Here is a 446,825-nt window from a genome sequence, read left to right as displayed (position 1 = left end):
TACAGTCCTATCAGATTACCAACTGGCAATTAAATAAAAATATAAGGGATAAATATACAAATGCTAAGCCCTAAATAAGTTCGAACTTTTGTTTCGAGCAAGGAGATTAAACTCGAGGTACTAACTCAACAATATTAATTTTATAATAAATACTTTATAGATAAAAAACCCAAGACCCAGGCTAAAAAGATTGTTTCTCATCATACCTTGGCCAGGATTCGAACCCGGGACCTACTCTGTTTCACAGACAAGCGGACTACCGTTGCGCCACAGAGGCAGTCAAATTATAATAGCAGTTTAAATTAAAACATACTGGCAACATTACATTACGTTCCGTTTCAAGCAGATAATATTTTAGAAAGTAGACAGATATTTTTAAATGTATGCACTAAACCCACACATTTAAGACATTACTTGAAGACTAACTTACCTCAGGATAAGCCTTAGTTTACGTACATATCTGCCGTGTGATTCCTGGCACTTCAGAATAGGACCACTCGTCTCTTTCCCATGGATGTCGTAAAAAGAGACTAATAGATAGGGTTAAAAAACTTGCGATTCTTTTTTAAGCAATGGGCTAACCGTCGTATTTTAATCTCAATTTCATATTTTTTAAAGCCAGCTGAACGTGGCCTTTCAGTCTTTGTGAGATTGTTAGCTCTGTAAGGGATAATACGTAATTATATTTCTATACCTATCTACTTACGTTTTAAATTCTTCGGTTCTCAGTAATAGGAGAACTTTATGGAAATCAATGAAAACAATTTTACAAGTACAAATACATTTATTCAATTAAATACATAGGCATATTGTCCTGTAAATATGATCAGTGAACCCACTGCGGAATGTAGAGAAAGTGGAACAGTGTTGGAGATGAGATGGCCCGGATTAACAAATAAAGACTTGAAGATTACATTTTGATTTGACACAGTTCATTTTGCAATATAACAATCAAGTTCCAAATCATAAAAAACAGTTTGAAATTTTTTTTTCATGGTATCGTGCATTCTTTGCCGTACCCATAGCAATAGGAATAATGAAGACAATAGACACTTCTATAATTATTATTATATTATTTCGAATTTTATGTTCCAACCCCTTATGGGGTTTTGATTTAGTCCATTGTCAAATCTTACAATACTCATATCGAGGGAGGGATGGTCTGAATAAGAAAAAAAAATTATCAAAAAGATTGTTGAGTATTGATACAAAACCCAATTTTCTATCAGTTCTCGCATTTGCTGGCACGTTCATAAGGAAGTTGGTATACGGTAAATAATCCAGTGCCATAATTAAAATATTTATTGGATATCTAAGCCAAAAATGACAACGAACGCTGAATACTTGGGAACCAACGCAAAATAATGAAATGAAAGATTTCATACCTAATAAATAATCTCACCAAAATAAAGCTTCACTAGTCAAAACACATAAAACCTAATTCATTTAGTTAGCCGTAACTCCTCCCGAAATCTTATAGGTAAACAAAAGAGATCGCAAATAGATTGAAGTTCATGGATTTTATATTTCTGTTGTCGCGCTGCAGTCTCATTTATAAACTAACGAGATTACTCTCCAATATTAACTGACCAGCGGATGAGTATTTAATTTAATAACTTTGAGAAATCAGGAGCAATAAGTCTTAAAACAAGGCACGGTCGTACCATCCTTTTCTGATTGCATCTATTTGTCTGATTCTAGACGTGACGAGCTACTACACAAGAGATGACGAGCGGAGATATTTTTGGCTGATGTCCAGACAGCCGCAGGTGTTTGTTACGTTCTCGCCTGTAAACGTGTGATATGTTTCAGATTAATATCGTGATTTCAATTAAAACCGTCTAGTTACTACGCTGACGGTTTCAAAAGCTATAAACACGTGCGTTGCGCGCCAAAAACAAACAGCTGATTTCGATGCGCGATTATTTTTAAAGTAGGTTATGTACGTTCCATTACAAGAAAATTATCCATTTTATTTTAAGTTAGGAGTTCAATGATTCTATTTTTAAAACTACTTTTAATCTAAATGTAAATGTGAGCAAGGAATGTTTGAAATAAACAAAAATTCATTACATATGAAAAATATGACTCGATTTACATACATGGCTATTCTAATAAAATATATTATCTACCTTTACGATACATACAGCATTAATTACATCTTAAATTTAAAATTAATAAAAATATATTTACGACGACAAAAAGTTAAATGTGTACAGCGTTATAATGTTAACTTTTTTACATCAACATAATTTAATCCTCCTTCTACGAGCCGAAATAAATACTAAATTCTAACGTCAGCCGGTGTTAAGCTTATTTTTTGCTTTTGCTTTGCACCCGGTACAGTACTTCGATACAATTAAAATCACTACACTAACTAGATCCTTCTAAATTTCCTTATAGACTTAATGTACCTATTACAATATATAAAATTAATTTACAACTTTAAAACACTTCAATAAGAGAAAGGGGCTATTCTATTATTGCGCATTGAGCGTTTGAATTTGTCAAGTCAATGAGAACTTATTATGCTTTTTATACATGGCTTAATACCTGTACTTTTTTTTAGGTTGCAGTTTCGGTACTCAAGTACTGGAAAATTTTAAGATGTTTTTCTTAGTCTAATAATCTAGCATTATGCATCTGCTTTCTTTTTTCAAGTCAGTCAAAAACAGTAACCGCATCTGTACAATTAAACTGTAAATTGAAAGGCGACAATTTTACTGACTTAAACAAAATATTGAAATATTTATCAATTGCAAGTAAAATATTGATGGGACACAGCAAAGACGTACATACTCTTACCACAGTATGTATTTTGCATACAGTAATGGAAATCCATAGTCAAGTAAGAAAAAAAGTTATCAAGAAAATGATCCATATACCGTAGGTACGGCATGGATAAGTCTTTTTTTTTGATACGTTTAAACTTCGCTTTAAATTACTAACACATTGTAATTAACACAGGTTTTAATGTGTAAATACTTTTTTTGTCAACAATTCCACTTAAATAGATCTCAGGCTTTCTTTTTTAACAGTACATATCTCTCTCTCTCTCATCCTGGCGTGTTCCTTCCAGTTGGACCCTCCGCAATAAAGCCTCTGGGCCGGGTGACTGTGGTCTTACTTCTCTCTTTCTTATTCAATACTAGCAGTGCCCGCGACTCCGTCCGCGTGGAATAGTTATTTTGGGCATCATTGAAGCCCTCATGGATAAATAATTTTCCCCGTTTTTATTCACATTTTCCATTATTTCTTCGCTTCTTATAGTTACATCGTGATGTTATATAGCCTAAAGCCTTCCTCAATAAATGGTCTATTCAACACAAAAAGAATTTTTCAATTCGAACAAGTAGTTCCGCGTAAGCGTAAGCGCATAAGCGCGTTCAAACAAACAAACTCTTCAGCTTTATAATATTAGTATAGATTGGATTACGCATTTGACTTCCATCTCACCTGATTCTAAATGACAATGAAGACGCATATGTTACATGCCTATGCAAGGGATATCCATTTATTCTAATATTTTATTCTCTATCCACCTCTTCCGGTCAGTACCTATCTATAAATGTATATTTATACGCCCTTTGCTTTGGTTTTAACACGCTCAGATCCTTGAAAAAAAAAGGTTAAAACTACTTATTTTTATTTCTATTATTTATCTAAATATCAGCCAGATCTTCAAACAGCGTAGCACCTGTCATTCAAATTGAACGTGTGTGAGATAGACTTCACATTGGCAGTTATAATGTATGGAGTCAGGAACCCGCGTTCACACTGGCGGTCGTAACGTATGGAATTGTAGGCGCGTGTTCATACTGCTAATCGTAATGTATAGTGTGATAAGCGTATATTCACATTGGCCATCGTTTTTCATTTTCACACCGGTGCAGAAAAAGGCGCGTAGTGTCAACACAAGCGTTTGTAACGTATGAGGTGATAAACACTCGTTCACACCAAGTATTGTGATGAACGGACTGCTAGTTGTTTGTGATGTATGGAATGTTAGGCGCGCGTTCACACCGGCGTGCCGAAGTCCGGGTCCCCGTCGCCGGCGAGCAGCGAGTGCTGCCCGTTGCTGAGCGTCGCGGCGCTGCCGACCACGCGGCGGGCGGACCCTATCCTGTTGGAGTGGATACAAATATTCATTCATTCATTCATTCATATAGTCATATCCCTTGCCGAGTAACAGCCTTGAAGAGACTGATAGGCCACGTTCAGCTATGGCTTTATGATAGAACTGAGATTCAAATAGTGACAGGCTGCTAACCCATCGCGTACTAGAATAATCCCAAGGTTATTAGCCTAATATTTTAGTCGTCTTTTAAGACATGCATGTCATTGATACGGTGTGCTCATAAAGCGCCTGGAACCACACATATAATAAATATAATGATGATATTTATTATATGTAGCCCTCAAGGATGAATAATTTTCCCCGTTTTTTTTCACATTTTCCATTACTTCTTCGCTCCTAAAAGTTGCAGCGTGATGTTATATAGCCTAAAGCCTTCCTTTATAAATGGTCTATTCAACCTGAATAGTAGTAGTAGTTCCTGAGATTAGCGCGTTCAAACAAACAAACTCATCAGCTTTATAATATTAGTATAGATATATTTCGAAGGCAAACTAGTTTGTTCGTTTGCATCGACTTCACAAACACACGAACTAAATGTAACTTGTTGGCTTGAAAAATGACTTTTTAAAGTGATTCCAACGGGAATTGAATGGGAAGAACGGCATTTTTTTATTATAACGCGGGAGGAGTGGTGGGCGAAAACTAGTTCATATATAAAATCAACATTACCTGAACCCTTTACTTTCTCTTCTCACCGCTTTGACTTCTCCATTGGTCTTGGGCTTCTCATTTCTATCTCGCGTGGGAAAAGTGGGAGTGGGCAAGTCTGGCAGTAGTGGGGCAGTGGGCACCTCCACTAGTGGGGTTGCGGGCAAAAAGGGCCCTGGGGCCGATCGGGCCGTGGGTACCGTAGGGTCTAAAGGTATAGTAGGACCTGCAGGTATTGTTGGACCTGAAGGTATTGCGTGGCCTTGCTGTATTGTAAGGCCTGGTATTGTTGGACCTGAAGGTATTGTAAGGCTCGGTTTTGTGGGACCTGAAGGTATTGTGTGGCCTTGTTGAATTGTAAGACCTGGTATTGTTTGACCTGAAGGTATTGTAACGCTCGGTATTGTAGGACCTGAAGGTATTGTGTGACCTTGCTGTATTGTAAGGCCTGGTATTGTTGGACCTGAAGGTATTGTAGGGCCTTGTGGTATTGTAAAGTCTGAAGATTTCGTGGGACCCGGTGGTATGATGGGTCCCGAAGGTATTGTGGCCCCCGGCGGTGTTGCAGGTCCCGGGTTCAGCTCGAGGTCCGGCGACAGGGGTGACTCCGGAACTGGATAAAGTTTAGCGTACTTAGCTAGCAATACTTGATGACGTATTGACATGATTAAAAAAAGAATTAAATTATTTTATTAATAAATAGTAGCTAATATAATAATGTTCACGAGGTGTCGAAAAATACAAAACATGATCGACAATGGGATGAGAATAAGCTTGCATACACACATACAAAAAATCACGTCTCTTTCCCGGAGGGGTAGGCAGAGATAACATGTTTCCACTTGTCACGAACTTATCGCGAGCATTTTATGAAATATTCATTAATGCCTATGAATACGTCTTTTCAAGTCTGTTGGCTCCGTTTACCCCGCAAGAGAAATACACGTGATTATATGTATATGATATGATGTATGTATGTACGTGGGTTCATGATAAATTGGAATGAATTTTAATGATCTACATATGTCAACAGCACAAAAACCAGGTCGCAGTTACCAGGTCACATATGAATGACGGAATGAATGAATGAAATAATAAGATGTGTATGCGCACCCAAAAAACTCACTTTTTGCTAAACCGTGTCTAGTGCAAATATGGAACACTATACTCTACAGTCATAAGTACTCAAAATGTATTTTAAAATTATTATTAATCAATTATTATTAATTAATTATTATTATTTCGACTGGACAAACATTTAAAAACACAAGTGCGGTGATGTACATGAATCAGCTTTAAGCTGATAGTACTAACATACATACATACATGTAATCACGTCTATATCACTTGGAGGGGTAGACAGAGCTAGCAGTCTTGAAAGACCTGCTAGCTCTGTCTACCCCGCGAGGGATATAGACGTGACTAAATGGTTGTATGTACAATTACTTAGAGCATGTCGTGTTGACTTTAAATAAAAAAAAAAAACAAATAATTAAAAAAAATGCGCATGCGCATACTCACGTGTGTCCGAGAGTGTGGTGTCGGTGAGCGTGTGCTCGTCACAGTCGACGCGGCGGTACGCACCTTTACTGCGCCAGTCCTTTGGTGGGAGCAAATTGTATAGTTTTTACAGTGTACGTATACATATATCAATCTCGTCTATATTCCATGCGGGGTAGACAGAGCTAACAGACTTAAAAGACTTAAAGGCCACGTTCAGCTGTGTGGCTTTATGATGGCATTGAGATTCAAATAGTGACGGGTTGCTATCCATGCGGGGTAGACAGAGCCGAACAGTGTTGAAAAGACTGTAAGGCCATACATTATATATGGAAAATTTTTAAACAAAGGCGAGGATGGATTCAAACCTAAAAAAAATTTATGAATTAAATCATAAAGTTTCCGTATGGTACCCGGCGCCGATAGAAAAAAGAAAAGAACTATTCTATCTCTCTCTCACATGGATATCGCAAAAGGCGACTAAGGAATAGGCTTACAATTAAATTAGATTCAAATAGTGACAGGTTGCTAGCCCATCGCCGTAAAAAAAGAAACCCAAGTTTGTAAGCCTATCCCTTAGTCGCCTTTAACGACATCCATAGGAAAGAGATGGAGTGGTCCTATTCTTTTTTGCACTGGTGCCGGGAACAGCACGGCACGTAAGTAAGTATACATACATTCATACATAAAATCACGCCTCTTTCCCGGAGGGGTAGGCAGAGACTACCTTTTTCCACTTGCCACGATCTCTGCACACTTACTTCGCTTCATCCACATTCATAACTCTCTTCATGCAAGCTCGGCGGTTTCGGGTACTTTTGACAACGTATCTTGATCAAATTAAGGACGTCCTGGTAAGTAAGTATGTGTGTATGTAAGCTTCAAGAACATAAACTAGCCGCAGTCACCTGTCTCCGCCTGCCTTGGCGGGCGCGCGCGTGCACGGGCGTGGCGGCGGCGCGCGGGCTGTGGGTCGCGTCCGCCCCGCACGCGCCGGGGACGTTCTCCACCATCTACACGGAAAAAAATATTATAATCTTGTATAAGTAGCTCTCATTCTATCATTAACCCAAACAGTGTATGTGGCCTAGCAGACTGTTGGCTCTGTCTACCCCGTAAGGGATAAAGACGTGATCATATGTAGGTATGTATGTATGTATAAGTAGCGTCACCTAGCGGTTTCGGTGCGCAACAACTTTTTTCTTTTCTATTAGAATTTTAGAATGCGGCAACACTACTACTTTATGTTTTGTCAATATAAAAATGTATCTTGTCTCTTGTTGTGCAATAAAGCAAATAAAAGTTATAAAATATATTTCTTTTTATTAAAATACAACAGAACTCAATGCAACATCTTCATCTTCATGACTTTAGTTCCGGTTGCATGCTCATAGGCTTATACGTCCGATGAAAATGCTGCAGTGTAGTTTGTTCCGCCGCTTGTTCTACACATGCGCTTTGGAAGCGGTAATAGTTATAATTAAATTTAAGTGATGTGACGTCAATAAGTAATACCTTGTATCCAATTTTGAAAATAAAACATTGCATTCTTTCTTTTAGGCGTTGGGTTGGTCAGGGTTTCTCAAAGTGGAGTAAGTACATAAGTTAGTAAGGGGTTGGCCATCACTTAAAAAAAAATAACAGGGGTTCGTGGAGGCGAAAGTTTGAGGAACCCTGGGTTAGTACATTGTCACTATTGGAATCTCAATTCAATAATCAAACCAAACATCTGAACTTAGCCTGTCTATGACTACTGGCTCTGTCTCCCCGCCAGGAATTTAGATGTGACTATATATATACCACCTATATATATACTATACACGTCCTCCTCATTACTCTGGAGAGGAGCCCGGGGTGCGCCTTTGACCATGGATCGTGGATTGCTTGTTAGTCAGGTTTATACACGAATATCAATTGCCAAAAGATAATAAAAAGCTGTAGTCCGCGACTTCGTTCGCCGTAAAAAATCACTGACGAATCTTTCCTCCCCTTTTTTCGCGATGCCTATGTTCTTCCTCAGGGTCAATTCTATCTCCGTACCAAATTTCAATAAAAGCGTAACAGGAGGACAGTTATTTTATTTATTTATTAAGGTACACCAACAGTATTTACTTACTACATTCTTAACAAAGATACACAATTATAAGTCCCAAAGTAAACACAAATAACAGGTATACACAACATTTACCCAAGATATCAAATGACTAACACATTTAAAAGTATGATGCTTGAGTTGTGATTAACAATCCCTGATATGTTTGAGCAACTTCTGTTTAAAGACATTAAGGCTATCGCCAAATATGTCCAAGTTCCCCGAGTCGCCATTTATAGAATTATATATACGGTATTGCACATACGGTTAACAGGAGCGTGTATACCCAGATTGGTTCTAGACGGCGCCGGACCACCTAGGAGTTTGGTGATGGGTTTACGCGGCATTCTACTTGGAGCTTTAATATTTATTGATGATAGTATGTCCCCGGAATCTAATAAGTTATTTAATATTTTATATAGAAATATAACATCATGTAATTTGCGCCGATCGTACAAAGATGTCATATCGAAATACTTCAACCGCTCATTATAAGGACAACGATGAGAGATGTTAGGTGCCGAGAATGCTAGGTGCCTAGTAAAAGCTCTCTGGATTTGTTCAATTCGCTGAGAGTGGACAGCATATGTTGGATTCCAAACCGAGCTAGCATATTCCAAGTTACTTCTGACCAACGTATTAAAAAGGAGAATCTTTGTTTCAGCAAAACGGAACTCTTTTGAATTTCGTTTGAGAAAGCCTAACATTTGAGCTGATTTTCTTACGATTCAAATATTCTGATTCTGATTCTTATATTCTGATTTAATTTTCGCAATTATTATAGCAAATAGAGACTGTACAGGCAATTTTCTCAAATTCATTCATTCATATAATCACGTCTACAGTCCTTGCGAGGTATACAGAGCCGGCAGTCTTGAAAGACAGACAGGCCACGTTCAGCCGTTAGGCTTAACGCTAATAAAAAAAAACAATAGATGGCAAGTCATACCTCAAGTCTCGCCTCAATTTTGATGGAATCATCATCCATGTCCAATATTGCTAGATTGTTATTGATAGAGTTGTAGTCGGGGTAAGGCGCCGGCCTGTACGGTGATTCGCATTCACTGCCCGAGCCGTCTTCAGATTCGTTCCTGTAATCAATAAATGAGTATAGCTGCAGTCAACCGTATATTAAATTACATCTTATATGTATATAAAATTATCGTGTCACAATGTCCGTTACATATTATTTATTTACTAGCTGTCCCGGCAAACGTTATTTTGCTATATAAATTTGTAGTTAAAAAAAATGTTGGCTGAGAATGAGAATTCAGACCTACGCAATATGCTCACAAAATTTCATGAGAATCGGTCAAGCCGTTTCGGAGGAGTACAAATATTTTATTTAATATATACAAATATTGCTCGTTCAAATTAATAAATGGTCTAGTCAACGCAAAAATAATTTTTCAATTCGAACCAGTTCCTGAGATTAGCGCGTTCAAACAAACAAACTCTTCAGCTATATAATATTAGTATAAATTTGAATTTGTATGTTCAGGTTGCAACCGGGACTGAAGCCACTATAGGAAGAAGATCGCTCAGAGACGGTTCTCATTTGACACAAGTTATTCCATACGCATCCATATAATCCCGTCTATATCCCATGCGGGGTAGACAGTGCCAACAGTCTGGAAAAGACTGAATGGCCACGTCATTCAGCTATTAGGATACATACATACATACATACATAAAATCACGCCTCTTTCCCGGAGGGGTAGGCAGAGACTACCTCTTTTAGCTATTAGGATCAATGATAGAATTGACACAAGTAATTCACCTGGTGTAGTCCGGCGTGCGCGGCGCGGTGGGCGTGGCGTCCCCGCGCAGCGCCGCCTCCGGGAACAGGGGGAACCTGCCCACATACATTATAATTATATTCACACACATACATACATTATACATATCACATACATTATGCATTCATGTTCATTTATTCGCCAAATAAATGTGGATACATCTTAAAATGTGGAATGGTAGCTTATAACTTAGCAACCTAAGAATATTAAGAAAATTTGTAGCTCCATTCCTTCAAATTTGGTTTTTTTTTTAGTTTTAATTAAATTTGCCGTGTAGTACCCGGCACCGAATAAAAAAAAAGAATAGTACTAATCCATCTCTTTCCCATCATGGATGTCGTAAAAGGCAACTAAGGGATAAGCTTATAAACTTGGGATTGTTCTTTTAGGCGATGGGCTAGCGACCTGTCACTATTTGAGTCTCAATTCTATCATTAAGCCAAACAGCCGAGCCTATCAGTCCTTTCCAGACTGTTGGCTTTGCTGGAACCATTAAAAACATACATACATACATATTATCACATCTATATTCCTTGCGGGGTAGACAGAGCCAACAATCTTGAAAAGACTGATAGATAACGTTTTAACTTTTTGGGTCTTGGAGGTTTATCTATATAAGTATTTATTATAAAATATAGTATCGTTGAGTTAGTAACTTACTTCGAGGCTAACTCAATCTGTGTAATTTGTCCCGTATATATTTATTTATTTATCAATTAGGCGTCATCAAAAAATAAAAATCAACTATTATTTATTGTCTAGTCTATCCACCCACCTATAATTGTCTTCCGACAGTCTATCTTCATCGTCTGTGGCTATGAACTGCACGCACAGAGCGCAGTCGCCCTTCACGCTCTGCAGGGCCTGCACGGCTTCCTTGTGACACGCCTGGAAAATTATATTATTTATTTATTTATTTATCCATAAACTTAGTCTATCTTTACATTTAAAAACCAATACGATAAACCAGTGACTATGTTAATTGTAACTTAAAATAAACAACATATATACATATAAACACGTCTATATCCCTTGCGGGGTAGACAGAGCCAACTTTCTGGAAAAGACTGACCATTCTCAGCTGTTGTTCTTGATGAAAGAATTGAGATTAAAATAGTGACAGGTTGCTAGTCCATCGCCTAAAAGAAGAATCCCAATTTTATAAACCTATCCCTTAATCGCCTATTACGACATCTATAGGAAAGAGATGGAGTGGTACTATTCATTCTTCTATTAACGCCGAAAACCACCTCTTCCAACCTTTCACCAGAACATCGATTTGATAAAGGTACGTTCGTCTAGATCCGTTCCACGTTCCAATTTACGCTTCTCCTGTACATACATAATATGTTGGCAATGCCTCTTAATTACAAACATTATACAAAAATAATTCTTCTTTTCGGTGATGGGTTAGCAACCTGTCACTATTTGAATTTAAATTTTATCATCAAGCCAAAAAGCTGAACGTGGCCTATTAGACTTTTCAAGACTGGTGGCTCTGTCTACCCCGCTAGGGATATAGACGTGACCATATGTATGTATGTATGTTATATCTTAATTATTATATACACAAGCCAATGCATTTCTTTACACTTTCCTGTCGTGGGCCTGCTGGAAGTAATTTCTCTGGAAATAAATAGTGCCCTTTAGGCTATACGACATCACGCTGCAACTATAAGGAGCAAAGAAATAATGGAATATGTGAAAAAAAAACGGGGAAAATTATTCATCCTTGAGGGCTTCAATGATGCCCAAAATAACTATTCCACGCGGACGAAGTTGCGGGCACAGCTGGTAAATAAATAAACTAAGTAACCTGTGTGAGGTCGACATCGTTGATGGCCAGTATGGCGTCGCCGACGTACAGCTCCCTGGTCAAGGCGGCGGGCCCGCCGGCTTCCAGCTCCGATATGAGAATAGGTACGCCGTGTTCGCGGCCGCCCTGAAAATTAAAAAAATAGTTATATAAAGTTTATTTAATTGTACAAAGCAAATGGATAATATTTTGAAATATATATATAGTATCTAGTTTTGTGCGTATTTGAAGATAAGGCTTAGAATTTGAATAGTTTTTTTTATTCTGAAATTTTTCTGTGGTCAAATTCCTGGTTGTTTAGCGTGTTGTTATTACCTGTAAATGTTTGAACTCAACTTACTGATCCAGGCTAGTATTGATGCACATCTATCTTATATCTGTGCAGGCACTTTCTTTATTATATAAATATTAAGAGGCAAAGCCGGCTGGCATACATATGCATATGTATGCCATAGCAACGGTTGCCATGACTTGTTTTGGTGAGCAATATTTTTATTAGACTTCAAAAAATATAGTGCTCTTCATCGATTATCTCTCTCCTCTGTTCTCCTTCTGTCTTCTTAAGTGTTTATTGTACATTCCACTAAAGCTCGTACAGTCTGTAAAGACAATATAATGTGTCTGACCGTGACAGAGATGCCGAGGCCGAGGTGCGGCGAGCGGCGCACGCGCACGGTGCGCGAGCGCGCGCGCGCGGCGGGCGCGGGGCGCGCGCGCGGCCCGCGGCACACGCGCACCAGCGTCTTGTGGCGCTGCAGCAGGATCTCCGCCTCCACCTGCCCGCCACCAGACTATCAGGTCATGTCGTCTTTAAATACTACCACAAATATTATACAAAAATCTAGTTCCTGGAAGAATTATAAAAATATGCAGAAAGAAGAACAATTCCTAGAAAATAAAATTAATTTCTGTGCTTTGTTTTATCTTCAAATCTCCCAAATTCAACTGCAAGACTGACTGCTGATTTTTGGTAGATAGAGGAGCAAATAGTTCAGTGATAATGAAACCAGATAATAACGTTGTAACATACATTAAAACAAATAAAATATTGGATGGTCCCGAAAATAGCATACACAATTAGTACATGTTTTGAAATGTACAACAGACAAAAAAACAACACTAATAATTCATCCATGGCTACGTACAGCACCCAAGACCTATTGCCATTTTGAATTTTTTTGGCAGAATTTCTAATGATACTTAAAAAAGTAAAAGTACTAACGAAAAGAACTGAAAGTAGGTACTTAAGAGCTCTTTTATTTATCAATTTACTAAATCAAAAACGCAATGTTTCATCCACAAATGAAAACATACTTAATCAAACTAATGATTTCTCACGAACCCACCTGCGCCCACAAGCTATCCCTGAGTTCAGGCCGCATATCCCTCCCCAGCAGTTGCAACTGCTGGATCCTGCCAGCCAACTCCTTGTCCAGGTACTTTGTGGCTAACCTGTAAACAAACTCATGTAACTGAGTGGATGTAGCTGAAATTTTAAAATGATTCAGGAAGTTCGTAAGAAAGGCATTCAATGTCAGTGCTAGTAAATTATGTTACATTGTAAAGCAGTTTTTTCACTTTACGGCTTAATATGAGACAATCATCAGGTGTGAAGATATCAATTTTTTTGACAAATCACACCGATCGCGCTGACCCCAAAGTAAGAGTAAGACTTAAGTTATATGTACACTATCTCAAAGATACATTCACTCTCAATAAGTAGTGTTATATAGATGATATACTTCCAAAGCCCAGCTCAACCAGAATAAGTATATTTTTTTATATCTATGGCGGATACTTAAAAGTATTAGACCTTTTTGAGGGTATAAAGCATACCTGGCTCCAAACAGTTCAGAATGCAGTGCCAGCACAGTCTCCCTCAGCGCAGCATTTTCTCTCGCCAATTGCGCGGCCTCTGCGCGCGCGCGGCCTGCTTCGTTCACGGAAACTATTGAGTCTTCACCGTCCTCGCAGGCGCCTGGATTAAAGATAGATAAAAATTAATGGATTTTATGTAAAATTAAGACGAAAGCTGTGTAAAACCGTCTTGTAAGGTGGAATGAAATGAACCTTAGAGGTGTGTAAATAAATAATGATAAGAGAGGTTAGTGCGAGTTTTACTCCATCAAACGCGTCGAGCAAGTAATTGCGAATTTGTATGTGATTTGATCAGCGCCGCCATAATACTTGCTCGACGCGTGTGATCGGGTAAAACCCGCACTAAACCCTCAGGTTTACAAATAAATAGACCATAAGATCACCTACATGCTAATTCTTTTTTCAGTGAAACTTGGCGTATATTGATTTAACTACATAATATCTAAACGGTGGATTTAAACCAGGACCTTTAATATTAGACAGTAAAAGTGGTTTGGGTTCGGAGCGATTCTACTGATTGAGAAGTGAAATAGAAAATATTTGAGACATAAGTGGGAGGACAATTTTTTCTAAGCCATTTACTATTACATGTTCGTTCATACTACATCCTATACAGTACTTCATATAATGAAAAAGTGAAGACTTCTTTCACTCTCCGTTCCTCAAATATTTTTAACAAATAAAACCTATTATCTCACTGAAAGTATCACAACTAGATCACGCCGGTTCGTTTATTCGAACCGTTAGCGGAGGCATGCTAATTAGATAATCGACATTTTCCCCCAACCTACATCATATATTTGGAAATCTGTGAAACACGAGTCAACCCGGACGGCTTGTCGCAAATTGTTTAATCCAAAACCAAAGTTTCTTTCAGAGATAGGCACCATTCACACGAACAACATTTTGCTGTCGACCATCCAACTGCAAGCTGTCGCGGCACCAAACTGCAGCTGTCGAAAATTCTTCAAATCCTTGAGGGCTTCAATGATGCCCAAAATAAGTATTCCACGCGGACGAAGTCGCGGTCACATCTAGTTTAACAAAAGATATGGCCTTGGCTCTCTCTACGTAATTATATGTATGTAAAGTCTACCAACCGTCTCAGGTAGAAGTTAGAACAAAAGTAAAAGAAAAAAGAATACATACCAGCGTTATTGACCCTCGCTTGCACCAGTTCCGCCCTCATGTCCACCAGCTCAGCCTGTAACAACGGAGAAGTAGGTCAATCGGACGAACAAAAACAATATCATATTACTACATATGGCGAAAAATTTTGAGTAAAGTAGCTTAATGGGACACCAATCAACGTGTCATATTTCTGTAATCGCAAATTTGAGGATGGGTTTCAACAAAAATCTGGTATACGGGTATGATTGGTTTCTTCCCGCTGTCACTTATATTTGATACGATGTTATAGGGATTTAATACCCAGTGTAGTGAAATGCGATAGTATGAAGTGTTTCGGTAGATTTATCCAATAACTTATTGAATAATGATTCGATTGGATATACATGTGAGTATACAGGAAATTCGGTACATTTGGGTTACCAACTAATTATAAATCAATAGTTTATTAAAAATAATTAATATTTTCTATACATAATCATATATTTAATATTTTCATTTATTCCTAGCCTAGTTATTTTCAGTGAACAAAATACAATATTTAATATCAACATACATACATAAATCACGCCTCTTTCCCCCGGAAGGGTAGTCAGAGACCACATTTTTCCACTTGCCACGTCTCGTCTCGCCTAGGTCTTCCCACTCCAACAGTCCCATTCACACTTTCTTTTGTATATTTGCTTAGTCAACCTGCTTTCATTCATCCTCTCGACATGACCATGACATGTCTTGACGTTTTGAAATTTATTTCAATTACTTATTATTTCATACTAAATACGTCAACAGTAGGGGCAAACAAAAAGTGTCAACAGAACAAAACCGTCATGCATCAACAGAGCTAACTGGCTCACATTTGACACGATCTAATCTAGGATCACGGATCGTAAATCCAAGTTAAACTGGACGGATGGTGACGCGCGCACGCGCCGTTTATATTGCCCTGGCGTTAACCCGGATTACGTCCATTGAGTTAAAAGATGGTGCGCCTGGCGTTTAATTACTGGCAATTTATTTTATGAGCGCTTTTGACATCAACGTATCGAGTACGTATTATATTGATTAAATTGATAGTGAAACTATAGCGTGGTTCCCGGCACCAATATAAAAAAGAATAGAACCACTCCGTCTGATTTCTCACGGATATCGTAAGAGGCGAGTAAGGGATAGACTTATAAACTTTGGATTATTGTTTTAGACAACCTGTCACTATTTGAATCTCAATTGTATCGTAAAGCCAAACAGCTGAACGAGGCCTATCAGTCTCTTCAAGACTGTTGGCTCTGTCTATATCCCTTGCGGGGTAAACAGAACCAACAACCTTGAAAAGACCGATAGGCCACTTTCAGTTATTTGGCTTAGTGATAGAATTGAAATTTAAATAGTGATAGGTTGCTAGCCCATCGAATAAAAGAGAAAAAATCCCAAGTTTATGAGCCTATCCCTTAATCGCCTTTTACGACATCCATGGGAATGAGACGGAGTGGTCCTATTCTTTTTTTATTGGTGCCCCAGGAACCACACGGCACACGCTCTTCATCTTTGTATATTAGTGACACAGACGGTAATAAGTATACATTAAACTCATGATGAGATGCAATTTCGATAAGCATAAAATAAACCCTCGCCGCATTCATAAACCATGACTCACTATCATCCAATGTCCTATTCACGAGTTATGGCTCCCAACGTGGGAAAAATAAAAAGGACCAACCAGCGACGATCATAAATTGAAGCTGACGTTTTACTATTTTCGGCATAGCAAATTGTGGTCGGCGAAGTTACATTGTACAGTCAGCAATACACGAAAGGGTATCCAAGCTAGTGTAGTAGCTCCTATTTTCGGACTTAAATGTAGGGTAATTTTGGTATATTTTTAATTTAACTCGGGATTCTTTTTTTAGGCGATCGGCTAGCAACCTGTCACTATTTGAATCTCAATTCTATCATTAAGCCAAACAGCTGAACGTGGCCTATCAGTCTTTTCAAGACTGTTGGCTCTGTCTACCCCTCTACCCCACAAGGGATAATGACGTGTTGATATGTGTGTGTGTGTAATTTTGTGCGACTTTATATGGATGAGTTGGTAATGAACAACCCGATTGGCAGCTAAGCAAATTTATGTTTTCCGGGTTGATGGCAAACTTAATACATTAAATCATGGCTCTTTCACGGAGGGGTAGGCAGAGACCACATCTTTCCATTTGCCACGATCCCTGCACATTTCTTTCGCTTCATCCACATTCATAGCTCTCTTCATGTAAGCTCGTCGGTTTCAAACTAAATTAAGAGAAATATTGTTGTGGATGTAAAACCTAAAATTTCAGCTGTTGTTTTACAGATACTATGAACCATTTAGTGACTGTAACATATTTAATCGAATTGAAAATAAATAAATATTTCGCTGTTTACTTGAGGAAACCGAAAAAAGAGAGGATTCCTTGATCAAATGCCGTGTGGTTCCCGGCACCAATAGGAAAAAAAATAGAACCACTATATACATATGTTTCCCATGGATGTCTTTGGATTCTTCTTTTAGGCGGCAGGCTAGCAACCTGTCACTATTTGAATCTCAATTCTATCATTGGGCCGAACAGCTGAACGTGGCCTATCAGTCTTTTGAGACTGTTGGCTCCGTCTACCCCGCAAGGGATGTAGACGTAATCATATGTATGTATGTATGTACGTATTGGCAAAAGGTCAGGTCAAGAGTATACCGTAACCGACGAGCTGCACGAATAGAGTAATGAATGTAGACGAAGCGAAACAAGTTTTTTTCGAAGTCACACTAGTTTTCCAAAGAGTTTTTACAGGTGTATGCCTGAAAAATACAAACTATACGTAGATTTTTTAAACACACCAATACATCAATTTGTCTACGTAGACCAAATATTTTGCCAACGGTACTCTCTCTCTCTCTCAATCAGCGTTACAAACTTGTGAGATTGGTTGGCGAATGACGACCGCGATCATCGATCGTATTCGATCCCGCGGTCCTATTCTACGGATCGTGACCCTGTCTGTGTTCCTATTTACATTTACAAATTGACGTCCGATGAAAATGCTGCAGTGTAGTTTGTTCCGCCGCTTCTTCTACACATGCGCTTTGGAAGCGGTAGTAGTTATAATTAGATTTATGTGATGTGACGTCAATAAGGGACACATTGTATCCAATTTTGAAAATAAATCTATTCTATTCTACTATATAATCACGTCTATATCCCTTGCGGGGTAGACAGAGCCAAGAGTCTTGAAAGGACTGACATTCAGCTGTTTGGCTCGATGATAGAATTGTGATTCCTATTTGTTTCACAAAATGATGGATATGTGACAACATGTTTGAAGGAATTGAACATAAGCAGTATTCAGACAATACTGATTTTTGTAAGAGAGTAAGAAGGATAAATAATGAGATTGGGCCGACATTTTGTTAAAAAATATCGTTTATAAATCAAACTTACCATAATACCTATGCATACTACATAAAATCACGCCGGATTTACGTATGTATATTTTTTTCTTTTTTTTTTCTGGAGAGGTAGGCAAAGACAACGTCTTTATATCATAACTTAGAAAAAAATAATTGTAACATGGCCGTGGTAAGTTTTGTATACCACCCAGAGCATTACGATTTTTTATTCAAACACTGTAACCATTTGACCAATGGCGCTCGCCTCGGTATAAGGACACCTTCGTCAGATTCTGTTTTTGTCAGAATAAATAAAAGCCTTTTTTTTCTTCTGAGAAAAACCTACTCTTGGTTATGCGTATACCTACGTACAGTCAAAAGCATATCAACCTACCCAAACCAACCTTACCACCCGTATTAAACAGGATAGCTTGATATACAGACGACTGTCCGTGTTCACTGAGAAATCAGTACGTTCCTATTTGCGTAACATCTGTGCCTGCAGGAAGTGCGTATACTGCTCGTCATCTCAAGTGGCTGGAACACGATCAGACTGTTCCAAGGTGGTCTTCATACGATCACTTTACTGTTATGATAAATGAGACGAATATACGAAACGTTTTTTTGATTGGACGCCGTACACAAGCTAAATTGTATTGAAATATACCATACGATTCTATGTGTTAAATAAAACATTTTAATGTTGTTTGCACATTTATACTTATATTATAATGCTGAAGAGTTTGTTTGTTACGCGCTAATCTCAGAACTACTGGTTCGAATTGAAAAATTATTTATTTTGCGTTGAATAGACCATTTAACGAGGAAGACTTTAGGCTATATTAGGTACATTACGCTGCAACTATAAGGAGCGAAGAAATAATGGAAAATGTGAAAAAAAAAACGGGTTAAATTATTCATCCTTCAATGATGCCCAAAATAACTATTCCACGCGGACGAAGTCGCGGGCACAGCTAGTCTTTTAAATAAATCATTTTAATGCTTTGCACAATATGAATCATTTATTTACAATAGGGTACCGGACAGTAATCGAAAAAAAATCTATGTTGTGTTTTAAAATAAAGTTTGTTATAGAAGAACATCACTTAATAAAGATTTTTAAGAAATAACAATGATTTATAATTTTAAAACAATAAATAAAGTTGCAAAAATCCAATATTTTTTATCTGTGCAGCGTAAGAACCCAAACACCAATCACAGTGGGTGACGTCATACGTAATGAGTGATAAATAAACACCACTGCTTTGTATGTTATTTCGAGTTATTCTACGATTTATTTGCATTTTTCTAAAAAAAAATAATTGTAATTAGTTACGAATTGAAGGACTTTACTCATAACAGAAGTTGTCGCAAGTGCTTGAAGCCGCCTATCAAGCTTTTATCATGGAACAAGGTTACAAGCCGACAATAGAAATCTCCCAAAAGATTGATATTTTCATGGTCGGCAGTTTCTTTGCCACTAATACCGACTTTTATTTTGCTGAATTTAGCAATGTGAAAACATTTGTGTAAGTATTTCAACCTCTTTTTGTTTATCTTAACAACAGAAATGATTGAAGAAATAACAAACGAAAACATAACCTAAAACTAGTTTCATTGTTTACAAAGTTATTTTCACATATGTTTTTTTTCTATGATTTTAAAGGTTAGATATTTATGGGTTTTGCATGTTTCTAGATCTGCGAGAAAATACTTAAATTATCCAAGCACTGATCACTTGGAATAGGGCTTGTAGTTTGTTTTCCAAACATATGACGTCACGCGATCTGAATTGACGTAAAGTGCTGTTTTCGCGGCAATTTTAAATAAATTACGTTTTTGACGTTTTTAAATACTCCAAAAGATTTATTTATTTAAAATAATATTTTTTATGGATATATAAATAAATAAAGATTATTTTTAACCACAATCTGAAAAGTTGTCCGGTACCCTATTATGTTCATCATTGCAACCGTTACCATAGTGAATATCTCATAGAGTAAGTATGATATCTTTCTTTATCATGGAGTGTGTTAAAAGAGTAAATAAATGACACTATCTAAATACAATTCTATCTTAAAGCCAAATAGCTAAACGTGGCCATTCAGTCTTTTCTAGGCTGTTGGCTACCCCGCAAGAGATATAGACGTGACCATATTTACGTATGTAGATTTGGACTATACGAAACCAATAAAGCTAGCTAATTGCCCAAGACTGTAGTCGGTTAATCGCAGAATCCATGTCTTATCACCGTCCTGTTACCGCCCGCTCGTTATGCGCACACGATTCGCTTTTAACACCGCACCTTTGCCATTTTCCTTGGCACACTATATAATAGATACGCCGGCTAAATGAATACGAGAAATATTGCGCACGCGCCATCGTAAAAACTATGCTATTTTATAATTGGGTATATTTTTAAGTAAGTAAACGCTTTATTGTTTACTAAATGTACTCCACATTACAAATATAAAACAGTACAGTACAAAGGCGGGCTTATCCCTAAGTGGGGTCTCTTCCAGCCAACCTTAAGTATTGTGATCGCGTGCCGTTTGAGCCGCCATTATGATGATTTTTTAATTTTATTTATTTAAAACTTTATTGCACAAAAAAAAATGTACAAAGGCCACGCCAAAGGGCGTCAATGATTAATAATTGATTTTTCATTTAAAATGTTTAAGTACCTACTTTCTTAAGATTTAATGACCTTCTTCTAAGGCCTTCTCGTCTCTTAAATATAAGATCTAATTAAATCAGCCGTGGTTATTATAAAATTCATTTTTTCCATAGCGTGCTGTGAATTCATTAAGAATTTATCGCTATGATAAAAAAAAATACTTATCAAAGCGACAAAAATATTTTTTATTTTTCAATCAAATTAGAAAATAGGGATTGCTTATATTCACAAGTTATTACGACAGGCAAAATCTCATTTGAAAGTTTACGAAGGACTAATATTATTTACCGAATAGCAATCAAACGTCAAAGACCTAAAAGAAAATTACAATACAAGCGTCGAAAATATCTAAATCTCAGCCACTACACAGCAGTAAATGATACTAACATAACTGCTTACTCAAACAAATATTTAGAAGCAAAATTACCATAATTCTATAAATACTTGCCTATTTACTATACATTTAAAGCTGATGTGTACACAGCAATAGCCAATAAACGCGACCTACGCTCCATTCAAGATCATTATCATGCGTCTATGTGTAGTGGGCGTCTGTTGTAACCTTAGTGAATATCATAACAATATGAAGCAAATAACCATGTTTGTAAGCCGTGCGATACTATAAAAACACGCAATACGAGACCATTACAATAAAATGAACAGTTAACTTGAACGCGCGACGTTTGAGTTTCATTAAGACCAATCTGTCTATAGATGAGGCCGTAAGAAAGAAAAGATTAGCTTAACGATAAATAAGATTCGTTTGTTAAATTTAGATTTCTCTGTAGTTTACCGGAAGGCAGTCGGGAATTTTTTTGCAAAAAAAACCCTTCCCACTGCAGAATTACAGAATTGAGACCTAAGCTGTTTAATGAGGAAAAATATTATCCTACAAGGATCATATTTATTTTTTCAAATACACTTTGTGACTTCAATGCAACATAAGTTGTGATATACTCAATAATTGTAAGTAAATAATTATGGTGTTAGAGTAGTGGACCTTATGTTAATCGACTAAACGGACCGGCTTGAGAGATTTAACGAGAACAGCAATTCAAATCTTTTCGCCATATAAGGACACCCCAAAATGATCCCATTTAGACTATTAGAAATCGAAATGAGGGCCTAATTTTGGGACTCTTATTTCCCTTTTGAAACACCCCGACCTATCTATAGACATCACTGATCAAGCTGTGACCGAGACATTGAATAGGTGCGCTTCATTAGGGCCGCAATAAAATGTAACATGCAGACAGCCGCCGGCGATTTGCATACCTCGATGACAAGTTATACTTTCGTCTGCTGACTAATTAAGTTCTCGAAATGTGCTGATTGATCGGAGAGCGATAGTAGCGATGCTGATGAGATAATAATGAATAACGGTATAAGAAAAATTAAACGAAGTGATAAGAGAATTGATCAAATGATCAACTATTAGACAGACGCACCTGACTTGCTCAAAAATGGCCGTCATAATCATCATCTTCTTCTAGCGATAGTCCCAGTTGCGTCCTGACCTGACCTGTTTAGAAACAAAGCAAGGTCCGCCTATGACCACGATCCAGAGTGGGTAAGTCAGTTTATAACAATAAGTGAGTCCGTTCGACTTCCGAAACTTTGCTGAGAAACCTTACCAATATTGCATGGGTAAGATTCCTCTTTACAATGTAAAAGCTTGTCAGATAATGATTTGGTTGGTACTTATACCTAACTCAAAACTCTCTTTGGTGGTACGGCACTTTACTACCTGGATTAACAATTACATAATTAGTACCATAATGCAGTAATGAACAAAACCAAGTGGACAAAAAGCAATGGATGAATGATCACACTCTGCAATACTCCGAAAGTGATTCACGTCGAGTGATTGACGAAAGCCCTTTCCACGCAACGTGTGGGCGGCGATCTCAGATAACGTCCAGCTCGGAAGATTGATACAACGCCGGTGTCTGTATATCATGTAAGCATCTCAGATGCAGAGCGATTCGCCGGCGGCACGCGCCGAACCTCATGTGAGCCTATGAGTTGGCTACTGAATAGACTTAGCAAAATTTTAACATAAACAAAATTCATTCAATATTGATACAACGCCCGTGTATCATGCAGGCATCTAAGATGCAGAGCGGTTCGCCGCTAGCACGCGCCAAAACCTCACGCGAAATTGGGAGCTGCCTACTGAATGGACTTTGCAAAGTTTCAGAAAAAAAAGAACCATGAGCAGATGAACAAAATTAGAGAACTTGTGAAGAGCTCAAAAATATAGAATCAGTTTGTGGAAGATTTTATCATCTACTCATAAAGACGTAGACCTTATTCGATTATTTGTAAATTTAGAGCCTCTTTCCACTCACAATTAACGAAAGATCTTGAAATAGCATGTACGTTAAATTAGTAATTTGTATCATTTAAACTTCCAATATTCAAAAGTATGACACAATAGGTATCAAAAGATTCGTAGTTTTGAATTTTGTAAAGATTTTGTAACATTTTGTAACGATGGAATCTAGAGAATCGAAGCCCAATAATCTCCATCTCCTTCTAAGCTCACAAGAATGCAAGTTGACAATGTATCCGTGCCGGCCAACAATAATAAATCTAAAAGCAATGTCAACGTAAGCAGATTGTCACACGCCATGAAATTCGATACTCGTTTCACTAACGGCTCAATTTTAATAGCGAGAATGCATACGGATTATTTTTAACTATTTGCATATCTAACAAGAACCGACCACACATAGTGAGAGTATACGGAATATGCTAAGGCAATGTATGGAAACAAACATTACATAAGACAAACACAAACAAAGAAACGAAACCTCGACTGACCTCGATGTCTTTGAACGGGTCACACAGTTCTAATGCATCAATGGTAAATGTTTAAACATTTTAATAAAAATAATTTTGTTATTAGTATTTATTGTTATGCTTCATTATCATGATTTATCTTTATGTGTGTGCAAATTTTAAACGTACAGTTGAATCTTTTTTAGAATACCAAAACGAAGAAAATATTTAATTTTCGTTCCTTAATAAAATCTATCTCTTTCTTCAAAACACTATTGCAGAAAGATGCTTGTCAGTCATCTCAAAATCTAGCTCCTATTCGTAAAAATGAGATTACAATTTTTGTGACTACGTGGTCTCAATCGTGCTACACTTTTGTGGCGTCTACTACCAAAAAGCGTAAGTAATAAATAAATGGCAACATTTGGCTCACCACAAATGTCTAGCATTCAACACAAAAGCGTGCATATATTAAACTAACAAGAATTCTTCCCATTTTGTACAACATTGAAACTTGTCCACGCATAACATAACAACACATTGTTTACGTCCTACATCGTTTTTGTGTACTTCGGTTATAAAGCTGGCACGATCATACGATTCTTTGTTTGTAGCGCGAAGACGCTTAGCGTTGTCATAAGACGCAAATTCTAGAAATTCCTAGTACCTAACTAAGGCACTAACTAGCTTTAAACGACGACTGTCTAGACTGAATGGCAAATGCGGTTGTCAAACTCATTTTCCATGTAGATTTCCTTCATTTGTTGCGAAGAAAAGTTTCGTAATTGTAGACATACTTCCTCATAAAGAATAGGGTGTACCTAACTAGAAACTAAAAAAATCAATGATCTGCAAACATTCGCACGACTTTTTTCTTTTCTAGAAGAGAAGCGACAACCATAATTTATCAGTACACACCATGCAGTGTAGCAATGAAAATATTTATTTTTACAACTTAAAATACTATTATAAATATTCCTTACTCACAATGCATAATGTCACTTATATCGCTATGATCACTGCTTTATTTGCGTTAACTGCAAGCTAAGTCCAACCTGAAGAAAGTCTACATTTTCAACAACACTTCTCAAATCCGAAGTGTTTGGCGAAGAATAACGAGGAGAGCCGAACACAAGTGAAATGGGATAGCCCTAGCCAAAGAGACTTTATTCCCAAAAACGTTATGTCAATATATAGGTACGACTATCTCCCAAAATTTTCGTTATATTCACTACTGGCAACCCTACTAGTCTTAACATGAGCGACGCATCATTGACATGCGTTTCCACTAGCAGTCCCATCACGGAGGACAAAACCATAGTGTTTTAACTCATTGCCAGTACAAATGCTAATCGCTCACTAACTGTACCGCAGCATAAAAGGACGGCGTGAGGTTAATTGCATTTCTAACTGTCGCGTGTACTAATGTGGGCTAGTGGGTGACTTTTAGGAAGTAACAAGTAGGTACTTCGAGTGTACGAATGGTACTTCCCAAAGATTTTTCCATAGCGGATAGCTATAATAACGTTAACTGATGAACATGAAGATAGTGCGGAGTGCGGAGAAATAAATTTGACAAGGCTGGTAGGAATTTCAGGTCTGGTTTTTCTTATATTAGGCATATTGTTGTTGGGATTTGCGATCATACGATTTTATCTACAACTAGCTGCCCGCAACTTCGTCCGCGTGGAATAGTTATTTTGGGCATCATTGAAGCCCTCAAGGATGAATAATTTTCCCCGTTTTCTTCACATATTCCATTATTTCTTTGATCCTTATAGTTGCAGCGTGATTTTATATAAAAAAGCCTTCCTCAATAAATGGTCTATTCAATGCAAAAATAATTTTTCAATTCGAACCAGTAGTTCCTGAGATAAGTGCGTTCAACCAAACAAACAAACAAACTCTTCAGCTTTATAATATTAGTATAGCTATGAAGATTTGGTGCGTAGGGTTCTTTGAATCTCAATTCTAACATTTAACCAAAGAGCTGAACGTGGCCTTTCAGTCTTTTCAAGACTGATGGCTCTGTCTTCCCCGCAAGGGATATAGACGTGATGATACGTATGTATGTATGTATGTATGTACAACAATTAATATCTCGATCTACCATTTTCTCAAACACAACGAGGTGTGTACCATAGGTGCGTTTATTTTTCACTACGATCTAACGTTTTTGAATTCCGGAAGATGGCACGAAGTACTGATCCGTTTTAAGAGTAATGCAATCCGGTTACAGAGCGGATAGATGATCGATACAGATCTATAGAGTGCGCACACCCACGCCGACGACACTTGACGCTTGTGCAACTGCAACTAGTATTAGAAAATGCGATTGCGCATGCCAGTGGCGCGGGAGAGACGAAGCAGAGACTAAGCTTCATAAGTCCAGGAACTCAACGTTAAGGAACTCATGTTGTAGTAAACTTTGTAACAAGGTAATTTCATTTTGACACGTGTGCATTCTGTCAAATAGACATACATTCATATTACCACGTCTATATACCTTGCAGGGTAGATAGAGTCAACAGTGTTGAAAAGACAGAAAGGCCACGTTCAGCTTTATAATGGAATTGAGATTCAAATAGTGACAGGTTGCCAGCCCATCGCCTACAATAAGAATCTCAAGTTTATTAGCCTATCCCTCAGTCGCTTTTTATGACGTCCATGGTAAAGAGATGGAGTGTCCTATTCTTTATTATTTGGAAAGTAGACATGACATTCGGGGAAAATGGCACTCAGGTAAAGGGACATTTGCGGAAATACTAGTTTGGACTTAATAAGACCTAACGTGCCGAGACGAAAAGATCTAAAAGTACACTATTTTAGCAACAAAATTTAAGAAGTTTGAATATATAATAAAATGGAATACGCAATTAAAACCGACTCTCTTTCTTCTTTCTTTCACACCGCTCATTATCTGTGTTGCGCTTGAATCGCGCAAGCAAAGTTTCTATACATACATACTTACATAAAATCACGACTCTTTCCCGGAGGGGTAGGCAGAGACTCTATACATTGGCGCATAAATATAACCTCCTCGCCTTAACACCACGAGGGTGCAGAAAGTCTGGAGGAAAAACATTGCCTTGCCGGCTGTGAACCTTTTTATTTGCTGAGCCAGCGAAACAGCGAGTAAACCGCTTGGACTCTCACTAGTGCACCTTCTCTGCATCCGTGGTGCAATGCATCATGCATTACCATAAAATTTATTTTGGAACCGATCGCTGTCGTATCGGAACGGCCAGTGTGATTTGAATGGATGCAGATGACCTAACGAACCCAAACAATGGTGGGAGTCGATGCGTGGTGATGCAGCGCCGCCACCCAGGAAACGGATGTTATCGCGGAGACTGGACGAGGCATGCGCGGCGGGGTGCAAATATGCAAATTAAATCAACTACAGAAGTGCCGTGTGGTTCCCGGCACTATAGACTAGGGCCACTCCATATCTTTTCCATGGATGTCGCATATAAACTTTTAGGCAATAGGCTAGCAACCTGCCAATATTTGAATCTCATATATGTATATAAATAGCTGACCGTGGCCTTTCAGTCTTTTCAAGGCTGTTGGCTCTGTCTACCCCGCAAGGGATACAGATATAATTTTATGTATGTATGCACAGAAGGACGATTCTACAAGATTATTAGGTAATAACTTCAATGAGACAATGCACATGTATGACGGAGGGTTCATAAACTGTTTATCCATGCGACATTACTCGTACATGTAACTTAATCATTTAGGAAGTTGTGTCGTGTGGTTCCCGGCACCAATACAAAAAAAAATAGGACCACTCCGTTTCTTTCCCATGGATGTCATAAAAGGCGACTAAGGGATAGGCTTATAAAATTGCAAACCTTTTTTTTAAGCCGTTGGGCTAGCAACCTGTCTCTATTTAGATCTCAATTCCATCATTAAGCCGAGCAGCTGAACGTGGCCATTCAGTCTAAAGGGATATAGACGTGACTATATGTATGTATGTATTTAGGAAATTTACTGTAAAATCTATCATATTATGTAAGAAGAGCACTACTTTAAAATACCTTTCTGTGCTATCTTTAAATTACCCCAATGGCACCGACCAGACGAGATACCTGAATCCAGGGCCGGACAGCCCATTTACGATTATCAGCCCATAAGCTTTCCAATTTGTTCTGAGCGACGGACAATATCTCGGGGATGATAAAACTTCCTATTTCGACCGTATGAACGTAACAAAGTGATTTGATTCCATTGAAATTTACCGTGAATGAATGTGATGACATGTGATTTATTATGCCGACGGTATCTCGTGTGAAGGTCAGCGTAGGAAGGTCAATTTGGTATTTATCTTTTCTTTTATCAATGGCTTAAACTTCTACGTAATGGATTATACGGCGCTAATTCACTGGTAAGAAACCTTACACACGCCCACATTACGTAACATATGAATAGTTTTGTTTTTAGTAAACATTTATACAAACATACATAAATATAATCACGTCTATACCCTTGCGGGGTTGACAGAGCCAACAGTCTTAAAAAGACTGAAAGGCCACGGTCAGCTGTTTGGCTTTATGATAGAATTAGTGTCAGGTTGCTAGCCCATCGCCTTAAAGAAGAATCTCAAGTTTAAAAGCATATCCCTTAGTGGAGATGGAGTGGTCATATTCCTTTTTATTGGTGACGAGAATCATACGCCACAAGATTTATACATTTACAATTAATTGTTAATAATCTCGTGCTTATATAGTGGAAAGAGGTAGTCTCTGCCAACCCCTCCGGGAAAGAGGCGTGATTTTATGTATGTATCTCGTGCTTCATCTATCACCTCACGGGGACAGAAAGATAGGTAAGTTTAAAATGTAGAAGTAAAAATATTTATATGAAGAGAGATATATGAATGTGGATGAAGCGGAGGAAGTATGCAGAGATCGTGGCAAGATTTGGTCTCTGCCTACCGCTCCGGGAAAAAGGCGTAATTTTTTGTATGTATGTAAAAATATTTTGATACAAGTTTGAGTAAGATAACACGAAGACTTCAGTAACACAATGACAGCAATAGCATATGCACTTAACATTTAAAAAATTAAAAATTGTTAGACAAAATATCTTAAACAAAATCTTTTATACTTCAATTACTGTTTTAAATGCTCCTGTATATAATTTTGTGTAGGTACATTAATAAATAAATATATCTAAACCATGACAAAGATATAAACATAGAAGTAAAGAGACAAGTTAACAAATAGACGGTATTTATACAAGAGACAGCACTAGCCGTCGGCGATGTTATTGGATTAGATCCAGACATTATTCCAAGTCAGGTTCAAGATATTACTAAATTGCAACTACGTCTAAACAAATGAGTGCTCTTATTATGACATACCGAATATCTTATGTTGACAGAAGAATTCTGTCAACAAAACGTATTTACATGAGATGATATATCATGAACGCTGTAATCATCCAACAATTAATAAAAGCAGGTAACAATTTATATATATAGACTTTATTGTACAAAAAATGTATAGCACAATTGGCCGACTTATTGCTAGGAGCATTATCTACCAGTCAACCATTGGGTCTGACAGAGAACTTTATGTGGGGTCAAACTAAATAAATATATTTATACCAACACAAAATACAATTCACTATTTATTACACTTTACAACACTTTTAGTGACAGAAAGTTAGTTCATAACATTAGTATAAATAACAGAGATCTCAGTAATAAATCCGAATATGTCTTCATATTTGACAAAGGTCAGGCCAGGGGTACCAAGAATATCAATACTCCTTCATACTCGTATTATTTAAAAAAAGAACGGGTTTTGTAAAAGTAACACGTTGACAGATTCGGAACAGAAAACAGGAACGGAGACTTTGACTAATGCCTGGGACACGGACTGAGAATGTCCATCTAGATTTTTTTCAGAATAATTATTTAAAATCTACATTAACTAGGAAAATAAACAGTCACAAAATTGTATCTATAGATCCTTAAGTCCCTCATTACAGAATCATATACCGACAAGCTTGCATGAGGACAAAATTGATACTGCAAGACTAGTCCACTGCAAGACTCCGAGGTGCCTAATTTTATGTATTTGGATAGCACTTAAACCGTGATACCGTAATCAAAGCAAAATTCCAGACAAAACAGTTAACCTAACATGATCTTAAAGTGTAAGATTGTATCAGTGGATTGCAATCGAAATTTCAAAAATTATAAAATTTCATTCTATCTCAATTCTATCAATAAGCCAAATGGCTGAGCGTGGCCATTCAGTCTTTTCAAGCCTGTTGGCTCTGTCTGCCCCGCAAGGGATAAAGACGTAAAATTCCATATGCACCGCAATGAAGCGACACATCTAAGTAGGCCAAGGTAGGACTTCACTGTTTACACTTGCAGAAAGCCACTCGGCCGCCTGTTTGCGTTCTCTTGTTTATTGCCGTCTAAAACGCGCCAATACCCATCAAAAATGACATTTATGTAGATTTCGAAGGTGTGCCCGGAGCCATTTTCATGTGGCATTTATTGGGAACATTTAAGACTGACCGCCAACATTTGTCACGAAAACTATGTCCGAAATATTCATTGTTATTTCGGAAGTCTAACGTTTTATGAAATAAACTCATACCTCAAATTAAGATATTTTTACGGTTTGAAATACATATATCACTTCTGTATCCGTTACGGGATAGAACTAAACGTCTCGAAAAAAACTGAAAGCCGCGATCAAGTGGATAGCTTAGATTGGATTGACATTCAGATAGTAACAGATTGCTTATTCGAGGTTTATTAGATTCGGCACGACAAAGAAAGGTAAGAGAGGAGATTAACGACATTGGGAAAGACATGGAGTGGTCCTATTCTGGAGTGAAAATTAAGTCTTCTAATATAGAGCATTGCCATAAAATCAAAATCTAATGTTGCGCGTTAAAACAAAACAAAAGCAGACTGCACCAGTCGGAATAGAAAACGCATCCGCTGCAATAAACACCCGAGGTAATCGTACACCGATCATTTATAGGAACGCATAGCTGGGTATCGTCATTCAAGGAGCCGTCGTTCCGAGAAAGTCCGGCGAAATTGTCGCAGACGATGCGTCGCGACCAGGTGCTGATAGGGTTGTGATGTGCTTGGCTCAACATGATTACAATTTTGAGATTTGTGGGAATTAAATGAGATTAAATCACAGAAAATATAATAGTACTTGATAAGGCCTCTACGGCCTCTGTGGCACAGCGGTAGTGCGCTTGTCAGTGACATCGGAGGTCCCGTGTTCGACTTCCGGCTCCTTATAAACATTTTAGAGGACACCAATTTTCAGTAATAACAGTGATTTTATTAGAAAAACAAATGGTTATTCGGACAGATAGAATTTATATGCGAAAGTTTGAATAAGATTTTATGGAATAAACAATACTAAAATGTTCTGCGGAAGAGTTACAGAGTTTAGTTTTCATAACAAATTGTCATATAAGTAAATGTACTAAAATTAATTCCAAACCACATAAAGTAGAGCTTGAATTTCGAGATTACACTTTTTAGGTAATAAATAAGCCTTTAATCTTCACCGACGAGCTTGCATTAAGGGAATTATGATGAGGAATGAAGCACAACAAGTATGCAGATATCATAGCAAGTGAAAAGATGTAGTCACTGCTTACCCATCAAGTAAAATACATGTCTTTATGTATCTAAGTCCAAAATTTGTTAAGGCTGCGCCTGGTAACCCTAGATGCGATGTGAGCTATGCAATCACGACAGTAACACGCAGGCGCGCTGCACCCAGCATACATGATAGCTTTTGCTGAATGTGAATGTGTATCGACTACTACAGCTTTCGTATATTTAAATAACACTGCAGAAATAATTATTGCACTTACATTTTAAGAAAATATTACTCGTAAGTCTGGTCTGGTAGAAGAACGTTGAAAAAATACAGAATTTTGTTTAAAATGGTTGGAATCCAATCAAGCAAAAGAGGATACCTAGTTAAAATATTACGAGTATACTCGTATCTATATTTCAGCTAATGCCAACGTTAGTATTAGTACTAAGCGGTTTTAAAAAGTAAAAGTATACCAATGTTATAATTCAATTTCAGAAAGGAAGGTAAGAATAATAAATATAATATTATATATATTAATATTATTAATTAATTAATTAAATATTTAATATTAATATTATAATCTACACTAATATTATAAAGAGGAAAACTTTGTTTGTTTGGTTGTAATGAATAGGCTCAAAAACTACTGGACCGATTTTAAAAATTCTTTCACCATTCGAAAGCTACATTATCCACGAGTAACATAGACTATATTTTATTTTGGAAAAAAATTGGGTTCCGTAATAATATATAAAAATAATTGGCAAAACAGCGTTTGCCGGGTCAGCTAGTATTATATAATAATGAAGATCAAGTATTCTGGAAATCCGTAAGGTCAGCCCGAGGAAAAACTATAACCAGAGAGCTGACTAGGATCAGATGCCAGGATGGTAGCGTTGTGAAAGGAGAAGAATGTGTGCTAAAGATATGGAAGGACTATTTTGAGAGTTTATTTGAAAAAAAAGGAAGAAAATAAGAAAGAGTTCTGCTATAGCGAAGAAAAAGAGAATGAGATGGAAGGCGAAATTGAAATGTTTGAAATTGTGGAAGCACTTAAGAGTATGAAAGCGGGTAAGGCTGCCGGGTATGATAGAGTGTCGGTCGAGATGCTTAAAGCAGGAAAAGGCGTCGTAGCTAGACAGTTGTACTGCCTTTTCAATTTGTGTTGGAGAAGCGGCCGAGTACCAAAAGATTGGTGTAAGGCTGTTATTGTGCCACTTTACAAAGGAAAAGGGTCACAACTGGACTGCAAAAATTATCGTGGTATAAGCCTGCTTAGCGTCGTCGGCAAATTGTATGCTAAGGTATTGATTAATAGAGTCAGGAATGAAACTGATGACAAAATATGGGATGCTCAAGCGGGATTTCGAAAGGGAATGGGTTTACTGATCAGGTCTTTTCTTTGCGGTGCATAGCCGAAAAGTTTTTGGCCAAGAGTCAAAAAGTCTATTGCACTTTCGTGGATTTGGAAAAGGCCTATGACAGAGTTGAGAGGAATGAATTGTGGTCAGCACTTTCTATGCATGGGGTGAGCAGTCTCTTGATACGAGCACTGAAATCCTTATATGAGGATTCGAGTGCTTGTGTCAGGATAAACGGAGCGCACACTGAGTGGTTTAAGATTGAGAAAGGTGTTAGGCAGGGATGTGTTGCGTCACCGTGGCTGTTCAACCTATTTATGGATAGTTGTTTGACAGATTTGAAAGAGTCTGAAAGTGGATTAAGGATGAATGAATTACTCGTCAAATGTCTGCTCTATGCCGACGATCAGGTTATACTGGCGTCATCAGCGGAGGAGTTACAGGAGATGGTAAACTGTATGCATGAAGCTTTAAAAGAGAAAGGAATGAAAGTGAACGTAAGTAAAACTAAAACACTGGTTTTTGAAATGGAGAAAGAAATGACAGCATGTAATATTTTGATTGGAGGAGAAAAAGTTGAGCAAGTGAAAGAGTTTGTATATCTAGGATCAAAGTTTACATCAGATGGCAAGTGTGATAGTGATATTGAAAGGAGAGTGAACGCGGGGAACATGGTGAATGGAGCTTTGCATGCCTTTATGAGCAGTCAGAAACTATCCAAAAAGGCTCGACTGGCTGTGCACAGGGGCGTGTTGGTCCCGAAATTAATGTATGGGAGTGAAAGTTGGGTATGGCAAAAGAAGCACGAAAGCAGAATAAATGCGGTGGAAATGAGAGCGTTAAGGAGTATGTTGGGTGTGAAATTGAGTGACCGGATAAGGAACAGCGTGATAAGGGAATGTTGTGATGTGAAAGAAGATGTAGTTACAGGAATAGAAAAGGGTATGTTGAGATGGTTCGGTCATGTGGAGAGGATGAATGAAAACAGGTTGACTAAGCAGATATACAAGGAGAGTGTGGAGGGAAAGGTCGGGGTGGGAAGACCTAGACGAACATATCTTGATCAAATTAAGGACGTCCTGGTGAAGGGTCAGGTCAAAAGTGCCCGAAACCGCCGAGCTTGCATGAAGAGAGTTATGAATGTGGATGAAGCAAAGGAAGTATGCAGGGATCGTGGCAAGTGGAAAGAGGTAGTCTCTGCCTACCCCTCCGGGAAAGAGACGTGAGTTTATGTATGTATGTATGTATGAAGATCAATATTCACATTAGATTCAACCAAGCAATCACCACCCATCTCAAAACTGATAATATAATCTTAAAATGCATATCTATTATCAAGATTTTCATTGTTCAATACAAATGTATTGTTTGAAGTTTAGATGAAAGCGGAAACAAATGGCGAAGTCGGCCACGACACGTTATATCATATTCCATTTATACAATAGAAAACATTATGCGATCTTCAATCATCAAAAGAAACAATTAAAAGACAATACCCGCTTGATTGGAGATGATTGTTTTCCTGTATACAGCTTTCGGCAATTAACTGATGAAACACGATTTGCCAGTTGTTGGAGGTACTTAACCTACCTTACCAGGAAATGGATAAAACTGAGCAAAGTGAAGAGAGAAATATCGGAAATTTAAATTATAGCAACCAAGAAGCATTAAAGATAAGAAAAAGTCAAAAGTTTCTGATGGTAAATAAAGAATTTCAGAATACATATTGATTAAAAACAAAATTTAATTCGGTCATATCGGAATGGCGAAAAACAATTAACTATACATAACAATTTTCTTCTAGATATAAATTTTCAAGAATGAAAATCGTCGATAACACTAAAATAATAAGTCACAGTTTTCAAATGAAATTTTATTTAAAAAAAATATCAAGCTTCACAAAACCACATAGATATAAAAACCTTTGGATTTATATGACCATCACACAACTGTATTTATTTATATTAATATTCTAACGGATATGATGATAGTATGACGACGCACGTCGCGACCTACGACTCCACGACTTAGACGAAAGGTTACGTCATTCAAACTCTAAGCAAATAATACTGCATGCAAACGCAGAACACTTATCATGTATGCAACCAATGTTTGCCCAAACTACATTACCTACTACTAGATATGCAAGATGTGTCCATAATATTACTCCCGGCTTTTGCAAATAATTTTTTTAGTAAAATCATACCGATTGAACAAGTTCCAAAGTGGGTGTTCTTTTGCTGTGCACCCGTGGAATTTCTATATTCTGGGCGAAAAAGTAGCCAATGTAAATCCTGAAGTATATTATATTCATTAAGAACTCGATCAATCTATAACAAGTATCAATAAACCTTAAATAATTTATAACTTTAAGTAAAATGAGTCTATGGAATATGTAGGCAACAAGCTTAATATATAACATATCATACATGAATCAGAGGAATACCTAGTTTAAATTTCCGAGTCACCAATTATTCTCTAGCCTAGATATTCCAAAATAGATGAGACTTTATCTTTATGCGTTATAAACGACGATTAATAACGTGATTCACGATTTATGAAAACATTAAATTACTCGAACGGTGTTTGATCTGAATTAAACTTATTGCTAACTGCCGAATAGCTGGTGATGCCAGGATTTTTTTAAGAGAGACGTAATATGATATTTTTCACTAAATTTATACTCTAGACATTAACTCCTACGCCGCTTTTAAGTGTCGTGAACATATTTAGTGATAACACTGATATTATAAATACGTGCGCAAGCAATAACCCAACTGAATAACGTTTCAGATGCCTTCAATAAATCTAATCCATCAAAATCTAACTAAACTAACAGGCATTCCCATTGTAGTCAATGACATGTTTACATAGCTGTTTAGAACCGATTGATTCATTGTAGATTTATTGATTGAAGCATTAGTGGTAGATTGATTTACAAATTGATAGAAGCAGACATCCGAATTGATGTGGAAAGTGAAATCCCTTTATGGCATCGTAAAAATCACACGGTAATTGATGTCACTTTGAATTTTGATAATATCGCTCTGGGACATTTTAGAAAGCAATTAAAAATGCACACGATTGTTGATGTGATGCTATGCGTATACAATAGTTTTCTAAACAACAACATAACTTTTCATGTCGCGGAAGAAGATAACAGAGATCGCATAAAGAAAGGCTTGACAGGTGCAGACGCCCACTATTACACAAACATAAACAATTGAATTAGCATTTTTTTTGAGTATATGTAGCAACTACATACATTGGTTACTTTCAAATAAGTCGTTTTCATCCATTAAAGGTGACAATATTTAAGTCAGGCCTATGTCTGATATTGAAAATCATGCGACTGAAATAATTATATAATAGCCGCATATCATACATATATCACGTATTACGTAGAAATTGTTAGAAGTAGATGTGAACCTGCTCATAATATCAAAATTGAATCTTGTTTAAATTAAATTAAATATATGATATAATCATCAGTTTATCATATTGTACTAACAAATTATGGCGTATCAAACCAACCAACTTTTTTTGGAAGTTATTTCAGGACGCCTGAAATAACTTCCAAAAAAAGTTGAAACTATTAAAAATCACTTTAAAAAATTGTCCCACTTCTAGCAGGATTCAAGTATTTGGTGTGAAAAACTTACATTATATTACCAATAAAAAAGTTGTACATTTCAATCAAACTAATGCTACCAAACTCAGATTGTTATGAAAGGACTTAAAACCTACACTCAATAAAGCAAAAAGTAATTTAATGCAGTTAAATACAGTGACGCGCGTTCCACTGGGCTGTAAAATTGGCATCAGGATTAGGGCAGTGAAGATGCGCTATGAATCATCGGCGACGGAATGGGCGCACCGAGCAGTGCTATGTTAGGCTTAAGGTTTCAATATCTTTATTGCAGACGCTTATGAATTAAGATGGAAACATTAAAGGACATAATAGAATCGTTATATATCAAAAAGAGAGTACTCGAAACCGACGAGCTTGCATAAAGAGAATTATGAATGTGGATGAAGCGAAAGAAGTATGCAGGGATCGTGGCAAGTGGAAAGATGTGGTCTCTGTCTACCCCTCCGGGAAAGAGGCGTGATTTATGTATGTGATAGATAAAAAACATTGAAGGAAAAAACCGTAGCGCACTTCCCGTACTCATGAGATTTTTATCAAACCTAATTTAGTGAGCCTGATTGTGATTTCTGAATGAAAAATTTCAGTAAGTAATTTGAACATTAAGAATAGAAATTACATCAAAAATGTTGCTAAATATTATAAATTTGAAAGAAATCGTATTTATAAAAAATGTACACCTAGCACCTAGAGATTTTTATATAATATTATTACGAATGTCCTTAGAAACACTACTCGACGGAGACATAAGCAGCCTGACGACGACGCGCGACGGTTCGTGACATTTTGCGTAACGACTTCTTACGGACGACATCCATAACATTTAAATTAAGAAATCATTTGTGCATTTCCTTTGAACTTGCTTCTTATTTATCATTCTGCACGGAACGTCGGCGTGAGAGCAATACTCAACAGGCCGGTCGAGAGGTTTCAAAAACAGGTCTGAGTAGCTGTGGTGTTTGTGGTCACACGATGCCATGGCGAAGTTTACACGCTGAGCTGTACCGCAAAGTGGACCGCAGGATCCAGTCCGCCATCCCGACGCCATCGCATCAAACTTACCACCCACTAAACCTCAAAACACAGATCTCGCGTATCGAATAACGACCCGAATAGGGGACGCACAATGGCTGAACCGTGACGTGTCGTTTACGAGATAAGCAGGAACAAAGCAGAGAGAGCACATGTCGATATTGTCGATAGATGAGACCCATTGAGCAGTCACGTACGCGTACGCTAATCCCACAAAATTTGCGAAAACTAGAATCGCATTCGCCAAAAATTATAATGGATTTTGGCAACACCCTCGGGACTTTGCCCACGACATTTTCACATAATACATTATTTGGCGTGAGTAATGAGACACCACTAATTATATTACATTATACACACGTATTGCACGGGACGGGACAAAAATGTAAATGTGATGGTATTTATACGCAGAGTCATGGTGCAATAACTCACCAACGAATTTATGGCCTCCGTAGCACGACATCGATTTGAATACTGGACATTTCAGCAGTGCCATAAATTGTCTAACGTTTGTTTAATAATTCAAATGTAATGGAGAAAGTGTTATCGTGGTCTTATGATGTCTGAAAATTGGATGTATAATATCTGAACGAAAATAAATTGACATTCAATAAATAAAGTTTCCTCTGAGATCACAACGTCTGCGAAATATTTGCTTTTCGAAAATGAAAGCATTAAAAATGTATAACCACTAGAGTAGATTTATAGGAGAGTAATTTAAACTTTTGTATGAAATTTGATTGCATTTTTATAAGGATTTTAATGAAAATATTAAAATGATATTTTTTCGACTACAAGTCTTGAATATTGATAACCGTCATTCTAAGGTGCAATTAAAGAACGCTATAATGAGTCCAGTAAATGATAGTCGAGTCGGGGAGATGTAGGATACAACTGCACGCTAATCAAACAAGCATTTCTCCTCGAAGGCAATCGTGGAGATAATGGCCAGCGCTAGCCATCGGATAGGACGGTTCCCTTCGTGCGAAGTCATTAAAGGTTTTATGTCTCTGAATGTAATTGCGTTCTAATTCACAACGCTGTAAAATTTCACTCAGTACAACAAGTAATTAACAGTCATATATAGGTAGTTGATACCACGAATAAGCATAATTTGTACATGCAAAATAAATTAATACTAACTTGTGATCATTAACTTTTGATTACTAGCGAGATTAACAGCGTTAAACTTTCACAATATTTTTGCATAAGCGAATAACGAAAAATATGCGAAGACCTTAACCGTAATAAAGATCAATATTTTTGCGATATCAATTTTTTTACTTTTATTTATGCGAATTGCGCAATCTATTTTTATATTATAAAAAGAGGTACGGTTTGTATTTTTGTTTGATTGGTTTTGTCCTTACAAGCTTGTTTTCTAAAATTGTACTAAGCAAAACATGAAATTTCTTTAACTGATAAAAAGGTACATTATCTCCGAATGCTATGGGCTATGTAGGTATGACGTTACTATATTATAATGCTAAGTTAAATACAGTGAAAGGGCGCTGAAAACCCAAGTTTCTCTAATTAATAATCACGAGATTGAAAGTAGTCGTAAAATCTGTGCAATTTACGCAGCTACCTAATCCCGTTTGAAGCGAATAGTTAACTAGCTGTAAAAAGGTAGTTAAAAGGCAGAATCTCATTACGAATGCAATTATTTAGAACAAACACGTCAATCAAAAAGTGATAGCGGGAGGCGGACAATACATGACCACAACACCAGTACATTCACAATAAGAAAGCATGAGAAGGTTTGCCCTGAAGCTGTGCAACTTAACTACAACTCTAAAGAATAGCTTTTCGATTTAATGTAAATCAAATTTTAATACAATAAAGAATATAGCTTTACTATCGTGAAATAAATAGAAAAAATGTGCATCAGGCGACTAAGAGATAGGCTTACAAATTTAGGATTTTTCTTTAGGCGATGGGCTAGCAACCTGACACTATTTGAATCTCAATTCTATCATTAAGCCAAACTGTTGGCTCTGTCTACCCCGCAAGGGATATAGACGTGACCATGTGTGTGTATGATTTTTATACATATAGTGTTTGGCAATTTTTGTAACTGATAGTCTTTACAACAGATTACTTATTATCCCGTGTTTAAATTTTGGACCCAATACGGCAGTGTCTAGGTAACCATTGGTCCTTCGAGCCGGAGTGTGTCTCTTGTGGTTAGTTAGTTGACACACTAACTTCAAATTTACTATCACCTTTTAGAATATCGTAGGTGATAGGTAGGTGTTATGCAGACAGTTAAGGAAATTATGATGTGATAAATCAAAACATAAGCTGAATTATTTAAATATAAACTCGACTGGTTTTAACACCTATACATGTTTTAATTTACGACCCGCGACATTATGAAAACTCGTTAACAAGGGGCACTTTATATGGATTCGTTCATTTTCAATTAAGGAAAATTATAGCAATCACGTCTTATAAGGATGAATATACTTATTCTAAGAAACCGTGCGTATGTCAATTTACATGTTTATTGTATGGTGTATAAATATTAATATTATTCAAAATGATAATTGCGAACACAGGTAGCGCCGGTCTAGACATGTACTTTATGGTGGGGTATACTTACTTATGATATAAAGATGCCGTGTGGTTTCGGCACCATTAGAAAAAGAATAGGACTAGGATTTTAAATTTGCCCTGAGACGCGGCTTAGAACCACTCCATATATGTATTTCCCATGAAGTAATAGGCTAATAAGCTTGGGATTCTTCTCGTAGGCGCTGGGCTAACAACCTGTCACTATTTCAATCTTTATTCCACCATTAAGCCATACAGCTGAATGTGGCCTTTCAGTCTTTTTAAGACTGTTGGCTCTGTATACCTTGCAAGCGATATTGACGTGTGTTTTATATGTATGTACGTAGAATTTTTGAAACATTGTCAATTTTTGAATAAAAATATATATGAAACATATATATACGTCAATGCGGGTATATACCCTTGCGAGGTAGACAGAGCCAACAGTCATCGAAAGACTGAAAGACCACACTCAGCCTCTTGGCCTAATGATAGAATTGAGATTGAAATAGTGACACGTTGCTAGCCCATCGCCTAAAAGGGGAACCACACGGCCATTTTTTTTATCACTTGTTTTACATACATACATACATACATAAACTCACGCCTCTTTCCCGGAGGGGTAGGCAGAGACTACCTCTTTCCACTTGCCACGATCCCTGCATACTTCCTTTGCTTCATCCACATTCATAACTCTCTTCATGCAAGCTCGGCGGTTTCGTTTCACTTGTTTTAATAATGAAAATATATTTGAACACCGTACGAGTATAAAGTGTAAGGATATGTAACGATGCAATATTGCATAAAGCGTGAAACATTGTATGACTTGCTATCGTCGGCCAATAAACCCGAGTGCTTCTATCAGGAAACCTCATCCAGCTTTATGGAACTATAAAACGCAAACCTTTATAGACACTAAGCGATATTATGAAAAATATCGGTCAATGAATTAACGGAAACATATTGAAAATGCACTAGACGCCGTTAAAGATTTCCAGTTTCGTATGTCTTCGCCAGATTGGAAAACTGTTAATTTCTATTTACACGTACAAATTAACAATATTAAAACGTTTGAATTAAACAAAAAAAGAAACATACGAAATTAAAATTAATACTAATCTAAAAACCTATATAAATTTAAGCTAAAGAAAACTTTGCATAAAGGTACTTGGATACGAAATTTATTTCAGTAAGCACGTACTAAGTTTGCACATTTACCGAATAAATTTCAGTTTGAATACTTTCGAGCATAAGGCAAATCCATAGAAAATTCAATGGCTCACCATAATAACAAAATTATAAAAAAAAATGATTTGATATTTAATAAAAGATATGTTTAAGCACTCATGGCCGTCATTATTTATACGTTGACAGCACTACAATTAGTGATTAATTAAAAAATCTGTAAAAATCATCATCCTTGTGTCTTTATCCCAGTTGAAACATCTCTAGAGTGGATCCGTGATAAGCCTGACCCCTATCCAGAATTAAGAAGATCAGGTAATAACATTCAAGTGTTTATATGAATTCACAAGATTAATGGTAAACACCAATTTCTGATATATTCATGCACGGACTATAAAATCTGCTGCGACTGTCGTTCGACTTTTTTATCACGTTAAATTAAATTTATAATCATTTGACTTGTTTCTGCTACTGTGATGTCGACTTCTTTTGATTTTTTTTATGACCTGACGGCACTGACCATAAAATAACTCTGAAATGATGAACGATACAGACAGACAGAAGCCCACACAAACATAATTTCTTAGGTCAAATCAAAAAATGGAAAAAAAAGAAACAGAGAAAATCATGCCCCTTTGCCGAAAGGATAGGATAGTCTCTGACTGTCCCCTTTCCATTGCAACCATTCTACATAATTTCTTTGTACTTCGCTACGTGAACAAGAAAAATCTATGAAAATAAAAATCCTTAATAATATCTGAACCCCTAGGGCTATTAACTTCTAAATCTAGAACGATTGTCATGTAAAGACATAGAAAGTTATGACAGGATATTGCTCATGGGTCTTATTCATAATGGCTGTATCACCGTGGAATTTACCCTTGGGACAGTGACCCTCTACAGATAGGTCATGCCGTAAATATTTCTAACTAGGATTGATTTAATCATGGTATCATGTTCGTGATTATATTTGTCGCAGGATTATCAAAATAAGGACAAATATTTTAAATCTTAAATTTAATATTGCTTAAATTAGAACGAGACTTCTATGAGACATAATTCTATGAATGAGGCCCTTTAGTGGAAACGTTCAATCAAAATTTTGTTAAAAGCATTATCTTCAAAGAAAGTAGTATATTTAAAAATATTTAAGTAATACGAGTATATTGAAGAAGTAACATTGTAACGGTAAATTCTATTACTATTTTTTTGTTAAAACTGCCCAGTTACTTCGATGTCCATTTACTGCACTTTCTTTTAATTGTCCTTGTTTTCTAGACGCATCTGCATAATCGAGAAAAACTCTTCTACACTAAATATTCCAGGATTTTTTCAATTCTCCTTTTTACTTACAACTCCTACTACACATAGAGTGGTAATATCGTTCGCACTTACAATTATCTCGAGTCGTTAAGGACTTTGGGGCACGCACGCACGATTTTGCAAATCCGCAAGCTCGCCTATCAATAAGTCGGGTGTAGATTGAAATGAATGGCCTGTTAACGAGCCGCGCTGTCTGTAGCCTGATAAATTAACGGCCGCGTGCAAATATGTTGACTAAGGCAACATACATTTTGAACATTTTGTCAATCGATATTCTAAGAAAATAAAGTAACATGTGTCATAGTGATACCTCAAAATTTTAAAAGAATGATTTATTTGCCTATACATGCCTGCCTATATCTCATCTCTGCACGTTCCCAATTGCGGTTTTAGCTGCCATATTAATGCTTCTTGAATCCGAAATTAGCGTTGCGCTGAGAGCCATTAAAATATATCCGTAGAGCAAAAACTAACCTTAATACTACGATACGAGTTCAATGAATAATAACCATAATATGATTAACTTACTTTTGGATTATATGCAGACACATATATACGAATTAGTTGAATAAGTCGTTAAACATTTAGTACATCGTGTTCTGTTACATCGTGTACATGCTAACAAACAAGATGAAATCACGAATCGCTTAGCCTTTGCGATAAATCCCCATTGATTTAAAGTCCCTGACATTTCAACGACTGGAAAGAGACTCGTTGCTACTGTGTTACGCGGAGTAACATAATCTACGATTCAAATTATATGTGAGCAATTAGGTTAATCGCAAATTATGGCCACGAGTCAAAACACATGATGAAATTATTATGACGGAAAATTATGGTATTACACTTGTAAATCATGTTGTACTAAATCATTGTTGCTTCCTATTAATAATGTAATATATGATAGCCGTATTGCCCTACAAAGCCCAGCACGAGCTTTCTCGAACGTGACTTATAAATCTGAATATCCAATCTTGGGGTATCAAAGAAATCGCAATACAGCAATGAGGGAGGCGTACGATGACCGCAGTTAACTACGACGTCTAATATAAATTGATTTATCTCCCAGTTGGTGATTCACTATGCAAACCCCTGATGACTGTGACAAGCCCATACATCACGCGATTAAATATAATTTGTGGTGCGAAAAGTCAAACTATGATTTCACGAATTGTTCAAAACTAACCATGTGAGCCATTATTGATTAGTAAAATTGAAAGACAAATCGCTGAGAGCGTTCGAATCGTAACTTCCGAAACAGAATGATCTAATAATAACCGACTGGAACGTACAGCTTTATTATGAGTCATTGGATTAGACGTGGCAGTGCAATGCACTTTGGGCAGTCAGCAAATTCTTTAGTGATCCCAATAGAAATGAATATTTCTTAGCATATCTTTCAAGTATATAATGGTATAATACATGCGATATTAGTGAGAACCGAACGTTATTCAAAATCTGATGTAATTGATAGTAGTCGTGTAATTATTTAAAACATTGCTAATTTTAAGAAAGCAGTTGGTTTCGAATGATTTACGGTGGACAATTATAGTACTTCGAAACAACAAAGAGCTGTAAATCATAATAATCAAGAGCCCAATTAAACACATTTTTGGACTCCTCCTTTGTAACAAGCGTCGTGAACAAAGTAATACAATTTACGATGAAAGAAAGCAGATGCAAGTTGAGACTCAAAAGGGCAGTTGACCACCCGTATCGATTCCCTGCAAGCCTCACAAAACCAGTCTGCCTGCGGTCTGCCTGGATACGCTTCGAACGCTAATCGAAAATTGTAATTGACTAATTGAGCTCGCATGCTTACACCGTATAAATCGACATATGATACACTCTTTAATGACATAATTTGAATAATAAATTCACTCCCGTCTATATTTGCCTATAAACCAGCTCCTAGTGAATAAAATAGGTGTAATGATGTTTGAAAAATTGTTTTGTTTGGATAGTTACAGTAACTTTTACTTGATACTATATAATTAACAAAACAAATAACTTTAGACTGCCACAGTGGTGCAGTTACGTAAAATTATTTACAACTTTATTCAAATTTGTTTGTTTTTCTAAGCACATAATTACTTCCTGCAGTTAAGGTTGTAGGTATACCATTATAATTCCTCAACAAACATAACTTCTACAAGAATAGTAACATTCTTATCACTTCAACATTAAAAGTATTAGATATGTTTATTAACTTGATTTTCCTCTCAACTTTACCGCCTTCAGCAAAGTAATTATGACGTAATTAACTCAATATTAGTTTAGTGATTTAGTTTTTTTGATAGCGTTATATTTACTTGACGAATATTTTCCTCGAGGTGAACGATCAGTGTCAACTCTTACTTTCCTAGTTTATTAAGCGTCACTGACACTTCAATTGAATGAAGATCGTACATTGATGTACTTGATAAAGCAAACATTGAGAAAATACTTGTTTTAGAAACAAATGGTTAAAGGGAAAGTCAATTTATGTAACTAATAGTACAAACAGCTAATATTGATGATGATGGACGCCGCATTTACGATTGAATAAGTACTAGAGACATAAGATGCAATGCGATGTATCTATGAGCTTCTGGCGACAACGAATTTCTTCTTTCTTAATTAGCATCTAATCAAGGGGAGCCATTTAGTGGACTTCAAATACACGATTTACGAGCTGTGGACGGCTAACTTTCTCACGAGTTCACAAATAGAAATATGGTGTACCGGCAGATTCGAATGTTATTTTCGTCGAAAATGTTGAATTCAAGTCTAATGTTATTTCAGACTTTACAATTTAATCTATGTTTATCACCCTTTTTAGTATTATCACAAAAATATTATAAAAAACATGTTGTTGTGCAGATTTTATTCAACCATGCTCGTAATGTTGAGTTTGTGAATTTGTAAGTTTGATTACATTGCACCAACGACATGCTTAGAGTTAAATTGAGTGTTTTCTGCTTTTATGTTCATATCACACGAATCCACATTAATAATAGAAAGAGAAAAGATTTATTGTATATTTGTAACGAAGTATTTTTGTATATTTGTAATGAATTAATTTAAAAAACTGCAGAACAAATGCAAATTATCCGAAATTGTTATAGGCAGATATATATTTGATTTGCATAAAATTAGTTTTCAGATAGGTATTTAAAAAAGTAACAAATAAATATAGGAGTTTATTCGACCGATTTCTGGTCTGTGGAGTATTAACTCATTGATGTCAACGTTTCAACGTTTTCTGTCCATGAAATTCAAATTCAAATTCCAAATTCAAAATTTTTTTTCATTATTATAGGATAGTTCGTATCGCTTAATAACTGTCAAAACGTATGGGTTTAACAACATTGGTTGACGTGAAATAAATTACTTAAAACTAAGTTTACTGCCGCTTCCAAGGCGTCAGTGCAGAAGAAGCGGTAACAAACTGCACTGCAGCATTTTCTTCTTTTTTTGGCAAGTATTATCAAGACTGTACGAGTACTCAAACTTTTAACATTAAAGGGCGGAAGTTCCGCCCGGAAAATTGCTGAAAAAAAGGCTTCAGCGGCTGGCAAAGTTGCGCGCGCGCACGCGGCGTGGCTGGGAGCCCTATCGACCAGCAGAACCGCTGCTGATGCTGCGACGGACGGACCTGTCGAACGCGCGCGCAAAAACTCGCACAAAATAAACACGCGACTTAAAACATGCATCCATAAATAAATAGTGAAATAAACAGTGGTGTTTCAGTGACGGTGTTAGCTCAAGTACTAGAAAATTCTGGGTCTACGCATCTGGCTCATCCCTAGTTCTGTAGGTGAGTTCACTATCATCTTATCACATTATCACAATGTTTTGATTGCGCGCGCAACATCCGTCGTGCAAATATTGTGACAACTGTAGCTAAAAATAGTAATTTTAAGGAAGTTTTAAATATAATGTTTTATTATATGTTTGCATTAATTATCCAATCTGACACCGCCAAGGATAAGTTTTTATTTTAAATTAGGTAAGTTTTACTACAATTTACTTTTCATTTGGATATAACCATTTCTTTTAAATTTAACTAAATGCTTAAAACACAGACAGTTTAAACACGTCAAAACAAAAGCAAAAGGCCAAATTATAAACGTGTTAAGATATAAGATATGCAAATTTTGGTCACAATTATAATTATACAGGTTTTGAACAGGTAGCGTCTTGTGTATTTGTGCAAGTTGTGATATCATCAAATAAAAATAATGAGTGTAGATTGGCAAAGTTTTAACTAATTTCATCCACATCCTATTGGAATTATTGAAAGTGCGTGCGTTTTTATATTATTTTATGTGTGATAAAATATTTTTTTATTCTAAACAATCAATATAATACAACAATTTGACAAAAGGAACTGCCATAGAGAGCAAAATCACTTTTTTAAAATGTGATTACTCTTAAGTTTTAGATTGTAATAATCGACAAATAACCAACAATTATTTACGAGTACATACACAGAAAGAGATGGCGCGGTTAAATTTAATCAGCAATTAACCACACCAAAACATATCTTGATTTTCATTTTTTTTTTAGAAACTTTAGACTTCACGTCACAACTTCTTCACAAGTCTTAAATTAAAAAAAAATTATGGTGCACAATTATATACAGTAGTTAATAATAATACAGAAATTAGTGTTATTATTAAACCGACCACTGAACTAGTCGATCTAGACCACAGCAATTACGAATAGACTAGAGTAATAAAACAAGACTAGGGCGGCAATAAAGTCATCGGATCGAAAGGGGACGCTGGCAAAGCTCGGCAGGTCATGCGCAGGAATACTGACGAAATCGAGTTGGATTGTAACAAATCTGTACATTAGTACGAATAGCTGACAAGGCAGGGTGCAAAAATCATTTGAATCTTCCAGCGAAGTGGCGAACTCAACGGAAACAATATAATTTGTCCTTGTGCTCTCTTCTTTGGGAATTGTAACATAAGATATGAGGACTGTAGATACTTTAAGAACTATTCGAGAGAAATAATCATTTGATAATTTGTACATACTTGTGGATGATAATTTACACACAACACCGTGTTATATTATTAAAAAGAAAACAATATTGAACGAATTGACAAAATAACGTTGATTGGCGTAATTTTCAATTAATTATTCACTGCATTCCTTTACGATACACGTTTCTGTATTGACACTTTATTATCTTAACTACGAACATGGCCACCGGTACAGTCGGCCGGGTCGCTAATAAATAATGCGTAAACTAAATCTACACGAGACTAAAAGGACACTAAACTAAATTTTATCCACACTTAACCTCTGCAGTAAAGTGTCGAATCGCTTTGCGATCAGAGAGGGTCTTATATCATGGAATTATAATAGTTTGTGAAGCTATTACTTGTTCAGGTAGAACAGAAAGCATGTTTGTTCTTCCTTTTTGGGTGATAATTTATAATCTTGAAGTCAAAATCTCTGAGTTATGCAAAATGGTCAGGTTCCTTAAAGTCCTACGAACTAACTAACTCAAATCAAGGCTTTCGAAAACGACAATAATGCCGAGAAATTGTTAGCCAACACGCGATGTTTAAAACTACAAATAAAATAAATAATCCAGCAATCGCTTTAACACTTATTGAGCATTGCCTTTATTCCCTAAAGTGATGTTTATTTATATGCACAATGTACGTTCTCTATCATTAGCAGAAAAAAACAGATGCGTCCGGATTCCTAAGATGCCTCGGCGGGTATCTTTCCCCGCCGTAAAAACTTGTAACCCATAAAGGTTGAATTGTCTATGTATAGTAGCCGGTACTTGTGGCACTACAAGTACGCTAATAAAATTTGTTTGATCTATTCTTTTTACTACTATAGTAATCGCATTTTGAGATGACATCATTAGATAAGGTCTAAAATTGTAAAGACAATTTTATACTATAAGTACCTATATATAATAAATAGCCTAAGCCAAGTCTGACTTAGAACCCCTAAATATGCCCTTTCTTAGAAAAAATTCGTTCAAAATAATTTTTATTCAAATATTATATACTTCAAGAAAATATTAAGGCATATAATTTTAAACAGTTAAGTGCGTGAGTCACGCATGGAGAGTAAATCTTTTTCAATGACATCTTGTGTGTTGACTGAAAAATTCTTCGACGTTTGCCCGCTATCGAATTGGGTCATTTTAATTAATAATTAAATTCAATAAAACATTGACACAGTACTGTTATCGCGACTGGTCCGCCGACATTACTGTATATTGTACGTCATGAGGTGAACACCACACCGTTCATATTAAGATTAAACGATGTATGTAGTGGGATGTTAAAATACATACATATACACATAGTCACGTCTATATCCCTTGCGGGGTAGACAGGGCCAACAGTCCTGGAGAGACTGACAGGCCACGTTCAGCTGTTTGGCAGAATTGAGCTTCAAGTAGTAACAGGGTGCTAGTCCATCGCCTAAAATAAGAATCCCAAGTTTATAAGCCTATTTCTAAGTCGCTTCTTTTTCTTTTTTCCTATGTTAAAATCTGGGCACGATATATTTTATAGCTCCTTTAAAATAAATTTATTTGCTAATATTATTTTATAGACAAAAGATTTAAATATTAAGAAATATGCCAGGACATAGAATTTAGGAATTTTACTTTATTATACTTAGATAACTTTGTTATTAGTATAGTTCACATTTTCTAAATATATTTATAAACAAAAATTGTCATACAGGTAAAAAGCAATATGCGAATACATAGTACTACTACTGACAAAGGTTTTGCAAAAACATTATGTAATTTTGTCAATCAATTTAACTTTTTTTTTATCTCAAAATGGAGTCACATCGCCATACCCCTGAATTTGTTAATGTGACATTACCGTTTAAGGATACTTTGCGTCCGCAGCCAATTATAACGATCTATAGGCGCAGGCGCATGTGAACGAACCTAGAGCTGTGAAGGCATAAATCAAGGCATTAGCGGCTGACAGCAGTCAACTGGGAGGCACTGGATATAATGACCAGTGGCATAAACAGGTCATTCCCTGTGCATGTAAATATTTCTGAAAACAATCTATGTAACGACTTATTAATACAAAATATATATTTTTTATCTCAATTCTATCATTAAACTATACAGCTGAACGTCTTTTTCAGACTGTTGGCTCTGTCTACCCCGCATGGGATATATACGTGATGTATGTATGGTTGTATGAGACCAATATTTGTTTATAACATATAATCACGTCTACATGCCCCGCGAGGCAGACACAGCCAATAGGCATTAAAAGACTGAATGGACACGCTCAGCTGCTTGGCTCAATGGTAGAATTGAGATTCAAATAGTGACAGGTTGTAAGCCCATCGCCTAAAAGAGGAATGCCAATTTATTTAATCCTAACCTATTTTTTTTTATTGGTGCCGGGAACCACACGGCACGTGTATGTTTATCCATATACTTAAACTTTTAATCCCGAACTTGTTTTATTTCTTTCTTATTTAAATCAAACACCAAAATAGACTCTACAAAACAAGCAACAGACTCTGTAACATCAATTTTTTCAGACATGCAATTCTTGGCATGAGTATCACCGGGAATTAACCTCTTTACACTATTGCTAATTGGTAGGCCTAGGAGCCCAGGAGCTAACGTTGCAACATTACGTGGGAAGCGCAATCAGTGAAGGGCATAAGAGTAAACACTCGCAACGATGATATCATACCGGTCAAGGAGATCGATAGAAAACCTCAGAAACCATAAGATTTCACTAATTAAACACAGCGTAATCGTATCGCTACCGTAATAAACGCTATTACATATAAACGATTAAGTATCGATTCGTGTCAGAGATCATGAAGGGTTCGCCTTGAGCGTTGTTGGGTAAGGGCCGTAGAGAGTAGACTAACCGACCGCCTCATCTGTTAACAATATTGAATCACTTCCACGACTACCGTATGGTCGACCGCAAAACCGCGTATACGACGCTTAATCAATAACATCCCGTAAGCGATAGATACATAACCCGTAGCATTTCCTTTCATGAGAGCAAACCTGTGTTCAGTTTGTAAAGCGAATTCAACGTCCAGTGAGATTACAATTAAGGGCCATAAATATTGGTCATACAGTGCGGCTGTCCGCGGACTTTCTCCCGTAAATTGCAGAGTGGTGTATAAAGTCGTGAACCTTAATTATCAGTGCTGGTGCCGTGTGGTTCCAGGCACCAATACAAAAAAGAATAGGACCACTCCATCTTTTCCCCCATGGATGTCGTAAAGGGCGACTTAGGGTTAGGCTTACAAACATGGGATTATTTTTTTAGGCGACAGGCTAGCAACCTGTCACTATTTGGATCTCAATTCTATCATTAAGTCAAATAGCTGAACGTGGCCGATCAGTCTTTTCAAGACTGTTGGCTCTGTCTACCCCACAAGGGATATAGTCGTGACCATATGTATGTATGCCGTAAATTGCCGGGTGATGAATAAAGCCGTGGCCCTTAATTACCATTGCTGGTGCCGCAAACCAAACATCCCCGGGCTATTCCTGTTCAACATAACTGTTCAATGTAATTTGCAATATTGAAACTGTCAGTTGATGGCAAATAACTACACACCCTGCGTGTGTTCTCGACTTGTGACGGGATACCATTTGTAACTCGATACGATCTTTATTAAGTGTAGCCAAGAGGTTATATCGACGAGGGAAAAGATGATTTTGTTGTTAGTTTCATTGACTAAATTTTGTTATAAAATTTGTATAAAATACATAGACACATACATATGGTCACGTCTATATCCCATGCGGGGTAGACAGAGCCAACAGTCTTGAAGACTAAATGGCCACGTTCAGCTATTTGGCTTAATGATAGAATTGAGATTCAAATAATAGCCCATCGCCTTAAAGAGGAATCCCAAGTTTATAAGCCTATCCCTTAGTCGCCTTTTACGACATCCATGGCAAAGAGATGGAGTGGTCCTACTCTTTTTTTTATTGGTGCCGGGAAACACACGGCATTGTATAAAATGCCAAAAAAAAAATTACTTCCTGAATAAAAACTGTAGACAGAGCTAAGCTTAGCGAATCCACATTATCCCCAGTGCGAAATTAAAAAAGCCAATAGAATTTTTGGGAGAGACTTAACAAAAATTTCGGCACGACCTACCCTAACAACACCAATGACAGCTCTCCGGTAGCTCTCCAAAAACAAAAATGCTATTGAACACAGACGGGTATGTCGCACGAACAAACAGACAGGTCGTTGCTGCGTCTGGCACAATACGAACGAGTGTATTGTTTGTCCACAAACACGCAAACATGTCTACCGGCGTCCCGACACGTCTCTGGAGGCGCGAGACATGATACCTTACACACGGACAAACTTCCCGAACCTGTTCAATGAGTGTCATTACTGCTTCCATTAAAGAATTGCTCTGTGTAAACAGCTTCTGTGTATTTCGGCTTTATGACACTTCATTTCTTTGCGTACGAAGGAAGGCGTACGGCATACGGAAAAGGTTTTCAAAACTTGCTCTGTCTCTTTAAATGGACTAAGCATAAAATCTTCAATAGTTTATATGTATCTCTTTAAAACATTCCTAAATTAATTTTGTCTAATAGTGCAATCCCTAAATGCATTATCTAAATTCTCATGCAACAACTTTAATTGAATTAAAAATTTGATGTGCCTTGTGGTTCCCGGCACCAATAGAAAAAGAATATGACCACTCCATCTCTTTCCCGTGGATGTCGTTAAAGGCGACTGAGGGATAGGCTTATAAACTTGAAATTCCTCTGTCATGCGATGGGTTAGCAACCTGTCACTATTTGAATCTCAATTCTATCTTAAAGCCAAATAGCTGCACAATGGCCTATCAATCTTTTCAAGACTGCTGGCTCTGTCTACTCCGCGAGGAATATAGATGTGATTATATGTATGTATATATATGATTAAATAAGTGAAACTATTTACGTCCAGTTAGAATATGCGATAGGCATCTAAAATTATGAGACTACGCGGATTGCAAAACTGGTTTACAGATCGAATTTATTTCATCGTCTCGATCTGATCGTTATAATTTGTATTCGGTGTTACAAGTGCGCATATATGTAGGCCACTGCAGAAAATGTTCATTTTTGTTAAAGATATATTTCACGTGAGATCTATTCCTTGCCTTGTCAATTATTACAACAAAAGGATCCCTTCTCACGGTTGATTTTACACACAGGTAATTTTGGTGCTGGAGGTCTCGAATTACAAGTTCTTTATCTCTCCATCCATCAACCATCGCTTGCACGTAATAGCTTGTTGTTCCTGTTTAGTTTATCCAAGCAGATGACGCCAATCCGTCACCGTCGATACCAGACATATCAACAAATATTCGATAGAACAGAATTAATTTCAAATTTAATGTAAGGTATCACTTATTGACGTCACATCACTTAAATCTAATTATATATACTGTCGCTTCCAAAGCGCATGTGTAGAAGAAGCGGAGGAACAAACTACACTGCAGCATTTGTTGGTTACAGATATTGTGGGTGTACTAAAAAGGTTTGATTTATAATTTTCCAAAGGTTCCTATTTATATTACAGGAACTGTATGTACATATTATAACATTTCACGGCTGACACACTTCATGGAAATTTGGTACAAAAATTTCAATTTATTTTACATAGCTAATTTTCGACACTTTCCGTTTGTATAAAGGGTTTACTTCGGGACCTGAATCAGCGCGATTACGAAGATGTAACAATGTTTTCTTAACCTCCATACTCCCGCGCGTATCAGTTGCAAGTGAAAGCACTATTTCGTAACCAACATTTGAAACATGTAAGAAAATCGATTGTTTTCTAAGAACATACAGCTATGATGAAGATAAACATTAAATTCCCACTCACTGTTTTGTCATGAAATTACACGATATATTAGACAGGCCAACATTATGTCGTCGATGTAGGTAGTAAGCTTTATGTTCCGACACTACTGCTGCAGAATTTATAAGCTTATTAAATATGGCATTTGACAATGAGCTTAAACTGGCAGATTAATTTCGATATATAGTTGAACGTAAGTCCTTCTATTCCCGCCAGAAAAAGTGGACCTCACTTTCGATTTTCATAGATTTCGAAGCTTCTTCGGTACTATAAACAGTTGGGATTATACGGATAAAAATTTTGAAGATAGCAACTAAGCCTATATTTAGAAATGTCACTTTAAATTTAAATTCATCACGACCAAACTAAACAGAAATATTAATAGCAGTGCACCGTTAATTGTAGATGTGATGATGACATTCATGGATAGCATTAGGAAATGTCGAATAATATAATTTACTAGTGGCGTTACTTTCTGTTAAAGTGATGTTGATAATCATACGAAGAAATTCTGGCAATTTAATATTCATATCATAACACTTATCAATAACAAGACTGCTGCAACTGCTGCTTATTTGATATTTTTAAAGAATAATCATGTACTTTATGACTTCGTGTAAAAACCCGACTTATCCAATCTAGTCAATTCCTCTACGTAGTCCAGTGAGGTGAGGATGTAAAAACAGGATTTATGACAGGTGGAAGACTATCAGACAAGAAATGAATTGAACAGAAGGCAAACAATCCGATGACATATTTAAGAAGAGCAGCTTTAAAATCTCTAAACCAAAATACAATGCCGTGGAAGCTCTTGTTCTTAGGTCTAAGAAATAGGCATTACTGTGGAATAATGTGTAGTATTCTTACCTTGAATACTTATGAAACTATACAAAACCCTACTTCGTATATAGAGTAAGCAAATTATGAATTAGTGAGACTACTAAGACAACTAAGAGTTACTGAGATGTCGCCATGCCGCTTAATGCGGATTCTAGGGAGCTGATCATCGGCATGCAAATATTGTAATTAAGATAATGTCGCAGCCGGTTTTGGTACACGCAACAGCAAATCAAGCTATCCAAATTAATTTCTATTTAGCAATAATGACAGCAACCTAAGAAACTCATGGAATATAATTCGATTAGCTGAATGTACCGTCTAACATTTGTAAGTTACGGGTTCGTGCCGAAGGTGAACGAGCAGACTGTGAATATTAGTTACTGTATTCAGAGAATCAAGAAACGTCTTGATTATTGATATGTTGAATAAGTCATTAACAACATTGCAATAATTCATAATACGCAATCATATAAAGATTTTGAGCATCATTATAATCTAAACCATACCTTTTCAGTCCTTTTTCCTTTTATATCAATTTCTTAGAATATACTCATTAATTTGAAAAACAAAAACAGATAGCTTACAATCATGCAATGTAGCTACAAGTTTAAAAGCGTGAGGAGCAAATTTATGTAAGGCAAATACAATTCAACCTTAAACACAGTAACAAGACACAAAAATAACTTGAAACTGTCAAACGATATCATATCAAGAATTTAAAGACAAAAGCTTTTGAGCCATACTTAACACACTATCTCACTTCCTACTTTTTACGCGGCTTCCACCACATTGTTTCAAAGGTGTTCTTCCATCACTCACTACGCATTACCGTGAAGACATTGAACCTGACGGGTTGACCCCCTGACATGCCAGACGCCAGGTTATACGACGGCTATGAATCAGAATCCTTTCTAAGCATTGTCTCACTAAAATAATGTAAGCAATGACATCACGGTGTCTAATGGGGATTATATTCTATGTAACTCAAATGAAAATGTTTTTGGAGTTTCGTAAGTTGACAGATGTTTAGACAAGCGGTAGGAATTTTTGAACACAACTTTAACGCACAATTGCGTTATGTTGTGTCATGCAATGTGCATTGTTTTCTTTGCTTTGGGGTGTTTCGATAAATGTCTGCTGAGCTTTTAGGAGTGGCAAATGACGGACATAGTGTGTGCATGATGTAGCGTTTAGAATTTCAGATTGCCTAGAGTTGTGACAACGTTCCTACGCCTAGCCCACACTCAAATATGTTATTCAGACATTTCACAATTCTTGAATCTTGAATTATGTATTTATATCACATAATTACTTAAGTGTTTACTTAGCATTCTTGACTAGCGATAAATTTTAGCGCAAAACTTAAGATGATAATATTTACATTATTTATTCGCTTTGTATAAATAAAATCGGTAATTTAAATAACAAATACGACAAGATTCATCATAACATCCAGACAAATAAAGCTGCATGCTCCACTGACTTCTTTTCCGATCAGAACATTAAAATGATTATCGGTTCTAATCCCTTGTAACTATTTCTGGTCATGCAACAGCGCATCATTCAAAGCAACCAACAGCTGAGTGCGTGTGGAGCGATATTAAAAATTACTTAAGTACTATTCACATGATATTCTTTTACGTAAAAAAAATCATAATAAAGGTACGCAGCCCAGAGCGGGTTTACTCAATTTATTGACGTTTGTGAGACCACCAAATTGATACGTGATATAACTTTCCTTCCTTCGGTCCTACCCACAGTTACGTAGTCAATAGTTTATTGAATCTGAATAATAATCACATATCGGTGTCTATAAAGCAGATAAACGGTAGCAGTTACAAAACATTTACGTAAGTTAAAAGCACTGATATTAGGAAACAAAATCCATTAACTCTCTATACACCCGGAGATAAGATTTCGTTTTCGCCAAGTGTCATTGTTATTCCTGTTTCTATTATATCATTGTTTTAAATTTTATCTAGATAGCTAGCAAATTCAAAATACTGTAATGGTATATCTAAGGCACGATTAATAGCCATCCGGTTTGCGTATGGTGGCGAGCCGCGCCGCGCCGTCTGCGCCGCGTTAACCCACTTGCAGAAAGCTGCAGTCGCGTAAGCGGTTCAAGGACCTGGTCAATTTCTACCCAACAATACCTATGCCAACAATACAAATTCGACACACTCAACTTTCAAACTTTCTTCATGCTGTGAAAACCGTCGCAAATGTTTACAGTTTCTAATGTTTAACAACTAAAGGATTAATGTTTTCTTTAGAAATGTATCACTGTCGGACATAATTTACCGAAATGAGGACAAACGGTGACGCGACCTAAGTTAAACTGATAACACGATCTAGGAGCACTCCTAGTTATCTGTCGCGATTGCAATAGAATAGCTAACAAAGTGCACGGGAGATAAACTTTCGAGGATAAATTCGTGGGTATTTATGCACTTAACTGTCAGTCATAACGTTTTTAGTTAACACATGTCATCAAGTGTACTAACGAGCCCCATAGTGGGTACACCCACATACATGCAGACACGTATCATATACATCAACTGATGGACATGAATCCATCGTAGCGTCCGCTGACGTAAATGATGCGCGAGAGACTCCGAGCAATGGGTTGCTTAGAAACAAACTAAACCGTTAGTATAAATAATCGTTTGGGATTGATTAAAAAAATAAAGAAAATGTGTAGGAAGCTAGAACTAAGAAAGTAAAAACAAAATGCAAACATATCAATGGAAATACAGTGACCAAACAAAGAAACTTTCGCGTTGCCATTAAGAAACGATTACTCATTGTTCGATGGTGAAGTGACACTTCATAAGAGGAGGCTGGTGGAATGGTGAGTCATGAAATTGCAAACGAAGGTAAATTTATAATCGCCAAACCGACGACATTCCACCGCGCAGATGGAGACGCGTGGAGCTGGCACGACTCACCGCGCCCAGAGCGAAGCTGAACTCAGAAAACATGTTTAACTGAATTCCAATGATACCAACACTACCACCTGCTCACTAAATACACGTTAAAATCTAATTAATCATTCTGAGTTCCATCTCAAAATGATATACAACACAAATATGTAAAATTTTGTACTAAATCCGTTGACTTCAAGTTATTTACTGGCCATATTATCATGTCTTCGAAAGGTGGATGCGGGCATTCACATTAATAGTGTCTCGCTGACCGCCTTCTTTATAAACATCTACATTAACATCCTCATGTACACGTGTCTGGCCGTATTATGCTAAACTTAAAGGATTTAACTAGTGTTCAGTGTCATTTGTCATCATTAAGAATTAACCTTCGTGAACTTGACAGCACACTTGTTATTCAATGAGGATTAGGAAAATCTTATTAAGTACGTGATGTAATGCCAGTTTGAATGGAAGATCTTAAACAATTCACAAATATGGTAACACTTTTAATAAAAATGTTAACAGTAACATAAACTATTTAAGTTATTTCAATCAACACGCCAAATGGATTTGAAATTATTTGACAAAATATTAAAGTCCACAAGCACAACACATTCTCAAAATGGAAAAACCGGCGATGACTTTTATAGGGTGGTCTCTAATCTCGCCTACGATATTAAAAGCAAAGAAAAAAACATAATAGAACATCTTCCTTCCCAACATTTTAATTTAACAACGGAAGCCGCATGACTCGGCAGGATAAAGATCAGATTAATTTCCACGGCCGCTTGTGCGAGCCGTCTATTTGTTGAAATAAATTGCCTCAAAACATTAGAGCGAGTTAGACAGTAGACAAAGGGACAGGAGAGATACGGCGGCAGCAGGAGCATTGAAATAAACGTGATCTCACCAGGAAGCTCGCTTATAATAGGACAAGGGCAAGAAGAAAGGCCAGTGACTTTGTATAAATCTGTAGTTATTTTTTTTTCCAAGCGTCGTTGGATCTCACACTATTTAGACAAAATGGCTTATTTATGAATGATTGGCAGTTATAATAATGCAAGTTACATAACTTGAGGAAAATCATGGAGATGTCTTTACGACTGCAGAATGATTTATGATGAAGATAATTCACATAGACATTAATTAGTTTGATCAGAACACTTGCACCCCAATAAGACGTAATGAGAGCTCGTGTTAGCACCTGGAAGTGGACGCAGCCGCGTTGGCCGTCTTCCAGCTCCACTGAACTTTGACAAGAGACGGCACCGACTGCAGCTACACATCCGCCTCACTCCAGCTAATTCAAAGCGTGCTTAGACACGCATTTCCAGGAACGATTTTACGATCCAGTAACTGTAATATGCCGAAAATTGCACTGTTCAGACCGTCAATAAAGCTCCAGTACTCAAACAATGAATTACGAATATTATTGACGGATTTCAGCATTGCACGGCGAGTCGCGTGATCGGGTCGACGCACTCCAAATCAGCCTTTCCCTTTCTGGATTTTCGATTGCCTCCAGGTATGGAACAGGAACAAGAATTTAATGAGGGGTTCCGTCAATTTAACTCGCATTTGACGTTCTTTACGAGAAGCCGTGACATGTCCAACGGGGTTCAAGTAAAGCGTGATATTACAAATGCTTTTTTTATCAGTCTTTAATAATGCGGGACGCTCTTTCATTATAGTCTCATTAAACGAAATTGATGTATAGTCATTCATTGATGATGTGCTGGCAATGTTGGTATTGATGGGTTGGACGGACTCGTAAGTCCGAGAGCCGCTATGTTCTGCTTGGACGTGTGATCGGATGTCAATTAACATTGATACACATCTCGGTGCCGCGTCGAATCGGGCCGGTTACCGAAATGAGCGCACTAGCCGCCATCACCGGTATAATACACCGATAATTTCCTTCGCACAGACATTAAAGAGCTCACTCATTACCGAACACCTGTTAATTATACCTACTCTAATAAAACATTATTTAACCCTTAAATGGATAATGTTGTTTTTAAACAACATACTAAACATCACAGATAAAATTGACCTTCTATTAATGTTTTGTTATTTTTGACAACTAGTTCTTATTTCTGAACGAATTTTGTACTTCTTTTAATGTTGGCACTATCCAATATTTTTATGCATTTGAAATAAAGGTAATGTCAAATGTCACTTTGAAGAAAAGTTTTCTAGTGGCGCGAAACTAAGTTTTGTAGCTGTGTTCGGACTTTGATAAAATATAATGTAAGTATAAAACATATTTTTATTTGCTTGATTATATCTTCAATTGCATGTTTATGTTGTAAAACATTGAAAATAATTTGTTGCTGCTGTTGAATAAGGCAAAATATGGTATGTTGTAGGAAAACTACAATGCGCATTGCCTGCTAAATAAACGCATGTTTGGTGAAGAATTTTTATTTTGCTTTTCCGCATGCCGCGATTACTAGAAAGCGAAATTACAAAGTATTTAGAAACTCTTGAAGATTCAGAAGATGGCTTAGACGGGTCAGACTCCGAAGTAGAGGATGAAGGTCACTATTATCAAACAGCTCGAGATGTTCTTCGAGACCTTGAAAATAGTGATGAAGGTGAGAATGCCTAGTCTGATAAAGTGGATGCTGATCCTCCTCTTGTCATCGACAACGATGAAAATATGCCAAACCCTGCTATTTTGGAAGCCGAAGAAGCAGCACCCCAGAGTAGATCACAAGGGATTTCTAAACGACCTCTGGTTTGGCGAAAACGGAATCTTGTTACTGCTGAAGACAGCCTTATTTTTAGGGGAGAAACTCAGATACTGGAAGCATTTTCTCACAGAAGGAACTTCTCACTGGGAACAGTAAGAGTAAACCGATTGAGAATCTGCAAATTGCCTGAAAAAAACACTATAATGAAAAAGAAACGTAGCCAGAGGATTCTATGAGGAAAACGTGGCGACTGTGGATGATATTGACGTAAGTGCTGTTGTGTGGAAAGATAACAAGCCCGTTAACCTTCTTTCTACTTACGTAGGAGCAGAACCAGCAACCACAGTCACACGCTTTGATAAATCGAAGAGAGAGTTGCTATTCCATGCCCCAAAGTAATAAAAGAGTACAATGCCCACATGGGAGGCGTGGACTTATTAGACTCATTTATAGGTCGTTATCACATCACAATCAAGAGCCGCAAGTGGACGATCCGCTTATTTTATCATTTCCTGGACCTCGCAGTTATAAATTCATGGGTTATGTTCAAGAAGGTAAACAATATGAAAGGAAATGATCAACTTCTCAATTTGGGTACATTCAGGCTAGAACTTGCTGAAACCCTCTGCAAATTGGGTCTACCTGCAAATGGCGCTAAACATGGTCGACCAAGTAGGAGCACAATACAAAGAGCACTTGTAATGAAGAAGTTCCGTGGACCAGCTCAAGCAATTCCTTTGAAATACGTCAGACTAGATCAGACATGTCATTGGGCAGTTTGGCTGGATAAGCAGCAGAGGTGCAAATTCCCGAAATGTTCAGGCTTTACATTTAAAATGTGCGTGTGTCTTTATGTGATACGAAAAAAAGCAATTGTTTTTATAAATATCATAATGAAGAATAAATAAATACATTTCAAAAACAATATCCACTCTTATTTTATCCATACTTGCAAAACATCAATGAATGCGCAATGTAGTTTATAAACAACACTCATATTATTGCAAAAAAAGTATAGTAAATTCATGTCTAGATTTTTTTACTCATTTTTCCTAAACAGTAATACACGTCTTTTACACAAATAAATTTTTTTAAAACGTGAAAAAAAAATCATCCATTTAAGGGTTAAAAGTGTCGGTTTTCACGCAGTCGTTACGAGCTGTATGCTATGAGCAAATATTGACATCTGATTTAAAATTATGGTAGTCGATATTTATTTTTGTACGACATTGACAATTATGTGTAACTGTTATATTTCTGGAAATGGTGAAACCCAATTTAAATAAAACATTTTTTCAATATATATATATTAGTAAGATACATTATTTGTGTCTTATTTACGAGATAAGACGTGGTTTCTCCTTCCAATATAATTTCACTTTCTTCATCTAACACCTGCTCCATCAATATTTCATAATTCATATCCACTTAATATAAAATTTTCTTCAATAATATTGACAGAAATGGAAATCTTTATAATGTGCGCGTTGAATGTAAAATTTATACCAAATGATTCACAAAAAGAGTAATAACGTAGGATTGACATTATAATAGGCAGACGATAATCACGTAACCAAAGCACGTGTAGCGCTCACGACAGACGAATGTCACAAAATAAGCAGAGGACAGAAAGCACATAATAAAATTTCTGTACTGCATACATGTTCACCGAATAAGAACTAAAAAAAAAACATTGGCTCATCAAATAAACGAAGTAAAGAAAAAGTGGCAACAAAACAGGACGATTCTCTAGTTTTACCATAAACAAATGTAGCAGTTGCATTCCACAACGTATTTACAAGAAACGTGGCTAGTCAAACTCTATATAACATCAATCAACATATATAACTCTATCTAAACTGTATCTTTCAACAGATTCAGACAATGGACCCAGAGCTGGCAAATACGCACCTATATTACGACTTTAACCGATACAAGTTAAACGGGCGGAATTAATTATAGATAAAAATAGATTTATTTTCAAAATTGGATACAATTAAATTTACTACCGCTTTCAAAGCGGCGGAACAAACTACGCTGCAGCATTTTCACCGGACGTAAATTAACAAATTTAATTTTCATAAATCTTAATCGTGGACGAATGTGAATGTGTTTAAAAAATGTGAATGAGTATAAAACTAAGGATTCAACACGAATATTTCGTCAAATTAATTGCATTGTTTCAAAATATAATGAAACTAATATATAAAAGAAGGCAGGTAAATATATTTTTACGAAAAAAATCTTCATCGTTGATACAAACGTGTCTATACTTTTCCTAATTTGCTCCACATGGGCTGATGAAAGCCTGACCTCAGTGCGTGGGCGCACAGACAATGATAATCCGGGGTGCACGAACTGCACCGGAATGCAAATAAATAGATGCACATAAACAGGACGAGACGGCACACCTGCTGATCGCCGATATAAACAATGCATGTCATAGAGCCAATGACGAGACGCGAACGCAACCCGCACCTCCGACTTTGTGCCTCACATGCGATTTACATACAAAGTTGTGAAAGAACAACTGCTCCGTGTGACAGGATGCGCTTGCGCGTTGTATATTGCAAACGGATAAATGTTGAAGATGATAGGAAAGTTGTGAATGAACATGAGTGTTTTAGTGTAGCTGTAATGAAAATTTTATATAAAAACTTCTTGGGATTTAAATTTAACAAGACGACTATTACGAAAGATCAAGTAAGGATGTGAATATAGGAATAGAAAAAATACAAACATCAAGGTTATGATGATTATTCGGGATACATTCCATGCTAATCTATTTCCTCATATTGATGTCTGGTAAAACTTTATTTTGACAGTTACATTTTGTCTAAAATCTTATAAGAAATCGTAATCCTAAAATGTTACAATTAACAGCCCATTCAGATTTTACTCATAGTGTCATTATAATAGACCAGGAAGTAATGGCTTCCTTATAGACCCCGTTTACGCCTTATACGGGATTATAACAGCTGTAATGCATAAAGGTGCGCGCCATAAGGCGATTATCCCGGTTTATTTTGCCGAGAACTCTCCTAACAAAGGAGATGTAACAATAAACAGTGATAATCTCGTACAAATCATGTCTGAACATATCATGCCGAGCGCAGTAGGAAATAACAAAGCTTGTCTCTTGCTCAATAATTTGATCGTGTGTGAGTGAGAGCTGGTGATAGGAAAACGTACATACATATAATCACGTCTATATCTCTTGTGGGGTAGACGGAGCCAACAGTCTTGTAAAAACTGATACGCCTCGTTCAGCTGTTTGGCTTAATGATAGAATTGAGATTCAAATAATCAGAGGTCGCTAGCCCATCGCCTAAAAAGACTCAATTTTATGAGTGTAGGCAACCTTCTTGGTATACGCCATAGCAACGGTTGCCATGACGTTGTTTGTCAGAGATATGTCAAAAATAATTTTTATGTTAGATGTTCTTAAAATATACGTTGAATAATATAGACATTTAAATACTGATTATTTTCTCCTCTTTTCTCCTTCTTTCTTCTGTAGGAATAAATAACGTTAATAACTATACTTCCTACAATGAGCCTATCCCTTAGTCGCGTATAACGACATCCATAGGAAAGAGTGGTCCTATTCGTTTTTGTATTAGTACCACACAGCACATTTAGGAAAACAAAATAAAAATATTCAAAAACACAAATTAGAAAATATTAATATTGCTGTAAATTTAAAAGCAAAATTCAAAAAAGTCATCAATAAGATATTTCAATTGGGTTCTGATATCCTAAAGAAATTTGTATGCAAAAAATTTTTGGAAATTGAAATATTGACGGCTGGGGACATATTACTCATAACATATGTAGTGTATCCTGCGTGTATGCGCGGTGTAAGAAGTTTTTATATCTATCCATCTAGTTTATTGTTAAATATTTTTATGTAACGGCAACATTACTTCCCCCGCTTCTTTCCTCTTTATTAGAAAAGCACATACGTACTAAAAGGTAAGAGTAAAAAGAGAGAAGAGAGCGGGCGCGGGAATAAGTGTTGCCATAACATAAAAATATTTTACATTTATTGCAAAACGTAAACCAGAAATTTAACAGCTATGATTTGCGTCTAAAATAGATCATTCATGAACCTTAACAAGGCACCTATGATTATTGAGAAATAAAGTGAGCACTTCTAACAACATAACCGTTCATAATGAATAGTTAAAGGTGTGATTTTCGTATGCTCATTGTTATTATACACAGTTGAATTAGATGCATCTAGTTAATTATACATTTCGAGCGCTCAATTTTATTAATAACTCTATTCTGCAATTCGTTTGGCTTATTTTGGATAAAGGAATAGCTACAGAACTTGATAATTGAAACAACTTCAATAATACAATCAAAATATATATAGGACAAACTTGAAAGATTTATCACTCTCTGAAACAGGATCTACAAGCGACAGGTTGCGATTTTACAAACTGGGAATTAAAAAGACATATTTAATTTCATAAGCTCTTATTAATTTCATAAGTTGATAGGATATTTTTCTGATGTTCACACGAACATTAAATTTATATTTTTTCATAAAATTTATATTGAGGAGTTGAAGCTTATTGCGTTTATTAACGGTTAATCTTCGGAATTAACTGGAAATTAATCGCTTAAGCTGCTTGTATTAAATTAGAGAGAGAAACATCTTATGACCTGCTGTCGCTATATTCTAGCTAGCAGCTAAACTGATAGAAGTTTATTTAGACAAAAACTTTGGATAATTATTTGTAAATCATAGGAATTCTTAGCTGTAAATCAAATAAATGAATTACTACACGTGACTACGAATATTTTAAGTCTTATCCATCAACATCGTCCTACTAATGAACTTCGACTTTAGACAAATGAATTGACAAATCCAAAACCCAAAACATTCCGCTCGATACCTTAATCTTAGCTGACCTGCTCTGAACAATTAATAACAAAAAATAAATAAATATAACACAACTTTGATTCCAGGCGGGGCGATGTTAAGCGCGGCTGCGGCGGTGCTGGCGTGCCTCTGCTTGGCGCGCACCTCGCTCGCCGAGGCCCACAGTCTAAGGACCTCCTACTCCCAATCCACTCACACTTCCAAGGTAAACAGCCCTTTGTGGTCCAATTACAATAAAAATATTGACATCACTAAGTTCTGCTGATATTTCGTCTCGGAAAGCTATACGAGATACAATTCTTATAGCTGCACCTACATCTAAGGTAAGCAGCACTAATGGACCAATAAGCACATCAGCCGAAATATTGACATCACTAATTTCTGTCGTTATTTAATCGCAAGAAAACACTGTACGATAAACAACTCTTTAAATAAACCTCGTTATAAATCTACATACATATAATCACGTCTAGTTGTTTGGCTTGATGATGGAATTGAGATTCACATAGTGACAGGTAGCTAGCTAATCTCCTAAATCCCAAATTTAAAAGCCTATCTCTTAATAACATCCATTTACGACAGGGAAAGAGATGGAGTGGTCCTATTCTTTTTTTTTTATATTGGTGCCGGGAATGCACTTCAACTCGGTTATAAATCTAGTTAGTAATAATTCTGTAACTTTATTTTGTATTTCATACTCATTAGTCTTTTTGCGGTATGAAAATGAAAATATAACAAAAAATGACTTCATAATTAGTAACATTCAATGCTCCGTTCGAAATTACATGATCATAATTGAAGCTGAAGCTCCAGTCTGACGTGGCGAATAATAAAAAGTCTGAAAATGACAAACGTTTCCACATTCTCAGACACTGACTGCGAGGTAGTATATTATAACAATCCATAAACGGTAAAACACACTATAACTCGGATGGATCCCATTGAGTTTTACGATGGCGTCAACATTCGTGGCGGTAAGCAGCGCAGTGAGAATTTTTATAACACCACTATCTTTATGACAAGCCCTGCATCCGTGTCAGTTAAGCGGGTTACCTTATTGCTCAAAAACTGAAACAAGGTCAATTAGTTGAAAAAAATAGTAAAGGACGATGAAACCAAACGAGTTTTGCTTTCGCAGAATTTCAATAATATATTATGACTTCTCATTATAAACATATTAACTTGAATCAAACGACGGCGGTGCAAAAACTTCTGTTTGAAATGATTATGTTGAAATACAAAGATGAGAAGGTTGCGTTTAATCAACACACATTCGGAATATTAATATTAACGAAAATCACTCGTCTCGCCAAATTTTTGTGAGTCATCGATTTCGAAAAGCCGTGAATACAATTGTATTTCATAATGCCACCTTCGTAAATTGTTTTAACAAAGGTCTTCCTCTCCACACTTTTCACAAAATACCATGAAGGTTTTTAAGTAATGCTAACCTTCACTAAGTAAGTAATATGGGAAGTAAATTTGGTGTTTTGCTGAATTGCCAAGTAAAGTTCCATGTTTTTGTCTTACAGGATCTGACTAGCATCCTTGCAAATATCGAAGAGCGCCTGCGGGTCCTGGACACCATCAGCGCTGTACAAGCGAAGCAGGCTCGCCGGCTTGACCTCATCCAGGATAAACTTGGTACGGTATTCCTTATTTACGTGGCTCTCGGATAACTTTCATAGAAAAGGATCACTCGCATTTCTTTCCCGCGGATTTTGCAAAAGGCGACAAAGAGAATAAACACAATCACCTGGTGCAGGTGCATGATCCGTTATGTCAGACTGAAATAGCTTCGTGTAAACTCATCCAGGATCTTGTCAAAATACGCACCCTCGGCGCCCCAGAGAAGTTAGGATATAACCAGATTTAACATCAGAAGAATGAATAATTTATTCTTCAACCAACACTAAACTAAGCAGATAATCCCCTTGGGAATTTAAATGAATTTATTTAGAGCACTTACAGACAACTCCAAAACTTCAAATGACAGAAACGAACTTAAGAAAATTAAACTATTAAAGTTTTCATGATATAACGTTGCTAGTACGATGTTTTCAAGAGCTAATAGGAACATTATATTTTGTGGAGTGCTATTAGCAGTTAATAAATCAAATTTCTAAAACACCAGCTAACTCTTTATATGGAAAAATAAATAAAGCTGTCACTGTTAAAGTACATGATCATGGTAGGCCGCGATCCACGACCCGTGATACCATTGTGTCACATCCTATTTTAGCATTTAACCATCCCGACTTTCGCAATAGTCCCCGGGACCACAATTGACCAAACAAAACGGTTAATCAATTGGTAAAAGGATCCGCTAGCTTAGGGCCGTATGAATATTAACGTTGCCATTTCTAGGAACAATGTTTGAAATATGATCAATATGAATGTAGACTAGTTGTAGACCATAAAGTTATGTTAGTCACTGTAAAGACGGGAAAATATCTGAAAGATAATAAGATGAGTTGGCGCGGAAATTTTGTTAACTATTATTAATTAATTAATAGTAGTATAATTGTATTAAGAGCGCGTAAAGAAGCAAAAAGGAATTCTTATTATTATTTTATTTAGACCAATACTTCACATACTTTGGTGTTAGAGAACAAAATTATCAATATTAAACTCTACACCAAAAAGTAGTTTCTAGAAGTATTAAAAACAGCTGCAGGGTCTAATAAAGAAAATGAAATGTGTGTGACATGGTTTATTTTGTACATCCAAACCATAACGCGACTAATAAAATTCCGTTTACAGATTTAACTGTAAAATATAGGATGTCCATGCCATTCACAAAAACGGCTCATTCATTATTGCGTATGGATGTCATCCTGCGTGCATCAAATGTTGATATTCAAGTCAGTTCGCTTTCAGCGGCAGATCTGCATTTGAATACTCAAGTCACTGCACCAGAAAAACGGTCATATTTGAATGTGAATGAATCCTTGCTCATGGTGAAAACGAATCTTATATTACATGTGGAATGTCTGATCGTGTTATATGCACTGAATGATTAACTAAAACCAATTTATGAAGACCATGCAGTTTAGTTAATTTTATTCCAAAAAAAGTCCAAGATATTTATTCGGTCACAATTGACACTTAGACATGGTAAAAAAAATGTGGATCAATTTGCAGATCGGCTAGAGTCCTCGTTCTTTATGAAGCAAGAGAGAGCTCAATTGGCGGCCGAGAGATTAGAGCATCGACTTCACATGCTGCAAATTACTGTACAAGTGAGTTTATATTTTTAAAAAAAGCTTATATTCGTAAGCATCAAAAAAGTCGAAGAAAAAAATGTTGTTGTTTATGATATTAGCAATCTAGATTGCTGATGTATACCAACTAATATGTTCAGTTCATATCTACAGAAAGCTCAGAAATATATATATATTTATATATATATATACAGCTACTTTGATATTGTAACAAAAAACAGCTTAAAAAGATAACTCTAGAATCTAAAATGTATAAATCAGAAAAATTATACCAATAATAGTACTGCAGTTGGTCCACAAAATAAATAGCTAATTTCTTTTCTATTTTACTTTTCAGACATCTATCAAGGACAGCAATCAGAGGATAGAGAAAAGCCAGATGAGAGTGGCAGAGGTCGCGCAGAATTTGACCAGTCAGATTGACTTGCACAGGCGTTTACTAGACAAGGTAACTTTTTGTCAAGATCAACTTATGAATGAAATAACATGAACAGATTATTCCAAATATTTTATATATGTACTACAAAACTTGTAACAAAAAAAATGCGTGCTCAATGAATTAATGTACAGCTAAAAATAAGTCACCGTTTTCGAATAACTTCATGACTTACTATAACTCGACGTGGAGAGATAAATGTCGGAAATCGGACCCCGGGTACCTAACTACAATATTGAATGGGACAAATCAAAGATGAGAGAGAACTACTTTATCTTGATGGTTTGCTAAACCTAGGCCAAATCATACTAACCACTTTTCATCACAAAAATCCTTCCATTTTTCAGGTAAACGGCGCATACGCAGACACTTGGCATCGCGGGTTAGTTCTGGAATCCCTGATGCGAGACGGGCTGTCCCTGGTGAACGCGACCAGGAGAGAACTGGCAGACGGCGTCAGAACCCTGGCCAGGCGGCAGCGAGACGCCAGGCTGAACACGGCCGATCTCGAAACGGTGTTTGTTAGAAGACTCAATGAGAAGACCAACAAAATTGACACCAAGGTGAATGATCAATGTCGTCATACTTCAAGTAATGTTGTAAATTTCGAAATAAAAGAACGTGACCCACTGTGACGTCGAGAATAGACACGCAAAGCCGAATTGAATTGATAAATAAGTTCAATTGCCTTTATTGCACATAAGAATAACAATGTATGAAATAATTTACGTAATGCGCAAAAGGCGGCTTTAGCGCATGCAACTTTTTGGAGATTGTGTAGAAATAGTTTGTCTGAGATGAATGAATAAGTGCAATAAAAATTAACACAAAACTAATTCATGTTTTGTGCATAAGTTAAAAGCAGAAGAACGCAGCAACCAAGCAGGTAGCCGCCAAACGACAATATAGCTTTAAAGTCAAGGCTAAACCTAAATGTCAAGTCCAATTAGAATAACGATAAAATTTCATCAATAAATCTCTTTAAGATAAATAACATTTATGTTTCAGATACAAGAAGTTTTGGACACACAAAAGAGATTCGTCGACTCTTGCCAACGCGTCCAACTTGACGACCCCACCCACGTGGCTGATGTGCTGGATAAACTGATCGATTCTCTCATAAACAAGTGAGTGTCAAATCAATAGTAACTGTGTAAAGGAAGAAGAAATATCTAAACTAAACGAGACTGTTGGAGAACGAAGTAAAGGGGAAATAGCTTGAAAACATGGATTGTGAGATGATGATGAAAATGGTGACATTGAGGCAGAGGCCGAAGTAAAAAAGTGGAGGGTGCAACTAGAATATGAACGCGAAGATGAGAAACATTATAATCATGATGCAAATAGTATAAATATATAACACATAAGTCAAATAAATACATCACTAAATAAAATGATGATATTGTTACGTAAATAGTAATTTCATAGTAGTCAGTATTTGATTAAAATAAAGTTTTTGAATAAATTATATTACTATCTACAATTGAGGAATTCATGGGCAATGTTAATTGTATGTTCAAAAAGACAGCTAAATATTTTTTTCTTGAATAAGTCATAGTTCAACAAACACTCAATACCTTCCGGTATCTTGCTAAACTTAAGATATATCATGTTACGATACTTTATCATATAACATCTAAAATTGGCACGTAATATTTCAAATTGCATTACATTTATGTGATTGTATGTAAAACTACACATCTGTTCACATGCACATACTTTACTGAATAAATTACTTTCAGGACTGCATCCACATTCCACGAATTACAAAACATACAAATCACGATGCGCAATCACAACAGCAAAGTTATGAAACTGCTCAACACGGGAAGGACCACACAAGTAAGTCCAGGCCTTATATTCTGATAAAAACAACTGCTGGTATAAAAATAGCTTCATTAATATTCTTGAAGATGATGCCGCCATCACCAAGCATGGTCGGCTTCTATCAAAATAGTTCAGTTATATCCCCCTAGCATTATAAGTATCTATTAATAATTGTTCTTCCTCTTGGCTTTAATCCCAGTTGCATTCTCACCTCTCTGGAGAGGAGCCTGGGGTATGCCTTTGACCATGAATCCTAAACAGGGTGAGTCAGGTTTATAGACGAAGCAACTCCCATCTGACCTCCGCAACCTTTGCAGGTAAACCTAACCCGTATTGGATACATGGTCTACTAATAATTGTATTAGGAATCATTTTCCTGGCATGAGTAAAGAAGTTAATATCCTTAACGAATTTCTTCAGAACGATGCTACCTGCCGGCGTCTGGAAAGCGTATTCCGTAATGCTTCACAAACAACTATGAAAGAGATAGAGCTACAACAACTGACAGAGAAGTTTGTCGACTTGACCAATCGTGCGGATTCAGCGCTGCAGAAACTGGAGCGAAGGATGAGTGATGACGAAGTGCCGGCGCAGTCGTCGGAAGTAACTGCAGCGGCTGATAGACTGCTGCTTAAGCTGAAAGGGATCAAGTAAGTGGCTGAGCACGGAAGCGTTTATATTGTTAATAGTCCACAAATCGCGGGATCTTTAGAAAAAGGGTTGAAGACGATGTACTTAAAATTACGTGATGTTGAGTTTTTGATCTCAAAACTAGGATTTTCATATGGTTTTAAAGCCACAAAAATATAGGAGATCATGCAAATTGTTCTCGCGCTACTAGATTAAAAGTAGTAAAGAGATTCAAAGAATTGTACAAGCTGTAGTCAAAGTACATGAAATTCTTTTGGTTACTTCTATTGATTACACACTTCAGAGAAAAGGCAACTCTATAGTTTTGTTTGACGATTCTCACAAATGAATCATTAATCAAACCTTAAGACTTATACTGAAGATACTGTAGGCTCAAAATACTTAACAAACAATTAATGAGCCTGGTATAATGAATAGGCTTCTGAGTAGCGATCACGTAGGTGTGGCCAATCTTTGATAGCGTGACGGAAATATTTCGCGTGACGGTCTTTTACTGCGATATCAGTCAACAAAATCAATACATTTCCTGCTACTTTGTAGGTTGATAACTAATGCTATGATTTGATACAGTCAGTACAGTGCTGTTTACATTACTTTCTAACTGTTGTAAAAATGAAAACTGTAATACTGATTACAGTTCAGACGCTTGGCGAGAGAGCGAAAACGTGATATCTTTCGTTTCTTTTTTTGCCTTAAAAATTGCCATTTCACTGCTGGCAGATAAGGACAAAATATTCCAGATATCGTAAACTTAACAAATTAATTGACTTTTCATCCTTTCTGACCTCTCATTCAGTTTTCTGGGTCCTAATTCGTACGGGTTCAGAACAGATGAGTGCAGGACTAATGACTATTTTGATCTCATTGTGAATTATGCTGACGACTGCAAATAACTTTGACAAAACGTTCAAAGTAAAATAAACTTTAAAACAAAAGAACAAATATTATTTCACACAAATGGAAACCACACGACTTCTAAACATAATGTTCATAACAACGACTAAAATTAATCATCAATTTTCAGAAGAGGACCGCTTAGCTTGCATACATACATAAAATCACGCCTCTTTCCCGGAGGGGTAGGCAGAGACTACCTCTTTCCACGAATTCTGCTTACTTCCTACGCTCTCTTCATGCAAGCTCGGCGATTTCGGGTACTTTTGACCTTACCCTTTACCAGGACGTCCTTAATTTGCTTAGCTTGCATGATGACAGTTATGAATGTGGACGAAGCGAAAGAAGTATTCAGAGATCGTGGCAAGTGCAATAGTCTCTTCCTACCCGACTTCCGGGAGCGAGTCGTGAATTTATGTATGTATGTACGTAATTTTCAGAACTGAAAAAGACGGTTCCGATGAAGACCCAGACTGGGGCGATGAAGAACAAGACGATTTTTACGATGACGGCGGCGGTGGCGACATCATGGACGAAGACAAGGAACTGCTCGGCAGGTTCGCGGTCAAGGGTAGAATAACCGATGCTTCCGTAGACAAGGGTCTACAGGAGAAGGTGGCCGAGAGACTGACCAGCGCAACGGCCAGGCCCCACCGAAGACATCTACACAAACACCCGTACGATAGGGGTCCCGAATGGAAGGACGCCGCTTAGATGTAGTTAATATAATTTGTATTTGGTATTGCTGTTTCATTTTATTGTCCTACTTTGAATTAAGTACATACATTAGCTACGCGACTTCGTCCGCGTGGAATATCACATTTTCCATTATTTCTTCGCTCCTTATAGTTACAGCGTGATTTTATATAGCCTAAAGCCTTCCTAGATAAATGGTCTTTTCAACACAAAAAGAATTTTACAATTCCTAAGATTAGCGCGTTCAAACAAACAAACAAACTCTTCAGCTTTATAATATTATAGTATAGATATAACCACGTCTATATCACTCGGGGGTTGACAGAGCCAACAGTCTTCAAAAGACTGATAGGCCACGTTCAGCTGTTTGGCTTAATGATAGTTACGATAGAGTTAAGTGACAGGTTGCTAACCCATTGTCTAAAAAAAGAATCTCAAGTTTAAAAGCCTATCCTTTAGACGCCATTTACAACATCAATGGGAAAAAGATGGAGTGGTCCTATTCTATTTTTATTGGTGCCGAGAACCACATAGCACTTTAATTACTTTTAATTAGTTAATTTAATTATCATTGCATGCAGATACAAATATTGTCTCATCACAAACACCTCTCAGAGTTAATTTGGTTTGTCTGTAATTAAATTAAATGACGAGGTAAGATTACCTAACTACTTACTCTTTTAGATTATGTTAAATTAAACTTACCGTTAATTTGGCCGTGTTATCGGCTCGATCCGTCGTCCCATGGTTATCATAGAAGACTATCAAAAGGCATTTAAACAGTGCCTAAAATTTTTTAAGCAAGTTGAAATCAGCCTTCTATAAATCTTGTCCAAATCAATTCTACTATATTCTGATATATTTTCCATTTCTGATATATTATACCTCATTAAGGAAGGTCATGATAATGTCAACTAGTCTACAATTGATACAAATGAATTCAAAATAAGTGCATTCAACTAAAAAGATAAGACTTGAGAAAAATCTGAATTATAGATCTAATCTAATTGTCTACAATTAATTTTAATGATCTAATTCTCATTATCTATTCAGAAAGTTGTTGAATCGTAACAAATATTTGAAACAAATTTCTAACTAAAATCTTATTTAAATAAATTTCTTCTGAATTATGTAGAAGCCGCTAGGTCTCCCAAAATGAACTGACTGACAGTACGCGTTAAATTTGCAACATTGTGTAGAAAATGCCAGCAAAAGCTGGTATCACTTTACTTTAAGACATACCTCGAGCTTAGCACTGTTTTGGAAGATGGTGAGCGCCTTATGTGTCAACTGTGCAAAGCACGAGCTGAGCGTGGAAATCTTCTGGCGGGCCGTAAACACCACCTCGGGCTCCTCCGTTTCCAGTTCCGCTGAAAATTTAATAAAAACATTTGTATTTGTGTAAGTAAAAATGTAATTATTTATTTTAACCCTACATAAAAGTTTTCTATCAGATCCAATGATTGACTGGATTTGATAATGCTTGAAGCATGTCCAATACTTGTATTTTGAATAATAATGTTTAATTTAAAAAAAAAAACATGATAATATAAGAGTTGATTGTGGCGAGGGTGTAGTGTTTGTATCTAGTAATGGATACAACATCCTGTATCACACACACAAGTCGGTGTTATAAATGTCAAGTTGACAGTTGTGATATCACGTATTTTACAGAGGGCTTTGTGAGAATAAAAAAAAAATATTAGCCTTTTTTATCTTTGAAATCTATTCTACATACATACTTACCAAATTTCTTTTGAATTGGTCTAGCGGTTCAACTGTGAAAGAAGAACAGACAGACAAACTTCTAAAAATCTACTTAAAAGGGACCTCTAGCTATAAGGCAGAATTTATTACTAATATTAATTAAGAACCACATCTGTTACCATTTACAAATCCAGAGAAAGCCTTTTAAACAAACTCTAGCTCTGTTAGACACGGTAAAGGACTCTTTAAAAAGTAAAACTTAGATATGGAAATAAACTGGGGATGCTCTTGGGATGAAGTAAAACTGCACTTTGGTTTAACTTTAAATATGAAATGTAATAAACCGCTGAACTAATTGATTCAATAATGTTTAAACAATAGGTTGCACAATACCAATTATATTAAACAAGCTCTGTCAACTCTATTAGAAAATGTAATAACAATATTTGTATACCTACCAAATTTAAATATACTTGCTGGCATGTAATTCAGAAATCAGTACCCAGTCATGTAACTTTCTATGTTTAAACCACAAAGATTTTGTGAAACTTTTAGCATGTGGACAAGTTATGCTTTAAACACAAATGATTGGTCGATTTATTATATTTTATGGTCCTACTTCCTTTGTTCTTTCATTGTTTTTTTTTTTGGAAAACATCAGATTTTCCTTCACAAAAATCTGGGTAGTTTTCGTAATGTTTATGTGGTAAATTGACCAATATTGAAACTTATACAAACGGGAAACAATCAAAAATAGGAATAAGGATTATTGGAAAGCAAATACTTTTATGTGAATTTTTTAAAATAAACAAAAGTTTAAAATAAACATAAAACGCTCTAAAATGGTGCGAGAGTGCTCCATGTAACTATTGGCAAAATCTAACTAACTAGCGCACTGGGCCAACTAAAATTTATAAATGATGTTTAGTACAATAATACTTACACAAAGACGTATCCAATTCCACACATGCTTTATCAAATTCTTTTTCTAATATATCTAACCACCGAAAACCAACTCCGGTCGTCGCCATTTTCACAATAAACTTATTGACGTTAACTGTCAATTTGACATTTCATGATTCCGTACGAAAACGGAACTAAATTTGTCGTTTCGTTGTTCGATCCGGTCAAAAAGAATCATATTATGAGAAAGCAAAAGTGAAGCAAACTGATTTTAAATATTACACTGTTCTTTAATATTAACTTTAACAGAGCACGGCAACAGCTAGTAAGATATAATCGAACGAATCTGGTACACGGTTCTTTGTATAGGTATCCAACTCATGGCTTTAGTCGACGGGATACCGACTCTTTCAATTCCGTGTTACTATTTCAAAAAATGCTGAATTGTAGCAGCCTGACGATCATTTTATGTGTGTAATGACCAGATATACCTATAACCCCGGAAGATTCTTCTAAAGATCGATGGACTATGAAACTATGTCACTATCTCTGAATCAATTTCTAACCCATGAGGGCCTTTACTCGGCTTGCCATGAGCCTCTGTATTTGCTCTCATACGGATATACATTAATCCGTAAAGCCGTAACCGTTTTTTAGGTAATTCAAATGAAAAATAATGTGGGTTTTGCGGTAAGTAGCTGTTTATTTAACAGAACTCGCTATTTACATTGCAATGGGTAGCATTTTATTGTGAGGCCTAAGCCAGACAAATTGCGTTGTAAAAATATCTAGTTGATTAAAAGTTACATGATTTACCGCGACATATTCACTTCGTTTTGTTTATTAAAATCTACAATAAATCATGGCGATGTATTCCTTCTTCGGAAATTTAGCGCATATAAAAAGGGGATTTTTTAAAAATGAATTTGGTAAAAATATTTAAAAACGGGTTTTTATAAAATTAAAATAACACACTAGGTTCCGTTAACAAACTTTGTAATAACAAAACGTAGCGACAAGCGTCACGTGTAACCAAACCACGTTAAATGGTACATTTACAAATAAATACACAGTTATGTTTTCATTCTGTACTATGATGTTTCATTGCATTTCATCAACCTGTTTCCCTTCATGTACAATATGTAACTTCCAATCACAGACATATTATATAAACTAAACCCACAACCCCTTTTTAAAGGTGTTTCAAACAAACAAATTCCTCCGTACATTCGAAAATAGATCTTAATTGATTACAATAAAGCACACACTGCTCAAATGTAAAACTGTGCTCTTTAACAATTATGTGCTTTATTATATTATGTTAAGATCTATTTTTGAATGGATTAATATATCTGCACATAACGTATAAAAGTGCATAGGTACGGTCGCGTTCATAATTGCAGTCATAGTTCGCAAAACTTTATAGCTTGCACCGCTGCTATCACTCACACATTCACACAAATAACACAATAAACAACAAGCGGTGAAACGTTGGGTAACACGCCATCAAGAAGAGGGTAGTGTAAAAAGACGACCGCGCAGCGACCGTCGTCCGCTAATAATCAACACAGCGACAGCCACACAGCGGAGATCCATGGTGGAACAGTACGAAAATAATGGCTTCATACCGACCAGAATATTTGCGGAACAGTTCGACACATTAGTGGTTACTGTTCGTCGAGTTTGCATCGTGAGGGACTACACCACAGACAGCCAGCAAGAAAGCCGTATTTATCCGAAATAAATAAGCAAAGACGTTTAGAATTTGCTCGGCATTATTTGGATTTTGACTGGAAAGAAGCGATATTTACGGACGAAAAGTTCGTTTATGTCATCACAATACGGTAGGCTTCATTTATGGCGAAGAAATGCAACTCGGTATGAAGAAAAAATATTGTGCCAAATATGGAGTCTGGACACATATTTGTAAATATGTGGGGCTGGATGAGTGCTGCTGGACTTGGGGAACAGGTGTGGATAGCAGGACGCGCTACAGCTGCTCATTATGTGCAAGTGCTGGAAGAAACCATGTTACCAACTGTGCGGTATATTTTTCCGATTGATGATATGCCAACAATATCATTTGTGCCCTGTGCATCGAGTCCATATAGTGCGTGAAAGGTTCTGCCAGTTTATATTAAAACTACTAATTACTTAGATAGTATTTAAGGACAGCTTCAATATCTTTTCTTTATGAAAACGAATAATTAAGCTGTAACCTTAATAACAGGAGATAAGTAGATGATACAATTAGTGTAATATTCTGTATGTACCTATAGCTTTATATAATCATCAATATGTAAACAAAACTATAGGTAAACTGTTTCAATAAAATTTACTAATTTTAATTATTGAATGTTTTATTTTCTCCCTCTTGTTTAATATTTCTTGCTGATTTCCGTGTTTGAAGACAACTTTCCGTGTTTGTAATTCTTAGATATCAGTTAGTTAGTCAGTCAGTTACTTAGTTCAAATGGCTCCTTGAAACATTAAAAATTGTCAGTAACACAAAATTTTTTTTAATAGGCAAAAAAAAATCCTTGAATAACTTCGGAATCCAAGTAACGCTAGTAACTAGAACAAGCGAGTGTGAGCAAGCGAGATTATCTAATATATGTATCTTAGATCTCACTTGCTCACACAAGTAATAAAATTGCTACCCAATAACTTTCAAAGGAACCACTACCTATGTTAGGGTCGTGTGCAGATAAACTTTCAACCTTATTGAAATGACATAAGTCTGGCAGTCGCAGGCTTCCCTCTATAGGCAAATCTTATGCAAATTATGAGAGACGACGATATCTCGATCGACAATTATCGGCAGTTCGGCCATCGTTACAATCCGATTACCGTCTCTTTCTGTTTTGTTATGTTATATGTCATAGAATAATAAACTGTTTTACTTAGTAATCATTGGTATTAAGGACCGTATTCATTTGATGGAATATTTATTCTTTTTAAATATGCATGTGTGTGTGTGTCTCGTGGAACCACAGTGCACGCTATTTTAACCCGTAAGAATTTTAAAACTATGACTGCAGATATGAACGCGATCGTACATAGACGTCCATATTATTTTGCTCTCACCTGGCAATCTCATATAAACCTGTTGACCGGAGCTAACAATACAAAAAATCAAACGACTCACTGTCCAAGGTCAACGTAGACGCTTGTCGCCGCCATCATTTGCTTACCCCCTTAACCCAACCCTGTCTTGGTCATTCCCCTAATCAATTATATACATGAATCCCTTAACACTCTTTACGAATCACCACCTAACTAACCGCCACTGAAGGCAGCCTGTACAAATCTTAAGCACTTCTTTGGGTCTTATCAGGAACGTTGATAAGGTATACATTCCTTCCTCTTACTTTCTATAACTCTTATTAAACCAAGAAAAATTACATTGAAAAGTTTTCTGTATACGATGCGACTTTGTTTATAGTATACACCTAATTGCGTCAAAGCCATCACGTTATCATTACTTGGCGCTGATGAAATAAAATAAATACATATTCGCGTTTTCTTGCTCGACCCGTGGTCACACTAACACCCGCTGATTTTTGTCTGCTTTGGCTTGACATTATGTTGCCACGGGTCAAACTTTGAGTCAGAGAATATGGGAATAAAACCTAGTCATCGTTCGTGAATAAGACCTCTTGTTAGAAATAAATATATATACTAGATCAAGGTACTGCGGCATATTATACTAGAATAAATTGCATAATCCTCACATAATGAAACGATATTTTTAAGTTTACAAAGATATTCTGTCTGTGTTACAGAAAAACTCACAAACATTTATTAGAATATTGTAAACCCTTCAATGAGGATTTTATTACAACGTGAGAAGAGTTCAATTTTCATAAATTGTTTCACCAAAAGGGCAGGCAGACTATGACTTTTCGCTTCCAGATCACGCCCTACCATAGAGTCCATTTAAAAATAGAATCTTTTAAAATAAGAAAATATTTCTGGTTTGTTCTGTAAAGTCTTAGAATAAGTAGTTTGGATTGATACTCAAAAGTGTTAAGTAAATAAACGATTCTTAATATTTACAAGTTAAGCATAACTTAAGAAGGCCTTAAAATAATATTCTCTTAAAATATAATATGTATTGTTTTCTTTTCATATATTATTTTATACATATAATTATATTAAAATGCAAGCACGTATTCCACTAAAATTTTAAACACCGTGTGAACATATATTTCTTTTTTAGTAAATGTTTCAAATGCAGCATTAACTTTGGTTAACCAGATATTTCATTGACTTCTTTAACAATCATGGCTAGAATCAGCGACCCACTAACCTATATAAAGTCCAGTATACCGACTCTATTAGGTCGGTAAAACATGCATTTATTTATATGTATATAGACAAGTTAAACTTAACACCATATATTACATTTATTTTATATAGATGACAAGTTTTATTGCAAATAAATAACTATAGCGTTTTATAATATACTAATGCATTACATCGACAACAATTATTGCAAATAATTATCCATTCAAAGCAGGACAATCTTTCTCTTTTTCTGGTTTATGCTAAAAAGTATGTAGGTTTTAATTTTATTTCGCCAAATTAAAGACGATGGGGGATTATTTACAAAATTTTATAAAAACATAAATATTTCCCCTCTCGCTCTATCTCTTTTGTAAACCTCAAAGTCAGAAAGAAACAGATGTTAAGGCATATTACTTGTCAATGTTCGTTAAGAGATCCGCATCTCAGTAAGATGAAATGTATCTTGTGAAATTTAATGAAACAAATAACTCTATTCTGATTTCTGAGACACGTAAGTACACATCAACCTTCCCAAATTCACTGCAAATTCGCCTCTATTACCGCGTGGTAGAATTCCATGCAGGGTAAATTTATATGCGGTTGACTGTACCAAGCCTAATTGCCACTTCCAATAAGATCTATTTTATGATAAGTATCATCAAGATGAACTCCTCTATATCTAAATGCAATCTTACTTATAAATAAATGAACCCATTTGCAACAAAGTTGCTTACTATCACTATAAAAACTTAAATAACATTTACAGTTTTTACACAGCTATGATATATACGTACAGTTTGGATAAGTTTACCCAAAAATATAGCTATTTTAATAGTCTGAAGAGAACACAATGTTACTTAGGACCCTATAGTTGAAAAAAATACTTAATTAAATTCAGTGTTTTAAAAAATAAACGCTTACGTGTAGATAAAAATATTTGATCAATATTGTTGTATTCATATGCCCAATAAAATTTCTTATAGAAACACGACTTTACATTGCCACTAAATCTGTGTACATAATAAGTCGACAACGCATAAACTCATTCCACTGTAATTTGACTTGTCACTATTTGAATCTTAATTCTAACACAAAGTCATACAGGTGAACGCGGCTTTACAATCTTTTCAAGACTGTTGCCTGCAAAGGATATAGACATGGCTATATGTAGGTATATATGTATTGATGAAATTCCCATAGGGCTAAATAGAAACCAAAAACTCCCAGGCAAAAGCTAATGTTTATTAAAAACATTACCGTTTGAAATCAACCAATCACAGTGCTTCGTTCAAAGCGATTGTCTGTGATTGGTCAATTCTACACGCTTCTTGATAACAATCTATATTTTCAGTATTTTCAGTTGCCCTGCTAGCCTGCAGTGTGAGCATTTTTAAAAACACGCACTTATGCACTAATCTTTAGCATATTTCTCTTATATTATTTTTCAATTTATTTACAAAGCAACCATTTCCAAAACATCACATTACTGTATTTTTAACACGATCATTAAATATTATTTATTGCTCACAATTATGATAAGTAAATGAAAGGAACGCTCTCATATTCCAATATATTAATTCAATCTAGTAGTTCATCACCTAAAAACATACTCTTCCAAGACCCGTGTCATTTTGAAAATGGCTCTCTATACATCATTCATTTTGAAGGGCGGCCGAGCGCAATGACTGCTAAATTCATTATTAAATCAACAAAACTTTGCTAAACTTGCACATTCAGGTGTGGATGTGGATCATCCTAACAATTGTGAGAATTGCACATTCATATTCTAACTTTGGATGTGGGCTAGAATTTTGAGCTTAACATAGGGTAGCAATCATATTTTTCTGAGGCTCAGATGGAAATTTCATTTTTTTTTATTTTTATAAAAGAACATGGATGTCGTAAAAGGCGACTTTGGATATAGCTTTCTTCTTGGCGATAGGTTTTCCAAAGCGACCGAGAAATATGAATATGTCAACGTAAGTGCATAGTCTGGCTAAGGTACAGGCCCCTGCCTAAGCGTAAAAAAAATATGTTTGCCATTTTAGCATTTGTTGATTGAACCTATGACCGCAGCAGTCAAAACGCTCGGCCGCGACGCGAGGAGACTCTTACATTTACTAAGCACATCACTAAGCTTATGTAAACAAAGCTTACCTAAATTCAATTCAGGTGCACATACAATTAGATCTATATTACCTCTTAAGTAAAAAGCACTTAGTTCATTTAGCCGCGGTTAACATATAACACATCCGTTTTTCTCGGCAAGGTGCCCATCTGACCTTTCAATCTCCGATAGTATGGCGTGGAACATATCTGTCACTGACTGAAATGTAAAGATAATACTATCATTAAAAATAAATAAACACAATTTTAATGTTAAATTGGATAATGTTATTTTAGGAGTGCTCTTTACCTATCCTTGGAATTCTAAGGGTCGATTCACACCTGTGTGACGCGACGCGACAATGCTAAAAGTGGCCAGTGTGTTCCCGATGCGAAGTGCACCGCCGCGAGATGACTCATTAAACAGAAGTTTACCCTAATGACTAAAACTTCACAACCCCTATTATCCCCAGACAAAATAAAAAAAAGAAAAGGACCACTCCATCTCTTTCCCATGGATGTCTACACTGGGATAGGCTTACGAACTTCGGATTCTTTTTAAGGCGATGGGCTAGCAACCTGTCACTGTTTGAATCTCAATTCTATAATTAAGCCAAATAGCTGAATGTGGCCATTCAGTCTTTTCAAGACTGTTGGCTCTGTCTACCCCGCTAGGGATATAGACATGACCATATGTATGTATGTATGCAAAAGATGTTCTCACAATACATACATTTATAAAATCACGCCTTTTTCCCGGACGGGTAGGCAGATACTACATCTTACCACTTGCCACAATCTCTGCATACTTGGCCTTTCAGTCTTTTCAAGACTGTTGCCTCTGTCTACCCCATTAAGGCAAAAATGTGATCATACAAATGTTCATATGTATAGCCTTTTACAACATCCATGGGAAACAAATGGAGTGGTCCTATTATTTTTTGTAATGGTGCCGGGAACTACATGGCAAACTAAGGGATAGGCTTATAAACTTTGGATTCTTATTTAGGCTATGGGTTAGCAACTTGTCACTATTTGAATCTCAATTCTATTATTGAGCCACACAGCTGAGTGTGGCCTATCGATCTTTTTAATACTATTGGCTCTGTGAACTGTCAAAGGAATAAGACCAGACTATGTGTGTGTGTGTGTACATATTTATAGTAGCAATAGTTGAAGCGCACTTACCTCATTCTTTTTAGCACTTGTCTCCACAAACGCCGCATTCCATTTTTCTGCTAACCTCTGACCTTCCTCGGTACTAATTTTCCTGTCCAAGTGAAGATCAGTTTTATTTCCTACTAACACTATGGGAACACTGAAATGATGTACAAAAAAATTGTTAATAGCACTTTTGTGGCTGAGTGGGCATCATGCATGCACTGGAGGTCCCAGGTTCAGATCTGTCAGGTCAAAAAGTAAATCAAAACTTATCATGCTAAGAACTTAGAAACTTTATTTATGCTATACTGAGATAAAGATATAAATATTTTATACATACATACATATAATAATGTCTATATCCCTTGTGGGGTAGACAGAGCCCGCAGACTTGAAACAACTGATGGGACAAGTTCAACTGTTTGTCTATAAATGACAGAATTAAGATTCAAATAATGACAGGGTGCTAGCCCATCGCCTAAAAGACCTATCTCAACTTTATAATAAGCCTATCCCTTAATGGCCTTCTACAACATCCATGGGAAAGAAATGGAGTGGTCCTATTCTTTTTTCTATTGGTGGCTAAATATTTTATTGATGGTATTTTGTAAATTAATAATAAGTCTTTTTTTATTACTCTATTAAATGATTTAAACAGTACAAAGCTTAAAATCCTATATCAATCAGAACAGATAGACAATTTTCCATCTAAAAAGTAGAAAATTATAGAATAGATTTGATATGTGAAAATTTGTAAAAGAACTTCTATAAATAAACTTAAAATAGGGATGCAAGTTACAAAAATTCAACTTACTGTATCTTGCCGACCATATCTAGTAATTTGTCATACAGTATTTGCACTATTTGGAAACTTTTGCTAGAAGTTATAGAGTAAACCAACACATAACCATGAAAGTCCATGCTATACTGAAGGGGGAATATGCTGTATTCATCCTGACCAGCAGTGTCAACCAGCTTCACTTCATATTCGGTAGAATTCAAGCGAATAAACTTCGTAAACGCTGAAATAAAAAAATAAATAAGACTCTGTGGACCATGCCATAACAATGTTATGGTTCAAGTAATAAAATAAACACATACTGTTTTCAATTGTGGGGTCGTACGAGTCAACGAATTGTCCTTCCACAAATTGTATTATCAAAGAAGATTTGCCTGAAAACATTTTGTTTTAAATTAAACGTCATAAAGATTAATGAGACGCACATGAAAATTATAAAGGTCCGAAAGACTTACCAACAGATCTATAGCCCATCATAGCAATTTTTCTCTGCTTTGAGGGCATTTTGTATGACTAAATTATATCTTCAATTTATCACTAGAAACCACAAAAATAGTTTTAAATTTCTTTTAGCGTGGAATAAACCAAAAATACCATCAAATTCATCCTCACTCATACAAATTTTAATGTAACATGACATTGACATTTGAATTTGTAGTTTTTAGACGTGTTTGTTTTTTCATCATACACATTCAAACAAAATAATGCCATACATGCTTATATTAACGTTTATTACCCAACTACTTACAATGCTATTCCCAATTTACTCAAACAAGGAAACCTTAGAAATTATACTTAAGCATTAATTATAAATTGCATTTACATAATTCATCTGAGGAGGAACAAAAAGCTGCGTAAAATCCAAAGAAATTGGAACAAAAGCAGTAAAATGAAAGGACACGACAATGACATTGACACTTACTATGCGATTTGGTCATTCATCGTATGTACCTACGTACTTTCTGTTTAGATTTTATAAAATTCTTTCAAGCTTGTAATTACTAATATTATAATCCCAATCGTTTGCGTAACTCTCTGTATACCATTTGCACTTAATTCATGTAAGTTGACATCATTTGGTTCAAATAGAATCAAATTGGCATAAATTTTTACATCCGCCCTGTGTATTTATAATTTGCAGATAAACAAACATGTCTGCAAACATACCCGAGTGCCCTCCAAGTTTGAAACCAATTCAGCATTACCTAAAGACCGCAGCTGAACATGACGCTAGAGATCCGGTTGTGGCGTACTGGTGCAGACTACATGCACTCCAAGTGGGCCTTAAACTTACTTCAAAAAAGACACCAGAAGAAACTAAACTCCTCATGGGTAAGTAAGTGCCTTTCGGATGATTTCACGGTTCATAGGTAGATATTTTTTCATATCATTGAGTGGAATGTATTGAACAAGTGCCAGTTATGACACATAAACTAATTATAAACATCCATATCAAGTAATATCTATTCTTAATGTAATACAAGTTTAAATTTCTGATTCAATGTTCCAATGTAACTCAAGTAGGATTATTTGTGTTACTATAGGTTAAAATGCTTATTAAAAAAATATTAAAACTTTATACATGTAAAATGTACAACAGGTAGACTTAATGCCGTAAGGCAATATTCAAATTATTCAAACTCAAAGAGAGACACACAGTGGGAGGTTCTATTCTAAAGTGCCAGATATCACCTGTAATTTCAAGGTGTGTGGTTCCTGGCACTAATTTAAAAAATGACCAGTGCATCTCTTTTCCATGGAGATCGTAAAAGGTGACTAAGGAATAGGCTTATAAACTTGAGATTTTTATTAATGGCAATGGGCTATGGGCTAGCAACCTGTCACTATTTGAATTTCAATTCTGTCATTAAGCCAAACAGCTGCATGTAGCCTTACATCTTTCAAACTGCCGGCTCTGTCTATCAGCAAGGGATACGACATGATTATATGGATGAATGGAACTTCAAGATGTCATTCTTCTTTGTCCCAACCCCTCGCAATACAAGAAGTTGGCTTTCCTTATCATGAAATGCCATGAGTAGAATAAAATAGATTTATCCTCAAAGTTGGATACAAGGTATCACTTTTTCACGTCAACATTAGTCAGTCATAGTTAAGTCTATCAAGTATCGCTCTGGGGGTACTGTTGCTTTTACACCCCAAAACAAACAAGACGATGTAGTTAATTTCTATATAACTTCTTTTTTTAGCTCTTATGGACTGGTTAGAGGAAACCAAGAAGAATCAGAAAGAAAATGAGGCGATCAGCAATGACGTGGCCGCCCAAGCTCACCTGGAGAACTATGCCCTCAAACTGTTCCTGTATGCTGACAAACAGGACAGGGAACAGAACTATGGAAAGTAAGTGAATTACTTGTTTGTTTCGCTGTTATGTGGTATAGTTATTTAGTAAGAATATGCTATGTGGTTCCCGGCACCAATAAAAAAAGAATAGGACTATTCCATGGATATCATAAAGATGAGTAGAGAAAGAGGTTTGTGATTCTGAGATGGGCTAGTAACCTGTCACTCTCTATCATTAAGCCAAACAGCTGATTGTAGTCTTTTCAAGACTGTTGGCTTTGTCTACCCAGCAAGTGATATAGCGTTTGTGGTCAAATCGGTAAGGTGATTAAAATGTGTGATGAGCATAAAGGCACAGGTTTGAATCACACCTCAGCCATGTGCCAATGACTAGATTCAAAGTTAATGTACATTTCAATTTCAAATTCTTTATTGCATATCATAAAGTACATCAGTTAAATTACAATTCTGCTTATAAATAGGTACAATATGAACCCTGTTGGGCATCGCAATTACAAAATAATAAAATAATATGGAACGGCGGGCAGGCTTATGTCGACTAATGTGTTGAATATATCTAACAATAAAAAGTGTCGCATTATATTTGGAGAGAACATTAATAAGTAATACAAAATGAATATAATTTATAACATGTATTTAATTGATAAAAGTATATGTATGTATATAATAATGAAAAATAATTTAAATGTCAATATTTCTATCGTTTAAAAACTCGTCCAGTGTATAGTAGCATATATATAGTAGCAATAGCATTTATCGGTCAAAAGTAATTTTAAGTTTTTAATAAATAAGTTCATATTTTCTTCTTTTCTTATGCAGTCAGGTAGGGCATTATAGATTTTTGTAGTCATCGCTAATGGGCCAGAATTTGAGATTACCAGTTTATAGCTAGGTGTTACTAATTTATTTTTCTGTCTTGTGGGATAACGCCGCGGTAAATTATCTTTTTTATTGTAGAATTCTGGGTGTTTTCTCACGAATTTACATGCCTCCAAAATGTATATTGAGGGTAAAGTCAAAATTTTTAGGTTTTGAAAGTGAGGTTTGCAGGTATCCGTCCCTTGAACATTATTTATTATCCGAATACATTTTTTTTGTAGGATAAAAAGTTTATCTGCGTCGGTGCTATTTCCCCAGAGAACAATTCCGTATATTAGCCACGAGAATGCATATGCATAATAGGCTGTTAAGGCAGTGTTTTTGTTTGTCGTTTTTTTAAGTTCTCGGAGTGCGTAAATGAATTTAGATAATTTTGTTGCTATTTTGTTAATATGGGCTTTCCAATTTATATTTGTGTCCAACACCAGCCCGAGTAGTTGGAAACTACTAACGCATTCTAGTTTTATGCCATTATAGGTGAAGTCTATATTTATAGGGGGTTTTTGATAGGGTCGAAATTCCATTATTTTTGTTTTAATAAAATTAATGTCAAGATTGTGGTCGGATAGCCATGATATTACGCAGTCAATAATTTGTGTAAGTATTTGATTTACATCGTCCGTTTTTAAGTATGGCGTTAAAATAGATACGTCGTCCGCGAATAATATGCAAGTCTGAGTCAAAATTTTTGGTAAGTCATTTATATATATAAGAAATAATAAGCATCCGACAACACTACCTTGGGGAATAGAACACTGCATGTGAGCGGTTTCTGACCTGACTGGTACAATCGTTCCCGAATCATAGTCAAAATACTCTATTTCAACATATTGCTCCCTATTTTGCAAATACGATCTAAACCAATTAAGAGCAACTCCCCTTATGCCTACTCCCTGTAATTTATCCAATAATATATTGTACTGGACCCTGTCATATGCCTGTGTCATATCCAGCAGTATTCCAATACCATATTTTTTATCGTTTAATAAGTTTAGTATTTCTTGTATATATTTAAAAGTCGCAAGTGTAGTGGATTTATTTTTTCGGAAACCATTTTGGCAATCGTCAAGGATGTTAAATTTTTCACAATAATTATAGGCTTGTATGCACATTGCTTTCTCAAAAACTTTTGCAGCTGTGCAGGGTATTGCTATAGGACGGAAATTTCGAGTCACCGTTTTTTCCCCTTTTTTATGTACAGGTGTAATCAGGGAAATTTTTAAGAGGTCTGGAAATTCACCTTCCGTAAAGGATTGATTAATCATCAACGTTAGCGGTAGGGTAAGCTCGTCGGCACATTGTTTAAAAAGAACAGGTGGCATCTCGTCAATTCCGGTACTATATTTACTTTTTAGTCGTTTCAATATTTTCTTGACTTCTGATAAATCCATTTGTCGTAAGAACATGGAATTTTCTGGGGGATGTAGTACGGGCCTGCCTGGTGGCTGCGTGGAGCCACCAGGCATCCCAACTGATGCAAAGTATTTATTAAATGCGTTGACCACTGCATTTGGATCCGACGTCAGATTGTTATGGATGTTCAATTCTATGTTTTGATGCAGGTTTCGTGTGTTTTTATTTGTTCTCTCTTTTATAATTCGCCACATCGATTTTACAATATTTTTAGATGTTTTAACTTGGTTTATATAATTAAATTTTTTTGACTTAATAATCGCCCTCTTTAAAATTTTTTCATAAGTTTTATAGTATTTTTTTAGGATATCACTTTTTGAACTATTTACCAAAATTTTTAACTGTCTTTTATTTCTACACGATATTTTTATCCCTTTTGTAAGCCAGCGTTTTTTGAAGTTTGATTTAACTTTTATAGTTTTTTTGGGAATGCATTTGTCAAGTATGTTTTTTAAAACAATGTTAAATGAATTATAATTTTCGTTAATATTTTTTTCATATTTTATGATGTCATTCCAACATATACTGTGTAATTCTGTTTTGAATTTTTGTATGTTATTATTGTCAAAGATACGTTTTTCTCGTCGCCAGATTGATGGTTTGTCAATTATAAGTAAATTTGTTTTAATAGTTACGCTTTTATGATCAGAAAATCCAAAATCCCTAACTTGTGCATATAAGTTCAAGTCAGAAAAATTTGTAAAAATTATGTCAATGCAAGTGGATGACGTGCTTGTTACCCGTGTCGGATCTTTTATTTGAGGTGTCAAATTATGTTCCGCCATTAGGAAAAGTAGTTTTTTGGAATTAACGTCGTCTAATAAAATGTCAATATTAAAATCTCCTCCAAGCACAATGCGTTTCTTACTGTATTTTTTAGACAAATAGTTCAATATTAATTCTAATTGTATAAAGAAATCGTTTATCTGTCTGTCGTTCCAATAAAATGAGATAAGGATAACATTATGGTCAGTTAGTTCCACGGCACACAATTCCACAAGAAACTCGATTGACATGTCCCTAATATCTTTTCTCTCAACATAAACAAGATCATTCCGCAACACTATGCAGACCCCGCCCCTCGCCTTTGTTTGCCGGCAGTATGCAGTTGCTACGTGATACCGATTGAAGTGTAAAAGCGTCAATTTATTTTCATTTAAAAAGGTCTCTGATAAACAGCATGCGTGAAAGGTGTCTTGATATTGATCAAGGAAAGCTTCAAAAATATCTCGTTTGTTCCATAGGCTTTGCATATTCTGAAACATCACATTTAGTTCACAAGTGGTCGCGAAATGTGCGGTGTGAGTTAGCTGCTGGAATGTGCTCGTTTATAGTGACGCTGTTGTTGTGATATGAACCGGAAGGCAGGTGAGTGGTGCTGGTCCTAGTTTTTGGTGAACTCACGCTGGTGGTGCACTGCGTACTTGTGTATCTTCTTACTGATGTGTTATTATTTTGGGTCATATTATGTTTATGTATCGTCATTCTATGTTTGTTTTTGTCGTCCAGTGTTTTTTTATCTAGTAGCTTCGATACATATAGTCCTGTGTTTTTAAAATATTTGACATTTCTAAGTATATATTGCGACATTCGTTTACTTATTAATTCTATACGCAGAGGTCGTCGTGGTCCTCTGTTTCCTAATCGTCTTATTTCTTCTATGTACCCTGTTAGATCTATCTGTAATATATCTTTAAATGCATTAATAATTCTAGATTCGATTTCATATTCCTGTTCTCCTAAGTATTCAGTAAGACCGTATAATACAAAGGCATGCATGTTATGCTGGTCACTTATTTGTCCAGTTTTTTCTTGTATCTTATCTTCTAATCCTAAGGTAATGTTGTTTTTTTTCTGTAAGTCTTCAAGTTCCTTTTTTAGTCTTTCGTTTTCTAAACTTATTTTTTTAACTTCTTCATTTATTGCAGAGATTTGTTTGTTCTGTTCATTTTGTTGGTGTTGCAAAGTGTTTGTTTTTTCATTGAATTCCTGTTTTAATCGTAGAACAGCGGAGTTTATTTCTAATGTCAATATAGCCTTTATATCTGATATAATCGATATTTTGTTCATTTCAAGTTTCGAATCTAGTAAAAGACTAATTTTTTCTAGAGTGATAATGTTTTGGTCCTCAATACATTGGCTTTTTATACCTCTTGGTGTATTTTGTGTATTTGGGGGTGTGATTGAATCGTCCAATGTTTTATTATGTAAATTTTCATCTATCGACATAGTAGTCTCGTCTAAAAGGAATTGTCTGTGTTTACTAACGGGTGTGTTGTCGTTTCTGATTCTTTTTGTGACATTTTCACATGAAGGGCACCGCCATGTATTGGTTAGGATGTGTTTGTTTTTTATGTAGTAAGATAGTGTCATATTAAGGCAGCCATGATGGTACTTTGCTTGGCAAGTAGTGCATTTTAAAAAGTCTCCATTTTTCAAATTTTGATCGCACCCTGCAGCGCAATTAATTCCCTGTGTAGCCATTGTCGTTTTTGCGGTAGATTTTTTATTAATCTTCGTAATTACGTACAACGACAATCAACATTGGTCGCCGAGATGCGCGCGAATATGTATTTCACACGGTGATTGGTTGGTCGTTTTTGGCGCGGTAACGGCGATGAATTCCGAAGGGTTGTTCTCACTTTTTTTTGTGATAGATTTGAAACTGTTTTGTTTTTTAATTGACAATTTTTATGGTTTGGCACTATATTTATGCAAGAGAATGTTTGTTTTTTTATGGAAGCACAGTTTTTTATGAAATATATCAGCACTTAATCACTTTTAACAATTATTATAGTGAAAAAACTTAGCACGTATCTACTTCCGATCTTTTGCTTTCGGGCCCGCGAGCCGAACTCATTCTTCTTCATTACTTCATTAATTTGAATACTAACCAATGCTCCAACGGTGAGGGAAAACATCGTGAGGAAACCTGCACATTCAGGAAACTGGATGTGTAACCACGATCAATCCAATACAGATTAGGTTTACCTGCAAAGGTTGCGAAGGTCGGATGGTAGTTGCTTCTTGTAAAAACCTGACTAACCCAATTCAGGGACCATGGTCAAAGGCATAACCAGGGCTTCTCTCCAGACTGGTGAGGATGCAAACGGGACTAAGCCAGGCAGGATGAATAAAATGTTTTTATATGAACTAACAAAAATGTTGCCGTGTGGTTTCCGGCACCATTTGAAAAAAGAAATAGACCACTACATCTCTTTCCGATGGATGTCGTAAGAGGCGACTAAAGAAGCCTATCCTATAAACTTGGGATTCTTCTTACAGGCGATGGGCTAGCAACCTGTCACAATTTAAATCTCAATTCTATCACTAAGCCAAACAGCTGAGCGTGGCGTACCAGTCTTTTCAAGACTGGTGGCTCTATCTACCCCGCTGGGGATATAGACGTGATAATATGTATGTATGTATGTATGTAAAAAAACTGAAAAAAAAAACAAAAAAAACAAATGTTGTAAAAATACTAGAGTTCGTGCGTTAAAGTGTCGATGATTGGTTGTTTTACCTTACTTTTGTTCAGGAACGTTGTGAAAGCATTCTACACAGCGGGCATGATATACGACGTTCTCACCACATTCGGTGAGCTGACTGACGAGGCCGCGCAGAACAGGAAGTACGCCAAGTGGAAGGCGGCCTACATTCATAACTGTTTGAAGAATGGCGAGACCCCAGTGCCAGGTGATTAAACTGCATACATATAATCACGTCTATATCGTTTGTGGGGTAGACAGAGTCAACATTCATTAAAAGAGTTGTAAGGCCAGAATCAAATGTTTGGCTTAGTGATAGAATTGAGATTCAACTAGTGACAGGTTGATAGCCCATCGCCTAAAAGAAGAATCCCAAGCCTATCCCTTAGTCGCCTTTTACGACATCCGTGAGAAATAGATGGAGTGGTCCTATTTTTTTTTATGATGCCAGGATCCACTCGGCACTTAAACTGACAAAAGAAAAAGGTCTTAATGAGATTCTTTGTTTTGTCATTTAGATATATTTTTTAAGTATAGTATCATAGCTATCCCACATCCCACGGGACCTTTAATTTTTACATACATACATAAAATCACGCCTCTTTCTCGGAGGGGTAGGCAGAGACTACCTCTTTCCACTTGCCAGGATCCCTGCATACTTCCTTTGCTTCATCCACATTCATAACTCTCTTCATGCAACCTTTAATTTTTACCGGGATAAAAAGTTCCTTATGTCCTTGTCCAGATTCTTAATTATCAAAATTGCAAGAAGATTGGTTTAGTTGATTTTGAGGCATAGCTGGCGGAAGATCTTCAGTTTGATGGCGGTCGAGCCGAATCATCGGTCCCGCTACACATACATACATATAATCCGTTGTTATCCCTTGTCGCGTAGGTAGAGCTAACAATCTTCTTGAAAGTCTTGAAAGGCCAGCTCAGCTAAATAATATATATGTATATATATTATGTGTTATTCTGGGTATTCAGCTACACACCTACATACCAATTTTCATCGTAGTAGGTTCAGTTCGTAAAAGAGGAACAAACATCCATCCATACATACAGTACATACTCACAAACTTTCGCATTTATAATATAAGTATTACATCTTGATTGCAAAAAAATTATGGAAATAATTATTTTCTAGAACCCATGAAGGGATCTTTTCCAGTGAACTGGCAAGCAATAAAGGTACTAATAAATAAGATTGGCATAGGGAAAAATATAACATTAATTTGTTATGAGCATTCTCTGTAGCATTTTATTTATTAACTTTAAACACTTAAACTTTTATTTCTATGCGTCTTCCAGGACCAATGCCAACCGAAGAAACACCTAACGAAGAGGCCCCAGCGGACAGCAATCCCGACCCACAACCAGGTTATGCAGCACCACAAACACCCGGCTTCCTACCCGTGAACCCACCCCCAACAGTACCGTCTTCATTCCCCACCGTCCCATCAAGTTTCAATAACAGTCTACCCGACGCCAACGCCGCCATGAGAGCAGCTTCACAATTACCACCAGTTCCATACACGCCCGATCCGAACCCAGGCGGTTTCGTCCCCTATGACCCGACACAGCAACCGGTGACCCCGCCCACAACAGTGTACAGCAATTCCTCAGTTGCCCAGCTAACACCGGAGCAAATAACGAAAGCCCAGAAGTATTGCAAGTGGGCGAACAGTGCTTTGAACTATGATGATGTACAGACAGCGATCACGAACTTGAGGAACGCGCTGGAACTGCTGCAGACTGGACGGGACCCGGCTTAATGTGTTAAGTATAATACGTATATGTATTTGTACAATGTTCGGGTCAAGTGTTGCTGTTAAAAAATCAACGACTTCGCATGACAAGATGGCCGACGTAAAACAACAAAATTTGTTCTGATATTTTCGTTTTACATTTATATGAATATAATGTGTAACGCATAGATGCGTCGTATGTGAATAGATTTACAAATAATTTGTAACTAATGTGTATATATATATAATGATATGATAATATATGATGATGAAAATATATAGGTATATAGGAGTTTTGACAAAACTTGAACAAATGTAGTTGTCTATGGTAGCCATCAATATAATACCCAATGAGGTCGTTGATATTTTACAAGTGACCATGTATGCACATTGGATTTTGCGTAGTCCATTCTGTAGGGTTTATCATAGTTATTCATTGTTTAAAGCAATAGATATGAAGGTACTAAGTGTCAGCGCTCACTGCCGGCATGCGGTGTAACGGCAAAAGTTTTTATTACTACATACATATAATCACGCCTATGTCCCTCGCGGGGTAGACAGAACCAACAATCTTGAAAAGACTGATAGGCCGTGTTCATCTGTTTGGCTTAATGATAGAATTTAGATTCAAATAGTGACAGGTTGCTAGCCCATCGCCTAATAGAAGAATCCCAAGTTAAGAAGCCTATCCTTTAGTCGCCTTTTACGACATCCATGGGAACGAGATGGAGTAGTCCTATTCATTTTTTATTGTTGCTGTAACCACACGGCACTTTATTACTAAGTATCTTATTTTAACGAGTTTCGGAATTCATCATTTCGCGGCACCATGCACCTTTATTAAGATACCACGGCGCCACGCCGGCCCTTAAAATCAAGCATTTTCAAGATATGCTAACTATACGCGACTGACATGTATGAACATGCTGTAAGTACGATTAGACTGGCACGTTGTAGGTACATTTTGGTGTAAACTATTAATTTAACGTCTTTACTCTAGTAAAAAAAAGCAAAATTTGGTGAAATTATCCTAAGAGCTTCATATAATAGTGCATTTATCCTATAACCGAATTCATGATTACCTAAACATCACCTGCAAGAACATTTGTGCCTCAAATCTCATTAAGGTGCTTCACAATACGACATAAGCTTTTTCACATAGTAAGCCTTCTCTTGATAAGGATTTTTTTTCTAGTTTTTACAAAGTTCGTACAAATTAAGTACAAAAATGTTGACCTAGGTTTGGATGGTTAGTGAAATAAATTGGAACGTTATATAAGTAGGTTGCGAGTGTTGCGACCAAAATCGATCTTACCTAATCGACCAAAATCGATCTTTCCTAATCGAACAAAATCGATCTTATCTAATCGACCAAACTCGCAAGTAAATGATATAAAAAAGGGTTTTAAATTAGGTTCACCACCCCCTTCTTTGAATGAATTAACTTTCAAAATAATTGTACTTAATTAGTACACACCTCATTAATTTAAATGGCCTGAGGATGAGTCTGTAGCACTTTAAAATGTGTTTTAAACAGGTTCTAATTTTTTGACAGATCGGCAGATGTTTTCTAATAGTAACGAAAGTTGTTGTAAAATATTGTATATTAAAATAATTATGAAGAAATTAAAACTTTATTTTTATAGTTTGCATAATTTATCAAGCTGTTGCATACAACATTGTAATTATATTTTAGTTTTTATGTAATTCTAGTATTAAAAATTTAATAACTATACCTACTACTTGTTTTATTCATTTATTATTGTAGTCTTTTTTATTATATGTGTTAATAGTTCAAATACGTATTTGTATTTTATTTACTATCTTAAAATGTAATTAGCATTCAGAACATCCCACCAGTTTTAACTGTAAAGCTTTACAATTTATCTTTAGGTATTCGCAATACTTACTAATTTTAGTCCACCTCTACGTTCATCGTGTGATCCAAATCAACATTTTTCTCTTTTATGATTTTATTCGCTGCATAACCCGTACTAAGTCTGACTACTCGGTCGCAGAATATGATGGTTCAAGTTTATCAAAAAACGCCACGAAACAGATGACTAAAAATATACTATATTTTGGGAAAGGTATTATAATATAACAGGTTTCTTAAACTTTTTAAAAGTTGTTTACAGTTTTAATCTCGAGGAGGTTGGCAACACTTGCTCCTCTCCGTGAAAGCTGTGGCAAGAGAAATAAACAAATAATTTTTTTTTACAATTTCCCATTTATTCATTCAGACACACTTTCGCACACCACAATAACAAATACACTTTAAATTATTGCGATTTTTAACAATTCTCCAATCAGATTAATCAAGCAGGTAAAGACTTTCGTGCAGCTACAAACTTATTAGGTTTTATTATTGTGTTATGATATCATTTATATACCCTAAGGCAGGTTTAGACCTACGGCATTATTCACTAAAGTATCTTCTAGCCTTATCTTCTCTATCACCGCTGTTATCCTTCGAGATAGAAGACTACAAACATATTAATGTTCGTGAATAATGCCTCAACGCGTGCTTGAATGTGGTGGTGGGGTTGACCAACTTTGATAAGGCCATATATCTTCCTTTCTTCTCTCTCTTTTTGGTTCCAATGGAGAACCATGACAGATTAGATATACGTATAACTTACTTATCAAAGTTGGTGAACAGCTTCACGGGTTACTGTGAAGCGCCCATACTACATACGTACATACATACATATACATATTTATAAGTTTGATACATCCGATCCTGTATACCGGGTGAATTTTTATTGTTGAATTTTTTTTCTTTTTCATAATAAGACCGGTCAGCTGAGCAAAAAAAATTATATGGGAGAGTAAATTTTATTTTTGTTTTTGCTATTTATCAACCATAGTCCCAACATGCTGTAAAAAATTCTTTAAGTAATAAATAAAAATTCACCCTGTATATCCGGATTATGTTCAATTTCTGATTTTGTCCTATAAAAGTTAGAAATACATCCTGTATTACGGGTTTCACTAAGATTTTTATAAAGCGTAAACTATGACTATTTTGAGCAAATCATATTCACAATAAAGTGCATGTTTGTCTGTTTGTGCAATTAATCTAAAGCTACCAATATACATACAATGGCAGTTACTGTAAAACTACATAGAATGTTAAATCACTCATACATATACAAAATGAACCTAGCACAAATGGCTTAAATTAATATCACTTTTAGGTAACAGTGCGCATATACCCTTAACCTAGTGAACTTACAGATAATATTAATTCAAAGAAATTGTGGTCGAAAATTTATCGTACATATTCAAGTAAGTGACAAAGGAATATTGACTTCTACCATTGAAGTAAAATAAAAAATATTGAATTTTCAGTAAACCTTCTGAAACATAATCATCACTATCCAAAAAAATGTCTGGCCACGCACATTCCTTTTTGCCGTGAGGGTTACCTATGTATTCTCACAGAATTAAGAGTTTAATGTGTTTGAAAAATATAAACTAGAAACCACGTGAAAAAGTACGTCGGCAAACTTAGTAGGCCCCAGACTACTTATAAACAGTGTCAGACCAGCAAGCATTATCGTTATTTCTATCTTATCCATCAAAATGTTGTTGAACAGTCTGATTTAAAAGTTGACTAGAAAAATCACAGCACCGTGTGTTCTTATGTCTTTGTGTATTTAAATCTCTACATTCCAAAATAAGTAAAAAACAAAGTCAAATAATTTTTGACTCAGGGCGCAAGCCAGACTCAGCAAATCCATTTTTAGTCTCCTTTCATCATAAATTAATTTATTACATAGTACAGTTAAGCACAAAAAATTGGACTCCCATCCATGCACCTCACTGTACAAGAAGAAAAAAAAATAAAGTATACAGGGTGTGACAAAAACGTGACCTTTGGACAATTTTGAAAACAAAATTGCCTGAGATAGATTTACGATTGAAATGGGGTTTTGTTTATACTTTTTGTCACACCCTACTATGTTGTGGTTACCCTAAAACTTGAAAAATATATGTTGTTCACTCCCTCTTAAGACCGTTTCCATTTTGAGTGGTCGCTGCTTTCTCCAACTCCTCTCGGCGACTTGTTTGGTACCTTAAAAGTGAGCAAATGTTATATATTAGTAAAAAAAAGTATTTTCTTTACCCTTTTTAGTAGTAATGCATGTAGTCCGTGAAATATCCAGTCCAATATCGTATGTGTTTTATAAATAACTTTGTTTTTAACATCTGCTTTATTATAGATTATTATATCAATTTTATATGATCTTGCCAGATGTTTTGAAATATAAACAAATGATGCCGACTTTTAGAAAAAAAGATAACCTTGTCAATTAATTCAAGAAAACTGGTTGCTGTACGGTATATTATAGTTATATTTATAAAAAGTAAATAAACTGACACTGAAAAAACCCATACCTCCATTAAAAAACTGTGATAGAGAATTAGAGTTCCTTATGTATAAAGTTACATATTTTATTTTTTTATTTATTACTTCATGTAAAGCAAAATTGGATGTAATTTATTATTATGTCCATGGTTACGCAAACAAAAAAATGAAAAAGGAAAATTTTCGAACTGACTAAAAAATGGTTAGTTACATAAAGAGCTAGGTATAGAAAATTTAAAAAAAGATTGTATCATTGATAAATATGTATTGGGTCTATTGACTAGAATCTAGCTGGTAATAATATACCCCTGAGCCCATCAACTACAAAATATAGATCATGTAGCCAACCCGGGGAAAATATTTATGGATTACATTAGTTCACCGTTTGATCTGTTTGTTTGTATTGAACATCAACTGGAGATGTGATTAGGGTTGCCATTGCTTTACTGACTCTTCTCCTGGCTCTCTGGGGAGTAGGCGGTGGCGTATTTACCAGCAGGCTGAGTAGGCTGAAGCTTAGGGCGGCGGATTTGAGAAAAAATTAGAAAAAAAAATTTGGCAATTTTTTTTTTTTACGAATATAAAAAAAAACCTACATGAATATAACATTTTTTTAGTTTTTTTTAAATTATAAAATTTGACATTTGACCTCCACCTTATTTTCTCCGTGTGGGGTATCGAAATGCAGAGATCACAACGGGCGGCATAATTTGAACAGCCTACTGGCGGCAAATTGCAAAATGCAGTTTGTTACCGCTTCTTCTGCACTGACGCCTTGGAAGCGGCAGTAAACTTAGTTTTTAAGTAATTTATTTGACGTCAACCAAGTTGTTAAACCATACGACAATTATTAAGCGATATAATAGTATCCTATAATAATGAATAAAAAATTTTGAATTTTTTTTTAATTTGAATTTGAAATGTGTTAATCCGCCGCTGGGAGTAGCTCTGTGGAACTCTATACTGCAGCGACTCATTTTAGGCCCGTGCAGCGTGCTGCCGACTTCGTCCGTCCTAGGTTTGACCCACTCGGACAGACTGGATTTAACGGGTGTAATCAAACGATGATGTGATTAAACGGTGATCCACTGCGTATACAGAGATATGTAAGATAAGAAATGGATACGCTTAATCAACCTTAGTAACCCGAAAGAAATATATGTAGAGGAAGATGACACATTCCACACATTGAATGAATGCCGGTTGACTAAGAAAAGAGAGTGCGGAAGGAAAGGTCCGAGTGGGAAAGCCTAGACGAAAGTATCTTGATCAAATTAAGGACGTCCTGGCAAAGAATCAAGATTACCCGAAACTGCCGAGCTTGCACGAAGAGAGTTATGAATGTCGATAAAGCAAAAGAAGTATGCAGAGATCGTGGCAAGTGGAAAGATGTAGTCTCAGCCTTCCCCTCCGGGAAAATGGCGTGATTTTATATACATATGTATGTATGACACATTCCCTTATCAATACGCTGGAGACAGGACGAATGGCAGCCCTAGGCCCTAGATGCGTTTGTGTATTGTGTGACACGGCGGTACATCATTGCGGTTGGCAGACCGCCAGCTAAATCGCGCGCGCGATCTAGCGATTTTATTTCGTAATTTATGTTTACAACGCGTAAATATTGGTCAAGGCGCGTTCTTTGCTGTTGACTGTACGTACCAATGTGGGTTTTAATGGCAGATCGAAGACTGGAGATAAACAAATAGCTAAGTAAGTAATTAGCGCAGTAGGTATTTTCAAGATTAGAAAGATAGTGAAGCGCAATGAAAGTATGCTAGTAGCCTTGACTAAGAAGTTAAAGAGCAAAACTTGATGAGTGATAAAAGGGGAGGCAACTGATGAATTCCTTATTATGAATTAATAACCACTTATAAACAGAGAAAACAAAAATCATTTTGGTAGCTGTTTTTGCAATATTGTTACAAAATCTACAAGTAAATTCAATTTTCGTAATTGTTATTCAAACAAGAAAAAAAAATTCCATGTTCATATCTGGTAGGTAATCCAAAGATTAGCTGAACGTGAATTAAAGTATTGAATTGTGCCTTGTATTCATGAATATTCAAGGAAGTATCATTTTCAGACTCCACAGCCAGTAATTATTTGTTTTGAAAATCTAATAAAAACACTTCTTACCATACGACGAGTCTTCCGCTCAGCATGAAGAAGAAGACCAGCGCAGGCGCACATCTGTCAAAGGGATCGCCCACCATCACGTGCGAGTACGCAGCTAGTATCATGAGTAGGACGAGCCCTATGTTGGCCGCATTTTTCAGTTTATCTGTGAAGGATTCAAAAATATTTGGTATTCTTGAGGAAGGAATTTCTTCATGAGGAACCCTGTTCATTTACGCAACAGAATGTATAAGCACGAATCAATAAGGATATGGTGGTTAGATTCCCCTTACCTGAAACAGCAGAGCTTGCATGAAGAGAGTTATGAATGTAGATGAAGTGAAGGAAGTATGCAGAGATCGTGGCAAGTGAAAAGATGTAGGCTCTGCCTACCCCTCCGGGAAAGAGGCGTGATTTTATGTATGTATGTACATAGTATACAAAACGGGCTTCTCACCATACAAGCTAGAAGGATGTCTCTGATTCTTTCGTGTTTTATGTATAATATTAATCAGAATTTTTGGTTGTATCCACCAGAGGTTTTGCTATGCTTCGGGGTGCGCATCGTAAGACGCACGCCTAAAGGATCACAGACAAGAAGACATACATACATTAACGGCCTCTGTGGCGTAGCGGTAGTACGCTTGTCTGTGACACCTGAGGTCCCCGGTTCGAATCCCGGCCAGGGCATGATGAGAAATGAACTTTTTCTGATTGGCCTGGGTCTTGGGTGTTTATCTATATAAGTATTTATTATAAAATATAGTATCGCTGAGTCAGTATCTCGTTACACAAGTCTCGAACTTACTTCGTTAACTCAATCTGTGTAATTTGTCCCGTAGGTATATATTTATTTAGTTATTTATATTTATACTTACGGCTAGGTATAACTGCTAGAACTAGACCAAACAATATCTCCAGCCCCCCGACGCCCCTTCTGTACCATTTCGACGGTAACTTGAAGTCGAATGTGTCAGAAAACGGGAACACTTTCGCGTATCTCACGTATTCTTTCCTCTGGGAACAAAAAATAGTTTTTATTACGTTTCTTCCTCCTGGCTTTACGTATTAACCTAGCCATAACGTTAAACATTTTAATAAAGTTCGTCGTTCGTCGCTCGCTTGGACCTCGATGCAGCTGTCATAGCTTACCATGCCTATGTGGAGTCCGTCCTGCGCTATGGTCTTGTGATATGGGGAAATAGTATGAAGTTTCAACAAGCATTTATTGTGCAAAAAAAATGCATCCGAGCCATTTATGGAGTCGCACCAGACGTATCATGTAAGCCTCTCTTTAAATTATTAAACATTCTTCCACTTCCTTGTCTGTACGTATTTGAAATTGGCAAATTTGTAAAACTTAATTACAAATTGTTCAAAAAGGCTGAAGAGGTATACCCAAGAAGCACAAGAAATGTACATAGACTAGTGTTAGATGTAATACCGAAAAGCGAAAGATTTAAAAGGAACTGTTACTTTATGTGCATATCCATATTTAATAAAATACCGGAAGACATAAAGTGTTTGAATTATAATTTATTCAAAAAGAAATTGTTTTGCTGGCTTATTGAAAATTCTTTTTATACAGTCCATGAATTTCTCAATTTTAGATAAAAATTGAATTTTTTTATAATTATTTTGTTTTCTTGAAATCAAATATTGACAAATATGAAGTAATTTATTTATTTTTTTTAATTTTAATTTATTGTAACAAATTGACATTTTATTTTCATCATTTTATTAAGAATTAATTAATTGACTTAAGTGACTTGTGTATAATTTTATAATATTTGCATGCTATAATTCATGGCTGACCAGGAGTAAATATGTTTTGTTTTATACCTTTTGTAAACCCTAGTCAAAAGCAAATAAATATTCTATTCTATTCTATTCGACTTGTGAATATCACAAAAACTACTTGACCGATTTTGATATCCTACGAACATAAAAATTCTTTTGACATGTGTTAATTTAAATTTTTATCAAAATCAAAGCAACGGTTAGAATTTTCACTCAAAGTTTAATACCTCACTGTCCGCTCGTTGGGTCAAAAAAATAAATATAAGTGGGCAATTTTCCTGCCCTTTAGGATTCGGGTTGCCATCTCAAGAAATCATAAAATCCTTATTACCAAAAATAAATGATGTAGAACATAACGTTAGCGTTTTTATTAAAACGTATTTTTTTATATTCGAATATCAGAATAATTTAACAAATAATTAAGGGTATAACAAATATACCCTTATACTTGGAAAAATTTATTGATGGAAATCAATAAATTTACGCCCCTCGTGGGTCTTTGAGAATCAATGTTCTCGGTTTATAGCGCTATATGAGTACCTACCTACAATCTCTTTTTACGTTTCTCCCTAATTCATGTTTTACGTGACAGAGAGTATGACCAACGCTCCGGAAGGTACCTGGTTCACAGGATATCATAGCCATCCAGAGGAAACGCATAACGTAGCTTGTGTGATAAGTAGGTAAGTAGGTACCTACCTTTGCCACTGATTTTACACAGGAGTAATTATTTATTTTATTAGATTGCTGCTTACTTTAATAAATAGAAAATATATTATAATAAACATAGAACCTAGTTAATATGACAATTATTAAGTGATGTTCGAGATCTCTTTTTTTAATCCAAACCGGTAGTCGTGAAATCTACCGACTTTTTCAGTTCCTTAAATTAACAATTAGGTATATATACCTTCATAACTATAGGTAAATTATATTTTAGATTTGAATCAGAATGAGACATGTCATGTCATACGGCGGTGCGGAGCGCCCACAGCATATTTTACACTGTCGCAAGCGAGACAACTCAGAGGTATTAGGCGGCTCGCCAAATACCAAAATAGCAAGTCCCATCGCTTCGCAACAAAATTCTCAATGCACGTAGCGACCTTAAATTTTTTAATTTCATCAAACAACAAAAAACACAACTCACCAAATCTTTGTGTAATTCCTTTGAAATAAACGGAGTCAGCTTTGTTATACCAACGAAAATGAAGAACACGCCTAGCAGGACAGATAAACTTTTAAGCACGATAGACGAGCCCATTTTATCGAACGTTCTGTTATAAAATCTGCACTGATTTACACCTTCACCTTCACCATTCTGACGCCTACTATTTATGTGTTTGGCATTCTATTTTAGATATATTTAGACGCGTTTACAAGCATCGCTAAAACTTTCGAGAATAGCATTTAAAAAAGGGTTCATATTTAATTAAGGATTTAGGGAACGCGATGGCAAATGGGGATGTTAGCACGCACGCACGTTTCGCGCCGGCGCGAAAAAATCCATACCGACTTCCATACTCACAGTGTTGCCGCACGGAAAATTTGGTTCGATTCAAACTGGGTACTTGTCCGTTGTTTGAATCTTGTCGTAGATTACTTAGATACGTACTTTAAATGATATACTTTTACTAAATTTTCTTACTTTTACTAAATTAATTAATTGTAAGGATTTTTTTGTTAAAAACATATTATTAAATAAAAAGCAAAGGACCAAAACTTTAACCCTGAGGTGTCCCTTAAATCTCAACTTTCCCTGGTAGTCCCTACAACGTAATAATTCTGTAGTCAATTTTACAGATGCAATGTATCTCTTTCCTGGAGGGAAAGGCAGATATTATAAATCTATTTATAATAATAAAAAAAATACATAGTAGTAACAGTATGTATATTTTTTATTACACAAACTTGTTTTTTTTTTATTCTATAAGTCTTTAAATTAATTATCAATTAATAAAAACAAAGGAAACTAACAATTCTGTAATATTCAATAAAGTGGGGTGTACAAGCTATTAACTTTGCAATTAAGTATAGCAAGCCTATATTGTCCCACAGCCACCAAAGTGTCCCCCATAACCATAATCTTAAAATAGGACAATATTTCCCTGAAAGTTTTCCTCATTCAACAACCAGTCTTGGTAAGATTTCATAAAATTTGTAGATCCACACACAAGGAACTGATCATTAGTATCAAATGGTTTGACATCAACAAACTCTTTAATGCTTAGTTTATTATTACTGACTGGTTCTTGATATTTCAGACAACCATCAAAGCTAGATTCCTTCAGGAATACCTTATATGTAAAATTCCAATAAGATTTAAAAGAAAATAAGCAATCCCTAAATAAAATACTTTCTACATTTGGACAACAATAATAAAGAAACAATTTAGTAAAATCATCTTCATTATCTATAATTTTTTCTATAATAGGTAAAAATGCGGCAATGCCTGTGCCTTGAGCAATCATAAAAATCCTTTTAAATTTGTTGGGTTCAACATCATAACAACCGTATGGGCCACGCCATAATGTTTCATCGTTCGGTTTTAAATTATATAAATAATGTGAAACTAGTCCATTATCATACTTTTTTACTATGACTGAGAAATCAAAATCTTCTTGAATTTGATTTCTTAGCTTTATAGGTGTATAAGCTCTAGTGACTGTGCCAGTCTCTGATGAAAACTTGAGAAGAAAGTGATCTCCTGGTCTCCAATAAGTTTTGTCATTGTCACATAATTTCTTTTTAAATTTAATAAGTTTATGTGATTCACATACATGCATATTTTCCGTTACAACAAAAGTTGTATACTCTGTTTGAGATATACCATTCTTGTCAGGTTCTACGAAGGCTTCGCCACTTTGTAGGTATTTGTTATATAATTCTAACTGTTTTTCATAAATATCAAAAATACATGGATTACAACCACTATTGCAACAGTCTTCTTTACTGGGTTCTACGGGAGGCATCATCATTTATGATTTAAGGTAACAAATTTATACCACTGAGAACATTCGTCATCATGAAAAACACGAAGAATAATATAATTGATTGGATTGTTGAGAAATAATTTAGTGCTTATTTTATGCTGTGTTTTTACGACAAAAATCAATCAAAACAAATAGACAGACAGAGACAGCTGATGATATTCTTTTTCTATTTTCCCACTTTGACGTTGACGTGATTTAATTTTTCTGCAGCTAATGCTGATGAATTAATGAAGAACTAGGCTAGGCAGGTTAAATGCTGATAGTGTAAGCTTGCATTTTCGTTCTACTATACACAGAGATTAAGCACTGTAGCATTTACCTAAACAGTACAAGTCCTTATTCTGCCCACTCCGGCTAACCGCCTGTGATTCATATCGAATTCATTCAAAATGCAAGCCATCCGACTGTGTAATTCTTTTCCTGAAGTAGTTCCTGAGATTAGCGTGAATAAACAAACATACAGACTGATTATTTTTTTCAAATTAATACTGGGTTACTATTTTTTCTGAATAAATATACTCATACTTAGGTATGTTTGTAGACTAATTTATGTATAAGTATATTAAGTAAACTTTTATTCATATTTCGACTGGCAGATAATGCCTTGTAACATTAAATATATTTTACATACATACATACATAAAATCACGCCTCTTTCCCGGAGGGGTAGGCAGAGACTACCTCTTTCCATTTGCCACGATCTCTGCATATTTCCTTCGCTTCATCCACATTCATAACTCTCTTAATGCAAGCTAAATATATTTTACATGCATAAAATTTAAATAAATAAATAAGTACATACCTACCTACCTATCAAACTGAGTGTTTTACCGCTTTTTCCTAAGTATTGGAAGGATTTTCATATACAAAATACCCGGTTTAATTCATTGATTTGTTTGTTGTTGCTGCAGCATAAACTACTGTAACAACAAGTCTCTTTAGTCTCCGATTTTGTATGTAATTTTCAGTATGCAATAAAATTAAAATGAATTAAAACAAGAAAGCACCATGAGAGGAAACAAAACGTTAAGAAAAAGTCAAACTAGAAGGCGTTGGCGGTAAAGTTTAAAAATGAACTGTTAATAATTTTCCTATAAGATTTTCTAAGTAAATCAGCTAAAAATTAAAAAAAAACTTAAAAATATGTACAAAAAATTATCTTTTACTTTATTTTAATTAGAAAATCAGCCCTTAAAATGTAGTAAAATTGAATTATTTTGATAAACTCTTTGAATTGACATATAGAATTTGGCGCCCTCTATACAGACGCCAAACAAACGCCGGTCATTTTGCCGCCCGCCATAATAATTTCTTTGGCTTTGGCGTTAACGTTTGCTGTAAACAATTTGTGAGTATTTTTCTTTGTAATCAATTTTAATATAATCTAAATATACATAAATTAAATACTGTTCATTAGCTTTTCAAATAATTATTATTTAGTAAATATAGTGATACTGTGACTGCGATAAAACGTTTCCCATTTCGATCCGAACAGACTCAATCAAAATGGCTTGGTTTTGTAGTATGTAGACGCTCATTTCTTTTGAAATAGGTCTCTAAGTGATCACCGAAGGAAACATAAAATTCATGCATTTTTCGTTGTATTTTTTCTTGTAACAAAAGTTTTTACAATCATACTTACTTGAAAATATTCAGTTCGCCACCTAGATGTACTTAGTCGTAATTAGTAAAACCTTGAAATAGCGTCTTCGGTATATTGTTGACATTTCGTAGTTATTTTTGTTTATTTAGAAGTAAAAAGATTATTGGCATAATATTTTTTAATCTACAATAGAAGCTTGTTTTGGTACACATACCTTGTACTGTTAAATAGATAAAATCAATAAGTACTTATAATAGGTACCTTATAGGTAATTTTAATTTATATTTTCTTGTTTTATTACAGACAACCGTTTTAGCTCAAAAATAAAATACTAAAATGTCTGATGACGGATCCACAGTTGTAGAGAAGAAAGGTCGTGGAAGGCCAAAAGCCAATGGAACACAATCGGTAATTAAGTGTAATATTATAGAAATAAATTAATAGGTATATCATAGAAAGATCCATATGTGTATGACATGTTCAACATAAATTTTCAGGAAGCGAAAGCTGACACTAAAAAAAGAGGCAGACCCGCCGCACCTGCGAAAACGAAAGAGTCTGCAAAATCCTCTGATGATGAGCAGGCACCGGTAGCAAAGAGAGGCCGAGGCAGGCCAAAGGGTTCCAAAAAAAAGGCAGCTAAATCAAAGGTACATTTTATTGCATTTACATTATTATAATTTTGCCTTTTAATATTGTTTGCATTTTCAAATATGTACTATTATTACTTTATCTCTACAGAGTGCCCCAGTTGAAGGTCGCGGACGTGGGCGGCCGCGCAAAGATGCCCCTCCACCTAAGAAAGATGCTGCTTCCACTGAGGAGGAACAAGACGAAGATGAAGAAGAGGAAGGCTCTGACCAGTAACTTGCGTTTGTTTCCGGAACAACACTCACTTTAGTGTAATTTGTTTGTCACGATAACTCTGTTGTTTTTCTTTGTGGCATTACATTGGTTTTGTTATGGAACACATTTGTAAATTACGGATCATCAACAGTTTATTCTTAACTATAGGGTTATCTTGACAGTACAAAATTCTCAGAGGTCTATCCAATCTTTAATCATGTGAAAAGAGTGGTAGCTCATGGGAAACTTAGAGTTCTCACTGCATTTACTTGGATATTTTGTTTACTAACATGAGTAAATGTTGGGCTGACATAGCTCTCCTTAGACACGTACAACTATAAGGTATAATTTTTAAGAACTTTTTTGTAGATTTATTCTATTCTAATAGGTAACTTGTAATCTCTTGATTTATGTAAGAAAAAATGATTCATACATTTTTGTAGAATAAGAATATGACATCAAAGTCTAGTATTATTTTTTTATGATATATATTTTGATTCCTACTTTTGATCTTATGATTTTTCCCTTTGGAAATTCATACCACATGCAACAATTTTGAATTGGCATATGTATTGGTTTTGTATAAATAGATTCATTCGTAGTGGACCTGTGTTCCATAAATTAGTAATCAGTAGTAATCAATATGGGTAGTGCCATTTTGTATTCAAAACTTGTTTTATATTTGGATCGGACTGAAAAATCATTGTTTTAAAATGACATTTACTGTGTGTATGTGCGTGAATGTACAATTTTAGAGAAATATAAATAAATCTATGAAATAATGTCGCTTTTTTATTTAGAACCTAGATTTGGCCGCCTACAGCAGCGTCACCCGCCGCCGCGAATTTATCGCCACCTACAAAATACTACAAGTTATTCGCTAATCCCACGAGAACTAAAGTTTGTACCGGCATAAATGTACGCTATCTCCTCCAGAGTAAATAACAATAATATACCCAATTTTTTTGTAATATTGGTTGGGTTGATAAGGCGTGAAGAGAAAACCAATACATTTTAAAACTTATTGAATTATTCACAATATTTGTCAAGCAATAGAAAACATTGCCCATAGACCCGGGGCTTGCGTTGCGCGCGCGATGTCGATTTTATCGCACGATGAACTATCGCTGTCCCATTTCGTCATAATAATAAGCGAAACAGCGATAGTTAATTGCGCGACAAAAAAGTCGTGCGTGCCATGCTACCCCTGGGTCCAGATAGAATAGATTTATTTTCAAAATTGGATACACGGTACCAATCAATTATTGACATCAACATAACTTAAGCCTAATTAAAGCGTATGTGCAGAAGAAGCGGCGGAACAAACTACACTGTATTATTTTCACCGACAAATATTGATCTCTTAACTCTGCACACTATCAACATTAAAATAAATAGTATAATAAGGAAAAGCGATCGATTAGTACTAGTAATGATGCAGAGTAAAAGAGCGCTCCATCTTTTCATTAATAAAGTTTCGTTCCATCATAACTGCGGATCGGAACAACGAATTTATATCCATATCCGCAAATAATTTAGGTACAACACATCACTATTTTTTCGCCTCGTTCAATTTATAATCAAAAGGCGGTTCATATTCATATCTTTCTTTTTATCTTTGAGCTCTCTTCGAAAAGTTAAAGAGAGAAGAAAGATATGACGTCAAATGTGTCAAACTCAAACGCAGTCAAATGTCAAAATTTTGTTAACATTTCGAAAATGTTGCCCATTCGTGCAATAGACATAGTTTTTTGTGCTTATTATCGAGAATCGATGGATCAAGTTGGTAAGATATAGTATCTGAGCTTGGTTCGGAACCAGTCCTCACCATGAACTTCTATGAGCAATTAAAAGTTGATAAAAAAGAAGCATAAGAGCAGAATAAACGTGAAATAAATAAAGTGACAAGATAAAGGAAAACGATGTGAAATAAGGATATATAATAGGATAATAATACGGAATATAACGCTTTCTTCTCGGAGATTACATCTTTCCACTTGCCACGATCTTTGCATACTTCTTTCGCTTTATCCATAACCTTATCTCTCTTCATGTGAGATCATCGGTTGCGGATACTCTAAACCTGAACTTTTGCCAGAATGTCTCCGATATGACCAAGATGTTCGTCTAAGCCTCCACTCCAACATCGCCATTAACACTCGCTTTCTATTTTTAAGCCATTTGCTTATCAATCTGATTTCTGCTTTCATTCATCCTCTCAACATACCAAACCATCTTAGTATTCCCTTATTTAATCCTATAACTATAACTTCTTTCACATAACAAGATTCTCTTAATATGCCGTTTGTATCCTGTCATTTAATTTTATATCAATCATACTTTTTTTTACCATATTAATTCTGCTTGCATGTAAAACTTAACGAACGTATCCTCTTACAAGGAGATTGAATGCGAATTTTGGGAAGAGTGCTAGCGAAAGGTAAGTTCAAGAGTAGCTTAAACCGATAAGCTTGTATGAATAAAGTAAAAGGATGCAGTTACCTATGTGTTTTATATACAGTTTCTGTCTCCCCTTTCAGAAAAGAGTAGTGATTGATACCGTGATTGTAGTGACTCCCTTATTAAGTATTAAGAAAACGAATTTTGGCTATCTCGATTTAAATAAGAGCAAAAAAGTTTAGCTTTTTGAGTACAATTCACGCCGTAACTTATTAATTATTATTATATCGATTCGATAAATCGATTATTGGTGGAATGTTTTATATTTATATGCTGGCAACACGATTTAGTGCAGTTGCAGCGCTCGGCACGCTTCCACGCTTGCGTAGCGAACTTCGCTTTTACGTTTGGATTTTGAAGCACTTGTTTTGAGATTTGTGGAATAGTTTGTATTTTGAATGCGTCATTTGTGTGTATTTTGTGCATTTTTGAATTATTTCGCGTAAAATCATTTGTACAGTGAATCAAATAACGATTAATTATATGACGACACCTGTTTCATGCCTCATTTTAACTTTGTTAGACTTTGAAATGTGATAACGTTGGTGCCTTTCAAGTTTTGTGGAACGTCAAAGTTTACAAAGTGATAGTTTTGTTGTTCATTTGGATTTAATATGTGTGATTACGTTATTTTTGTGATCATAACGATAACTTGAGCACGTTTGGAGTACGGTATGTATTACGGTTTGCTTTTAAGTTGGTTTTCGAGCAGGAGGACATATTTCAAGTTATAACGAGATGTTGTGATACAACTACTTGCCACCTGACCTGTGAAGCAGGTACCTACAACATACCTACGTCTTCTTAGACTTCTTTAATTACAGATGATTTGTATGTGCAGTAGATACATAGTACAATCAATTAGAAATAATATCTAGTTTAGGTATTATTTAAAAGTTAAAGCAAAGTTTCTTCTTGTGTTTATGATATAAACTTGATAATTTTAATAACTAGCACTGTGGTATGGTGATTCAAGTTCTTAGAGGATGGGTTGTTGAAAAAAATTCTAAATTTGAAAAGAATAATTGACAACCTACTGTAAAATGGACAAAATTATCTAAGTAACTGCTTTATGTCAACACAGATTTTGTTGCAAACATATAAAGGTAATTTTTATATGAAAACAATATCCCTGCGACCTCTGCAACGATAACCTTACATTCAGTCAATTTTGTTTTTTTATTTTGTTATTTATTTTGCATTTCACAAACTTTCTGTGAAATGATTATATAAGTTTTAAAAAGTCAAATCTAAACTAACAATCAGTCTTTCTTCCTTTATTAGTTTTGTTGGTATAATTTATCACATAACCAAATTATAATTTCACTAGATAGGCTGCCGGCGACTTTGTCTGAATTTGTGGAATCAATCCTGCTGGAAATCGGGGATAAAAAGTAGCCTATATGATATTCTGGGTATTCAGCTACCCACATACGGCAATCAGATATGAACGACAGCGGGGTTCACCATATCGTGTAACTTGGTTCAGTCAGTCAGTGTTTCCCACATTCACATTAGTTAGCATTCAAACAAATGTAGGTGCATAATTCAGAAAAGTGTCAGGGTAGATGTATTAGTGTAGGGTTCCTGTCACCTGTGACTTGGGGTTTTTGTCAATTTCATAAATTTTTCAGCTTTGGGTTTGGTTGCTTCTTTTAAAATGAATTTACTTAACAAGCCTTTCAAAAGCCAGACATAGAAAATTTTGACTAATCAAAAAGCCTGACTGGATCGGACTTGGCCACCTGGCTACACTGTACAGGTGCTCCTTGGAAAGGGCACACTTTGTGAATTGACCACTTTTCATCCATAGATAACCGCTCAGTTATTTAGCGTTATTATTTATTTTCTTGCCTTAAAAGCCCATTAAAGTCCACTGCTTGTCTATGGCCTCTCAAGAAATGGGGGGATTTTACTCATAGTCACCACGGGGGCAGGTGTGTTGGCGACCGCAGTATCTATTGATTCTTGACTATGTTGTCATATCGCGCTGTTGCCCACCTCCCGCTTAATCCCTCAATCGCCTCTTACAATATTCTGCTGACACCCTACAGACAATTGATTTGTTACACTTATCATGTCTTTTTCCCTAATGGTGTAGACAAGGCCAATAGTCCATGGTATTGACAGTTCAGACACAAGACTCTGAAGGCATAAAGCTTGATGGCTTATTGATGGAATTGAGGTTGAAAATCAATGGCAGTTTGCTAGCTTTTCATCAAGATACTAAGTTATTGACTTTGCAATAAAGCATATTTGTAATAATTCCGTGAAACAGGTTACAATCACGATTGCGTCCATAATATCGTGATCGTGACACGTGCCATCGCGGTATGGTACCTACATATATATACATTATAAAGTAAGTACATTCACTATTCGCCAGTACCAAGGATTGGAGGATACGAGTTTCACATTTCAATTAGCCCTTTATGGACTTTATTCGGTCGATTGTTATATTCAAAACACAATTTGAAATCATAGGGCAGTTGCACACTGAACGGAAAAATTTTTCGACAGAGCAGTGAAGGGATTTATTTCGCGCACTTTTTTGGCCCTCATTTACTAGTTAACTTTAATTTTCTGAATTTTCGTAACATTAAATACGCATTTTATAAAATTCTTATCTCAAGTTGATTACGGCGGAAAATTGATTAATTTTATAACAAGAGTTTGCTAGCAAAAGTTATACAATCTTCACGATATATTATATTCGGAATGTGTATATTTTTATTTCTCAATCTCAAGTCTACATTTAATCTATCACCAGTAGGGTTGCCAAGCGTCCGGAAAACAGTTTTGCTATTGATTCCTTGTCCGGGCAAAACTTACCTTGTCCGACCTGTAGTCTCAGTTTTAACTGTATAATCGATCCATGAAGAGTTTCATTAATTAGGCGACGTTATTTCATGATGTCCTCAAAAATCTTTGTCTAGTTTACACAGGACATACATTTCTAAACAAAACAGGGTGTCCGGCTTGTATACCCAAATGTTAGGCGCGTCCGCCCATTAGGTATGGCGATCTGGCAACCCTAACCACCAGTATGACCAAATCTTAACGACCGGAAACATCGTGTATAGAAAATATTTAATTTAGCCAGTTCACTAAAACACGTCACGTATTCGACGCAACGGAATGCAACAAGCCATGGAACAAATCGAAAACACTGTTATCTTATCACCGTTTGTTGTAATTGATACGAGGGTGGTTTGAAAAGTTCTCGGCCTAACCTAGATTTGAGGGTAGAATAAAAATAAGAATATACTCATTCGATAGATTGATTCTTCATATACACTTGTGTTAAATTTCATTGTGATAGGTTGTGTGATTATTTTTTTACGATTTTTTGTTTGAGCTAATCTGACTCTCTACTGGATAAATGGAAAAAACCGAAGTAAGAGCCGTGATTAAATATTTTGTCAAAAAAATATGACACCTAGCCAAATTAAGGAAGACATGGATAACACTTTACGTGAATCTGCGCCTTCGTATTCGACGATAAAAAAGTGGGTAGCTTTATTTAAACAAGGCAGAGAAAGCGTCGAAGATGACCCTAGGAGCGGAAGGCCTTCAACGTCCACCACGCCAGAAATGATCGATAAAATCCATAAATGGTTTTAGACGACCGCAGATTAAAAGTGCGAGAGATAAGTGACACTATAGGGATCTCAACCGAGCGGGTATTTAATATTTTAACCAATGAACTTGGAATGAAAAAGGTTTCGGCAAAATGGGTGCCGCGTTTGCTGACCGCCGAACAAATTTCAACTAAGTTGAAATTTCAAGTGAGATTCTGGCCTTGTTTAGGTCAAATACCGCCGATATTTTGAGAAGATTTGTTACCACCGATGAAACTGGGATACATCATTATATTCCTGAAACAAAAGAACATTCAAAACAGTGGAAACATAGAGGTTCTCCGCCTCCAAAGAAGACCAAGGCGATAAAGTCTGCAGGAAAAGTTCTGGCATCCGTGTTTTGGGATTACAGGGGAATAATTTTTATTGACTACCTTCCGAAAGGACTAACTATTATAGGCCCATACTATGCTAACCTGTTGGATAAATAAGCAGAAAAAATCCGTGAAAAACGCCCGGGATTGGTGAAAAAAAAAAATCCTTTTTCATCAGGATAATGCACCAGTGCACAAGTCAGTTGTTGCAACGGCTAAACTCCATGAACTGCGTTTTGTAGTATTGAACCATCACCATTATTCACCGGATTTAACACCATCAGACTATTATCTGTTCCCTAATTTGAAAAAACACCTGGCTGGAAAGAAATTTTCCACAAATGAAGAGGTCATAGCTGAGGCGGAACGTTTTTTCGACGAGTTGGAAGAATCGGCCTATAAGAGTGGCATAGAAGCGCTAGAATATAGATTAAATAAGTGTATTGAGACAAGAGGGGATTATGTAGAAAAATAAAAATATTTTTTTGTTTATTTATCTTTGTTTTCTTAGACGGGCCGAGAATTTTTCAAACCACCCTCGTAGTAGATTGGGAATTGGTCCGGTACTTCAAGGTACCTACCGAGCGGTCGTTGGCTCGGTGAGTCAGGTTAGTTGACTCAGTATGAGAGGTCCCCAAGTAGGGTACGCGAACAAATAAGACGACTGCTACTATTATAAAACTATGAGCTAACTTAATAGCTATTTTCTGGCCGTCTGATATCTGGATTAGAACCTAGGTGTTATACAACGCAATCGCAGGCGCAGAAAGATGACTAAGCTAAGCTGTGGGCAAATTATATTTTTCTTTGTTATTATTTTTTACAAATAAATGACTCCATCGAAAACCCTACAATAGGCAAAATGTTTAGAATGGTCTTTATCTTTTTTAGTACACAATGATGACAGGAAAATATGAAAACTATGTTTTAATCAAACCTATCTTTGTTTCAGATAGAATGACGTAGTTCTGCTGCCGGAGAAACTACAAAGTGCATTGTTCAACGTAAGTGATATCCTAAAAGGGAACGCTCTAATGAATAGTTATTGATTGATAAATGATGGTAATTTACACAGGCTAAGTTGCTAATCAGTGAGAAGAAACTGCCAATTTGCATTTGGTAAACGTGAATGATTTTCAACGTAAAAGGGCAAATTGTTCCTTTTTTATATGTATACTAGCTGTACTGTACTATCGAAGTACTTAAAAAATCGAGCAATAATTTTCTCACTTGAATTGTATAGCCCTGGAATTATTTCCCAAAAAATAAGTTTGTTAACCTTGCTTAACTAACATTTATTTACATTTGTCAAAAGTGATCTATTTTTCGAATAAACAAATTTATATTTGCGATTCGCGAACTATGAAACTTAAAAAAAAACATTCGCGCTCATCTCTTGCACAGTCATCGCTGCAACTCATCAAACGTGAACCGTATCAGAAATTCAACGTCTTCATAACCGGTGCTAACAGCGTCTAAACATTCACTGGGTCATAGCTGGCTGGCGTCCTGAATTTTTAAGTACTTCATCAGGGCGCGCCTGGCCGGCGAATCGCGCGCTTTTCTCTCGCTGATTGCTTTTACTTTCTCACGGCGTTTCTTCAAGAGGCCGGTATGTTGGCGTAGTGCCCGAGGCCCTCCTTCGAGACTCCATGCAGTGTTTATAAACTTCTTGGTTTCTCGCAACTTGTAACTTGCGTTGTAGGTATGCAACACGTTTTCTTCATAGGTTTTTGTTTGGTTTGATGGAGGCGTGTGGGATAAGAGTATCCTTGCATTCTTCTTAGTAAGATGATTCATGCGCAAGGAGTTGAACTTATAATGATTGCGGCTTTCATTAAGCGTGAATCAAGTTCTTATCCTCAAAGCTTTTGATTCTTTAACTTATGTCTTTTATTTATACCACAATATTGTATTTTTGCTTAAACTACAAATTTTCATTTAATCAGTTTTTTTTTTAGTTTCAAATAAATTTAAATACTGCGAAGGCGATTTGTCTAACAAGCTTTCGTTTGTTTTAAATATAGATCAATTTGCATGTATATGCAGAATCTGATTCTGTCAAAATTCCGCGCGCGCGCAGACTAGGTTTCTTCTGGTATTTAAATTTTATCAAAGTTTCTAATCAAGCGATTCAAGTTTATCGCCGTCTCGTCTTTATAATTTTTATGTCGGACACAGTCAGAAATGCAATGGTCAGTTTCTAAAGCGGACACTTTCACGGCGTCCAGTAATGGCATTTAGCTAACCAGTTTTTATGTTCGCCGGCTGGGCTTTCGTTTGTTCTACGTACAGTCGGCGAGAAAAGTATTCAATGCGAATTAAACTCTGTAAAAATACATAGTTATAACTGGTTTTAAAGTGGACATTGTTATTGCAAAACAATTATCAATTTTTTTTATTAGTTATAATAAACGAGGATTTTTATCCTATTGAGGTACATTCCGACAGTACAATATCGCTTCAATCACACTGGCATACTGAGTCCATTTATTTAAAGACGTTTCCTTACTAATTTCGGGTTAGTCCATCTAGGACTGTCACAATCACAATTGCTGCAATTCAACAACTTTGACAAGGTATGTTTCATTGATTAACTACAGAAATAAAGACCAAACGAAGATAACGATATACGCCTTGATGACAAGATAATATAGACCCACTGGTTGTATTTTCAAATTAACTTACTGCTGCTGCACGGTAAATTTCGAAACGTTTTCATTAGAAAATTAATAAGACATTGTTTTACAACGGAATATTTTAAGAGCGCCATTCACTTCTGTAGTCGAGTGTACTGGTGTCATCGCAGTGGATAACTTTTCACCGTGGTATCACGTTGCTGACCACAAGGGCGATCCTCCGTGCCGGAAGCCTCTACTGCAATGTTCTGCAATTCAATTCTTTTAATTGTTGTGAGATCAGAAAGAAATATATTCGCACGATATTCTGCCGTGTGGTACTCTATATCTTTTCAATGGATAAGTGGTAAAAACCACATTCATCTAGTTTTTTGCCGTGTGGTTCCCGGCACCAATACAAAAAAGCGGTCCTATGCTTTTTTGTCCATATTTTGTCAACATCCTTCGAGTACTGACATCGCTCAGTTATAATCTATACTACTTAATACATATTATAAAGCTGAAGAGTTTGTTTGTTTGTTTGAACGCGCTAATCTTAAGAACTACTGTTTCGAATTGAAAAAATATTTTTGTGTTGAATATACTATTTATCGAGGAAGGCTTTAGGCTATATAACATTACGCCTAAAAAGCGAAGAAATAATGGAAATTGTAAAAAAGACGGGGAAAATTATTCATCCTTCAATAGCAGCTAGTTTTATTATAAATGCATCTCTATGGATATTTTACATATAACTGCCAAGACTGCGACGGGCCTTAGAGAATGCATGTCGGGAGTGCGTGCCGGCTCTGCCGTTCCACTTGCACCTAATTGAATTAGGTCCAATCGGCTCTGCGAGTGCGTCAATGCCGTCCTCATCTGTCCATGGGCTGAGTGGAATTCTATTGGCTATAGTGTTACGTAGGTACCAATTGTCACATCTATATTAAGGAGTAGAGAGATTCAGGTTTAGAGCGATCTTTGGAATATTTAGGGATATCAAGCGGCTTTGTGATCCGCCCGGTAAGTAAAGCCAGTATTGTATTTCTTTTAATACATACATACATACATATCGTCACGTCTATATCCCTTGCGGGGTAGACAGAGCCAACAATCTTGAAAAGACTGAATGGCCACGTTCAGCTATTTGGCTTAATGATAGAATTGAGATTCAAATAGTGACAGGTTGCTGGCCCATCGCCTAAAAAAGAATCTCAAGTATGTAAGCCTATCCCTTAGTCGCCTTTTACGACATCCATGCGAAAGAGATGGAGTGGTCCCATTCTTTTTTTGTATTGGTGCCGGGAACCACACGGCACATTTCTTTTAATTTCTTAAAAAATATTGAAATATTCCTTTTACTAATAATCCTAGTTTGGGATTCAGGTTTATATACGAAGCGACTCACGTCTGAACTCCGCAACCTTTTCAGGGGAAACTAACCTATATTGGATCATGGTAAAACCTGCACTAGATGAGTGTACGTCTATATCCCTTGCGGGGTGGACAGAGCCAACAGTCTTTAAATATTGATAGGCCACGTTCAGCTGTTTGGCTTAATGATAGAATTGATAATCATATTGTTTTACAACATTGTTAAACGCATAGAAAATAAATGACTATTTTAAACTCGGCGCCTACACTTTTTGTATAACATTATGCTCCAAGAACATTAATTATACTCGATATTATAAACAAAATGACAACAAAGGCCGCGTTAGATCAAACGAAATTACTTACAATGCACATATAACATAAATATTTGTAAAGTTACGGTTCGAAAAAGTGAAATGAAAACGCATTGGACATGGTACATTTTGTAGAATCCCACTAATATTATAAATGCGAAAGTTTGTGAGTATGTCAGTATGGATGTTTCTTACTCTTTCACGCAAAATCTACTGAACCGATTACAATGAAATTTGGTATGTAGGTAGCTGAAGACCCAGAATAACATATAGACTACGTTTTATCCCGAAGTTCCCGCGGGATTGATTCCACGCGGACGAAGTCGCGTGCGGCCTCTAGTCATTAATTAATAAAATAAAATAAATCTTCGTTTTGCGATGACTTGTATGATTGTACTAGAAAGAATCCTTATTGATAAAGAATTTGAGTTGGTAAAAAGATTTAATCAAATCATTTCACTTATTCATTATTGCATGCGTTGATACTTCATATTCTGCCTCAACCGGTTTCTCCTTCAAGACTTGGGCTGCTTCAGTACAAAAACGTTGTCCTGTTGAAGAACTTGTTCCTCCAAATAATACTTCCAAGTCTGCCGTCACGATGATGCCAAATAAATAAATATATACGAGATAAATTACATAGATTGAATGTTAGTCTCGAAGTAAGTTCGAAACTTGTGATACTAACGTTTATCTATATGAACACACTAGAGGCCGCCCGCGACTTCGTCCGCATGGAAACCCTATCAATCCCGCGGGAACTCTGGGATAAAAAGTAGCCTATGTGTTATTCTGGGTCTTCAGCTACCTACATACCAAATTTCATGGTAATCGGTTCAGTAGTTTTTGCGTGAAAGAGTAACAAACATCCATACAAACTTTCGCCTTTATAATAGTAGTAGGATATAGATAAACATCCAAGACCAATCAAAAAGAGTTATTTTCTCGTCATGCTTCAGCCGGGATTCGAATCCGCGACCGTGTCACAACAGACAAGCGCATTACCGCTGCGCCACAGAGCTCGAAGCGAGATAACTTTTACTTACAACATTAAGTACAATCAAGCGCAACTTTTACTTGCGCAACACAAATATTCGTGAGTTACGGAGAAACGGTCATGAATGGGTAGCGTCGGCCCGTCCGCCTGTTTGTTTATACGCGTGAACACGTTTTACCAACTATTGTTACATGCAGAGGATTATATTTGGCTTTGTTTAGTTCTCAAATTTTAACGCCTCGCTTTGTTTGAAAATAATTTTTTATGAGACTTTTTTTTTTTTATTAATTTGGTTGTATATAATATATATATAAGCAGTATATATAAGCTCTCTGTTCTCTCGAGTTATCGTAGCCCTGATGAAAAAGTTGAATAATGTCTATAACTAACTTCTTATTAACATATTTATTTATAGCTTCTTACATCACACCCTTTAAGGGCATGTGATTACCTTTTATATTGTACATTTTAATTTTAACATTAGAATATTGACTAGAAACAATTAGTTGCGTAAATATTTCATGAATTCTTCCATTATTATTTTTAATTATATCATTTTTTAATCTATATCTCTTCGCCATAACTTTGGAAGTATGCAAAGTGCAATATACTTCTTTATATTAACTCTTAAGTATTCAGTGTTTAAACTGAAACTAAACTTTTTTTATTTATTGTGGCACAAACTTTCAAAAATACAGATAGTATTACAAAAACAGTAAACAATATAGTAGACCAAACAGTGCCGATTACGTTTATGGTGTAGTAATTGTTAAATATCTCCCTGCCTGCGGCAGAATGCGAGCGCCCTGCTGAACCGTAGCGGCTAATCTAATAACCGGCACTCGTATCGATTGCATTCCCTTACATAGGCTTCACATTGAAAAATGTTTGATATTTAAAATACATATCATATCTTGATCAAATTAAGGACCTCCTGGTAAAGGGTCAGGTCAAAAGTACCCGAAACCGCCGAGCTTGCATGAAGAGAGTTATGAATGTGGATGAAGCAAAGGAAGTATGCAGGGATCGTGGCAAGTGGAAAGAGGTAGTCTCTGCCTACCCTTCCGGGAAAGATTTTATGTATGTATGTATGTATTTAAAATACATATATTTATATACAATCACGTCTTGATCCTGTACGGGGTTGACAGAGAAAAGAACAGTCTTGAAAGGACTTAAAGGCCACACTCAGCTGTAATGCTTAATGGTGGGATTTAGGATTATAAATACCGTTAGTTATTATTTTAGTGAGTGTAATTAATTCTGTGCTTTTGAATATTACAAAAATATTAACGTTTAAATATGTATTTCTAGCTTGTGTGATTTTTCATTAACTACTAACAGTTTGTCCAATGCTAAAATGTGACTTATGTACAGTTATTTAAATCTCTTTTAGGGAATCAAGCTTGTCTGTTCTAAAGACTGTATCCGATCAGAAAATATACAGGAGTATATTTTCTTATCCATCCCCATTGTATCCAATACTTTAAGTGTTATGTACAATGGATTAATGCGTTTTAATGTAATTTTACTTTCATACATTCTTATGATCTGACTGAATCGATTATCTAAATGCATAAGCTAAGATTACAGCAATTCGTTAAAACGTGCGCAATTATTTTTGTACACTTATGGATCTCGTTCCTATAATTCTTACCAAACATGCTTTTAAGTGATATAAAGTGATAGCGTAACTCGTAAATAACGTATTATTTATCACTTAACCGCTTGCGATACAGAAGAAGTAGACAATGGCATGTAATGGAAGCAACTTTTGTCTGAACATCGATGGCGCAAGAACGGTATTGTTTCAGATTATCTGTTTAATAAGATGCCTTGTTTTTTTTTTTTGGAATTGCTAAATTCAGTTGCCCAACTAACTAACCGCCGAAATGAATACGCCGTGGTATTCATTTCGGCGGTCCGTGCAGCGTGCCGCCGTCTTCGTCCGACTTACGTCTGACCGAATCGAACAGACTGAATTGAATGTGTGTAATAAAACGGCGCAGTCGCGTACCAATGTGACAATCTAACATCTCTGTCTGATCGGTCAGTATTGTAAGATAGTTTGAGCATTTTCATACGATGAATTTGTTATATTCATACCGTCATACATGTAATCACGTCTATATACCTGTCGGGGTAGGTAGAGCCAACAGTCTTCAAAAGACTGAAAGGCCACGTTTAGCTGTTTGGCTTAATGATAGAATTGAGATTAAAATAGTGACAAGTTCCTAGCCCATCGCCTAAAAAAGAAATCCCAAATAGAAACCCATCCCTTTGTCGCCTTTTACGCAATCCATGGGAAAGACACGGAGTGGTCCTTTTTTCTATTGGTGTCGGGAACCCCACGGCACTCATTGTCTTTATCCTACAATATTTAGATTAATGATGAATTGATGACATTTTATATTGTACATAGCGGTCATTGGTAGATCGTTCTGTCCTGTGCTTCTCTTGGAAGAAGGAAAAACATCAGGAGGATGATGTTTATGAGGGAGGTGGCCGATCAAAACCGCATTGGTAAAAAAGCAATTTGGTACCAATTTCAAACTAAGACACAAAGGTCAACATACATACATACATACATAAAATCACGCCTCTTTCCCGGAGGGGTAGGCAGAGACTACCTCTTTCCACTTGCCACGATCTCTGCATACTTCTTTCGCTTCGTCCACATTCATAACTCTCTTCATACAAGCTCGGCGGTTTCGGGTACTTTTGACCTGACCCTTTACCAGGACGTCCTTAATTTGATCAAGATACGTTCGTCTAGGTCTTCCCACTCCGACCTTTCCCTCCACACTCTCCTTGTATATCTGCTTAGTCAACCTGCTTTCATTCATCCTCTCCACATGACCGAACCATCTTAACATACCCTTTTCTATTCCTGTAACTACATCTTCTTTCACATCACAACATTCCCTTATCACGCTGTTCCTTATCCTGTCACTCAATTTCACACCCATCATACTCCTTAACGCTCTCATTTCCACTGCATTTATTCTGCTTTCATGCTTCTTTTGCCATACCCAACTTTCACTCCCATACATTAATGTCGGGACCAACACGCCCCTGTGCACAGCCAGTCGAGCCTTTTTGGATAGTTTCTGACTGCTCATAAAGGCATGCAAAGCTCCATTCACCATGTTCCCCGCGTTCACTCTCCTTTCAATATCACTATCATACTTGCCATCTGATGTAAACTTTGATCCTAGATATACAAACTCTTTCACTTGCTCCACTTTTTCTCCTCCAATCAAAATATTACATGCTGTCATTTCTTTCTCCATTTCAAAAACCAGTGTTTTAGTTTTACTTACGTTCACTTTCATTCCTTTCTCTTTTAAAGCTTCATGCATACAGTTTACCATCTCCTGTAACTCCTCCGCTGATGACGCCAGTATAACCTGATCGTCGGCATAGAGCAGACATTTGACGAGTAACTCATTCATCCTTAATCCACTTTTAGACTCTTTCAAATCTGTCAAACAGCTATCCATAAATAGGTTGAACAGCCACGGTGACGCAACACATCCTTGCCTAACGCCTTTCTCAATCTTAAACCACTCAGTGTGCGCTCCGTTTATCCTGACACAAGCACTCGAATCCTCATATAAGGATTTCAGTGCTCGTATTAAGAGACTGCTCACCCCATGCATAGAAAGTGCTGACCACAATTCATTCCTCTCAACTCTGTCATAGGCCTTTTCCAGATCTACGAATGTGCAATAGACTTTTTGACTCTTGGCCAAAAACTTTTCGGCTATGCACCGCAAGGAAAAGACCTGATCAGTACATCCCATTCCCTTTCGAAATCCCGCTTGAGCATCCCATATTTTGTCATCAGTTTCATTCCTGACTCTATTAATCAATACCTTAGCATACAATTTGCCGACGACGCTAAGCAGGCTTATACCACGATAATTTTTGCAGTCCAGCTGTGACCCTTTTCCTTTGTAAAGTGGCACGATAACAGCCTTACACCAATCTTTTGGTACTCGGCCGCTTCTCCAACACAAATCGAAAAGGCAGTACAACTGACTAGCTACTACGCCTTTTCCTGCTTTAAGCATCTCGACCGACACTCTATCACACCCAGCAGCCTTTCCCGCTTTCATACTCTTAAGTGCTTCCACAATTTCGAACATTTCAATTTCGCCTTCCATCTCATTCTCTTTTTCTTCGCTATAGCAGAAATCTTTCTTATTTCCTTCCTTTTTTTCAAATAAACTTTCAAAATAGTCCTTCCATATCTTTAGTACACATTCTTCTCCTTTCACAACGCTACCATCCTGGCATCTGATCCTAGTCAGCTCTCTGGTTATAGTATTTCCTCGGGCTGACCTTACGGATTTCCAGAATACTTTCAGATTTGACTGAAAGTCTTCTGATAGCCTTTTATCAAAATCCTCTTTATACTCTTCTTTCTTTCTAATCACAGCTTTCTTAACCAAATCTTTCATTTTCTTATATTCCTTACGTGCTTCATTCACATCTTCATCTATAACCTCTTGCATTCTTAAGTTAGCTTTTGCTGCTAACAAATCCAGCCATGCTTTCTTCTTTAATCGCACAAGTTCTTGCACATCTTTACTCATCCACGCATTTTTGTGATTTTTTCCTTTCCTTCTTCTACTTACACCACACACTTCAACAGCTACTTTCACAATTCTTTTTTTAAATTCCTTCCATCCATCTTCAATATCGCTCATTTCCTCTAAATCTTCAAATTCATCCTTCAGTCTATTAATATACTTCTTACCTACATCCATATCTTGCAAATTTTCTACTTTTACTCTTTCCAAAGCGCTGGTTTGCTCCCTTACCCTGTGCCGCCAGCGATTGAAGATACCCCTTATCCGGGATATCACCAGTAAATGGTCCGAGTCAATGCCAGCACCGCGATATGCACGGGTATCCAGCACTTTGTTCTTCAATCTTTCATCTACAATCACAAAGTCTATCATACTTTTTAAAATACCTTCCACTCTTGTGTAGGTGTGGATCTCTTTATGTTGAAACATTGAGTTCGACACAAAAAGATCCCACTCTAGACAAATTTCTAATACACTTCTTCCATTATCATTCACCTTTTCGTCACCAAACGCACCAAGCACCTTTTCATATCCATCACGCTTTACACCCACCCATCCATTAAAATCACCTAACATAATAATCTTCTCATTTGGCTTGGTAACTTTCAATACTTCTCTTACACTATTCCAGAACTCCTCGTTTTCGCTTTTTGCTGATGTTGTACCCCTCGAACCCACATCCCAAGGTGCATAAACACCTAGAACGAAGATCCGAGTGATTCCAACTTTCAGCCTAATCCATAGAAGACGAGGGCTGACACACTCATACTCATTCACGCACTCAGCCATTCGTGCAGAAAGAATTAGACCGACCCCTTGACAGCCTCGGCTGGTACTGGAAATTCCAGACCAATACGCCGTGTAAGGGCCGTGCTGCGTCGCGTCGCATCCTTTCCGCTTCGTTTCATTCACGCACAACACATCCAAACGTCTTTCATCCATCATCTGGCATACTTCCTCAATCTTATCCTTCATTCCTCCTCTTACATTCATCGTCGCAAAGCGGCTTTCAGCAGACCGCATACCGCTCCCGCCGGGAACGAGACGTGATGGGGTGCGGACACCATCGCCGCCATCTAGGTGCTCTTTCAAAAAATTTGCATCCATGCGATTCCCACGAGACGCTAGGGAAAAATTTTGTCCGCCCCAGCAGAGCCCCGCATGCCAGGGTAAGGCTAGCCATTACCTGGGGGTCGCCCAACCCCATGGCGGAAGTGGCACGCTCGAGACTAGGCTCGCCCCTAGCCATGCATCCATCGGCGCGGCAGACCTTAGATTGGCAGGGATTTACATTAAAGAGGAATCCCAAGTCTATCCCTTAGTCGGCTCTTACGACATCCGTGGGAAAGAGATGGAGTGGTCCTATTCTTTTGTAATGGTGCCGGGAACCACACGGCAAAATTGAAGTATTGCATACCGTTTTTGGTGATGGCAGTAAAAATATCATTGGATACGTAAATAATGTAAGTAAATCAGGGCAATACGTTTTTTCCGTGTCAGGTTGGCAATTGAAGGGGTCTGTTCCGGGACACGCCGTACCAGGCTCCGGGCTTCGCCCTTTGTACGGTGACCAAAAGAAAGTACGCCACGTGTCGATGTGATTTTTTTTTTCATAGTCAATGTTTGAAATTTCAGCCAGCAACAGTAGTTATGAAATATTTCTTTCATTTAATTTTGTCTTTTAGGGATTTCTTTTATTTATTTCAAAGCTTAGAGTACCTATATTAAAATATTAGGTATATTGCGTTCAAATAACTATTTTTACCAATATTACTAATACTTTATTATAACATTCTTTTTTAATAATACTTTATTATAACATTCTTTTTTAGGCGATGGGCTAGCAACCTGTCACTAGTTGAATCTCAATTCTATCGTTAAGCCAAATAACTGAACGTGGCCATTCAGACTTTTCAAGACTTTTGGCTCTGTCTGACGATGTATCGACGGTAACTAGTCTCGAGTTGCTGACTGTACCATCAAGTCGATATAAATATGCCCAACAACTTTGTTCCTTACTGTTTCTGTTGACATTCTTGAATATTCTGTTGTTAACGAAATTTTCTTTGATTTTTTTCATTCTTTTAACAGGTTCCTATCGAAATATCGATTTGGTCCAAAGATTCGACTGGCAGAGAATGTCTTGTGGCACTAGGCCCACCTGTTGTACATTTTACGTGCATAAAGTTTTAATAAAGAAATAAATAAATTGAAGTACTTAACTGTTCAATGGTTGTGTGGAAGAGATTCCTTAATGGGATAAGTCCGCTTTTGTATATTTTGTCTCACAAATTTACTGTATTTTTTCAATCTTTCAAAGACTTGGCTATGTCTACCCTTAACAGCATTGCAGCTGCACGTGGCCTTTAAGTCTTTTCAAGACTCGACTCTGTTTACCCAGTAAGGGTTATAGACGTGATTGTGTGTATGTTATGTAGATGATTTCATAACTAATAAATATTTTAATACTAATTATAGCCATTTCTATTGCTCACGCATAACTATGCAATGTACCGACCAGTGTTCATATTTATATATTTACTTAATATTATTAAGCTGAAGAGTTTGTTTGAACGCGCTAATCTCAGGAACTACTGGTTCGAATTAAAAATTCTTTTTACGTTGAATAGACCATTTATCGAAAAAAAACGGGGAAAATTATTCACCCTCTAGGGCATCATTGAGCCCAAAATAACTATTCCACGCGGACGGAGTCGCGGGCACAACTATTATCGAATAAAGCATTTTAAAAAATATGGCGTAAGGTGCATCATAGACATACCTTGTAACATATCAATAAGTACCTATATATTGGAATGCAAATGCCGAGGTATGTCGGTGAGGTGAGGATGGTGACTCACTGGGTCGGCGCGCGAACCTCGGGCCCGCCTTGGCCCGTGTTTGCGTGAGACATTTTGTGTATAATAATAATTTATATATAATTATTAATAAATAATTAATGTGGAGAGGATGAATGAAAGCAGGTTGACTAAGCAGATATACAAGGAGAGTGTGGAAGGAATGGTCGGAGTGGGAAGACCTAGACGAAGGTATCTTGATCAAATTAAGGACGTCCTGGTAAAGGGTCAGGTCAAAAGTACTCGAAACCGCCGAGCTTGTATGAAGAGAGTTATGAATGTAGATGAAGCGAAGGAAGCATGCAGAGATCGTGGCAATTGGAAAGAGGTAGTCTCTGCCTACCCCTCCGGGAAAGAGGCGTGATTTTATGTGTGTATGTATTATTAATAACAAATTGTGGATATTCTATGCAAGAGGAAGATTATTTTGAATAAGAAGTTTGTTTCAGTTTCGGTGTTAGTAGTATGTTTGTTCGTGTATCACTGAACTGATCTTCATGAAATTTTGCATACATATAGAAGGACGCAGGATACTTACTTTTGACGCAGGCAGAGCTGCGGGCGAAAGCTAGATCAAAATGTCAATGTCATCAATTCAATAGGCCACCCGTTCGGAAGTTTCCTTGTTTGACTTAGTTGGCTCTGCTTACTCAGTAAGAGATTAAGATCTGATTTGTGTATGAAAAGAAATCTAATTAATGATATTTAGACAGCCAGTTAAACTAATTGTGGCATAACGGCATCACTAATAAACAAACACATTAATAATCATTTACCGTGGCATTAATAAACAAAGCCTTAGCCGTGAGAATTGATTCTATGTGAACGCAATAAAATATAATAGATCGTTAATAAAATGCATCGTAAAATGTTCTAAGACTTAAGGTGAAGGTCTATTCATACCGTAACTACCTCGGTTATTATATACTTTGCGATGCAAATGACCTAAGGATCAGGCTGGCGCAAACAGATTGAGACTTACCCACAAAACACACCTAACTATTGCAGATTGATGTCTAGTCAACCCACACTCTACAGTACTTGTTTTTGTGTTGTATAAAAGGTTGGCTTAGACAGGAGAAGATATGTTTAGGGTCAATTTGTATTAAGACTTTTTCTTATTGTAAATATTCGATGTAAGTACACTTGCTTTTGTTTATTGTCTCCGACGATAATCGTCGAGACAGGATAACAGGCTACCTTTCTTACTTAAAACATGCGCAAGATTTAGATTTAACGATAAAAACTTTCGCCTCCTTGTAAGTACGAGTATGCTTACAAAAGTAATGTTTTTATGCTAAGTGTAGCATGCGCATCTGACGGTGCGTAAATATTAACAATGTTTCTGTAATGTGGACACCAAATGTTATAAAACATGTTAACTCTTCAGCTTTATAATCTAAGTATAGATTGTTACATATCACTGGTCAACACGATTCTGGTTTCCTTCATTTTTTTCTCTCTTATTGGTTATTTCTATGGTCCTGACTATGAAAAAAATACTGTGAGATTGCCAACAGCTTTACTTTTTGAAATATACAGTTTCATAATTTCGACCAAATAAAGACAAAAAACTAATACATATTTCAACAAAATATCTATTAAACACTATCAAATGATCTTTTATATGATTTTCTTGCATGAACGACGTTAGGTAGATCTCGTTTCAAACTCCAGCAGTAGTCCGCCATCATATGTGAGTCCCATCTTCCCTGATATCGCCCTTCCATTGTCCGAAGATCTTGGTGAAATCTTTCACCCTGCTCCTCACTAAAATCACCCAAATTTTCAGGAAATTGGTCTAAATGCGAGTGCAGGTAGTGGATTTTTATGCTCATGTTGCACCCTAGCTCTTGCAAGTTTGATAGCATGCTCTCAACAAGCTTACCATGGTCGTCAGATTTCTTGTTGCCTAGGAAATTACTCATAACCAAAACAAATGAATTCCAAGCTTTGGATTCCACTTCAGTCATTGATTCGACAAAATTGGGGTCTTTTACGACTTGCCTAATCTGTGGCCCATCAAAAATACCTGCTTTCAATTTTTCTTTGCTTAATCCTGGAAACTTGCGAAAAAGAAAATTAAAACATTCTCCATTTTTGTCAAGTGCCTTCACAAATTGTTTCATTATGCCAAGTTTGATGTGAAGAGGTGGAAGTATGATGCGGTCTCGACTAACTAAAGGCACGTTTATTACATTTTTTGTACCAACCACCAGCTCTTCCCGCACTGGCCAAACTTTTTGTGACCAATGATGTTGTTTGTCACGACTATCCCAGAGACACATGAAACAAGGGAACTTTGTGTACCCCCCTTGTTGACCTAATAGAAAATTAACCATTTTTAGATCAACACAAATGACCCACTTGTCGTCCTTATACTTAATTTTATCCATAACCTTAGAAATATTTGCGTATTCTTCTTTTAAAGTCGTCGAATGTGCAATAGGTATAGAACCGTACTTGTTGCCGTTATGTAGCAAAACACACTTTAAACTTCTTTTGCTGCTGTCTATGAAAAGACGCCAATCGCTAGGTTGGTACTTTGTTAAACCTATCTGTTTCAAAATACTGCTAACATACAAAACTAAATCCTTTTCTTGAGAAAAATACGGTAACAGATTTTTTTCTCGCGTACGATAAAATGTGATTTTGGTTTCCGGAGTAAGCAAATTTTTTTCTTTTAAACGAGATGCTAAAATTTCAGAAGCTTCTTTCGGTAAGTTCAGATCTCTTACTAGGTCATTTAATTCTTTCTGATTGAATGGTTGAGGTTCTGAAAGGTTGAATTTGTAGTCTGGATCAGAATCTTCACTTGATATATTTCGTTCATTTCGTTCGGATTCACAAATATTTGGATCATCAGAAGATTTAGATGTGCTGGGTTGTACCTCTCGTGATCTTAATTGAGGTCGTTGAGTAGAAGCTAAGTTGGGATAAGGCCACTTACTTCGATTTGATTCCGTTTATTTTCACAACGCAAAAGTAGCAGTCGTTATGATGGTTTTGAGGTTCTCGCCAAATCATTGGTGTTTCGAACATTGTTCCATCTCTTTTTCCACTGGACCACAACCGTAGACATACTACACACTTCTGGCAAACAATATGAGGAACCCATGGCTTGTCCTGATTACACAATTTTATTTTAAAATACTGATGATACGCAGTTTTCACAAAGTCCGATATAGGTTTTCGATATTTTTTAAATACATATTCACCACAAATATAGCAAAAACAACATCTTCTTGAGGAAGCCATATCGAAACCGACAACAAAATGTGTTCTAGTACCCGAAAAAAAACGAAAATCTAAATAAAAATATCAAGTGAGGGTAGTTAGCTATAACTCAAAAACAAAAGCTGTTAGAGAAAATGGCTGCCGTATTTGATAAATACGCGTCAATTTAAAACAGAAACAAAAAAAATCTCATAGGAAACAACCAACTTTATTCTTTTTGTTGACCAGTGTAATCTGTGCGCACCTTTAGAATGCAATCGGGAAAATGATGAGAGAATCCACCTGTTACAACGTTTATATTAGGCGTATACAAATACGTTATACGCCACCAAATAAAGCATACCTACGTGACTCCACTCCGGGATCACATTACTGTAAACACAATATCATATCACGATCACGACTGCTATGCTCATTGTAAAACATACGAGAGCATATTAGCTTTCTTTGTTTGTATTCTGTAAAAAAATGTTTGATATGAAGTATAAAATTACATGAAAGGCATTCGTGTGACATTTTTTGCAAAAACTATTATAGTTTTTTTTTTTGGTATTTAACTTTGACTTTATTACTGCTGTGGCTTTTGTTAATCAATCTAAAAAATCAAATATTGCACTAGGTCTAGGTCTTTATGCTAGCTTACTTGGTTTATTTTTAAATGTTAAATTCGATACAGTCTTGAAAAGACCGAATGACAAAGTGGGCAATTTGACAGCCCTTCGCCTAAAAAAAGGATCACGAGTTTATTAGCCTTACCTCTGATTGACTTTTGATAATGTGTACGCTTTTAATTTTTTCTTCGCTAACCGCGGGTCTAGCATGGAAAGCGCGCGCGACACCGTTTTTATCGTACGATAAACTATCACTGTCCCGATTCACGTCACAATGAAAAGCGAAAAAGCGATAGTTTTTCGCGCGATAACAACGGTGTCGCGCGTGCCACGCTACGGAAGCTGTCCAGTATGGAAGCTAGCAAAAAACAAGGAAATTAAATATCTCAGGTATTAAATAACCCCAAGAGAGTTCGCCGAAGTGATAGTAGGGCAATGTCGTGCCGGTCGGGTTCTGATTTAGTTCCGGCTTCGCGGAATACCGGAGAGACGGCCGAATGATCCGCCGTTCCGCCGCATCGCTTTTGCACTAAAAAAAGATAACATTGAAACCTTATAGCTCTTGGCTGATTCTTCGCTGACAAATATTATGTTCATAATGTGACGCCCTAATAAACATAGTTAACGGTTAGTTTTATATTGGAACTAATAAAAAGGTAGTAACAGGTGAATTGCCCGATGCCTTTCTGTGTTTGCTATTTCCCAATAAAAAAGAAACTATATTCGTACCTAAGTTTATAAAAATCTGTCACATGTACCTATGTATTACTTTAGTTCTAATTTTTGTCAATGTAATGTAGATAATTTGCCCTTAAGAATAAATGTAAAACATCAAAAACATAATGATTGATAATAAGAGTGTTTTTAGCATTCCTTTAGTAAATGTACCTACAACAAATAAAAATCATCAATACGGTTTCTAACCCTGGAATTCCAGACCTGACTATAAGTCAACATAATCTGCATCGGATTATAAAGAGATTGACCGTCACCGGAGACGCGTTCACTCTCAACAGACTATATAAAGAGGTGTCCACACTTAATTTTATTTTCTTATAAATTTCTTAGAACTCAAATCAGTATCAGTTATTTTCGACTGAGTTACATTAACTACAGTTATCTTATAAATTGCGGTATCTATTATTGAAGAATTCGGTCACTCGGTTCCATGATCTGTTGATGTGAGACTGAAGGGTTTTATAATTCGAAGTGTCGTCTTTATTTTTAGAAGACAAGCAATACGATGTAAAACCAAGCGGAAAAGTCGTGATTCGTGTAACTTAAACTTAAACGAAAACGACATTATATTAAGTGGCTGCATTACGTTACTCTTTGATAATAATGATCTAAAAACTTGTCTCTACAAAGGAGAAGCTTGGAGCCGGTTTTGTCATATCCAAGATAAGGATGGTGGAGTGAACTGAGTTGATGCGGCGACGGCTTCTTGTTAAGGGTTTTGACTGCAAGTAATAACAGAAAAACGTAAAATCATGCCTCTTTACCGGAGGGGTAGGCAGAGACTACGTTAGATACCACAATCAAAGTATCTCTATCGTATATATCTGGAATTTTGACATTATTGACATGATTTTATAATATTGACACTTATTCTAGCACAAATTAATAAGAAATTATAATCTTTAATATATTTAATATTTGCATGCTATATTTAAGCAGAACATGTATTAGGACTACAATTTACTGTGACATCTTTTATAACCATGTTTTAAGCAAATAAATGAATTTAATTGAATTATATCTTTCACTACACCTACATTAGCAAGAAATAACACAAGTGTGTTATTTCTTAACCTTTAACTGATATTTCATCAAATCTACTATAACATTATACTCCTTATTATATATGTACATTCAACTACAACTCGAGTGATAATACTGTGGACAGACACAGAGAATCCGTGACAATACAACAGAAATATCCCAATTAAAATCATATTCTTTCGTGATCGTGAAAAGCACGTCGCCGGTAAGTTTAATGAGATTTTTCCGGTTTGACACAATGCAAAATTAACAACTTCAAGACAATAGCAAAAGAATTGATATTAAAATGGCAGCTACGATGAAAAATACATAATGTGTAGCGTGAATCACGCTCATCAATGCAGACTGTGCGCGAAAGCCAACAAAGATGACGAGACATGTAAGTACGTCTATTAGTGTTGCGTGACAGAGCCTAACAGTTATGTTACATAACTCCTATGCAGCATGGGACCCGCTACAAGGGGCCAAGTTCTCAGGCCAAGACTGTCTTCAACCGGATCGCAACGAGAGTCGAGTTTCACGATTCTAGTAACTCGAGTTGAGAAGTCGTAGGGTTATCAGCTAATTAAGGTAGATTATGAATACGTAGAACCTTCTTACAAGATTTATTGAAATTAATCGATTTGAGGAGTTTCTCAGTAGGAAGAAGGTTTTTAGGGCAAAAGAAGATCTGAACGACGGCGAATCTCCTGGCTTAAAAATCAAATACATTGCACATGTTATTCTGAGCAGAGATAGCATTTGTGATTGCCGACCTTCAATATTGCAGACAGCACAGCAAAAAGAATAAAAACAGGCATTGGTACGAATTCAACTGAGGAGCCATTAAGTTAAACTTATGGTTTTGAAAGGAGGGCATTTGTACCCTAGAAGATAACATATAAAGATGGTAACCCTAGATTCGCACGAACGCTTGAACAGTGAGCATGCGATTATGAATGTCGCATCCGCCATCTCAGACAGTGCACGCCAATTTACCACCGCACCGTTAGAAAAATCTCGTTACACAGCTTACTCGGAATTGTAGCACACCCCACTGACTGATCCAGTCTAATACTGGCAGAAAATGCTGGGAAAAACAATGGATTCGATAACAATATTAAGGTTTTGAAAAGAGAGTCATTATTCATGCTTAGATAATGAGGTTTTTGGGAAAGAAGATGACTAGGCGCGACATTTGATTCATAATTGGTCTTGAATGATATTGTGATCATATCTCTCGCTCTTGCAAGGCTGTTGAACTTAGTTAAAGTAGAATATATCGCATCTAGATCTGTATTTATAAAAGGAAAAGATATGATGACGTTAGTTTGTGTTAAGAAGAATTTTCGAGAATTCACATGGATGCAAAGCTCCGAAATAATCTTGTTAATTAGTCAGGAAATTCAGTGCAGGTTATTATATCATTGATTTCATTCCGTATTATATCCATATATTCCATATTATAAAATTGATTTCATTCTGAAAATCCTTATTAAAACGCCAGATTGCTTGTTTTTGTGGTTTTTACTTTTTGGCATTATGGTCCGAGCCCCTTGTGATGTCATTGTATTATTCATAGCTCCGTCACCATAAATAAAATGAACAAGATTGAAAACATTCACAGTTATGTATTATCTCCAAGTCTCGCTGTTTGAAAGAGTTCTAAAGAAATTTAATAAAGATCAAATGGCAAACTTTAATCCCAAAATTGTAATACCTGGCTTATCTTCGTCCCAAGGATACATATATCAACAAGTAATAGCTGTGAAGTGACTAACAGCCCCTTCCACTTGAGGGTTCGTGGTGCATGGCTCTGTGCACCGCGCCGTGCAACAGCGGCACTTGTTCCGCCCCTATGCACTTGCGGGGGTCGCAGTTTTTGCACCATTACATTATTTTAACGAAGCGTTCCCACGCTGCAATAGAATTAGCCCCGTTTATATGTACTTTACGGTCGCCGGATAGTCTGCGTGGCGTCGGTTTTGTGGCAGTTTAGATGACTTAATCTAGATAATACGTTGAATGTAGATACAGACTCTAGAAAGTTAGAGTACTTAAGTATTTTAAGGAAAATTTACTTTGCACATTCTATCATCACTAATTCAAGCTTAATATAATACTCGTATCACTCAAAACACTGAATGTGAATCAGATTTCGCCGTAAATAATCCGTCGCTAAATCCCTACACAAAAAAAATCTAACAAAACGATATTATTAGATTTAATTATTCGGCTGCCGTTAGCTTATCGTGCCGTGTGGTTCCCGGCACCAATAGAAAAAAGCATAGGACCACTCCATCTCTTTCCAATGGATGTCGTAAAAGGAAATGTTAAATTTGAACTCAATTAGAGCGTAATAGAAATAAAGAAAAAGAAACATGTTTCCAGTCTCAATTCACCCCTCTTCCCGAATCTCGATATCTGCTCTTAAATAACTTAAAATACTATCATGCCATTGTTCAATTCTGAATGTGTGGATATGTCTGGTAAGCTATAACGAGCGTGATAGCCGGCCGCGCAGGAAGAGGCAAGGTCGGCGACCAACCGTGAAGTTCCTACTCCGATTCTATTGACAACTCCTTGCGTTTGTTTTTCTGTTTAGATATGGCGCAATCGCAATTTGATATTACTGTTGTTTAAATTTTTTGGTGATTTGGTCACATTCTGGTCGTGGATGTGATTTTTATAAGTGGAAGGTTAAAATGTAGGTATGCTGTTGATATCATTCGTTTCTAACACGAACTGAATCTATCACAACACAACACTGCTTGTGACACATGTGATATGTGATTCAGTTGATCATCAATCCTTTTCCATAGGGGATAACATAAGATGCTTCATAATCCACATCCACACTAATAATAAAGAGGAAAGATTTGTATTTTTGTATGTTTGTGTGGAATAAACTCAAAAACTACTGGTCCGATTTTGATAAAATTTGGCACAGATATAGAATAGACCTTCAAAAGTGACATAGGCATAAATTTGTTTTGAAATAAATTTTTTTCAAAATATAAAACACAAAAATATGTCCACCCGTGCGAAGCCGGGGCGGGCCGCTAGTATCTATATATTTCTAATTATATCGTTTATTAATATCCTATCAATATACCTAATGTGCCGTGTGGTTCCCGGAAGTGATAGAAAAGTAATAGGACCACTTCATCTCTTTCCCATGGATGTCCTAAGAGACGAACTAAGGGATAGTGTTATAAACTTGAGATTCTTCTTTTAGGCGATGGGCTAGAAACTTGTCACTTTTTGAATCTCAATTCTATCATTAAGCCAAAGAGCTGAACGTGGCCTATTGGTCTTTTCGAGACTGTTGGCTCTGTCTTCCCCACAAGGGATATAGACGTGATTATATATCCTTTAGGCGGCGTATCTTATATGCGATATCTTATCAGTTTTCATCAACAATTCTTTGTCTTTCGCTATTTCCAAAATTTTTGGTATGATCATATCACTCTTCACAAATTGATCTTTTGTTATGCCTTCTTAACCATCTTTCAATGTGTGCTCTGTAATTCTTTCTAGTTTTAATACAATATGTTACCGATTGATTTATGAGTAAAGTGCAGACGTTCAGCAGCTGTGATAACGTAACTAATAGCTTATTACAGATTTAGTACAGTAACCGATGCGTGTTTATTTTTACGAGTCGCCGATCCGTGTGGAACAGTTCCTCGTTCCATGCGCAAGAGCATTGATCAATCGGTCGGCGGTTGTTCACATTGGTGTAGTTGCTTGTGTTAGTCAAGTAGCAAGTGAATGGTTATTATGTGAATGCAGATGATAGAGCTACTAGGACTGTTTGGTAACCCTTCGTAGAGTAACTGGTACTTGCAGTATAGTTGGAACACTGTGAGGTTAAATAAATATACAAAACAAAAAATCTCTACTTGTGGTTGAATGAGGGAGAATCTGAAAGGAAACTTTTAATTTGGAATCGTAATATTATTTTTATTTTAAAGTAGTGTTTAAGTTTAATTTGTTACCGTTGACCTCTAACTACTAGTAAAGTTAGGTTTCGAAGGCATATTGTTTACCACAAATAACATATCATTAATTTCTACTTAAATTTTCAAAGTTGAAGAGGTTCTTTCTAACGTAAGACATTTCACCAATTCCGGCACGTGTTAGGATATAAGATAAGGTGAAAGTTGATCTTGATCCGACTTTCATGACATCAATGTAAACCACTCTTATTGAACACTAGCTGTGCCCGCGACTTCCTCCGCGTGGAATAGTTATTTTGGGCATCATTGAAGCCCTCAAGGATGAACAATTTTCCCCGTTTTTTTCACATATTCCATTATTTCTGTGCTCCTTATAGTTGCAGCGTGATATTATATAGCCTAAAGCCTTAAAAAATAATAGGACCACTTCATCTTTCCCATGGATGTAGTAAAAGGCGACTAAAGGATAGACTTATAACCTTGGGATTCTACTAATAGGCGATGGGCTAGCAATCTGTCACTGTTTGAATAAACCCCGCAAGGGTTATAGACGTGACTATATGTATGTATGTATGTAGGTATGTAATCGACCAGTGTGAACATCGTATTGGTTACAAACAGCGGAAACGAGCGCAGCCATAACACAGAGATTTGGTTTGCCTTCCTCTACATATACAATAACTAGAGGCCGCCCGCGACTTCGTCTGCGTGGAATCAATCCCGCGGGAAGTTCGGGATAAATAATAGAATTTGTGTTATTTATTTTTTATTTTATTAAAAGGCAACACAACATACGCTTATTAATTATATTACATAGTTTCATTATTCATTAATAGTAGTATTTTAACTAAGCATCCTAAGTTTACTAGTCTTGTGTCAGTTATTAATTACTGACTTAATTTACGCGAGCCGGGTGTTAGTGTGACGTCTCATGTAGTTGTTGAAAACACCTTACGGTTTCTTGAAGGTGAAAAAATTATAGTTACGAAACGAAACTATTTATACCTAGTCAACATAGCCTTATTGATTTTTCGTGCCATAATCGTTTCTGATCAGATTTAAGCCAAATATGTAGCCCATTAGAATAGAATAGAATAGATTTATTTTCAAAATTGGATAACTTTTCACCTTTCACCTCTCCTCCAACCAGAAATTGTATGTCTAAATCCATTAAAGAATTTGACATTGATTTGTAGGGTCATAATTGTAATTCTGTATATGAGTAACATAAGATAAAACAAAGAAATGTTTTCTTCTTCAATAAGATCTCTCATGCTATGAAAATTCACGTAAGCTAAAGTATTTAAAATATCGCCTTTAAATTGTTACCATATCTCAATATCGCATTCTCGCTGAAAACCCGCGTAGGTGGGCGTTTCTGGCATCGATCATGCGCCGGCGCACCTACACGCTGTATTTATAACGTAAACACATGGCCGGCGGTGGCGGGGCGTCGCGCTTTGGTTCCCAGATCCTCATCGGTGGTAAACATTGGGAACTTTACGGCCAATCAATAGCTGCAGAGGTTTAACCTTCCAATGCTTGCTACGGTTATATTTGGACACACTTAGAAAACTAGCCAGATGCCAAGGTAGAGTTTCAGAATAATTGTTGGTCCCAGCTGTAATGCAAGTAAGGAATCTTGTGGCTTATTGGAATGTATAATGTGTATTTTACTAGCTAATTCAGCGTCACCTACAGAGGAATATTTTATCATAATGAAAGATGTGCCGTGATAAGTGCCGTGTAATTCCCGGCCGGTTAGAAATAGGCTTAAAAACTTAGGATTTTTCTTTTAGGCGATGGGCAATTCTATCATTAGCTAGGCAAATAGCTGAACGTAGGCCACGTTGTACAGGGTAGACAGAGCCAACAGTCTTGAGAAGATATAGACGTGACCATATGTATGTATGTATTAATGAAAGATGTCGTTCTCTTAACTTCTAATTATATATACGTGCAGTTTTGAGAAGATTGATTCCGTAGAAAACGCGTGAAGAGCAATCAAACAAACAAACTTACTTTCGCATTTATAATATTAGTCGGGATTGTCCTGTTAGAGACATCACCGCTTTAATAATTTTTTTAAAGAGCTTGTTTTGGTAATACATCTCTACTTGAATTTTCCTAACAAACATATGTAAAGCGATATAGGGAATCAATGGAACTTCCGTAAAAGTATTCGATTAGTATTCTTCCGTTCCGTATCAAGTATCCGACTGCTTCTGGAATCTCAAAATGATCTTCGCTTTTTATCAGTTCTCAACATTTGAGGTCCATGTATTATTCATGTACGTAAATAAACGACTAGTGCTCTAGATTACTAATAACCTAGTGAGGACCGCGTCCTCAAATGTCTGAATCTGATACACGTAGCCTCCTGACCCAAATTATTGATGACCTTCAACTGATTGATGACCATCAACGAGCGTTTACATGACCACCGCGTTTTATTCGTCAGTTTAATCGTGTACTGGTTAAAAAAGTACCGATGAACCACAGAACGGGTTAACGTCGTAAGAGCGATATAAGCGAGCTTCTTGAATCTCGTGTTCTGGGACCAATCCATATTTGAATGTCTATCTTTATGTATGTCTGTCTTTCACGTCCAAACCACTGGTCTGTTATTATGTATGATCTTCATATTTACCCCTTTCGGATGTTGCAAACATTTATTATGTATTAGTGTCTACTAATACCTAATAAATGTTTGCAACATCCGATATTCTTAATAAGGGTATTTTTGTTACTTAACCATACTTGACCACGACATACAATTTACTCTTCGAAGTTCAACTTCGAAGAGTAAATTGTTTGAGAATGAGAATTGAGGTTTTGAGAAAAAGAAAAAAAAAATTGAAAATTTTCATTTTAAATGCCAAGTATATTGCAATTACATGCCTAACTATTGCAACGGAAGTTTGGTATCCATAAAAAACGGCTCTCCCGTGTGAATATCCAGGAGGCAGTCTGTAAAAAGGTATTCCCCTTCGAAAATCCAAAAAATCGTCTAGGTTATGAAATAGCATTTTTGAAAATACCTAAACGCGCCACGGGCCTAAAATGACGCTTCGCTTCACCATCGGCGTGTTTCGTAAACGCTTGACACATCAACAGACAGACAGATTACGTGAACGGAACTGTCGAAAGTAAATGATAGGTTTCGGAACTTCTATTAGTGACTCGGGGTTTCCACGGCTCCTCATTATATGCCCACAGTGTGTGATGGTACCGTATCGATTGTGGAGTAGGACCACAATACCACGGATCGATTTGTCGCCTAATAGACGAAAAGTGACTGTTACCATACTATATCTGTATGTAATAGACAATGACTTAATAATAGTACGAGTACAAACTTGTACAACGGAATATATAATGATGGGTGTTCTTGGCCTTCCGCTGTTTTATAAATAGTTTAAGAGAGAGAGAATTATTTGATTTTCAACTTTTCAAATAAATTTAAAAAAAAGGATGCATGACTACTTTGAATTGTATAATGAACTATGAAATTTTAATGATTACGACGAAAAAGGACTTGTCCTAAGTAGCATACACAAAATTACTTTATCTGTGTAAAAAAATTCTTGACTTGTACTCAAAAACAACAAAAAAAAAATTCCATCTGAATTATGTTCTCATTAGAGTGTTATCTGTTATCATTATTGTATTCTGGTATTGTGATAATGATAAGGATAACATATCATGCTTTCATGCTATCATTAGCTTTGAATGTCATTTTATGTACACAATTTCATCCAGGTCCACCAATGTTATCAAGAGGAAAGGCTTTTTTTTGGTGTTCCTTTACGCAGAATAAAATTACCTATATAAAAAAGTTGCCCGCAACGAAAGCTCCAGTTCATTTCTAGTTTCCGTTGGAATTCCGCGGTGTAATTTCTTAGCTAAAATAGAAATATGTAATACCTAAACAATATACTTAGAAAATTTATGTGGCAATTACTGATAAGTAGGTATAATTATGCAATTTGCACACAATATACCTACCTATTCTTAAAGTGGTGAACGCGGCGGACACAGGCTCTTCTGGAGTCAATGTATGTAGATATAGTACAAACCCACTAATTTCCTAAATAGACGTATTGTTAATTTAATTTTCAATTATTTTTAGTTTTTTTTTTTAAATCTGTTTTAAATTTTCCTCTTCACATTTGTATTCCATTATAGCTTAGTTTCGTTCACAGCCACTAGTAAATTCCCGTCTACTTTAGACGGCTCTACGTGCATGCCGTAAAACAATGTCACGGCCCGCCACTTGCAAGCCCACTTGACGAAAGTAGCAATAACAAACATAGCAATTGACATTCCGAAGTTGGACTGAATTTTTACGAGCTCTCTGCTTTCTACGTTGGACTTTCTATTTATTTATTTATTCTTTATTGTAACAATTTTTAAAGTAAAATAGGAGAACTTAATGCTTATATTATTATCTAACAGTCTACAATTGGGTTAAGCTCAGAACCTTTGTGTGGGTGATAATAATAATAATGTATAATAAACATAATATACCATATTATATACTATAAACCTACACTTAATATCTATCTATACCTTGCCTTTATACCTTTCCAGTGCCTGGTATTGCACTTGCACATTTTTTGTTATAAGGTACTACATAGTTACAGGTTATAAATTATTTATACATAACATACATATTATTTCTTACAGGATAGAAGAAACCACCAGTCTCGAATAGACATAAACTAGGTTACGATCAGTTACATGGCTTTATGATGAAATTTAGATTCATTCACTCGGTGACCATAAGATGATTAAATCAATTAATCATTACCATGTATTCTCTCGTCCACATTTCTATTCTAAGTTTGGATAATCGTGAAATTTACTTTATTGAAGAAAATGCTGCAGTGCAGTATGTTTTCGCTTCTTCTGCTTTGACGCTTTTGGAAGCGGCACTAAATTTAAGTAATTTATTTGACGTCAACCAATGTTGTGAAACTAAATGATATTGTAGCGGGAGCGATGATTCGGCTCGACCGCCACCAAAGGAAAGATCTTCCACCAGGCTAGGTGTTATGCCTGGGGAACCGCGGCTCCGACGATGTTGTGTCGGAGGTTGTATATATAGCTCCAATCCGTGAAATCATTGAAATCGCGATCTAGATTCTTCGCTGCTATTGGTTGAGCGCGTCAATTTCTTCGCGATGATTGACAGTAGTTGTTTGATTGGATGTTGTGACGAGTGGCGTAGAGATGTCGCCACAATATAATGATTATTAAGTGATTTTTAAAATATCCCAAAATAATTATTAAAAATATTGAATTTAGTGTTTTTTTTCTTGACCATGTTCAACTTTTCGAATTGGAACGTCATACCGGAAATTAATACCTATTTCTCTACGTTCTAAGATATTTATTAATGCTAGGCTTAATATACATAAAATAAATGTGGATATATCCCTTTCTGATCACTGTCTGGCCAGACATTATGAAATCATATGCAAAAGTAAAAATACATATAACAGAGTACTATTATTTTTAGTACGTAGCTTGCATGAAGAGGAAGAAGAAGAAGAGCGAAGGAAGTATGCAGAGATCGTGGCAAGTGGAAAGAGGTAGTCTCTGCCTACCCCTTCGGAAAAGAGGCGTGATTTTATGTATATATGTATAACAGAGTACTAATTTGCAATGTTTGCTTGAACTACTGTACGAGTAACAGTATAGATCGTTAGGTTCCGAGATTTCACACGAATCGGAAGATAATGGGCAGGTTGAGTCATCGGTCCATCACTATTGTTAGTTTGTATTGCATTATTTTTGTAAATAGAAGTTTGTTTTTTGACTACAATTTTTTTTGGTGAAACTATAGGATTGTGACGTGGCGATCGGCATGAAACCTTCTCAATTCCTATATTAGGTCACCATTGAAACCTGCCTATCAGTTTTTTCAAGATCGTTGGTTCTGTCTACCCCATATGGACGTGATGTATCTTCTTCCACCTGGCTTTTAGTCCCGGTTGCATCCTCACGTCTCTGGAGAGGAGCCCGAGGTATGACTTTGACCATGGATCCAGGATTAAGTAAGAGTATCTAGTGATATATGTATGTACATATGTTATTATGATGTGAGACTAAGTCACATTGTATGGAGCCTACCTTCTTTACATTCAATTTCTTCGGGCTAAAAATGTTAATAGTAATAAGACATTGACTTTCATTCATTTAAGGAAGACGGAGAGAAAAGTTAATAAACACATACTTGTTTATTTGTTACGTTGTCAAAGTCTCTTTATGAATCGGAAGATAATATACCGATTGAGTCATCGGTATGCCAATATTGTTGTCGATTAGATACCGAGTTCCCATCGGTTCAAGGGAACTTGCAATCATTACTCGTACAATTCTTGCACAATGCTTTTCCATTTCATCAGTATTTTTTTGTTTAAACACTAGCTTTAGTTTATTTCGGCCAAGTGGTTAATTTTTCGCAATAAAAAGTAGCTTACTTTGTGAGCCTCAGCGTCAACTTTTATCTATGTACCAAATTTTATCAAAATCGGTGCAGTGGTTTAGGAGTGAAAGCATAACAGACAGACAGAGTTAGTTTCGGATTTATAGGGATTATTTACACATTATTAACATTTGCCTCATAAACAATTTTTACCTATCAAACTTAAGGACAGAAGTTGAGTAAATCTGGATCGTAACGAATAGGTCTACTATTGCCTTAATTAACAAATCAATGGTGCATACATACATATAATCACGTCTTTATCCCTTCCGGAGTAGACAGAGCCAACAGTCTTGAATAAAACTGACAGTTCAGCTGTATTGCTTAATGATGGAATTGAGATTCGAATAGAGAGCCATCAAGAGAATTCCCAAGTTAATAAGCCTATTTCTTCCTAAGTCGCATTTTACGACATCCATGGGAAAGATACGGAGTGGCTCTATTCTAAAGTGACGGAAGCCACACATACTACATATATAATATTCATAAGAATGAATGATTTTAAAGAATTATTTCCTCTTTTTCCAGGCGGACTTGATGAGGTGACAAGATGGACGCGGCGGACAAGCGCATGCTGGAGCGCGAGGCGCTCCGCAACATGATACAGCAGTGGAACGCCAACCGGCTTGACCTGTTCGAGCTGAGCGAGCCCAACGAGGTAGGAGGTCACTGTTATATGGTTTTTTAAAAGTTTGCCCACCCCAAAAACTTCGGGAGGTCCCGTTCTTCGTATGTATAGTATAAGTAAGCTCCAAGCTCCCTACAAATATCAGGGAATGAGTGAGGGTTTTTCAAGGTTTGCCCACCCTAAAAATTTCGGGACGTCCGGTTCTTCGCGTGCATAGTATAAGTTAGCTTCAAGCTCCCTACAAATATCAGGGAATGGATGAGGGGTTTTCAAGGTTTGCTTACCCAAAAAATTTCGGGAGGTCCGGTTCTTCGCATGCATAGTATAAGTAAGCTCCAAGCTCCCTACAAATATCAGGGAATGGATGAGGACAGACTAAAGAGAGGAGTTTGATGAGGTGGCAGGATAGACGCGGCGGACAAGCGCAACATGATACAGCAGTGGAACGCCAACCGACTTGACCTGATCCAGCTGAGCGAGCCCAACGAGGTAGGAGGTCACTCTTATAGGCTTTTTCAAGGTTTGCCCACCCCAAAAACTTCGGGAGGTCCCGTTCTTCGCGTGCATAATATTAAGCTTGATGAAAGGAGTTTGATGACCTGTTCGAGCTGAGCGAGCCCAAAGAGGTAGGAGGTCACTCTTATACGGTTTTTTTATATGGCTATTCAAGGTTTGCTTACCCTAATAATTTCGAGAGGTCCGGTTCTGCGCATGCATAGTATAAGTAAGCTCCAAGCTCCCTACAAATATCAGGGAAGTGGTGAGGGTTTTTCAAGGTTTGCCCACCCTGAAAATTTCGGGAGGTCCAGTTCTTCGCATGCATAGTATAAGTAGTGTGTGTGCTTGAGCTGAGCCCATCGATGTATGGTCACTCTATTATAGTTTCTTCATGGGGCTCCAAGTCCCCTACAAATATCAGGGAATCTCGCTTTTGGCGAAGTTTTTTATAGTTTGTGTGCTAAGGTGTATTCGAGTTGAGCAAACCCAACGAGATATAGTCACCCGTTAGGTTTATTCCACTTTGGGTCATCTGGGTGATTAAATTCCACATTTTTGTGTACTGAAATCTTTTGGCACGGGGCATCCCCCTCAAAGAAGAATCCCAGGTTTATAAGCCTGTCTTAGTCGTCTTTTACGTACATCCATGGGAAAGAGATGGAGTGGTCCTATTCTTTTTCTATTGGCGACTCATGTAGAGAGAATGGATGAGGACAGACTAATGAAAGGAATTTATAAAGCAGAGCTGACTGTAAAAGTAGGACAGGGCCGGCCGCGTCGAATTTTCAAGGAACAAATTTCGAATGTCTTTAAAATGGGAGATGTTAGGAGTATTCGAATCGTCGAATAAGCATGAAAAGAGTAATGAGTGTGTAGGAAGCGGGAGAGGTCTGTAAGGATCGTAGCAATTGGAAATCCATAGTCTCTGCCTACTCCAATGGGAGACAGGCGTGATGGTGTGTATGTATGTTTATTTGTGTCTACGTTCCTCCTGATGATAGGTTTGGGGATATTAATGAGTGCATGTGTACACCTTTGTACCTAGTTTAGTGCCGTGTGGTTCCCGGGACCAATACAAAAAAAAAGAATAGGACCGCTCCATCTCTTTCCAATGGATATCGTAAAAGGCGACTAAGGGATAGGCTTACAAATTTGAGATTCTTTTTTTTAGCGAAGGGCTAGCAACCTGTCGCTACTTGAATCTCAATTCTATCATTAAAACAAACAGCTGAACGAGGCCTTTCAGTCTTTACTAGTCTGTTGGCTCTGTCTACCCCGCAAGGAATATAGACGTGACTATATGTATGTATGTACCTAGTTTACTGCACACAGTCCTTTACAGTTAGCAAAATACTAGTTTGCGTGTTACCAGTTACCAGATAATATTACATGCGGCTATAGAGTAAGATCCCAGAGCCGTAAGACACAACTTATTTTCTAAAGAATGGATCTTTCGATTCTCAGTAGTCTTTCATGTACTTTTAATACCTGCATGTTTGTGAGACTTGCCCAGTGACACCTGCGCAGGTACCAGGCGAGAAAGGTAACTTAAAATCACAGTTACTTAACTTAAATTTTTATGACTGATTTTTATATATATTTTATAGACTATTACTCTGAAGTCATATCAGAGAAGTCAGACGCTTTCCATGCGCCAGAACTTTTGTCAGACGCTTTAAAGCTCTATCAAAAAAAAATTAACTTAATTTATTTTTAAATGTCTGACTTTTATATATGTTATTCAGATAACTATTACAAAGTTGTATTAAATCAGTCAGACAGTTTGTAATGACCAAACACCCCTTAAACACAAGAATTACTCAGCCTCGAGTATGAGCGCGATAGCACAATGCGCATGCGCGTCAGAGTAAAATATCTAATATTTGAAAAGTACTTACTGTTTTCAATTTCATATTTTTGCATATCTTTTCAAATACGATGAAATTTATAATTAAAATAATAATTAATCATTTTTAAAATAATATAATATATTGCATATAAATAGGGGAAAATGAATTTTTTTGTAGCAATAGACTTTCAAAAAGAATGATTTTTATTTTATTTAAAAAAATATATCTATTATAATAATTCCAATAAAAAAATAATTAATTATGATTAATCAATTGAATAATTATTTTATTGTCTCTTTATCATCTTCATCATCAAAATAATCATTTGAATTTTCATCATTTATTAAATCTCTATACTGTCCACTCAAGTCATCGTCCTCATCATCAGTTACGATTGTCGTTGCTGGCAGAATTTTCCGTAAAAATAAAATCATAAACAATTAAAAAATAGTATAGTAATAGTAAACCTATAACATATAAATATAATTGAAAGGCGACTAAGGGATAGGCTTACAAACTTGGGATTCTTTTTTAGGCGATGGGCGAGCAACCTATTACTATTTGAATCTCAATTCTATCATTAAGCCAAATAGCTGAACGTGACCATTTAGTCTTTTCAAGACTGTTGGCTCTGTCTACCCCGCAAGGGATATAGACGTGACCATATGTATGTAGTCTACTTTAATTTCGACACCACCGCAACGGCTTCGATGGTCCAGTGGTTAGCGCGTGAGACTGTGAAGTTGGCGGTCCGAGTTAGAGTCCCAACAATAACAAGATATATATTAATTTTTATTAAAAATATTTTTTTTTTGTGTTGTTTGAGTATTTATTAAAAAAACTGAAAATCAAAATACTACTGTAATCATACGGTAAAAATATTTTGTCTGTACATTTAATATTTTGACTGAAACAAATAGAGAATTTTTTTTTACATTTTTATTTTTATATACAGTATGCAATATATTATATTATTTTAAAAATGATTAATTATTATTTTAATTATAAATTTCATCGTATTTGAATAGATATGCAAAAATATGAAATTGAAAACAGTAAGTACTTTTCAAATATTAGATATTTTACTCTGACGCGCATGCGCATTGTGCTATCGCGCTCATACTCGAGGCTGAGTAATTCTTGTGTTTAAGGGGTGTTTGGTCATTACAAACTGTCTGACTGATTTAATACAACTTTGTAATAGTTATCTGAATAACATATATAAAAGTCAGACATTTAAAAATAAATTAAGTTATTTTTTTTTTGATAGAGCTTTAAAGCGTCTGATAAAAGTTCTGGCGCATGGAAAGCGTCTGACTTCTCTGATATGACTTCAGATTAATAGTCTATAAAATATATATAAAAATCTGTCATAAAAATTTAAGTTAAGTAACTGTGATTATTAGTTACCTTTCTCGCCTGGTACCTGCGCAGGTGTCACTGGGCAAGTCTCACAAACATGCAGGTATTAAAAGTACATGAAAGACTACTGAGAATCGAAAGATCCATTCTTTAGAAAATAAGTTGTGTCTTACGGCTCTGGGATCTTGGACTACTACCGTGACATTCCGGTACCCTTCTATTCCTGAACCGGTATAAATTAAGCGTGGTTATTACAAATGTACGTGTGTAATTATAAACGGGATGCAATATTTTGTATTTCACAAACACGTTTCCCTTCTTACATGTAGGTACACCTGATAATTCATTGCACACTGCTGTAGTGTAGTTTGTTCCGCCGCTGCTTCTACACATGCGCTTTGGAAGCGGTAGTATGTAGTTACTGTTGGCGTTTCAGCAGACGGTCTGCGAATTGATCAATTCACTTTTATATATGGCTTTCTATTTAAACTAGCTACACAAATTACACCATAACTAGTATGACTAATATGGTATTATTTCAAATCTAAAAATAAAGAGAATCTAAAAGTAAAGACTGATAGGCCACGTTCAGCTATTTGGCTTTAAGATAGAATTGAGATTCAAATAGTGACAGGTTGCTAGCCCATCGCCTTAAAAAGAATCCCAAGTATGTAAGCCTATCCCTTAGTCGCCTTTTACGACATTCATGGGAAAGAGATGGAGTGGTCCCATTCTTTTTTGTATTGGTGCCGGGAACCACACGGCACTAGCACAGAGTATCCTAGCGATAGTTACTGAAAAGAAAAATGCAGCTGTTTCACGATATGCTTAACTCTCGAAAGATTCCGGATCTAAACAATAACTGTTGGTACTATTAATTAATTAATTTTTGTAGCACGGCCATAAAAAAAAATAAACACTTACATATTCTGACAACTGCTCGTAGGAGGTCGTCTTACAAATCTGTTATAATTAACATAGATTTTAATTACATACTTGTGTACGTGAGTAGCGTGGTTCCCGCGATTACAGATGTAATTTATGATATGTTGAGGGCGAAGCTATAGTGGCAGGTCAAAGTTGTCATTGTAACATTTTCTTGAACTGTATTGTACGTTAACTACTATATTTGTTTACAAATAAAAATATTTACTCTCAGTATACATGCAAAAAGCAGTTGTATAATGAGAGAAGCAGGTGACGCTTACTACCTTTTTTAACGATACCTACCATTAAAATGAATGGACTACTCCATTTCTTTCCCATGGATGCCGTAAAAGGTGATTAAAGGATAGGCTTTAAGTTTATAACTTGGGATTCTACTTTTAGGCGATGGGCTAGCAACCTGTCACTATTTGAATCTCAATTTATCATTGAGCCAAACAGCTGAATGTGGCCTATCTGTCTTTTCAAGACTGTTGACTCCGTTTACCTCGCAAGGGAAAAACACGTGATTATAAGTTTGCATGTGTGTATGTATGTATGTACTATTATAGAAGGTAACACTAACAAGATATAACTTGCAAGGAAATGTTAAGAATATTAAGCCGGAGCCTCAATGTGACTTGTAAGGCGTCGTTTACATTCATAACTCGTATGACTCGCGCGGCACGCGCTGCGCCCTTATGAAACAGCTTGTTGCAGACTTAACCACCTATTGCTATTTTGCACCTTGTGTTTTGAACCGTCTATCGTCATTATAAAGCACCTAAAAACTCGCCCTTTAAAATTTGCCTTTTTTGTCTGTGGTAATGAGATATACGCAGCGGTAGTACGCTTGTCTGTTGCACCAGAGGTCCCGGGATCGAAATTCGAATTCTGGTCAGGGCATGATGAGAAAAGAACTTTTTCTGATTGGCCTGGGTGTTGGATGTTTATCTATATTAGTATTTAATTTATTATAAAATCTAGTATCGTTGAGTTAGTATCTCGTAACACAAGTCTCGAACTTACTACGAGGCTAACTCAATATGTGTAATTTGTCCCGTATATATTTATTTATTTATTACTCGTAACTTGTATGACTCGCGCGGCACGTGCTGCGCCCTTATGAAACAGCTTGTTGCAGACTTAACCACCTATTGCTATTTTGCACCTTGAGTTTTGAGCCGTCTATCGTCATTATAAAGCACCTAAAAACTCGCCCTTTTAAAATTTGCCTTTTTTTGTCTGTGGTAATGAGATATTGATGTTTATACAGCCCTAGTTCAGTATTAGTGCCACCCGTTGTTTAATTGTAGTTATTCTAAAGTATGTACTGACCTGGTAAAGAGTGTGACGCGCCAAATTGGCTTATATATTAAATTAAACAGAGTTGCCGTGTGGTTCCCGGCACCAATACAAAATAGAGTAGGATCAGTCCATCTCTTTCCTATGGATGTCGTAAAACGCGACTAAGGGATAGACTTACAAACTTGGGATTCTTTTTTAGGTGATGGGTTAGCAACCTGTCACTATTTGAATCTCAATACTATCATTAAGACTAATAGCTGAACGTGGCCATTTAGTCTTTTCAAGACTGTTGGCTCTGTCTACCCTGCAAGGGACAAAGACGTGACCATATGTATATATTATTTTTTAAGAGAAGTTAAATCTTACCAACTGTTAACAAGTTGTTTAACTTTGTAATTACCGCTAAGTCTGAAGTTAAGGTTACACGGTGAATAGTTAAGCTTATAATTATATCCTCTTATCATTTCCCCGGATCTCTGTTATCGCTCGTTAACCTACACTAGGATAAAATAAAACACTATTGGAGTAGCACTAGGTAACAACTATGCGGAATGAGTAGGAGATATGCCTCGTAATGATTTTTAATATCTAGGACTTGCAACAGCAAATGTTTCTTTGCTGAAAATCTATGCTAATATTATAAAGCTAAAGAGTTTGTTTGTTTGAACGCGCTAATCTCAGGAAATACTTGTTAGAATTGGAAAATTATTTTTGCATTGAATAGACCATTTATCTTGTAAGGCTTTAGGCAATATAACATCACGCTGCAACTATAAGGAGCAAGGAAATAATGGGAACAATTGTTTTTGCGAATAAATTAATCTTATCGACCAATGTGCCGTGTGGTTCCCGGCACCAATAGAAACAAGAATAGGACCACACCATCTGTTTCCCATGGATGTCGTAAAAGGCGACTAAGGGATAATGGGACTTGGGATTCTCCTTTTAGCCGATGGGCTAGCAACCTGTCACTATTTGAATCTCAATTCTATTATTGAGCCAAGTAGCTGAACGTGGCCTGTCAGTAGGGATGTGACATTGCTGATAAAAAATCGATTTTTATATAATCGATTTATTTTTTAAGTATGAAAAATCGATTAACAAATAATCGATTTTTCTTAAGAAAATAATCGATTTTATTATATTGATAGATTTTTCCTAATTTTTCAATTTATGTCAAAATAAACGCCATATAAATTATATCAATAGATTTATTCATTAAAAATAAACAATAGAAACTACTTCCTACTAATTCTATCTAGAGAATTTTTGATTAAATAAATAAATAAATATAAATGTATACGAGACAAATTACACAGATTGAGTTTGCCTCGAAGTAAGTTCGAGACTTGTGTTACGAGATGCTAACTCAACGATACTATAATTTTTTAATAAATACTTATATAGATAAACATCCAAGACCCAAGCCAATCAGAAAAAGTTCTTTTCTCATCATGCCCTGACCGGGATTCGAACCCGGGACCTCAGGTGTCACAGACAAGCGTACTACCGCTGCGCCACAGAGGCCGTGTATAAAGTAAATTAATCATCTAAACTGTTTTAAGAGCACAGAAAGAATGCAAAGATGGCGTTAATGTAATATTATGGAGCTATGATAGTATTCTTTGGCAGTTCGCGTTCCGGGCTCCAAGCCAGAAGACAAAAACGTAATGTCGGAGTGCATTTATTGTATGATTATAAAAATCGATTTTTAATCGATTATTAATTTTAAAAAAATCGCGTAAAAAAATCGATTTTTACTTTAAAAAAATCGATTTTAAATCGATTTTTTCCATAATCGATTTTTTTTTCACATTCCTACCTGTCAGTCTTTACAAGACTGTTGGCTCTGTCTACCCCGCAAGGGATATAGACGTGATTATATTATGTATGTATGTATCTACCAATCACAATCAACATGACAGTACATACGTATCAAATTCCCAACTGGGAATTCCGATATACGATATAAGCCCACTGCAAGTTCACCTTGCGATTGTTCCCGTACGATGAATAATTATTTTAGCGTCGAACCGATGAGTGAGTGCGTCGGAATCCCATTATGCGTTAAAACAATACGCCTTCCCGTGGGATGAATGCAAAATCACTACATAGTATAAAACAAAGTCGCTATTTTAGTCTGTTTGTCTGTATGCTTAATTCTTTAAAATTACGCAACGGATTTTGATGCGGTTTTTTGTAACAGGTAGAGTGATTCAAGAGGAAGGTTTTAATGTATAATTTTTTCCGAATTTTGCACCCGTGCGAAGCCGGGGCGGGTCGCTAGTGTAATAATAAGCAGTTGTAAGTATGTATGTATGTATGTAATGTTGTAAGTAGGTTCAGTGGTTTCGTGGTGGTGGTCGCTTTTGGCTCAGGAACGCGGGTTCATACCCTGTAAAGTGAGATGAAACTCATTGTGTCCTGTTTGAGTCTTACTATATTGATTGTCTTACAAGATTTTGTTTCCAATTGAATTTACAATTGATTTTGTCCTTAGAGTTAAGCAGGTGAGCAATGAAGTTTAAATAAATAAATAACTATCTTATTCCTGAAAGTTAGCGTGCTCTTATGGTTTTTTTTTCCCAAGGACCGCCTTCTTACATTTGTATCCAAACGACATATCATATAACAAATCATACGGCATTTCTACGAAACCTTACGGTTATTTACAAAACAATGACTGTAGCGAAATGTCGAAACTGCATGGTGGATTATATCGTGACCAAATTAAATATGACTGTGAGAAGCGGACTATAAATAGTCCAGCTAACTCTGTATTTCAGCATCATTCGAGGTTTAACCATCAATTCACCGTATGGTATGCCAAAATTTTGTAGTTGGCAATACCGATGGGTTCAAACTGTAGGTTGGAAATAAGACAGAATATTTAATTACAAGCGTGTTGCCCACTACCTTCGCGGTAATACTTAAAATATAGTAACAGAAAATATACTAACACAAAATAAAATACGTTGAAATCATAAGAAGAAAAAGATCGAAAAGATTGATGTAGAATTCCTTTTGTAGAATTAAATAAAATTAAATATTAAATAAGGGCATTCTATCTCTCATATAGGCAAATAAAGGCGTTTCAATAAGATTTTGCTTTTGTTTTTTTTTCTACTACTACTAATTCTTTCTGTTTTCAAGTTTTACGAGCCAAAACGGTTTGACTAAGCATATTATCACTCTTTATAAAGTTTCTTTTGCGTTCGTCATGTCGCTGCAAGTACATGAGTCAAGTAATAAAATCTTAGTAAATATTTTGCATACTTTATCTTCGTGTACATTGTCCCTTATCTCGTTAAGAATGAGTTTACTGAGATAAGAATGATTCTCATAATTTTACTGGAGACGCTAAACAAAGATAAAAGTTGTTTGTTCCTTCTGACACAATAATAAATACAGTAAAAAAAATTTTATCTAAAAAAAGTAGCTTTCTCTCGAGGATAAAAAACAATGTTTTAGGGACTCATATTTTGGAAATGAATTGAATTTAGGGAACTATAGAAATTTTATTTTTTATACATATGTATATAAAAAGGTGAAAATTTTATAAAAATATAATCCAATATACGTTGCAGAATTTGGAGTTCCACGGCGTGATGCGTTTCTACTTCCAAGACTCTGGACAGAAGATAGCCACAAAGTGCATCCGAGTGGCGTCCGATGCCACCGTCAGCGATGTCATAGGTAATAAAAGGCTGTTTATTTAAGCTAGATTTTTCTCCTGGTTACATCCTCGCCACCCTGGAGAGGAGTCCCGGGTAACCGGCCCTTGACTATGGATCCTGGATTGGGTGAGTCAGATTTTTACACGAAGCGACTTCGATTTGACCTCTGCAAATTTGTAAACCTAACCCTAAAGAGGAACCTAACCCGAATTGGATCATGGTTGGACACAACCAGTTGCCTGAATGTGCAGGTTTTCTCTCAATGTTTCCTCTCACAAACTAATGTACATAACTATGATAAATGTCATTGGTGTAAATGGTCGAGTTGGGATTCCAACCTGTGCCTTTATGCGCACCATACATACATAAAATCACGCCTCTTTCCCGGAGGGGTAGACAGAGACTACCTCTTTCCACTTGCCACGATCTCTGCATACTTTCTTTGCTTCATCCACATTCATAACTTACTTACTACTTATACTTTTGACCTGACCCTTTATGCGCAACACGTATTTTAACCGGGTATCTCGTCGATTAGACCACCGGCACTTAAAATGAATTCAATTTCGTAGTGTAAATAATGGTTTTAATACGGAATCTACAAGCAATAAAACATGAACTGTGCACATAACTGTAACCCCACACATCGCATGTAATAGACAATCAAAAGTGATTACACTCATATCCCTCAACTCTTTAATGGGCCCCGTATAATTGTTGCTGTTTATTTTTATTGTGTACAGCTTCCATTATGCTTAGCAAATAACGTTATATTTAGCCTTGCAAGGAAATTTAAAAAGCATAGAGGATATGTTGATAGAATTTTCAAGTTAAAGGGCTATAAACTAGTACCGACTAATCTTTACTAATATTATAAAGCTGAAGAGTTTGTTTGTTTGTTTGTTTGAACGCGCTAATCTCAGGAACTACTGAAAATTCTTTTTGCGTTGAATAGACTATGTATCGAGGAAGGCTTTAGGCTATAACATAACACAGTAACTATAAGGAGAAAATTCTTCAATCCTTGAGGGATTCAATGATGCCCAAAATAACTATTCCTCGCTGACGAAGTTGCGGGCACAGCTAGTATGAAATAAAACTCATGTAAGAAAAGAAAGTGAGAGCTCGTAAACTAACCACTATGACCCAAATTTAAAATTGAATCAAGATGCCATGACGACCAAATGCAACAATGGCGCTTCATTGGAACTGTTTGAATTACAAACTTAATTAAATTTCACAGCAGTCAATCATAGAGACGGGAGGTTATCAAAAGGCGGCCAATATGCCGGTCAAACGTCGATTATTTGGGTTAATTAAATATGTTAACGATACTGTGCGGGTCATACGAGTTATCTCAACTAATTAAGATATTTTAGGGTTAAATTCACGATAATAGATTTGGGTGCAGAAGTTGAGAGAAATTTAGCCAAAAAAAAAAATGGTTTTGACGTTTCGTCATAATCTGAGCGTATCCAGTGGTTTTACAATCGGTGTTATTTTCGACCAAAAAGTCCACCTGATATGACGAGGTGACTGAAAGACAAAAGTGTAAATCTTATACAAATAAAAGCTATAATGGTAAAGGGTCAGGTCAAAAGTACCCGAAACAGCCGAGCTTGTATGAAGAGAGTTATGAATGTGGATGAAGCGAAGGAAGTATGCAGAGATCGTGGCAAGTGGAAAGAGGTAGTCTCTGCCCACCCCTCCTGGAAAGAGGCGTGATTTTATGTATGAAAGCTATAACGAACTTCTTACTTTATTTCCAGAAACGCTGATCGAGAAATTCCGCCCGGACATGCGCATGCTGTCTTTGGGCTCCTACTCCTTGTGGGAGACGCACGGGCCGGATGACGAGAGGAAACTGGAGCCCCACGAGAAACCACTACTGGTGCAGCTCAACTGGCACGCGGACGACAGGGAGGGGAGGTTCCTGCTTAAGTGTCTCACCAACAATGAGGTATTACCTCTTTTTTACTATCCGGTCAACTCTGAATGCATATAAGAGTCCTCCGGGAAAAAGGCGTAATTTTATGTATGTATGTATGTAAATGTGTATCAGTATCTTTGTGCTGCAAGAGTTCAGAACCGATGATGACAGAAGACATGCCAGAGAATCCATAATCCAAAAAAAATGTAGGTTTTGTTTTTATTCCACCTGTGTATAATCTATATTATTACTAGCTGTCCCGGTAAACGTTGTTTTGCCATATTTTAAGTAATTTCTAGTTAAAAACATGTTAAGCGTGGACATCATAGATGTTGGCTGATTCTCGGACCTACTCAATATGCTTACAAAATTTCATGAGAATCGGTCAAGCCGTTTCGGAAAAGTACAGGAACGAACATTGTGACACGAGAATTTTATATAAGACTAGAGGCCGCCCGCGACTTCGTCCGCATGGAAACCCTATCAATCCCGCGGGAACTCTGGGATAAAAAGTAGCCTATGTGTTATTCTGGGTCTTCAGCTACCTACATACCAAATTTCATGGTAATCGGTTCAGCAGTTTTTGCGTGAAAGAGTAACAAACATCCATACAAACTTTCGCCTTTATAATAGTAGTAGGATTTTCTAAGAAACAATGTTAAGAGTTTGATTGTATTGAATTGATGAAATTTAATTTATGTTCCAGGCACCTGCGCCGGCGGCGAACGAGAAGGGCGATCAGAATTTCAAGCGGAAACTGTCCAAGCGGGAGAAGAAAGAGCTGAAGAAGAAGGAGAAACTGTCCAGACTGAAATCTGATACCAACGATGAGAATCGACCGGTCGCTGAGAAACTTTACACAGGTGATACATACATACATATATATAATCACGTCTATATCCCTTGCGAGGTAGACAAAGCCTACAGTTTCGAAAACAATGATAGGCCACGTTCAGCTGTTTGGCTTTATGATAGAATTGAGACTCAAACAGTGACAAGTTGCTAGCCCATCGCCTGAAAAAGAATCCCAAGCTAAGTAAGTAAGCTAACGATATCCATGGGATTGTTTTTCAAATTTATTTAAAACATAAGAACGCGTTCTTATATTATTTAAATTTCAGAAAAAGCAGCTTTAGTTAATAAAAAGAAAAGGCATTAATATCCGTTCCCTCGGTCATTTCGGGAAATCCTCTCTTACTGGTCGCAAAAGTCCCTTGGAACATACATGTTAAATTTTTGCTAGTACGCACAGACATTTCAGCTGTAAGTTGGTTTCTCTCTCATCTCTGCGTGTTCCCGGTCGCACCCACCACAGAAGTCTATCGGGGCCCGGGGTCCGCCTTCCGACTTCTCTCTCCACTTGGTCCGGTTTTCGGCGTCCTCGCATTTCAGTCTTATCGGCTCGCATATCATCTTTTGCGACGTCCAGCCATGATCATTTCGGCCTGCATTTGCGACATTTCGGCTGTGTAGGTTGTAAACAGACTATAAAGCAATGTCTTATATTGACTTTGCAAGTGAATTTATTTTCCACCATAGATTTCGTCTTGAACTTCCCTGGATGTCATTTTATGTCGTACGTTGTATTTGGTACATACATACATATGGTCACGTCTATATCCCTTGCGGGGTAGACAGAGCCAAAAGTCTTGAAAAGACTGAATGGCCACGTATTTGGTGTGTGTAGTAATTCAAATAAATACATTATATATATGAAATATAATAACAATATAAAAATCTTGCATCACCGATTACATTGTAATCTTCATTGACCGGGCTGTAACGTAAACTTTACCAACTTAAATATACTAAAAACTACACCCAAACAAATCCCAATTTAGGGTAAAATAACTAATAATTTTTCCAGAATTACCAGAGACGTCGTTCACACGCAGCATCAGCAACCCCGAGGCGGTGATGCGCCGGCGCAGGCAGCAGAAGTTGGAGCGGAAGCTGCAGCAGTTCCGGTCGAAAGATGGCGGCCCCGACACTGGTAGGTACTCTTTGAGATCCTTAGGCAGTAACTTACCAATTAAAATTTCTGCCTTCGCCACTGTTCTCCACTTTGTAACATTTATTTTGTCCACATTGTATGGTTTTTGTCTTACGTACTTATAAACAATAATACTTACGATTCCTTTGATGAGTTTGTCAAGTAATATTTTTATAGGAATCTTCTCCTCCCCTGTAATCATACATACATATTATTTTTTTTGACATATTACACAGATTGAGTTAGCCTCGAAGTAAGTTCGAAACTTGTGTTACGAGATACTAACTCAACGATACTATATTTTGTAATAAATACGTATATAGATAAACATCCAAGACCCAGGCCAATCAGAGAAAGTTCGTTTCTCATCACGCCCTGGCCGGGATTCGAACCCGGGACCTCCGATGACACAGACAAGCGCACTACCGCTGCGCCACAGAGGCCGTCAAACATTAATATCATCACGTCTATAACCCTTGCCAGAATTGAGATTCAAATAGTAACATTTGACAATTCTATCATTAAACCAAACAGCTGAGAACATGGTCTATCAGACTGTTAGCCCTGTCTACCCCGCAACCCGATAGACGTGATTATATGTATGTATGCTATAAAAGAGATATAAATGATGTTTATGGTTGATTTTCCCTACCACCTACCTACCTTTCACTACCCAAAGGTCGCCTGGAAGAGATTGCTTAGCGATAAGTTTGCCTTTGTGACAACATATTCATAATGTATGTATCTACTACATATGTATTTTTTACATACATACATAAAATCATGTCTATCACTTGCGGGGTAGACAGAGCCAACAGTCTTGAAACACTGATAAGCAACGTTCAGCTGTTTGGCTTGATGATAGAAATGAGATTCAAATATCGATAGGTTGCTAGTCCATCGCCTAAAAGAAGAATCCCAAGTTAATAAGCCTACGCTTATGTATTTTTTTATGGGCAATAAAGATAATTTAATGCCGTGTAGTTCCCGGCACCAATACAAAAAAGAATAGGACCACTCCATCTCTTTCCCATGGATGTCATAAAAGGCGACTAAGGAATAGGCTTACAAACTTGGGATTCTTTTTTTAGGCGATGGGCTAGCAACCTGTCACTATTTGAATCTCAATTCTATCATTAAGCCAAATAGCTGAACGGGGCCATTCAGTCTTTTCAAGCCTGTTGGCTCTGTCTACCCCGCAATGTATATAGACGTGACCATATGTATGTATGTATGTTTTCCCCCCCCATTATAGGCGGCACGCTGAAGATCTACGGGTCGTCGCTGTGCGCGGACGTGCCGTACAAGACGCTGCTGGTGTCGGTGCGCGACAGCGCGGCGGGCGTGCTGCGCGAGATGCTGGACAAGTACGGGCTGGCCCGCCACGACCCGCGCCACTACTGCATCGTGCAGGTATAAACAAATAAATATATACGGGACGCATTACACAGATTGAGTTAGTCTCGAAGTAAGTTCGAGACTCGTGTTACGAGATACTAACTCAACGATACTTTATTTTATAATAAATACTTATATAGATAAACATCCAAGACCCAGGCCAATCAGAGAAAGTTCTTTTCTCATCATGCCTCGACCGGGATTCGAACCCGGGACCTCTGGTGATACAGACAAGCGTACTACCGCTGCGCCACAGAGGCCGTCGTATACATACATATAATCACGTCTCAACAGTCGCAACAGTCTTGATAATACTGATAGACCACGTTCAGTTATTTAGCTTACTGATAGAATTGAGATTAGTATAAAGTGACAGGTTGGCATATTCTTTAAGGCAATGGGCTAGCAACCTGTCACTATTTGAATCACAATTCTATCTTAAAGCCAAATAGCTGAACGTGGCCCATCACTCTTTTCAAGACTATTGGCTCTGTCTACATTGCAAGGGATATAGACGTGATCATTTGTATGTATATAGTTTGATTATAATAATATACAACTAGCAGTTGCCGCGACTTCGTCCGCGTGGAATAGTTATTTTGGGCATCATTGAAGCCCTCAAGGATGAATAATTTTCCCCGTTTTCTTTCACATATTCCATTATTTCTTCGCTCCTAAAAGTTGCAGCGTGATGTTATATAGCCTAAAGCCTTCCTCGATAAATGGTCTATTCAACACATAAAGAATTTTTCAATTCGAACCAGTAGTTCCTGAGATAAGCGCGTTCAAACAAACTCTTCAGCTTTATAATATATTAGTACAGATAGATTAAAATTAAAGGTATTTTCATACATATTTATTTCCATACAAGGTGGACACGACAGACAACTCTGAATACATACTGGAGGACGACGAGTGCCCACTGGCGATCGTCATGACTCATCATCATCGAGGTGAGTGTGTGCTTGCATAATGATTTCTTTTTTAATGTGAAAAATGATTGTTTTTTTCATAGTTGTTTTACACTGCTGTAATTTTTTATATTAGCTATAGGAACAAAGAATGCGTCATTTAGCAATTAAAACTAGGAAAAATAACACACATACATACATATTATCACGTCTTTATCCCTAGCGGGGTAGACAGAGCCACCAGTCTTGAAAAGACTGATAGGCCACGCTTAGCCAAGCCCAAGTTTATAAGCCTATCCCTTAGTCGCCTTTTACGACATCTGTGGGAAAGAGATGGAGTGGTCCTTTTCTTTTTTCTAATGGTGCCGGGAACAACAGAAAAACTAAACAAATATCAGTTCGTGAAAGTACCAATTATGCAAGACATCGCCACTATTTGAGATATTTAATATAATCTGAGAAGCATATCTAAAGTAGTTACTACTTTTATCTTTTTGAATATGTAAAAAATTACTTTGATTGACTTATTAACTTTTATATCAACGCGTTGTGTTGTGCGTCACCTAGGTAGTACCTTTGTACTAGAATTACTGTTTTAAATGCACCTGTATATAATTTTGTGTACATAAGTAAATAAAGGCAACTAAGGGATAGGCTTATAAACTTGGGATTCTTCTTTTAGGCGATGGGCTAACAACCTGTCACTATTTGAATCTTAATTCCATCATAAAGCCAAATAGCTGAACGTAGCCTATCACTCTTTTCAAGACTGTTGGCTCTGTCTACCCCGCAAGGTATATAGACGTGATTGTATGTATGTATGTGAATAAATAAATAGGTAGGTCTTAAGACTGGAAATTTGACAGGTAGGTGTCCTTAAGTGTTAAGGGAATTTAAAAGGATTGTTTTTTTTATGTTACGCGGACGGATTCTCGGACGTACAGTATAATGCCATATTTATAATTGATGTTGCAATTCAGCATGCTCATTATGGCGGTACCATAACAACCAAGGCTTGTCCTTGTCAAAGGAACACTGCGATCGCAATTGCAGTCGGAACTTCGCGTCATTACGTCCACTTATAGCCGGTGGCTAGGATGACTCTTACGTTCTGAATGTTGAAGACATTTTCTATTATGATGTATAATTTTATAATAAATTCGGACAGAGGGTATAAAAATATTTATTATAATTGAAAATTTGTGTATAGAAGAGTAAGAAATGAATTGTTTTAACAGAATTTTCTACAATTAAGAATAGCACGTGAGTAATAATTGAATTCGATTAATTTAGTGACGATATAAATATTCTTCTTTTATATTTTATTTAAAATCTATATGTCCCATTATACTAGATATTATATATAACACTAGCAACCCGCCCCGGCTTCGCACGGGTGCAAAATTATAAATGTTATTATACATAAAAACCTTCCTCTTGAATCACTCTACCTGTTACAAAAAAACCGCATCAAAATCCGTGGCGTAATTTTAAAGATTTAAGCATACAGACAAACAGACTAAAATAGCTACTTTGTTTTATACTATGTAGTGATGGCCTGGTGAATAGCCCTGGATTTTAACGTAACAGGAAATAACGATGTGCCGTATCGGTATTGTGCGGATGTAGGATTATTCCATAAACCCCCATCTGATGTGATTTTGCTGTGAAATTTAATTTCAATTTATTTAGGTAATGTAATAGGATGGGCTAGCAACCTGTCACTATTTGGATCTCAAGCCATCAATAAGCCGAGCAGCTGCTGAATGTGGCCATTCAGTCTTTTCGGGACTATTGGCTCTGTCTACCCCGTAAGGGATATGGACGTGACTATATATGTATGTATATATATTATTTAGGTAACTGGCAGATATCGGGTTTGAATCCTACTGCTGCCAAGTTTCAGTGATTTTTTTTAGTTGCATTATTAAAGTTGAAAGCGTATCGAAGTCTCACTGTGTTGTGTCTCTTTGTGTCCCATGGAATTATCTGAATTTACTTCTGGATCGTGTAAATAAGTAGACAGTGGGTATTTTCCTTTATTTGTTCGGCCAGGAATAACGATAATATAAGAGTCTGATTAGTTCAGATAGGCAGGTTATTAAAGGCAGATATATCAAGTGCCAGTTAACTGATATCTGAAACACTTTCCCTCACTAGTGAAGGATAAAAACACAATTCTGCAAACAAAAGAGTCAAGAAGTCAAGGTCAAGGTTATCCGTGAGGAAATATAGTTAAATCGTTACTTGATAGAAATCTCAGCTAAACGACAATACTGACTCAGAAATATAAGAAAACGCAATTTTATTTGTTGCATTTTCTCTAATACACTTCTTTTGCATTTAAGGATAAATTTTCCTACAAAATAGTTTCGCTTTCATATTAAAATGATACTTTGTACGTACATACATATATATATAATCACTTCCAACGGTCTTCAAAAGACGTTCAGCAGGCTTAATAATGGATTTTTTTTTCTTCTATTCTTAGTTTAATTAATATTGTGAAGTTGACGTTGTTGAAGAAAATGCTGCAGTGCAGTTTGTTACCGCTTCTTCTGCACTGACGCCTTGGAAGCGACAGTAAACTTAGTTTTTAAGTAATTTATTTGACGTCAACCAATGTTAAACCATACGTTTTGACAATTATTAAGCAATATATAGTATCCTATAGTAATGAATAAAAATTTTGAATTTGAATTGAGATGCAAATAGTGATAGGTTGTGGGCCACTCGCCTTAAAGAAGAAGGTTCAAGTTTTGATACGAACTTTTTTTAAGGTTATATCGTGAATGCACTCGCGCTTTTAGTTTCAAATGATACATTGTATTTCGATGAAATTTGAAAAGTAGTACTTAGACTCTGAAGCTAACATGAGGCACAAGCGAAGATCACATAGAGTAACAGAAGAGTTTACAAAACATCCTAACAGATTAGACTCGGATATCTCGACGCTAGAGAGTGGCAATCGTTATATTTTCTAAAATTAGTTTTGTTTTTTTTTGTCTTCCGGAAAATCCGGGAGATTTTACCTGCATTCTGGGAGTCGGAAGATCCCTAATTTCAGGCTTTATTTTTGGAAGGATCCGTGTAGTTAGCAACGCCTTCAACCTCTTTCAAAATAAGTCGTTCGGCGCGAAGTTTGACCGCGCGAAAAATTTTATGTTTACAAAATTGTGAACATCTCAAAAAACGACTTAACCTGTTTTGTTGCCTCATGTTGGTATAAATTTATTGACAGATCCTGCATACCTTTTAAATCATCCATTTTAAAGCCATCAAAATCAGACCAGCAGCGGTTCGAAACTTAACGCGTAACAAACATTCATACTGAAAACAATATTTTTGGCTCAAATTGTTTGGTAGATTAATTTGGGCCAACAATTAAACACTCTATATTTTTTACAGTACAAATATCACTGAGCTTAATAGAAATATATGAAATATCTATATTATTCCTATTTCTATCTAAACTTAAGAAAAAGGTCCGTCCCAGCGTAGAATTCACAATCCCATCGGCGGGAATCCAGCCAGAATTTATTCGATTCGACATTGTTACAGTGATGTCATTGGTACTTGGACTTAATTTTAAGTTACAATTGGCTCCGTCTAGCCGGCCCGACCTGCCAAAAGTTATATCAAATTGCCAAGTTGATGCGCAGGGAAGCAATCTTGGTGTTATTATATTTTTGATTAAGACTTGATTTGTATTTTAAAATATGGTTTACAATAACTTTGATAGGTGTTAGTAGCTTCGGTTCTGGGCTAATAGTGTTCCGGCTGCTTCTCCTTCCATGCAGATTGTAAAAGTATATCAAAGAAAAGGCTTATAAACTTGGGTTTCTTCTTGTTGATGGGCTAGCAATCTTTCACTAGCTGTGAACCAAACAGCTAACCGTGGTTTTTCGAGTCAAACTTATGGTTCTGTATACCCCGTAAAGGATATCTACCTGTTTGGTCTGGATCTTAAATGTCAATTTTAAGTATTTATGTGCAGTATTTATACATACATACATAAAATCACGCTTCTTTCGCAGAGGGGTAGGCAGAGACTACTATTGCAGTATTTATCGTGTAGTTAATTATTTTGGGGCCAATTCAATCTGTGTGTTCATACATTTATTTAATGGCATTTTCTAATTACAAACGATGGCAAGTAATTATAATTACTCATCCTTACCGGGAAAGTCATTAAGTATTCATAAAACATCATTAAATTGATGTAGTTATTGTATAAAACGCCTTCGTAAAAGCTAATTCCGAAGGGAGACAAGTGGTGCTTTTATTTTGGAAGCGAAACAATATTAAGCTACGTTTTTGTTTAGATAATTTTGTTGAGTTTTGGAGTTCCGTAAGCTGATAAGAGAACCTTTTCGTAAAATATATATATATATATACATATAAACTTTTCGATGTAATTTATGAAATTTAGACACAGACATAAATTAGATAAATCTTCAGGAATAACTTAAGGTACTGTTATTATGGAAATTTCCAAAACAACGAAGCTCCGGGCAAAAGTCAAGTAATAGAAATATTACATACATACATACATATATAAGATCACACCTATTTCCCGGAGGGGTAGGCAGAGACTACATCTTTCCACTTGCCACGATCTCTGCATACTTCCTTCGCATCATCCACATTCATAACTCTCTTCATGCAAGGGAGTATAATAATATTGCAATCAATTCAAATTGAAATAAAAGTAAAATGTTCCACTGGTACAATAAATACCTACTGGTTGAGCCAGCGTCATTATTTGCGGGTCGACTGGATTTTACCTTAACTACCAGCAAACGTACAACGTTAGCGTGTTAAAATACCCAGTGTTATAAATATTTGTATCCACGGAACCACTCACAGAGTAAAATGTTTTCGCTCGTGCCATCTTTAAGTATAACGTTATTTCAGTACAATAGTGGAGTGCTAGCGTCATTATTTGCGAGGCGAATGGAAGGCGAGTGATATCGTTGACAATGACCTTTGGCCCCGCTAATTGGGCGAAGGGATTTACCCTTAACTCCCAACAAACGTAGAGAGGTGTTAAAATACCAAGTCTTAAGTGACCGTGTTTAGATGGTAGTTTGCGTTCTTTGGATTCTTCATTTTGACTCTGTCTATATAAAAGGGGAAACTGATTGACTGACTGACACATCAATGAGCAGTCTTTTTCTGGAGTTTTGAAATGTATTTAAGGTCTTTTCTTTTTGTAGTTTAAGGTTGCACTAAGAGAGAATTTCCCTTAATTCCAGCGGGAATTAAAATTATTGGGGTTTTTTGTTTTATGCAGGTGGAGCTGTGTACGTTATTTTTTTAATTTTAAAAAAAGCTTGGTGCAATACAGACCCATTTCTCGGTAATTTTGGCATTTGATGGAGAACCCTCTTTTTTTCGGAAACGATAATAGAGGAGCTCATCATAAAGTCGTCTAATCTGCGAAATTGCTATTTTCATGTAGTGTCGTGTAATCTGACGGACTTTGGGTTTAAGAACCGCAGTGTGGGCAATAAAGAGTTTTCATGGTCCCGTAAACCGGGATCTAATTCCCGGACGGGAAATAAACTCGTTGCGATTGTGTGATATCTTCTCATCGTTGGATCTGTAGCATTTTGTAGCGAACAGAGGAGATTATACTACAGTGTTCAGCTAATTAGGCTGATTTCTGTATGACGCCGGCGAGACGGACCGTTCTGCATTCTGTACATGAGGTTGAGGGCTTAAGATGGGGAGAAAAAGAAGACGTGTTAACCTTGGTGAATATAAATAAAGTGCTTGCTTGACTCTGCAGACCCATGTGGCATAAGTTTTAGGATCGTATATTTCTTTGTAATGTCTATAGGCGCCATACGCGTTACACTAACGGCGCGTATGAATAAAACGCGCGCACTTTCTACTGTACGAGCGAATTGCACGCGTTTTCAAGAAAAGACTCTGAAATCAGCTTAACGATTCTTACTGAGTCAGAGTCGAAAGTGGATGGATCGGTCTGTCATCTATTGATTATAAACCAAGTTGGTTGAAATTAGTGCAAGCTCAGACTTTTTGTATTGCGAGTCTTGTTCTCCATGTTTAGATCTACTCTGTGACAGTACACAAACATTCACCATTTATGAGGAAATTCTACGTTCCTGGCGGGTCTTTTTAAATTTATATTTGGATTTTATTCAATATCTCAATATAGTCGTGGCACATAGCCGTTGTCATTGTTCGCCAACAATTGCTATACAACGGTTTTCATAGTATAGTTTGTGCGATTTTGTCAGTGAATAGCTAGATGTGAGGTCGTTCCTTTTCATCAATGATGTTAGATATATCCATACGGTACTTGATGGGATCCTATAACGCACCAACTGGAACAACTGACGTATTTTATGCTGCACTTGTACTAACCAGTCGTACGTTCACAGAACTTTAAAGTTTTTAACTTGTTTCATGCAAAAGTTTGAAACCCAACTGCGAGAGGTCTATTGCGGGCATTGTTTGATTTGCACAAGTTGTTTGTTTACGGTATGGAATAGACATGTGTAGGTAGTGTGTGCGGTCTATTGTATCACATGTACCGTCTTATGAACGCTGGCGTCGGGGATAGGCGGGAGCGGCGTGTGCAGGACGCGGCAGTCGCTCCCGAGACGTTGCGCCGCGCGCCGCACGCCCGCGCCACAGACATGGATTGGGGCATCCGACGTAAGTTCGCAACTCCTCAACAACTTTTCCCGCCAGGGGCCGCTGCAGTCGACGCCGATCGTCCGATAGTAAACAAACGCATGTGGTCGCCGGACTAGTCTGACCGGTGTTGTCGCGGACGCCGGTCGGCCGGCCGGTATTTTTAACTCGTTTTGCGGTTCGATGTCCGGTGCTTCGCCGAATCGATATGCATAATATCGTCCTTGAAGTCCCAAGTTTTGCGGGAACTAAAAAGTGATCGTTCTCGTCACAGATCTTGAAACGGAATGATCTGGACCAACTGAGTACTACATTTGTAAGTTGTAAACTTGTTTTGACATGTAATTGTATTCGCGTGTCGGTAATGCATGGTCCGCGGAAGACTTTCTAAATCACTTTATCCGTCCGGTCGTCGCCGCCAATAAACCATCGGAGATATATCTTTCGTGTCAGACTTAACCGGTTTATTTCGCGTGGAATCGTTGCGATAAAGGACGCTTTTTATAGTCGACCCATAAAACAGTGTCCACGAGAAGGTAATTTGACCTTTAACGTTGTCGTTTATTGGGAGCAAGCTGTGGTAGAGGACCTTTGTTCCGAAAAAAGTGAAATAAAACACTCGCACACAAATTGAGTGATGGGCCACACGTCTCACTGGACGGACAGTGTGGCCGAGACTCAATTTATCACACAATTGGGACATCTTAAGTAATTTCTTCTTTGTGGTTTTGTGGTTTGTGCAACAAGATTCTGTGTATATTATGCACAAACTATTTAACGATCGATGAAAAGCTTTTAATAAATAGGTAGTTCGTCTGAATTCAATCAATAACTATTCTTTATATCACGTGATTAAATTATAGTAAAGACTTTCGAAGTCTTTGTGTGTTAGAATTTCTTATAAAAGATTTCGACAATATGTTCAAACTTTTACTTTCATTATTAGACTAATCTTAGTTTGTTTTTGTTACTTTGTTTTCGAGATGGCTACGTTGTTTAGATTTATTATTGCTGAGCTAGTATGAAAATATTAATGAATGTGTATGAAGCAAATGTCTTGTGCAAGGATCTTGGCAGGCGAAAATTTGTAGTCTCTGCCTAACCTTTCGGGAAAGAGGTGAGATAAGAATATGTATGAATATATAATTTATTTTAATCAACGGAATATTCGGTAAGTAATAGTAATGATCTGATCACAGCCTTTACAGTAGATAATCATTAAATAACCAAATGATTTGTAAAAAACATGACATCAGACCTGAACTAATCATCAAACAATTGTAGTTATACTAATACCATATTCCACCGCTTTCTAGGAATAGGTTAGCCGGTCCATAGACTGAATAATAAATCAGAGGCGGCGCGATGCGGCAATACACTGGAGGTTATTGCTAATTGTTAGTCGATGCACGGTTGCCTCTGAGTACTTAACTGTTGTAAACTTTGCAAAACAGATTAGTGTTATCTCTTTTCTCAAACTCCATTAAAGTACAATTAGATAGTAGTGTCATTCAAGTTTTAATAGAGAGATTTAGTAAGTAGTTTTCGTCACTTTGTGCCGTTTAACTGCATTTCGTAGTTGACTAGTTGTTGTTGACATTGTTTTACAAAGTTGTGTTTTTATATTCTGAACTAATATTTCTTGGTGCAAGAGGGAATTATTGCCTATTATTCAGTTTGTGCTAGTGCGATGTATCCGGGTAAAAGGCCACAAAGGAAAGATCTTCTGCCGGTTAGGTTAGGTTATGCCTGGGGAACCGCGCATAACACCTAGCTGCCTGGCAGACAATTTTGAGTCCATTGTCCATCGATGCTTTAATCTGTGAAATCATTGCTTGCGCGATTTAGACTTCGCTGTGATTGGTTGATGGCGTGTGACGTTAGTTATGCATTAGTATTCGGGGATTCAGAACACATTCTAAAAATGAATCTGAAAGTTGGGTTGCTTTAAAGATTTATTTTGAAAAAGGGAACACCTGATTGACTGTAATGTAAAATTTATGTCGTACTCCTGCATTTAATTTAAAATAGGAATGCAGACGAGAAATTCTTACGTTGTAATATATTCAAAACAGGAAAAGCTTATGCTCTCAGAATATTAATTCAGCCTGACCTAAATATAATATAAAGTATTATAAAATATATTGTGATTAAATTCAGTATCCAACAACGAAATTAGCTACCTAGTTTGAGGCTATCTCAATCTTTGAAATTTCCTTTCATATTGGTCAGGTAGCGAAAATTTGTGACAGCTGCTTTTTTTCCCGTGCAATCTGCAATCCGTGTAAAAGTCAATCGAAGGAAAGACCAATAAACTTAGGAATCTTTTCGGCGATTGTCTAGCATCCTGTCACAATTTGAATCTCAGTTCCATCATATACCTAAACGTGGCCTGTCAGTCTTTTCGAGACTACTGGCTTTGTCAACCGCTTAAGGAAAAAGACGTTATTTTATGTATGTATGTATGTATATCTATACGCTAATCTCAGGAACTACTGGTCCGAATTGAAAAATTATTTTTGTGTTGAATAGACCATTTATCGAGGAAGGCTTTAGGCTATATAACATCACGCTGCAACTATAAGGAGCAAAGAAATAATGGAAAATGTGAAAAAAAAATTATTAATCCTTCAAGACTTCAATAATGCCCAAAATAACTATTCCATGCGGACGAAGTCGCGGACTAGCTGTAGTTTATTTATATTGATATTTAGAGAACTGCCGCTTCTAATAGCCAACTGATTCTCTTCGTGGCCCGTGTATAAGGGCATTATATCGAAGTGGGTCGCGTACCAACAAAGCTCCTTGATCAAAGCAACCCTAGGATTTCTATCAACTATATATAATTAATATTATTCGTGCATGGTAAAGCTCTACAATGGGATTCAATAATTTTCCGTATATATACCGCTACTATTTATTTGGGCTGTTCTCTCATTTTTTTTTGTCTATATATATATACAAAGCGGAGTTTAAGCGGGTCGGTGTTTCAGTTATGTGAACAAAGAATTCGTTGAAAATTAATTAAATTGTATCATTTATTGAGATAAGTTTGGTTATAGGCGCTCATTTGCTTTTTAAGTCGGAGCGTAATTATATATACCGTGTATTTATCAATTTAGGAAACTTTGAGTCACCGCTCTTAGATTGAAAAACATATAAAGCAACTCTGCCAGGCTGCGAAAATACAATTTCTTCAATAAGATAGCACTAATAAAGTTTTCAATTCCATATAATATCGCCTTTATTGAAACCTAAGCATCTATAAATTGTATAAACGGGAAACAGATGTTCAGCCAGCTTTAGATAAACGCCAGAACAAGCTGTAGCTAGATAAAATTGAGCATTTACTCGGCAAATGTCAAAGCGACGCGTTTGCCACCTGCTGATACTAGTAAAGAGCTTTTAATACATACATTCAGTCAGAAAAGTATCGGGAATGGATTATTTATTTATGGTTCCAAATTCAAATTTTTGTTTTTTTTTGTTGTTGTTAGATTGGCACAACTGTTTTCCATTTTGGCGCGGAGTTTGAGTTGCATCTATTGTTTACATTAAATACAGTGCTATTTTTAGTTATACTACTCTGTCAAGAAAGTAGCAGGAAAAGATCAATAATACACAAACTGTTTGTTATTCATCCAAATTTATTTTATCACCTTCAAAATATGCTCCTTTAGAAACGATACACTTACGCCAACGAATAATCCAATCATCAAAACATTTTTTAAACGCTGTTTCCGAAATTGAGGTCAGTTCTCGCCGCGAATTCTCTTTTATGTCTTCTACCGATTGAAAACGGGTGCCACGAAGTGGTAATTTGAGTTTAGGAAAAAGAAAAAAGTCGGCTGGAGCCATATCTGGTGAATATGGTGGTTGCTCGATGGTATTTGTTGAGTGTTTGGTTAAAAATTCGTTCACAATGATGGCCTTGTGCGAAGGTGCATTATCATGGTGCAAAATCCAAGAATTTTCTTTCCACAAATCTGGCCTTTTTCGTCGGATTTGCTCTCTTAAACGCCGCATAACACTCAAATAATATTCCTTATTTACCGTTTGACCTTCCGGCAAGAATTCCGAGTGCACAACACCGCGATAGTCAAAGAAAACAGTCAACATGACTTTGACTTTTGAACGACTTTGGCGTGGTTTTTTCGGTTTTGGTTCAGTTGAAAGGCGCCACTCCGAAGCTTGTTGACTAGTTTGCATGTCAAACTCGTAAACCCACGTCTCGTCACCAGTAACAATGCGTTTCATGAATGTTGGGTCGGAATTGACTCGTTCTAGCATGTCCTCAGCGACTCTCATGCGATTGAGTTTTTGAAAAAAATTCAGGTCTTTTGGGACTAGCCGAGCGGCAACATGTTTCATACCCAAATTATTAGTTAAAATGGTACGGATCGACTCGTGAGATACAGAAAGTTCGGTGGCTATCTCTCTCAAAGTTGAATGAGTATTTTCAGTCACTATTGCCTTATTTACCTTGCTGGCGGTTATTCCAGATTTGTGGAAAGAAAATTCTTGGATTTTGCACCATGATAATGCACCTTCGCACAAGGCCATCATTGTGAACGAATTTTTAACCAAACACTCAACAAATACCATCGAGCAACCACCATATTCACCAGATTTGGCTCCAGCCGACTTTTTTCTTTTTCCTAAACTCAAATTACCACTTCGTGGCACCCGTTTTCAATCGGTAGAAGACATAAAAGAGAATTCGCGGCGAGAACTGACCTCAATTTCGGAAACAGCGTTTAAAAAATGTTTTGATGATTGGATTATTCGTTGGCGTAAGTGTATCGTTTCTAAAGGAGCATATTTTGAAGGTGATAAAATAAATTTGGATGAATAACAAACAGTTTGTGTATTATTGATCTTTTCCTGCTACTTTCTTGACAGAGTAGTATATATAACAGTTTAAATATAAAACTGTATGTCACTGAACTGTGTTGTCACATCAATATCTTGAATAAAAAGACTGCATAAATATGTGTTTATAATTACATGCATACATACATATGTATGTATGTATGTAATGTAACGTCACGTCTATATCCCTTGCGGGGTAGACAGAGCCAACAGTCTTGAAAAGACTGAATGGCCACATTCAGCTATTTGGCTTAATGATAGAATAGAGAGTGTTTATAATTACATATAAAGGGTAAATAATAGGGAAGAAGTTATTACAATCAACAAACTTCATGCTGGCTGTGAATAAAAGATTAGTTATTATTAAAGTATTAACATGAGTATGCTTCTTATACTCGCTAGTGGCAGTCGAACGGTCAGTGTTTGAATAAAAAAAATTACGTAACGCAGAGGGAGACAAATTTAAAGGCTTTTTTTTTCAAATTCAAATTCAAAAATTGTATCGACAGTATTAAGACAACATATAAAAAAAGTCTGACACACATTCTGTAAAGAAAACTAAAGTCGTTAGCGAGTGACGCCAAAAGTTGTGGTAACTCTTCGTACAGTGAACTCATAATTTTTAAATTTCTCAATTCAATGAAATTGGAAAACTTGTAATTGTATACTTATTTAATATTGTACTTTCAAACAAAGTGTTTATAAACTTTTTCTGTTTTATATTTATGATGTATTTGACCTAACCACTGAGACCTTACAAGCAAAATAATGTCTATCCTACATACATATGGTCACGTCTATATTCCTTGCGGGGTAGACAGAGCCAACAGTCCTGAAAAGACTGAATGGCCACGTTCAGCTATTTGGCTTAATGATAGAATTGAGATTCAAATAGTGACAGGTTGCTAACCCATCGCCTAAAAAGAATACCAAGTTTGTAAGCCTATCCCTTAGTCGCCTTTTACTACATCCATAGGAAAGAGATGGAGTGATCCTTTTCTTTTTTGTATTGGTGCCGGGAACCACAAGGCACTAATATCTATCCAATAAATTTTTTTTTTTTAATTTGTCCGGTATATATATTTTATTAACTTGAATTCGATTTGATTTCATTCATGCCCCTAAACACACTGTTCTTAATTGACTATTACATCTAAAGCCTTGGCGTTTTTGAGTAGATTCATGTAGGTACAACCACTTAACCGTACCTACGTGTTCCAGTTAATTCAGTTATGCTTCATTCAATAACCCGGCTGGTCTACAACGACCGATAAACTAATTTTAGTCCGCAACCGGGCGTATATTCCAGCGTCACGTCCGGAGGGAAACTTAAGTTGATTACACACGTTTTTGGTCTAATCCTGCGCAGCAAAGGTACGTGGAATAGGATTACTGGTGTTTAATGCAAGTCTTATTAACTTCTTATTCTTTGATACAATGCATGCATGTTTCAGCTGTTGACGTCAAAACATACCTAATTATAGGGGCTGCCGCTTTCAAATTCGAAAGTTTAGAAGAAGCGGCAGAACAAACTACACTGCGCCGTTTTCTTCAACGACGTCAATTCATGAAGTTAAATGAAAAATTCTCAGACCTACTCAATTTGCTCACATGAGAATCGGTCAAGTAGTTTCGGAGGAGTACCTACCTACGGGAATGAGCATTGTGACACTGACATGTGAATTTTATATATAATATATTCATGAAGACTCATTAAATTGGCACAAAGACAATGCCTCTCTGTCACTCATAACATACGCGAGCGTGACGTAAAATCGTTTCACTTGCTAGCTTTACCTAATTGCCCTACACACTACGGTCTTTAAATTACAGTAAATATTGACGACACCGTTTTGTTTATCGACGAAGGGTCGATTTACAAATTCAAATTTGGGTTTCGAAAGTTTATTGTTCCAGTTGTGGAACCAAATAATTGTTTTCAACTCCATGTTTACTCCTGTAATGATTGTTCTAAGGTCGAAGGGCGCGATCGTTCGTGAAATATGATTTGTTTGTCACAGTGGTTCCCAAAATTTAATTTAATTTCTGACAGTTTATTTTAAGATAAGGTCAAGAGTACCCGAAACCGAGAGTTATAAATGTGAATGAAGCGAAGGAAATATGCAGAGATCGTGGGAAGTAGAAAGATGCAGTCTCTGCCTATCCCTCTGGGAAAGAGGCGTGATTTTATGTATGCATGCAGTTTATTTTAAATGTTTCAAATGTAATAGTGAAAAGAAGTCTTTCTTATAATTCTCAGATTTATCGCTTTAAAAATAGCGACTAAGGGAAGCGGTAATAATCTTACGATTATTCATGTAGGCAATGGGCTAACAACCTGACACTATTTTAATTTCAATTCTATCTTAAGCCGCATAGCTGAACGTGGCCACTCAGTCTTATCAAGACTATTGACTCTGTCTACCCCGCAAGATTATGTAAAATGTATGTACATTTTAAGCGAAATTGCCTATACTCATCCGTTATTCAATGCTTCGAAACTGCATCCGATTACATATGGACGCACGGTACTATTTCAGATTGATTCAAATTGAGCCATGCATGATGTCCAATTTTAATGTCCAATATGCAAAACTAGTATCCGTTGAACAAAATGAACGGGATTAATTAAACTCTTATCGATCTAAATATAAATTTTTCGAAAATATATTAATTAAAAGCACAATGACTGACTGATATTCAACGCACAGCTAGGGATACAATAAGAGAGGAAATTCTGAAATTCCTGCGGTGTTAAAGCACTAAATAAAACCTGGATCTTTGTAATGAACTCGAAATCTTTAATAATTGATCTTACAAACCATCTTTTTTAACTACATAATATGACACACAAAAATCAACATATTTTCAAAATTCCACTGTCATTATGCTTTTTTTTATAATTTGATACGTATAAATGAGGTTGCACTGAACATACTGCCCGCCAAGGACCTCGTGGCAGGTCCTTCTACTACCGCCCGCCATGAGGAGATGCCACAAATATCAAACACTTACGTATTTAAACAAAACTTAAAATAAATAATAATAATAATTGCCTTAAATGCAATAAACAATCGAACTGCATTATTTTTGAACTAGAATATACTAGTAATAACTTAAAACTTAATTATATAGATACAACATAATACTAAGTAAACAAAACCATGAACTTCTATAACAATGATTATTTTCATATTTAAATTAAAACAATATTGTGTTGCTATCCAATTGGACCAAACAAAAGCCAACCTAACTTCGTACACTGCGCTACAGGCGCTCCAGGTGGGCCTCTCAAAATGCCTTCTTGTACTATTTTGCTCATCACATCTGCACCGAGAAGCAAATCAATATTATTGGGGACTGAATACATGGGATCCGCAAGAGCAATATAATTTAGTTCGGGCCAATTAAACGGTCGTAATTTTTTATTAGGAATATATGATGTGATTTGCTTCAAAACAAAAGCCTTTACATAAATTTCTGTTTTCGGATTAAGCCGTGATTGAATTTTTAACTTTACCTGATAATCAGAAACCATCGTTTTTTGATCACCTCCTAGACCCACTATAACGCGTTTTGTAGGTTCCTTACGTAGTTGTAATATTTCAACTGCTTTTTCTGAAATAAATGATACTTGAGAACCTTGATCTATTAAACTTCGTACTACGTGATAGTTACCGGAATTCGACTCCACATGCACTTGAGCGGTAGCTAATAGTACGTCTTCAGCCACATGTCTAACATCGCTAACGAAAGAAGGTGCAATATCATTAGAATTCGTTGTTGTTTTATACGTTGTGGCATTTACACATGAGGTCTCAGGGGGGTGAAGAAGAGTATGATGTCTTTTTTTACATATCTTACAATTAAAAGTTATTCTGCATTGAGTTAAACAATGGTTTCCCCTTAAACAATTATAGCACATATTTCTACTATTTACAAAATTATGACGTATTTCATAGGACTCTTGAGCGAACTTTTTACAAAAACAAAGTTTGTGACTGTCACCACAAAATTCGCAAACCATCCTAAATACATGGAATGTTTTCATACTATTTACATTGCTTAACTTCGCGCTATCTGTGCTTTGCTCTGACGTACCAAATGGTTGAATAAACTCCAGCGCCGTAAATCGACTTGTCAAAAATTCTTGAAATTGTTTGAACGTAGGCAATTCAGTGCGATTGTCAGCTACAGAATGAAGCTCCCATTGCTTTTTTGTCTCAGGGTCTAGTTTTAAACTCACTAGAAAAATAATGATACTATCCCATGTGCTTATGTTAACACCTAAGTTACTCAACGCAGCTAAACAATCAGATGTATTGTTGGTAATTTCTTTAATTCCAGCCGAAGACTCTACCGTTAGATTTCGCTGGTTGAATAATCTCTGCAAAATACAGTTACATAAATACCTTTTATTGTTATAACGTGATTCTAATGTAGTCCAGCAGTGGCTATAGTTTTCAGCAGTAATCGGCACATGTCTGACTAATTGTTCAGCTTCGCCGCAAAGGTGAGCTTTTAAGTAGTGTAATTTTTGAGCAGAATTCAGGTTATCGTTATGGTGAATCATGGACAAAAACAACTCCCGAAATGATGTCCATTCCGTGTACTCGCCTGAAAACATGGGAATTGTAATTTTTGGCAACTTAACTGATGAAGCGGGATTACATCTTTGATTGCTATTTATATTTTTCTCATTTAATTGTCTGAGAGATTCCTTTAATTGACATTTAAATTCTATATACTCGTCTTCGCATTTCGAATACACATCTTCTTGTACATATGAACTTTGATCTAACTTATCATAATCCATACATAAGTTTTGATGTTTTTCTGAAAATTGTTTCCAATGTTCTTCTAAACAATGCAATCTCGTTTCTAAAAAATATTCAGTCAACATCTCTTTAGTTGCGTTTTTATATTTATTATGAGCGTTTATTATACGCGACAAAATGTCTTTCTGTAATCGAATAATAGACTGCATTGTGGACTTTGCGTTGGGCAAAATTACTTATTTACACCGGAACTATGTACATGCAATTTTCTATAGCAATATGAAAACACAGTCCTCGCTATATTTGCCTTTTCAATATAGCTACAAAGCAATCCGACGCGATAGGACCAAATGTTAAAGCACTAAATAAAACCTGGATCTTTGTAATGAACTCGAAATCTTTAATAATTGATCTTACAAACCATCTTTTTTAACTACATAATATGACACACAAAAATCAACATATTTTCAAAATTCCACGGTCATTATGCTTTTTTTTATAATTTGATACGTATAAATGAGGTTGCACTGAACATGCGGCTTCCCGCGAATTAATTGATATTTTCGCTTTGCGCGGACAAAACGCGCTGGTAGCTGAATTTTTCACAAAGTATGTATTTCTGTTATTACTTTAACAAAAAATACAAAAAAATTAAATATTAATCCACTTATAATAAACGTGTTTAATATTAGTCCACATACAATAAACGTGTTTTTTTTGCTCAATATAATAACGGTAACAGGTAGACGCATAAAACTTTCATAGGATATTTACATGTATAATATTTTCACCGTTAAAAAAAAACGAAAAAGTACTTTTTAAGCAATTTTATGGTCGATTTTAATAAACAAATGGAAACGTGAATATAAAAAATAAATATATTAGAATCAAGCGTGATGATGACACGTAACACTTCGTGCGAGAGACCGACTCGCTCTTTGCCAGTATTTTTTTCTTTTTCATGTCATTTCTGCCGTTAGCTGTTTATCTTTCGGTGCACAGGTTCCATTTCATACGCTAAACAGTAACCCTATACATTTACCAACCCTTTCACACTTTGAGAACCACTGTTTTATCTCGTTTGTGGCTCTGTTTGCCCACGTGGGCGGAGACACACACATGGCTATAGTATTTATGTGGTATTAATTATTCATACATACACATACATATAATCACGTCTATATCCCTTGCGAGGTAGACAGAGCCAACAGTCTTGTAAAGACTAATAGGCCACGTTCAGCTGTTTGGCTTTAAGATAGAATTGAGATTCTAATAGTGACAGGTTGCTAGCCCATCGCCTAAAAGAAGAATCCCAAGTTTAAGCCACCTAACAAAGCCTACCCCTTAAACCCCTAATTATTCATTTATATTCCTTTTCACTTAAGAGCGTCTGTGGTCGAATCAGTAAGTTGCCCGGTTAAAATGCGTGATGCGTAGAAAGGCACAGCTTCAAATCCCACCTCGGCCATGTACCAATGGCTATTTCCGAAGTTATGTACATTAGTTTGATTCCTAACCGATGCTCTTACGGCGAGGGAAAACACCGTGGGGAAACCTGCACATTCAGGCAATTGGATGTGTAACCATGATCGTTCCAATAGGGTTTAGGTTTACTTGCGAAGGTTACGGGGGGTCAGATGGGAGTCGGTTCGTGTAAAAACCTGACTTACTCAATCAGGATCAATGGCATACCCCGGGCTCCTCTCCAGAGTAGTGAGGATGCAACCGGGACTAAAGCCAGGTGGAAGAAGATTCCTTTTCACTTCAGCGCCGCGTTTAGTGATGCTAATCGTTCATGTATATCTCTCTCATACATCGTTCAATGTTTGATTGTCAAACCAACTTGGAGCGACAAAAACATGTTTCGTATATCCTACTAATATCATAAATGCAAAAGTTTGTGAGTATGTCAGGATGTCAATAAGAAGGCCCAGAAAAACATATAGGCTTTTTATCCCGGAGTTCCCGCGGTATTCATTCCACATTTTTACAAGAACTTTCGAATCGTTGGTCTGATTTTGATAAAATTTAGAAGATATGTAGTATCTGTCAATAGAAATATTAAGTTCGTGGGTCATCTAAATCAGTTAAATATTTTTTGAAATAAAGGTATTGTAAGTAGATGCAGCAAAGACAAGGTCTTTCGGCGACAGATTTCTAATTATTAATGGGCATTAAAGCAATTACTCTTTGTTTTTTTTTATGGTATTGTAGTTTTCTTTGCTAAATTTATAATATTTATTTCACTTAAGGACAAAGATTTTAAACATGCCACCAAATTCCCCAAGGTTTATGTCGGGCAGAGAGTCGATCGTAAATTTTGTCTAATGTTGGAAATGTAATCGGGAATTCGGGAACAGAAAGATAAGAGAGGTTTTGTTTATGGTCATGACTCTGTTAGTTTATGTGGTGAAGTTTTACTACTCCCGCTGTGAAAACTGACTATAATTTACTTTGTGTTACAATTAAGTTATATTTCCAGTAAAAAATATCTACTTGGGAATGTTTGAAAGTTAATTATGAAACGTATTAAAATTAATACGTTATACACGTTTCTTTTGAAGCTGACGGTTCCACTTTTCTAAAGTTGAATTAGTTTTGTAGTCGACAAAAATTTTGCCAACTCTTTTCATGCATATTGCAAGGTCGGACCGAGCTTTGAAATAAATAGCTGAGGTTCAGGTCGGAAAACTTAAGTGGCAATGGGCAGGCCACATTACTTGAAGGGCTGATGGCTGATGTTGCGAAAAAGTTGTCGAATGAACACCACGTACCGGAAAGCGCAGCGTAGGACGGTCCCACCCGAGATGGACCGATGATCTGGTGAAGTCCCCGGGGAAACGTTGGATGCAGGTCGCCTCCGACAGAGCGTAGTGGAAGACGTTGGGGGAGGCCCATGTTCAGCAGTGTACGTCCTACGGCTTTTGATGATGATGAGCTGACGTTCTTACATGGATACAATAAAATTGAGGAGAGACAGTCACGGAATACTCTTACTGACTGTATTTAAATTGAATGTATGTATAACTCTGACAGAAAAAGTCCATAAATTATTCACCGTAGCCGGTGCATCAATCAAAACTGTCCAGGTTTTATTGAAATGTTGCTAGTTGAGTGGCTTTATCACTGATGAGTCCTTACAGATAGCGGCTGCGGCGAAATTGGCCAATATCCGCAGTATACGGGCCATTCTTTTTAATGCCGGGGTGGGTTCTCGTTGAAACGACTTCATTATCTCCGCCAATTTTATTGGGAGCAAGCCTTCCTCCTTTAGAGTAGTGACACGTTATGACATTAACACCAGTTATGAGTTTAGTGTTCCTTAGATCGTCTATGATATTGTTTACTGAGATTAAAAGCTTAATTTTTTGTCAGATGGTTTAGATTTTCTGTATTTTTTTAACAATTACTTGATGAGTTTTATTTCTGTCACGGTGGTTGTAAAGTTGTAAAATTTGCTAATTACTTGGAAGACTTCAACAAAATTTTCAAGTTAGATGGGCATCAGAATTTTTTCAATAGTTGTTATATATTCATAAAATGTAGTTAAAATTCATAGAAGTACAAAAATGAGACTTTGGCGCTAAAAACACAAGGCCTACATTCGCGCCGAACGACTAGTAATTTTGTGATAGAATATCAAACATTTTCTAGTGTAGAATTTCTCGAATGTGTACTTCACAATCTATTTTGTTCTTTTTCACAACATATGTTACTGAAAGGCGTATCAAAGGGCAAATCTACTGACAGCTTTGTACGACGAGCTTTTGATGCGTGGGCCATAATTATGTTTCTGTTAAGAATGTCCAGTTGACGTGTATTGTAAACTGTATTGTACTTTGATGATTTATGATTTGCGTTCACTGTATTAAATATTTTTATTTCAATATTGGTACGTAAGTAATCGGTAATGTTCACATATTCTGGGTTAACATTTACAAAAATAAAATGTATCTTTCATTTCTGTATTATTTCTATTTCATTGAAGATTAAATATTTTAAAATTCTTTAAGGATTTAAGGCTTCTAACATTTTTACATAGATAGCATATAGTACACTTATTAGAGAAAATAAATTTAGTGCAAATGAAAATATACGCTGTCACAGTTCACAGAGATCCCTATATGACCACATGGAGCGTAACAGTTTTATTATTTTGTACCGTCGTCACAAAGTTATGTGTGCGTAATTAAATCACCGCATGTAATGTCCTTTGCGGTCGCACTGAACTCATTTTAACAACAATAAAACAAGCAACGTCAGGACCTATATTAAACCTTTCGAAATTTACAAATTCATTTGTTTTAAAACTATGACAGTGTAGCGAGAGCGATGATTCGGCTCGACCTCCACCAAAGGGAAGATCGAGCGAAGCTATCCGTGAGGCTAGGTGTTATGCCGAATCAACCCGCTACAGACAGAGACTACATCTTTCCATTTGCCATGATACATGCATACTTCTATCGCCTCATCCACATTCATAATTTTCTTCATGCACGCTCGTCGGTAGGTATATGATTTTTGTATTTTAATTTTAAATCTATACAAACATCTGTTTGTGTTCTTGCAGCAAAAGGCTTCTTTTGGATTGTGGGTTGTATTAGTTTTACGAAAGCTCACCAATTTCATCACTTTGTCACCATTATATTTTAGTTTTCCCAGTTGTACCCTCATCTGCCTAGTTTCTGAGCTTTCGCTGAGGTTCGCTTCCGTCATTTTTATCTCCATTCGCATCGTCTTGTTCGTCAAAAACCTTTCGAATAAAGCCTTCTTTCTTCCATATAAAACGGTACACAAGAAGTCACAAGAAAGAATGGAACAGCCCACTTTGCCATCTCACAATGGTATTCAAATTCTCAATTATACCATTTGTTACGTTATACTAAATCCTTATTGATTCACTAAATGTGATTGCCTCCGGATTTACGGACCTATTTTATTCCGGCTGTTACCTCCCCTTTAACATTGAAATGAAGATAATCTCATTCGATTCTCGCGAAGAAATCTGAAGGTATTTGTGCAGCTATTCAAATTTATGATAATGCAGTATTCGATGCGGCCGTCCGAGATTTTCCGCTGTTTTGTTGAAGTGCGTCGTTATTATGTATTATGATGTGTCTTGAATTGCCTAGCGGTCGTTGGTGGTTAGTGAATTAGGTATATCATCCGGAAAAGTGATCCCATATAGCTAACAAATGGATGGCCGAATTAGTTACGGAATTATTTGGGACGTTAAAATTTTGTCAAATGAAATACACGCAAAAAATTAATTGAGTTCCCAGAATACCGCTTTTCTGCATTTTCACTGACGTCATAGCAGACATTGAAACGTATCGAAGCTGCCAAATTATACATTAGCATTCGGGCGGAATTCATGCTCATATTATAAATGCGAAAGTTAGTTTGGTTGTTGCCCCTTCACGTCTTATCTACTAAACCAATCGCGCGTATATATAATTAAGAGTCCTTCAATGCCGGTTAAAACTATAGTCCCGTGGGATTTGCGAAAAACTATATTGTATTCTGTTGTAGGTGGCGCTAAAATGCGCGAGCGACGCCGCTGGTAAAACCTAGTACACAATAAGACGGAAATTTGACAGATAAAGATCTTTCGCGCGATCATTGCAAATCGATTGCAGATTGTAAATTTTACGGAATCACCTCGCGTTCATATTGAGTTTGGCTGATGGAATCGTTCGCAACGATGATTAACATTTAATAAATTTGTTTATCAAAGAGCTGACGAAGAGGCCTTTTTTAATATTATTAAAATCTTTGAGTATTAAACCAGCGGTATAATTGATTCTGCAAATTGTTGCTATCAAAGTAACATCAAACTTTTAAAAATAAAATTTTTAGTGCAGTCAGAAATTTATTAACTTGGGATTCTTCTTTTCGGCGACGGGCTTGCAACCTGTCATTTTATATGAATCTCAATTCTATCTGTAAGCCAAACAGCTGATATAAGCGTGACCTATAAGTATTTTCAAATCTTTTGGCTCTGTCTACCCCGCAATGTATATAGACGTGATTATATGTATGTATGTATGTTTAAGTATGCTAACCTAAGGTTGTACACAAAAGCTAGAAATATATTTTTTCTCTCCCACTCGATTAATCACCGAACAAAGCACGTTTTCACTCCACTCCATTGCCTACCTCTGGAGACAATTCCTTGACAAGTTTGATATAGCAGGAGTGACCCACGCGATATCATATCCAGTTCGGATTGACGTCGAGTGCTCTTCGCAAATTAGGATGCGGGCCGTTGAGTGTGCTATTGACCGACGTAATTAGCCCCAAAGGACTGACTGACTAGAAATGTCTGGAATTTCATGAATCATAATGTTGGATAGCAAAATGGTTTGTGTAATTAAATTGAATCTCTGTTCTATATTTGCTTATCGTATTTATCTACATGTAGTGTTGCCGACTCAATAGTCTATTATCGATAGGGGAGTAAAATTAATAGTATCGATAGTGTAAGCAACACTATCGAGGGCAAGTCCGCTATCAATAGGTTAAAACTGTCGATAGTATCGATAGTGTTTATCGAAATCACTATCGTTAGGTCTATCGTCATTGTAGATGATTTCCGAGGTCGACTACCGATATCAAAACTATCGATAGTTTGTCAAAGCTGCATATGCATACATAAAATCACTTCTCTTTCCCAGTTATAAGCAGAGAACACATCTTTCAAAATGTCACATTCTTTCGTAACAGCCACATTCACCACTCCGTTTATGCAACCGCATCTGTTTACGAGTCTGTTTAGACAAAGTAGATGTCCTTTCGCTACAGACGTGTCCGATTTCACAAGCATGTCTTTTTCCATCATAATAAAAAAGTCGGTCACTTTATTGTGGTTATTGATCACGAACCGTCTTGTTTTTTAAAATATTTTGAAAGCATCTCAATACTCTGGAAAATTCTAATATCAAAATTGATGCTAAATGTGACGGTGTATGAAGGTGAACGTTATGGTAAATACTGTCACCTTTGTTCACCCTGAAATTACATTATACGGAGCGCTCGCCGGAGTGCGTATAAAATTTGCGCTTTAAACACCAATAGGATCATAATGGCAACAAAATGGTAGGTGTGTGAAGTGCACGTGTATTTCTTTTATATTGTCTACGTCACTTTACCTTTCATTCTTCCTGACTTTAATCTCGTATAACTTCTTACATATTTGGAGAGGATCCGTGGTTGTGCCTCATAAACATGTTCCTGGATTGAGAGTTAATCACCTTTCTTTTACCAAACTGCAGTTTCATTTATATTTAACCTTTAAAGTTGTATAAAATTTTATGTTTATTTCATTAAATAAATGCTAACAGCATTAGCTAGCTAGCATTGGGTTCCTGAACGAAAACTTGATTGTCGTTTATCTTTTTTTTTTGTGTGTTATGCCCTTTTTCTTTTGTACATGTTGATTGATGTACACCAGTTTGTCTACAATGAGCCCGAAAATTTGCCGACTCATATGTAACCGGATCGCGTTTACCGTAAAAAGGTCGACTTAAAGTGGATATTATCGCGTGTACGTGCTTCCTAACGTCTGCCGATTTTTTCAGCGGGAAATGGTGCTTTTGTCCCAAGGAAAAACTTGCCTTCCGTCCGCCCGTCCGGTCCGGCGTCGTTTTGTCACGGTCTGATTTGTTTTTTAAACTACCGCCCTGAAATAGGTGGCCCTGGTAGTTGAGTGTTTGCGTTGTTCTAGTTCGGAATGCCTCTGCACTATTAATATTGTACGTTTATACCTTACCAAGTAACGACGCTTGCTTGTGAAGCTTTCGATTGCTCGCATTCTCAAATGTGGGTTTTATCGCGTGTACGTTCTTAAAGTTTGCGGGAAATCGTGCTTTTGTTAAAGGCCAATTTTTCCTTCCGTCCGGTCCGGTTTTCTCTTTTGTTTTTTAAACTACTGCCCTGAAATAAGTGGCACTGTGTTGAGTGTTTGCGTTGTTCAAGTTCGCAGTGTTTCGTCCAATTTATTCTGATGTGTTGCAAGTTGCAAGAGGTGTTAAAATTAAACGTTTATTCTTAATATAGGTACTCTAATTCTCATCGTTCGGGTAATCATATTCTCTTATGAATTCTTAAGTTTTCGTTTCTTATTTATACATACATACATAAAATCACGCCTCTTTCCCGGAGGGGTAGGCAGAGACTACCTCTTTCCACTTGCCACGATCTCTGCATACTTCCTTCGCTTCATCCACATTCACATTCTTTCTTATTTATAGGTATGATAACCAATTGAAATTGTATCGTACTGGCAGTTAAAGCTTTTTAGTATCTGATACATATTTTTAATTACAATTTTCTATGACAAAGAGGCAAAAGTTTCCTCAAATGACCGGAAAATTTTCAGTAACACAATATGTATTCTGTGTTCAAGCCCAAGGTAACAAAGTATATGAGCATTACGAGTACACTAGCATTGTACTCGTTCAGCAAACGATCGGCAGTAATATAGCGGGACGTGTCCTGGTTACATACCGAGTAATTCTGGACAAGTTCCCTGGCTAAAGCTGTGTTTCCACCGGAGACGTGCGAGGATGCGTAGCGAGGGATTTTAACTTGACGATTCGATAGAATCTTTTCATCTACCTAGCCTCGCTTAGCACAGCTGTGGTGGCAACGGCTTAGTGGAGCGAGGTTTTTGTAAGTTTTATGAAAAGATAATATATATACATACATATAATCACGTCCATATCCCTTGCGGGGTAGACAGAGCCAACAGTCTTAAAAAGACTGATAGCTGTTTGGCTTTATGATAAAATTGAGATTCAAATAATATTCAAAAGATAGTACATATAAATCAAACGAAGAAATGGGTTACAAAGGATGTGTTGCTAGGAATGCGTTGCGGGGTTTCAGTCATACTGTGTCAGATAGTGTTTATGCTGAAATGTATGAACTGGAAAAATGAAACTGGTATTTGTGGTTATGAAATTCAATATAGGTATATTTGCACTGATTATCACAATTATTGGTTAGATAAAATGAACTAAGACAGTATTTAATTCTTAAAAACATGCACTCATTAAACTTGTTTTGTTTAGATGTCAAAAAAAATTCGAATTTTTTTCACTAGCATTCCATCAAATAAAAAATAAAGTATTGTTTTTATAACTGGCCAGCACTTGGCTAGCAACAAACAAATAGTAACACAAAGAGGTTGAATGTTTGAAAATGAAATTCATAGAAGTTTGAACAGATAGTTAGTAGTTATATACGGTTCGCATCACACATTGGTGCGCATTTACACAGGTCTGCTACACCCTCCTCATTTTTTCCTTCACCAGTTTATAGAAAACCTAACAACTAAACAACCTCACACGACACGTATACCTCGCACATCTCTGATGGAAACGCAGCTTTAAGGTTACCTCGGACTCGGTCGGGTCACGTCATAAAACCAGGAACATTCCCTATTCTTACCTGGTGTTTATCGGTAAAGTTCTCTTGTGTTCAGTGAAGTTTGTTTCCGGAAATGTCTTTTTTGATACACACTGGCATTTATATGGCAATTTACTATACCTTACGGAGTATTCAGAGCCAAAATGTACATATAAGTTTTAAATATCACGTTCAGCCTTTCGCTTATTTTACTCCTATAGTCTGCTTGGGAAGAAAACCTAGCATACTTACACTGTTTTGGTGTCATTTCATACTTACACATATCACGGCTCTTCGGGGTAGATAGAGTCAAAAGTCAAGGCTCAAAGGCAACCTTCAATCAGATCAAGTAATGTGAATGGTCTCATTCATACAATTTATAGTATATAAATTGTAAATACGAGTATTTAGTGTATGTAGTATATAAATTTTACGAATAAAGACAAATAAGTTTTGAACTCTTGCTCTGCGTGCTAAGTTTGGAGCACCTAACTTAAACGGAGGCAGCAGGTAGAATTTTCTACAAAGTAATTATATATCAATTACGCCCCTGTCCCTTTCGATTTTGTGTTTAAGTGTTTTATAAATATCGATTTAGCATTGCCCTTTCAAGAAATGAAATTTACATTTGTCATCAGCAACCAAGTTTTGGTAATTCGATACCCGCTCAGATGGTTATTTTCCGATCAACCTGAATCTTGGAAGTTTTTATGAAAATTTCTAAACGATGACTAGTTTTTCCCCGCAAGTTCCGCTAACGTATCGTAATAACTGTCGTAGTTACAGTATCGTTTCAGGCAACAAAGAAATATCCTTCCCTGGCCTTTAATGTTAATTTGTTAAAATTACTGTATCATTTATTTCCAGCGGCCTACTTACTATTATACTAAGAGACACCTACGTTGGCCTGATAGGGATTTTATTGTCTGAATAGGTCAAGTTGTACTTCTCGACCTTTCGCGTTTAATTACAAATTGAAGGTATTAATGTCTGCAAACCTACGCAAATGACGACTCATAAGTCTGAAGAAACTCAGCTCCAGACTTATTTTATTCCATAAAATTCAATTCATAAAACGATTGACTTATTGGTTAAAGAAAATTTTAATAATACAAAATCAACTAGCCGTCCCGGCAAACGTTGTTTTGCCATATAAATAATTTTTAAATAATTTCTAGTTAAAAAAAACCTTCCAATGACAAATATATCCTTCAAATACAGATATTTTTAATCCCTCCTTTTAACTAGGGAGTCAAAATTTGCATTCGTCGCATCACGCTGTTTACATAATAGCGTGCCGCAGCGCATTCACTAGATTCCCGACTGACATTCAGCTGCACCCATCTCGTTCTAAACCGTGACACTCGACCTTGCCATTGTTGGTTTACAATCTATTAGACAGACATACATACATTACACAATATAATAATAACGTTAACATAACGTTGGGCCCGCTGAGAGAAATTTCGTTAAGAGACGAGAAGTGCTATTTTACAAAGTTGCTTCTTAGACTAAGTTCTAGTTGTATTTTTTTTTACTTGCTTGATGTACATAAATATATAAATAAAAATAATCAGGAGGTGCTTCAAATGGGGGCCAAAAATTGTAGGGAGGTACCCATACACATACATACATATAATCACGTCTATATCCCTTGATTAGTCTTGAAAATCTACCCCAGATTAGTCTTGAAAAGACTAAAACGCCTTGCGAACTTTATGATAAAATTGAGATTCAAATAGTAACTATGTTGCTAGCTCATCGCCTACAAGAGGAATCTCATGTTTATAAGTCTATCCTTAAGTTGCCTTTTACGATATCCATGGGAAAGATATGGAGTGGTTCTTTTCCGAAGTGCCGGAAACCACACGGTACCCGGCACTAATGGAATATGCACATTCATCTAGTCCAGCTTATACCATGATCCAATATGGTAATGTTTCCCTGCAAATGATCTGTATTCATTACGACAGCTTGTTATTCTCAGCTTTTAAACTGTGATTAAATATAAAATCCAATTCCTGGGACGAAAAACCCTGTAAAGTGAACAAATTTGCCATATTTTCATCTCGTTACCTTTCCATTATCATCTTGAATAACGCCTCGTTACAAAAAAAAATTAAACGAAATAAAATTATGTAATTTTTTCTTGACGAAAAATGAATGCGCATTTATTTGTTATAGGTATAACTTTTTGCTTTGGATTAATTTTTATTGTTTGTTATTTTAAAAGATCTTCGATCTGTAAAACTACAATTCTGCTTTATTTCCGTTCCTCTGGGAATTTCGAGAAATCATCTCTGAGTGTACCACCCGACCACACAAGGAACCTACATGCCAAATTTAAACTCGTTATACCTAGAGCTTTGTACGTTTAAATGTGTTAGTTTATTAGTGTCCTCTTTTATAATATTTATATGTTTTGTCATACATACATACACGTTATCACGTCTATATCCCTTGCAGGGTAAACAGCAATAACAGTCTTGAAAAGACCAAAAGGCCACGTTCAGCTGTATAATGCTTTATAATGGAATTGAGATACGTTTTATCAATATAAACTATCTTTTTAAACTACAAAACTTTTTAAAAATTTACTAGTTCAAAATTCAAATTCAAACTTTTATTTTTTTAATATGAGTACAACAAGGTCTGTTCATCTTCTATGTAGGTTACCCAGTATTTAAATATGAAGTGAACCGCTCTTCAACGGCGTCGCTTTTACGCGGAGAAAAATATTTTTATATCGCGACCTTTTTGAGATGAGTTTTCCCATTTGTCGCGACGTGACGGTCCGGGAGCCCGGACGTATCACGTCGTGAGTAATGTGGAGTGGCGTTCGGGACTGTGGCGGGCGGGTCGCGTCTCGCCACGGACAATGACCGTTTGGGGGCTATGAAGAGATAGTATTTCCATTGATATCGTTTTACATGTCGGATGTGTTTATGTGACGTGATCAAATCGCGTATGGCAATTTTGTTTTTTTTTTGTTACTACCAACGCTTAAAGATTTCATTTTGAATGTTGAATATTTGGCTTCTTATTGCACCACCTTCCTTACGACGTGCTAATAAAAGTTCCAATATTACTTGTATCCTGTAACCTTGTACGATGAGACCAGATAAGACCACCTTGGCATTATAAATAAAGTGCTAAAACAACAAAGAGCATTATAGAAACAACCAGCCGTATATATAAACTTCTGAACTGGCTACAACTAAAGAAATTTGTACCCTTATTTATATTTATCGGTACGCGTCAACGAAAGAAAACAAACTTGAAAATTTGTACATTCTGAACACAAATATTTGTAACTGAATTTATAATTAAACATGACAAGTATTTGGTTGTTATCTTCGAGTAAATCGTGTTACAACAGCAACAGGTATGTTTGTCGAGCTGTCTGTCTGTACAGGTATATTGGTGTGCGTTAGGTCACGCAACGCGTCAGACACGCGACGTAGCGGGCGCGGCCCTACGCTGCTACGCACGGTGGACGTCGTAGCAGATAGCGCGTAGCCGTTGGCTAGCGATGACTTTTTGGACTGTAGCATAGTTTTGGAATGGCTTTAAGAATGATGGAATGTGTAAAGTTATATTTACGAGCTGAAATTGACTGTGAATCTATATTAATTTCAACTGTTGGGAAGGTTCTATTAAAAACTCAATCCTATTTATGACTTTCGTATAGTCAAAGTGCCGCCGGTCCAATTTTTATATTCTTTTCATCTCATCATCTTCATTAATATTTAAAGGCGATAGCGTTGGCAACAAAAGATCTAAGACATTCAGGTAGACAGGTGTTTTACACAGCGAATTTTAACGTTTTTCTTGAACTAAATTATATCCTTTGTTCTTTCGAAGTAATAAAACGAAATGAACAATGATATCCTTGGACCAGTCAAAATATTTCAGCATATTTTAATATTAAAATGGTAAGCTCCTTTGCTGAGCTGTTTCTTAACCTTGACAGGATATTCTAAGCACGAATATTCCTGCATACATAACCGGGGATCGTGATATATATTTTGAAAGGATACTCTTTTTGCGTTCAAAGAGAATTACTTAGTATGAATGAAAGTCATGAAAGCGAGGCGAGGTTCCCTTCGTCTGATAGGTATTATCCGTGTTACAGGTGGAATGAATAATGTTCATCCTGTTATTGTAACAAGATCAAAGCGCCTCAAACGGCATAAAGTTGAAGATCCCATAGATAATCATGTTACTGTCGGCTTTGTTGCGTTAGGTAAAAACAAAACATAGAAAGTTAAAGGGTAAATTAATATTTTGTATTCTGAAATAGTCTCACGTTATTTAGATATTCCGCCCACACAAATTTAGTCCACTCCTTGTCAACTGGTAATTAAGTATTACCTACGGTATTCTTAAAAACATGTATTTTATTGCACACATCAATATAAAATCCTGTTAAACGGGCAATATTTTTATATATGTCTGCTCGTGTTTTTAAGAACTAAACGTCCGGAAAAATAAGTTTTTTAAATATTTTCATATCTAAAATCTTTCCCTCTAAGAAGGTTGCTAAGCTACGATAATTGTTGTTTTTCTCATGTCATTTGATTCGGTCACCCAGGTACTACAATTAAGATACTAAAGGAAACCTGTACACAACTGATTGTTGCCTCAATAAAGAAATAAATAATACGCTTGCTTACTATCCGGCAAGTTCGCTCCTATTTTTATGTACAGTAGTCACACCCAAAGCCGGGGCGGGTAAATAAATAAGAATCTAGTTTACGGCGCGCGTCGATAACAAAATGGGTACCGGCATTGCATACTCGGCTGTCTGGGGGTAATACATGGTAATACCTCGCGTGTTTTATGACGTCGATCGCGTACCGGTCAGTGGTGCCAACCCCGCCGTGGAGAAAAAAACTGTAGATCAGCTTTTGACTTCAGAAATATGTAAGGCGTCTTTTGAAAATTGTACCAACGTTTCTCGAGACGTTGAAGTCCGTTTTTTGTGGGTTCCTCGACGGAATGAGTTTTTGGTTTTTTTCGTCTCTATCAATCTAATCCATGAAATTCATCTAACCGGCATTTGTTTTTTTTTTGAGTAATAGTACAATTAAGAAAAAAAAAATATTTCGTATTATCGTCAATTCTATAAAATGAATGAGCATTTTTTTAAGAAATATTAAAAAAATAAAACTGTTTATTTGAATTAAACTGACAACGAAAAACACATTAAAACAAATGTAGATCTACATTTAAAACCGAGGTGTTGGCCACACCGGTGCCGGTACTCAGTAGCAATTAGGCCGTCAAATCGAGCCAACGTCGGCGATGGCACCAGTATGATGTTCAACAGATCCTTCAGCTCACGACTCCGCAACCACCAGAAGGAGGTCTTGCTTGGTAATGTTACAGGTTTTTTTTTAAATTTTTTATCATACATATTTCATTCTGAGTTATTTTTTTTTATTTGAATGTGGAACGATGTAGTCTTTGACTACTCATTCGGGAAAGACGTGTGATTTTTTGTATTGTTTCTTTACGATAAGTTTATGTACTGTACGTAAAGTCACCACGTGCCCTAACGGAAGACCAGCGTTGGCTGTTTACATCCACGTGTTTTACCTTTTCAAGATCACCATATATGTACCTTCTTTATATTATTATTTCTTTTTCTAAATACTTTAGTTTTATTTTTTCCCTATGTATCAATTACGGTGTTTTATGAATAAATACATGTTTTTACTTTTACAATTTAATTACGAGTGGAATCGAGCGACGTACCACATCGGTTGAAGGTCAATGCTGTACGGCTGTCCTACTTGCGTTAAGGGCTTGTCACTGAAAGCACGTGTTTTGTTTCCATCGATAGTTGGTGTTTTGTTTACGAGTTACGGTTCGTGTTTTGTTTTCGTTGTAAGCGTCGGATGTCGCACCTTTTGCACGACCATAATATTATAGTAAGGTTGTTGAAGGAATGGCCGGAGAGTTTAGGTAGGTGTTGTGGTGTTATCTATTATAAGTTTTTCGAATTTATTCGTTATAAACGAATAAATGTATAACGAATAATAGTATGGAAATATATTTTAATTCAAAAATTAGAAAATTGTGAAGTTGACGTTATTGAATAAAATTCTGCAGTGCAGTTTGTAACCGATTCTTCTGCACTGAAGCTTTTGGAAGCGGCAGTTATCTTAGTTTTAAGTAATTTATTTGACGTCAACCAATGTTGTGAAACAAAAGACCTGACAATAATTAAGCGATAATGAATAAAACATTGAATTAAAAAAAAATTGTAATTAAGCAGAACCCCGGGGCAAGCTAAATACATTAATACTGCGCTATTCTAAAAGCTTAATTATGTGGTCGTCGAACTAAAGCTTCGAGCTTTCAAAGCTATGACGGATGGCGAAACGGCCGGATAAGCTATTGGCAGCTTTCCGCGCGAGCTTTCGACTCGTTTGATTGATACTAATTGCAGTTCCCCTGATAAGATGTATCACTGTATGATGAAGATTTATTAACGCAAGATTCGTTTGTAATGTTTAGCTTTTGCCCGTAGCGTCGCCGGCGTGTTAATTAAATTTATTTTATTCGCGATGACGTGGGCATTTCCAGTTTAAAAATGACTTGGTATGATCTCTAGTACGTTATTATATTCTTTATAAAAATATATAGATAGAACCAATTGTTAAGTCTTCAAAGCGTGACAGACGGATAGAGGTAAAATATGGCACTTTTATTATTATTATTAACTTATTTGTGGAAAAACAATTTTATTTTAAAGAAAAAAAAACAATCAATTAAAAAAGGTGAACGCGAATGTGACTAAAATTCGTATCAAATGATCTTGTTCTGAGTAGCAAGTGTTCCAGAGTCCTTTGAAATAAGATACTTGGATATGAGTATTTACCAAATTGTGTATCAATAAAAAATTCTTTAAATTAGAGCCTTTTTTTGTAACAAATCAACTCAAAAACCGTTTTTGGCAAATAAATAACCTAGATCTTCAGAAGAAATATATTCCTAGCAAATTCCACAATCTTGATTTTATAGAAAAATCTTAAAAAGTCTCGTAGATTCCTACTTTTATAAGATCTGACAGAAACATAAAACTACACCTTCATGTGTAGGTGGTTCGATAAAAATATAAATTTACCAAAAAAAAAAGACATTCTAAAAGAGCCTATCGCATAACCACGTGAATTAGTTTAAGTGCACCTTCATTGTGTTGTGAGCTGACTGCCAGATAGGATTCGTGTTTACTCGGCCGCGTAAAGGTCTATCCTACACATCAGTGCCGTGTCAGGGACCTGGCTCGTCCGGAGCCGAGCATATCAGTTATGAGTACGAATGGATAGAAGGAAGTATGTATGTATGCTCGTGACAAGTTGAAAGATGTAGTCTCTGATTACCCCTGCAAAAAGCCTGACTTTATGTATGTATATAATATATAATTTTGGAGTGGTTTGACTTTAATTTTGAAGTGGTTTAAGAAATAGAATAAGACCGAAAAGGAAATAAGATAGCGTGTAGTAAAAAAACATATTGTAACTTAAAATATTGTGCCGACCCCACGCCAAGAGTGGGAAGAGGTAACCACGATGATGATGATGAGATGACCTTAAAACGTACAATGCGACACAGCTGTTCAAGTGCTCGGCAGAATGGCAAAATCAATAAATAGCATGCAACGGCATCAAGTATTGATGGCCATAGCCGACTTATAATAACAAGCGCTGACCGTTTCTGTTTTATACAAATTCCAAGTTAATTTTAGCACTGTGAGGTTCCAACAAAACTTTGAGGTTAATTTTAGTTTTTTGATACGACGATGACCGATTTTGATTATTATTTATGAGAGCGAGTTATATATCTGTTACTTGCAGTGGACGCTAGCCTCAAGGGGGTTTAGTGCTTAGGTAGTTGGTGGCTTGTAGATTTGTGTCAAATACTAATATGTTAAATGTAACTTAAATTAAATTATTGAAACTCTCTATCGTTGAGCCAAGCTGCTGAGCGTGGCATTCAGCCTTTTGATGGCTCCGTTTACCCCGCAAGGGATACGACGTGATTTCATGATATGATAAAATGACGTGGAAAAAGTGCCTGAGTAGACAAACAATATTTATTTTGATTATGTTTCGTTGCATTAGTAAAGCACACAGAAAGATCATATTTTTAATAGGGATGAATTGTCCTATTTTGAAACTCAGTATTTTTGACAGGCGCGAAATTTCGAGAAGATAAATCTGTTCAGTTAAAAACAAAGATTTGCATCAAATATTTAATCTTAGAGTTTTTTTTTAATTAAGGATAAAATATAGTGGAAATCATCGTTGAGTATGTATCTAATATACAAAACAACTTGGTAAACTAAATTTTACAAAATGTATGTTATTTGGCCTTATTAAGTGTTAAACCGACCAAATTTATCTTATCATCTGTTGATGACGTTTAGCTCATGCTCGGTCAGTTAATTTTAGCGATAATCAGAATCTGTGGATTATAGTGGGTTTTCTGACATTTCATTGCAAAATAACATAATGATTTCCGAATCTAAATCCGCCCAGTTTCATAAAAGTCAAAATTTGAACTGGCGTTATCCGTGGCGCAGTTCCACACAATGTTGTTTGTTGACAATGTGCATTCGTCCAAGATTTACGATTTTAAGATATTCATATTTGAAAATTGTCGTACGGTGCAAAATGCTGCAGTGTAGTTTGTTCCGCCGCTTCTTCTACACATGCGCTTTGGAAACGGTAGTAGATATAATTCGATTTAAGTGATGTGATGTCAATAAGTGATACCTTGTATCTAATTTGGAAAGTAAATCTATTCTGTATTGTCACTTTGCAGGTACACATAAAGCGTCATTGGTCCAATTCGCATTTGGTCCAAATATCTTCTATGCGATCGCTCTTATTAGTCGATTAGTCCAATCCGCGACTTTTAATATTTTGACGAATACAAAAGGGTCATTACATACATACATACATATGGTCACGTCTATATCCCTTGCGGGGCAAACAGTCTTGAAAAGACTGAATGGCCACGTTCAGCTATTTGGCTTAATAGAGTTGAGATTCAAATAGAGATGTTGCTAGCCCATCGCCTAAAAAATAATCCCAAGTTTGTAAGTCTATCCCTTAGTCGCCTTTTACGACATCCATGGGAAAGAGATGGACGGCACGGCAAAGGGTCATTATTATTTACTTTTACAATCTGCGTAGGAAGAGAATTATCTAGAACTATTTCTCAACTTTAAGATTCCGTATAAATATTAAATGTTAACGTTGTTTTCGTTTGCCGAATCGATTTCTAAGGCTGTTGATGATGGATCGCGTGTGTCCGCTTGATGAATTATTGTTTGTCGAGAAAATTAACGTCGCTCATTTAAGAAGGCACAAGGTTCATGTCTCATATTTCTGTGTAGGCAGTTTAATTAGTAAGTAGTCAATTATGATTAACTTGGCGTAGTAACAGGCTTTTCAGGATGTTAAAGTTTGTTTTTTTTTTTTATGATAAAGAAACACTTGTTTTATAGAAAACTTGAACACGGAATTGTAACCAAATCTAATTTTTAGGTTTAGGGTTTGTGAAGGTTAGATTGGTCTTACGACTTGTGATACAGACGTGAATTGTTAATGAAAATGGGTGCAGATAAGTTTTAGGGTTTTTTTGAGATATTTTGTCAAATAAATGCAGTTGCAAATGCAATTTTTTGTAAAATTAAACTGGAGTATGTCAACCCTTTAAATTAAAAATTCCGTTTCCGACAGAAACATATAGTCATAGTAAAAAATTCCACCATTTACAGAACATCAAATTCATATAAAATTATAGTGATTTGCGTTCTGTATGTAGTGTATATTTCGTAGCACGGTGTTAATTCAGCTACGAAAATCTGTAGCTTTCAGTTCATTAGCTACGAAAATTTGTAGCATACGGTTCGTTTGCTACAAAAAATTCTCGTAGCGCCCTTACTACTAGCTACGAGTACTATTGTACACTCATTTTTTATCTTAGTGTTGTTATTATTTTTAAAGTTTGGGATTAAATTTATTGACTCTTTTTCTGAGTATTACAAATTAGTTTGATTGCTAATCGATACTCTTACATACTGTTAGAAAACTTGCTCCTTCGCGTTAAAATCTGACTAACACAATCCAATAGTCACATGGCTTTTCTCCGGAGGTGAGGACGTAATCGGGACTAACGTAAAGAGATATTTGAATAGATTTCCAATGCTCGCATCGACAGCTAATCGCGTTCGCTCACTTGTGGAACCACAAAGTATGGAAATTATCGTCTCGGCCGAGACAGTGTGCAGTCATCTACGAAGATTCGTAGCCCGTAGCCTCGTAGCGGCGCTCGTAGCAAACTCGTAGCTCTGTTGGAGCGGCGCGACAATGTACACTAATGATGTTGACACTAGAGGCGCTCTCAGGAACCTCCCTCCCTCCCCCCCTGTTCTCCCCCTCTCCCCCTCACATGCCCTGAGAATGCTTTAAGTCTTGGTTAGATAAAGTTGTGGTAACCTGATGCAAGGTGGAATGAGACTTTTAAGCTACGTACGAATAGAAGATTTTGTGTAATTTTTAATTATTTTTTTTTTATTAATTTACACAAAAAATACAGTAGAATCTTTTAAGTACATAGTAGGAGGGTGCTACTTATTTCAAACAAAATCTGGTGAGAGGAGAGATGATGAAAGAGCAGACGGGAAGGTACAAAAATATATAAAAAAAATCTCAGATCTCGCAAATAAGTTATATATATATATACGGGACAAATTACACTGATTGAGTTAGCCTCGAAGTAAGTAGTTAATAAAAGTTTCAAAAGCTTTTGTTTCGAGTAATAAATCGGATTCAGTGATTAACCTGCATCATCTTATTATTAATGACTAGTAAGGTACTAAGAAGTAGTGGTACTAAAATGGACCAAGACTAACAGTCAAATGTTTATTTTAATCATCCCATCAGTAAAATAATAATGAGTTTATCTGAGAATCAATTTTGTTTAATGTGTTTGTTCCAAAGTTTGTCTTAGCGGTGGGCGTTCCATTTGCGAAATTCAGGTTTAATTATTGGAACATTTGTGAAGGTAGCTTAAGTATTAATTATTCAGTGTTATCGCTATTATTTCCATCACGTCAAAATAACTATGCATTGCTTGACATAATTCGCTCAGAAGTTCACCTTGTGCCTTAGAAGTAATGAAGTCTCTGGCTACCCATCCGGCAAAAAAGGAGTAATTTTTTTGACTATCACCACGTACTATTTGAGACCTCATCTTGCTTACCATCCCATATTTATTTTTGTTTTGAGTGTCGACTCGCACATTGTGCACACCCCCTTACAATTAACCAACTGCACTTAACCTCACACACCGCTAAATGTAGCACAAGAATGCCATATTGCATTAGCCTATTTAATTCACAGCCTTAAGAAGAGCACTCGAGCGGGCGTCGCGTCGAAATGTTGTTAATTCATAAATTTAACGGTTTAATGGACCAAGACAAAAAATTGAATATTTTAAACAAATAAAAAAAAAATTGCGATCTCTCTCATTATAGATTAGTAGATTTATACTTAAGTAAGTAACTTCTAAGTATAAGTAATTTCTAATTAAAGTTTTCCGACAAATTGTTACAACAAGAAGCCTGAATCTGTTTTGAAGTCTGTTAAAATTTGACATAATGAAATAGGGTCAAAGAGAGATTTACATACAGCAAAGTTCCTACTTAACCTCATACAATACCGCACAAGAATGCCAAATCGCGTTAAACCATTTAAGGCCCTGTCTTAAAGTAACCACATTACACAAGAAGCTTTTCATTTCACTTGGCAAGTTAAAGTGCTCGCAGAAGTTTTACCTTGTGGAAGTTTGCGCCTTAATTTTGCGCATTAACTCGGCCGTCGCTACGCTCAGTAAATATTTCAATTACAACGAACGGATTTGTACAGGCTTTTGTCATACATATTTACTTTATTTACGTTGCTGTGTAATAAAATTTAATTGTTCTTCTAAAACATTAAAAGAGGGTTTCCTTGATTCGATTTTGTCTAACTGTGGTCCAGGCGTTTTGAAAATAATCTTAACGATTAAACAACTTGATGTAGTAAGAAACTAGTGGAAATATAAAAACTGGCTGACTGCCACAACACACATACGAAACTTTCGGTCCTAGATCGCTGAACTTTGGTATTAACGTTCCTTGGCGAGTGTAGTATTTCAGTTAAACGACTCTTAATGCATTAAGAAAGGTTTCATTGATATACTTAGAAAATTAAAACAAAAGCTCACAAATATAAATGAACGCTTAAATTCTATTGTTATTTTTTATCTCATTAAAATTAATAGTAAAACCGTTTTCGCAAACAGAATGTATTGCTGATTTAACAATGTCTGCTTATTATTGTCGGTGCGTAATTAAGCTGACGAGTGAAATTGTGCTCGCAGCCAATGTAATACTTTTCATTGTGATTGAGTTGGCTTTATTTATCTCTGTTTAAACGTATTCCGTTTCCATTTTCAGCCTGTGGTTAAAAGAATTCGGCGTTACTTTGGCTACTTTATACTAAGCGTCATAAAAATTATAAACTTCACAATTTAATATAATTCCGTTTATGAATAACAATAATTTTATTTAATTAAGGTGCAATTACTCGCAGTGGGTAACAAATGTATGAAGAATTTTTAAGACCAATGTAGCGCATTGGCAACGCACACAAAAAAGCTAAACGGGTGATCTATATTTAAAAAAACAACACAATTGTTACAAATCAATGTATAACTAAACTAGAGGTCGCCTGCGATTTCGTCCTCATAGAAATCCTATCAATCCCGCGGGAACTCTGGGATAAAAAGTAGCCTATATGTTATTCTGGGTCTTCAGCTACCCACATACCAAATTTCATCGTAATCGGTTCAGTAGTTTTTGCGTGCAAGAGTAACAAACATCCATACTGACATCCTGACATACAAACTCTCGCATTTATAATATTAGTAGGATTGTAAAGTTTTAATGTTTAAAAGAGCGAGTATTTTCTTTTAGAGAAAATCTCTATGTTGGCGGTGGGAACGGTGTCTAAACTATTGCTATGATAAAAATTAAAGAAATGGTTTTTATTGAATTTATTGATAAAACACAAAACTAAACGGCACTCGATTTGTTGGCGGCAAATTTGCTCTCCGCGTTTCCACATTGTTTGCAGGAAAAGTTGGGTGTGGCGTGTTTTGCCAACAAACACCTTTCAATTCCACTGCACCCCTAGTTTGCGTACCTAGATGTAGGTACTGTTCTGTTTCTCTTTAAAAAGGGTGATAATAAGAGATATATGTGCCGTCTGGTTCTCGGCACCAATAGCAAAAAGGAATAGGACCACTCCATTTCTTTACCATGGATGTCGTAAAAGGCGACATAGGGGATATACATATATATTAACTTGGGATTCTTCTTTTAGGCGACGGGCTACCAACCTGTCACTTTTAATCTCAATTCTATCAGTAAGCTGAACGAGGTCTATCAGAATTTTCAAAACTGTTGGCTCTGTCTACTCCGCAAGGTATATAGACGTGATTATATGCACATATATATGTGTATTTATTAAGCATGCATAGAGGTAGAGTGAAAAAATTTAACTTACCTTGTCTGAAATGCGTTAACGTTAAAACAAATATTGACCTTTTGATTTACAAGTAATGTTCAGTATTACTTCGGTTGTATCAATATGTCTTCATCCATTTCCGTTACTCTGCGTAAAATAAACATGTGAGGGCACATCTGACGGACACAGATGTACGGAAAACTTTTTCTTAGTTTTTGCTTCACCTTGAACTATTGTATATACGTAATCCTTGGTAAATCATGGCAAAGAGTTCTGTCTTATTATATATATTTAAGTATATTGCATTGCGTTACGCGTGTCTGAGTAAATGAAATGAAAAGTGTACCTCTTTCACAATTAAAGTTTTTTTTTGCCCACCAGGCTCCATCATGTTCCACGTGCGGCGGCGGCCGGCGGACTCTCAGCCGCGGCGGCGGAAGAAGAAGGCCGGCTCCAGCGTGTCTAGCGGAGGCCGACCAGGGAACGACCCAGCTCTCATTGAGGTCGCCCCCGACGGCTCGACCGTGGAGAATGGCCGACGACTACGCATTACAGATGTCGTCGAGGTAATGATGATATAGGGCTCATTGTACTACCTTGGGGAGGCACTGTAAAAGCTGGTTTAGCTTTTCGAGCGAGGACCGAACAGGGAACGACCCAGCTCTCATTGAGGTCGCTCCCGACGGCTCGACCGTGGAGAATGGCCGACGACTACGCATTACGGATGTCGTCGAGGTAATGAATAGTGGAGGGCTCATTTTACTACCTTGGGGAGGCACTGTAAAAGATGGTTTAGTTTTTCGAGCGAGGACCGACCAGGAAACGACCCCGCTCTCATTGAGGTCGCCCCCGACGGCTCCACCGTGGAGAATGGCCGCCGACTACGCATTACGGATGTCGTCGAGGTAATGAATAGTGGAGGGCTCATTTTACTACCTTGGGGAGGCACTGTAACAGCCGGTTTAGCTTTTCGAGCGAGGACTGACCAGGGAACGACCCAGCTCTCATTGAGGTCGCCCCCGACGGCTCGACCGTGGAGAATGGCCGCCGACTACGCATTACAGATATCGTCGAGGTAATGAATAATGTAGGGCTCATTGTACTACCTTGGGGAGGCTCTGAAAAATCTGGTGTATCACAGACGTTGTCGAGGTAATAATTGATAAATAGTTCAATGTACTACTTTGGGCCTAATTGTACTAAACATTTATAACCGTAAACATCTATATTCTGGCAAAGAATTTCTTCATTCTTGAAAGACTGATAGGCTACGTTCAGCTGTTTGGCTTAATGACAGAATTGAGATTCAAATAGTGACAGGTTGCTAGCCCACCATCGCCTTAAAGAAGAATCCCAAGTTTATAAGTCTATCCCTTAGTCTCCTTCTACGACGACCATGGGAACTAGATGAGTGGACCTATTCTTTTTCTATATTATTGATGCAAGGAACCACACGGTACTAATTTCGTAAAGGTTAATTCAATTCAGTCTCTCCACGGCTTAGATATTGTAACTAGCGACTGAATAGCTTCTTACAGAAAGGATTCGAGAAAATTTCATCCAATTTGTGATATGAATGTGTGTGTGTGAATGTGATAGCATTTTTTCTCATGAAGTCACGGAGCCTAATATGTAGAAGTTTACTTTCCATTCAAGGTCCCTTCAGTTACGTCGTAGAGATTCAATAGTAATTTTCCTCCCCTCCCAGGTGGGTTCAGGCAACGGGACAGCCCTCCAACTGTACGGGCCTTCGATCCAGCCGCGGCACTGCGTGGTGGCGCCCGCCGAGGGCGGAGGCTACTCCGTCACCCCGCTACACACAGACGCCCATGTCTACGTCAACGGGAGGAGAATCGTGCACTCGCAGCGGTTGCAGGTACTTAAAATTGATGCCAGGTCTTCTGAGGTTCGTCCCGCCGAAGACGGTGATGAGATCGAATGCAGGCTGCAGGTCATCAGCATTCCGCAAAACTTCATTGAAGCGGGATGTTTCCACTGTAATATAATCATAATTTCAGACGCATCATTTTAGCGTGTGGTTCCCGGCACCAATACAAAAAAGAATAGGACCACTCCATCTCTTTCCCATGGATGTCGTTAAAGGCGACTAAGGGATAGGCTAACAAACTTGGGATTCTTTTTTAGGCGATAGGCTAGCAACCTGCCCCTATTTGAATCTCAATTCTATCATTAAGCCAAACAGCTGAACGTGGCCTATCAGTCTTTTCAAGACTATTGGCTCTGTCTACCTCGCAAGCGATATAGACGTGACCATATGTATGTATGTATGTCATTTTCGCGTCTCGCCAATACTTTCTTGATCTTTTGGATTAAAAGTGCGATGTTTACTACAGATCTTCTCAAAATATTTCCATTTTGAATTATGATAAAAATGCATTATATACAGCGTCCTAAATCCTCACGACACAGATAGTAAAAACCTGACTTACCCAATTAAGGGTTAAAAGTGCATCCCAGGCTCCACAACCATATACAACCTCACATGTTACCCCACAGGTTACAACAACCTCTCTGGAAACTTTTTCCAGGAGTAAAAAGAAGACCATAGATACTATAAAGGTTACCTTTGAAGTACGAATGAGACAGTCCGGTTTCCTGCAGAGCAGAAAGGACACACTTCATTGCTTGCTGTAGCAATCGTTGAAAGCGACTAAAGAACTAAATTACTTAAAAATTAATAAAGTAATGATCACTGCTCTGTATTTTTCCTTCCCAATGTAAAACATTTATTAATTTGCTAACAAACATGTAAAATAAAAGTTGACTGTCCACCAGAATTGTTGGTAACTTGTTAGTACCTACTGAAAAAATAACGTTAAAAAAACAACACGCAGCGAAGTTTTTTGCTGTGTTGCCATCAAAGAATTTTCTGAAAATTATTTCTGTGAGAGCGAAATTCAATTTTTCGAGATGTTTAGTTTGATATGATCCCGTATATGGCTGTTATTTATATAGGTTACCTAATAATAAGATTTTTAAAGGTCAAGACATTAAAAGACAACTGAGTCAATTTTTATTATATTGTCACAAATGGTATTTGTGTCAATTTTAGGAAATATTCTCTTAAAGCTTGCTTACTTACTTATACCTACATACATATAGTCACGTCTTTATCCCTTTCGGGGTAGACAAAGCCAACAGTCAGTCCAAAAGCCTGATAGGACCACTCCATCTCTTTCCCATGAATGTCGTAAAAGGCGACTAAGGGATAGGCTTACAAACTCGGAATTCTTTTTTTAGGCGATGGACTAGCAACCTGTCGCTATTTGAATCTCAATTCTATCATTAAACCAAATAGCTGAGCGTGGCCTATCAGTCTTTTTAAGGAGGCTCTGTATACCCCACAAGGAATATAGACGTGACCATATGTACGTATGTAAAATAAAGAGATACTCAATAATTTGCGTCCTTCATAATTTTTATATTGACGCTTCTTAGAAATCGTCACGTTTTCGATCGTTCTGACGTGTCGATACGATCAAGCTATAAAACTCGAGATTAACATGGCGGAGACCAATAACTTTTTATTTTGTTTGAAATGTCCGTCATATAACGCATGTGTGTTGTTTATGACTGGGATTTCGTTTGCGATTTATGGATGATAAATATGTACGCTGAAGTGTCGACCTTTGGGTGTATAAAATCTCTTATGATATATATGTATTTATTTGATTTTTATTAAATGTCAACCAACGATATGTTAGCTTTCGTAACAGAGAAGCTTCTTCACGAATTTTTTAATGACTTGTAACACCAGAACAAATAGATTTTTTACTGGGATTAACGGCTTAGTATGCTGAAGCACAAAGTATCCTTTTTATTGGTCAATTGGCTGTCGTGTGGTTTCCGGCACCAATATAAAAAGTATAGGTACACTCCTTTTCTTTCCCATGGATGTAGTAAAAGGCGATTAAGAGATAGGCTTATAAACTTGGGTTTCTTCTCTAATGGCTAGCAATTTGTCGCTATTTGAATCTCAATTCTATCATTAAGCCAAACAGCTGAAAGTGACCTGTTGACGACTGTTCAACACTGTTGGCTCTGTCCACCCCGCAAGGGATATGGACGTGATTGTTGCTAAAATAACATTCGCCGATTTAAAACAACGCAGTTTCAATCCCGGGTGATTGTAACTTTGACCACTGTTACAGAGAATTACTCGTAATAACGCGTTGTAGCTATAACCCGTATAGTGATAATAACCGGGATAGGTAGTAATTTATTTGACGTCAACCAATGTTGTGAAACCAAAAGTTTTGACAATTATTAAGCGATATGAAGTAACCTATAATAATGAAAAAAAAAATTGTTTTTTTCTTTTGATTGAAGTGAGTCAAGTGCGTTACACATGCATATTTAATTCCCCGGCCGGTTTAAATTTACGCCGTCCCAGTTGCAATTCCTTTATCACGGCATCCCGCTCTAACAACTTTACCGACACTTCACTTTAAGTGATACAAATTAAAGTAGTTATAGATAGGTAACGAAATTATTTATTTTTACAATTTTATTTTGTGTTTTTCATATAAACTGTTTTTCTAAATCGAATTTAGAACGTCCAATTACCAATTTATATAAACTTAACTAGCTGTGCCCTTGACTTCGTTCGCGTGGAATAGTTGTTTTGGGCATCATTGAAGCCCTCAAGGATGGACAATTTTCCCCGTTTTTTTTCACATATTCCATTATTTCTTGCCTCCTTAAAGTTGCAGCGTGATGTTATAGGTATAGCCTTAAAGCCTTCCTCGATAAATGTTTATTCAACGCCAGGTCAAGGGTAACCTTATAGGCTTATAAACTTGGGATACTTTTAGGCGATATGGGCTAGCAACCTGTCACTATATAAATCTCAATTCTTTCACTAAGCGAAACAATTGAACGTGGCCTATCAGTCTCTTCAACACTGTTATATAACTTTATGTACGTGTATGTGGCAAAAGTCGTGATTTATATAGGCTTCATGTATATTATAGTCTGTTAACACATTTTCTCTCTGCGCGTATATTTCTATCTACTAGATTTTTGTTTAAAGCATGTGGAAATGCAAATGGACGCCTAATATTATATTTTTTTTACTAGCCTGTGACCCCGATTTTACGATTGAATAAAATAAATTTCTGTAGTGGTTTTAGAAATATTTCTGTCAAATTTAGTTCACTAATTTTCTAACTTATACACATACGTATAGTCACGTCTGTATTCCTTGATGGGAAGACAGAGCCAACTGTCTTGACAAGACTGATAAGCCACGTTCAGCTGTTTGGCTTAATGATAGAATTGAGATAAAAGTGTACGAACCGCGTAAATAGTATTTATTTTTTTGTTTATTGAAACAATATCTGTACATAGGTACCAAACAAGTTTCCGTCCATAAACAACAACTTAAAAAAAATCAAGGAACAAGAAGTTTTTATTACCATCCCTATATAACAATTTCGTTGTCGCGCCATATAACAACCAACTTCAGCCTTACCTTCACGAGACCCGCGGGAAATATACCGCGGATTACATTTGAACTTGAAACAATTTTCATTGCGAGGGTGAAAGGAAACTTTGGAAATAATATGACACTTAATAATATAAATAAATATATAGATACGGGATAAATAACACTGATTGAGCTAGCCTCGAAGTAAGTTCGAAACTTGTGTTACGAGATACTAACTCAACGATACTATATTTTATAATAAATACTTATATAGATACACTTATGAGTACAGAGTTTTGCACAACTCTTCTATGAGGTTCAGTTTCTATGTGATTAACTAATGTTAAAGAACACATACATATAATCACGTCATCGGGGTAGACAGAGTCAACAGTCTTGAAAACTAGTGCGACTAGGGGATAGACTTATAAACATGTGATTCTTCTTTTGGCGATGGGCCAGCAACCTGTCACTATTTGAATCTCAATTCCATCATTAAGCCAAAAAGCTGATCGTGGCCTATCAGTCTTTGCAAGACTGTTGGCTCTGTTTACCCCGCAAGGGATATAGACGTGACTTCATGTATGTATGTTTTATCGTCTAAAATCCTACGGACAAAACGTTGTTGGTGGGTGCTACAGGGTCCACGCGAAGATGAAAAATGTCTTTCTGAAGGCTTTAAATGTGAAAAATAAAAAATAACTCATTACGGTTAACGTTGAAGATAAGCTGAGCTTAATAAGAAACGCGAAATGTAATTTCCAAGCTAACGTTAAAAACGTGAAGCGCTTTATCGCTGATTAAATCTTCATTTATTATGGTAAGGTGGGACTACAAAACGTAAGTGCTCCGTATGTATAACAACGTTAAGACAACATGATACATACATACATACATAAAATCACGCCTCTTTTCCGGAGGGGTAGGCAGAGACTACATGTTTCCACTTGCCACGATCTCTGCATACTTCCTTCGCTTCGTCCATATTCATAACTCTCTTCATGCAAGCTCGGCGGTTTCGGGTACTCTTGACCTGACCCTTTGCCAGGACGTCCTTAATTTGATCAAGATACGTTCGTCTAGGCCTCCCATGGTAACATGATACATACATATAATACCCCTTGCGGGGTAGACAGAGCCAACAGTCTTTTAAAGCTTTATAGGCCACGATCACCTGTCTGGCATTAATGATTACAATTGATATTCAAATAGTGATAGGTTTTATGGATTATATATGTATGTATGTTCAGTTTATATAACTCCGCCTTTGTCTATTAAAACATACGCGTATAAGGTAGTCTTTGCATAAAAGCTATGATGTGTAAAGTGATGTGTCATACAATACCATATAACAGGGATAAGCACTCACGAAATACACGTTAAATGCGAGACTTGAAGTAGGCGAGATAACAGGCTAATGTTGTTCAGTAAACAAGCTGAAGGTGAAAGTTCGTGCGCTGTGCACACTTACAAAATCGGAGGATAAGGCATGTTACAGGACAGATGCAATTTGAAATAAATATATACTCGTAGATGCACATTGCATATAGGGGCTCAAAATTCTTTTAATTTTCGCCCTTTAGATTTTTTATGTGTAGTGTGGTTCCCGGCACCGATAAAACATTTTGAATAGGACCACTCTATCTCGCTACCATGGATGTCGTAAAAGGCGACTAAGGGATAGACTTATAAACTTTTATCATTGAGTCAAACAGCTGAACGTGGCGTATCAGTCTTTCCAAGACTGTTGGGTCGGATTACCCCACAAGGTATATAGACGTGATTATATGTATTATATATATTTTTACCTAATTTCTTTTTCCGTATAAGTTGGGTAGGATATTTTGGCGCCGCACTCGCCCAACTGTTTGTAAAGTGTTAAGCGTCTTGCCTATCACGTAGGCGATCCTAGGTTCGATTAAACCCAAAACTTGGTCACTAAGACAGCATGTAAATAAGTTATATTTTTGTGTGATCTGGCAAGTTTTTAACAGTAGTCAGTAAGTAAGTAAAAGTAAAAATCTTTTATTTTCTCTAACAATCGTACATGAAAATTACATAGGTTAATTATAATAAATTCAGTCAGTGACTATACATTTCAATATTAAATCAATTAAATTACACTTAAATCCGCCTTTTGTACATTATTTTTTGTGCAATAAACTTTTAAATAAATAAATAAGTACTAGATAATCGCATAGTGTAAACATTTGTTTCCTGCGACTCAAATGACTACTATTTCACTAAATATAGTGTTTCTCAATGTATATATGGTTATCTTTTTACCGTAACTTTGTATTCAAAAGAAACCAATACACCACCTAAATTAGAAAGCTGTGGTTATAGGCTGTTAGTGTGCATCCAGCCTTACCCGGGATCGGCCGGCACCAATCACTCAGGCTTCGCCAATTCGCCCGCAACCGTGATGAGGGACCGGTAATGAACCGGCCCGATTGCCTATTTGTTACACGGTTTTTGTGTTTACCTTTTAACGGGAATATTTATTGCTCCGATAAATGACTTGTGTAAAATATAAGAGGGGAAAGCTGACTGACAATATCTACTCCATCTTGACGGCCTCTGTGGCGCAGCGGCAGTACGCTTGTCTGTGACACCGGAGGTCCCGGATTCGAATCCCGGCCAGGGCATGATAAGAAAAGAACAACCAACTTCGATTTTCCGATTGGCATGGGTCTTGGATGTTTATCTATATAAGTATTTATTATAAAATATATTATCGTTGAGTTAGTATCTCGTAACACAAGTCTCGAACTTACTTCGAGGCTAACTCAATCTGTTTAATTTGTCCAGTATATATTTATTTATTATTTATTTTATCGTATCTACTGAAAATAATGGGTTTCATTTAAATTTTGATATGATTTTAGGATTTGCACGGGAACATAAACTATTCCGGGAAAGGGGCATAATTTTTTTGTATATGTAATATTTTGTGATTTTCCACTAGTTACTAGTATTTGTTAAAGTATATTAAAAAATATATATTTTTTCCAGCGGGCTAGGCACAACGTTTTTTTTCATTTATCACGGTCCCTGAACACTTGTTTAGGCATTCCCACTGCAATTACATTATTATAAGTATGATAAGAAAATTTGACTGAAATATTCCTTAATATAAGTACATACCTATGTGTTTGTTCCAGCACGGCTGCCTGGTGAAATTCGGACGGGTATCAACATTCCGCTTCGTAGATCCTGCGCAGGAGACGCTTCTCAACAGGAACCTGTCGCAGTCACAGCATTTCGGATCAGGATCCATTTATGACAGGTACCAGATGATATATAATTATATATCTATGCGTGCAAAGTTTATGTGACATTTGATCTTCGGACGTTCACCATCGTATTTTTTTTTTTATATGAGTTAAATTAGTTCGGTTCATTAGCTACACTTTTTTGCCTAATTAGTTTTTAGTTTGTCCATTTTTATGTGGTGCAGTACAGATCCACATGGAATCACTTGTTTTCTTTATAGCACGTTCTTTAATACTTTTACAGGGAAACTGTTAAATATTTTCAATATTAGAATTCACCGAATTTAAAAAAAGAAATTAATAATCAACCTAAGTTCAAATGTCACGTCCTCACGCCCGCATAGTAGCAACTTTAAATGTCGTCGTAGTGCCCGCCCCATTCGATACAGTAACTCAGTGTTACCATTCACACACTATTTTCTTTTTGTTTTTTCTCTTTATGTTCTTTATGTGACCGACCACTGTCGCTTCACTAATCACGTTTCGATTTTGTTCGTATACTTTTGCATGTTTCTCACACTGGCTCATCACGTCCGCTTGTGTACGTCCCCTCGTTTAGATCGCCGACCGGCGAGAGCGGCGCCATGTCTCCCAACTCTATGACGTCACACCAGCCCGACCTCGTCGACTCGAACGCCAACACGACCAACGACACAGACTACAACAGAACCATGAGTCCTGTATCGCACGATGCCTACTACAATCAGAACGACGCGCCGTATAACAACAACACGTTGAAACTGGACAACGAATCGCTGATGATGTCGCAGCATCTGAACGACACGAAAGAGGATTACCGCGACGAGCAGTCGATGTATAGCGAACAGGAGCTGGTGAACAACAGGACCGGCTCGCAGTACAAGGACAACTACGAGACCACGTTCGATCTGGAGGGCAATGTGGAGACGAAGAGTATATGCAGCGCGAAGAGCGGTGGATCTGGTCACGATAACAGGTATCGATTTAAATAGTAACGTGTCGCCATGCAGGGGGTTAGTGGGTTTGATAAATCTATATCATCTCTTTTCCGTTTAATCTGTTTTAGTTTTTTTTTTCTTTTTTTTAATTAAATTATATTTTAGATAAATTGTGTTTATGTCGTAAGTTACAAGCACAGAGATGTTTTCTATGTAAAATATATAGTGTTTCTGTCAGTTGAATCATTCCAATATTTTGGCAATCTTGTGACAAATACACAAAAAATGGCAAATCCCAAATAAAAAAAAATTAAATACATTTTAGAGATTTACAACATGCGATGTCATTAATTATTATGAAAAAAGGAACATAATTAATAATTTCAAACTTATTTCAATTAACTAAAATCCATAATACCAGGATGGGCGCAAACAGCATCTCATCAGCTCGCCCCGGGGCCGAGGCCATCTTGCCCGCCGTCCTCGAGTTCCCCGAGGCCGGTCAAGCCCAGTTCTTGGCGCACGTCATAACTCGACTGGACCCGCATGCGCCGGCATTCAAACTAGCACCAGTCTACACACTGTACTTGTGCGCCAGGTAATTTAATGTTAAGACGCGAGTTTCCAAAACCTGGAACGAGTAATTCAGGTTTTCAAACTTAAGAGAATCCCATCTGACCTACTAGGTACTTTTGCAGGGGACTTACCTATGTAATAAAACATCTAAGCCTGTGTTGTGTGGTTCCCAGCACCAATAGAAAAAAGAATAGGGCCTATCCGTCTTTTTCCCACGGATGTCGTAAAATACGACTAAGGATTACTAGGCTTGTAAACTTGTGATTCTTCCTTTAGGTTATGGGCTAGCAACCACTCACTATTTGAATGTCAGTTCAACTAAGCCAAGCAGCTGGACGTGGCTTATCAGTCTTTTAAGACTACCGGCTCTGTCTACCCCGCAAGGGGTAAAGACGTGATTATCTGATATATAAAATTCTCGTGTCACAATGTTCGTTCCCGTACTCCTCAAAAACGATTTGACTGATTCTCATGAAATTTTGTGAGCATATTGAGTAGGTCTGAGAATCGGCCAACATCTATTTTTCATACCGGCCATTTTGCCGGGACAGCTAGTATAGTATGTATATATATAAATTATATACTTTCAGATATCGAGCCTCAACGCATTACCGACCCGAGTTGACGCCTACCGAGCGAGCGCACAAATTGACTGCGTTACTCCATCACATCGCCACGCTGATACACACTACGGTCCAGGTATTGATAGTTCCATGAATATACACAGCTCACCGTTACAGCACCGGTTGGTCAGAGAAAGGGTCATAGAGAATTGATGATACGAACGAATATACACGGCTCACCGTAAGAGAAGCGGTTGGTCAGAGAAATGGTCATAGAGAATTGATGATACGAACGAATATACACGGCACAACGTAACAGCACCGGTTGGTCAGAGAAAGAGTCATAGAGAATTGATGAAACGAACGAATATACACGGCACAACGTTACAGCACCGGTTGGTCAGAGAAAGGGTCGTAGAGAATTGATGATACGAACGAATATACACGGCACAACGTTACAGCATCGGTTGGTCAGAGAAAGGGTCATAGAGAATTGATGATACGAACGAATATACACGGCACAACGTTACAGCACCGGTTGGTCAGAGAAAGGGTCATAAAGAATTGATGATACGAACGAATATACACGGCTCACCGTAAGAGCATCGGTTTTAAGTTAATAATAAATAATGAACTCCTTTATTTATTAATTTATTTATGTACACCAAATTATATACAGGAGCATTTATTACAGTAATTCTAATACAAATGTGCTACTTATTTCAAAAGAAATTAATTAATTAATTAACAATCCCGGTACAAAAAAGAATAGGACCACTCCATCTCTTTCCCATGGATGTCGTAAAAGGCGACTAAGGGATAGGCTTACAAACTTGGAATTCTTTTCTTAGGCGAATGGGCTAGCAACCTGTCACTATTTGAATCTCAATTCTATCATTAAGCCAAATAGCTGAGCGTGGCCTATCAGTCTTTTCAAGACTGTTGGCTCTGTCTACCCCACAAGGGATATAGACGTGACCATATGTATGTATTAACAATTATTCCTTTATTCCAGGAGCGATGCTCCGACTCAGCTGCGCAAGCGTTCTGGATGGCGAACGCGAGTGAATTGTTACACTTTCTCAAATGCGACAGACACATCTCGTCCTTTTCCACTCAGGCGCAGGATTTACTGCCAACCACTGTGCAGAACGCATTTAGGTATGTAACTCATCTCTTATTTAGGTTTTATGAAGCAATATATTATAGATCCATATTGTCAGCATCAAATTTCTTGAGTATCTATTTATGTTAACAAATTTCTGAAATGTAAAAACCGCTTTGGTCTAAGCATTAGATCTGTCTGTAACAATATTGTGTGTAATCAAATTGACATCAATCATCAAGATATTATTGATTCTTTTAAATGAAATTTCTTTAAACATTAAAATATTTAAAATCCACCGAGCTTGTTTAAAGAGAGTTATGAATGTGGATGAAGCGAAAGTAGTATGCAGAGATCGTGGCAAGTGGAAAGATGTATTCTCTGCGTACCCCTCCGGGAAAAAGGCATTATTTATTTATGTTTGACATATTTTGTTTGGTATATTGTTGCTTATATATTACGATGAATTTGCAGATATTAAACACAAATCGACCATGTGCGTTAATAAGTTAAATTTTTTGTATTTACTAAGTATTACGAAAGTTGATTATTCACGAATTGAAAACTGAATAGCCGTTTATAAAGAAAACTTTCTGCCTCATCTTCTTCAAGTTTCAAATGTGCCGTGTGGTTCCCGACACTTAAGAATAGGACCACTCCATATCTCTCCCACGAATGTCGTTAAAGGCGACTAGAGAAAATGGTAATAAACTTGGGATTCCTCTTGATGGGCTAGCAACCTGTCACTATTAGAATGTCAATTCTATCTTGAGCCACAGCTACTACAGCTCACTGTGGCCTTTCAGTCTCATCAAGTCTTCATTCCCGCAAGGGATATAGGTGTAATTATATGTATGTATCACGTCTATATCCCTTGCGGGGTAGACAGAGCCAACAGTCTTAAAAAGACTGGTAGGCCACGTTCAGCTGTTATAGACGTAATTATATATATGTACTAGAGGCCGCCCGCGACTTCGTCCGCATGGAAACCCTATCAATCCCGCGGGAACTCTGGGATAAAAAGTAGCCTATGTGTTATTCTGGGTCTTCAGCTACCTACATACCAAATTTCATGGTAATCGGTTCAGTAGTTTTTGCGTGAAAGAGTAACAAACATCCATACAAACTTTCGCCTTTATAATAGTAGTAGGATGTATATATATTAACAACTTCACCTTTTCATTCCAACAGCAACCTAGTAACGTGCTTCCAAGAAGAGCTATCGCGTGCTCTGTCCACCCTCACCAACCCGGCTGTAGCTGACGCGAACGAAGCCACCGGCCCCACGGTGCAAGTGTTGGCGTCCGCCATGGTATTGCTCAGGCGGTGCCGAGTCAACGCAGCGCTCACCATACAGCTGTTCTCCCATCTGTTCCATTACATCAACGCTGTCTGCTTCAACAAGGTATAATATATACAGGTTTTAATATGACGATGAAACTCGTTGACTTTATCTTTCGTCTCTCTGACTTGTTTTATCTGAAGGTCACAGTGGCCCCACGTTGGGCGCCAATGTGATGTTATTATAAAAAAAACCGTTTTACTGTTCCGTAAGTAAGCCGAATATGTAAACAGAGGTAGAACATATCTTCGTGGCGTTCAAGTAGATTCTGTATTACAATTCGATTTACTCGTAAAAACAATGTGTTGCATTTGAATACGCTACTAAAAAAGTAGTCGTTAAAATTATTACTAAATAGCTGCTAAACTCTATATCTGCTTTGTGTTGTTTTGTATGTTTTACTCTTATGGTGCAATAAAGAGTTTTATCTATCTATCTATCTATCTAAATAGCAAAAATACAGTTTTTACATTATTGTCAAAAGATAGATTTAAAGCGATATAATAATAAGTCGTCAACATCATTCCCTACATTTGAAGTTAAAAACATAGACGTAAGAAAAAAACCGGACGACTGCGGCTTAAAAAAAAGTGAAGCATCGAAATGGCGTTCTACGCATGTGTAAGTGACAGAAGACTTGCCATTTCTTGAGATAATCTATGTCGTAATGGTGGCCGGCAGTCACATTATTCCCACTATCAGTCTCATCTGCTTCCGGGCTGCGAATAGCCCAGCCGGGGAGCCCTATTTATGCGCGCGCGCACGCGCCTTGTACTCTGAACTGCTGCGGCGCTCACCAAGTTAGTAGCTCGCTATCTCTGGTTGCTATTTGCTGGAGTTCCTCTTTATAGCTAAACAACTCACGCCCTTTTAAACATTGTTAAACTAGTCCCTGTATATGGATTATTAAATTACCTTTCATCACTTGATGTAAAGGTCAGGTACCTTAACGTCACACTCAGTCTGTTTTTTTTCTGCATTAATGGTCAATAATTGATGTGACTTGTCTGTTTTCAGCTGGTGAGGGATCCGACAACAGTAAGCGCCCGCTGGGGCGCGGCACTGGCGGCGCGGCTGGCGCTGCTGGCGGCCTGGGCCGAGCGCCAGGGGCTCGAGCTGGCGGCCGACTGCCACCTGGCCAGGACGCACCAGGCCGGTGAGTGACACTCTCCTGTCTGTAGCTGGTGAGGGAGGCGCTGCTGGCGGCCTGGGCCGAGCGCCAGGGGCTCGAGCTGGCGGCCGACTGCCACCTGGCCAGGACGCACCAGGCCGGTGAGTGACACTCTCCTGTCTGTAGCTGGTGAGGGAGGCGCTGCTGGCGGCCTGGGCCGAGCGCCAGGGGCTCGAGCTGGCGGCCGACTGCCACCTGGCCAGGACGCACCAGGCCGGTGAGTGACACTCTCCTGTCTGTAGCTGGTGAGGGAGGCGCTGCTGGCGGCCTGGGCCGAGCGCCAGGGGCTCGAGCTGGCGGCCGACTGCCACCTGGCCAGGACGCACCAGGCCGGTGAGTGACACTCTCCTGTCTGTAGCTGGTGAGGGAGGCGCTGCTGGCGGCCTGGGCCGAGCGCCAGGGGCTCGAGCTGGCGGCCGACTGCCACCTGGCCAGGACGCACCAGGCCGGTGAGTGACACTCTCCTGTCTGTAGCTGGTGAGGGAGGCGCTGCTGGCGGCCTGGGCCGAGCGCCAGGGGCTCGAGCTGGCGGCCGACTGCCACCTGGCCAGGACGCACCAGGCCGGTGAGTGACACTCTCCTGTCTGTAGCTGGTGAGGGAGGCGCTGCTGGCGGCCTGGGCCGAGCGCCAGGGGCTCGAGCTGGCGGCCGACTGCCACCTGGCCAGGACGCACCAGGCCGGTGAGTGACACTCTCCTGTCTGTAGCTGGTGAGGGAGGCGCTGCTGGCGGCCTGGGCCGAGCGCCAGGGGCTCGAGCTGGCGGCCGACTGCCACCTGGCCAGGACGCACCAGGCCGGTGAGGGAGTTTCTTGTTTGTATGATTTTATCGGAGACGTTCTATCAAAAGATCAGGTCAAGAGTACCCGAATCCGACGAGCTTGCATGAAGTGAGTTATGAATGTAGATGAAGCGAAAGAAGTATGCAGGGATCGTGGCTAATGGAAATATGGGGTCTCTGCCTACCCACTCCGGGAAAGAGGCGTCATTTATGAATGTATGTATGTATGATTTTGTATCCAGTTAACTAAGACCATGTTTTGTTTTCGTCCAGCTCGTCTAATCCAAGGCACGTACCGCACCCCGGCCGAGGTGCGAGCCGCCCTGTCCTCGTGCTTCAAGCTGAACTCGCTGCAGGTGTACGCCCTGCTGTCGCCCCTGGCTTCGCCTGAGGTGGTGGAGGCCGGGGTGGCGCACGCGAGGAAGTTGGCCGATGAACTGTGCCGGGCCATCTCTAGAGATGTAAGTGTTTAGAAGCTATTTATCTTTTTGTCATCCAAGGCTTGACCAACCTTTCGGGTAAACGATTCTAATCATGATAAGATTTTTTTCTTGAATTCTTACAAAATCTCTTAAATGTCTGTTTAGATCTGTATGACCACTCTGTCTCGTGCCCGTGGATGTCGTAATAGTCTTATAAACTTAGGATTCCTCTTGTAGGCGATGAGTAGCAACCTGAATGACCCTGATTAAAAGTAAAAAAGGTAGAATTGAGATTCAAATAGTAACAGGTTGCTAGCCCATGGCCTAAAAGAAGAATCCCAAGTGTATATGCCTATTACGACATCCTCGGGCACGAGACGGAGTGGTCCTATTAACCCCCAACCCGTCCAGATCAGCCTGGAGGAGAGCCCGCGGCTGGGCGCGGCGCTGCTGGTGCCGGGCGACGGGTTCAGCGCGGAGGTGGTGCGCGGCGTGCCGCCCGGGCTGGCGGAGTTCGTGGCGCCGCTGCAGCGCGGCGGGCTGTGCCGGCTGGCGCTGCAGCCGCTGGCGGCCGGCGCCTGGACCGTGTACCTGGCGGGCTACGGGGCGCCGCGCCGCCCGCCCGACTGCACGCTGCAGGTCATCCAGCTGCACAAGAACTCCAACGGGATGGGGCTGAGCATCGTTGCCGCTAAGGTCAGCACGGCTCAGTCTTGTTGTTTTGCGTCGTTTGAACTGTTTCTTTTTTGAATTAAATTGGATTTGTAAATAGTTAATGATCGTATTGTATAATAAATTTTTTGTTGAATTGAATTGAAAATTTTTAGGTTTAAATTAGTAATGTCAAAAGAAATTACCATATTTGAAACAAAACCTATTTACACTATTATCATCCTAATCTATCAAATGCCACAAAGACATACCTAAAATACCAATGATCTTTAACCATATCGATAACTCATTTATTTGTGTATGATGAAGATCAACATTTATTGCATGTAAGAAAATTATATACTCTGAAAATGGCGATCGAAAAATCATTAATGAAGAATGAAAAGATGAAAATCGATTAATGTCACAAATCTCGTTAAATAAAATAACGACAGTTGTATCATGTAACAAATGAAAATACACATAAACCAGAAGGAGACATAAAATGTATACCACAATGGTAAAAGAGAACTTTCTAATTTAACCGATGTTTTCACCCAGGGCGCGGGTCAAAGTAAGCTGGGCATCTACATAAAGTCCGTGGTGCCGGGGGGCGCCGCCGCCCTGGACGGGCGGCTCGCGGCCGGGGACCAACTGCTGTCCGTCGACGGACAGTCGCTCCGGGGAATCACGCAGGAGAAGGTGAACACATCATTTATTTGAAAAAAATAACGAAATATGGGTATAACTTGACCAGATTTATAGCATACCTGGCCGTATTGGGGGATTATATTTAATTTTATGATGAATGACAATCTGTCTGACTGTTGATGATGACTGTCAAATGATTGTTTCCTGCTAAAAATATTTTGTATTAGTTTAGATTTGACATCAAAATTGGTTTCATTTGTCGTTTACGGTATGAAAATAATGTAACTAACAATCGGAAGAAGCTTGACTCAACCTTTAATGAGTCCCACCACAACAAAATTCTGTAGACTCATACTGAATAAACGATATTTATATTGGATTCGTATGAATGCATGTTTTATCTTTGTCCCTCTTCCATCATAGTTATATCTGTCCTGTCCTGTTATATCTGTACTGTCATTTGAATCAAATCATCAAGAAATGTAAAGAGCGAATTGTTTATGGCTCTACATCTTCTAAAACAAGTTTGTTTATATTTGACAACCGTGCTCTATTTTCGAATCATATTACTATAATACTTAATATGACATAACATATTGGTGTTTATTTTTTCAAATCATATGTCTTGTTGTGTTGCCATATGAAACGCAGAAATAGCAGTCTCAGGTCATTAATAGGTCAGTTATATTTCTGGTCGAACTTACTCAAACGAAGAAAAAACTCGATTTTTTTATATCTGGCCATAGCTTAACACCCTCACGACAATCAGATGTTTCAATCCCTCGAGTAATTTATAATATCCTTATTATAAATTACTCGCTGACTCGGCAAACGTTGTTTTTCCATTTAAATAATTATAAGTAATTTCTAGTTAAAAAATAATAATATTAATTGTGGACAACCCTTATCACTAAGGGGTCAGAAAAATTGATGTTGGCCGATTCTCAGACCTACTCAATTTGCTCACAAAATTTCACGAAAACGGGAATGAACATTGTGACAAGAGAATTTTATATATAAGTGTGCAAATTTTAGCAATTATTTGTCAATGCAGGCCGCCGAGTACCTAGTTCGCACGGGCCCCACGGTGACTTTGGAGATCGCTAAACAAGGCGCCGTGCTCCACGGCCTCGCCACGCTGTTACACCAGCCCGCCTACGATCAGAAACAAGGTGAGTTTGTTGACGAAACGACGTGTTGGTTATGTAAAAGTCTCTGATACATTGTAACTGATTTGATGGAAATAGTCGGCGTGCGCAAAAACCTAATCACATACAATACAATGCCCATAAAATATTACCTACATTAAGAGAATATGTTGAGCGAACGCGGACTTAACGCTAAGCAATCTCTTCCAGCCAACTTTTGGGTAGTGAAAGGTAAAAACGTGGGACTAAACACATAATATGAGATGTCTACGTAATAAGACTATCAACCCACTCTTGGATCGTGCTGACAAATTAACCCCCCGATACCTGTCCGGGGATGATGTAAATATGTTATCAATACTGTTACTGGTAATTTGTTAACGTTATCGCTGTTGTTTACAAAACGTTAAACGTGAACGACATTGTAACTATTTGAATCTCAATTCCATCATCTTTTTAAAACTGTAAGCTCTGTCCACCCCGCAAGGGATATATGTTACCGAGGCATGTTGTACGACAGAGCTGGAGATAGAGTACGAGCACAGAGCGCGGCGCAACTCGGGCACGTACACGAACACGCACCCCGCCATGCTCAGGCCGACCTCGCCGCTCACTGAGCTCGCCACAGCAGGCAAATATACAGTGTTCTCTATTACAATGGCTTCTTATTGTTTTTGTTTAGTATGTATATGTATGTTAGGAAGAGATTTGGTTACTCTCCTTGAAGTGTAAAAAGGATAGGTTTGTGTACTTTTATCGCGCTTTTTATTGTTTTTTTTTTGACACAGAAATGAACACTGTTTTACGTCTGTCACTTAACAATGTGACTACAATTTTGAGGCTATCAAAACGCCAAAATGTTCCTTGTGATATTTCATCTTCATGGTTTGTTAAATACTCTTATAATGCATGTTATGTATTTTCTGTTATCGTAAGTATTTTCAAATCTATGTAGTAGCGATAAGTTCATTTCAAACGAAAAAATAAAGTCTTATATTTTTATTTGCGTCCGTACTGTCAATGTGTTTTAGTTCCGCCTTTCCTATTATTTTGCAGCGTCTCTGTTGTGTGTTAGTTTACTCCGTTGTAATGCCTAAACGGCGGATTAAAACGAAACCTATTGCAGGCTACGGTCGTCGGCCGTGCCACAACCGCTGCCAACTTCTCAGGGACGAATCCACCGAATCTAGCACAGACGAAAGCGAAGACTTCCACCCCCACTACCACGGCTCCATACCCCGCCTCATCATAACTCTAGACCGGGAAAACAATCAGCTACAAGACGACCTGTCCCCAGAAACGCCGGGATGCCCCCTAGAACTGAAGTGCGGGCCTCCGCCAAGACCTATACCAGTGTTCACCTTCACGTGTGAAGACTTCGATGAGCAGCATCCCAGCAGTGACACCACCTACGACAGTCACGTGCCGCAAGAAGAAATACCGCCCAGAGTGCCAGAACCACCAGCCAATTACCCAGAACCTCCAAAGAGCTACAACGAACATTGTGTTAACTGCTCCGAAGGACCAGCTTACGAATCCAGTGAGAACGAGGTCATATGTCTGCCACCTCAAATGAAGCCAATTGACACGAAACTCACATTAGATTTGTTCAATATACGAAGAGATAACGAGTTTTATAGAGGAAGGTGCACTGGGGTCGATGAATGTGTCAGCGCTTGCGAGTGCTGCCGAACGCCACAACCAGAGGCTCAATCTATCCCGTACATAGACGAACCGAACTGCGAGCCCGTTATATTCGAAAACGAAGGCCCTTGCGATAAAGTAGCCACGCCCAAAATACGCAGGATATTGCCATCCTTGTCTCTCGATAAACCTGACGAGAAGAAGAAAGAGACGGCTGATGCTGTCTGCCAAACTCCTTGCTCTCCGATTGATGTCGAGCCGAAAGTTTTACCGGTGCCCGCTCCGCGTAAACTAGATTTGAACATCAACTTACCTAGGGAAACTAAAAGAATAGATGGGATCCAATACAGACTTAAAAGGACTTTGTTCAGTATGTCGCAATCCTTCTCCAGTAAATCTGAAGACACGGAAGGCGCGACATGTTCTACGTCGGAATCTGTTGACGAAAATACCAATAAGAAATTTCCCGTACAAAAATCTTTAGCTCAAACACCTTTAGAGTCGGGTGGGAAACAAATATTGGACAGTGTTGATAGAAAGTCTTGGAAATCTCCTGACGAATACAGACCTTCCTACGGCAAAGTGAAAGCTTTAGCGAAACATTTCAACGCAATCAATCTCAGTTACAGTGTTATGAACTACAAGCGCAACTGCCAATCTAGTCCCAACCTTAGCGTCCGCAACGAAAAGTCTTTCAAAGTATTAGACAACGTACACAGTACTAGTTTAGCTGATATACAGTACGAGAGTAACAAAACTGATACGAGCGAAGCTAGATGTGGGAAAATGTCTGATGAAGAAGTTAAAAGTATTTTGATACAGTTGGAAGATTGGTCCAAATACGGTTCTCGAGGAAGCGAGGATACGCTCGCTCAAGGCAATGAATTTGAACTTCCAAACTTACCGTCGGAAGAACATGCTGATAGTTGCGTCACCAACGGCTTTATATTCAACGAGATCGTTGACAAAAAACCGAAAATCATTACGTTAGACAATATCCGATTGAAATCAACGCAGTCGAGTTTCAACTCGGATCAAAGGTCGAGTCATTCGAACGAGAGCGGTGAACGAGTCAGATCACGGATCCTAGCGCCACCTAGCGACGGTTACTCGCTGTTAGACGTTAGTGGTTCTCGGAGGGAGTCGTACTCTACTGTGGTGCAGAGTTGTCCTAACGTGAGCAGCGGTAGTTCCCGCGGCCGGCGCGCATGCGCAGCGGGGAGCCTCCACCACAGCTGCCCGAGCCTGCCCCGCTACAGTAAGCCAGTCCTCCGTCACGCATGATATAGGTGTGTGTTAGTTATACGCACGATCGCCACTCGAATGACTCGTCGACATTATTTTTTTTTTTTAGAAGCACATCAACGTTTATTATTTTCTTTAATTAGTGTATTGCATCATAAGTTTTTTTATTTTTAAATTACTCCGGATATTTCTCGTCTTTATTTTCAGCTCACCTTTTTTGTTTTTGTAATTATGATTTTTAATTCGTGCCTTAGGTGTATTAAACCTTCTTTTTTGTAAAAGGAATGTTATATTAATTTAATTCGTGCCTTGGTTGTATTAAGATTCAAATCACGTTTTTGCAATTACATCATTGTCTACACATAGAGAACTGTTATTTTGTAAAATAGTTTATATTAATTTTGCGTCACGATATTGCTTATTTTAAAATTAGATTATAGAAATAAGTTAAAATTTAAGCATCACATTTCAACCAATGATGAACGCATAATTGGATTGTATATTCAAACTATTGTACCCTTGATAAGTTACCCTTGAGTGTGACACTTATTTTAAAATTTCTAGTTATCAAACGGAGAAACTTAACATTGGAAACATCGTCATGCCTTGTCAATATCGTTTCAATTCTTAATCAAACTTGATAGCTCTCTATATATCGTTAAGTAACATATACCCGGTATTCGCAGCCCCCGGAGCCGCTGCCGGTCCCGGCACGCCCTCGGGAGCCCTGCGCAGGGCTTCGGAGCGAGACCTCCCCTCCAGACTGGCCGCCGAGCCCGTGAAGCCCAGCAAGAGCACCCCCGCCCTGCACCACGTGGCCCAGGTGCCGCACCACCATCTCAACAGGTGTGTATGTACAGGCAGACATACAGGCAGACAGCTTCGGAGCGAGACCTCCCCTCCAGACTGGCCGCCGAGCCCGTGAAGCCCAGCAAGAGCACCCCCGCCCTGCACCACGTGGCCCAGGTGCCGCATCACCATCTCAACAGGTGTGTATGTACAGGCAGACATACAGACAGACAGCTTCGGAGCGAGACCTCCCCTCCAGACTGGCCGCCGAGCCCGTGAAGCCCAGCAAGAGCACCCCCGCCCTGCACCACGTGGCCCAGGTGCCGCACCACCATCTCAACAGGTGTGTATGTACAGGCAGACATACAGACAGACAGCTTCGGAGCGAGACCTCCCCTCCAGACTGGCCGCCGAGCCCGTGAAGCCCAGCAAGAGCACCCCCGCCCTGCACCACGTGGCCCAGGTGCCGCACCACCATCTCAACAGGTGTGTATGTACAGGCAGACATACAGACAGACAGCTTCGGAGCGAGACCTCCCCTCCAGACTGGCCGCCGAGATGATGATGGAATTCACCATCACTCAGAGATAAAAAAAACTTTTTAACGTAGTAATTAAAAAATTCTCAGTGGCAACTGAATCAGGCCCGGTAAAGCGGATGACCTCCTAGAAGATGTAGAGACCACGTTGGAATCTCTTCCATTGAATTGCAACTTCGACCGCCTTAAACAAATAATCTCTTAACAATCCTATGTTTGGTTTCTTTCCTTCCGCTAAAAGTTGGAAGACATTGAATTAGCGATAAGTCCGCCTTTGTTCCATCATTTGATGTTTAACTCTTATGGTGCAATAAAGTGTTTTATCTATCTATCTCTTAAATTCCGTTCCCACAGGAACGTAAAATTTCGGGAATTATTCTCTTAGTGCACACCAAGACCACATAAGTAATATTTCAAATCTCAACACCGATTAAAGCTGTGTATGATATGTTTTCAGTCAAATCATCTATTGCAATTTTTTTCAAGTTATTTTCAAACTTCACCTAATAATTGTCATATTTTTGTTTTCACAACATTTGTTGACGTCAAATAAATGACTTAAAACTAAGTTTATTGCCGCTTCCAAAGCGTCAGTGCAGAACAGCAACAAACTGCAATACAGCATATCTCTCTCTCATCTGGGCGTTTTCCTAGTTGCACGCCAGTCAGTCAATACATCAATATTCTCTTTTATATATTTACCAGATTTATACCTCATTTGGTACAAGTGATTAAAAAATTTATTATTTTTTTTTTTACCTAGTGCGACCCTAAGCCCAACTCCGTCCGCGGCGACCGTGGGCCCAGCAGTGGGCAGCGTGGGCAACGTGGCCGCCAGCTCGCAAGCCCACGCGTGGGCCGGCAAGTCAAGGAGCAGTCACAATCTAGCCCACGATGGATTCTATCAGAATTTACCCAGCCATGAGAACCACGCTTTGCAAGACAGGTATGTGTATCTTTTTACAAGTTTAAAATTTTATTATAACTATAACTATAGACTAGATCATGGGCTAGTTATCTAGTTCAACCGTACTGGAAAGAAAAAAAGATTGATTATTTGGTACCAAAATACAAAAGACACATTGAAATATGACAATTTACCTCTAAAAATGTCACCGCTCAGCAAATCTCACAGCGTGATCCGCGACGTCATCCGCAAACTTTGACAAAGAAAAAAATAGGAATAAAACAAAAACCACATACTGCATTAAAATTAAGACTTTGGTGGTAATTTAATAAAATATTCTTTTGATATTTTGAAATACTCAATGAAAAATTACAGCTGTCAGTCTTTCAAACTCTCCATTCGCTAACCTGTCAGTCAAGCAAATAAAATATCTTAATTCTAGAAGTAAAAACATGGAATTTAAATACCCTCTTAAAGTATGTTACTAATTAAGTTTGTTATTAACTACGTTACACATTTTTTTTAAATTCTATAATCTTTTCAGTTCAGTCAAAAGTTATTAGCGGTGAACGCATTAAGCAATTTTCGTTTGTCAGTAACAACTTGATGTTATATAAAAGAATACAATCACACAAAATAAAATGTACGATTCCGCATTTATCCCATTCAGGGAAACCTTAGCATTTTTAACGCCCGACAGAAAAAGATGATAGGGTGTTATTTAACTCCAATATTAAGTGGCTTGTATAAAATACGTGATGATTATACCACGTCTGTACGTTTAAATGTCAAGTTGACAGTCACGCAACTGTCAACTTGACATTTAAAATGCCGACTTGTGTGTGTGTGTGTGAGACAGCGTATTGTATCCATCACTTGATACAAACACTGCATGGCTGCATTGGTGTATGTTTGTATGGTGGTAACAGATGGTCGTCGCTGCGCAGTTCCAACGGCAGCAACCGGCCGCAGTCCGCGCACTACCACGCGGCCGACCACCAGCCGGACTCGCCGCATCATCACCAGGTATATGTACATTCTTACTTGGCTCTGGTACCGGGGAATGATGTCTTCTTCGAGGGAAATAAATTAAATATATATATATATATACCGTGACGTGTGGTTTCCGGTACCAATATAAAAAGGAATATGACCACTCCATCCCATTCCCATGATAAAGACATGACATACAATCACGTCTATTTTCCTTGCGGTGTTGACAGAGACAACAATCATCAAAAAAGATTGAAATGTCACGTTCAGGTTCAGTGACAGGTTGCTAGCCCGTGGCCTATCAGTCTTTTTTAAGACTGTTGGCACTGTCGACCCCGCAAAGAATATAGACGTGTACGTGTACTACTGTATGTATGTATGTAAATCACAGAGCGAGCCCATTCTTAAACTGTCGGCACAATTCAACAGTCAAGCATATTTTAACAATGTACAATGTTCCCCGAGCAGCAGAGCAACCCAGCGCTGAACGCGAGCGCGATGAGCGCGCGCGCAGCCAAGCTGGCCGAGATGGCGGACGAGGCGGCGCGCCGGCCGCCGCAGCAGCAGCACCAGCCCGCGCTGCAGAAACCGGCGCTCCAGCCGCACCACCAGGTGAACTGACACGCGCGCACACCGCCCTCCTGCCGTACATTATTTATGTGGTTCCTGACACCTGATAGAAAAAACAAAAGACAATAGAAAAAAAATATATTAACGGGACTTTTTCGCCCGGGTAAAGCCGCGGGCAAGTGACTAGTAAGAGAGTGAGAGAGACAGATAGGTGTCCCACAGTATTTCTAGCTCCTTCCTAATAATTCCTAAGTTTTCTTAAAACGTATAGACTTGAAAAATACTGTGCCGTGTGGCTCCCGGCACCAATAAAAAAAAAGAATAAGACCACTCCATCTCGTTCCCATAGATGTCATAAAGGACGACTAAGGGATAGGCTTATAAACTTGGGATTCTTCTTTTAGGCGATGGTCTAACAACTTGTCACTTTTTTAAATCTCAATTCTATCGTTAAACCTAACAGCTAAACGTGGCATATCGTATCAGTCTTTTCAAGGGTGTTGGCTTTGTCTACCCCGCAAGAGATATAGACGTTATGTATGTATGTATTATGTTAAAAAAAATAAAAAATACTGGCCAAGTGTAAGTCGGTCAGCGCACGGGTTATATCCAGATCGTAATATACAGAGGTATCGTACGTAGGTCTAAAAATTTTTTTATTATAAAATACTACTCTGTCAAGAAAGTAGCAGGAAAAGATCAATAATACACAAACTGTTTGTTATTCATCCAAATTTATTTTATCACCTTCAAAATATGCTCCTTTAGAAACGATACACTTACGCCAACGAATAATCCAATCATCAAAACAGTTTTTAAACGCTGTTTCCGGAATTGAGGTCAGTTCTCGCCGCGAATTCTCTTTTATGTCTTCTACCGATTGAAAACGGGTGCCACGAAGTGGTTATTTGAGTTTAGGAAAAAGAAAAAAGTCGGCTGGAGCCATATCTGGTGAATATGGTGGTTGCTCAATGGTATTTGTTGAGTGTTTGGTTAAAAATTCGTTCACAATGATGGCCTTGTGCGAAGGTGCATTATCATGGTGCAAAATCCAAGAATTTTCTTTCCACAAATCTGGCCTTTTTCGTCGGATTTGCTCTCTTAAACGCCGCATAACACTCAAATAATATTCCTTATTTACCGTTTGACCTTCCGGCAAGAATTCCGAGTGCACAACACCGCGATAGTCAAAGAAAACAGTCAACATGACTTTGACTTTTAACGACTTTGGCGTGGTTTTTTCGGTTTCGGTTCAGTTGGAAGGCGCCACTCCGAAGCTTGTTGACTAGTTTGCATGTCAAACTCGTAAACCCACGTCTCGTCACCAGTAACAATGCTTTTCATGAATGTTGGGTCGGAATTGACTCGTTCTAGCATGTCCTCAGCGACTCTCATGCGACTGAGTTTTTGAAAAAAATTCAGGTCTTTTGGGACTAGCCGAGCGGCAACATGTTTCATACCCAAATTATTAGTTAAAATGGTACGGATCGACTCGTGAGATACAGAAAGTTCGGTGGCTATCTCTCTCAAAGTTGAATGAGGATTTTCAGTCACTATTTCCTTCACTTTTGCGATGTTAACTTCAGTTGCAGACGTTGATGGCCTACCAGAGCGAGGCAAATCTTCCATCACATCTCGACCGCTTTTGAACGCTTTGTACCACTCATAAGCACGAGTTTTTGATAAAGTCGATTAACCGTAAGCCTTCTGTAACATTTTCAGTGACTCCGAACACGATATTCCATTGGCAATGCAAAATTTAAGACAAACTCTTTGTTCGATGTTTTTATCCATTATGAAATTAGCAATACACACTAGATATGATATAACTAAAAATAGCACTGTATTTAATGTAAACAACAGATGCAACTCAAACTCCGCGCCAAAATGGAAAACAGTTGTGCCAATCTAACAACAACAAAAAAAACAAAAATTTGAATTTGGAACCATAAATAAAAATCCATTCCCGATACTTTTCTGACTGAATGTACATCTACCTGTTGCCGTTATCAATGTCAAACACGTTACGTCTGTTGAAATGGAGAGCTCCATTTTTGTTTTAATTTTATTTAATTATTTAGTTTTATGTAAATTGTGAATATTTCAAACTAAAGGTTTTTTTCGGTAAATAACAACTTTGATTAGAAATAATATTTAGTTTATTGCAAACACAATTATAGTTCGGTTACAAGTACCGCGGGAAGAGAATTCAACATGGCAGACCATTTCTATCGTACCATAGACAGTTGGCGCCACGTAGTGGCAGCTACATGAACTAAACAAGGGTTGCGTTCAATTACTAACATCCACCCCTGAACGCAAGCCCATTCCATTTACACAAAACAAGAGCTTTTCTAAAGTTGTACCCTTAGTTAAAATATCGGCTACCATTTCACTACTTTTACAAAAATTAAATTTAACTTTACACTTATTAACTTGGTCTCTGAGAAAATGATACCTAATATCAATATGTTTGGTTCTTGGCAAATAACAATCATTATTAGCTAGTCTTATTGCACTTTGATTATCACAATTAATAATGATCGGGCTGGCCTGTTGCTGTCCAAGCTCCACATGTAGTTGCTGCAGCCAGAGAGCTTCCTGGGTGGCAGAGGACATGGACATGTACTCTGCCTCAGCTGTTGAGAGTGCCACAGTTGCCTGCTTGCGTGAACACCATGAGATAGCACCATTCTGTAAAATAAAAACATTACCAGTGTATGACTTGCGGTCATGCATGTCACTTGCCCAGTCAGCGTCGCAGTATGCTGCAATTGTTCCATCACCATCTTTGGTGTATACTAGCATTAAATCTTTGGTGCCCTGTAAGTATCTCAACACTCTTTTGACAGCAATCCAGTGTCCTGTCTTAGGTTCTTTATTATATCTACTTAACATATTGACTGTAAATGATATGTCTGGTCTTGTACATTGTGCCACATATAAGAGTGATCCTATTGCCTGTTGATATGGATTGTCACATACACTGTCATCTTCAGAGAACTTTAATCCCACTTCTACAGGGGTTTTTGCAGGCTTACAATCAGTCATTCCAAATTTAGCTAAAATTTCTTCAATATATTTCTTCTGATTCAACATAACTGCATTTCCTTTTCTTATTATGTGCAACCCAACACAATTATTGGCACTCCCAAGATCTTTCATATCGAAGTTAATTTTTAATTGTTCTTTAATCTTGTTTTTCACGGACAATTGAGATGTAAATAAAATCAGATCATCAACCCATACAGCAATGAATGTATTCTTTTCCATATTATAATAAACACATGGGTCTGTTTTACATTGTAACATTCCTATTTCAAGCAAGACTTTATTGAGTTTTATGTTCCAAAGTCTACTTGCTTGTTTTAGTCCATAAATGGATTTGTGCAAATAACATACTTGGGAACCTTCATTATATAATTCTGGTTGTTCCATATATATCTCTTTATCTATTTCCCCTTGTAGGAATGCAGATACGGCATCCATCTGATCAATATCAAAATTAAATCTAGCAGCCAGAGCAAATAAGTAACGCAGAGTAGTGTACCTTGCTACAGGTGAATAAATTTCTTCGTAGTCTATTCCTTTACGCTGAATATAACCTTTTATGACTAGCCTCGCCTTGTATCGAACAATATTGCCATCTTGATCTGACTTGGTCTTAAACACCCACTTTGAAGGCAAAGCTCTTTTGCTAGGAGGAAGATCAGTCAAGGTCCATGTCTTGTTTTTAATCAGTGAGCTACGCTCTGCTACCATAAAGGTTTTTTTCGGTAAATAACAACTTTGATTAGAAATAATATTTAGTTTATTGCAAACACAATTATAGTTCGGTTACAAGTACCGCGGGAAGAGAATTCAACATGGCAGACCATTTCTATCGTACCATAGACAGTTGGCGCCACGTAGTGGCAGCTACATGAACTAAACAAGGGTTGCGTTCAATTACTAACACAAACATATACATACATGTTGCCGTTAGCAATATCGAGCAAAAATAACCAATAAAAAAAATTATATGGTATTTAATATTTATTTAAATTTCAATTAATTATTTCTTTGTGAAGTTAGTTACTATATTTTGTGAATTTTTAATCACTTACCTGTTGCTATACCTATCTCGAGCATAAACAGTTTGTTGTATTTGAGAGCCATCTTAAAAATTTAAGTAGTAGTAATTCTTATTTTCAATTTTTTTTTATTGAAACCATCTAAATTTCAACTAGCTATCACGGTTCATGATATACCAACCTGGTGACAGACAGACGAACAGCGAAGACTCATTAACATGGTCCCATTTTCACTCTTTGGGTACTGAAACCAAAAAATTAAGTATTTTTTTGCAAAATACATGTACATACATTTCTAACAAATAGATATTTTGTACATTCAATAATTTTAGGCAAATGAAAGTACCATTAATAATATTCTCCCCTCGGCCACTTGCCCCGGCCTCTAGCGGTATGTATTTCTCAAAACGCTCACTAGATGGCGTTGTTCCATTTTACAACGCGCTATGGTTTGTCGCTAGCGATATCATATAGTAGAGTTTTGATATGTACGCGGCAAATCGGTTCAGTAGTTTTTAAGGGTTTTTTGGAGTGTGCTACATTGGACTTATTCGTGAGTTCGATGTTTTGCATACCTTTTAGTTAAATTTTTAATTTTTAATAATAAACACACACGAGGGTCTTTATTTTCATTATAATTTCACAATTAAGTTGACCTTTAAAAGTTAGAGAAATGTTATGATTTATGAAATTACGTATTTAATTTAATAATTAAACTAGCTGTGCCCGCGACTTCGTTCTCGTGAAATAGTTATTTTGGGCATCATTGAAGCCCTCAAGGATGAATCATTTTCCCCGTTTTTTTCATATATTCCATTATTTCTTTGCTCCTTATAGTTTCAGCGTAAATGTTATATAGCCTAGAGCCTTCCTCGATAAAATAATAATTGAAAAAATCTTTTTGCGTTGAATATACCATATATTCAACGCAAAAAGATTTTTTCAATTTGAACCAGTAGTTCTTGATATAAGCGCATTCAAAACTACATATATATAATATTAGTATAGATAAGATAAGTTTTGATTATTTGTTGTTGTAACAACTGTCGCAAATGTGGAAATCGATTAATTCGATCGTTTTGTATAAATTACATGTTATTTTTATAAAATGTATGGACAACATGTTATTAAGACCTGTTGAAGTTATGAAAAAAATTTTTTTTTTAAATCCCTTAGGTATAGACCGAATTTCGCCAAATTCTAAATTATTATAACTATTTAGATTGGTCGGATATTATTATTTGGATTATGTACCTTAATAGTAAATAAACGGAACTCTTAAAAATTAAAATTCAAATCCTATAGGATACTTCCCGTTGACCTACAATAATTATATTTGTCACAAAATGAGGAGGGTACAGATAAAAGGCTATAAAATAAGATAATGATCCTTTATTATTCCGGAAACTTAACTTCAACTTTTTGAAGAACTTTTTCTGATGAGGCTAGGCTAGGTCTTAGATGTTTATTATAAAATATAGTATCGTTGAGTTAGTATCTCGTAACACAAGTCTCGAACTTAATTCGAGGCTAACTCAATCGATGCAATTTATCCCATATAATATATATAATATATATACAAGGTGACATTTAAAACAACTGCATCCTTTTAAACATAGACTATACCCATGCTTCTGAGCTGTTTGAGCCTATTTTTTAACGTTTTTAAATATCCTTTAGATGAGTACACTTAACAGTTAAATTTATGCAGTTGAATTAAAAGTCACCCTGTATATTATATTTATTTATTTTTTATTAAAAAAACAACGATGTTTACAAATTTAAAAAAAAATTCTTCTAACATTTCCTCACAGGGTCCGATGAGTCCGACGCAGATGCAGATGCACAACCAACACTATGCCTCCCAGCAGGGCCCCGCGTCGCCCCCGGGCCCCATGTCCCCGGGCCCGCTGTCCCCGGGCCCCGCGCAGGCGGTCCCCAGCGCGGCGATGCCGTTATATCACAATCACATACAACCACCACCACAAAGGTATGTTAAATTATATTCTACCAGCGATTTTTATTCGTGCGTTTAAGCGAAAATCACGTGATAAAAAAAATTTATAATATAGACATTAAGTTTACAGATTGGAAGGTTTTCCTAAATTTCAAATTCAACATTATTATGGGAAATTTCAACATCACTTAATAATTGTCATATGTTTTGGTATCACAACGTTCACACATTTCACAAATAAGTTTACTGCCGCTTCCAAAGCGTCAGTGCAGAAGAAGCGGTGCGTTGCAGTAATTTACTCAATAACGTCAACTTCACAATTATCCAAATTTAGAATAGAAATGTGGGCGGGAGAATACATTGTTACGATTAATTGGTTTAAATGAAATTTGAATAATATTCAATAAAACAAATAAAATATATTCCATTCGGACAACTTACATAGCAATTACAAATAAGTGAATTCAAAATTTAAAAATGGTTTTACCAGTACAATTGTTGCAGTATACAAAAACATTTTAGCATTTTAAATACATACATACATAAAATCACGCCTCTTTCCCGGAGGGGTAGGCAGAGACTACCTCTTTCCACTTGCCACGATCTCTGCATACTTCCTTCGCATTTTAAATACTAGTTGATATTGAGATTAATTAAACTGGACGAGTTGGCATTTATGAATTCTAGAAACAGTTTCTGAGTATTGAATGTAATATTCTTTTGTCTAATCTACAGGTACGAATGGCATACGGCTGGACCGCCGTCGCCTCAGCGGTCACAGCCACCCGTAGCTCCTAAACCACAGGTAATAAAATGTTATAAGAAAAGTAGAGAAATAATCGGAAATGGAGATGATGTAATGATGATTGTCTTAAGTCCTGTCACGGCTCCCCAACATTTGGGAGCCATTCCGAATCGGGGAACCAAGCGGGGGGTACGGCGGAATGCGCGGGCGCACGGCCACGTACCGCTCGCGTCACTCCCTTTCGCTACAACACTCACGCGACCACGAGCTATATCACGGCGGACTTCTACATTTTGCATCCATCACCATCTGGCTCAGAGCGATGTGAATATTGGATGTCTACCCCGCTCACACGACCAGGATGTTTAAATCGGCGTACTTCGACACTCCTTTATACTGTTTAATGATTTTTACGATTTTCTTGACAAAACATTCGTTTGTTCCAGAATATGAGACGGTCCGACGCTGAAATGGACGAGCGGGAATTAGAACACATGCATCAAAGTCAGATGAATCATATGCACCAAGCGCAGGTGAACAATATGCAACAGGAGCAGATGAATAGCATGCAACAGGCGCAGATGAACAGTATGCAACAGGCTCAGTTGAACAGTATGCAACAGGCTCAGTTGAACAGTATGCAACAGGCTCAGTTGAATAGTATGCAACAGGCTCAGTTCAACAGTATGCAACAGGCACAGATAAATAATATGCAGCAAACGCAAGTGAACAATATGCAACAAGGGCAGATGAACAATTCGATGATGAACAGCTCGGAACCGGATGATGGTAAGTTTTGTGTTTTGTTACGTCTTGCCAATTTTTTGTTAATAATCCCGTAATATACACGTATATAAATGTGATGTAAGCTCTTCTTTTTAATATAGCATCTCCATACTCAATTTGAATTAAATTCAAAATCTGACAATAACAATCCTCCATGTGCCCCGTGCAGAGCGGTACGTGGCGAGCGCGCTGGAGCCCCCGGCGGTGTGCGTGTACCCGGCGGGGGGCGCGGGCGGCGGGGGCGGAGCCCGAGCGCAGCCCGCGCGGAACCCCTGGCAGCGCGAGGAGCGCGAGCGGCTGCTGGAGGCCCGCCGCCAGGCCAACAGGAACCGCAGGTGACACTCGCAGATCATTTCAAAATCCATACAATATTAAGTGCCTTCATATGTTACTGTATCTATGGTGCACCTGTAAATCTCCTTACAACCCAAAGTTGGGTATATAAGTGCCCGAATTTCCCACATTTGGTAATGAAATATACATTTTTTATTTATATAATTAGAACATTAAACTCATCGATCACGTTATCCCGGATTTTTTGTGCTACGAAAATGCGTTTCATACTAAGCCAACACCTCAACTTTAGGTAAATATGCATCCGAATATCCGATCTCTGACAGTAACTGACACCAGAAGAATAATAGTAATTTTAAAATTTGTAGCATAGTAAAAACAGAACAAAACAATATATTTTTTTTTTATTTTCCGTTCTTATGTTACAGCCACTTTTCACTTTTTCCGAAACCATGCGACTTAATCTTTTTTATTAACGTATTAAAATTTTCAGAGACGCAACGATAGCCCAGCTGCTGTCACTAGGCGCGGCTCGCACCCCCGTCCAGAACCAGCAGCTGCGAGCTTTACAGCTGGAGAGGGAGTTCGAGAGGAGAGCCACGCAACAGGATCAGGTGAGCTGGCGAATGGAAGATTGAAGTTGTTGGACCAGCCCTCGTGCTAACGCTGTCTCGTTTCACGTCATAATGAAATAGCGAAACAGCGATAGTTTGTCACCTTGTGCCTTGTTAACACCGCTGATACCATGTTTCTATTTTGTTAACCGTTCTTTTTTTATTTATTTATTTACATCTACCATTACAGACTTAACCTAATGCGATAGTGTATAATCAATTATAACATATTTATTTAGTGCTTGTTGCAATTGCAGTTTGAGTGAATTCCACTCAAACTGCAATTGAACAAATCTATCTCATTCGATATGAGATTGAGTGTGCGTTATTTTATATATTTCATACTAGAGGCCGCCCGCGACTTCGTCCGCATGGAAACCCTATCAATCCCGCGGGAACTCCGGGATAAAAAGTAGCCTATATGTTATTCTGGGTCTTCAGCTACCTACATACCAAATTTCATCGTAATCGGTTCAGAAGTTTATGCGTGAAAGAGTAACAAACATCCATACTGACATCCTGACATACAAACTTTCGCATTTATAATATTAGTGGGATATGTATTTGTATTTCATATACGTATATGTATTTCATATTTTAACCGTGAAGGAGCAGAGTCTCCTCTTGATAGCTTGATGATCTTGATAAATAAAACTTGATAAGATATAGAACAATATTTTGTTCATTAATAAAGGAACAAAGTGACGTGTGCACACTTGAATTGGTAATCGTGAACTAAATAAAATGAAATTAAGCAGAAATTTCGACATCGTCAATCGCGGTAAATTGTACTTTGTACAAACCGATCAAAGAGAGTAATGTACCCTGCCCCCCCCCCCAGGAGGACAACCCAGCGGAGGAGAGGAGCGGGGCGCCGTCGCCGCCGCCCGCCGCGCCCGCGCCGCCGCCCAAGTCCATACTCAAGGTCAACAGGCAGGAGAACGGATATCCGCCTGAGATGGTCAGTTTTTCTAGTATTTGTTCCTATCTAAGATTGTAATTTTTTTTGTGATTATTGTTTATTATAAAATATATATGTAATTATAAAAATCTTTAAAATATAAATATATTGTTCATAATTTTTCTAATGAAGTTCTGATCCATACGGATCTTGTGATGGATGAGTTTTTTTTGAAGGGAAAGTGGCAACACTCCATAGGTCTAGCACAAAATGTATCGTTGGGAAAAGATCGTCATTGAATTTTTGGTAAAAAAACACGATCAGCTGATGATGAAGATCTGTCACTGTGTGAAGTAAAGTGGAAAGATCGGGAATATACACTACAGTAGACAGAAGGAGCCTTTTTTCTGGAGGGGTAGGCAGAGACTACATATTTCCAATTGCCACAATCTCTGCATTCTTCTTTCCCTTAATCAACATTCATAAATCGATCAGATCGACCTTCGCAATATTTTTAAGAGTACCTAGATAAATATACATACGTAATGCAAACTCTACGTTTTTCTGAACTTTTTCATTAATATGTTCATATATAAGTAACCCTGGCTACTCTTCAGAAAGATAAGAGTGAAACCGGATTATGAAAGAATAAGAATTTTATATTTAATATTTTGATAAAATAAAGGATAAAGTAAACGTACCTACATATCAACAAATTGCAGAGAAAAGAGACGAACGTTGGACGTTCCACTTCACCGACAAGAGTTAGCTCTTGAATTTAAGAAGAATATTTGCAAACTATAAACTATTTCACGGACGTAAAAGGCGACTAAGGGATAAGCTTATAAACTTGGGATTCTTCTTTTTTAGGCGATGTGCGAATCTCAGCTCTATCATTAAGCCAAACAGCTGAACATAGCTTAACATTACTCTGTCTACGTACTACTGTGTATAGACGTGATTATATGTATGTATGTATGTACTTGGCAGCCGAGCGGGCCGTCGCCGGAGGAGCTGTCGGAGCTGGTGGCGGGCGTGCAGCTGGCGGGCGCGCCGCCGCCGCCCAGCCGCGGCTCCTCGTTCGCCGTGATGGCGGCGCGGGCGCTGTCCCCCCCGCACGAGCCCGTCGCCGCGCCCGCGCACCAGCCGCAGTCAGTATACACACTTTATACATACAGCTTTTGTGTCGCAGTGCTAATGCGTGCGCTTGTCTGTGACTTCTCGAATTCCCGCGTTCGAATCCCGGCAAGGACATGATGAGAAACGAACTTTCTCTGATTGGCTTAGGCCAATATATAAATTAACATCCAAGACTTAGGTCTTGGATATTAATTTATATACTATTACTATTATACTATCGTTCAGTTAATATCTCGTACCACGTTTCAAACTTACTTCGAGGCTAACTCAATCTGTAACATGTCTCAAAAAAAACACGCATCCTTACCAGAGGGGTAAACAGAGACTTAGAACTTTCCACTTGCCGCGACCCCTGCTTACATGCAAGGTGATGGAATGAGTGATGATGGAATGAATAAGGCTATACATTTAAACGTTGCCTTACAGTTTCTTGAAGACGGTATTTTAAAGTGATTAAATCAGGTTTTTACACGAAGCTACTCCTGTCTGACTTCCGCGACTTATTCAGGAGAAATTAACATATAGTTATCTAAACGTAACCACCTTGTCTTGGTTTGCAATTAAACCAAATAAAAATGATTATGAAAATGATGAACAAATGATTATAAAAATGAGGAACTAATGATTTATCGTGTTACGTTTTGACACAGGTCGCCCGTGCGCGACAAGCGCGTGTCGTTCCACGAGCGCGCGGCTCCCCCCTCGGCCGCGGCGCCCCCCGCCCCCCCGGCGCCCCCCGCGCCCCCCGCCAGCTCCCCGCCGCCGCTGGAGCCCGAGCGCGGGGAGGAGCCCCACACGCTGGACCACGCGCCCGGGCAGAGGGAGGACCCCGACGTGAGTCGCATTCTTTACAGCTCGTTATTCTTATTATTAATAAGTAAAAAAGTACTTTTAAATTAAGCTACTTCTAAATCGCAAGGATAGGAGGTGAAATTATAAACCATATTTACTTCTAGGTCATCCACAATACGAGTTAAGCGATAACATTTTTTTTTCTGAAGACCTTCAAAAGCAAAATTCGTTAACAAAAAATTCAAGCAAGAGATTGCTTCATTGAGAAGTTCTTCTGTTACATTTTTTTTTTAATTTTTTTTTGTTTGCTGCATTTTCTGTTTCTAAAGGGATTTAGCAAAAGAGCTATCTTTTTCCTGTTTTTGTTTGTTTGTTCTTATGCCTCTTGAACATTGTATATTGCAGCGCTTCATCGAAGAAGCGGAGTCGATGTTGTCGTCCCCCACGTCGCCGCACGCGCCGCACGCTGCGCACGCGCACACGCCCGGCGTCATCGGCGCGCAGGAGGTGTACAGGTAACTGATCGCTCGCCGTCAATATTACTTTATACAGTGATGGTTCCCGGCACTATTCGTGTGATTCGACTCCATTCCTCCAATCAATATTAAATACGGGTTTCAGAAATGGTTGAAATATTTTTTTTTTAATTTCCGCGTAAATAGACCATAACAATTAGAAATTTTGTCGACAATAATTCCCAGACGACGGCTTAGTGGATACGCTAAGAAATTTTAATTTTGAATTTTCGTATCCTGTGTTAGAGATGACGCGTGACGTCTGATTGAGACAAGTGATGTTTGACTGAAACACGCGATGTCTGAATGAAACACGTGATGTCTGTCTGAGACAGGTGCCCTTAAGATGCGTGTTGCGCAGAAAGGCACAGGTTCAAATCCCACCTCGGCAATGTGACTGTTTTCGAAAGTAATGTACATAAGTTTGAATACTATCAGTGAGGGAAAACATTGCGAGGAAACTTGCACATTCAGGAAACTGTAAGTGTAAACATAATCGATCCAATACGGGTTAGGTTTACCTGCAAAGGCTGCGGAGGTCAGACGGGAGTCGCTTCGTGTAAATACCTGACTCACACAATTCAGGGTCCATAATCCAAGGCATGCCCCAGTCTCCTCTCGAGAGGGATGAGGATGCAACCGGGACTAAAAGCTAGGAGGAAGGAGAAAAAATCAATCCTACTAATATTATAAATGCGAAATTTTGTGAGTATGTCAGTATGGATGTTTGTTACTCTTTAACGCAAAAGCTACTGAACCGATTACGATGAAAATTGGTATGTGGGTAGCTGAAGACCCAGAATAACATATAGGCTACTTTTTATCCCGGAGTTCCCGCGGGATTGATTCCACGCGGACGAAGTCGCGGGCGGCCTCGAGTGATCACGATCATGATGTATATGACTGCCCGCAGAGACCCGCGCGCGCGCCGCCTGGCGGAGCAGCGCGCGCGCGCGGGCAGCCCGCCCGTCCCGGAGCAGCTCTCCTTCAAGGAGAAGATGAAGATGTTCGCGCTCGAGTCCGGGGAGGCCTCCACGCCCAAGGACAAGGTGATTGTGATGTCTACCGCATGTCAAGTTGATTTGCATGGAATTCTTTAATATATATATATATATATATACAGGGTGACTTTTAATTCAACTGCATAAATTTAACTGTTAAGTGTACTCATCTAAAGGATATTTAAAAACGTTAAAAGAAACATATCGGTTCATATTTCAGAAAGTACGAAAAAAATAAAAGTATCAAAATCCACGATCTATATATCACGATAGTCTATGTTTAAAAGGTTGCAGTTGTTTTAAATGTTTTGTATATAGACTTGGATTTCCATAGCTTATAAACCTACTCGAATTAACTATATATCCTACTACTATTATAAAGGCGAAAGTTTGTATGGATGTTTGTTACTCTTTCACGCAAAAACTACTGAACCGATTACCATGAAATTTGGTATGTAGGTAGCTGAAGACCCAGAATAACACATAGGCTACTTTTTATCCCAGAGTTCCCGCGGGATTGATAGGGTTTCCATGCGGACGAAATCGCGGGCGGCCTCTAGTATATGTATAATTCCAAGCTATGGAAATCTAAGTCCGTAATAATATTATAAATAGGTTTAATTTCTTTACTTTACTTTGTTTGTTTGTAAAGGCTAATCCCTGGCAATACTAAACCGATCATGAAAATTCATTCACCGTTAATAATGTTGGGCCGCTAGTTTGTAAAAAAAGATGATTTTTCAACAATCACTTGCTAATTTTACCTTTGGGTCGACTTACTTTTTTTTAAGAAACGTGACAACGATTCAAATGTGGATAAAACAAGTATGTAATTTTAAAAAGCAACGACCGCTGTAAACCATGGCACAGTGCAATCTATCCCAGCTTAGATCACGGTGATTGCACTAGATTAAAGTGTCCTAATAGTTTTAATAAATCCTTTATTAATACTCCTAGCAAACCAGAAAAACATGTAAAAATTACGCATATTTTTTTTAACATTGTAATATTTATTTCTTTTTTTCTAGGTGAAGATATCTCGCGCGCAACGAGACATCGACGCCGTACACTGACGCCGCCACACCGAGCTGACGAAACCTAGAATATCGTAAGAGATGATGCATCTCACACATTGTAATATATCGACGTTAATTGCAGTATTACCACACGTTAGGGGTACGAGTTCTCATGTATAATTTGTATAAAAATGCATTTATCAAGATGAGACCGGCATGAATTTCTAAGTAAAATATATAAAGTCACAATTTTACATAATTATTGACGTGACCAATCTCCATTTATTAGTACCAGTAGTAAGTAAAAATCAATTGCAGTGTCCCACATACAAAAGTATTACCTCTGGTAACCCCGTAGCATAAATGTCATAGCATATTTTCTCAAGTTATTTTTTAATTTATTCCTTAAGTTAACACATGAGATAAAGTGAAAGACATTATCAATGTTTGTGAGTATGCATATACACAAGCATTTAATTGTGTAACTATAGCGTACTATCTGGGAGCCCGGCGTCTATGATCCAGGTGTTAATGCAGGGGAACCTGGTCTAGCCGGTCTCGGATTCATTGCCCCATAATGTCCTTCACCGTTGGTGATTCGCTTTTGTATGTGGCCACTTGTTACTAAATTCAAATTATATGGATATTTAGATTATGGTATTATAGAATCAATACTGTTAAGAGATATAACGTACCTTTCGATTTATTTATCGATTAATTTACAATTATTCATGCGAGCCAATGATTCCATCCGCAACGGAAAATCGGCAGCTGAAAATGAGCTTGTTTTGTATTCGTGAGAACATTTGCCTTCGTCGGTACTTAGCACCAATTTTACACGTCAATCGTAGCTATAAGACATTCATTCGAACGAATATATTTTTATGATGAACGATTTTAATCGATGTTTACTATTCGCCTTAGCAGCTAGTGCAATGGTTTTATTGTGACAACACAAGTAACGCGGCCAGATATATATTATTATTTGGTTATATTCCAAATTATAAAATATATTCGTATCCGGACGAGCGTGGCACGTTAAAATCTATGAGTATTTATTTTCTAAATTTATGTACGTGCCATTATTATATGATATTTGTCTATATCGTTTTATTATTCTATTAGATTTTTAATCCTAGAGGACCAATATGTATGTCGGCGGGTGCCTTTGCGTGGACCTAAGTAATAAATGTTACATATCGCTCGGACCTTTCATTATACCTATAAGCTTCGTTACATTCCAAAGAATATTTCTTTATTCGAGTTCTATATTTAGCATTCCTATACTCTTGAAGCATGTTATGTGTGAAACACATCTATTATACGATCGTTCTATTTCAATCGCTCTAACTTTACATCAAACAGAAAGCAATAAAGCATTGTGACGCCTTCGTTGTATATAAATATAATTATAAATGTTATAAGCACATGTTTGTGCCAAATGTTTGTGGCAAAACGTCGGGAGTTCATTCTTCTTAATGACATTACACAATTTAATGGTCACAATATTCATTGACAATCTGCACTCTGCGATGATATGCATTATATGTGGTGTTTTGGAGTCTTTTCACACCAATATGTGAAGAAAATAAAACTCATTTTTAATGAGGTACCAGAAAAATGCTTATTATTTATTACATTCAGCGCATGATGCATTTGCAAGTAATATACGCTGACCTAACTATATTGAATGAAAGTTTGTCATTTCTTTTCCATATCGATGAAGAATAATGGCATCATCAATTAGTTCATCAATACCTAGAAAATATATTATCAAATAAGTTAATTTTTTTACATTTTATTATTATCGTTCCGTTGTTAACCAACAAACAGCGTGGTACAGGCGTGACATGCAGAGTGGAGGTTCGTCAATATTTTTAGTTACGACCTAGTTGAAGATCATGTGGCACCAATTTATTGTATATAATGTAGGTAGTGGAATCCTTATCGGTAAATTAAGGTTTTTGTATACCTGTTTGTATATGTAAATGTTTATTTAAAGATTATATCGAGTTGACAGACGTTACGGAAAGTGGCCTATTTGAACATAGACTTAGTTTAGTTCCTGGGAATGATTTCGAGTTATCCCAGTATTCACCCAACGATAGTCAATTAGCAAAAGAATGAGATTTATTTGTAGAGGAGTATTAGTATTTTATTGCTTAGTAAGCTACACGACTCCAACTTATGAATACTTAAATAATATAATTGATATAGTTATACACGAATTACTTGTATCGTTATTAACATTAATTATTGTACTTCATTTCCTTACAAAAATAATAAAGTAACATTTTAAATTTGTTGTTTTATTTTTTGTTGAACGCCTGTTGGTCGGTATAAGTCGGCTATCACGACAAACGCGGGGATGGAGGTTAAGTATATATGTGGCCGACTGGCGTACTTGACTTTGTAGTTTAAACTTAGTGGGCTGTATAAGAATTATTATATTGGACTGTTAAGACAACATATGATAATGTACAGAGTAGCTGCGTTACTTTTTGTTCACTGTCGCTTCCATAGCGTCAGTGCAGAAGAAGCATTGTCTTCAATATCTTCAACCTAAGAAAAAATCATCTATTGTAAACTTTATGTTGACCTGATAGTGAGGTAAAAACATTTTATGTGACAATCACTCGTCCAGCTCAATTATAAAGTCAATCAATGGAAGGGCTTATAAACATATATACCTAATACATTTAAGAATAATTTATAAACTGGAAATAAAACACGATACTCAATTAACAGTGTTTATATTTTGTTTTGAGGTTAATAATTACGTGTGCCATGTGGCCTTTAGGTACCTTTAGGAAAAGCACTAAAAAGATTCTAGATCATCATTAACATTGTCGGTTAACATGTTACACTTAAATAGAACTGTTACAATAATATATACACGTTAAGGTTATTAAGTGAATAACTCACGCCCGCAGGCGTAGCGTTTGTGCTCTAAAATTACATTAATTTACGCCTAGAAATATAAAAAATTTAAGTGCAACGGAAGTGTACAATTTACATTTACATTTTCCAGAGACGTTCCTAAAGTGGTCTGCACCACTCTCGAATGTTCGTTTATAAAATCGATTAACAAAATCGTTAGTGTTCGTGCAACATCGAATAAGTAATTTAATTTAATAGATAATTTTGAAAATATTGTCGTTCAATTGAATACAGGAGCCAATAAATGTAATATTCTTCAGACAAAAAGTATTACATGTTTTAACAAGTTTTAAATAATTTAACAAATTGAACACTTTAAAGAGATGCACACTATGAAATCTAGACATAATTTTCTTTCATTATTACATACGTTTTGATACATCCCAGCGGCTTCAACACTGCCAACTATTATGCAATAACTGATCGATTTGCTCGCGTACAAACATATAACATATTAAAAATGCAACAATATAAATCAGCTACAGCCATATGGACATTTTGTAAGTTGGCTTGGAAATTACTTCGAATAGCGTTATTTTTTCTATTTCCTACAACAATTGTACAGTAACAATTCATATTCTCATAATTAACATACTTAATATTTAAAGCCTGACGCGTATTTACAAAAGTATATGGAATAAATTTACTTCGCAATTATTTATTAATAGATATATATATATATATCTTGTCGATATTATTTATCTAAACATGTCTGACATATTAGTATTATCCCGAGACATACAATACAAATGTATACAAAATGCTGTGACTGCAACTAAATCTGAACAGTACACTAAAATCTTTGGACAAAACAGACATTATGTTTACTCGTTTGCTCGGGCTCCGCGGCCGCTACACCTCTTCTACTAGGAAGACAACTATGGGTTAAATTATACTCCATACAAAAATACACGATAAAATTTCATAGTTCATATCGACCAAATCTCTGCTATACCTACTACATTATTATAACTATATTAACGTGCGCGACGCTGCCCACTAACGAAGTAACCTTGCAATAAATATATAGTAGGAACCCATTGAAGTCATTCAGAAAATACAATAGAAAAATAAATCGCATTTAAGATGTCAAAAACTTTAACTGAAACTATTTTTTTAGCTTTACATATTCTTGTCGTAGGCAAAAATCGCTGCAGTTAATTATATAGGTAGATATAAGTATGTTACGACCCATTTGTCAATTCCATTCCAAATAGAAGGACGAAATCGAAAAAGAAAAAGGCTTTATCGTCCAACTATCATTTACTTCCATATATCAACATAATTTTAAAAATAGTTTCAGTTATATTTTCGACCATATATTGTCAATTTGAATGCATTTGCGACTACAAACTACGTCATTAGATATCAACGTCGCGTCACATACTAAATATATGAAAATCACGTCTAACTATAAACATCATATCACACACTCCCGCGCACTCACTCGCGATTACAATGTACCTATAACAACAATGGAAGAATTATCAGAAGCCCTGTTACTGGAAATCTTTATGAAAACTATATACGATAATGTCGTCTGTAAATCTTCGTCTAAATTTGCCGTGCCGTTATTTTCCACTCATTAATAAAAAATCCAGACTAAAGGTAATATTTTGTATCTGTGGTACAATGCCGCTGGCTGAATGACGCGACCACCATCATGTTTATCTTTATTTATAAGAAAACAAACTATAAATTTTAAAAGTCAACTCAGTGTATAAAAGTTTATGACCAATTTTAACACAAATTAAATTGATATTCTATCAAGTTGATTGCTCAAAAATCGTTGTTAAATTCGAACAATCCCGCTTTGACTCCATCAAATCTACTGCATGACTACACAGCATTTGTATTACCTCTTACCTCTTTAGGGCTAGCTCAATTTGTGTAATTTGTCCCTTATAATTTTATACCGACTCGGAAACGACGAAACAGAAACAGACAAACAGACGCCTCATCGTTCACTATAAATAGTATAAATGTAGCATGAACCACTCGTCCTCACAGAGGAAAAAAAACGATCATCAGACAACACAAAACAAATAAAAAATATATCATATAAAAATAGTTTCCAAACTAATTCCAAATGGATAAGAAATGCATAGTGTAATGGAAGATATATTTATTATTCGGGAATGCATTCTTTGTATATCCATGTACATATTTTTATATATATATATATACTAAGCCTTATATATTTATTTGAATATCAAACTTATAAAATTGACTTAACGAATATGTATAAAGTATATATTTATACACACTAATCTGGTTGCATTTACGATTAATGTACAAACGGCAATTTTAACGTTCAACTCGTTATTTTCATTAAAAAAAATATAGTTTCGATAACACGAAAATATCAATTTTTTTTCATCCCATATCATGTCTTTAAATTACACAGACTTTCCAATTACCACACAGGTTAATTATTCACATTTTATTAATGAGAAAAAGAGTTGATCGTATCATATTGCCGAATGCAAGTGATTGTGGCACTAAATTCTCCAGCCCTTCCAATCCAGGTGCACCACTAACTAAGACTTATCATATAAATGTGAAGGTATTTGCAGCGTGCGTACGTCTAAACTTGTTTACTTAGCGCGAAACGATCATCACTGGATGGTTCGGCCCCTTGAGCGAACTGTCTGACATCTAAACTCGACAAATTTAAATGTTTTTATAGAGAACTAAATGTTGCCAACAAAAAACGACTAAATTTACTTGTGATTTTTTTAATTTTATCAGCGAAGAACAGCAAACAACAAAAAACAACTTGTATTAATAAATCCATATATTGCCATTTTTTATTAAAATGACATACGGTTCGCTAAGGGGCCAATTTATAGCCACTACACCGCGCCTAACACGCTCGCCTAAAATTGCGCACACATAAAATTTCTTACGTCTAAACCACCGACGGGCTAGACAGAGCACACGCCTACTTACCATTAATAATGACTTGTACTATACATACATTAACGCACCGTTACTAGCATATTCAACAATTTATCATCTCACATTGCGCCTGCACATCTAACACGCTAAATTGTACTCTATCGACGACCAATTAGAAACGAATTTAGTTTTTTTTTGCGGTCGTCCTTTTTGGCAATCATAATACTAATTAAGTAGGTTATTATTGGAGATTTTAAAGCTTATTAAAAATATTTTCGAATACCCAATAATTTCCTACTCAGTTCGTTCCGTATAACTCAAGTCTGAATCCAAAATATTTGTTCACTTAAAAAATTCTGCAATAGTTTGTCCACCTACATTACTTGGAACATGAGAAAATTCCCGTGGGAATCCATTTCATCACCTTCCAATATTGTACAACAATTTACGATGTTTGTGTATACAGACATACGTTCCGTTACCAAATAACCGTTATATAATGTGATTCATTTAAATCTCCTGGGTATTTAGGTACAAACATATATGTATTCACTAATATCATATGCATGTCATCTACAAATACAGTTTATTAAATTAAAAAAAATAACTGTCAAAACATCCTATCGTTGTTATCATGTCACAATTAAAATAACACAAAATGCATTTTTGATAAATCATTTTACAAATTCATATAACCCATGTTTAATCACAATGCTAAAACGGGACGACTACAAAATGAGCATAGTAATGTCCACGGATATAAAACCTACGTGAAAAAATCACTCAAATTAGTAAGAAATAACCTTGAATTTTTTTCCGTAGCTAACCCCTCAATCTTTGTAATAACAAAAGGCAATTAAAAGAAAAATTGTGCCTTGGCCTAATTTGAAAAAAGAAAAAGGTTACTGACATCTGACATATATTATTTTTAACTGGTTTTGCAATTTTATTACCGTGGTAACGTCGTCCTATTTCGCATTATGATCGAGACTACCAACCAAACTAGTTAACTTCAACTCGTTTTAAAGAAAACAAGATGGCGGTTTTGACAGCTAACTTTGTAGGTTATCTATTCCAACAAGATGGCGGTTTTGACAGCTAACTTTGTAGGTAATCTATTCGAACAAGATGGCGGTTTTGACAGCTAACTTTGTAGGTTATCTAATCCGTCGTGTTGGCTCACGTGTGCGGCGGCGTGAAGAACTGTCATTGCGGCGTGTCGCGGCGCGCCGACCAGCGGTCGAACTCGATGCCCGAGTCGGGCGACACGCCGCTGGCCGCCGACACGCAGCCGCACGCGTTCTTGTCCGCCGCCGCCTCACTCACACCCTGCACGCCCAGCTCCTCCAACACCTGCAACATCGCACGTTTCAATTGGACAATTCCACGTGTGGAACCTATTTAACATGATTTCATATCATTGTAAATAGTTTCTACCATGACATGAAATCATGTTAAATAGGTTCTATGGGATATAAGACAGATAGCAATGATTGCTTGAGGCTGAGATGAGACTAATATTTCAATTAACATTTTGCTTCTTTACCAATAATAGTGACTGGGTGTACTACTATTGTGATTTGGACTAAACGTGAACGGGAACAAATCAGATCAGATGCAGTGATACAGTTTATTGGGAATCGGTATAAAGACCACAATAAAGATCTCTATGATTGTCTACAGCCAAACGTAAACTCAAATATATACCGTGGGGGTGAAGGTACCGTATATCACTGTTTACAAGGGAATCTAACCCAGTTTAGTACGAGACGTGGTGAAAGTGCATATTCTCTTAATCCTCTATCTTCTAGTCACGATCGACATCCAAGGCAAAGAGGTGGAGTGGTACTTATTATAAAGTGCCGGAAAAACGGCAGGGGTCTGACATTATTATCAACAAAAAAATCTTAAGAAAAATTGGACAACAAAACGGGGAGGGCTTTATTTGTGTGTAGATACAATGCAGACCTTACTCAAACTGGCGCTGCGTTCGTGGAGGCCCAGGTCTCTCTCGAAGCCGTGCAGCTGCCTCAGGAAGTGGAAGTTGGGCGCGATGTCCGCCTTGCGGCTGCGGACGAGCTCGAAGGCGTCCCGGAGACACAGACGGTGATGCTGCATGAGGTACGCCAGGGTCACGGTGACCGAGCGGGAAACCCCGGCCACGCAGTGGACTAGGACGCCGCAACGCGCTGACATCGCCTCCTCTGTAAAAGAAGCAAAATATGTATGAAATGTATGTTACTTCCTTGTGTATCGATCCATTACAATCCAATTCCTTTTCTATTTGTGTTAGTCTAGCAGCTTTACCCGCAGCTTTGCCGGCGCCAATTTAGCGCCACTACAAAAGAATACAGTACATACATATACATATAATCACGTCTATATCCCTTGCGGGGTAGACAGAGCCAACAGTCCTGAGCGGACTGATAGGCCACGTTCAGCTATTTGGCTTTAAGATGGAATTGAGATTCGAATAGTGACAAGTTGCTAGCCTATCGCCTAAAAAAGAATCTCAAGTTTGTAAGCCTATCCCTTAGTCGCCTTTTACGACATCCATGGGAAAGAGATGGAGTGGTCCTATTCTTTTTTGTATTGGTGCCGGGAACCACACGGCACAAAAGAATACAGGTTTCTCGAAAATCCCACTAGTACAAAAATAGTTACATTTATAAAATTAGTTGGGATCAAATTTTCTCGGATTAGTAGTAAGCCCCATCAGGAGTTATATTCTTAACATTCATTTTGTACATTAACTCCAAAATTCATGCCGGGAGCGCCAGCCTAGAGTGCTAACTAACAAAATCCTTTACATGGTTTTAAAAGTGCCTTACTCTTTACAATGCTCGATATTACAAATGGTTATTACCAGGTAGATATTAATTCTGAAAACAGACAAAACATTTCCACCCAACAAAGTTTCTTCTTCTGTATAATACACTAGACAGATGTGCAGTGCGGCACTTATATAGCGCATTATAGATTGCATTTAAAAAGAAAATTGTTTCACATTACATACATTGACGATATAATCTTTAAGGGTAGATTCCAAACAAGACATGCTCGCAATCCCGAACCAATTAAAATCAAAGGTAACAACGTACCAATAAACCGTATGGCCTGTGGGAAGTGTACCGCCAGATTCTGGCTCCAGTGGTCAGCGATGGGTATCTTCAGGTAGTTGATGCCGCAGCCCTGCGCCTCGAACGTGTTCGGCAGGTCCGGCGTCACGTTAAGCACGTACTGTAACATGTACACATATTCTTGCAACACACTGTAGAGATATGGTATATCTATGAAACAATATCGAATAAAATAAATTGCGCAAGAGAAGTTTCTTATGCTTGGCGTGTAAATGCAACTTCCAATTTAAGTCGTGGGGGCCCGTGGATTCCTTAAGTAACCGAAAATCTACCGCTTGGGGCTTGCTAAATTGCTTCTATATTATCCATTTAACTTATCTTCCATCTTAGCTACAAGAAGTCGAGTGCAGGATAAAGACCTTGATCAATTGGATCTATTGGACCGTTTGTCCAACAATAAATAGGTATAATAAAAACGGACTTACCTTTATATTGTGCCTGGCTAACGCGTCGCAATCCTCACTGTTGGTAGAGTTGCCCAGGTACAGGTTGGGTAGGATCTCGATGGGGAACTCCTGCTGGTGCGTGTGGGCTTCCTCGCACTCTGATGAGGATCCCGAAGACAACGCGTCGTCGCAGCCGGAGCCCGAGATGCGGAGGGACCTGGAACAGCATGGGACAGTTTAATTATAAAAGAAAGAGTTATTGACAGTGCAAGGCATTATTGTATGAATATAGTCCTGGTGTTTGTCTTGTGGGGAAGGAAGGGAAGGCCATCCAGCAGTGGATAATTTTTTTTTCGGTAATGGACCTTCAGCTGTTTGGCTTAATAATAGAATTGAGATTCAAATAGTAACAGGATGTTAGTCCATTGCCTAAAAGAATACCAAGTTTACAAGCCTATCCATTAGTTGCCTTTTACGACATCCATGGGAAAGAGATGGAGTGGTCCATTTTTTTCTATTTACTCCGAGAACCCCACGGCAATATGACATATAACCTACTCATATTTAATAATTTAATTCAAATATACACCCAATAAACCAAAACTTCTTCAGCAAGTTACCGTGTACAGTCAACGGCAGTGTAACATGATCCGTTATCTATACAACCAATCTGGTTTCTCTGCAATTGACTGCACATTGTTACATAACTCTCAAGTTATGGAAAGGCCACGCGCTTGTAAAACATAATGAAAAGCTCGGCCATTGAGCGGGGCCTAATGAACAGGATAATCCGATAGAGGCGGTCCATACGGCGGTAATGTCATTAGCGGGCTGTGGCACGCGGCGACGCCGTGCTCACCTGGGAGGAGGTACTAAACCTAGGATACGGTACTGAACCCTTACGAGTACATAACAGTCTTGTAGTATTTTTTTCTTCCAAAAGTTCCCCTTAAATGACGATAGATGGGAATTTCGGAAAACCTTCTGTTAGTGGTGTAGTGTATCATTTCTCATGTGGTATTTTATACATACATACATACATATGGTCACATCTATATCTTTGTTGTATCCTAACCTCTCTGTAGAGGAGCCCGGGGTATGCGTTTGACCATGGATCCTGGATTGGGTGAATCAAGAAATAAGCTTAATTAGTAAAAAAGGCGTACTTTTCGTTTGACAATAAAAAAATTCGTAAAATAAGGGCAACTACTCAAAATTAGCTTATTAGGGCTTATTTTTAGTTTCCATACTGATTTAGGTTCTAACGACTAAAGCATTTCTTGGATCAACTTGTATCTACCAATCATGATCCTCATCTTCCTTCTTTAAATGGGATAACTTTAAAAAAAATCATTTTATCAGTAAAACGGTTAGAATTTTATAACATCATAAAAACAGAGGTGCCTCCCAGAAGGACAACAGAAGCACTTATAATTTGTAGTATAAACAATGGACGTTCCTTTTCGCAAATCCGCGGCCGCCCAGGCAAGAATCGATCGGGGGTTTCAATGGGGGATGGGGGGAGAGGAGAGGGGCGCCATTCAGCTGCCCCCGCGCTCAATGGCCGCCCACACAGCTCGTCTTACTCTACCCCCACACCCGCCCCCCTCCTCGCCACCTCCGCCACCAAATTCGCCCTCTCAATCGTCCCGCCGCCATTCAGTTTACGTTTTGAACGCAATCAAATTTGGTTTACGCCGCGACGCCAGTGAGGAACGTTGATAAGTGACGCCCACGCCGCCGACACTCACAAATTACAATATAGAAGCTAAAGCCTTTATTATTGTTAGCTGGCGAACGTGATTGGGAACCGGTATGAGAAATAAATAAAAAAAACTTTTTGAATAAGTCGCAAATCAAAACTGCACATCTGAGTTTTTGATCAAACCTCGTCATGACCTATGAAATGCTTTCTAAGGCACGAAACCATAATAATATAACCATATCTCATTAAGAAAGGCAGGTTCTGATCGGGCACTGGCCTCGTCAACAATATCTTTTCTCATTGAGTCAGCGCCATTTCAATGAATACTACATCATGTTTTCCGAAGCACGGATTCATTTATATCAAATGTAAAACCTAATCTGATGAGCTTGTATGAAGAGTTATGAAATGTTTTGATGATTGATGAAAAATTCATTTGAAATATATAAAAGGCTATTAAAAAAACGATAATCAGATCAGCTCTAATCCAAAAATAATGTCAGAACAACAACGGTGTAATCAAATTTCTTAATCTTAATGATTATTACAATAATTAATAGGTACTTAATATGATTATCTTACACGCGTAATCACATATATTTATAACCTTAATCGTATGCCACGTGGCACTGATATATAGATGGATTAATATCTAGATAGTGGTAAACTAGGGGGTGATATCTTGAAATTTCATGGAGTTTGGTTCAGTAGTTTTCACGTGAAAGACGGACAAACAAACACACAAAACACACTTTCACACTTATAATAATAGTATGTATTTCATATTTGTCTAGTTGAATGCGCAAGAGAAGCAACTACGTCAAATGTTCTACAACGAAGCTGTACTCGGAACGAACGAAGCTCACTTAGGCACGCGTTATCTGAGATTCAATTATCAATAATAAAAAAAAATACTAAAACGACGAGAATAGCCGAACGAGGGTAAACAGAAGTTTGCCATAACAACGTTATGCGGATTAAATCTATCTGATAATCCGCCATCATGATATGGGTGCCAATTAACGGGAAACTCCACACGCAATTAGCAACTACGTATTAGTCAACAACAAAAGTGAATTAGATCGGTGTTTGGACAATTGGGTTGTTGTAACCGTGGGCAGAATGGGCTGGGCCTCTGCGGTGTATGGTGTGAGCATAGACCACTAAATGGTAAAAAAGAATAGACTGGTCAGAACTAAAGCAAATGATGAAATGAAATGAAAAATGACAGTGTTTAGTGCAGACCACGTTTCTTTAATGCGCGCATTTAGGTTAGATAAGTTTTAGTGCCGGTAGGAGTATAAACATTGTAATTCCATTCTCATCATCGCTAATTAAAATAGATAAGTTCTGAATAAAATATTTTCGGAAACCTTCGGAAACTGCGCTAAGTTCAACCATGGGAAATTTAAATTCAGATGTGTTGAAACTATTTTAATCAATATGAGTATCATTTTTACTTTCATTTCATACTATCTAATTTCGGGTCAATTCACTCGGAGTCATGTGACGCGACAGGATTCCAATATTTGGACGGAAATGTGTATCCTTTCATTCATTCATTCATATGATCACGTCTATATACCTTGCGGAGCAAACAGAAAGCCAGCAGTCTTGAAAGACCGACAGGCCATGTTCAGCGGCTAGGCTTAATGATAGAATTAAGATTCAAATAGTGACAGTTGCTAGCCCATCGCCTAAAAGTAGAATCCCAAGTTTATAAGCCTATCCTTAAATCGCATATCTAGTTTAGTAAGTAGACAAAGTAAAAATTTGAGTCGCTATCAAAACGTCTCATGTGAGCGCAGTCTCATGTGTGATAATTGACATTACAATTAATGTCGTATTTTTCGCTCGACTAATCTAATATATTATATACATGTCAATACCATAGACAGAGTATTCCGTGGGCACTATATACTATATTTTACTAGCTAGCTCAGCATAGTAGGTAGTGAGTAGGCGTGCGTAGGCGAGCATCCGACGTCCATTCAGGGTGGGCACCCACGCCGCACACTCAAGTCTGATAATGGTGGAAACGACAGTGTTTTACATACATACATAAAATGTCTTTTTTGTATTGATGCCGTGTGGTTCCCGGCACCAATACAAAAAAGAATGGGACCACTCCATCTCTTTCCCATGGATGTCGTAAAAGGCGACTAAGGGATAGGCTTACATACTTGGGATTCTTTTTTAGGCGATGGGCTAGCAACCTGTCACTATTTGAATCTCAATTATCATCAATAATTATCTTAAAGCCAAATAGCTGAACGTGGCCTATCAGTCTTTATAAGACTGTTGGCTCTGTCTACCCCGCAAGGGATATAGATGTGATTATATGTATGTATGTATGCACATACATAAAATCACGCCTCTTTCCCGGAGGGGTAGGCAGAGACTACCTCTTTCCACTTGCCACGATCTCTGCATACTTCCTTCGCTTCATCCACATTCATAACTCTCTTCACGCAAGCTCGGCGGTTTCGGGTACTTTTGACCTGACCCTTTACCAGGACGTCCTTAATTTGATCAAGATACGTTCGTCTAGGTCTTCCCACTCCGACCTTTCCCTCCACACTCTCCTTGTATACGTTTTGTTGGATTCTATTGCCGACCACTTCGTTACCGTCGGTATTGATTCAGATATTACAGCTTCGTCGTAAGAGTCGGACAGTTAGTTAATAATAAGAAAGCGTGATGCGCAGGGAGGCACACGTTCAAATCCTACCTCGGCCATGTAGGTTCTCTTACAACATACGAATGACTTTTTTTAAGTTTTGGTGAGGGAAAATATTGCGAGGAAATCTGCACAGACAGCTGCACGTTTAACCATGAGCCAATATGTGTTAGGTTAAAAAAGACCACGTTCTGAACTACTACTTATTTCTCGTTTTATCATAATTTCACTATTAGTACTATATGCACAAATTGAAAATTTAAAAAAAAAATAGAGAAAAAAAATTTCTTCTGTGGCGATGGTCAAAACATAAAATTGTTGCAAGCAAATATATACTAAGATATTTACAGCATTCTGGCAAATAAATATTTCCGTTTGCTAAAAATAACCTTAAAGAAACAGGAAAAAAGTAGTCAGCCTCAGAACAATAACTTATACTTATTATTGTTCTGGAGTTCATTAGGTAGACGACGCCTAGTACAGTAGGCAACATAAAAGGTACACCAGTTTTCTATCCAGTAATACAGTGCATACGAGATGTTCTCTTTAATGTGGCCCAATGTACCAAAGTAAATACGTCGGTATTTTGAATCCCATGTCAATCCGGAACCGGGATTTGTCATCGTGTAAACGCCACAATGATCAATATTGAGCAAAGCTTTTTCAATACAATGACTCTGAAAATAAAAGAACGAAGGGAATTGGGAAGCGTGATTTAATGTAAGTATGAATGTTAAATCAGTACCTTTACTGACATAAGCAGGGACTATCGCTTTATACTTAGTTGATTGATGGCTAAATTCATATGAAGATCAGTCAAAGTGGTATTGTTGTTTGTATCTTTAGTACGTAGTATAGTACGAGTAGGACTTCATTTCTTAGGGTGCACTACCAAACCTTTTTGATCTGGCAACTAGTTATGACATACCAAAACTTCGCGTTCATATAAATAAACGATTGAATAAGACCAATAAAAACAAGCAAGAAATCTTCGAGTATCCCTGTATCCAACGCGGCCAGTATGGGAGCCGGAGTGGCATTAAAAAGCTGCGCGCGCGTCCCCTGCGCCGGTCATTGGCAGCGGGTGGGCCGGGCCGCATTCCTGTGCGCACACGCACGCCCACACTACCGCCTGCATCTAACATAAGCGAGGTTCACATCTGCAGGCAGAAAGGGGAATAGGAATCCTATAAAATTTGTTGATATACTTTGGTATTTCTTTGGTTATGCCTTTCTGATTTATATTGTATTCCTAAAGGTGAATCACCGACAAGAAAATTGTTCGTGGTCCAGGCAAACCTCAGACTGAAATGCCAAGAATATGCCAAGTATGATGAAAATCATTTTTATTCTTCCAAAAATTGTAACCTTTGCAATGTCCTAAAATCAGTAGTATTGCATTTCCGAAACAAAAGCTACGAATCGAGAAGTCCAGTTTTTGTCCGACCCCGAAGGACCAACAAAAAAAAGCTCGCTGACAGCACACGAATTAATTCATCCGAACATCCGAGTGCAAAAAAAGCTTGCCTCACAATAAGTTCAATGGATTGCGTACGAAATCGAATCGAGGTTGGTTGGGAACAATTTTCATTAATGTTTGTTTTGAATGGTCCAGCACAAATAACCATTAACGATTCATTGAATAAATATATAGTCGTTGATGAATTCGTCGGAGTACGTACGTCGGTACCAGATACATTCCGTTGGCCCGAAAAATTTCTACAAGTTCCGATTGGTACACGCCATAACAGATCCAACCAGATTCTTTGAAATAATATTGATTTTAATCTCATCCCACGTACTATTATATTTATAAAGAGTTAAAGATGAATAATGGTTGTGATATAGTAAAGCTTGCGATGCGTATTGTTGTCTTTTTCATTAATGTGTGTGGCATGATCTTCCTATTCTTGAAAGTGAACTATACCAAGACATTATCTGGTTTCCTTTAGAATAGTTTCTATTAACATTGGAAAGACAATTATGTGAAAGATTCGCACCTGATGTATCCGAAGCTTCATCTGAACCGCAACCTGAATAATAATTCTGATTTACATAATCCTACCTTAAATTTGAAGAAAGTTGTTGTAGGAATTATACTTCCATTTTGGTCTTCCGAGACAAATCAATGAAGGGAAATGCTCATTAACTTTGGAGTCTTTTAAGCTATGAACAAGCAAACCGTCACTACCACTGGATCTAAATCACGTGGCCTTGTGCCTTTTGGCTCTTTTCTCCTATTGATTTAAAACATATTTCGTTATTGGCACTTTTTTTTCAATAACAGCCATCGAAGGGCGTCCATTTATTTATTTATCCACCATAGTTACTCGACAGTGCCTACACTTATTATACCAATGAAACACCATAAAAGAGCCTTCATCCTTCAAAGCCCAAATGTTTTAAGGCCTGTTCAGATTACTGGCCTGGCAGAGGCCTGTTTCCACCGGTTCATGTGTAGCATGCTTTACGTCTTGCCGGATGCGGCGGCCGGTTCCTCGCATACGTAATTCGGTGGCCCTCGGGCAGTGTGCGTCGTATTGAACCCGTCCGTTAATAAAGCCGAGTGTACCGCGCTTCCGTTCCATCTAGCAGATGTCTGGATCGACAATTGCAACATTATCTTTACAGCTAAGTAGCTGCTTGTACCTCATGGCATTCAGAATACAATCACGCACCTTTCCCAGATTGTAGTACCTTCAACATTGCAGGGAACGTGACAGTCTCTCTCTCTCTAGACTGTCACGTTCCCTGTTGAAGGTACTCATTCTTGACCTGACTTTACACATGGAAGTTCCAGATTTGACCTAAGTATGTTCGTCAAGGCCTTCCCCTTCTAATGCGTCCATCCTCACTCTAATTTTATATTTGCTTAGTCCATAGCAAAGTGTTAAAACGACTTTTAAAATAACTGAAGTAGTAGCGCTGAAAGTAATCGCGCAGTTTACGTCAACAAACGTTTAGGTATAATGCATTTTTAAAATTTTTTAAGGGATTGAAACCGCCAGTCAAATGATACTTCCTACTTCGATATTATAAACCCGAAAGTTTGTAAGGATGTATGCGTTTTTGTTACTCAATCACGCGAAAAGAAACTTTGCAGTTAAGACATAATAAGTTAAAATTTATAGAGATTCAAGGCGGACAAAGTCGCCTGTCGCAGCTAGTAGGTACACTAAATAAGTACTACACGGTCAGTCCAGTTGTTCACTATATGGCCGCATTTATGCATTTATTGTATTTCAGCAAAGCAAGTGTGTCGAGGTCGCGGGCCACTCGCGCCCACGACACGTGTGCGGGGGTTGAAATATCCGCTCTATTTTCAGACCTTGACGGTCGAGTGTCGTTTGGCTCGCCACTGCTAACCATTTCGCATTAATTAAGAAAACACTATATATAAAGCGTCAATACATAATTACGTATTCCCGTATATGGCGAAGGTAGAGTTAATACATTACAAGACACGGCGCGATAGGTAACGCATTCTTCGTTACTCACTTTATTAACTCTTTAGTTATTTTTAAACTTTCCATTAAAGAATAAGTTGAAGCCGAGCTTGCATGAACCAGAGTTATGAATGTGGATGAAGCGAAAGAAGTTTGCAGAGATCGTGACAAAGGGAAAGACCTCACAGGAGAAAAGGCGTGATTTTATGTATGAATGTATGAGAAAAGTTTATTCTTTTACAGAATTCTTGAGAAATTATAAGAACTACAGTGTAACACGATGTAAATGCTTATCAAAATTTTACACTCAAGTTTACGAAACATAGATCTATGAGCAAGTCTGTGCTAGCCTCGGAAATCTCCTCGGTATCCTGATTATAAACTAAGAGGCGCTGTCCACCCCGTAACCGATGCACGAGAGACGTGATTCTTATCAGCGATGAGTGTCACCGGATGAGCGTCCATTGATGACCTTCCCATGGTTAGTCGGCGGTAATTAATAATTATGTTCACTTCCTCTACTGTTTCAACGGAAAACAACCGGCAGGTGACTAACTGACTAACCAGTCGATAAATGTGTTATCGTTGAAGAGTAATTGCTTGTTTTACTAAGGATGAAAAAGACAAGAAAAAATTGATATGGAAGTGCCGTGTGGTTCCTGACGCCAATAGAAAAAAGAAAAGGACCACTCCATCTCTTTCCCATGGATGTATTAAAAGTCGACTAAGGGATAGGCGTATAAACTTGTGATTCTTCTTTAAGGCGATGAGCTAGCAACCTGCCACTATTTGAATCTAAATTCTATCATCTAGCTTAAAAGCTGAATGTGGCCTATCAGTCTCATCAGGACTGTTGGCTCTGTCGACTCAGTAATGGATATAGACGTGACTATATGTATGTATGACTTTACATCATATAAAAATGATCGTGTCCTCACCGCTAGTTGAACAGAAAGTATGACTTAAGTCGAGTAATTTTGCACTTAATTCAAGGTAACATATATTAAACCGGAAATATTAGAATAAATGAGAAAACATACAATTGTTCATGAACACATCACAATAACAGTTAATCATTATTGTATAATGTGGTTTTAACATCACATTATCAGTAGGTATGCCGTTTATGTGATATGATTCATAAAGTTGCTATGTATTTATTTGCAACTATTCGCTCTCCGTTCCACATCATTCCGATTGCTTAAAAGCTGTGTTAAAGATATATAATACACGCTATAAAATAGTGCCTTGTGGTTCCCAGCACCTTGGGAATAATAATTATACAACAGGTTACAATCGATAACATCGTTTGAATGAGAAGGTAACCTAACAATATTATGATCTAGACTGGAAACCAAAAACGTGCACACACATACATATAATCACGTCTATGTCCCTTGCGAGGTAGGCAGAGCCAACAGTCTTGAAGACTGATAGTGCACACACAGCATAGTCATTATTGAAATAGATAAAACACAAAAAAAAAATTTAAACCCAAATTTTTTAAACTACACAAAGGATTTTTTCATCGTTTAAACTCGGAAAATCCGCATTTTTAAAATTACAAAACGGATTTTCTCAACTTTCAAAATCGGAACAGAGTTATTGGTATACGACCGGAGTAGGATATGAGTGTATACATGTGACTCCATGCGCAAAGTAATCACAGACAGGCTTCTCCACAAATGTGAGGAGGAGAACTCCACAAATTGGCGCCATAAATAAATATGATGAGTATATACCTGGCAGAAAGAAAAGAAGAAGTGAAGACAGTTATGAATGTAGAGCGAAGCGAAGGAAGTAGAAGACCGTGGCAAGTGGAAAGATGTAGTCTCTGCCTTCCCCTCCGGGAAAGAGGCGTGATTTTATGTATGTATGTATATATGTACCTAGCAACGAGTGCTTTGTAAAATTGAACCGATCTCGTCACATCCATTGATTATCCAGTCACATACAAAACAGTGGAAGATCGGGTGAAGTTTTTACAACGATGATAAAAAAAAAGCGTGGTTCCGGCTGGCAGGCGAACGAAATACGTCCGTGACCGAGGTCGCCGGATAAAATCGTGAATGAGCTCATAGGTACTACGACACAGAGGAGGTTATTACAGAGACTAAACATTATTTGACGGCGCACCGATTATCGTGGCAGAGTTGGCGTTTTGTTATTCAAAATCGTGTTATGTATGTGTTGATGTTTTAGTGATGAGTTCAAAGTGGAGATTAATGTCAATACGGACGTACATACATATAATCACGTCTATATCCCTTGCGGGGTGGACAGAGCCAACAGTCTTTTGAGTCAGAATTGAGATTCAAATAGTCACAGGTTGCTAGCCTGTCGCCTAAAAGAAGAATCCCAAGTTTTAAAAGCCTATCCCTTAGTCGCCTTTTACGTTATACGGACATAATACGCGAAATATAGAAGTCTTCCGTTGAGAACAGGTAAATCCATAAAAAATCGAAATAATATAAAATATGACAAAAGGAATGCCAAACTATACTTGAAACTATAAGAATGATGTGTCACCGTTTATCATCGCACGCACTTTTCTACGTAGTTATTTACTTACTCTTTATTGCACCAGATTAACAGAACAACAGATACATACATATTTCCAAAACGGAAAACAAAAGCCAACATCGCTTGGTATATCACTGTTCGAAAGGCGGTTCAAATGACAAAATTCCAATTTTGAAATTCGTCGAAATTGTAAAACGAACGGCTCTCCTTGCGCGGCTTTGATCTGCGCCGATGTTAAGTCTCGTCGTACTGTAAGTTGACGTCACGCTGATAACCCTCGGCGATACTGCGCCGGCGCCGGCGGCGGCCACCAAACGTATCTGTGTGCCGCTGCGCCGGGTGACATCACGGCGGCCGCTGCATCCGCGTCGGGGGACCATGACAGGGTTGTGGGTGTAGATAGCGGAGTGAACTTTAGACGATGCTAGTGTTGAGTTGGTAGTTCAGCAAAGCAGATGGTTACATACATACATACATACATATGATCACGTCTATATCCCTTGCGGGGTAGACAGAGCCAACAGTCTTGAAAAGACTGAATGGCCACGTTCAGCTATTTGGCTTAATGATAGAACCGAGATTCAAATAGTGACAGGTTGCTAGCCCATCGCCTAAAAGAGGAATCCTAAGTTTATAAGCCTATCCCTTAGTCGCCTTTTACGACATCCATGGGAAAGAGATGGAGTGGTCCTATTCTTTTTTGTAATAGTGCCGGGAACCACACACACACAAAGCAGATGGTTGATGAGAATAATACATACATACATACATATAATCACGTCTATATCCCTTGCGGGGTAGACAGGGCCAACAGTCTTGAAAAGACTGATAGGCGATCAGATATTTGGCTTTAAGATAGAATTGAGATTCAAATAGTGATAGGTTGCTAACCCATCGCCTTAAAAAAGACTTAACCAAGTTTATAAGACTATCCCTTAGTCGCCTTTTACGACAAACATGGGAAAGAGATGGAGTGGTCCCATTCTCAGTCTTTCAAGACTGCTAGCTCTGTCTACCCCGCAAGGGATACAGACATCATTATATGGAACACGGTCATTTCCATGTAGGTACCTAACATAATATTCGAGGATATAATTCACGAGACAATAGCCGCTGCAGACCGCAGCTGTCACAAATGGACCTATCTACATACATACATATGATCACGTCTTTATCCCTTACGGGGTAGACAGGGTCAACAGTCTTGAAAAGACTGATAGGCCACGATCAGATATTTGGCTTTAAGATAGAATTGAGATTCAAATAGTGACGGGTTGCTAGCCCATCGCCAGAAGAATCCCAAGTTTATAAGAATATCCCTTAGTCGCCTTTTACGACAAACATGGGAAAGACATGGAGTGGTCCCATTCTCAGTCTTTCAAGACTGCTAGCTCTGTCTACCCCGCAAGGGATACAGACATCATTATATGTAACACGGTCATTTCCATGTATTACCTAACATAATAATCGAGGATATAATTCACGAGACAATAGCCGCTGGAGACCGCAGCTGTCACAAATGGACCTATCTATCACACAAACCCTACAAATGAGTGCATAAGGTCATACACATGACATTGTTTACGATTTACTGCAACAATAAGCGCTTAATTAATTTGTAATAACATGCATTCTGTTATCTTATACAAAAAAATATATATATGTATATATAAAATACGAGAAGACACGTAAACAACTTTATTCGCTTCGATAAAAGAGTAATTAGTCAATTATTGCTAATTAAAATGGTACATAACAACAAATAACTTTTCTAGAAAGAAAACCGCTCTCAATCGACATCCGACCTTTTTGAAAGTCGGTTAAATTTCTATAACCTTCTCCAATGTGTAACAACAAACACTTTCCTGAAAACCGCATCAAAATTGGTCCAGCGAAACGCGAGATAATAGCGGACAAACAAACATACCTACATATATACAACATATAACATACATACAACTATACATACACAGAACCACCTTTTTGTTTTTGTAGGCGGTTAAATATAGGTAAACAAAACATTATACAAATAAAATGTAACGTTCATTCCCATTTATATCCTGAAGTTACAATTTTTATCAACAATACTGAAGACATTGTGGCTACCGGCACATTAAAAAAGGACCGCTCTATGTCTTTCCCAAGGATATCGTAAAAGGCGACTAAGGGAGATTAGTAAGCGTTGCAATTTTATAATTAAGCCACACAGCTGCAAGAACGCGGCCTTTCAGTCTTTTCAAGACTGCAGGCTCTATCTACCCTGCAAGGGATATATGTATGTACACTGAAGAGAGTGAATGGTCTTTACGAAGGGATCATCGCACACATACATAGGTCCTTTACATTCTCGCGTGCAATTCTGATTGACGTCATTCGGCCGTGTAACACGAGTGGTCCTTACCTCGCGTGACCACTCGTCCAAGGCGTCCAAATATACAAGAGATAAACGTCTTTTGACCTTAAAAAATAGTATTTTTCTTTTTATATATCATTATATTTATAATACCAACTCGTTAGGGAATTCCAGAAATAAAATTGTAAGCTCCATTGTTGCCAATTAAAGAGCTGTAATATTTATTTTCTTTTATACTTTTTCTGTGTGTAGACGGTTCGTTTTTTATTTTATTTTTTTTTACTTCAGACAAGGCGTACAGTTTTTACATAGATTCTCAATACTTGTGCCGTGTGGTTCCCGACACCAATAGAAGCCTTAAGGAGTCAAATTCAAATTAAAATTTTTATTCATTATTATGAGACCTTTCAATATCACTTAATAATTGTCTTAACTAAGTTTACTGCCGCTTCCAAAGCCTAATTGCAGAAGAAGTGGTAACAACTGCTCTGCAGCATTTTCTTCAATAGCGTCAACTCCACAATTATCCAAACAAAGGTAGACAAAGCCTACAATCTTCAAAAGACTTTAAAGCCGAGTCTGTATGTCTTTATGTTTTTTTTGTACATAAATACATGTGATTGACAGATATTCAAACTGACTTATAGTATGATAATCAAACATAGATATATTATGTCTTAACGTACATAATGTATTGACAATTTTGATTTAGCAAAGTGATTCCGTAGGAAGGTTTCAATCATGAAAATTTTCACCCTTTAAAAGGTCAGATGTTGCACGAATCTCGAGTAAATAATTTAGTTAGCAACACCATTCTCCCACACATGGAGAACTTAAACCACTTAGAAATATTAAAACCGCTGGCTTTCATGAAAACTAAAATACAACCGGCCAAGTGTGAGACGGACTCGCGCACGAAGGGTTCCGTACCATCATCACGTTTGCATGCATACATACATACAATACAATCACGCCTATATCTCTTGTGGGGTAGACAAAGCCAACAGACTTGGAATGACTGATCGGCCTTGTTCAGCTATTTGGCTTAATGATAGAATTGAGATTCAATAGTAACAGATTGCTAGCCCATCGCCTAAAAAAAGTATCCGAAGTTTGTAAGCCTATTCCTTAGTCGCCATTTACGACATCCATGGGAAAGAGATAGGTCCTATTCTTTTTTGTATTGGTGCCGGAAACCAAACGGCACATTGTATGGCGACCCCCTTAATATTTTATTATTCTAATTTATTGTTTTAACGGCAACGGAAATACATAATTTGTGAAAATTTCAACTTTCTAGTTATCACGCGGTTTATGAGATACAGCCTGGTGTCCGACAGACGGGGACATACAGACAGCGGAGTCTTAGTAACAGGGTTCCGTTTTTACCCTTTTTAGTACGGGACCCTAAAAAATAAATGTAAGTTCAGTGTTATTTATGCACATCTCACATGAAACAGCAATTCAAATGTCTCGGAACAAAAGCTGGTATTTTATGAATAAATTAATAAAGAAAATGAAATCGACAGGAAACTAATACGAAATTAATGAGGGTGCCCTGAGCCTGCGGCTGGCGGCTCAAGGCTGGGTCGAATCCCTCAGCGGCCTTCCGACCTTGTCATGGCTGATATACGATAAGTATTTCACGCGAAAGCGCTTGGGAAAAATTTATTCAAGAAACAGACTGACAAAACAAAATCAATGCACTAGGATAGCTAATGTAAGCCGTTTCGAAAACTGTCTCTATGGTTCCAATATAATTTTTTTTTTATCATAAAACTAGCGACCAGCCCTCGCTTCGCACGAATAGCATTTATCTTTCTCAGAAAACCATCTTTCTAACATTTTAAACAGGAAATAAATCAGTCAGCACATACATACAGACGGACTGATAAAATAGGGAGGCTTTACAATAGACAAGAGAAAGAAGTGATTTTTGAGGTTATAGACGAAAAATTGTGAACCCATTTAGTACCAGTTTAGGATCTAAATATTCTTGTGACCAATGTTTAAATTATCAGAATAACTATTGCTCATACATATATACGCCACGCTACTTTCTCAGAGGGGTAGGCAGAGACTACATCTTTTCATTTGCCACGAACCCTGCATACTTATCTCGCTCTTGCAAGTACTTACTTACTCATGCAAGCTCGTCGGTTTCGGGTACTCTTGACCTGACCTTTTGCCAAATGCTCATTAAAGAAAAAAAAAACAAAAACCACAGCATAAACAAACCTTCATAAGTATATTTCTGAGAAAATGTTAATAACGTGGGCTCTGGTGGGCCGTGGTTTGTACGAGTATGTAAACTCGACAATTCTAATGTCAGGTCTCAGAAACAATCCTTTGACATATTCCAACGCCGTAGTGAGTGGGTGAGTGACATCAGACGACCAAAACTTAGCACGGTGGGTGAACAAGGCCGGGACGAAATATATAGTTTATAAAATTTGTCACTATGTATATCTGATTCTCAAGTACATCAGTAAATTATCCAGCAAAAAAATCGTACCTCAGTTTTGTAACTTTTGGCCTTGTCTACACCGCAAGGGATAAAACGTGATGTGTGTATATAGTTTGTCATACATACATAAATACATACATAAAATCACGCCTCTTTCCCGGAGGGGTAGGCAGAGACTACCTCTTTCCACTTGCCACGATCTCTGCATATTTCCTTCGCTTCATCCATATTCATAACTCTCTTCATGCAAGCTCGGCGGTTTCGGGTACTTTTGACCTGACCCTTTACCTGACCTTTTTGTATCATCATACTATGTCTTCAGTGCCCTTTTCTATCGATGTTTCACGAACATCCATCTTTTCAACCTAAGCTCCTTTCTAATTATAAAACCAATATTTATTACAAAATTACAGACTGCGAGAATGAACATCACTCTGCTAAGCGGAAGTGGCGGATTACATAAAGCAGACGATCGCGTCATCCAGCATTTTTATCAGTTTCGGATCAAAACACGCGAACATTTGGCGGTCAATTAATCGCCGCCTCCGCTTTTACGCACCGCTCCCGTTTAAGGACGGGGTTCGCAATAAAAATAGAAGTTATTCATTGATTAATTCTTACGTACTGTAAAGGTCAGTTCACATCGACACGAGACGCCACGCGCGCGACGCATAATAAATGTGTACCTATCATTTTGTGTATAAAGTCGAATTTTGGTATCACTCTACTCAGTGTGATCTAACTTTAAGGTAGATTCGATTCCACATTGACAACTGATGCTTTGAAATTAAAAACTTATAAAAATATCTATCCAAGACGTAAAAAAAAAAGAAACAAACATTCTTGAGGACCTAAATTTTACTTCAAATTGTGACAGGTTGCTAACCCATCGTCAAAAAAAGAATCCCAAGTTTGTAAGCCTATCCCATAGTCGCCTTTTACGACATCCATGGGAAAGAGATGGAGTGGTCTCTTTTGTATTGGTGCCGGGCATCACACGGTACCAAATAAATAAATTAAAATTTATAACGAAAATCGCTCTAAAAACAGCCACTGTTCAGCCGGCCTTACCCACCGCCGTTTCGCCCGCGGCCTTGCGTGGGCGTCATTACATTTACACCATAAATTTGAATGTTGCTATTTATAGTTGTGGATAAGTTATCGTGAAAGGGAGCCGGCAGACAGCTCACTCGTGGGCAGTGTGGCCAACACCGCAACTTTAGTTGTACATCTACCAGTTTTTTTCAATGTCAAATTAGTTTTCATATCTATAGGTTTTTAGACAATGCACTTATTTGCTACGAAAAATTCTACAGAAAGCAACTAAAAAATGTGAATGAAGCGAAAAAGAAGCAGCGAAGGTCTCAAGTTGAAATATTTAGCTCTATCGCAGTGGGGTCTCTGGGGTACAGGCGTGATTTTAAGTATGTACGTTTTTATACGTGATCTACAGATTTACTCTCCTGGCGTTGGCAACACCGCTCGTGGGTGGTAGGAAGCTCGACCCAATTAGGTGAGCAAAAACTCAGGGAAAATTTCGTGTTACAAAGCTATTATTACACCGTCAAAGTGGGGTATTAATAGGCGTTTAAACATCATTAAACGAATCGCGAATAAAAATTGAGTGGTGGATTCTGACGTAGAAAATATTAGTCGTAACAGTTTGTATAACTCATAATTTTTATGAGAACTAGCTGTTTCTGAATTAAGTTTAAATGTAGGTACTCAAAGTAAAAGGTTATCCCCTGGATAGGCCCCTTAGATTAGTGGGGGGGAGCCAAGATTTGAACCAAACGAACTCATTTGAGAAAACCAAATTCAAATCGGAAGAAGTTTTCGCGTGATGCAATTACAAACCATACGGACAGATAGAACCGTGTGGTTTCCGGCACCAATACAAATAGAATAGAACCACTCCATCTCTTTCCCATGGATGTCGTAAAAGGCGACTAAGGGATAGGCTTACAAACTTGGGATTCTTTTTTAGGCGATGGGCTAGCAACCTGTCACTATTTAAATCTCAATTCTATCATTAAGCCTAATAGCTGAACGTGACCACATGTATGTACGGACAGACAGAAATTCTTAAAATCACATTTTTAGCTTCTATCGATCTTAAATATATTTAGATCGCACACATTGACTTCTCAGCAATATCACAAACATACATAAACGATAGTTCATATATTGAAACAGTAAGCAAAAAACATCGAATGGTTTCTTCACTCGTCAAGAAACAGTTTCTCAATGCACACGCAAACACGGCCAGCAACAGGAAGCGACGCAGTTTCATTCATTCAACTCGACTCACACGCAGCAATCGTGGTATTTCTTTATATGAAAACTAACTAAAGTTTTTGTAATAGTGTAAAAAAATTGTTTATGAACTTTGGGGGGCTAAAGCAAAAAATAAAAAAAAACTATTAACAAAAAATTGGTAATCTGTAGTCAAATATTAATGAAGAGGTTAATTTATGTGCCGTGTGGTTCCCGACACTTTATGTAGAATAGGACCACTCCATATCTCAATCATGGATATCGTAAAAGGCGGCTTAGGGACATGCTTATAAACTTGGGATTCCTCTTGTGGGCGATGGGCTAGCGATCATAAAGCCATACCAGCTAAACGTGGCCTTTCGGTTTTTTCAAGACTGTTGGCTCTGTCTACCCCGCAAGGGATATAGACATGACTGTAAGTAAGTTGATTCATGCAAGGGGTAATGTTTGGAAATCAAGAAAATATCATGAAAAATCTTCAGGAAACTTACATTGGTACGAGAATCGAACCGGTAAATAAGAACAAACATTACGTTTCGTTCATAAAGTAATCCGTTCGAAACATGACATACCTCATAGTTTTATACTTCATTCACCGCTAATATTTCATTAACAGTTTCGTTCTGCGCAGAGAATAGTGAACGGAGGCGCGCATGCGCATTGGCCGCCTGCCGCATGAATGGCGGTCCGTTCAACGTACTATTTCACTTGCTTGTTCAAATGCGAAGTGTAATGTTGTGTAACCTAGCGGCTAGTAGTAATTGCAAGGTTTCTACACTTTTGTTTAAACACAGCAAGGCTTACTTACAGAAATTAAGCTCCACTCCGTGATAATTGGTTAACATTTTGTCGGATATGATACGTAAAGATATAAATTTACTTCGCACATCTGATGAAGCAACTAATTTATAGTATATTATGTCAAAAAGTCATATCAAGACATCTTCTTTTAAGTTACCTTTTCCCTCTTTTTACGTGGGGTCAGCACAGTATGTTAGTTTTTTTCCAATTACCTCTGTCACTAGCCATCTCACTGGTCAGTCCCTTCCTTTTCCCCTTTCATTTCCTTTATCTTTCTACATATATTTTGGTTAATTTGGTGTAATCATCAGAGATCGGATATTCGGATGCATATTTACCTAAAATTCCGGTAGGTAGGTAATTTTTTAATAAATATGATCATCCATCACTTATGTTGATAAAGGTATTTATTATACCTAATATACGATAAGTTTCAATTCCTTGTTTAATAAAATTTCCGGGATTCAAAATAATTGGAATCCCGAAAGCAAGAAGCCGCCTCCATACTTTCTTAGCCAAAATATTAGTTTAGGTAAATATGCATCCGATTATCCGATCTCTAGTGATCATTGTATTGCAATACTCTCCCAATAATTTCTACCAGTTCGTTTTGCTGTTATATTCCACACGTTATTAAGACAGGGTAAGAATTACTTCAACATGTCTTATAATGAATACTAAAACATGTAATTTTTCCTGAGATTGTGACGTCGGCATTGAAACAATGGCGGGTCCGACAACAGCAGTCGCCACGGCGGCGTTCTAACGACCTTTACGAATTTTAGCCTCACCGTGCGAATCTGCTTGATTAACATTTGTGTGTGAAACTGAATCGGAATCAGGGGTACCACCAAGTCAGCTCATCTTTAAGAACTAGTTCTTAGTTGTGGCATTGTCTGAAGAACCGTGATGAATAAAGAAAATATCGAGTCTGCTAAGGGCGGAAAAATCCTGTTTTGGTGCAAAATGTTCAAACTCTGCTTTGGGTTATATGATTAGAAGTCAGAATTATATGATGAACTGTCATGACATGACAATTACAGGAAGAAATATAGAGAGGTCTTATTTTAGCTAAGCGCCCAACAGGGTGCTTAAATGTATGTTACCACTGCGTATAATTTGAGGAGAAATAAGGTATTAAGTAGCTCTGGACCAAAACTCTGTAAATCACCACTAAAATTTCTCATTTTTTTCCACACGCTATAATTTTCATACATCGTACTTCAATCTCGCAACCCTAATTACACTTGAACAAATATGTACGTATGAATGGAATATTTGACATTGACGTTGTATGACTCCATTCAAAGACCACACACACACACACATACACACACACCACAAAAAGACAACAATTGAATTAACAATTGCCGAGGTAATAAGTGACGTGAAAAGGAATCTAAAGGTATAATCATGTCTATATCCCGCGGAGTAGACAGAACCAACAGTCACGAAGAGACCAATCAGCTATTTCACCGTTCAGCTATTTGGATTTATGATAGAATTGAGAATCAAATAGTGACAGGTTGCTAGCCTATCACCTAAAAGAAGAAACCCAAGTTTACAAGCCTATCCCTTAGTCTAAAGGTATAATTTCACCGTTTGAGATCAGAAACTTATTTGGTTTTTATTAAAGTGTCAAGTGATATATTTTTACCGGGTCTCATGAAACGTTCCTACTTTTTGCAGACAAGCGTGTGCCGCGTCTCGGAACCTAACTGATGACATACACCCGACATCCGTCATCATTCACCACCGTTGTTACTCGGAAACGGCCTACGAAACGTCGACCAATTTCAACTCTATATGCGCACACGCAGCAATCAGCTCTCCTTATGGGGAGGCAGTACCACAAGTTTAATTATTATAATTGCTCGATACGCGTTGATGGATACTAGGTTTTCTCTTACATAGCAGTTTGAAACTGTTTGGTTTTTATGCCATGGGAACGTGGCTAACTACCAGTTCTTTGAAGCATTTAGCGGGTTATTACGCGAGTCGGCTGGTCAATTAAATGAGACGACAAGGTCGTTTCAACCGCATCCCCTGGTACCACGGTGGAAATTAACGATTTGGCAATGGATTTGATCACACGCGTAACTATGTGCCATTTCTCACCATTGATTTGCACCATTGGTTTCTCTTTATGTGTTTCTTATCATAGAGAATTTCAAATTGAATTTTCTTCATAGGTTTTAATCTTAATGATTTGCTCAAGACATAATTTGGAGTGATGCTCTTGCTGTGACAGATTTGGCATGTGGCTTAGAAATGTTTGCTATATGTAAAATTAGAGCAAATATCCTACTAATATTATAAATGCGAAAGTTTGTACACCGCAAGCAATCACAAGACGTGATTTTATGTATTTATGTTTGTAGATTTTTTGTGACATGGCTGATCGACTAAGCTCATATCAACAACAGCAGGTAAGTACTAATCCTAGCCTTTCTTTAAATTACAGCTAAAACCTGACTGATTTATAAGTAACTTATCATTCTGCAGTTTCAAGTCCTATGGGAAACAAGTAAAATGAAACATCTCTGATGGCATCTAGAAAGCCGGTATCGGCTCTCGATCCGGTCGTGCCGGAACCGGCCGATGCGATGGCCACTTTTTCCGCCGTCACGACACGATTAAGGAAAACGTCTCACGCGCATGAAATCCGATTCCCACGCGTGCGACTCCGGGCAAGTAATTAACGTGCCAAGGGGTTGGCTTATCTTACGTTTCTAAAAATTGAGAGACATGAATTGAATACTGTTAAATTTAGAAATAACATTGTTGATAATGAGGAAAGTTAGATGACGTAATGAAGTGGGACGAATGCCCCCCGGGTAATCTTCCGCCTCAAAGTTAAACATGTTATGGGTTAAAAATAGGATATCTTGACATTGTTTTATTAACTGACATTGAAGACACCGAGAAAGGACGAGGAAATATGTGTTTGACACGGCAAAAGATACAGCAAAATCACATCAATGCTAAATTTTGTGCATACATACATACACGTCACTATCCCTTGCGGGATTTTGAAAAACTGAAAGAAAATGTTGTGAAACCAAAAGATTTGACAATTACTAAGCGATATGAAGTATCCTATAATAATTTATAAAAAAAAATTATTTGAATTTGATATTTGAATTTACCTTGACAATGATCGAGCGCACAATAAAAGAAGATATTAGCGGGACAGCAAACACGTAAAATTTAATTATTATCGGATTCAAATCAGTTGGCAAGATAAGACGAGACCAGCGTGATACAATACCAAACTAGGAATAACAACATAACACGAGATCAATAGAGGTAAGCTTCTTTGTCAAACATTGCGATTATGCTCTGATCCGGGTATTATAAATTGCTATATGGACCTGGTCGACCTGCGTCGATGATGTCACGGTCGGAGATAGCGTATCCATCATCTGTAGGGCTGCCAAGTGCCAAGTTTCTGGTATCTCCGGGTTTGGGTAACTGCTAATCGGATTCGGATTTAGTTTTCTTCCTTCTGGCTTTAGCGGGACCAAATCCATCCTCACCACTCTGGAGAGGAGCCCAGGGTATGCCCTTGACCATGGATCCTGGTTTGGGTGAGTCAGGTTTTTACACGAAGCGTCTCCCGTCTGACCTCCGCAACCTTTGCAGGGGAATCTAACCCGTATTGGATTGATCATGGTTACACATCCAGTGACTAATGTGCAGGTTTACTCACGATGTTTTCCCTCAACGTAAGAGCATCGGTTAGTATTAAAACTAATGTGTGCTTTCGATTAAGTATTCATAATATTAAAAGGTAAAATGTAGGAGGAGATCGAGCTCTTGTTAATAATCGTTAGTCTGAAACTGTTCTCCGATGGTCGTAAGACCTAAAAAAGGCTCGTCGCCATAGCGATATAATTGTTCTATCGGGAGATTGGGTGACAGGACTTTTTACATTGGAATATTCTAAGAGTACAATCATCTCAAACTAATCTGACATTCGTTTCATTATGGAGATGACTCCTTACTCAAGTATTGATTGACACTTGTGTCAAACTATCAGTTAAACCTCAAAATAATGAATCCCGGCAAACTGAAAACATGACAGAATCTGCTTTGTAGAAAATAAAAACAGCCCTAATCGCTAACATCTCCATCAATGCACGTTAGACTTTATGTTACATCCATAAAAACAGTAAGCAACTAGAGACAGCCCTGATCGAATGACAACGCTCCGTCAAGGCAAGTTAGACCTTATTCTTAAGGTGATACTGACCGTAGTCCCATGAGGGGGAGGTGGGGTACATGCTGCGCGCCCGCCTCGCTGCACCACTCTGGATAGGCGCGGTGGAAGTCAGCAAACTCGCCTGTCGACAAACCAATTGCCCAATTAAATACAATTGCGCGTTTGTTAACCCGCAAACATTTATACACATGGTTTTATAGGTATTCTTTCTTTCGCACTCAAATATTAATGTTAATCTCGGTTATATTATTACCACTCTGGAGAGGAACCTGGTATGCGCCTCTTGACCATATTTCATCATATGTATCCTGGAATGGGTCAGTCAGATCATTAGAAGTTGCTGTTGTATTAGTTGCTTGATGCAGTGCAAAAGTTCTGTCCTTTAATTATGATTACCTACATATTTTTTTAAAAATGAACTTTATTTAAATTATACTATCTGTGTGATCAGTAAATAAATAAATATAAATATATATAAATATATATGGGACAAATTACACTGATTGAGTTAGCCTCGAAGTAAGTTCGAGACTTGTGTTACGAGATACTAACCCAACGATACTATATTTTATAATAAATACTTATATAGATAAACATCCAAGACCCAGGGCAATCAGAAAAAGTTCTTTTCTCATCATGCCCTGGCCGGGATTCGAACCCGGGACCTCCGGTGTCAGAGACAAGCGTACTACCGCTGCGCCACAGAGCCGACAAAGTCCAGTCAGTCCGATCGTGGTCTCTTCTTCCAAAAAGTAACAATGCAACCGGGACTAACGCCAGCCATGCCAGCATGGCACGCTCGACTCTTGTTTCTATCGCGCGAAAAACAATAGCTGTTTCGCTTTTTATTATGACGTAAAAAGGGACAGCGATTGTTTTCGCGCGATAAAAACGGCGTCGATCGTGCTCCGCTACGGGAACAGGGGATGATGATGTTATATTTATTACCTATACTCTAAAATTATTTTCAAAGGTACTTTAAATTATAACCAATGGTACATGTACAATACCTAAAGGATTGTATAATACATAGTACCCATCTGAGTGCTAGAGGCGAGTGTCAGAGTTGAGAAGATCTTAGTGTAGACTAACAATTATCTTGAAATGAAATGATCAAACGAAGTATTATTTGGAAGGTCATATAACTTCAGTTTATTTAGTTTAGAGTGTTATTACTTCGCCTACCTTTTGCTTTATTTAAAGTAATGTTTAACGTAATAAGCATCATGTTGTTTCACATATAAAGAATAATTTCAAAAATTTTATGCATTATATCTCGCTTATTTCGTCTAAAAATACTTAAAGCAAAGCATATAAGTAGAAGACACGTCAAAACAAAATACCTACACAATAACGTTTTCTGCAACGACGTCTATTAACAAATTGAACTGAATGAATAAATTTAAACAACAAGTCTTGATTAAATATATTCTAAATTTGTAGTAACAGAGTTGTTACCCAAGTCATAATGGAATTACACATTACAGCGCCGGCATTGGTGTAATTACTACGTATGCGCATTTGAGTAACATTCACACGGCTGCGGCCTAAAATCCGAGTGGTGTAATACTTTAATGAGTGTTACGAATGCCGCGCAAAATAGCGAATGGAAAAAAATTAAGCTTCATATGTTATATTTTCTGTTTCTGCTATTTTCATTCAGACATTAATCGCGTCGATATCCCTTACGGGGTAGACAGAGCCAACAGTCTTGAAAATATTGATAGGCCACGTTCAGCTATTTGGCTCCGCCTAAAAGAAGAATCTCAAGTTTATAAGCCCATCACTAAGTCGCCTATTACGATATCCATGGAAAAGTGATGGAGTGGTCCTATTCTCTTTTCATTTATATTTAAATAAATTTTCATTTATAATTAAATAAATTAAAGTAGGTTATACATAAGTGATGAAATAAAAAATTTCATTGTCAATTAATACTTGACACATCATCGTTATAATAATAATCATGCATTAAACATACCAACCTCAATAACCGAAATTAATTACCTATCTCTATACGGTCACTAGTTTATACCGTTGCCATGTCGAGCACTTTTATTCAGTTCGGAGTGGCGATCGAGCCATTTATCTGTCGCCTCATTGACAGAGCGCCTTTCCATTCACCATACATACGTTGTTATTGCTAACTACTATTGGAACAAGGCAGCGTGATTCAGTATTGGAATTTGAATCAATACTTTCGTTCAGTTTGGTATCGCACCGATATTAGGAGGAGGTACAGTCGAGAGAATATATGGGATACCCTTACGGTTAACTTATAGGAGGAGAAGGAGATTATCTGTTCTCGACAGTACTTTTGATCAGAAAATCAGTATTCCGGGTCGCATCCTGAGAAGTAACCATTTAGAATCCACCATTACCAAACAGAAGATGTAAGTACAGAAGTAGAAAAGGGTATGTTAAGATGGTTTGGTCATGTGGAGAGGATAAATGAAACAGGTTGACTAAGCAGATATACAAGGAGAGTGTGGAGGGAAAAGTCGGAATGGGAAGACCTAGACGAACTTATCTTGATTAAATTAAGGACGTCCTGGTAAAGGGTCAGGTCAAGAGGACCCGAAACCGCCGAGCTTGCATGAAGAGAGTTATGAATGTGGATGAAAGTATGCAGAGATCGTGGCAAGTGGAAAGAGGTAGTCTCTGCCTAACCCTCCAGGCAAGAGGTGTGATTTTATGTATGTATGTATTACCAATCTTGGTTTATTTTATTCAGGGACGCTGCTGGATTTGGAAAGCGACTGTCATGTGACTCTTCGAGAAAATGGTTAACTTGATAGAACCAGGATTGGTACTTACATCTGGTCAGAAACTGGCTTTGCAATTCGAAAGGAACGTATGAAAGTAAAATCAGGTGGTTAAGATCACCAACTACCTCTATATGCAACAAGGCATGCATGATCGATTGGCCATGCCGCACTTTGTTTTCATACAGACAGTACAAATAAACGCTTATTAACTACAAACTTAGTAAAGAAGTGGGGATCCAAAGTCTACACACCCTGAACGCAACAATGGTCTAGCAAACCTCACATATTTGTAAGTAGATAACTGTGCCAGTAGACTATAAAGTATTTTCCTCAGGATCTAAATTCATGGAATTGCTTATTGAGCTCCACGTCGCTGCCAGAGCGTTTCCGGCGCTCGCGCGCTTCCTGTCAAGCCGCCATTGTGATACTTATGTCAGACTCTGCGACTTTCATTTGAGCTGCACAAAACTTAGATTATGACCGCATAGATTGGTCTTATTTCGAATGAATTTTGTCGAATGATGCATCTTCTGTAAAAAAAATATTATAACTTTTCAAAAATTAAAAACATAATAACCTAGACGACATTTTATATTTGCCACGCAGATAATCAGAGAACAAATCTGATTTTCATTTCATTACAAAAGATTTAAGTCTTGTGGAAATTTCTAGCAATTTTCCAAGAGACAAAAACATTTTTAACAATTACAATTTCTCGATAATACCTTAATTATCTTTACTGGTCAATAAAACAGTATTTAGTGCGATGTTGATGTCTTATGCCATTAAAGGCTTGATAGTAAATTAGTTACGTGACCTTGGGGCGGACATTTCTTGGCAGTAATTGGGAATTCCTTCACATTTCATATGGCTATAACGGCCAAATAATGGCCTTTACTAAGAACGAGATATAACTTGTGATAAAATTTGAAAATTTCCACACGTTTAGTATGGCTATTTCAGAATTCATTTAATTTACTTTTCTTTGTATTAATAATTTAGTTGACATTGCTTTTGCACAAATAATCTGAAGTCTTTTCTCAAATCGGGGGCTCTTCTAGTTAATGTTATGTAAAATTAGATCAGAAAGATGAGCTAGATTGAAAAAAATTATAAATGTAAATGAAGCGAAAGAAGTATGCAAAGATCAGGTCTCAGGCTACGGAAGAGGCGTAGGTAGTGATAAGTACCTACTTATGTATTTATCCAAAATTATTTCATAACAGACTTGAACAATCGTAAAAGAAGTCGTCAAATAAAACGCCCACATCTGGAATACCTCTATATTGTACGATTTCTGTGTACTCTACAAGTAATCTGCGTATACGTAATCTCACAAGAACACGCTCTCTTATGTAACTTATGAAAAGTGTGAACACAAACATATGTAGTTAAGGTACTGTTTATAGTTTAGAATAAGAACACTCTATCTCATCCTGTGAATAGCCTTATTCCCCGAGGAGGCTGGTTAATAAAATACCAAAATCTGCCTGAGACGTAAAAGTTCCATAGACTTTTCAATGCCATTGGAAAGGGACTATCCTACAGAACATGTTAATAAGAAATAGGAATCTGGATGTCGGAATCATATACCCAATCCACAATTGACGAAAGCGTTGGAGGAAAACGAATACAATCGAACTAGGTAGGTATCAGAAATTTGTGCTGGCAAGGTTTGCACAGGTTGGCGGCACCACGCAGCCGCAAAGGGGGGAGAGGGGGGGAGGGGCGGCCCGGCATCGATCCGATGACTCATCGCGGCCCATTCATCCGCCGCACTCAATGAACCCGCCGCGCCCCCCACACCTCGCGTCCCCCGCGACGTCCTCGCAAGGACTCCATAAAATTCGCCCCTCGCCTCGTCGCGTAAACCAAAACCCATTTACACCCACATAATGCAGACGAAATCGTTATTCCGAGTTATAGCGACGTCAGCCGCCCACCATTGCCAGCACACATGGATATTCCGTTTAAATTCGAAATAACACTTCGAATACAGAATTCCATTTTCGTATATTTCGACGTTTCGCACGAGCAAACAAAATGGACCCTAAAACAATACCCGGAGGCAATTCCAAGATGAAAACAAAAGATTTCTCTGAGTTACCTCGCTAATGAAATGAGAAAAATGGAAGAAACCGGCGTAGATTCCGCGAACACGTGCTTGCAATGTTTTTTAAGGAAATCAAACTGCGCACAAGATGAATAAATAAGTAACTAGAAAGAGATCAAAGTAAATTAATGGCGAAATGTTTGATGTTATTACATAATTGCTTGTTGAAAAATGAATAAATTGCGTCATTTTTGATAACTCAAGTAAAAAACAATAACCTAGTATCATACTCCAATTCTACTGGTCCACAAGCTTAACTTGTCTAACTTATATATATACATATATATATTTATATACAAAGTTACTTGGGGAACCAAGAAAATATTGTAAATGAACAAAATTATAAAACCCGATCTTAGAACAAATTGAAGGTCACCACAAACACTAATAGTTTCAGCCTCCATGCAGAGTCGTGATGTGGCGCGGAGGGGGGTACCGAGGGGCAGGGCGGGGGAGCCGGCCCGGGAGGCAGGCAGGTGCACGGTAGGCCTTGGCCCGCCCGCGTCCTCCCCGCAGATTTACAACAACCTTGCCCGGTTTAAGTGTACCCGAAACCTTGCATGAAGAGAGTTATGAATGTGGATGAAGCGAAAGAAGTATGCAGGGATCGTGGTCAGTGGAAAGATGTTATCTCTGCCTACCCTCCGGACTAGAGGCGTGATTATGTATGTTGCAAGATTTAACCAGCCCAGTGCCGACATGTTCGGGACTATACTTTAAGACCTAAATGTTATAAGACTTGATTTTATTGACGCTTTTTATCTACGAGTATGTGATGTAATATTCCTATAGAACACGGCATATAGAAACAGCGACATTGCAAATTGTTAATTGACCACTATGTGAAAGTCATAGTTGCTAACACTGTGTTCAAAATTTCTTGAAAACCGGCAGACAATCCAAATGTCGCGAACACTGCAAATGCTATAGACTATAACAGCTCGTAACATATTAACATTATTAAGGGAGTACGTGCTAACAAAAGCATGGTTCTGCCTTAAATAGAGTTTAATCAAGCCTGTTGAGCCGTTTGAACCAATTTAGCGGATGGTGGGCGACGAATTTACGATGGCCGGGTGCAGTCTCTATTGACCACTGAAATCCACATCAATTGATGTCATATCTAGGTTGCAGGCAGATTAATATTGTTGTATTTTTCCTTGGGGCACATTGTGTAACTAGTGACCAAATTTTTATCAAAATTGTAAAAAAATGCCATTTCATTAGGAAGCCCATTTGAATCTCTTATACCTATCCGGGCTACATCCTCATCTCCTTGGAGCAGCCCAGAGTACGCCTTTTGAATATGATCCTGAATTGGAGATATAATTTAGACGGGAAGCCCATTTAATTGTCTCTGAAGATCTTAGATTCTTTCTGACTTACAAATTTCATTTATTTTTTCAATTGCATTTTTAGGCATTTAATATAATACTTCTGGTACAAATTATCACATCACGCTGTCTATGTTGTTGGCTTGTGGTTCAGGACGTCAAAAGAGTTTGTGGAAACGTATGGTAATTCCTTCATAAAATTTAGTCTGATCTTACATCGGTAAACTTGTTGTTCACTATGTCTTTCCGCCATTAAGATAACTTTCAATTTTTTGGGTGAAATATTGAAAATCTGACGATAGAATGTTAAGATGTTCCTTGGTTAGGGATGTTTGTGGGTGTGCTGCTGTATAAAAGATCGTCAACATAAACATTTAAATCACATCCAAACGTCAATAACTTAACCGGACGAATCTAATTTGTAGGGAATAAAATCTGCATACTACAATGAACCTCTTCGTGTTTAAAAAGTTTTGACCAGAGAAAAGCAAAAAGATTCAAAACTGTACTCCAACTGCTGTCAACAAAGACAGTTGAGAAGACTGAAGAGCTAAATCACATCGAGGGAGTTAAAAATAATATTCTCATGCTTTTTAATAATACCAAGTTAAAAGTTACGCAGATATCGGAGAAAAATCTAACAACGCCCAACATTCCGGGAACGCGGATTGACGTCACAAGTTTCGGTTCAATTCCGAGAATCGGCAGATGAAGTTTGAAATATTCAAGATGTTAATGTAAATAACCTTTGAAGATACATCCCACATAAAGCTATTTGTGTGCTAAGGATAATTATTTTAACCACCCCGACAAAAACAAGGGAGTGTGTGTTATACGAGCGTAATTTAGATTTACATAACTTTCGTAATTCTTTTAGTTAGTCATGATTGTGTACTCTCCTCGGCTTTACCTCTCTGGAGAGGGACCCGGGGCGCACTTATGAACACGATCCTATATTGGCCCTTATTCAGATTTATTTTATTACACAAAGTTATTGCCGTCTCCGCAACTTTTTCAGAGAATCCTAACCTATATTGGATCATGGTAAAATATCCAATTGCTTGAACGTGCACGCTGCTCACGGTATTTTATCAGCAATCGAACTAAGCAAAGCTTTGAGCAGTATCAGATTACAGTCTAGTTGATACAATTAATATCAAACCCACTAAAGTATCAGATATCTGGTGACCTTTGTGTGACCACAGCGTAACTAAGCCTAATTTTTTATTCGCTGCCACCGTACCGTGACTAGACTGAATCCGAACTGATACAATGCGTGTCTGTATATCCGTTGATTACAGATGTCGCAAACCGAATAGACCGGACAATACAGAAGAAAATAATAAATGAGGAAATATAATTTTTGTTGATTACAACACATAGTAAGCTGGATGGACCAGGGAAAAGCAAGCGGTACGTTCTAAGTGTATGTAGTGAAAAGTTTACTGTGCACAAAAAAAAGGATTATGTATCAATTAGAAATGGCTGCTGTACCGTGAAAAAGACAGGCCAGGAATGCGTATGACCATACTTCTTTTCTCTCTTCTTTAGATTTCTATCCTTAGATGTTTACTTATTCCAACATTTTATTGTCTACAAACGGATTTAATATTTGCCTTGTGCGCTACAAGCTTTTCGGTGTTTCTCTGGGGATCCCAGTGGCATCCGCTCTGGAGAGGAGCTAGAATTCCAGATGATCACGATGCAGAGAAGACTAGTAGTAAATTATTCTACCATATATGTTTTTAATAATAATACCACACAAACTATATAGAAGTATTGTCTTGTCTACTAGTAATAAATATGAATTTTCTAAAAGGATCTGTTCCATACAATCATATTCAAGTCTATGCCACAGATCAGTCATTACATCAGCGCGCAAAAACTCAATGTCAATGTTACGCCTCCTATACTCAGCGCGCTCGACCCATTCAACAATATTTGGCGTTTTGCGTAATCGCAGTTTCAGCATGTCAATTACCAAGGTTTATGAGCACCATTTGCGTGCAAAAATTATGAACATTTGATTTAAAAATGGCATTTTGCCATTTCATTAGGAAGCCCATATGAGTCAGACGGGTCTATTTGATGGTCTCGTAAAGTTTTTAGATTCTTTTCAACCTAGAAATTTTATTAATTTTTTCAATTGCCTTCTAAGGCATAGCCTTCAATTTTTGGGATCCAAAGACTCGAAACGTTGCGAATTTTTGATGCACTAGTTGAAAGTGCTTACGATCCTCAGCTTAATCTTCATCAAATAATAATAAGGAAAAAAACGAATGAAGAAAAAGAGAATGTTACTTATTTGTAAGAACACCACGAATTACATGAGCAAAAGCAGAGAGAAGCGGCCTATAGATATAAACATTTTCCTTAACAGAAAGACTATTAATGAAGATAAAAATAGCGCAAGTAAGGAAAATATTAAACAGTGGAGAATAGACGCACACTGTCGTAAAACAATCATCGGCATATGTTTACCTAAATACGGAAACGTGTTCATTGTTCCCGATGAGATCACACATCCTCTTCCCATTCGGTTTTCCTCGCAAACTCCGGTTCGAACGCCAGATGTGCGCAATTTCGATAAATATAAACAATCTGCTGGATTCAATGCAATAGCAACTCATCCTATTCGCAATATAGTCTCAGTTCGTATCTTTTGCCTCGCAAATAAAATATCTTTTGCAATGAAAAAATTGCAGGAAATCGAGATTGAAAGAAGAAATTAAAATTTATAGTTGTAACATCCTCAAATTTTTTTTAATTTTAGAGCGGTCACTCGTACGATCAATAGTCAAAAATTATTGGAAATTCTTCAACAGACAGGGCTACTAAAGTTACTAGAGAGAAGAGATACTAAGGTTACGGGTAACGATTGATGGTGATTCAATCAAGATCATTAACAACTATCATTAACCGCTTGTCCTCTGACTGGAGAATTTTACGAATCATAGACTAATTTCTTCATTGCTAGAGAGGAATACAAGTTGAATGTATATATGATTACAAGCCTTGTAACCGGGTGAAACTGTGCTGGGACGGTCGGACAATTCTGCCAAAACAAAGAGTACGATAACAAGTTTTTCTTCCTTGGGCAAACAGCCGACAGAACTCAATAGTCACGAAAAATTATGTAGTTGAACCAAACGACCTTCGGAAACAGCTTCAGCCTCTTTCTATCCACCTGGTGCACTGAGAACTTGTAACATTTCACCAGATTACTACAAAAACAAAGAGTGATTCTAGACAAAGCCGTCGACAGCAGTATTTATGAAGAATACAATCAGAATTAAATCACCGCAAAAAGCAATGCGTAATTTTTGGTTGGCGTAAAAGGTAAGCAGCATACACATAAACCGTGCCATATGATACCATTGACTAATATAAAACGGGATGATCACAGAAGTACCACAGATAGCGGTAGCTGCATTAAGCGACATTCAATTCTTTTGCCTCAACAATGTGGTTGGCATAAAAGTAAGTAGCATAGACACAAGCCGTGCAATATGATACCATTGACTCATAAAATGGAATGATCAGAGAAGTCCCAAAGCACCACAAATAGCGGTAACTGGATTAAATTGCGACATTCAGTTCTTTTGCCTCAACATGAGGTTGGCATAAAAGGTAAACAGCATAGACACAAACCGTGCAATATGATACCGCTGGCTAAAATAAAACAGGACGATCAAAGAGGGCCGGACGCGAATATTGGTGGCGTTTGGTGCGCGGCGGAAGAACGGCAGCCATTTTATTGATAGCTTCCTGTTTCCCTCACGACTTGCCAATTTTAACTGCACATTAGTTATAGTCAACTATATACATGCAATTCTAAGTGACAACTTTTGATCTGTTCGTGTTCATTTTAGGATTACCGAGACTCGTAACTGGTTATGAAAGTTAAGATAAGTAAAAAAAAGTAATCAAAGTGGGCGAAGGGAATGAAATTAGGCAAGCCTTTGTCGTAACTGGCCATTTTAAGAAAAATAAAACCAGGCTATTCTGATTGCCTGCTGCATTACAAATGTTGCATTCTTTTAAGGATACCAAATACATATGCATTTAACTATTAACGGCTAGATCAGCATTTCAGATATATTATGAAGCAATCGTTAATTTCCTCATGCCCATGAGTTGCCCAACGTTCCATGCATATCAAAAAATGCATGATAAAAATGGACTATCATTGGTTCGACCATACCATAGACAATTTCAAAAGAATCGTTCCAAATTCAAAACACTGGCCAAGAACATATTCGAGTCGAGCCAACGGCGCAGCGATCTTAATCTAAACATGGTCTCGCTTGAGGAGCACAATAAGTACTCGACTTCCTCTCCCACGGCTGAGGACCGGACGCCCCGACTGCCGACCTCCGGTGAGGCACTCCGGGCTCTTTCGACAGAGATTTTGATGTCACTAATTCATTGCTTTGTAACGCAACGAGTTAGACATATAGCGATGGAAGATTCAGCCATGCCGTGCCATGGATAAGACCAGCACTTTTTTAAGACTTAGAGCACCATATTTTGTTAAACGCCAGTCAGTCATGAATGAATCTGATGAATATGATATGCCTATAAACATCGCTACTTTTCCAAGTATATAAAAACTACCTTGTTAGGTTGAACCTTTTAATTTCGCGGTAACATTAACCTTTAAATAAGCACATAATACAAATCTGACAAGGGTCTTACGTCGTCTACTGCTTTAAATAATAACAATGAAACACATACGCCTGACTAAACCCATATATCTTTACAACAATTTTGTATATTCTTTGACCCTTTTCTAGAAAGCCCTTTGTCGAGATTTCTTGCCATTTTCCTTTCAATATTTGGGCACAATAATAAAAATATTATACGAGACAGTGTTCACAATGGTTTTCAAGCACGTGGATATAACATTATTATAATAAATACAATGAATAGCGTTACACGTTTACACGTGCCCTCGGGCCACATTTACTTACACACGAATATGAATTTGATATTTGACTGGCATTAGGTATGTGTAACATTGGTATAATTCTTGCTGGGTATATCTTGTAAATATAAAAGAGGACACGGACTGACTGCGATATCCACGCACAGGCAAAACTGTTAAGTCAAGAGACTTTCAATTATTGCAACTATCTTAGGCAAAACTGTTAAGTCAAGAGACTTTCAATTATTGCAACTATCTTAGGCAAAACTGTTAAGTCAAGAGACTTTCAATTATTGCAACTATCATATTAAAATACGACAACATAACTGCAATTATCAAATATTGTGTATCTACAATATCCTGTATGTAATACGTGCAATTATTGCCAGTCAAGACTTAACATGTAGATATAAGTACTTAATGTAGTCATTATTGAAATTACAGCGAAATTCACGAAATTCGCGCAGAAATTATATATGTATGTATTAGATTCAGAGGCGGATCTGATGGGGAACATCTAAATTACTACTCATTATGTGTCAGCTGTTGCCCGCAACTTCGTCCGCCTTAAATCTCCATAAATTTTAACTTGATGTTATTTCAATGTCTAAGCTATATTACTGCAAAGTTTTATTCGATTTAGAATTACAAACATACACACACTAATCATAACTGCATATGTCGGTATGTTATGAAACTAAAGATAAGTAAAAACCAAATAACTCTCCATTGAATAAAACCCAGTATGTAGAAAGTGCATGCAGTTGTATGTTCAATACTTTTTGTCAATGAATTGCGAAATTGTCGCGCCTCCGCCGACGTTACGAGCTACCTTAGGTAAGACAGTGAATGAATGAATTGTTCTTATGTGAGAACATGTTAGGTTGTATGTTAATTTATAATATATATGTATACAAATTATACAGATCAAGCCAGCGCTAAAGTAAGTTCGAGACTTTTGTTATGCAAAACTAACTCAATGATACAATATTTTCAAGTGAATCCAAGTTTGTTCTATTGTGAACTGACTGGTGTTTGAACCGGGACTGGAACCAGGTTCAGAGGCGAGAATCCACCAACTACAGGAAAATGGCCATCAAAGAACACAACACTCATTAGTCATACTTGTAAATGTATCTTATATATTCTAAGGAATTGGGAATTAAGATTGGTATTTATTATTATGACTGGCTGCCCCCTAGAGCTTCACTCTTGTGAAAATTTCAGGACAAAAAGTAGCCTATTGTATTCTATCAATGTACCAAATTTGTTTAAAACTTTGTTCAGTAGATTTTGCATGTGATATTAATAAAACATAGATACATCAAAGTAGGCAAACGCTTTTGCATTAAGGTTTAAACTTTTGATTGCATCAAGGGTAATATTTTGTGAAAAAATATTATCCTTGGAAAGGAAAAAATTAATATACATTTACATTATACAAATGAACACACATCTTCCCAGTGTGTAGCCATAGATTAAATTGGTCCACTCCCTATGATCCAAGCATAATTGTTTTGCTTAATCCGTATTTATTAACCTTTTCATGCAAACTTTTTCATTAGATACAGGGCTTACATATGTAGAAAGTCAATACTGCACTATAAAAAGTTGCCTTTCTATACATGTAATAACTTCACTAAGAAAAGTTAATAGTCGGCCCTGAGTGTCCTAAGACAACAAATGAATTGAGTGATCACAATGAAGCCATCCAACCAAAAATTACAATTCTTTTTAATTACAGAAAAAATATTATCATTTACAAATAAATAAATACTTAAAACAGCTATCCAGCCTTCTTCTAAACAGAATTTGATCCCACCACCTAATTGAGATAACCTGTCCTTGATGTAACTTAGGGTCCAAATTTTTCCAAAGCTAGATTTTAAAGAAACTGTCTTTAAAATCTGGCTTAGCAAATGATTGTCTAAGAAGATATGTATATAGCCAAACATATGTATAACAAAAACAAATGACACAGATTGATTTTATTGATGGAATATAAAAAATTGTTACATATTTATGAGGCATAAAAATAAAAGTAAGCTTAGCTTTAGTTTACTCATGAATCAAAAATTCATTAGAGACTAAGATTTGACTAGACCAAACACACATGAGATGTATTCAAATTGAACGTTGTGTTAGGTTAAGTTAGGTAAGGGTTAGATTTACACCTCATTCAGCTTCCCGTAGCCGGCCAGGTAGATAATTCTTACACATGTTAAAAAAATAAAATTATCTTTATTATTCATGGCGTTTTAGGGAATTTGTATTGTATCAGCAAGCATTCCACTGATTTAAAAAATATATTTAGCTAGCTTTATAACTTATAAGTCCACTTACAAAAGAATAATTTTCTGTAACTTAACTCAAAAACAAACAAAAGTGGAATGGGAGTTGACTCTTTTGACTGGGTTAGGGCTAGTTGATTTGTTATTATGACATTAAATTTAAAGTTGGAATACATGTTAGATAGATTATATGAATTCTGATTATTTACCTTCAAGACAGACGACCTGCACACCATCTTGTTTGAGCCTTTTCAACAGGATACCATGCACGGAGTCTGGATCTCTGGAAGCCCCATCACCATACAGCACAAACATTCCGCGAGTGTGACAATGCATAATCCTCGCCTTCAGTTCCTTACACTGCACTGTAGAAGCTAACTCTATCTTTCCCGCGGCCAATCGCCGCAACATTATACTAGGAATGGAAAAATTCACGGCAGAACGTATGTGCGATATTGAATAATCATTTGATCCACGACAATCTATGAGAACAGTATCTCTTTCGTCCGAACGGAGTTTTGCTAGGAGCCACTCCTTCGACACCAGGTCACATTCACACTCCGAATCTGGCATCTTAGAAACACAATATTTTCTACTTTATTTCACGGACCCTTGGCTCTTTGATAGCCTGTTGCACTATTGCAGGATAATTAGGTATGCCAAACAGTTTAAATGCACAAACATGGCTAGCGTCACACGATTCGAAACTTGGTGATAAGTCTTTTATAAAGATGCTTCTTCTAACACTTTATTTACTAAATAAATCGTCCAAAGCGAGCGAGTTAGGCGTCTGTGGCTAACTAAAGCGCTAGGCTGCGGAACAAGCAAAACGCACGCACGCAACAAACGAATGATGTCTGTCTACGGTGCTGCGAACGACAAACAACGAACACCGAAACGAACCGAAAGAAAAGACAACGATCAACCAACGACAAATCAGAATCATCTTTGGAGGGTTCGTTGGGTTGCCAACTCAGAATAAATATTAACCTTAACAGCTCTATTTCTTTTATAAGCACGCATTAAGAAGACTCGTCCAGCGTGCCGCCGAATTCGTACGTACCGACTCGGACCGACTACATTAAATGTGTGTAATTAAACGGCGCTGTACAGCGTGCCCGCATCTAATGACCAGTGGTCGTACGACCTTCACAGACCAGTCTGAGTGACCACCAGTGTTGCCGAGTAAGAGTTAACTGCGCGCTATACTGGTTTTGATCTGTCCGAGTCGGTACGAGCTGTCGACCTCGTACAACATGCTGTACGAGCCCTATGGAATCAGCTAATTTTTCATAGCATGCAATTTTTGTTGCTTCGTTATAACAAACAAAATCGACGACAGAATAACTACCTAGGGCTACGTCATATTGTAGTTACTTACGAATGTCAATCGAATAAGTTATCAAAATATTTTCACGAGGCGTTGATAGGATGTGAAAGTAATTTTTATTTGTTTGTTTGTTACCTCTTCGGAAAAAATCATTTTTCCTTTGTAGTTGATGCTAATTTTGTCACTTTTTTTTAGGCGGCGTTTAATTCGTTGCTTTTTAAAGGGGTGATAATTTCGAGCTCTTTTTTTTAACATAGCGTTACATTCGTCGCGTTTTAGATGGCGCTAGATTCGGCGAAGCTGCGGGTAAAAGCTAGTTTAATTATTTTTATCTTCGACCGGGCTAGGTGTTATGCATGGATATTCAAGACTCTGGCGATGTTGAGTAGCAAAAACTAGGTATTATCTAGATAAAACAAAAACTACACTATATTTATCGTAAAAAAGAAAGTTAAGTTGCTATTTAAACGTGGCTATTGGACTGTCTTTGCCTTTATGAAACAGAAAAAACTCCCATCAACTGTCATTGTCAAATACGTCAAAATGTTTCACTTTCGCGGACTGACTTGACTTAAGGTCACCAGTCAACCTATTTGCGTTTTTGTTGTTAGGCAGTGGCACGCAGTGGATAAAATGGTTTAGATTTATCTTAGACTGTATTTCTCGTTGGATAAGTATTTATATTTATGTGGAAATTGGTAACTTAATCATATCAATATGGATATTTTGTATGATAACTTAGACAACTATAACGAGGCAAATCTGATTCTGGAGGTAACTATACATTTTAGCGCCAATTTTTTTTCTGATTACATCTTCATCTGTCTCTTTTATATTGGTCAAAATTAAACTTCTTTTTATGAATTATTACACACACACACAACTCTATATGTCCTAACTCAAATATCTAAGCGTAAAGGTGACAAATTTAAACAGTTTCATTATGTTAAGATGACATTTTCCCCTAATACATTTCTTTCGTATTTTCAGTTGAGAAATGAGAATCAGGAACTGAAAGCTAAGCTGGGGAAGTACACTGTGGCGTTAGACAAGCTTCAAAAAGTAAGTATCTACCTAGATTAATACCTTACTACCTATAGGTTTTTCAGTTTGGAATCATTGGAATAATTTATACCCTGAACTCCTCTCCAGAGAGGTGAGGACCCAACCGGGACCAATGCCAGGTGGATGATGATTGTAGAAATTTGTTGAAAAAGTAAAAAAATGTGAATATGTCACACTATTTATAATCATTCCTGTGCCCAGAACATTGTTTAAAATTTGACAAGGCACTGTAACTGAAAATGAAACTCTTACTATGAAAAATTTTGACATTATTCTTGCCAGTAAGTCAAGTGAAGAATGCCAAGCAAAAACAAGACCCCTTAACCTCTTTCCAATGAATGTTGTAAAGATAAAGGCTATAAGTACATCCATCTATTGTAAAATTACTAAAGTGTAGGAGAGTGGATAGAAAAATCGGAGTGGGAAGGCCTAGACAAACATATATTGATCAAATTTAGGATGTCCTGGCAAAGGGTCAGGTCAAGAGTATTTAAAACCGCCAAGCTTGCATAAGGGGAGTTATGAGTGTGGATGAAGCGATGGAAATATGCAGAGATGGTGGCAAGTGGAAACAAGTAGTCTCTGCCTACCCCTAACACCAATCACCTTGGTTTGGTTTCCTTCCACCCAAATGTAGACTGGAAGAGATTGCATTAGCGATAAGTCCGCCTTTGTACCATCTCTATCTGTTTTGTGCTGTAAATTTTGTCTGAATAAAGGCTGGTGTAGGCAGAGCCAAAGATAATTAGAACGTATATGCATTGATTGTTTAGAACATTTTGCAGGATTTTGACAAACTGGCTGGGGAGTATAAAAAGCTAGAAATGAATTACTCTTCGCTGCTCAAGACAGCCCGGGCGGAGGTCGAGAGGAAGACTCAGATTATAGCTAATCTTAATATGGAGTAAGTATAAGAAGAGAGATTTGATAAGTGCAGATTGTATGAAACAATCAAGGGAAATGCTTAAAAAGTAACATTTTTTATTTAAGACTATAGACTAGAAACGTGAGGTCAATAAGTGATACCTTGTATCCAATTTTGAAAATAAATCTATTTTATTGTAAACCTTACACTATTTGAGTTTACATTTCATTATTCAACTATGCATCTAAATCTAGCCTTTCAGTTTTTTCGAGACCCCTACCGCTATAAGAGGTAAGGACGTGATATGTTCACGTATATATTATCTGCAGGGCAGGTTCTAATCACTGCACTCACATTCTACAGTATAATAAATTTGAAAAAAATGATATTTTAGGAAAAGGATTCTTTCAGACAATGGGCCACTATTTGAATCTCAGTTCCTTCATTAAGCCATATTGTGGTCTTTCGTCGTTTTGAGACTGTAGGCTCTGACTATCCCGTAATATATATGTATGTATATATGATCTGCAGGATAGGTTGCAATCACTTATTCAAAAGCTCCTGTTTTGATATTTCAGGAAAGACATGATGGTGTTGAATGCGATTCAAAACAATAATGTCAACATACGAAGGAATTTGGGAACGGCCATAGCAAAGCGAAAGAGACAAATGGAAATGGATGCGCAAAATGTTAAAACTGCTGGGCATCAACTAGACATTAAGAATTCTGGAATGGACAGGTAATTAATGGACAAATAAGGCTGCCTTTTGTACATTTAGTATAGGATAAATACTTATGTTATATAATTTTTGTACATTGAAGCGAAGGAAATATGCAGAGATTGTGGCAAGTGGAAAGAGGTAGTCTCTGCCTGCCCCTCCGGGAAAGAGGCGTGATTTTATGTATCTATGTATGTATTAAAGGGTATCAATATGTCCCATAAACCGCTTGCCAATCATATTTAATTTTATAGGTATTTACCTAAAGCATAAACTTGCGAGTAACAGTTACGTTATAACAAAAAATTCCAGGAAAGAATCTTCAAAAACACCTACAGATGAAGCTCCACGTGTGTCACAGAGTGACGCCAAGGAGAATATCCATGAAGACCAGAGAGGGAAGACGGGTGGAGCAGCCGGTATAAGGGGTAGACGAAAATCTATGCCTGCATCTAGGTAAGTTACTTAAATATGAGCTTAAATAAATTTTTGAACTCCTATTATGCACTATATATAGTACAGCCTATAGTGCATAGTGTAATGCAATAGTGCCATGGATGTCGTAAAAGGCGATTAAGGTGTAGGCTTATAAACTTAGGATACCTCTTATAGGCGATGGGCTAGCCAACTGTCACTATTTCAATCTTAAATCCGTCATGAAGCCATACAGCTGAATGTGGCCTTTCCGTCTTTTCGAGACCGTTGGCTCTGTCTGCCTCGCAAGGGATATAGACGTGACTATATGTATGTACGTAAAGCCTATGCATTTTTGAGATTAGACGACAATGTTTATTTATTTTGATTCAGCTGATGATTTCGCTTCCTTATTTACAGAATTGCCAAATTTAGTTCAGATGAAGAAGACGAACCGAGTAACCCGAAACAGAGAAACCCTTTTCCTAGAGAAGATGACCCCCGTAGAAACACTGATAGGAATTACCACAAAGACAACAAGCCCCCTGACCCCAGAAACAGAATCTTTGATAACGACAGAACTCGCAACAGTGACAAGTCCGAGTATCAAAGACGCAGATACAGTCCGGAAAGATTTCTTCACAGATTCAAAAGAGATTTCTCGGGAGACCAAAGGCGAAGAGATTTCAACGATTTAAGACGACGCAGGGAGAGCCAGGGTGGATATAGGTCAGACAAGGACGCAGAGCTGAGATCTCGTAGAGATGGCTCCGGAGAATATAGGTCTGACAAAGAAGCAGAACAAAGATTACGTAGATCAGGAGACCGGAGACTTTATAGAGGTCGTTCGGGTGAGCGAAGGCCGTATCCTGACAGACCACGAGATCATAAGCCACGTTCAGAGGATTTTGGGGATCATCATCGAAAACCTGATTTGAGAAAACGCCGTTTGGAGAGCCCACCCGGTGAAAAGTTTCATCAGTACGACCAAAAGAATCAGGAAGACGAGTCGTTCTGTCTCAAAGAGTTCGATCGAGAGTATTATGATGAGAGAAATAAATATCTGGAAGAAGTTGGTCCTGCTATATATCATAGTGATTATGATTATGAAGAGCCTTCCTGTAAGAGGCCGAGGACAGATTCTTACCACAGAATAGAACAAGATAATCACAAAGTACAATACCCATTGGACCAAGCACCACAATTTGTTATTGGGAACATTCGAAGTGAATATATGTCTTGTCAGTCTCCGGATTATATGACAAAAGAGGCTGCCTCTACACCTAAAGGTAGTTACGTTTTACTATATGAAAAAGTAGTTAAAGTACATACATACATATAATTACGTCCATATCCCTTGCGGGGTCGACAGAGCCAACAGTCTCGAAAAGACTGATAGGCCACGTTCAGCTGTTTGGCTTAATAATAGAATTGAGATTCAAATAGTGACAGGTTGTTAGCCCATTATAAGCCTATCCCTTAGTCGCCTTTTACGAGATCAATGGGAACGAGATGGATTCGCCCTATTTCCTTTTTTTTCATTAGTGCGGCAAACCACACGGCATAGTTAAAGTAACAGAAACTTTTATGTATGTGTTACACTCATATTTAACCATTTTTTTACAGAAATTAAATTTGATGCTGATGTAAAAATGGACGATCCGAGAGAGCATAGCAACAAATATACAATACGAACGGAGAACGGGGAAAAAGTGATGACAACAATAGCTGCGAGAAATGTTGACTTGAGACCTGTTAACAAATCTTTATGGAAAATAGCAGATGTTAAAGTACCAACTGCTTTAGCGAGGCGTCCTTCAGAGTGTTCAGAAGATCGTATTAGTGAAGTATATGGTATTGATGCCTCTGATGTATCATCTATGGAGTCCGGGGAGATATTGGGATCAGCAATATATGATATTTCTTCTGATCCTTTTCATTACGAGTCCAATAGAAAAAAATCTAATCATGGCGAAATAAAAAAACCCGCCTATCCCAGTTCACATTTAGAAAAAGAAACTTCAAGTGTAGAAAAGGTAGTAGGATATCCAAAGAGTTTTAAGCAACCATCTGCCCAGGTGGAAAAAGATACCAATCACCCAATTGTATCTGAAAAGGCGGCTATCCGGACAGAAAGTAGAGTAGATTTACACACTCGTGAAAAACAGAGTATGCAAGCGGAAAAAATTGTAGATGACAAGGACATGTTATCGTCAAAAAAATCAGTTTTACCAATCGGGTCAGAAAAACATATGGAAGACGCACGAAACCCTATTAAATTCCCCACGACACGTGAAAATATTGATAAAAATACAAATATTGAAAAACAGACCAGTGAATGTGGAAAAAATGAGGAACCTGTTAAACGCATGCATTGTCCTAATGATTTTAAAACTAAATATAAAATACCCAAATTAAAGAGTAAGGATCAATCTGTTAGTTGCGAAAAGAAACAATCTGATAATAAACAGTTGGAAAATAAATTAAAAACTGAAAATCATGACAATTCTTCTTTGAAACATACATATAACAGGAGTGGCACGTGCGTAGAGAACTCAATGGAACGGAAAAAGGACCATGTCACTGCTGATTCCGGTAAAGGAATGGTCGAAGGTGATTTAGAACTAAGTGATGAAAGTTGTGATGTTGACCTGATGAAACGAGTTATGAAAGATATAGCAGAGCGGACTTCATGCGAATCGGGTAAATCAAAAATTGAAAGAAGTGTTGTTGAAAAAAATGAAAATGTCGCTTCAGAATGTGCGGAAGACAAATATTCTAAAAACATCGTGAAAGAGAATGATGTTGCGCTTAAAGCAGATGCAAAACAAAAGAAAGGCGAATCAAATGATACTAATAAAGTTGGCAAAAATAAGACCACGAAAGAAAAAATAACAGAAACACTCAAATCAGAGCCAGAAGGAACTTTGCAAAAACATTTAAAATCAAAAGCACCGGAAAATGTAGTATCTAAAGAAATAAAAAATAAATTTAGTGATTTGTTTGGTGACAGTAGTAGTCTTATAACGCCAGAAGACTTGGGCTTGACAGCACCAGAGGTTCGAATTGAATCTTCCTCGTCAAATTACATTCCCATCTTCGAGGACGCTCAAGATGCAGTTGATCTTGGTGAGAAAGTGTCTCACCAGATAAAACTTTCTCTCCCAGACATTTCTCCTGAGGGCCAAGCCAAAATTGATTTTAACACAGATATAAATAAAAAACCTAGCAAAAGTTCAGAAAAGGAATTTAATATTGACAAATCATCAGATAAAGAAGTAACTAAACATAATCATAAAGATATTGGAGGCACACAAAAAGAACAGCATAACGTTAGATCAATTGATAAAAACGATATAAAGACAAAATCTTCTAAAAGTGTAGATAAAGAACACGCTTTAACAAAAGGAAATGAGTCAAAGAAGCCGAGTAAAACTGTAGAAAAACAACGTATCGATTCTGATGAAACTAAACAAAAACGTAAGTCGAAGAATGCAAATATTGACAATCCATTGATTACAAATGAAAATGTCAATGAAATAACTAAGACAAAACATAGAAACAATATTCGGATAGAAAATTGTAGTGATACAAAGATGGAGAGGACAGGTGAAACAAACAAAGTTAAATTAAGTGAACATCTAGAAATACAACCACAAGACGGTAAGTCGTCAGATGCAAAAATAATTGAACATTGTCATAAAAGTACTGAAAAATATACGGAGAACGACACCAAAACATTAGAAGTTAAGAGGAGAAAATCGAAAAGACATGAAGAGAAATCGCAATTACCGACTGAAACAGTACCTTCAACATTACCAACAGTTGAAAAAAATGCAGACATAACTGCGTCTACACAAATAACTGCCATAAGACCAAATATTGATGCTCTCAATCCAGAAGAACCAGATATAGTGAAAACAGTAATTATATCTTCCGGAGTGCAGCCAGTTTTGGCGGAAAATTTGCCGTCAACTAACATTAGTCCGATATTGGAAGCGTCTGAGACGCCCAACATTGATGCCAGACAAATGAATCAAGGAAATCCGCTGTTAAGTCACTCTCTTCTACACGCTTTAGCTACGTCGACTCCCGCCAAAGAGAATTTTGCACAAAGTGTGCATATAGATGAAAGTAGTAGAATGACTGATTTTAGTAACGGTTCTAATGAACAAACTTCTCAAAGCAATAACGGAGATTCTCATAATGAGGCTCCAGACGTCAGAATTTTTGTGAAGCGAAGGAGAAGAGCTATAAAGAAAAGCGTTTAAATTCTCTTCTTTAGGAACCTTGCAGTTTCTGTTCTGTATCATATTAGTTAAGATAAAGTAGATATACTAGATTGTTCTTATAGTATTTACTGTTTAAATTATGATTGTCATATTGGCACTGAAACATGGAGACTGTAAAAATAAATGATTTATCTTAAAATTGTCTTTTGGAGCATAGATTAATAATATTGACGTAGAAAAAAGGCGGACTGGAGGACTATTCAGCAAAATGAAGCACCAATAGTAGACATACTGACCCACTGTATATATATACAGGCCTCACGCACACCATCACCTCTCAATAGTGCGACAGTCGTCCGCCATTACGTCATAGATTATCTCTCGAAGTGGTAAGTTTTGTCACTCACACGTGCGTACAACGCCATTATGATGCTTCACTTTTTTAAGCGACGTTCTGTCCACCTTTTTTATACATCTATGATTGTATCAAACTATACCTAGATTCGTTTCCGAGCGTGTCATGCAAATTAGGGCCGGCGCTCACTGCCGGTGTATACCTACTGCATAAGTTTCAACTGTGGAGTAGCATCTTTATTCCATCTAGTCTCACCCAGTGCAGTAGTTAGATAGTCGTACTGTTTGAATACCATAGTATCGAAATGATGTGAGTTCTACATACATATAATCACGTCTGTGTCCCATATGAGGTGGCCAGAACTAATGCCACGTTCAGCTGTTCAGCTGGAATTCCAAATTTTTTAATCTTATTATGACGATTTTATAACTCACGTGAGTTGTCGAGTAAAAACTTCAAGTCGTAGAGTAAAAACTTGATAATTTCATCCTTCAGTCAAAAAATTGGTAAATGTCCAGTAAAGCGTAAAGATAAGACACAAATTTAATTTTGCTTACCTACCCACTGTTTGTATGAAAATAGGCTTTGTATCTTTACCGCAGTACAAGCCTATGCTGATTTAAGAGAGATTAATATTTTCATGTTTGATAAATGAAATACTTCTATATTCCCAGAACAGTCTTTATTTTCCTTATAAATATACATAAATAATAGTTTTACTTACACATTTATTACATTTTGTTTTACAAATAACAGGTGAACACGATTTAACTAATTACAATTTTAGTGAAGTTTTAATTACACTAGTCTACAAGGTTCGGGCAACAGAACACTGACCTATATCACGATGTAGCACTAGCATTACTGATTACAAATATGCTTACCAAAATCTGTCTAGACGTCTGGTTTTTTTTTAAATATTTTTTTTTTATAATTTACCCGCATACAGGCTAAGATAAAAATGTAGATGATAGTCAACTATTTATTTGAGGGTATCTTTATAATTCATATGATATGATAGATAGACAAGTATAAAATGAGGGTATCTTTATTTTTCTTATGACACTACTACACAACAAATACTGGCTTTGCGTATTTTCTGTAATAACTTGGTTATATTTAAAATTTGTTATTAAAATGAGTGAAAATTCTGATAAAATAAGTTGTGTGAATTCCCCTGATACGTTTTGCTTCATTTGTGGCAATTTTACACCCGTAACTCAAAGGAGACCAGTAAGTGAGAATGTTAAAGTGATGTACGAAGCGTATTTCGGTTTTACAATTGGTCACCAAAATAAAAAATGGGCTCCTCATATTTGCTGCATTACTTGTGTTGCTAGTCTGAGAAAATGGATGACTGGCAAGCGTTCTTCGATGCCGTTTGCAATGCCAATGATGTGGCGTGAGCCTACTGATCACAGCTTGGACTGCTACTTTTGCTTAACTAAGACCAGTGGACATTCCAGGAAGACGAAAATCAATATTGTCTATCCTGATACTTCTTCATCTACCAGACCTGTTCCGCATGGCCAAGAATTTCCAATACCGGTTCCACCACTCGATATTGCTTCCACTAGTGCAGATTGTATCAGTAGTGCACCTTCAGCATTTGATCCAAATTTTGTGATAAGTACTAATGAACCCCACTTGATAAATCAAGCTGAACTTAACGATTTAGCCCGAGACCTTAACCTTACAAAAGAAAACGCTGAACTTTTGGGCTCCAGGTTACAACAATGGAATTTATTAGCAAAAGAAACAAAAATAAGTGTGTTTAGAGATCGTAACAAACATTTGTCTACGTTTTTTACTTCTGAAAACAATGTCTGCTTTTGTACAGATCCAGATAAACTAATAGAAAATTTAAATATTTCTCATCAGCCCAATGAGTGGAGATTGTTTATAGATTCCTCTAAATCGAGTCTTAAGGCGGTTTTGTTGCACAACGGAAATACAAAACCATCGATTCCTGTAGCTTACGCTTATAATATGAAGGAAACTTACGAAAATATGTCCCTTATCCTTAGATCTATAAACTATGATCGTTATAAATGGCAGCTATGTGGAGATTTAAAGGTCATAGCTTTGTTACTGGGTCTTCAGGGAGGTTTTACCAAATTTTGTTGCTTCCTTTGTCTCTGGGACAGCAGAGCAACTCAAAAGCATTACATTGTCAAAGAATGGCCTAATAGAGATTCTTTTGAACCAGGAAAAGAAAATATAAAATTTGTGCCACTTGTTGATCCCAAAAATGTTCTTCTGCCCCCTCTTCATATCAAGTTGGGACTAATAAAAAATTTTGTAAAAGCTCTGAACAAAGAAAGTACTGCTTTTCTATATTTAAAAAGCGTTTTTCCTAAATTGAGTGACGCTAAACTGAAAGAGGGTATTTTTGTGGGTCCGCAAATAAGAAAACTGATGAAAGATGAAGACTTCGAGAAAAAGTTAAATGACACCGAATTACAAGCTTGGAAGTCATTTCAAAATGTGGTCACAAACTTCTTAGGGAATAGAAAAGCAGAAAACTATAAAGAACTTATAGAAAATCTGCTGAAAAGCTACCAAAAAATGGGCTGTAGAATGTCGCTGAAAATTCATTTTTTGCACTCACATCTAAGTTTCTTCCCCGAAAATTTGGGAGCTGTGAGTGATGAGATGGGTGAAAGATTTCATCAAGACATTCTTACGATGGAAAAAAGATATCAGGGTCGATGGGACTCCGCAATGATGGGCGATTACTGTTGGTTCCTTACAAGAGAATCAGATTGCGAATATAAAAGAAAATCTCCACATTCAAAGGGAAAAACAACTTTAGAATAGATTATATACATTATTAATAATTTTATGTGTTTATTTTTTATTAATTACAATGATTTCTTGCTATTTTATATCTCGGTTTTTTATTTTTTCTGTAACAAATTGTACAATTAATAAACAAAAAAAAAAAAAAAAACCTGACGTCTAGGCAAAATTCTAAGCTCAGATTCGAATTAAGCGTGGTCGTTTTACCTAGAATATCATACTCTGGTCTCTGTTGCTCTCCTTAACTTCAATTTTGTTGGGTAGTGTTATTTACACAGGCTCAATGAGTATAGTTTTTCTTGTATTTAAAAAAAGGTAAACAATCAAACTAGTCATACGGGTTATTCAGTCGGCCAAAGGCGTCGTACTACAAAAATACAATACAAATACAATATATAGTTTTGATTAGTAATAAAATATTGTTTACCGCTTCTAAGTACATAAAAACTATACAAAAGATATCTAACCTAGACAAAACGTCAAAATAACAATTGTAAAAATATAATATTGCACGTACTATGATTGGTATTCAAAATTATTCAAAAAATACTATCACTTATTCTGAAATAAGTGAAGGAAAGAGAACAGCTTCTCTTTCTTTTCAAGCTTTTAATTCACATCTTGATGATTTCTTTGTAAGCATCGATGAACTATCTATTAGACCTGCTGAAAGTGTCCGAATTAAACAAATCCGTCCGTCCGATCAAAAATGGATCATAATATATTACATACTATACAATACGGCTCACAATCTTTAAATAGAAAACTGCTTATTGTGAATGAGCAGAGGATATTAGTAAATGTGTTTAAAATGGCGTATAAAAGTGCGGATTTTTTTGAATGATTTTACCCTCATCTATGAATCTAGTATATAGTTGATCGAAGGTTGTATGATAAATACCCCGACTGAACTATGCTGTTATTCAGTACACATGCTTTCATGCACCTTTGGTGAATAATTAAGTAAATAAGAGCTTGTAAAGAAACAAAAGATTTTTAATCAACTATTTCTCTGGGTGGCAATGAAAGAATGTATAAGCTATCACACAATATATTTCCTTTATTATCTTATTATACAGGAATGGGAGAGTCAACTAAAATAAAATATATTTCAGCTTAAAAAATTGTGATTAATTAATAGTTGCAATTTGAAACCATAGAAAATACTTAAGTGAGACATGATCATATCACAACCTATTTTGGCACGTTAGAATTGGATTATTAACTTAAAACGGTTAAATTAAACTAACAATAATATGATTATGTACAGAACAAACAAAATACTTACAATATAGGTACTGTGGAGGGAAGGATATTTCATATTATATTCTTTAATTAAAAAAAAAAAGAATTAAACAACGGACTGAAAAATCAATAACATTTAAAAGTTGACCAATTGATCAACTTTTACATACATACATACATACATAAAATCACGCCTCTTTCCCGGAGGGGTAGGCAGAGACTACCTCTTTCCACTTGCCACGATCTCTGCATACTTCTTTCGCTTCGTCCACATTCATAACTCTCTTCATACAAGCTCGGCGGTTTCGGGTACTTTTGACCTGACCCTTTACCAGGACGTCCTTAATTTGATCAAGATACGTTCGTCTAGGTCTTCCCACTCCGACCTTTCCCTCCACACTCTCCTTGTATATCTGCTTAGTCAACCTGCTTTCATTCATCCTCTCCACATGACCGAACCATCTTAACATACCCTTTTCTATTCCTGTAACTACATCTTCTTTCACATCACAACATTCCCTTATCACGCTGTTCCTTATCCTGTCACTCAATTTCACACCCATCATACTCCTTAACGCTCTCATTTCCACTGCATTTATTCTGCTTTCATGTTTCTTTTGCCATACCCAACTTTCACTCCCATACATTAATGTCGGGACCAACACGCCCCTGTGCACAGCCAGTCGAGCCTTTTTGGATAGTTTCTGACTGCTCATAAAGGCATGCAAAGCTCCATTCACCATGTTCCCCGCGTTCACTCTCCTTTCAATATCACTATCATACTTGCCATCTGATGTAAACTTTGATCCTAGATATACAAACTCTTTCACTTGCTCCACTTTTTCTCCTCCAATCAAAATATTACATGCTGTCATTTCTTTCTCCATTTCAAAAACCAGTGTTTTAGTTTTACTTACGTTCACTTTCATTCCTTTCTCTTTTAAAGCTTCATGCATACAGTTTACCATCTCCTGTAACTCCTCCGCTGATGACGCCAGTATAACCTGATCGTCGGCATAGAGCAGACATTTGACGAGTAACTCATTCATCCTTAATCCACTTTTAGACTCTTTCAAATCTGTCAAACAGCTATCCATAAATAGGTTGAACAGCCACGGTGACGCAACACATCCTTGCCTAACGCCTTTCTCAATCTTAAACCACTCAGTGTGCGCTCCGTTTATCCTGACACAAGCACTCGAATCCTCATATAAGGATTTCAGTGCTCGTATTAAGAGACTGCTCACCCCATGCATAGAAAGTGCTGACCACAATTCATTCCTCTCAACTCTGTCATAGGCCTTTTCCAGATCTACGAATGTGCAATAGACTTTTTGACTCTTGGCCAAAAACTTTTCGGCTATGCACCGCAAGGAAAAGACCTGATCAGTACATCCCATTCCCTTTCGAAATCCCGCTTGAGCATCCCATATTTTGTCATCAGTTTCATTCCTGACTCTATTAATCAATACCTTAGCATACAATTTGCCGACGACGCTAAGCAGGCTTATACCACGATAATTTTTGCAGTCCAGCTGTGACCCTTTTCCTTTGTAAAGTGGCACGATAACAGCCTTACACCAATCTTTTGGTACTCGGCCGCTTCTCCAACACAAATTGAAAAGGCAGTACAACTGACTAGCTACTACGCCTTTTCCTGCTTTAAGCATCTCGACCGACACTCTATCACACCCAGCAGCCTTTCCCGCTTTTATACTCTTAAGTGCTTCCACAATTTCGAACATTTCAATTTCGCCTTCCATCTCATTCTCTTTTTCTTCGCTATAGCAGAAATCTTTCTTATTTCCTTCCTTTTTTTCAAATAAACTTTCAAAATAGTCCTTCCATATCTTTAGTACACATTCTTCTCCTTTCACAACGCTACCATCCTGGATCTGATCCTAGTCAGCTCTCTGGTTATAGTATTTCCTCGGGCTGACCTTACGGATTTCCAGAATACTTTCAGATTTGACTGAAAGTCTTCCGATAGCCTTTTATCAAAATCCTCTTTATACTCTTCTTTCTTTCTAATCACAGCTTTCTTAACCAAATCTTTCATTTTCTTATATTCCTTACGTGCTTCATTCACATCTTCATCTATAACCTCTTGCATTCTTAAGTTAGCTTTTGCTGCTAACAAATCCAGCCATGCTTTCTTCTTTAATCGCACAAGTTCTTGCACATCTTTACTCATCCACGCATTTTTGTGATTTTTTCCTTTCCTTCTTCTACTTACACCACACACTGCAACAGCTACTTTCACAATTCTTTCTTTAAATTCCTTCCATCCATCTTCAATATCGCTCATTTCATCTAAATCTTCAAATTCATCCTTCAGTCTATTAATATACTTCTTACCTACATCCATATCTTGCAAATTTTCTACTTTTACTCTTTCCAAAGCGCTGGTTTGCTCCCTTACCCTGTGCCGCCAGCGATTGAAGATACCCCTTATCCGGGATATCACCAGTAAATGGTCCGAGTCAATGCCAGCACCGCGATATGCACGGGTATCCAGCACTTTGTTCTTCAATCTTTCATCTACAATCACAAAGTCTATCATACTTTTTAAAATACCTTCCACTCTTGTGTAGGTGTGGATCTCTTTATGTTGAAACATTGAGTTCGACACAAAAAGATCCCACTCTAGACAAATTTCTAATACACTTCTTCCATTATCATTCACCTTTTCGTCACCAAACGCACCAAGCACCTTTTCATATCCATCACGCTTTACACCCACCCATCCATTAAAATCACCTAACATAATAATCTTCTCATTTGGCTTGGTAACTTTCAATACTTCTCTTACACTATTCCAGAACTCCTCGTTTTCGCTTTTTGCTGATGTTGTACCCCTCGAACCCACATCCCAAGGTGCATAAACACCTAGAACGAAGATCCGAGTGATTCCAACTTTCAGCCTAATCCATAGAAGACGAGGGCTGACACACTCATACTCATTCACGCACTCAGCCATTCGTGCAGAAAGAATTAGACCGACCCCTTGACAGCCTCGGCTGGTACTGGAAATTCCAGACCAATACGCCGTGTAAGGGCCGTGCTGCGTCGCGTCGCATCCTTTCCGCTTCGTTTCATTCACGCACAACACATCCAAACGTCTTTCATCCATCATCTGGCATACTTCCTCAATCTTATCCTTCATTCCTCCTCTTACATTCATCGTCGCAAAGCGGCTTTCAGCAGACCGCATACCGCTCCCGCCGGGAACGAGACGTGATGACTGACTGACTTTTACATCTTATTGATTTTACCAAGAATCCATTTGTCTCGTGTTACATTATATATTTTTGTTGCACCACACTCCTTGTTACAAATATTCTTTTGTACAAAATTTTTTACACACAAAAATATCATTAAAAATGGCCAGAATATCATATACACTATAATTTTTTATTACTTTTTCTATAGATTGCACCGTCAATTGACTCTTTACACCATCATTTTCTTAAACATTACGTCTGCCACTTGTTTTTAGACTTAAATAATATTTTACACAAAATCTTAAGTCCATTTAAGACACCGTTAATGGAAATCAAACTGTCTTTAGCCTGGAATAAAGACCACAACAAATCTGCTGCGATTGAACCACTATAAAGGTGCGTACAGATTATGTAATAATGTACTACAACTTTGTTGTATGACGTCTACATTATCTGATATTTTTTATTACTATGCAACATATAAAATACTAACAATGTTATATAACATTTCAAATTAACAAAAATAACCTGTTAAATACATAACTTATACTCAACATGTTTTTTAAAATTTAATGTGTCTACATTACTGAAACATTGTTAAATAACTATGTTATTTATGTTATGTTATATAATCTGTCCGCACTATAACTTCATTAGTACACTATTATCACTTTGCAGAGTGGATGGAAAGTATCCACTATCATTTCAAAAGCTTCAGAGCTCAGATCCTCTTTCATACCCGGCATGTAACACAGAAATGACGTCACTTTCACACGCAGCATGTTCATAATTCATGCTGAGAAATGACGTTCACAGTTAAGATCGGTACGATAACATTCTCCGCCCTCCCGACCCAGCATTACATCATCGTAAATAGTATAATGTTGCACTTACGGGTAACCGTTTTACAGCCACCTGCGCTCCGGACCGCCGGGTGAAACCCTCCCCTCGCTGCCGATGGGAACTCCCAGTGGAGATGTGAAGACCCAGGCCGCCCCATCGACCTGCCTACAGTCGTAGGCAGCGCTGATACCATTGAAGAGGGCCAAAACCACTGACCAATAAACTCCGACTTCGCAAAAGGAGTATGGGAAGACCCGACGAGACTGGTAACCGGGGTGGGGATGCTATAAGCCCGAGTGTTTGTTAGACAGCGTGCCTATAATGTTATTGGCCATTGGTATGTCGTTAGCTTCAGCGTTGTTTTCGTGGGCCGAAGTGCCGGGCGTGGACGGTGTATGTCTTCGGCTGAACCTGGATTAGAGACGTATAGGAGCATAAGGTGAATGATTAAGAACTGCAAACATCATACATGTTATCACGTCTATATTCCCTTGTGGGGTAGACAGAGCTAACAGACTTGAATACTCAATAACTTGAGAAGTTCAGGTGTGCGGCAAAAATAATGGAATTGATATTCGAATAGTGACAGGTTGCTAGTCCATCGCCTAAATGGAGAATCTCATGCTTATTAGCTCATCCCTTAGTCGCCTTATACGATATCCCTAGAAAAGAGAGTTTAGAAACTGTACAGACGCACAATTTTAGAATATAACCACTATTCTAAAGTTGTGGAAACTACAATACACCGTTGTCGATAACTTAGTTAAAATTAAAGGTAGCTTAATTATTTTTCTTTAGATCATCTTACTGCAACGATGGTGTTAATGAGGCCTAACACTATCAAGGCAAAGAGCTCATGTAAGAAAAACCTTTCTAAGGAGATCCTTCAGGTAAGTAGTTGTTCACTTAAGCGAAAAATCTGCTGTAAAGCCATATTTAGGCGGTCTCTGTGGCGCAGCGGTAGTGCGCTTGTCTGTAACACCAGTGGTCCCGAGTTTGGATTCCGGCCAGGGCACGATGAGAAACGTACTTTCTCTGATTGGCCTACGTTTTGGATATTTATATATAAAACTATTTGTTACAAACTATAGTTTCGTTGAGTTAGTATCCCGTTACACAAGTTTCGAACTTACTTCGACGCTTCTATTTGTCTCTTAAAAAAAAAATCACAACAAAATCACAAAACCGCTATCATTGAAGGTTTCTCACCTTCTCAAAATCCGCTTGCGTGGAGTTTCTCTAATAAAAAAAAGAATTTCTCGCCTATTTCCTCACATTTCTCGCTATAGTACCTGGGGGGTAACGACACAATTTAATCATCACAACATATATCACCTCCTGATGGCGGCGGGCGCGGGCTCGGCGTCGGGCGCGGCCACGTGCTGGTAGCACACGGCGGACGCGTGCCCCGAGCGCGCCGACGGCAGCGCCGTGCCCGCGCGCCACGTGTCAGTCGCCGGCTCGTACACCTCCACTATGTCCAGGAAGCGGGTGCCGTCGTAGCCGCCTGGCGGGGAATTATATTATTTATGTGTTTAAAACAAAGTAAAATGTATATAAATATAGTAAAATGTATATGTGTGTAATTTTTCTTTAAAAATGTACAAAAGGCGGATTTAATGCCGTTTAGCATTCTCGATCAGTCTACCAGCTGAATCAAACAGAAAAATTTATATGATTAATTATTATATTACATGAAAAATTATATCATTTTATATGTTAGTGTGTAGTTATGTTAAAATGTGGTTCCGGACATTAATACAGAAAAGAAAAGGACCACTCCATCTCTTCCCATGGATGTCGTCAAAGGCGACTAAGGGATAGGGATCTCAACATAAAAACATAAAATCACGCCTCTTTCCCGGAGGGATAGGCAGAGTCTACCTCTTTCCACTTGCCACGATCTCTACATACTAGGGATCTCAATTCTATCATTAAGCCAAACAGCTGAACGTGGCCATTCAATCTTTTCAACACTGTCGTATCTGTCTACATACAGACGCGACCATATGTATGTATACATATAAGCACTCACTGTTTCATATAGGAAGGAATTTATGATTGTTTAGGATATTAAATAAAACACATTCGAGCTTCGCTTGCATGATGACGCAATGCCCAACTGATTTATTGTCTTGTATGGCCGTTACAAACTGTTAGTCTATCTCTCTTGACAATGACATTGACACTAATATGACACACTCACCCATCGCATACAGCTTGTTGTCGAGCACGGCGAGCGAGAGCGCAGAGCGCGGCACGCGCAAGTCCGCCACGCGCTCCCACGCGCCGCGCTCTGTGTCCAGCCGCTCCACGGACGACAGCTGCACGGTGCCGTCGTAGCCGCCCACCACGTAGATGTACTGGCCCAGGGCCGCCACGCCTGGCAATGGGGAAAATAAATAAATAAATATATATATGTGCCGTGTGGTAACCGTTGGCACCAAAAAAAAAAAAAAAAGGAATAGGACCACTCCATCTCTTTCCCATGGATGTCGTAAAAGGCGACTGAGGGATAGGCTTGCGAACTTGGGATTCTTTTTTAGGCGACAGGCTAGCAACCTGTCACTATTTGAATCTCAATTCTATCATTAAGCCAAATAGCTGAACGTGGCCTTTCAGTCTTTTCAAGACTGTTGGCTCTGTCTACCCCGTAAGGGATATAGACGTGATGATATGTATGTATGTAAATAAATATATACAGGACAAATTACACAGATTGAGTTAGCCTCGAAGTAAGTTCGAGAGACTTGTGTTACGAGATACTAACTCAACGGTACTATATTTTATAATAAATACTTATATAGATAAACATCCAAGACCCAGGCCAATTAGAGAAAGATCGTTTCTCATCATGCCCTGGCTGGGATTTGAACCCGGGACCTCCGGTGACACAGACAAGCGCACTACCGCTGCGCCACAGAGGCCGCCACACATAAAAACACAAATAGAATAGAATAGTTTTATTTGTAAATTGGATACAAGGTATCACTTATTGACTAATTATAACTACTACCGCTTCCAAAGCGCATGTGTAGAAGAAGCGGCGGAACAAAAAAATATCAATAGATTACTTATGAAATGTAATATAAGCGTTTAGAATCCCCTGTCGTAGTGCAGTGTGGTTCCCGGCACCAATACAAAAAAGAATAGGACTACTCCATCTCTTTCCCATGGATGTCGTAAAAGGCGACTAAGGGATAGGCTTACAAACTTGGGATTCTTCTTTTAGGCGATGGGCTAGCAACCTGTCACTATTTGAATCTCAATTCTATCATTAAGCCAAATACCTGAATGTGGCCATTTGATCTTCAAGACTGCTGGCTCTGTCTACCCCGCATGGGATATAGACGTGACCGTATGTATGTATGAATAGAAAACTTATGAAATGTAATATAAGCGTTTAGAATCCCCTGCCGTAGTGCCGTGTGGTTCCCGGCACAGATACAAAAAAAAAGAATAGGACCACTCCATCTCTTTCCCATGGATGTCGTGAAAGGCGACTGAGGGATAGGCTTACACAATTGGAATTCTTTTTTAGGCGATGGGTTAGCAACCTGTCGATATAGACGTGACCATATGTATGTATAGAATCCCCTGCATGGATCTGTAATATCGGGTGGTATCCGGTCCGGACTCACTCAGATACTACTCCCACCTTGTGTGATCTGAGGCGAAAGTACAAGATTCAGAGCGCTTAAGAGAGAAGAGATTAGGTGTTCCAACGATCGCCAGTTAGAAAGAGATGAAAGGTAACTAGAAAATATGCACATCACTGTATCTGTTCTAGCGCCATCTAGAATTTCAATAGCGTAGCATTTAGTAATTATAATTATGTAATAAATAACCGACTCCGCTTCTAGCAACATTCATGGGCGTGACTTCAGTCTAACAATTATTCTCGGGATGGTAAAACCGAACAGTATTCGTTCTAGCGCCATCTAGCGTCCTTACAGCGAACTATTTAGTAAACTCACCGGCACCGCTCCTTGCCACGTTCATGGGCGTGACTTCAGTCCAGCAATTGTTCTCGGGATGTTAAAACTGAACAGTATTCATTCTAGCGCCATCTAGCGTACTTACAGCGAACTATTTAGTAAACGAACGTATCTTGATCAAATTAAGGACGTCCTGGTAAAGGGTCAGGTCAAAAGTACCCGAAACCGCCGAGCTTGTATGAAGAGAGTTATGAATGTGGATGAAGCGAAGGAAGTATGCAGAGATCATGGCAAGTGGAAAGAGGTAGTCTCTGCCTACCCCTCCGGGAAAGAGGCGTGATTTTATGTATGATTTTATGTATGTATTTAGTTAACTCACCGGCACCGCTCCTAGCCACGTTCATAGGCGTGACTTCAGTCCAGCAATTGTTCTCGGGATGGTAAAACCGAACAGTATTCGTTCTAGCGCCATCTAGCGTCCTTACAGTGAATCATTTAGCAAACTCACCGGCACCGCTTCTACCCACGTTCATGGGCGTGACTTCGGTCCAGCAATTGTTCTCGGGATGGTAACACTCCACTGTATTAGTTCTCCTAGCGCCATCTAAGCCGCCGACCGCGTACAACAATCTATTTACGACGGCGACGCCCACTCCTAATCTTGCCGACTTCATAGATGCCACCATCGTCCAAGTGTCGCGTTCTGGATCGTAACTGGAAAAGAATTGATAATAATCATCATTCCTCTGATGTTACATTCTCACCATGTAACAACTGTATTATGACTCATTGAAAGCATAATAAATCATTCATTCATCAAATCATTCATTCATTCATCATGCTGCAGTGAAGTTTGTTACCGCTTCTTCTGCACCGACGCTTTGGAAGCGGCAGTAAACTTAGTTTTAAGTATTTGACGTCAATCAATGTTGTGAAACCAAAAGATATGACAATTATTCAGTGATGATTTAAAGGGTCCCATAATAATGAATAAAATTTTTAATTTGACCACTCAAGACAGGAGCTCCAGATGCGCCTATAAACACGACCGTTGATTGAATATGTCAGCTTTCTTACACGACAAAGGATTGACATTTTGCTAGCCCATCGCCTAAAAAGAAGAATCCTAAATTTAGAAGCCTATCAGTCGCCTATTACAACATCAAAGAGAAGGAGTGGTCCTATTATTATTTTTTACAAGTTCCGGGAACCACACGGCTGTCAGTATCATAAATGACGAAATATTCGTATTGACATAATCAGATCTACATTCAAACATGTTTTTTAATGTAGACAATGTGCATTCGTCCACGATTTAGATTTAAGAGATCTAAATTTGTAAATTGACGTCCGATGAAAATGCTGCAGTGTAGTTTGTTCCGTCGCTTCTTCAACACATGCGCTTTGGAAGCGGTAGTAGTTATAATTAGATTTAAGTTATGTGACGTCAATAAGTGATACCTTGTATCCAATTTTGAAAATAAATCTATTCTATTCTAGATGCTTACCATTCAACAGTCTTATGATACTCTGAGCCGGACGAACCTCCGACGGCATAAAGTAATCCGTCCATCACCGCCACACCCACCTGTAACATATTTCAAATGCAATTAATGCCGTGTGGTTATTGGCACCAAAATAAACAAAGAATAGGACCACTCCATCTCTTTCCAATGGATGTCGTAAAAGGCGACTAAGGGATAGGCTTACAAACTTGGGATTCTTTTTTAGGAGACGGGCTAGCAACCTATCACTATTTAAATCTCAATTCTATCACTAAGCCAAACAGCTAAGCATCTATCAGTCTTTTCAAGACTGGTGGCTCTGTCTACCCCGCTAGGGATATAAACCTGACCATATGTATGTATGTATGTATGTAATAACTTAAATTAACTAAATATAAGTAGCTTGTTTCCTATATCTTTTCAGGGAAGTATGTTTTAATCTGTAAAAATCTCAACTCTATCACTAAGCCAAACAGCTGAGCGTGGCCTATCAGTCTTTTCAAGACTGGTGGCTCTGTCTACCCCGCTAGGGATATATATAAACCTGACCATATGTACGTATGTAATAACTTAAATTAACTATTCAGACAAAAATACAGGAGTCAAGCTACTTATTATATTTATAAGTAACTTGCTTCCTATATCTTCTCAGGGAAGTATGTTTTAATCTGTAAAAACTTAAACCTCGCTCACCCTGTGTCGCGGTGTGGACATGGGGCTGCAGGGCCTCCACATCTCCAGGGCCGGGTTGTACACGTCCACCCAGTCGCTGTCGTACGAAGATCCGGGGGACGTGTTGCGGCCGCCTACCGCGAAGAATAGACCCTGAGGATATAAATAAATATTACATAGAAAAAAAAAACTAATTTTCCTATTTCCCATGGAATGCCCCATTTGTTTCATTTATAACTATGTACTATTTTCTTGTTACTGTGTAAATTTCTATGCAATAAAGATATTGCATACATACATTGCATAGATACATTGCATACATACATTGCATACATACATTACATACATACATTGCATACATACATTACATACATACATAACATACATACATTGCATAGATACATTGCATACATACATTGCATACATACATTGCATACATACATTGCATACATACATACATTACATACATACATACATTACATATAATCACGTCTACATCCCTTGCGGGGTAGACAGAACCGGCAGTCTTGAAAAACTGACAGGCCACGTTCAGCTGTTGGGCATAATGATAGAATGGAGTCTAATGTTGATGAAGCAAGAAAAATACGGGAGGGGAGTGGCATTTCGAAATAAATCCTAATTTCACCTCTGAGAAAAAGGTCCTGATTATTATATGTATGTATTACGAACTGTATAAACATTTCTTGTCTTTAACCTTATTCAAGTTAGAAATATTTTTTTATTATTAGGTATGGGACGTTTCAAACATCACTTAATAATTGTCATATCTTTTGATTTCACAACATTGGTTGACGTCGTCAAATAAATTACTCGAAACTAAGTTTACTGCCATTTCCAAAGCGTCAGTGCAGAAGACGCGGTAAAAAACTGCACTTTTTTCAATAATTTCTACTTAGAATAAAAATGGAAGAGAATACATTGTTATGATTAACTGATTTAATCATAGTGCCGTGTGGCTCCCGGCACCAATACAAAAAAGAATAGGACCACTCCATCTCTTTCCCATGGATGTCGTAAAAGGCGACTAAGGGATAGGCTTACAAACATGGGATTCTTTTTTAGGCGATGGGCTAGCAACCTGTCACTAGTTGAATATCAATTCTATCGTTAAGCCAAATACCTGTACGTGGCCATTCAGTCTTTTCAATACTGTTGGCTCTGTCCACCCCGCAAGGGATATAGACGTGACCATATGTATGTATGTATGTTTAAATAACCATCCGTTACATGATCATCACCTACTAGAACTTACCTTGACAAAAGCGGCTCCTAATCCAGACCGTGGCACTGTGAGCGGTGGTAACGTGGTCCAAGAATTGTCGTCCAGATTATAAGCTTCGAATACTCCAATGGAATTTCTGAAGTATCCACCAGCCACGTATATGATCCGGGGGGTGTTCGGCCTCCTCTCTTTGACTACGGGCCTCTTGTGCAATGTCAGATCCTGTTGACAAAAAGAAAAAAATATATATGTGGGATTACTCAGTAAGATTAAGCAAAACAAATATGAAAATATTTCGGTTGATGAATATAAGAATATATATGATATAGAATATAGATGATATATGAAAATACTTCAGTTTCTTTAATAGGTTTTTTCATCTTACAAACATCAATGTCTCATCTTCCACTCTTTGACATTTTACGTCATTTTTCTCTTCTAAAATAAAAAAGTGCCACTCCTAACAATAACTTAAAATAATGAAACAATTTAAATAAAAAACGTTCACAACTCACATATATACCTACATACATTTATTTTGCTTAACTTTCGCTTCACGATGCGTACAAATTATTATTTTTTTCACTTTTTTTGTGGCAACATACAGAAGTGTATTAAAATTTTTGTTTTAAATTACGTATCTAGTTAAATTTATTATCTAGTTCCTTTATTGTTTGCCGGTTGACTGGAAGAGATCGCTTCATGGGATAAGTCCGCCATTGCAAGTGATTTGTTTCTTTTATAACTATGTACTATTTTCTTGTTACTGTGTAAATTTCTATGCAATAAAGATATTACAAACTTATAATAAGTACTTTGAGTGCCTACAATATGTTATGAAATTACTAAAAAAATTAATCAGAGTGTGCAACTTTGGTACAATTATCAAACAGCAATTTTATACAATGCTGAGATTATATTTATATATAGTAGTATAACGTGTTAAATAACAATAACGTGTACATTAATAATGTGTAACTAATTCAGTAATGTGCTCACTAAATATTATTTTATTTTATTAACATGTTAAGTATTAAGTTAACTGGTTATTATTGATACTTTCAAATGTATTATAACATTGTAATATATGCAAAGTCGTATAACAATATCAGATATAGTGGACGTATTATACAACATTGTTACACAATTTGTACGCACCTTTAGAAGCAATAGTAATTCTTATTAAATATATAAAGTGACAATTTATATTTGTTTGTATCCCTACATTTAAAAAAGACTCACTGTTGCTACTTTCTAAAAAGTAGAGCGGCTGAGGTCAATTAAGACATAATGTAACCGTGTGTGTTTGTATAATTACCTGCACATCCTAAATCTTTGCCAATATCGAAGTACAGACAGTCAACAATAACATACCTATAAAGACATAATAATAAAATAGACAATCAAAGCATAGTAAAATGAAACTACAGGTTTTCTTACCCACATCCACATTTCGCTCTGGCAAAAAAATTTTATTTTATGTTATAGATATTACGAATAATCTCAGCGACATCTACCACAAATGAGGAGGGAAAGAGAGGGGAGACTATGATTTAAAGGCTAGCTAAAACACATTTCACTTAATATGCGTGCGTTATATACGCGACACTAAGAAATTAACACGAACCAATCACAATCAAGGAACCCGTTTATTTGAAAATCACATCGAATGCGCGACAAGTATTAAAAAGGGGAGGGAACACATCACTATTTATTTTTATCACAGACAAATTCAAATTTGTTTCAAAACTTAACATCGTATAATTAAGACGGAAATGTTTAATTTTTTTTTCACTGCCAGTTTATTTATACAATATTGATAAAGAATATTTTTTTTTTGTCAAACGACAATTACTATCGACGTTTCCGTTATGTATGAAGCGAATATTATTCGTATATTTGCTCGGTCATGCCTTAATCGATGAATCGCTAATATTTAACAGCGAAATTAAATGCTTAGTCACATGAAAAGCTAGACTGGGTGTGATTAGGTAATTTTATCATATTCTTTTTTGTCTGAATACTACTCAACGGTCCATTGTGTGTTTGAGTTTTTTAACAAAGCCAAATAATATCGAAAAGAGATAAAGAAAAAAAAACTGGTTTCACAACTAGTTACGAAACAGCGAATGAAAATTCTTCTCTTGTAACTGGTTACAGTCAAGACTACCTACACTAAATTAACTACTGTTTTCCTCTTTTTCTTACCTCTAACTACATTAAGCATCTTAATGTTAATTTATGCATTGTATCCACAAAAAAGTACATACAAACATACATATAATCACGTCTTTACCCCTTGCGGGGTAGACAGAGCCAACAGTCTGGAAAAGACTGACAGGCCACGCTCAGCTGTTTGGCTTGATGATAGAATTGAGTTTCAAATATTGACAGGTTGTTAGCCCATCGTCTAAAAGAAGAATCCCAAGTTTATAAGCCTATCCCTTAGTCGCCTCTTACAACATACATGGGAAAGAGACCGAGTGGTCCTTTTCTATTTATATATTTTTTTATTGTTGCCGGGAACCACACGGGGCGTAGAATGTGAACCTATTTTATAACAATACAATACATGTTTTTCAAAATTCAATTAGATATGATAGGATACTTCATATCGCTTAATAATTTGTCAAACAAAACGTTTGGTTTCACAACATTGGGTGACGTCATTTGTTGTTAACGGCCCGTTCTCACCTTGAATATTTTGGCCAGGTACTCCCTGCAGGCTGGCGCCTTCTCCAGCACGCTGCAGGTGCTCATCTGCTCCTTGAGGAAGTTGGGCGTGAGGTACTGGCAGCGGACCGCCTTCAGGATGTGCTCCATGCGCGGGTGGCGGCGATCTTCATCGTATTTCACCTGGAAATCGCTTTCGTGTCAGTCTTTACAAGACCGTTGGCCCTGTCTACACCGCGGGGGATGTAGACGTGATTATATGTATGTATGTATGTATGAATCACATTCTTATGTTAGTGTACATACATATAGTCACGTCTATATCCCTTGCGGGTAGACAGACCTAACAGTCTTGAAGAGACGAATAAATCACGTTCAGCTGTTTGGCTTTATGATAGAATTGCTAGCTTATCCCTTAGTCACCATTTACAACATCCATGGGAAAGACATAGAGTGGTCCTATTTTCTAATAATGCCGGGAACCACACGGCATTCGTTTGATAAAATGAATTAATTAAACGTTACTCAGGTAACCAAAGGTAACAAAATTGGCGATAGATATTACCCTGCTACTAAGTTGCCTCTGTTAATCTGTTTATTTATTTAAAACTTTATTGCACAAAAACAAAAATGTACAAAAGAGCGGACTTAATGCCGTTTGGCATTCTCTACCAGCCAGCCAGCTGACCAAACAGAAAAAAATATATCTACTATATACTATCTATATATACTCTGTTATAACCCTTCTTGCATTAGTCCCTTTTACGTCCCCACCAATTTGTTGAGGAGCGTGACGTTAGTCAGGTTTTGACACCAACCGAGTCAAATTAAAATTTTTTATTCATTATTTTATTAGTATTATGTACTTACTTGGCACCGTCTTCAAAATGATTAAATACTTAATATAATTTAATTGTTTATATATGTTTCTTTTAATTTCTCTGTACTAATATTATAAAGCTGAAGAGTTTGTTTGTTTGATTGAACGCGCTTATCTCAGGAACTACTGGTTCGAATTGAATTTTTTTTTGTGTTGATTAGTCCATTTATCGAAGAAGACTTTAGACTATATAACATCACGCTGCAATTATAAGGAGCGAAGTAGTAATGGAATATGTGAAAAAAAAACCGGGGAAAATTATTCATCCTTGAGGGCTTCAATGCTGCTTAAAATAACTATTCCACGCGGACGAAGTCGCGGGCACAGCTAGCCACTTATAAAGTCGAAATTATTTGTAGAAACTTCTACAAATAATTTAGTTTTTACTTTTTACTTTTTAGTTTTCGTTTTGAAGTTGGTTTTTTTTCGGTAAAATTTTTTAATCGTGCCGCTATATAATTTAGCACACTATCTATGTCAAAAACGCCCAGTCACTACTGATAAGGATGTAACAGATAATGCACGTAAACATGTAAGGTTCAATGGAACAGATAGCTTATAATAACTGTCCATAGATTTACGCTTTGAACACCGATAATTGGTAATGTCATATTTTGAAAACTTTAATGTCCATGTAAAAAATATCGTGCGGTTTGCGGCACTCTAGAATGGAACCAATCCATATCTTGGCCATGGATGTCGTAAAAGGCGACTAAGGTATAGGCTGCTCTTATACGATAGGTTAGCAACCTGTCACTATTACACTAAATAGTGGCAGGTTGCTAGCCCATCGCCTTCAAGAAGAATCTCACGCTCATTAGACTATCTCACATGGTTATTGATATGGAGTGTTCCTATTCTTCAGTGCCGGGAACCACACGACACTATCTATCCTATAAACAAATAGACTTTATCATTTACGATATTAGCATTGAAGTGTATTCGATCTCCAAAAAGATCAAACATCTCAGGGAAGATTATTCGCTCGTGATGTGCTTGGGGAACCGCGCCTCCGACGATGTTGAGTCGGAGGTTGTAGGTATACATACATACATATTATCACGTCTTTATCCCTTGCGAGGCAGAGTCAACAGTCTTGAAAAGACTTATAGGTCACGTTCAGCTGTTTGGCTTAATGATAGAATTGAGATTCAAATAGTGACAGGTTGCTAGCCCATCGCATTAATGAAGAATCACAAGTTTATAAGCTTATCCCTGAGTCGCCTTTTATACATGGGAACAAGATGGAATGGTTCTATTCTTTTTTTTTATTAGTGTGGGGAGCCATACGGTATTAATGTTCTAAACCATGAAATCTTTGCTAGAGTGATTTAAAAATAAAAAATTTAACAGCCAAAGGCGCATACGAGAATTATTCTGAAGAATAAGAAGAATAAGGGTCAGGTCAAAAGTACCCGAAACCGCCGAGTTTGCATGAAGAGAGTTATGAATGTGGATGAGGCGAAGGAAGTATGCAGAGATCGTGGCGAGTGGAAAGAGGTAGTCTCTGCCTACCCCTCCGGGAAAGAGGCGTGATTTTATGTATGTATGTATGTAATAAGAATAATATGAACTGGCAACCATTGTTTTTGCACGTAGATACAAGTAAGTAACACGCTTCATCGTCATTTCCTATTGTAATGTTAATCGTATGGTAAATTTATCAACTGACGCGTGACGTCATAGATAAAGCACCAATATATCATTCTCGATCGAAAACATAATAATCGTACGATTTAAAACATCTTCGTAAATATTATTCAAATGTGACTGAATCTTTAGTGAAAATAATCGAGTAGGTATTTCGATTTTTTATATTAATAAAAATAATAAATAAATATACCTATGTATATTATATACAAATTACATAAATATAAGTAGGGGGAAGTCCCCCAGTGGCGGACACCTAAGGTTATTTCAAAATAAAACATAAAATATTTAAGGAATGTTTATAAAATTATGACTTATATTAGATAACAAAGTTAGAAATCAAATTAATTTAACAAAAATGCAACCTCTGCTAAAAAATAATCAATACTATCAAACAAACTTTGGTAACAAAAAACATAATTTTAAAAAGTGGCACCTAGTACCGGACGAATATTTGTGCACGCAACTGACACCAGTTTCATCACAGTTATAAATTCTTGAGGGTGTGAATGTTGTACTGTTTCATCAGCTTTTCAAGGTTGTCGTAGAAGAGATCCACTCGTGGTTTGTTAAATCCTACGGGTCGCATCATGCTTGTCGATTCCGGTGTTCTCAACGAAATGTCAGAATGCCTTTTCATGAAGTCGTAATTTTTTATTGCGACTTTTATTTTTTATTTATCAGCACTGCCTTTTTCTTTATTAAATCGATAAGGAATCTTCATGACTTCAGCTAATTCGTATGCTAATTTAAGAAACTTCTTTTCTGGCATGCATCTATTCGATAAATCTTTAATGTGGTCCACCAAGACTTCTTCATACTCTGCTGAGAAGGTGTTAGTGAATCTACCTAACTTTGGTTTCATTGTTACTTCTTCTCGATTTAGGGCCTTTATTTAATGTATAGTGCTTTTAGGAATATTGTATCGCATTGCAGCTTGTCTTACACTCAGTTCTTTTGACATAACCTTATCAATAGCAGTTTGTAAGCTCTGTGGAACCCAGGATCCTTTCTTTTTCTTCTGTTCCATTTTAACTATCTTCTTTCTTCTATACTCTAAAACAAAATTAAATAATTAGAATAAAATACGTAATTTCTTACAAGAAATATCAATATGTTTACTGTCCGGCACTAAGGGACGACTTAGTGTCCGGTGCTAAGGGACACACATTTTCGTTCATTAGATGGTACCTACTAAAATTGTTTAAAAGATGTAATAATTTTCTACCATTTTACGGATAACAATCGAGTACTGATTTTATCTTTGAATACCACTCAAATGTAAATGCATAAATATACTAGAATTACTTACGTTGATATTTAGGTGACGCCGTGATTTCGAGCCTAAAACAGCAAATGGTTACTCCTGCCGCGGCCGTGTGCGTCACTGGCGAGGCGCGGCGCGTGATCTTGTACCTGTATGCCCCAGCACCCCTTTCACATGTATTTTGAAACGAACTGATTTGTACTCGCTTAATAGTAAGAGTGTCCGGCGCTAGGTGCCGTCCGGCGTTACGGGACTTCCCCCTATACGGGACAAATTACATAGATTGAGTTAGCCTCGAAGTAGGTTCGAGACTTGTGTTACGAGATACTAACTCAACGATACTATATTTTATGATATAGATAAACATCTAAGACCCAGGCCAATTAGAGAAAGTTCGTTTCACATCATGCCCTGGCCGAGATTCGAACCCGGGACCACCGGTGTCACAGACAAGCGCACTACCGCTGCGCCACAGAGGCCGTCAAATTGGCATGGAGCGCTGTTAGCGATGAGAAAATATAAAAATAACTAAAGACAAACATTGGGGTATGAAAAATGTTGGCCGATTCTCAGACCTACTCAATATGCTCACATAATTTGACATGAGAATCGGTCAAGCCGTTTCGGAGGAGTACGGGAACGAACATTGTAAAACGATAATTTTATATATAAGACGATATGCAATTAAGATGTTGAATTGAATCGAGGTCTAAAACTGGACAAAAGATAAAGCGATTTTACATTTCAGTGTTAACTACCATTCATTTGTATTTAATTTAGTGTTTTTGACGGGGGATTCCCGGTGACATATATGTTCATATATAATGTGGCAATCATGATAGGCTAATAAGAACAACTAATTGCAATGTCATGATATGGGCGAACTGTAAACAGCGTTACTCATATTATGTCTATAACCTATACGCACTCTTCTGTATGTTCAAACGGTGATACATACATATATATGTATGTTGAGCTGATGAAATTGAAAACCGCCGCTATACTTATTTTAAGGACTAATAGATTCTGTATTATTTAGTAATAATTTATTGTGCCGGCACATTTGGTGGATTTAATGATAAAAGCATTATCCAACAGTCTACCATTGGGTTAAGCAGATTTTTTTTGTATAGGCAATAATAAATATGAAACATTACATATATACTATAAATACTATACTATATATAACATACTTATTACTTAATATATATATGTATGTCCTACAAATATATTGTATACATGTAGTATATTTCCAGGAAGATATCGTATGAAACAACATTATTAGATTACCTTTTTATAGTAATTTTTATAATGTTGTACAATCGGCTGATTGTAAAAAACACAAAGACGTTTCAAATATCGCCATGGTTTGGGGCTATTCAATAATTTGTTGTGATTTTCTTTGCATTAAAAATAATATTGTATTACATATAAAAAGGAAACAATTATTGTATTTGATGATGCATTTTTTATTTGATATTTCAGACTTATGTCAATGGTATATTGATGGTTGTCAAATATTTCTTTTTTTTTTTTTTTAAATTAGGCCAAAAACAAAAATAAGTTTCATAAGATTGAACATTCCGCCCACCATGGACAGAATGTCCATAACATTATGTATGTGCATATTAACACCATTATCTAATAACAAAAATCAACAACAGAAACCGCCCACCATGAAGATAAAAATGATAAATAAAGTGGACTGTATACATAATTTAAATAAAAAGAAATTGATTTCATGGTGAGTAAAATTTAAATAATTAAATTCATATAATCTCCTTAAACTTGAATTCATGACACAAAAATTGCTTGACACTGACTCGTCATAAATTTCAAAATTAAATCAGTATTTGAATAAACAAATAAAACAAAATGCTAACATTTACTTTAAAACAGGCAAAACACAGAGTTTATTAACAGGCCTTTTTAAAATTGAGCCTTTACATTTTATATTTACCACACGTGTAATTCCATCCAATCCCGGAAACTTTTGTAAAATTAAACCTAATAACCATTTTCCGGGCGGCAAACCATCTTCTTTAACGAGAACAATATCTCCTACATTTGGTTCAGCTTTTTGATATGACCATCGATACCGGTTGTGAAATTGCGTCAGGTATTCCTGCGACCATCTTTTCCAAAATCCTTGTACCATCCTCTGTGTTAACTGCCATCTCTTTAAACTACTGACATTAGAGTTTTCATAATTCACATCAGGCACAAGCACTAACGGTTCTCCTATCAAAAAGTGACCAGGTGTTAAAGGAGTCGGATCATGTGGATTAGTGCTCAATTGTGAAATTGGCCTTGAATTGAGACACGCTTCAATTTGAGTGAGAACCGTGCTCAGTTCTTCATACGTTAGTGTAGCATCACCAATCACTCTTTTCAAGTGATGCTTGGTTGATTTTATGCCTGCCTCCCACAAACCACCGAAATTAGGCGCATGAGGAGGTATAAAGTGCCAACTCGTATTTTCTACGGCCAGAGATTCAGCTATTTCTTTTACAAAATAGGATTTTTCATTATGAAATAAAGTTTTTAATTCTTTTGCAGCTCCTACGAAATTAGTCCCATTGTCACTATGCAAATGTGCACAATGACCACGTCTTGCTACAAAGCGTCGAAAAGCAGCTAAGAATGCACTAGTTGTCATGTCACTTACTGCTTCCAAATGTACAGCTCGTGTTGACATGCATACAAACAGACATATATAGCCTTTATAAGACTTAGTGCCTCTTCCTTTTGACACCCGCATGTTTATAGGACCAGCATAATCCACTCCAGTGTGATAGAATGGCTTAGAAAATTCTACTCTTGCATTAGGTAGCTGTCCCATTAGCTGATCTCTGGTGTTTACTGCATACCGTACACAAGTGACACATTTTCTGATATATAACTTCACATTCGTTTTAGCATTCAGAATCCAATATCGTGACCTTAGATAATTAAGTGTGAGCTGAGGTCCGCCGTGCATTGTTTTTTCATGAGCATCTGCAATAATTAATGAAGAAAAATGTGATTTATCAGGTAAGATAATAGGATGCTTTGCAGACATATCTATGTTTGCTCTCTCTAAACGTCCTCCAACTCTAAGTATTCCAGCATCATCGAGGAACGGGTTCAACGAGGTAAGTTTACTCTTTCTATTTACATATCCTTTTTTATTTACATCACTTAATTCTTCATTAAAACTTTCTTTTTGTACTATTTTAATGCATGTATTTAAAGCCTCTCTTAGCTCTTCACTAGTAAGCCAATTTTCTTTAACGGTTTTAACCTTTCTAAATCTTTTGCAATAACTAACAACTCTTATTAGCTTACGCAGTGATGAAAATTTGATAATTATTTCATTATTATTTTGCTCATTTATCTGTTGATTACATACTCCAACATGACAAACCTTTTTTTCTAAATCTGTTTCATATATTCGATTTGTTTCTTTTTTAATTTGCCTTTCTTTCAGCCAGTTTGGACCAGTAAACCAGATGGATGCATTCTTCAACTCTGAAGGTTTAATACCTCGCGACGCAACATCTGCTGGATTATCCTCAGACCTAACGTGAGTCCATTGATTTCTGTCCATATTAGTTAAGATATGTGATACGCGATTTGCTATAAATGTTTTCCATTTTCCAGGATGACAACTCAACCACGCCAAAACTACTGTAGAGTCCGTGTATGCATAAATATTTTCTTTGCTTATGTCCAAAACTCCTGACACTTCTTGCAATAGTTTAGAAAGTAGTACTGCTCCACACAGTTCTAGTCGCGGAATGCTTACCTGTTTTATAGGTGCCACTTTTGTTTTGGATGTTATCAAATGAACCGCACTATTCCCATCTTTGTCTATTACACGAATGTAAACAACTGCAGCATAAGCATCATTGGAGGCATCACAAAACCCGTGAAGTTCCTGACTACAACTGTTACGATAAGTATTTATCCATCTAGGTATTGTGATATCACGAAGCAGTAGAAGATCATTGCGGTAAGTGGACCAATCCTTTAATAGCTTTTCAGGTAGCATATCATCCCAGCCGATCCCTGATATCCACAGCTTTTGTATGAATATTTTAGCAACTATAATAGCTGGTGCCAGCCATCCCAATGGATCGTATAACTTCGCGATTTCTGATATAACTTTTCGTTTTGTTACAGGTTCATCTGCGGGAAGAAGTTTCACAGAATATTCAAAATTATCCGTACTCTGGTTCCAAGTTAATCCTAATATTTTTAGAACATTATCTATTTTCAAACTTACTTTCTCTTCCGCTTGTTTTTCATTAATTGCTTTTAATAAATCTTCACTATTGCTTGTCCATTTCTGGAGCTCAAATCCTCCTCTTTTTAATAATTCCTTTGATTCCAGATATAACTTCTTGCCGTCTTCAACTTTTTCACAGCCCGACAAGAAATCATCCATATAGAAGTCCGTCAAGATTTTCTGTGATGCAACAGGAAAATCAGCTGCCTCATCTTTTGCATTTTGTTGCAGGGCCTTAACAGCTAAATATGGAGCTGATGCAGTACCAAACGTTACTCTTAAATTACGTAAATGCTTCAACTTGTCATTTGGATTGTCACGCCATACTATGCACTGAAAGTAGGTATCTTCATCAGTCACCTTAATTTGCCTGTACATTTTGACAATGTCAGCACACAGACAAATTGGATGAACACGCCAACGCATAATAATATGACGTAAGTCAAGTTGCAATTTGGGACCTAGCATTAACTCACTGTTAAGGGAGACTCCATTTTTTCCAGGACAAGAAGCATCAAATACAACCCTAACTTTAGTTGTTGTTCTGTCCTCTTTCACTACAGCATGATGAGGTAAGTATACAAATGTTGATTTAATTTCATTTTCAGGAATTACCTCCATATGACCTAATTCTACATATTCATTTATTACATTTGCATACTGTATTTTTAATTCAGGATTTCTAATTAATCTTTTTTCCAGATATTCAAATCGTTTTGTAGCAATCGCCAATGTATCTCCATATTGACATTGCGGATCTTCATTACGGAAGGGAAGTTTGACAATGTATCTACCTTCGGAATCCCTTGTTGTAGTACTCGCAAATATCTTTTCACACTTCTCTTCTTCCTCTGTCCATCTTTTTTCTTGACATAACTTGGGCTCTTCTTCCAGCTCCCAAAATTTCTGCAGCAGATTATTATCTTCTACGGCATGCATGCACTGGACAAAGGTATGAAAGTTTTTATTACATTCTTCTACATCAACAGATACCCTACCAGATAATATCCACCCCAACTTTGTATTTTGGGCAATTGGCATTTCTGGACCACTCCTAATAAATCCTTCTTCTATTATTTGACAATACACTTCCGCACCTAGAAGTATGTCTACTTTATTAGGAGAGTTGAATGTTGGATCTGCTAACCTGATTTTGGGCAGGTTTGACCACCTCTGCACTGCAATTTCCTTGTCAGGCAGCAATGTGGTGATAGTTTTAATAACGTGAGCTCTAACTTGAATAACGAAGTCTGGGTTGATGAGGGATTGAATTTTAAAATATACGATATATTTTGACATCATCAATGGATCCTTATCACCACCCAACCCCGACACATAACTCTTGCATTGTTTCTTCGGCAGCCCAAGAAGCTGAGCTGCGGACTCCGTCAAAAACGAAGCTTGTGATCCTTGGTCAATAAGAGACCGGAGAGTTATGCGTGTGCCTGATTGCGATATAGCATCTACCAAAGCCGTTGCAAGCAAAACATGGCTTTGTGTATTAATGTGGCATGAAGTAATATTCTTACACGATTCGTCTTGTTTAACAATAACTTCAGATGAATTATTTTCAGTTGGTACCGAACTAGAAACATTACTCGCTTGCGATAAAATAGTATTCAAATGAAGAAGCGAGTGATGTTTCTTATGACAGATTCTGCACTTGGATGGTACACGACACGAATACACCGCATGGTTTGAATTAAAACAATTGAAACATAGTTTCCGAGATTGTACGAAATTACGACGTGTTACTGGCTTCTCCTTAGAGAATTTCTTACAGTTAAACAACTTATGGCTTTCGGAGCAAAACGGACATTTATTCGATTCTGTAACATGTAATACCTTAGTTTTCGGAACATTTTTTGAAACCTTATTATCAAGAAATTCAAGTGACCTAAACCTTAGCTGTAGAAATTCTGTGAATTGATTATAACTTGGTAAATTATCCTGCAATTCACTTAACTTCGATTCCCACAATTTACGAGACTCAGTATCTAACTTCAAACACAATATGTAAATTACGATCATGTCCCATGAATCAGTTTGTAAACCTAGATTTTTGAGGGCGTTCATACATTCGTTGCTGGTATCTAATAACTCTTTTAATGCACTTGCAGACTCAGTTGTAACATTTCTTTGGCTCATAAATCTTTTTAGGACTGAGTTTGCAATGAAGCGTTTATTATTGTATCTGTTTTCTAACTGATCCCAGCAAACTACATAATTATCACTAGTAATGGGCACATGTCTCAATAATTGTTCAGCCTCACCAGACAAATAAGATTTTAAATAATGTAATTTTTGCACATTGTCTAAAGATCGGTTAGTATGCACAAGAGACATAAATAAATCTCTAAAACTTGTCCACTCAGCATAGTTACCGGAAAATGTGGGAATTGTAATTTTTGGAAGTTTTACACTACTGTAAGAATTTATTTTAGAATCGTTTTCGCAGACATTAGAAATAGTTGGTATGACAGGTTTAATTTGACTTAATTTTTCTTTTAGTACCGCTTTGTAGTCAAAATACAATTCTTCTGTGACTTCATAAACAGCACATTCATCATATTTGGCTTTTTCTAAATCCTCACTATCGTACTCAGCTATGAGTTTGGTGTGAGTATCCAAAAACATAGACCATTGTGACTCCAATGCTTCAAGTCTTGTTTCGATATAAGATTCAGTTAACCGCTCTTTAGGAGATTTTTTGAAATTACTAAAAGCTCTACCGATAGTTTTGTTAGTGTTAATCTGAACCTTAATTAGAGCATTCATGGTTTATGTTTAAGTTACAATAGTTTGAAATTGAAGCCAAATTTTTTTTTTTTTTTTTTTTTTTTAAAGTCGAAAAATTTTCTAAGTCCTAAATCAAAGATGAAAATTTTACAAGTGTTTAGAACCTTGTCACAATAAAACCGCTAGGAAATTGGGCATAGATTCTTCGTCTGAACACTTTTCTTAAAACTATTCTAAGTCCATACAGTACTACACTAATTTCCAAATATTTTCTAAGTAAATTTCTTCTTGTCTTTAAAGTTCAATTTTGCTACCACTGAATCGAATGAAAAAGTACTCACAATTGTCCGGCACGTCACTTACACTCGCACATGCGTAGTAGGTGTATCCGCTTACTTTCTCGTTCACTGTTGACTTCTCATCCACTGCTGGGCGAGTATGCGCTTACTGTTTGCAATGCTCTGTCCACAACGCAATCGATAATAAACTTGCGATTGAATCACGTGGACACCACTTAAGCATTTCCTGCTGAAACTTTGTGAAAGCCGCACAGTGTTCGCCCTTGACAGCAAACTACTACTTAAATAAACTACCCGTGGGTGCGAACGAGAACCTCATATACACAGTACCAACCAAGCATCCCGCTCAGAAGGAACATGTACAATCGGCTGATTGTAAAAAACACAAAGACGTTTCAAATATCGCCATGGTTTGGGGCTATTCAATAATTTGTTGTGATTTTCTTTGCATTAAAAATAATATTGTATTACATATAAAAAGGAAACAATTATTGTATTTGATGATGCATTTTTTATTTGATATTTCAGACTTATGTCAATGGTATATTGATGGTTGTCAAATATTTCTTTTTTTTTTTTTTTAAATTAGGCCAAAAACAAAAATAAGTTTCATAAGATTGAACAAATGTTTTTTTTTTGTTTTTACTACTTTTTATGGTTTGTCTGACGTCCGCCGAAAACCGCTCGGTCACCAATGTACAATATGGTATAAAAGCGAAAAACCCTCACTGATCACGAAATCTCAAAAACTCAGTGGTATTGATGGAATTTTACAGGAAGATTGTAATTAGCAGACGTCTGCTAAGAAAGGATTTTAGGGAATTCCCGCGGAAGCGTCCGCTTTAAGTAGGGGAAGTCGCGGGCGCTCTCTAGTCCGCATATTATACATACATACATATAATCACGTCTATATGCCTTGCGGGGTAGACAGAGCCAACAGTCTTGTAAAGACTGATAGGCCACGTTCATCTATTTGGCTTTAAGATAGTATTGAGATTCAAACAGTGACAGGTCCATCGCCTAAAAGAAGAATCCCAAGTTTATAGGCCTACCCCTTAGTAGCCTTTTACGACATCCATGGGATGGAGTGGTCCTATTCTATTTTCTATTGGTGTCGGTAACCACACGGCACATTATATGCAGATAAACTTCTGCCAGAGCATTCGCACGCGCAGATATTGCCATAAAACTTCCAAACAGGAAACCCGCATCATCTCTAAGTATCAATCATCAATATCAAATCAATTTGTTCAGTGCAAAGTACATATTATTACCTATATTTATCCAGTTCAGCGATAAATTGTGATAATGTGGGAGATTTTGCGAGGACTTTGATCTTTGCATTATCCTGAAAAATAGTGCCGTGTGGTTCTCGGCACCAATACAAAAAGAATAGGACCACTCCATCTCTTTCCCACGGATGTAGTAAAATGCGACTAAGGGATAGGCTTACAAACTTAGGATTCCTTTTTAGGCGATGGGCATGCAACCTGTCACTATTTGAATCACAATTCTATCATTAAGCCAAATAGCTGATCGTGGCCATTCAGTCTTTTCAAGACTGTTGGCTCTGTCTACCCCGCAAGGGATACAGACGTGACCATGTGTATGTATGTAGGTATATAGAGATTTTTTTTTATTATCAAATCTCATATTAATTAATTGTAATGTAATGTACCACTACACTAATACAAGTTAACGAGTCTCACCCAGCTAATGACGGCGTTGTAAACGTCTCTCTCCTCGCCCACGTTGAGTTCGTCCTTCCTCACCAGAGAGATCAGCTCGGGCGCTGTCAACTGCAGGAACTCCTCCTCTTGACAAACCTGGTTAATTACAGATCCGTTAATAGTTTATTGAAGACATCGGAACCATCTCGTTTGCTATCTGAATGTTATGATATGCTAGCTGTGCCCGCGACTAAGTGCGCGTTGAATAGTTATTTTGGGCATCATTGAAACCTGGGTAATGATTTACCCCATTTTTTCACATTTTCCATTATTTCTTCGCTCCTTATAGTTGCAGCGTGATTTTATATAGCCTAAAGCCTTCCTCGATAAATGATCTATTCAACGCGAAAAGATTTTTTCAATTCGAACCAGCAGTTCCTGAGATTAGCGCGTTCAAACAAACAAACAAACTCTTCAACTTTATAATATTAAGTATAGATATAGTATCGTTGAGTCAGTATCTCGTAACACGTAGTCTCGAACTCACTTCGAGGCCAACTCAATCTGTGTAATTTGTCCCTTATATACCCAACATGTTTACTATTTATTATGTACGGATGTCATAAAACATAAAGCCAACTCAATCTGTGTAATTTGTCCTGTATATGTATATACCTACATATTTATTATTTATTATACATGTTTTTATTGTATTATATTATATTGTATTTATTGATTATACATTATTTAAAATACATGTATGTACATAATTCCGACGCCTTCAAAGGTAGAATGTGTGTTAACAGAAACTGTGCTTGAATACTTGAGACCTATGTATATTGTGAACATATTCAAGGAATAAATAAATGATTAAATGATTATTATGTACGAATGTCGCAAAACATAATTACTCACCTGTATAAAATGCCTCTCGATGAATTGATTCGCTTTAAACTTCAGATCGGCACAGCCGTGTTGCTCTGCGAAGTTGGCGATACCTATAGCGTTGGACGGGTCCAGTTGTCGTTCTAGGAAAGCGCAGCACGCCTCTATCACGTTCGATATCTGGGAACGGCTGTAGTTCATTTAGTTTCTGGAGGCAGGAGTGCCGTGTGGTTCCCGGCACCAAAACAAAAAAAAATTTCCGGGAAAGAGGCGTGATTTTATGTATGTATGTATGTATACAAAAAAAAACGAACGGGACCACTCCATCTCTTTCCCATGGATGTCGTAAAAGGCGACTAAGGGATAGGCTTACAAGCTTGGGATTCTTTTTTAATGCTGATGCTGATGGGCTAGCGACATGTCACAACCAACCACCACCATGATTAAAATTAAGTAATTGCGCTTCACCTTCAATTAAGTAAGCTTTAAATGTATCGCTACAAATTGTCTTACAATAACGAATAAAAATTTTGAATTTTGGATAAAAAAAGAAATATCATTAAAATAATACCTCTGTGGCGCAGCGGTAGTGCGCTTGTCTGTGATACCGGTGGTCGCGGGTTCGAATCCCAATTTTAAAAGCCTATACCTTAGTCGCCTTTTACGACATCCATAGTAAAAAGAAATGGAGGGGTCCCATTCTTTTTTCAATTGGTGCCGGTAAGCACACCGAATGTTTTCAATGGGATCATTTCATCTTGTCAAGAGACCTGATGATGTTGTGATGACATACATACCTACATACATATAATCACGTCTATATCCCTTGCGGGGTAGACAAAGCCAACAGTCTTGAAAAGACTGATAGGCCGCGTTCAGCTGTTTGGCTTTATGATGGAATTGAGATTCAAATAGAGACAGGTTGGTAGCCCATCACCTAAAAGAAGAATCCCAAGTTTATAAGCCTATCCCTTAGTCGCCTTATACGACATCCATGGGAACGAGATGGAGTGGTCCTATTCTTTTTTTAAATTGGTGCCGGGAACCACACGGCACTTGTTGAGTTGTGATGACACAGCATCTTTTATAATTACCTAGTCATGATGTAACAGTTACCTACCAAGCCGCGTTTTGTTTACTCCCGGCAAACAACGTGGCAAATCCACTGTCGGCTTCCACGTTATCGCGAGATTACATATCATAAGTGAGTGACAACAATAAACGAATTAGCTGTTATAAAATGCTATGTATGTCATACCGTGTAGCGTGTGTTTTAGTTGTGATTCTTTTCTGAATCTTGAGCTATTGATATCAAGGCGTAGCGACGGGGGAGGGGGGTGGGGGGGGGATGGGGCTTTAGAATTGTCTGGAATAACATGGCTATAAAATTAAGAGCCGTGTGGTTCCCGGCACCAATGCAAAAAAGAGTAGGACCACTCGCATCCATGGAAAAGATATATCCCATGGATATCATAAAAGGTGACTGAGGGATAGGCTATTTGAATCTCAATTCTATCATTGAGCCACACAGCTGAACGTAGCCTTCCAGTATTTTAAAGACTGTTGGCTCTGTCTACCCCGCAAGGGATATAGACGTGACCATATGTATGTATGTAGGAAGAAGTAGCTATAAATTACAACAATACCTGGAACATGGTCGCGGCGGGCAGCAGCTGACACACTGTGACCTCCGTGACCCTGACCTTCCCCGTGTACATGAAGTACACCAGCCACGCCATGGCCGACGGGCAGACGCCCTGGAGTCGAACCCGGGACATTTCGCACTCTTTCAGACCGCTTGTGAACATCGCCTGTGGGATTTGAATTAGATTATAAATATAATAATATAAATATATACGGGACAAATTACACTGATTGAGTTAGCCTCGAAGTAAGTTCGAGACTTGTGTTACGAGATACTAACTCAACGATACTATATTTTATAATAAATATTTATTATAGATAAAATCACGCCTTTATCCCGGAGGGGTAGGCAGAGACCGCATCCTTCCACTTGCCACGATCCCTGCAAACTTCTTTCGCTTTATCCACATTCATAACTCTCTTCATGAAAGCTCGTCGGTTTCGGGTACTCTTGACCAGAAATCTATTCTAAAATTATAAACCTGAGCTGAGTTTGTTTGTTTGAACGCGCTAATCTCCAGAACTATTGGTTCGAATTAAAAAAATCTTTTTGGTGTTGAATAGACCGTTTATCGAGGAAGACTTCAGGCTATTTAACATCACGCTGCAACTATAAGGAGCAAAGAAATTATGGAATATGTGAAAAAAAAACGAGAAAAATTATTCATCCTTGATAATTCAATCAAATACCCAAAATAACTATTTCACGCGGATGAATTCGCGGGCACAGCTAGGAATGTGAAAAAATAATCGATTAAGAAAGTAATCGATTTTATTAAATTGATACTTTTTTTCCTAATTATTCAATTAATGTCATAATAAACGCCATATACATTATATCAATAGATTTATTAATTTTAAATAAACAACAGAAACAGTAAGTATGAAAAATCGATTAATAAATAATCGATTTTTCATACTTAAGAAATTAATTGATTATATAAAAATCGATTTTTTATCAGCAATGTCACATCCCTAGGCACAGCTAGTATTATAATAAAATAAAATATTAACCAATTTACCTTGAAATAAGGACTGCCTGCCGCCAATACGACCTTGTGCGCGTGGAACAGTTCGTTCCCGACCTCCAGGACGACGTCGGTCAGCATTTGGTGTGACCTCATCGTGAACAGCATCTGTTGGCATCACATACATACATACATACATATAATCACGTCTATATCCCTTGCGGGGTAGACAGAGCCAACAGTCATCACACTATAACGGGATCACATTATTAAACGTTAGCTTCAAAATTAATAGGATCATCTATCAATACATACATATACATACATTCATATACATATGGTCACGTCTATATCCTTTGCGGGGCAGACAGAGCGAACAGTCTTGTAAAGACTGATAGGGCCACGTTCAGCTATTTGGCTTAATGATAGAATTGAGATTCAAATAGTGACAGGTTGCTAGCCCATCGCCTAGAAAAAAGAATCCCAAGTTTGTAAGCCTATCCCTTAGTTGCCTTTTACGACATCCATGGGAAAGAGATGGAGTGGTCCTATTCTTTTTTGTATTGGTACCGGGAACCACACGGCACGGGATATAATATTGACTTGTACATTTGGTTGGTGGAATTTTTCACTAACTGTTGGCTCTGTCTACCCCGTAAGGGATATAGTCGTGATTATATTTCTATATGTATTTATTTCTTTGTATTCTGATACAAAGAGTAAGATTGTAGAAGTTTTCAATCCTACTGATACTCTATCTAATTTAATTTAATACGAAGGCTGTAAATCAATTTACATGACTGTCACATGAATAATCACATTAATGTTAAGTTAATCAATAAATTAGGTTTATAAACTTATAATTCTTTTAGGCGATGGGTCAGCAACCTATTGTCACTATTTGAAACTCAATTCCTTAAGTCATACAGCTGAACGTGGTCTTCCAATCTTTTCAAGACTATTGACTCTGTCTACCTCGTAAGGGAGAAAGACGTGTCTGTATGTACATATGCACATTTATATGTTTCCATACACAATCTGCGCAGGAAGAAACAAAGACGCACAAAGATTTTCTACAATATCGAAGCAATAATGTAATAAATAGAAAAAAAAATATTTTTTTTTAATGATAACAGTAAATTCTCAAGAATCCGCGGTGACAGACAGGGAGGCGCTGCGTAGGAGTTCAATGATAAGATAATGAACAAAACTGTTATACCTTTAAATATGTGGTATATCTATCTATACTTATAATAAATCTGTAGAGAGGTCAATTCTGTACATGGAATATATTTTCAAAATAACTATCAGGGAGTGATTAGTGATCGATACTGATGCCAAAAATGCAATCAGTAAAATTTTTGTCTGTCTGTCTGTCTGTCTGTATGTTCTTTATAGAAACAAAAACTACTTGACAGATTTTAACGAAACTTAGTACAGTTATTCTTCATACTCCTGAGCAGGTTATAGTATACTTTTCATTACGCTACAATCACTAGGAGCAGAGCAGTGAAAGGAAATGTTGGGAAAACGGGAGAAGTTACTTGATTTTTTAAGCTTCCGTCGCGTGTGCAACCTTAATTGTTAAAGATACAGCGAAACCATGTATAACGGAAATATTCTACATAAAATTATTAAAAAAATATCCCAAGACAGCATAAGTCTATCTTTTATGGTTGACTCACAATAACACGTGTAATTCCTAATAGCTTAGCAGTTCGGAGATTTCTGATTATATTTCTTTACTCTAATGTTTATAATACCAATAACATTCACAGTCATTCGTAATTCTTAAAAATTTATATAAGTACCTATTCAATAAAAAAGGAATCATCGAAATCGGTATAGAAACACCAAACTTATACAAGAAATAAAATACCCTAATAAAAAGCCATCGTGCGTAAATACTGAATCATGCTATAAGGATTATTTTTGCGTAACGGTTACCGTGCTCGACGCGGCTAGCGGCGGCAGGGTATAAAAGGGGCAGGAGGCGAGCGCAAGCTTCATGACCAAGGCAGCCAGGGGGAGACCACACGCAGTTCTCTCCTCCAGCCTCCCCCTGAGGACGAAAATCGGGATCTACCAAACGTACGTCAGATCCCGCCTCACGTACGCGGCCCCGGCGTGGTACGCATTCTGCTCTAAGACCAACAGGAGAAGACTCAGCGCCCAAGAGAACCAAAGTCTCAGAGCAGTCGTCGGAGCCCCGCGCTACGTGAGGAACTCGACGATCCTCAGGGTCCTGAAGTGGGAGAACTAGATATTCGAGAGGGCGGACGCGTCATCACACAGCCACCTGCGCGGCATCGCGCCGCTCCACGCCCGCCCTCCGGGCCGTCGGGTGAAACCCTCCCCTCGCTGCCTTGCGGCAGACGTCGTCGACCAGTGACGACGCCGCCGCCGATGGAAACTCCCAGTGTATGAAGACGTGAAGACCCAGGCCGTCACGGCCGCCCCATCGACCTGCCTACAGTCGTAGGTAGCGATGATGCCATTGAAGAGGGCCAAAAGCCCTCACCAATCTACTCCGACTCCCCTAAGGGAGTATGGGAAGACCCGAAGACGGCAAGATGGTATTGCACAGGCGTTTCAACTTTATTTTCATTTCTTTTTCTTTTGTAAGTTGTAGGTACATATTTCTGGGTATAATTCTATTAGAATATTTTTTTTAGTTTAAATAGGCACTTAGATTTATCTATACTAATATTATAAAACTGAAGAGTTTGTTTGTTTGTTTGAATGTGCTAATCTCAAGAACTACTGATCGATTTGAAAGATTATTTTTGTGTTGAATAGACCATTTATCGAGGAAGGCTTTAGGCTATATAACGTCTAGCTGCAACTATTAGGAGCGAAGAAATAATGGAAAATGTGAAAAAAATCGGGGAAGGAGCATCCTTGAGGGCTTCAATGATGCCCAAATTAACTATTCCACGTGGACGAAGTCGCAGGCACAGCTAGTGTATAATATAATCAATCAATCGTACTGTTATAATACACACATACAGTCACGTCTATATTACTTGCGGCGTAGACAGAGCCTGGAGACTGAAAGGCCACATTCAGCTATACGGCTTTATGATGGAATTGAGATTCACATAGCGACAAGTTGCTAGCACGTCGCCTACAAAAGAAATTAGTCCTAATTTCAATAATAATGGATAAAAAAGAAAGGTTTTATTTAATCGACATTATTTGTGTATAAATTGATGAATTAGGTTCATCATATCAAATAGAACAGCGTGATGCACAAGGGGACACAGGTTCATATCTTGAATTACTCAAAATTACTTTTTTCTGAGAGCGCGCATAAGTTTGAGCACTAAATTATAGTTTTACAGCGACAGAAAACATCTGCACATAAATTTATTTATTTTATGTATTTATAATTGATTAAAGCCAAATAGCTGAACGTGGCCGTCATCAGTCTTTTCAAGACTGTTGGCTCTGTCTACCCTACAAGGGACATAGACGTGATCATATGTATGTATAATGGATTACGTGATTAAGTATGCAACCGAGAACTCAACCATTGTTAAATTAACAAAATAACCACACAATTTTCAGGCATATTTAACCCGGGACTCTGTAACTAAAAGGCAGGAGAACATAACCACTGTGCCAGACACCGCTGAACATAAATAAATTCAATGTGTACAAAGCTGCAAAAAAATATACATACATATAAATTACAATATTTAGCTAAGTAGGTATTATATTGTGTAGTGAACAATCATTATTGTAATAAGTATAATTTATCTCGACTCACAGTGACTGTGCAAAATTTTATTGTATAAGGATAAAGAATTCATTAAACATTATATAGCATTTAAGAGGCAATACAGAACGCCACCGGTACTAACGTTACCGGTACTATATTTATTAGGTAGCTCGTCTATGTCTAATCCTTTTTCTATGCATATTAATATTGTAAAGAGGCCTTATTTATTTTTTTCATAAATCATAATCATAAATCATAATCATAATCATAAATCATAATCATAAATCATAAATCATAATCATAAATCATAATCATAAATCATAATCATTAGGCCAAGGCAAAAGGAAAGAAGATGAATTGATGTTACCAGTTCCGGAAAAGAGGTGTTATATAATTGTAAGGGCCATCCTCCAGGGCAGACAAGAGACCGTGAGACGAAAAAGTTGTCATGCGACTATAAAACATAGCAAGCTGAGGTCTCGATATCGCCGAGCTTGCATGAAGAGAGAGAGTTATGAATGTGGATGAAGCGAAAGAAGTATGCAGAATAGAATAGAATAGATTTATTTTCAAAATTGGATACAAGGTATCACTTATTGACGTCACATAACTTAAATCTAATTATAACTACTACCGCTCCCAAAGCGCATGTGTAGAAGAAGCTGCGGAACAAACTACACTGCAGCATTTTCATCGGACGCCAATTTACAAATATAGATCTCTTAAATCTAAATCGTGGACGAATGCACATTGTCTACATTAAAAAACATGAATGAATGTAGAACTAATCGTGGCAATTGGAAAGAAGTTGTCTCTGCCTACCCCTCCGGGAAAAAAGGCGTGATTTTATGTATGTGTGTATGTAACTGAGGTCATCAATTCTGAAAGCCAAGATTATCTTTCTTTATTCCTTACTTCAGCAGTAATTCATTAAGGCTTAAGATTACAAAGATCCATCGATGTTTCAGAAATGTTCTTTTAATTGTCTTTTGGGCGCAAGCTGAGATCGGCTTGGTTTGAAGCAGTAATGGTTATTAAGAATTTTACCTTGCATTAAGAGGGATATGAATTTGGATGAAGCGAAAGAAGAAGTGCCGTGTGGTTCCCGGCACCAATAGAAAAAAGAATAGGACCACTCCAACTCTTTCCCATGGATGTCGTAAAGGGCGACTGAGGGATAGGCTTATAAACTTGAGATTCTTCTTTTAGGCGACGGGCTAACAACCTGTCACTTTTAAATGAATCTCAATTCTATTAGTAAGCCAAACAGCTGAACGTGGCCTATCGGTATTTTCAAGACTTTGGCTCTGTCTACCCCGCAAGGGATATATGTATGTCGAAAGAAGTTTGCAGGGATCGTGGCAAGTGGAAACATTAAGTCTAGCGACCCGCCCCGGCTTCGCACGGGTGCAAAGCTGATACCAAAATATATATCAGAATGTCTCTGTATCAAAACACTGTGTGTGATTTGTTTCCCTAATATATTAAGCATATTATTATACATATAAACCTTCCTCCGGAATCAGTCTATCTATAAAAAAAACCGCATCAAAATCCGTTGTATAGTTTTAAATATACAAGCATACTTACATTTAGACGCGGAAATCGACTTTATACTATGTAGGTAGTGATAGTGATTATGTATTCTTACCTTCATAAAATCGCCAACGTAGTTTCCCATGCAGAAGGTCATATCGCCGATGTCGTTGGAACTGCATCCCATGGAGCCGTCCAGCATCGTGTCGCTCACATTGGGGAGGTCGTCCAGGATGTTCCCGGAGAGGAGGTCGTCGTCAGTTTCCATACTGTCTCCTGGCAACAAATTATTACATTTATTTTACATACCTACATACATACACACATACATATGGTCACGTCTATATCCCTTGCGGGGTAGACAGAGCCTACAGTCTTGTAAAGACTGATAGGCCACGTTCAGCTATTTGGCTTTAAGATAGGATTGAGATTCAAATAGTGACAGGAAATAAATAGATAATAATAGATTCAAATACGATTTATTTTATTTTATTAAAAAGGCAACACGACAAACGCTCAGTATGTAATAATATTACATTGTTTCATTGTTAATTGCCGTGTGGTTTCCGGCGCGACTAAGGGATAGGCTTATAAACTTAAATCCCAAGTTTATAAGCCTATCCATTAGTCGCGTTTTACAACATATATAAATATATACGGGACAAATTACACTGATTGAGTCAGCCTCGAAGTAAGTTCGAGACTTGTGTTACGAGATACTAACTCAACGATACTATATTTCATAATAAATACTTATATAGATCATCCATGGGAACGAGATGAAGTGCTATAGTCCTATTATTTTTTTTTTATTGGTGCCGTGAACCACACGGCACTTCAATTCAAATATTCGTGCTACTGAAGGCATTTAGAGACATTAATCCTGCTGGTGGTCGTAAACATGTCAAAAGCAAGTTGTACTCCCATAAATTAACTCAGTAGTACCTACCCCATGAGCATGACTTTGCTCTCCACCCGTCAAAGTCAGCTGCGCTTCGCAACGCGCTCAAAATATGTAAACATCTTTAACTAACGGTGACTGAGCACGTTTTATGTTAGGTAGGTACCTACCGAATGTTTATGTTTGCGATATAGAAATATATAATTGCATAGGTCACTATGAAATGTCACAAAAATATCTAGTGACGATATTGAATTTTCACCGCTCCATTTCTTTCCCATGGATGTCGTAAAAGGCGACTAAGGGATAGGCTTAAAGTTTGGGATTGTCCTTTTAGCAACCTGTCACTATTTGAATCTCAATTCTATCATTAGGCCAAACAGTTGAACGTGGCCTGTCAGCTTTTCAAGATTGCTGGCTCTGTATACCCCGCAACGGATATAGACGTGATATATGGATAGATGAATGGATATTGAATTTCAACAGAATGTAGCATAATTTTAGAAATTATCATGCATGTGCTCTGCTTTTTTAATATTGATCTCAATTCATTAAGGCGCTACATTCAGATTACATGTACCTCGATGCGGGCGAGAGGCTCACCCCGCGCGGGGCTCACCCCCGACCAGCTTACCCCGCTAGATCGCCGCGCACCGTAGCCGCTGGCGCGCGACCTCACGTAACCCGAATAAAGTTTGCGAATGCAATGGAGTCCGCATCAGAATATTTTATTGTTTTTGATACAATAAAATAATTTTACAAAAAAACATACATATGTATATTAAATTACATTATAAGCAATGATATAGTTGCGGATGTATGCAAAAATTTTGTATAAAATGAATAAGTTTGTAATGGTTTTAAAAAAACTACTCGTAATTACTTATTCGATTTCGCTCAATCAAAGGTAATTTACATAGTAATGTATATCATATATTTTTAGGGTTCCGTAGCCAAATGGCTACGGAACCTATGGTTTTCTATATATGGTTTTCTATCTTGGGTTGTCGTTGATGTCGGCGTCGGAATAATGCCATGACTATCTAAGTCCATAATATCAACTGTCGACTCCACACCATCCGCACTTCTCTGTTCTGTCTGAGACAATTTATTTTTCCTAAAAATTAATAACAATCAAATAATGGGATAATGACTGTGATCGTGCCAAATGAAGAAAGCGAAGAAAAATAAACCCTGCGACGTCTTGCAGCTGAGGAGATACCCTGAATAATACAGTTACCTAGAAGTAAGTACCTATAGAAAAAGACAGAACAATCATCCAGTAAAAAGTACTGTTTCTGTAGGCAAAGACCAGGGCAACAACTAGTGACAGTATAACCGACGGCGGCGGAGCTGTTGTTTGTTGTTGTTTTATCTATCTATCTACCTACTGCCGCCCCGCCACAAGCCGGTATCAAATGAAATATTTTTCACCTTCAGTGTTTGCGGAGAAAATCTCAGTAGGCATCTATATGTCTATCTATTAGTAAGTGTAATTAGTACCCACCATCTTAATTGTCCCATATGGGAAGCTCTTTCAAGGTTTTTTTTAACATGCTAACATTTAACATGCTATCATGACGTAAAATTATACACCTATTTACACTAAACGAAACAAAAAAACTGTATTAAAAACTAACCTAAACTATCTATAATAGGTATATTTCAGAAAGTACCAAAAAAAAAAAGTATCAAAATCCACGATCCTAAATACCTACGTAATATCACCCCGTCCGGCGGAAAAGCGACGCGTAAGATTCAGAGATCAACGACACAATTCAATAAGCTGAGCTGACAATTATGTACAGAAATAAATTCAAACAAAATGAATGTGGGAAATTAAATACTTCGCAGAATATTTTTCAACGACGCTCGGAGCGATTGGCACAGGTCCTGCGTCGGAGAATGTGATCCGCGGAGTGAAGGCACGCTTACAAAGGATAGCGCTTTATCCCACCCGGTCGTGTAGGAATGAGACAGAGATAAAGTGTCAACACTCTACTGTCCAGTACTATTGTCGCAACAATTTTAATTCCTGTTTTCATCTATTTAGTTTAATTACGTCTAAACAAAACATCCAATCGAAATTTCATCTTCCAGAAGTTATTATTTTTTAATGATCTTCAATTTGGTACAAAATTCAAATTTTTAAACGGTTTTATAAATCGTTATAGTTTGAGATAAATAATCGAAATCTAGACTTGTGTTCCTGAATTTTTTTGATCGAGGATTTTTGTTCCAATCGTGTTTTCATCTTCCACAAATATAATTGAATATATTTACTTTCATATCCAAAAATATTGAAACGATGCAAGTTATATTTTATGAGAAAAAACCAAGTGAAAATGACCCAAAATCTATGATGTATCGCCTTAAGCCAAACGACAGCTGAATGTGGCCTATAAGTCTTTTCAAGACTGTTGACTCTGTTTACCCCGCAAGGGATGTAGACGTGATTATAAGTATGTACGTATGTATGTACAATTTTGATGAAATACCCAATTAATATTATAAATACCAAAGTATGTTTGTTTTGTTTGTTATTTCTTCACGCGTAATCTTCTAAACCAGTCTTCTTGAAATTTCGCGTACTCATATATAGTTAACTCGCTTGTGCTCGCGACTACGTTCGTCGTAAAAGTTCACTGATAATCTCCATACAAAAATCTGACCCCTGTATTGTCCCCTTAGAGAGGCGGGGGGGACGAATTTTTATTTACAGTTTTTAATTTGGATCAAATCCAATTCATCAGAAATAACCGCATTCATATCGGAGAGAAAAGTTTTCGCGTTATGCGAGTAAAACATACATACAGACATTCTATATGTTTTGGCTTTTGATGGTCTTAAATAAATAATAAATTGTAGATGGTTATGAATTCGCAAAGGCGAGGTAAAAGCTGGTTTTGTATTAATATTAATTATATTAAAGCATTAGACATTTTTTGTTACTCTCGATTAAGACTAGACTAGACCTAGGTCACATACGTATAAAGACGCTGTAAATCTTTATAAACTTGACTAAACTTTTAATTTAACTAATTACGCTATTCCAAAGTCTAAACCTATATTTCTGCGAAAATTTAAGAAATCCGTTCGTTAGTAGTTTATGCGTGAAATAGTAACAAACACACACACATATCCTTTCGCGCACATATTATTAGTAGGATATAGTAGGATTTGGACATTGGATTTGGACAACGTCACCGTTCAAGTAGGTATCTTTAGAAAGTCTTTTTTTTAAACAAATGATCGAAACTTATTATTTTTAAAACAATAATAAATTATTTTTTGTTTCCATTATAGTTACTAGTTTAGGTAAAGGGCCTAAGTTTATCGAGAACAATATTTAAGTACCCATAGAAAATCATCATAAACAACTGAACGTGAACCTTCTTTGCGAGACTGTTGGCTCTGTCTACCCCGTAAGGTATAAAATCGTGATAAAATATGTATATGTTCGTGTGTATAGAATCTCGTCAAAAATAAAATAATTACCATTTCTACTTAAAAAAGTGTCGAGCCTCATTATGCTGTAAAATCCTCAAATCCTACAATTTTTTATTCACAAAATATTTATATTTGGTATCACTATAAAATCACAGCCCTAGATCATACACATACAACTGTTGCACTCTGCACCATTATATTTATAAAAAAAATATCACAGTTACATTTGAAGTTTCCTGTTACGTGATATGCATTTTCTATAAATTGACCACTAACGAACAACACTCAAATTAAGAACAGTTTATTTTTCTTATTTTTTTTTAATTTATGGCATTATTGAAATGCAATGATATAAAATTTACACCAGCGAGATTATGCCACCATTACAATAACGACGGTGGTGTGGTGACAGCACCACTCTCGCGGCACCACTGGCAGTGTTCAATCCGCCGTCGATGCGGGAATGACTCAGCAAATCAAGAGCATACAGAGCCAGTTGCGGTTGCTGCCGTGACACTGAACTTTTATTTTTATCTGCAATTTTGGCGGTTCTTTCTTTTTTTAGGGTTCCGTAATTTTCACAAGCTATGTATTTTTGTTGCTGCTATATAACAAATACGAAAATAAAAATATATATATATTAAGGGGCCTTCCAATACAATAAACATGTTTTTGTATTTTATTGCTCAATATTATTAATAACTATAGGTCAATGTTTAAAATGTTTACAGAATATTAACTTGTTTATTACCTTTCAATTTAAATAACAATATAATATAACAAACAAATATTGAAGGTGTTTAATGGTGAAATGTGGGTTGTAAATAAATGAAGAAAAACTGCACATAAGGTTGATAAAACACTGAACTTGTATTATAAGGACTCATTGACATAAATATACATTAAATTACAGAACTCGGATGATCTTTTGGTTATTATAATATTCTGAAACTAAAAGTAACAAAAAAAAAACGTTCCCGCGATGTATTCTTTTTTTTCATAATATTTTATAGGTGGCCAGTTCTAACCTATTTATTTATTGCAAAGAGGTTGACTGACTATATATTTTCAAACATGCCCGCCGGCAAGGACATCTATTGAAGAGATGTCCTTAAAAGAAACCTGCTAAATAAAATCACTAGATTGATCCTATAATGTTTGACCATAATGGTTTAACAAATTACTTATACTTACATTATCCCTAACTACGTGATACTATGAACATCATTTTAAAGACTAAAGTAAACCAGAAATCATCCATCCAAAAATAGTATTCTGAGCTATTACAGAACTAGATGGGTTCTTCATTATTCCATTTTTTAAAATATAACTGTAAACATTACTACCCAGTAACAGATCAATGTCATTAGGTATATGAAAGTCTGGGTCAGCTAAGCGATGATTATCTAAATTCAGTCCCAAATTCCTTAAATTTATATCATGCTCTGGTAAATGTGACGTAATTTTACGGATAACATAAGCATTTACATTTACTTTGAAATTAGGTTCAACTCGCGACTCTAGAGTGATTTGAACCATGTTTTTAATCTCAGTAGAACTTTTATTGCCTAATCCAAATATATTTCTTTGTACTGGGATTTTCTTTAGATTTAAACGTTGGACAGCAGCTTCAGTGATGAAGCTGGCTTGTGAACTTTGATCAATTAATGACCTTAGTTGATTGATTACATTATCTTTGGAGTTAACTTTAACTACTGCAGTAGGTAATACAACATTTGACGTTCTACATTTGTTGTCAGAGACAGGATGATCTGATGGACTGTTTATTACAATGGGATGATTTTTATTTACAGGTACATTATAATGCAAAAGCGAATGATGTCGTTGGTGACATATTCGACATGTACTTGATTTTCTACACTCTGATATAGTATGGTTACCACCTAAACAATTTAAACATATATTATTATTATTTACAAAACAATTTCTATCTATTAAAGAAAGCTGTGCAAACTTTTTGCAAAAACACAATTTGTGTTTCTCTGAACAGAACTCACATTGAAAACGAGTAGGATTTAAAGTCAACATGCACTTTGTTTCATTAGTAAGCGAGCTACTGGACTTATTTTCATTATCTATATTTTCTAATGCTCTAAAACGTTTTTCTATAAAATTCTGAAAGTGCTTAAATGTCGGCAATTCATTCAAATCAAGAGTAAAGGTGAACAGTTCCCATTCCTTGCGAGTCTCTGGGTCCAACTTTCCGGAAACTATATGAATTATAATTGGATCCCAGGTACTCACTTCAACATCTAAATTACGCAATGCACTTAAGCAATCATTGGTTGTATCCAAAATACCTTTTAACAAATCTCCCGTCTCTATTTTCATAGACCTTTGACTGAACAATCTTTTTAAAATACAGTTAATTAAATATTTTTTATTATTATAGCGATTTTGTAATTGTTCCCAGCATCGGGTATAATTTTCATTTGTAATAGGAGTGTGCCTGATCAACATTTCGGCTTCTCCAGTAAGATAACCTTTCAGGTAATGAAACTTTTGGATATTATCTAGTGAACTATTGTTGTGAATCAGGGAAAGAAACAGATTGCGAAATGTGGTCCATTCCGAATAAGCCCCTGAAAACACTGGAATGGTTATTTTTGGCAGCCTAACTGAAGCCGAGTTTGATTTGGCAACTGGGTTATTTTGCGGATCACCTATGACAGTGGTTGAGGCAAATTGTTTAGACATTATCATCAACTGCGTTTTACAGATAATGAATGCTTCCTCAGTCTGCTCATACATACAATTACATACATATTCAGTTTTATGAAAATCATGTTCGGCAATACTGTACAGTTTGACATCGTTTTCTTTAAATAAAAACCAATTTTGTTCTAAATTATTGATCCTTATTTCAATTTGTTCTTGCGATAGTTGTTCTTTTGGAATTTTATTTAAATTTGTAAGAGCTTTTCCAATCAATACTTTAAGGCGCTCCTGAACATTTAACAAAGCTTCCATATTTAATTTACACTGACCTATATACAATCTTAATCAATACCTAAATAAATTTTATACAATGTTAATCTATACCTAAAACAAACTTATTTTATGAACTGTTTTCAGTAGTTGTTTTATGGTTTTTATTTGAATAAAATAGAATAGAATCTAAAATAAATACATTCGTTATAGAATGACGATCACGCCTTTGGTTCTAATAAGTTAAAGTCTATATGTACTTCAAAATTGCAGAATATAATGTTTCAGTTTTCTTCCTTCCTCCTGGATGCAGGATTGGATGAGTCAGGTTTTTACACTATAGTGTCTTGCTAGTCTTTAGAGATAAGAATTGGAATTTATATTGTCAAATACAAACACGCACTCACTTATATAAATAGGTACAAAACAATCACCGTAAACTGTAGCTTTCTTCACTGCCTGCAGATGAATTCCCATTTGCCATCGATATTGCAAAGCTTTATTAGCACTGCTCTTTGCTTCAGATGCTGTTCCACGTATAGATGAAAATACCTCATGCCATGTAGATTCAATTATTACTTGTTACGGAAGAAAGTTGGACTTACGCAATTGAGAATATTTACTGTAGTTATAAAGTATTAAAACCAGCTGGAAATTATGTGGCTCGATCAAGGACCAATGTTTAATGGTGAAATGTGGGTTGTAAATAAATGAAGAAAAACTGCACATAAGGTTGATAAAACACTGAACTTGTATTATAAGGACTCATTGACATAAATATACATTAAATTACAGAACTCGGATGATCTTTTGGTTATTATAATATTCTGAAACTAAAAGTAACAAAAAAAAAACGTTCCCGCGATGTATTCTTTTTTTTCATAATATTTTATAGGTGGCCAGTTCTAACCTATTTATTTATTGCAAAGAGGTTGACTGACTATATATTTTCAAACAGAAGGAACCAAACCAAAACTCCTATACTACTAAAACTTTTTGTGGATTGAAATGAAATTAATTAAATTAAAATTTTATTTGTATAATTTGATGACTGGCTGTTAATAGGTTGTTAACCAAAAATTTTTATACAAAAAACCATTACTAATTTTCTATAAAAAAGTATGGATAAGTCGTGGGTATTTTTTTTTTAATAAAAATATTACACCATTAAAACCAATGGGATGAAATAAGGATCAGGTTGACATGTGATGCAACAAGTGGAAGTCAATCTGAACAGAAAATTACTAAACTTTCAAACTTTTGTTATTATTACTATTTGTTATCATGAATACCAGACGTGACCATTATAAATGACAATACTGTTATCTTTAGGCTAGTTGACTAATTATAGTTTTCGTATTTCCCTAATTGTTCTCATAATTATAAAAACATATAAAAAAATATAGGAGGACAGCAATAATAATGTGAGTTAAAATTTAAAAATAATAAAACTTCATGTAATTGCAGCAAAGATGAATTTGAATATGATATGCCCAGTATGAATTTGGTTGCAGTATGAACTTAATTTGATGGACAATTACAAAATACAGTGTAGTAAGAAAAGGCATCCCTATTTGGAAAAACCACCAGTATTTCTTTGTAAACAAAAACTGTAAGATTTTTTTTATTACAGGCTTCTATCAATATAGGTACCCACACTGGATGAATTTAAACCAATATTTTTTATCATCTTCAAATATATTCAGTACAAAAATTATTTTCATTAAAATTATAACAGAAAATATATTTAATGCTGTGTATTCTCCTATATCATTTCTCCATTTACATATAAAGTTTTAAAAACATCAACATTGCTATTTTGTGATTTTAGCTTGACCTTGGCGCAGGTCGTATAAATTTAAATAATTACTACTGACAAAAATTAGTACAAATTTTTGGAAGAATACTAATAGCAGAGTTGAGTGGAAATTGCTTCTATTGGGTGGCAAAATGAAATATTTTACATCACTGCCATAAGCCATTGGAGCAATGCTATGATAACACAGGTAGTAAGACATGATGTAGAGTGGCAGGCAAAAGACAGGAATGTAGGAGGCATTTGTTGACTCGAGAACACATTTTTTAACAATACATGAAACACAAAAATTATAAAATTACAGGTGAAATAATTTAAATATCAATTTGAATAAATGCTTATTTATGATGAAGAATGCATAGGTTAGAATCATACACAGAGTAGCGAATATTAGTTAATGTGAATTTGTTTGTAATAATTTAACAACTTCAAGTATTCTTAACAATTATTTCTGGAATGAATAGGACAGAATGTTTTTATAAAATCTCACCTTTGATTTCTTTGGAAGTTACAATTAATACACTTTGTAGAATATTTATCCAACAAAGTTAGGCACTTGAATCACTTTTTAACATGTTTTTGGATCATTAAATCTCAGTTCTTGGTTCTACAAAACATACAGTCTATAAAACATTCACTAAAGCTCTGTTTATAAAAAGTAGACGTTTCACAATAGTATGTTATTATACGTGGTATTGTAATTAATTTCATTCAAGGATAGGATATTATCGGAATGATTTAATGTTCAGAATCAATCCATTCCATCGTCGTTAGCATAGGTCAAAGGTTCTATGGTAATTTTAATTGTTAAAATATAATAAATATCTGTGGACACTTTAGTGAAGAAGAAATTAAAACATAAAAATTAAAACTATTAGGTACCAAATTCAAAGAAACAAATGTAGTTAAGTTAATTACGAGTGATAAGTTCAATTAAATTTTACTTTTCTACTGCCTACTGTTATCTTCGACTGTCAAAGTTGCAATTGCAACTGACATTGATGGTCACTCAAGCAAGATGACATTGACAATATTGGCAACTGTTATTGCCAGATGTAAAAGTCCAAAAACAATCATGGTACGCATATCACGCCCCTTTCCTGACGTCGCGAATATAGACTACGCGGCACATTTATTGTTTAAAAATTATGAATATTATTATTGTAGTTATTTGGTATCACGGGGTTATTTGGCATTATTAGAAATTAAAGATTTTGCGTTAGGTACTTAGCAATCAAATAAATAAATTAACAAATTAATTAATTTGATTAATAATTCAATTCAATTTAATTCTATCATTAAGCCCAATAGCTGAATGTGGCCTATCAGTCTTTTCAAGATTGTTGACTCTGTCTACCCCACAAGGGATATAGACCTGATCATATGTACGTATGATTAATAATATTTAAGTTTCTGATTATCAGACAGAGCCGTTTCGGAAAGACTCATAGGCCACCTTCAGCTGTTTGGCTTTATGATGGAATTGAATTTTTAAATCTACAAATACACCTGAATATAAAACTAACACATATTTACAAAAGTGCCCAGAAGGCTGGCAGTACTGCCACGTTGCATGGCAATGCTTTGCTTATCTTTTGAACAAAATAAAGACCAGCACTCTGGTCACGAGTAACTTCGATAATTTTTCGGGTGATGACCTCGTATAATTTAAATGCAAAAGATCCCTATGGCCCCAGAGTCTCAACCCCAAACGGCTCAAATATGCAGATATTCCTGATAACTGCATATTATAAATGCGACAGTATTATAGTAATATCTTCAAGCGTTATCGACTGAACTAATCTGTTTTAATTACAAGTTTTTTTTATTAAAGTGAACTGTTCAATAAAGCTATAATATAGATATAATCATTTAACTGCAACATTTATAAGAGATTGTTTATTGAAGTTGATGATTTTTTTTATTCCAAAACATATTATGCAGTATACAGTCTCTATATATTTGTGACAAGTTATATTAATATTTTTTGTCAAGGGCTAAAATGAAGTAAATCTTAACCTTCTTCAATAACATGTGAATAATGAATCTTTTGGTTGTAATCAAAAAGAATATAACCACTTCGTTTTTATTTTTGGTAGTAATATTTTTCTAATGGCATGGCAATATCAAAAAATTCGTTCAAGTAAAAAAATTCACAATGGCAGACGCGAAGCAAGGTAATTTTTTTGTATTTATTAAATTTTAATCGTTACAAACCAATAGATATCCATGTAATAATATAACTATATGACATTAATGTTAATGTTTAATAAAAAAAATATTCTTTATTGCCAATAAGGTACTGTGTAACCTGACCATGCTGCATCGTCAACGAAATTTTTGTTTCGAGTTTTGCTCACATAGGTCGATTTTTGTTTTTTGGAATAAGTTATTCCTGGTTTCATGTGAGATGGGGCTATAAGCAATCTTGGCTAGTTTATTGACTGCTTGTAATAATATCAGAACCCTCGATATCGTCATCTTTAGTTTGAGTGATCTTCAAAATAAGGGCGTTCTTAGTCAACATAAGGTTGTGTACGACTCATTGGTGGATAGTGTTTTTATCAATAGCTCTCGGTCCAAAAAGTAGATTTAAGATGGCTCAGGCTGCTTAGGTCTTGTGTATGAAATGTATTTTAATTAAATGAAATATTATATGACCATAATATCATATATTGCTGGTATGGTATGTATGTGTATACAGTGCAGTGTGGTTCCTGGCATGAGAATAAGACAATCCATCTTTTTCCCTAGAATGTCTTAAAAGGCCATGAAGGGCAGGCTAATAAACTTGGGATTCTTCCAAGGTTTTTCACAAGCATTTGTTTTTAAGTGATTCACAGTAGCAAACTTACATAGATGTGATGTTTGGTGTTATATACATTCTAATACCTCCTCATTTTCACCAAGAAACAAGTATTTAGGCAAAGTAATTTGCTTTACTTACCTAAAATGATCTGAAACTATTAAGTAGGTACTTACACATATTCACAAAAATTGAATCATTACCTTCATCTTATCTTCCTATTTTTACGTATCTATTTACTGGTAATATGAAATGTCACATACTTTCAGGTAAAACACCAATGGAGGACTTTTGCAATGGATCATCGCAGTCACGGGTGGTGTTGGCTAAACCCCGTTTAGGAGGTTTTGGCTCCTCAAGTTTTGGGTCTAGTTCTTCAGGCACCAGTAAAAGCTGCAATCCATTTGGTAACTACCAGTACATTTACTGATTTTAAACTTTTGCATTGCATAACTATTAGTAAATAATATAGGTATTTTAGTAAAAGAGCAAGTAACATTATAAACAATGTTACATATTTTTTTTAATAGTGTATACAATACATAGTACATATACACAGAGACAGACAATACACTTCCCTTTGTATCTTGAACATTAATTAAAAAAAAACATGCATCCCCAGGCGATTTTTCTATGAGTTAATTCAGTCTGATCTCCCAGAAGGATCCGCTCTTCATTATTATTATTCACTTTTGTCCTGATCTGATCCACTCTGAAATATTTCCTGTTCCATTCTGTTTCCCTGTTCAGAATGGAATAGAAAGTAATTAAAATAAAATGGGTAGGGTATAAAATTTTAGGGTTCAGACTGAAATAACTTTTCTATTGCAGACAGTTGTATGAGTATTAATAACCTGTCGTTTTCAGACATAAGTATTGATTTGCAAAAACATTTTTCAGGCTCAGTGTTGCGTCCACCGCAGCTCAAACCTGGCACTAATCCTTTCCTCAAAGTCAATGAGCCGTCTGAAGACCCAGAAAAGAAAACGGAACCTGAAAATGCAGATGACAGATTAAAAGAAACAAAAGAGGAGACTGAAGTCCCAAAGTTTGTTCCACTGGGTTCCAACGTGCCTCCTAGAGCTGCCAATCCTGTGCCAGTGCCTGCTCAGCCTGCGACTTCTTCAGCTGGCTTCATTTTCGGCCAGAACTTGAGCGAACGAGTTGTCATAAATGAGAATTTGAACAACGGGGAAGCGAGTTTAACCGAGCACCATTCTTCAAACGGCACTTCTGAGTTGTTGTTCACGAGTGCGGCCGCTTCTGTAAAGGAGAATGCACAGGTTTGTCCTTGTTATTATATATATACTAGTTGTGCCTGCAACTTCGTCTGTGTGGAATAGTTATTTTGGGCATCGCAAGGATGAATAATTTTCCCAGTTTTTTTCACATTTTCCATTATTTGTTTGCTCCTTATAGTTGCAGCGTGATGTTATATAGCCTAAAGCCTTCCTAAATGGTCTATTCAACACAAAAAGAATATTTCAATTCGAACCAGTAGTTCCTGAGATTAGCACGTTCAAACAAAAAACAAACAAACTCTTCAGCTTTATAATATTAGTATAATTTTTTTTCCATCACTATTTGATTCACAATTTCATGATTAAGCTATACATCTGAATGTGGCCTTTCATTGTTTTTGAGACTGTCTTGTCTGTCTGTTTGTCTGTCTTCGCCATATCAGATATAGACGTGCAGAAATAATACCATTAAAGACTGAACAAAGTTAAAAACAGTTTATTGAAAAGTGTGTAAGCTATACATTTGGTGGCAAGTGTAAAGAAAAAGATAAAGGGTGGCGCCACAACCCGGCCACAGATAAAATAGACTTTTTGGTACAGGCATGGGCGTTGTTTACATTATTCCAACTCTAACAAGACGAGTATATAAGTTCGAAACTTGTGTTACGAGATACTAACTCAACGATAATATATTTTATAATAAATACTTATATAGATAAACATCCAAAACCCAGACCAATCAGAGAAAATTCGTTTCTCATCATGCCTTGACCGGGATTCGAACCCGGGACCTCCGATGTCACAGGCAAGCGTATTACCGCTGCGCCACAGAGGCCGTTAAATGTGTGAATATAATTACGCATGCCGTGTGGTTCCCGGCACCAAAACAAAAAAGAATAGGACCACTCCATCTCTTTCCCATGGATGTCGTAAAAGGCGACTAAGGGATATGCTTACAAACTTGGGATTCTTTTCTAGGCGATGGGCTAGCAACCTGTCACTTTTTGAATCTCAATTCTGTCATTAAGCCAAATAGCTGAACGTGGCCATTCAGTCTTTTCAAGACTGTTGGCTCTGTCAAGGATACAGACGTGATTATATGTATGTATGTAAAGAAAAAGATGACGGGTGGCGCCGTTACCGGGCCACAGATAAAATACTTTTTGGTACAGGCATGGGCGTTGTTTACATTATGCCAACTCCAAAAAGACGTGCCTATATGTGTGAATATAATAACGCAGGAGGAGGCCGGGCCGAGCGCGGCGGCGGGCCGCGCGGGGCTGCTGGCGGCGGCGGCGGAGTACGAGCGCTCGCACGCGCCGCCGCCGCCGCCCGCCGCCACCGCCACCACCACCGGCGAGGAGGGCGAGACCAATGTGTTGCAGGTAACGCTTGCTTATACCACTATATTAATTTTTATTTTCTTTCTGCCTATGAGATGCTCTTGAATGATCGATGTCCTGTTTAAAATCAATATAAAAAATTAAGCTTCTGGAGTGTGAATTTTAACAATAAAATCCATATTCCAGAAGCCTCTAAAATTTTCTTGTGCCTGTGAAAATCTGTGCACTACATTGGATGCACTGATTGAAGATTTGAGATTTCAAGTGATTGCTGATTTTTATTTTGAAATCCAAGTTGACTGTGGAGAAGTGAGATTTTTTTATATTTATGTCAAATGCGTTTAATACATGTATTGTTTATAAATGTGGCCTACCCCGCAAGATGCTATACTAGAGGCCGCCCGCGACTTCGTCCGCATGGAAACCCTATCAATCCCGCGGGAACTCTGGGATAAAAAGTAGCCTATGTGTTATTCTGGGTCTTCAGCTACCTACATACCAAATTTCATGGTAATCGGTTCAGTAGTTTTTGCGTGAAAGAGTAACAAACATCCATACATCCATACAAACTTTCGCCTTTATAATAGTAGTAGGATATTATTATAATATATATATGTATATATATAGTGGTGTGTGGTTCCCGGCAAGGGCAATAGACGTGGCTATATATGTGTGTGTCGCGCACTCGTCAGATGTCGTGCCGTCTGTTCGCGTGGGAGAGCGGCAGCTGGCGCGAGCGCGGGCGCGGCGTGCTGCGGCTGAACGAGGCGCGCGCGGGCGGCCCGCCGCGGCTGCTGGCGCGCGTGGCCGGCTCGCTGCGCGTGCTGCTCAACACGCGCCTGTGGCCCGCCATGGTGGTGCAGCGCGCCGCCGCCAAGTCGCTCCGCATCACCGCCGCCGACGCCAACAATCAGATCAAGCTGTTCCTCATTATGGTGACTTTGATAGTCTTATACATACATATACATACATACAACACGCGCCTGTGGCCCGCCATGGTGGTGCAGCGCGCCGCCGCCAAGTCGCTCCGCATCACCGCCGCTGATGCCAACAATCAGATCAAGCTGTTCCTCATTATGGTGACTTTGATAGTCTTATACATACATATACATACATACAACACGCGCCTGTGGCCCGCCATGGTGGTGCAGCGCGCCGCCGCCAAGTCGCTCCGCATCACCGCCGCTGATGCCAACAATCAGATCAAGCTGTTCCTCATTATGGTGACTTTGATAGTCTTATACATACATATACATACATACAACACGCGCCTGTGGCCCGCCATGGTGGTGCAGCGCGCCGCCGCCAAGTCGCTCCGCATCACCGCCGCCGATGCCAACAATCAGATCAAGCTGTTCCTCATTATGGTGATTTTGATAGTCTTATACATACATATACATACATACAACACGCGCCTGTGGCCCGCCATGGTGGTGCAGCGCGCCGCCGCCAAGTCGCTCCGGATCACCGCCGCCGATGCCAACAATCAGATCAAGCTGTTCCTCATTATGGTGACTTTGATAATTTTACATACATATACATACATACAACACGCGCCTGTGGCCCGCCATGGTGGTGCAGCGCGCCGCCGCCAAGTCGCTCCGCATCACCGCCGCCGACGCCAACAATCAGATCAAGCTGTTCCTCATTATGGTGACTTTGATAATCTTACATACATAACTCATTATGGTGACTTTGTTAATCTTACATACATACATAAAATCACGCCTCTTTCCCGGAGGGGTAGACAGAGACTACCTCTTTCCACTTGCCACAATCTCTGCATACTTCCTTCGCTTCATTCACATTCATAACTCTCTTCATGCAAGCTCGGCAGATTCGGGTCAGGTCAAAAGTACCCGAATCCACCATTTGATAATCTTACCTTCGTCTAATTGGCCACTTTTTAGCAGAAGAGTATCTTGAGCTGACGGGCTGGTATGAAGAGAGTTGTGAATGTGGATGCGAAATGAGTATGCAAGGTCAAGTTGCAAACTTGACTCTCGGAAAGAGGCATGGTTTTATGTATTCATACTGCAGCTGTAGAGATCTGCCAAGTGCAAAGTCATGGAATCTTCGTCGACAAGTAGATTTATCTCTAAAGATCTCACATGTGGAGGCATGCCGCGACAAGTCGCACGTTGTATTTTTTTTTTATTTTAACATCTTACTTCAAACAAACCACGCTCTTTCCTCAACTGACCAATGTTAATTTTAATATTCCAGGGTGCACCAGTGGACATAGCGCATCTACACAGAGCCCTAACGACGCGGATCGCACTCACTAAAAGAATGAGCTCCGAAACAAGTTCCCAAAAAGAGTCCAGGCTTGAGGCTAACGATGACTACCCGGACAGTTCCTCACTGCCGCGAGACGACAAATGTCTCGACGAGGCTTGCGACGCGACCGCCACAAGTAATGCAACTGCCACAGATGATGTCAGAGCTACAGAAGACACCAACATACAAGCCGACCCACAAAAGACTGACAGCGAACCCTCGGATTCACCAGAAAATGAATCTAAAGCTCTAAAACGAAAGGAACCCCCTCACGACGAATCATCACCCAAGAGACAGTGCCCCGATATAGTAATCGAGTGATAAATAATTGCAAAAACAGTGTAAAAATAAGTGTAAATGTGGACAAGGTTGTTTATTTCATTCGCTCATTCGCGTCGAAACTCTGGGTGTCATTTGTAAATGGTAAAGTGTAGAGAATATTTATAATTAAATTTTAATGTAGCGTAATGCAACATTGTTGATTGTTATTATGGACTGTCCATTATTGACGCTGGGAAGGCATGGAATGACCAGCGTTTTGAAGTGCGTTCAGTGGACTGCCAAATCTTGAATCCTCATCTTGATATCTCTATGTAATGTGAGTTTTGTCTGTTTTTAAAGAAAGCTTGCGTAGAGCCACACTGAAACCAGTACAATATCTATTACATACACATACATATGGTCACGTCTATATCCCTTGTGGGGTAGACAGAGCCAACAGTCTTAAAAAGACTGATAGGCCACGCTCAGCTATTTGGTTCAATGAAAAAATTTACATTTACATACACATTTATGTAAAATACCTCTTTATATATACCTAATATAATAAGACGGGTCCATGAATTTTGTGTAACAATAATATCACCATTGTGTTTATTTGTTGTATGAATATATTTGGCGGGCAAATTGTAAATTTTGACATTCCAATTTTGCAAGAGAACGTTTTGTTTGGAAGATATTAAATACCAAATAAATGAAATCATGCTGCTGTTTAATCCTGATTTGTCAATAAACATAATTTTGTAGTAACCAACTTATTATTTGAAATCCAACATCTCGAAACAACTTTCATAGCTTGGAGCTAGTAATAATGGTATGGTATGATCAAAGTTAATTTTGATTTGTTGTCACATACTCGTAATGAGTCAAAAACAAATATGGCAGAGTTTTTAAAGTGTTTTATTATATTTTATAGACTATTATTAATTTTTAAATCTAAATATAAAGAAAATTACAAACTAAAATTGTACAGTCTGTACTGCATAGCATCAACTTGCGGGAGTGTGCCCAGAAGATTGGCAGCATTGCCATTTTAAATAGCAAGACGGATGCCGAAAAGCGGACCAAGTGGAGGGAGAAAAGTCTGAAGACCCCGGGCCCCGAAACAATTCTGTGGAGGGTGCGACCGGGAACACGCAAAGATAAAAGAGAGCTTAATGTCCGCGGGCGTACATAACAGTAATCTAGATTGTGTTGGTGTGCATACATACATATGGTCACGTCTATATCCCTTGCGGGGTAGACAGAGCCAACAGACTAACAGTCTTGAAAGGACTGAGTGGCCACTTTCAGCTATTTGGCTTAATGATAGAATTGAGTTTCAAATAGTGACAGGTTGCTAGCTCATCGCTTAAAAAAGAATCCTAAGTTTGTAAGCGTGTCCCTTAGTCGCCTTTTACGACATCCATGGGAAAGAGATGGAGTGGTCCTATTCTTTTTTATATTGGTGCCGGAAATCACACGGTTGGTGTGATGACAGCAGATCAGCAGTTCCATCATGGTACCATTGTCAACAAACGGGTATTTCAGTGCTCGATGGTCTAAGAAGAATACAATGAAAGAGGAATTCGACTTGTCCAGCAGTGAAATGGAATAGAGAAATCAGAAGTTAAACTGAATAATTAATGTATTTGTAAATACAGTTGCCACTCGTAAGTATTTAGTCGCCTATTTAGACCAGAGCTTCTCAACCTATTGAATTTCGTTCAAGACGTAAAGTTAACACAGTTAACAACCCTTCAAAAATAGCCTGATGGCATTTTACTAAAACATAATATATTGATAGATGTATTGAAAAAAATATATAGTCACATTTAACCCCAATCAGTCAATTTATTGTCATTTGTACGATTGCCCACTTTGAGGGATCCTGTACAGCAGTAATTACTTCAACACCGGTCTATTTTCTGAACTTGGAGCGATAATTAGACAAACAACATAATTGACATATCCAAAGAAGTGATTGGTGTTAATAACTTGTTTGCAAAATTAACGCCTTTCAATTAATGGGTGCTAATGAATGCTGAATATACAGCATGATTTTTAAACAACTAAGTACCAAAAGTATTTTAAATACATTATTGTTAAATTAAAAAAGAGTTACATAACAATATCAAATACCTACCTACAGTATTAAAGCAGGCGTGTCCTACTCCAGCCAAACTTGAATTCTGTAGTCAGTCTCGAGTGAGTCTTCTCTTCAACACTTTGAAGAGGAATCTACCTGTGACCACGATCTTGCATTGGAAAAGTGAGGTTTATACACGAAGCAACATTCGTCTGACCTCCGCAATTTTACAGTTAAAGAACCTAACCCATATTGGATTTTTGTTACATATCCAGAACCTGAATGTGCAGGTTTCCTCACCATGTTTTCCTCACCGTAAGAGCATAAGTTAATACTTTATCAAACTAATGTACGTAACTATAAAATCGAAATTCTGTTTGCATCGTTTTGGTTACTATATAACCTCATTGCAAATAAGCTGAAGATTTCAACGTTATGTTTCACACCGCCCTTGCCTTCATTGTTTTCTTTTTATTTAAAGAGTAGAACTTATTATAGATAGTATTTAATCATGCTGTATATAAGTCATTTTATCTGCCCCTGTTATTAAAAACGTATTAATTTCACCACAACGTGTAAAATTCATAAACAATTTAACTATAGTTTTTATCAGAGCCGTAGTCATCAGAATATGTGCTATAAAGCTCTAATCCAAAATCTTTTAATTAAGACATATTTTTCTAAATATGGAGACGTATTCAACTTACGAATCGCTCCGCCAACATTTTGAGGCATTGGCCAGGGCGGGGTATTTTAAAATCGTCATGAAAGATGTTTCACGGACGAAACGATTGTTGCATGATTTTTACAGAAGTGTGGTCTGGTTTCTAGTGATCTTGTATAACATACAGCATGTTATTAGCGTTTTTCAGGTAGGCGTAAAACCTGTAGATAGTAATCGGATAAAGTGTTGGACTGCCGTGGTTCCCGGCATCAACAGAAAAAAATAGGATCACTCCATCAACTCCATCTCTTTCCCATGGATGTTGTAAAAGCAGACTAAGGGATAGGCTTATAAACTTGGGATTCTTCTTTTAGGCGATGGGCTAGCAACCTGTCTCTACCTATTTGAATCTCAATTCCATCATGAAACATCTGAACGTTACCAATCGGTCTTTTCAAGACTGTTGGCAAGAGATATAGACGTGACTATATGCATGTAGGTATATCTTTTTTCGAAAGGCATTCTCATCGAAATTGTTATTTGAGAATTGGAAAAAAATATATTGTTCCAAGAACGCCCAAAGAGGAATACAGATTCATAAATAGGAAACAATGTTTGATAACGCTACAACAAGCGAAGCCAAATAAATACTTAGTCGTATTTTCAAGGCTCGCGGAGACACTGGAAAGTTGGCGGACACTTTGTTCATCCTGCTCACTACCCTGGGCTGCCTGGGCAAGCAGGCTGCCTTCAACCTGCGCAGTCGGCGCATCGAACGCCTCCTCTCTATTGTCAATGGTAATCCTTCATGTTCCATTCATCATTCTTCTTCCTTAAGAAAGAAAGAAAGAAAGAAAAAATATTTATTTGGTACATAATAATATATCAAGAACATAAAACCTTAATCTATAACAACATTTGTACCAAAATGGCCCCCCCTCAGCATTTGTCGTGGTATATACCGCAACGCTGGTCTTCCGTGGGCACCAACGTGGAAAATAAAATAAAAATAAAATAATAAAACAAAAAATAAAAATTATATGGCTGCTCTCTCGGTACACTATTGCTCGTTCGTTTTACAATACGAAAAAAAAAAAAGAGAGCCAAGACAATCAATCCTCCTCATGAGAATAATAAGTAAGTTAACTATTGCTTGACGAAATATTCATATTGAAATAACTAGTTCTACATTCATTCATGTTTTTTAAATGTAGACAATGTGCATTCGTCCATGATTTAGATTTAAATGTATATTGACGTCCGATGAAAATTCTGCAGCGTAGTTTGTTCCGCCGCTTCTTCTACACATGCGTTTTGGAAGCGGTAGTAGTTATAATTAAATTTAAGTCATGTGACGTCAATAAGTGATACCTTGTATCCAATTTTGAAAATAAATCTATTCCATTCTATTCTTGTATCTAGGGCCATTATTTGCCGCTACGACTCCGCACGACATCGAAGTATTGAAACAAAACGCGCTTAACATGAGCCGTATCCTGAAATTATACCAGGTGTCTGTCATTACGTGCGGCACCACCATGGCAATATTCCCCTTTTTCAACCGGGCGCAGGGAAAGCAGGTGCAGTTCACTGGATACGTACCCATTGACACGAAGTCACCTACGATGTAAGTAATCACGTCTATATCCCTTGCTGGGCTAGACAGAGCCAACAGTCTTGAAAAGACTGATAGGCCACGTTCAGTTGTTTGGCTTTATGATGATATTGAGATTAAAATAGTGACAGGTTGCTAGCCCATCGCCTAAAAGAAGAATCTCCAGTTTGTAAGCCTATCCCTTAGTCGCCTTTAACGACACCCATGGGGGCGAGATGGAGTGGTCCTATTCTTATTTTTATTGCTGCCGGGAACCACACGGCACATCACGGATTATATGGTATAATTATATGATTTAACATGAGCTGCGCCAATCGCCTTTCTATTTTAATTTCCTAACCCTAAGGTTGACTGGAAGAGATTGCATTAACGATAAGTCCGCCTTTGTACCTCATTACCTGTGTTTTTCTTTCTCTGTTTTTCTTTTTCTTATGGTGCAATAAAGAGTCGCCTTTTACGACATCCATGGGAAAGAGATGGAGTGGTCCTATTCATTTTTATATCGGTGCCGGGAACCACACGGCACGTTCCTTTATTTCAGATTCACTATAATCCTCCTCTACATGACCTTCAGCGTGACTTTCCAAGGGTACGCCAATGTCAGCCAGGACTGCACTATTGTCGCTTTCTACGCGGTCGCCCGGGTTCAAATTCAGATGCTCAGGTACAACTTGGAGCATTTGGCTGACGGAAGCGTGGAAGAAGATAAAAGGATATATTTAGTAAAGAATGGAGTTGGCGATGACCAAAAAGGTTGGGTTTCGGAATATTTCTTTTTTTTTAATGTTATTTTTTTTGTATAGTGTTTTTTGTTGGTTCTCGTTTGTGAGTGGAAAAGTAAAGACGGTATTTTTGCAATCTCTTAATTTTATTTATTCCTGCCGCTATTTAGGGACATCTCTGGAACAAGGAGGGCTGCGGGTCTACCGGGCAAACGAATTCATGACAAATGGGAACTTTGAAAAGAACCAGGATAACAATATGTTGAATGAAGATAAAAGTGGTGTGTTACAGCGTCGGCTGGGGAAATGTGTGGAGCATTATCGTCAGATAGCGTGGTGAGATTTAAAAAAGTCTTTCGAATTATGTATAACAAGAGGCCGCCCGCGACTTCGTCCGCGTGGAGACTATCCCGCGGGAACTCCGGGATAAAAAGTAGCCTATATGTTATTCTGGGTCTTCAGCTACCTACATACCAAATTACATCGTAATCGGTTCAGTAGTTTTTGCGTGAAAGAGTAACAAACATCCATACTGACATACTCACAAACTTTCGGATTTATAATATAAGTAGGATTATTCTTCCTATCGAGCAAGGGTACACAGCCAATAAAGTGCCGTGTGGTTCCCGACACCAATACAAAAAAGAATAGGACCACTCCATCTCGTCCCATGGATGTCGTAAAAGGCGACTAAGGGACAGGCTAATAAACTTGGGATTCTTCTTTAAGGCGATAGGCTAGCAACCTGTCACTATTTGAATATCAATTCTATTATTAAGCCAAACAGCTGAACGTGGCCTATCAGTCTTTTTGAGGTACCTACTAAGATGTCTTTTAAGATTAGATTAATGATAGAATTCAGATTTAAATTGTGACAGGTTGCTAGCCCATCGCCTTAAAGAAGAATCCCAAGTTAGCCGCCTCTTACGACATCCACGGGAAAGAGATGGAGTCACTATCTTCTTTTATATATTTAGAAAATATCCACTTAATTATTAGATTGAAGATGGATTTCCATATTTCTACGGCATAAGGTTTCTATAACAGGTATGCCAATAGATATATATATGTATGTATGTCTAGTTAATTTTTTTGAGTATAACGTTTGAACTTGCTACGACGTAGCGAAACTACACTCGGGGTCTACAGATATGTAGCGCTTGCTACGGCGTAGCGGAGCTACGCATTTTAATGATGATAACTTATAGCAACATGTAAAAAAATATACAATGTATGTAATAAATAAACCTTTTGCAGGTTTTGCAAAGAAATCGAGTCAATTTTCTTCGAAGCCTTGTTTTTTCAATTTCTTATAATGGCCTGGGTCATCTGCATGACCGTTTATAAGATCGTTGGGGTAAGATCGTATTTTTTTACATATTATAAATTATATATTTAAGACTGTTGGCTCTGTCTAACCCGCGAGGGATATAGCCGTGATTATATTATCTATACTAATATTATAAAGCTGAAGAGTTTGTTTGTTTGAACACGCTAATCTTAGAAACTACTGGTTCGAATTGAAAAATTATTTTTGCGTTGAATAGACCATTTATCGAGGAAAGCTTAAGGCTATATAACATCACGCTGCAACTATGAGAAGCGAAGAAATAATGGAAAATATGAAAAAAAAAAACGAAGAAAATTATTCATCGTTGAGGGCTTCAATGATGCCTAAAATAACTATTTCACGCGGACACAGTCGCGGGCACAGCTAGTGTATTATATGTGTGTAATAAATAGCTACATTTCAGTTGAACCTGTTGTCAGTGGAGTTCGTGTCAATGTTGGCATACCTCATGTGCATCCTGGCGCAGTTGTTCCTCTACTGTTATTACGGGACTCAGTTCAAAAATGAAGTAAGTATCTACTTTCTGTGTGTCTGTTTTTGGTCGGAGACGTTCTAGCAAAAGGTATGGTCAAGAGTACCCGAAACCGTCGAGCTTGCGTTATGAATGTGGATGAAGCGAATGAAGTGTGCAAGGATCGTGGCAAGTTGAAACATGTGGTCTCTGCCTACCCCTCCGGGAAAAAGGCGTGATTTATGATTTAAATGTGTGGTCGCAAATTAAAAAACTAAATAATTTCTAACTACCTTTTTACCCGAATCTTCGTCCGCGTGAATTTAGCGCCATCTACAAAATGATTGTTAAAATCTATACTAATATTATAAAGCTGAAGAGTTTATTTGTTTGTTTGTTTGAACGAGCTTATCTCAGAAACTACTATTCAACACATTTTAATCTTGGTGTGTTGAATAGACCATTTATCGACGAAGGCTTAAGGCTATATAACATCACGCTGCAACTTTTAGGAGTGAAGAAATAATGGAGAATGTGAAAGAAATCTGGGAATATTATTCATCCTTGAGGGCTTCAATGATGCCCAAAATAACTATTCTACGCGGACGATGTCGCGAGCACAGCTAGTATTCAATAATGTTGTTTACTAGCAGAGCGAAAAGATCTAGCGAACAAATCTTGAATACAGGGTGACTTTTAATTCAACTGCATAAATTTAACTGTCAAGTGTAGTCATCTAAAGGATATTTAAAAACGTTAAATGAAAAATATCGATTCATATTTCAGAAAGTACGAAAAAAAAATAAAAGTATCAAAATCCACGATCCTAAATACGTCATAATCACCCCGGGCGGCGGAAAAGCGACGCGTAAGATTCAGAGGTCAACGATACAATTCATTCAGCTGAGCGATCTCGACAACTCTGTATTTTACTTGATCTTGATACTAGAAAAATAATTTATTTTTCAGACATTTATTTACATGTTTAGTTTTAATTTATTTTTGTAGTATTGGTCTTTAATAAAGCGTGTGACGTAGTTTATGAGGGTTTTTTAAATGTGAAAATGATGACGTTAATTTAAATAAAAATAGGCTCAATCAGCTCAGAAGCATGGGTGTAGTGTATGTTTAAAAGGATGCAGTTGTTTGAAATGTCACCCTGTATAAGCTACGTTATGATTGCTTTTGTAAATGTTACCAGTATATTAATTCCAACAGTTACCTAGTTTTCACTCGGAGCAACCCGTTTTGGCGTGGCCTTTCAGTCTTTTAAAAACTGTTCGTTAACGTTACTGACGAGTCAACGTTACTTTAAACTGTCGGTAACGTAAGTAGTAACGTTTTCATAAAACACATTCACAGAGTGGCTACATCAACCAGTCTGTATACTTCTCTAACTGGATGTCTTTGAGCCCGGCCTTTCGCCGTCAGCTGCTGGTCATCATGGAGTACTGCCTCCCCCCCATTACTCCCAGCATAGCGTATGTGGTGCCTATGACCTTGGAGACTTTCATTTCGGTATGTATTTTATTATAGATTAAGTATAGAGAGCATGTATTGTATGAAGAAGAGAATGTATTAATTATATTGATAATTGTGAATCAAGTTAAAAAGAATGCAGGAATCGGTGGAAGAATGCAGTTTCAGTCTCACCCTACAGGAAAGAGGAGTTATCATATGTAGGTATGTATATTTGTTTATAACAGTGAGAAATTATTATAGAGTGGAGCGGGAGCGATGATTCGGCTCGACCGCCACCAAAGGGGAGATCTTCCACCAGGCTAGGTGTTTTCCTGGGTAAACGCGGCTCCTACGATGTTGTGCCGAAGGTTGTATATATAGCTCCAATCCGTGAAATCTTTGCTTGCGCGATTTAGGTTTTTCGCTGTTTTTGACTGATAGCGTCGCGTGATTTAATTTTTTATTTTTGTGACTTGTGGCATATAGATTTCGCCACAGTATTCCCCCCTAAGATCGGAGGTCTGAAGTCATGATCTTGCTGTGCAATTTGTGCTTCAGTAGCTTGCAAGTGCCAGTTGTCTTCCACTGAGTCGGAAGTTGGACGAGAGATTATATAGAACGTCTCAAAGAGTGATTCAAATCTTAAAAAAGAGAATTATCCTGGATGTCTCTGAGCCCAGTCTTCCGCTGTCAACTGCTGGTCATCATAGAATACTATCCACACCCAACACGACCAGCATGGTGTTTATGGTGTCCATGATCTTAGAATCTGTCACTTTTTGATTTGTATTGTATTATAGCGATAGAGAGAGTATGTATTGTATTATAGAGAGTACGTATGGTATTGTAGAGAGTACGTATTGTACTATATAGAGTAAGTAAGAGTAGTAATGACTGATAAATGTGGATGAAGCAAAAAGTAGCAGGAAGCAGTGACAGAGAAGAGGTAATAATATTAAGTTAATGTTTATCTATACTAATATTATAAAGCTGAAGGGATTGTTTGTTTGTTTGAAAGCGCTAATCTCAGGAACTACTGGTTCATATTGAAAAATTATTTTTATCTTGTGTTGAATAGACCTCACACAACATCACGCTGCAACTAAAGCAGCGAAGAATAAATGGAAAATGTGAAAAAAAGGGGGAAATTATTCATCTTTGAGGGCTTCAATGATGCCCAAAATAACTATTCCACGCAGACGAAGTCGCGGACACAGCTAGTATTTTATAAAACGTAAATTATCATTTGTTTCAGGTGCTCCGATCTTCGTACACATTATTTACGGTTTTAGATCGGCAATAACTTAACATTTATCTACACAAATTATCAAAATAGGTGACGCAATTAACTTACAGGGTTTTGCAAATGGCACATTACTTACATTACTTTGAAATCATTGAAGTGATTTCAAACAAACTGTAGTAGAATTGAGATTCAAATAGTGACAGGTTGCTAGCCCATCGCCTAAAAAAAGCATCCCAAGTTTGTAAGCCTATCCCTTAGTCGCCTTTTACGACATCCATTGGAAAGAGATGGAGTGGTCCTATCCTTTTTTGTAATGATGCCGGGAACCACACGGCACTAAATAATTTGCAATTGAAAAAAATCATGTAGAAATTATCAGGACCACTGCATAAAGTTTTCAATAATAAATAAAGTAACAATGATATTTATAGTTGTTCATTCATTTATTTTTTAAGAAACATTTTTCATACAACTTAAATCTAGTTCAGTTTGTATCTATGATATGCAAATTAACTAAGTACAACATGTTTAAAATATTACCCTTATTTTGTAGTAAGGTACAAATAAACAAAAACGAACGCATAAATTGTTGATTTAATATTTCTAGACTAGATAAAAAAAAACATAAAACAATGATTAAGAATCTGACGTACATATTTTGTTAATGTGATTAAATATAAGCAACTATAACAAACAGAAATTTGTATTTTATTTGTTTGTTTTTAACTAATTGAAGAAAGTTGCATTATTTTTAACCGACTTCAAAAAAAGGTACCTCACCTTTCTCAATTAGACCGTATATGTTTTTAAGTATAATTTTTCTTCTTATGTTAAAACTTCGGTGAACGAAGTTTTAAATTAAAACTGAATAACTAATGTAAATTGACAAACATAGAACAATAAAATAAAAAAATAATTAAATATGTGATATGAGTGATAACATCTTTTAAAATCAATGTTTTTTTTGCACAAAAGTAGGTAAATTTTCTAACTTGGATATTGTAAAATTCATAACTATCAAATATTTGAATAAAATAAAATATATATAGAGAATCAACCGTAAGGAAGTATGTAAATATTCAACGTTTTTACTCAACAGTTTCAATTTTCTATACAACAATAATGTTAAGGTATATATGTCAATATATATCTCATAATGTTATTTTATTCAGTTGAGTATTTGTAACAATTTTTTAGTACGAATCTGCTTCTTAATTTTAAGTCGGTCTGAATTAGGTTTTATAAATTTTATATACTTGAAATAAATCCCACCTACCCACTGTTAGGTGAAGCTAGTATGTATTAGATACAGCGCTTTACTTTTAAATATTTATGTGACTTTGTATAATATAACGAGAGATTTAAATAATATTTACACGACTGCAAAATTTCATATAATTATTCCTACCCAAGTAGCAATGGTACTATATTTATTAAGGATAGAAGAAAATTTCGATTTTCTAAAACAACATAATGTAAAGATATAATCAAATTAACATTACATTAAAATCAAATTTAGTAATTAAATAAATTCACATAAAAATTTGAATAATATAAATTCAGATTTCAGTGAAATTATTTTACATAATTATATTTTATCTTATTTCGCCAATAATCGAAAAAATACTCCACGATTGTTAAACATTTCACGATTTCGACCAAATATATGGAAAACTCATTCTAGCACTCTATAATGTACCGTGCTAGAAAACTTATTCTATAATTATAGCACTCTTTAGTGTACCGTGCTATATGGTCCAGATCAAAAAATCAAACAGAACAAATCTGTGGGCGTGAAATTAAGTTAAAACGGAAAAATTATTCGAATTTTAAACCTACCGACTCACCAAATCGACATTCAATAGGTTCCCTGAGGCTTCTAGAAAATTCCAACGTGCCGATCATTATTCCAAATTTAAATCCTACCGTTACCAAAGCCCCTAGGAAAATTACCCGTCACAACGGGCTATATAGATAACCCCTAGGAAAATCACCCGTCACAACGGGTTATATAGCTCCTAGGAAAATTACCCGTCACAACGGGTTATATAGCCCCTAGGAAAATTACCCGTCACAACGGGCTATATAGATAGCTCCTAGGAAAATTACCCATCACAACGGGTTATAAAGCTCCTAGGAAAATCACCCGTCACAACGGGTTGTACTTCAAAACCTACGGATCCCGCGGGAGTCCTAGCGGTCGGTGGCGTTGGGGTTGGTGTAGGAGAAGCCGCGGAAGGGCGCCTGGTCCATGGAGCGCAGCGCGTGCGGCTCCACCGCCGTGAGCCGCGGCCGCTCGCCCGTGAACGCGCGGTCGAAGTACTGCGTGTCCAGGGGGTGTCTCTGGTCATGTTCAAAAAAGAGTTTATTAGTATTCGATGTTTTCACGTTGTATAGCTGTCTCTATGTGTCGTGTGGTTCCCGGCACCAAAAGAATAGGACCACTCCATCTCTTTCCCATGGATGTCGTAAAAGGCGACTAAGGGATATGTTTAAAAAATTTGGGATTCTTTTTTAGGCGATCTTTTTCCTAAGGATGTCGTTAAAGGCGACTAAGGGATAGGCTTACAAACTTGGCATTCTTTTTTAGGCTAGGCAACCTGTCACTAATTGAATCTCAATTCTATCGTTAAGCCAAATAGCTGAACGTGGCCATTCAGTCTTTTCGAGACTGTTGGCTCTGTCTACCCCGCAAGGGATATAGACATGACCATTTGTATGTATGTTTATTAGTATTCGATGTTTTTACGTTATCTAGCTATCTCTATGTGTCGTGTGGTTCCCGGCACCAAGAGGAAAAAGAATGGGACCACTCCATCTCTTTCCCAAGGATGTCGTAATAGGCGATTAAGGGATGGGCTAGCAACCTGTCAATATTTGATTCTCAATTCTATCATTTAGCCAAACAGCTGAACGTGGCCAATCAGTCTATTCAATACTGTTGGCACAGTCTACCCAACAGGAGAGGAGATATAGACGCAACGTCTTTTTTTTTTTAAGCATTTTTTTATTGTACTGAAATTATTAGAGCATTATTTAAATCGTCTTAAGTCTTACCACTCTGGGCTTGAAGGGCGCGTCGAGCTCCCGCCGCTCCAGGCGCTCCCACTGGATCTGGTGGAAGAAGTCCTGGTCGCGCACGTCCCCGTGCATGCACTCCGCGCCGCCCAGCCGGGTCTTCGCGTCCTTGTCCAACAACTGGAATGCACACCAAATTGTTACTCGTGAAATTATCTCTTCTCTTTCTTGCACGTTTAAAAAAAATACTGATCTCGTGACATGTCGTCCTCTACAAACATACATACATAAAATCACGCCTCTTTCCCGGAGGGGTAGGCAGAGACTACCTCCTTCCACTTGCCACGATCCCTGCATACTTCCTTTGCTTCATCCACATTCATAACTCTCTTCATGCAAGCTCGGCGGTTTCGGGTACTTTTGACCTGACCCATTACCAGGACTTTCTCGTTATCTACTTGATCATTAACGTATCTGGATCATGACAGACATGACAGCAGGATAGCGAATTACCAGAATCAATAAACCAGACTTTTTTACCCTAACTGTTTGAACTTTGTTACAACTTGATAATGAAACTGCTAGTCATCAAATTTATCCATGAGGTTTCTTCTAGAAATCAGGAACGCTTAGACCTGCTACACACTATTCGCTTTCTGAGAGCCGAGACGCCTGACCAGTCCAGTCACATAGAACGCCACAAATAAGTAATTTCTGACAAAAAGTTCTTTTATGAAAGTAAAAATAAAGATATACCCATTTGGGTCAACCATATATTTGCTGTACACGAAACCGCCGAGCTTGCATGAAGAGAAAAAGATGAAGCGAAGGAAGTATACAGAGATCGTGGCAAGTGGAAAGAGGTAGTCTCTGCCTACCCCTCCGGGAAAGAGGCGTGATTTTTATGTTGTTGTTTATATATTTGCTATCTAGCTGTGATGTAGTGAGTCAAAAAGTGTGCCGTTTTGAAGGCAAAATATCAGCTCTCCAAGTTCAGCTCTTAAAGTTGTAAGGTTGAATAGACCCGCCGGCTGGTGTAGGGAAAATTGTCATGTCCTCAAATGTTACGTGGTTCGGCTCTTATAGTTGGAAGGTTGATAGACCCGCCAGCAATTAGAGGGAAAATTGTCACGTCCTTACCCGAGTGAGTATGGTGAGGGCCTGCGTTGAAAGGAAGCGCGGGTATGACGGCATCTCGTTGCAGATGGACCAGAACAGCTCGTCTTCGTCGCAGCCGCTGAACGGACTCTGGCCGATCAGCATCTCGTACAGCAGCACGCCGAAAGACCACCAGTCCACCGCCTGGTTGTACTTGAGGCCTTTTATTATCTGGGAACAGAAAGTTGTGTTGTTTTAAAAAAAAAATGAAAAAATATTTATTTCCAAGCCTTAGTTTCTAAAACTACACAAAACTGGGACCCACCTAGTAAGCTTAGAAAAGCCTGTGGCAGGGGGACCCGCTCTTCCAAAAACATAATATTTTACTTAGGCCTGGTTAACTACTCCTAAACTTTATGTGTGTGTGCGTGTGTGAGTGTGTGTGTGTGTGTGTGTGTGTGTGTGATGGTTTATACTGATGGCATAGCTATGTTGTGTTGTGTGAAATGTCAATCCCGCGGGATAAAAATTAGCCTATATGTTACCTATTCTGGGTCTTCAGCTACCTAAATACCAAATTTCATCGTAATCGGTTCAGTAGTTTTTGCGTGAAAGAGTAACAAACATCCATACTGACATACTCACAAACTTTCGCATTTATAATATTAGTAGGATTATTCTTCCTATCGATCAACGGTACACAGCCAATAAAAAGCCGTGTGGTTTCCGGCACCATTAGAAATGAAAGAATAGGACCACTTCCATCTCTTTCCCATGGATGTCGTAAGAGGCGACTAAGGGATAGGCTTATAAACTTGGGATTCTTCTTTTAGGTGAAAGCCTAGCATCCTGTCACTATTTGAATCTCAATTCTATCAATAAGCCAAACAGCAGAGGCCTATCAGTTTTTTCAAGACTGTTGGCTCTGTCTACCCCGCAAGGGATATAGACGTGATTATATGTTATGTAATATGTATGTATGTAATAGGACTTCGATTCAGAATGGAGTTGTCTTGATCATATTTTTCATCTGATTAGTTCATTAGTTTGAAATCGGGTTCTCTGCAGTACTTCAAAACTTTGTGTCCAAAATTATCAGCTTACCTCTGGAGCCATATAATCTGGTGTCCCGCAGAAAGTGTCTGCGGTCTTGTCCAAGTAGATCTGGAGTTTGCACATTCCAAAGTCAGCGATCCTCACGTGACCGTCGAAGTCCAGAAGAATGTTGTCCAACTTCAAGTCCCTGGTAAAGAAAATAATTACTTGTATGTCATTATAGTCCAGGCCTTTATATTGCAAGAGTTTCTTCATAGATCGGAAATTCTTTAAATGTTATGAGCCTTTTTAGTATACCTGCTTGCATTCTTAGCTGATGGATTCAAATCTAACTCAAAACTAATAACTAACTTCTGATTTGTATAGAATATTGCACCGACAAAGATTTAAGGCTTATAGAAACAGGAAATGTACGCAGAGCTAACAGGCTTGAAAAGACTGAATGGCCACGTTCAGCTATTTGGCTTAATGATAGAATTGAGGTTCAAATTGTGATAGGTTGCTCGCCTATCGCCTAAAAAGAATCCCAAGTTTATAAGCCTATCCCTTAGTCGCCTTTTACAACATCCATGGGAAAGAGATGGTGTGGTCCTAATCTTTTTCCTATAGGTGTCGGGAACCATATGGCACAAAAAGCCTCGTCTACTGAATAATCACATATAAATCAGAAAATCAACGCAAAAATTAGTTTACTACTCGTACAATATTAAAAAATTGTCTTACCTGTACACAATGCCTCTCTTGTGCAAGAACTTGAGTCCTGAAACAATCTCCGCTGCATAAAACCTGGCGCGCGCCTCCGGGAACCTCCCGCTTTGCTGAATGTGGAACATCAGGTCACCGCCATTCAGGTACTCCATTACGAAGAACAGGTGAGACTGGAAACAATAGTTTTTTTCATAAAACTTTTCTTCTACTGATAAGACACTCTTTAAGAACTTGTAATCGGGGCTGGTTTGTTGGCTCCGGCCAGGTTTATAAAAAAAAACAAGAAGCCCCATAGGGTAAATACCAAATTGTTGCTAAGAGTTCATCAGAGAATAATATATCATAATAAGCTTTTAGTTAAGAAAGGGTTAAATAATTGTTACCAAAAGTTGATCAGAAAATACGAACGCACAAAATGGATCAAGATTTGGTGGTATTTCGATTCGATATCGATATTCATTTTAGATTACCAAAAAGTCGTATCGATATCAGTCTAATCCTTATTGCTCAGGCAATTTGGAGTGGAAGGTCTGAACTAATGTTCCTTATGTGGAAAATTCAGGTCAAGAGTACCTTAAACCGACCGACGTTCATGAAAAGATTGACCAACAGAAAATGATCTGCAGGTATCGTGGCAAGTGGAAAGTTGATAACATCTTTCGTATAGAAGTAGGCAGTTTTTCAGGGATCTGGTAAACTTCAACTAACATCTTTCCTTCTTTCTCGGAGGGGTAGGCAGGGATCTGGTGAACATCAACAAAGTGATGTGGTGACTATATCTATAAGTAATACATACATACATATGGTCACGTCTATATCCCTTGCGGGGTAGACAGAGCCAACAGGCTTGAAAAGACTGAGTGGCCACGTTCAGCTATTTGGCTTAATGATGGAATTGATATTCAAATAGTGACAGGTTGCTAGCCCATCGCCTAACTAAGAGTTTGTAAGCCTATCCCTTAATCGTCTTTTACGACATCCATGAGAAAGTAAGTAATTTATTTGACGTCAACCAATGTTGTTAAACCATACGACAATAATTAAGCGATATATAGTATCCTATAATAATGAATAAAAATTTTGAATTTTGAATTTGAATTTGAAAGAGATGGAGTGGTCCTATTCTTTTTGTATTGGTGCCGGGAACCACACGGCACTATCTACAAATAATGTACCTACAAACGTATAGGTATATACTCACATCAGTCTGGAACGTCGCGAAGAGATGACACAAGTAGGGGTGGTTGGTGCCGAGCGCCAGCACTTTCCTCTCGATGAGGGTACACTCCACGTCGTCGTCTTCAAGGACCACGTCCTTCTTCAGACACTTCACGGCGTAGTAGTACTCCGTGTCTTTCAGCTCGGCCAGGAGGACCTTGGAAGAGGTGAAAAAACAGCAAATATTATTATTTCAATAATTGGGAACTGTACCTATATAAGTGTAAAAGGTACCTATAATTAATCGGCGAATCTAAGAGTTTTATACGTCACCAATGTTTGTTTCACACGCAAAGAACGAATGCGTATGAAATCTTCGTGACAGTAGCAAAACAGCCAAGTCACATGTGTTGACTAAAATTAAGAGTAAGTGAAGTACAAACATACAAACATATGCATATGTTCACGTCTATATCCCTTGCGGGGTAGACAGAGCCAACAGTCTTGAAAAGATTGAATGGCCACGTTCAGCTATTTGGCCTAATGATAGAATTGAGATTCAAATAGTGACAGGTTGCTAGCCCATCGCCTAAAAAAGAATCCCAAGTCCGTAAGCCTATCCCTTAGTCGCCTTTTACCTCATCCATGGGAAAGAGATGGAGTGATCCTATTCTTTTTCGTATTGGTGCCGGGAACCTTGGCTTTGGGCAAGGTTTAGAGCTTGGTAAATTCAAGCTCTACGAGATTTGATAACTGTTGCAAGCCACGTAGACTCGTCATGATAATTTTTTTACATGAAATTTTTTTTGGCGGGATAGGGTAAGGTATGCAACACATTGTCAATTACTGTCACTGAATACCAATATACGATGTCTTATATGGATAAATATAGATGTGCCGTGTGGTTCCTGGAAACAATATATAAAAAAGAATAGGACCATTCCATCTCTTTCCCACGAATGTCATTACAGTTGACTAATGGATAGGCGACTGAGGTTATAACTTGCGATTCTTCTTTTAGACGATGGGCTAGCAACCTGTCACTATTTGAATCACAATTCTATCATTTATCCTATCAGCTGTACGTGGCCTATCAGTCTTTAGAGACTCACAGATATAAACGTGATCATATGAATGAATATAGAAGAAAAAACTTAAAGTATAAGGAAGAAGAATGAATTGAGAATGAATGAATAAATTTATCTTGCATGAAGAGAGTTATGAATGTGAATGAAGCAAAGGAAGTATGTAGAGATCGTGGCAAGTGGAAAGAGGTAGTCTCTGCCTACCCCTCCGGGAAAGAGGCGTGATTTTATGTATGTATGTATAAGGAAAAACAACTGTTATTCAAATTTTAAAATACCTGAATTGACACAACTAACACATAATACCAAGTAAGTAGGCGTTGAATTTATGATTTACTGCGGCGAAGTGCTTTACGAGTGTTCCAGTTGAATTGGATCCATGTACAGTGGGCCAAATAGGAAATTATACATGTTTCGTATCAGAGCGATGTAGCGAAGCGTATACTTTTCTATGTGGTCCACTTTACTAGGGCGAAGTCGTCATGTTTATAAATAACAAGAGTTATGAAGTAAGTAATATTTAATTTGAGATTTATTGCATTTTGTTCTGAGGGATCGATGCCAAATTTCGGTTTGGTTATTATTTTTACGAGGTGTATCTAATAATGCCTACCTACTAAACCTGGATATATTCCTTGCGGGGTAGACAGGGCCAACAGTCTTGAAAGGACTGAATGGCCACGTTCAGCTATTTGGCTTAACGACAAAATTGAGATCCAAATAGTGACAGGTTGCTAGCCCATCGCCTAAAAAAGAATCCCAAGTTTATAAGCCTATTCCTTAGTCGCCTTTTACGACATCCATAAGAACTGTCCTATTCTTTTTCGCCGGGAACCACACGGCACCAATAAAAGGATAGTTAATAATGAGTATATATTTTGTCACATATGTATACTGGAAAGAAGTGTCCGCCATATATATGTCTTATAACTGGAGGGAGATATATCACCCTTTCACCATTTCCTTGGCAATACGGCCAACACAAGCAGGAAGACGAGACATGGAACTGATGATTTAGCGGTGTCAACTGGATTAACACTAATAAAAATAAAAATATTGACGTCACAACTAATTTTGGAAAGCTATCGTTGGTATTTATTATGATAAAATGTTCACCGATAGAAAAAAGAAAAGGACCACTGCATCTTTTTCTCATGGATTTCGTAAAAGGCGACTAAGGAATATGCTTACAAACTTGGGGTTCTTGTTTGAGGCGATGGGCTAGCAACCTGTCACTAATTGACTCTCAATTCAGTCATAAAGCCAAACAGATGAACGTGGCCTATCAGTCTCTGGCTTTGTCTGCCCCGCAAGGAATATAGACGTGACTATCTGTATGTAGGTATATATCGTTACTATAGAGGTTTATCTCTATACTCCCACAGATAAGTGATCGGTGTAGATATACTAATCATAAAATATGGTCATAAATATATTTATTTAGTAATATTTATATTATATATAATTTTTTTATTAAAATACATGTTATTTATTTTACGACCATATTTTATCATTTTATCTACATCAATCACTTGTTTGTCATTAAACTTTTTAGTTTTTACAAAAAGTATTTATCTCATCACAACTTCATTCTTTAAAAGTAAACAAACAAAATTAACAAACTTCCTAAATAATAAAATTAACAAATAAAACAACCATATATCTATCTCATAAAGAATCATCGAAATGCATTATTATCGTGAGATTTCTACTTGTTCAGCACTCCACATTTGATATCATTATCACAACAGCTTGGCTGTAAAGCCAAACAAAAACACCAAACTAATTGTTTATGTCCCTTACTATAACGTCGGCACTGACGTAATAGGTACGTACTTAATAAATGTATGCCATTATTGCGTTTTAACTGGCCATACAAACATACAGGGGACGATGACACGTGCTAGTGACGAGAGCCGTGATGTAAGTACCAGAAATAGCAGATCAAGAATAGAGTTAGACATTCGTCTAGATAGCTTGGTGCCACAGTTTTATTATATTAGTGTGTTAGTGATACGCGACCAAGCAAGGTTGATAAAGGCTGATTGCTGTTTTATATGAACTACATTCTTATTCGCTAAGGTGATAAAATATGGTGATATAATATTATAAATGTGAAAGTCTGTCTGATCCGCTTTTCGAAGGGTCACAGAAAAATAAAAGAGAGAGAGAGACTGTTGCCTGCTTTCATTTACACTGGTAAATTCCATTGGAAGTGAATATAGTGTATGAATTATTTGTTTTAGTTATGTACCTACATTACAAAAACACCACTTTTTTCTAGAGAAATTTCTTCCAGTAGGCCGAAGGTAGGTATGTAAATTGTTACGTCAATATTTTATTTCCTTGACACAAATGTTTTATACTTATCACAAAACTACCTAATTGAAATAAAGTAAAATACCTAAATTACAAACTAAAAAAAAATTATTTAAATTAGAACCTCTTGGTAGGGTTCCCATCACGCAGGCAGCATTCCCGCGCTGTATTGCAATAGCAATACGCTGCGCAAGAGTGCTGCCCGCGCGATGGTCACCCGTGGATTCCCTCAGCCGTTTGCTGTGACCCTAAGAACCAAGTGTCTCAATTTACTTATATACTTGGGATTCTTTTAGGCGTTTTGCTAGCAACCTGTCACTATTACAATCTCAATTCTATCTTAAAGCCAAATAGCTGAACGTGGCCTATCAGTCTTTTCAAGACCGTTGGCTCTGTCTACCCCGCAAGGGATATAGAATAGACGTGATTATATGTATGTCTCAATTAACGTCAATTGAAATGGCATTCTTTATGTACTACTACTTGTGATTCTTTTTTTAGGCGATGGGCTAGCAACCTGTCACTATTTGGATCTCAATTCCATTATTAAGCCGAGCAGCTGAATGTGGCCATTCATTCTTTTCGGGACTATTGGCTCTGTCTACCCCGTAAGGGATATAGACGTGACTATATGTACATATGTATTCTTTATGTACCTTGCAACTCTAAACGCCTGATTTGAAGAAGCTCAGGCGCCCACGAACCAAGCGAATTGGTCTCAGGTTCTCATCGTTATGGCACCGTGCCACCTACCATCGTGACTGTGGGCCACTTGACATCAATATACGCATGTACGGCTGTCTTGCCAAAGGCGGTGATAAATAACATGGTCTGGTCATTTGTTTGTGGCATCTCATTGGGTTTTTGAAGAGACTGGATCTTTGTGTGCTAGTGCCGTGTGATATCCCGGCACCAATACAAAAAAGACTCTCTATCTCTTTCCCATGGATGTTGGAAAAGGCGACTAAGGGATAGGCTTACAAACTTGGGATTCTTTTTTAGGCGATGGGCTAGCAACCTGACACTATTTGAATCTCAATTCTATCATTAAGCCAAATAGCTGAACGTGGCCATTTAGTATTTTCAAGACTGTTGGCTTTGTCTACCCCGCAAGGGATATAGACGTGACCATATGTATGTATGTATGTATCTTTGTTGCCAAAATACTTGTAGAAGGCGACAGAAAGACAAAGGCTACTTACAGCAATTACCTATTACTTACAAAACTGTTATGATAGGTACTTATCTAAACTTTAAGATGACTGCATTATTTCTAGTTTAAAGACTTCAGACTCGGGGTGACTTTTTATTTACATTTTGTCTTCTCTCACTCTTCCTCGCTATTTGTTATATAAATCATCTAGTCTACTAAAACCAGAAGTTAAATTGTCATGTTGACTTTCATGATTGCCTGACCCATGATCGTGAGCTTAGAACGCTTCTCTGTGACACCGGAGGTCCCGGGTTCGAATCCCGGCCAGGGCATGATGAGAAAAGAACTTTTTCTGATTGGCCTGGGTCTTGGATGTTTATCTATATAAAATATAGTATTGTTGAGTTAGTATCTCGTAACATAAGTCGCGCACATACTTCGGGGCTGACTCAATCAGTGTAACTTGTCAATAAAAAAAAAGTGTAGTGAGCTAAATTATGCAACCACAAGAAATAGTAAAAATGACCTCAGTCCCGAATTTTATTATAAACACCGTAACTTCGAAAACACCAATAAAATGAACACTTGCTAATAAAAAGGATGAATCACAGATTGTATAACAGTGAAAAAGAAATGCAAATTTATTTTGCAATCCTAAAATACATCTTACAACTTCGAATATAGCCTACGATCCACTTGTAGGTAATAGAGTGGAAGATTCAGTAGGTATATCTAGGTTTCCTAAGTTTACTTACCCAAACGTTTTGTAGTAATAGTAATTAATGTGCAATAAAGAGTTTACCAACAAACAATCAGAGGTTATTGATTAAAGCCTGAATTATTATTTATATAATTTGATAGGTATTAACCAAATCCTTTGGCTAGAACTCTTAATTTTGAAAGCCAACCGCCCTTTTTATTTTCACGCCCTTTTTCACACTTTTAAGATTGTCTTTTGGAGGTATAATAGTTTCTTTGATATAGGGAAATTATGTATAAGTCAATTTGCACACATACGTATGCGTGCAGACCAGAAAATCATGTTTATATTATAATCGGGTTCATACATACATACATATAATCACGTCTATATCCCTTGCGGGGTAGACAGAGCCAACAGTCTTGTAAAGACTGATAGGCCACGTTCAGCTATTTGGCTTTAAGATAGAATTGAGATTCAAATAGTGACAGGTTGCTAGCCCATCGCCTAAAAAAGAATCCCAAGTATGTAAGCCTATCACTTAGTCGCCTTTTACGACATCCATGGAAAAGAGATGGAGTGGTCCCATTCTTTTTTGTATTGATGCTGGGAACCACACCACACCAATCGGGTTCATCGTGCTCAGTAAATTAAATAGCGAACCAATTGACATTTCCCGGCTTTCAAGTATTTGTCGTTTTGATTATAATTCGCGTCCGCTGTCTCATAAAACATTTGATTTGTGGTGCCTGATTAGTGGATTTACGGCAAGTAGGATGAAACCAGTCTTTACCCCTATTTTCTCGTCTTTTCATCATGTCTTCCTGAGGATGTTGTGTGAGATAGTAGACGACACAGAGATTACCTATTGCACTGTGACTTTTACGGCGAGGGAATACATCGTGAGGAAACCTGCACATTCAGGCAACTGGATGTGTAACCATGATCGATCCAATACGCGTGAGCTTCCTTGCAAGTGTTACGGAGGTCAGATGGCAGTCGCATCGTGTAAAAACCTGATTCACCCAATCCAGGATCCATGGGCAAAGGCATACCTCGGACTCCCCTACACGGGGACTAACTATTGCATCAATTTAAAAATAACTGGTTTAGTAAAAAAAATTTTTTTTTAATCAATTTTTTCTACCAAGTAGGTAGCTTTTCTTAAATATTTTTTTCAATAAAGTAAGATATAAACGTCAATCACATACAAAATATAGCTACAGAATCGTGGAAATCTCGCAGGGTTTATCTACATATGTTCGAAGACCTACTTGGAGACAAAAGAAAAACAATTTTTGAAGGTATTCATTGATTGCGTAGATTAAAAAAAAAAAACTATATAAAATCTTGCGAATTGGCGCCAAAACTGCCTTCATATATTTATTCAATTTGGCTCCGTCCAGTCTAAACTAAACACACGCGTGTTATTTCCATTGGAAAATGTAATTAATTACGATAAAAATAAACTATGAGATAGTGTCTTAAAATTATCTAATAAAATGTTTAAAGATATAATTTTAAGAAGTTTTAACGTCGATGTGATCACGCGCCGGTTCGGTGTTGTCAAACGGAAATAATGCATATCTAATTATATTATACATATGGTCACGTCTATATCCCTTGCGGGGTAGACAGAAACAACAGTCTTGAAAAGACTGAATGGTCACGTTCAGCTATTTGGCTTAATGATAGAATTGAGATTCAAATAGTGAAATAGTTGCTAGCCCATCGCTTAAAAAAGAATCCCAAGTTTGTAAGCCTATCCCTTAGTTGCCTTTTACGTCATCCATGGAAAAGAGATGGAGTGGTCCTATTCTTTTTTTGTATTGGTGCCGGGAACCACACGGGACTAATTCTAATTATAAGTATTATAAATGAGAATTTGCGTTTGTTTTGTCCTTCTTTCATAAAACCGCTGAACCGATCTCCATGAAACATACAGTATGGAGTACGGAGTGGGACATACAATTCTCGGGGGTGGAGTCACGAGCGAAAGCTAGCTAAATGAACATATCTAATTCCTCCATTAACTATTTTTGTATTTATAATATTTTTATACATGCACACATAGTCACGTATATCCCTTGCGGGGTAGATAGAGCCAACAGGCTTGAAAACACTGACAGGAAACGTACAGCTGTAGTATGGCTTTATGATGTAATTGAGATTCAAATAGTGACAGGTTGCTAGCCCATCGCCTACAATAAGGATCGCAAGTTTATAAGCCTTTCCCTTAGTCGCCTTTTACGACATCCATGAGAAGATATATGGAGTGGTCCTATTCTAAAGTGCCGGTATCCACACGACACTTTAAGTATTTGTAATACTCGTATTAATTGGGATTTAGGATGTATGTACCCGAAACCGCCGAGCTTGCATAGAGAGTTATAAATGTGGATGAAGCGAAGGAAGTATGCAGAGATCGTGGCAAGTGGAAAGAGGTAGTCTCTGCCTACCCCTCCGGGAAAGAGGCGTGATTTTATGTATGTATGTACACTCACTAGGTACAATTAGAAATTCCTGAGTGTAATATTTAAAGCAGTTGTCACCGGGACTCCAGTGACCTACTTCCGTCTATTCTGGTGGTAAATACCTGAGTCTATTTCCATTTGATTTCCTAACTGTTTGACACAGTTCGCGCGCTCTGACGAATCCGACAAACATTCAATTCTGTGATATACAAACTGTGTCGGCATTTTCAGGAATGTTACGCTACGTACCTACATAAGTAGATGAATACGTAGTACATGATAAAGCGGAAGAAAAAGATTGTCAGCATTGAATTTGAAAATAAAAATATTGATTTTTTCATAAACTGTAAGTTTGTTTCGTACACACTAATCCCGAAACTCTGGACGGATTTGGATTTTGCTATTAAGTTTGTGTTTGTTTTATTGTTATGTTTTTGTTATATAACTACTTATATAGCTTTATTTTTATATAAGTATAGCAGGCAAAATAGTCTTAACATTTAGGCAGTCAACATTACTAATTTTGGTATCTAAAGGCTAAATTACAATGATAGACCGTACAAAAACTGGCAAATGGCGCTTTGGCGCGCAAAATTCTCACTTGATGTATAATAACACAAAGACACCCACTATCTACCCCTAAAGGGATAGACAGAGTCAACAATTTCGAGGTTCAAACGCCACATTGAAGATGAATACCTAATTTAAAAAAAGGACTAAGGTTGTGGTAAAATTGATCTAGGCTATATGCAACGCGAAAAAAATTGATACGGTACAATGAGAACCCATATCAACTTTGAAATAGCTGTTACAGAAAAATCTTAATTACAACTCCACCGAATATCAACACTGTGTCACATATTCAGTTTAGACGGATCTTTCGACACACAAACAGTCATCTCTTGCCTCCTACCTAAATGTGTGTTTATGATTTTTTTTCGCAAATACATTTTTCTTGGCAAGAATTCTCGTTTCGGCTCTTGTACGCTATTTTTGTCCGAGTGTTCATACGATTGTTAGAAGTAGTGTGGAGATACAATGAGGACAATACTGTTATTCTACAAAGAAAATAAAAATCTCTATTGTTCAACAGTTCATGAACTTTTATCATTCAACGTGGTCGCTAGCCTTTGAGCCGCGTACAATCCATGACTAATTCATTTCTTATTTACAGAGATTTTTCAAAGTGAGCCAGATCCCATTGCATTAGTTGTGAGCAAGTAGTATTTTCTGCCTTGTCGGCAGAAAATACTACTTACTACTTCAAAATTCTGAAGTCGGCAAGCAACCTATTCTGGGGTAGGCACAGCTAACCCTGCCCTGGGGATAGGCGCAGTAACCTTTCCAATAGTTATAGCCAGATATCTATTGCTTTCATTGTAAGTTACTTCTTAAAATCAATCATGGAACTGTGTCATGGTACAAATGTCAACGAACGATTCTAACGCACCATTATTTATCCAAATTAGGTACCCACCCCTCCCTTTGTTAAATCAATATAATTGTTTTACAGGGCTGCAGTAGTCTTCATAGATTTCTTTAGGGTTCTTGGATTCCAAAATTTTTATAAACATCAATTTCAAAATTGGGCAATTGAGTTATTTGTGGTGGTCGATCCTTGGTCGTGTCCCAAACAACGCTCTCGCTATATTTTCTTAGAGACAGGGTACTAATAAAGGTTAGATATTACATAATAAGAGTGACAAGTCTATAAAGATTATATTTATGCTTTATGTATACCTTCTCATACATTGAGAACAACTGCAGTAGTTGAAATACCTACATAATAACAATACAGAATTGAAGAAGTAACTAGCATTATTTGTTTTGAAGACGTGGGATCGTTCTCATTAAGTGGGATTCCTGGTACCGATTTCAAAGCACTTTTCTACGGAAATAGTCCAGAGGAAAATAATATCTTGTGCCATTTTCAATCTGGCATCTGTGTGGCAATTGTTCTCAATTCGGTCAACCGATAAGGAGAAACAATTTTTTTTAGTTTGTAGTTTAGGATTTTTACTTTATCTTTAATTACGTAGTTTTATTATTAGTGTAGTTTAGAAATTGTAAGAATCAAATTCAATTTTCCTTAAATATATTGTACAGTAATTATTATTTATTCAATGTAGAGTAGATATACAGACATAGAAGAAACAATAATATCTACAAAGAAAAGTAGACTCACAACAGTCGACCAAAGTGGAATTAAACTCTTGCGCTAGACAAACCCTTTACTTTTGGGTCAAGCAAACTTTTCAGCGAGGTCTCTACCTCCGAGTGTGTCCTCATAATATATATCGATCATTTTTAGTCTACACTTTTTGAATTTCATCAGATAGATGTAGTTCCTGTACCGCCTGTAGCCTGCGCGATAAAAGCGTGATTTTATGTGTGTGTGTGTGTGTAAGGGTAAAATTAAAATTCCGGCTAATTTCCATTTTTCGCAGGTGTGCCAAATTTCAAATCTCTACAACCAGTGGTTTGGGCTACGCGTTGATTTGTCAGACATTCAAGCAGTGTCCCTTTCAAATGCTTATTTAGACGATATAATTATTACTTATATGTAAAATTCTCGTGTCACAATGTTCGTTCCCGTACTCCTCCGAAACGGCCAACATCTATTTCTCATAACCCTTAGTGATAAGGGTTGTCTAACCTTAACATTTTTTTAACTAAAAATTACTTATATGGCAAAGCAACGTTTGCCGGGACAGCTAGTTTTAATATAGAATCTTACCTTGCCGAAGCTGCCTTTGCCCAGCACCTTGATGAACTGGAAGTCTTCAACCGTGTACTTCCTGAAGCGGGGTATGGTCCTGGCCGGGGGCGTGAACCTGCCAGTCTTCCTGAAGATCCCGTACGCGGTCGATTGCTCTGCAAGATGGACTTCTGTTAGGCGTTTTGCGGTTGCGTGGAATAGGTGTGTAAAGTGTTTTTAGTAGGTATACGTAATTTAAAATATATTTGGTTTGATATTTAAAAAAAAGAGAATATTTCTTATGAAATATGTAGATAATCGTCTACATTTAGGTAATACGGAAACTTTTTTTAAAAATAACGCTAATGTGCAAATGAATATATGGTCCATATTTGTTTATTGCTTGTAGTCTTGGATCCGATTAGTCTAGTAATATTAATTTATGCACAACCACTATTAAGGAATAATCAAGTTATGTATGTATATAAAACAACAATAGTAAACATTTTTATTTAAATCCTTGACGGTATTCGACGTTGGCTATAAAGCATAGCTTAATACTCCTAGCTGCGTTACAATACTCAATTCTAAAATATCATTAGAGTCAAATATAAGTACAAAACTCTTATAAGAAATATCGGATAGGAAGAGAGACACAAAAATCTTTATTTGGCGCAAAAGGTAACATTAGATTGTTCATAATCATAGAAATAAAAAATTACATGATGCGATATACATAATAGATGATAATTCAATGCGCTGATTTTCAGTGAAACCTAGTACGGAGGAGGCTTTGCAATTCAAAAAATATCAATATAGAATATAGGGACATACAAAATTAAATGTCATAGTATGGACAGATAAAGTAGTAGGAAGGTACATAGAATTATATAAAACAAGAAGACAGCGGTGTTAGGCAGTTTATAATTGTTGGCTCTTTTTGAAAAATAAAATAAAATTAATGACTTTCTTTTTATTCGTGTCTTGTTTTTATTATAATTCGATTAAAGCGCAAGTTTACGAGTTACCGTCGATCGTAGTACGTCCATGACGTAACTAACGTACATGTGTGATAAATTAATTCTCTTTCACCTCGGCGGGAGCGCGACCGCTAAAAATATGATGCTGGGCGGCCATTATCAAGGTCAATTCGGGAGTCACCACGAGATCGCAGCGAAATACCGAATTATAAGCTAATTAATCGTGACGTAAGGGTCAGATCAAAAGTACCAGAAACCACCGAGCTTGCATAAAGAGAGTTATGAATGTGGATGAAACGAAGGAAGTATGCAGCGATCGTGGCAAGTGGAAAGAGGTAGTCTCTGCCTACCCCTCAGGGGAAAGAGGCGTGATTTTATGTATGTATGTCAATCGTGACGAACAAGATCATTAGGTGTCTTGCTTACAAGATTTCGATGGTCGTTTTCAGATCCTACAATTATGATAGTAAGTAGATGCTAGAATAGATATAAAGTAAAAAGATTTTTAAAAGAAAGATTCTATACCTATGTACCTGATTCGGCTCGACAATTCGGAAAATCTCCCGTCAAGCAAGGTGTTATGCCTAGGGAACCGCGTGACAGACGATGTAATATGTATATGTCGTAGTATGTATGCTTCCGTGATCCGATCCGTGAAATCTTTGCTTGCGCGATTTAGATTTTTCGATGTTTTTGACTGATAGCGTCGCGTGTTTAGTTGTTGTTACTTTTGGCGTAGAGATGTGCTAAGTTTATCGAAGCCTACATCCCATTAATTCACATTTGAGCAATTAAGTCCAATTTAAAGATATGAGTGTAGAAAATTTATAAATTAACAAGTTCACGTGTATCGTTAAACTGACTACCTACTCGTATTTGCTTTTATTCGTAATCTTATTTGCATTTTAAAACTTGACATTAAGTAGGTACATTAGTAATATGTTGACATTCGGGCGTATTAAATATGACATTGTTATATTCTTCTGCAATAATAAGACCACGTGAAAGTGCAAAATTAGCATCGCAAATTGTAAAATTTAGTTGACAACTAATTTAAAAAACAAATGGTTGCTACTTTGTTATTGTTAAAAATTGCGCGGAATATTTTTTTAACTTTCCGCATGGGATGCAGTCATATATTTTTTTATCTGATGTTTAGGTAATAAGCATTTTGAAGACGTATATATTAATCAACATACATACATATAGTTATGTCTATATCCCTTGCGGGGTAGACAGAGCCAAAAGTCTTGAAAAGAGTGATAGCCTGCGTTCAGATGCTTGGCTTAATCGTAGAACTGAGACTCAAATAGTGACAAGTTACCAGCCCATCGCCTAAAAGAGGAATCCCAAGTTCATAAGCCTATTCCTTAGTCGCCTTTTACGACATCCACACGAACGAGATGGAGTGTTCCTATTCTTGTTTTTTTGCCGGGATACACACGGCACTATTCTATTATTTGTACTACGAAACTTTATCGTTATACCTATGTAGTTTTAGTAAATTAAAAAAAGATTTATCTATATGATTACTTAAATAAATCACAAGTAATTGTACAATTATAGTGTATTTCACCCATTAATTTAATGAGTCCGATTGGATGCTAATATATGGAGTTATTTTCGTCGCTATTTTTATTTAGATCGAATATCAAATGGCGTGTAGCATACATAATCTGTGCGCTGTAGATAAATAATGGGTACAATTAGTCCATTTGGCAAGTGGTCTAAGTCGGAAGTGTGCCGTAAACAGCTGCTCTCAGAATCAAATTATAAATAAATATATAAATAAATATATACGGGACAAATTACACAGATTGAGTTAGCCTCGAAGTAAGTTCGAGACTTGTGTTACGAGATACTAACTCAACGATACTATATTTTATATTAAATACTTATATAGATATACACTTATGAGTTCAGAGTATTGCACAACTCTTCTATGAGGTTACTAATCACATTCAGGCAACTGGATGGATGGATCCTTGCAAGGGTTACGGAGGTCAGATGGGAGTCGGTTTGTGTTAAAACTTGACTCACCCAATCCAGGATCCATAGTCAAAGGCATACCTCGGGCAAATCTCAAGAGTGATGAGAATGCAAACGGGCCTATAGCCAGTAAGAAGTCTTGTAATAACCAACGTAAGCCAACAAACTATTTTCTCTTTGATTACTTTAAGTTACTCAATAAATTCGGCTCCTGACACAATTGGCGAAAAGCGAATTGTATTTCGAAGGCGGCTATAAATAAAGCGGCTGAAAGCGATGGGGATTTCGCTTAAAGCGCTGAAGTGGCACTCGAAGCTCGCTCCATTTCGGTCGAATTTCTGCATTCTAGGTCACCAGTGACCCTCATCTTCCTGGCTTTAGTCCCGGTTGCATCTTCATCACTCTGTAGAAGAGCCGGGGTATGCCTTCGACCATGGATCCAGGATTGTGTGAGTTAGGTTTTTCTATGCGCAACCGCGTTTTGACCAGACCTTACCTATTCGACCACCGACGTTCTTGTTCGTTATTATATGACTATCATGAGAATATTATTGTACTTAATTAATATTTGGGTGCTACAACGTGGTACATTTTCTTCTTCTCAAATTTAAGAGTTAACTCTTGTCGGTGGAATTAAGTGGAGCTTCCTCCATTCATATCTTTATATTGTACACTTATTAATATTAGATATTATGAACTTTCTATTGTACTTACTTGAATTGAAATTTTGTAATTTTACGTCAATGAATTATTAGTTTTTTACTCATCTTTTCTCAAAATTTATTTATGCGAACTAAAAATTATCATTGTGAAAAAAAAATTTGCGATTGTGACTTGTCCGTTATATAATATCTTTAGAATTTTTGCGATTGTTTGAACCACATATTGGAGGTTAGAATTCTTTCAATGTATGTGTTGTGCTTGTTCAAGTTAATCGGGATCCAAGACTAGCTTAAAGGTAAAATTGGTCCTATTACCAATGTCTTATGACATCTTTCCTTCTGATTCTCTCTCATCTAAGCGTACTTAGTTACTAGCGTTACATTCTTAGTCGTCAAGATTCGGGACTCGGAAAATAAAGTACCTCCAGTGAATAAGTCCTATTTGAGTAAATGTAAGCCTGGAAGAAATTTCTTTAAAAATAAGCAGTGCCCTTGTGCAAATGCAAAGTTTCTTCTATGTACTTACATAAATAAATAAAATAATGCCAAAACAAGTGCTGAACGCTGGTATTGGATTATTGAAAACATGAAAATTTATCTTCTGCATGACGTAACAATTTTTTTTTAAACTACAAAACAAAGAAAATTCTTATATTCTATCTTTTGCATAACATATGGGTTAGTAGCAGCAAGCGAATTGTCATTTACTTCAAATATATTTTTTTTATAAACTAACTACTGTACAGCACCAAAAATAAATAGTAAGAGCTAAAATAAATAAAATTTTACTTAAAAACATCTAAATGAAAAATTTACCTTACTGCAATAAAAAGTAAATATGAAATAGTGTGGTTTTCCATCAAAAATGAGGAAAAAAATTACCCCGTCTTTTTACAAAATGTGAACTAGATTTTGTCAATGCCACTTTAATTCTTTTTTTAAATCATATGATTAGCATGAGGCATTTCAAATAAGAAATCCAAACTCTTGTAAAAAACACCAGAGAAGACTTACCTATATGATCTTTTTGCCCCACTTTTTTAAACATAGACAACAAATAGTGGCATCAACAACACACTCTAAAAAAGAAACTTCAAAAACGTAGGTAAGATTATTTAAATGTAGTTCACATTTTGTCAGAAGACGGTAAAGAAATCCTTACCAAGCTCCCTCTCCGAAATATCGAGGGTATTGCTCTTGGAGGGCGGAGTCCCCGTCGAGGGCCCAGGGCTGTCGGCACCTGCACACATAATATAAAGTAATCTGTCCTTGACAACCCTGTATTGACCTATCAGAATGAAGTAAGGGGTGAAGAAATGTTTACAGACAAGTTATTGTAAATTATAGATGAGATAATTGAGCATTCTGATTAAATTATTGGCATTATAGACCTTCCTCTTGATGTCTATCGTTTGCTTCTTGTTATTTTACAAGTGGAATTGGCATTACTATCGACATAATATATATTTAGTGATGCCGATGCAAATCTGCTAAATTTTCTTAAGTATGAGAATTAATTCGATTGTGTTAAGTAGGAATATCATTCTACAGTCATCACTTAGAATTCATAACTTGCGTATCGAATTCTGATAAGATTCAAATGTATGCTCAGTTTCTTGTAATAAATTAATAAAATATAAGTAGATATATTACATGTTTAACTTATTTTAAACAATATCAGCTATGTCGTGCTCATGTCAAGTGCAGCTTTTGGCATAGTGATTAAATAAACACAGAAAATAGAGTTTAGCGAAGTTTATAGAATGCACAGAAGAAGTAGAGAAGATATTTATTAAGTAACGAAAAGTGAAAGAAAATATAAAAGTAGGAAATATGGAACATATTGAAACTTATGTCTGATTTCGCTTCAAAAAATGCTTGTAATTTATATCAATATATAGTGTAGAGTGTGTTGATATAGTATATGCTTGTGCAAATATATTTTATTCTTATATATGCACATACACATGATATAAAATTTCGAGATCTGTTACGGGTTGCCGTTTTATGGGATATACCTATATTTTCTCTACAGATGAAAGAGTCTGTTGGCGTGACCTAGGTGCGTTACGTAACTACGTGCAAGAAGTTTCCCCTGTACGTTTCGAATTTGTAACAGTTTTAATCTAGGTGCTCCAATTAAATCAAAGGCAATGAAGGAGAAAGAACAGTATAGTCAACTCCAATAAAAAGGTCTTAGATAAACAACAAATAGGCGAAATCACTGCGCAAGAAACCCATATCGCAACAATGCCAACTAAGACTCTTTTGGATCTGAATAAAAATACGTGCTGATGTTTGAAGTTCAGCCAAATAATCGTCGATCAGAGAATCTATCGATTTGATAGTCACGAGAGACGAGATACGGCGCTGGTGCCAACTTCATACGTGACCAACTTGCTGAGTGATAAGTCATAAATCCAAGATAATAACAAACAAAAAATAAAACGTATTCCGAGAACGGAAGATTTTGCACTACACAAAGCTTTGAGAGTGAATTCTTTTGTAAGATAATCCTTCTATAACAATGTAGTGACAGTCGACTTCCTTTTGTTTAAAGGAAACAAAGATATTTTGGCAAACGATATTAACTTAATTTTGTTTGCAAAATCATTACAGTTTGTTGATAGTTTAGATGGAGGAGATGACCGATCCCTTTTGGTAATAGCTATTGTAGCTATTAATTCTTCACAGGTGAGAGCGAAGTGATTGGACTTTATCCAGACAGTGGCAACCGCATCGTTCTCCCACGCAGAAATTTACAAGACAACATAAATAGTTTTACATATTCTTTTATATATTACACGTCTTGTTTTTTAATGGATTTTCATATATTTATCCTCTTCAAATTATTCAAGACAGCTCCTCAAAACGTTGAAAAAGTGACAGTTACATTTTAAATTGCCAACATCCTTTTCATCTATAGATAACTCATAGAAGTTTTGCTAAACAGATGATGTTTGATAAAATATATATTGAAGGTATAATTTTCCATTTGATTAAGAATATTTTTGCCTGAATGCTATATTTAGTCGTTACAGACGATAGGTAGCCAATAAAACATAGCTTTATTTTTGAGCGGGACGTCTGACGTATGTAGCTGTGACGTGCGCCTTTCCTTGTTAGAACGGTAACCTCAAATGATATTAAATTTACAAAGTAATAGTATAGTACCCACCTCTTTTGGATGAAGTTCTCGTCGCCAACGCTTCTACCAAGAGTCGCTGGTTCACACCGCATAAATTTGCAGTCAATTTTTCGCATTTTCGATGGCAGTTAACATCGCAGTCTAAAACAAAACAACGACAAATCGCGGGCTAAAAGAATGGAGAGTTTTATTACCAGTTTGCCGTTAAGCCGTGCAGAAGCTAGCGTGCATTTGGACGTATGTACATTATCGTTTATATGTGCAGTGTTAGTAGATGATATTATGTTCCTGTTTACAGTCAATGCTATTTGGTTACCTTTTTTTATTTGGACAAATCCAGCAGGAGATGTGGGCGCTGATGAATCGAATCCGGAGTCATTGGAGCCTGTAGATGTTCTGCCGTCAGTGTTGTTCTCGCATTCGAAGAATTCCGCGGATCCTTCACTAGTGTCGGATTCTTCCTCCTCTTCCTCCTCATCAGATGAGTCTTCATCTTCCGATGAGGAATCAGACGAACTGGAAGAATGTATCACTTGAGGCGTCTTCTTTTGAAGTGGACGCGGCGTCGCTATCAATGGTCTAACAGCTGGCTCATATTTGACGGGTTTCTTGACCACTGGGGCAATTGGCAATTTTATTACATCTTTTGGTGATGGTCGTTTGCTGTCATCAGATTTCTTCCCCCTTACGTCAATATCATCTTGCTTTGTAGAATTTGAGAAAGATTGGTGATTTTGATCCCTTTCTATTTCATTTTTCTCGTCTGACTTATTATCGATTTTCAGATCTTCGATATAAGACAATTCTTTAACGTTTTTACTATCTTCTGGTTTCTTCGGATTTTCATCTGGTGGTACAACACTAACTTGACTTTTCTCAGAATTTTCATCAGCCTTATTATACTCTCCTGTCACTTTAATATCAACGTCACTGACTTTTATTTGAATTGGAATGTTATCTGACTTACTTTTATCTATATTATTTGCATTTGAAGTAACATTTTCATCCTTCAAAACAGATTGTGATTCATTGATTTTATTTTCTTTTTTAGCACTGCTCTTTTTATCTGAATCTTTTTTTCCTGTACCATTATTTTTCTCAATAGATTTCTCTTTTTTATTTATATGAGATAACTTTTTGCTATTACAACTTGTTTGCTTAGATTTTACCGAAGTACTATTGCATTTATCTACCTTGTCACTTGTTCCAGGCATATTTTGGCTATCAACAATGCTGTCGTTACTACTAGTAGATTTTTTTGATATATCCAGTGGCGTTTCATCCACTGATGCACTTTTCTTATTATCAACATCATTAGACGATTTTTTCTTTTTTATACTAACATTTTCAGCCTTTTTATCTTCTCTAGCATATAACTCATCTGTTTTGTTACTTTTTGTAGACACACCGCCGATGCAGTTTGATTTAGTATCACTTTTTAATATTTTTATACTAGTTTCATCTTTATATAACCCTGTCGAATTATTTTCGGCCCCACTTGTGTTACATGGTGGAACAGAAGACATAGATTTACTTTCTTCTTCATGCTTTTTAATCGTTTTACTTTTTGCATTGTCTGTTGAATTTTCCTCTTTTACATTTTGTACGGAATTATTTGGATATGTTGTGTTTACCTCATTTCCTTCTTCAGTAGCAATATCGCTATTGATGTGTTGTACTGAATGTTTAGATATTTTAGAGCTTTCATCCTTAATTTCAGGTTTAATGTCTAAGTCGGTTTTTATTATATCATTTATATTATAATTGTTTTCTTCTAACTTTTCTGTTGGTGGCAGATTCTGCACATTTTCAGGTGTTTTCATGTAATCTAAGCTTTCTTGATAAATACTGTCGTTTTTATCTTGAGGCTTGTAAGACATAGTCATTGGATGTTTTTTGTTTAATATGTCTACATCAGAACTAGAATTTGCTTCGTCATCTTCTTCTTCTGGAAACCAGAATAAAGCTCGCCTGTGTTTTTCTCTACTTTCTTCAATATTTTGTTTTCTTTTCATTAGGTAAACTGTTTCTCTTTTTCCAATTTTGTCCCAAAAATTTCCATCTTCAACTTCTGGTGATGGTATGGTATTTTTATCATGCCTAAGGTTTTCATTGCAGGATTCAAAAGTAAAAAAATTTGGGTCATTTGTATCAGGTTTTAATTGTTTTTCATTCTGTTCTTCGATTACTTCACTACTATACGTTATTTCTTTCTTGGGGATGCGAGGTTTTTCTTCTACAGTAACATTTTCTATCTTAAATTTTAGAGGACTTACTGGTGCGGACACTTCTACTGAGGATGTAATTTTGGGGATAGTTTTAGCCCTGAGTTTAGGTTGTTCATCTTCTAAATGCTTTATAGATAATCTTTTCTCTATTTCTTCTATGGGAGGCAAATTTGTCATAATAGGCTCTTTTGGCATTTCAGTTATTGAATCTAATCTACAGATACTTCCGCCGGAAGAAGACTTTTTTAAACTTCGGCGTTTTGAATTTTGTTTTTGATCTTTTAACGATTTAAGGCTATCATGTAGTGAGTTATCAGACTTTGTTGTTTTTAAAGGATTCTTGTGATTTGATTTTCGTCGCTTTATTGATTGATATGCATCTAAACTTGTTTGAGGTTCAACTTCAATTCCCACTTTGGTTAAATCTAATGTGGCTGTACTGAGATTTTCACCCTTTATTAAAGAATCTAATAAATTTGCCTGTTCCGCCAAAAGTTCCATAGAACATCTCCTATCTGGAAATTTACTTGCAACTGATTCACGATTTTCAGAAGAAGGTAAAGTTTCTACACTTGATTGCGCCTCCCATTTCCGAGGTAACACTTCATCATCAACCTTTTCTTTAACTAAAAACTTTTCTGCAAGTTTAGTTCCCAGTGTTTTCTTTTCTCTCTTATCATTATATATAAGATCATCTGCTAATCTATCTCTCCATTTTAGAGAATCTGATTGATCATTATCAGTCTCATCTGTGTTGGTGTTAGTTTTTGTGGCATTATCACTTTCTGCGTCCTCGTTTGGTTTTCGGGGTGAATCTTTATCTTTTCTTTTAATTGTGTGAAGCCTAACCACCGTTCGGCCTCGCTTTATAGTACTTCGCTGCTTACCTGGTGAAGAATCAATACCTGTTTCTGGTTTACCATCAACTCGTGGCATAAAAGGACTACTTTCTTTATCAATTGTGTCCTTCGGTGGTGATATTTTGTCTTTAGCAGCATTTTCCTTCAGTGGTGAATTTTTAGGGCTTATTGGCGATGAACTCTTTCTTTTATGATGATACTTGTCTCTAGAGACATCAATGTCAGCGGTGTTTATATTTATGGGGCGCGGTGTATAACTGGGGGTTCCGTAAGATCTCTTCATTAAAGGAATTCTCCTAGGGCTATTTATCCTTACCGGACTAGAAGTTCCCCTCTCCGATATGGTACTGAGCATGGGAGAGTAGCTCCGTCCCGAGCTGGTGATCCATCTGGTCGTCAGAGGAGCACGAGAGTACCCTCCAAGGGACGAATGGGTGCTGTAGTTCGATCCGGTGTTAAGATAAGGTGCACTGTACGAGTTTCCTAACGAGGATCCCGTTCCACTGTATCCATAAGAGCTACCGGAGTAGGTCGGTGACCCGCCGTAGTAAATGTTCGCGATATGTTCCGAGTAGAGAGGCATCGTGAGGAGCGCCGCGGCGCGTCCGATGCCGGGCCGGGTGCGCGCAGACTGTCGCATGCGCAGGTGCTCGCCCCGCCCACCGCCTGCCCATCGCCGCCCGCGTCGCAGGTGATTGATTGATGGCGTTATTCAGACAATAATAACCCCGGGTGACGCTCACAACTTTTCGGAAATAAATTGTTGTCTGTCTATCAATTTGTATTGTCAAACGTTTGATAATCGCGACATAATCTTGTGATAGGGCCGCGCTACGGGCAAATAGGTTACGTTATTTTTAGATTGGAGGACTGACATTTTCTATTTACCTATGCTTACGTTTCGTGTGGAATAGTTGTGGACATAACTGTAGAAAATCCTAGAGTTGGGTAGCTTTGGATAATGATTGATTTATCAATTTCTGTTTATCTGTTTCTAAATTGAATTGCCGGTACCTATGTATCTAGTTTAGAATTTTGGACCCGCTCAATATAACACGAACTATCTATAATATAGTGTAATTTGTCCCGTATATATTATTTATATATATATATCTATCTAGTTATATACAAACAGTTGATACCGAATGCATTGAAGAAAAAACTTATTAAGATTAAAATTAAAAATCGTCTTAAATTAACACGGAAACAAAGCATCAGACAAAAGACCTGTTTGTCTTTATCCCTTACAACGTAAATAAACATACATACTTAAAGGTCGAATTTATTTTTTTATTTTATTAATGACTCATAACTAATTACGACACTATTAATTAGTTAGATAAAGACGGCAAATGAAATGTATGAAGCTTCAGAGTTCTTTCAAAGCTTATTCATACATACTTACTTACAATATAATCACGTCTATTTCCCTTGCGAGATAAACAGAACAAAGTCTAAAAGCCTTTTTAAAGTCTTCAAAAAAGGTGGCAGGTTGCTAGCCCATCGCCTATAAAAGCATATAAAAGTTTATTCAGTTCCTTAATTTGCCTGTCTTGAATGACTGTAACCATTAAATTAAGATCGCATCATCTTTTTCACAATCATGTTTCAAGCTGGATTCTGTACTTAACTTAAATTAAATTAAAGGTCAACATGGTCACGGAGGTAATACGGAAGACACCTCCGTGTCATTGCCCGACTCAATCACTCCTGGATTTTGAACGTTAAGGAGACAAAAGTGAGGCAAATGATGACTGAACAAAATCATTTTTACATTTTTATTAGTAAGCAAAGGACTTTTCTGCTAATATTTTTTTGAGCAATAAAGATAATTAAATACAAATAGACAAAACTTCCCGTGCTAACCTGTACTTAACTTAAAAGTAAGAACTTACTCGTACTTATGATAAAAATTAATATCGATAAACATTCATTATTCTTTTGATAAGAAACTTATAAATCCCTTGATATTTAACTAACTTGCCGGTGATATATGTGATAGTACCTACCTACTTAGTACCTACAACAAAAATCGTTATATAGGTCACATACAACAAAAAAAATTTATTTCATAATCACACAGTAATAGGTAGAAAATAAAAAAAATGGACATACCAATAATAAACAGAGAATATTTTAACAAAACTTACTCGTTACTTCCTCACTGGGTAAGTAAGTAAGTCAAACATTTTTATTGCACCAAAAAGTAAAACATATAGAACAAAACATAAATAGCTTATAAACTTGAGATTCTTCTTGTAGATGCGATGGGGTAGCAACCTGTCACAATTTGAATTTCAATTCCATCATTAATAAGCTATACAGTTGAACGTGGCTTTTAGTCTTTTCAAGACTGCTGGCTCTGTCTACCCCGTGAGGAATGAAGACATAATTTACATGTTCTTATGTACGAACTAGGCCATGATAGGCTGTTAGTAAAAGTAGCTGTAGAAAGTAAACTGCCACTTGGAATGTTTTGTATTTGTAAGAAAAGAATCCAGATTCTTCAAAATAAAAAGTTGTGAAGATAATAAGTGGTTTCTAACTAACACAAATGCATATTGTTCATGAACTGGAAATTTATAAAAACAAATGCAACTAAAACTTCACTCTTCCTGTATTAATTTATAACTTTACTAGCTGTGCCCGCTACTTCGTCTGCGTTCAAAACAGTAGTTCCTGAGATTAGCGCGTTCAAACAAACAAACTATTCAGCTTTATAATATTAGTATAGATATTTACGTTAAAACAATTACAAAATCATTTAAATAAAATCTGGTCTTACATGTTAACAATTGCTCGTTCTTTCGTCTTCCGATCGTCACTTTTTTATTTTCGTCGTTCTATTTTATTTTATTTTTTATTTGTGGCCAGTTAGAAACATAAAAGGTTGCTTATTTCATGATATGTGTAGTAACTTCTTTTTATTAAATATATATATATATATATATATATATATGCATGTTAGGATGGTTATATAGTTAGGTAACACAGTAATTTAAAAATTATGCGAACTGAAAATAAAAACCAGCGTTATTGAATTACACGAACATTATGATTTATCTATCTAGAACGCACACCTTTAGGTCTTTACACGAAATCACTAAATAAACATGCAGGGAATTAGGAGATAATGTTACATAATAAAAATATAGAATACATAATACAATACATACTTAACAACATACATATATGGAGATAAATACTTAAGTAAGGAGTCCTTTGAAGTATTAAGTTTCTCATTAGTAAATTCGAAAACTGTACTATGGCCAAGCGCGTAAAGCTTACAATTTCAAATCAACAAAGGTTATTTTATTAAGTTGTTCTCTCTCTCTCCTCTGCCTCTCTCTCTCATTATCGTGTAGGTACAGCCTTTGGGTATCATTTCTTTGGTTCAATTAATAGTCAGGTCAAGATTAAAATTATTTGCTACTTAAGAAGGTAATAGAAGGTATAAGGCCGTAAATTCATGGTATTATTGCGAGTATACAGAGTGCTTCCTATGTTTAGCAGAAATTGAAGCAAGCATCTAAAAATCCAATTAGAAATACACTGTTATAGTAAAATAGCTGAACGTCTTTTCAAGCCTGTTGGCTCTGTCTACCCCGCAAGGGATATAGACGTGACCATATGTATATGTATGTATGTATGTATGTATGTATGTTATAGTTACTGCATAAATATTAGTCTCTTTACTTCGTGAATTTACGCCCTTATTTAATTCAAAATATTTTATTTTCATGGGAATTGCACCCATTAATTAATTTGAGACAAAGTTATGAAAGTAATGCTACAGAGGTCGTATTAAGGCACTAAATACCAATATTAGTAAAGATATCTTAGTGGCTGAATTGGATTTCATAATAAAGTGTGTAGCCCTCCAGTATTTAGCGCGTATTGAGAGCACATAGAGATGATCCACTTTTTGGAGGTAGGCTCATATATTAACAAGCCATTTGAGGACTATGAATAGTCTAACTGGCCTTGTTATAGCTAGCAAAAGTGCAGCTCCCTTTCTCCTACATATAAAAATCATACTTGACTGGTTGGAGTGGTTGACTGACTGACCTATCAACGTCCAACCCAAACCATGTGGTATAGAGATTTAAAATTTGGCGTATAGTTTCCTTATACGGTCTAGAAGTGCACAAAGAGATGACCTCCCGTAATTCCAGCAGGAAAGAGAAATTAACGGCATTTGCTTTAGCCGTGGAAACCTCCTCCAGTTCTTCATAATTACCTTCACATTTGAGCCCTTGCTTGAAGAACCCGTAGAGCAGCGCTCCGCAGTGGTCACAGAAGGTGGGCGACATGAATTGGTGCGGGCGGAACCTGTGCGGCACGTCCACCTTGAACCGCTCCCGGAGGTACTGCAAACAGGAGGCTGTTAGGGCCATTAGAACATGTACATTTTATGTTTATCCCTTCCTTAAGAAGGAGGCAATTGACAGCGGGAGTTACGTCCTCAAATATGTCGAGTGGTGTGGGAGTAACAGAAGATTTGAAGGTTCAAATAGAGAAGGAGGCAATTGACGGCCGGAGTTACGTCCTCAAATATGTCGAGTGGTGTGGGGGTAACAGAAGATTTGAAGGTTCAAATAGAGAAGGAGACAATTGACGGCTGGAGTTACGTCCTCAAATACGTCGAGTGGTGTGGGGGTAACAGAAGATTTGAAGGTTCAAATAGAGAAGGAGACAATTGACGGCTGGAGTTACGTCCTCAAATATGTCGAGTGGTGTGGGGGTAACAGAAGATTTGAAGGTTCAAATAGAGAAGGAGACAATTGACGGCTGGAGTTACGTCCTCAAATATGTCGAGTGGTGTGGGGGTAACAGAAGATTTGAAGGTCCATCTGACTGGTTCCGTCTGTTAGTTCAGACACATTGAGGTGTACCAAGGGAACGTCACGTTTTTATCACTGACTGGGGAGGCAGAGATTTGTAACAAAACTCAAACGTCAAAGCTGAATCTGAGTGAGTATCATAGGCGGTTCAATTTAAGACTTATAGATAGCACCACGTCAATGCTATACATTCTGTTTTGTGTAGAAGCGATTTAATAGCCAGCAAACGAATGGATGAAGTACATTACTGGTAAAATACTTCGCTGTAGGTTCAGGTTTTCTTCGTTTTAACGATATTACCTGAAGACTTTCTAGTCCCTGAACTAATGGATAATTTAAAGGGTGTAACTTTGACGAGAGAGATGTTGAAAAAACAACATTACCATATACCATAATAGGTAATAATAATATTTTGTCAACTATATTCATTAAAGATGAGAAAAACAAGACATTATTAGCGTTGCAACTGAGAACATGCGATTATCAGAGAAAGAAGTTTACCACAGTGGCTTCAGAGATGGCGCTGGAGCCGGGACACTTGCCCAGCAGTTTACTATGGCATCGCTTATGAACAGCGGTCTGGCACGCCGAACACCTGTATCCCTGCTTCCCGAAGCCCCACAGGAACTCCTTGCAGAACGCGCAGAAAGTCGGCTGCCTGAAGAACTTCGCGATGAACTGGTGCCCGTTCACTTCGTGTACTCTGGAATTTAAACATTTTGCGATTAGGAAAAAGTATAAATAATCAATAGATTCGATTTCTGAACTTTGAAAAAGGCGCATCTCGTCCGCGTATCTTTAAATTTTTCTGGGAATATGAGACATGTACCTTGTCAACGTTTGTAAATAAAAAACCCATTGGTGAACCTAAGAGCCTAAGTCAAAAAAGCATCTCTCCCAACATCGACAGTAAATATTCTTATTTATGCCCACATGCCCAGTATTTCCACCTTTCTGCTCATGATATAAAGAGGCGGCAGATAAGTATGTAGCGGGAGCGAAGATTCGGCTCGACCGCCACCAAAGGGAAGATCTTCCGCCAGGCTAGGTGTTATGCCTGGGGAACCGCGGCTCCGACGATGTTGTGTCGGAGGTTGTATTTATGCTCCAATCCATGAAATCTCTGAAATCGCGATTTAGATTCTTCGCTGCTATTGGTTGAGCGCGTCAATTTCTTCGCGATGATTGACAGTTGTTGTGTGATTTTGATGTTGTGATGAGTGGCGTAGAGATGTCGCCACAAGTATATAAAGAGGACAGAGAAATTGAACGTCACTGTTACCCAGGCCCCCACGGCCGCCCCATCGACCTGCCTACAGTCGTAGGCAGCGGTGAAAGTCATTAGAGAGGGCCAAAAGCCCTGACCAATCTACTCCGACTCTCCAAAAGAGAGCATGGGAAGACCTGACGTCGTTGTCACTGTTATGAGTGATACCACGGAAAAAAACAAAATCCAACGGTATCTGACATTACAGGCATATAGATTCCTGCTTGAACTCCAGAAACTTCTTGTGACAAAACATTTAAGTATGGTAAGAGTATCATGATATCAGGTAGGCGTATCCACATGACGGATGGTCGACAGTCGCCAAGAATCTCAAATGGAAGATTTCAACAGGTGCACGCGTGATGTATTGTGTTGTGGAGTCTCGTGGGATTGCATCAGATATTTTTTTCAGTTTTTAAAATATTGCGCCAAGAATGGCCTGGTACTTAGGTAGGTATATCTATTGGTACCGTACTTCTGTTGTTGTAAAACACTAGTAGGTACTCTTAAAATATTGCTTAAGGACTGTGCTAAGGCATATCGACTTACTTGTGATGTTTGATAGCTCCCCGGCGCTGGGTGATGCCCTTCCCCCGGGAGCGACGCACCGCGCCCTCCGCCTCCCCGCACCCGGCCCCTGGCAGCCACTGAAATTGACAACAAATTCCCTATATATTTACATAACTTGATGACAATGCAATGGATCCTGGAAACGTCCTTGATTCAAAGAATTGCTACAACAGTTCAAGGACACTGGTGACAAAAGTTTAGGTACAAATTTATAGATATATCACATGAATTTTAAACAGTTTAAACAGCAGCTTTACTATCATAAATATGGGAAATAAAGCTGCGTTTCCACCAAAGATGTGGGAGAAAAACGCTCCGCAAAGCCGTTTCCATCAGAACTGTACTAAGCGAGGCTAGGTCAGGTAGGCAATTTTATAGCTTCTTTAAAAGCTTTGATGGAAAACTTAGCCTTATGTAGGTATTTATGCGACAGTTACCGTAGATAAATCTCTACTTATATCCTAAGACATTTTCAAAAGTTTTGTTTTGAGATTCAGAAATGACGCGAGGGGGCGGGGATTGATGTTGAGTGGTGGGATTTTGTTGTACCACATATTGTAATTAAGCATGTTTACACTATTCAGCGCTATAAAATGCATAGACGTAGATATAATATTGTACCTAAAATGTCGTCTATCATTCAATACTAATTAAAGAAACTTGATAAACTGCCAGCTCGCATCACGCTGCTAAATAAGATTCGAAACAATGTTTTCACAGAAAAATCATCACAGAATGATTCTGTCATTGCAAATTAGACTTATTTTACTCCAATTTAGTTTGAGACTGACTGTTTCAAATTATGTTTTGTATCTTAGAAACAAAGTCTTTAGTATAAAGTTTATTTGTGGCATAATTAAATATATTATCTAATTATCATTAATTGGGTGACATTTTTGAACATTTTACAACTTAAGTTAATAAATGATCATAAGACGTTTCATAACAGATTAAGCGTTCTTGGATTTAAACACAGAGCAAGGTTGGGCGGAAGCGATCTGAGCGTGCAAAATGAAAAACATACCCAAAACCACGACGCCATCTATCGTTGTCCAAGGCAATTTGATAACTCGTAATCATTATCGTATACTAGCCGCTAAATTAAGGGTATACGATTCGCAAACGCATAGAAAGCATCAAGGTCTAACGAATTCCCTGGCATGATTTTGGTGATTACTTCTATGAAGTGCAGAGTGGACAGTAGTCGCCGGAGCTAGCGTTTCGTATGCCCGGGGTGAGCTGACACAAATGCGCCCTTATAGATTTGTTGTATACAATTTTTTTTTGTTCGGGGACTCGCTCCGTCTCTATTTACAGAAAAACGTAGCCTATGTTATGCCTATGAAGGTTGTGTTTAATTCTGTGCCGTTTGTAAGCAAAATTTAGTCACTCAGCAATTCGTAAGAACTGTCACGCATTGGCTGTATGTTGAGACGGTCTTGCTGTACATATAGCTTAAGGGTTTTTTTTTAATTAAGGGAAAGGCTAATAAAATTGCGACCTTTCACTGTCTCGAATCTCAATTCCATTTATTGGATAATCTAGATGGACGTGATATTAAGTATTTTTTTAAGACTGTGTGTTAAACATATGAGTGAATTACATATTTCGTCTTTTCCTGCCCATTTTTCGCCCTCCTAGTGTTTGTGCCCTGCGCCTGGGCAACATTGGCACATCCTATTTACGGCGCATGACTTTATAGCCAAAATTGTGTGTTCGTTTGTCATGTTGTAGGCATCCCGTCACGCGGCCTGTCGAACGGGATTTATTTTACGCTGATTGAAGGTTGAATGATGGTGTTGTTAATGTGTTTAGCGGGAATGATATCATTTGTTATTGTTGATATATTAACTCTTTATATACATAAATAATTTATCACGTAGTTTTAGGGGATATTGTGGCATAGTGGTAAAGTTGTTTACTTATATGTAAAACGGTTCCGGGTTCCCGGTCCTAATCTAAGCCCATAACCCGTTGAATACCAACCGATGCTATGAAAGTGAGGAATAACATCACGAGGAAATCTGCACTCTCAGGCAACTGGATGTGTAACCATGATCTTATACGGGCTAGGTTCTCCTGCGAAGGTTGCGGGGGTCAGATGGCAGTAGCTTCGTGTAAAAATCGAACTTACGCAATCCAGGATTATTCTATCTAATATATATCCTAAATCTAATCCTGCTTAGTTCAGACACCAGTCTCTCATATTCTTACCTATGTTATGTATTTACTACTTGATATTTGAGAGAAAAATAAAAATATTTGATTTGATTTGATTTGAGGATCCATGGTCAAGTACCCCAGGCTCCGCTCCATTGTGGTGAGGATGTAACCGGGAGGAAGAAGAAGACTCTTGCCTTGAAAATAGATTTACCCCTTTTTTGTATGAAGTACTTACTTATTCTAATCTAATTATATTTACTTCATGAGTTCGCTAAAGATTTATCTTAATTATTAGCTGTGCCCGCAACTTCTTCCGCGTGGAATAGTTTTTTTGGGCATTATTGAAGCCCTCAAGGATGAATAATGTTCCCCGTTTTATTTTCACATTTTCCATTATTTCTTCGCTCTTAAAAGTTGCAGCGTGATGTTATATAAGCCTAAAGCCTTCCTGGATAAATGGTCTATTCAGCATAAAAATAATTTTCCATTCGCACCAGTAGCTCCTGAGATTAGCGCGTTCAAACAAACAAACAAACAAACTCTTCAACTTTATAACATTAGTATACTCGTAGATTAATTTCAATAGCGCTAGTCATTACCTAGATAACAGCACTTAGTATGGCACAGTTGTTGTGTTCGGGCGTCAATGACCGTCCGATGAAAATGCTGCAGTGTAGTTTGTTCCGCCGCTTCTTCTACACATGCGCTTTGGAAGCGGTAGTAGGTAGTTATAATTAGATTTAAGTGATGTGACGTCAATAAGTGATACCTTGTATCCAGTTTTGAAAATAAATCTATTCTATTCTATTCTATTATATTACCAGGTTCGGTTCACAATAAGTTTGTTTGTTTGTTTGTAATTAATTGCACAGTAATTTACACAGTTAGGAACAAGAAATAGTACGTAGTAACAAAAGGACTTAACCCACGAAGAGATCTCTTCCAGTCAACAGGCAAACAATAAAGGTACTAGATGTTAAGTAAAAAAGCGGCAAGTCGCTGTGTTATAAACAATAATATTTATGTGACGTAGATATAAATAATAAACAAATACATACATACATATAATTACGTCTATATCCCATGCGGGGTCGACAATTCTATCATTAAGCCAAGAAGCCGAACGTGGCCTGTTAGTCTTTTCAAGACTGTTGGCTCTGTCTACCCCACAAGGGATATAGACGTGACCATATGTATGTATGTATGAAGGAGAGTACTGAGTTCCATCGACATAAATGTATTCATACGACCGTTCAGCTTGCAACGAAACTGAACCAAACTAACTAGAATGCGCGGAACAAAATGCAGGATATAAATAGCTAACTGACCAACTAACGCCCGCTCTTGATGGGCCCGTAATGCTCAGAGTGCGTCAGTGAACACACATACATACATATGGTCACATCTATATCCCTTGCGGGGTAGACAGAGCCAATAGTGTTGATAAGACTGAATGGCCACGTTCAGCTATTTGGCTTAATGATAGAATTGAGATTCAAATAGTGACAGGTTGCTACATACAGTCAGTGAACAACATTTCAATGTGGTGGATTACATGCAGACGAAACTGGGTATGAATGCATATCACGGCCTCTGTGGCGCAGCGGTAGTGCGCTTGTCTGTGTCATCGGAGGTCCCGGGTTCGAATCCCGGCCAGGGCATGATGAGAAACGAACTTTCTCTGATTGGCCTGGGTCTTGGATGTTTATCTATATAAGTATTTATTATGAAATATCGTATCGTTGAGTTAGTATCTCGTAACACGAGTCTCGAACTTCGAGGCTAACTCAATCTGTGTAATTTGTCCCGTATATATTTATTTATTATTTATATACATACATACATAAAATCACGCCTCTTTCCCGGGGGGGTAGGCAGAGACTACATCTTTCCAGTTGCCACGATCTCTGCATACTTCCTTCGCTTCATCCACATTCATAACTCTCTTCATGCAAGCTCGGCGGTTTCGGGTACTCTTGACCTGACCCTTTGCCAGGACGTCCTTAATTTGATCAAGCAAGATACGTTCGTCTAGGCCTTCCCACTCCGACCTTTCCCTCCACACTCTCCTTGTATATCTTTTTGCATATATCACGTCCTTATTATCTGGACCGTGTGGTGCCACGGATTTAAGAATAGGAACATTATATATTTTAGATAGATAGATCTACATACATATATACACGTCTATTTCCCTTGCTGGGTAGACAGAGCCAACAGTCTTGTAAATACTGATAGGGCCCGATCAGATGTTTCGCTTACTGATAGAATAGAGATTCATATAAAGTGACAGGTTGCAAGCCCATCGCGTAAAAGAAGAATCCCAAGTTTATGAACCTATGCCTTAGTCGCCTTTTACAACATCCATAGGAAAGACACGAAGTGATCCCATTATTTTTTATATTGGTGCCGGGAACCACACAGATCATACTCCTTTAAACTCCCATTTTCACCACGCTGTTACTACTACTTTAACGCCACACACTACTTTTACTCGCAAATATTAGTGTTGGAACTAACACTAGATGCTCATAGCATTTTAATGTAGACAATGTGCATTCGTCCATGATTTAGATTTAAGTGATCTATATTTGTAAATTGACGTCCGATGAAAATGCTGCAGTGTAGTTTGTTCCGCCGCTTCCTCTACACATGCGCTTTGGAAGCGGTAGTAGTTATAATTAGATTTAAGTGAAGTGACGTCAATAAGTGATACCTTGTATCCAATTTTGAAAATAAATCTATTCTATTCTATTCTATTCATGGTCACTGCGCGCAATATACATACATACATATAATCACGTCTATATGCCTTGCGGGGTAGACAGAGCCAACACTCTTGTAAATACTGATAGGCCACGTTCAGCTATTTGGCTTTAAGATAGAATCGAGATTAAAATAGTGACAGGTTGCTAGCCCGATCGCCTAACAAAGAATCCCAAGTTTGTAAGCCAATCCCTTAGTCGCCTTTTACGACATCCATGGGAAAGAGATGGAGTGGGCCTATTCTTTTTTGTATTGGTGCCGGGAACCACACGGCAACGGCACGGCACTGCGCGCAAAATAACAGTTAATCTATTCAAGGCTTTATATTTACACTTTATGATCAATCTCTAGGATGCGTTACAATTTCGACAGCTGTAATTCTATTCCGTTTCAACATGGATTCGGTAACAACTCCACTGTGTTACATTTAAACTATACTGTTTCCTTACTTTTACATACACAATACACGTCGTTATTCCTTACGGGGTAAACAGGGCCAACAGTCTCGATAAGAAAGGGCACGTGCAGTTAGATAGCCTAATGATACCATTTTAATTCTTCTTTTTCTTCAATTTTAATGCTCAATTTTGACAGAGGACGTAAGTGAAGCGTCCTTCGTTTATCTCGTTTCTCTGATTTATATTTTTATTTTTTGTTATATGTGATGCTTTTATTTTATCCTATATACATCCCTTGTGGGGTAGACAGAGCCAACAGTCTTGAAAAGACTGGTCGGACACATTTAGCTATTAGGCTTAATGATAGAATTGAGATTCAAATAGTAACAGGTTGCTAGCCGCGCATCGCCTACAAAAAGAATCCCAAATTTATAAGCCTATCACTTAGTCGCCTTTTACGACTACTATGGAAATGAGTTGGAGTGGTCCTATTTTTTCTATTGGTGCTTGCATGAAGAGAGTATTGAATGTGGATGAAGCGAAGAAAGTATGCTGATATCGTGGCCAGTAGAAAGATGTAGTCTCTGGTTACCCCTCCGGGAAAGAGGCGTGATTTTATGTACGAGTATATAAGTGCCGGGAACGTATTAAAATCTCAATAAGTTGGTGGTGCAGCCGAGACTACGATCATAAACACACAATCCTCTCAATCTTAACTCTTATGTAAATATAAACAACTAAAATGTGAAACGATTGGCCCGCAACCTATGAACGATCAATGTTATCGTTAGTATAAGGTTCGCAAAGCTAATCGTAGGAGGCGCCGTCAATGTTAGTTTGCAAACAAAATTAACTGGGCGTGATATAAATTTTGATGAAAAACTTGTTAAATGAGTACATAGCAGGGACCTTTTGACGCGTTCTAATCACTTGCGGGGTAGACGGAGCCAACAGTCTCACTAAGATTGAACCACGTTCAGCTTGAAGATCGAATTGAGATAACATGAATATACTTACCGGATAACTTGAAGGATTTACCCTTACCAATATTTAAAAGTAGACTAAGAAACATTCTGATTCAAAAGTGTTATTATTCTGTAAAAGACTTTTTATGTGACAAGGAAATTTAAGAACACATCGACAAGCGATAATGTGACCAAGTAAAATACTTAGCTAAATCTATATATTTTTTTTGTATAATATTATAATCAGAAATTTGCATGCCTATTTTAGGTTAAGAGTGAGAAACATAAATGTACTTTGACCTGTAATACCACTTTTAACGCAAATAAACTTACTTACTTACTAACAATAGTGACAGGTTGCTAGCCCATCGCCTAAAAGAAGAATCCCAAGTTTATTAGCCCATCTCTTTGTCATGTTTTACATTTATTTTCGTACGTTTTGTTTGAAAGACGAAAGCGTAGAAACAACTAAAAGCTGAGGTTGATTTCATAGTTAACATAGAAGTTATTAAGTAATCATTGTTCAATTGTCAGCCGTGTTGGTATTAAAACTAGCTACTATGCAGTTTTAGTGCAATAAATTTTAATCTTATACTAATAGAGCTTTTCACAACTTACATTGAAGGCGTTGGTCGGCGGCAGGTGGGACCGAGCGGCGCGGCTGGCGGGGCGCGGCGCGGGCGACGAGCGGCGACGCGCGCCCGCGCCCGTGAATATCATCGAGCGCCGCGCGCGCACATGACGCGCCGCCGTGTGCGCTTCACGGCGCTGCCGTGTTTTACGGCTGTGTAATTACTTCACATCTGAATACGAATTTGTTCTCAATCTATGTAGGTTTATCTTGACCACTAAATAGCTTCTTGCTATACAAATATGTACTGAGTCTACTTAGGTATGTCTTGTGAGCAGTATGTGTTCAAATTCACATTTTATACAGTCTCCAATTTGGTCTTGATCATTATTAGTTCACATTGTTTATCTTAAAGTAGCTATACGAAGTTTTATATTTTCGAGTTGATTACTTTGTTGTTTTCAATTTCATTCGCATCATTTGGTCACTGTTTATATTTATCATTATATATTTAAATATATTGCTGGTTGTTTATTTAGCATCAAGTTTTGGACAATACACAATTTTTGAGACTATTTCAGTATCAGTGGTTTACGTTAGCATGACGAGTTAGCCAACCATCGGAGAAATACCTGTCCTGAAGGTGAATTCACACTTTATCGAAACGACTACAACACTAATTTCGACAAATTACCTACTGCTACAAATGTAAATATCATAAACTGGCGCGCACAAATATTGTCAGACACTATGAAATAAACAGTTGTCCAGTTGCTTACTTCACATTAGGTCGAAACGATTTTTTTAGTTTGAACGTTATGCTTTTATGATGGATGCTAAAATTTCATCGGTGCACTTCACACATCGGCTGTGATGCGATTTTTAGTAAAACTCAGACGCCAGGGTGTGCAAACTGTTGTAACTTTGCAATCTACATACATATGTACATATAATCACTTCTATACACGCAGAACCAGCAGTCTTAAAAGACTCACAAGCCACGCTCAGCTGTTAGGATTAATGATGAATTGAAATTCAAAAAGTAACAGGTTGGTAGCCCATCGCCTATAAGAAGAATCCCAAATTTATAAGCCTATCCCTTAGTCGCCTTTTACGACATCCATGGGAAAGAGATGGAATGGTCCTTTTCTTTTTTTGTATTGGTGCCGGGATCCACACGGCAGTTTGCAATCTTCTGAATAAAAGTTTTATATAGGTATTCCGTTCCGTCCCAAAGCTGTATTGCCTTATACAGGGCTTTTCAAGATTGTTTTGACATGCCAATCCTCAATAATCAGACGGATTCATATCATTGTCATTATAAAATTACATATATGCTTTATTACTGCATAGCTTCGTAAAGTACTCTATACAATGTATTTCAACTGAATGCTGCTTTTGACATAGCAATTTGCATTTCCACTACACAAATGAACTTTCGACACAGATTAAGTCGCATAACAATACACGGCGTCTGACGAAGCCATCACTATTAACGCGCCAATAAAACACATTTCAAAGAAGTCGACGTAATCACAATCCGATAAAAAAGTCGTTTCGACCCAACGTGAACCGGCGCGAAAGCACTTCGGCCCGGCACGCACTCTATATTTATAATCGGAATTCCGCGCGCGGTTTCGCCGGATACAACTTTTTACACGACTTTCGGCACTTACGGTGTACGCAGGACTGAAGCGGGACTGTCTGCGAAGTCCCATGACCGTGACTCACGGGACTCCGCAGCAGGAACGGCTCGTTTTTGGGTCAATCCAGGCCGTTTATAAAAGGGCTCCAAGCAAACATTAAGAAATAATAAACAAAGATCAAATTTAGAACTGGGAGTGGTTTAATTTTTTTTCCTGGCAGACGTCAGTGGCTTTTATTTTTTTTAAGATTGAATTTGGAATGATTCTAACAAGAGTCGTATACTTACTAGCCCTTTAACGTAAGCTTACAAACATAGGGACTCAGAAGTATAGCGGCTTGTTCTTGGCGTGTCGATGTCATTTCGACGATTTTTTAACTTCCCACTATTTTTACAGCTTTGTTTGTAATGAATTTTTCCTGAGTGTAGGTGTTAAGGCACAGAATCAGAAACACAGATGCTTCAAAATGTAAGGCGCCAATTCACAATAAACTTTGTGAGTTGTGTATGAACCTTTACCTAGTCAGACTGTGGTTGAATTATATATTAATAAGGAAGTGAAAAAAATATGCAAGGATCGTGACGAGTGGAAAGATGTAGTCTCTGCCTACTCCTCTGGGAAAGACTTAGTTAGCCGTTGGGCGGATGAAAGTGTGAAAATCTTGAGACTAGAAAAGTAATCAATACCTAATTAACCTTACACTAAAAGATTGTAGAAATTCAACGAAGCATAAAACAATGATTTTACAAACTCACGGAATGTAACAGAGATAAATGATACAGTATAAAATGTAGGTATTTATAGTCGGCCTTAATGTTTATTTCTTTAGATTCCAACAATAGTTGAGCGGCGGTATTATTCGAGAATGCTTCAATCATTAATATTATAATGCAAAAGCGAACATGTAGTTTTTTACCGCATTAAAAATAGGTGGTTCTCAGTTTAACCTGTATGTAGGTATGTTAGTATATTTGTCCGCGATTATCTCGCGTTTCGCTTAACCGATTTTGATGCGGTTTTCAGGATAGTGTTCGTTACACTTAGGAGGTATTAGACATTTAAAAGACTTAAAAAAAGGATGATATCGATTGGAGGAGGTTCTTTTTTTACAGAAGTTATTTCCTAACGTTTCGACCGGGTTGCACCGACCTTGTTTATTTCATACAATCTCAGGAATCACGTGGATTTATGAGAGTATTTGTATTTTCCTGCCTAAATTTTAAGGCGGCGAGAGTACCTCTTACTTGCCTATAGTAGGTATGCTTAGTTTGAATAGAAATAATTTATTTCAACTTTATGCACGTATAATGTACAACAGGTGGACTTAATGCCTTAATTATGAAATGTTTAAAATTGAAAATTATAGGTCGGTTACTATTTGGACTGTAACTATTGTGAACGACAAAATTCTAAATCCAAGTTTACTGCTGGATGACCAAATGACGAAATTGAGAATCTTCTTAAAAATAAATAGAGTTTAATCTTGGTATTCTTAATTCTCCCCTTATCTATCCAAAACAATTAGATGTTATTGTTAACTAGACATCTGCCCATCGTTAAATACACAAACCTTTTTGCTGGAGATTCTGTCAAACCTGTGTGTAATTTTGAATGTCAACCCGAAATATGATTACACGAAATAATTATACAAACCCGCAATGCACATATTTATTCACTTGCTCAACAAGATGAGTAGGTACCTAAACTAAATTTTACAAGAAATAGAGAAAATATTGTTAGTAAGACTCTTTCATTCAATATTATAAATGCGAAAGTTTGTGAGTATGTCAGGATGTCAGTATGGATGTTTGTTACTCTTTCACGCAAAAACTACTCAACCGATTACGATGAAATTTGGTATGTGGGTAGATGAAGACCCAGAATAACATATAGGTACTTTTTATCCCGGAGTTCCCGCGGGATTGATTCCACGCGGACGAAGTAGCGGGCTAGCTCTAGTATGTAATAAGAATGGTCAAGCTACGCCGTAGAAGTGCTACGTTTGCATGTCAACGGTAGAAGAGCTACGATGTAGCTACGCTACAGTTGCCCATATACGGTAGACGTGCTACGTCGTAGCCATTAAGAACTCTGAATTCTGCCCCCGTAGCGTGGCACGCGCGATGCCGTTTTTATCGCGCGAAAGTATCACTCACACACACACAGAGAAAACCGAATCAGTGAAAGTGAAAAAGGTTTCACTGATTCGGTTTTTATTGTTAGTTTACACACGTAACGGATACATCTAAATAACGCTTAGGATTTTTGTAGTATTAAGTTGTGTAGTTGTTCCACTGCTTGTTTTACACGAGCGCTTTGGGAGCCATAGTAACTTAAATAGTTTTGTTTTACATCATTATCCTTACGTTGGTATATCCATCAGGAGCAACATAAGCTTTTCCTCGGATACCTATTATTTTTAGTATTTCCAAAGGAGCGAAGCCCCGCGCGAATATAGTTGAAGATGATTAAAGCTTTGAGGCTGAATATTTTTATGCAGTCATTGTAGTAACTTGTGGCAGACTTTTATCTTGCACTTATTTTAATTGTGCATTGTTGTTAAGTTTTTAATTTTGATGTTGAACACCGACGAGCAACGCACCCAAAGCTACGAGATCACCATAACAAAGAGATCCACAGTTTTCCTATGACGAGAATGAAAATAATGTCCTAGATGCCTACCTCGCCGTAAAGAACCATTCACTTCAAAACCTACATTACAATTTAACAAACATATTACGGAAGATATTTGATTGCCGCAATATAGAAAAAGTAAAATGTCAGTGTCGACTGTCATTGTCATTATCACTAATCATAATTGAAGTTCAACTTTATTTTGAGGTTATGTTGGTTTGGTTTAGTTGTGTTGTGGACAAACAAGAAAGCATTAAAACGAGAAAGTCTTTTAAATCAAACAAAATTAAAATTACCATAGGTTTAAACACTTAGTATTAACTGCTTTGGAAATATATATAAGGAAATATTTACTCATGCAATTATTAAACCGTTTAAAAACTTTTTGTATAACACAAAAAAGTATTTTTCTAAATATCGGTTCTATAATTGATTATAAAGTGTCGCTGTATTCATTCTCGTGGTCTTGCAGTGCCTGTTGAAGTGCTTAATATTCTACAAAAAGTTGCCGGTGTTTGTAAAATAATCTGCTGACATGGTAAGATTATAATTTATTTGTTCATACTTCAAATCCTGTTGAAATTCATCTTTGAAAGAAAAAGATGGATCCTTGATTAAATAATTAATATTCATAATAGCAGGCTAGTGAAGACAACTAATTGTAAAACATTGCGGAATATTTATAGATTAGACAGCGTGCCTTCCTATGAAATACTAAGGTTCAAATCCTAGCCAGAGCATAATGTAAAACACTGTAAAACATTTCGGATTGGACCGGTTCATGAATGCTGATCTATTTATAAAAATTTAGTATACCATAAAACCAACCTCTTACACTCTTTACATGTAATTTGTCCTGTATATTTATTTATTTATTATTAAAAGTGAGCCCAAAGCCTGGAAACCTTTAGCATAGTAATAAAAGATCCCACACACACTCTAGAGTCTTTTTGAAACAATTGGCAGACTTAATTATTATTATTTAATGTTGCATTGAGCGAGAAACTTTTGTATTTTAAATTTATAAAACATTTGTTATAATATTATGTCTTTTTTTATTACAGGCAAGAAATGCAGAGAAAGCTATGTAAGTAAAAATGTTTATTGGTTTATACATTGATAAAATGTGACAAATTAAAGCATTGAATATGACATTGTATGTTTTTGTAAGTTGGCGAGATACTTAAGTAATGATTTTTATTAAAATATATTATTATTCAATCCCCACCAAATAGTCTCTAGTGCTTGCTTAAAACCATTTACTTGACTAATTGAAATGTATGTAAAGCACATTGAAGCACTATGCAATAAGACCACCTTTTGTACATTATTATTTACCTTAGCCTCATTTAAGGATAAGCTATTTTTGTTATTATATATGTCCAAAAAACCCAGGATCTTGTAGGTGACGGGCTAGCAATGTGTCACTATTTAAATCTCATTTCCATCATTAAACCATACAGCTGAACATAAATGTAATGTATGTATGTATGTTTTGTGCAATAAAGGGCCTATATATGTTGCGCAGGATTTATATACATACAAATAAAAAAAAATCAAAATCAATACAGTATGTTGTAGATTAGAATTTACAAACAAACAGGAAATTGCAAATTCTTATCTTTTGCTTAATCATCCTCATATTTGTTCTGTAAATATATTAAAAAAAATATTTCTTCTTCTACCTGGTTTGAGTCCTGGTTACATCATCAGGAACCTGGCCTATGCCTTTGGCCATGGATCCTTCTTTTCACACTTACGAGTAACACAATTTTTATTACTGTTTTATGTATGACTAGAGGCCGCCCGCAACTTCGTCCGCGTGGACTCAATCCCGCGGGAACTCTGGGATAAAAAGTAGCCTATATGTTATGCTGGGTCTTCATCTACCTACATACCAAATTTCATCGTAATCGGTTCAGTAGTTTTTGCGTGAAAGAGTAACAAACATCCATACTGACATACAAACTTTCGCATTTATAATATACTAGAGGCCGCCCGCGACTTCGTCCGCATGGAAACCCTATCAATCCCGCGGGAACTCTGGGATAAAAAGTAGCCTATGTGTTATTCTGGGTCTTCAGCTACCTACATACCAAATTTCATGGTAATCGGTTCAGTAGTTTTTGCGTGAAAGAGTAACAAACATCCATACAAACTTTCGCCTTTACCTATAATAGTACTAGAGGCCGCCCGCGACTTCGTCCGCATGGAAACCCTATCAATCCCGCGGGAACTCTGGGATAAAAAGTAGCCTATGTGTTATTCTGGGTCTTCAGCTACCTACATACCAAATTTCATGGTAATCGGTTCAGTAGTTTTTGCGTGAAAGAGTAACAAACATCCATACATCCATACAAACTTTCGCCTTTATAATAGTACTAGAGGCCGCCCGCGACTTCGTCCGCATGGAAACCCTATCAATCCCGCGGGAACTCTGGGATAAAAAGTAGCCTATGTGTTATTCTGGGTCTTCAGCTCCCTACATACCAAATTTCATGGTAATCGGTTCAGTAGTTTTTGCGTGAAAGAGTAACAAACATCCATACAAACTTTCGCCTTTATAATAGTAGTAGGATGATTTGTCTTATAATAGATTTGAGTGCACATTACTCCAATCTGCCTGGTGGTAAGCAAGATATGATTGATTGATACTGATTCCAGGACCACCCTGGCCCGATGGCGAGCGGCCCAAGTGCAAGAGGCGGGCGGGCAGCGCGAGCGGAGGCCTTACCTCGCGTCGGAGTGCAACGACCTGCCGCAGGCTGAGAAGTGGAGGTTGCAGATAGTGAGGGAAATCGCCAAGAAGGTCGCACAAATACAGAATGGTGAGAGTGTTGATCGGTGATGTTTGGAATTTAAAAGAAAACGCAAAAAAAAGTTAGTTTAGTATTATTTTAATTAAGTGAGTTTAGTATTATTTTAATTAAGTTTGTTTCGTATTATATTAAGGCAGTTTAGTATCATTTTAATTAAGTTAGTTTAGTATTATTTTTCAGTTTTTTGTAAATACAAGGAGTTAGCTGTTATTTGTGTTAAGATTATTTCATGATCTACAATATTTAATCTATATCCAAAAGTAACAACATTACATTCTACACAAACGTTAATCTACATGGCTTTGATTTCATTTACTTTGTCAAATAATGCTCAAATTCTAGTTTAAATTTTAAAAAAGGCCTGTGGCTCAATAAAAAATGGATAGTGAAGCAAAGTCCCCTTCAATTGTGAGCGGAAATAGAAACGAGGAACCGGTATCATCAATAAGATCTCCATCGTTAAGATCGGCGCACGCGTCACCGGGCAGTCCACTCCAGTCCACCAGTCGCACGAGTCCCGGCAAAACATCTTTGAAAAGTGACAAAATGTCCATAAGCTCACGTCAGAAGAGTCAAGAAATGAGCCATATTGGCTCACTGAGCAAACAACTGAGCGACCACGTCGACGAACTTACCAGTTCAGTTAATATGCTGACGAAAGACGGCAGCCCACAGTCTCCGGTCCTCGGGAGAAATATAGAGAAAATTGCAACCATGGGTGAAATACTCACTAACGAAGCGAACGCTTTGAGAACCTCAATCAAGAGTTTGTCAGACGATATCGCCAAAACCAAAATGCAAATGAATTGCTGCGATAAGACGGAAGATGTTAACTTTCCGTATCACCTCTTTCTGGTTGAAATAGTCGTGAACAAGATTCACATGAAATGCGAATGTTTTGATGTGGACCTTAACAATCTAGTTATAACTGCGACGTTTTTGGGAAAACAACCTATTGTTTTGTTAGATTCTTCACTAGGGAAAGTTGAGAATTTGGCTAAACTTAACGCCGGAAAATCTACTCTATTCGCTATGACATACGACAAGATATGTGCGATAAAGGAATTCGAAATATTTCTGCAACTGACGAAGCAGCCGCCGTGTTCGTCTTGCGTTACAAAGATCGCCGAAACCCGTCTGGATTTTACATCGGAATTTGTTAATTTAAGAGAAGAGTTGTGTAAGAAATGGACGGAGGAGCAGCCTAATGACAATATTCTTTGCACGACTTCTACTCCGCTCACGAAGAATTTGTATTACCTATCTTGTGGGAGTAACAGTAGTGGGGAATCGATTGGAGTCATCGAGGTTACTGTGCGGATGTCGTTTCTGGGGAAAGAGATCACGACTGCTTTCTGCGCCGCGCCTAAGACGCACGGCGCTTCGTTCTTGCTGAAGCAGGATAACGGGATGGCCATGTACTCTTGCCAGAAGGTAGAGATGGACGACATGGGCAAGGTCCTGTTGGACGAGGATGTGATGAGCAAGAAGCGGAAGCCCCATCAGGCACGGAGGTGCGACAGCCCGGAGTCTCAGCTGTCCAGTGTCATGTCTTCTAAATCCTGTGACCCGCAATCTCCATACGCTAGTTACGCGTGTAAGTGTTTAAGTTATTCTTTTTTTCAAACTTTAAACTTGTGGTTTATTTATAGCTTGAGGCATTTGTGTTAATTTATTGACTTATCTAACGGCGCCAGCACATAATTTTTAAAAGTACTAGTAAAACAATGTAATTATAGTTTTGGTTTATTTCATTATCGTATTCAATCTTGTCTTTACTAACAATTCAGCTTACTATTATTCCTTCCTTCTTCCTCATAAAATTTCTATATTTTAGACCCAAAACCGAAGTACGATGAAATCTTCACGAAGGTGAACGCGAACGAACTGAAAATAAGAGTTCCGAAGACCAGCAAAGTGGAGAGAGTCGGCAAGTATGAGAGGATACAAGAACTCTGCTCGTGCGAGAGCACTCCCCACAACAACAACGGAGAACAAATACAGTTCGAGATGCCGGCCGACTGTAAAAACAATACGTACTCTTCCAACTTGAAATATACTTACAAAGGTTGCGACAAAACACCAGATAGATACGCAAAAGAAAAGGTTATAAATGTTACACCTAGTAATTGTCCCGTGCCAGTAAATTGTGAGAAAATCTTGCATCCGCTGAAAGACGTGTTCATTTTGAAGATTGGTAAAAAAATGGAGACAAGTGATAAGAAGACTGATTTGGAGATTGAGCTAGTGACGCCTAAAGCTATTCAGGAGAAGACTGTTGATAACAGCAACACGGCACAGCAGTGCAGTTCATTGGATTTGAAGAAACTTTCTAAGACTTCTAAGAAGGGAAAAGGGAAGAAGAATGAGAAGAAAGGAAAGGGCAAAAAAGCTGAAAAGGGAAAGAAAGGGAAGGGGAAGAAAGGGAAGAAATAAATTTCTCAATTAATGTACCCAACATGACATTCACAAATTGCATTGCATAATATTAGATCTAGATTATTTCTTGCATAATTTTTTAAAGTGCATATATATATTGGTATTTTTTCTTACAATTTATAATAAACCATATATCAGGTAATTTTCTTCATATTACTCCCGTGCTAAATTTAAGTAAAAATTTCTCACTTCGATGTAAATTTAGCAAGTCATTTAAATTTTGACTTGACACGCCTATGGTCTTGGTAAATTGAAGGTAAGGTGCTAATATCACATTATAAAATCAATTTCTCATAATTTCATATCTTGAGAATTCACTTAAAACAGTGGCCTATTGGTGCCGTGTAGTTTATTAGGAAAAGAATAGGACCACTCTATCTCTTTCCCATGGATGTCGTGAAGGGCGACCGAGGGATGGGCTTGTTTACTTGGGACTCTTTATTTCGTCGATGAACTGCCAACTTGTCACTATTTGAATATCAATTTTATCATTAATCCAAGCAGCTGAACTTGGCCTCTCAGTCTTTAGAAGACTATCGGCTCTTTTCACCTCGCAAGCGATATAGACGTGATTATAAGTTACACATACGTTAATACAATGTCATTCGCAGCCGGTCTCGGCGAATTCAGAATTCGCGACCTAAACGATGAGATCAACAAGCTGATGCGTGAGAAACGCCACTGGGAGGTCCAGATCAAAGCCCTGGGAGGGCCGGACCATGCCCGGGTGGGGCCCAAGATGCTGGACCAAGACGGCAAGGAAGTACCCGGGAACAGGGGGTATAAGTACTTTGGAGCCGCTAAAGATTTGCCAGGTGAGTTTTTTTGTCCAGTTTTATTGTATAGTAAAATCCTTTAAAAAGCGAATAATTCTTATCCCATAAAGAGCTCTTCTAATTAACCAAATTTATAAAAAAACATACATACATACATAAAATCACGCCTCTTTCCCGGAGGGCTAGGCAGAGACTACATCCTTCCACTTGTCACGATCTTTGCATACTTTCTTCGTTCATTTGAAAACCCATGCAATATGTGTCGGGAAGTTATGACAGTGCACTTAGTCTTTTATCATTGCGTGTTCAACCGCACCCTCCCTGAATTAAATGTTCTATATGACATTTCTGCGTGCCGTGTGGTTCCCGGCACCAATACAAAAAACAATAGGACCACTCCATCTCTTTCCCATGGATGTCGTAAAAGGCGACTAAGGGATAGGCTTACAAACTTGGGATTCTTTTTTAGGCGATGGGCTAGCAACCTGTCACTATTTGAATCTCAATTCTATCTTAAAGCCATATAGTTGAACGTGGTCATTAAGTATTTTTAAGACTGGTGGCTCTGTCTACCCCGCAAGGGATATAGACGTGACCATATGTATGTATGTACGACATTTCTGCAAATTAAAATCATCTGTTCAGGTGTTCGCGAGTTATTCTCGCAGGAGCCGCCGCCCCCGCCGCGGCGCACGCGCGCCGATCTGATGCGAGACGTAGACGCCGACTATTACGGGTACAGGGACGACGACGACGGGCTGTTGTTGCCGCTCGAGCAGCAAGCCGAAAAAGAGGGTACTCGTTGAGAACAACGCCATCTGTTGTCATGTTTTGTGATTTAGAACAGCGCCATCTAGCGGCGTGTTTTGTAATTTCAATTAAATACTGCTGCTGCTACAATAATCGACTTTCATCAATAAGAGAAAATATTGTGAATTCATTCTAATGATTTAGACAATTAAATTATAGCCATGTTCTTATTATGTTTATATTAATCTAGATAAAAAAAACCATAAGTAAATAAGGTGGCAGGACCCCACATCTGATTAGAAATCCTTGCACATCTGAAAATATTAACATTTCTAGTAGACCTATGGTAGAGTTACTTTTCTTTATAAATAACGACCATGGCTTTTTTGTGGTGTCAGAAATTTTGCTTTCACTTACCACGTTATTACTTACAGCGATAGCCCGCGCCGTTGATGAGTGGAAGAGGAACAAGGAACAGAATAAGAACCAAGATTTGCCCGAGGAGGAGAACATATATCCTGAAGATGTAAGTCTGACTTTAATTTATCATTTTTATCATGATGTCATCGTATTACTACGTTCTCAAACGGGACAACAGATTTTTTTTTCTATATAAAAAAGAATAGGACTACTCCCTTTCTTCCCCATGGATGTCGTAAAAGGCGACTAAGGGATTGGTTTACAAACTTGGGATTCTTCTTTTAGGCGATAGGCTAATAACCAGTCACTATTTGAATCTCAATTCTATCAAAAAGCCAAACAGCTGAGCGTGGCCTTTCGGTCTTTTCAAGACTGTTGGCTTTGTCTACCCCGTAAGGGATGTAGACGTGATGATAGTATGTATGTTTGTACAACAGAAAAATTATGTGCTATTACTATTCTATTCAATTCAATAATTTGATACTTATACATGTGTTGTGCAACCTGTTATTTATGTAAGTTAGCATGTATGTTTAGTTAAATATGTTTAACGATATTTATGCACACGCCATACCGCTCCAATATTCATCTCTCCTCTTACGGATTTACTGGAAGAGATTTCTATTGAAAAAAGTAGCACCTTTGTACTAGAATTACTGTATCAAATGCTCCTGTATATACATAAATAAATAAAAAAATAAGATTTTTTGGCTATTTAGTCAAGAATGTGTTATTTATTTTCATGTCCCGTCCGTCGTGCGTCTCTTTCCGAAACTTTTCAAGTCATGTCTCTTACTTATCTTCCCTCTCGTTCTATCTTTTTGGTTTACCTCAGAGTTAGAAAGGAATAGAAGAAAAGATTTTTAAGTGAACATTCGTTAGTAAGTCTGACGTTAATGTAATAAATAACCCGTTCGAATATGAGAATTTCATTTCTAAATCCATTTTTAATTGTTACATTCTTTATCCCCCCAGCCTGACGACAAGAGAATAGAAGACGACGAGGCAGAAGTAAGCAGAAGCACTTCGCACGTGGCTGTGCCGTCGCAGAAGGACATAGAGGAAGCGTTGCTGCGGCGGAAGAAACAGGAGCTGCTGGAGAAATACGGCTGTCTCGATGTCAAGCTGGAGGGCAGCTGACCGAGGGAGATGAATAGTTAATAAAGTTATTTATAAGCGATTGTGTTGTTTTACTACGGTTATTTATAAACGACGAACGACGATTACGAATCGTGTTACGGTCAATGTTAAAATTACAATGGAGACCAGTGGTCACCGATCGACATTTATCCCGTCATTGTAATCTGAATGTCAGAGATAAAATGAAGGTACGTTACGTGCGTGTTTAATACTTGTATCCTACTAATATTATAAATGCGAAAGTTTGTATGTCAAGATGTCAGTATGGATGTTTGTTAATCTTTCACGCAAAAACTACTGAACCGATTATGATGAAATTTGGTATGTGGGTAGCTGAAGACCCAGAATAACATATAGGCCAATTTTTATCTAGGAGTTCCCGCGGGACTGATTTCACGCGGACGAAGTCGCGGGTGACCTCTAGTTATTTATAAATAGGAATAATACTTTATTTATAAATAGCTAAAATCAGACCTTTACCGAACCCGCAAGGGATATATGCTTAAATTAGTTTTTAATAAGTGAAATAACAAATTCAGAAGTTAATTTTTATTCAATACATATTAAAATCGATCCGTTATAAATAATACACGCCATTACTTAAAAAGAACCTTGATGCTTTCGACTTTAGAGCGGATTTCGTGTGACGAATCCTTTGACAGATCTGGTGCGTAAGTTTGGTAGATTTCTTTGAATATGTTCAGTTCTGTTGTCATGTTGCAATCTGAAAAAAAAAATACGATAATTTATTTTATTTATGGTTTTGCGTTCGGCGATTTCAAATAGAACATGATCGATGAAATGGTGATGATCGAATGAATGTTTCCGTGTGGGTGTAACTATATTATACAAGATCTAGACGAGCTGACGCTGTTGACACAAAGGAGTGGCCCAAAATTTCAATTAACCTATAACACGGCAAACTACACATTACGTAATTCAGCGACGCGTTGTATCTCATCTCAGTATGAACTGAACCTAATAGTAAAAAAAATCAAAATTTTATTATCTCACTTTGTAGGTGTATAGAAGATAAAACTGTGAGTAATAATGCCAAATCTACTAAGAATGAATATATTATATGATTATAAGAGGTCAGAAGAAAATGAGCATACATGTTCCTTATTTAGTTCCAGCGTAAATTTTTAGTACGGAATAATAATTGTAATATATGTTTACCTTTTAATTTTTTGACGACTATTTCCATAATATGTAACGCCTCCCTTCTGTGTCTCACTTGATTACTGTTCTCTGTAAGAAGAAAATATTTTTATCAGTATTAATTATTATAAATTACTGTACCGATCATGGTAACACATCTAGTTGCCTAAATGTGCAGGTTTCCTTACGATATCTTCCCTTAAAAGAATATAGTTAATTAGCACTCTTCTAGAATATATTATAAAGTTTGTTTGTTTGTTTGAACGCGCTAATCTCAGGAACTACTAGTTCGAATTAAAAAAATATTTTTGTGTTGAATAGACCATTTATCGAGGAAGGCTTTAGGCTATATAAAATCATGCTGCAACTATTAAGAGCGAAGAAATAACTGGCCTGGGTCTTGGCCGTTTATCTATATAAGTATTTATTATAAAATATATAATCGTTGGGTTAGCATCTCGTAACACAAGTCTCGAACTTACTTCGAGGCTAACTCAATCTGTGTAATTTGTCCCGTACATACATACATACATATTATGTACCACACGGCTAAAATAAATAAATATATATAAATATATACGGGACAATGAAAATGCCGTGTGATTCCCGGCACCAATACAAAAAAGAATAGGACCACTCCATCTCTTTCCCATGGATGTCGTAAAAGGCGACTAAGGGATAGGCTAACAAACTTGGGTTTCTTTTTTTTTGGCGATGGGCCAGCAACCTGTCACTATTTAGATCTCAATTCTATCGTTAAGCCAAATAGCTGAACGTGGCCTTTCAGTCTTTTCAAGACTTTTGGCTCTGTCTACCCCGCAAGTGATATCGTGACCATTTGTATGTATGTAGATAGATAGATAGATAATTCATTTATTTGATTTGCTACACACGATTTACAATTTCATATGGAACACAAATTAATAGGGTGTGAGTTGCAGCAATACAAAAAGGTCACAACTCAACGAATTTATTGCTGTAGAGCAATAGGTACGCTGATTTTGATATGTATGTATATATATATAGATAAACTGACCGAGCGTGTGCCGCAGCAGCGCGGCGAGCGGTGACGTCACGGCTGCGGGCGCGCACAGGCGGCCGCACACGCGCGCCGCCGCCGCCAGTATGGCGAGCTGCGTGGGCCGCGAGCTGGCGGGGTAACATGTCGCGCAGTGCTCGAAGAATACGTCCTGATATTTCTCTGGAAGTATATAGATTGATACAAAATTCGAAATTCAATTTTTTTATTCATTATAATACATATGTCTTGGTATTTTTCTGGAAGTATAGATTGATACAAAATTCAATTCGAAATTCAAATTTTTTATTCGTTATTATATGTCATGGTATTTTTCTGGAAGTATAGATACAAAATTCAATTCGAAATTCAAATTTTTTATTCATTATTATAATGTCTTGGTATTTTTCTGGAAGTATAGATTGATACAAAATACAATTCGAAAATTTTTATTCTTTTTTTTATAGGATACTTCATATCTATACCTACTATAATATTATAAAGCTGAAGAGTTTGTTTGTTTGAACGCGCTAATCTCAGAAACTACTGGTTCGAATTGAATTTTTTTTTTTATTTTTGTTGAATAGACCATTTAACGGAGAAGGCTTTAGGCTATATAACATCTCGCTGCAACTATTAGGAGCGAAGAAATAATGCAAAATATGAAAAAAAAACACCGAGGTAAATTATTCATCCTTAACTATTCCACGCGGACGAAGTCGCGGGCACAGTTAGTCGGTTGACGTTTGGTTGACGTCAAATAAATTACTCAAAACTAAGTTAACTGCCTTGAATAAATTACTTAACTAAGTTTATTTGTATATTGATTATATTTTATCACCGAAATAGCGAAAGATGTGATCTTGTTGGCGATGGACAAGCAACATGACACTTTTTGAATCTAAATTAATCCTACTAATATTATAAATGCGAAAGTTTGTGAGTACATATGTCAGGATATCAGTATGGATAGTTCTTTCACGCAAAAACTGCTGAACCGATTACGATGAAATTTGGTATGTAGGTAGCTAAATACCCAGAATAACATATAGGCTTTTTATCCCGGAGTTCCCGCGGGATTGATTCCACGCGGACGAAGTCGCGGGCTACCTCTAGTAAGCCATAAAGCTGAACGTTGCCTTTCAGTCTTTCCTATGTGTATGTATTCCTGTATGTATGTATATATGTATATGTATATATAAATATATATTTATGAAGATAGTCGTGTGGTAATAACGATACCTTGAGTGTGGGGATCCGTGGGCCAAGCCTTGCCCAGTAGCTCGTAGGCGGCCTGTTTGAGCGCGGTGACTTGTTCTCGCCGTAGACGAGCGCCTTCATTGTCTTCTGTATCGGAATCTTTGTCCATTGACGACTCATCCTGAAAATAATATTATATACTAGCTGTCCCGGCAAACGTTGTTTTGCCATACACCTAAATAATTTTCAAGTAATTTCTAGTTAAAAAAGAAAATGTTAAGATTGGACAACCCTTATCACTAAGGGGTATGAAAAATAGATGTTGACCGATTCTCAGACCTATTCACAAATGCTGCGCACAAACTTTCATGTGAATCGGTCAAGCCGTTTCTGGGGAGTACGGGAACGAACATTGTGACACGAGAATTTTATATATTAGATATATTATATAATGATACATATGAATATGTGTATATACACACACAGTACATTCTGGCAACTGAACGCGTTACCATGACTAAATATGGGTTAACCTTCCCTTACAAGAGTGTGGAAATCAGTCGCTTTTTAAACTTGACGCGCATTCCTGTTTATAAGAGAGGATGCGACCAGAACATACATACATATAATCACGCCTATATCCCTTGCGGGGTAGACAGAGCCAACAGTCTTAAAAAGACTGATAGGCCACGTTCAGCTGTTTGGCTTAAGGATAGAATTGAGATTCAAATAGTGACAGGTTGTTAGCCTGTCGCCTAAAAGAAGAATCCCAAGTTTGTAAGGTTATCCCCTACTCGCATTTTACGACATCCACGAGAAAGAGATGGAGTGGTCCTATTCTTTTCTCTAATGGTGCCGGGAACCACACGTTCAGAACTCAACAGAGTATGATGATGATGATGACACAACTGACCTTGGACAGTATGACCTTGACGAGGTCATAGACCTGTTGGAACCTGTCGCAGTCGGCGGCCGCGAGCGCCGCCCCCAGGCAGCTGATGGCGTGTGTCTTGTAAGACACGTCTTGCTTGCGAGACTCCGTCAGTAAGGCGTTGATGCAGTCTTCTGCTAGACTCGGAGAGAGCGGTTGCTCGCCATCTTTAACACTGTGAGGAAGAGAAGGGTTCTATTACATTATGCTTTTATTGTCTACCAATCGACTTGTGGCAATGTTTTTTGTATGTATGTTTGTAACGCGATAACTTTCGAACGGTTGGTCTGATTTGGATGAAATTTTAAAATATATGTAGGATCTGCCAATATAACTTTTAAGTTCGTGAGCCATCAAAATGGGTTAAATATTTTTTGAGATATAAATAATTTTGAATGAGTTTCACTATTTTTGTAACGTAGTTTAAGGTGGCACCATCTGTTATCAAGTTTGCACATTTACCTGCTTTTAAAAGATGTTTCTATCCGAATCACTAGTGCCACAATTATTTGTTGTCACTGCCTAATAATAGTACAGTGGAGCCATCTGTTATAAATTTTGTACACTAACCTGTTACTAACTAACTAACTGTTCAGCAAAAATTTGTGTCAAACTTGCATACCGATGTGCAAAATTATTACTTTCAATAGATACTGTTTTCCGCAATTCGTCGTTTGAACCAAAAACTTCTAATAGCGCCATCTATTATCGAGTCTGCACACTAACCTGCACAGTTCAGCCAATGCTTCCAACAAATGCTGTTTCCCATATAATGTACTTCTGTGCGGGACGGTCTAATAAGGCTAGCATTAATGGCTCTCATTTGCTCATCCAAACCAGATCATACAAATTTACAAACAAGTGACGCCATCTTCTATAGCGTCTACATTATCACAAGAACAATTCAGTCATGGACTCCTTAAATGCTATTCCTCACAATCATATTTAATTTGTATTCAATAGATGCTGTTTCCCACTATTCAGTCTATATTGTACTCACAAATAACGCCATCTATTATCGAGTCTGCACACTAACCTGCAGAGTTCAGCCAATGCTTCCAACAAATGCTGTTTCCCATAGAATGTACTTCTGTGCGGGACGGTCAAATAAGGCTAGCATTAATGGCTCCATTTAGCTCGTTCAAACCAGATGATACCAATTTACAAACAAGTGACGCCATCTTCTTTAGCGTCTACATAATCACAAGAGCAATTCAGTCATACACTTCTAAATGCTATTTGTCACAATCATATTTAATTTTGTATTCAATACATGCTGTTTCCCACTATTCAGTCTACATTGTACTGAAAATCACAAATAACGCCATCTGTTACCTAATCTACATACTAACCTGCAAAGTTCAGCCAAAGCTTCCAACAAGTGCTGTTTCCCGTCGAATGTCTTCCCGTGCGCGGCGGCTAATAAAGCACGCATTAAAGGCTCTCTTTGCTCGCCCAAACCAGACGATAACTCTTTGCAAATCGTCGATATTGCCCTTGCGCCCTGTCCAAATTGATTCCTTTATTTACACCCATTGTGGAAAAAATCGGTCAAGTAGGTACTTATTTTACACCTATTGTGGAAAAAAATTGGCCAAGAAGATGTGAATGGCCACGAGTTGGCTAATTGTATGAAAATTGTCCATCACGTCGTTTTAGAAGTTATATAATTATCTAAAAGTTTTGGAACCGGTGAAATCTTATCAATTTTACTTGTAAATTTGTAAGGCTTCCTTATCTCTTTCATATTAAGACTTATAATTTAAGAAATATAAAAATAATATTTTTAGATCTGCAAAAATCTTAATTGATCACAATTTGAATATAAATTTAAAAAAATTGGATCGGACGTAATACTTTAATGTACTCGTACGTAACCAACATATAAGACTAATCATTTTGGTTAACTGAAAGAAATCCCTATTAGGATAAGTCCGCCATTATACATATTCTTCTGAATCCAATGACTAATGTGTAATTTGTTTATAATATGCAAAAAGAGTCTACAAACAAATAAATCAGAATTCAGCAATTCACCTGTATCTTCTTAGTCCAACTGCTAGAGTTCAGCGCCTTCTCTATTTCGTCGCGTATTAGAGGCAGGTGTTCCTTGATGCCGGTCTCCCGTCCTGGACTTATGTCCGTCCAGATCTCTTCGAACATCTCTACTGTCGATGAGTCTTTTAAAAAAAAACCAAATAAATGGACATCATAAGCTTAAGTGCCGTGTGGTTCCCGGTACCATTGGAAAAAAAGGATATGACCACTACGTACTCAATTTTTATGTAGTTACTATACTGGAGCGTCGGTGGTAAAGTTAGTAAGTTCTTATTTCAAATGCATGATACTGCTGTAGGTTCAAATACCTCATTCATGTACCAATGACTCATTTCTTAGTTAGGTACATTAGTTTGAGTGCTTACCGCTATTCTAGCAGTGAGGAAACTATCGTGAGGAAACCTGCACAGTTAGGAAATTGTACAATGCAAAGGTTGCGGAGGTCAGACGGGATTCGCTTCGTGTGAAAACCTGACTCCAGACATCCAGGATACATGGTCAAAGACATACCCCGGGCTCCTCTCCAGAGAGCTGAAGATGCAACCGGGACTAAAGCCAGGAGGAAGAACTAAGAGAAAGCAGTATATCCCTCACCATCGTTGTCTTTGGGCGCGTGCATAGCCAAAAACACGACCGGGGCCAATATCTCCTCATTGTCTTTGATGTGCTCTATCTTGGCTTTGGCCACGGATTTGAGTGTGAGAGCGATGGCCGACCGCGACGCTTCATCCTCTTTCGTTTCGTAAAGGCCGACTAATTTCTTCATCAATTTTTCTGCTGACTGACTCTGTAATAGAATAATTGTTCAATATTTGACCTAGAAAGATAAGCTAGTAAGGCCTCTCATTCGAGTTGTGGTGTAAATATATTTTTTGTATGTAGTTTATTACTAATATGATACTTGTTAAGGGATAATTTCGACTTAATTAAGATACTTCATTCCAATAGAAAAACACAGACTAGACAAAATATTTTATTGGCCAGCGTATTCGCTCATTCAACCTATACCCAAATAAAAGACTACATACTATTTTGTCCAAAACTAAAATTTAGGTTGCGCCATCTATTTGTGAATACAAGAAGCAAAAAATCAACTAAGTGTTAACGCTTAAAACGAAGGAAACATTGCCATTGAAAAAAAACGAACCATAAAAATATAACAAATAGCAATATATAATAGATTAGCAACACGCCATCTATTGGCGAACATAAGAATCAACCGTTACATCACCTTGGCGCAAGCTGATACTTGTCCAAGCGCCTCAGCACAAATCTTCCTCACGGTGGGGTTCCTGTCGAATGTCCCGTTCAGTAAATTGGACATGATCTTCCCCGCGACTGGCTCCAGATCCTGCCTCAGATAGTGCGCGGCGAGCACTATGAAATGGCAGCAGGCCACTTTGGTGCCAAGCTGGGGGGACTTCATCAGTTCCAGGATCTTCGGCAGAGTTTCCTTCATCACTTCGATGTCGATGTACGGCATGCACTGTAATAATCATCACGTTTTGGTTTAAAAATTTGATCGTGAGTGACAAAAGACAAATACATATTAGTTTGTTTGTTTGTAAGTAAGTAAGTAAATGCTTAATTGTTCACTAAAGGAGTACATTACAAATATTAAACAGTAGTTCAGTACTAAAGGCGGGCTTATCCCTAAGTGGGATCTCTTTCAGCCAATCTGTTTACGATATCTTTATTGCGCAGAAATGTACACAGTAATAACATATAGTACATAGTTATAAAATAAATAAATCACTTGCAATGGCGGACTTATCCCATGAAGGGATCTCTTTCAGTTAACCTTAGTCTTAGATATCACATTAGTTATGGTAATTGTTAATTGCTATTTGAATCTCAATCATAGACTAAGACTGTTGGCTCTGTCTACCCCACAAGGGATATAGACGTGACCAGATGTATGTATGTATGTAATTGTTAATTGATGTTTCGAACTCAATCGCCACAAACGGAAAGAGATAGCGCGACAATAGCTTCTACTTTTATATACATACAAGAGTATAAGTATTATTTACATTTATTTTGCTACGCATCAAAACGTTGTTCTAACTGAACCAATCATAACAACAATGTCTATGGTATAATCATGGCGGGCCGCGTTAGCCCTCAATTCGTTCAGTTATTATTGTTGTCAGTGAGAGCTGAACTATGGTTAGTCTACGGCGTCACGTGATTGGCTGATATGACTTGTAGCGTAGAGATGTCGCCACAATAGATCCTATTTTCTTATATTATTAAGATTCATTTTGCTACACATCATAAGGACCTCATGACCGAACTGACCTTAACAACGGTATCAGTAGTATAATGATGGCGGGCCGCATTGGCCCTCAATTCGTCCAGTGTATCTCTGGTGTTGCTGTCAGTGAGAGCGGTGCTGAGGTAAGACAGTTTGGCTGACTCTAACTCCCCCGCAGCGCCGACTAAAGCCGGAATCAGCTTGTCCAGGAAAGGTTTGAGACTTTCCCCGGCAGCGGTGACCAGTTTTGATACTGTTTGCAGGCTGGAAATAAAGAAAGACACTGTAATTCCTATTCTATTCTTCTTTACAAAAATACAAATCTTTCCTCTTTATTAATAGTGTGGATAAATGTTACCTGACGCTCCTGACCTCCCTGACCACGTTGGTGATGCCGGTGTCTAGCAGCACCGGCAGTATGGCCGACACTATCTCCTTGCCGTCTTTACCCTGGCTCACGTCTGACGCTCGGATGCATAGCTGTAATGAATCGACATTTGATAAATACTTTTATATCCAGATTTATATCGTGACGAAGAATAATTTGAACTTGTTTTATTGGAATTTGGTGGACTAGATTTTAGGGGTTAAAATTAGACAACACTAATATCAAATCATCTTAGTATCACTCAATATAAGATAATATTTGTTATCCATACTAATATTATAAATGTGAAGGCAAGCCTATTTGTTTGTTTGTTTTCTCTTCACTCGTTAACTTCTAAACCAATCTTCTTTTATATTTAAGACTCAACTTCGCGTATATTTAAGAGTCTGGAGGAGAACATAGGTTACCTGACTAGACCCCGAGGTAATTGCGAAAAACCTATATTTATCCGTTGCACTAAATTCTCCCAAGTAGGTGGCGCTACAATCGCGCGGTCAAATCTGCAGGTGAAATCTAGTAAAAAAACTGAAAACTAGGTGGAATAACATATAACCTTGGACAGGACGTTGGCGGTGGTGGCGGCGGCCTGCCTGGTGCCCTCGTGCACGTCGTCCATGACCCTGAAGAGCTGCGTCCAGATCGTGGGCAGCTGGGGTAATGACTCGTGGAGACTTTTAGCGCCACTGTCAAACATTCAATCACATACAAATTTTATATGACATACAGTGTAGGCAACCTTGCTAGACGCCATAGCAACGGTTGCCATGGTATTGTTAGTGAGTTATGTCAAAAATAATTTTTATTGTTAGTTGTTCTTGATTTTTATGTTAATAATATAGTTATTTTAAAACTGATTATTTCTCTCCTCTTTTCTCCTTCTTTCTACTGTAGGAATAAATAACTTTTATTACTATACTTCCTACATACAGTACCATTTTTATAAGTCTCATCGGCTCTATTCTTCTACCTCCTGGCTTTAGTCCCGGTTGCATCCTCACCACTTCGGAGAGGAGCCCGGGGTATGCCTTTGACCATAGGTTCTGGATTGGGTGAGTCAGGTTTTAACACGAAGCAACTTCTGTCTGAGCTCAACAAACTTTGCAGGGTAACTTAACCCGTATTGGATCGATTATGGTTACTACACATCCAGTTGCCTGAATATACAGGTTTCTTCGCGATGTTTTCCCTCATCGTAAGAGCATCAGACGCCACGTTCAGATGTTTAGCTTAATGATACAGTTGCAATTCAAATAGTGGCTAGTCCATCGCCTAAAAGAATAATCCCAAGTTTATAAGCCTATCCCTTAGTCGCCTTTTACCACATCTATGGGAAATACATAGAGCGGTCCAATTCTTTTCTATTGGTACCGGGAACCCCACGGCACTTTTTAACCTTAATAATTCTAATTTCACAACTTTAATAATAATTGTATTGTAGCGGGAGCGATGATTCGGCTCGACCTCCACCAAAGGGAAAATCTTCCGCCAGGCTGGTGTGCTGCCTGGGGAACCGCGCGACAGACGATGTTGTGTCGGAGGTTGTATATATAGCTCCAATCCGTGAAATCTTTGCTTGCGCGATTGAGGTTTCTCGCTGTTTTTGACTGATAGCGTCGCGTGATTCTATTTTTTATTTTTGAGACTTGTGGCGTATAGATTGCGCCATAGTAGAATTTCCTTCTCTAACAGCGTCTTTACATTGTATTCTTATCTCCCTCCCGCAATTATCATGAATTGACGCATGACGCATTGTGAATGAGATTGTGTACTAACCGTAACAAATCGGCGAGAGCGTTGCAACAGGACATCCTGACCCGCCACTGGTTTGAGGTCAGGTTGGTCACGAGGTCATCCAATATCTCCTTATGATACTTTTGCACCTAAAAGTAAAGCAAATGATATAAATTTTGGTTAGGTAAGGAACCTACCTATTTAAATACAAGAGATTTCTATTGAAATAAGTAGCACCTTTGTACTACAAAATGCTCCTATATATAATTTTGTGTACATAAATTATGTAAATCAATAAGCTTTGAACAGTTTTCCGTTACTTTTCAATAACTTTCACATCTATGTCTACATATATATTAGTTTAAAGAACTTTATTTCTTCATAAAGAATAAATAATTCAGTTACTGAGAAACTTACAATATAAGTATAGCAAGACAGCGAGCTTATATAAAACAAAAATTAAAATAAAGAACTATGTAGGGTAGGAGTCACAAAAATCTACGTCGACTGCATATTATATGTTACGGTAAATGTAAGCAATACGTCATTATCTATAATTACCGGGAATCATAGATAATTACCGATTGCTTACCGGTAATTGTACATAATAACCGCACTATCCACATTTACCCCAACATATACATATATATATTATACACAGATTTTGTAAGTCATATAAATAAACTTCTGCACAGGCACATTAGTGTGTGACTTGCAAAATTTGTGTGTAAATAAAAATGGCGTGTAATACTAACGGTGGAGTGCGTGTCAGGCACCAACGCCTGCCATATTGCGGCCATGGAGTTCTGAATGCGCGGGGTGGGGTCGAACCTGTTTAAATAGACAAGAATATATATTATTATTTTTTTCAAAATTGGATACAAGGTAACACTTATTGACGGAGTGTTTTAAGTAATAATTATAAATTATTGGTACCCGGTTGTTCCCGGCAAAAATAGAACCACAAATCCATATCTCTCCTATGGATGTCGTAAAAGGCGACAAATGGATAGGCTTAAAAACTTGGGACTCCTTATGTTGGCGATGGGCTGGCAACTTTTCGCTATTTGAATCTCAATTTCATTATATAGCTGAGCGTGGCCTCTCAGTATTTTCAAGACTATTGGCTCTGTCTTCCCCGCAGGGCATACAGACATGACTATAATGTGTTATGTGTGTAAATGATAATATTTAAATTTCACCTGTAGCGGTAGAGGCGCGGCACGATGCGCGGGAGTTGAGCGGAGAGCTTCGCGCCCGCCGATATCGCGATCGAGTGGAAACCGAACGCTGCTCCTGTTCACACATTCGATTGTTCCATCAGAATCGGTTAAGGGAATCAGAGAAAAGACCAATCAGAGAGAGTTCGTTTCTCAACATGATCCGGCCGGGATTCGAACCCGGGTCCAACTGTGACAAATAAAAGCGCACTACCGCTACACCACAGTCACCTTCAGATAGCATTTCTAATCGTTACTGCTTAAAATAATACTTATCATAATTATATCTTAAAACTTTTAGTGTTCTGGTAACACCAGGTTTCGGTTTTTTAATTAATTTTTTTTTTGTGTATTTTACTATGTTTACAAATAATAACTATGTCGTGTGTGCCACTTTTGTGTTCTAGCCCAGAACATAGTGTTACATTTTTATTAATTTGGACGATATTATCGAATGTAACCTGTTGGGTATAGTTAATAAAGGCTTGTGTTTAAACGCCTACCAGAAATGCACCTATATTACTTCCAATAAATTCGAAGTGCCTGCCATAACGGATAAATGCTCACCAAATTGTGTATCACAAAATATTCTAGAAATAAAGCTATTTTGCTTTTTATTACATTCTATAAAAATAAATACACACCTTTAAAGTCAATTTGAGTCCAAATTTTGTAAATTATCGCTAAGGAGATGTTACCAATATTTTATTTTATTACTTTCATTTTAGTTATCTATGCTGAGGGAAAAAATTACAGTCAACCGCAAATATTTTTTTCATACCAAATATAATATTGATTACACCAAACACAAGTTACATAATTAATGCATTATGCATTTAATTATATATTTTTATGCAGTTACATAATTACTTTGTTGTCAATTATTGCAACACATAATGACTAAGGTATACAATGAAACAAACCATTGGTAGATGAGGAAATAAAAAATCTAAATTAAAACAGAAATTTTATTAAAGTGTTCATAAGATTAATTTAAGAATAATCAATGGCACTTCAAAAGGAACACAATAATTACAGTCTTATACAATCTTATCTTATAAGATTAATTTGTACTTAAAAATAATCAATGGCACTTTATATTTTACGTATATATTACGTTTATATTACGTAATCTTAGCTTCACCATAATATATTTTGGATTTTGGTTACATAATTTGATTACAATAAAGCAAATTTGAACTGTACATTTTGGTATCAATGTTACTGTTTTAATGAAACAATATTTGGTGAGCATTTATCCATTTTGGCAATCAAAAATAATATTTGTACACAACGTACGATTATTCTGACGTGTGTATACTTATTTTGAAGCTTAATACGTTTTACTTTGGGAAACTAAGTATAGATTGATTTTAATTTATATGGAGTTTATTTATTTTACTGGGTACTAAAATTTGGAAAACAAAAGCTATTTTGGTGAGCCCTTAAATTGTACCCGTTAATAAAAAAAGAAAACAAATTAATAAAACAAAGTAATGAAATAAAAAAACATATATTAACAAAATAAAACAAACAAGGGTGGATTATTATTGAATAAACAAAACAAAAAAAAATCAATCTGACCTCTCTTTGAGTTCCACACGGCGTTGTGATGAGCCAAATGCATGAACTTGTACAGGAGATCAGGCTGGTTGAGATCCGATGCGAGCGAGCACAGTTCCTTGTACGTAGACAGATTGCCCCTAGAAATAAAAAAATCGGTTGCCGGTAAAGTCTGTTTACTGACTGAGTCGGTTTAGTTGAACGTGACAACGTCTTAAGAAAAATGCTGATGGAACGGTAGCATTTTTCAAAAGAAAATTTTAATTTAATTTGTTTAATATATTTGTATGTATATAAGGAAGGAGGTATACGCTGCCGAACGCGAAGGCCGATTGTGCCTCTGTCGCTCGTTCCGCGCTCTCGCTTGCACTTCAAGCCTTACATGGAACGCCTCAGAGCGAGGTAACGATGCATGAGTCATGTTTTTTTGTGAAAGGGTCAGGTCAAGTGTACCCGAAACCGCCGAGTTTGCATGAAGAGTAATGAATGTGAATGAAGCGATTGAAGTATGCAGAGATCGTGGCAAGAAAAAAAGAATGAAAGATGTAGTCTCGGCCTACCCCTTTGGGAAAGAGGCGTGATTTTATGTATGTATAACTCTATCACCGAGTTAATCCCCTATATGGTGATTTTGGTGGATGTAATATTTTGGTTCGAGAAAAGTTTTCTCCTGAAATCACTGAACCTTCTCCTTTGGTCTACTCAGGCGCTCACGCTTGTTTGCTATGTATCTGTCATCACACTAGCTCTTTCCACTGCTTTTCTTAAAAGATCTGGTAGACTATCCTTAGACCTAATTCCTTCAAAGATCTGAAAGACTCTACCAAGACCTCCGGGCACACCATTCACCACACAGCACCCCTGTACGTACCCCGTGAGCGCAGCGCCCAGCTGGCCCACCTCGAACAGCTTGGTATCTGCCATCACACTAGTTCATTCCACTAGTCTCTTTCCTTCAAAGTTCTGGTGTACTATTCTTAAACCCTTTTCCTTCAAAGTTCTGATAGAGTCCACTAAGACCTCTCGGCACTAAAAAGGAGACCAACCCCGAGCAATCACCCTTACTCCCCTGTACGTACCCCGTGGGCGCGGTGCCCAACTGGCCCTCCACCAACAGCTATGGTATCTGCCATCATAGTAGTTCATCCCACAGGTTTTCTTCAGAAATCGGGTAGACTATCTTTAGACCCTTTTCCTTCAGAGTTCTGGTAGACTATCCTTAGACCCTTTTCCTTCAGAGTTCTGGTAGACTATCCTTAGATCCTTTTCCTTCAGAGTTCTGGTAGACTATCCTTAGACCCTTTTCCTTCAGAGTTCTGGTAGACTATCCTTAGACCCTTTTCCTTCAGAGATTGGTAGGCTCCACGTTGATCTCTGGGAACTAAAAAGGGGAAAAACCCGATCGATCACCATATAACATACCTCGTAGGTGCGGTGCCCAGCAGGCCCAGCTTTCTATTCGTCATCACAACAGTTTTTTCATTGGTTTTCTTCAGAGATCTGGTAGACTATCCTTAGACCCTTTTCCATCAGAGCTCTGGTCGACTATCCTTAGACCTAATTCCTTCAGAGACAGACTGGTACACTTCACTTAGACCTCTGTGCATCCCATTCACCATACACTACCTCGCTACGTACCCCGTAGGCGCGGTGCCCAGCTGCCCCTCCTCGAACAGCTTGGTATCTGCCATCACACTAGTTCATTCCACTGGTCTCCTTCAGAGATTTTGTCGACTATCCTTATACCTAATTCCTTCTAAGATCTGGTAGACTCCACTCTAGACCAACCCCGAGCAACCACCTTAACACCTGGCTACGTACCCCGTGGGCGCGGCGCCCAGCTGGCCCTCCACCAACAGCTTGGTATCTGTCATCACACTAGTTCATCCCACAGGTTTTCTTCAGAAATCGGGTAGACTATCCTTAGACCCTTTTCCGTTAGAGTTCTGGTCGACTATCCTTAGACCTAATTCCTTCTAAGATCTGGTAGCAACCTCCCTAAAGCAACAGCAACCACCCCAACAGCTGGCTACGTACCCCGTGGGCGCGGTGCCCAGCTGCCCCTCCTCGAACAGCTGCGTGTCGGCGGTGACCCGCACGGCGGCCCGCGCGCCGCCCGCCAGCTGCTCGGCCAGCTGCGACACTAACTGCTGCCGCTGGCTATCTTCGCTGTTCTGGTAAACTAAGCTCAGGCCCTTGCTGGCCACGTCCTGGACTATGTCTGGTTGAAACAAAAAAATATATATTTGTATAGTAATAACATCAAAACCGCCGAGCTTGCATGAAGAGAGTTATGAATGTGGATGAAGCGAAGGAAGTATGCAGAGATCGTAGCAAGTGGAAAGAGGTAGTCTCCGCCTACCCCTCCAGGAAAGAGGCGTGATTTTATGTATGTATGTATAACATTCTGTTGGTATCCTTTTTTCTATTGATGCCGTGTGGTACCCAACAAAAAAATAAACTAAAAAAAGAATAGGACCACTCTTTCACATCTCTTTCCCATATATGTCGTACAAGGCGACTAAGGGATATAAGAAACTTGAGATTCTTCTTTTTTTAACGATAGACTAGCCACTATTTGAATCTCAACTCTATCATTAAACCAAACAGGTGAACGTTTTCTATCAGTTAACCTAATGGTAGACTGTTAGATAATGCTACTAGCTTTTATTCAGCCCATTGTACTTTACAAATTGTAAATGTAACAATAAAGAATAAATAAATAAATAAATTAGGAAAAATTACACAAAATAGTCTGCAAAAATAGAAGAATATATCTCCTATAGAAGTAGAGAGATTGAGTGATTCCATTCCTAAGGTATCGACCACACGGCAACATAATTAAATTACTATTCTTTTTTCTATTGGTGTCGAGAACCACACGACACCTGAATAAGCCACACTACTTTATTTGGATACTGTTCAAACATTCATGACTGAAACTGGCCACTTAGAAAAAAAGAAAAACCAAAATAGAATGTTAAGTCAGATGTTTTTTAAAAAAGCATGTTATTGTAAAATATTCGTCCATATCAGTTCAGTAGTTCATATCAGTTCAGTTCATCAAAAGATCTTTATTGTATTGTCAAATTACCTTAAAACAGTTATAACAGTTCAGGGTTACCTAAGCAAGTGCAGTTTTACTTTTACCATCATAAATACCCACCGTCAATTTCTCAAAACCAAACCAAGATCAATTTTAACAGATACTTACCGCTATTTTCCGAGAGATAGTCCATGAAGACATTTTGCAGCTCTTGCAGTTTGGTCTTGATGGGTTCCCGTTCGGGACAGTTCTTCAACAACGCCAGCAGCCAAATGCTGGTCGCCTACAAACATTCAGGCGATTACAACAAAAACCGAACAAATTCGAGTCGAAGCAAATGCTGCGGTGCAGTTTATTACGCGCTTCTTCTGCACTGACGCTTTGAAAGCGGCGGTCAACTTTAAGTAATTTATTTGACGTCAACCAATGTTGTGAAACTAAAAGATATGACAATTAATAATTGAAATATACCATAATAATGAATTTGAATTCTGACTCGCGCACGATTGTTTTTATACCCTCATCACGTATTTTACTTAAATATCTCAAGAAGATTAAATAAGAAAATGAACTTCCTTGAGCATTTATAATATTAATTGTGATACTTACTTGTCTTGAGTGCGGATGGGGGTGCTGGCCGATCTTAAACAGCTGGTGGAGAAGCCACTCCAAGAGCTCATCATTCTCTTTCAGAGCCTCGTGGTCGCGTATCTTCTGCGGACCCTGTGCAGTGAGCGAATCACATCAGCAGCCCCCGAAGCATGATAAATAAAAATAAACGAGCTGTGCCCGCGACTTCGTCCGCGTAGAACAGTTATTTGGGGCATCATTGAAGCCCTCAAGGATGAATAATTTTCCCCTTTTTTTTCACATTTTCCGTTATTTAGCCTATAGCCTAAAGCCTTTCTCGATAAATGGTCTATTGAACACAAAAATAATTTTTCAATTCGAACCAGTAGTTCCTGAGATTAGCGCGTTCAAACAAACAAACTCTGCAGCTTTATAATATTAGTATACATAGATATATACGGTACAAATTACACAGATGAAGTTAGCCTCGAAGTAAGTTCGTGACTTGTGTTACGAGATACTAAATTAATGAATCAGAAAAAAAAAATTGTTTTCCTAAAATATAGGCCTTTTCATTTTAATTATTTCTCTCCTCTTCAGTTCTACTTCTGTCTTCTTTAGTGTGTATTATATATTCCTGGACTTTCGTCTTTACCTCTTACACTTTCGAAAACTTTTAAGTATATTAACATACTTTAAGTAAATTAGAAAAAAGTTATTACCTCCCTCGGGAGTTCCGTCCACAAATCCCTGTTCTCATTAGAATTGACACCTTCCACGCACAACACTAAAGACTCGCCTATTTGCAAGTGGATTTCAAACTCTTTACTCTGAAACAAAATAAATTTTAAAAATTTGATTTAATTTTTTAATTTAATTTATATATCTTCCTTCATAAAAATCAATCAAGAGAAAGGTCTAATGGACTTGGGATTCTTTTTAATGCGATGGGTTACAAACCTGTCACTATCCGAATATCAATTCCATTTGAAGCCTTCGAATCTCCAAGTCGATTGACTGTCTACCTTGAGTACATATAATTAATACATACATACATAAAATCACGCCTCTTTCCCGGAGGGGAAGGCAGAGACTACCTTTTTCCACTTGCCACGATCTCTGCATACTTCCTTCGCTTCATCTACATTCATAACTCTCTTCATGCAAACTCGGCGGTTTCGGGTACTTTTGACCGTATATAATTAATACTCACATCTTTAGCCATCTGTAAGAATCCCTTAACAATTTGCTTGGCGAAACTCAGTCGTTCCCCACAACAAAGCAAGCCCAGCGTGAACAACGCTCTCTCCTTCACTTTGGAAGGCAACTTCGCGTTACCCACAATCTTGAACAGGCGATCGGCGACTGTGAACTTCGTGATGACGTCATTGGAGTCATCGGCAGACGAGAACGGGTTGTCCTGTTGCATGAGCGCGTCTGAAATTCAAATTTCGAACGTAGAAAGAAAGTAAGACGTTGCGTGGCTTGAAAAAAAGTGAAGCATCGTTGTGGCGGCATTGTACGCATATGCGATTGACAGAAAGCTTGACATTTCGTGAGATAATCTATGACGTAATGGCGGCTGACTGTCACACTATTGTCGAGAATGTGTACATGAGGCGTGTATATATACAGTGGGTCGGCATACTATTGGTGCTTCATATTGCCGTATAGTGAAAATCCGTCCGCCTTATTTTCTAAGTCTGTTTTAAACACCATTCAATTTTTGTCATCTTTTTGTTTCACAAAATCGGTTAACATCGAATAATTTAATTAATACGTAAGTTTACTTTAAAATATTTTTAAATGTCAGTGTACTAGTAAAATAGCTCACGGAACTGAAAGACCTCTACAGAAAACGGCTCAGAGCTTTTGATGTTTTTATTGAATTCTATGCTAGTTTCCAATGAATGGCACAAAGTTTCAATGCAAAGGTTAAAAAAAATTGAACACTTTGGAAGTGAATACACAAAACATTGGCATTATCAAAAAAACTATTTATATCATTAAGCGTGACGGTAAATAATAAAAGTCCATTACATATTAGCTCTTTTTTTCTCTTTACACGGGTAGCAGGAAGAACGGAACATACCTAATAAAAAGAGAATGTTATATCAGTCAAACAAACACACACATCTCCCAAGCCAATAGTAAAAACATCAGTGACTCATTTTCCATTTGTTCAGGTAATTATCACGTACCTTGCGCTGGAGTAGTGTTAGGCAGTGGCAGCCCCGCACATCTTGAGAGAAGTGAGACTGCGTTGCAGGACGTGTTGACTAGAAGAGTTTGCGGGCTGATCAGGAAGTTCGCTGAAATCATATTATTCTATTTAAATTAAGTACTAGAACAGGCCTTCAGCGCTTGCGCAATCCCAATGCGCACTCGAAATTCGCGTAAACCGTGAATTTTGCAATTTCGTGTACTCACTGATATGTCGATAAATTTTGTATGCAACCGATTAAAAAATTATAAGGAGATATCTATCTCACTTCAAGTGGATTGGTATTAAAGAATCGGTAAGGTATCGGTAAATCGGTAAGGCACCCGCTTAAAATGTGTGATGCGCAGAAAGGCACAGGTTCAAATCCCACCTCGGCCATGTACCAATGACTATTTTCGAAGTTATGAACATTAGTTTGAATACTAACCGATGCTCTGACGTTGAGGGAAAATATCGTGAGGAATCCTGCACATTCAGGAATCAGGATGTGTAACCATGTTCGATACAATACGGGTTAGGTTCCCCTGCAAAGGTTGCGGAGGTCAGACGGGAGTACCTTCGTGTAAAAACCTGACTCACCCAACCCAGGATGCATGGTCAAAGGCATACCCCGGGATCCTCTCCAAAATGGATAAGGATGCTACCGGGACTAAAGCCAGGAGAAAGCAGATGTTACAGAATACTTACATACATACATAAAATCACCCCTCTTTCCCGGAGGGGTAGGCAGAGACTACCTCTTTCCACTTGCCACGATCTCTGCATACTTCCTTCGCTTCATCAAAATTCATAACTCTCTTCATGCAAAGCATTGGCAAAATACTTACCCAAACTTATAACACCTTGTTGATAAGGCTCCCAGTTGGCCGCACTGAATCCTTTCCCCCCAAATTTGCCCCTCTTCGCCATTACGATACACCTTTCGCACACATGCGCAAACGCACTCAAATACCCGCACTGGCTCTCCAAACTCTTATTCCCTATCCCCTGTACCACAAACTCTTCAATCTCCTTTTCTATCGCCGACTTATCGCTAGTATGCACAGTGATTATAGCGTAGATAAGCGAGGCTGTATCACGAATGTCTTCCTTGGTACTGGTCGTGAAGAGAGTCTTGAGGAACGGCAGGAGGTTCGTGTATTTGGCGGCCATCTTGTCCGGCACGCAGCCGACTATGTCGAGGAAACATGTCAGCGGCATTAAGTCTGTAAAAAAAAGTTAAATATAGGTATAGATTAAAAATAATTTATATGATTAATCATGATTGTAACGTGTGGTTCCCGGCACCAATAGAAAAAAGAATAGCACCACTCCATCTCTTTCCCATGGACGTCGTAAAAGGCGACTAAGGGATTGGCTTATAAACTTGGGATTCTTCTTTTAGGCGATGGGCTTGCGACCTGTCACTATTTGAATCACACTTTTTGAATATAAAATGTAACACGTTAGATTTTTTTGTACGTATGTTTGTATATTTTATGCGCGCAGCTCCATCCGAGTGAGACAAAAAATCAAGTTTATTTCCGTCTGAATTTCTAAGAAGTTAGTCATTCTTATTTCTCCCCATAAAAAATTGTAAGAATTTCAGCTTCATACACTCGGTAATTTTGTTTATATTATCTCACTTAGTATATCCCGGAAATGTAAACCACATATCCATTGTTTGATAACTAACTAATGATGGACTGATAATTGATTAAAGATTGATTGATAATTGATTAAAGATTGATTGATAATTGATTAATGATTAATTAAAGATTGATTGGCGATGGGCTAGCAACCTGTCACTATTTAAATCTCCATTCTATCATTAAGCCAAAGACCTGAACGAGGCCTTCCAGTCTTTCAATACTGTTGGCTCTGTCTACCCCACAAGGGACATAGACGTGATATGTATGTATGTCAGATTGTTCGATTGACAATACATTGACGATTGTTTGACGACGTATAAGAAAGATAGACAGATAAAACTCTTGATTGCACCATAAGTGCAAAAACATACAAAACAGCACAAAGCAGACAGACATGGTCCAATTCGGACTAAGTATAAGATCACCTGCGCCGGCGGCGAGCAGCGACGTGACCATGGCGAGGAACCTCTCCAGCACCTCCGTCTCCAGCAGCTGCTCGCGCACGTACGCCGACAGCTGGGGAGATGTCGCGTTCGGGTGCTCCGAGCACGAGGTCAGGTTCGCGTCCCGGTTCAGGCACATGCGCATGTAGCGGAGGATCTGTGGTTGCAATTCAAAATTTCAAGGTCAAATAAGTAATTTATCTGATCCATACAAATTCAGGGCTTCTCTCCGGACAGACGAGACGGGAATTATTCTACGCGCAGGCGCAGGTTTTGATATGATATATATTTAGTGTGATATATAACACGTAAGTTATGTTGTGGATAATAAGCCTATTTTGAAGATAGAAGCCAGTTGGACGAAGAATCATGCCGCTTGCCCGAAGAGGTAAGCTGGGACTACATCTTTCCACTTGCCAATATACCTGTTTAGCTCAGCATCAGTGGTACAAGATTCGGAGCAGTTTTTAGAGAAACAATGCAAGAGAACCAAGACGTTGTTCATTTATTTATTTTATTTTAGCTTATTCTATTATTACAGATTTTTGTTTTAGACAAGAAGAATTAGCCAATTCCAACGTTCCATATAACAAACAATATACAAAGCAACTTTTGTGAATTTACACAACAAAAAATATTTTTAATTGTTTGTTCGTAATTACTTAATGAATGTAAAACTAATGTTTTCAATACGAATATTTCGTCAAATAAATAAAATGAAATATGTTGGTTGGAATGATGTATGTTGTATATGACGGCCTCTGTGGCGCAGCGGTAGTGCGCTTGTCTGTGACACCGGAGGTCCCGCGTTCGAATCCCGGCCAGGGCATGATGAGAAACGAACTTTCTCTGATTGGCCTGGGTCTTGGATGTTTATTTAAATATAAGTATTTATTATAAAATATAGTACCGTTGAGTTAGTATCTCGTTACACAAGTTTCGAACTTACTTCGAGGCTAACTCAATCTGTGTAATTTGTCCCGTATATATATTTTTTTATTATTATAAAAAATCGAAGTACCTACTCGATTATTTTCATTACAGATTCAGTCACATTTGAATAATATTTACAAAGATGTATATATTTATATTTATTTATTTATTTATTATCTCACCTCCTGGAAAGTGAGCGGATGGAACTGCAGCACCTGGTTTCCGACCACGAACCGGTGCTTGGAGTTGGAGCCCGCCTTCCTCTTCTGCATTTGATCCCATATGTAGTTCACCACAGTTTTGAACCTTGGGACTTTGAACTCCGGTGCCTGACAATTCAATCAATATTCTTTTTAAAACAATACATATTTGCAATTTTGGTTACTACCGCTAAGAGATATATATCATACATACAATCACGTCTTTATGCCTTGCGGGGTAGACAGAGTCAACTGTCTTGCCACGTTCTACTGTTTGTCTTATTGATAGAATTATTCAAAATTTTTGAACTTCAATCAATATTACGAGTATTAATGTTTTCAACTACAAATTTGAGTATGTAATGTTTACCTTCAATGGAAGGTTTTATATATTTTTATTGTCAAAGCTAGTGGTCTGGACACAAACAATTCTAATTTAGAGGTAGGTACTGTTTAATGTATTTTTCTTTCTAGAATCATCAGTCATAATTTTTAGTATAAAAGTCCATACCAACCTCTGTTCTGTCCTTGTCACGCTTAGGCGATTCCTCGTCAATGTTGACTGTAGCCGTCTCCTTCTTGCTCACGTTATTCACTACATCTTCTATCTCAGTCGGTCGGGATGTTCCGTATAAACATTTTAGAGCTTCGTTTGATATTTCGTCTTGGCTAAAACAGATCATCATTCCAATACTCGAATCGAATGAAAATATAGTTGGGAAACGTTAAATTACAGTTGTCCTGTGTAAAAACATATGACCAGAGACTATTTTAATTCTAGAATTAGTAGGAATAGTAAATTGATATTTTGTGTGAATATCCGTGCCGTGTGGTTCCCGGTACCAACAAATAAACAATTTTCAATTTGTATGTATGTGTAAATATCTCCTTTATAGTAGAAAAATCGCATTCCCAACCACATATCTTCAGTTTCATATTAAAAAAAAAAAAGAAACATGGTCACAGAACCTTCCCCACGTTTGTATCGAGATAATGGGTTAATCGTTTTAACAAAAACTATTACGTATTTTGTTGTAAAATACTGTGTGTTCGTGTGTTACCTGTCACCGCTGGCCAAAAGCAACAAATATCTGGACGGCATGTAGTCCTGAGGGAACACAGTGGACGAGTACCGCATTGCGATGTATCGGATCATTGACTCTTCGCTCTGCATGTAACTGGATTAAAAAAAAATGATTATACGTCATGAAAATAAGACATATAGAATAGAACTACGACGTAGTTTTATTCCGTGGATATCGTAAAAGGCGACTAAGGGATAAGCTTACAAACTTGCGATACCTCGTGTAAGCGGTGGGCTTGCAACCTGTCAATATTTGAATCACAACTGAACGTGGCCTTTCAGTCTTTAAGACTGCTGGCTCTGTCAACCCCGTGAGAGGGTATAGACGTGATACATACACATACATACATATCGTCACGTCTATATCCCTTGCGGGGTAGACAGAGCTAACAATCTTGAAAAGACTGAATGGCCACATTCAGCTATTTTGCTTAATGATAGAATTGAGATTCAAATAGTGACAGATTGCTAGCCCATCGCATAAAAAAGAATCCCAAGTTTGTAAGCCTATCCCTAAGTCGCCTTTTACGACATCCATGAGAAAGAGATGGAGTGGTCCTATTCTTTTTTGTATTGGTGCCGGGAACCACACGGCACTGACTATAGACGTGATTATATGAACAAATGTCTCACTGGTCGAGCAGAGCGAACAAGGCGAGCGCTTGCGGCTCGTCGAGCGGCTCGTCCACGTCCATGCGGGACACTTTCGTACTGCTTGGTCCTTCGTCAGGGCTTGAGGCGGATTTTTCTGTAAGAAAAAATGAAAATTAAAAAAAAGTTTATTTGTTTATGGTATCTTATTTTGATGGGAATTTACATTTAAGTATAAATACTTGTGTATGAGAGAACCCGCTTTTCTTAGGTATGTAAGGTAAGCAATAATCACAAATAATTATTGAATTTGATAAATCAAATTAGAATATAACTTAAAAATATGAACTAAAATCCAAAAAAATATAAAAGAAAATACGTGATATAAAATTACCTAATAATATCTCGCTTTTGTGTGATCTCTACCCTAGGCTACTGAGACTCGTGTCCCATATGTAAGTGTGATATGACATGGTGGACTTATCATCATATTTTTTATCATTTTTAGACGATATCTGTGAAGCGATGCCCTTAGCCATAACTCGGCACACAGCGTACACTATAACTCTTCACTAGCTCATACTTTTTTTATAAAAAAAAATAAACAAATACGGGACAAATTACACGAATTGTTATTGTTATGAATTAGCCTCGAAGTAATGAGATACTAAATTTTATAATAAATACTTTTATAGATAAACGTCCAAGACCCAGGCCGGGAACCACACGGCACTTGATGTATATAAATATATAAGTAAATAAAACGATAATTACCATCAGGCGATATCTTAAAAGCGGCCGCCATCTCCAACAGCGCGTCACGCAAAGCTGTCTTCATCTCGGGAGTGGCTTCTGGAATCTTCTTCACCAGCTCTTCCAGCAATGCGAACTGGTTGTTGATGCTGTCGGGACACTTCATCGCCAGTCTACCTGCGGGGTACACGTGCTGTGTCACAGTCACATCTAGGAAGTACATTTTCTAGAAAAGACGTGTTTTTTTTTTTTAGACAATTATACACTAGGTTTAAACAATTCTAGTTAGATTTAAATACTAATAGGTACTAGGTTAGAAGGTAGGTTTAATAAATGATACTAAGTAGGTAACCTTTATGTATCAGAGAGTATGTCTAATAATCTATACTAATATTATAAAGCTGAAGACTTAAGACTAATATTATAAAGTGCCGTGTGGTTCCCGGCACCATTACAAAAAAGAATAGGACCACTCCATCTCTTTCCTACGGAAGTCGTAAAAGGCGACTAAGGGATAGGCTTATAAACTTGGGATTCCTCTTTTAGGCGATGGGCTAGCAACCTGTCACTATTTGAATCTCAATTCTATCACTAAGCCAAACAGCTGAGCGTGGCCTAACAGTCTTTTCAAGACTGGTGGCTCTGTCTACCCCGCTAGGGATATAGACGTGATCATATGTATGTATGTATGTAAAGCTGAAGAGAATGAACGCGCTAATCTCAGGAACAACTGGTTTAAATTGAAAAACTTTATTTTTGTGTTGAATAGACCATTTATCAACGGAAGGCTTTAGTAGGCTATATAATATCACGCTGCAACTATAAAAAGCGAAAAAATAATGGAAAATGTGAAAAAAACGGGGAATATTATTCATACTTGAGGGCTTCAATGATGCCCAAAATAACTATTCCACGCGGACGAAGTCGCGTCATTAATATAATCCAAATATCGCTGTCCCGTTGCACGTCATGATAAAAAGCGTAACAGCGTGGCGCGTGTCATGCTAGCACTCCAACGTGGACCCATTTATGATTTATTGACCATACAATTGACAAAAAATGATAAATATGCGTGGAAAAGTTTTGCTTTTTATTACTTTGACAGTCGGAATCCTCATATTAAATATTATAAATGCGAAGGTAGCTTTCGGTCAGTTGAATGCAATATTCGTATCACGTCTCAACGACTCGACCGATTTTTATTAAATTTTGTATGTAGCTAATTATTTAAGTTCAAATAAAGGTTACTTTTTTTCTGAAAAGCCACAAGCATAAACTCATAATATTATGATCTAATTGAACTTTATTATTTATAGAATATAGAACAAATGAGTATCTTTATAGAAAAAATAATAATAATAAATTACAGATATTTAATAGAATAAATGAGTCATGTAACATCTTCGTCTTCATCGTCACTTACCATCAGGTGAGATAGAAAACAAATGCCTACTCCAACATTGAGTAAACAAAATTTTTTTGACTACGTTTTTTTTTACTTTTGCCATCTGCTTATTTGTATTTAGTAAGCAGGTGGCAAAAATAAAAAAAAAACATCAGAAAAAAAAAATGTAACAGTACAGCTCGTGAGGGATTTGAACCCCCGACCACCACTTTTACAAAGTTAAATTGGGCGCTCTAACCGCTGAGCTAACGAGCCGCTGATTCGGTGAGTGAATTTATGATCCTCTTTTTTGGGGAGTGACTCACGCTCGACGCGGCATTATTACGTTAGTATGAATAATGTAGTACTGGGCAACAAAAGAGATAAAACTTGAATGAAATGTTTTTATTTATACCTAACTCTATTGTTTCCTTCGAGTTTCCTAACGAATGTTTCTTTAATTCGTAATTTTTTAATTACACTATTTTAATAGTCACTTTTGTATCTGTTGTCGGCGCATTAGTAATTAATAAATATAATATACAAATACGAGTATTGCGGTAGCAGTAATATAGGCTTTATATATAAACATATATATATTAATCTTAATAAATCATTCATTCCCATATTGATTAATGGTTTATATCCCATAGCCATGGCCTACTGTCTATACCTAGTTTGTGAATTAATTCGTTTCAAATCAAATTTTCTTTTTTATGATATATCTATACTTAGATATGATATGAGTACGAAAAGACTTGCCAAAGAAAGAACTGTGTAAACCTAGATATACTTTATAACGTTTAGAGTATGGATCTCACATCTAGACGCTGGACATCCTTGTGAATTGAGATTCAAACAGTGACAGGTTGCTAGCCCATCGCCTAATAGGAGAATCCCAAGCTTATAAGCATATCCCTTAGACGCCTTTTACGACATCCATGGGAATGAGATGGAGTGGTCCTATTCTTTTATGTTGGTGGCGGGAACCACACGGCACATACATACATACATATGATCACGTCTTTATCCCTTACGGGCTAGACAGAGCCAACAGTCTTGAAAAGACTGATAGTCCACGTTCATCCGATTGGCTAATGATATAATTGAGATTCAAATAGTGACGGGTTACTGGCTACATACATACCCTTGTTGTAAAATCAATATCCATGTGTACTTACATATAATTTTTTTATTCAATCCGCTGTCTAAAGTAAAAATCAATAAATAACTAAACATCGTTAAACACCAAACTTACCGAGACACATGTAAGCTTTAGGCTGATGTTCAGCGTACTCGTCCGAACGAATCAACTTCAGCAACCCTTGCAGGAATATTGTGGCAACTTTCTTCAATTGGTTTACGTCGCCGCTAAAAGTATTTGTGTGTTAAAAATATGTATTATCAACAGTGAAAACATACGTACATACATATAATTCCGTCTATATCCTTTGCGGGGTAGACAGAGCCAACAGTCTTGAAAATAGTGATAGGCCACGTTCAATGATAGAATTGAGATTCAAATAGTGGCAGGTTGCTAGCCCACCGACCAAAAGAAGAATCTCAAGTTTATAAGCCTATCCCTTAGTCGCCTTTTACGACTTTGGTGCTAAGAACCACACGACGCTATTTGAATCTCAATTCTATCATTGAACGTGGCCTATCAGTATTTTTAAGACTCTTGGCTCTCTCTACCCCGCAAGGGATATAGACTTGACTATACGTATGTACGAGACGTAATTTCATTTTCGTTTTATTTCCAAACAAAATGTTTACTCACCTGTTTATAACGTTCAGCAAAAACATTAGCGCCATGTTTCTGAGACGGGAATTTGTGTTCGGATCGAACAGTGACGAGAACACTACCTGTGATAACAAAAAGGTAAATTGATACATACATATATATATAAACGTCTATATCCCTTGCGTGGTAGACAGAGACAACAGCCTTGAATGGACTGATAGGCCACGTTCAGCTGTTTAATGATTTAGTAAATTGGTGGTATGCTAAATATTGAGTTATTCATTGATTTTAAAATTTGGCGTTGTACATTTTACTGTTTATTTACCTCATATATTATACCTTTTTTTTATCTTGGACGTTCAATCACGAATCGCGTTACAATGATCCGTGGTCACCGAGCGACTGAGATAAAAAAGGTACGTTACGTGCGCGTTTAATACTAATATAATACAGGTGTGTGTGTAGTTTTCAGTTTTATATTGTCACGTTTTCATACGGGATTCTTTTTGTAGGCGATGAGCTAACAACCTGTCACTATTTGAATCTCAAGCCTAACAGCCCAACGTTGCCTTTCAAGATTGTTATTTCTGTCTTATCCGCAAGGGTTATTAGACAGACATGACTATATGTGTATTTGTATATAACATAAACTCACCTGTACACAGTGCGGGAACATGATAGCTGGTCCTGAAGCTTTATTAAGGTATTGTATTAACTTCAAACGGAGTCTGGTGCAAGCAGGTACCTGCCAATAAACACTACTTTGTATATTTATTCCCTAATTAAGGACGTCCTGGTAAAGGGTCAGGTCAAAAGTACCCGAAACCGCCGAGCTTGCATGAAGAGAGTATGAATGTGGATGAAGCAAAGGAAATATGCAGAGATCGTGGCAAGTGGAAAGAGGTAGTCTCTGCCTACCCCTCCGGGAAAGAGGCGTGATTTTATGTATGTATGTATGTTACTCCCTTGAAAAGATGTACAAAAATATATAGTACTTCTTCTTTTGTTTATTTATTCCCTTAAAAAGATGTACAATAATATACAGCACTTCTTCTTCTTACTCCTGGCTTTAGTCCCGGTTGCATCCTCAGAACTCTGGAGAGGAGCCCGGGGTATGCCTTTGACCATGGATCCTGGATTGGGTGAGTCAGGTTTTTACACGAAGCGACTCCCGTCTGACATCCGCAACCCTTGCAAGGAAACTCACGCGTATTGGATCGATCATTGTTACACATTCAGTTACCTGAATGTGCAGGTTTCGTCGCAATGGTCTCCCTCACCGCTTACAGTTAGTTTTAAAAAAATAGTCATCGTTACATGGCCGAGTTCGGATTTGTTGGATTTAGAACGTTTTTTTAATTATTTTATTCTAAACTGTTTATTTTAAATTTCTCAGTTTAGTATAGACAAGTCTCACACAATTTCCGCTCGAAAATTTCAAAAATAGTACAGAATTCGGAATTATTCTGTTCTATTTTTGAAATATTTCTGTCATTAATTTTTTTTTTTTTTTTCAAAAATTAGTATCATAATTTCAGTAACATAATGCATACATTGAAAAAAAAACAATAAATAAGCAATGAAGTAGTCACCTTGCGGTCGTCGGGAGGCACCTTGAGCCCGCTCCACGTGCCCAGGAACAGCGCGTACAGCGGCGCCGCCACGGACGCCAGCGACCAGTCCACAGAACTGGACACCACAATTGAAGATATTAACATATACATAACATATACATCTACACTTAGAAAAAAAAGGTAGTTGGTGTTTTACTATACGGCAAAGTGACAAAAAAACATTTTTTTTAATGACAATAACAACGAACTAATTGTACATCAAATGAAGCAATAAAACAAGGCATTTGTTAAATCTATTCATATAATAAATCTGTAGAAGGGTCAATTCTGTACATTGAAAATATTGAAAAAATAAATAGCAGGGGTGTTACTGGATCGATACCGAACACAAATATGTGATAAAAAAAATTTTTGTCTGTCTGTCTGTATGTTGAATGAAAACTGACGGTTCGATTTCGATGAAACTTGGTATAATTATACCTTATTATCCTGGGCATAAAATGGGATACTTTAATATATAAATACGTAGAAAAAAAAATCCAAATTTTTCAGTTTTATCCATAGACGTTGTTCTGTAGAACCGCGAACACACGTTGCGTTACCCGCAGTGGATTCAGCGCCGTAATAAGATGTCATTGTCAGATTTACTCAAAATAATAAACCATCCACGCGAAGACCGCCATCCGCGCGGACGGAGTCGCGGGCGGAAGCTAGTTTGTATAAATATTTCTTCGATTCGACCAGATCCACATTACAATGTCAGGTCAGCTAATTGTTATCCAAATTTTGTTCTTGTCAATTTTGGCTCTGTCAACGCCGTAACAACGTAGGTACTTATGTATGAAGAAATAACCTGTTGGCTCGTATGAGCGGACTGTTGGCGAGGTTGGCAACACTGAAGCGGGAGTCCGCGGCCGCCACAATAAGAGGTAGTAGAGTATCGCTCATATTGAATATATCCTTCGTTATGAAATTCACGATTGACAGTTTCATCTGAAACAAACACAAATTTTATTAGTTAAGTAGAAATTAACATACATACATACATATATTCACGTCTATATCCCTTGCGGGGTAGACAGAGCCAACAGTCTTGAAAAGACTGATAGGCCATGTTCAGCTATTTGGCTTTAGGATAGAATTGAGATTCAAATAGTGACAGATTGCTGGCCCATCGCCTAAAAGAAGAATCCCCAGTTTATAAGCCTAACCCTTAGTCGCCTGTTACGACATCCATGGGCGAGAGATGGAGTGGTCCTATTCTTTTTTATTAAATTGAATGTTATTTGAACCACACGGATACCACAAGAATAGAAATTAACAAACCAACATTATTTGTAAGAAAATTAATAAAAAATGCGACTAAGAAATAGGCGATGGGCCAGCAACCTTTCACTATTTAATAAATTAATCTTACAGTCTTTTCAAGGCTGTTGGCTTTGTCTACCTCGCAAGGATATAGACGTGATTATAAGTATGTATAAATAAAAAAAAATAAGTGAAAAGAATAGTTCAGCTGTTCGGCTTGATGATATGATGATATGAAACAGTGACAGGTTGCTACCTGTCACTGTTTGAATCTCAAATATATCATCAAGCCCATCGCCTAAAAAAATAATCGCAAATTTATAAGCAAAATATTATATATATAAAATTCTCGTGTCACAATGTTCGTTCCCGTACTCCTCCGAAACAGCTTGACCGATTCTCATGAAATTATTTGAGCATATTGAGTAGGTCTGAGAATCGACCAATATTTAATTTTCATACCCCTTAGTGATAAGGGTTGTCCACCCTTAACATTTTCTTTTTTAGTAGAAATTACTTAAAAATAAAAATTATTTATATGGCAAAACAACGTTTGCCGGGACAGCTAGTATATACATACATATATATATACATATAGTGGAAAAAAAAATTAATTATAGGCTAGTATATATACATACATATATATATATGTATGTATATATACTAGTTGTCCCGGCAAACGTATATATATATATATATATATATATATATATATATATATATATATATATATATATATACATATATATATATACATATATATATATTATATATATATATTGATTTCCGACTACTCACCTCTTCCAACTGGTTGGGATTCAACTGGTTCTTATCCACGATGCGTTTGTAAGTCTTCATGCTCATCCCGGGCGGCACTTGAAATTCACATTCGCCAGAGTTCGGTAAAGCCCTAATGATTAAAAAAATATAATTATAAGTAAATTTGCAAGTCAATTATGTAAGTTTATCCTACTAATAATATTATAAATGCGAAAGTTTGTGAGTATGACAGGATGTCAGTATGGATGTTTGTTACTCTTTCACGCAATAACTACTGAACCGATTACGATGAAATTTTGTATGTGGGCAGCTTAACACCCAGAATAACACATAGGCTACTTTTTAAATAGGGTTTCCATGCTGACGAAGTCGGGGGCGGCCTCTAGTTTATGATAAGAGTGGCGGAAAAGTGGCGTGATTTAATGTGTGTGTGTTTATACATACATACATACATAAAATCACGCCTCTTTCCCGGAGGGGTAGGCAGAGACTACCTCTTTCCACTTGCCACGATCTCTGCATATCCTTTGCTTCATCCACATTCATAACTCTCTTCATGCAAGCTCGGCGGTTTCGGGTAGGTACTTTTGTGTGTGTTTATACTAACCTGTATGGCAGCAACAGCACATCAGTTGCAAACTTGAGCACCAAGGTAGCCAATTTGGGCTTCTCTTTCAAGTTTAAATCGGCCTCCTTGATGTCCCCTAGAAGCGGCATTACCAACATAAGTAGCCTGAAACATATAGTAAAAATATATATAGTCTCTGATTATATGTATCTCCTAAGCAAAATTTGTAGTCTATAGATATCAAAAAAAGGCGACTAAGGGATGGGCTTATAAACTTGGGATTCCTCTTGTGGGCGATAATGAGCTAGCAACCTGTCACTATTTGAATCTCAATTCTATCAAGAAACCCTTCAACTTAACGTGGCCTTTCAGTCTTCTTGAGACTGTTGGCTCTGTCTGCCCCGCAAGACATACAGACGTGACTATATGTTGTTGTTGTTGTTGTTTAAAGTCTGCATAATGTTTTAAAGCATAACTAAACAGGTGTAAATGAGAATACTAGAGAACGCCCGCATCCGCGACAGAGTTAAACGAAAATCATACTTACATACAGGGCAAAATGAGAAACACCCTTTTTTTTAAAGGCGGTTAAATGTTATATGCACACCACTATCAACTGATCAATTCTATTGCCTTTAATAAGTCTATTAGTCCTGCATTCGACCTAAGATTTATTATTTTTTACATACATACATAAAATCACGCCTCTTTCCCGGAGGGGTAGGCAGAGGCACTTTTGACCTGATCCTTTACCAGGACGCGGACCCTTTATTATTTTTTATATTGGATTATTTAAAGCCATATAACATACCCATCTTGATGCGGTTGAGGCTTATTTTCCAGCGCTTCCAGTAGGGACGGTGCTAAACTCAGTTGTTGCGCGCGCGGCATCCGCCCATACCCCATCGTTATGTATATTATAGTGAAATTCTAGAAAAAAAAAACATATGTCTGAATCTCATTATCGTTCATACCAGTTGAATCCACACTAGAGATGATCCCAGGGTTTGTCTATGCCAAACAATGAGGAATTTGAATGACGGCCTCTGTGGTGCAGCGGTAGTACGCTTGTCAGTGACTCCGGAGGTCCCGGGTTCGAATCCCGGTCAGGGAATGAGAACTTTTTCTGATTGGCCTTGGATGTTTATCTATATAAGTATTTATTATAAAATATAGTACCATTGAGTTAGTATCTCCTAACACAAGTCTCGAATTTACTTCGAGGCTAACTCAATCAGTGTAATTTGTCCCGTATACATACACATACATACATATCATCACGTCTATATCCCTTACGGGGTACACAGAGCCAACAGTCTTGGAAAGACTGAAAGGCCACGTTCAGCTATTTGGCTTAATGATAGAATTGAGATTCAAATAGTGACAGATTGCTAGCCTGTCGCCTTAAAAAGAATCCCAAGTTTGTTAGCCTATCCCTTAGTCGCCTTTTACGACATCCATGGGAAAGAGATGGAGTGGTCCTATTCTTTTTTTTATTGGTGCTGGGAACCACACGGCACACGGGAACATTTGTCCCGTATATATTTATTTATTTAATTTCATTCAATCAAAATCAAATATACTCTTCACTCATTTTGTACATTCACTATGATTATGGAAAGAATAGAAAAAACATTAGCAGAAATCAGTTTTGCAACTTTTTCCTGATCATTCCCACGTGAGGAAAATCTGTACAAAATTAATTCTAAACAAATCACAATACTCACAATGATGAAGCTATTGGCGTTAGGGTCCTTGTACAGTTGCAGTAACGTTTCCACCGGCAACTGCACGTCCGCTCGGCATTTCACACGCTTGTTAACATGTACTAATAACTCCATCACTTTGGTTCGCACCTGAGTTCAAGAATAAAGAAATATATAATTAAAGTAGTAGTAGTGGTAGTCTCTGCCTACCCCTCCGGGAAAGAGGCGTGATTTTATGTATGTATGTATGTATAATTAAACTTTATGCACGTAAAATGTACTACAGGTCAACTTAATACTTTAAGGCATTCTCTGCCAGTTGAAAATTATGTGGGAGTATTTTATTGAATGTTTTGAAGATTAATTTAGTGGAACCAATAAACTGGTACAATAATATTATTAATGAATAACTTAATAACAGTGATTAAATCAACATCACAATAGAATTCTGTGACAAAAATATATGAGTACTAGAGGCCACCGGCCACTTTGTCCGCATGGAAACCCTATCAATCCTGTGGGAACTCCGGGATAAAAAGTAGCCTATTTGTTATTCTGTGTCTTCAGCTACCTACATACTAAATTTCATCATAATCGGTTCAATAGTTTTTGCAAGAAAGATTAACAACATCCATACTGACATACTCACAAACTTTCACATTTATAATATTAGTAGAGTTATTAAAATAATAAAAGTTTAAACAGAAGGCTTTCTTTAATTAATAATAAATAAAAACTATGTTTAAGGCATCATCTTAATGCTGGGCCAAAACCTCTCATCTTAAAGGCAACAAAATGCTCAGAGACTTCATAACAGTGTAACAATATTATCTCGTATTGTACCTACCTGTTCATGTGGAGATGATAGCTTTAGAATGACAGGACACAGAAATCTGCCAAGACAACTCTCAAGCTGGTCATCGGAGTCCGCATTGCCAAGCCTTAGAAACACCCGATCAAGCAACACTGAAATAATAATTTGAAGAAATAAAAGATAAATAAATATATACACAAATTATATAAACTACAAAAACTCAATAAAATACAAAATTATAAAATCAGGCTCTATTTGGAATATGCTAGAATTTAACTTGTCAATAGGCTAGTTGACTCTTTTTGACTTATAGGTAACTTATTTATTAGAAAAAATTAGTATGTATGTATGTACCTTCCAATTGGAATATAAATTGAGGTTATAGTGGTATAACAGTAGCTCTCTTAGATTACATTTCATCGAAGGTAGCACATAAAACCCTGAGCTCTCGAGCATGTGAAGGAAAAAGTAGGGGTCTTCAAAAATGAGCAATGGGTATTGCTCGTAACTTTGAGGATCAAAAATACAATGATGTACAACTTAATTATATCATTTTGTATAATATTGTACTTGGGAATATACTGCTAATCCACCAATTATAAAGGTTTTTACAAAAAGTTACTTGCACCGGGTCATAATAAACAGGTTAACAGCTGGTCACTAACTTGAGGTATATATTGGATAAACTTGATCTTACTTACTTAAATCATTGGCAAAATCATTTCCACCTTCTGTTACTTCCATTTCAGACATGGTGAAAGCCTTCGACAGCTTGTTTTTAATTTATTTGTAAATCCAAGTCCAAATAAATCAGCAAGTACAATGACAGACAATTTTATCATTGACAAAGTGTGACAGTAACTTTCCCTGCGACATTGACATTAGCAATGTTTTTTTAGTTGCCAATGTTGATGAATCTTCTTCTCACCAGTGGAGAAGAGCCCGAGCCGATCCAATACGGATGAGTTTTACCTGCAAACGTTGCGGAGAGCATATGGAAGTCACCCCTTGTAAAAAATCTGACTCACTAAAGGATTCATGGTCAAAGGCATACCCTGGTCTCCTGTCCAGAGTGATAGCATGTAACCGGGACTAAATCCAGGAAGAAGATAAATTTATCAAAATAATAACGGTCTTTCTTTCAATACCTACTGATTTTATCTACACCACCGTTCGACTA

At 37.3% G+C, this 446,825-nt stretch overlaps 15 protein-coding genes across 35 annotated transcripts; 8 read left to right on the top strand and 7 right to left on the bottom strand.

The window, feature by feature from the left end:
* Positions 1 to 799: 799 nt before the first annotated feature.
* LOC106141103 (protein Shroom2) lies at positions 800 to 75,380 on the bottom strand. 2 transcript variants are annotated; one of them, XM_060944975.1, is made up of 14 exons: positions 75,174 to 75,380; positions 73,766 to 73,893; positions 15,021 to 15,075; positions 13,830 to 13,971; positions 13,340 to 13,445; positions 12,620 to 12,784; positions 11,994 to 12,119; positions 10,953 to 11,065; positions 10,159 to 10,233; positions 9,328 to 9,469; positions 7,195 to 7,299; positions 6,308 to 6,386; positions 4,808 to 5,399; positions 800 to 4,123 (listed from the first exon to the last, which is right to left on the bottom strand). In XM_060944975.1, the coding sequence occupies exons 1-14, from the start codon at positions 75,259 to 75,261 to the stop codon at positions 4,018 to 4,020; spliced, it is 2,022 nt and encodes a 673-aa protein (XP_060800958.1). In that variant the 5' UTR covers positions 75,262 to 75,380; the 3' UTR covers positions 800 to 4,017. The 2 variants fall into 2 exon arrangements, with proteins under 2 accessions (XP_060800958.1, XP_060800959.1); XM_060944976.1 differs by having other exon boundaries at positions 12,620 to 12,769.
* On the top strand, positions 46,202 to 72,560 carry LOC106130150 (uncharacterized). 2 transcript variants are annotated; one of them, XM_060945076.1, is made up of 10 exons: positions 46,202 to 46,378; positions 64,882 to 65,000; positions 66,328 to 66,439; positions 67,940 to 68,037; positions 68,357 to 68,467; positions 68,803 to 69,018; positions 69,464 to 69,582; positions 70,198 to 70,297; positions 70,703 to 70,932; positions 72,268 to 72,560. In XM_060945076.1, the coding sequence occupies exons 2-10, from the start codon at positions 64,890 to 64,892 to the stop codon at positions 72,539 to 72,541; spliced, it is 1,371 nt and encodes a 456-aa protein (XP_060801059.1). In that variant the 5' UTR covers positions 46,202 to 46,378; positions 64,882 to 64,889; the 3' UTR covers positions 72,542 to 72,560. The 2 variants fall into 2 exon arrangements, with proteins under 2 accessions (XP_060801059.1, XP_060801060.1); XM_060945077.1 differs by lacking the exon at positions 46,202 to 46,378 and adding an exon at positions 46,544 to 46,570.
* Positions 75,381 to 75,819: 439 nt separating the features above from the next.
* Positions 75,820 to 84,109, bottom strand: LOC106130246 (GTP-binding protein Rheb homolog). The gene is made up of 5 exons (XM_013329050.2): positions 83,945 to 84,109; positions 83,792 to 83,863; positions 83,505 to 83,712; positions 82,718 to 82,847; positions 75,820 to 81,749 (listed from the first exon to the last, which is right to left on the bottom strand). The coding sequence occupies exons 1-5, from the start codon at positions 83,991 to 83,993 to the stop codon at positions 81,660 to 81,662; spliced, it is 549 nt and encodes a 182-aa protein (XP_013184504.1). The 5' UTR covers positions 83,994 to 84,109; the 3' UTR covers positions 75,820 to 81,659.
* Positions 84,110 to 84,413: 304 nt separating this feature from the next.
* LOC106130248 (vacuolar protein sorting-associated protein VTA1 homolog) lies at positions 84,414 to 95,051 on the top strand. The gene is made up of 5 exons (XM_013329054.2): positions 84,414 to 84,550; positions 84,631 to 84,821; positions 85,700 to 85,850; positions 91,645 to 91,802; positions 92,906 to 95,051. The coding sequence occupies exons 2-5, from the start codon at positions 84,641 to 84,643 to the stop codon at positions 93,367 to 93,369; spliced, it is 954 nt and encodes a 317-aa protein (XP_013184508.1). The 5' UTR covers positions 84,414 to 84,550; positions 84,631 to 84,640; the 3' UTR covers positions 93,370 to 95,051.
* A 265-nt stretch (positions 95,052 to 95,316) lies between these two features.
* On the bottom strand, positions 95,317 to 104,789 carry LOC106130240 (novel acetylcholine receptor chaperone). 8 transcript variants are annotated; one of them, XM_060944957.1, is made up of 5 exons: positions 104,466 to 104,788; positions 102,786 to 102,856; positions 100,714 to 100,852; positions 99,857 to 100,001; positions 95,317 to 97,423 (listed from the first exon to the last, which is right to left on the bottom strand). In XM_060944957.1, the coding sequence occupies exons 1-5, from the start codon at positions 104,611 to 104,613 to the stop codon at positions 97,348 to 97,350; spliced, it is 579 nt and encodes a 192-aa protein (XP_060800940.1). In that variant the 5' UTR covers positions 104,614 to 104,788; the 3' UTR covers positions 95,317 to 97,347. The 8 variants fall into 8 exon arrangements, 7 of the variants coding, with proteins under 7 accessions (XP_060800940.1, XP_060800944.1, XP_060800943.1 ...); XM_060944961.1 differs by having other exon boundaries at positions 104,641 to 104,768; XM_060944960.1 differs by having other exon boundaries at positions 95,318 to 97,423; positions 102,786 to 103,029; positions 104,565 to 104,786.
* A 1,110-nt stretch (positions 104,790 to 105,899) lies between these two features.
* LOC106130191 (high mobility group protein I) lies at positions 105,900 to 107,859 on the top strand. Its single transcript, XM_013328970.2, has 4 exons — positions 105,900 to 105,976; positions 106,535 to 106,639; positions 106,729 to 106,881; positions 106,973 to 107,859. Exons 2-4 carry the CDS (start codon positions 106,568 to 106,570, stop codon positions 107,096 to 107,098), a joined length of 351 nt encoding a protein of 116 aa, XP_013184424.1. The 5' UTR covers positions 105,900 to 105,976; positions 106,535 to 106,567; the 3' UTR covers positions 107,099 to 107,859.
* A 1,980-nt stretch (positions 107,860 to 109,839) lies between these two features.
* Positions 109,840 to 238,985, top strand: LOC106130215 (afadin). Its single transcript, XM_060944919.1, is given in 41 exon segments — positions 109,840 to 110,209; positions 114,445 to 114,496; positions 142,844 to 142,973; positions 152,473 to 152,581; positions 154,332 to 154,522; positions 155,199 to 155,355; positions 156,360 to 156,485; positions 157,741 to 157,898; positions 158,755 to 158,836; positions 198,498 to 198,682; positions 199,825 to 199,992; positions 206,730 to 206,854; positions 207,400 to 207,795; positions 208,179 to 208,355; positions 208,924 to 209,032; positions 209,912 to 210,057; positions 211,193 to 211,406; positions 212,361 to 212,527; positions 212,649 to 212,759; positions 212,881 to 212,991; positions 213,113 to 213,224; positions 213,227 to 213,311; positions 213,567 to 213,754; positions 214,127 to 214,411; positions 214,928 to 215,068; positions 216,072 to 216,189; positions 219,741 to 219,900; positions 221,145 to 221,327; positions 222,218 to 222,314; positions 222,750 to 222,893; positions 228,739 to 228,914; positions 229,617 to 229,686; positions 230,073 to 230,415; positions 230,582 to 230,747; positions 231,200 to 231,320; positions 232,162 to 232,281; positions 233,212 to 233,372; positions 234,012 to 234,195; positions 234,559 to 234,668; positions 235,582 to 235,717; positions 236,698 to 238,985. Coding segments are annotated over 39 exon segments (5,985 nt in total). The 5' UTR covers positions 109,840 to 110,209; positions 114,445 to 114,496; positions 142,844 to 142,865; the 3' UTR covers positions 236,743 to 238,985.
* Positions 238,986 to 239,422: 437 nt separating this feature from the next.
* Positions 239,423 to 282,870, bottom strand: LOC106130237 (dual specificity protein phosphatase Mpk3). Of its 2 annotated transcripts, none has more exons than XM_013329038.2 (6): positions 282,172 to 282,870; positions 268,560 to 268,650; positions 246,092 to 246,269; positions 245,628 to 245,766; positions 244,495 to 244,730; positions 239,423 to 243,879 (listed from the first exon to the last, which is right to left on the bottom strand). In XM_013329038.2, exons 1-6 carry the CDS (start codon positions 282,533 to 282,535, stop codon positions 243,733 to 243,735), a joined length of 1,155 nt encoding a protein of 384 aa, XP_013184492.1. In that variant the 5' UTR covers positions 282,536 to 282,870; the 3' UTR covers positions 239,423 to 243,732. The 2 variants fall into 2 exon arrangements, with proteins under 2 accessions (XP_013184492.1, XP_060801127.1); XM_060945144.1 differs by having other exon boundaries at positions 243,706 to 243,879; positions 244,500 to 244,730.
* Positions 282,871 to 283,881: 1,011 nt separating this feature from the next.
* LOC106130151 (uncharacterized) lies at positions 283,882 to 290,789 on the top strand. Of its 2 annotated transcripts, none has more exons than XM_060945202.1 (7): positions 283,882 to 284,066; positions 284,283 to 284,354; positions 285,143 to 285,261; positions 285,801 to 285,962; positions 286,255 to 286,398; positions 286,777 to 287,645; positions 287,983 to 290,789. In XM_060945202.1, exons 1-7 carry the CDS (start codon positions 284,010 to 284,012, stop codon positions 290,625 to 290,627), a joined length of 4,068 nt encoding a protein of 1,355 aa, XP_060801185.1. In that variant the 5' UTR covers positions 283,882 to 284,009; the 3' UTR covers positions 290,628 to 290,789. The 2 variants fall into 2 exon arrangements, with proteins under 2 accessions (XP_060801185.1, XP_060801184.1); XM_060945201.1 differs by having other exon boundaries at positions 285,131 to 285,261.
* A 2,558-nt stretch (positions 290,790 to 293,347) lies between these two features.
* LOC106130208 (kelch-like ECH-associated protein 1B) lies at positions 293,348 to 340,702 on the bottom strand. Of its 3 annotated transcripts, none has more exons than XM_013329000.2 (14): positions 340,227 to 340,702; positions 330,736 to 330,896; positions 325,415 to 325,528; positions 324,395 to 324,559; positions 322,779 to 322,928; positions 321,903 to 322,019; positions 309,110 to 309,271; positions 306,446 to 306,637; positions 305,194 to 305,325; positions 304,504 to 304,583; positions 303,504 to 303,709; positions 301,264 to 301,440; positions 300,393 to 300,564; positions 293,348 to 299,468 (listed from the first exon to the last, which is right to left on the bottom strand). In XM_013329000.2, exons 2-14 carry the CDS (start codon positions 330,886 to 330,888, stop codon positions 299,342 to 299,344), a joined length of 1,947 nt encoding a protein of 648 aa, XP_013184454.1. In that variant the 5' UTR covers positions 330,889 to 330,896; positions 340,227 to 340,702; the 3' UTR covers positions 293,348 to 299,341. The 3 variants fall into 3 exon arrangements, with proteins under 3 accessions (XP_013184454.1, XP_013184453.1, XP_060801050.1); XM_013328999.2 differs by lacking the exon at positions 340,227 to 340,702 and adding an exon at positions 335,020 to 335,442; XM_060945067.1 differs by lacking the exon at positions 340,227 to 340,702 and adding an exon at positions 335,196 to 335,442.
* A 1,129-nt stretch (positions 340,703 to 341,831) lies between these two features.
* LOC106130249 (ran-binding protein 3) lies at positions 341,832 to 348,435 on the top strand. The gene is made up of 6 exons (XM_060945203.1): positions 341,832 to 341,913; positions 342,812 to 342,949; positions 343,443 to 343,825; positions 345,025 to 345,168; positions 345,819 to 346,349; positions 347,353 to 348,435. The coding sequence occupies exons 1-6, from the start codon at positions 341,895 to 341,897 to the stop codon at positions 347,725 to 347,727; spliced, it is 1,590 nt and encodes a 529-aa protein (XP_060801186.1). The 5' UTR covers positions 341,832 to 341,894; the 3' UTR covers positions 347,728 to 348,435.
* Positions 348,436 to 350,433: 1,998 nt separating this feature from the next.
* On the top strand, positions 350,434 to 357,353 carry LOC106130152 (odorant receptor Or1). Its single transcript, XM_060945063.1, has 9 exons — positions 350,434 to 350,625; positions 351,086 to 351,215; positions 351,840 to 352,044; positions 352,574 to 352,727; positions 352,999 to 353,090; positions 354,012 to 354,111; positions 354,509 to 354,613; positions 355,919 to 356,074; positions 357,273 to 357,353. The coding sequence occupies exons 1-9, from the start codon at positions 350,440 to 350,442 to the stop codon at positions 357,318 to 357,320; spliced, it is 1,176 nt and encodes a 391-aa protein (XP_060801046.1). The 5' UTR covers positions 350,434 to 350,439; the 3' UTR covers positions 357,321 to 357,353.
* Positions 357,354 to 357,814: 461 nt separating this feature from the next.
* LOC106130233 (putative protein kinase C delta type homolog) lies at positions 357,815 to 399,819 on the bottom strand. Of its 8 annotated transcripts, none has more exons than XM_060945199.1 (14): positions 399,746 to 399,819; positions 398,189 to 398,778; positions 391,258 to 391,355; positions 389,943 to 390,144; positions 388,838 to 388,967; positions 381,540 to 381,650; positions 379,524 to 379,601; positions 374,770 to 374,906; positions 364,345 to 364,518; positions 363,159 to 363,313; positions 362,484 to 362,622; positions 361,422 to 361,610; positions 360,321 to 360,461; positions 357,815 to 359,606 (listed from the first exon to the last, which is right to left on the bottom strand). In XM_060945199.1, the coding sequence occupies exons 2-14, from the start codon at positions 398,288 to 398,290 to the stop codon at positions 359,457 to 359,459; spliced, it is 1,806 nt and encodes a 601-aa protein (XP_060801182.1). In that variant the 5' UTR covers positions 398,291 to 398,778; positions 399,746 to 399,819; the 3' UTR covers positions 357,815 to 359,456. The 8 variants fall into 8 exon arrangements, with proteins under 8 accessions (XP_060801182.1, XP_060801183.1, XP_060801179.1 ...); XM_060945200.1 differs by having other exon boundaries at positions 398,189 to 398,773; positions 399,746 to 399,816; XM_060945196.1 differs by lacking the exon at positions 399,746 to 399,819 and adding an exon at positions 399,472 to 399,532 and having other exon boundaries at positions 398,189 to 398,889.
* Positions 399,820 to 402,639: 2,820 nt separating this feature from the next.
* LOC106130154 (uncharacterized) lies at positions 402,640 to 410,799 on the top strand. The gene is made up of 9 exons (XM_060945147.1): positions 402,640 to 402,959; positions 403,486 to 403,508; positions 405,086 to 405,249; positions 405,617 to 406,837; positions 407,078 to 407,626; positions 408,291 to 408,494; positions 409,101 to 409,250; positions 409,640 to 409,731; positions 410,601 to 410,799. Exons 1-9 carry the CDS (start codon positions 402,957 to 402,959, stop codon positions 410,763 to 410,765), a joined length of 2,571 nt encoding a protein of 856 aa, XP_060801130.1. The 5' UTR covers positions 402,640 to 402,956; the 3' UTR covers positions 410,766 to 410,799.
* A 500-nt stretch (positions 410,800 to 411,299) lies between these two features.
* On the bottom strand, positions 411,300 to 446,489 carry LOC106130228 (proteasome-associated protein ECM29 homolog). Its single transcript, XM_060945113.1, has 40 exons — positions 446,347 to 446,489; positions 445,679 to 445,797; positions 444,853 to 444,981; positions 443,937 to 444,055; positions 443,165 to 443,290; positions 442,576 to 442,687; positions 441,323 to 441,462; positions 440,488 to 440,584; positions 439,551 to 439,640; positions 438,932 to 439,017; positions 438,410 to 438,522; positions 435,789 to 435,944; positions 435,057 to 435,171; positions 434,401 to 434,517; positions 433,855 to 434,008; positions 433,322 to 433,468; positions 432,189 to 432,363; positions 430,960 to 431,337; positions 430,110 to 430,220; positions 429,122 to 429,345; positions 428,631 to 428,738; positions 427,948 to 428,061; positions 427,507 to 427,621; positions 426,330 to 426,513; positions 424,314 to 424,432; positions 422,712 to 422,805; positions 422,265 to 422,340; positions 421,552 to 421,658; positions 420,332 to 420,461; positions 419,749 to 419,870; positions 419,435 to 419,654; positions 418,365 to 418,619; positions 417,728 to 417,920; positions 417,113 to 417,255; positions 416,428 to 416,579; positions 415,058 to 415,250; positions 414,187 to 414,325; positions 412,963 to 413,127; positions 411,945 to 412,016; positions 411,300 to 411,489 (listed from the first exon to the last, which is right to left on the bottom strand). The coding sequence occupies exons 1-40, from the start codon at positions 446,396 to 446,398 to the stop codon at positions 411,362 to 411,364; spliced, it is 5,589 nt and encodes a 1,862-aa protein (XP_060801096.1). The 5' UTR covers positions 446,399 to 446,489; the 3' UTR covers positions 411,300 to 411,361.
* Positions 446,490 to 446,825: the final 336 nt, after the last annotated feature.

This window comes from Amyelois transitella, chromosome 7 (assembly GCF_032362555.1).
Source record: "Amyelois transitella isolate CPQ chromosome 7, ilAmyTran1.1, whole genome shotgun sequence".
NCBI lineage: Eukaryota > Metazoa > Arthropoda > Insecta > Lepidoptera > Pyralidae > Amyelois > Amyelois transitella.
This window is presented reverse-complemented; position numbering and strand designations above follow the sequence as displayed.

Coding starts and splice junctions, on each gene's coding strand:
- LOC106130150 (XM_060945076.1), top strand. CDS start 64,890: ATGTTAAGCGCGGCTGCGGCGGTGCTGGCGTGCCTCTGCTTGGCGCGC. Junction 68,038..68,356: donor TGCTGCAAATTACTGTACAA/GTGAGTTTATAT, acceptor TTTACTTTTCAG/ACATCTATCAAGGACAGCAA. Junction 69,019..69,463: donor CCAACAAAATTGACACCAAG/GTGAATGATCAA, acceptor TTTATGTTTCAG/ATACAAGAAGTTTTGGACAC.
- LOC106141103 (XM_060944975.1), bottom strand. CDS start 75,261: ATGGCGACGACCGGAGTTGGTTTTCGGTGGTTAGATATATTAGAAAAA. Junction 15,076..73,765: donor AAAACAGTGCTAAGCTCGAG/GTATGTCTTAAA, acceptor CCGTTGTTACAG/GCTGAGCTGGTGGACATGAG. Junction 9,470..10,158: donor CGCACGCCGGACTACACCAG/GTGAATTACTTG, acceptor TATTGATTACAG/GAACGAATCTGAAGACGGCT.
- LOC106130246 (XM_013329050.2), bottom strand. CDS start 83,993: ATGCCCTCAAAGCAGAGAAAAATTGCTATGATGGGCTATAGATCTGTT. Junction 82,848..83,504: donor GATATGGTCGGCAAGATACA/GTAAGTTGAATT, acceptor ACATCATTTCAG/TGTTCCCATAGTGTTAGTAG. Junction 81,750..82,717: donor CAAGTGCTAAAAAGAATGAG/GTAAGTGCGCTT, acceptor TTTACATTTCAG/TCAGTGACAGATATGTTCCA.
- LOC106130248 (XM_013329054.2), top strand. CDS start 84,641: ATGTCTGCAAACATACCCGAGTGCCCTCCAAGTTTGAAACCAATTCAG. Junction 84,822..85,699: donor AGAAACTAAACTCCTCATGG/GTAAGTAAGTGC, acceptor TTCTTTTTTTAG/CTCTTATGGACTGGTTAGAG. Junction 91,803..92,905: donor TGGCGAGACCCCAGTGCCAG/GTGATTAAACTG, acceptor TGCGTCTTCCAG/GACCAATGCCAACCGAAGAA.
- LOC106130240 (XM_060944957.1), bottom strand. CDS start 104,613: ATGATGATGCCTCCCGTAGAACCCAGTAAAGAAGACTGTTGCAATAGT. Junction 100,853..102,785: donor AGGAATTACACAAAGATTTG/GTGAGTTGTGTT, acceptor TTTTGTTCCCAG/AGGAAAGAATACGTGAGATA. Junction 97,424..99,856: donor AGCGGAAGACTCGTCGTATG/GTAAGAAGTGTT, acceptor CTCACTTTTAAG/GTACCAAACAAGTCGCCGAG.
- LOC106130191 (XM_013328970.2), top strand. CDS start 106,568: ATGTCTGATGACGGATCCACAGTTGTAGAGAAGAAAGGTCGTGGAAGG. Junction 106,640..106,728: donor AAGCCAATGGAACACAATCG/GTAATTAAGTGT, acceptor ATAAATTTTCAG/GAAGCGAAAGCTGACACTAA. Junction 106,882..106,972: donor AAAAGGCAGCTAAATCAAAG/GTACATTTTATT, acceptor TTATCTCTACAG/AGTGCCCCAGTTGAAGGTCG.
- LOC106130237 (XM_013329038.2), bottom strand. CDS start 282,535: ATGCCAGATTCGGAGTGTGAATGTGACCTGGTGTCGAAGGAGTGGCTC. Junction 246,270..268,559: donor CTCCCCCTCATGGGACTACG/GTCAGTATCACC, acceptor ATGCTGTTCCAG/GTCCCTCCGCATCTCGGGCT. Junction 245,767..246,091: donor TAGCCAGGCACAATATAAAG/GTAAGTCCGTTT, acceptor TACATGTTACAG/TACGTGCTTAACGTGACGCC.
- LOC106130151 (XM_060945201.1), top strand. CDS start 284,010: ATGGATATTTTGTATGATAACTTAGACAACTATAACGAGGCAAATCTG. Junction 284,067..284,282: donor AGGCAAATCTGATTCTGGAG/GTAACTATACAT, acceptor TCGTATTTTCAG/TTGAGAAATGAGAATCAGGA. Junction 285,262..285,800: donor ATAGCTAATCTTAATATGGA/GTAAGTATAAGA, acceptor TTGATATTTCAG/GAAAGACATGATGGTGTTGA.
- LOC106130208 (XM_013328999.2), bottom strand. CDS start 335,050: ATGAGGCTCGACACTTTTTTAAGTAGAAATG. Junction 306,638..309,109: donor ACCTGGCCAAAATATTCAAG/GTGAGAACGGGC, acceptor TTTTGTCAACAG/GATCTGACATTGCACAAGAG. Junction 304,584..305,193: donor TGTCCACACCGCGACACAGG/GTGAGCGAGGTT, acceptor AATATGTTACAG/GTGGGTGTGGCGGTGATGGA.
- LOC106130249 (XM_060945203.1), top strand. Junction 342,950..343,442: donor TAAAAGCTGCAATCCATTTG/GTAACTACCAGT, acceptor AACATTTTTCAG/GCTCAGTGTTGCGTCCACCG. Junction 345,169..345,818: donor GCGAGACCAATGTGTTGCAG/GTAACGCTTGCT, acceptor CGCACTCGTCAG/ATGTCGTGCCGTCTGTTCGC.
- LOC106130152 (XM_060945063.1), top strand. CDS start 350,440: ATGGAGACGTATTCAACTTACGAATCGCTCCGCCAACATTTTGAGGCA. Junction 350,626..351,085: donor ATGTTATTAGCGTTTTTCAG/GTAGGCGTAAAA, acceptor CGTATTTTCAAG/GCTCGCGGAGACACTGGAAA. Junction 353,091..354,011: donor CATTATCGTCAGATAGCGTG/GTGAGATTTAAA, acceptor AACCTTTTGCAG/GTTTTGCAAAGAAATCGAGT.
- LOC106130233 (XM_013329030.2), bottom strand. CDS start 385,180: ATGCCTCTCTACTCGGAACATATCGCGAACATTTACTACGGCGGGTCA. Junction 381,651..381,825: donor ATTTGTCCAAATAAAAAAAG/GTAACCAAATAG, acceptor GTTTTGTTTTAG/ACTGCGATGTTAACTGCCAT. Junction 364,519..374,769: donor GCAAAGGCAGCTTCGGCAAG/GTAAGATTCTAT, acceptor ACCTCTTCCAAG/GTCCTCCTGGCCGAGCTGAA.
- LOC106130154 (XM_060945147.1), top strand. Junction 403,509..405,085: donor AGAAATGCAGAGAAAGCTAT/GTAAGTAAAAAT, acceptor TACTGATTCCAG/GACCACCCTGGCCCGATGGC. Junction 408,495..409,100: donor AGCCGCTAAAGATTTGCCAG/GTGAGTTTTTTT, acceptor TCATCTGTTCAG/GTGTTCGCGAGTTATTCTCG.
- LOC106130228 (XM_060945113.1), bottom strand. CDS start 446,398: ATGTCTGAAATGGAAGTAACAGAAGGTGGAAATGATTTTGCCAATGAT. Junction 445,798..446,346: donor TGATTTTGCCAATGATTTAA/GTAAGTAAGATC, acceptor TTATTATTTCAG/TGTTGCTTGATCGGGTGTTT. Junction 440,585..441,322: donor CCGCTCATACGAGCCAACAG/GTTATTTCTTCA, acceptor TGTGGTGTCCAG/TTCTGTGGACTGGTCGCTGG.